We start from the raw sequence: 534,946 nt of genomic DNA, 5'->3' as shown, positions 1-534,946 counted from the left end.
GCACACACATAAACACAGATCTACATGCATGCACACATGCACACAGAATATGTGCATTTTAATTGCATTTTAAAATTGATGCAATTTTACTTTCTTAATCTTTTTGATGGACAGGGTATCATCGTGTTGCCTAGACTGACCTCAGGCTCTTGGATTCATGTCATCTTTCTACCTTAGCCTTCTAAGGATCTGGAATTCCAGGCATGAAACTGTGCCCAGCTTCAAGGAGAGTTAGAATTGAACTCTAGGCCTTGTGTATGCCAGGCAAGGATTATCACTGAGCTCTTGCCAATTTTTTTGGTCAAAGGTTGATTGGCTATGCATAGGGGAGAGTCAATTTTACTTAGTAAAGAAAATGTGGAAAAAAGAAAAGTAAATAAAATCCTCCTGGTTCTCATAATTTCACTTCTCACATTTAACTGTTAGGAAAAGTTTAGAATTTGTATCTTTTAAAATACAGAAACACACATACATTATCTTTTACAAAAATGAGCCCATAATATAAAGGCAAAAATCTCACTTTAATTTTCGCTAATGTGATTTTTAATAAGGCTGAGTGGGTTTAGATGTTTAATGATAATTTGTAACTTCTTTTGGGAATTGCTCATTCGTACTTCATATCCATTATGCATTTGGATACTCACCATTCCAATTGGTTTGGGAAAACGCTGGCTAAAAGAGCTATTAGTGTTTTCTTGCACCCCACCCCCAATTTCTCACACCCTTTTAGTGTTGCCTGTGGTACATTCCTGACCCCAGCTTAAGCAGTGAGACTTTGTGTAGCTGCAGATATTGACCAATAACACAGGGGTGGGAAGGGGCTGAAGAGGGGGTGGGGAAGAGAGTCCTGCCTTCCCTGCCCTGAAGAGCAGGCTTGTTGCTTTTCCTTCACAGACGGGAGGGAAGGGGAAGAACATCAGACCCTCATCTGAGGTATCAGACACACATGCCTCCCTGCCAGCTGTATCCTTCCCCAGAGGCAGGGTCTCAGGTTCTCGTGGTCTCCAGAAGTGCTGGAGTTTATGAAGCGTGGAAGGTTATCTGAAGGAGTTCCATCTGTCCAGCAGTGGGAAACATCCTCGGCACTGGAGAGAGACTTTTCAGTGATGTAGTTGATGGCTTTGAGGCCACTCGCACTCCTGAAGCAACTCCTCCCTTGTGCTTCTGTAATTAAGCCCAATAAACTCATTGGTTCACCAGGCTCTGCCTTGCTAGAGTCCTTACTGGGGGTCTGTTGTTTGTGTCCTAGCTGGGGGAGCAGATATTTGTTCTCATAACCCCAGGAGAAGTTAACGCAGGCTGGGAGAGATGGCTCAGCCGTTATGAGTACTTATTTTTCAATCATGAGGATCAGAGTTCAAGTCCTAGTACCCAGGCCAGGTGTCTCCACCTCCAAGGGATCCAACCCCTCGTCTGACCTTTGTAGGCACTGGTGCACACACACACACACAACACAAGTACTCTTTCACACACACAACAAATTTTTTTTCATTTATTTATTTTTTCTGAGACAGGGTTTCTCTGTATAACAGTCCTAGCTGTCCTGGAACTAGCTCTTGTAGACCAGGCTGGCCTCAAACTCACAGAGACTCACCTGCCTTTGCCTCCCAAGTGCTGGGATTAAAGGCGTGAGCCACCACTGCCAGGCTAAAAATCTATTCTTTAAAGAGTTAATGCAACACCATAGTATCTGGCAAAGTTGCATTTATATGATCTGAGCCTCAATTGTTTTTTTTTTCCCCAATACTAGTTGAGATCTCTCTGCTTTCCTGGAGAAGGCAGGTTCCTTGAGCTATGAAGCAGGGCCCAGAGCAGAATGCTAACTGCCAGTCCCTGAACACAGCCAGGTGAAAAACTCTGTCCCCCACCTTTTTCAGGTCACTGGCCTCAAGTTCAAGCCCCACTTGGCAAAGATGGTTCAAATGATGCTGTCATTTGCTCAAGGCCAGTCCCAGATAAGCCAGTGGCTGCTCTGTTCCAGGCTCCAGCTTTGGTCTTGGTTAAGGCACCCAGAATGCTGCCTGATGCACTGGGAGTGCTGTCCAGGCCTTGCTATGGGCCAGCTCTTACAAAGACACACCCTCTGTGATAAGAAAAGGGACCAGAAGGGAGAGAACCGGTAGAGTTCTGTGGGATCTTTAGGCACTGTGTAGAATGCTTAATGGCCATTGTCATATAATCTAAGCAGTTCTGACAACTCAAAAGAGACTCTCAAGATCAGGCCCATTGCTTTTCCCTCATAGAGGGAAGGGAAGGAAAAAGTATTCATCTACATAGTGATGAAACATCTACTTAATCCAGACAGAGAATAAATGATTCTATTCCTATGTAGCTTGGTGAGCCAGTGAGTTTAAGTGGGTTTACTTATGAGAACATGGGTAACTACACCATTGAAAGTAACCGCCAACTGTCTACAATCCCTGGGAAGAGGCCAGGCCTGTGATAACCCTCCCAGGAATAGAAAGTTAATGTGCTCAGTTTTGCACAAGTCTCCTTTGGCAATCATAGCTGCTGACATTCAAGCTGAGCCCTGTGCCCAGGACAGCAGACCACCACAGAGGGAGGGCAGGCAAACAAAGCTTGGGTATTGGACCAGAACAGCCACAAATGCTCAGCTTTGGTATGCTAAGTACCTGTAACTGAGAGAGACTGGAAGCGTTCCCCTTCTTTATCCTTTCTTCATTTGTCCCCAGGAAATCAGAAAACTAAGTCATAAAACCTAGAAAGGCCACTCTTACCCCCTCACACGACAGTTGTCACTGCCCTATACCAGTGGGAGTGAGTGACACAGAGGGAGGTTAAGAATCTGAACAAGCAGGCTTTGCTGGAAATCTTATTCATTAAGACCTGGCACTTCTGCCCAATCCCATTTCTACATGCCAGTCCATTCCCCATTGAAACTAAGAGGAAAAACAGATAGATCCCCCCAGGTCTTTGGGTCTCCTTTTATGATGACTCCAAAGTCACAGGAAACTTGCAGTAAATTCACTATGCTTTGCTTTCCTGTTCTGCTATGCAGGTGGTACCTCTTGTGTCCCCTCAATCAGTGACTAAACGTTCATTAAACACCAAGTGCCTCCATTCACCATCTTAACAACTTAAACTTACTATTTTCCACTTTGGGGACAATGGAGAGTCCAACTGCTCAGCTGACTTTTTAGAGGATAGCCTGGGCTTGAATCTGCACGCTGTCTCAGCCTCCCAGATGGGCACCTACCTGTTAGCCTAAGGCCTTCAAGCTTTAAAATCTCAGCTTCTGGAGAAGTGCATAGGGTGGATCTGGAGGGATGTCCTCAGAGTATCAGCTGCACTTCCCGAGGACCGAGGTTTGATTAATAGCGCCCACATGGTGGCGCACGGCTGTCTGTAGCTCCAGTCCCAGGGGATCCAATGTCCTCGTTTGTCCTCAGCAGGCATCAGGCATGCAGACATACATGCAGGCAAAGCTCCTATACACACAGATAAAATGAATTTTTAAAAGCTTAAAAAAATGCACAGAATAACTCATTCACACTAGAGTTCAAAGTAAATGATAGAAGTTAAAATTCTTCAAGATAGGGGTTCTAGTCTGACTTTTTTCTAATTCATACACAGCCTAAGATGACCTAGGATGTCCTGTGTTGGCCCTGGATGTCTGAGATGGCCCAGGCCATAGGAAGAAGGTTAGTTGAACTATTTCTTTTGGAAATTTCTCCTAAAGTTTGAGTTTTTCTTTTTAAATCTCACTGGAAAATCCCCAGGAGGCTACTTCCCTATGCCCCTTCCTGGTTGACTGTAGGCCAGACTAGAGATTAACGCCGGGACAGGGAGCCCTGGGACAGGGAACCCTGGGGTTTAGATGTCTGCTATTCCATCTCCATCACATACATGACTCTTTTTTTTAAAATATTTATTTATTATGTATACAATATTCTGTCTGTGTATGCCTACAGGCCAGAAGAGGGCACTAGACCTTATTACAGATGGTTGTGAGCCACCATGTGGTTGCTGGGAATTGAACTCAGGACCTTTGGAAGAGCAGGCAATGCTCTTAACCACTGAGCCATCTCTCCGGCCACGTACATGACTCTTGACATGAGACAGAAACTCCAGAAACTCTGGGTTTTTCTCTTAACAACAGGCTTGGAATTAGAGAGGGACTGAGCCAGAGTCCAACTCCAAAAACAGCTCTATAAATTTAGAAATATGATTTAGTATATTCTACTTATGGAACCTATTTAGTTTTCTTGATAGTCCCTATTGGGCAGTTATTTTTCCATCTGTCAGTATTCAAACATCCAGGGTCCCTTGAATTTTTCAAAGATGAATGTTTTCCTGTGGAGATAAGAACAGAACCCTGCCCCGATTCTATATGTTTTTCTTACCACCCGTATGAATATCATCATTGTGGATGAGTTGTCATTTCTCCTTTCCAAGAGGTTTCTCCTCTTCAAATCAAACCTTTATTCATTTTGATGGTATCCACAATTTTTCTTCTCCTGTGGAAACAAGAGGAAAACCCCTTCCCCAGCGTAGCACATCTCCTGGCTTCCATTGAGAGGTCAGCACATCTTTGAAATAAACTGGCTGATTTAGTTCAGCAGACTTTTCCATGATCCAATGTCTTTCTGCCGCTGTCGTTCCTTTCTCATTAGCGTTAAGAAAATTCAAGGTTAATAAAGCATTATGCAATCTATTTCTGGGGGTATTTTCCGTCCCTTTCTGTTTGTTCAGCATATCCTTTATAGTACGATTTGATCTTTCTATCACTGCCTGACCTGTAGGATTATTTGGTATACCTGTAATGTGTTTTATATTATAATAATCAAAAAAGCGTTTCATTTTCTTAGATATATATGCTGGACCATTGTCTGCCTTTATTTGTGCAGGTATACCCATGATGGTCATAACTTCCAATAAATGTCTAATTACTGAATCAGCCTTAAGGGTTGCGGGCTCTCTTGGACTGAGGAGGGTTCTCTGAAGCAGCGGCTTGGTGACCTTTCCTGGATCTCCCCATCACCCTTGGGAACGAGAGGGTCAGCAGTCAGAACAGCAGAAATGCGGCAGCCCCGTTCTGCAGTGCGAGTGTACTTGGTATTCGGCACCTGACTTGATCACAGAGATCCCTCACACTTTAGAAGCCTTGGAAACTGAGCTGAAGCAACTCTTTGCTCCTCTTACATCTTGTAGATCAGGTATTTGGGATGGCAATGAAAGTCTGACACAGAACTCTCAAGTATCTTTGAGAACACCCAAAGGATCCAGCTGAGTTTCTTTCCTCTTAACTCAAAGTCCATTTACTAAATGCTCTGTAGTTGGCTCCATGCCAGGTATGGGTGATTGTGCTGAGAAATCATGATGGGACTGGGATGTGAAATAGGAAACATGTATCTCTGCATGGTATTTAGAGATAAAGACTTCATATACAGATGGATAAAAACTAAGAAAGGGCTTCCCAGCAGGGCCGCAGATCCTCCCAGGCTCTGACTTGGGTCCTCCAGTGTCCTCTCAAATTCTGCTGATTCTTGGGGTCCCCAAATCTTCTGTGGAGGGTTCAGGCTCTCTGGGCAACTCTCTGAAGAACCCTCTTCTCTGCTGACTCCAGGGGCAGAGCTGTGGAGGTCTAGGTTGCTAGGGTTGGGGAGTAGCTTCGAGGCCAAGCTTTGGTTGGTATATTCTCCATAGCTCTCTTGTGTACCTGCTGGGAGTGGTAGCCCCTAGGAGGGCCACCCTTGCCTGTAGAGCACTGTTTTTAGCCCAGGGGAGAATCTGACCTACCGTCTTCGGGTCTCAGTGAGAAGCAGCCTTGGCAACTGGAACCCTAAGGGAGGAAGGCTATGCCTGGAAGTTCCCCATGGACTCAACCTGTTGGTGTCCTCAGTGACATGGGTTAGTTAAGTCACCAACTGCTGCATGGTTTCCAGTGAGAAAGAAGATCAGACGTGTGGAGCTGCGTGTAGATCTGGAGAACTGGTTCACTAATTCTCTGGCTAGCTTGGGAATCCTTGTTCCCTACTGCCTGCCAGACACTGCAAAAATTGTGTGTGTGTGTGCATACCTGTATATGTGTGTGTGCATACCCGCGTGAGTGTGTGTGTGTGTGCATACCCGCGTGAGTGTGTGTGTGTGTGTGTGTGTGTGCATACCTGCATGAGTGTGTGTGTGTGTGCATACCTGCATGAGTGTGTGTGTGTGTGCATACTCGCGTGAGTGTGTGTGTGTGCGTACCCGCGTGAGTGTGTGTGTGTGTGTGTGCATACCCGCATGAGTGTGTGTGTGTGCATACCCGCATGAGTGTGTGTGTGTGTGCATACCTGTGTATGTGTGTGTGCATACCCGCGTGAGTATGTGTGTGTGTGTGTGTGCATACCTGCGTGTGTGTGTGTGTGTGCATACCTGCGTGTGTGTGTGTGTGTGTGTGCATACCTGTGTATGTGTGTGTGCATACCCGCGTGAGTATGTGTGTGTGTGTGTGTGCATACCCGCGTGAGTGTGTGTGTGTGTGTGCGTGTGCATGGGGTCATGTATGTGGGGGTGGAAACTGGAAGTCAACCTCTGACGTCACTCCTCAAGTGCCATCCACGTTGTTTTATGAGACAGGGCCACTTTATAGACTTGGAGGTTGCTGGTTTGATTGGCCTTGTTGGCCGGCCGGCCGGCAAACTGAAGGATCCACCAGCTTCTGCCTGCCCAGTGCTGGGAGGATAAGCATGCATGCACTACCACGCCTAGCTTTGATGTGGGTTCTGGATATTGCATTCAAATCCTCATGCTGCACTGTCTCCCCAGTCCCTACAAGCGTCTTGAAAAGTACCCTTTCCACTGATAAGACAATAAAAGCCTAGACAAGCTCCATCACTTGCCCAAGGTCACACAACTGGAATTTCAGTGCAGTCTCTCAGGCTCTGAAGACAGTGAGAGTAAGTGCTTGCGTGTGTTAGGGGTAGGACAGATAGGCTTGTCCAGCTGAAGGACTGTCTTCCTGCCTCATTCCTGGACCAAGTCTAGCCTCTCTATAGGAAAAGCAAGGAGACCCAGAGGCAGAGGCTATGGAAGGCAGAGAGGACACCTGCTTCAGAGTCAAAGAGGCCTGAACTGGATTCCAGCTGTGTGACCTTAGACGGCCTAGGGAGCATCTCGAGGTCATCTCTTGTAACTGGAGCTAGTCTCTGCAGACTTCTGAGGCTCTCCAGAGTCAGTCTTTCCCAGCCAGGCTGCTTCTCCTCATTGCTACTTCTTGGCTTGTGAAGCGAGGACCAACCTGTCCTGCTCCTCAGCTTGTCCAAGAGGATAGAGCTCGCAGGGACTCTGGGCATCACTTGTCACTATGGATCTGCAGGCCTTTCCCGTTTATTATTATGTCATGAGCCTCATAACAGCCCTGTGTTGTGTTAGAAGAGAGGGCTCAATGGGCTCCCTACCCTACAGACGAGTAAATTGTAGTTCTGACTACTAGTAGGCATGCCATCCAGCTGTGAGTCCTGGCCTTTTGCTCAGCTGAATAAGCACAGTTGCTAATCTAATCCTGTTGCCCTCCTTTCTCCAACCTCCTTGGAGCCCTTCTGCAGCAGCTGTTTGCATCTGGGAATGCAGCTTGGCTCCATGGGCATCTCAGGTTACTGCCAGAAGCTCCTAGGGTAGTTTTTCTGCAGGAATGGAAACTTCTCTGTGCTTCATTCCTGCTGACAAGAATGGCACTGATAGCCCTGGAAACATCTGGGCATCAGAAAATGCAGCCCAGGATAGGGTGGAGCTGCGCGGTAGAGCACTTGCCTAGAGAGCAGTCTGCAGTGGTGGGCGGGGGCACAGAGAGGACAAAGGACAAGCAGTGGGGGAGAAAGACCTGTAGACTTGGAGAAAAATCTATGGGGGAGAGAAACACTCGTACAGAGAAAGTGGGAGAGAAGGGAGAGGGGAGAGGGAGGGAGGGAGAGGAAGAGGATGAGGAAGAAGAAGAGGTGAGAGAGAGGAGAGATACAGAGACAAGGAGAAAGGGGGGGAGTATACACCCAGACAGACAAACAGGCACAAAGAGAAAAGGAGAGTGTGTGTCTTGGGGGCTCTTTATCTAAGACTTATTCTTGCCTCCCTCCCCTCCAGGCAGAAGCCAGGTCTCCCATTCACCCGCCTCAGAAGCTGGCGGAAGCTGGCGCAGGGCCCTGGAGTGGTGAGCTGCTCAGGGGCAAACTAAACCCTGGCGCTCTCCTTCAGAGAAGATGGAGGTTTTGCTTTGTTCCTGTCAAGGAAGAGCAGACTCTGGCAGGTGACGAGAATGCTGAAGAGGCCCTGGAGAGAACTGGCCAAGTGGAAAGAGCGCTAAGCTTGGAGCCACGTAGGACTGCAGATTTCCAAAGGTGTGACCTTGAGTTAATCAGGTTGCCTCTTGGAACCTGCTTTGTGGGGTTGTTGGGAGGGGTGAGAAGGCAATAGCTGAGACTGCGCACACTTAGGAAGATGCTTTTACAGTGTGCTGGTACAAAAACAAAAACTTAAAAGGCACATGTAATAGGCCCCGGTAGAGCAGCTGGGCATTGGTAGTACGTGTATCTACGCACAGGGGGATCTGGAGACAGGCTGGCTGGTCTGTCTAAAACTGTGAGCTCTAGTTTAGTAAGAGACCCTGTGTGAAAAAATAAGGTGGAAAGGGGTGGAGGAAGTGTGAGAGCCAAAGTTAATTTGAAGTTTTAGATGCTATACCTAAGAGATCCATGAAGCAAAAATGCCTCTGACCCGCAAGCCCTTGCTCAAGAACAGAGAGTTCCTGAAATGCTGGAGGCCATTGTTTACGGGCGATAGCAAGTCAACATTTTTTTTCACTCTTCTAGACAAGTTTTTTTGGCCCATCTGCATCGGATATGGTTGATCACATGTGGGCAGGAGGTTCACAGGCAGGAAATGTCAGGATGTATGCTTGCCCCTGATTGGACCTGGTGGGAAGTACTTAAGCTGCTGCAAACTGTAACGTGAGGCCTTTTCCTGGGAAACTAAGTATGGACCTGGCCAGAGCCCATCCACCTGGCCAGTATTTAATTAAAACTTGCTTCAAATTTGGCTTTAAATTGTGGTGTGGTTTTATTTTCAGCCTGTGGGATTAACATTTTCTGGAGGCCCCCAGCGAGATTCAGACCACCTGCCCAAATTCTAAAGCTGGACCTTCACTCTGGAACTCGGACTGAGCGTCCACTACTTCACTAGGCTGCTTCCAGGGCTCTGAGGCTGACTGCCTTCAGTTTGCGGACTATCAGAGTGAACCGACATGCCGAGAAATGCAAGCATCTACGGAGGCCTCCTGGTGAGGCCTAGTCTGGTTCTGTTTTGTGCGATCCGATCTAGACATGGAGGGGTTTCTCAACAGGACCCCAATATTCTCCTGTCCAGGGCTTACCCACCCACTTTGTTCTGTTTTGTTTGTTTCCTGTGGAAAGTTTTGTTTGTCTTGTTGGGAAGTTTTGTCTGCCTGTGTTTTCTGGCATGTCGTAAGTTTTGTTGCAAGCGTGGCGCTAGACAGAAATGGGTCAGATATTTTTGCTGTCTTGGTGTACCAGTCGCCAGTCACCACATGGTCTCATTTATGGCCAGGGCTTAGAATTAATCTCTGAGTTCTCTGGTTACTGAATTCTGGTTAGTAGGAGTTCAAATGTCTGTTGGGTATGGATAACATTAAAGTTGTTTTATGCTGTTCTCCTCTATTGGAAAGCTGGCTCTGGTGTTGGATTATGGCTTTCCCTTCACTAGCCCCAGGCTGATTTAAAAGTTTCCTCTGTGTCCTACGTCAGTCTGAGCCACCTGACACAGAGACAAGGAGAAGAAAGCAAAGCAGGACAGCCAAAAAAATTAGACTTGGTTTATGTGAGCCTTCTGTATCTCAAGATTTATAAGTTTATTTTAATGAATATGGTTAGAAATCTGTAAAATCTGTGAAAAAGTTAACTTAAAGCTAGTAATACTGGGAGTTGACAATTAAAAATCTATGTATAAGTAATCTTAAAGGAAGCATGCACCATGATTTCATTTGGGGATATAAGCAGAAAGTGGTGGTTGTCATGTTTAGGCAGCTGCATGGCTGGGAGCTATCTTTGCCAGGATTGGCGAGAACAGATGTCACATGACTTCACTGTCATCTTGATTAAAGGTGACCACATGGCCTACAAAGGAGGCAACAACTGGTCTCAAGAGATATTTTGGATTTGAATGGATTTCTGTATGATAGTTCCTGTCCTGTTTTGAAAACAAGGATTATGAAAAATAGGATTTGAAAACAATGCTTTTTAAATATGGTGCTAAAGCTTACCTCCATGTGCCACAAGCCACAACATTATACAGTAATTGCTCAACCATCTTCTCACGAGCGACTTATCAGAGTCAAGGTCCCTTTGTAAAGGTTAAACCAAAATTCAAGGAAATTTTGATGTTATTGCTTGGGAATGGAGTGGCTGTTTTTGCTCCAGATTTTCACTGTAGCTGACTCCCCTTCTGTTACATATTTGGGAATTAATTCCCACAGTTCAGAACTGTTTCCTATGCCTTTGGGGCTTACTGATCACATTCCCCTAGCTACGCGTGAGAAGTTTCCCACTGCGAGGCCTTCATTCCTCCCTCCTAGTCAGGTCCTAGCATTTGGCCAGTGTTTAGGATCCAGGCTAAAGCATTCCATTTAAGACATTCACAGATATTCAAGGACACAGAATTACTACTTGCCCAAAGCTGTTGATTCATAGCTGCTCAGATAGAAGAATAAGCATGCCCTGGTTTTACCTCACCTCCTTACGCTCACCTCCACCTCGGTTTACTGATGATTTTAGTTCAGGAAACTTACTGCTTGTGTTTTACTCTCAAGGACAGCAGAAGTGACAATTAACTGCAAGCCAGAGAAAAGACTTCCCGCTGGTGCCACAGACCCACAATGCCCACGATCAGAATGGCAAATAACAGCATATCCCAGAACTGATAATTTAGAGACCCAGGTCTCCTCTTTGCTTCTACCACTTTAGAGCAATAAGTATAAACTTCAGTTTCGTAGAAATTGCAGCATCTGGGTGAATGTAATAATCAGATCAGGAACCATTAACTTCCTCTTGACTGTTTACATAGGTTGCCTGGTTACCCAGTATCCTCTTTGGATGCTGGAATAAAAAAAGTGGTGCACTGATTTAAAAAACAATTTGTGCCCTATTTATAACTTTACTGAAAATAAAATTTTAACTCTTTACTAACCACCTAAAAAAATGTAGCGTCACACATTAGCCTTCCCTGCTAGAATTCCCTGATGATTTAATTCCTTTCTTAGCTAACTTTTTCCATTAAGGAGTTTACCAGACATGCACTAGCTATTCCCACCTTTAAACTGACAGTCACAGGTCTCTCTCTCTCTCTCTCTCTCTCTCTCTCTCTCTCTCTCTCTCTCTCTCTCTCTCTCTCTCTCTCTCCCCCTCCCTCTCCCCCCTCTCTGTGTGAAAACTCTTATCTGATTTTAATGGTGGAAGAGAATTCCAGCCCTGGAACCTGCTAGGGCTGGGAAATTGCTGGTTATAAGGGTACATATTACTGGGAACATTTGTAACAGGGGAGGAAGGATTAAGAGAAAAGAGAAAAATAAAGAGACATGGATAGATGGATCCTGTTGTGAGTAGATTTCTTAACCCTCAGATTTTAGGTTCTTTCACTTATTGCAGTGTCTCTAATTGAACCCTGAGAGGGGACTCTAAAGAGCTGGACTCTTAAGGACCCCATTATTCATGCTTTCATATGCAAGAATGTACCTTGTGCTGGCAGTCAAATTTGTAACACAAGAGTCACCTAGATGATATTGGTTTTAAATACAGGAAGATGTCATGAGGAACAGCTGAGGCTTGAAAATGTGAATGTGTGGCAGGGCTAGAGTTCCTAGAGAGCCCAATTGAAGGGTGGACCCTGGCAGTTCTGAAAATGTCGACGCCATGTGACAGTCACCAGGAGCACCAGCCACAGTGGAATGGAGCAGGCTGGGATCTAGAAGGCAGACTATGTATACACTGCCAAGGAGGAGGCCAAAAAGGTGATCCAAGGCCCCCTGGGAAGCCTAAAGGATTGTGAGTAAACCCAGATATTGGGATTTGAATTGTTTATACTGTTGGAGCTTGGTTTTTGCCTTATGCAGATTGTGGCTATGCCCTGTATCTTCCCTACTGAAGTTAAAAAAAAAACAACAAAACAAAACAACAAGCATACTTTGTTTTTGATATTTCAGGAGCACACAGTTGAGAAGTTTTAAACCTTTCTAAGAGGAAATTTTGGAGTTTTACTGAAAATTTAAATTATAAAGCTGAATATTTTTTTAAGGAACAGCTTTAAAATGTTTAAATTTGTAAGACTATGAAACATTTTGAAATGTATGAAATGTTACGGTGAAAGTAAAATGCCTCAGGTCCCCAAGTGGTGGCAGTGGGCAGTGGGCATGAGTCTACAGCAGGCCACAAAAGCAGCCAGTCCCAGGCAGGGAGCCATGCGGCGGGTGAGAGACAGAGATCTATTAGGCAAGCCATGCAGAGAAAGTGGGTATTTATTTAGTGGGTTATGGAGGGGGAAGGGAAAGGGGAGAAGGGGGAAAAGCAGAGAGAGAGAGAGAGAGAGAGAGAGAGAGAGAGAGAGAGAGAGAGAGAGAGAAATAGAAACTGGGGGAAGGGGAGAAGGGAGAGAGGCAGAAGCTGCCTTTTTGGGAGAGAGATAAAAAGGAAGGAGCTCAGGCTGGAAGCAGAAGGAAGATCTGCTTGCTTCTGCAAACCGGAAGAAGGAGTGGGCAGGGCTTGTCTCTTAAAGAGGCAGAACAGACTATTACATAAGATATGTTATTAAAATATCTTTGTTAATATACTATTTTGATAAATGGATAAATAAAAAGGTTAAAAATTAGGGCCACAGCTATGAGCACCAAATACTAAACATCAGAAACTGGGATGTTCCTGTCTTATGAAGCAGCAAGATCATGACTGTAAGCAGTCTGACAGTTTGGAGCAGCTTCTCAGCTCATGAGTTTTGACTCTTTGGGGGCTGAAAGACCCTTTTACAGAGGTAGCCTAGAACCGTCTGCCTGTCTGGTGTTTGCATTGAGATTCATAACAGTGGCAAAGTTACAGTTGTAAAATAGCAACAGGAATGATTTGGTGGTGGTGGGGTCATCATAACATGGGGTCATATTGAAGGGTCAAAGTACTGGGAAGGTTGAGAAACACTGGCCCAGAAAATGTCTCTCCTTATCTGAGGTCTATTCATGCTTAAAAATACATGTCTAGCTGTTATTTAATCTTTGGCACAGTGGCTGTGTCTTAATCTATTGTTGTTTTAATCAGCAATTACAACTCTGCAGTTACTAGCCTGCTTCTCTGTCAGCAGTTTGGTGGCTCTTCCTGCAGCCTGGCAGAAATTCTCTTCCCATAGGCACTGGCTCTGCTGCTCCTGCTGCTGCTGTTAAAAGTAGATTTAACTAGATCTGTATCGTCCCATTTATAAACAAAACTCAAGACTCAAAGGCTGGGGTGAAAACCTGCTGTATCTGCTACCAGGGACCTGGTCCAAACTGGACAAGCAGGACACTGGAGAGTTGATTGCCCCACTTTGCCTAGACAAAGTAAGGTCAGTCCCCCCAGGTTCCTCCTCCATAAGAAAGCCTCTCATCTGTCCTGGCAGCCAAAGATTAATGCTGTCCTGGTACCTCTGCCCCCAATGTCATGGAGACCGCAGGAGCCTGGGATGACCGTCTAGGTAATGAACTCGTCTCTGCTGTTTTAACTGATACACAGGCCATTTGGGTTATACTTCCTGATATAATTTATCCTTCTCAGATCTCTGATGGCATTGATAGCTAGGCCAACTGCAGGTTTTTTTGTTTTGTTTTGTTTTGTTTTTTAACAGCAGGCAACTAGGTTCTTCTCCAAGGCTCTAGCCAGCTTGTTAGTTCATTTCATATGTAGAAATTAGGCCTTGCTTTTTCTAGAGCTACTAGGTATCCTGTTGAGAAAAGGTAAACATATTTATCTTGCTAAAAAGCTTCATATTAAAAAATAAAGGAACATGATTTGAAATGACTTTTGTCTCTGGTAAATGATTAGATGGAAAGAAAAAAGTGTTACAGTCTTTGCAAGTTTTGAGAATGTATTAAGATATATAAAGATAGAGAATGTGAAAGCTTAAATATGTTCAGAAGGTCTCAGAAAATTATTTAAGATGTATAATTTTTTGCCAGTTGTAAAGGTATAAGTCAGTGATTGAAGGTATGCAGAATGTTTCAGATTTCTCTCCCCTTCTATGCCGTTTTTACACTAAGATTTCAAAAGTTCAGAGATTTAATATTCATCAATGGAGTTCTGATAAGCAGGTAGAGCACTGGTTACTGTTAATAATCACAAGCTTAAGATTTTAAATTTCCTTTGGTTATCTTCTAAGTAGACACTTAAATGTACTTCTCATCATGCTAAAAAGATCCCTGTTCAATGTATATTTGGCTTCCTGGGCAGAGGAAAAATGTTCAAGCCTTTTAACCCAAATCTATAGTTTTTGCTAGGACTAAAAAAGGTGTGAGTCTTCTCCAGCTGTTTTACAGACACCTGTCCCCTGCTTTTTCCACAATGTGTAATGGGGGTCTAACTATGTAGCCTAGGCTGTTCTCAAAACCACATTCCTCTTACTTCAGTCTCCCAAGTACTTGTTCCCCTAATGCCTAGCTTCACTGAGACATCACTGTGTGTGTGTGTGTGTGTGTGTGTGTGTGTGTGTGTGTGTTATTCATATACAGGCACACTATTCTACTCATGCCCACAATAGAGGCTAAAGGGTATCTTAATACCCTGTTAATACCACTGGTCAAGAATAAGATCACTATCATAATTTAAAACCAAATTTGGAGCAAGCTTTATTTAAATACTGGCCATGTGGATGGGCTTTGGCTAGGATCATACCCAGTTTCTCAGGAAATGGCCTGGAGTCACAGGTTGCAGCAGCTTAAGTATTTCCCATCAGGTCCAATCAGGGGTAAGCATACATCCTGATGTATTTTCTGCCTACACCCAATTAGGGGCAAACACACATTCTGATGTATTTCTTGCCTGTAAACTTCCCATCCACATGTGATCAAGTATATCCTGTGCAGGTGAGTCAAACAAACTTGTTTAGGAGAATAAAAACACATGACCCCCATCTCAAAACAAAAACAACCACCAAAAAAACAGACAAACAAACAAAAAGAACAACAAAAAAATTCAAGGAAATGACTCAGTTGACAAAGTGCTTCCCTACAGTATCCAGAAACTATATAAAAGGCTAGGCATGGTAATGAAATTAAAATTCCAGCAGCAGTGGAGACAGCTGGATCCCTGGAAGCTTGCTGGTCACCTAACTTGGCCTAGCTGGTGAAGTTCCAGGTCAGTGAGGCACCCTGCACTTGAACCAATTGTGGCATAAACTTATAGAAATTCTGAAATAGAATCTGAGGGACAGAGGAGTGTCACAAGATGCCAGCTGGTGCTGAATCACCACCAGCACTTGAAAGTTTGCGGAACAAACTCCTTAATGTCTTCTTCGTTGAATTTGAATTCATTAGGAGACACTCATCTAAACCTGGAGAATGGCCAGCAGTTGTCAAATCTGGTCAACTGACTCATAGTTAACACGTGTGTCCTTAAATGTTGGCATCAGCCTGTGCACTTTTCATATAATGATTTCAGTGATATGTGCCTGGAGAAGATGCTTGAGTTAGACTTGGATTCTGACTTCAATCATGTCATTTCCGAATAGACCGTGTGTTAGTTACTTCTCTGCTGCCGTGATAAAATTTCACTGCCAAAAACAACTTGAAGAGGCCTTCATTTTGTCTTAAACTTCTGGAAGGCTGGTGTCTATAATGGCAGGGGAGCCTTGACACCTTGACAGCTGGAACAGGAAGCTGAGTGATCCATCACATTGGCAGTGGGAGGGAGAGAGAGAAGAGAGAGAGAAAGAGAGAGAGCATGCACAGGAAATGAAGCCAGACTACAAACCCTGAAAGCCCACCCCTCTGTGACACACATCCCCCAGCAAAGCTCTACCTTTTAAAGATTCTGCAGTCTCCCCCACCACAGTGCCATCAACAGCTGGGGACTGTGTGATCAAACATATGAGACTTTGGAAGAAACTTCTTATTTAAATCACAGAAACCACCACAGAAGATAAATGGCTTTGGGTTTTGGATATTTGAATTTAGGACCGCTCACCCAGAACTCTTTGGTAAACAGTTACATCATACTAGACTTAGCAGGAGTGTTTCCAGGTTGGGTAACATCTTGACTGATGGGAATCTTTTCAATCTTACAAGAGGGTGAATGACAGAACTTATGAAATCTAGGAAAACACTGTGGTCCTGAGGCAATGGAATTGGGTTAGAAAGAATGATGATACCTATCTGGTAACATCACTACTTTAGACTTCACATTGTACTTCATCAGTGATACCCTGTGTCAGAAGAGGTGCACTTCCTCCTCTGCCACCTTCTTAGGGAGACAAGACATCCCAGAGATTGGCTAGATTATGTAACCTGATCAATACAGGGAAAGGGTTTGCAAGGGACCACTAAACATTGCACTCCAAAAGTACAGAGACAATGCCATTCATTTCTAGTGGTTGCTAGGAGATGGTCCCTTAAGATCCAGTGATTGGGTTTTGCTGGTTGAGTAGTTGGCCCATCAAGATAATCAAAGATGAGAGCCTCACTGAGTACATATAACCAGCTGAACTGGTGATCAATGGCTTGGCTATTAGATATGGTGACCAAGCAAACACATCTGGGTTCACCTGTTATACTGTATCAGAAGACAAAACTCCTAATGACCTGGAGAGATTATCTCAGGATGACATTATCAATCTGCCATGGAAGATGGTTGTTTCAGTCAGCTTAATACTGGCTGACTAAAAATCCAGATGTGAGATATGAGAGGGTGTATATCATCTGTGTGGTTCTTGGTCATACGTTGACTCCAACTCTTTGATCATTTGGATCTTCTGTGATTCATCATTAATTATTAGTTTCTATTGTTTGCTTAAATACTTCACAAGGCCCTGTGACAAGTATGTTATACCAAGGATCTTTTCATATCTGTTTTTTAATAAGCTACATGTAGATAAGGATGTAAGTATGATAATTTTCCACTGTCTTAGGTGGAAGATCATTCTTAGATCTCATATTTAAAGCTCCATCTCATTTGCTGGGTGGTGGTGGCGCACACCTTTAATCCCAGCACTCGGGAGGCAGCGGCAGGTGGATCTCTATGAGTTTGAGGCCAGCCTGCTCTACAAGAGCTAGTTCCAGGACAGGCTCCAAAGCTACAGAGAAACCCTGCCTCGAAACCCCCCCCCCCCATAATACTCCATCTCATTCAAACTTGCTGGTTTAGAAATTGTCACCAGATGACTGAAATACTTAATAGCAATGACTTTGCTGGGTCAGGTGGACCTCATATCTCCGCCAGTCCTGGTCACACATGATATGCTGTATTGACTCTCTATTGAAAAATGCAATAAGGAAGCTTGATCTTATAGAAGTTTGTGTTTCACATGATGTCCTTAACAAGATTAATTATAGAATCAGTACCCTGGCTGCTGTTTACATTCTGCTACATCTGGATGGTGACTTGAGCATCTATGAGACTTACCTGGTTTCTGATATGTGTTCATATTTCCAGGCATGCACCGATCTTCTGAAGACATGTATTACATATTCAGGGATTACAGAAGGATTTTAACTTAGATTCTGAGAATTAAATTCCAGTCCTCATGTCTCTACAGCAAGCACTTTGCCAACTTAACTACTTCACTTAGTCTTGATATGCTTTTAAAAATGATTTATTTTATGTGTATGGGTGTTTTTCCTGTATACATGTATACCACATACCTGTCTGGTACCTATAGAGGCTAGAAGAGGGCATTGCATCCCTTGGGAATGGAGTCACAGATGGTTATGAGCCACCATGTGGAAACTGGGGATCTGAAAATTGAACTGGGTCCTCTAGAAGAGCAGCTAGTGATCTTAGCCATTGAGATACCTCTCCAGCCCTCTCTTGCAATACTTTTACGACTAGTGGGAGTCTGTGAGATGGCTCAGTGTGTAAAAGTGCTGGCCACCAAATCTGATGACCCAAATTCTTCACTAGGGCCTGCCTGGTAGAAGAACTGACTTTCTGAGGTTCAAACTGGTATATACTGGTTTGGTTGTATCTAAGGTTGGCTGCCTTGTCTAAGGGATGAGGTGGGTTGCAGGGACAAGGATGGCTGCTGTTGTAATTCGTGACTGTTTTCTTGGGTGTAGAAATAGTTGAATTACAGAGGGGCTTTTGCTGTTCACTGTCAATAGAACAACAAAGACTAAGTTGCTAGTTGACTTGGGTCAGGAAAAAGCAAGGGAAAGAATGTTAGGGACTGAGAGAGCCTGGCCCTGGCCTGGAGTGCCTGTGATAGAGCCCCAGGCTATCATCCTAAGTATGCATTATTTAGGCTGCTTCTGTAGTAGTTTTTGCTTCTCAGAAATCATTCATGCAAACATCTGAGCTTAAACTGTGACTCTATTAGTCAGTCTTTCACACTGAAAATGTCCAACCAGTATATAGTATTCATTATCTGGACCTAGGGAGCAAACGTGGGGAATAAATCAGATTTAGGGTTCCTTTTAAGAAATTTGATTCAATCTATGGTGTCTGCTTTTACAACTTTTCAAGAACCTTGCTCTCTCACACTTCTTGGGAGGGCATCTATGCCTCTATGTCCTTTCTTGTCATTCTTATCGATAGCTCCCATGGCACACCCATTTCTTCTGAGCTGCAGCTGGATTCCTTGACAGCTCATAATTTGCCTGTTCTGACACCATCTGACTAGGGTCAGCATGGACAATTCTGTGGAAAGGTACTTGTTATCATTGGCTGGACCAAGACATATAAACTGTGGTGGTATCAGGATATACAAAAACAGCATATGTGTGCATGTATGTATTCATGTATGTGCACACATATACACCAATTCATGTGTATTTGGATGTCAGAGTTCAACATCAGGTGTCTTTCTCAGTCATTCTCCTCCTTAGGTTTTTGAGGCAGGGTCTCTTACTGAGTCTTGAGGCCATCGACTTGGCTGGACCAGTTGGACAGTAAACTCCAGGGATCTGCTCATCTCTAAATTTCATAAGGTGAGGGGAATAACATCATCTTTTCTTTTTGCCAATTTTATGGCTAATAATATATTTGACTTTTCAGAACTCAATCATGAGGAACTCTGAACTTAGGAAATGACTCCATGAAAGATAATCATTTTTTCACACTGAAAATATTTGTCTGATACCACTGTTTCCTAGTCTAGGGAACAAAAGGAGAATCAAGCTGTAGATTCAGGATTGCATTTATAAAGCTTGATTTAGTTTGCAGAAAGAGTCTGTGCAGCCTTTTAGGAACTGTGCTCTCATCCCCATCTGGGGGCGTCTCCACCATCTGCGGCATTACTTCCTGCTTCATTTGTTTTCAGGTTATAAGGACTGTGGGAGCTCAGGAGATTTTGAACATTATCACTGTAGAGGGAATTGCTCAGCTCTGAGGCACAATAAGAACTGAAACTGAAAGGCAGATGTAAAACAGGCGTGAAGAATCATTCCAAGGGGGAAATAAGCCCACACAGATCGCCTTCCTCAGTCTGGAGTCCAGGGGAAAGCTAAGCCGTGACAGGTACATGGAGTTCTCCGCAGCTCCAGAGTCAGCCAGCTACTCCTGGAAGGAGGCACGAGCTGCTGAGGGAATAAGGCTAAGGGGCCCTGCCACGTGCATACTGAAGGGAGGCACTCCGTGATGAGTTCCAGATGCATCCAGCTGTGTCACGGAAGACGGCATGCCATGCAGAGGAATGGGCAGTGGGTGGTCTGTGCCCAGCCAGCCACCACCGCTGTGCAGCTGTGTCAACCCGGGTCTTCCAAGAATCAGACACTGAAGCAGGATGAGATGACGCTGAAGCAGGATGAGATGACGCTGAAGCAGGATGAGATGACACTGAAGCAGGATGAGAGACGAGTGCAGGGTCATTAGGCAAACACCTGGAAGCAAAAGTGAAGGTGGAAGCGGTGGGGGGGGGGGATCTCAGACCTCCTGGTGGGTCTGCCCTACAGAAGAGATGGGAGGAAGGAAGGTGAGATGGCAATTTCTCATGCTGCCCTGAGAAGGGCAGGCAAGACCACGAGCAGAAGGGAAGTTCCTGAGCAGAGGGGTTCCCTGACTTCTGGTCTGCTTTGGTACCCTCACTAGGAACAACCTGTGGGAGAATGAGGGTTGTCATCTTTCCCTGAGCCTCACTGTCCACCGCTGTGAAATGAAGGTTGTCAAAAGGATTAAATACGATAGCGTATGTGGCGTCAGGTGTGGCAGATCACACCTGTCATCCCAGCACTTGGGAATCTGAGGCAGGAGGATAGCTTGGAGACCCTGTCTCAAAAACCAAACAACAGCACCTACAAAGTGTTTGGTGCGCAGAGAAATACCCAGCAAAGACGATGAAGGTAAACTCTCCTTACTCCTTGTCAGGCCCCACCCTGAGCCAAGCTCTCCACAGGATGACATGTTCTCTCTCCCCTCAGCTCCCTTAAAAGCCTTACTTCCTCTCAGCCCCTAACCGTATACACAAGGAGGCAGGTGTGAGGACGCCGAAGACCAGGGCTAGAGGACTTGCGTTTTTGCAGCCAGCTCTTGCATTTCTCTAAGAGGCCATAAGACCTCATCCGTGGTGTGTTGGTGGAGGGGGAGGGCTAGCCCTCTCACTTGGAGGGAAACCACAGCACAGTTGGAGAGCTGACTCATGCCCCTTGGGAGCATTCTTAGGGAAGATTCTCATTCAAGCTCTGCTCCTGATACTTGAATTGAGGGTCACATCACTCCTACCATACCCACGGCTTCCATCTAACTTCCTGCCATCCTCCATGGGCCTCATGTACCTGCCATGCCTCTTCCTCTGGCCCCTCCCTACAGTGTCCTCCCTCCAATTCCCCCTCCCAGTGAAAGCCGTTTCCCTGTCCACCTTAGATGCTCCTTCCCTGGGACCCTTTTCTGGCACACTGCTCTCACTGCTGGCTCCAGTCCCTTAGACTTACCATCTCGTGTGTCTCTGGGCCTTCCTCTAGTATCTGGAAAGCAGAGGCTAGATACTGGTAATTGTGCTACCATCGCTAATCACCATATAGTGATGAAAATTAGGCAAGATAGTGATAAAAAAAAAAAGCACCTTTAAAGGACTATATAAACAAGTGACATGGTCTATGATATCCCTGCACCCCAACAGATACTGGTGGATCAATATTTAATTCTGGATAGTAGAAGCTCTCAGTACAAGGGGGAAATCTTAGACCCAATGTGTTCTGAGCCAATCCTGTCCTATCTGGGCCTCAGCTTTTTCCTTTGTACATAAGGGATGGCCTCCAAGGGCCCTCCTGCCTGTGCTGGCCTGAGTCAGAGGTTCTGAGTCCTAGACTCTGTAAACAGTGGTTGATCTTCAAGATCCTCCATGCTCCAAAGTTGCTGACTTCCCACGCTGGACAGCTCCCATTCTGTCCTGGAGCCATGCAGGCTCCTTATTCTCAGCACCTGGACAGCACCCTAGACAGAAGAAACAGAGGACTGACTGCTGGCTGGTAGACTCCAACCCCCAAGCTCCAAGACAGTATGTGAAAGAGAGAGGCAAGTATCTTCCCTGATGGAGAGGTAGGCCTCAGCAGCAGGGAGGACCTCCAGACTTCAGGGGGGCATCTGGTTAGGATCTGGGCCTTAGCAGAACTCAGAGACTGCAGCTTTTGGGGCCACGGTCCCAAAACCATTTGGATGAGACCTAATCCAGATGCAGGACATAGTAGGCATCTCACTTGATGCTTTATTTGTTGTCCATTTTTGTCCTTCGTATTGATACAGGGTCCTGTGTAGTCAAGAATGACCTTGCATTCCTGATCATCCTGCCTCCACCTCCCAAGTTCTGGGATTCTGGCTGTGTGACAGCGTGCCTGGTTTCACTTGATTCTACTGGGGGGTGTTTTCTTTTTCTTTTTTCCTCCTCTACTGTGAATGTTCAGAATCTTATTATCAGTTAAGAGTTCTATCCCACGCAGCCATTTTGGCACATCCTAGGCTATGGGATATTTTTACATCTTTCACTGTTTCTTTGATGTTGGAACCAGTAATTGATTCTTAGACATCTCCACCATGAGTCATACTTGTTCATTGACATACCTCTTTTTATTACCTGGTACCACTTATAGCTGTAAAAGATAACATAAAATGCACGAAGACATTAACATTTTTCTTCTTTAAACAGATTCTGAGTTGCACACTTTTTGCTGAGTTGTTGACCCATTGATGCATCTGTCAGTGTTTCCTGTGAGCTAGACCCTATGCTTGGATTACCATACCAACCCCCATCACAACCCCATCACTAAACCCATAACTACCCCTACTGAGAGAGGAATTGTAATTCCCTTTTCTCAAAAATGAGAAAAGTATGACTCAGAGGTTGATTGTCTTTCCCAAGGCCTCCTAGAAAATGACTAAACTGGGATTTCTATTTGGTGCCTTAATCTCCTTTTTATTTGGTATTTTCTAGTGTCATTTCTGTTACTGTGATAAAATACTCTGACAAAAAAACAACTTAGAGAAGAAAGGAGTTTATTTGTCTCATGACTCTAAGCCTCAGTCTATCAATTCTGGGAATCTGTGAGAGGATCTCAGGCAGCTAGTCATATCACACTCACAGTTAAGAGCAGAGCAAAATCAATCCATCCTTGCTGTCTTCTTGTACCTCATACACAGTTCAGGCCCTGGCCTAGGGAATGGTGCTATCCACAGTGGCCTGACTCTTCCTACAATCAGTACTCAAGATAATTCATCACAGACAAACTTGTAGGCCAAAATTGGTCTAGATGCCCACTCATTTAGACTTGTCTTTGTTAGGGTTTTTATCGCAGTGAAGAGACACCATGACCTTGAGAACTATTATAAAGAAAACATTTAATTGGGGTGGTTCACTTGCAGTTTCAGAGGTTCAGTCCACTATCATCATGACCAGGAACGTGACAGCATGCAGGCAGACATGGTGCTAGAGCAGCTTAGAGTCCTACATCTTTCAGGCAACAGGAAGTTGACTGTCACACGGAGTGAAGCTTGAGAAGACCTCAAAGCCCACCCCCACAATGACACGCTTCCTCCATCAAGGCCACACCTCCTAATAGTGCCACCCCCTTTGGGGGCCATTTTCTTTCAAACCACCACTACTCTCTTCCCAGGTGACTGTAGGTTATGCCACATTTAACCAAGCTGATAGTTTAATCAGTAAAATTAGTATTGGGAATTAGACCCAGAGACTCATATATACTACTCAGTCATTCTTCTAAACCAGCGGTTCTCAACCTGTAGGTCGCAACACCAGGGCTGCCTAAGACCACTGGAAAACACATATATTTACATTATGATACATAACTATAGCAAAAACACTGTTATGAAGAATCAACAAAATTAGTTTTATGGTTGGGAGTCACCATAACATAAGGAAGTGTATGAAAGGGTTGCAGTGTTAGGAAGATTGAGAGCTACTGCTCTAAACTGACAACTTCCTCCTCTTCCTCTGATGGAGGAAGGTCATTGGTTAAATAAAAAGAAACTGCTTGGCTCTCATTGGTTAAGAGATAGGTGGGAGGAGTAAACAGAACAAAACGCTGGGAGGAAGAGGAAGTGAGGTCAGACTCCACAGCTCTCCTGAGAGCAGACGCCTCAGAGAGAGACACCATGCCTCGCTCCCGGGCAGACACACGCTATGAAGCTCCGACCCAGGATGGACTTAGGCTAGAATATTCCCGGCAAGACCGGTGCTACACAGATGATAAGAAATGGGCTACTCCAGGTGCGAGAGTTAGCCTAGAAGAGGCTAGGTAGAAATGAGCCAAGCAGTGTTTAAATGAATACAGTTTGTGTGTTGTTATTTCGGGGCAAAAGCTAGCTGAGCAGGCGGCTGGGGTGTTGGGGACGCAGCCCTGCCGCCGCCCTTATTACTACATTCCTCTTCTTCCTTTCTCGTGCTCCTGGGTCTGCCTCCTGCATGGCTGGAATTCCTGGGTGACATTAAATTTCTTGTCGAATCAGATTAGATTACTGTTACCTCCGTAGCTGCCCACCGTTTTGATGCCATTTCCATTGCCAGCTTTTGCTTCTGTGTCTGTTCTGTTGTTGTTTGAGACAGCTTCTCCCCATGTATCTCTGGCTGACCGGAAACTCACTATGTAAACTAAATAGGCTTGAAGTTGCAGTGATTCTCCTGCCTCTGCCTGCTGACTGCTATGAGTCCAGGCATGGGCTGCCATGCCAGCTTTATTCTCACTGTTTGGAAACACAGAACCCTGCTGTGTCATGGTTTGGTAGGTGAGATTCATCTGTCCAGGTAGAATAAACATGTTCGGCTTTTTTCATTTGTTAGTTCAACATAAAACAATGAGAGCTGGCTAAACAGGGTTATTTGCTTGATTCTATTCCAGGGACATAAAGATCATGATTATCTTTTATATGCGGATCTTTGAGGACTCAATACCTCACCACTCCTACACTGAAGAAGGAGTTTGTTTAATCACAAATAACTAGGACCCAGGGGCCTGGGAGTGCAGCTCAGCTGGCAACATGCTTGCCTGGCATGCACAAAAACATGGATTCGATCCCCAGAAGCACATGAACAAAGTGTGGGGGCATATGCCTGAGTTTCCAGCACTTGGAAGATGAAGGTAGGAGGATCAGACTTCAAGATCATACTCAGCTAGACAGTAAGTTCCAGGCAACCTAAGCTACAAAAGTACCCTGTATCAAAAACCAAAACCAAAATCAATCACCAAAAGCCTAGGAACCAGGCCCAGAGAGGTAGCTCACAGGTTCAGAGTGCTGACTGTCATCGGAGAGGACCAGGGGTTGGTTCCCAGCACCCACATGGTGGCTTACACCTGCTTGCTATTCTAGTTCTAGGAGATAGGATGCCTTTTTATGGTCTCCTGCATACTTGTAGTACACACATACTCATAAAAAATTTTAACAATAGTAATGATAATTATTAAAGTAGGGACTCGGTAGGGAGGTAACTGGTTTTGTAGGAGACGGGCCTGCGGAAGAGAGAGAGAAAAGATCTAGCCTAGTGACTGTCGCATTGTACCATGCAGTGACCATGGAGTGAGTTAAATGGAAGTGATGTGAACTCTGATCTGAGAACCATAATAGATCACTCATGCCAATGGCGACTACAAACACTGGTGGCCTGCAACAACAAACTTGCTGTGGAGGAGAATCTCTCTGATAACCTTAGTTGGGTGCTATCAGCTGAAAAGACCAGTGCAGTAAGGGAGTAAGTGAGGAAGAGAAAAGAAGTTTTGTTTAGAGCCAGATGACCCAGGTTTGGATCCCACTCCACCCTTCAACAAGCTTTAAGGGAGCTGCAAGGAGTCCTACCTCAGTTAAGGAAACAGTTGACCTAACTCCTGACTTCTTTCTATCGCTAATGTTAGAAAAAAGCAATAGCGCGTTCAAAACTTAACCATCAGGTCCTTTCCTAGAAATATCTCCAAAGGAATTGAAAACAAAGGCTTAAACAGACATCTGCAGAACCGTGTTCATAGTAGTGCACAGGAGCTGAAAGATGGAAATAATTTCCGTGTTCAGTCCTGGCTGAATGGATATAGAAGGTGCTGTCTTTATGTAATGGAATAAAAGAATGAAATTCCAGTACATGTTTGTGACATGGATAATCCTTGCATGGATAATGGTGCAGCCGTTATGTAAAGAAAATAAGCCGAATGCAGATGGACACATGTTGTATGATTCCACTTACAGGAGGCATCCAGAATAATCAAACTCGGAGAAAGAAAGGATAAAAGTGTTTAGCAGAGGCTGGAGGAAGACAAAGGACAATTTTAGTTAGATGCTGGAAAAGTTTGAAAGTTTACCCTGGGGTGTACCAATGCAAATATTCCATGAAACTTGATGTTCAGAAAATGCTCCAGTAGTAAATGTTGCTCCCACAATAAGAAATAGGGTTGAAACCCACAGTAAAAAAAAAAAAAGCTAATATTTGAGAGTGGTGCACATCTGCAATCCTAGCAAGTGGGACTGGAGACAGGAGGACTCAGGGTCAGGATTAGCCTTGGCTAGGTGACTAGTTTGAGACTAGTCTGGGATGATGGGACTCTGTCTAAAAATAAGAACAGGATTAAGAGTTCTGAAAGAGAGAAGTATAAAGTAGAGGAGTGAGTTGTGTAACCTGGGGCATGGCAGTAAAACAGCAGGCAGTAGATGCAGGGTTTACCTTCTTTATTAGAGCAGCTGTGAATTTGGGAATCTCACAAAGGACTTTAACAGTTTGTTTTCTAGCCTGGAGAGAGAGAGAGAGAGAGAGAGAGAGAGAGAGAGAGAGAGAGAGAGAGAGAGAGAACCTCTTCTAAGAATTGAAAGTAGTTGGTGGATGTGACTTGTTTTCCTATCAGCTTTTAGGATAATTGGACTCTGGAAAAAAAACCCCACAATCCAATGTGCCTGGTTCATTAATTTTTAATGCTTCTCATTACGTTCTATTCTGAGGCATTGAATTCTATTCCATAATAAAACTGGTCCATGCCAATGAAAGGCTAAGTCATTGTTATTGTCAGGAAGAGGCAGCTAATGAGCTCTGAGCACCCAGTGTTCTTCCTCTCCTGCTCACCAGGCGCCCGAGGGCAGGGAGTATCCTGCCCCAGGATCCTGGTGTGTCCCTTTTGGTAAAGGAATCAACTAGGCTTCCTGTTTATCAATTTCTTAAGAGTCTGCTCTGGGGCCCCAGATTCCCAGAATCCAGCTAAACACAAGTTAGCTCTGCAGATGGATTTGCAATCTTGAAGATGAGGACCAAACTGGGTGATCTAAGGGACTCCAACAAGGTGCTGCTCTTTTATAGGCCCTGTGGTATTTTTTTTTGTGAGTTTTCATGTGTTTATCTATAGTATAAACCCTCAAACTATGCTCTGCCGGTGTTCTGTCTGCTTCACTTTTCCTCAGACTGTCCCTGCCACTGCTAGCAACAAGATTGGTTGGGTCCATGAGGCAGCCGTTTTCAATTCCAGCCTTTGCTCCCTGCTGCAGCTTGTGGCGCAGCAGCTCAGAAACGGTGGATCATGCCTCTAGGTAAATCTCCCACGGCTCAAAAAAGGGGCTTTTCCATACATGTGACCACCGCCATTTGACCGAGGTCAGGTGACCTTACCACCATCTTAACTGAGGTCAGGTGACTTCACCACCATCTTAACTGAGAGCCAGGTCAGGTGACCAAGTCTTGCCATCTTTACTGAGGTATTCCCTGACTGGTTCCCTGGTGTTGATTCTGTTACATGTGTATTTTGCACAGTGGCATGCCTTTGGTAGAGCCCACCAAGGGCATCCACTTGCCCAATTCTTGTTCACTCTGTGTGTGTGTGCAAACATGTAACTTAACTGCACCTATGTTTACTGTTAAATGTAATAATTGTCTGTTCATTGTATCTCATTCCAGACTACAAAACAATAATTTCATGTTTTTTTAAAATTTATTTATTTTTGTATTTTCAAGACAGGGTTTCTCCATAGCTTTTTGGTTTTGTCCTGGAACTAGCTCTTGTAGACCAGGCTGGCCTCGAATTCACAGAGATCCGCCTGCCTCTGCCTCCCAAGTGCTGGGATTAAAGGTGTGCGCCACCACCGCCCAGCTAATAATCTCATGTTTTAAACTGATATGTACTTTTAAGTCTCTTACAAAAATAATTTATATTTAATCCAACCCTGCTTTAAAATATATTAAATATATTTTATTTAATAATTTAATTAATTAAGCTGTTCTCTATTATTGTCAGTTCTTCATTAACCTTCTAATGTAAGCAGTTTTTTCTTCTTTCTGTCTTTTTATGAGTGTAAATCTTTACTGTAATGTTCAGAGCCAGAACGGTCAAGCTCAGACCCAGCACTCCAGGCAGAGTCTACACTGTAGTTACACCTGATAAACAGCTCTCAGCCACTCAGAGATCTGGGGAATATGGCAGTTAAATATTTAATTATTTAAAACCTTTTCATAACAAAAAAAGACAGGTTGGCTCCTAGCAGCAGCACTCCACTTCCTCCAAAGAAGACAGAAGACAAATAGGCACACAACAACGTCCATCTGCAATTTGCTTCAACTGCCAAGTGCTGACCACTGGGCAAAAATGCCTTTCATCTAAACTAAAGATCTCCAGACAGTGGACAGAATCACTGGAATCAACAGCCTAACTGGTCATGTCAAGGTAGGCTTGTCTTCCTACAGATTTCTTAGCCCACAGGATATTCTGGAGCCTGTCAGGCCCTGCACTAAAAAGCAAAAGGCAAATATGACCCTCAGCGACCATAGAGGACCCTGAGGAGTACCTCTAGGTGCCAACCAAGTAAGTTCCCTGTCATTTTTAAATCAATAACTCAAGTAAAATTTTATCCTTCTCAAAGATCTCTGATGCAGTTTGACAGCTGAGAGGTTTTGTGAGTTAAAAGGACAATCTCACAAAAAAATTTTAGTAAAATAAAAATACAAGTAATTTAGGTGTGTACCTGCAAGTTATAAAGGTGTGCGGATAAGTGCATGCTATCAAATTTCTCTCGCACACTGCCTTCCACAGTCTTAAAAATACTATTCATTGTGTAAAAACATCTGTCACAGTCATTCTAACATAAGTATGCTACTGTTTAAAACTTATGTTTTCACAAACCCAAAAAATTCTTGTGAGTTCCAGGGAGCTGAATTAAAGGATATACCTTAAACAGATGTAAGAGATACCAGAAATTTCCATACCACAAACACCAGACAGAAACAAATGAACCAGCTACCCCAGGATGTGACCAGCACCCAGCTTTCTCAGGTTCCCTCCCAAGACAATGCCCACAAATAAGCAGGAGGCAGTTTTGAGAATCTGCTACCCCAATTCCTTTAACCTGTTGTGCCTAACCGCCTGCCTTTTTATTTTTAAAAAAGAGATGGGAATGTAATGGTCTGTCCTGTCCCTTTAAGAGACAAGCCCTACCCACTCCCTCCCCTGTCCACCAAGGCAAGCTGATCTTCAGCTTCCAGTCTGAGTTCTTCCTTTTTCAGTCTCTCTCCCAAAGAGGTAGTCCTCTCCTCCAACTCTGGTTCTCTCTCTCTCTCTCTCTCTCTCTCTCTCTCTCTCTCTCTCTCTCTTCTCCCTTCTCCCCTTCTCCCCTTTCCCCTCCATAACCCACTAAATAAATATCCAACTTCACTCTGCATAGCATGCCTATCTGTCTTGGTCTCTCTTACCTGCCACACGGCTCCCTGCCTGGAACTTGCTGCCCCTCGTGGTCTGTGGGCCACTTTGTGGCTCTTTGCCTGGGCCAGATGCCTTCGTGGCCCACATGGTCTTGTGTCTGCTGCCCACTTCAGCCACTCAGGGACCTGCAGCATATTACTTTTACCATTACAGAGTGTATTTCCTTGATCTCTCTCTCTCTCTCTCTCTCTCTCTCTCTCTCTTTCTCATGCTTTTTCCTTGTTATTTCAACCTGCTGAGATCCAGTCCCATTATTCCTCTGATGTTTCCAGGTTCCCCAATTAGCACTGTGAAGTGATCTCTGCAACTAAATCCATCAGATGCTATGATGGCTAATATGGGTTGTCAATTTGACAGGTTCCTGAGCCACTTAGGAGATAAATCTCTGTGAGGGAAGTTTCTGGATGAATTAACTGAGGTGGGAAGAGCTACCCTAAATTTAGGAGACACAGTTCCCTGGGCTGGACTCTGGACTGAATGAAAAGGAGGAAGCAAGGTGACCATCCACCTCATCTCTTGTTTACTGACTGCAGATGCACTGTGATCAGCTGCCTCCAGCACCTGCTGCCATGTTTCCCTGCCCTGATGAACTATAACCTCAGACTGTGAGCTTAACTAGACCATTTTGCCCTAAAGTTGTTGTTGTCAAGCATGCTGTCACAGCAACAAAAAAAGTCGTGCATACAGACACTTCTTTTGATGACTCTGTGACTTTTCCCATGGCTTCTGTGGTGATCCACTCTCTGGATCTCCCAGTACTGCCTCTTCTCTTCCTCTCTCCCTCTGCGCTGCCCTTACGTATTTGATTTCTTTGGAGTTCAGGCACTCTTTGTTCTGGGGTCCCTGTCTTAGATAGCCTGTCCATCTCCCTTGGAGTCAAAGTCATCCATGTACCACCAAGAACAACTCTCTAGATCTTGTCAGACCAGACCCCTCATTTTGGCTCCACCCTCAATCCTGCCTGGCCGACTGCCCTGGTCATCACACAGGTGCCTCAAACATATCTAATAGGATTCAGTGTCTCCCTTTCTCAAATCACCTTATCTTCCCCATTTCACTAACTAAGCTTAGATCTTGGGTGTCACCCTCCCAGACTATAAACTCTGCCAGGACAGAAATTCATTTGTTTTTGTTCTGCCTGTTCCAAGTCTCCATAATGCTGACTAACTATAGTGGATCATCTAACAGGGTATAGGATGTGTATAGGATGTGTGTGTGTGTGTGTGTGTGTGTGTGTGTAGGTATAGGTATATTGTAATAAGAATCTATTTGACAAGTTCCTACTCTTTCCCTACATGCTGAAATCATTTCGAAGATGTGTCAATCTTCCCCTGAGACATTCCCTCACGTGCATCCCTGCCTCTAGAAGCTTGCTGCTACTCTAGTCCGACCCATGTTCTGCCTGGACAAGGGCATGACCTCCCTCTTGCTGGTCTCTCTGCTTCTCATCTTCTGTTCCCTAGAACACTAGCCAGAAATTCTGGGATTTTTTTTGTTTGTTTGTTTGGTTGGTTTTTTAAGACAGGGTTTCTCTGTAGCTTTGGTGCCTGTCCTGGAACTAGTTCTTGTAGACCAGGCTGGCCTCGAACTCACAGAAATCCACCTGTCTTTGCCTCCCGAGTGCTGAGATTAAAGGTGTGCACCACCACTGCTCGGCCAGAAATTCTGTTTTAAAACCTCCAAATGGTCTGTACCTTAATTAATGAAGACCCTTCACAGAGCCCCTGGGGATATAAGGATATATTTCCTGTCATCGAGGGATACAGAGGTTTTTGGTTATTGTTTTGTTTGTTTTTGTTATTGTTGTTTTCATTGCTGGGGATTGGCCATGAGCATGCTAGACAAACATGCTACTAATGAGATACTTCCTTAGCCCAGAGCCTAGGGTTTTTTTCTTACTGTTATTGTTATTATTATTATTGTGGGGTTTCCCTCCCAAGATAGTATTTTGTAATTCAGCCTGGATTGGCCCAGAACTTGACAAACAAAGAGATCTGATTGGTTTCCAAAGTGCTGGGCTTCTAGATGCGTGCCAGCACACCCGGCTTCATCTGTAATAAATGCTTCTGACCACTATAGCCAACCAAAGGCCAGACTCCTTGGTCCACCCAAGTCCAGAATTTCTTCCCAGAGGATGGTGTTGGGGACCTCTGTACCATAGAGACTGCTTGGAGATGATGTTAATTCCCTAACATCATCTGTTAGTTAGAACTATTCTGTCAGTTCCTTGCAAAGATTCTGGCTGCTTTGTGCCCCTCCCCCAGCCTCCTGTTCCTCTCTGCGTGTTCCTCCCACTTACTGTGGAGCTCACCAGGGAGCAAGGGCTGGGTGTATCTCCCAGCTGTTCTACAGAGCTGGAAGAGGAAAGAGTAGAAGGGAGATAAAGCCGCCAGGGAACATCAGGCCTCTTCTTCCTCGGTATCCCACTTTCTTATCCTTCTGAGTTCCCAGCATGCTCTACCTGTGGTCACCACTCACTGTCACCTAATGACTCCATAAGTGGGTATCCTAGGCTTCCAGCAAGGATCAGAGCACTTCTTCAGGGTAAGTGTGAGGTGCGGGAGGGAGAGACACACAGCTGCCTCCTTTCAAGGAGGGAAAAGACCCTTGGCTTCAGCTGCTTCAATGGGCTTGAAAATATTGGTACCTTAGAGCCCAGAGTGATGAAGATAGGGGCTCAGAAGTCTCCTGAGGTGAACACGAAAGAAATTCTGGCAGAAGATTTTTTTCTGGAAGATTTTTGAACTCAGGTTGCATGGTTCTTGAGAAATATTCAGAGCCCAGCTTCAGTGGCATCCTAAGGAAGTCACTGAACTGAAACTGAGGGATCCTTTTGGGAAATAGACTAAATTTGGACCATAAGGGCTCCTATAGGACTCACAGAATTCAGGCAAAAGGACTTTCTGAGATGTTTTTACTAATTGTGGGAATGTCCAGAGAGTTTGTTAAACTCAGAACCAACTGAATATTCATGGGAACAACACTGAACTCAAGTTACACAGGCTTCAAACAGAAACCAATGAGCTCAGTTTAGTAATGGGGTGTCACTGAACTCTTATTGCATACCTAAAACTTTGATTGTTCATTCAAAGTCCACATGGCTTCCCTTGGCTACAGCCAGAGATATAGGACCTGCCAATGGACAAGGACACAGACTGTAATCACTCACAAGGTCACTCATACTTTCTCTTCACCCTCCATATGCACTCAAGTATATATCCATCCATCCATCCATACACACACACACACACACACACACACACACACACACACGAGAGAGAGGGGGGGAAGAGTGAGGGAAGGGAGATGGGGAAAGGGGAGGGAGGGAGGGAGAGAGGGGGGGAGGGAGGGAGAGAGAGAGCTTTTCCCAGCCCTTCCCCTAGATACTGTATATTTAGCACAAGAGTACAATCCCTCAGACATTTCTGCTCTTGTTTCTACCTCTACCTAGATGACCCCATCCAGTCTCATGACTTCATTACTGTGTTCTCTGAAAACTCTTTACATCTTAAGCTTAGATCTCTCCTGTTCCAGAAAACTCATGTCTGTCTGCTTGACACATCCACATGGCTGGCTATCAAGCATTTTAATCCCCACAGTTCCCAAAACCAGACTTCTGATCTTCCCTCTCAGACTCTCTCTCTACAGTCTTCCCTAACTTAATAAAGGAAATTACATTTTCCCAGGTCCCCAAATTTAATAGCTTAAATTATCTTCTTTTTCTTTTCTTTTATCGGCAGATCCTGTTCATTCTTCCTCTAAAATATATTTGATACCCAACCTCTGATGACTGAGCCTTAAATTATATTTACATTTACTTATGTCTGTGTGTGTACATATGTACATGTGTGTGCATATGTGTGTCTGTATAGGTTAGGTGGCAGCACTTGGCAATCAGTTCTCTCCTTTTCCTTATGGAGTCATCAGATTTGGTGACACTCACTTTTACCTCCTGAGCCATCTTGTCAGCCATGGACCTGATTCTTAACCTTTGTGGATCACAGAGAGCTGTGTCTTTTTAGAGGTCCTAAGCAGAGGAGGGCCTAGGACTAGGAAAAGATACAAAGAAGAAGGAAGGGAGGAAGGGAGGGAGGAGCAAAGAAAGGAAGGAAGGAATGCAAACTTTGTAAATCACTCTAGTCCTTTTAGATGGAAAAAAAATCAGTGCTGAGTAAAGGGTCCAAGAATAAGAAAATAAAAATGTAGATTACAGAAATAGGAATGTAGAAATAGAGAAATATAAAGTTGTAAGCCTGAGAGAACAAGAACAGACTGTCAGCAGCTTTCTCAGTAACTTAAGGATTAACTATTAACAGTGGGTTACTTCGCTTTACAACCCATAGCTCTACTCACAAGGCCAAATCATCTCTTTGCAAACTGAGAGCTAGTCTAGGAATATGAGCTGATTCAACTTTTAGGAGATAGATCTATGACCTCTGGGTTACGCATTGTCCCTGCTGTGTGAAACTGGCAGCATCAAAGGGGAGAGCACAGGGCTCAGTAAACACCACCTGGAAGTACCAAAGAAGGCAACAGATTAAGTACAAACACTAGTTTAACTGAGACACTCTGTTAATGGAGATTGTAAAGTAAGGAAATCTGTATCTAAGTTTTACCTTGAGAATGTAAAATTTCCTTTGTTCAGACCTAATGCTTGGTGCCCCTACTCTAAAAACGTGGGTTCAAAAGCCAGCCTTCGCCACAGCCTAATGAAACCCATCTCTGGTTGTGGTCTCAGCTGGCTGATAAGCTTTTTGTGCCCCATGGAAATTTATTTTATTTTATTTTTTATTTTTTCCTGGATTCTGGTTTCTGGAATAAAGTTTGCTTCTGGTTTTTTAGACTTTGGTGGTCTGTTCCCATCTTTGCACCCCGCCTCCCAGACCCAACACTTTAGTATGAGGAAGGACAGGATGCTTAATCAGCCTGTGGGGACTGACACGACAGCTTAAAGGCCATAGGTAAAGTCTGCTCTAAGAGCAGATGCTGCTTTGAGTCTTTAAAGCAGAGAGCTGGACCAAACAAGGCAGCACTGAGGTGTGTGAGGCAATCGAGCCTTGGTGTAGGCGAGATACTTTCATCCTTCGGCCAGAGGGGCACCTAGGCTGTTTCCAGGTTCTGGCTATTACAAACAATGCTGCTATGAACATAGTTGAGCACATGTCCTTGTGGTACGACTGAACATCTTTTGGGTATATGCCCAAGAGTTGGTATTGCTGGGTCTTGAAGTAGATTAATTCCCAATTTTCTGAGGAACTGCCATACTGATTTCTGAAGTGGCTGTACATGTTTGCACTCTCAGCAGCAACGCAGGAGTGTTTGTTCCCCTTACTCCGCATCCTCTCTGGCATAAGCTATCATCAGGTGTTTTTGATCTTAGCCTTTTTGACAGGTGTAAGATGGTATCTCAGAATCATTTTGATTTGCATTTCCCTGACAGCTAAAATGTTGAGCAGTTCCTTAGGCGGCTATTTGCAATTCTTCTGTTTCTGTCCTACTGTTTGAAGGTTGAACCAGTTTTGCCATTTGACACTCCTGGGGCAATGCCTTTAAGATGACTTTGGCTGTGATGGACACTGTGGTTGTTTGAATGAGAATGGCTCCCATAGGTTCATATATTTAAACACTTGAGCCCTAGGTGGTGGGACTGTTTGGGAATGATTAGAAAGTGTGACTTTGTTGGAGGAGGTGCCTCATTGGAGGCAAACTTTGAGATTTTCAAAAGCTCCTGTGATTCCCAGTCTGCTCTCTCTGCCTTATGGCTGTGGATCAAAAGGAGAGCTCTCAGCTGTTCCTTTACTCTGCCGTCATGAACTCTCACCTTCTGAAATTTTAAGCCAAATTAAACACTATCTTAGAGTTACTATTCCTGTGATGAAACACCATAACCAAAAGCTACTTGGGGAAGAAAGGGTTTATATGGCTTATGCTTTCGTATCACTGGAATGGACTCAAGACAAGAACACAAACAGGTCAGGAGCCTGCAGGCAGACTCTGACAAAGAGGCCATGGAGAGGTGCTGTTTACTGGCTTGTTCTCATGGCTTGCGCAGCCTGCTTCTTATAGAAGACCACCAGCCCAGGGATGGTACCACCCACAATGGGCTGAGCCCTTCCCATCAATCGCTAATTAAGAAAATGACCTACAACTGGATCTCATGGAGGCCTTTGTTTTCCTCAATCAAGTTTCCCTCCCTTCAGATGACTCTAGCTTGTGTCAAACTGACATAAACAAGTCAACACAAACATTTTCTTTTATAAGTTGCCTTGGTCATAGTGTTTTATCACAGCAGTGGAAAAGTAACTAAGACAGAAGGCAAAGGGATATTATCCACAGGCACACAGGAGAGTACCCATCATTGCTGTGCTGGCAAGGGTGGCATAACACACTTCAGGTGAAACTAATGTTTTATTGATCAAAACCACCTTTCAGCATCTTTCCAAGTCTGAATTCTGTGAGCTCTGTTCATCTCGTCTCATTCTGCTCCAGCATACCCTCTGTAGATAAAATCACACCCCAACCTCAACGACCCTGTCAAGGAGGCATGGGGAGCGGGTAGTCATATGCCACTGGATTGGTCTGTCTTTCTCACTGCCCATCACTTTACCAACCCATGTGTTGGCTCAGGTTGAGGAAACTGGCCCATGGAGGGTAGGTCAGGCAGAATAATGCCTCCCTCAATGAGCCCACTTATTAATCCCTTTTGCCTTACCTGGCAGAAGGACTACGTAGATGTAAGTTAGGTGAGTGAGGTGGGAAAAGGATTTTGGAATCTCCAGGCGGGCCCAGAGGGATCTCCAAGGTCCACTGAAGAAGGCAAGGGAGTCAGAGAAAAAGGGTTGAAGTGTTGTGCTTTGTGACGAGAGAGGTGGCCACGAGTAAAGGGTGAGGGTGACCCTGGGCAACTGGAAGAGGTCAGGAAATACATTCTCCCCAGAGGGTCCAAAAGGAAGACTGTATAGCAGTATAGCAGACCCCTTGGTTTCAGCTACCTGAGACTCATTTCCTGGACATTGGAAAAAGAAAAAAAAAGTCTCCTAAGGAGGAAGAGGAAGTGAGCATGGCAGCTAAGAGCATGGACCATGTGCTGGTTGGGATGGAGTAGCAGTTAAAGGCTCTTCCTGCTGGATCTGACGGTCTGAGTTTGATCGTAGGGAGCCACCTGGTGAATGAGAGAACCAAGTCACACAATCTGCTCTCTGATCTTCATATGCACTGTGAAGTGCATGATCTCCTACTGTTCATGAAATAAACGAATAAATAAATGTAACTTTTAAAATGAACATGGGCCTTGGGGATAGGCAGGCTTAATCCAAACCCCAGCTTCATTTCCCTATGTCTGAAAAGGGTTGAGGGTTTAGCTCTGTGGTGGAAGTCCATGCTTCGAGCCCTAGCACTTAAATGAGGAAAAACATGCAAACCCAGCAGGATAGGGCCCAAATACAGCACCTGAAAGCTAGGATGGGCTCAATAGATTGCCTCAGAAGTTCTTGTTTATTGCTACCGCCGCGTCTACTATTACTCTTACCACCACTACCACTCTGATTCTGAAGGTTCTCTGGCTGCTGAGGCTATCACCACTATGTCACAGCATCATTGGCTAAGAATATAGCTTGGGAAGGATTGACAGAAACATCAGCAGTAATGAGGGAAGGTAGAATTAGAAAGGGTCAAAAGTAGAAGTTCCAGCACCTACCCACTGTTCTGGTGGGACTTATCTCTCAACCGGAAGACCCCAGGGCTGAGAAATTGATATCTGCACCTACCTGCTGGACATCCCTGCTAGATTGCCCTTGTCTTATGCTGTTGCCTTCTGTCTGACAGGCTAATGCAAATCCCTAGCCAAGGCCTCCTTCTGTGCTTCTTCTGGCTGGCTCTGTGCTATTGAGCCAGGCCTGGACGCCAGGCTTGGCAACACTAAGGGGATGCAAAGACATGGCAGAGCCCAGGATTCAAGGTGCTGGTCCTGTGCTCCGGGAGAAAAACCAGAACCTAAGGTCTAATTATAGCCATTTCCTCGTGGAATTTTCCATTTGAGAAAGCAAACCACAGAGCAGAAGAACGCGTGGGCAAGGTACCAACGCCTCCTTTCTGTGATTCTTTCCCAAGGCACCACTATTGTTTAGGAGGCTTCCTTTTCTTCAAATGCATAAAAAGGGACCAGATTGCTCTTCCCTAAAACCCTGAGTTTTAATGAGTAACACACTAAGACAATATGTTGTGGGTATTTTTAGCATGCAATACCACTTAATACAGTGGTTATGAATTATCCTCTGAACCAGGCCTGGTGGCACTGGCTTGTCATCTCAGCTTCTAGGGGCCTGAAGTAAGAAGATCACAACTTCATGCTCAGATTGGGCAACTTAGTCAGATACTGTCTCAAAATTAAAAGAAATAATAACAATAAAAAGAGAGGGATTTGGGATATGGCGATATAGCTCAACAGTAGAATTCTGTGGTTGTTGGAAAGAAAATGTCACCCAAAGGGAGTGGCACTATTAGGAGGTGTGGCCTTATTGGAGGATGTGTGCCACTGTAGAGGTGGGTTTTGAGGTCTCCTATGCTCAGGCTGTGCCCAATGTGACAGTTCACTTCCGGATGCCTGCAGATTAAGATGTAGAACTCTCAGTTCCTTCTCCAGCACCATGTCTGTCTGCATTACTCCATCTTTCCCCGCCATGATGATAATGGGCTAAACCTTTGAAACTGTAAGCCACCCAAATTAAGTGATTTCCTTTATAAAAGTTTCTGTGGCATGGTGTGTCTTCATAGTAATTAAGACAAATACTTCCTAGCATCCACAAGGTTATTTTTATCATCTGTGCGGATATGTGTCCACACCCACGCACATGTGTGGGCGTCCAGGTATACATACACATCATGGCACACATGCGGAGTTCAGGCAATAATTGCTGGAGTCAGTTCTGTCCTTTAGCAGGTGGGTCCCAGCATGGGACTCTTCAGGCTCCATGGTAGGGGCCTTTACCTGTTGAGCCACCTCACTGTACCTCTGAGGCCATGGGTTCACTCCCCAGCACTGGGTGAAAAATCCCCAACAGAATCCTCATCTGGATTCAGATAGAATCTAGCATTACATTGGAGCTGATTTTTTCGCTTGCTTGTTTTCAGGTGGGGCCTTCCTGTGTAGCTTACGTTGACCTCTAACCATGCTGTCTCAGCCCTCTGGGTACTGGTATTACAGGTGTCTGTCACCACATTGGGCACACGACCCTGTTAGATAAAAAGGAAAAGGAGACCTGGAAAGATGCCTCAGTGGTTAACAGCACTTACTGCTTTTGCAGAGGACCCGGGTTCAGTCCCCAGCATAGATACAAGGTGGCTCAGAACCACCTGTAACTTCAGTTTTAGGAGATCAGGCGTCCTCTTCTCGCCTTTATGGGCACCTATATGCCTTGTGGTGCACATAAAATTATGCTAGCACACACATACACATATAAGTAAATAAGCACATCACCAAATCTTTAAAAATAAGGAAAAAGAAAAGTCATTGCTAGAAAGTTAATTTCGAACTTTATGAATCTTTGAACAGAAACATTGAATTTGGTCAGGCGGTGGTGGCACAGGCCTTTAATCCCAGCATTCAGGAGGCAGAGGCAGGCAAATCTCTTGTGAGTTCAAGTGCAAGTTTCAGAATAGTCTCCATAACTACTGGGAAACTCTGTCTTGAAAAACCAAAAACATTGAATTTGTTGATTGGTTAATTCAGTTACGACTAAATAGATCTGAGACATCATGACTGTTCAGGGTTATTTCAAATGTAGCGACTAAATGGAAAATTTCCCAGAGTATGGGGTGGGGGTGCTAGGTGAAATTCGTTGGTAGATGCGTGCTTAAGATGCAAAATGTTCTGGATTAGGTCATATTGTTTAAACAAACAAAAAAAAAGATTTCCCAGAAAGAAACAACACGTGAAGAAGAATGAGTCAGATGACATTTGACGAGGTCTTTGAATGCCCTCCCCGGAGAGAATTGATGGATGCAGGGCAATCAGCATTCTCCTTCACCACAGGTGATACCCAAGTCACTGTATGCTTTGCAAGAGTAATTTGCCTGGATATGTCAGAGTATTTTTTTTCAGCTCGTAACCTCGCTTCTGAGAATCTATCCTAAAGAAATAATCTAAATTTAGAAAGCACTATTGACATATGTTTATTGATTGCCTAATTATGCATAAATGTGAAGCTTCCTAAATGACCACCCAAAGGTCTAGCCATAGGTAGCTGGTTAAATAAACAACAGCAAATCTGTTCAGTAGAGTAGTGCACAGCCGCACCCAGGGGATATGTGGGAGCTCAAGAGAAGTTTTCTGAATAGTAAGTAAGCAATTAGTTACAAAATGGCATAATTTTAGCTATCTGAAAACTTTAGGTTAAAAAAATTAGAAAATACTAATATTTAATCGTTATATTAAAAACTAAAGTTAAGATATATTAGTGAGTGTATTAACATGATGTAGTAATTGTGGGTAATGGTTTTTTGTACATGCTTGGGTTAGGAATGTTTTACTACATTTTTGTTTATTTTTGTGTATGTATATGTGTGTGGCATTCGTGATCCATCATGTACCGGTCGCGGTCAGGAGACAGTTTGCATGCGTTGATCCTCTTCCACCATGCAGGTCCCAGGGATGGAACTTAGGCCATTGTCTTGGCTGCGAGCCTCTTGTTGAGCTACCTCATTGACCTTATTCTGAGCTTTCAATTCTGTAGTTTAGTATAAGCTGCGTGGTTAGTAGACTACTAACCCTAGAGATCCCCCAGTCTGATCCCTAGACCCTGGTACTGTGGACTAAGGATAAAATCATGGATTGATTATGCATCTTGTTTGCACTTTCTTTGGATGAGGGAGGTGTGCATCACTGAGTTTTAGGAGACAGATCTGAATTTGTAGTTCAGCTCTTAGTTGTCTGCTATTTACAAAATCCCTAATCTCCAAATCTGCATGCATGGAAACCCAGAAATGGGGTCATTTTGCCTCCAGTATGGATCATTTTTCTTCCTTAAATTCATTTTTTATGAAACCGTAAAACTGTGACATTATAAACAAAAAAGAAAAAAATGCCCACAATTTCTTTGCCTTGAAGTAATAATTTTTTGGTACATTGCCTTCCATTTTCTGTTTGTTTGCTTTGTTTTGAAACAGGTCTTATGTAGCCCAGGCTGGCCTTGATCTTGCTGTGTTGCAGAGGATGGTCTTGTAGAATGGAAACTAATCCTCTTTTGCCTCTGCCTCCCAAGGGCTAAGGTTGCTTGTTTGTTATCACCATACCTGAGCCCTTTTCTCCCTTCCTTTTTCTTCCCTTCCCTACCCTTCCCTCCCCTCCCCTTCTCTTCCTTTCCCTTCCCTCCACTCTTCTCCCCTTTCTTTCTGTCTGTCTCTTTCTTTCTTTCTTTCTTTCTTTCTTTCTTTCTTTCTTTCTTTCTTTCTTTCTTTCCTTCCTTCCTTCCTTCCTTCCTTCCTTCCTTCCTCCCTCCCTCCCTCTCTTCCTTTCTTTTCTTTTCTTTTTCTGAGATAGTCTTGCTATATAGTCTAGGCTAGTCTCAAACTCTAGATCATAGCCTCCCACATTCTGGGACACTACCACACATTTTTAAAAAATGTATTTTTGTATACATTAAAAATGTATATTTTTGTTGATTGGGATACTTTAATTGTAAGCATCCACCAAAATCCACCTTAAAGTAGCATAACTTAAATAATGGGTAGTTTAATAACTAGGAAATACACTAGCTTTTGGAGTGGCAGATTCAAATGATATATTCAAAACATTGCTAAGGCCATATCTTCTCTGCATGCCTTGATTCTCCTTTCCTCTATATGGTTTCATTATGGCCAACAGTTTGGTGAGACTTCTATGATTCTTAGCATTCTCAATACCACAGGAAGGCAAAGCAACTCATGTCAAACATTATGTATACATTGCCCTTGCCCATCTATGGGTCACGTGCTCACCCTGAGGTATACAGGTATTGAGTTGAAGATAAAGGTAGCTTTATTATCTAGGCCCATGTCACATGCATACTCCTGCAGGCTGGGATTGGGGGAGGGGACAGTATGACTGATGACAGACAACCAGAGAAGTCACAGTGCCATTAAAGTGGGTGTTGATCATTCAAAACTGGGAACCAACATTCATTCATATTTTATTTCTTTAGTCAGAAATGATCATTTTGGACATAAAATCATATGCATGCATGAAAATATCATAACTAAACCATTATTTTAATGTCATGTAATCCAGAAAAAGATGTAAAAATAACATATTTATCTTGTACAGTATATTTTGAAATGTGTTGTTGAATAGCTAAGTTAACACACGCATTACCTCATATATCCAGTTTATATCATGAATAATTTGTGGTTCTCGCCACTCTTTATAATTACCATTTTAATGACTTCAGGATTGCATTACTGTAATATAATCCCAGTATTTAGGAAATAGAAGCAGGAAGATCAGAAATTCAAGGTCACCCTCTACCATGGACTGAGTTCAAGGCCAACCTGAGCTATAGGAGACCCCTTCTAACAAACCAATACACTAGATTAAAAGAAAAAAGAAAACAAACCAAACAAACAATTGAAATGTCTATTGTTTGTGGTGGGACCGAATTCCTACAACAATTGTTCATTCCCATAAACTTTTGTAAGAAAAGTAGGAATTTCCCTTTGCCCCTTTATGTGTAGTTTTCTCTACAGTTCAGATTATTTCTGGAAGATAGATGTCCAGAAGAGAGTTCACTGGGCTAAAGGGGAGAACGATGACTCATCCTGGCAAATCATTTTTAGAAGGGCTCTGCTAGTGCACTGGGAGCAGGGTGGCTGCCAAGGGAAAAGGGGAATTGTATTGTCAGGACTTGCAAGATGAGGTCAACTGAGGGCTACTACAAACTGGCATGTCCTTTAGCTGCCACTACAGCACAAATAAGAAATATAAAGAACTGATAGGCACACCTTTTCATCCCAGCAGCGAGGAAGCAGAGTTCTTACAACTTTAAGGTCAGCCTGGGCTATGTGGAAAATTCTAGGTTAGCCAGGATTGTTTGAGTGAGACCCTATCTCAAGACCTGTCCCCAACCCACACACAAAGGAAACCCAAACAAGAAACATACACACACAGATAAAATGCAAATGTTTCTGGTCAGGAAAATATATGCTAGAACAGTGAGATAACATTTTTTACCCTTCAGGTTCATAAAAATAACATTCTACCCAGACTTGGTGGGGCAAGTCTGTAGTCCCAGCACTCAGAAGACTACGGAGAAGAATCAATCATTCAAGATCAGCCACTGCTATACAATGAGACCTTATCTAAAATAAAAACAAAACAACATCAATACCCTTCACCTAACACACAGTACTTGTTAATGCTGAGGTGACAGATTCTCTTAAGTTCAGCTAGTAGGAATAGCATTTGCTGCAACCTTTTAGAAATGTAATATGGTCATATGATTTAAAAATTAAAGTATACATTTATCTTTATCACAGTTGATCTGTAAAGCATTTATCTAATTATTCTTTATCAATAAAAATCAGTAGTCAGATATGGGGTCAACACCTGGATGATCAGAGAAGTGGCTGAGAAGCCATCTCTCATCTCCCATCTCTTCTGTTCCCCCAACCAAAAGGGCTGAGATCCTCTCTCAGGGCCCCCTTCTACTTCCTGTCTCCTATCTGTCTTCGGTTCTTTAAAATCTCTGTGGTTAATTGTTAAGTGGAGACTGTGCATTGGTTTCCCAGCCATCCAGACCCAAATAATCACACAGAAATGCTATTAATTACAACACTGCTTGGCCAACGGCTTAGACATATTCCTACCTAGCTCTTATATCTTAAATTAATAAATTAAATTAACCCATTTCTATTAATCTATGTATCATCATGAGACTGTGGCTTATTGGTAAGGCTCTACATCTGTCTCCTTTGGCAGCTACATGGCATCTCTTGACTCTGCCTTCTTTCTCCCAGCAGTCAGTTTAGTTTTCCTGCTATAGGTCAAAGCAGCTTATTTATTAACCAATAGTAATAAAACATATTCACAGCATACAGAGGGGATTCCCACATCAGTTAATTTTGATCAGATTGTGGTTAGCTGTGCCTTGACTCAAAGCAAACTTTATTGTCAGAATATAATCAAAATATCACACAACAAATCTGACAATCTCATTTTTGTGAATCTATCCTATGTAAAGAAAACTATATCAAAGCCAGACAAGGTGGTGAATTCCTTTAATGCCAGAAGGGGCAGAGGTAGGCAGATCTCTGAGTTTAAGGCCAGCCTGATCTACAAAGAAAATTCCAGGACTGACAGGGCTTTTTAGAAAAACCCTGTCTCAAAAAACAGGGATAGTTTAACAGCTCCCCCTAGAAGACTACTTTAATCGCCAGCATGATAAGCCCCCCCATATTAATTTTAAAATTATTCAGCTAATGGTAGCCAGATATCAACCAATGGCCCTGATAAAAATGGATAATTTAAAACAAGACCGAGACCCATGATTGGGCTCTTGTAGGAACAAGAAAAAAAAAGGGGGTTGGTAATGAAAGAGCAGAACAAACTCCATTTTAAGAAAGAACTCCATTTTAGATAGGACCTAACTAGGGTGGGTAAATGCAGCCCAGCAAAGTCATAAACGTTCCCAAGAAACTGTGCCTGCCCTGATCAAAGTGACCTACCAGGGTGTCCAGAAAACATCTGCTTGGTTCAAATGCCCTTGTAGGTATCTGATTAACTGCTGTTTTAAAACTCTTGTCTGCTGAGAGTTTGAAATTCCTTTATACCCCAACCAACAACTCAAAAGTTGTATACTTTTACCCAATCCCAAAAATGCCCAGGCTTGTGCCACCCTGAATCCTTGGGGTCATTCTCCCCAACTTGCTGTGTCGCTGTGTTAGATCATGGTCCAAGTTAGCTAACTTGTAATCAATAAACCCCAGTGTGCTTGCATCTGATGCTGGCTCTGTGGTGGTCTTTGGGAATCCCATGACATGGGCATAACACTTAGCTTTTGGTTTTCTATTCTCCAGTGTTTCTTCCTGACAATAAAGTTTTATGGCTAGAGACAAAAGTTTGACTGACTTGGCCTATAGGCTATAGCTGGCCAACCCTTAAATCAGAATATCATCATTTATCACATCTTAGTAACTTTGTAGATATGGGCAATAGGCATCAGTGACTGTAAGCTTTATATAAAAAGAAGAAAACCAGGCATATGAGCCTCCTAAGGTCTTGCCAAACCCTTCTTATTCTCCCACCAAATGACCAAACATGCATCTAATCCAATCTATGCAGATTTTCAGGGAATACGTGGGGAGAAGACACATGTTGGACTGCACCAAGCAATCAGCAATCAATCAAAATCTAAACCACAGATATACAGACAAATCAAAGGGTTCTTTGGCAAATGAGATAAAATAAATGGAAATATGAATTGAAAGAAATTTGGGAACATATCATCTTGTAGAATGGAAAGGACTAAAGCCCAGAGTAAAGGGATATATATATATATATATATATATATATATATATATATATGATTAATATAAAGATCAAGCTCTGGGAAGGTCCATGTATGGGAATTCTGGGAAGGACTGCAAGATTCCAATTATTTTATTTTATTTGGGAGGGATGGGACATAGAGTCTTATTCTGTAGCCCCATCTAGTCTGGAATACCTAATGTAGACCAGGCTGGCCTTGAACTCACAGAGATTTACCTGCCTTTGTCTCCTGAGTGCTGCAATTAAAGACTATGCTACAAGATTCTAATTATTTTTCTTTGTTTATTTGTTTTCTGAGACAGGGTTTCTCAGTGTTACAGCTCTAGCTGTCCTAGAACTCATTTGTAGGTCAAACTGGCCTTGAACTCACAGATATCCACCTGCCTCTGCCTCCTGAATGCTGGGATCAAAGATATGAACCATCATTCACTGATTAAGATTATAATTCTTAACAAGAGTATTCACCCTAAATTAAAAGGCATGTATTTGAATGTGTGTGTGTTAAAATATTTGTATTTTTAAAGTTTTTTATTGTTAATGTTTGTTTTGTTTTTGAGATAAGGTCTTGCTATGTAGCCTAAGCTAGGCTTGAGCTCAAGGCAATCCTCTGGCTTCAAGCTCCTGAATCCTGGGATTACAAGAGTGTATGTGAGTCTGCCCGATTTATTATTTTTCTGTATTAAAAAAAAAGAGTTTTAAGCCAGGTCAGATGGCATAGGCCTGTAATCCCTTCTACTTAGGTGACTGAGGCAAGAGGAACAAAATCCAAGGCATGCTTGGTCTACAGTGGGAGGTGGAGGCCAGCCTGGACAACTCTTTGAGGTCGTATCTCAAAACAAAAGGTAAAAAGAGGATTGGAGGGCCTTATCTCACTGGTAGAAGATTTGTCTGACAAGATCAAAGCTCTGAGTTTGATTCCCAACATTGAGGAAAACACAGAGAACATGTGTGCAGTCAGAGCCGGGGGTTCTAAAACCAAATGGTTGGGTGCCAGATGAAGTTGGAAGTCATAAAATAATTCCACACCAGTTCAGAATTATGAACAATAAAGGGTTATTTATTTAAGGGAAACTTACAGATTACTGTCCTAGATAATAATCCTCAGAGCAAACAGGAACAGTCTAGCAGCCGGAGAACAGAGCACACACTTTACAGCTGTATTTACAGTATAAGAGACCACACCCAAGTGGGCCAGTATCTTAAATGCTAATGGCTAAAGGAGCAGAATGTGCTCCCACAGCAGGCGTGAAGCCATCACAGAGGAACACAGATCTTAAAGATACAGTGTGAGACATAAAGTCTGTAATGAGCTTGTGTGGTTTACTCCCTCTGTCCATTTCTGAAGCTTGATATAGTCATGGAATGCTTAGTTACATGAACCACCAGAGTTATTTTATGGCTTTAGTTTGCAAACCAAGGAGTCTCTTCCCATTTCTGGAGGTCACTGGATGACTGGCTCTGCTCAAAGTTTGGTCACATCTTTCACTGTCTGTCTGCAGTTAATGCATCACTGCATTACACAAGCAAACCTATTTATCGTTGTTCCCTCAGTGACTTTGAACACTTTATTCCTAAGTGTGTGTGCATGTGTGTGTGTTCACAGATGCTTGTTGAGGTTTGTCTCTTTTGGACTTTAATGTAGGATTCAGCAGAGTTCACCGAGTACGGGAATAACAAGGAGTGTTTTGCATTTTGCTAGAAACAGACAAAAATCTTATTTGGTGGATTTGTCGGGTGCAGGGGAAGAATGAATGGGGCAGCTGTGAGTTTCAGATGTCGTTCTTTCCTTCCGCACAAACTTCTTGAGTTCCAAATGAGCCGGACCATTCTACCTTATGTAGCCCAAATTGACTAAGAACTAACTCATTACACACGTAACTCAGACTGACCTTGAAGGTATGATCCTCCCGGCTCTGCCTCCTGAGTGTTAAGACTACAGGTCTGTCCCAGTTGGCTCAGCAGCTTAGTAGGGCCAAGTCAGAATATAAAAAATGTAGTGACTAAAAGGAGGTGCTCTCAGTCCTTTAGGAAAAAGAATCCCTATGGAGAAGGACAGGGCAGGACAGATACATCTTGATAAGAAATTTTGTGTTTGTTCGTTTAAATTTGGTGTTTGTTGTTTAAATTTTGTTTTGTTTGGTTTTAAGGGGGCAATGGGGAGACTATAGCTCTGGGCAGCCAAGACGTGGCGTCTAAGGTCCAAGAACTGACTGAACACAGGTGAAAGGTAGGGGAAGTTGACAGTGTCTATTATTTTACCAGTTTTCTTAGAACTTGTTATTCATGTATTTTCACTAGTTCTCCCTGGTAAGAAAGTAGGACTTGGTTTGTAGTCTAGGCTTCCAAGAGTGACAGAGCCGTGCTTAAATCCCAACCTTGCTATTATTTATTAGTCGGTGACTTTCATAGATTTACTTCCGAGTCCCAGGCTCACTTTCCATATACAGAATATGTATATATGTATGTATTTTTGTATTTATATACATACACCATGTGCCTTCTTAGGGAACAGTTTATATTAAAATCATAAGACTCATATTTCATTCACCATTCCATAATTACATTTCTCAATTTCCCACTTTCCACTTATTTTGCATTGTTTTTCTGGTTTATTTTAGTAAGTTCTGAATTGTAGCTCAAGAGCAGATTCAGCTTACAGCCTGCAGGGGAAGTAAAAGATACTAATGCCTATGAATGGCTCCACACAGAGCCCAGCACATTGTTGGATAATCTCAGTGGTTTAAAGTGTTAGAGACATTCAAGTCAAAGAGAAGAGAAACCTCAGCTGATCTTTCATATGAATTTTGCGGGCAGACTCTGTGGGAGGTTCAGACCTAGCAAGGTGTGTCAGCTTTAATCACTGTGTTGAAACACCCCAACCGAAAACAGCTGGAGGGAGGAAGGACTGATGCTGGTTCGCAGCTCAGAAGTCTTAGCTCCATAGTTAATGCTCCCTGTTGTGCTGGACCACAGTGAGGCAGAGATCTTAGCAGGAGGATCCTGTGGAACTGAGTTCTGAGAAGCAAAAAGAGGAAGAGACCCAGGACAAGGTAAATCTTTCAGGCAGACCTCAGTGACCCATTTTCTTCAAGGAGATCTCACCTCTTGAATTTGAGAGATTCAGTCATTGTTTAAATCAGAGGCCTCAGGATCCAAACATTGACTCCTCCAGCAGGGGAACCAAGCCTTCTGTAGTGAGTCTTCTAAGGGGACATTATATAACAAAACTCTAAGACTCATCTTTCATTTTCCATCCCATAATCATACCGCTCCCTTTCCTGCTTTGCATCATTTCTCTTACAACTTACTTTAGGAACTTTTACATTACACCCCAGCTACCCCCTCTATGTCAGAGATACAGGTTGGAGGGTCCTTCCCTTCCCTTTGTTGTTTTTGCTTTCTCAAAATCTTCGGTTGCCAAAGGCAATCCTGAAATGAAAGGTGTTTCCTTTTCCAGGCAACAGGTATTTAAAAATAATGCTGTACTGAGTGTTGGCTGTGGGCCAGGCAATGAGGTATGAATCTTACATGGATTCTTTAATCTTTACAATAGCTCTGTAAGTAGGGATTAGCTCAGGTTTATGGAGTGGCATATGTTCATTTTGATTTTTAAATGAAATGCTTGAAAATGTTTCAAGAAGTTTTACAGCTCAGATGTACAAGAGGCCACAGGTTCAATTCCCAGCACCAAGAAAAATGAGGAGGAAGAGGAGGGAGGGGGAGAGGCAGAGGAAATGGGGGAAGGGTCTTGGAATATCAGTAAAATGTATCAGCTGTCATTGCTGCTATTATTTTTCATAAAAGAAATGAGAAGTAGAGGCGAAGATTGTTTGGGCTTCTCATTTAAAGTCACGGGGCTAGAATGTTGATGAAGGATCTGGGATGAACTTTCTTTAACCTATGTTAGTTAGAGTTTCACTATGTTCCACAACATTGTGATTGACGTGGCATTCACTAGTTGATTAACATACTAATCAATTAGAGTTTCATCTTTAGGGTTTAGGCCTTTTCTAAAGATAGAAATGGTGAGATGTAAAACTTGGAAGTGAGTTCTGGTTATGTTGATGCTCTTGAGGTGATGGGTACCCAACTTTTACTCAACAGTTCGTCTTTGTCTGGATCTCTGGTGCTAAATCTCCTTCAGTTTTACCTAAGCAAGTACCATTTGAGCTTCTGTCCCTTGCTACCAAGAGTCCTGGATCTGGATAACGTGGACAACGGAGGACAACAACTAAGCTGAACTCTGCTGATTCTAATCACATTTTGGTTTATGCTGTTCCTTGTGCCTTGAATGTTCCCTATTCTCACATGTCCAGACTGACCGCTCCATTTCAAAACTCTACTTCTCATTAAAGGTCTCTGATCCTACCTGCTAGAATTCAGCTACCCCTCTTAAGCCTTCTAGTTCTTTAAAGGGAGGGAAAGGAGCGGCTTTCTTTGTATGCCCAGAGTTTTCCTGGCGTGTGCCAGGATTATTTGTGTATAGAGGCTCTAGAACAAGGACTTGCCTTGTCTATCTGCTCAGTCATGGAGAACTCTATAAATCATTCTCCCCATGTTCCCGTGTCCTCACATCTGCACTTTCGCATTGTCCTTCCTTAGCATCAATTTCCCATCCCCTGCTGTGGAGTGAGACGTTAATCACCCGTGTCTTCCCCCAGCTTTTGTGCATGCTTGTGAGGCTGTGTGTGTGTGTTTTCTTTTTTCTCTTCCTTCCTTCTGGTGCTGGGGACTGATATGTATAAGGAAAACATTCTACTTCTTAGCTAAATCTCCAACTCCTTTGTTTTTATTTCTTGATAAAGTGTTGCTCACACTCAGCTAAAGCTCATATTCCTCTTGTCTTGAGGCCTAAGTGATGGGATTACAGGGCTGTACTCTCATGCCTGACTTACTAGCTGTGTTTTGATGAAGAAATAGTCATGAACTGTTGTGAAAAAATTAATCAAAATTGATTATTAGGGACCAGACAGATGGTTCAGCAGTTAAGAACACTTGCTGCTCTTCCAGAGGACCTGAGTTTAGCCACATCAGATGGCTTGAAACTATAACTCTAGCTAACCCCAGAGGCCTCTGGCCTCCATAGACACCTGTATTCATATCCATGTATGTAGGATCCTTGAACAGTCCTGGAACCCTGACTAGGGGTGATGAGAAATGAAGAAAGGATGAAAACACATATGGAAAAACTGGGGTTGCGTGATCTGTGCTCCCAAATGGAGAAGTCACAGAAAAGCTGGGGTTGGGTGATCTGGGCTCCCAATGGAGAAGCCACAGAAAAGCTGGGGTTTGGTGATCTGGGCTCTCAAATGGAGAAGCCACAGAAAAGCTGGGGTTGGGTGATCTGGGCTCCCAAGTGGAGAAGCCACAGAAAAGCTGGGGTTTGGTGATCTGGGCTCTCAAATGGAGAAGCCACAGAAAAGCTGGGGTTGGGTGATCTGGGCTCCCAATGGAGAAGCCACAGAAAAGCTGGGGTTGGGTGATCTGGGCTCCCAAGTGGAGAAGCCACAGAAAAGCTGGGGTTTGGTGATCTGGGCTCTCAAATGAAGAAGCCACAGAAAAGCTGGGGTTGGGTGATCTGGGCTCCCAAGTGAAGAAGCCACAGAAAAGCTGGGGTTTGGTGATCTGGGCTCTCAAATGGAGAAGCCACAGAAAAGCTGGGGTTGGGTGATCTGGGCTCTCAAATGGAGAAGCCACAGAAAAGCTGAGGTTGGGTGATCTGGGCTCTCAAATGGAGAAGCCACAGCACTGAAAGCTAACAATGTTTATTGAATACAGTCGAACAGGGAGGTAGGGCTATTAACACACAGCTGAAAAGGTGATGTGGTTATTAGCACACAGCTGAAAAGGGGGTGGGGTTATTAGCACGCAGCTGGAGTTATTGCAAACAGTGAATAGGGAGACAGGTTTAGCTAATCTTGATAGGAGCAGTCTCTGCAGGGAAGTAATCTTCAGGCAGTGGGAAAGTTTCAGGGACATTTTCTGTACATACTGTCAACATTCACACTCAGACCCAAGGAAGGCTTTGCTAGCCATGCCTCTGAGCCTCACCTGGGGAAGACTTAGCCACTCCTATGGGGCTGAGGCCTTGGGGTCCATGACATGTGTCAACAATACACATTCCTCTTAGGACTTCACTTGCTCCCTACACACGTGTGTGTGTGTGTGTGTGTGTGTAAATATATACATATATGTATATGTATATACACACATGCAGTCACATATATACACTTAATTAAAAGTAATAAACATTATTATTGTCAAGTATGATGGTCCTGTATGCAGTCTTAGCACTCAGGAGGCCAGGGTAGGAAGATTGGGAGTTTGAGGCTAGTAGGGGCTATAGTAGGAGTTTAGACCAACTAGAATAGCCTAAGAAGACCCTATCTTAAAAACACTTATGCCCTTAAGCCAAACACCCACCGGCAATTCCAGTACTTTGGAAGTAGGGGCAAGAAGATGAGACGTTCAAGGCCAGCTTCAGTTTCATAGCAAATTCAAGACTAGCCTAGTCTTTATGAAACCCCGCCTTCCTCCAAAACCCAAAAGAAATGGCAAAATCAGTTTTTTAACTAAAAGGTAAAAATGATTATTGTATTCCAGGCTTAGGCAATGTCCTGTAAAGGAAGTTTCCACTCTTGTTTAGAGGATTGTCCTGACACGAGTGGTATTTTTTTTTATATTTATTTATTATGTATACAATATTGTATCTGTGTGTATGCCTGCAGGCCAGAAGAGGGCACCAGACCCCATTACAGATGGTTGTGAGCCACCATGTGGTTGCTGGGAATTGAATTCAGGACCTTTGGAAGAGCAGGCAATGCTCTTAACCTCTGAGCCATCTCTCCAGCCCCCATGAGTGGTATTTTGCTGAGGATACAGAGTTCAACTAGGAACTCTGTATGATTTACATGCAACAAGAAGGAATTTTACTTCTAAAAGAAGTACTTGCCAATCTTGGGTCCTATTTTTGTATCTCTGCTTCCTTTTAAACCTCTTTGGCAAATCAGTTACCTTCAGTGAAAAAAAGAGGTAATGAGTGTATTCTCATATGTAGACATATTTGACAAAAATTCTAGGAAACTTTTTGGCTTGGAGATTTTTTTTGAGAACACATTATTATGAGAATGTGTAGCTTTTATATTTAGCCACGAGCTTGCTTCTGTATCTCTACTACCTAGACGAAGTTCTCTGTGTTCAGCAAATCTCCTTTCTTTATTCTGTGAATATTGTTCATTCTTCACTGTTTTTTAGTTTGTGTTACGTTGCTTTGTCATGCTGGATATTTTCCATGCAGGTTTTGTCTCCTAAAAATACATATCAAGTTGATATGCCCCTGATGTCGATATGTAGCTGAGGATGGCTTTGAATGCTTGACCCTCATGCCTCCACATTGCAAGTGCTGGGACCATGGACACATTCCACTACACACTCCATTTTCTTGAAATTAATTTTAATTGCCCTGTAGGGTTATTCAGTTCCAAGTTTTCCTTATCCCTAGAGAACATAGTGATGGCACATTCAAGAGGTCCTACTAAATTAGCCATTAAAAGTCTATAAATATCAAGGTACAATAAACATCCCGCCCTTCCTGACATCCTTCCCTTGAGGGGCAATAGTGTAGTATCAACAAATTTCAGAAGTTGAGCACCTAACAATTCAGCTTTTTTTCTTTTTTGTCTTTTTAAAGACATTATCTTGCTACAGAATTATGTAGAATAGGCTAGCCTCAAAGCACAGCAGATCCTCCTGCCTCTGCTTCTTCCTCTGCCTCTTTTTTAGTAACAACTAATGACACACATAGAGCGATGAACTCCACTCTAGGGGTGAGGACACAATTCTTGACTGTTTAGCTCTGTTTTCATGCACATGCTTTGAACCCCTACAGTTCTAGCATATTACAGATAGGAAATGTTTGATAGTTGCAATAAATGATTGATATACTTTCAGAGGTTTTTCTTTTTCAAGTGGAAATATCATGACAAATCAAGTGTTATTAGCTATCTTGGATTGAAGTATAACTCAGTTTCAGAGTGTTTGTTTCATGTGCATGAGGCCCTGGGATCAATTCCACGTTCTGTAAAAATAATAAATCAATACAATAAGACGGATCTTTTAGGTTTCCTCTCCCTGCTGAGCAGGGGCAAGAACTCTTGAGTAAGATCACAGATACTGCACAAAACAAAACGAAGCAGCTGGATGTGGGCGCACATCTGTAATCCTAGAACCTGGGTATCTGAGACAGGAGGATTTCAAGTTCAAAGGTAATCTGGGATACATTGTGAAATTCTGTCTGAAAGAACTAAGAACCAAAGAAACCTGTAAATAAGTATAAATAAACTATAGGGTAACAAATGTAGGTACCGCTACCATTTTTTCAGAAACAGCTCTTGGGTTCTGGCTATGATGTTACCTGAATTAGGAGACTGGTCAAAGGAACCAAGCGTGTGAAGTGGAATGTATTCTCCTTCTGGGGTTTAAACACAAGCTGTAAGGACAAAATGTTTCTAGTTGTGATACTGATTTGTTTCCTCCATTTATCCTTTCTTCAAAGCTAATAGGTGTATGTAATGACTCCACACCAAAGATTCTTTTCTGATGGTTTAGGAGATATGTATTTTATTAGAACAAAGCAGAATTCACAACCCACAACAGAGAAATTTGCTGAAGTCAGTCCGGAGCTCATTTTCAGATCACCCTTCATGAAATACCTTCTGTCAGACTTTTAGCTTCGTTTGCCTTTCCTTTCACGGGTTTCCTCCCCTACACTGTTTTTATTTGTACTACCATCATGCGGTATTATGATCTATTCTCTTCTTCCCATTTCCTCCATTGGGCCAGAAGCTCTTTGAGGGTCAAACAAAAAGCTTGTTTGACAGTCTGTTTTGAGCCTTCGACAGTGTCTGGCTGAAAGTCATTCAGTGAAATGTGGTAAGTGAATGAATGAAGACGTCTCTAGTCTCCTATGTTATTTGACTTTAATGACTTTTTTTTTATAGAGTCTTATTGTCCCTCTGGCTAGCCTGGAGCTCTCTACGTAGACCAGGCTAGCCTTGAACTCACAGAGATATGTCTGCCTCTGCCTCTCAAGTGCTAGGACTAACAGTGTACATAACTACACCTGACTTTTTGACTCATACTTTTTTTTTTCTTGAGACAGGGTTTCTCTGTGTAACAGTTCTAGCTGTCCTGGAACTAGTTCATGTAGACCAGGCTGGCCTCAAACTCACAGAGATCTGCCTGCTCTTGCCTCCCTAGTGCTGGGATTAAAGGCGTGCACCACCACTGCCTGGCTCGATTCTTAGACTCTTTTCTTTTTTTAAGGTTCTTCAGTTAAGTCTTTTTTTAAAAATTGTTTTTATTGCTTATACTCTTGAGTAAGCAGAAAACCCATTTATTCACGGGCTGTGGAAGCTGGGGGCAGATAGGTTGCAATTCCAGGACTCCTCTCTAAGGGTTCTTGTTTCTCTGCTTTTACTTCCAATTTAGCTGTAATTTTCATTTAAGACCTAAACATATCTTATAGGCAGATGCAAGATAAAAATTGCATATTCTTCTGATTTTCCTGTTCCTGTCTGTGGTGTGGGAGTGCAGAATGTGCCATGGGATGGCAATGATCACGTGTGAGAGGGGGAAGACTTGCCTCCTGGTGTGGCTAGTGTGTGCTGCTCACAGAGCTATCAGGACGAGGTCCTAGCATGCTGAGTCTTGGCTTTGAAAGCCCTTTTCCACTTCTCCCGAGTACAGTGTTTTCTTCTAAGGGAAAGCTATATAAAATGAAGTGGTATAGCTGGAAGAACGATGCCAATCAAGCTTTAGCAAATGTTTAGGAAAAGCAATGTAGCCAAAGTAATAGGGAAAAGTAGTTAGAGTTTCCTTGATAACATTAAATAATAATTGTATGTGAGGCAGAGAAATGGCTCAGCTTCTTTTAGAGGACCCAAGTTCAATTGCCAGCACCTACATAGTGGCTCACACAGCAGAATATGATGCCAGTTCCCAGGCAACCCAGTACCCTCTTCTGGCCTCTTTGGACACTGCATGCAGGTGGCACACAAGTATATAAGGGTCAAACACTTCTACACAAAAATAAAAATAATAAATAAAAATTAAAAAATAATTTTGTGCAGTTGAACTCAATTGTATTTAGTTCTTTGCATATGCCCCTTAGGGAGGAGGCTAAACAGAGGGAAAAGGAGAATTCTTTTTTTTAAAAAGATTTATTATTTGTTTTATTTATATCTATGTGTGCCTGTCTGTGGTGGTGGTGGGGTATGCACATGTGAGTGCAGGTATCTGCTAAAGCCAGAGGTGTGAGATCTCTCTGGAAGTTGTGAGCTACCTGACATGGGTGCTGGGAGCTGAACTCAAGTCCTCTGCAAGGCAGTGTACTCTTAACAGCTGAGCTTTTTCTCTATCCCTAGAGGAAATGAATCTAATTGACTGTGTGTGTGTGTATGTTTAGGCCCAAGACCAACTTTGTCAGCATTAGGTATTTTCCTCAGTTGCTCTCTGCCTTTTCTTACTACTGTGCCCTGGCTAGCCTGAAACTCTAAGTAGACCACTCTAGCTGAAATTCACAGAGATCCACTTTCCTCTCTCTCCCCAGTACTGAGCCCATCCACCTTTTTTTCCCAAGACTGAGTCTTTTGCCAATCCTATACCTCACTGATCCTGTATGTTGGTTGGCCATGGCAAACACTTTACTACCAAATGAGCATTTTCCCTAGTCCTTAACTGGCTAGTTACTTGACTTGTGATACAGCTTCTTTCTTTTTTCCAAAACAGATCTTCCTATGTAGTTCAGCCCTTTCTACGTTGCTTAGAATTTGAAGTCCTCGGCCTCAGCCTCCCCTGTGTTGGGATTTCAGATGTACGTCACTACAGCCTGACAAGCAGAGTCTTTTTCTTTCTTTTTTTTTTTTAAATTTACTTTTACATTATGTTCATTGGTGTTTTGCCAGTTGTGTCAGGTTGCCTGGAACCAGAATCACAGACAGCAGTGAGCTGCCACGTGGGTGCTGGGAATTGAACCCAGATCCCCTGGAAGAGCAATCAGTGCTCCCAACCACTGAGCCATCTCTCCAGTCCCCAGAGTCCTTTTCTTGAGAGAGCAAAAGCACTGCAGTTTTATAAGCTCAGGGGAAATGAATGTTGTGAAGGTTTGTGGGTGCCCTAGATGACTGTGTCATCAGGAAGTTAAAAGAAGGACAATGACTTGGGGCACGTGTAATAGCTCAGTGGCCGAGCCAGTACTTAGAGCTTGTGAGACTTGGGGTCAATCTCTAGCCTTAGGTGAAGAAGAAGACGACAGGCTTGTTAGACTTGAGTCAGTTTTACACATTGAAATCATAAACAGCACTTGCAACAATGCCATCACTCCATGCTTATCTGCTCCTATAGCTAGTTCTCTAGAGTATATTTTATACACAGGAACTTATATGCACCATTAGAAGTTCCACTTAGTGATTATCTCATATGTAGCTGAAACTTTGCATCTATTTTATTCCTTAGAAGAACCCTGCAATAATAACTAATATTCTAAATGGACAGGTTAGGAACTGAGGTTCAGGGAAGTCAAACAAGTCAAATTCACACACTTAAATTGAGAGTCCAGAATTGTTGCTTTTGTCTTTGGGCTAAATTGATATGACACACACATCTCCAATTGAACCAAAAGGATATTTTTCTTTTTCTTCTTTCTTTCTTTCTTTCCTTCCTTCCTCCCTCCCTCCCTTTCTCCCTCCCTCTCTCCCTCCCTCCCTCCTTCTTCTTCCTTTTTATCACTAGGTAGTCTTGGCTGGCCTGAACTCTGTATGTGGACTAAAGGGATCTCAAATTCACATAGATCTGTTTCTCAAGTGCTGGGATTAAAGGCATTTGATATCACCACACCAGCTGCTTCTCTCTCTCTCTCTGTCTCACGCACACAGACACTTATATGGCTTGTATACGTTGTTATCGTGTCTCCTGTGCCTCTGAGTCAGATACCTGCTCCACCCCCATCTATATCTTCTGTTAGTTCCATATAATTGGTGCTCAGCAAAAACAAATTTTAAAAGAGATTTTATTTTTTTAAAATTACCTATATGTATGAGTGTGGGCACATGAGTGTTCCCGCAGAGTTCAGAAGAGGGTGTTGATGTTTGTGGACATCCTGACTTGGGGCTGAGAAGTGAGTTCAAGTTCTCTGTAAGAGCAATAAGCCCTCTTAACCGTGGAGCTCTCTTTCCAGCTCCTCAGAAAAACATTTTGATGAAGGTAGTTACAAAGGTGAGGTCGGGAGTTCTAAGAATAGAGCATTCAACAATTTGATTTAGCACCTACATCTGTGCTAGGCACTGGGGATAGATGATCGAGCCAGTCAGCGTCCACTAAGTTCATCATTGTATAGGTCTGGGTCATGACCTTTAGCTAAAGGTCAATTCTCCCGTAGTCCTCAGAAACAACTGGGCAGAGAAGTAGGTCAAGTTAAACACTTTCTGGGGCGTGAACTTCACCAGCAATAAGGTGAAGCGCCATCTGTCAAGGGAGATAAAGAGCGTAGAGCGCCCTACGCTCAGCCGAGATAAAGGGGTGTGACAACTCGGGCCGGCCCCAGTTTTTCCTCGAGGTCCTGGGCGGCCCCGATTCCCCGGCAGCTCTCGGATTCGGGACAGTCGGAGTCTCCGGTGAACTGTTCCGTTCGGGCTCGCTAGATCCATCAGCTCCCCTTGTGAAAAATCCCCAATTGTCAGTTCCCTACGGAACAGAAGTGACTTCGCGAGGACTCAAAGGGAACACACGGGACGGAGAACCCACACGGGGTCTCCCGAACCCCAAAGGTCTCACAGCTTTCAAACCCTTACTCCCTAAACAGGCGTCCCTGCCCCTCCCCTCTTCTCAGGTTGCCTTCCTCCTCCCGCGCCCGGCCCGGAGGAGGCAGGACTAGCGCCCCGGATCTCGCGAGAGTTCCCACAAGTCCCGCGAGACTCGCTCGCCGCTGCTGCTGCCGCTGCCGCCGCCTCTTACGTCTTTCCCTTTGACAAGTCGCCGCCGCTGCAGCAAAAATATAAAGGACGCGGCTAGCGCAGCCGCTGGCCAGCCAGGTGCCGGGCGCTGGAGCCGCACCCCACCGCCGCCAGCCCCCGGCCCGCGTACGGTAACAACAATGCTTTCTTTTTCACGGTCTGGACCTCCCGTGTGTGTGCTCGGCTGGTCCAGCCGGGCCACTCGGGGCCGTTCCCGGGCCGCCCGCCGAGTGGGACTGCCGGCTCCCTGTGGACGGCGGGCGGAGGCCTGAGGAAGCCCCGGCCCCTCGGAAGCCTCTTAGTAGCCGAGCTACCCGCAGGAGGGCCGAGGGACCCGCCCCTGAATAGGCTCCCTGCCCGCGTCCCTTGGCTCCTCAGGGGTTGCGTCTGTGACCTTCTCCCCTTTATCCGCTAACGAGCGCTGCTCCCTTAGCCGGGACTGGGGAGCGGCTCTCCGCGCTCTTCATCTTGGGGAGTCGCGACTCCGGTGCTCCCTGTCGCCGGCAGACTTCGGAGGGGTGGAGGTTGAGACGATGTGTCTTTCTTGTTGTCTGTGCCTTTGGGTGGAGGCTGCTCATCCTTTCGGTAAACCTTTCTTCAAATCTCTCACCCGGTAAAATAACAGTTTCTAAAGACTTGGCCACCTGGAGCGGAGACGGGAAGACTATTGTGTAGTCTCCGGAGTGAGAGGTGGATGGTGGTGATGACAGGAGCTATCCCAGGGAGCAGTGATGGGTGGCGGGTTCCCGGGAGACACGAGGACAGAAGCTTGGTTCTTACCTCTCCCAGTAGGTTATGTAAAGACGCGCTGTGTGTGTGTGTGTATGTATGTATGTATGTATATATATGTATATATGTGTGTGTATGTATGTTAACTGTGGAGCATAAGGATAGAATCTGCGTTTGCATTAGTTTCAAAATGTCTGTAATACTTTGAAGGTGTATATAGGTAACCAAATAACAAAAGTGATAAATTTCAACGAATTAGCAACCCATCTCCAGAGAGATAACATTAGTATTTTGGTATATTTCTAATAGGCTCTTTACGTTTTGGTTAATAGTACTTGGTTTGTCCTTGAATGGTACATCCTCATTTTATGTGTGTTCCCCAAATGATTTGTTTTGTCATTCCTTTGGCCCACTTGATTAAACCGGTCACTTGTTCATTATCACCGTCTGTACCCTGCCATCACCATCTTTTATTATGCCTTCTTCCAAAACGATTTTTGCTCAAATGGCTTTAAAAATCAAATGTTAACATTTTTCTTTTTGTATTTAATACCTGAATATTTTTATAGTTTTGTTTGTGATGAGTCCTCTAAATTGGGCCAGTATTTATGTAAAGCAAAAGCAATATTAATTACGATGAGAAGAAAACTAAGCTTCAAAGTTTTTAAAAATTGATGGTGATGTCCCTTTGATTATAGGTTTTCATACCTGTGTGCTTATACAAGCAAAAGTGCATGTCCTGTGTGCCTGTATTGTGCATAAATGCACATAAATGTTATACATATTTGTCCTCTATACCTGTACACACATTTGTATATCTTAGAAATAAACTAAAATATTTTGTCATATTATTTGAGAAAGAAGCAGCATTAGGTAGGGCAAAGAAATGTCAATTGTAATATTTTCCCCAAATCACATGACAGAGTTTTGTGACAGAAAGTTATCTAGGGAGGTTGGAAACTTGGCACTTTTCAAAAACAGGATAGATTGTCAGTTGTCATTGGATGGATGGCCTGTTAAGGCCTCCTGTAATTAGTAGCTTTTATAAATTTTGCTTCCTGTATGGTTCTTATCACTTCTTAAATTTTCAGTCTTGCCATTTACATGTGACACTAAACCATTGATTTCCTGATCATATATTTTCTCCATGCAGACATGCTTGTGGCATGTGGAGGAGCAATGAAAGTGCATCACTTAATTTGCTCATTAACATAAACATGTATGAAAATACCATTTTATTTAAATGGATTTCAGAGAATCTGTTGTTGATTGGAGTGTACTGGTTATTAGAAGTTGCAGGTAACAGATAGTGAAGAGCCTTAGTATATTAAGAAAAATGACTGGGTGCAGTGGACAGCTGATTTTTAAGTTTGGTTTTTTAGAATAAAAGTGACAATGGTGATGTATTTTGGGATAAGGTGAAGCTTGTGTTAAGTAAAAGCATAACTGAAGCAAAAGTTGAATTATAGGTAGAGGTAGAATGGTCAAGATTTCCAGGCCAGTCTTGGCTACATTGGAGATACGATTTCAAAAAACAATGAAGAAACTCTTAAAATTTTGTAGGTAGACAACCATAAAAGGAACAAACAGTCGAACAGAACTTTTTTAGTTGTATATAAAACTTTGCCTTAATGTACTTATAAAACAGTTTGTTTTGGATACCTCCTAGATATTATCAAGATCTTGAATAGAAATTATTGACTAAGTCATTTAAAAAGGAGATTATAAATTTAGCAAAGTCACCTAAGCTAGTTTTTGTTTTTTTTTTTTTGTTTGTTTTTTTAAACTGAAAGGAGCATGAAATAGGTACTTAAAAGATGCCCTTTTGGTTATTATCTTATTTTTTTTTCTGCTGGCCCTGTAAATGAATGGGAATATTAAATTTTAGAGAAGCTCTATCAGCAAGTAAGTATGATGGTTGAAACAGACGATGGTTCTAGGTTTTATTTTTAATTTTTTCTTTTTGAGACAGGATCTTATGCAGCTTAGGCTGCTTCTAACTCTGGCTGAGACTGCTCATGAGCTCATCATGATCCTCCTGCTTCCACTTCCCAGGTGCTGAGGATATGGAGAATATTGGTGTGTAGTACTATGCCTGGCTTGATTTGTTTGCTTGGTTGGTTTTTTGAGTTTTTTTTGTTTTTGTTTGTTTTGGTTAATGGTACTGTGTGATGTGTAGACCAGGCTGGCCTTGAACTTGTAGAGATCTGGCTGCCTCTGGATCCAAGTGCTAAGAGGCCTCACTGCTGGCTAATTGCTAAGTTTCTCATGACTTTTTGAGTATTAGTCATTGATTTTGTAGAAATCCTCTCATTTTGGCTTATTTGATAGTTTTCTCATGATTAGATTGAAATTACTCATGTTTTGACTGTAGCAATGATACTATATCAATGCATTTTATGGGGCTCATAGTGTTGATGTGTCTAGTTACTAATGATATTTTAACCTTGATTACTTTGTTCTGATGACTTCTGCTAGATTATTCTAGGTGAGGTTACTTTTTGTCCCTTCGTATTCTTGTTGATGTATTAATATATTTTCTTGTAGGAGATACTTCAGAACTATAGATAGATGGTTGCTTTCAAACTTTCTCCTCTTGTTTGTAGCATACATTGTGGAAGTATTTGTATTTTCCTCATTCTTACATTTATGAATTGGACTTCATCTATAAAGGATTCTCCCTTTCTCACCCATTTATTTGTTTTAGTATGGTGGTGTGGGTATTTGATTGATTCTACTGACTGTTATCCAATATAAAAGTATTATGTTGCTCACATTGTTCCAGCTTTGGCCTCTGGGAGCTTTTCTAGTTCCACCTTTTCCTGTCTCAGGAAAGTCCTGTAGGAGAGAGGAACAAATAAAAACTATGTATGTTATGTATATGAAGGTGTCATAATAATCCCCATTATTTTGTATGCTAAACTGAAAAGTTAATAATAATATAATTTTTTTCCATTCTGCTTCCACAGGCTAGTAATATTCAGCCTGTTTTCTTATCCTAGTCCTGGGATTAACCACTTCTCCTGGGAGTTCTGGTACCTTTTATTGGAGAATAGTACTTAACGTTGAGCTTTGGATACTTACTCCTAGGCCTTTGAATAAATTGGGAAGTATATTTAAAAAGCTGGCCCTCCTTATGTAAGGATAGCACGTCCATAGATTCAATGGACATGAGTGAAAATATTTGCAAAAAAATTACATTTATCTGTTTGTGTGTTTGTATGTGTGTACTTGTGTTTGTATGTTTTTGTATTGTGTTTGTGTGTGTAGTAATTAAAGGGCAACTCGTGAGAGTTAGTTCTCTTCTTTCACTATGTGGATCTAGGGGACAAAACTCAGGTTGCAAGCCTTGGTGACAAGCCTTGTTAGCTACTGAGCCATCTCACCTACCCTAAGTAAAGTAACTGTATTATATTAAGTATTAGATGTAATTTCTTATGTTATGGGTAGATTGTGGGCAAATATGATGCAGGTTTTCTCAAACCTTTTTTACCTTTTGTCAAGTTTTTATGTGATCATGAATATATAGTTATATAAAGTAAATATACAAATGAAAGTTTTACTGATAATCGTAAACTTATTTTAAAACAGCTATTTTTGCATGAATATGGATTTACTAAAGATGAAAACAAATTTGAATATTGAGAAATAGGTGTGCTTGTTTACTTTTATATAAGAAATTAAATCTTGACTGAATATTTGATACTACAGGACATAGAGGTTCTTCCAATATTTTTTAGAATTGATCAATATTTTGCTTTTATAGTCAACAGCATTGATATTTCTGCTTCTCATAAATTTATAGTACAAAATTGCCAGAAGTATGTTTAGAGCCATTTCAGAAATGTGGCAAAGTGTCCTAATTTGAAATCAAAATTTAATGATTTTTATGTGAAAGTCAAGCCAGCAACTTTAAAAATCCAATGTCCTAACATAGAACAATCCAGATATATATTAGCTTGATGCTTATTTGCTGAGGAATGATGATAAAAATATTGGAAGTCTTATTTTCTGTAATTCAACTATTGTATTTTTATATGAGTGGAACATTTTGTTTGCATAGTAAAAATACTGCAATCCATAATTTATAGTCGCCTCAATCTGAGCCATGGTGTTTCTGGCATTTCTCCTTGGCATGCATAGTGCCATGGCATGCACATGTTCAGAACCATGGCTTCAGTATAGAACAGCATGCAGCAGGGTCAGTGCTGCTAGAGACTCACTGGGCTCATTCTTGTGTCCAGAAACCTATACTGTAGCTAGACTTTTGACCATCCCTGGAATTTAGTTACATTATGGAATTACTGCTCACAGTTTAAGAAGTTGACTATAAGGGACCGGAGAACAATAGATTTTATTTGCCAGGGAGGGGGTGATGACTCTGGAACCTATTTCCTGAAGATACTGAAGGGCAACTATATTTATTTCTTTGTACATTAAAGACCATGCATTAGGATCGAAACCTAGTGCCATTGTCCTTGGCTTCTCATCAGCCTTCATTGTCCGCCATGTTCAGAGAGTCCGGTCTCATCCCATGCTTATTCAGTCCCAGTCCAGCTGGCCTTGGTGAGCTCCCAATAGATCAGTTTTACTGTCACAGTGGGTGGGTGCACCCCTCGTGGTCCTGACTTCCTTGCTCATGTTCTCCCTCCTTCTGCTCCTCATTTGGACCTTAGGAGCTCAGTCCGGTGCTCCAATTTGGGTCTCTGTCTCTATCTCGATCCATCACCAGATGAAGGTTCTAAGGTGAACTGGCTTTGTGTGAGCCTAGCCTGTTTGGATGCTCACCTTCCTGGACCTGGATAGAAGTGGGAGGACTTTGGACTTCCCGCAGGGCAGGGAATGTGGACTGTTCTTCAGTCTCGAGAGGGAGGGGGAATGGAGTGGGGGGAGGGGGAGAGGAATGGGGAGAGGGGGAGGGGAGTGGGGGGAGAGGGCGATGTGTGGGAGGAGGGGGAGGAAAATGGGAAACGGGGAGGAGGCGGAAATTTTTTCAACAACTAAAAAAAAACTAAACAAAAAATTTAATAAAAAAAAGACCATGCATTTATATCGATACTTTTTCTTCCAAAACTACAAGGTTGTTCTGACCTTTCCTCATTCCTTATTTGTATCTTCTTTCTGTGACAGAATCCTGGATCTCAGTATACTAACATACCTTTGTTAACTTTTGGAGCAGCCATCAGGTAGTTTGCTAACTTATGAAAAGCATTCACTAAATTGATTCTTGTGTGCAGTATCATCTTCAGCCTTGGCTATTTAGGTTAGCTGTTTTATTCCCTGCTTTCTTTAGTGTGGCTCTGTTACTTTTATGCAGTGCAGTTCAGTTCCTTTGTGACTTCTTTATTTTCTATTTTGATTTCTCTCAGTCCTGGTTGATGTTAACTAAGTATTATTATGAATGATGATGATTTCAGAAAAGAACTCTCAAGTATTTCACTTTGGGCTCAAACTTGGTATTCTCTTGCCTCAGCCTTCTGAGTGCTGGGGCAACAGGCATGAATTCATCATACATGGGTGTTTTTGTTAGTTTTGGTTTGTGAAACAGTACAGTTACTAAATGCCACTGCTGTTAAACTTAGTACTGCTTAAAGCAATTACTCAGAAGTATCACTCTGTCCTCCTTTCTACTGTTTTAATCCTATGTCACTGTCGTCGTTTCTCTTTTTCCATGTTCATTAAGGTATCCAGAGTTTAAATTTACTTTTTATCTATTCCTCTGTTATTTTACTCAAGTTAACAGATTATGTGCATTTTAAAGAATTAAATGTGTGCGTTGCATCCCACAGTACACATATGGAGGTCACACCACAGCCTGGAATTGGTTCTTTGCTTACATGATGTAGGTCTCGGAGATCAAACTTAGGTAACAGACTTAGTGGCAAGCACTTTTACCTGGTGAGACATCTCACTGGCCCCTACATTTTCTTTTACTCATTTTTTCTCATGTAATTTTTAGTTGACTTATAAACAACATACCATAAGACTTACCCTTTAATTTAATTAATACATTATTTTTGAGACAGAATCTTAATATGTTGCCCAGGTTTCAGATTCCTGGCCTCAAGTGGTTCAGCTGCCTCTATCTCCTGAATAGCTGGGAACAGGCATATACTACATACATCCTTTTAAAGTGAGCAAGCCAGGTTTGTGTAGGTGTTTGCTTGCTTGGTTCCTTCTTCATACACGTCTCCTTGTGCCTCAAATTAGAGGTCCTCATGGATCTTTTAAATACTGGGTTACAGGACTTTGCTGTCATGTAGTTAAAAAAAGCATATTCATAAGGTTGTGCCAGTTATCACCACTCTCTAATTCTAGGACATTTTATTATCCCCAAAAGAAACCTTGTGATCATTAGCAGTCACTTCCCAGGTCTGTATTTTCTTCTACTTTCTGTGTGGATGTGCTTATTCTGTTCTGGGTATTTTGTGTAGGTGAAATTGTATAATATGTGGTCTTTTGTTCTTGGTTTCTTTAAATTAGTGTAATTCATTAAAAGTTCATTTATGCTGTAGCATGTATGAATACTTTAGTTTTTTCCCCCCTTGGCTAAATGATATTTATATAACATATGTTATTCATCTATGTTTCAGTTGATGGCCATTTTTTTTCCTACTTTCACTGAGCTATATGTCTAGCTCTTCTATTCCTTTCTACGTGGAGAGTTTATCATAATCTTTTGCGTTTTTCACTTATCAGTAATGTATCCCAGAAATGTTGCATACTGGTTCATTCTTTTGAAGATATATTATTTTCATACTCCAGATTCTTTTTTTAAAAATTCTTTTTAAAATGATAGGGTCATAATATATAGGCCATGCTGCCCTTGAATTTACTGTGTAGACTATACTGGCCTTTAACTTTCTGAGTAGACTATGCTGGCTTTGAACCACAGATCTCTGCCCACCCCTGCCTCTAGAGTATCTTGTTTTTTTTTTTAAACTAAAACAGATGTATAGATACAGCTACATCTATGTATATTTGGTTGTTTTCTGTATTTTGCAGTTATAAACATGTTTCTATAAATGAACTTGTAGATATCTATTTTTGTGTTAGTAGAGGTAAATGATATATCTTTCTAGTAGAGTTCTATAAGTAGGATTGATGGGTCAGAAGTTTAATGCCTATGTAGTCTTGCTAAGTATTTTCATTTTTCTTTATATATGTACCATCAGAAATTTATGAAAGCAGTTTTTTTCCTATAGACTTACCAATAGGATATATTGTCTTTTTAATTTTTTCAAAGATAAGTGATTAAAAATGCTTTGTAATCATTGTGGAAAGACTTGTGGTTTAGTGGATTGTTATAGATTGAAAAATATATTATCCCCCAGTCTTGTACTGATACATATAAATTATTATATGTAGGTGAAATTGATTAGAATATAATTTCTAGCCTAGTCATGATTTCTTATTTGAGCCTTTTCTCATTTAATGGAAGTATAGGATTGATTCATAATGCCTGTATGCTAAAATTCTTGAAGTGGTTCCCAAAAGATATCTGAATTTGGAAGAAAGAGCTTTTCTTCTTCGGGATTTGTTAAAATAATAGTTACCTGTTCACTTTTCATGATAGTTAATGATATTTTGAACAACACATGCAGTACATATTGACGTCTTTGGTATCAAGACCTATTTTTTACCAGCAATGGTGGTATTTGTAATTTGTTACAGTTCCTATAAGCAAGAAGACCAATATTTTTTTAAAGATTTATTTTTGTTACTTTAAAATATGTGTATGTGAGTGTGTGGGTATGTGCATATGAGTACAGATGCCTAAGATAGCTAGAGACACCGCATTCCCCTAGGGATGGAATGAGAGGTAGACTTGAGCCTCTTGTTGTGGGTTCTGGAAACTGAACTGCAGTCCTCTGTAAGAGTAGTGTGAACCACTTCAAGCCCCCCCCCCCACCCCAAGAAGACCAATATTAAAATGAAACTGAGAGTTTAAAATTCTGCGTTAGGATGGTCCTATCAAATTTTACTGATGCCATGGAACTAGGACAACTAAAGTCATCTCCATTACAGGGTAGCAAGTAAGGCTGGGGATTTAGGTTCTTTGCCAGAAAGGATACTGCTCCAGGTGCTAGGAACACATTAATTAAAAATCAGGGTTGAGAATGTAGCTCAATGCTTGCCTAGCATACGTTAGGTACTGGGTGTGATCCCCAGCACTGACAAATAAGTCAGTGCATTCTTGCACCTAAGAAACCTATATTTTAGTGGTTTATGATTGATTGATGGTTCCCAGGTAAACAGGTGCTAGGTGCTTGACTGTGAATAGAACCAGTATTTGTCTGGTGGGGTCTTAAACTGTCTTTGATGCTGATACAGACCTCAGATAACACTTGATTTTGGTGATTAGTGGTCTTCATCAACCTTTTGTGTCTCTTCTTTCATATTTACTTCCTTATTTGCTGTGCTGTGGATTGAATGCAGGTCTTGTGCATGTTAGGTAGATACAATACCATGGAATTCCATCCCCAGTTCTTATTTTCCTCCCTCTTCATTTCAGGCTTATTGTATAAATTTGAGGTATACTGTATGATTTTTAGTGAAATGATGATTTTAGGTAAATATTTTAAACACCCATTTTACATATGTATGTATGTATGTATGTATGTATGTATGGTGTGTGTTGTGGGTATACCAGAGGGCAACTTTAGGAGTTGCTTCTTCCCATTTGCTTTGTTTTGAGGCATGGTCTCTCTTGTCTCTATAGTTGCACTGTGTACTGTATACTTCAGGCTAGCTGGCCTGGCGATTGGTCTCCACCTCATGGTGAGAGTTCAGGATCATCATGGTGGTGAACATGGCAGCAGGTGAACATGAACAAGCAGGCATGATGCTGGAGCAGTAGCTGAGAGCTTACAGAGAGAGTGCTGAGAATGGCATGAACTTTTAAAATCTCAAAGCTCACATCCAGTGACATACCTTCTTTAACAAGGCCACACCTCCTAATCCTTCTCAAACAGCTCTACCATCTAGAGCCCAAGCATTCAAGTATATGAGCCTATGGGGGCCATTCTCATTCAAACACCACATCTTGACCACTGTGATAATACCATAGTGCACATGAGAATCTAGATATCTCTGTGAGGTGCTGATTTTACTTCTGTGGAGTGTATATCCGTAAGAGACCTTAAGTTTTTGTTTTTTTTTGAGTAATTTCCGTAATGAATATTCTAAGATACATTATTTTAGCCAGTGGGTGTCTATATCCTCCTTAACACATACCATTTTATCTTTTCTTTTGAGACAGTGTCGTATGTAGCCCAAGTTGGACTCACTTTGCAGCTGAGAATGACAATGTTCTAAATTCTTTCTTCTTCTTCTTCTCCTCCTCCTCTTTTTTTCCCCTTCATTGTTTTTTCGAGACAAAGTTTCTTAGTAGCTATGAATCCAGTCCTGGAACTCATTCTGTAGACCAGGCTGACAGACTGACCTTGAACTCACAGAGGTCCTTTGCCTCAGCCTCCTGAGTGCTAGGATTAAGGTGTGTGCCACCGTTGCCTGACCATTCTAAATTCTTGATTTAAAGTTTTGATTGAAGGCTGGAAGTGAGCCTGAGTGATAATCGTAGTTCTATTTTCTTACAGTTTTTAATTCTTTTGGAAAGAATGAGTAAGGGAGAGTGGAGATGTGTATAATTTAATAATAATATGGTAGAAAGTAGACATCTGCATATGTAAACTATAATGCTGATTATTGAACACTTATGTAGGCAATAATCTGAGCAATTTCATTTACTATTTTTAGATTGACAAGACTGCTTAATTTTGAAGTGTAAATTTATTGTAGAATGATTAAAAAAATCTAACTAGTTAACATGTATTTGTCACTTTTTGCAGCTGTAACTTAACTAACTTGTACTTTTAAAACATTTTTCTGTGTTATTTAATACTCCTTTAAATCTGTAAACTGTTTTGCATATGAGGAAATTGGAACACAGAGAACACAGGTAGTTAGTTAATGATGCTGACTGAGAACTCATCAGTGAAATCAGTGTTGACACAGATATTCTGGGAAGCAGATCACAGGAATAGCTGCCTCCGTGTGATGGTTTTGGAGGTCTGAAGTCTCATCCGAGTAGTATCCTGTGGGTTGGACCATATTTTCATGGGCGTTGAGCAATTCAGAATTGATAATAGTAATACAATTTTTAGGGTCTACATATTTGGTTTGATTTTGAAAAATATGAGTCTAGTTGTTTTGCCAAGAAAAGGAATAGGTATTAGGATAGAACAGTAATTAGTGAAAGGATCAGGTTTTGCGCAGAAAAATCAACATCAGTGGATTCTGAAATGTCAAGGTTTTCTTGGTAGACTTTGAAATTCAACACTAACAGGCAAGGTTTAAAAAAAAACTGTCTAAGAGCAGAGACAAGCTGAAATTGTTTTGGTTACATTAAAATTATTCTGAGATAGTGAGAAGGTATGCAAAATACAGGAATAAAGTAAGATAGGAATTTAACAGAAGCACTTAGCTTTAAAGTAGTTGGTTACCAACAAGATGTGACTTTGTTTTCCAAAATTTTAATTGCTGAGTATTTTGCATTCTTAAACTATTATTTAAGATGTCTTTCTGTTCTTTCAAAGCTATTTTATTTTCTTATGCTTTCTTTTACTACATTCTAATCACTATCTCCCTCTTGTCTGCCATCTTTTGGGTTGGCTCCTTATTTCAGATTGAGCAGGCAGGACTTGGCTTTTGTACACAAGATAAAACTAGTTGCTTATGAGCTCAGTGCACTCGAGTCTTATGCCATAAACCTGATGATGATAAATTCCAGAAGTACTAATGGCCCATGGAACTAGAGAGTAACAGTGACTGCAATATTGTTTGCAAATCTACAATGTCTTTTCTGTGAATGTTGTTTTATTAAGTAATTAAAAAAATAATTTGAACCTTTCTTCACAGAAAGCTTTTGGCCAGCATGCTGTTAAAGAAGTTGTAAATAATAGGAATTATATAGGCAGGTTTATCAGGTGGATTGATGGTGAGCGTCTTGTCAAGAGATTTTTTTTTTTTTGTAAAGCTCTAGATAAAACCAAGGACTTTGGACTTGTTAGGCAAGTGTTCTACCTCCACCTCCTTCCTCAGATGATTTTTTAAAATAGTACTTTAACTATAGTATGATCAGATGGCCACTTTTGTCTGACTATGAGTTTATCTCTTTTGAAAATATGTAGAGATTATATTCATTCAGTACTAGGCAGCTAATTTAATTCCCAGGTAGCATTCTATCTTTTAAAAAGTTGTGTAGTGGTGGTACATGCCTCAAATTCCAGCACTCTGGAGGCAGAGGCAGGTTGATCTCTGTGAGTTTGAGACCAGCCTGGTCTATAGAATGAGTTCCAGAACAGCCAAGTCTTGAAAAACTAAACAAACTTTTAAAAAATATATTATTTCGGGGCTAGATAGATGGCTCAGCAGTTAAAAAGCATTTGCTGCTTTCCCAGAGAACCTAGTTTGGTTCCCAGCACCCCTGAGGTGATTTACAACCACCTGTAACTCCAGTTCTAGGGGCATCTCTCCTCTGCTCTCTACAGGCCATAGACGTAATACATATCGGATGTTTACATACTGAAGCCACTCACAAGTGTACATAGAAGGAAAATAAACAAATCTTCAAAAACAGAATATTTTAAGCATATGTTTCACTAGTTCAGAATTAAATATAATAAAGGGTTATTTATTTAGGGGAGACTCGTAGATCACTGTCCTATCACGCTCCTCTGCACAAACGGGGAACAGAAACTGAGTTTAGCAGTTGGAAACAAGAGCTGGAAGCAAGAGAGAGCTTTATAACTGCATTTATAGTATAAGAGACCATGCCTAAGTGGGATGGTATCTTAAAGGCTATTGGCTGAAGGAGCGGGAGAGACTCCCCCAGCACTTCCCCCTTTTGTTTAAATAAGAGAGTTTTAAACCCAATACAAAACTATATACACTAGGAACAGATATCAAGTATAAGATTAGAATTATAACCAGCATAAACAATATTAAGTAAGGAACATATGCTAAATGTTTTAATAAACATTCTATCCTATGGAATCTAAGTCTTGATTGGAAATGGCTTGGCAAGATCATAAAAGGACAGTAACTGTGACTATCTAATCTTCAACCCCATTGAAGGCCTGAGAAGGGAGATAATGTTACTTGAGTAGGCAGGAAGTGCAATCAAGCTGCTTCCAAAATGTACGTAGATGACAGAGACAACTGGCTGCCTGAGCAATCACTCAAAGTCTCATTTGCAATGTTGAAGCAACCAACTTTGGCTATGGTCTGTAGTAATTGACAGATCATTTTCAGAGGCAGGAAAATTTTCAAAATGGTCTTAACCTGTCTTGGCAAGATTTGACAGTTTTTTTTCTTGTATCCTGCTTGTTCAGTCCGGACATCATGCACTTTGTCAGTGGTGAGGCATGGGCAGTTTCTTGCCCAAAGGCCTGTTGTACCAAGAAGTCAAACTCCAAGTGGAGTGTCTTTCATGCGCAACACTCTCTCAGCAATAGATCGGTGCTGCCAGGAGTAATCGTGTCTCACATCAACAGAATGATAAGTTATTTAAATGCCAAGTTCTGCAGATCTTTGAAGTGGTCGAAGGTTACCAGGTTACCTATCTATGCAGAGTACAATTTTTATGTATCTAAAGAACCTAATTAGTTTGACTGAAAGTATAACAAGCATGAATGACTATTGACCTTTAATATTTAATACCTATATAACTTAAAGATTAATACCTCTTATCAGAATATTAAACAATCTTTAAACAACTGTGCAGTAAAGGAGGACAATGACATCAAAATGTAAACAATGTATAAATATCTTAATCAGAGGTAGAAATATATAATGCAATATGATAAATATGTCCTTAAATTGTATCAGTATACAAAATGTCTTAAACAGAGGTAGAAACATGTATTCATACAGTATGACAAAATAACTTTACATAGATTTACAAATATTGTAAAGAGAAATAACAAATTCAATTTGAACTTGTATCAATATACAAGAAACTATACTTGTAAATTGTCCATAAATAATAGCTCACAAGTATTCACTCTATTGCTCACTAATTATTATTATTATTATTAGCATGAATAAGTTCACACTAATTTACCTATTATTCCATTCGATCTTCCCTTCCTTTTTTTTTTTTGAGATCTCTAGGCTTACATAATTTCTACCCCAACTCCCAACCCTATGCGAGTAATAATCAACCCCTAAATGTTGTCTCTAACCATGAGGGCAAACTTTGTTGGGAGAGGGGACGTTGCTTTCTAGAATTGCTTTTTGCTGTCATGGGGGCAATGTTTTTTCTATGGGATCCTGTAAAAGTAAAATGATGGTTAAGTTTAAAGATTGCTGTTTTGTATAATTACAAATGGTCTCTGAGTAGTTGATAGGGTCTTTTTGCTTGTTTGTTTTGAAGTTCTTATTTGGAGTTTTAGCTAGAACATTGTAAAGGAAGTGCACCATTTCCACAGCTGGTACCCAAAAACTGGCCTCATAGTAGCGCTATCAGCATCATGACATGTTAACCAGGTGGAGTTGTTGTTGTGGGGCCCCCTCTTCTTTCTGGAATCATCAAAGATTACTGCAGAAAAATCTACTGTTCATTGTAGAAAACTCAAGCATTATTCATATAGACATATATTCAACGAAAGATACGATATAAACAATATGGGCATGGAGAAAAGTAAATTATTTCCTTAAAATCTGTCTTCTTTTTGTCCTATACCAGATGATTCCTGACAGGAGACAGAAATTCTGAATTTTTCTTTTAACAACATGCTTGGGTTTAGAGAAGAATAGCCATTGTCCAACTCCAAAGCCAGCTCTTATTTTTATGTAGAGATGTATACGTGTCCAAATAATCAAATTTTACCATGCATATAACACAGCATCATAAGGCAGATTTCTCTTTGCTTGTTGATTCTTTCTGGATAGCCATCTTTTTATCCTTAGGCATTTAGATGTTCAAGGTCTCTCCACTCTTTGAAGATAAATATTTTCTTGCAAGACAAGAACAGAACCCTACCACAACCCTTATGAGGTTTTTTTTTTTTTTACCACCTGTATGGTTGTCACCTCTGTGGATGAGCTGCCATTTCTCTTTCTCAAGAGATCTTTCTTTTTCAAATAGAATCTTTATTAATTTTGATGGTATCCATAACTTTCCTTCTCTTATAGAAACAAGAGCAAAACCCCTTCCCCAATGTAGCACATCTCCTGGCTTCCATTGTGAGGTCTTCGTCGAAATAATCTGGTTGATTAATTCAAAGACTTTTCTATTATCCAATGTCTGTCTGCTGCTGTTGTCCCTTTCTTATTAGCATTAAAAAAATTCAAGGTTAATAACGCATTATGTAATCTATTTCTGGGAGTATTTTCCATCCTTTTCTGTTTGTTTAACATAATCCTTTATAGTTCGGTTTGATCTTCCTATAATTGCCTCACCTGTAGGATTGTTTGGTATACCTGTAATATGCTTTATATTATAATAAGCAAAAAACGGTTTCATTTTCTTAGACACATATGCTGGACCATTGTCTGTCTTTATTCATGCAGATATACCCATGATGGCCATAACTTCTAATAAATGCATGATTACTGAATCAGCCTTTTCTGAGCTCAAGGCAGTTGCCCATTGAAAACCTGAAAAAGTGTCAGTGGTGTGGTGTACATATTTTAATTTTCCAAATTCTGTAAAGTGGGACATATTCAGCTGCCAGATCTCATTCCTTTGAGTACCCTTTGGGTTACTTACTGCAGGTAATGGTGTTTTGCTATAGAACGAACAAGCAGGACATTTCTTTATAATCTCCTTAGCTTGTTGCCATGTAATAGAAAACTCTTTTCTTTATACCTTTGCTATTGACATGATGTTTCTTAAGAAATTTTGAGGCCTTCAGCACGCCTCCAATCAATAATCGATTAATTTCTGCATTACCTTGTGCTAGAGGACCTGGCAGACCCATATGGGATCGAATGTATGTTATGTATATTCCTGATTATATCTTGAACCTGTATGAATAATGAAGTCAATTCTGTATCATCTGGTATAAATTCAGCAGTTTCAATATACAAGACAACTTTTTCTGCATATTGCGAATCAGTAACTATATTAAGAGGTTCTTTAAAATCCCTTAGTACCATGAGAATAGTATAGAATTCTGCCTTTTGGACAGACTTGTAAGAGCTTTTTTCTACCTTACTCATTTCTTCTGATTTGTAACCTGCCTTTCCTGATTTGTTTGCATCTGTATAAAATGTACAGGTTTCAGTTATTGGAGCATCATGTACAATTCAGGGAATAATCCAAGTAGTTCTCTTTATAAGGTTAATTCTATCATTTTTGGGATAATTGCTATTAATTTCTCCCCCAAAATTAGCACAAGCTCTTTGCCAAGATTCATTGTCTTCCCATAATTTTTAAAATTTCATCATCAGTAAAAGGAAGTATAATCTGCTGGGTCTATAACTGCTAGTTGATGACGTCTCAATTTGCCTTTTATAATTAATTCAGAGACTTTTTCCACATAAGTTTTTAATTTTTTACTTGGTTTATGTGGTAAAAAGATCCATTCTAAGGTAATATCTTCCCTCTGCATTAAAATTCCTGTAGGGGAAATTCTGGAAGGCAATATGACAAGAATACAATTAAGATTTGGATTCACTCTATATGTGCCTCCTGTAATTTCTCTTCAATGACCATCATTTATTTTTTCTTCTTCAGCTGTTAATTTTCTGGGACTATTTAAGTCTTTTTCACTATCTAAGGTCAGGTGTTATCTCAACAGCCAGTCACAGTCTGTAAGAGTCTGCAATTGGTCTCTCCTTATTTGTGCCATTTGTGTTCTAGTTTTCTGTAAACCTGCTTTGTAACTTGGGTAATTGACAGAATCTCTTCTTTGTATTTTTTCAGGAGCAATTTATAATCCCCATTTAGGCAAAACCTTTTTTTACTTCAAACATTCTTTCTAAAGTACCTGCATTTGAGTCAGATAACAAATTGGTGTCCGTGTAATGGTAAATTATAGTCTTAAGAAATTGCTTGTGTATTATTTCCAATGGCTGATTTACAAAGTATTTTCCCATGTTGGTACTATTGAGTATTCCCCATGGGAGGACTGTCCACTGGTATCTCTTAGTAGGCTGAGAATTAGTAGGCTGAGAATTATTATAAGTAGGCACTGTGAACGCAATTTTTTTTTCGATTCTTCTAAAGGTATAGTGGAGAAACAATCCTTTAAATCAATAACTATAAGAGGTCATCCTTTTGGTAATGGAGAAGGCAGAGGAATTCCAGACTGTAGAGGTCTCATATGTTGGATAACCTTGTTGACAGCTCTTAGATCTGTCATCATTCTCCATTTTCTAGATTTCTTTTTAACAACAAATACAGGAGAATTCCAAGGGCAGATTGATTCTTCAATATGGTGAGCATCTAATTGCTTCTGTACCAGCGGTTCTAAAGCCTGCAGTTGTCTTCTGATAAAGGCCATTGTTTAACCCATATGGGTTTCTCAGTTAACCATTTTATTTATTTATTTATTTTTGGTTTTTCGAGACAGGGTTGTTTGTACTACCAAAGGTTTGCTAGTTGCTTTGTGTTCTTGTGCAGCCTGAATGACTGGTGACCTTTGTTTGTAATATTTTATAATATCTCTCCCAGAAACATGAGTTTTGGGGACTGCAGGAATGTTAACCTGGGTATTTCATTGCTGCAATAGGCCATGGCCCCATAAATTCACTGCAATATAAGCTACATATGGCCTCAGCCTACCTTTCTGTCATTCTGGCCTTATGCATTCAAACCACCTCTTGCTTTGTTTTACTTGAGATAGGGTTCTAATTCCTAGGAATTGGGTATCTGCCTCTTGAAGAGACCAATCTGGATGCCAAGAGTCACATCCACATTTGTGTCTAGAAATCCCTCAATTTTAATGTCATTTATACACACTCTTAGCTTTGGTCTTTGATCATTTATAGAAGTCTGCCAAAATATATGTTTCCTATTTCCTACTGGAGTTTTTGGCTCATCTTCCAGGTCTGTTCCATCATCCAGAACAGTATGCTTTTTACTGTAGGCACTGGGTTGTTTAATTTTCCTGGTGAGACCTGTTGTCCACAGTGACTGGGAATGACTGGGCCTTGCTTGACATCAGGGCCTGCAAAAGGCCTCCCCCCCACAAGGAGTTTTCCAGTCATATTAGGTTGCCTTGTCTGTTTCTTATCAACTTACATTTATTAGTCCAGTGTTGGCCTTTGCCACACCTCCTACATACCAGAAGGCTGAGTCCTCCTATTCTTGCCATTCCTAGAGGAGAAATTATTCCTAGGAATTCCTTGTCTACAGTCCCTTCATAGCTGTTCTATTCTTCCACAATTAAAACGTTTTGACATTTTGGTGTCTCCTTATACCATTAAAATTGCTTCTCCTACCCAAGCTTTAGTACTATAGTCAAATGTTTCAACATTCATTGTATGCAAGATCCATTCATCTTTGGGTGCTAATCTAACCTTAGAGGCCCAAGGATCTTCTTACATTCTGAGTTGGCATTTTCAAAAGCTAAGGATTCAATTAGTACATATCTGCCTTCAGGTTCTGTCACTTTATTTGTTCAGCCTTAGTTAATCTTTGTAAGAAGTCAGTAAAGGGTTCTCTGGCCCTATTTAACCCTAATATATGACTCAGTCCTCCTTCCTAGTTCCAAGCATTTAAAGCTGCTGTGCCATATAGGGACAAGGTGAGTTCGTCGTTTCAGCCTGTTCCTGAGTATCAAAAATTTGATTTTCGGATGTCTCAAATCCTTTTGCTTTCCCCTGTTGCTCTATAATTTTTGCCCTTTCTCTCCAATAACACTTCAAAAGCACCTGAGGTCCATTTTCTAGGCCCACTGAGATGAATTGAAGCCAATTGTGTGGAGTAGCCTTAGTGCTCATAGCCCACATTTTTACTGGTTCCCTGACAACAGGTCAATGTAGCCCATAAGAAACTATTGCTCGTTTTATTTCTTTTAGATCGCTCATATGTATTGGTTTCCATGCATATTCTTTGATTACCTTAGGGTACTTTGTGCCAGATGTTCTTTCTGAAGAAATTACCGGATATGCAGTTGTAACTCTGTGTAGGTCATCCCAGGGTCTGGCACGTACTGATGATGCTAAATCCTGTCCTTGTACCTTCTGTCCCTGCTTATCAATTTCAATAAATTCCTCAATTTTTCAAATCTTTTTACTATTGACTTTTTTAAAGTCTGAATTTCCTGTAATATCTCATCCTTGGACATATTATAACTTTTTAACAGATTTCAATAGTTAGATTCAACAGTACAAATTCTTTCAGATAATTTTGTCAAATTGATGCTATTTCTCTCCTTAGTATTGAACCACTTTTAAAATGAGATAATATTGAAAACAAAGCTGATTCCTAGAATCAAATAAAGGGAAAGAAAATAGCGTTAAGTCTTGCACAATACCTTCCATAATATAAGCAAAATAATTATTGAACTCTTCGATTTTATCAGTCGATTTTTGTAGTTTTTCAGATCTTACCTGTTGTAAGTACAATGAATTGGAGTAGGTATAATAATTGTTATTGGCCAGCAGGTGTCACAGTTGCAGATACATGGCAGAGAGACACTAGCAGCAGCGAACAGCATGTGTTGTTTAATTAGGTACTGACAAATACGCTTTTTAAAAGATATTAAGAACAGTTATTAAGGTGATCAAATGATTCTAAGAGTTGGGGCCCAGGAGGATAAAAAGAAAACCCAAAGTTTTCTGTCAGTGCAAGTTGTAGACTGTGTACACTGCAGGAATCATAGGCAGCAGTGTGTGAGCTGGTGTGTAATACACAGAGAGGCAGTAGGTTGCAAACTGCAGAGCGCTGATCGGCAGCCTGCTGCATCTGAGGGCCAATTAAAGCCGTGGGCAGGAGAGTCAGTGCCCAATGTGCCATGCAGCTGGTGAACTGAGCCTAAAAAGTGTGGATTGGTCCTCATGTTCAGGCGTCAAATGATGATGGAAGTTACAAAATAATCCCATACTAGTTCAGAATTAAATAGAATAAAGTTTTATTTATTTAGGGAAGACTCACAGACCACTGTCCTAGATCACAGTCCTCTGCACGAACGGGGAACAGGAACAGAGTTAGCAGCTGGAAGCAAGCTTTGGGGGGGGGGGAGAGAGAGAAAGGCTTTACAGCTATAGTATAAGAGACCACGCCCAAGTGGGCTGGTATCTTAAAGGCTATTGGCTAGAGGAGCGGAAGGAGCTCCCACAGCATATGTTGATATAAAAGTTTAGAAAATAGAATAAAGAACTTTTAATGTACCAATTTTGAGCTTCAGGAATTATCAACTCAGGCCAAATGTGATGGCTAGCATTTGGGAGACAGCATCAGTAAGATCCAGAGTTCAGTGTCATCCTCAGCTGTATATGCATATTCGAGGCTAGCTTGAGGTACATGAGAGCCTGTTTTTTGTTTTTGTTTTGTTGTTGTTGTTTGTTTGTTTTTTAAAGGCTAGCGAGATGGCTTGTTGGGTGAAGTCACTTGCCACAAAACCTGAGTACCCAAGTTCAGCATTGGGAATCAACATGATAGGAGAGAACAGACTCTTGAAAGCTGCCCTCTTGACTTTCACATGCCCAATATGCACCTCTCCACCAAAATAATAAATAAAATCTATAACAAATTATCAGTTCAAAAATATCTTGTTTCAGCTATATTTCTATCCACTGATTTCCTTGATTCTAGTCCCTGGATTGTTTAAATTTGCTTTTGTCTTTAATAAATGATAAGGTTATATGTATTACAAAGGATTGTTTTAAAATAAACACATGATTTATTTCATTAAAATAAAATAACAGTAAAAGATACTATATTTTAGATTATGAGAGTGACTGCCTACTTCACTAAGAGGGCCACTTGGTTACTGAATTTCACATGTTTATGAAAGAATACAAAAGGATCTTAAAATAGCGTTTGTTACTTCACTTTATTGGCTATATGGATAACAAGTAGGGAACATGCAAAGCAACACCCAGTATTAAATGGTTTCATGTAAAAGATATATGGGAATTACAAGATGAGAAAAGATTTTTTTCAAGGGAGAGGCAGATAGGACCTGAATCGTTAGACCTGAAGGGAGTACAGGAGTTTTTAGGTCAGAAGGGTCAGATATTTCAAGAGGCAAGAGGATGAACGATCGATCGTGCAGAAGTGACACAGTGAACACATCTCAATTGAGTGATAATAGGGATTGGAAGGAATGACTGTCTAACTAGGGCAGAGATAGCAGAAGTATATGGGCTGTCAGAAGTACACTTGGTAGGCTGTGGAAGGTAGTTTTTGTGATCCTCAAGTAAATTGAAGGGCTTTCTAGGAGCTTGATCAGTTGCAGTCATGGCAGGAAAAAAATAAGTTGTAGATGTTTCGGTAGGCTTAAGGAAAGCAACAGGACTGTGATGTTCCTAAGACAGCACTCTTGAGAAGCTATCAGGACCTATAAACTGGAAGAAGCATGAAGACCTTGGGGCCTGATGAGAGCTGGAGAAATGGAAGCCAGTGTATTGGTTAAGACTTGTGGCCTTTGTGGGAAAAATTCTGTGAGGTTGAAGGAGAAATAAAGACCCTAATTTCTTTTTCATCTCATCTTCCCACCTTACCAGTGTTCTTCTTTGGTCTAATGTAACAAGAATTAAGAAAAGGTGGGGGATTGTTATAATGAAGATGCTTGAAGGACTTTTTAAAATGAATTTTCAATCTTCATAGGAACAAAAACACAGCATCTGATTCACTGTTCCAACTTATAACAAAAAGGATGAAGGCGGTCTATTACCTGATTTATTTTTAAAAGCCTCATTATGGCTAGTTTTATTATTTCATTGTAGATTTATTATGAAACTAATATTAATTCATCATCCACAGAGTTCCTGAGGGAAGTTGGTACTAGTGTCTGAAAGAACAGAATAGGATAGAATACGAGTCTTTAAAATCATGTTTGGTGAAATAAGCAGGGCTAGAGTAATAAAAACAAGCATATAAATAATAGCAAAACAGGCAGAATAGGATAAATCTCTTGTCTGTCTAAACAAGTATAACATGAGAGAGGAAGAACTGATTTAGTCTATATCGGTGAACATGGGGTAATTACAGTGTGGAAGGCTTTGGAAGATAGAACTTTCTGAACAAGCCTTTGCAGTAGTATGAATTTTGACAGGAAAAGATTCGGTAAGTGAGGACCCTTAATCATACAGAGTAGTGTGAAAAAAGGCACAGAAATGGAGAATTTGGTTTGTTAAAGATTAGGGCAAAGGGCTGGAGAAATGGCTTAGTAGTTAAGAGTGCTTGTTAGTCTTGCAGAGGACCTGTGTTTGTTTCCCAGCATCTACATGGTGACTTGGAGTCCCCTTAACTCCAGTTCCAGGTGATCTGACATTCTCTTCTGGCCTCCATGCACCAGGCAGACACATGGTGCCATGCAGACAAAAACACCCATACATACAAAAATTAAATAAATAAAATAATAAATTAGGGGGACAGTTAATTGAATTGGAGTTGTGGGAATTAGCCTGCTTCTGAATGGACTTCATAATGGCTTGGTAGGAAAGAGCTTTCACCTTGTCTTTAATAGCTAGGCAATGATATAGTTGATTGTTAGAAATGAGCTTTAGATTAACCTGGCAGAAGTAGATAGACTGTATTAGGACTTGTGCTTTCCAGAGCAGGTTATGAAAGGTGACACATGGCTGTGCCAGTGGGAATGTGTAAGAGATTGCCATTCCATATGCCATATAAAAAGGAAAGAAGTTAAAGAAGACTCCGGTTTTGGCCCCGGGTTAGCCTCAGGGTGATGTGCCCAAGGATCTGGTTTTTTTGTTTGTTTGGTTTTGGTTTTGGTTTTTTGAGACAAGGTTTCTCTGTAGCTTTGGGAGCCTGTGCTGGCCTTGAACTCACAGAGATGCTTCTGCCTCTGAGTGCTGGGATTAAAGGTGCACGCCACCACCGCCTGGCTAGGATGTTTTTATAACAATGTAGGAAGGGAATGTAGGAAAGTGTGTGTGTGTGTGTGTGTAATGGAGAAGCTGGAAGAGGTGATGGGGCTAATTTTGGATATGGTGAAATGGAGATAAGAAACAGTGACTTGGCATGTTATTAGGCGTTTTGAAATGTAAGACGCCTCTGTTCTGCAGAGATGCTGGCCGGGGAGGGAACTTGTGGGACTAACTAGCAACCTCAAACGGACAAAAGGCAAAGGCCTGTAAGTCACTGAGTTCTTTTCCTTTATTTTTTTTTTGGGGGGGGTTACTTTTTAAGCAAACAACATACAGCAAAAATTACCATCTTAATTATTTGGTAATATTTGACAAGTGATTTAACTATCTCTCTCTGCCCATTTTATTCCTCAAAATTTTTACTGTATTCTTTGCTGTTAACTTTCATTTATATATTTATCTGTCTATCTATCTGTCTGTCTATCTATCTATCTATCTATCTATCTATCTATCTATCTATCTATCTATCTATCATGTATACAATATTCTGTCTGTGTGTATGCCTGCAGGCCAGAAGAGGGCACCAGACCCCATTATAGATGGCTGTGAGCCACCATGTGGTTGCTGGGAATTGAACTCAGAACCTTTGGAAGAGCAGGCAATGCTCTTAACCTCTGAGCCATCTCTCCAGCCTCTGCTATTAACTTTCTTTACCTGTTCCTTAGACAGTGGTCAGCAGTGGTCTACTTTTTATCACATTGGTTTTACATTGTTTAGAATTTCACTAGATATTACATAATAGGCATAAAATTATATATAATATATATAACAAACAATACACAGCACACACACATATATAAGTAAATGGAAAGTTAATTGTGTTGTCTTGTTTCTTTTTTGAGACAGATTTTGTCATGTAGTCCAGGTTGGACTGAACTTACTTCACTCAGCATAATGCTGTTACCATGTTGTTTTTATCAACGCTTTTCTTTTTCTTTCTTTCTTTTTTTTTTTTTGAGATAGAATTTCCGTGGTTGTCCTGGAACTTACTCTGTAGATCAGCTGGGCTTCAAATTTACATTCATCTGCCTCTACCTCCTGAGTGCTGGGATTAAAGGCGTGTGTCACCACCATCTGGCCTTTATAAATTCATTTTAAAAAAGTTGCTGAGTAGTATGCTGCTGTATGCATACATCACAACTTACATCTTTTTTAAAAAAGGTTTTATTTATTTTTAAAGATTTATTTTTATAATTCAGCTGGGCAGTGGTGGCGCACGCTTTAATACCAGCACTCAGGAGGCGGAGGCAGGTGGATCTCTGTGGGTTCGAGGCCAGCCTGGTCTATAAGAGCTAGTTCCAGGACAGGCTCCAAAACCACAGAGAAACTCTCTTGAAAAACAAACAAACAAACAAACAAAAAAGTTTATTTTTATAATTTGTAATTATGTGTGTTGGTTTGTGCTCATGAGTGCTAGTGCTTTCAGGGGCTAAATCAGATTTCCTGAAGTTGAGTTACAGGAAGTTGTTCGTCACCTGATGTGGGTGCTGGGAATTGAACTCAGGCCCTCTGGAAGAGCAGTGCACGTTCTTACCCACTATTCACCTATTGCTGGCATTCGTCAGTCATGCCCACAGACGTCTATTGATGGGTATTTGAGTTCCCAGGGTTTGGCTGTTATGAATGATGCTGCTGTGAAGTTATGTGTAAATATGTAGTGAATACCTAAGGAGTAGAATTTTGTGTATTGTGAAAAGTACAGTATATGTTCCAAATGGACTACATACTATAATGGCAAATAGTTTTTCATTTAACATTTCTCTTAGCAATGTGTGAGTCTTCTGCTTGCTCTATGTCTGCACAGGTATTTGGTATTGACTGTGTTTTTAAAATTTTAGCTAGGTTAGTGGGCTTATTGTGGTCTAATTTGTATATCATTAAGGACTAGTGATGTTTGGTATCTTTTTATATGGTCATTTGACTGTTTATATATCTTGGTGACATGTTTATTTAAATATTTTGCCCAATTAAAAATTTGAGATTTCTTATTAGTGAGCTGTATTTGTTTTGTTGTTTGAATTTTGAGGTAGGAGTCTTACTTATGCTACCCAATTCAATCTCCAACTCTTGGGTTCAGTGATCAATCCTCTTTCCTCAGTGTCATGAGTATTTGTAACTAAAGCTGTGTGCCACTATGTCTCTCTTTTAGGACTCTTTTAAAAATATGTTCTTGTTAAAAGTCTTTCATTGGATACATGATTTATAAATAGTTTTTTTTCAGTTTTTGTTTGACTTTTAATTTTCTTTAAAAATTTTAAGATTTATTTATGCTGTGGTGTGTATATATTTCCATGATGTGTGTGTGTGTGTGTGTGTGCGCGCATATGAATGTGGGTGTGCACATGCCACTGTGTGAATGTAGGAGTCAGAGGACAGCTCTAAAAGGTTGATTCTCTCCTTTCCTCGTGGTTTTGGGAATTGGAACTCAGGTTGATAGGCTTGCACAGCTTGCCTAGGCTGTTTTGCTGACCTGACTTTTAATTTTATATATATGAATGTTTTTCCTTTATATATGTCTGTGCAGCACAATTACTTGCCTGGTGCCTGTAGGGGCCAGAAGAGGGTGTTAGATCCTATGGAACTGGAGTTACAGACAGTTATAAGCCTCTATGTGAGTGTGGAGAATGAACCTGGGACTTTTGCAAGAGTAGCCAGTGCTCTTAACTGATGAGCCATCTCTGCAACCTCTATATAATTTTAATAATTCATTTGAAAGTTTTAAATTTGGATTTTCCCATGTTATTTTTTTCTTATTTTAATCAGGTTTGCCAAATTTACCTTTTTGTTTTTTTACTTGTTATGTGGTCCAAAGTAGCATCACATTTGGCATCTTCTTGACTGAAGTTCTAAGTGCTGAGATTTTAAGTGTACAGCACCATATCTAGCCTTTATTTTTCTTTTACAGATTTTTAGGTTTTAGCTCTTGCATGTTGGGTTATTAAACAAATTTGAGTTGACTTTTGTATATGGTATGAAGTTAAGGTAAAGTTCATTTTACCTTTTGTGTAATCAGTTGTTCCAGCACCTTTTGTTTAAAAAAAAAAATGGCTGGACCAACCCCTCGTGGTCCTGACTTCCTTGCTCATATTCTCTCTCCTTCCGCTCTTCAACTGGACCTTGGGAGCTCAGTCCAATGCTCCGATGTGGGTCTCTATCTCTGTCTCCATCCGTTGCTGGACGAAGGTTCTATGGTGATATTTAAGACAGTCATCAGTCTGACTATGGGACAAGGCCAGTTCAGGCATCCTTTCCTCCACTGCCCAGGGTCCTAGCTGGGGTCATCCCCGTGGACTCCTGGGAACCCCTCCAGAGCCAAGCCTCTTGCCAACTCCAAAATGGCTCCCTCAATTTATCTCCTTCCCTGCTCCCATATCCGTCCTTCCTCCATCTCAACCATCCCACTCGCACAAGCTCTCCCCAACCTTCTCCTTCTCCCCCCACCCCATGCTCCCAACTTTGGTCCACCCACTGAGACAGTGTACCTAAGCTAATGGGAGCTCACCAACTCCAGCTGGACTGGGACTGAACGAGCATGGGATCAAACTGGACCTTCTGAATGTGGCTGACAATTGGGGCAGACTGAGGGCCAATGATAATGGCACTGGGATTTGTCTTTGCTGCATGTACTGGATTTTTGGAATCCTATTCTATTTGGATGCATACCACCCTAAGCCTGCAAGTTGGGAAGACCTTGGACTTCACACGGGGCAAGGGTACCTTTCCCTCTCTTAGGACTGGAAGAGGGTGAGGAGAAGTGTGTGGGAGGGAGTGGGAGGGAAGTGGGAAGTGGGGAGGAAGTGGAAATTTTGATTGGTATTATTTATAAAGTAATTAAAAAAATTAAAAAATGGCTGGGTGGTGGTGGCTCACACCTTTAATCCCAGCACTCCAGAGGCAGAGGTAGGTGGATCTCTGTTGATTTCAAGGCCAGCTTAATCTCTAAAAGGGTGTTCCAGGACAGCTAGGACTGTTATACAGAGAAACCCTGTATCGGGGAAAAAAAAAAAAGAAACTGCCTTGGTATTTCAATTAAAAAACCATTGGACATATATGGGTTTCCTTGTGTATTGTCAGTTAAGGTATGTTCATTTATCTTGATACCAGTATCATATGCCTTGATTATATTAGCTTTATAATTTCTAATTCAATAAATTTGATCTCCAGCTTTGGTGTAGTATCGGAGGATACACACACACACACACACACACACACACACACACACACACACACGCCTCTGTGTGTGCATGTGTGCACATGCGAACTTGTTGGAGGTCAGAGGACACCTTGGATGTCTTCCTTTGTACCTTGTTTTTGGACTGACTGAATCTGAAGCTCACTGATTAGGCTAGATTGTCAGTGTACAGAGTACACCATGGTGCTGGACTCTGAGCAAGCACTTTACTGACTGATCATCTCTCCAACACCTCTCCCAACTTTGTTTTTTATCAGAACTGTTTTCCCCCTCATTTCCATTCTTTTCTCTCTTTTCTTCTTCTTTCCCATTCCCTATTCTCCTTCCCATATTGTTCTCCTTTTCTTTTTTGGAGATGAAATCTTGCTATGTTACCCAGGCTCTTGGCCTTACACTCCTGAGCTCAGGGGATCCTCTTGTGTTAGCCTCCTAAGCCTTTGCATGTCTGTCCCCCAAAAATTCTGAACAGTACTGTGAAAAGCCATTTGCCTTTTCTCTGCTTACCTGATTTGAAACCCTCCCCTACCTTTCTCTTTAGTTTTTTGTGATAGGGTCTCACTATGTAGCCTGAGCTGGCCTAGATCTTGATAATGTAGACCACGCTAGTCTCAGACTCATAGAGATCTGCCTGCCAAGTACTGGAATTAAAGGTATGCATGTCATGCCCAGCCCTAGAATATTTGAACAATCTTGAGGTGGTGACTAGGGAGAATGTATTTTAAAATGACAGTAGTAGACCTTTTAGAATGAGATGCATTGGCATTCGATTCAGTGAAACATTTTGAGGTTTTTAATTTAAAAATTTAGAATGATGTAGAACCTGTGAAACTACCTCTTCTACCACTATGATGATTAGAAGCAGTGTGATTTAGTGCTTGGAAGGCCAGATGTCAGGCTGTTGTCTTACTTAGCCTGTTAGTTGTTGGCACTGTGACCACAGCAAACTCTTTAGCCTGTCTGTGCCCCTATTTCCTTTGCTGGCAAATGGGGGTAGCCTGGGCACCTGTTTCATATAGTTGTCTTGAGACAGTAATGATTCCTGCCATGTAGAAAGTGCTCAATAAATGTTAATAGCTGTTAACTGCTTTGTTTACCTGGAATGTTTGTGCAAACTTCAGATTTTGGCAAATTCACTTGCAGGAACCATTTTAAGGACTCACTTGCAGGAATCCTCTGCTTGTCCTTTAGCCTCCCTCTCCCCTCCTTTAACCTATTTTGGTTTCAGGATAATATTGAAGTACTATTTGTTTTCTTTTTAAACACCTAATCTTTTGGTTTCTCCAATTCTACTTTTTGTTGGTGGATTTGATAATTTATGTAATTATATTTGGATTTGTGCTTTGGATAAGAAAGAGGAAAAAAAACAAATGGACTTCTTTTAGTAGGATAAATCATTCTATAGTAAAACAAAGCAAAACAAAACAAAACAGCAGTTTGCCAGGATTTAGCTGGTTCATCAGGATTGTAAATTAGTGGTTCTAGAGTGAAATCCCATTCATTTGATTCTTTTTTGTCTATAGCTGTCTGTAGTTCTTTTTGTGCTGAATAAGCACATTGACTTCTTGCTTTGTTGACTAGTTCTTACTGACGTTGTAGCAAAACAATTTGCAGCAAATGCAGCGAGTCTTTTTGCTTTTTGTGCATTTCCTTTTAATTAGTGGTAACTACAAACATTAAGTGTTGATTTTGCACAGTTAAGCATCGATAATTTTATCAAAAGACAAAATTTAGAGCAAACTAAGTTATAGATTTAATTTACTTTTATATATGATTCCTGAATCAGGCAGCACCTCATTCTGTACTAGAATGGGTGTTTTAGTGAGCTGAGTAGAGGAGGTTAGCTTTATGGACAGAAAAGGACTGAAGCAAGCAGAAATAAAGAACAAAGTAGACTGGTTCTTTAAATCTGCCTGTGTGTGTAGGATAAAGCAAAGGGTTTCTGTCATGTGCCCAAGACTGGCTCTTTGGAGATTTGGCTGTTTGTCTCCCCTGCTTTCTCAGTAGATGAGATAATGACTTAGTTTTAGCTTGTTGATGGAAAACGTTAGCATAGGTCCTCCAATATGGTTTGGTCTGTAAAACTTTATGCAGGTGCTCGGTCCAAATCTGTCTCCTTTTCTACAGTTTGGTTTAACAATTTATATGGTTTAATGAGTCAAAGTGTCCATACCAATCAGCAAGTTGCCTGGGGCTGGAGTGGGATGAACTGCACCCAGCATGTGCCAGAATTGAAGCTGAAGACCTCTGGAAAAGGGCTCTCCTCCTAGACTTGGAGAAGGGAATAGCTTTGATAAATGTCGACTCAATAGCCGTCTCCCTTTCACTCCCTCGAGGTGTGGAAGTAGACGTGAAAGCTTTAATCCTTTAATTGCTTGTTTGGTTTTCTGATGACCATTTCCTTCACAATGGAACTCACCAAGAGTTACCCTAGTCATCTGAGTATAAGTTTACATATGTTAGGAAGGGGCTTGCTTATGAATATCAAAAAAATGCACCCCTATCACGTATGACATTTCTAGGGTCTTAGAAGCTATCAGGAACCAGGGGCAAAATAGGCTAACTGGTGTATACTTCTCACTGTGTTGTAAATGCACATTAAGCTGATAACTACACAAATAGTATATAATTGCAAGCTGTGAAAGGTGTTACCAAGTTAAGATTGTGACTACTGTGTATTTTAAAAGATAGACTTTATCTCATGTGGGTACTGTCACAAATTGTTTCCCTCAGGAAGTGATAGTTACCTTATGGTTATGTTGTCTTACTTAGTAGAGAGTAGTAAATCCCTGGTGTTGGGGCCATTTAAACTGAGATATTGCACTAGATATTGACTTTGTGAAGGCAGGTTCTTAAGTAGAGGGAACAGCAAGTGCAAATTAAATACAAAGGGACTCTTTCCAGGAATCAAAAATCGTAAGTGTAGCCATGAAGAGAGAGCCAGGGATGAGATCAGGTCTTGGCTGCTTTCTCCACAGAATTTTGTTTTCTATAGTAAATTGTTGAAAAATTTCTAATTATTTTATTTTTTCCTGAAATAAACTTAGAATTCGTTAAGAAACACAGAATTAAGAGAGGGAGAAAGATGCCAAAGAAAGGTTAGCATACAGCCAAAACATGGGTGCAAGCTTCTTGAGAGTCCAGCTTCTTAGTTTTTAAAAATTGTTATTCTCTGTCACATAGATTTTATCAGTCAATTAATTCAGATATCCTTTATTCTTTTCTGTTTAATTTAATGTCTTATTTTTAAACTGTGCCATATTTATCAAAGCTAAAATATAACATTGACATATACCATGACCTTAACCTTAGACTTTGTCTTAGTTAGGATTTCTGTTGCTATAAGAAACACCATGACTCTTAAAAGGGAAACATTTAAAAATTGTTTTTATTAAGAATTTTTAAAAATACATTCTTTTCTCATTTTACATAACTATCATATGGAAAGCATTTAATTGAGGTGGCAGCTTACAGTCTCAGAGGTTTAGTCTGCTATCATCATGGCAGGGAGCATGGCGGCTGGGAATATGGCAGCATGCAGGCATACATGGTGCTGGAGAAGGTGCTGACAATTCTTACATCTTGACTCACAGGCAGCAGGAAGTGAACTGAGACACTGGGTGTGGTTTGAACATGTCTGAGACCACAAAGCCCATCCCCCAGTAACACACATCTTCCAACAAAGCCACACCTAGTCCAACAAGTCCACACCTCCTAATAGCTCCACTCCCTTTGGAGGCCATTTTCTTTCAAACCATCACAGGCTTCATTTACATTCTCTAAGTTTTGAAATCAAAATGGGAAGTTCAGAAATACTTTAAGAGTCATCTGTGCGTTTAAGAAAATCTATGTATCTCTCATCTATCTATGAGGGAATCTGAAAAAGCAATTGTCAAGGTACACTTTCTGACTATTGATATGGGGGTCTAGTTTTTGACTGTCTTCTTTTCTTCTTCTGTAGAACTAATGGCTGAAGAATAAATCAACATGGCGACTATGGTTCCACCTGTGAAACTGAAATGGCTCGAACATCTGAACAGCTCCTGGATCACAGAGGATAGTGAATCTATTGCTACAAGAGAGGGAGTTACTGTTTTGTATTCTAAACTGGTCAGCAATAAGGAAGTAGTACCTTTGCCTCAACAGGTTTTATGTCTCAAAGGACCACAGTTGCCCGACTTTGAACGTGAGTCTCTTTCAAGTGATGAGCAGGACCATTATTTGGATGCCCTTCTTAGCAGCCAGCTAGCACTAGCAAAGATGGTATGTTCAGATTCCCCATTTGCCGGGGCGCTACGGAAGCGACTGCTTGTACTCCAGCGTGTCTTTTATGCACTTTCTAATAAGTACCACGACAAAGGCAAAGTGAAGCAGCAGCAGCATTCTCCAGAGAGCAGCTCTGGTTCAGCGGATGTTCATTCTGTCAGCGAACGTCCCCGGTCAAGCACTGATGCACTTATAGAAATGGGTGTCCGAACAGGTCTAAGTTTATTATTTGCACTTCTGAGACAAAGTTGGATGATGCCTGTGTCGGGACCTGGTCTCAGTCTCTGCAACGACGTTATTCACACTGCAATTGAAGTTGTGAGCTCTTTGCCTCCATTGTCTTTAGCAAATGAAAGCAAGATTCCTCCTATGGGCTTGGACTGCTTATCACAAGTCACAGCATTTCTTAAAGGAGTAACTATTCCCAATTCTGGGGCAGACACTTTAGGTCGTAGATTAGCTTCTGAGTTGCTGCTTGGCTTGGCAGCTCAGAGAGGCTCTTTGAGATATCTTCTTGAATGGATAGAAATGGCTTTGGGAGCTTCAGCAGTTGTACATACCATGGAGAAAAACAAACTACTATCAAGCCAGGAAGGAATGATCAGCTTCGACTGCTTCATGGCTATATTAATGCAGATGAGGCGTTCATTGGTATGTACTCCAAGCGTCAACTTTGACAGATTGCTGGCTAGTCAGCCTGCTTTTAATGAGTTTGTGGCTCTTGTAAATGATTTGGGAGTTCTTTTGGTATGTTAAGTTGGTTAAACTTTTTTTTATGCTCTGTGGGAAGATTTTTTTTTTTTTTTTTTTTTGGTTTTCGAGACAGGGTTTCTCTGTAGCTTTTTGGTTCCTGTCCTGCAACTAGCTCTTCTAGCCCAGGCTGGCCTCAAACTCACAGAGATCCGCCTGCCTCTGCCTCCCGAGTGCTGGGATTAAAGGCGTGTGCCACCACTGCCCGGCTGGGAAGAAATTTGCACATATTGATCTATAGGGATAGGACAGTTAGTACAATGAAGGCCCCTGGGTCAGAAGCCAAGTTTATAGTTTAAGTGTTAGAATCAGCACTTTCTGCTCTTACAGAGTTCACATCTTTCTAGGATGATCAAGAAAGAAATACATAAATTTAGGGGGCTGGGAAAATGACTCAGCAGTTAAGAGCTTGTTGCTCTTTCAGGTTCAGGCCCCAGCACCTACATAGTGTAACCTCAGTTCCATGAGATCCAACATCCTCTCCTGTTCTCTGTGGGCATTGCATGCACAAGTTGCACAGACATACTTACAGGCAAAGTATCTGTATGCATAAAATAAAAATAAATAAGTCATAAAATATTTGTAATTTCAGGTGAGCCATTTTAAGAGGAAAACAAAAAAATGATAAGTTGAGTGTTAAAAGGTTTGCTATTTTAGTTAATGTGGTCAGGGAAGGGACTCTTGAGTTGTTACATCTGAACAGAGACCTGAATGAAGAGAAGTAATGAGTAAGTTAAGTAAGTCTAAAGAGTTTTCCTTCCTTCCTTCCTTCCTTCCTTCCTTCCTTCCTTCCTTCCTTCCTTCCTTCCTTCCTTCCTTCCTTCCTTCCTTATTACTTTTTACATGTATGTCTTTGTGAGGGTGTCAAGTTCCCTAGAACTAGAGCTCCAGACAGTTATGACCCACCATGTGGGTGCTGAGAATTGAATCCAGGTTCTCTGGAAGAGTAGTCAGTGATCTTAACTGCTAAGCCATCTCTCTAGCCGCCCCCCCCCCCCCTTTTCTTGCTATACATGCAATATGTCTGTGAAGGTGTCAAATCCCCTGGAATAGGAATTTTAGACAGTTGTAAGCTGCCATGTGGGTGCTGGGACTTGAACCTGGGTCCTCTGGAAGAGCAGCTAGCACTCCCACCCATTGAGCCATCTCTCCAGCCCCTGAGTTTCTTGTCTGTAGAAGTAAATTCCTTCACCACCATAACCTATAATATCATATTAAAGAATAAACCTATATATGATAAAATTTAAGAATGTGCAAGACTGAAATGTAGTAACTTTTTGAAATCCAAGAATAAAAATTTAAATTTGAAAGTGTTAAGACTCAAATACTTATAAACTGACTTAGGTCTAACTATTCTTAGGTTAAATTGATCAGGTTTTTGTTGTTTGTTTTTGCTTTGCTTTGCTTGTGTGTGTGTGTGTGTGTGTGTGTATGTGTGTGTTTGAAATGGTCTCACTGTGTTTCTATGGCTGTCCTGGAATTCCTGGTATAAACCAGGCTGGCTTTGAATTCACAGTGATAAACAGAGGTTTTTTTTTTTTTTGTTTTTTTTGTAAGTGGAAAAGAGGGGAAGGAGGAAGGAAGAATGTGAGAGAGAGTTAGTTAGTTAGTTCATGTTTCTTTTATTGCCCAAAATAACCTAACGAATGTATTTAAAATTCACTAAAAATGCTATTTGTTATATTTACATATTCCAAGCCTTTCCTTCCACCAAGTGAAATGCAAAGCTTTTGATTATTAAAAATATTTTATTAAGACAGTTATGTTCAAGTCAGAAGCATTTAACTTTTTATCTGCTGTTTGTTTTGCATTTGTGAACTGAACTGTAAATATTTGTCACTTTATCAAGTTTCTTTTTAAAAAAGTTTTCACTTAAAAAAGTAATGTTATAGATAAGTACTTAAAGACTTTAGATGACAGGATCTATGAAAATTTGAACCTCATAATGCTAAATAAGATTAAAACATGTAGTGCTTTGTTGGGGTACAGAATATTGACATAGGTCTATAATCTTAAATTGTTGTTTAAACCTAGAACTTTATGTTATAATCTAAATACAAAAGTCTTCAGATAACAGCTGAGGGGAACACTTAAGCTCTTTGTGTTTTCTTAGTCACTATTACAATCTCTTACTTGGAGATCTCTTTTTCTCATTTTATTTTTTCTTCTTTCATACTTTAAGGTTTTCTCATTTCAAATCTGAAATGTTGTTCCTCTGCATATGTTAACATTCCTTTGAAAAGTCATTCAATTCCTCTTATAAGCTATGCATTTGTATAACTTTTCCTACCAAAGAGGGGAAAAAGATATTATTAGACACCATGACTATGATTATATACTTGCCATGGTGTATTTCCTTCTAGAACAAAATTAGTAAGAGGCCTTTTCACCTTTCCCTTAGAAGGAAAGGAGTACACCAGGACTTTAGACTATTAGTATAACAGAAATGCATGTCAGGTAGAACAGGTTCAGGAAAAATGCTGACACAGAATTACCCTTCACAATTGGAGGGAGGGAGAGAGAGAGAAAGGGGGGTGGGGAGAATATGCTTTGAGATGATACATGGGTTTCTAACTTCTATAAGTTTCTGGTAGGTAAGGAGTGTTCTACACCACGTGGCTTAGTCTGTAAGCCAAGGAGTCAGGTACTGTGATGTACCATAAATTTATCTTGCATATATAGGTGTGTATGTATGTGTAGGGGGCTTAGTCTTGCTTAAAGCTGCAAATGGGAGGTGTAGAACTGTCAGGGACCTGGAAATAGGTTCCGGGAGAGCGTGGCTTGATGTATGGCAGGGTGCGGGGAGAGTTTCATTGCTTCATCATCCCATCCCTGCCCCCTGTGCTTGGATTACTGCAGGATCTAATATGTGCTAGACATAAGTTTATATATTCACAAATTGATTTGATATTTAAATTGACTCTATAAGCTTAAGAAATTCTTCTAGTAAATATGTGTGTGTATTTTGTTCTTTATTTAATAATATTTTTTACTCCATGCCTTTCAGCATCTTTGATTCACTTCTCCTCACTACATGAAGTAAGGAGGAAGTGAACTAATTGTAGTGCCTGTTTTTTTACCAGGTGCTTTGCATATTCTTTTTCAGTTGCCATGTTAATCTGTGAGGTAAGATATTATTTACCTTGATCTTGAAGGTGTAAGGCAATTATGTTTTATGCATTTATTGAGCATCATAATATAACATGAACTCTTGGGCCATTTACTGTGTTAATTTGTTCTTACACCATTGAGTCTTTCTTTGAAATCCATATTTTTTTTCGGACTACATTTTATAGTTTTTAACCTGCTTCTGTTAAATTGATTGACTTGTCCCACAAATGATTCCCTTATAACAGCTATAAAATGTAACTGGTTAACTTTATTGCTGGCTTTCTAGTTTCTGTCTATTTGTCCTGTCATTTCTGGACAAATAGCAGGTGTACCTAGTCAGAAATCACCTCTCCTTCTTCCCAAGGCCTCATATATCCTTAGTGAGTCAAGGATACCACTGGAAAGTAGACTGCTATCTTCAAGATTCTGCATTTGTCCTGAAGAACCTGTCTTTTATTTAGTATGGCTTTCTTACTATTTAATGAGGCAGTTAGGGATTGGTGCTTAATTGATCGATCATTGACTCAAGGTTTTGTAACCCTTTTAGTTGATTTCATAGCCTAATGTTTAGATTTAATCACAGTACACTTAAACTTATAAACAGTTTTTCGAATAGATTTTTTGTAGTGTATTGATTTTTTTTTTTTTAGCATATATGTTGCTTTCTTTCCATATGGTACCCTACAATGTTTAATTACAGGGTTCGTCTGCTGATCGGAGTCAGTGGAGAGAACCAACTAGAACATCTGAAGGCTTATGTTCACTCTATGAGGCAGCATTATGTCTTTTTGAAGAGGTATGTAATCTTCATAGCTTTGCATTAAAAAAGACGTTGTAAAATGTTATGACGTATGATCTCTAGAAAGGTTCTAAAATGAAATGATGCCAGTGGTTGCCTCTGGAGAGTGGAACTCAGTGTTTAGTCAAAAGAGATACTTTTTAGTGTATCACCTTTTATTTATTTTGTTTTGAATCATGTACTGGTAACTTTTGTTGAAAAATAATTATTGAGTAAAACAAATTCAGAAATATATATAACCAGTTCTGTGCCTTAATGAGTTATTATAAAATAAATACCCTTCTAACTGGTTTTAAAAAACACAAACTAGAATTTTAAACTGCTGAGACTACTTAAGGACTGAAGGCATTTACTGTCAACCTGCAACGTGAGTGTAATCTCCAGGCGCCACATGCAGAAGAAACAGACTCCCTCCAGCTATCCTCTGACCTCCACATGAGTGTCGCAGTGCATGTGGACACACACACCCCCCGAAATGCAGAAGTCCTTTTACATTCTGGTCATTTCTTTTTTTCTCCTCCACAACAGAAGCACTATGTTGACTTTTAAACTAAGTTCCTTGCAGTTTTTTGTAGTTGTGTTGCTACATATGTGTGCTTGGACTCTAGTTCAGTTTTTTCTACTTAAAAAATGTCTTTAAAAATCTTTTAATCTATGTGTTTATATCCCCTTTTTTGGGGAACTTGCTCTGTAGACCAGTCTGGCCTCGAACTCACAGAGACCTGCCTGCCTCTGTCTCATGAGTGCTGGGATTAAAGGTGTGCACCACCACTGCCCAACTTGCTGTGACTTAGATTTTATGTACATTTCTGTATCATGTTGTTCTAGGCTGTCACTGTTTTCAGGACAGTCCTCCATTTATACAGTACTGGTGACCAAATACCATGGCATCAAATACTATGGCACCATTTTAGAAAGCAAGTTGATATAATGTGTTCCAAGAATCATAAGATTGTCTTTTTTTATGTGTATAATCCCATTTCTGAGATTTCCTTTTAAGAAAGTTAACAAAATACAGTAATATACTCTTTTTTTAAGACAAGGTCTCATCATATAAACCAGGCTGACCTTAAACTCACAGAGATCTGCCTGATATTACCTCCTTTATAAAGGTACTAGGATTAAAGATATTCACCACCATGCCTGACCCAAAAACAGATTCTTAAAAATGGTCTACATAATAAAAATAAAGAATTTAAATGGCAGTTAGAGGAGAGTGGTTAATGTTATTTTACTAATAAATGGACTATTGTGCAGAGCAGGCAGAAGGTTTTGCTTGAATGTCTTGTATCATTTGTCATTTCTGTATGTACAGTAATGACCATGCATATGAAAATAGTTAACACTGTGTCAAGGTGAGTTATCAGGGGTGTTTTCTTCCTACTTTGTTCTTATGAATTTTGATTTTTCTGTAAAGTGTATGTGATAGCATTTTTATTTTAAAAGGCTTGATTTTGTATTTTTCTCTTATGATTTATTCTGTGCTGGTAAATATGCTAGCTATCTATTTAAAGCTGTTTATGATGATAGATGTGACTAGCTTAGAGTATTAGAAGTTAAGACAATAATTTCAGAGAACATGTAAAATTAGACTAATAATGTATTGGTTATTTTGTGTATTTAAATTTTTAATAGGTTTGTAGAATGGCTTCTGACTACTCAAGAACATGTGCAAGCCCAGACAGCATTCAGACTGGTGATGCTCCCATTGTCTCTGAAACCTGTGAAGTGTATGTTTGGGGTAGCAATAGCAGCCATCAGTTGGTAGAAGGCACACAGGAGAAAATACTACAACCCAAACTGGCTCCCAGTTTCTCTGATGCTCAGACCGTAAGTTTTCTCTCTGTATTTCTTGTGAACTGGTAGATAATGGTGTGTGTGTGTGTGTGTGTGTGTGTGTGTGTGTGTGTGTGTGTACTTCTGTGCCTTAAGTAATGTTGAGTCTGTTTTTCAGTGAGTAAAAATTCTTGATTGAAGCGGGGCATGGTGATGCATGCCTTTAATCCCAGCACTTGGGAGGCAGAGGCAGGTGGGTCTCTGAGGCCAAACTAGTCTGCAAAGTAAGTTCCAGGACAGCTAAGTCTGTTGTTTACACAGAGAAACCTTGTCTTGAAAAACCAAAAGAAAAAAGCTCTTGATTGATCATCTATTTATATTTATATATTATATCATATTAATTCTTCATTTTAACAGAAAAATACATATTTTCATCTTTAATATCCTTAGCACCATTTCTATACCAAAAATAATAAATTTGGACCTAGATTTTTAAAAAGCCTAATGAAGCAGGGTTTGGTGGTAAACACCTTTAATGCTAGTAGTACTCAGGAAGCAGAGCCTGGTATATATAATTAGTTCCAGACCTGTTTCAAAATCCAAATCCTAAAAATAAATAGAATAAAATAAGAATAAATACATAACTAAATAAATAAAAGCCTAATGAATGGCATCAAGTTTTATTTTTATGTCAACACTGGTAATAATAAGAACTGGACTTTTCTCTTTTTCAGATTGTCATTTCATTGTCTTATGATCACTTTCCCCTCTGTATTTGTAGTTCAATGTAAGACTTTATATTTTCATTAAATTGTATTTTTATTATGCATATAGAATATATGACTATACACATGTTTTATTTATTTATCTATGTTTTTTCAAGACAGGGTTTCTCTGTAGCTTTGGAACCTATCCTGGAACTAGCTCTTGTAGACCAGGCTGGCCTTGAACTCACAGAGATCCACTTGCCTCTGCCTCCTAAGTGCTGGGATTAAAGATGTGCACCACAACCACCCAGCTTGTGAGTATAATTTTTATGTGAATGATTCTTGCTTTAATAGACTGTTAAGGAATTAATGGGATTTTTTTTCCTTCTCCAATTGTAAGACGAAGGTATAATTTTTACTTTGTTGTTTTATTTTTTTAAAAAAAATTATTTATTTAGTTTTATGTATATGGGTGTTTTGCCTACATACTTGTGTGTGTACCATGTGAGTACAGTGCCCTTGGAACCAGAAAAATGATGTCAGATTCCCTGGAACTGAAGTTAAAGAGTTGTGATCTACCATGTGTGTGCTGAAAATGAAACCCAGGTTCTCTGAAAGAACAGCTAGTTCTATTAAACACTTAGTCATCTCTCCAACCCCATTGTTTTATTTTTGTCATGCTCCGGTAGATAACCTTAAAAGATCGTGAATTTATCCTCAGTGTGAAATGAATATGTGAATACGGTGTTTTCTGCTTACTGCTCTCTATGGAAGATCATGCCATATTCTGCGTTGAACAATTTCCTTTTTTGACAAACTTGAAGTATTGTACTTTGACTCTCTCAAAACATTTTCTAACCTAAAATTCTGTTGTTCTTTTGTAGATTGAAGCTGGACAGTATTGCACATTTGTCATTTCTACGGATGGCTCTGTGAGAGCTTGTGGTAAAGGCAGCTATGGGAGACTGGGCCTTGGAGATTCCAATAATCAGTCTACTTTAAAAAAGTTAACTTTTGAGCCTCACCGGTCCATTAAAAAAGTTTCATCATCTAAAGGCTCCGATGGTCACACTTTAGCTTTTACTACAGAAGGTGAAGTCTTCAGCTGGGGTGATGGTGACTATGGGAAACTGGGACATGGGAACAGTTCAACCCAGAAATACCCCAAGCTTATCCAGGGCCCACTACAGGGAAAGGTATGTGCTTTTTTGTGGGTTTACAAATAATCAGATGCGGTGGTATAGTAATTGGCAGTATTGGTTGTCTTTTGATGTATTCTTTTCCGAGTTACTTTTTGTTATCTTTTTGTGTATCAGTTTTATAGGTTATAGAATGCTTTACATGTGTCGTTCAATTTTAGTTCTTTTTTTTTTTCTACTTTAGTTCTTTACATGTGTATGTGGGGGGCACAGGTCGACCTTGGGTGTTGTTTCTAGGACAGCATTTCACTTTTTAAGATTTTTTTGGGGGGGGGGAGATTAGAGAGAAGGCTCAGTGGCTAAGCATGCCTTCTGCTCTTCAGAAGACCCATGTTCTGTCCCTAACACCCAATCAGGTGGCTCACAACTACCCCGTTACACCAATTCCAAGGGAGATCAGTGTCTTTGGCCTCCATAGGTGCTTGCATGTATATGCACATGCCCTCCTCCATAATATAAAAAATAACAAAAATACATCTTTTAAAAAAGATTTATTTTGCTAGGTAGTAGTGGTGGCGCACGCCTTTAATTCCAGCAATAGGGTGGCAGAGGCAGGTGGACCTCTGTGAGTTTGAGGCCAGCCTGTCTACAGAGTGAATTCCAAGGCAGCCAGGATTACACAGTGAAACTCTGTCTCAAAAAACAAGCAAAAAAGATTTATTTTATGCATGTGGGTGTTTTGCCTGCGTGTATGTGTGTGTACTATGTGTATGTGCGTGCATACCTGTTGCCTGAGGAGGCCTGAAGAGGATGCCAGATTACTTGGAACTGTGCACGTGCTAGAAACCAAACCCAGGTTCTCTGCAAGAGCAGCAAACTCTTTACAGCTCAGCCTTGTTTTTTGAGATAGGGTCTCACCAGTTAAGCCAAGTTGACTGGCCAAGCCCAGGGACCTCTTGTCTCCTCAGTTCCAGCCTGAGATTACAAACACATGCCAGCACTTCTGGCTTTTTGCAGAGTTCTGGTGACTAAACTTGGATTCTTATGTCTGCATGACAAACGCTTTATGTACTGAGGCACCTCTCTAGCCCTTGATTGATGAGGCATTTAGATTAGTTAAGTGATTGTCAAGAGTCTCATTTAAATAATTGGTTCCAGAACTTTTTATTTTTGTTTGACTTTTCTTTACAGAGGTAAGATTTACGTTGTTTCTATTTTAAGATTTTAAATTTTATAAAAGAATACATATAATAATTTTTCCTGTCATGAGAGATATTCTCAAATGGCTATAAAATAAATACCACACAGCTATGACTTGTACTGTTTCAACTCACTCATCAACCCAAAAAAAAATGGGTCTTGTAATGTCCCACTTTGTAAACTTGATAGGCAGCTTTATAAACAACAAATATTTGATAAGGTACAGAGTGTGCTGGTGTGGTGGCACATATTTGTAATTCCAGATAAAGATAGTTAGGATTGTCAGTTTGAGGGCAGTGAGCATAATGAGACCCTACCTCAGTGACTGAAAAAGTATTGAATATGATACGAAACTCTTAAGGTGCTTCTGCTAAATGTTCTAAACAGTTGTGATTTTTCTGGTTCTTTTAATATTTTCTTTCTTAATTCCATTGCTAAATATTCTTTTAAATATTCCCCTTATATAGCAGTATAATTTAAGTGTCATAATGAAAAATGATAATATTTTAAGTTAATTTAAGTTTCTTTGTGAATTCTCATTTTTGGAGGCTAAAAAGACAGGGAGTTATTGGTGCTTTTTTTAATTAGCTGATAATATTGATCGGTGTTGGAAGGTATAAGTCATCCCCAGGGTATATTGTTATATGTCTTTACTGCCTTGATTCTACTAATCCAGTGGTTCTTAACCTGTAAGTCACAACCCAGTTGTTGGGGGTTGAATGACTGTTTCACAGGTTTCACTTAAACACAGAATTGGAAAACACAGATATTTACATTGTGATTCATAACTGTAGCAAAATTACAGTCATAAAGTAACAATGACAATTTTATCTACCATATCATGAGGAACTGTATTAAAGGATAAGAGCATTAGGAAGGTTGAGAACCACTGTACTAATAAAAGATAATTTCTTGATGACAAAAAGGACAGTGAGAAATTTAATGTGAGCTTATATTCTAATTATATTGTTAATAACAAGTATTTTTAGAGTTGCTGATTATGTAATGAGTTTTCCTTGCTCAGTGAAGACCAGAAGTTTTATGCTAATCTTAGATTTAAAAGTTGCCATTGTTTCTTTTTGCATTCTCTCCAACTCCTTTGGTAAAGACTTTCCTTCTAGTAATCAGATTGATCTCTTTGCTAGAAATCACAATGTCTCCTTTTTGGATTGAGAAAACTTGTTCCCTTGTTTGGGTCAAAGCTGGGGTTCAGGGCTCAGCAAACAGAACATGGATTTAAGTAATTAGTAATTAAGTCAATAGCCTTGGTCCTCGTGATGGTTACTGCGTGAGTTGTGAGTAACAATGCCTGTGATGTCCCTGTGTGTATGTGTTTTAGCATTCGTATGCTTATCAGATTTCCTTATGTGCCATCCAGGTAGTTGTTTGTGTGTCAGCTGGATACAGACATAGTGCTGCTGTCACAGAGGATGGTGAATTGTATACATGGGGTGAAGGAGACTTTGGAAGATTAGGTAAGAGTTTTTAAAATTTGGAATTATTCACCTAGAACAGAAATAATCAGTTGCTAAGAACCAGTGAGCATAAAGTTCATAGGCCATTTATTATATGAGCTTTAAACTCAAAATTGGTTGTATTTCTATAGATAATTTTACCTAGATTCTGGTGCTGTTATCTAAGATGTAATAAAATCTGTAAGTATTGTAACCAGGCACTGTAGTTTCAGAAATAAGAAACATAACGTCGTGATCCTAAAGTTTCTAATGTATTTATCAGTGAAAGCAAGTTAACATGGATGTGTTTTTAGACAGATAAGGTGAGTACAAAGGCAGAAACTTAGAATGCTCTAATGACTCGTTAATATGCCAGGGAGGGAGCAACCTAGGAGAGCAGGTAGAGATGATTTTCTTTTTGTATTTACTTGCATTTAAAAATAACAGATAGCATATTACTCTTGTGAAATTGGAGAAAAGGAGTTAACATTATTTCTGTGCTTTATCTAAGGTCATGGAGACAGTAACAGCCGTAACATTCCAACACTAGTAAAAGATATTAGCAATGTAGGAGAGGTTTCTTGTGGAAGTTCACATACGATTGCTTTGTCCAAAGATGGAAGAACTGTGTGGTCTTTTGGAGGAGGAGACAATGGTATGTACAAAAAAAATTTTTTTTCTTTGGTAGCTTTGGGATTTTTTTCTTAAAAATTGAAAAAAAAATCTTTTTCAAGTATGTATGCTTAGTATAAAAAAATTAAAATATAGATGGACAGACATAAATTGTTTTTTTTTCTCTCTAAGACAGGGTTTGTCTGTATAGTGAAGCCTGTACTCTGTATACTAGGCCGGCCTCAAACTCAATGAAATTCACCTGCCTCTCTGCCTCCCAAGTGCTGGGATTAAAGGCGTGTGCCACCACCGCTCTGCCAAATTTTGTTTCTTTCAAATAAAATGTTATTTTAGTCTTTGTTAAACATATTAGGAGACAGACTGCTAAATATATGTACATTTATACATATCTGTTTTGAAAGCCAACATAGGTCTATATGGTTCATATATGTTATTTTTATAACTTGTAATAATATTTTATGGGTATCAATAAACATGTCATTTTACTAATTTTTTAAAAGGCCTAAAATATTATTACATTTATCTGTAGGACATTTTATAAAATAAGTTATATAGTAAGTTTCTTGTAGCATGATTAATAAAAACCCAAAGACAGAAATTGGGGTTCAACCTGAAGGTCAAAAAAACAAAATAGCTCTTATCTCTACCTCTGTCTGAAATGGCGATTTTGCCTCTAGAAATCTCAGACTGAGACTGTGAGTGAGAGCTGTTTCTTCCGTCTTATATTCCTCCCTAGGTCTGGGATTAAAGGCGTGCCCCCCTACTGCCCTGTTTCTATGGCAAACTAGTGTGGCTACTGGGATTAAAGGTGTTTGTCACCACTGCCTGGTCTGTAAGGCTAATCAGTATGGCTGTTTTACTCTGAATTTCAGGCAAGCTTTATTTATTAAAATACAAATGGAAATACCACTACAGTTTCTCGTTGTTGAGTTGCAAGATGTCCCCCAGTTTTTTTTCCAGTGTTAAAATCAGTGCTTTCTTTCCCTGCTCCATCATATGGGAAAACAAGATAGGTTATCAGGAAGACAGACAAAACAAAAGGCACTTCTGCACTGAGTGAGCAGATGTATGTCCACTTTAATTAGTTACTCTGTCTGCTGTGTGAATTCTTACTTGTACACATAGATCAATAGCAATAGGTATGAAAAGTAAGATAATTTTAGCCAGGTGTGGTGGCTCTCTCCTGCTGCTGTTCCAAGATTTCCAAGGCTAAGGCAAGAGGGTTGAAAGTTAGAGGCTAACAAGACTTTGTCTCAGAAAACAAAAACTAAACCAAACAAAAAAATGATAGCTTAGAAAATAATTTAAGAGGTAAAGTGATATAATTTAATTTATATTTTAATCAATTTCTAGTATGGTTACATTTATATGTTAACCAAATTCCCTCTTTAATTGTTTTCCAAGTTTTCTATTTTTGAACTATTGAATCGTCTTTAATTTTTTAAAAATTATGTAAACTGCCAGCACTTTTTTTCTATTTTGAAAAGAAATATCCCTTTCTGGCCTGAAATTCACTGTGTAGACCAGACTGGCCTCAAAATCTTTTTTTACTTTTAAGTATTTATTTTTTTGAGACACGGTCTCTCTATATACACTAGACTGGTCTCGGACTCACAGAGGTCAGCCTGCCTCTGCCTCAAAAGTGCTGGGATTAAAGGTGTGCGCAGTTGCTTCTAGTTTAGCCTCAAACTCTTAATCGTTTTACTCCCCCCTCCCCCATAACTGGGATTATAGTACCTGGCTTTCTTTGTTTTCTCAAAGACAGGGTCTAGCTGTATGACATTAGACTTGCCTCTGCTTTTTGAGCAGTAGAATTATACCCCTGTGTTACAATGCCTGTTTAGCCTGTCAACACATTTAAAGTTAGAAATACAGGCACTGGTGAGATGTCTCAGTGGTTTAGAGTACTTGCTGCTCTTTCAGAAGAGTTTGGTTCCTAGCACCCACATCGAGCAACTTAGAACTACCTGTCACTGTCACTCCAAGAGATCCCGCATTCCCTCTGGCCTCTTTGGGAACCCACATGCACGTGCACATGCACATATTCAAACCTACACACATAAATAAAAATAAAATAAGGGCTGGAAAGATGGCTCAGTGGTTAAGAGCTAGCTAGAACTGCTCTTCTAAGGGGACCCGAGTTTGATTCCCAACACCCACATCAGGTGACTTACAACTACTTGTAGCTCCAGTTCCAGGGGATCCAATACCTCTGATCTCTCTCTTTCTCTTTCTCTTTCTCTTTCTCTTTCTCTTTCTCTTTCTCTTTCTCTTTCTCTTTTGCCTCTGCCTACACCACACTCACACACAACTAAAAATAAAATTAATCTTTAATTTTTTTAAGTTCTAAAAATGTTTAAGTTCTAAAAAGACATATGACTAAAAGGCGGACAAATAAGAACTTTCTTTCTCTTTAAAGTAGTTTTTATTGATTGAGAATAAGACACAGAAGACTGTTAGTTGTTGATGGTTAACTTTCTTGAAACAGATATGTTCTTTTGTTAATGCCCTCTGCTATCAGGAATGGGTCTCTTCATCTGTCTGGTTATTGCTATAAAAATTAAAGTACTTTATTAAAACTTCAGTGCTTAAAAAATGAACAGGCTTTAAAAATTTGCTTAACTTGAATATGGTTTTCTTTTTTATGTTTGTAGGCAAACTTGGCCATGGTGATACCAACAGAGTATATAAACCCAAAGTTATTGAAGCTTTACAAGGAATGTTTATTCGCAAAGTTTGTGCTGGGAGCCAGTCTTCACTTGCTTTGACATCAACAGGACAGGTAGGACTAAGGAATGAACATAAGAGTATTTCAATGGACTAGGTAGCTAAAAAGTGAACTTGAAGTTTGGAATTAAAAGAAAAACATTTTAAGGCAACATATTGAGATAAAAATACTGTTTTGTTTCAAGTGTAGTTGATGAAAAGGAGCCAGATTTTCTTACCTGATTGTGTGACCTGAATACATTTTCTTTCTTCCCCCTGTTCTTTGAAGTAAGTTGATTTAATAAATTCATTTAGTTCTTAGAACCCTTTAACCCTTTTCCCCAAATCATGGAGGCACCTCAACGTCTCCTTCCTATTAAAGAATAGTGAAGAAACAGAAAACAAAAATTTGAGGGGACCAGTCATATTAACTAAAAAGATAAGATGATCAAAAAAGAGGGTAAAGAGAAAACCTCCAGATGGGAAGTGTGGTGGTACCAAAGAGAACCAGGCCCAATGAGGAAAGTGACAATGTTTTCTTCCTGGTGTTCATCAGCCACTTTGGCCTAACATGTAGGAGCCATTGTATGCCAGGACAAAGTAGATGACCAACAAAAGCTGACATTCACATTTAGTTTAGTTACTCTTTGAGACACGTGTGTTTCATATGCTGAAAAATCTAATATAAACTATATTATTTTGTTATAGAGTCAGTTACATACTTAAAAGTACACATACTTTCATGTGTTCCTCACAGTCGGTTTTGTAGTAAGAATTTATGGATTGAAATCAGCAAGTGCTCACTTGTTTGATTTATATCCACAGGCAAATCTCAGGCCTCCCTTCAGTGACATATGGTTCTTTTTTTTAATGAGAGAGGAAATAATTTCTGCTTTGTGTACCAGATGGTTGTATAAGATTTGAATTTAAAGTTCCTGTGTATAATTGTTGGTGGCAAATAATAAACACTAAATCTATTACACTATATTCCAAAGGAATTTGCAAATTACTTGCTATATAGAATAGTTTTATCATGAACATATTAGGTTATGTGAAGTCTAGTGTGTATGTTTACGAAAAATAAAGTGGGAGGAAATACTTTGATGAGCCATTCTGTTTCTCTTACACCTGTGGAGCTTCTTACGCCATCTGTCTCTCAGTTCCCTCAGGCCTACTCAGTCTAATTTTCTACTAAATGTAACTCTTCTGTCTTAATGCATAATGAATTTTTTATAGCATAACATAATCCCTAAAATGCAAGACAAGTACTCTTTTTGTGTGTTATAGTTTTAGGGCTCAAACCCAGGACATTTTGCATGCTAAGCAAGTATTGTACCAACTGAGCTACAAGTATTCTTAATCTAGTGCTCAGCTAAAAGAATATTCAAAAGAAAGCTAAGAGGGCCTTACTGAATACTAGTACAGTATTGGACTTGGAGTCATTTAGAGTCTCAGTAATGTTTCCCTCCCTGTGTTTAGTTCCTAATCTTTGTTTGAATAGGCTATTGATATACTGGAGTTCTTTTATACCTGTACTTGTCTTGAGTAGGTTTTCTGGTAATTGGTATAAATATATGGTCTTCTGTTTAGATGAAGACATCTAACCTGTTCTTACCCATCTTTCCTAAAATAATTTGAAGACAAAACAAAAATAATAACCATAACAGAAAAAGCCATTATGGCATAAAGGGTGAATATAATTATATCAAAGGCAATTGAAAGAAAAAGTTGTTCAGTTTGGATTGTAAAATTGGAAGTCATTTCTCCTTTTCTTCATGTGTCTTTTCCTGGATAGCATAAGTCAACCACAATTCATTTTGTTATTATTTTTAATTAGTAGCAAATAAAGGTGTTCAGGGGAGCTATGTGACTGCTGATTCACATATTCTTTGTGAGTGATAGGTAAAATCAGTTTTGTGGTTTATAGTATTAATTTTATCATTTCTTGGTCTAGTCTACCATGTAAGAAACATGTAAGTAGAGGGTTTTTTTTTTAATGTTTATTTTTGGTTTTTTGAGACAGGGTTTCTGTAATAGTCCTGGCTGTCCTAGAGCTTATGCTGTAGATGAGACTGACCTCTAAATCTGAGATCCACCTGCCTCTGCCTCCTGTGTGCCTGCGCCACAGTACCACCCAGCAGTAAGTAGAAATTTTAAAGTAGTATTTCCATAACTGCTTAGATTGAACAGTATTAGCCAAGTGCAAGTCAGTTAGTGGTAACTTTAGCAGAGAATCTCCTATCTTTCTTTGATTTTATTTGTGGCCAGTTTAAAGCTTCTCATCTGTTTATATACTGGGTATTTAAAGACAGCACAATAAATGGCAGTGATTTTTTTTCTTCCTTATTTTAGATAGGGTTTTCTTCCTTTTTTCCTTTTTCTTTTCTCTCCTCTCCCCACCCCGTTTCTTTTTTCTTTTTTTTTTTCTCTTTTCGTTTTTATTTTTGGTTTTCCACGACAGGATCTGGAACTCACTCTGTAGAGCAGGCTGGCCTTGAACTCAGAGACCCACGTCCCTCTGCTTTCTGAGTGCTGGGATTAAAGGCCTGTGCCACCACAGCCTAGCTATTTTTTTCTAATGAAACAAACAAGGTGCAGATACTTGCTAAGAAATAATTACTGTTAATTTTCTTAGGTGTTCTAATGGCTTAATATTTCTACTTTTTTATGTCTGTATTTTTGAGAGGATTATTTGGAGAGTGGGAATGGGGATGATCAGCTGAGGAAACTAAGGGCTGGTATATTTGCTTCTCAGCTGTCTTGTTGATCAGCCTCCTAAGGGCTACCATGACCATTTAAAAATGATCAAAACACTAAATATTATTTTAACATCTTATTGTTTTAATAGCAGGAAGTTACCACACTTGTTGATAATTTTAGCTAATAATCTACTTGTTTTTTGGAATTGATGTGTTCTGTATGTCTGTCTTTTCAGGTCTATGCTTGGGGTTGTGGGGCTTGTCTAGGTTGTGGTTCTTCAGAAGCTACTGCTTTGCGACCCAAGCTCATTGAAGAATTGGCTGCCACAAGAATAGTTGATATTTCTATTGGAGATAGTCATTGTTTGTCTCTTTCTCATGGTAAAGTCCTGTTTATTCGTTTGTTTTAGTATTTTAGGTAGCATCTTTATAGCTTAACTTTTTAGCACAAACTTTAAATTCTCCTGTCTTACCTCCTTAGTGCAGGTATTACAGGTGGTCTAAGTCATTTGTTTTTAAAGAAGTGTTATTAATTATTCTATTTCTTAAATTTGTTAACATTTGAATTTAACTTTTATACCTATGTCTTATTTTTAGATAATGAAGTTTATGCCTGGGGCAATAACTCCATGGGGCAGTGTGGCCAGGGAAATTCCACAGGTCCCATTACTAAACCAAAAAAAGTGAGTGGCTTAGATGGCATAGCTATTCAGCAGATCTCAGCTGGAACATCACATAGTTTGGCATGGACTGCTCTCCCTAGGGACAGGTAAGTGCTATATTTAAGCATTCTTGTGAGTTTTTAAAAAAATATTTTCCTATATTTATTTTAAGACTGAATGTCCATTGAGTGAACATTACACAATATACTTCAGAATTTGAATAGTTAAATTTAATAGTAGTAATAATGATGATAGTATATTAAAATTAATTTCTAAATAGTACAGACTTTGATAGTAGGTATATTATTTGATAATAGGTATATTTCATGTTTAACAGAATAACACATGCAGATCTCTACAGTAAGAATAAGTTACAGACCATTCAACTACTGTTTATTTATGATAACACACCATGTGGGGGGCTGGATGGCACTGGGAAGAAACATTGGGTTTATCATAAGATGCCTTTCTTTTGTGAAATTTTACATGTAAAAAGTAAACAGACCATTTGTAGCTCTTCACTGGCAAAGTTTTGTGTAAACTCATGTTAATTTAAAGTTATTTGTATCATCAGATAGGAGCCATCAACATATTGCATTATCAAACAAGTATTATTATTTATGTAGGTAATTGTTTTGATACCTTTGCCTGTAATAATAAATTATATAAACACCTTAAAAGACTGAAGGATTTGCTTTGGTTTACATGCACCAGTCCATGCTCTTTTGGATTCATTGCCTTGGCCTGAAGTAAGTCAGAACATTATGGTATAGCAGAATATCGACCTTCTTTCATCAATATTGGATTCACTAGCATGGACCAAGCCTTCAACACATGAATCTTTGGGCAGAATACTTCATATGTAACCCTACAAGAGTATAACAGTAGTATTAATAAATTTAGAAATAAGTTTAATGTGATTTTTAAGATTAACTACTATATACACACACACTAAAAGTATATATAATTTCTAGCATTGACTCTGTTATCATAAAAATGACATTTAAATCCCTTTTCATGTGCATATTGAGGTTACATATATTTTAACAGCAAGAAGCTATATTTAAGATCATTTAATTTTCTTCTCATTTTGAATTCTCTGTCTTTAGAGAATGTTTAAGTGTCAAACTGAGGAGATGGCTGAGTCAGTAAAATGTTTGCCTTGCAAGTATGAGGAATTGAGTTCAGATCCCCAGCCTCCATGTAAAAGCCAGGTGCTACATACAGACCATATCTTTAATTTTGGTGCTTAGGTTGTGGTGGTATGTGTAGATGGATCTCTGGAGTTCACTGTCTTGCTTGTTCAGCTAAATTATGAGCTCCAACTTCAGTGAAAGACCTTGTTTCCAAAAATTAGGTGGAGAGGGACTGAGGATGACACTGGGCATCAACCTCTGTCTGCCCTCCACTCATATATATGAATACAGGTATATCACACACACAGTTCAGTTTCCCCTATCTAGAGCAGATTAAGATCAGAACTAGGCCTTATTGGTTTAAAACATTTGTTGTACTTCATTGCTCTTTGTCTGGTTTTATTTATTTTTTTATTTTTTGGTTGGTTTTATTTGTAAAACAAAATAAATTACTTCAAATAACAAAAGCAAAAAGCAAAATAAAGCCCCTCTCCCCCCCCAAAAGAAGACAAAAAACCAAAAAACCCAGTGGCTATACTTTTAAATCAAGGAAGCTGTTCTCCCCATCCCACGTGTCTTGTTTTTTGTTTTTGATCATGTATAGAAGTTTGATTATAAGGCTGTTGGACCATTTTGTGATGCTTTCTTCTAGACAAGTTGTTGCATGGCACCGGCCTTATTGCGTAGATCTTGAGGAGAGTACCTTCTCACATCTTCGATCCTTTCTTGAGAGATACTGTGATAAAATAAACAGTGAGATTCCTCCACTGCCTTTCCCTTCATCAAGGTATGTTGTAAATATGTGTATTAATTACTCTTTTTAAATTTTGACTTAATTCTTTCTTGTTGAGATTTTATCAGTCTTTATAAGCTAGAGAAGAGCTAAACTTTTATTAATAACTTCTTAGTTTTATAACTGTTTTAAAAATTATCATTGGTCATTACTTCACAAAAAATGTTACTCAAGTTGGATATTGCATTTACTTTTGTGCTTCAGAAATTCACAACAGCTTGTTTTGTTTTGCTTGTTTTGTTTCAGAGAACACCATAATTTTCTTAAGCTGTGCTTGAAGTTGCTTTCAAATCACCTAGCTCTGGCCCTTGCTGGAGGGGTAGCTACCAGTATTCTTGGGAGACAAGCAGGTCCACTTCGAAATTTACTCTTCAGACTGATGGACTCAACTGTCCCAGATGAAATCCAAGAGGTAAGAGAAGAGAGTCATGACCTGAAGCTTTAGCTAAATGGGATATTCAGCTATAATAGCTATCTTCAATCATGTGTTTCCCTGTGTAGCCCTGGCTGTCCTGGACCTCACTTTGTAGACCAGGCTAGCCTTGAACTCACAGAGAATTGCCTCCCTCGGCCTCCTTCTGGGATTAAAGGCCTGTGCAGCCATGCCCAGAAGATGTTCTTAAACCCTCTCAACTAAAGAAAGACATTTTCATTTTTCACATGATACTTTTAGACTTGTAGAATCCCAACAGTTAGTACATTCACTTTTCATATTTTGCTATTAAAAAGAGAAGATCTGAGCCCGGCGGTGGTGGTGCACACTTTTAATACCAGCACTCAGGAGGCAGAGGCAGGTGAATCTCTAGGAGTTCGAGGCCAGCCTGGTCCACAAGAGCTAGTTCCAGGACAGGCACCAAAGCTACAGAGAAATGCTGTCTCGAAAAACCAAAAAAAAAAAAAAAAAAAGAGAAGATCTGGAAGATCTGGGCTAATCAACGCACTTTTCCTTTCTTTTTTGTTTTGTTTTTGATTATTAGGTGGTAATTGAAACACTGTCAGTGGGAGCAACCATGCTGTTACCTCCATTACGAGAACGGATGGAATTACTTCATTCTCTTTTACCCCAAGGACCTGATAGATGGGAAAGCTTATCCAAAGGACAGGTAAGCCTTTGCATGTAGACAAACCAGTCACATCAGAAGAAATTGGACTGAAAGGAAAAAAATAAAGCAAATCAACTGCTATATGTGTCAAAGTGTAGTGCTTGATAGTTCTGGTGCATTCTGATTATTTGATGTTGTATGTTGTTGTCTAGTGATTATGCATATGATGATTTACTAAAACTTGGGGTCAGTTCTTAGAGTTATAATTCATTTTTTTAGTGTTGATTATGGTGAGATACTCTTGGTTTATTGTAAGTGCTAAGTTGAAATTAATCTTGTGTTATTGCTGTTAGTCCCATGCTTAGAGTTGCTTATCTGAAAAGGAAAAGGTTATCACTAGCAAAAAGCATTTGAAGCATGAGTATGCTTATTTTTAATTTTTATTATTTTAAGTGCATGGAAATACTTTGCTAAAGTCAGTTGTAGAGCTATAGATTTGAGGGGAATCATGGTACATATTGGTGTATAATGTCCACAGATGTTTTCCAGTAAATATTTTGCATTAGTTTAGATTATAAATGATTTTTTTCCTAAACATTAGAATAAGCAGTTGTCATCAGTAATTTTGTTGAATAGCATGAGTATAATTTATCTCGGTATTTCTTATTTCTGTGCTTAAATTATTATACACATTATCCTATTTTAACTTGGAATTTTAGGTATTTATCATAAAATATGAGATTAGAAACCTGTTAGTTACATTTTCTGAAGTGATATTAGTTGAATAGTTTTTTTCTATAATTATGTACTTCTTGAAGGTTGTTTATCAAGCTAGTAAATGGTCTAGTTAGCATTGTTAGTATAGTTTTTTCCTTATATCCCTTTTTACTCTCTTTTAATACATGCTATGCTAATTACATGTTTCTTTTTCATTGTTGTTTAGAGAATGCAACTGGATATAATCCTGACAAGTTTGCAAGATCATACCCATGTTGCCTCCCTTCTTGGCTATAGCTCACCTTCTGATGCTGCTGACCTTTCGACTGTGTGCATGGGTTATGGAAACCTGTCAGATCAGCCTTATGGTCCTCAGACCTGCCATCCAGACACTCATTTGGCTGAAATTTTAATGAAGACCCTCTTAAGAAATTTAGGGTTTTACACGGTACCTTGGTTTTTCACTGTATTAAGAAAACAATAAAGATGTAATGATCTTTTTAGGTAAAAGTTTTAACATTTAAACAATGTAAATAAAATTTTAGATTCACTTCTCCAAAGAGAGAAACCTGTTATATCTGAAATATTGTGATGGCAATGTAACGTGTAACTTAAAATTACAAGAAGATTTACGTTAGAATTTTATCAAGGGTTTTTCATGTAATAAAGAATAAACAAATAAAAATCATTTTCTAAAGCATATTTGAAATATGAGCTACACTATATGTCATTTTAGGATCAAGCATTTGGAGAGCTGGAAAAGAACAGTGATAAATATCTTCTCGGAACATCACCGTCAGAAAACAGTCAGCCTGCTCATCTCCATGAACTGCTGTGTTCACTACAGAAACAACTGCTGGCTTTTTGCCACATTAATAACATTACTGAGGTGTGTAGTTCTCTCCTTTTCGTGGTATTCTATTAGGAACCTACAGCTCAGATACCTGGGGATGTCGTAAATATTTTTGTACATTGGATCTTTTAGAGTGGTAATTTAGGATTTTTTCTTCTTAGAACTCAAGCAGTGTGGCATTGCTTCATAAACACCTTCAGCTTTTGCTGCCTCATGCTACAGATATTTATTCACGTTCTGCAGATTTACTTAAAGAGAGTCCTTGGAATGGCAGTGTTGGAGAGAAATTAAGAGGTGAGTTTGGTGTTGAAATTCACATTTAACCAGTGGGTATGAGGCAAGAGTCATTGAACTTTCTCAAAACCTCAAGAATGCTTGACACCTCTGAGTGAAAGAGAAGTGATCCGGTTTCCTTTGTATTGGTTTTGTTTCCATTCATCGTGTAGGGGTGCTGTAACGCTGATCTTAAAGGATTCTAACTCTCGGCAGCAGATCTAGTTTAAAGACATTAGATTATATAAAGTCAGTTAATTTATGATGTAAAGTATGCTTTTTATCTCCTCCATATTTTGTCAGTATTCCTCATATCCCTCCCTCCCTCCCTCCCTCCCTTCTTTTTGAGACAGTGTCTAACACTTTAGAATATGTTCTTAAATTCAAAGTGATCCTTCTGTATCAGCCTTCCAAAGGCTGGACTCACTACCATACTCTGTCCAATTTCCTTTTTTTCTTTTTGGTTTTTTGAGACAGGGTTTCTCTGTGTACTCCTGATTGTTCTGGAACTTACTCTGTAGATCAGGCTGGCCTTGAACTCAGAGATCTGCTTGTCTCTGTCTCCACGCACCACCAACGCCCAACTGCAATTTCCTTCTTGAAATGCTTTCTTCCATGAGCTCTCCTCTGTGTAGCACAGTCCTATTTCACCTCTGTCTCTGACCAGTTTTTTTCTGGGACTTCATAAAGTATTTGCCCCTCTCTTCCTTGGCTATGCCCTTCCATGTTGGAATCCTTTAAATTTTGCTTTTAATCCTCTCCTCTTTCTGAATAGCCTCATCTGGAACAAGTGTCTTTAATCCCTGTGCCTGCACCTATTGAGGACTTTGCCGAGCACCAGAGCCTTTATCTAGTTGACTATTGAATATTTTCTTGGTTGTTGATCTCTGAAGTATCCTAAGAAAAGAAAGAAATTAGCTGAGAACCCAAGACTGTTATTCATTAGTCATGGTGGTTTGCCTGTTTTGTATGCAGTATAAATTTATTGTTCACGCAGACTGGACTTACTTGTGACTGTTCCTCTTGGCCCTGAGTACAGGGAAATATTAGAGTAATTTGACTGAAAAGTAATGCCCATAGTGAAAAAACAGATATTTTATGATGATCTTAATTTTAAAAATTATTTTAGATTAGAAAAATAAAAAAAAAAACTTTGCTTGCTAGAATGTTGGCATCACAGGAAAGTGGGAGCTTTTGCCTGCTTTGGTCATAACTATGTCTCTACCTTGCATAATACCTAGTCTGTTGTAGGTACTCTGAATGTTTGAATAAATTTAAAAGTGAGGATAAATTAATGGTTGTGGAATTATAATGTATTTTAAGAAATCAGTTTCTGTGTTATGAGTTTGTTAGCATGCATGGTAAGTTTGCATTTCTACATAGAGTCTGTTGGTGGTATTTTCTGATAGTAAATACTACCGTGACCTATCAATACCTATCAGGTAGGTATTGAACAATGAGTTACTCAGTTAGTCTACTCTTCTTCCAAACTAAAGAAATATTTAGGTTTTTATTTTTTTTTAATTTGAGGTCATTAATTTACACTGCATTTCTTGCCCTTCATAGATGTGATCTATGTGTCAGCTGCAGGCAGTATGCTCTGCCAGATTGTTAACTCCCTGCTGTTACTCCCCGTGTCAGTGGCTCGTCCTTTACTGAGTCACCTCCTCGATCTCTTGCCACCTCTCGATTGCCTTAATAGACTTCTGCCAGCAGCTGCTCTTTTAGAAGACCAAGAATTACAGTGGCCTCTTCATGGTAAGTACAGGCAGTAAAAAGTTAATAACTGCTCTTGAGGAAGATTCTTTTTCTTGCTTATCTCAAATAAAATCATGCCTAATTATGTGGGCATTTCATGTAAACAAAAAGATGTGATTGTTTTCTAAGACTGGACAGTGCAGTAGCTAAGAAAGTTGTTTATGGGCACCATAAAAAGTATCTTTATGGTCAGTGATTCTAAAGCTTTTTGTTCTACAAAGTTTGACAGGATTGAAATTAAGATGTGTCTTACAATAGATAGCAAAATGTGTCCTAATTTAATCCAGCATTACTTTTTTCCTTTGAGGTATTTGAAATGGTACATTTATGATCAATGAATCACTATATTCGATTTAAGCATTTTATATCATAAATATAAAAGATTTTATCGTTACTTATCTATTTGATAGTAGCATATTTCTTATTTTGGTTGGTTATTTAGGTAACTGGTTGAATTTTAAAATGGAAATTGAGAAAATATCTTTTTAGTGCATTTGATTTTAGACAAGGTATTTTTATTCATTCTTGAATTGTACAACACTGGTAATTCTAGACATTTGGCAGTAGTTTGTGTTTGCAAGAGTGTCAGTGTTACCTATTTTAATCTATCTTAAGGTTGTCAAAGAAACCTTACTACTAGAACCTACAGACATTTCAAGTTAGTGAATTGTTGTCTCCTTTCCCCTTAAATTGGAAAGAGTCATGGACTGAGGCATGTTAAGCTCTGGATTTTAGTCTCTACTAGCAACTTCTTGTGCAACCTTGAGAAAACCACTTGTCAGTGCTTAGAGTCTTAGTTTTGCTTTTTTGTTTTTTTTCTGGAAAGCTTTGGTTTTTGACAGGATAACATTGAAACCCTTGTTGCTATAGCAGTGGTCAATTCCGTTGACTACTGAATTGAAATGATCAGAGTACCAAATTCATGATCATATCGGAATAGTGATTCAGCTTAATGTGGCAGTTTCAGGTTATTCTTGCTTTCCTAAAGTTTCTTAGAACTTTCTGTTTCAGGTGGGTTGAGTGTCCTTCTGTTTGGATAACATAACTGATTATTTTTTTGAAAGTTTCCCCTTTTCATGCTGTTCTTGCCTCATTTGCAAAACTTATAGTATGAATTTTGATTTTTCACTTTCCCCCCTGTTTTCTGAAGTAATTTTTTTGTTTTGTTTTGATTTTTTGAGACGGGGTTTCTCTGTGTTCCTGTCCTAGCTGTCCTGTAGACCAGGTTGGCCTTGAACTCACAGAAATCTACCTGCTTCTGCCTCCTGAGTGCTGGGATTAAAGACATTTGCCCCTACTGCCCGGCCCTGAAGTAATTTTTGAAGGGTAAAAATTTTCTTTTTTTAAAGTGCTAGAGGAATTTATCTATAAAATTATGTGCCTTTGTGGTTCATAGTTTTATTTTTTTTATTGTATATGTGCATGGATTGTGGAAATTTGGGTTTTTTTTTCTAATCCATTTTAGAATTTTTTTCCCCAGAAAATGTTATTTTGTTGACTTTCAATTTTTTTTGGTGTAAAATTGATTGTGTTCATTTATGGGTTGAAAAATTTTTTTATATCTACATTGCTACACATCCTTTTTTTCTATTTTTAAAATTTATGGAGTCTGTCTTTCCATATTAATTTTATCAGAGGATTGTCAATCTTTTCAGATACCTACCTTTTGGTATTTTTCCCCCTCTTGGATTTCTGTTATCTTTGTGGTTAGTGTGTGTGTGTGTGTGTGTGTGTGTGTGTGTGTGTGTGTGTGAGAGAGAGAGAGAGAGAGAGAGAGAGAGAGAGAGAGAGAGAGAGAGAGCGCACATATGAAGAACTTTTAGAAACAAGCATACACTAAGAAAGCCTGGGTCTGGGTCTTCGTATAAGACAATTCTGAGTTTAAGCCAGATGAGTTATTAAACAATAGTGTCACTTTAATTGATGAATTCTTGTTTCGTTTTGGAGAAAAAGACCCAAAGACTGCCTAAGATGCTAAAATTTGATCTAGATGGTATAATAGAATCCATTGAGATAAGTTTGCATGTGCTGATTTAGTATTTTTCTTAAAATTAATAACTTTATAAATGAAAAATTATTTAATGGATTAACATCTGTAAGTAAAATTTAGTCTAATATACCAGGTAATTTGTATTTAGAAAATGCCACATGTTTTTCTTAAAAATTTATTTTCTTCAATATCTTATTATAGTATAATAGGTTAAAGTCCAAAAGAAAACTTTTAAATTTTAAAAGTAACAGATAAAGACACAATTGTACTGATTTTCTCTTCAGGAGGACCAGAAATAATTGACCCTGCTGGTGTGCCATTACCTCAGCCAGCTCAGTCATGGGTGTGGCTTGTGGATCTGGAAAGAACAATTGCTCTCCTCATTGGGCGATGTCTTGGTGGCATGCTTCAGGGCTCCCCTACATCTCCAGAGGAACAGGATACCGCATATTGGATGAAAACACCTCTTTTCAGTGACGGTGTGGAAATGGACACCCCTCAGTTAGGTAATCACCTTCTCTGAAACATGTACTTCTTTGCCTCCTTTGAGATCTCTTACCTGAGTTTTGAAAACAGAACTCAGGCATTTTCCACATTAGTAATAAAGAGGAGCTTAACTGGGCGGTGGTGGCGCACGCCTTTAATCCCAGCACTCGGGAGGCAGAGGCAGGCGGATCTCTGTGAGTTCGAGACCAGCCTAGTCTACAAGAGCTAGTTCCAGGACAGGCTCCAAAACCACAGAGAAACCCTGTCTCGAAAAACCACAAAAAAAAAAAAAAAAGAGGAGCTTAACTTGTAATGGACAGTTCTCAGAAAAAGTTAAATTCTGTAGCATGGTATAGGGCAGTGGTTCTTAACCTGTGAATTGTGACCCTATTGGGGGTTGAATGATCTTATTACAGGGTCTCCTAAGACCACCAGAAAACATAGATATTTACATTATGATTCATAACAGTAGCAAATTTATGGCTATGAAAAAGCAACAAAAGTAATTTTATGATTGGGGGTTACTACACCATGAGGAACCACTGATATAGAGAAATGTGGGTCTAGAGCAGAGGTCACTGGCATAGGGAAATGTAGGTCTAGGGCAGAGATCACTGGTGCAGGGAAATGTGGGTCTAGAACAGTGGTTCTCAGTCTCTCTAATGCTTCGGCCTTTAATTACAGTTCCTCATGTTATGTAATGTAAAAATCAACATGTGACCCTTAGGGGTTGCTACCCACAGGTTGAGAACCACTGATGAAGAGCCAACTATGGTGGCTCACCCTTGTAATTCCAGCCCCTGAGAGGCTGGGTCAGGGTAATGCTGCATGGTCTAATCCAAGCTACATGGTAAATTCCACATCTGGTTGAGCTACAATCGGAGCTCCATATATCAAAAAAAGCCAAAGATACATTTTTCCCATTCTGTTGTACTCTTCACCCATTTTGATCAAGTTATGGAAACTTGATTCTGTTCTGAAGCTTGGGGTTACAAAACTACTTCCCTAAATGGAATGCATGGGTAGATTACCTATCAGAATAGAGCAGTGTCTCGTTTTCAGACACTATCTTAGTAAGGATTACTATGGGTGTGATGAAACACCATGACCAAAAGCAAGTTGGAGAGGAAAGGGTTTATTTGTCTTATTCTTCTACATCACTGTTAACCATCAAAGAACAGGAACTCAAAATGGTCAGGAACTTGGAGGCAGGGGAAAGATTGTTTATTAGCTCTCTTTGTCGGCTTTATTACAGAAACCAGGACCACTAGCCCAAGGGTCAATTGACCCACAATAGACTTGGCCCTCCCATATCAATCACTAATTACAAAAATACCCTACATGTTTGCCTGTAGCCCAGTCTTATGATGACATTTTTCTCAGTTGAGGTTTCCTCTTCTCAAATGACTGTAGCTTGTATCAAGTTGATATAAAACTAGCCAGCACAGTCAATTAGCCTTAGTTGTAAATGGCATGTTTTATTCCTTCCTTTGTAGTGTCTTTGGAAAATAACTTTCTTTCATTATCTCTCATTTCTCTAGTTTGTTTGCTCTTAGATAAAACACAAGGATTTATTCAGTGTTCCAATATATGGCCAGCTTTATCTAGAACTGGTATTTCAATCTCTCTGGGTCCCTCATTTTGATTCTATAAAATATTGAATAGGATTAGCTAGCCCATATTAAACCTTTTTTTTTCTTCACATTTCCAGTAAGAAAGAGAGACTCAGATAGATATAAGGTAAAGTTGTAACCAGAGGTTTCTCTCATGCCCGCCAGTTCCTAAATAACCATCCTGAGGCTTAATTATTAGTTACAAACTGTAATTAACAGCTCAGACATATTATTTATTAACTAGCTGCTACAACTGAGATTAACCCATTTTTGTTATTCTCTATTTTACCATGAGGCGCATGGTTTATTGCCTCATATTTTGTTTCCTCAGTGGCTGCTGGCATCTCTTTGTTTTTGTCTTCTTTCTTCCTATATTCAGTTTGACTTTTCTGCCTACCTATATTCTGCCTGCCATAGGTCAAAGTAGCTTCTTTATTAACCAAAATGGTAGTAAAACATTTACATCATAAAGAGGGCATCCCACCTCATCTCCCCTTTTCTGTTTAATTAAAAGGAAGGTTTTTAACTTTAACGTAGTAAAATTACATATAACAAAACAGTTATCAAGCAAGAATTATAGTTAACAATATTTTGTCTATTTGTATTTGACAAAATTAATGAAAATACTCTGTCATCTATTTTATCTTTGTGAGTCTAAAATTTTATACCTAATTTATCTTTTATCATAACTAAGGAAAACTATAATTATAACTATCTAGTCTTCACCTTCATCATAGACCCCAGAAGGATATAATATTACTTATGTAAACAGGAAGTACATTGCAAGCAACTTTCAAAACTCTAGAAATGACAGAGACATCTGACTGCCTGGACAGTCACCCAAAGTTCTTCTGTAATATTTGGACATCTATCTTTAGACTACAAGCCTAGAGTATCTGACAGATTTTTTTTAATGAAGTAGGAAATTTGAAGGATTGTCCCCCTATTTTTGTGAAATTCATCAGTCGCTTTCTTCTGTGTCCTGCAGAATGTCTGACAGACTCTTAGATGAAGCAGGAACCCTGAAGGACTGTCTCACCTTGTTTTGGCAAGTTCAGCAGTCATTTTTCTATGGGTCCTGCATGTCCAGTTTATACATCAAGCAGTCCATGCAAGAGCATCTTCTTACCCAATTGCCTAGCTATGGCCTTACTGGAAGCAAACTCATAAGGAGCTTACTCAATGCCCATCGACTTCTTAAAGTAATTGGTGTTGCTAGGAGTAGATTTCTCTAACTGTCCAGAATTATTCAAGGTTTTCCTTTTTTTTTTTTTTTTTGAGATAGGGCTTCTCTCTGTAACCATCCTGGCTGTCCTGGAACTCACTCTGTTTTTAAAACATTTTAAATGCCATATTCTGTAGGTCTTTGAAGTGTTTGAAGATTACCTATCTGAAATATATCTCCATATTGCCTTGGAAATCAACTAACATGACTATAAGTTTGACAATTATAAATGACTATTAATTTGTATTTCTTAACTATATATTACATTTTAAAATGAGCTGTTTAAACATAACACCTTAAACAAGAGTAGAAATTAAATATAGTATTGTAAAATTGACCTTAAGTTTGTATCAGTAAACCAAAATACATACCAATGTAAAGTATTTTGAGATTGATAGTCATATTTTGGATTAAAATTCATTTCTATTTCATATCCCCTTTTTTCTTTAGAAAAGGATTGACTATGACCATTAACCATTTATAGCCAACCCCCTATAAATGAAAACAAACATTTATAAACAGTATTTTGGAAATTTGGGTGTAGTTTTTTTTTTAATACTACTACTTGCTGATTGGGGATCCTCAGAAAATTTAGAGTTTTAGTTAAATCTTGGCTATAGAGCCTGTGAGGCTGTTTCCACTCAGCTAGTTGTTTTGAAGCTGTTTGGGATGCTGGATCACCTGGGCCATTACTCTCATCAGAGACCTCTCAGGAGGTCTTACTTGATCAAACCATGTTAGCCTGGAAGGAATCCATAGCTTCTTATCTTCTGTGGAAAAAAAAGCAAAACCTCTTTTCCAAAACAAAACATAACCTTAGACCCAAATTTTGAAGTCATAATCTAGACTCTCTATATACTATTATGATGTATACTATTGTGTTTTCTTTGAATTTTTTGACTGTTAGTCAGCTAACTGCAGAGAGACATTTGATTGTGGGAGCTGCTAAGCTAAACCAACATAAAGACTTCAAAATGGGTCTAGAATCCACCCCCCCCCCCTTTTTTTTTGTTTTTGTTTTTGAGGCAGGGTTTTTCTGTGGCTTTGGAGCCTGTCCTGGAACTAGCTCTTATAGACCAGGCTGGTCTTGAACTCACAGAGATCCGCCTGCCTCTGCCTCCTGAGTGCTGGGATTAAAGGCGTGTGCCACCATTGCCCAGCTCCCCTTTTTTTTCTTAAAGCTTTTTTAGGCTTTATATGGATGCATGTGCACCGAACTGGCTTCATTTGTAACTGAAGGCTTTCTCTCCTGCCCATTCCTGAATAACCAATCTGAAGCTTGATAATAATTACAAATTGTTTGGCCTATTAGCTAAGGCTTATTATTAACTACCTCCTATAACCTAACCCGTTTCTATTATTTTATATTTTATTATGGGGCCCATGGTTTGTTACCTCACATTTTATTTCCCCAGTAACTGCTAGCATCTCTCTGTTTGCACCTTCTCTCTCCCTTTATCTCTGGATTTTCTGCCTAGCTATATTCTTCCCTGCCATGGGCCAAAGCTGCTTCTTTATTAACCAATGGTAATAAAACAGTCGCAACATACAGAGTGGCATCCCACATCATAAAGTCATAGAGAGAGGAAGAGAGGCAATAGGATGGAGGGAGCCCACAAGGTAGAGAAGGGGATGGGCTAGACAGGGAGAAAGGGAGGGTGCAAAGAAAAGAAACCAAGGCTGGGAAAGAAAAAAAAGATTTGCTTTGGGCATGGAAGTGTGGTGAGTAGGAGTAAAGAAAGTAGTTTCTTTTTCAAATACATGTACCCATCATTTTACTTCTGAACTAGGAAGTGATTTTGACTATAGATCCTGAAAGCTAGACTGATAAAGATGAAGTAAAGGAAGTTAAATTGTAGGGTTCTTAGGGAATATTTAGCAGAATAAGGTTCCAGTGATCTTAGCACTAATGCCTGATGCAGTCTTCAGTAATCTCCTGAGTAAAGAAAGTGTCTGTTGATCCATACATCCCTTTTAATGGGACTTAAGTATGAAGAAACTTCAGTTTTAATATTATTTTTTAGATTTTAAGAATTAAAATTATGGAATTTATATCAAGAAAAGGTATTTGCTTATGTAAAATTCTGTAAATATGCAATATGTTATGGATTAAATTGACTTTTGGTTCTTGTTAAAACCCTGACTGTAATAATTTTTTTTTTTTTTTGGTTTTTTTCGAGACAGGGTTTCTCTGTGGCTTTGGAGCCTTTCCTGGAACTAGCTCTGTAGACCAGGCTGGTCTCGAACTCACAGAGATCTGCCTGCCTCTGCCTCCCGAGTGCTGGGATTAAAGGAGTGCGCCACCACCGCCCGGCTGTAATATTTAACATTGATTAAAAAAAAGAGTGAAGTGAGCCAGCTGTGGGTGTGGACATTCTTGAAATTACTGTACTTGTGAGACAAAGGTAAAAAGGATCTTAATTCCAGAGCCAGCCCAGACAGTATAGCAACACCTTTGCTTCCAAAATAATAACAGTGATTCTTAATGCTAAAGCTCCTACTGAAGAATTGGGAATTACCTACTTGAATGAGATTATTGATTGGAAAATTGTTCATGGTATCTCTGATTCTTTTAAATCACTCTTAGCTGATTGCTTTCCTTTAAGTCTCTTAAAAAAGAAAATGTTCTATCCTCTTTCCCTGTGGTCACACTTTTCTCAAAGAGGATGCTGTGTATTTTTGGATGCTATTGTCTTCAAGGTTGCATTTCATGTGTAGGATATTTTGCATTCCTGGCCTCTCTTTGCTGAATGTCTACTTTTTTCTAAAGGGAGATAGAGAGGTGAGACCGACTCCGTCTGAAATAATTAGAGGGCTGCACTTTAGTAGAACCTACTTTGAATTAGCTCCGAGTGCACAATTTCATGTCGGTTGAGTAAATAAATAAGATTTTATTCGCAGTTACAAAGTTTATGAAGTTTACATTTGGGAACTTAGCCAGATGGTGGGAGCAGCAACTTGTACCAACTAGCACCTGGGAGGCAGAGGCAGGCGAATCTCTTGGGTTTGAGGCCAGCCTGGTCTACAGAGTGAGTTCCAAGACAGCCACCTCTACACTAAGAATCCCTGTCTCGAAACTCCCCCCTCCCAGATAAAAAGGAACTTAAGAACTGATGGCTCAGGGTGTAGAGTGTTTGCTGCCAGGACTGACAACCTGAGTTGATCACCAGGACCTACATGGTGGAAGGAGAGAAGTGACTCTTGGAAGTTGTTCTTCTACCTTTACATACACTGTGGCATAGAGAGGGAGGGAGGGAGGGAGAGAGGGAGGGAGAGAGGGAGGGAGAGAGGGAGGGAGAAAGAGAAGTGAATAAATGGAATTATTAAAATTAAACTTTTTTTTTAATAGATAAATGTATGAGCTGCCTTTTAGAAGTAGCCCTTTCAGGAAATGAAGAACAGAAGCCTTTTGATTACAAATTGCGGCCTGAAATTGCTGTCTATGTAGACTTGGCATTGGGTTGTTCTAAAGAGCCTGCCAGAAGCCTTTGGATCAGCATGCAGGATTATGCTGTTAGTAAAGGTAAGATATAGAGAAGGAAGTGAGTAATGTATAGCTAATTCTCAGTGCTAACTAGTTCATGAGTAAGTAAACTTTAAAGTGTTGGTTTTTCTCTTTGTTGGAAAATAAACCACATTCTTTGTTGTATCCATATATATCCCATTTAAAGAAACTTGATGGTATTAGTGTTGGGCTCTGTTCATAAATCACTTTGTAAAAGTATTCTATGAAACATTAAATCAGAGCATATCTATTTAGATGCCTAGGCCATAGGCTTACTGGATATAACAATTTTTGCCTATTCAGAGTACTAATAATACCCATTTGATATATAATATAGTATTAAGGGTAATAGTGAAGTAGTATGCAAATACATGGTGAAATTTCCTTTCCTAATATGCTTTAAATTAGTCTAATCAGTAGAGTTAATTTTATGTGTAAATTTCAAAAAATATCCTTCATTTATTCTTATCTCCCATGTTTAATAATGACCCATTTTAAAGCGGTGCATGCCTGTAATTCCTGCATTCTGGACGTGAAACAGGAGGATTAGTTTAAGGTCAGCCACAACTATGTAGTGAATTTGAGACTAATCTTGGTTACATGAAACCCTATTTGAAGATAAGAATCCCAGTAGAACACAATTACCCATGTTGTTGAGTCGCATGTGTAGTCTCTGTTCTTTCCATGTTGTTTTTTTCTTATGCTATCTTTAATTTTCTCCTGTATCTCGTAATTCTGAGGTTTAAAAAATGGTAAAAGAAAACAGATACTAACATTTTGTTGGCTTTTATCTTTTATAAATAAAATGAAATGAGGTAAATATTATGTACATCTCTCTCTTTTTTTAAAGACAGAGTCTTAAACTCAAGACTGGCATTAAACTCTCAGTCCTCTTGCCTCAGCCCTCTGAGCACTGAAATTACAGGCATGTACTACCATTCCTAGCTCAGTTATTTAGATCTTCAATCACCAGTAGAAAGATAGCTTGATGACTGATGATCTGGCTCAATGGGTGTGATTTACTGGGTGCTTACACCAAGTCTGATATCCTGAGTTCAATTCCTGGGACCCACATGAGAACTTCAGGTTGCCCTGTGACCTTCACACATATCACAGCACTCATACTCTGGGAGACACACACACACACACACACACACACACACACACACACACACACACAGAGAGAGAGAGAGAGAGAGAGCGAGAGAGCGAGAGAGCAAGAGAGAGACATTTAAAAAGAAAGAAATTGTTCTTTGGTAGAGAGAGAGAGAGACAGAGACAGAGAGACAGAGACAGAGAGAGGGAGAGAGAGAAAAGAAAGAAAAAAGAGAGAAAGAAAGAAAGAAAGAAAAAGAAAATGGTATATTGAAATTTTTTTGCCTCAGCCAGGCATGGTGGTAACACCTCTACTTCCAGCTACTTGGGAGAGTAAGGCAGTGTGACTGTTTGAGCCCATGACTTCAAGACCAGCCTGGGTAACATAATGAGACCTCTGTCTTAAAAACAAACAAATGAGGGCCAGTGAGATGGTTCTGCAGGTACAAGGGCACTTGCCACCCAACCTGACAACTTGATTTCAATACCTAAGATCCACATGATGGAAGGAAAGACCCAACTTCTACAAGTTGTTCTCTGGCTTACACACATGTATGCCATAGCATGTGCCCCCTACCCACACAGATAAATAAATGAATAAATAAATAAATATAAAAATATTTTTAAAAAGCAAACAAAAAAGGAGCTACAGATCATTCTTGTTTATTTTTTTGATTACTTATTCTGTTATGTTGATTTCTATCAGAGTTGAAAGGCAAAGTAATGAAGAAAAAGTTTACTTATCTAAGATGCATTTTGACATTTGAATATTTTGTGTCATATAGTGCGGTATACATTTCTTTTTGAAAAAATGATTATGTGTGAGTGCATGTAGTAAGGAGGCCTCTTGTCACTTCCTGGTCACTCCGCTAGCTTAGACCCAAAATAATCACACAGAAACTGTATTAATTAAATCACTGTTTGGCCCATTAACTCTAGCTTCTTATTGGTTAACTTTTATATTAATTTAACCCATTTCTATTAATCTGTATATCACCACGTGGCTATGGCTTACTGAGTAAAGTTCCCAGCATCTGTCTCTGGCAGCTCCATGGCTTCTTTCTGACTCTGCCCTTCTTTCTCCCAGCATACAGCCTAGCTTTCCCTGCCTAGTTCTGTTCTTCCCTGCCACAGGCTAAAAGCAGTTCTTTATTCATTAACCGGTAAACATACAGACAGAAGGACCTCCCACACCAAGTATAGGTGTGGTATGTCATGGCATGTGCGTGAAGGTGAGAGGGTAGCTTTCAGGAGTTGGTTCTTCCGTTCCTCTGTGGGTTCTGAAGGTTGAACTCAGGTCATTAAGCTTGTGCAGCAAGTAATTTTCCTACTGAACCACCGTGCTATCCCATAATTAAATTTTTATATCATATTATCATTTGGAATGAGAACTTTTAATACACAGATATACACTTAAGGTAAATACAAACCTAGCCATTTGCTATGTGCTTGATACTTTAGTGTGGACTTCATGCTTAATAATAGAAGCATTCTGTGGTGCTTGATGTAAAATGAATATAGCTTTAATGATGGTTCTTCATGAATTCATTACTTTTAAAAGGTAAAAGCAGGATAATCCATGTTATAATTGAAATAGCACAGAGTGCTACTGTATTTTACTCTGTAAATTGAGAGTTCCCCCCTTAAACTATAAGTCATAACAGTCTTTAGATAATAAGCCTGTCTATGGAACAGGTAGCTCCTCAAGAACCTGTTCTTGATAAGTTTTGTATGCACATATGCTGTGTAGATTGCTATTATAAGAATATGTAGATTTTAAGGTCTTATGTAAACTTAGGCATAGTAGCATTGTTGGTTCTTTTACCTATAAAGTAGTCAAGTCTGTATTTATATTTTTAACCTAGGCTTTGAAATAAAGTAGAAAACGAAGTTGTAGCCTTTTACCTTTTGGGGAAGGAGCTTTAAGAATAGTTAAGAACAAATAAAACTAAATTGGGTCTTAACATTTTTAAAGGATACTTTCTGTTTGATTTTGCAGTGGAGCAGTAAGTCATTATTTGGTAATCTGTCACATGGACAGTAAAGTAGTCACTCTGAGAGTAAAAAGGACAGTAACCTCCATCTTCAACTTGATCTGCTGAATATTCTTTAAGAGTATATGCTGTATCTAGTATAATATACTCTATGCTCTGCCAACGTAGAATTCAAGAGTGGGAGAAAAAAAATCTGGCAAAGATTTCTTTACTTAATGCTGTGATTTAAGTTTTCAATCATGTATATTCATTTCTCTCCAGATGTTTTAAATTACCCAGATGTACTCTCACAGGATCTACTTTTATGGTTTAAAATATGATATTCATAGTTTTATATGTGTATATGCATGAGTGAATCAGTTTTTGGGCTTCTTATTGGAAAGTGTTCAAGTCCAGACCTTTGATTCCAGCTAGTTTCCTACAAAACTTCTGTGGTCTTTCATTCTCCAACTAATAAATTAAAATTCAACTTAGCTTCAAATCTTGGCAACACTTTGAGAATTCGTGTTGACTCTGACAGCTTCTCACTACTTGCATTGCTCCTACCCTGGTGTCCGCAACACCATTGCTTACTGCAGCAATGACTTCTGCTTCTATTGTCTGTATAGTCAGTTCTCCACCCAAGAGGTAGAGCTTTTAAAATATGGGTCAGATTATGTTATTTCTCTGTTCAAAGCCCTCTAATGCTGCTTTCAATTTTCCTGTAATTCAGATCCAGAGGATTGTACTGGTTTGCAAGACCAATGTCAAATAATTCCCCATCAGTTCTCTAGTGGCTTTCCCTACCACTCATGTACATTTGTTCTTGAACCGTCAAGCTATGTTCTTAACACTGGTTACCTTAATGTTATACTGTGTCCATGAGGTTTCTTCCCCTGCTTCACTTAGAGCTCAAATCAGAAAGCTGTTCAGAGAACCCTGTGTGAATAGTAATGACACAGCACAGCACCCCTGGTCTTGCCTTGCTTTGTTTCTCTCTTTAGCCCTCCCTATCATATTCACTTACTGTATCATCTGTCTCCACACCCTACACCAAAATTCAAATTTCATGAGATCAGAGTTGTGGTTTTATTCAAAACTGTGTCCACAGCACCTGAAACAGTATGTTCATTTGTCAAGTAGTTGGTCAGAAAGTTGGTAAAATTCAAGTATTGGGGAACTAATGCTGTTAATATTATGTTGGTACTGTTTTATGGGTCCTTTTAAATGTTTGTATTATTTTTGTTTTCAGATTGGGACAGTGCAACTTTAAGTAATGAGTCACTCTTGGACACTGTGTCTAGATTTGTTCTTGCAGCACTTCTCAAACACACAAACTTACTTAGTCAAGCATGTGGAGAAAGCCGGCAAGTAACTTAAAAACTATCCTCAGACAAATATTTGCTCTCATGATGTTAGAAATTAGGTAACTTTTCTATTTTGGTTCTTTATTTAGATACCAACCTGGTAAAAGCTTATCAGAAGTGTACCGTTGTGTATACAAAGTTCGAAGTCGTTTACTTGCTTGCAAGAACCTTGAACTTATTCAAACCAGGTCATCATCACGAGACAGATGGGTAAAGTTGGAAATAAATTAATTTCTATGTTTTTCTGCAAGCTTGTCAGAGATAGCCCCACATTGGTTTTTATGAAAGAAAAACAATTGATTAGTACAGATGTTCAAAACATGATAGCATATTTTCTAGTGGAAAATGATGGAAGAATGAAAGAATTGGGGTTTGTTTACCTCATTTTTATGAAATGTGATGAGGCTGCTAAATAATAGCCTTGTCTTCATAGATATTAATGACCAACTGGCTTGTCCATATCATAGGCAGTTTTCCTTTTTATTGATTAAGCTACATTGGAATTACCTTGTTTTACTTAGAATGCTTGAAATTACCAGGGACATTAGCAGATGTCTCAGATTGATTAAAAATAAATCCAGGAATCATACAAGAACTTGAAAGTGCTTGGTGGTTGTGGCACTTGGGAGGCAGAGGCAGGGGGTTCCCTGTGAGTTCAAGGCTATCCTGATTGATAGAACGAGTTCCAGGACAGCCAGGGCTACACAGAGAAATCCTGTCTTGAAAAAAACAAAAAATAAAACAAGGAAAGAACGGGAACGTTTTAAAAATACTCAGTGTAGAAAAAGGCAAAAAAAGGGACAAAATTAGATAAAAAATATCAGTTTTTCTGTAATTAGAACTGTGCACTCAGAAAGTGAAGATTGAGGCCATTGACTGAGGATGATCCAGAAATAATTCTGACAACAAATCTATGATTTTGAAAGGGTTTAATGATTCTGGTAACGCAACCCTGTAATTATAAGAACAAGCCTGAGATCATCCTCTTCACAGTGCTTACTTTAAAGCTGGGGCATATCAGATCCTTTGTTCTTTGTGATTTAGTTCTTAAGCATAAACAATAGACAAGACATCAACATGCACTGGCTTAGTATATATGGATATAAATATTAGAGAGTGACCTTAAAAGTCTATAAGAAGCATTAGTCATTTTTTGAGGCTCTAACTTGAAACTCATGTATTATGAAAGTAAATATGGGATATATGGGCATCACTGTTAAGTATTCCTATATTGTGAAATTTCTAAGTTATTAACTGGTTATGAATCACAAATAACCTTTATTATGATTCTAGTTGAAAGTTTTCATGTGTATTTTGTATTGAAATTTATGAGATGAATTATTTAGTTATGATATCTTTGACTCTCCAAGTATCTGTTATCAGGACTCTTTCTTCTGTCTAGATAACTGTTGGGTAGCATGACCACCATGAGAAACTAAGTTAACATCGTTCTTACTAGATATTGAACTTTGGGGGTTCTGTGGGGGCTTGGGCGAAATTAAAGTTTAAGAAAAATGCTATCTTAAATTTAGAATTATTGGTAAGCTAGGGTTATAGTTATATGATAGAGTGATTGTCAAGCATGTGTAATGCTTTGGGTTTGATCCCTAGCACTGTCTTCCGTCCCTCCCCCACATGATTTTTACAGAGTAATAGCATAGAGAACTTGAAGGGAGCAGTAGAATCAAGTAATCACATTTTGCTAATAATGGCACATGCCTTTAAAAATCCCAGCACTTTGGGAGGCAGAGACAAGTGGTTCTCTGAGTAAAAGACTAGCCTGGCATTTATAGTGAGTTCCAGGACAGTCAGGGTAAATAGAGAGACCTGTCTCAAACAAACAAACAACCCAGCCAATCAATCTTAAAATCCCCAAAACCAACTAACAAAAATCACCTTTTGTGCTTTTGTCATGTTGTAAGTTATATTGCTGCTCTGTAGTTTGTATCCAAACAGCAGAATAAATGTAAATCAATTTAAAGCATGGCATTTCAATGAAAATACCAGGCAAGAAAAAACATATACTATCCGTATATATAGTTATGTGCATATAGTATTTGGAATCTTTGAAGTTTATCAGTGTATCATTTGTAAAGATTATGTGTTATTGATATCAGCAGTATTTTCTAAGATATAAGTTAAGATTTTCTGGGCAGTGGTGATACATGCTTTTTAATCCCAGCACTTGAGAGGCAGAGACAGGTGGATCGCTTTTAGTTTGAGACCAGCCTTGTCTATAGAGAGAGTTCCAGGACAGCCAAGACTACACAGAGAAACCCTGTCTTGGGCAGGGGAGGGAAGAGAAGGAGGGTTGAGCTTATATGAAAACTTTTTAAAGATTTGGAAAAATATATTCATTGTAGTTTCCTATTATTTCTTTAAGCTCTCAGACAACCAAGATTCTGCAGATATTGATCCTCAAGAGCATTCCTTTACCCGAACCATTGATGAAGAAGCTGAAATGGAAGAGCAGGCTGAGAGAGACAGGGAGGATGGGCATCCAGAGCCAGAAGATGAGGAGGAAGAACGGGAACATGAAGTGATGACAGCTGGCAGTAAGTCCATCTTTCTTGCTAGCCAGCATCACAGGGTAGTGCCGCTCTAAAGCTTTTGTTCTGGGTTGAAGGTGTCTCAAAGGAGGCAAGCATCTCAGTTTTTGTTCAAGCTCAATTCCATGCATGAAATGACATCTAAAGAGACTTTAAATAAAGTTATTCAAAATAGTCCTCTTGGAGGTACCATGCTGTTCATCCAGCTGGCAGACCTCTCTATGTGGTGAGGAAATGAGCCCCTTACTATTCCAATTAGGTCCAAATTGTATTCTATGTGTAAAGCTTTTAAAATTACAAATTTCAATTATACTTTATTTCAGTAGGTACAAGGCATAAGAGCAGTGGTGGAACTATGACATGGGAAGAACTTGGAGTGGGTGAATGAAAGCTTTTATACTTTATATTCCAAACCTCCAGATAAGTTTTAAAATTGTTATTTATATGTTATATAGTCATTTATATAAAAGAATTATTACATTCTTAAGCAACTTGGCTATTTTACATTAACATGCATATTTGTAGCCTACAGCCTCATAGCCAGCTTTATTTTTGTTTTTGACATTATTTGTATATATATTCAGCTTACAACAAGGTGCCACTAGAAATTGACTCTATGCTCTTACATGTTAGGCAAGTACTGTACCATTGATCTGTATCCCCTACTTTCATTGTTGGTTTATTTTTATTCTGTGTACTTCTAAAAATTATTTTTATATCTCTCAAAAGAAAACTAAAACAATTTAAACAAAAAAGAAAAGATAAGGTGGAAGAAGGGAGCTCACAGATAGGGAGTGACTAGTAGAATTTTACTAGCTAAACTGAGAGAACTTCCATGGTTAAATTTAAAAATTAATTCAGAAATTCCTGGAAAAGAAGTTAGAGAGGACAACATACTAATAAAGTCAAGCTTTCTATTACAATAAAAGAAAGCATAATAGTCATTTGTGGAGTGGTAATGTATAAACTAGCTATAACCTATGAACACCTACGATGCGCTAGGCACTGGGCCAGGGATTTGAAATAGAGTAATTTATAAATTTTCATAATAGAGAAATTATACAAACTTAGGAAGGTAGGGAGAGGCTTTTTATTATACATAAGCTGAAATTTGCCTATTTTCCTCATAACCTGCTCTTTTATTTCATAAAGAAGTAATGAACATTTCAGAAATAAGCAAATTTCTTTCTTTCTTTCTTTCTTTCTTTCTTTCTTTCTTTCTTTCTTTCTTTCTTTCTTTCTTTCTTTCTTTCTTTCTTTCTTTCTTTCTTAATTTAACCTAGAGTAGCTATTCTCAACCTGTGGGTCACAATCCCTTTAGGGGTGGATGGGTAGAATAACCCTTTCACAGGGCCTACGTATCAGATATTTATATTATAATTCATGACTGTAACAAAATGGCAGTTATGAAGTAGCAACAAAAATAATTTTATGGTTGGGGGTCACCACAACATGAGGAACCACTTGAAGGGTTGCAGCATTCAGAAGGTGGAGAACCATTGGCCTAGAGCTTTATATTGGTCTTCAAAACCAGTCGGAGTACTTGTTACATTGCTGAACTCTGTTCCTAGAGCTTTATATTGGTCTTCAAAACCAGTCAGAGTACTTGTTACATTGATGGACTCTATTCCTAGAGCTTTTGACTCGAAAATTTGCATGGGCCTAATACCTGCATTTTGCTCTTGTAGACCAGGCTGGCCTTGAACTCACAGAGATCTGCCTGCCTCTGCCTCCCGAGTGCTGGGATTAATAATACTTGCATTTTTAATAGTTGCACAAATACTATAACTGCTACTCTGGGCCCACACTTTGAAAATTGTACCAACTCACTAGTAAGATTTGAAATCTTGAGGGGGGACTCACTTTGCCATTTTTTGGTTCTTTTTTTTTTTTTTTTTTGGATTTTCGAGACAGGGTTTCTCCGTAGCTTTTTGGTTCCTGTCCTGGAACCAGGCTGACCTCGAAATTTTTTGGTTCTTAATGTAACCTTTTTGACTGGATCTAAGAATCACATTAATATAAGAGCTGATTAACAAATGCATATAATTTTCATTAGTTTCGTGTGTACATGGGAATCCTCATAAGAAAGTGAATTCCAAAAGGAATGATTAAAGATAGATGCTTTTATGTTTTGTTGATAAATAACAATTACTTTAAGAAATGGAAAAACAAGTGAATATCTAGAGTAGGGGAAACTTTCCAAGGATGTTATAAAGAAATATGGGAGGCAGGGGGAGGTGTGGAAGCTAAGGTTAGAGAGTAGTCTGGTTGCCAGTCTTTGGTGATTGATGCTATTTTCTGCTCTTGATCTATGAAGATATCTCCTTCCAAAAGAGTCTACTAGACTTGCTTCATGGAGGAAAAGACAGGCCAAGTATCTCTTTCCAAAGTCCCAGGTCTTGTGTGATTACACCTAAACAGTCAGTATACCAGTTTGATGTGTGTTAAGATGTCACAACCCTAACTCTTTCAGGTGGAACCAGCCAAATTTAAATTCTAAAGTATAAGCATATTTCCTATTGCAATTATTATAAGTATGACATTTTGATATAACTTTGTTACTATACTGCATTTATTGTCTAAAAACTAATTTTTTCCTGTTTCAGTAAGTTTTCATTCAAAATTTTTGACTATTTTCATTATTATTATTATTATTTTTGCTCTTCTCTCCCCATGTGTTTTAAGACCTTGTTTTTGTGTTGCATGTTACAGAAATCTTTCAGTGTTTCCTCTCAGCCCGAGAAGTAGCTCGTAGCCGAGACCGAGATAGAATGAGCAGTGGGACAGGATCTGGGGCCCGAGCTGATGACCCACCTCCACAGTCTCAGCAAGAGCGAAGGGTCAGCACAGACCTTCCTGAGGGGCAGGATGTGTACACTGCCGCCTGCAACTCCGTGATTCATCGCTGTGCACTTCTGATATTGGGAGTAAGTCCTGTGATTGATGAGCTTCAGAAGCGAAGGGAAGAAGGTCAGTTGCAGCAGCCTTCTGTGAGTGCCTCTGAAGGCAGTGGACTTATGACCAGGTGGGCCTACTGGAAACTGAAAATGCTATTCTTTTCCCTTAGGTATTTCTTGCAATAAGTTTCTGTTCTGAAATATCAAAAACAGAGGAAGAAATACAAGTTGACTATGGTGAATTTATAATAATATAAACAGTAGTGCTAGTTCAGCCTACAATCTGAATTTCTGGTTCCATAAGGTGTAAGTTTTCTGTACATATAAGCCACCACAGTTAACAAATATCCAAAAATTACTTTCATTTCTCTGTAATTTAATTAAGTGGTATAAAAATTCTTGATGTAATTCTAAAAGTTTTATGTTTTACATAAGCCAGTCTTTCTGTGGACAGATGTAATGACACTTCACTGTACATTATCTCTTGCTGTTAATTCCATTCAGTTTTATTTTCACTAACAGTCCTCAATCAAAACCTTTTTTTTTGTGCATGCGAGACAGGAGTGAAAGTCTCACTGCTGAGAGCCGACTAGTTCACGCAAGTCCAAGTTACAGACTGATCAAATCCAGGAGTGAATCTGATTTGTCTCAGCCTGAATCAGATGAAGAGGGTTATGCACTGGTAGGTATATCTAAAGAAGGAGGTTTGCTTTCAAGTGATAGATAGATATATAAGGTTTTGGTTAAAGTAATTTATATCTGTTTTAGGCATATACATACTCGAAAGTTTTGTAATAGAAATAATATAGCTATATTACATAAATATTTACTACCTATCTGCTTATTATTTTGATCTTCAGCTCTGTCTTCTTCCTAAGGTGCTGACTCATAGACTTGGCTCTTGCATAGTTCACTCGATGAGTTAGTCTGCCCCAGTCTTAGCCTATGCAATAGTGGATTCATCTTCTTCCTAATCTTCTTCTCCTGTACTCTATCTTAGTAGGTGGTAGCCCATTAATTTTATATTTGATGTTCAGCAGTGCCTCTGGATTGTTAGTGAATGAAATATAATTTTTTTTCAAATAAACCAAGTTAACTAATTCAATGATAAATCTTTGTTTGAGCCTTCTTTTGTACAATAAATTTTATAGCGAATTACTGTTGAAATTAGGGTGGCGGGCTGCGTCCCCAGCACCCCGGCCGCCCGCACAGCTAGCTTTACCCGAAATAATTACACGGAAACTGTATTCTTTTAAACACCGCTTGGCCCATTATATCTAGCCTTTTCTCGGCTAACTCTCGCACCTGGACTAGCCCATTTCTTATAATCTGTGTAGCCCATGAGCTGGCTTACCAGGAATGATCTTAACCCGCGTCTGCCTGGAGTGGGGGAATCATGGCGACTCACTGACTCAGCTTCTTTCTCCCAGCATTCTGTTCTGTTTACTCCTCCCACCTATGTTTTTACCTATGAGGGCCAAGCAGTTTCTTTATTGCTTAACCAATGAAATCAACAGATTGATATATGACACTCCCACAAATTACCTACTCTGTCTTAGAAAACAAATTATACCACACCCTATTTGATTGACATTCATTGAATTATTTGAATCCAGACTATAATTCTCATCAACATTTTTTATTATACTCTTTTTTTTGTGGGGGAGGGGATGGTTTTTGAGGCAGGGTTTCTTCTGTAACTTTAGAGCCTGTCCTGGAACTCACTCTGTAGACCAAGCTGGCCTTGAACTCTCAGAGATCTACCTGTCTCTGCCTCCCAAGTGCTGGTATTAAAGGCGTGCATCACCATGATCCAGCTGTATTATTTTCTTATAAGCAATTACCTAGCTACTTCAGAACTAAGAGGATTTAGCATATAAGAAGAAAATACTTGCTGGCATTGGTGGCAGCACAAATCTCTGAATTCAAAACCATCCTGGTCTACAGAGTGAGTTCCAGGGTGGCCAGGGCAACACAGAGAAACCCTGTTTCTAAGGGGGGAAAAAACAAGACTAGGCAGTAAGACAAAACCCTGAGTAAGATTTATGCACCACTAGGAATATTCTGAGTGGTGGGGGGCCAACAAACAGGAAGAAGTCTTGTACAGTTCAAAGTGTCTAAAAGAGTAAGACAACTCATACATAGATATTTCTAGGTTTGAGACAAGATTAATTTCTTCTTTGAGCAAAGGAGCATGGAAACATTTCATAGCATAGCAATGACTTTATGAGCCTGGTTGGATGAGTTTGGTTTATCCAGTATGGAATGGCCTGAGACTGAATCACTTTCTGTTAATGTATATGTATAGACATATAAGACAAAATGTTTACCTACACATAGGTGCATTTGTGTGTGTTTGTATGTTCAATACATGAAGACTTTCTATAGTATTTACCAAATGATTCATTTCTTAGTTTCTTTTAGTCTTGACACTGATTCTTTTGTTTATGTGAAACACTATCAAAGTACAGTTGAAATAGTCATAATGTTAAATCCATGAATTTAAGCAATGTACAGTTTATGTATGATTGGTTGTGCATATGGATACTTGAGTATACAGTTTATACCCTCCTCCACCCGATATACATAAAGTAGACTTCTGTTTTTCCTGAAAGCATTTACTTTTCCATTAAGCTGTCTACAGTTCCATCAGTTTGAGATTTCTCTATTTTAACAGATTAAAATAAAAAAAAAACTTAAAGATATTTTAGAATGCCAGTAGATGCTTAGAGCTGGGTAACTTTTGTTAGTATACTTGTCAGATGGTATCTAAATTCCCACTCAGAGCTAGGGCAGAGTTTGAAAAGAAAGGGAAATAGAGAGGAAAGAGTAGTAATTTTCAGAAACAGGACAGTATTGCAGTGGTTTGAAGCATTTTACATATTAGGTAACTAGGAGATGAAAGTAAGGACGAGAAAAAAGTAGCAGCAAAGAACACTGCTCTTAATTAATACACATGCTTTTTGCTTGAGTTAATGTCTGTGAAGTTATGTGCATATGCACTTCTGTAATTATTTTCAGTGCATGTGTTGCTTCTCTGACTTGATTGGTGGAAAAAAAGGGCATTGCTGTAACTATATTTTTTCATCTTAATGTTTTATTTAATGTTAAAAACTTTTCTCAGCTAAACTTTTTCTTTCTTTTTTTTCGGTAATAGAGTGGCCGGCGAAATGTTGATTTGGATTTACCATCATCTCATCGGAAGAGAGGTAAATCTTAAGAAAATACTAAATACAAGCTTAAATTAAGTAGTTGTTTTTCTGTCTGATACATTTAGATCTTATTGTTACTGGGATATCATTGTCAAAAGCAATTCAGAAGAATTTTTTAGAACATTAGAAGGAAGATAATTTTCTTAGAATGCACACACATTTAAAATCTGGGAATCGCCGGGCGGTGGTGGCGCACGCCTTTAATCCCAGCACTCGGGAGGCAGAGGCAGGCGGATCTCTGTGAGTTCGAGGCCAGCCTGGTCTAGAAGAGCTAGTTCCAGGACAGGAACCAAAAGCTACAGAGAAACCCTGTCTCAAAAAAAAAAAAATCTGGGAATACATGCAAATTAATAATTAGTTCTGTATGATTTTTTATGTGTTATGTTAAAAAGAAGCATTTTAAAAAAATTTTATAGAATTCTAGAAAGATTGCCTGGTTTTTGGGGGAGGTTATATGCACACATGCATACACATCTTCAAGTAAAAAGTTTCTAGGTTGCTTTCCCCTTTTGTTCTTTTATTATATGGCATGTAATAAACATTATATGACACACAATAATCATTTATTATGTGGCATGTAATAAACATTTTATTATGTGGCATGTAATGAGGAACAACTTTATAGTATTTCCAGGAGTCTTTTCTGAGTAGCTCTATCTTAAGGAATGTCTGTTAACACATTTGAAAGTGGGCATCGGTTAACACATATGCAAATGGAGGAAAAGAGCAGTGGCTAAATCCAAGGGCAACTGAAAACAATCTTAAATATTAGTATTCTATTATTAACTTTACTTTCATTTAAAACCTTGTATATGATAGTTTTATAAAAATATAAAATGTTAAGAATTTTTACTAGTGACTGTTTTCTGAAAGCTTATGAAAAATTTTTGTTTTTGTGATATTCAGTGTTCTCTTCTTCAAAATGAAACCCTTTCTTGATATATATAAAAAAAACAAACCAAAACCAAACAAAACCCCCGCAGACAAAGAAAAGAAGATAAGGAATGTGGGAAAGAAATACCATAGGTCATATGATTTTAAAAAGTTATATTAAAAAATGTTTATATATAAAAAATTTTCTAGAATCTTATATAAATTTTTATATATAAAAAATATGTATACATTCACACTCAGCAGAAGAAACATCATTACTCTTATTGACTAAAATTTAAAACAATAATAGGACTATTAAGGCCCAGAGCCGATATTTTCTGTATTGAAAAATTTTGAAATTATAATGTATCAAAGGTTCTAGGTTTCTTTTTAAAAATTACAAGTTATTTGTGATATAAGAGAAATATATTAACATATTGTGCAATATACATTCTATTTTAAAACACTTTGGAAATTGATGGTTGCTTTAACACTTAAGTTTTTGGAATATAACTACTTCTCTGACTTGTTTAGCTCAGGTGATGTTGTTCAATGTTACATGTTAAATCAGAGCATGGTAGTACGTGCCAATATTCCCAACACTCTGAAGTGGTGGCAAGAATGCTAAAGCACTAAGTGCTCACTGCTGCAGGAGCGGACAGCTGCAGACTTACTGAGGCACAGAGGGAGCTAACCTATAGTGTGAGAGCTTGCTAACAGTTCTGTCACAGCTGGACTTGTAAGCAATAGTCCGGTGACTGTAGTTCTTTTCTTACACATTTTTTTAATCCTCTTGGAGATTCACTTTTTATATTTAATCCTCCTAATCATACCAGGATGAAATAAAGCAGTATCTTTTAAACAAAGCAAAGTACCATGTTTACCTTTGAATTCAGAGTAACCCATATTTTAATTGTGAATCAACGTCTTTAAATTATAACCTAGAATTGTTGCCTTTTGATATTTTTTCAAAATTATTCTAAAACTAAATGTAGATTTCCTATAGCTTTAACTCTGAATAGATATAAATTAATACGTTAATCATAATTTCATTTTTGGACAAACGGTCTTCCTTAAAAGTCTCAAGTAGTACTAGCACCTCCCTATTAACTTGTTGGAATTTAACTTTATTATTTTTTTTAATAAGAAAAGCACATAGAGGCACTCATGGAAATTTTTTTATAACTACTCATTTGGGAACTTATAATAGGGAGGCAAAGTGGTTATTTGAAATTTTATTACATCACTTAATGTGGTACCAAATTATTGTGTTAATTTTTCTGTTTTAATGTTCTCAGGAAATAAATTTGGTTTTGATTTTATTCCTAGGAAAAAGTGACTTGAAATAGCAATTACTATCTTAGGAATGTAGCCCCAAAATAGTTGCTTTTCAGTTTTAGACTCCTAGTTTTAATATACAATAAAAATGCATACTTTGTAGATTTTTATTTTATTTACTATAATAGATACCTTTCTTCAAAAAAACTGAAAGTATATTTACGAGGGTCTAGAGAAATCGTTTAATGGCTTAGAGCACATAGTGCTGTTGCAGGGAACTAGGTCTGGTTATCACCCGTATCAGGAGCTCACACAAGTGTGACTCCAGTTCCAGGAAATCACATGCCCTCCTGCTATCGAGATCACTGATGTTGGGAGTGCAGCTGTGTAGACAGACTCTCTCTCAAAAAAAATCAAAAAGAAAAAACAAAACACTGTTATTCACAGCCTTCCCCCCTACATAGACATATAGTTTGAAATGAAATAAATTTTTTAATTAAAAGATACACTTGATACATGTTTCTAAATTTTTATAAATCTTATATATTTAGTGATTATCCTTAGACCACACTGGAGGAAGTGTATATTTTGTTTTACTTTTAAATGGTGGTATAGTAAGCCACTGTATTTCTTACTCACTTGTCAACATGAACCAGATGTCATAAACTTTAATATGCATATCTTTTCCTGGTCAGTTTAACTTGTCAAGTATGAGTTGTCAGTTGTTTGGACTATAAACTGTTTGTTGTGAAACTGTGACTTGTCCTGTGGTGAACAAACACATGTCTAGCCAAAGAGGGTTCTTTTATTTGCATTTCATTTTAAGTATTTGAGGAGGAAAAACAAATTTTAGCTTGAATCATTTTCCCATTTATTGATCTCGGTGCTGACTTACTGAAAGTCAGGTAAGAGGAAAAGGAGAGAAATACTAGATTTAATTATATCTTGCTTATTAAAATTAAATGTGTGTATAGATAATAGTTAGTGGTCAGTGTATGCTCAATGTCTCAAAAAATAGTTCCTTGAAAGGGTTTATCACCTGTTTTTCACTTAGTATTTGGCATTAGGGATTATTAAGATTCATGGTCATGAAATATAATTGTTCTTTTTTTTATTTTTGGTTTTTTGAGGCAAGGTCTCTCTGTAGCTTTGGACACTGTCCCGGAACTAGCTCTGTAGACCAGTCTGGCCTCGAACTCACAGAGATCTGCCTTTATCTGCCTCCCAAGTGCTGGGATTAAAGGTGTGCACCACCACCACCAGGCTGATTATTCTTTTAAACCCTTAATTCTGGCTAAAGTTTCACTGTGATCTGAAAGCAAATGTGGAAGGTGCAAAGCAATGGGCATATAACCTTTAGCCAGACCACCTTGTTCATCTTTTCAGAGATGCCTATGTTAAATTCTAGGCCAGGAGAGTTGCAGACAGCAAGGGCATCATAGCAAGACTCAGCTGGGAAACAACAACCAAAAAAAGCTAAATTTTAAACTTAGAAATAACATTAAAGATTTTGTTAGAAAGGTAGGGCTGGAGAGATTGCTCAGAGGTTAAGAATGTTAACTACTCTTCCAGAGGTCCTGAGTTTAATTCCCAGCAACCACATGGTGGCTCACAGCCATCAACAATGACAACTGATGGCCTCTTTTGGTGTGCTGACAAACATGAAGACAGAACACAGTATACATAATAAATAAATAAATCTAAAATTTTTTTTTTGTTAAAAAGAAACAGAGAAAAAAAAGAGAAAAAAAAGAAACAGAGGAAGCAAGTTATTTCCTCGGGGACAAAGTAAAATTTATATTCAGAAACTTATAAACTGCTCATTATCACCAGACCTTATTTTAAGCATTTCACAAGTATGAACTCATTTATTCATAAGTTTATCAAATTCTCTACAAAACTTACCAAAATTGTTGACAATTTTTGTATTTTGGCAAATACTTAAAAGATTTTCCATAATTGTGCAGATTGAGCCAAGTATTCACAGAAAGATAATACATTTTGCTGAGTCTTGATACTGATTTCCTGTATAAGCTGAAGCTGTTATGGTGAAAATGGTAGGATCTCAAAACAATTTAAGAAACAATATCAGAAGCCTTATTAGGTAAACCGTGTTGGTTAAAGTATAGTTTAATTCCTGTCTCTCAGGCCTTTTAATATGTTGTTAGCATTTTACTGCTAAAGTAATGCTGGAAACATTATTAATGTATGTTTCATGGTGTAGCATATGTGGGCGAAATGCTATTTTATCTGTGCATTTCAAGTTACGTAAAGAATGTAAATGTTATCTCCTATATCAAATTTTTCCTTTTGTCTTCTGGTTCTCATGTGGTAGCGTATTTACTCCTTTTTGGCCAGTTGAGCCCCAGAAAAAAGAAGAGCTTCAAGCAAGTACATGATGGCATGTTTAAATTTTTTCCCCCTTTAGCTTGCCTACATATTTTATGGTTTATAAAGTATGTATTGCAGCTCTGCCATGTTCATTTTGAAAATTCCATTTAAGAGCCAGAGTTGTAAGGACAAGTAAACAGCCTCAATGTCTCACTGAACTGTTTCTTTAGTTGTCGCCTGAGTTAGTAAGCTTTGGGCTTCATCTCAATTACGGTGTAGAAGCCTTTGATATGTTCTTCAGATTAAAGTAAAATTCTGTCTCTCATTTCTATATGTTTAAATTTGGGGGCTCTGAACTATTTTTTTAATGTCAGATTATTTTAGTGGTAATTATTTTATTTATCCTATATTGTTTTGTTGTTGTGTTGTTTGTTCTTTGAGACAGAGTCTCACTATGTTGCTGTCCTGGAACACATTGTGTAGAGCGGTCTGGCTTTGAACTCTTCCTGTCTCTTCTTCCTGAATGCTGGGGTTAAAGGTGTGCACCAAGCCCCAGCAGTGCTTCAGTGTGGGATCGTTCCTATTGTTATGTTTTATTCATAAGGTGTTTCTTTGGATCAAGTACTCAACACCTAACTGGACAAGTCTGACCTTTCACCATTTTTGTAAATTGAAATACAGCCATACTTATTTGTTTATGGACTGTTTTCTGATTCTAGTAGCAGAACTGAACAATTGTGGCAGAGATCTTATGAATCTCTGGACTGTTTACAGTGTGACACATAACTCCTGCTTTCTGAAAGGATTTAGCTTGGGGGTGGCTAGTAGTTCCATGGCATGTCTCTCTGTAAATAAAGGCACTTCGTTATTAGCAGATTAGTGATCGAGCCTTTATATAATTGACCAGATAGTTGAAATTTCCATGGATCTGTGAATTTTAAGTCATTAAATAATAGGAATTTGTAAATCTACTTCACATAGAATGAAGAAATCACTGTTGATAATTTGGCAGATTCATCCATCTTAGCTTCTGATTCCTCAGTTGAGGAAACTGAACCTAGATAGTCAGTCCTTCAGGTCTCTTTCATTTCTGTGGTTCTGACACCAGACAGTAGACATTAGGAACTTGTTCTGAAAAGTGCCTTATATATGCTAAAAGACAAAGACTCCTTATTTTGAAATTTTGCTATTAAGTAAAACAAACCCAGTACAAGGAACTAAAACTTGACGTTTGTTGGTTAAGGCCATATACAGGCCCTCAATTTGGACTGCCTAAGAAAATGAGAAGTGGGTGTCTTTGTTTAAGTTTCTGCTTTATTTTTAAAAATATTTTTAATTTAATACATTATATACCCGTGAATTTTACTTTTTTCTATATCATATGTAAGCATATATACAATTTGGTCATTTTTTATATCATTATTTTCATCTCCATAAAACTGAAAATAAAGATTTTTCCCCTCTTTATTAGAGATGGAACCCAAGATTTTACTTTCATGCTAGGCTTTCTACTGTGGAAGTTCATTTCCAGTTCCTGGAGCTTTTATTATAAAGAATTTCTAGGTGTTGGAAATGGCTCAGTGAGCAGAGTGCTTGTGAAGACCTGAGATCAGATCCCTGGAACCCACATAAAGCTGGAGCATCTGTGTTCTTATAATCCCAGCACTTTATGGCAAGAAGGAAGAGAAGATGGGACTGACTACCTTGAAGCTTGTGGGCCATCTAATCTGGCATGCGTAGCAGCAAACAAAATATCCTATCTCAAAACATCTGAGGTTGTCCTCTGACCTCCATTTATGGGCACTCCTCCACGTATATCACATATCGCGCCTTCCCACTGCCATTAGTGTAGCATGATTAATATAAACCCAGAGACAGATATTGGGGCTCAACCTGAAGGTCAGAAAAGCAAAAAGCAAAACAGCCAGCCAGTAGCTGTTTGAAATTGCCAGTCTGAAATGGCAGTCCTGCCTCCAGGAATCTCAAAATGAGACTATGTCTGAGAGCTATATACTCCCATTTAATATTCCTCTTTAGGGCTAGGATTAAAGGTGTACACCACTACCACCCTGTTTCTATGGCAAACTAGTGTGGCTACTGGAATTAAAGGTGTGTGTCTCCGCTGCCTGGTCTGTAAAGCTGACCAGGGGGTTGTTTTACTCTCTGATCTTCAGGCAAGCTTTATATATTAAAATATAAATGAAATATTACTACACATTTGTATGTAAGTAGTAATCTTTCCAAACTCTTCTGACTAACAAGTACAGTTTTTTCTATATATTTTGTTGTTTACCTTAAAATGAATTCCTAATACACAAAGTTGGTGTGCTTATGTGATAGGATAATGTGTTACATCCAAACAACTGAATCGTAGCTACATATAGTAATTTGAATTAATGTTGGCAATATTCTATTACATAAAAAGAATATATCTAAAATGATTGCATAAACAATACTTCTTTTAGAAAGTGAAAAATGGCTAACATTGGGGCCACCTGGTTAAATCAGTAGTGTGCTTACTGTGTACATATAAGGACTGGAGTTTGAGTTCTCAGAACCCACCTGAGGGCCAGCTGGGTTTGGCAGCTCACTAGTTACCTCAGTGCAAGGGAGGCAGAGAGAGAGGAATCTTAGAGGAAGTTGAATAGTTAACTATCCAAGACAATGAGCGGTAGGTTCAGTGTGAGATGCTGCCACAATATGTAAAATGGAAAATAATCCAGGAAAACACCCTAAGTCAACTTTGGGCTTTTATATTCATGAGCATATATACACATGCAAAATAATAACTGCAGTTAAACACTATCCATTTTTTAGAGTACATGTTAAGACAAAATCCAGTAGCAGTAAAAAGAAGTCTAAGCTTCAGACTAATAAAAATTTAGATACAAGGAGATAGGAAAGATGGGTTGGAAAAACAAATCGATACCAGTTTTTGTCAGTTTTATGTTTATATTAAAATGTTATATAATATATAAACACAAAAGCAGGCCATGCATAGAACATTGAGAAGAATGTTTATTGTGAACCAAAAATTGTAATTCATTCCCCGAGAATGTTTAAAGACAAAGTATACGAGTTGGACATGAATATATTTTATTTAAAGCTAAACTTAGTATGATTTAGAAAGTTTTTCTTGTACTCTTACATGTTAGAGTTTGATGTTTAAAGGTTTTACTTAAAAATGCTTATCAGCAAGCTAATAATACTTAGCAATGCATTACCATGGATAATTTCATATAGTTACTATTTTATAGTAGATACTGTGTGTTCTTGTTTGTGAAACTTTGCTTTATATAGGAGCTTTATAACCTCAGATAACGATGCACATGACAGAGAGTTCCTTATGTTAGTAAAACCCAAAAGCGATGTTTATGTCTCTTTTTTATGTTTACTTGCCCTTGAACATTCGCTTTTGCTGATGTGTCACTGCAGGTATGGAGCGTAATGTTAAGTTGGAAGAAATCCTTTTTTCAGTGGATTTTACCAATAGAGTCTTATTGGCTCCTTTGTTGTTGCTCATGAGTAGTGCCATGGTATAATACTACAGAGCCTTTTCAGTTAAGCATTTTGAGAGCAGCTTCTGCCTTTATTTTCTTCTAGTAGCGTGTTACTAAAGCACTTACATAGACACTGATACATCAAGGCTTTCTCTTTATTTTCTTACATTGCTGTAATTTTTGTTTATTTTTTATTTTATTTTTTTCAAAGCATTTTGCCCAATTTCATTTAATGCATGTATGTGTTCACACATGAGTACCCATTTCTTACCACTTGGTATGATAGTAGTTAGCATTCAGCCCTCATCTTGTTTGGAAATGTGTTCTCTTCTCTACTTGATTGCTGTTGATATATGATTTTTTCCCCCATTTTCATGTAGGTTCTATGCATAATCAGTTGGAATCTCTGAGTGACTCTTGGACTCGCCTAAAACATACCAGAGATTGGTTCCAAAACACCTCTTACTCCTTTGAGTCTGATTTTGACCTTACCAAGTCTTTGGGAGTTCACACATTGATTGAAAATGTTGTGAGTTTTGTGAGTGGAGATGTGGGGAGTGCCCCAGGTTTTAAGGAACCTGAAGAAAGTATGTCTACAAGTCCTCAGGCCTCCATCATTGCAATGGAGCAGCAACAACTAAGGGCAGAAGTAAGTCTTTGATATTTTCTCCTCATAAGAGACTCTGGAAGCCAAACGTGAGCCATTGCATGTACTCTCTCTGTGTGCTGTGACGTATGTAAATGTGTGGAATCTAGAGGTCAAATTGGATGTCCCTCTCTATATTACGTGTGCCACAGGGCCTCTAGAGCAACTTGCTGGAGTCAGTTCTCTGCTTTTACCACATGGGCTCTCAGTCTTGGCAACAAGCACCTTTATCTGCTGTGCCATCTTGCTGCTCCAACTTTGTTATTTTTTTGAGACAAGGTCCCTTCTGAATCTGGAGCTTACTCTTTTGGCTAGAGTCTGTGCCTCCCTCTACGCCCCACACTGGGTTACAGATATACAGCATCAGGCCTAGTTTTTCTGTGGGTGCTGGGGTCTAAACTCAGGTCTCTGTGCTCATGCAGTGAGCACTTTATTCACAAAACTGTCTCCGTAGCCCCACGTGAGCTTTTGATAGTCTTTTCTGTTTTCTTTTTTGAGCTTTCATTTGAGTTTATTCTTTTTTTTTTTCGAGACAGGGTTCCTCTTTATTCTTAAATTCTTTTATTAATGAGACTAAGAACCTCAAGTGGAGATCCAGTTTTTCCTGTATCATTCAACAACCATGAAGAGATACCAAAATGTCAGTAACAATAGAGACTCATTGCTATAAAAGCTATTAAGAATAAATTTCCAGGCAGTATTGGTGTACAACTTTGATCCCAGCACTCAGGAGGCAGAAGCAGGTGTAACTCTGAGTTCAAGGCCAGCCTGGTCTACCCTAGTGAGTTCCAGGGCAGCTAGGGGTACACAGAAATCCTGTCTCGAAAAATCAAAATAAATAAATGACAATTGAGTGCTCAACCCTACAGAAGATAGTTATATCATCCTCTCCAAGGCTCAGGGATTATTTCATTTGAGGGGTTAGAAAGAATTTAAGAACTAGAAGACAGGGAGAATGTAACACTATTAATAAAAACCCAGAGACAGATATTGGGGCTCAACCTGAAGGTCAGAAAAGTAAAACAGCCAGCCACTGGGTGTTTGAAATTGCCAGTCTGAAATGGTTGTCCTGCCTCCAGGAATGTCAAAATGAGACTATGTCTAAGAGCTGTCTCCTCCCATTTAATATTCCTCTTTAGGGCTAGGATTAAAGGTGTGCACCACTACTGCCCTGTTTCTATGGCAAACTAGTGTGGCTACTGGGATTAAATGTGTGTTTCACCGCTGCCTGGTCTGTAAAACTGACCAGTGGGACTGTTTTACCCTCTGATCTTCAGGCAAGCTTTATTTATTTAAATGTAAATGATAAATCACTATAGCAGAAGGGTTGCAAAATGCTATTTGTGAGTAATGAATAGCCATTGTCATTATGAATCTCAACAACTACAGTGATTATACTGGTTCTACACAAGAATTGGCCCATTAACAAGCATGCATGGATGGAGCAGGGCCTCGGGACACTAACCCTCGCTACTGAACTATCTCCCCCTGGCTGATTCATGGGAAGGAGCTGATTGTCCTAAATCTTGACTTGCAGGCAACAGGACATGGTCTGTCTCACTGGGCATGCCTTGTGCATATATGAGACCGGAAAGCCCATCTCCACAGTGATGACACACTTACTCCAACAAGGCCACACTTCCTAATAGTACCATCCCTATGAGATTATGGGGGCCAATTACATTCAAACTACCACAGACCCACTGATGAATAAACATTCATACATGAGAGTACCCAGGATGTTTGCATAGTCACAGAGTAACCCTTAAATATTTATTAATGATTATATTAATATGTCCACAGATCCTTTGATATTCCTCCCTCTAACAGAAATTAAATCCTTTCCCCTTGTTAGTGAGCTGGACTTAGTGACTTGCTTCTAACGGGATATGGGAAGGGGAAAAAGAATAACGTAAGAAATCTGGCAGATAGAATTTTAAGCAAACATGATTAATAATATTAGTATTAAGTCATGTGACCATCATGTATCCTTAATATAATATGAGATTACTGAACTCTATAGCTCTCTTCTACAAATCCCTAGCTATAGTCTAATGATGAGCAGTGTTGGGAGAGGTGTAGGGAAGGCAAATCCAAATTTAGGAACATACCCTAAAGTATATAAAGTGTCACTTCTCTTTCTACAGACTTTAGCATTGTAAATAAAATAATGAGTGTGCCTAGAGAAAACACATTGTCTTTTATTGGGCAGGAGGCTACTTCTCTTTCATTATATTGACAACGTGAATAGAATAGTGAGAATGCTTTGAATAATTGTATTTTCTGTATTTAGAATAGAGGCCACTTTGATTTCAACAATATTGAACATTGTGACTATATTAGTGAGTAGATTTAGAAGAAATGCATTATATGTTCTTAGGAATGGGCCCACATTCCTTTCTACTGTATTTAGCAGTGTGAATAGGATAGTGATTATGCATAGAAGAAGCACATTGCCTTTTCTAGGGAAAGAGGCTACTCTGTGTCAGCTGTTTTTACAATGTGAAAAGACTAATGAGTATGCTTAGAATAAACACTTCACCTTTTCTAGGTAAAGAGGTAACTTCTCTTTCAAATGTGTCTAGAATATTGAGTTTGCTCAGAAGAAAGGCATTGTCATTTCTAGGAAAAAAGGCTAGTTCTCTTTCAACTGTATTTTACAGTGTAAATGGAATAGTGAATAGGCTTAGATGAAAAAGAAAAAAAAATGACTACTCCCAAGTATCATGATCATGAAAAATAAAGACTGTATATTATTACAAATATTATTACAGATTAATGCCATCTTAGCTCAGGACTTCTTTAACAATTGCCATTCATGATCCTTTTTTTTGTTTTTTGTTTTGTTTTGTTTTTCGAGACGGGATGTCACTGTAGTTTTAGAACCTGTTCTGGAGCTAGCTCTTGTAGACCAGGCTGGCCTTGAACTCACAGAGATCTGCCTGTCTCTGCCTCCCAAGTGCTGGGATTAAAGGCATGTGCCACCACTGCCTGGCTGGAAATTTCCTTTAAAACAATTTTTGGTAGCAATTATCAAAGAGGAAAGAAAGTTTGTGCACTAATGAGATGGATTTGTGTGACTGTATTCATATGTAGAGATGAGAACAAGAAGTCAGGGTTCATCATCTATTCCTGTCTTAGTTAGGGTTTTATTGCTGTGAAGAGACACCATGACCACAGTAACTCTTATTAAGGAAAACCTATTTATTTATTTATACATACATACATACATACAGTATCCTGCCTGTAGGCCAGAAGAGGGCACCGGATCTCATTATAGGTGGTTGTGAGCCACCATGTGGTTGCTGGGAATTGAACTCAGGACCTCTGGAAGAGCAGTCAGTGCTTAACCACTGAGCCATCTCTCCAGCCCCTTAAGGGGGGCTTTTAATTGGGACTGGCTTACAGTTCAGAGGTTTAGTCCATTATCATCATGGCAGGAAGCATGGCAGCATGTAGACTGACATGGTGCTGGAGGAGCTGCTGCAAGTTCTACATCCGAATAGAAGGGCAACAGGAAGGAAGACTGTAGCATACGTCTTCCTACAAGGCCACATCTCCTAATAGCGCCACTCCATATGGGCCTATAGGGGCCATTTTTATTCAAACCACCACAATTGCTCTCTCCTTTATTTCTCTGACACAGAGTCGCTCACTGAATGTTTGTTTTGACTAGGCTAGCTGGCCAGTGAACTCTTAGGATTCACCTGTTTCTGACCCCCAGTGTTGGGGTTACAGACCCACATAGCTGTGCCTGCTTTTTGTATGTGTGATGGGGGATTAAAACTCAGCTCATCATGTTTGCAGAGTGAACAGTCTTACCCACTGGACCATTTTCCTGGTCCCGAGATTGATTTTTTTAAAAAAAAATTCCAAATTTTGCTCATCTTTACTGTAGTAATCATTACTGTAGGAATCTAATCTAGGATTGAGATCTAGCCTTTTGTTATTCTTTTCTCTCCCTCTTTAATCCTGTTCTGTTTATTCTAGACATAGAGTCTCTTCATATACCTCTGGCTGGCCTGTCTATTTGGGAGCTAGAGAGATGGCTTAGTGATTAAGAGTACATGCTGCAGAGACCCGTGTTTTGTTTACCCAGTACTCACCTCAGATGGTTCTAAAACTGCCTGTAACTCTGGCTCAAGGGGATCTGATGCCCTTTTATGGACTGTATCGGTATCTGCACGTGCAAGGTGCAAATACACTCAGGCATACACACACATAAAGTAAAAAAGTCTTAGAACTCAATTAAACGAAGAGTTCATCTTGACTGACTAGTTGATTAGTTGATATTGCTGGATGCAAAGCATCTTCAGCCTTTTTCAGGGTTGATTACTGTTAGGATCACTGCTTCACATAAAAAAAACTGTATAATTTCTGTAAATCTAAAACTATTTTAAAGTAGAAACTTATTTTTTTATTTTTCAAAGAAGAGTCGACTGAGCAATGGGTAGTCCAATAGTGTTTAAAGAAAGTAGAGTCAGAAACTCAAGTGAGCCTTGGACAAACCATGGAAAGGTACTTCTGATTCTGGACTCAGAGTATTCATTCTATACAATCTTACTACTTGTACTTATGAAACTATATAGTTTTGACCTGTTAGAGCTTCTGCACTTCATAGTAGCTCTTTGAGTAGGATAGATACTGAATTGTTAGTCTCATTTTGCATTTGAAGAAACTGGGACTCATGAAGTTCAGTGACTTTCCTAAGAAGACACACCATGCAGGACAGCCTGGCCTTGATACTTTGTCACCAAATTTTACATTTGCTACTTTAGGAACCGAGGTATATTATTTAGCATCAGAGCACTTTAAATCCTGAGTTCAGTCCTCAGTACCAACCTATCAAATCTCCTCTTCCCATTGTATGTGTGGCTTCTGTTCTATTAAAATATTCTTAAAGAGACTTTAGATATGTCTTGATTTAATAAACAGTAATAACAAAATATTTATCTTAACAGATTCCTAGAATGTCAGACTTTCTTTGTCCTAGAATAGCATATTACCTATGGTATACAGAATTCCTTATGTTTGAGTTTAGTGACAGACTCTCAAATGTTTTTCTTTCAAGCTTCGTTTGGAGGCACTTCACCAGATCCTCACTCTATTATCTGGCATGGAGGAGAAGGGTAGCATCTTGCTGTCAGGAAGCAGGTCAAGTTCAGGCTTTCAATCATCCACTCTGCTCACATCTGTGAGACTGCAGTTTCTAGCAGGGTGTTTTGGTTTAGGCACTGTTGGACACACAGGAACCAAAGGAGAGAGTGGCCGATTGCATCACTATCAAGTAAGTACATGAGTGACACCTCGTTCTGTATTCAGTTCTTTGTTTTTTTTTTTTACAGAGCCAACTGGATGATGTGGAATTTGGTGATGTGTATGACCACAGTTAAAATTCTTAAAGCTTTTGAGTTACTTAAGATGATGTGGAATTTGGTGATGTGTATGACCACGGTTAAAATTCTAAAAGCTTTTGAGTTACTTAAGATCTGTCATTGTTAGAGCCGGGCAGTGCTTTAGTCCCAGCACTCAGGAGGCAGAGGCAGGTGAATCTTTGTGAGTTCGAGGCCAGCCTGGTCTAGTTCCAGGACAGGCTGCAAAGATACAGAGAAACCCTGTCTTGAAAAACCAAAATAAATAAATAGATTGATCGATCTGTCATTGTTTGGCTAAGTTTGTAAATTGTACAGTTGAGATTAGGTTATTAATCATACAATTGTGCTTTTGGAGAATTGGTTGGCTCAGCTTTATTAATCCATAATCAGATAAGGTAGAGCTAGATAGGAGTTGGAATTTGGGAAGATGGTTTTTAATACTTACATCTTAGACTTGGTTATTCTTCCTGGTTTTTCTGTTCTGGTTTTAAATTTGTAAATTTGTGCTTTGTTTGTTTTGTTGAATTTTTGCAACAGGATCCTCTATATAGCCCTGGCTATCCTGGAACTCACTGTAGACCAAGCTGGCTTCAATCTCATATAGCTCTGCATGCCTGTGTCTCCCAAGTGCTGGGATTAAAGGCATGTGCCAACTTACCCAGCATTTATAAACTGTTATATATATGTCAAAGCTGCCTTGGAAGGAGGAATACACACAGAATCAAGAACTACCAATCATTTTAAACTAGTTTTGTTATAAACTTTTCATATACTTTACTGAATAATACCATAGGGCCCTAGCATAGACTAAGGCTAAAATGCTGTTACTTTTTTTTTTTTTGAAAAAAGGTATTATTGCTGATTTTAAAAGTAACTCTGTGTGATTTAGGATGGGATCAGAGCAGCTAAAAGAAATATTCAGATTGAAATTCAGGTGGCTGTCCATAAGATTTATCAACAGTTGTCTGCTACTCTAGAGAGAGCCCTTCAAGCAAATAAGCATCACATTGGTGAGTAACTTCCTGTAAATAAAGATTAACGATATACACTTTGGCTTTATGTAGAGAATCGGCTCCATTTTATGTTTAACACTAGCAGATCAACTGACAAATAAGAGCAAAATACTTAAAAATTGATTAGTACTTTATATTATTATTTATAGTTTGGAGAAGCTTATTTTAATTTCAAAAAAGTTTACTTAATCTCAAAGAGATTCTCAACTGTCTTTCTATTTTTGTTTCTTTTTTTTTAGAAGCCCAGCAACGTCTTCTTCTGGTTACAGTTTTTGCCCTCAGTGTTCATTATCAGCCAGTGGATGTTTCTTTGGCAATCTCCACTGGTCTGTTGAATGTATTGTCACAGTTATGTGGCACAGACACCATGTTAGGACAACCCCTGCAGCTGTTGCCAAAGACTGGTGTTTCCCAGCTTAGCACAGCTTTGAAAGTGGCCAGTACAAGGTTGCTCCAGATTCTAGCTATCACTACGGGGTAAGTACTACAAAGGTCTTGGAAGAACTAGATGGGGCTTTTTTTTGTATAGTATTTATCCCTTTTTGTATTCCTGTTACAATATTTCCTTTTATTTCACACAGAACCTATGCTGATAAATTGAGCCCAAAAGTAGTTCAATCCTTGTTGGATCTACTCTGTAGTCAATTGAAGAATTTGTTATCCCAAACTGGTGTACTATTTATGGCCTCCTTTGGAGAAGAAGAAGGTGAAGAAGAAGAAAAAAAAGTTGACTCCAGTGGAGAAAATGAAAAGAAAGATTTCAGAGGTAGTATAAGCTTTTTTTCCTTTCTTGTTATATTAGATACTTGTTGAGGCTCTGTAGTGTGCATATCATAAGAACATCAGCTTCTCTCTGTTACAGTATAAAGGATTTTTACTGTCTGCACAGTGGAGGATTTCTGACTGAGCCTCCAAGGCTCTGTTCAGTCTGCTGCTGCTTAACGGTACTACTTAGCTTGGCTGCAGGGACTTGGATCTTAGGTGACCAATTTCTTCAGGCTATCTAGGGAGAGGCTAAGATGTTTTCTGGGTTATTTAATGCTAACAAATCTCCTCTAACTACAGTCATGACATAAATGTTCCCTGAGAGTAGATGGACTTTGATAAGTGGCAACTGGGTTATACTCAGAACCAAACTAACCAAATTCTTTCTTAAACTTGGCCAGTATAATTTTTTGTTGCTGATACAACATTTGTTTTATTGTAAACTTTTTTTTTTTTTTAGTTTCTTTTTCAGTTGTAGTAAAGTATCTCGGCAAAAACAACTTAGCAGAGAAAGGTTTTATTTGGTTAAAAGTTCTAGATTAAGCCCATCGTACAAGCCCTAGCAACAGGAACTTTAGGATCAGTGCAGTGGCTTTCACTGTTTTCACAGAATATGAAACTAAAGCAATGACTTCCAGTAGAGTTTATGCCCAGAGCAGTAGAATACTGCCCATGTTTTTAATGTAACTTCATGAATAAAGGTCTAAAATAAAATTGGTCATTATTCCAAAAAGATTGTGAGGTACCATGTCTCATTCTCACAAAAAACTCCAGGAGCCCTTTAAAAGTTTCCTTGGGTCAAGTGGACAGATAGAAGAGAGCAGTCTACTTCACCATTCTTTGCTCAGTTCTGTCATCTCTAATATAAGGGTAATTAGAAGCCAACTTGTGAAAATTGTTTTGAGGACTAAGTAACTTTATACGTTTAAGCACAGAGCATTATATGGCACATAATGAAAGTAAGTTTAGTGATGGTTAATATTTAATATTTTAATAGATAATATTTGAAATTAAATAGTATTTAGATCATATAAACATTGTTGACTTAAGTGGGGGAATAGAGAGAAAATACTGAACAGATAGATGTAAAGTGATTGATACAGAGTCGTGATAGAATCAAACCTGTAAGCGGATAATGTGCAGTGCAAGAAGCTCAGAAGAAATATTTAAATCTCTTATGTGAGAATGTAGGAGGATATATGGTTTCAATTAAGGACTAGCTTTTTAGTTTCCCAGCTCAATCCAGTGCCACGCTTTTTTTTCTTGGTCATGTACAGAGTTATCTTATACAGAGAGCTTAGGCAGACTCACCAGTGGAGCCAAGCGGTGGTGGTGCACTCCTTTAAACCCAACACTCAGGAGGCAGAGGCAGGTGGATCTCTGTGAGTTCAAGGCCAGCCTGTTCTACAGAGCAAGTTCCAGGTCAGCCAGAGATACACAGAGAAACCCTGTCTCAAAAAAAAAAAGTGTCCTTGCCTCTTTCTGCTTTTTGAGATACACTGGAGGATAAAGAACTGTTAAGGTACCAGGTTCTCACCAGTCTGTACTGAATACTGCACATCCAGACAACAGGGAAGAACTACAGAGGTACTTCTTAGCATATACAGCCTCAAGATAATTGAACCCTTAGCTGCATGTGCTGGTATATGCCTAGAATTCTAGCACCAGAGAGGTTAGGGCAGAGAAGAACATGAATTCCAGCCCAGTTTGAACTACATAGCGGTGCCCCATCTAAGAAAACAACAAAAATTGGTTGCATTCAATATCCTGTAAGGAAAGATACAGTTTTTCTATGACTGAGTCTTGCTGTGTATAACAACAGTTGAAGCCATGTCAGTTCCTCTCTAGTTGTTGTAGAGAGAGGGTCCAGTTTTGAAAATGACTGGGAAGGAGAATAACTCTAGTCACCAATGGCCAATCATTCAGAATCAGGCTGCTTAGGTATGAAGAACATCTACTATTTCTAAAATATATAATTAGAAAGAAGGTGTATCCTTCATTTTAAATATAGGAGTGTACCATCAGGGTATGTCAACCAACTTGAGGTCTTCAGGCCCAAACTGGCCTTGAATCTATGATCCTCCTGCCTCACCCTTTTTCTCCTGAATGCTGGGATTACAGGTATGCACCACTACATTTGACTCTAATTTAATATTGTATCCTAGAAATACTTGCTGAGGTAGGAGATAGAGTACACATGATATACTAGGGATAAAAGAAGACTTCCTAGAAGAAGTAATCTTGGAATGACTTGAAGAGATATACAGGAGAAACCTTGGAGTGAGAGATCTGAGTTCACAGAACAGGCTGATACTTCTGTGTTCTTTGAATTAATGTTATAAAAAATGGTTTGTATTTAAGTAAAGAAGAGACAAGGTACTGTTAGGAGGAGATGTGAAGAAGTAATTCTTAGTTCATCTGTTGATCCCAGCAGTTTAGTTCTATCATAGTCTTATTCACCCTTCTCAGCAAAACAGAAGTCTTCCTGTGACGGTTGTTTGCTGACTATTATCAGTGTAGCATGTCCCTTTGCAGAGGTCGCCTTTCTTTCACAAAAGACTTCTCTTTGTATTTTTTAATGGAGCATTCCAGAATCTCTCTGAAAGTAGCACTACAGACAGTTAAACTTCTGGAAACACCTGAATGAACATCTCCTAGGTGATTCCAAAACCAGTCAAGTTGATAACAAAGGTTAACTGTCGCATACACATTTTAACACGCTTACTCTTGTGCTACACACATATAAAAGAGGTTTCATCAGGATTCATTTCAATTTTTACCTTTCCCTATCCTCTAGTTTTCAAAAATTGGCATGGCAACTTATTGAAAACCTAGACTGTGCTTAATGCAATTGAAGTATAAGCTGATAAGATAAATTTTACCTTTATCTTATCCTGGGATTGCTGCCTTTCAGTTAAAATGTAAACTTATCTCTCCACTTTTCAGCTGCCCTTAGGAAACAACATGCAGCTGAACTCCATCTAGGGGATTTTTTAGTGTTTCTTCGAAGAGTTGTGTCTTCCAAAGCAATTCAATCAAAAATGGCTTCCCCCAAATGGACAGAGGTATTGCTAAACATAGCGTCTCAGAAGTGCTCTTCAGGTATGTCTGTTGCCTCTGTTTAGAGTGCTTTTATGTGTTGCATGTGTTTTATTAAGGTGATGCTAGAATTTTGACAACACTGGGCACCTGATCTTAATTTCAAGACTTTTCTTCCTTCACTTTTGATTATTTATTTGATTGATAGAAAATGCCAATTTCAGAGATAGTAATTGGTAAAGAATTAATAATGCCAAGTGTTGCTGGAGAAATTATGATTTAGTCTAGAGAATTTGGCCCTATTTGTTAATATTAAAAATGTACTAGGGGCTGGAGAGACGGCTCAGCGGTTAAGAGCATTGCCTGCTCTTCCAAAGGTCCTGAGTTCAATTCCCAGCAACCACATGGTGGCTCACAACCATCTGAAATGAGGTCTGGTGCCCTCTTCTGGCCTTCAGGCATACATGCAGACAGAATATTGTATACATAATAAATTAATAAATAAATATTTTTTTAAAAAAATGTACTAAAAAGTAGAGATGTATATAGTATATAATTTGCTACAAGTTTGACCTCACATTTTAGATTGTCAAATCAGATCTGAATTTATCTGTCCCCTCTATGATGATATAAGTTCAGCTGCCTTGATTGTGACTTCCATTTTTGTGGTATCTTGACAGTTCTATGTAAGTTTAACTCCTAGATCAAGCCTAGAAGTCTAGTAATCTTATTCAGGTTCCTGATAGCCTTTTGCTACTCTAGTCTTTCCCCATATTTTTGATAAAATATATAAAACAAAAATTAAAATTTGATCATTTAAGTATACAGTTCAATGCATTAAGCCTATTTACTGTATTGTATCATTTTCATCCATTTCCAGAACTTTTTTATTATCCCTCCCTAATGTGTTTGAAACATGTAGAATCATAATATAGTATTCCATGTTATTATTATATGTGTTTACAGTTTTTAATATACTTAAGTAATGTTTATTAACTAATATAACTTAGAGCTTCCTTTAATGACGTGAAATTTATGTTTTAAAGTATAAAGTAAAAGATACTCAATTATTTCACCTGATCCTATTAGGCATGTGTATACGAAGAGTACCTATTTATACACCAAAATTTTGTCTATGCCTTTTCCAACGTTATAAAAGCACAAACTACTAACTGTGCATTGAAGGGTAACTGTAGTCAACATATAATATGTACACGTATGAAAGCTTAAACAAAAAACTCAGAAGCATTCCAAGCTCTGGAGCAGGAAATAGACTAGAGTAAGGGAATGAGAGCATATGCTTAGGCTTTAGATGCTCACAGACCTCTTAACAATTCTGTTCCTACTGCATATGGAGTCTTGGTTAAATTATTAAACTCTCTGAACCTCTGTTTCCTCATTAAACTGAGTTGTAATTCAGACTTGAATTTAGGATTAATATATATTACTACTGCCTGGGAGCTGGGGGGAACAGCCTCTAGACAGCACAGGACTTGAAAAGAATCCACAGCATTGGCATATACTAAGACTTTTCTATCTGTGGCAGTTAGGGGGGAAGACATGTACTCTCTTGATGCTTTCCTTCTTTATATTCTTCTCTTCTTCTTTCCATGTTCCTTCTACTGTATACTTTTTTTTCCTATAGCTTATATACCCCAACAAAGTTTTTCAGGCAATATGAAAATTACAATGTAGTTACATTCTGTTTTTTCAAGTGAATGATTGCAATGTATACAAAACAAACAGTAAAAACAGTATGTTTTCCATCTCCCTTACTTGATTAATTTTACATATTATCAGTGAAAAACAAATTGTCCTAAGAACCCACATACATTTGTTCACACCCAAGCAACTTGTTATAGATTAACCATGTGGGCAAGTAAGGGTATTCTTGTCAAGTCTTTTACTGGCAGGCTGCATTTTGCAGTAACAAAGAAAGGTCTAATTATTTTATTACTTACCTTGAAAGGTAATTTTGCAAGGAATCTTAAATGAATCCCAAACCTATACTTTTATATATGAAAAAGAATCAGTCAACTCTACTTTAAATCTTTGAAGTACATACTCATTTATTAATAGTATTTTATATCAGGAGATTGAGGGAAGAAATGGGTATAAGGAATTAATCACCACCTTTGATTATCACCCAACCCTAGCAAGGAAAGTACGTCAGCTAGTAACAATTGGGCTGCTTTGTATTTTTAACCTCAGCTGTGTCCTTGTGAACTTTAGATTGTTTTCTAGGGTTTTTCGTCTCAAAGCTATTATCAAAACATCTGATCTAACTTGAAGTTGTTTTAAAACTTTGTTTCAGCTAATGATACACAACGAAGCCAGTGTCTGCATCTTTCAGCATTAAGATTAAAAGAATTTGAGCCAGCCTGGCTTAATCATTAATTTGAGCTATGATCTGTGCAACTCCTTAGATCAAACTCACAGGCCCTGGCTGTGTAATATTTCCTTGTATTTATTTTTATTCATCAAAATTCTGTATAAGCTGACATTATTATTATCAATAAAATAGTACAGCTTAGTGAGGAATCACCTTCAATGACAATCCACAGGTGAAAATGCACAGTAGAACGGGATGTTTCCATGAGATAAACACAATGCATTATAGGCCGTGGGGGTCTCCCCATATCCATTCACACCATGCCAGATATTAGGGAAAGATAGTAGCAGCAAACATGTAAAGGCACAGCAGAAGCAAAAACCATTCTGGGATCTGTGGTCTCTGGCCTTGCCTATCTGAGATTGACCTATCAGGGGGTTTCTCTTGGTGGGCTGACACCTTGAACTTCAATAGCCACCTGATGCTCATCTGGCATGGCTACTGGCAGTATACTAAGTACATATTCTACCTCTGACACATGTGGTTGCAGTGCTTGTCCAATGAAGACGTAAACTGGAACATGTACATGATGTATGTATATATACTAACAGGCATAGATTGGGTCCAGAATTAATATGACAGTAGGTTTAAATGTAGGTCTGTTTCATTTATGAACTGCTTTGTATCCTTAAGTAAAAATTTTTACATGAAGTTTATTTTAACTGTGCCTGTCAGTCATATTGATAACAACAAGACTGGTTTGCTCACCACACCCCCACCACATCCCCCAGGCATTCCTCTGGTTGGCAACTTAAGAACAAGGCTCCTTGCACTTCATGTCCTTGAAGCTGTGCTACCAGCTTGTGAATCAGGTGTAGAAGATGACCAAATGGCCCAGGTTTGTATTTTTTTTTTAATTGGTAGAAAATGGTTTTCACATCTGTAGTGTGATTCACCCAAAACTAAGAGTTACTACAATCTCTTTAGTTGTAAATATGTCTTATCTTCAGTAGTATAGTCTCTACTTCTAAGATTGCTTTTTTTTAAAGCCTTTGTTCTTATGGAAGAGGAGAAAATAAATTGTGGGATGTAAGAAATAGAGGAGTAGAAAATACATGTAACATCAAAAGGAAAGGATAGTCTAGAATTTCTTAGTAGGTTGGGTCTCTGGAGAGAGAAATGTGTGAGACAGTAAAACCAAAACAGATGTCTGCATCTAGAAAGGAGAAACAAGTAAAAACAAGCCATTTTGTAGTGAGCTGATGATCTTTTAAAACTAGAAGTATTCTAGATAGAACCATCAGAAGTAGCTGTTGGATGTTAGTATAATCAATCTTCATGTGCCATTGAATATTACAGTTTATAAATTTTATCTTCCTTTCCCTTCAATATATTAGGTTGTTGAACGTTTATTTTCCCTTCTGTCGGATTGTATGTGGGAGACTCCCATTGCTCAGGCCAAACATACTATTCAAATAAAGGAAAAAGAACAAGAAATCAAACTACAGGTAATCTATTCTTCCCCCTGAAAATGTTTTTAAGTCTCATAAGTAGGTACCCTAGTGCCCATCTGTGTCTCTGGATATAAAAGTCCTACCTTGAGGGTTCTTGTTATAGAATTTGCTCCACATCCTCTTTGTGTGTTGACTACTTCTCATCTCATTCTTCCAGTCATGCCTTTTCTTATCCTTACTCTCAAGTCATATTTTTTTCCACGATCGTTTCTTGATCATCTTTTCTGTCTTCACTGCTAAGATTCTCAAAGGAGTAAACCACACATGTCAGCTACTTCTCATTTTCTCTTCAGAGTGCTTATCACCCACCAAGATGCCAAACTCTATGAAGTATTAACATCATACTTATAGTTGCTTTCCACTATCTATAGGGAACTAAGACCATCCAAACTTACCCAGATCCGTTAATGCTTAAGTTTCATATATAAAGTAGTATGGCATTTATATATGACTTAACATAATTCTCCTGTAAGCTTTAAATCATTTCTAGGTTCTCTAGTACATAATGCAGTATAAGCTTGTAAAGAGCTGTGATCTCATATCTGTGTGATGAAAAGAGTCTAAATGTGTTCAGTACAGATGCAGTTGGTTCTTAAAAAATGTATTTTTGATCTGTGGTTGGTTGAATCTGTGATGTAGAATCTGGAATATAGAGGGCCTACTGTTCGCTATTTTACCATATCTTATTGGTTCTTCTGTGTACCCATCCTTGTAGCATGAGGTTCTACTGATTTACTTTCTAAATAGGATTCTACTTCATAGTCATAATCCTTAGCTTAGTTTTCCTGATTCCACACTTTTCCCGATTTTCCTTCTACCTTAGAAAATGGCCTTTCATTCTTCTAGGTTTTTCTTTCTGTATTTAAATGTTGGGTGTTATATAACCTAATCTTAAGTTTCCCCCCACCCATCACATCTTTTCTTGTTTCCATATTCATAGACGCATAATTTGACTCTATATGCCATTGATGCCTAAATTTTGAATTCTGTCTTCTATTAATTCACCAATGATAACCAAATAGACATTTCATACTTAGTATATTAAAAATAGCTCTATCACATTCTGTTCCTTCCTCAGCTTCTAGTTATTACTGAAGAGAAAAAAACCTTGGAATTCAAGCAGTAGGGATAAATCCTGGTGCCACTGCCAGTGGTCCCTCAGTCTGCCCCAGCCATGCAACTGTCAGCCACATTCAAAGGGATTAGTTTGGTTCTATGCTTGTTCCTTCCCAGTCCTTCTGGTGTTGGTGAACTCCCATTACCTTGGGTAGACTGTTTCAGTGGGTGTACGTGTACCCACTATAGTCTTAACCTCTTTTCTCATATTCTCATTCCTCCCACTCTTCAACTGGAATTTGGCAGCTCAGTCCACTGTTCCTCTTTGCATGGATACCTGTTCAGTCTAGATATAGTAGTTTGACCCTTCCCCAAAGCAATTTGCCTTACCCTCTCTGAAGAGTGGATGGGGGAGGGGGAGGGGTTTGTGGAAGGAATGGGAGGAGGGAAGGGAGTGGGAACTTGGATTAGTATGTATAATGAAACAAGATAGTTTGTTTTCTTTTTAAAAAATTAAAAAGGAAAAAAAACCCTTGGAGTTATTCTCAATTCCAGTCTCACTGTGTAACTGACTTTATTAGTCTCCGTGTACCATAAATGAACAATACACTCTTTATAGGCACTGTATTCCTACTGCCTTGCGCAGTATCTGAAAACTGATAGATATATGTTATCTGTGGAATAAAACCAAGGAATGTACTAGAGATCTGTGTGCTCCCAAATACTGACCCAGTTCCTTTCTGGTAGAAGCAAGGAGAGCTGGAGGAAGAGGATGAAAATCTCCCCATACAAGAAGTCTCTTTTGATCCAGAGAAAGCTCAGTGTTGCATTGTAGAAAATGGACAGATTTTAACTCATGGTAGCGGAGGAAAAGGATACGGATTGGCGTCAACAGGGGTAACTTCTGGGTGCTATCAGTGGAAGGTGAGAATTCTTAGTAGTTGTTTTATTGTTGTTTTGTATTTTTAGTTTTAAAAAATTATGTAAGTGGGGGAAAGCTCTGGAGACCTCAACCCTAGACAAAGAACTATAGGCACCTAAGGAATACTGAGATCAAGAGAAGTAGTCTTCCCAGGGAGGAGTACACCAATTGGTTGTCCAACAATTATTTTTCAAATACTCCCTCAGCATCATAATAAAATTATAAGCTAAAGTCATTTACTTTAAATATTATAGGTACCAAAGGTTATTCTTTATATTTACATGGTGAAGAATAAGTTTGCCTTTTTATAAACTGATGAAATTATTTCATTTTTATGCTATTTCTTCTTACTTTGAAAAGAAAGTTATTGTGTTCCCATAAATGTGTAAATATTACTTAAAATATACTTCCAATTCTCACACAGTTTTTTTCAGTACTAATGAACATTATGGTCATTTTTTTCTTTTTCTTTTTTTAGTTTTATATTGTGAAGGAAAATAGAGGTAATGAGGGCACATGTGTTGGAGTTTCTCGCTGGCCAGTACATGATTTTAATCACCGCACTACCTCAGACATGTGGCTCTATAGGGCTTACAGTGGTAACCTCTATCACAATGGAGAACAGACTCTGACACTGTCCAGCTTTACTCAAGGAGATTTCATTACCTGTGTGTTAGACATGGAAGCCAGGACCATTTCATTTGGGAAAAATGGAGAGGTATTGAAATCTGTTTACAAATACAACTCTTAAGTCCCTTCATCCATCCTTCCTTCCTTCCTTCCCTCCCTCTCTCCCTCCCTCCCTCCCTCCCTCCCTCCCTCCTTTGTTCCTTTCTTTTCCCAAATTTAAATCCCACTCTTGTTATAGATGCTGGTTATTTAGTGTATAGGGTTTTACTTTCTTCTTATTTGTTTTTTTGTTTGGTTTTGTTTTGTTTTTGATGCTTTCTGATTTTTTAAATTCTTTATTGATGTCAAACTAACAACAAGGTGGTAAAAATCAAGTAAGATTTTTTTTTAAACAAGCTAATAGTTTAGCATTACATTCTGTGTGGCATTGCCTTGGGTGGAAGGGCAGTTGATATATGGCTGTAATAACTTTTATTCTATCTCATAACCTTTGAATTTTAATGTGACTACATAGAATCAATTTTAAAAGCAATTTCAAGTTTGTTTGTTTGTTTGTTTGTTTGTTTATTTATTTTGCTTCTCTGTCACACTCTAGGAACCCAAATTAGCTTTTGAAGATGTGGATGCAGCAGAGTTGTACCCATGTGTAATGTTCTATAGCAGCAACCCCGGTGAGAAGGTAACAGAATCCCAACCTGTATTACACATAAGGGATACCAGTTATTTTAAACTAGTGTTATGTTAGTATGATACAGTGGTCATAAAATAGAAAGGTATCGCTACCATTACAAGTACCTGGCCCATAGAAGTCTTTCTTCTAGAAGGGTAGATAATTTTGGGAATTATCTTTACTCCATATTAAGGCACTCTAGTTGTATAGCATGCCAACTTTAAAACAGTGGCACTGTGAGAGTTACAGGAACTGTATTAGGACTAATATGGTTCATTGGTAGTTATGGATATGAGGAGAAATACTCAAATGTAATAAGATAACATTAGCTGAATAATGCAAGTTAAGTTCTGGTGGGGAAACTACCTTTTATGTGGGAGCGTTCTCAGACTTTGTAAGATGTTACAGCTTAGAATGTGGTGAGAACAGTATTAAGGACAATTGGTCTCACTGAAACAGTTTTTGTTTTCTTTATGTAAAACAAAAGCAGAGCCGGGCGGTGGTGGCGCACACCTTTAATCCCAGCACTTGGGAGGCAGAGGCAGGCGGATCTCTGGGTGTTCGAGGCCAGCCTCGAACTAGTTCCGGGACAGGCCCAAAGCTACAGAGAAACCCTGTCTCGAAAAACCAAAAAAAAAAAAAGAACAAAAGCAGAAACTAGCTTCTCTTTGTGGGTAGTGGTGATGTTTTTCCATTTCCCACCCTTTTACTTGAGGGTGTGGTGTAACTTAGGTCTCTGGTCAAGATTTTCTAGTGGAACTGTATACTAGAAAATTTTAAAGTTAAATTTCTTATAATGAAAATATTAGACATAGTAGATATTAATCATGAAAATTGCCATATGTGTATATATGTATGTTTATATACATGCATAAATACATATATATGTTTATATATGTGCGTGTGTATATATGTATATAAACTTTTAAGGAATTTAAGATTAGCCATTCACAAGACAGATAGCTTCTTGAACAAGTAGCCAATTAACTGCAGGTAAAGTAGAGGCTGCTGTGTGCCTGATATCATCCTTTGCTCTGGTTGTGTTTTTGTTATATTCTTTGAGGAAAGGAAATAGTTAACATTAAGTTAACTATTCACAGTGAACCTAGTAAGTGCTTTGACTATATCACTTTATTTTTAAAATAAGTTTAGGGTATGGGTACTATTATTGATGTCCCTTTTTTTCAGGTGAAGAAGCTAAGACTTAGATTGCTTGCTAAGATTGTAGGCCAATTACGATTTAAATTCAAGTCTCACTCCTCTTTTAACATCTTTAGGGAGTAAGGGAGAGGATACAGGGTCTTTTATATAGCCTAGACTTGTGAACTCACAGAGATTCTGAAGTTTATCAGAAAAGTCCTCCAGACAGAATAAATATATTTTTGGTTAGAATCCTAAAGCTGGATGGATTTTCCAAGGTTTACAGAAGTTGGAAAGCACCAAGCCTACAAGAATATTAGTAGGGCTCGCGTAATACAACCAGGACAAAGCAGGACTTTGAACTCAAGGTCTTCCAGGTGCTGAAACTACAGACATGTGCCACCATACCAGCTTTCTCTCTTCAATTCTGTGTCTACTTGCAATGTTCATACTGGGACTATCCTAGTTATGTAGTTTTATAATTTTATATTTGTGCCCTGGAAACAATGTAAGATATTGTATTATCCTGGAGTTTTAAGGATGATAGTTACTATTTCTTTCAGATATTTTTTTGGACTAAATCGAGTCAGTCACATATACCTTCCTCATGTCCATCCTTTGAGTGGTTGTAACTGCTTTGGAACTTGTGGACTACACGAGGTTCAAATGGCAGGGCATTGTAAAGGGCTGATACTGCTAATTAATTCAGCGGATCTCTAACTTTTCCTACCCTTTGTTGGAGGTGGAGTCACTTGATATATTACTCATACTAATATTAGTTCAACATACAATTCCATTTGCTAGAACCTGTGTTGACAAACAGTTAAGAAAACCTATTAACATCACACACATTCCACCTTCTTTTCTTTTATGTAGGTGAAAATTTGTGATATGCAAATGCGTGGCACACCACGGGATTTACTTCCAGGAGACCCTATTTGTAGTCCAGTAGCAGCAGTGCTAGCTGAGGCCACTATTCAGCTTATCCGTATCCTTCACCGAACAGACCGTTGGACTTACTGCATTAACAAAAAGATGATGGAAAGGCTACATAAAATTAAGATTTGTATTAAAGAGTCAGGTCAGAAGCTAAAGAAAAGCCGCTCGGTTCAGAGCCGAGAGGAAAATGAAATGAGAGAGGAGAAAGAGAACAAAGAAGAAGAAAAAGGTAAACATAACAGGCATGGCCTTGCTGACCTCTCAGAACCACAGCTGAGGACTCTTTGCATAGAGGTATGGCCTGTGCTAGCAGTAATAGGAGGAGTTGATGCTGGCCTGAGAGTTGGAGGGCGATGTGTTCACAAGCAAACTGGACGCCATGCCACGCTGCTGGGAGTGGTCAAAGAAGGCAGCACATCTGCCAAAGTCCAGTGGGATGAAGCCGAAATTACCATCAGGTATGATGTGTTGAGTTTTGTTTATAGCAGATAGATGTTTGATGGTGAAATGGGCAGTTGCCCATGGACAGTGAATAATAGCGTGTTGCAGACCCTCTGCTAGTTAACTTTTAAAAATGATTTTCTTTGTTGCTAGATACTATTTTTATTTACTAAAATAAAAATGATCTGTAAAATAAATTTTTAAATTTTGTTGGTGAAGAACTGATAATTTTACTAGACTTAACTTGTTTTTTATTTGGGTTCCTACTTCTTGTAGCTGGGAGGTATCTTTGCCAGAGATCACACTTGGTCTTGTGCATGCTAGACAAGTGATCTCTCACTGAGTTCTGCCCTGCCTGTTTTCTGCTTTTTGATCATTTCCATTATATACTTGGACAGTAAAATTCCAGCTGGATAACTTATTGACCAGATTTTATGTTCAAGAGGCCCTGTGGTAGGAACATCTATGTGAGAACTACCTTTTTTTTTTAATTAAAACTTTATTTTTATGCATGTGGGTATTTTGTCTGCATGTGTGTCTGTACACCACCTGTGTGTCTAATGCCTGCAGAGGCCAGAAAAAGACATTGCATCCCTGGAACTGGAGTTACAGATAGTTGTGAGCCACTATGTGTGTACTGGGAACTGAACCTGATTCCCTGTAAAAGGAACTCATGCTCTTAACCACTGAGCCATCATTCCAGTCCTATAATGAACTCTCCCGTCATTTTTGTGACTGAATGTTGTAACTTAAACTGGCCTATAACTCACTATGTACCCCAAATAGACCTCAAACTCATGATCCCCTTATGTTAGCCTCCCAAGTGCTGGGAGTACAGATGTATGCCATTACCCCTAGCCCTACCTTTTTAAAATACGTATTTTTATTCTCTCAATGTATATCATTTTTATAGTTATGAGAGTTACATTTATCTGACACAGCAAGATGCTTAAGGGCATTTGAGTATATTTGTATGTATGTAGTTTAAAATATAAACTTCATATATTTGATGTTAAACATTTCTATTCATAAAGGATTTCACCTGAGTATATAGTTTTATCATTTGGAAATAAGGATTTATTATTAATATTATGTAATTATTGATTACATTAGCTAATGTGATTCTTTTGTTTATTAATATGACAGAACATTATCTTAAAGAGTGATTTATAGTATTTAATGAAAGTAGTACTATTTTGGAACTAAATAAACATGATAGACTCAGTTGAAAAAAACACATATATGTAAAGTTTATATGTAGTGTCTGACTATAATGGACTTTGTTGTATATCCTTCTTCTCACAGAAACCTAAGAAACGCAGTGACAGTTTTACAAAATCACATAAGTGTTTTCCTTTGCCTTTATTCTTTGCTTTGTTTCAGAGAAGAGTCAATATCTTATTAATATATGTGTAGCATAGTAAAATATGTAAGTTAATACATGAGAAAAGAAAAATGTGGCAAAGGGAAAATGAGATTAGGAAGATAAGACAGTCAAGAAGTAGGCGATTACAGCAAAATTTCAGATACTTGCTAAGCTCTTTCTTGTATTTTCTGTAAGCAATGTGACTCTTAAACTTCAGGAATTTTATGCCATATATCCTGAATATATGATTATATTCTTGCTTAAACTACAATATGTGTATCAGTTGAAGATTACAAAGTAAAATTTTTAATGAGAAAGTCTCCTATGGAAGAGGTTACAAAGATCTATCTACTACATACTCAACACAAACTAGATTTATTATGTAAATTTTCCAACTAGCTTACATCAAAGTACATCTCCCTTATCTCCTATTCTACAAGTAAAGTTACATAGCCTTATTCTTTTGCTTTGTGTATCAGTGGTTGCTTTGGTACTATTATGGCAAGGTTGAGTGATAACAACAGAGTCCATATGCTCCCAGAGCTCTAAGGTAGTTAGACCTGGGAAGTTTGCTATTCTGCTTTATATTATATATTGATAAATATTCTCATTTGAAAGCACATGTACATTTCATTGTTGTTGCATTTAGCATTACATCTCAATTTCCTCATAATATCATTTTTTCATTCTGTAATGATGTCAGTTTGTGTAAACTATTCTCTGTATTATGTACATGATGCGTCTTGTTTTGTCTACTTTATTTTCTGTATCTTCCTCCTGTCTTTCCCTCACTTGCTTTTTCCTGTGTCATTCTGATCTTTATTAAAGCTTCCCAACTTTTTGGTCGCCTAGTGATACTCCATTGTATAACCTGGAACCCTGTGAACCACTGCTGTTTGATGTGGCGCGATTCCGAGGCCTGACAGCTTCTGTGCTGCTGGACCTAACATACCTGACAGGCATTCATGAAGATGTGGGGAAACAGAGTATCAAGCGACATGAAAAGAAACACCGTCATGAGTCTGAAGAAAAGGGGGACACTGAGCAGAAACCTGAGAGTGAATCTATTTTAGATGTGCGAACAGGGTTAATATCTGATGATGTCAAAAGTCAGGGTACCACGAGCTCCAAATCAGAAAATGAAATAGCTTCATTTTCTCTAGAACCAACACTGCCAGGTGTGGAATCCCAACATCAAGTAACAGAAGGAAAAAGAAAAAATCATGAACATATATCCAAAACCCACGACATAGCTCAGTCAGAAATCAGAGCAGTCCAGCTTTCCTATCTCTACCTCGGTGCTATGAAGTCACTTAGTGCTCTTCTTGGCTGTAGTAAATATGCTGAGCTCTTGCTGATTCCAAAAGTTCTAGCTGAAAATGGTCACAACTCAGACTGTGCAAGCTCTCCAGTTGTTCACGAGGATGTGGAGATGCGTGCTGCTCTACAGTTCCTGATGCGGCACATGGTGAAGCGAGCAGTCATGCGGTCACCCATAAAGCGAGCGTTGGGGTTAGCTGATCTGGAACGGGCTCAAGCTATGATTTACAAACTAGTGGTCCATGGGCTTGTGGAAGACCAATTTGGGGGCAAAATTAAACAAGGTATGTTACCTGATGAAGAAATACTCATAACTTAAAAGTAACATAATCCTACAAATGATTTGTGAATGTGTGTGTGTGTGTATACATATATATGCCAAAGGAATTTGACATTGTTTTTCCTTTGTAAGATAAATGGTCATTGTTTTACTACTTTTACATTAGTAATTATTGTATACCTGTAATTTTCTATTTTTAATCTATATAAACACTCAAATTTGATAATTGTTATTAAATTTTGGAAAGCTGAAATTACCAGGTCTGGTGGTGCCCCCTTTAATCCCAGCACTCAGAACACAGAGGCAGATAGATCTCTGTGGGGTCAATGTCAGGCTGCTTGCTTTACATAGTGAATTCCAGGACTGCCAAGGCTATATATTGAGATCCTGTCTCCAGAAAAAGAAAAACAGACAAAAACAGCTGACATTTAATTCATTCTTCAAAAAGTGTTCAATTATTTATTGATCGATTTGAAATATATTCTTAAAACTTCTCAGAGATGTTTTTAAGATGTGCTATTTCATAAACAGTATATTGTGTGAAAAGACCCTGGCTTTAATTATCTTTATCTTCACTTTGAGAAATAGTACAAAGTTTTAAATAAAAATGAGAATCATTGAGAAAATACTTATTGAATGCTTCCTTCAAGAAGCTTGTACTATACCGAGAGAGGTGACACAGTACTGGAACCCCAGGATTTGGAAAGCAGAGGCAAAACCAGAAGTTCAAGGACGTTCTTGGCAACAAATCAGTTTTGAGGCCTGACTGAGCTACATAAGACCTTAACTAAAGGGACAGGTAGAAGAGAAAGAAAAAAAAATGTAAAAGAAAAAAAAGGGAAGAGAAAAAAGAATGTTGGGTCTTTATTCTTTCTGCTTCTACTCCCTTTCCTTTGCCATCATTCTTATTCCATCTTAGTTTGAGACAGAAGTACATGGTACATATAAGTAGGCATGTTTTAAAGTTGTTTATGAAGGCATGTGGCCAGGTAGTAAACCTAAGAATTAGCTATGTTTTTAAAATAAATTTTTACAGCTAGACAGTGATGGCACCTTTAATCCCAGCACTTAGGAGGCATAGGGAGCTGGATCTCTGTGAGTTCGAGGCCAGCCTGGTGGTATACAGAGCTAGTTCCAGGACAGGCTCCAAAGCTACACAGAGAAACCCTGTCTTGGAAAAAAAAAAATTTAACCTTTTTTTTAAAGTGTATAGGTGTTTTGCCTACATGTGTGTCTGTGCATCACTTGTGTGCCTAGTACCTGCTGAGACCAAAAGACTATACTGGATCCCTGGAACTAGAGTTACAGATGGTTGTGAGCTGCCATGCGAGTACTGGGAATTGAACTCAGGTTGTCTGGAAGAGTAGCCAGTGCCCGTAACCACTGAGTCATCTCTCCATCCCTAGAATTAGTTGTTTTTGTTGTAACTGCTCCTTTACTTGTTGTTCCCTTACTGGAGAAAGAAAACAATAAATATACATTTTTGACACAAACACACCCTTCAAGTCATAGCGTGAAATTTCCATCAAGGTTGTTATTCTTCTTATTTATATGCCTTTGCTAACACTAGAGGTAAGTATCAAAATCAAAATGCTAGACAAATAGTTTTAGTGTTTGGATATATTGACATATCCTCAAATTTTGGACATCTCCCTACCCCTTTTGACATAGGGCCTGGTTTCAAGTAGGTTAGGCTAGCTTTAACTTACAGTCCTCTTGCCTCAACTCCCTGAGTGCTTGGATTAAAGGAGTGTGTCACTATATCCCCCAATTTTAATGTGTTTGAAAGAGAATTCTTTAAAATCCAAACTAATTGCAAGGGCCTGTAGAACCTAAAATAGTGAATATAGTGTGTGTGTGTGTGTGTTTAAGAACTTTTTTTGAAATTCCTTCAGAAAATATGTATAGGAACTTTGATGTTTCAAAGCCAGGTTTCACTTTGTAATCTTAGCTGCTTGATATATAGCCCAACGTGCCCTTATACTCAAGATAATCTTCTTGCTTCAGCCTCCCAAGTGCTAGGATTATAGGTGTCCATAACCAAACCTGCCTATAGAAACATTTAAGTTAGAGTTTTCCGTTTTTTTGACTATTGCTTTTGAGAAAGACAAATCCTTACTGTTTTCTTAACCTTTGGTTTACAGAGATTGATCAACAAGCTGAAGAAAGTGACCAAACCCAGCAAGCACAAACCCCAGTTACCACCAGCCCTTCAGCATCCAGCACAACTTCCTTTATGAGCAGCTCCCTCGAGGACACCACAACTGCCACCACTCCTGTCACTGACACAGAAACAGTGCCCGCGTCTGAGTCTCCAGGAGTGATGCCACTTAGTCTTCTCAGGTAGAGAAGTTGGCCTTTATGTCTGTCACACTTAGGCTTCTCAAAGCACATTGTTCCTCTTAACATAGTGTGCCAAGTTAAATCCAGGTATTCCAGAGCTGGAAAGAACCTGGGATCATATAGTGAAAATATATCCTCATGAAAGTAGAAACACCCCTCTGAAGTTAGAACTTGTCCTGAACTCTCAAAACCAGTTAGTGGTAATTCAGGGTCTACTCCTATGTCTATATAGGGGGTGTAAGTGTGCACCACCATACTTGGCTTGGCTAAGCTTTTAAAGACTTCTTTTCTTCAGAAAGCAAAGTAATTGTTTCTTCCTGTTTTGGGGGGGTATGTTGGGGACAGGGGGTTGGTACTGCTACTGAGAATCAAACTCAGGACCCTTACATGTTACTCAAATAATCTATTGCTGAGCTATATCTCCAGCCAATACTTGAATTGTGAGTTGTAGAGTACAGAGAAAAAGAAATCATCTACATGAAATAATTCTTTCTCTTCGGGTCTTTCCCTTTTGAACATAATTCTTTTTTTCTTTTCCTTTTTCTTTTTTTTTTTTAAACATTTATTTTACCATTTATGCGGCATGAGAGCCCACATACCACAGTACACATGTGGAGGTCAGAAGACAGCTTGCCGAGTTGGTTCTCTCCACCTTTGTATAGATTGCAGGGACTGAACTTAGCTCATCATGCCATTGTGGTAAGCTCATTCACCCTCTGAGTCATCTCAGTAGCTCTATACTCCATTTTTACTCTTTTCAAATGAAAAGAACATGTTTTAAGGTGCTTCTTCATCCATCTCTATGTAATAAGGGTGAATTCTATATAATGCTTACTTACTTAAATTCCTTTTTGCTTAGTTTGCAGCTCCTATACATACTGGTGAGACTTTAGAGACCTCCATGGAGAGATTGGCTTAAGTGAAGTAAGGAAAGCAAACTAGCCTTTCCCTCTGCTATTCCTCTTGGATAGATTGTCTTTATTCTCACTGAACTAGACAGGGAATACTCTGCCATTAGTGATTCTCAAGTTTTGGTGTGCACAGTTTTCCCACCTAGGAGCTATTTGAAAGTTCTGGGATTACATGCCCTAGGAAACCGGATTTAGTAGGTATGTAGAGCCCATAGTTTGCATTTGTTACATTTTCCGAGTGTGTGTGTGTGTGTATGTGAGTGTGTGTATGTATACACACTATTTTGAAAATTGAAAATATTTGTGCAGAGGAGCACTGATGCACACTTGTTTATTAGCTCTTTCATTTGAGTCACAGTTCTAGGAGCTGCTGATAGGTTTTTAATTCTTCTGGCAATTTCAGAATTTAAAAGTGTTCACAGAGAATCTGTGACCACTTGTCTCCTTTGAGGCTCTGACTAGAATAGCATAGGATCAAAGGGTAGAATCATGCCCTTTGTTGCCATAGGTGCCCACCAGATGACTTCCTCTATTTCTTTAGTAGTAGAAATTGAACTCAAAGGTACACTCCTAGAATTTTCCTTTCTTCTTAATCTTTGTTTCTCTATTACTGGCTTGGAATTGATTGGAACTACAGTTACCTCCACAAGACTCAGTGAGCTACTGCTCCCTCTGTATACCATGGTTGATTGGATAAACAGGGCTCTTCTGAAGCTAGATAGTGCTTTGATTACGGAGACTAAAGCTTGGTGGTAGAGCACTTGCCTAGCGTATGCAAGTGGTTCTACATTCAATCTGCAGCACCACAGAAAAGAAAATGCTCCTACTTTGGGGGACAGATCTGGACTTGACTCTTTGGTTAGTGTCCACCTTCTCAGTGTGAGAGGGAGTGCCTATCCTTCCCGTGCCTGTCATTCATACACTGTTTATCCCACCTTAGTGTCAGACATGTTAGCTCCCTCTGGCATATCATGCATACCCACTATTTTGCAATTGCGCTGGGTAACTGGACACTTATTCTTTCTGTAAGTTAATACTTGAGATCAATATGTTGATTTTTTAGCTAGTAGATTTATATTTGAGGTAAACATCAGTTCTCCTGTTTTTGTTTTTGTTATGGGGTCTTATGTATCCAGGGCTACTCTTGAACTTCGTAAAAGGCCAAGGATGACCTTGAAGTCCTATCTCTACCTCCCAGTTGCTGGGATTATAATATGTGCCACCACACCAAGTTTTATACAGGACTGGAGATTGAACCCAGGGTTTTGTGCATGCTAGGCAAATACTCTACCATCTGAGCCACATCTCTAGTCTAGCTAAGTTCCCCGTCCTTAAAATTCTTCTTTAGTTTCTTGACTACTATATTCATACCAAAATACCCTTGTCACCTTGATATTATAGAAGAAAAACTTCATAAAGGCAAGGATTGTTCATTTCTTTTATAATTGCTATATCACTCCCCAGTATGTTGCTGCTCTTTTTCTAGGAATATAATATTACTTTTATAGTTAAGAGTACCCTATGACATAATTACTTTTAATACTGAAGAATCTTTCTTTCATCACCCTGTATTAAATTATAGCTAACTTGTGCTGTCTTCCAGGTTCTAATTTCTTCTGTAAGAAGATTTATGACATGCCTGTTTCTTACCAGTCCCAGTTAAGATTTTTATTTATTTTTTTTTGCTAATCATTGTTATTTTCTTAAAGGCAAATGTTCTCTAGTTATCCAACCACCACTGTACTTCCTACACGTCGTGCACAGACTCCTCCAATATCATCACTACCAACCTCTCCTTCTGATGAAGTAGGAAGGAGGCAAAGTTTAACTTCTCCTGATTCCCAGTCTACAAGGCCAGCTAACCGCACAGGTAAATCTGCTGTCATGTACTACAGTACCCAAACCTCTTTGCGACTTTTTATATAATCATTGTGGGTTTTTTTTTTTAATTGATTATAAAAAGTGATTTAGTGAAAGATTTCACTTTCAAACTGAGTTTCAAACTATATTTTGAATTGTAGATTGAATTATGGCCATTTGGAGAGAAGTAACATCCATATCAACCACATATACCCTTCTTTCCTTATAAGCCAATGTTCAGTGCTATAGATGTCTTTCTAATCATAACTTCATTCATAACCCACGCAATTATAATGTATCACAAGGAAGCATCAGAGAAATCCAAATTGAGGGGCTTTATACAAAATAACTAGACCATTATTTTTCATGTATTACAGTTGTTTACCAGCAACTAAGGAAGCTGAGGTGGAAGGATCTCAAATTCAAAATCAGTCGGAACAACTTAATGAGGCTTAGTCTCAGAATAAAAAGTAAAAATAGAGTGGGAGAGTACTTGCCTGGAATGTTCTAAGGCCCTAAGTTTGATCTCCAGTACTAGCAGAGGAAAGCTAAAGGATCTTGACAACCAGATGAAATGCACAGATGACCCTAGATCCATTGCTATAAAGAACATTATCATTATATTAGAGAGTGGGAGCTGGATCAGATGATGACATCTTCATATCCAAACTCAGTCCATACTTGTAGGAGTTACCTATTAACATTCAGAGAACATAGAACTTCTGGTGTGCCGTTAATTCTACATTTAGTTCAGGAGAAAAAGATTTCTTTGTGCACTGCTTGCAAATTTTGTATATTTTAATTTTTATTACTAGCATATTTACTTATCTGTACAATAGCCCTATATTGCTATGAAAAATTTAGCTGTATTTGTGTTTTTAAACAGAAAGTAAACAATCAATTAAAAAAAAACCCTCTATTGGACTTGCCTCAAAATTATGATCCTTCTGCTTCAGTCCCTTGAATGCTAGAATTGCTGGCATGTAATTGGATACCCAGTTTTATTTATCTTATTTTATTAAATATGTGTTGAATTTGAGTAATTCTAGGAAATTGAAGTCCCATGGTTACTATGTATATATACACTGGGTGTATGGTGTGTAGTAGTCAAGCGCATTTTTCTCTTTCTTTTGCTTCAGCCTTGTCAGACCCAAGCAGCAGACTTTCAACCTCTCCTCCTCCCCCAGCAATTGCAGTCCCCTTACTGGAAATGGGCTTCTCTCTTCGACAGATTGCCAAAGCCATGGAAGCTACAGGTGGGATATGTTTTATAGTTCAACATCTGTAGATATGACCAGTCTTAAATGTTATTGAAGGAAGCATTTTTTAAAAGATCATCTTAAGATTTTTTAAAAAGATATTTATTTGTGTGTGTGTGTGTGTGTGTGTGTGTGTGTGTGTGTGTGTGTGAGAGAGAGAGAGAGAGAGAGAGAGAGAGAGAGAGAGGAGAAAGCAGTTACCTACCAAGGCCGGAAAAGGGCATTGGATCCCCTGGACCTGGAGTTATAGTTGGTTGCGAGATGCCTGACATGGGTCTTGGGAATGAAACTTGCATCCTCTGGAAGAGCAGCAAGCACTCTTACATGCTGAATCATTTTTCTAGCCCCTCTTCTTATCTTTCTAAGATTCTAAATAGCAGATCTTTTATAAAATCATTAGAACAAGCACTCTTAAACTAATAACATAAGTCATTGTTTACTTTATCCATGTTCAGTATCCCACACTGCTTCTCCCTGTACAGGTGCTCGAGGAGAGGCTGATGCCCAGAATATCACTGTTCTTGCTATGTGGATGATTGAGCACCCTGGGCATGAGGATGAAGAGGAGCCCCAGCCAAGCAGCACAGCAGACCCCAGACATGGAACAGCAGTTCTGGGAAGTGGTGGGAAGTCCAATGATCCCTGTTATTTGCAGTCACCAGGAGACATCCCATCAGCTGATGCTGCTGAGATGGAGGAAGGCTTTAGTGAAAGGTAAAATCCTGGTTTACCTAAGTCTTCTGTGTCATAAGTAGTTTCTCTAAAGCTTCATTTCCTTCCCTTCGTAATTGCTTCTACTGCTATATAAATTTAGTAAGAATATGAAAAGATTGGCATTTTAGTTGTAATCTAATGATTTTTTTTTAATATTAGACATTGATTTAATTGGCTAAAAAGTACTTCAGTGCTAGAGTGCTTTCATAGAATGCACAGGGTCCTGAGTTTAGTTCTTAACACTGTCAAGAACCCAAAATACCAGCTGATTTAATTAATGAATTTTATATAAGTAGACTTGTCTGTCTCGTTTTAATTAAATTCGTATTTCCATTTATTCTAAAGTTTTCTTCTGTGCTGGGGACCAAATCCAAAGTTATATATATGGTAGGCAATTATTCTAACACTGACATGTATAGATATACTCCCAAATCCTGTAGCTTTTACTATCTAGTATTAGTGTTCATATTTTTTAGCCGTGAAAGAAAGTCTATGTACCCTATGAGATAGAATAAATAACCTAAAATTTCTTTTATAATCACTTTCATTTTACATTTCTTATGACTATATTTTCTTTTTTATTTTAAAACTTTATTTTATGTTCATAAATATTTTGCCTGCATATGTGTTTGTGTACCACATTCATACCTGTTGCCTACAGAAGCTAGAGTGAGTAGCAGATCCCCTAGAACTGGAATTACAGACAGCTATGAGCTGTGAATGTGGATGCTGAGAATCAAACCTGTGTCCTTTGGAAGAGCAGCCACTGCTCTTAATCATTGAGCCCTCTCCCCAGCACTGCCTTTTTAATTTTTAATTTTTTTTATTATTTAACCATAAAGTTCTGTTGTTGCCAAGACTTTTATATAACTTGCAAATTTTTCTAATAAGCTCTATGAATATCTTCTTAATTTAATTTGAAGTATGTTTCCCCTAGGCACATTTTCTCATTCATTTTAGATGTTAAGTATTTAATAATTTGTTATTTAGTTTGAAGTTATTTTCTCTTTTGCTGTGGGGTTTGAGATGATACTTCAGGCTTCACACTACAGGCAAAGCCACATTATCCATTTCTGATCCTGTTTGATTTTAGACATGAATTAAGCATCATTTTACTGTTGGCAGAATCCAAATTCAGATAAAATTAATGCCCAAGAAGCAGTGTATGACAAACCTAAAGCTAAAGAGTTTCATAAGGAATGAAAGATGTTTCAAAGTTTTGTCATAGGCTGAGGGGATAGGATAGCTCAGTGGTAAATGCTTAGTATGCAGGAGACACTGGGTTTAATCCCCAATAACTCTCCTCCACTAAAAATGCTATATGCTAATCATGTCCATTTCCTCATTTGATAATGTCAGTATTAAAAAACTAACAAGATGGTTTTATAACCAAAGACATTGAAAATGACAAAGCAAGCAAAAATATTATGTTGGTATTCTATTTTATGATACTCTATTATGGTGGTATGTCTTCATTTTAATTAAAATGTTTAATCCATAAAAACCTGTTTAAGGGATGTTAACTCAATTTGTAAAGTACTTGCAATCTGAGTTTGTTTCCCAGAACCCTTTAAAAAAAATGTCCCAGACACAACCAGGTATTGTAGTACATACCTTTAATCCCAACAGAATGATGTGGATTTCTGAGTTCAAGGCCATCCTTGTCTGAATATTAATTTTCAGACTAGGCAGAGTATAAAGCAATTCCCTGTCTCAAACACACACACATACACCCTCACCACACAACAAAACACCCACACCACACCCACACCATATCGCACACATAAACACACACACACACACACCATATCTCTCTCTCTCTCTCTCTCTCTCTCACTCACACACACACACACACACACACACACACACACACACCACATCATCATCATTTAGATAGACAGAGATGAGTGGATCCACAGGACTCACTAGCCAGTCAGCCATCTAGCTTCCTTAGATAGTTCCAAGGCAGTTAGAGACCCTGTCTTAAGGGGGAAAAAATAAAGACAGTACCTAAAGAAACAGCACCACACACATTCTCACAGACACACATGTGCACCTACACACACACACAAACTATTTTATTCTCAGTGATATTTGGGGGAAAAGGTAATACTACAAGGAAGCTTGTATTTTTGCTTTCTTTTCATGAGAGCGTTAAAAACAATGCATTCTCTTCAAACTTACTTTTGTAGCCCTGATAATCTGGATCATACAGAGAACGCAGCTTCTGGAAGTGGACCACCAGCTAGAAGCCGCTCAACAGTAACAAGAAGGCACAAGTTTGACTTGGCAGCTCGTACATTGCTTGCAAGAGCAGGTAATTATTTTTTACATTGCTCTCTTGGTAAAAGATCTCATTTAAAAATCGTTATGGAAACAACAGTAAAGGAGATACAAGCTAAAGACTAAGTGAACTCATTATTGCTACTTCTCAGTGGAGCAGCTGTTTGCATATAATTTTGTACACTATATTATTTCACTAACAGTCATAGCATGTATTCATAGGGTTATCTTTAAGTTGCCTCAAATATAGAAGGCTATTGTGGCCCTTGTAGATTTTGAAAGATTTTGTAGCTCTTCTCTCTGCCTTTAGTCAGTTACAATTTGAGAAGTGATGGTGCATTTTTAATGTTTAACGTTAGTAGTCAGAAGCTTCTGGGAGGGGCACTGTACCACACAAAAGATTTTAGAGCCTCATCACTAGGCCCTAGATAAGCAAAAATAAATTCTCTCAATACACTTGTATATTCTAGGATTTGGCGGGGGGGGGGGGGGGGGTCATGAGAATTTATTTTCTTTTTATTTTCTGGTTTTTATGATACTGGTGATTGAGCCGAGAGCTTCACACATTCTAGGTAAACACTCTGCCACTGAGATATATCTCTTCCATTATTTTATCATCATCATTATCATCATCACAGTGCTAGGGATCACGCCCAGGGACTTATACATGCTGTGTAAGTACTATACCACTAAGCTATATCCCTAGCCACAGGGAATATATTTTTTAAACTAGAAACTACATTATTCATTGTTAAAAAAGAATTTTATTATCAAAATATTAAAACATAAGTGATGATTTGATAATTTATGGGAACCATGAAAAAGGAATTTGAGACTTGTCTAGAAAATATAAGCTATGAATTTACCATAAAATAAAGAGAAGCTGAATTTTAAAAAATAGACCTGGAAGAGTAATAATGGTTGACATTTTTAACATAAATAAATAATATTTATAGCACAAATAACAATATAATAGTTTAAACTTTTTTTGTATGTATTACCTTATTTAACCTTACCAGTAAGTAGCCTGAGAGATGGTATATTTTCTAGATGAGGAAGCATGTGATAGTTGTAATTTGAGGTATATGCTCTAGAATCCAAAGAAGTAGCTGAGGTAGGTTCTCTCCTACATGGGTGGCAATTAAGAACTGGCGAAATAGTCAATATTATTTTATTTCATGCAAATAAAATGCCTTTTTTGTTTTGTTCTGAGCGGGGTTATACCGCTCTGTGCAGGCTCACAGGAATCAAAGTCGGAGAGAAGGAATATCTTTGCAGCAAGACCCAGGGGCGTTGTATGACTTTAATTTAGATGAGGAATTGGAAATTGATCTTGATGATGAAGCAATGGAAGCTATGTTTGGACAAGACCTGACCAGTGACAATGATATTCTGGGAATGTGGATCCCAGAGGTACTGGATTGGCCTACCTGGGTGTGTGTGACTGCAGCGGGGGCTGCTCTGACTTATTTTCCTGCCCTCCTGTTCATACAGCTTACTAACAGCGGCCTTGTCTAGAGTTGAAAAAGCCTTACATCTCATCCTGAAGTTTAGGGATTTAATGCTTGAGCATTGCTTTGATACCTACAGACTGATAAGAAAGTCTCTCATTGCTTTCTCTTTGTGATTTTATTGCTTCTCTCCCCAGACTAGATGACTAGAGCCGTATTGTGGTAATGTTTCATTGTGATGTTGAAGAGTAGTTTCAAAACTTGACATTAGGCCCTACTACATACTGCTGGATTATCTAACATGGTTTCTTTACTCACATTCCTGAGTGCATGCTCTTCTTCATAGATTCTATTTAATCAGTGGAAGACCTTATTTGGGGAAGCAGTGCCTACCTACATCTTATAATACCCTTCATCCAGGGACAAGGTTCATGTGGGTTTATGTGTATACATTATTTAGCAATACATTTTTATAATAGGGAGGCTAAAAAACTCATCGATGTGATCTTTTATCTGCTTGATTAGATTAATAACATAAATGAATCACAGTAGAATATCTTACTGATTCAGAAAGTGGGTCTTATTTTGTGGCCAGGTGAAAGTGTTTTCATTAGAGTTTTTTTTAATGGCTTGAGGCAGATTTAAATTATTGAATTCTTATTTTCAGTATGGTAATCTTTTTAAAAAATATTTATTTATTTATTATTTATACAGTTAGCCAGAAGAGAGTACCAGACCTCATTACAGATGGTTATGGGCCACCATGTGGTTGCTGGGAATTGAACTCAAGACCTTTGGAAGAGCAGGCAATGCTCTTAACCGCTGAGCCATCTCTCCATCCCCCAGTAGGGTAATCTTAATGTTATAGTTTAAGCAAATAAAAAAGAGGAAAGAATACCTACAGATTAGTTGGTCTGAATTCTTATTTGAAAAAAATTATGTAGCGTTAATGAACATCCTTGAACTATAGGATATTAAAAAATAGCTAGTTTAATATCACAAATAATCTACCACTAATGCTAAATTGACCATAATTTGGTATAAAATCATTTTGTGCAGCATGTTTGTGAGTCTGAAGACAGGGAAGAAGTAGTGGTGTGTGAACTGTGTGAATGCAACGTCGTCAGCTTCAATCAGCACATGAAGAGAAACCACCCTGGTTGCGGGCGCAGTGCAAACCGCCAGGGCTATCGCAGCAATGGCTCCTATGTGGATGGCTGGTTTGGTGGTGAATGTGGGAGTGGAAATCCATACTACCTGCTGTGTGGCAGCTGCAGGGAGAAGTACTTAGCTCTGAAGACCAAAACCAAGACTACAAATTCTGAAAGGTACCTTGAAATTGTGTTTTAGATCCCAGCCTTCTTGAATGAGAACATCTTATTCTGTTAAGACATGGGAACTGTTTTTGTTTTTTGTTTGTTTGTTTTTCCCCTTCATTTTAAAGAATTAGTTTTGACTGAATTGGGGGCAGAACTTATGGAGGTCAAGGAATTCCATTCCCAGCAGATCTGGAAGCTGTTTTTAGTCTCCTGATACCGCAGGCTTAGTGGTGTAGCAGCAGGCCCTTCATGGCAGTTTGACTGTGTCAGCCATTAGCATCTTGGCAGGTTGTGATCAGGATCTTCATCATAATCCTCTGAAGTGTAGGGTCAAGACTTCAAGTTGACCTTTTTCAACATATTTCTGGCATCTTAACTAAGATATTTTTCTTGATGTAAAAATGTACTGCTCTGTTTAAATAAGCTTCTATGAAAAAAAGGACACGTGTACTTTGTATACTTAACCTCTAGTTCTGTAACTTTTAAATTTTTGACACTTCCTAGGACAGAGTTTGATTTAAAAGAGTTATTGGAGGTGACCAGAAATGTCCCTAGTTTTTGTTCTTTTTTTGGATTTTGTGTGTGTGTGTGTGTGTGTGTGTGTGTGTGTGAAGCAGCCATTGATCTGTAAGCATGTATGTATGTACAACAGTTTTTACTGCATTTGTCCCATAACACAAAACACTTTTTACTTCTTGCTGCTTTATTAATGAACTCTTACAATATTCTAATGACTTAATTTGCAGTTGGGTACTAACTTTTATATAAAAACACAATGTTCTTCATGTTTGGTACAGGTACAAGGGACAAGCTCCAGATCTAATTGGCAAGCAGGACAGTGTGTATGAAGGTAGTTGTTTTGAGAGCTTCCTTATTTTACATGTATTTTTATGGATACTCCTTGTTTAACATCTGCTACTAAACCTTACCCTCATGTGTGTTTGTGTTTATGTGCATATTAACTAGAGCTTTCCCTCAGTGCATCAGAAGTTGCTTGATAACAGCATTCTGTCCTTTAAAGTCAGGAGAAAGAACCCAGGATCAAATGTTAGCCTTACTATAGAGTGCTAATTTCTTTGGGGTTTGGTTTTTTTTTTTCCAGAATGAGAAAAAATGTAACATTTTAAAGTTTTTCCATCCTAATTGTGGAAAAACATTGAGATGAATGTGAATTGTTTTTTTTTTCTTTTTGGCGCACTCATTTGCTTGAATGTTTATTAGCTGAAGTCACTATGATCAGTCCCAACATATGTTCTTCCTTTCTATGGATTTGATTCTACTTCCTTTTCCTGTAGTTTCACATGCTTCAGGAATGCAGTTTACACAGGTCTCCAAAAGATGGTGCTGTAGTTCATTTTGTGGGCCTTGACTTTTGACTTGAACATTTTAGATGATTTTAGATGTATCTTAAAATAACCACTCTTAGCAGAACAATGCCATGTTTATGTTTACATGCCATATGTTTATTTAAATTCCAGAAGATTGGGACATGTTAGATATTGATGAAGATGAAAAATTAACAGGTGAAGAAGAATTTGAATTGCTTGCTGGACCACTTGGTTTAAATGACCGGCGCATTGTGCCAGAACCAGTTCAGTTCCCTGACAGTGATCCACTAGGAGCATCAGTAGCAATGGTCACAGCTACCAACAGTATGGAAGAGACTCTGATGCAAATTGGTGAGCTGAAAGGCTGATTGTCATTAATCTTGTTGTCTGTTTTAATACTTTTCTTAGGTAGATAATAAAACTAATGATTTAACCCCTCTTCACACCAACAAGTCTCTTTAGCCATCTGATGGGGGAGGGACATGGAATATAGGCCAGAGATTTGATATGAGGTTTTTCCTCTGTTGTTTTCCACCAATAGGATCTTCCAGTGCACCTGATTGAAGTATTGATTAGACTAGACTGGCCAAATTCACATGTGCATGCACTCTCTCCCCCTCAACACACATCCTAGAATTTAAAAATTAGCTCTATTAATGACATAACTCTATGTGTATTCAAAGTGTATTTTATTTATATCCTTTCTTAGGCTGGAGAAATGGACCAGTGGTTAAGAGCATGTGGTGCTCTTGTAAGGTGACCCTGAGTTCTGTTTCCAGCTCCTACATGACTGCTCACAAATGTCTATAGCTCCACTTTCAGGGGATTTGTTGCCTTCTTCTGGCTTCCTTGAGCACTGTATACACATGGTGCACATACATACATGAAGGCAAAATACTTGTACACATAAAATAAAAACAAAGTATTTTTTTAAAATACCTTTCTCTTATCTGTTAATATCAGAAGTGACACATAAAAAGAATAAAAAACAAACATATTTAGTAGAAATTTTTTTCCTATTAACTCAGAAATCTTTAAGTTTAGTATCTTAAAGAAGTTCTGCTAGTTCTGTCTAGGTGAGCAAAATATAACGGAACAAAATCCTGCTTTCAGGTTGCCATGGCTCTGTGGAAAAGAGTTCCTCAGGAAGAGTAACATTAGGAGAGCAGGCGGCAGCCCTGGCAAACCCTCATGACCGAGTGGTGGCTTTAAGGAGAGTGACTGCTGCAGCTCAGGTCCTTCTGGCCAGAACCATGGTCATGCGAGCGCTGTCTCTTCTCTCAGTCAGGTAAGTGCTGTGTCGAGTGATGCAGTTACTTCTGAGGGATTTCACACAGGAGTCTGGGAGGGGAGATGAGAGAGCTTTCTAAACTTGAAATATGATATTGAATGAACATAGGTTAGACTTAGTCATTATTGGTATTTATTCAGTTCCTGTTTGGCTCTTTTTAGCTTGAAAAAAATACCAATTTAGTAACAGAGTCAGTTGTATATCTTTTTTGTTGTTCCAGAAATTGAAAATTAAGCTGTTCCAGTTGATACTAGGTAAAAATTAAATTAAATCGTGAATGAGGGGCTAGAGAGATGGCTCAGAGGTTAAGAGCACTGGCTGCTCTTCCAGAGGTCCTGAGTTCAATTCCCAGCAACCACATGGTGGCTCACAGCCATCTGTACTGAGATCTGGCGCCCTCCTCTGGCGTGTGGGCATACATCGAGGCAGAATGTTGTATACATAATAAATAAATCTTTAAAAAAAAACAAAGAGTGAATGAGTATTTCTGCAGAACTCATATCATATAAAGATTAAAAATAGACAAGACTAACGTATAGCTTTAGACCTTAGACAGCAGTTACTTCTGAAGGCAGCGTGGCTTTGAGGAGTGCCCAACAAGTTTCTGAGGTGCTGCCAAAGTTTTGTTTCTTGACCTAGAGGGTGGCTACCTGGGATTTCCAGACTGAAAGTTCTCACTCTGTTGACATTTTAAATGTCATATTCTAGTTTATTGATAACTCTTAGTGCATACAATATTCATTATAAAGAAAAAGTTTAAATGATCATTTCAGTTTTACATCATGTTTTGATATAAGGACATGTGGGACTGATGATGAAATAACTAAATAACTTTTATTTGGTTTCTGTCTTTGATGATGAGGATGGTGTATATGTGGGGTGCAAAGGGGGAGAGGAGTGGGGAGAGAGGGAGGAGAGTGGGAAACGGGAAGGAGGCAGAAATTTTTTTCAACAATTAAAAAAACAAACAAACAAAAGAAACCGTTCTTCAGCCAGGCGGTGGTGGCACATGCCTTTAATCCCAGCACTCGGGAGGCAGAGTCAGGCGGATCTCTGTGAATTTGAGGCTAGCCTGGTCTACAAGAGCTAGTTCCAGGACAGGAATCAAAAGCTACGGAGAAACCCTGTCTTGAAAAACTAAAAAAAAAAAAAAAAAAAGGGAAAGAAACTTGTGTGTGTCTGATATGCTTTTTTTTTTCCCCCTGGCAGTGGTTCCAGTTGTAGCCTGGCTGCTGGTCTTGAGTCTCTGGGGTTAACAGATATCCGTACACTGGTTCGGTTAATGTGCTTAGCGGCAGCGGGAAGAGCCGGCCTTTCCACCAGCCCTTCTGCTATGGCAAGCACCTCAGAGCGTTCACGAGGTGGGCACAGCAAGGCCAGCAAGCCCATCTCTTGCCTGGCCTACCTCAGCACAGCAGTGGGTTGCCTGGCATCAAATACGCCAAGTGCTGCAAAGCTGCTAGTGCAACTGTGTACACAGGTAAGGCGACTTTTGGCATTCTTGCCCTGTTTTTCCCAGGGAGTCTTACAGAACATTTTGAAATTAAATCTTTTTGTTCCAAAAAATATGTAAAAGTTAAATTGTTTGTCCCAATTGCCACTTCAGAACTTGATTTCTGCTGCAACTGGTGTCAATCTCACAACAGTCGATGATCCCATTCAGCGGAAGTTTTTACCCAGCTTTCTCCGTGGAATTGCTGAAGAAAATAAGCTTGTAACCTCCCCAAACTTTGTTGTAACTCAAGCCCTTGTGGCATTACTGGCAGACAAAGGAGCCAAACTGAGACCAAACTATGATAAGTCAGAAGTAGAAAAGAAAGGTAGGTTTCATACTGTTTGAGTACAGTCATCTAATTGTCTTACTCATGTTTTAAGAGGTATGGTTTTGCATTGTTGTATGTGATAAAGGACATTTAAGTTTAGAACATAAAAGAATTACAGAGATAGCTTTGGTATTTGAGACAAGGTCTAACTATGTAGTCCCAGGTTGGCCTCCCACCTGCACTCCTCTTACCAGAGCCTCCTGAGTGCCGGGATTTACAGGCTTACACAGACATGGAAATGAGTATTTAGAAAAATGGACCAATTAGTAGTGTTATAGGTAATGGCTTGAATCGATGTAAATGATAGGATTCTTTAATACAGTTTAAGTAAAAATAGTATTTAAGATAATATTTTTGAAAGGACTTCTTAAATTACTATTTAACCTTTGCTTCAGTCAAGAACATTTAGCTGAGATTGGTGGACTTTGGATCCATTGATTTAGTTTCTTAACTAGCTGTCAAAATCCATTTTTAAAGTGATTCATGTTTTTGGTACTGAGTATTATAACCCAGGGCCTTGTGCGTCCTGATCATGTGTTGTCACTGAGCTGTAACCCTGGTTATGTCCTTGCTAATGTGCTCTGTAAGCAGCAGACACTAGGTTGTTATTCTTAAGGGCCCTTTGCTTTTGCATAGGCTAGAAAATGATTTCTGCTGTATTCCCAGTCTAAATCTTTAGAACAAGGACTATTGATGTATAATAAAATACTCATTTGAAGTGAATCAGACTTATTATAGAATTTGGTGTGAGATAAATACTTTATATCTTATATGCATACCTTAGTATACTAATTGCTTAAAAAGAACTAATTTATAAAAGAAATGGGTTAACCCATTTTTGTTTGTTCATCACCACCAACTCTCACCTGGGCATCATTTCATTGTTTTGTTTAAGCAGGTTTTATTGCCCAATTGTATGCCCATCCTTCCTATGATCCTTCTGCTGTAGGCCCTCTGGAGCTGGCTAATGCCCTGGCAGCCTGCTGCCTCTCCTCTAGGCTATCCTCACAGCATAGGCAATGGGCTGCTCAACAGCTTGTGCGCACTCTTGCTGCACATGACCGTGACAACCAAACTGCTCCACAAACACTCGCCGATATGGGAGGAGATCTCAGAAAATGCTCTTTTATCAAGTTGGAGGCTCATCAAAACAGAGTATGTATTTTTAATATAAGGTGTATTAATTACCTGTCTGACTGCTCAGAGTGTAGGTCTCCATGTCTCTTTTTTGTGTCTCTTTTTCTCACACATATATACATGATTATTAAGATTTACCTAAGTAGTTGCCAATTCTAGTTTCTTTGTGTGTAGGTTGACAGAAAGAAATCACTTCCTAAAAAAGAAAGGCTTATCTATGCAACAAGGGACATTCCTAATCTATTGTAGCTGACTAATATAGTGGGCCTCTGAATTTTTGTGTTATTTTGTTTTTCCTGGAACTAGCTCTTACAGACCAGGCTGGCCTCGAACTTAGAGATCCACCTGCCTCTGCCTCCTGAGTGTCAGGGTTAAAGACGTGCAACACTACCATCCAGGAGGCCTCTGAATTTTTAAGAAACAAGTACTGAAATGTATTAATTGATTTAAAATTATTACATATTCTGTATTACTTTTAGAATATATATTTTAAAAATTTTAAAGATTTTTTTTTGATTGTGGTATGTAAAAGAGTAGAAGGGATATGTGCATGTGAGTACAGGTACCCATGGAGGCCAGAGTCCCCCTGGAGCTGGAGTTACAGGTGGTTGTGAACTGGCCAGTGTGAGTACTGGGAATTAAACTTGGGTCCTCTGCAAAAGCAGTACAGGCCTGTAGCCACTATCTCCAGTCTCATGAGAAGTACACACCAGCATCATGCCATCTGGAAGGGATATGAGAAACGTGTGTGGCAGCTTGCTCTGCCTCTTGGAGTCCTTCCTTCTTAGCATGTGAGAATGTTTATCTTTATTGAATTAAACAGGATTTTAATAGGGACCCTTTAAGGTGACCCATTGGGTTAAAGTGTTTAACACCTAAACCTAATGACCCAAGGGAAACTCATAGTGTTGGAGAGAACTGACTCCCCAACATGCGACTGCCTCATGTTCACTGGGCATATGTGTTCTTCCCCATTCACACATATAGATCTGATAATAAATAAGATAAAAGTTTGCTAAAAGATTTTAATAGGTCTCAAATAATTTGAAGGAATTTGGGCTTAGTACTTTAAAGCTGGACAGAGGTGGCGCACGACTTTAATCCCAGCACTCGGAAGGCAGAGGCAGGTGAAGCTGAGTTCGAGGCCAGCCTCGTCCACAAGAGCTAGTTCCAGGACAGGCACCAAAGCTAAAGAGAAACCCTGTCTTGGAAAACTGAAACAAACAAAAAAAGTAGGTATTTTACAAGGCATTTAAAAAATGAAACAGTGTATATTGGATTGCATCATGGATAATTTTACAGTTTTATGGTAGATAACTTTTGTATAGAATTTTAAATGATGAAGTCCTTTAAATCAAAACTTGACTTATCTTTTTTAACTTTTCTAGGTAATGACATGTGTTTGGTGTAATAAAAAAGGCCTACTGGCTACAAGTGGCAACGATGGCACTATTCGGGTGTGGAATGTGACCAAGAAGCAGTACTCACTGCAACAGACCTGTGTGTTCAATAGACTGTAAGTGCTTGTTCCACTGGCATAAAGCTGAGGCCGCCTTTAGCACGCCTCGGCTTGGTGGTGCTACCGTAGTCCGTTCTCATTAAACTGTAAAGGGTTTTCTTTAAGAATAGTATTTCTAAATCTCCAGAGTATATGTTTAATTTTCCATAGTAGTAATTCCGAAAGTAAAACGTTAATAGTTTAAACTCTATTTAGGCTTATTAGAAATTATCATAGGGCCTACTAGTAAATGCTTAGTTATAGATATATAACAGTATACTAATTTTCTGGGAAGTACACTTGAACACATTGGCACAGGGAACCACTTCCTAAATATAACCCCAGCAGCACAGACAGAGAGAAACAATTAATAAGTGGGACCTTCTAAAACTGAAAAGCTTCTGTAAAGCAAAGGACGCGGCCAACAAGACAAAACAACAGCCTACAGAATGGGAAAAGATCTTCACTATCCCCACATCAGACAGAGGTCTGATCTCCAAAATACACAAAGAACTCAAGAAATTGATCATCAAAAGAACAAATAGTCCAATAAAAAACTGGAGTACAGACCTAAACAGAAAACTCTCAACAGATAAATCTAAAATGGCTGAAAGACACTTAAGGAAATGTTCAACATCCTTAGTCATCAGAGAAATGCAAATCAAAATAACTCTGAGATTCCATTTTATAGCTGTAAGAATGGCCAAGATCAAAAACACTGATGACAACTTATGCTGGAGAGGTTGTGGGGAAAAGGGAACACTCCTCCATTGCTGGTGGGAGTGCAAGCTGGTACAGCCCCTTTGGATGTCAGTGTGGTGATTTCTCAGAAAATTAGGAAACAACCTTCCTCATGACCCAGTAATACCACTTTTGGATATATATCCAAAGGATGCTCAATCGTGCCACAAGGACATGTGCTCAAATATGTTCATAGCAGCTTTGTTTGTCATAGCCAGAACCTGGAAACAACCTAAATGCCCCTTGACCGAAGAATGGATAAGGAAAATGTGGTACATTTACACAATGGAGTACTACACAGAAAAAAAAAGTAACAACATCTTGAATTTTGCAGGAAAACGGGTGGAGCTAGAAAACATTATTTTGAGTGAGGTAACCCAGACCCAGAAAGACAATTATTACATGTACTCACTCAGGTGGTTTTTAAACATAAAGCAAAGAAAGCCAGCCTACAAACCACAATTCCAGAGAACTTAGACAACAATGAGGACACTAAGAGAGACTTACATAGATGTAATCTACATGAGAAGTAGAAAGTATAAAAAGACAAGATCTCTTGAGTAAATTGGGAGCATGGGGACCTTGGGGGAGGATTGAAGGAGGAAGGGGAGAGGCAGGGTGGGGAGCAGAGAAAAATGTAGAGCTCAATAAATATCAAAAAAAAAAAAAAGAAAAGAAAAGAAAAAGAGCTGTCATGTAAGGTCTCCTCAGCTCATCTTGAAAAAAAAGAAAAAAATTTACATTACAAGCTGTGTCTTATCATATAGACTGGATATTGTGAAATGTTCTTTTTCAATTCATAGAGGTAGGTAATACAAGACTAAAATATACATAAAGTACCAGCTTGTTTCTGTGACCCTTGCCAATGCCTTATGTGCTGTACCACTGCTTGTACTAAGTGGACATGTTCTGCATTCCCACTTCAACTTTTTCTGGGTTCCTACGGCTCCACAATGGAGCTCAAACTGTATGAAAATTATTACATAGCCTTTTGTTATTTAGTTCTTGCCTTCTTACTAATCTTGGGGTTTCCCTATATTTTCTAACTGAAGTCTTTCATAAACAGAAGTGTGACAGCCCTTTCAGCTTCTGTTCTTTTAACCAATCCAATCTCCTGTAAAGACAGGAGAGTTCAGATTATGTTATTAGTTGTCTTTTCCGGCATCCTGTTCTCAAAATCTGAGACATCATGGGTAATGAACAGATATTTATGTGCTACTGTGTTATAAACATCTGTAGCCTTATTTTCCACAGTCTGTACAAATTGTCTAATTCAAAGACAGTGGCATCCATGCCGTCAATCAAGTGGTGAACAGTGTGTTTCTCAAAACATGCTTCCTTACTCCCGTGTCCTTAATGTTATTTCCTTTCAATCCACTCCTTTCTTTCTTTTAAGCTTTAGCTGTGAGGACAAATGAACAACACATCTTTTTAATTGGAGCTATACCTGGCCTCTCCAAAGTTTTAACTACTTTGATTATATTGGCATTTTTGTCCCATTCAACATGTGCTAGTCATTCTACAGAGACTTTTAGTGTTTTGCTTTCAGTTGCTTCTAAATAAATAAGAGGCTTTCTTAGACTTTGTCCTGTCTCAAATGTTCATTTAGTTTCTGATCGTATTAGAACAGCTGGAAAACTCTCCAGGCCTGTTTTAGTAGACTTTTTTTGGGTAACATCTATAGTGTGTGTGTGTGTGTGTGTGTGTGTGTACACATTATAGTACATCTACACTGTACTGTGAGACATAATCTCACATTTTATTGAGTCTCTAAATCATTTTGAGACATTTGTGTTCATGTATATTTTCTATTTGCTTATATCCTTTTATTCCTTCCTTATTAAAAAGAGATTTTATTTTAAAAAAAACAGTATACTAATTTTCATCAGTCTTCAGTGATTATTTGGAAATTAGAGTAATTGTTTTGTATCAACATGTTACATTCTTATAGTACTGTAACCAACTGTAGCTATTTCATTTTGTTTTTTAATTGACTTAGTAAACTTTACTATAAAACACTTTCAAATAAAAAAAAAATCACATATCGATGCCAGGCAATGGTGGTGCATGCCTTTAATTCCAGCACTTGGGAGGATCAAACTCTGTGAGTTTGAGCCCAACCTGGTATACAAGAGCGAGTTCCAGGACAGCCTCCAAAATTACAGAGAAACCCTATCTCGAAAAACAAGAAAAGAAAACAAACAGCCAGGCGGTGGTGGCGCACGCCTTTAATCTCAGTACTTGGGAGGCAGAGGCAGGCGGATCTCTGTGAGTTCGAGACCAGCCTGGTCTACAAGAGCTAGTTCCAGGACAGGCTCCAAAACCACAGAGAAACCCTGTCTCGAAAAAAACAAAAAAACAAAAAAGAAAAGAAAACAAACAAAAAAAACCACACATTGAAATTAACCAACCCCAACGTCTATGTATCTCATTGAACTTCTGTGTAGTCAGGACAGCTGGCACTATTAAATATATTTTTATGTGTATATCTACCACAAAAAAAATGGAAACTCTACAACAGAGTTAGAACTAAAACATAATTGGCTTTATATACTTCTTTAAAACTCATGTTCATTACATGTATTCCTTCCTCATCTCCTAATATTTAGCCTTTTTGTTCTCTTTCCTGTAGATTATACTATACACACATGTACATTTGTTTGCATATATTGGCTAAATTCCACATATGAAGGAAATCATGTGGGGTTTTTTTTCTTTCTGAGATTACATACTCTCACTTAATATTATACATTCACTTTCCTACAAATTTTGTGATAAGGTTTTATTTAGAACTGAATGTGATTCCATTTTTATAGACATTAAATTTTCATTATCCATTCAACTGTTGATAGACAACTAGGTTGATACCAATTACGTTACAGTAAAAACAAACAAACAAAAGCCACAGCAATAAATATGTGAGTACAAATATCCCGATGGTAGAATATGGAATTCTCAGTGTATGAATCCAGGAGTGAAGTAGTTGGGATATACATACAGTATTCTGTTTTCATTTTTTTTGAGAGCTCTCCAAACTAATTTTCACAATGGTTGTATGAATTGTCATCACAACCAACAGTGAATTTAGTGAAGTTTCTTTCTCTCCCTGGGTATTCTTTTCCTGAGACCTTATGAATACATTAGGCATACAGAAATAAGTGTATTCCGAATAGTACCTGTCTACAACCCATAACAATTCTGAATATCTTTGCTGACAAATTCTGTCTTAATTGTGAGTAGTTGAAGTATCATTCTTTCATAATTGATATCTTCTCTGTGATGACAAATACTGCTGATAAAGAATATCCTGTGATAACTGGCCTGGGTGCACCCTTTGCTTTAAGGTTTAAAATCCAGCTCACTGAATTTAGAAATGCGGGTGGGAATTATGTAAGCGGAGACTGCACTTTTGTTTCCTGACTGCCCAGACCCAAATAACATCACATAGAAACTGTATTAATTACAACACTGTTTGGCTTATTAGCTCAGACTTATTATTAACTAGCTCTTACAACTTAAATTAACCATAATTCTTCTCTATGTTTAGCCACATGGCTTGGTACCTTTTCTCAGTGCAGCATTATCATCTTTCTTCCTGTGTTTCTGGGTAGTGACTGACCCTCCCTCTTCCCAGAATTCTCCTTGTCTGGTTACCCCAATTATGCTTCCTGCCTGACTGCTGGCCACTGAACATTTTACTAAACCAATATAAGTGACAAATCTTTATGGTGTACAAAACATCCCACAGTAAATTACACACTCATCTATTGCATTTTAGGGAGGGGGATGCTGAGGAAAGCCTTGGATCACCCAGCGACCCAAGCTTCTCACCTGTTTCCTGGAGTATCAGTGGCAAATACCTTGCTGGGGCTTTGGAGAAGATGGTGAACATCTGGCAAGTTAATGGTAAGAGTGCTTTCTGAGGACGCTGCCCTGGATACCACTCAGCCTTCCTCTCACTTAGTCGTGTAGGCCAAGCAGTGGCTTGGCTTGGCTTTCCCTGGAAGTCCATGAACTGTTCAACAGCTATGAAAATCCTGCACAAGATGCACCTTCTGAAAGTTTCAGATACCTACTATGGTAAACCAAAGCTGCTTTTAATGCAGCAGTAAATAGGCCTTGAGGAGAGGTGATAGTTGCTAGGGCTTAAGCTATGTAATTTTGAGTCGCTTGAAGTAGCTCTCTCATTTATGTTTCTTTCCATGATAATTTTTTTGTTTTGTTTTGTTTTTTGATACAGGGTTTCTCTGTATAAAAGCTTTGGTTGTCCTGAAACCCCCTTTGTTGACCAGGTTGGCTTCAAACTCTTCCTGGCTCTGCCTCTCAAATGCTGGAATTAAAGGCGTATTCACTATGCTTGGCAGAGATAAAATTTTTGACTAGGCATTTTTATATTTATTTGTTTATGTGGGTGTTCACATATTCCATGGTATGGAAATCCACCTGCCTCTGCCTCTTGATTGGTGGGATTAAAGATGTGTGCCACCACACACCTTTAATATCAATACCAATACTTGGGAGTCAGAGGCAGGTGGATCTTTGTGAGTTCAAGGCCCCCCTAGTCTACACATGCCATACATACAGATATATAGATAGGGAAATAGAACTCTCTGTGAGTTCAAGGCCTGTTCTACAGAGAGAGTTCCAGGATAGCCAAAACTACACAGAAAAACCCTGGCCTGAAAAATAAAGCAAAACAAAAGAAAGATGTGTGCCACCACATCTTGTACTTGTTCTTTTTTTTTAAGAGTTAAATGAGTGTGAGTTAACATTTCTCCCCCTGTAGGAGGAAAAGGATTAGTAGATATTCAACCTCACTGGGTATCTGCCCTGGCTTGGCCAGAAGAAGGTCCAGCTACAGCCTGGTCAGGAGAGTCTCCAGAGTTACTGCTGGTTGGTCGGATGGATGGGTCTCTAGGACTGATTGAAGTTGTTGATGTGTCCACTATGCACCGCCGAGAACTGGAGCACTGCTATCGAAAGGATGGTAAGATGTTACACTAGTCAAGAAAGTAGACAAATAGATGAAAAGGGTTTTGGTTGAGTTTAAATGCTGAGTGAATCTGTTTCTCTCCCACTCCTTACTGTATCTATCTCTCTGATAAAGGGAAACTTCACTTTTTTATACCATATTAGTCATTCATTCTTTGTGTGAATGACTTAAAATTTTTAACAGACTCCAAATGTAACTTACAAGTTAGAGATATCAAAGAGGGGAGAAAAATTATTGGTAAAAACAAATAATTAACAACTGAGTAAAATTAAGGAAATAGGGGAAAGTGGAGGAGGAAGGTTCCTTGACTCAGCAGATGAAACAAATTCTGCCTGTGTTTTTCCTTACTGAGTACTTTGAGTAAGTGCATGTATTATTAGCAGTTGTTATTAGTTATTTGACTGGAATCAAGTAATTCAGAGGTCACAGTGCCAATTTGATGGTATTCTGTTTGACAGGAGAAATAAGCATTCTATTTGTTTATTATGTTTAGGTTTTGTTTTTTTTTTTAAATACACTTTTAAAATTTTGATAACTTCATAGGGTTCAAAAGCTAGAAAGTAAAAAAAAAAGTAAAAAAAAAAGCTAGAAAGTTTTGAAAGGCTTAGTAGGAAAATCTTCCCCTTGTGCTCAGCCCCTCCCTGTCCTACCCTCTAGGTACTATTTTCTACTTTCCAGCTCACAGTGTGCAGAAAAGCACTGAGATTAGAGGCTCGGATAGACAGTCTTAAGAGCTGGAGAACACTGATTAGGGCATCAGAAGGAAGCGAGCAGATTTTCTATGGCTTATGCGGTGTTAGTCCTGTTTTGTTTTCTCTCTCTCTCTCTCTCTCTCTCTCTCTCTCTCTCTTTCTATCCTTTTTCTTTCTCTCTTTCTCTTTCTCTCTTTCTCTTTCTTTTTCTTTCTTTCACTCTTGTGATATGGAGTGGCGGGGCTGCATCCCTGGCACCCGGCCACCCGCATGGCTAGCTTATGCCCCGAAATAATTACACGGAAACTGTATTCTTTTAAACACTGCCTGGCCCATTAGTTCCAGCCTCTTATTGGCTAGCTCTTACATATTGATCTAACCCATTTCTAATAATCTGTGTAGCCCATGAGGTGGCTTATCAGGGAAGATTTTAACCTGTGTTTGTGTTGGGTGGGAGAATCCTGGCGACTGCCTGACTCGGCTTCTTTCTCCCAGCATTCTGTTCTGTTTACTCCACCTATCTAAATTCTACCCTATCAGAGGGCCAAGCAGTTTCTTTATTAATTAACCAATGAAAGCAACAAATAGATACAAGACCCACCTCCATCACACTCTTCTCTCTCTCTTTCTCTCTCTCTCTTTCTTTCTCTCTCTCTTTCTCTTTGTCTCTCTCTTTCTCCCTCTCTTTCTTTCTTTTTCTCTCCTTTTTCTTTCTCTTTCTTTCTCTCTTTTTCTTTCTCTTTGTTTCTCTCTTTCTTTCTTTCTCTCTCTCTGTGTCTCTGTCTCTGTCTCTCTCTCTCTCTCTCTCTCTCTCTTTCGAGTGGGGGTTTGAGACAGGGTCTCACTGTAGCTTTGGAGCCTGTCCTGGAATTAGCCCTTGTAGACCACCAGACTGGCTTCGAACTTACAGAGATCTGCCTGCCTCTGCCTCCCAAGTGCTGGAATTAAAAGGTTTGTGCCACTAGCACCCGGCCTTAGTTCTGTTTTATAGTAGGTTTTTTCCCAAAAGAAGGACCTGGTACAGTGCCTCAATACAAACCAAATTGTTACTGTCTTTTTTTTTTTTAACAAAACCTCCTTAAAAAGAATGAAACGTTAATAGTGAGGTCAATCATAAATGATGTTCTTCAAAGTGGGTTGTGTGGGCTCTAGACTGCAGGTTCTAATTTATGAGCTATGTGGAAGTTTTCTTGATGTTATGGTAGTAGCACAGATCTCTTTCAAAGTGTATAATTATTTGTCTAGATAATGACAAATCCATCTTTTTCTTGTATTTTTAATCACGGTAGTATCTGTCACTTGCATTGCTTGGTTCAGTGAAGACAGACCATTTGCAGTAGGATATTTTGATGGAAAATTGTTGATGGGAACAAAAGAACCAGCTGAGAAAGGAGGCATTGTTCTCATTGATGCACATAAGGTAAAGGCCATCTTCTCAATGGTTGCTTTTCTGGATTTTTTATTGTAGTTTTGTTTGGTAGTAGTATCTTCAACAGTATTTTTCATTGGTCACTTATGATTTAGTATTCTGTTATTACACAAAGTCTTTGTGTCATGTGTTCACATGGAAGAATCTGTGGATTTTTTTAAATCAATCTACAAAAGAAATGAAACCAAAAGAGTGAAATAGGAATACCAGAAATATCCTCTGCCAGAGTATCTCCATTAATACCGGAACTTCCACTAAAGCAAAGGTGGTTCCTCAGAGGTAGTCCTGATGTTTAAAGGGCCACCCAGGCAGGTGACATAAAAACAAGAAACCAGGAGTTGGAAAGTGTGGAAGGAGGGTAATTTAAAAAAATCACAGAGGACTAGAGAAATGGCTTAGAGTTTTAGAGGACTGGCTATGCTTCCTGAGGACCCAGGTTCAATTACCAGCGAATTACCAATATTTAACGTGGCAGCTTCCAGCCAACTGTATAACTCCAGTTCATGGATTCCTATGTCCTCTTTGGCCTCTACAGGCACCAGGCATGCATATGGTGCACAGACATGCATGCAACCAAAATAATCATATGCATAAATGAAAATCACACAAAAAAAGAAAAACAGAAAAGCACAATGATCAAGGTTTATAAACATAAAACATGCCCTAGACTCTTATAAGCATTTTCACTAATTTGGAGTAAGCAATATTTTTTCTGTTTTTTTTTTCTTTTCCATCTTTTCCACATAGTAGTGATTAGCAGTTGATAAAATGATTCAGTATGTGCACATGCAAAGGAAAAATACTGTGAGTATTCTAATTTTTCCCCTACCATTTTAAGGAGACTCTTGTTAGTATGAAATGGGACCCAACTGGTCATATTCTTATGACATGTGCCAAAGAAGAAAATGTGAAACTCTGGGGACCTGTTTCAGGATGCTGGCGCTGTCTGCATTCTCTCTGCCATCCATCCACTGTAAATGGCATTGCCTGGTGCTGCCTCCCAGGGAAAGGATCCAAATTGCAGTTACTGATGGCCACGTATGTTATAAATTTGTGTTTGTGTTGATTTTTGTGATAGTGTAGACTATTGCTTTTAATAGTATTACTTCCCAGTAATGTTGATTTAGTGTCTGTTACTATTTTTATAATGTGTAACACCGTAAAATTATCTAAGAGAGGGGGCGGGAGCGATGGCTCAGTAGTTAAGAGCACTGGATGCTCTTTGAAAGGACCCAGGTTCAATCCCCAGTACTCACATGGCAGTTTACAACTGTCCATAACTCCAGTTCCAGGGGATCTGACACCCTCACACAGACATACATGCAGGCAAAACAACAATGCACATGAAATGGTTTTTTAAAATTACCTAAAAGAAATAAAGAGCAGATTTTCATTTGATATGTTCTCCTTTTGTGATTTTTTTTTAAGTGGCTGTCAGAATGGCTTAGTGTGTGTTTGGCGTATTCCACAAGATACCACACAGACCAGTATGACTAGCTCAGAAGGATGGTGGGACCAGGAATCGAATTGCCAGGTAATGTGTGACTTTATCTGAAACTATAGTGCAATAACTCCTCCTCAGTAAGGCATTACCTGTTATACCTGAAAGGCATGATCCATCAAATGTAAGTAATTATAATTTGTATGCTCGCTTAAGTTCATGTCATTTTTCTAAGTGAAGGACATTGTCATTACTGATTACTGTGAGGTGTGTAATGCACTGGAGTGGTGATCATGTTGGTGATGGATAAAATGGATGTTGTAGATATACTAGTCGTGAGTTAAGTCAGGTACAGTGGACTTACACTATGGGAGTTCTCATCCAGAGTGTCTCCTGCCAGTGTCAGAACTTCGCCTCAACAGAACCAGTGTTTTGAAAGAAGAGTTACAAGCTTAGATACTTACAAAGGCATCTAGACAAGTCACATAAACACATGAATCTGGGAGTGGGGAAGTATGGAGAAAAAAAAAACAGACAAAACCCAGGAAGGACACATGCTTCATCTCAAGCTAGACTTCCTAGGCTTTTCTACTCTCAACCTCTTTTCACCTAAGAAATTCGTTTACACAACCCTGGTCTGGGTAGATAAGCAGATGAGCACAGCAAACATTCACTGATAATAAATCACGATGAGAGTTTTTTAGATCAGTTCTTTGCTATATATCCGATTTTACCATTTATTAAAGAACAAAGCAAATTTACATAGTTATGGGATACATGTGCTTGTTTATTTTCACATTAAAGAATTAAGTCTTTGCTGAATGTTTATTAGTGAATAACGTAGACCATCTTCACTGTCCTTCAGAGTTGACCAATTTTTGATTTTATAATTGTCAGTACTGAGAACACTGTTTTGCATCAATACATAGTACAAAATGGCAGGTGTGTATTTTGAATCATTTCAAAATTGTTAGAATTTCTGTTCTAATTCAAAGTCAAAAAATTTTTTAATGAAACTCTTTAGTGTCTTAAACAGCAAATTTTAAAATAAAATACTCAAATGCAATACAGCCTAACGATATACTAGTTTGATACTTACAAAGGAATGGTAATCAGAAAATACCAAAAAAAAATCCTTTATTTTCTGTAATTAAACCATTACATTTCTATAAGAACAGAAAACTTTCTATGTAAAAATCACGACAATTCATAGCATGCAATATCAGATTTTAACCAAGATGTTTCAGGAAGCCTTGAGTGGTGTTTGTTGCACAGTGTGACGACATGCACAGTGCAGGGACACGTGTGTTCAGAACCAAGGCTGCAGCAGGGTCGTACAATGCAAAAGCAATTGCTACCAGAGCCACCTGGGATCTGTATGTGCTTTATTTCACATTAATTTTTTGATCATGACATATTCAGAAACCTTTTACTGTTGCCACATGTTCAGAGCCTTGGCTTTCGGTTACTAGGTGGGCTCTGACCTGTTAAGAGTTGATGTAAAGTGCTCAGCTGCTGCACAGCTGGTTGTCACTCTGTAGAATTAAGTTTCTATTGTTAACAGAGTATCTGCTTTTTAAAATAGAAGCCAAACCACCTACTATTTTAAGTAAAAATGCCAAATAATAATACTAATATTGCCATTTTACAATTCTTTAAAATACTAAGTGCCCGATTAAACTGAATCTCTGAGTTTGCAGCTCCCTTCTGTTTGTGATACAACCACCCTTTGAAGAAGTTCCTTTTGGGTAAATGGGTGCATCCAGCACTAGTCTCTGTCTTAACTAGAATAGAGAGGAAGCAAAGTGCAGGAAGAAGGGAAGGAGTAACCAGCTAAATGATAGGAGGGAAGTGCCTCAGAAGACACAGTGTTACAGACAGATCCATCAGCTGACAACAGGGAACCCTGTTTATAGAATGATCATATGCAGATCACCAGTGTTAGGTGAGAAAATAAAAATTACATCAAATCAAACTATTGGTCACAAGCAAAAGTCAGAATTTTTCTGTCTTACAGATCCTGGAACTTTGAACTGTAATAATTTCTGCTTGTTTAAACAACAGAAAATTAGCCAGGAGGTGGTAGCTCATACCTTTAATCCCAGCAGAGGCAGGTGGATCTCAGAGTTTAAGGCCAACCTGGTCTACAGAGTGTGTTTCAAGACAGCCAGGGCTACACAGAGAAACACTATCTCAAAAACAAAATAAAACAACAACAACAACAAAAAATCCAGAAAATTAGTTTTAAAAAGTATAGAAACAGAACCCGGTTGCTGCTTTATTGTTGTTCATCAAGTTAAATAACTTTATGGTAGAAAGTGTCTCTACCTCAACCCCCTGTTTCATACTACTGAAATGTAAAATTTCTAAGAGTGAGCCATGAATCTTGAACCTGTAAATTATTTTTAAACTAATACATATTCAAAATAATAATTTATAGGATGGCTGTAAGAAATGGGCAGGAGCCAAGTGTGTTTATCAGCTGCGGGGACACATCACTCCTGTTCGGACTGTGGCCTTCAGTTCTGATGGGTTGGCCTTGGTGTCTGGTGGACTTGGAGGACTTATGAACATTTGGTCTTTAAGGGTAAGAACACAGTTTTGTTTTGTTTTTTAACATTAAGAAACTTTTTACATTAGTTTGTATCATAATAATAAAAATTAATATTAAGAATATTTTATGTAACAGTGTCTTGGGTAATGGAAAAGCTCCTATGGAGATGATTCTGTCTATAAAATAATCATCTATAAAACCAGTCTCTTATCCTTTGGTTTTTCTTACTGATAAGTATCTTTAAAGTGAAAAGTAGGTATAAAGTAAAACGTAGTTTATAAAGTCAATGTTGTTGAATTCAGCTCAATTATAATTATTTTTAATGTATATTTTGTGAATGCAAAGTAACAGATGTTGTGTCAACAGTGCCTAAAGTCAGGAAACGAGTACTGATAAATATATCTCATTTTAGGATGGCTCTGTCTTGCAAACTGTTGTGATAGGCTCTGGAGCTATTCAGACCACAGTATGGATTCCAGAAGTTGGGGTAGCTGCTTGCTCAAATAGATCAAAGGTAACATTACAGTCACAACAAACCATTGAGTATGAATCTAGAGACATTTTAGAAATTACAGCCCAAGCCCCTCACTTTACAGAGGAACAACTGCTGTCTGAAAGATTATTACTTGCCCAAGATAATGTGCCTATTTAATGGTAGAAGGGAGTTAGAACCTGGGGATGCTCATTTCTCATCCTAGCCTCTTTCTTCTGTACCTGGGCTTTGCTGAAAGTACTTGATTTGATTTTTTTTTTTAGTTTATCCCATTGGAAGACACAAGTCGATTCCCACATTCCTCACATGAATTCTCATAGCACTAAACTAACTCAAAAGAATATTCCATGGGGGAAAAAAAATCTCAAAAACATTTAAGTATCCAAAATATATCATGGCTTTAAAATTTAAGATTCTGGTAAAAGTGCTAACCAACCTGCTGTGAGACTTCTGATCACCCTATAGCTGTCTTCATATGCTCAGAGATCAAAGTCAGTGTGCAATGTGTTTATATATGTGTAAGTGGTGTTAAAAGAAGCCAGAGCTGGGGCTAGAGAGATGGATCAGTAGTTCAGAGCACTGACTGTTCTTCCAGAGGTCCTTAGTTCAATTCCCACCAACCACATGGTGGCTCATAACCATCTGTGATGAGATCTGGTGCCCTCTTCTTGGGTGCAGACATACATGCAGACAGAACATTGTATACATAATAAATAAATCTTTTAAAAAAGAAGAAGCCAGAGCTGCTATACAGAGAAACTCTATCTTGAAAAAACAAAAAAGAAGCTATAATCCTATGTGAGTGCTTTCACTAAAAATAAAAATAAAAACTAACCAATGCTAGGATATTTTTAAGATGAGCACTATAGTGTGTAGCACCCTAAGCAGTACAAACGGCCATTGAGCTTACTGCATAGAATAGGGGGTATCTGAGGCTTTTACGTTGTGTTCCTGAGGAAACAACTATTTATTTCTGCTAATGTCCCTATAGTCATGTCAGACTTGTGAAATGTACTGAATACCTAGTCTTACAAGGCCTGTGAACTAGCAGATAATTGATACTGTTTTTAAAGAGAGTTTGTTAAGGTGGATCACATTTTTTTTCTTTGGTTTTATTTGCTTGTTTTACTTAAATTAGGATGTTTTAAAGTTCTCTAGACATTTTTTTTTTGTATATGAGAAGGAAAATTAATCCATTTACTGGAGAGAATTTCTCAGGTTGAATGGTGATGGCATGGTTTTTTAATCTTTAATTAAACAAATTAATCATATGGCATTATTTACTTTTCCACCAGGATGTTTTGGTTGTGAATTGTACAGCAGAATGGGCTTCTGCCAATCACGTTTTAGCAACCTGTAGGACAGCCCTGAAACAACAGGGTGTTCTGGGATTAAATATGGCTCCCTGCATGAGAGCATTTTTGGAGCGACTGCCCATGATGCTTCAAGAGCAATATGCCTATGAAAAGGTAACTTATAGCCATAACTCCCATAATACTTGGTATTTTGGAATTTGTATTCCACCCCACTCTCCTATCCCACAGGGACATGATATTTGAGGGAAGTAAGTGCAGCTGTTGGGACAGAAATGAAGTCATTTGTACCTAAGCAGTTGTTTGGTCATCTTAAGCCCGTTCTTTCTTTATTTTCACCTGAGTAAAATGAAACTATAACCCCCAAATAGGTGTGGTGTTGACACATTCTTTTTCAGATGATTTATTCACTCCATACCCAATTAATTTCAATGAAGAATTTACCTGAATTTAATTTTCATGGTCTCTGTGATAGATTTGTTCTGCTGTGATTAAAGACTGCCATAAAAGAGAATTTGTCTTTGATGACTACCAAGGTTTTCTTGGTAAAGGAAGAAATGTGTGAGGAGTCAGTTCTTCGTGGGTTAGTTGTTATCTACCTTGTTTATTATAATTGGAAAAAAATACAGTCACACACACACACAGAGCAGTCCAATATGAGCCCATATTGGATTCTGAAACAAAAAGAGATATGAGTGGCAAAACCAAATAAAGCTCTGATTTGGCTAATATTGTATCAGTATGAGTTTCTAAGTTTTGACGAATGTAGTATGGTTATATAAGTTATTTTATATATGTTAGAGAAAAATGGAGTGAAGAATATATAGAATCCCCTTTACTAGCCCTAAAACCTTTTATAACATATGTTTATCCAGAATATCTGATACAGGTTCCTTAACATGTCATTCTTTTGTTTTTGTTTTTCTTAGCCTCATGTGGTTTGTGGTGACCAGCTTGTTCACAGCCCCTACATGCAATGCCTGGCTTCCCTTGCTGTGGGGCTTCATCTGGATCAGCTGTTGTGTAGCCCTCCAGTGCCACCGCACCATCAGAACTGCCTCCCTGACCCTGTGTCCTGGAATCCAAATGAGTGGGCCTGGTTAGAATGCTTCTCGACCACCATCAAGGCTGCAGAAGCCCTGACCAATGGAGCACAGTTTCCAGAGTCATTTACTGTCCCAGATCTAGAGCCTGTTCCTGAGGATGAACTAGTACTCCTCATGGTGAGTGAGTCCTGAGCTGCTGTCACTTGAAGTAACAATTGCACCATGACTGCTTGGGGTATGCCTTGGTTTCTTTGCTGACCTGACTAGCTAGTGACATGCCCTTATGTGAATCGGAATATACTTTTCTATTGAAGGGCTATTCAGGTTTCTGGTGACAGCCCTTCCGAGTCTGCTGACTCCATACATAGTTCCATACTTTTCTCTTCATGTGTAGGTGCTTATCAAGTGTCTTAATCATGCATATTTTTGTTTCCTTCTGGTCACTTTGTGAGATTTATCCACATGGAGATTCTGATTTACTGTGCACTTTAAACATACTAGTAATTGGCGTCACCGACTTACCCACTAAACTAGACAAAGAATCTAGGGAGGCAGTAGGCTTTGTACATGGCTTTGCACCTCTAGGTGCTCCGTAAACATGAATGATTAGCTTTTTTAAAAAAAATAGGTCTTTTTTATTTAGTTTATTTTATGTGTATTGTTGTTTTACCATGGGTATCAGGTTCCCTGGAACTGGAGTTATAGACAGTCGTGAGTGGCCATGTGGGTGCTGGGAATTGAACCCAAGTCCTCTGGAAGAGCAACCAATGCTCTTAACTGCTGAGCCATCTCTGTGGCCCCAAATGGTTAGTCTTGAACCAAGGCTACAGTGAGAGTAAAAGCATGTATAATAAAAGTAAATACTAGAATGCAAAAAGCAAGTTTGAAATTACTATGATGTTGGACTTGCTGGATGGGGTGGCATATGTCTGAAGTTCCAACTTCTTAGGAGGAAGAAGCAAGAGAATTTTGAGATCAAGAGTTTGAAGGCAGCTGACCTGAGCAGCATAGCAAGACACTATCTTTTTAAAAGTGAAATCAGAACAACTATTCTTGACTTGTCCTAATATCACTATGATTTTTAGAAAGGGAGCCTTTTCACTAGTCAGGAGCAGATTAGGTCCTGGGAAGGCATCATTGGTTGTGATGTGTGCTCTGTCTTGCAGGATAACAGCAAGTGGATCAATGGCATGGATGAACAAATTATGTCTTGGGCAACTTCCAGGCCTGAGGTCAGTAGAGATAAGATTACCATGTGGTGGGTTTCAGTCAGTCTTTTGATTGTAAATGCATGTGTTTCTGTGTCCTTCTGTTTCCTGTAGTGGTTGTCACATGCTTGTGCTCAGTATGTATTTGTTTGAACAACTGGATGATCCTAACTTTAGGTGCCTGTGGGTTTTCTAGGACTGGCACTTGGGAGGTAAATGTGATGTCTACTTATGGGGTGCTGGCAGGCATGGACAGCTGGCTGAAGCTGGAAGAAATGTAATGGTACCAGCCACAGCTCCTTCATTCTCACAGGCCCAACAGGTAACTAGCAGAGTGAAGAATCGAGAAGAAATGTGGGAATTCCAATTGCTGTTAGTAACTTATTTTGGGTTTAAGCTTGTCAGTTTCAGTCTATTGTAGTGAACCAGTAAAGAACCTCATTTATATGTGACCTCCAAATGGAAGCTTACTGAAGTTTTATTGTATTCAAGATGTTTTCTTAAGAAGTTTCTAAATTTTTCTTGCTTCCAAGTATAGTGAATTAATACCTCAATATATTAGGCCAATACAGTGCATATTTATGGAAGCCAAGCTAATCATAATCACTGTTCTCTTTGGGAACCATGAACTACCTAGGACCTTTAGCCAGCCTTTGTTGATGTTCCTCTCTCCGTCCAATAGCCATGGTACTGTATTCCCAAACTCATTTCACTTCAGTTCTCTTCTACCGAAGCTGTCCCAGAGTTCACTGCTCTTCCCTGTTTTAGCCCCCTCCAGTTTCTGCCTCTTTCTACACCAGGCTTTAATAGTTTCCTATCACCTTTCCTTTCTTCCCTTATCTGTGTTGTTTAGCTGTGCACAGTTGACTGAAATTTCATGAATTATCTCAGTCAGATGAGTCCTCATATGTTATCAGAACTATAGTAATCAAAGGTTATAGGGAAGCCACAGGGAGGCGTATTTCCTGCTTTGGTGCAAAGGAGATAAGAACTGGTAGAACTATCCTCAAGATCATCTAAAATGTCTGAAGTTAGAGATTAACAATAAGGGTAATGGGGAGGGAATGTTTTATTTATTCTTAGATAATTTCATGCATGCACACTTTGTATCTTGATCATGTCTGACCTAAACAAGAATAATGTTTTTTATTCTGTGTTTTATACTAGGTTATATGTGGTCAGAACTGTACCTTTGTCATCCAGGCCAATGGCACAGTGTTGGCTTGTGGGGAAGGAAGTTACGGCAGATTAGGGCAAGGAAATTCAGATGATCTTCATGTACTGACTGTTATTTCAGCCCTGCAAGGTAAGGCTACCCTGAATTTAAAATGGTTAGAGACTGTGTGCATCTACTGGAACTCTTCTCAACTTGGTGAACCCATGGGGGTTTCCTTATGTACAGCCTTAATTTCCACATTTTTAAAGCTGTTTCACAAGTAGGAGTGCTAGAATCCAGCAGCATATACCTATTTGAGATCCAAGGGAAAACAAATGTTTTATATTGTAAACAAATTCTTTAAAATTGTTAAACTTTGATAAGGTAGTCATGTATATGTTTCATTAACATAAAAAACAGCCCACATAAAAATCTCCAGCTGTGCCTGAGAGTTTAAAGGGCATTTCTGGCAGAGTTCTGTGTGACTTGATAAAGTATGTCTCAAGAGAAACAGCTGCAGTGTCTCATAGATCGCAAAGCTTACAATAAGGAATATCCGACCTTTGAATATGTGACATGATGTCATCTGCAAATGTGTTAGGCTGCATCCCTAGCTATCTTTTTGTTTTGTTTTGTTTTGTTTTGAAGACAGGGTTTATCTGTGTAACAGCTCGAGCTGTCCTGAAACTTCCTCTGTAGATCAGGCTGGCCTCAAACTTACATAGGCCCGCCTGCCTCTGCCTCCCAAGTGCTGGGATTGAAGGCGTTTGTCACCATCGCCTGGCCATCCATAGCTATTTTAGGATGTTCTTGGCCCACAGGCTATAAGGTGAGCATGTCTTTTCCATGGAGAACTCAGAGGACTCTAAGTCAATGCTTCTACTTAAAATGTACCATTGAGTTGACAGGAAATTTCTGCAGATCTGGTGGTAGAGTGCTGCAGTGGGAACACGGGCTGGGTTCCTACCTGTTCGTTCTGGTCCCTGGCTCAGGAACTTTGCATAACCACTACACCACTTTGCAACTCAATCTCTGCAACTGCAGAAAATGGGGATGTTGGTGTCTGCCCCCCAGATGTGCGTGAAAGGAGAAATGAGACAGTCCTTACAAAGCATCTATAGGAGTGGCTACAATATCAGCACCCTTAGTGGCTGTGACAGCTGTCTTTATCCTTCCTCTTGTCATCATTTTGTATGACTGCTCCCAGTTTTGCCAGGTTATGTCTATAAATTTGATTTAAAGATTTAAAAAGTTTGTTATTCCACATAACATTTGGGTGCTTTTCAAATCTTAGGGCATTCTATAGCAGCTGCAGGAGAGATGTTTTACCATTTGACACCTTTTGTGTTTCTGCTATCTTATAGGCTTTGTGGTGACTCAGCTGGTGACTTCCTGTGGCTCTGATGGACACTCAATGGCCCTGACAGAAAGTGGTGAAGTCTTTAGCTGGGGAGATGGGGACTATGGCAAACTTGGCCATGGGAACAGTGACAGGCAACGACGGCCAAGACAGATCGAGGCCTTACAAGGAGAAGAAGTGGTGCAGGTCAGACATGGCATGGATACATTTGCCTTTGAATATGGAGTTAGAAAATAGCATTCTGAAGTTTAGCTAGCAGAAATAGTATAAAAACAGATTCTATGAGCAGAATAAGAGATCCACAGTTTTTGGTTATGTAGGCTCCTTATTGAGCTTTTTAGGAATTCAGCTAACTTGGTGCAGGATATGATGCTGCAAGGCTCTTAGAAAAAACACCACAGGATTAGGTCCTACCTCATAGTTCTATAGTTCTTGGTAGGTAGAGGGAAAACTTTTATTTAACCCCATCCTTTTTGTTGCAAAGGAATGTGCATGTCTGTTAGATCAGCTAGTGATCTAAGATAATATTGTAAAATTACATAGCATCCTGGGGTTAGCTGTAGATTTTTCCATTCATTATCTCTCTTAGTCTAAGTCAGGTACACAGCCAAGTGTATTGACAGTTATTCCAGGGACTACTTGGTTTTCGTGAACCTGCTGAGGCAGATGAGGACGGCTCTGTGGGCAGATAGACTACCTGATCTTCACTTGTAGGCCAATTATATTGCTACAGTCTTAACTGAAAATGACTGGCTTCTTTCCTAGTCTCTCTTCTTATAAACCTCTTTCTCCTTGATTCTGTTCTAGATGTCTTGTGGCTTTAAGCATTCAGCAGTGGTAACATCAGATGGCAAACTCTTCACCTTTGGGAATGGTGACTACGGCCGTCTGGGACTTGGAAATACCTCTAACAAAAAACTTCCAGAGAGAGTGACTGCCCTGGAGGGATATCAGATTGGACAGGCATGGCATAAGTCAATACGATGCTGTAGTTGATAGTAATTTTCTTACCTCTTCTGTTTGCACTAGATATTTTCTCCTCTCCGAAAGACCAGAATTATTAGTTGCATTTAACCTCCATACATTTTGTGTGACATATTTTACAGTGTTTATGTTTTTTTTTCCCAATGTGAAAAATTCACAATTTTTGGCTCCTAATTTTTGGGTGGGACACTGTCCATACAGTACTGCCACAACTTGCTAAAAAGCTGGGTGTGGTGGCACACACCTGTAATCCTAGCATTTGAAAGACTGAAAAAGAAGGATCAAGAGTTCAAGCATAGCGTAGGTCATATATTATGACCTCATCTCAAACAAACAACCAAATAGCAGCAGCAACAACAAAAAACTGCCTCTCTACAGTACAACTTTCTTGTTGCTCCTGTGTGGCAACATTGAGATGGATGGTTGAGTTTTTCCCTCTGTGTATAAACACATTGAAAATGTCTTTCAATAATGGGTAAGATGTCTTGACTTTTCCTGTCATGCTGAGACAGCCTGTGGAGTGAAGAATATTTCTGAGTCACATATACCTTTTTATTTGTTTTGTTTTTGTTTTGTTTTTCAAGACAAGGTTTCTCTGTGTAGCCCTGACTGTTCTGGACCTCACTCTGTAGACCATGCTGGCCTCAGATTCATGGAGATCCATCTGCCTCTGCCTCCCAAGTGCTGGAATTAAAGGCATGCACCACCATTGTCCAGTTACAAGTATTTTCCCCCCTGCCTTTTGTACTTTTATGTTCTTAGTTAGCTACAGATGCTTGAAGGATTTTACTCTGAAGAAATGCATGCTTGGGGCTGGAGAGATGGCTCAGAGGTTAAGAGCATTGCCTGCTCTTCCAAAGGTCCTGAGTTCAATTCCCAGCAACCACATGGTGGCTCACAACCATCTGTAATGAGGTCTGGTGCCCTCTTCTGGCCTTCAGGCATACACACAGACAAAATATTGTATACATAATAAATAAATATTAAAAAAAAAAGAAAAGAAAAGCATTCTTTAAGTATCTTAGAAATTCTAGTTAATTTCTTGGGTTAACATTTAGAGTAACTACCAAAACCAGTAAGAATCTTGGAAACAAAACATGAGATTATTCCGTCAAGAAGAGAAAAATGTTCTGGAAACAGAGTTTGTGTTCAGTTCAGTTCACTTACTACTCTGCTGTTTCTCCAGGTGGCCTGTGGGCTGAACCACACCTTGGCAGTGTCAACAGATGGCTCCATGGTGTGGGCATTTGGAGATGGGGACTATGGAAAACTGGGCTTAGGAAATTCCACTGCAAAATCTTCCCCTCAGGTCAGTTACTGCCTTGAACCTCAGTTTAAATACAATAAAAATTCAATAAAAATTACTTGTATCAGCACCTCTTTTAAATTGAAAGTTTTTTAGCTGGAATATTTTTGTAATGAGTGTTTCAGGACTTGTGTTGCTTATTCTCAAATGTCCAACATTCTAGATCTTGACTTTTAAATAAGTCATTGGGTGATGTTTTGTTTATAATCTAACACAGTTTGCCTGAAGATCAGAGTGCAGAGTTAAGCCACTAGAGTCCAGAGAGTGGTGGCACACACCTTTAATCTCAGGAGACAGAGACAGAGTGATCTCTGTTAGTTCAAGGCCACCCTGGGCTACACCAGATTGAATCTAAGAGAAACAGAGCTCACACAAAGGTGATCCCAGCACTTGGGATCCCATGTATTTAATTCCAGTACAAGGGAGGTAGAGACAGGAGGGATATAACTGGGTGGAGAGAGGAATATAAGGTGGGAGGAAACAGGAACTCAGTTGTAGTCTGAGGTTTGGTGGAGACAGATGCAGTCTGAGGACAGGCTCACCTTTTGGTCTGAGGATTTGGTAGAGGTAAATGGTCTCTCTACTGGCTGACTGCATTGCTTCTCTGATCTATCAGCTTTCACCCCCTAATATCTGACTCCAGGTTTTTATTATTAACAGTTAGAAAATTGTACTACAATCCATTACTACGAAAGAATGGACGTAAACATTCTGTAAGGATAAACCTCTGTCTCTGCAGACAGGCTGAGTGTTGTGTGACTATGTCCCATGTAAAGAAGAAACCAGTCCGCCAGAGTCCTTAGGAAGAAATCTATTGGCAGCTTTCTACAACTCTGCCTGTAGCTACTGTTTCAGCTTATTACCATTGAGTTGTGCATCTGTCAAATAAATATATATGTATGCACACACACATACGTATTTATATGTGTATATACATATAAAATAAACTAAGAACAGTTATTCTTATTTTATTTTCTTGGTTTTGTAGACCTTATGTACAGCTTTGTTATATGGACTTTCCTTACATATTTAATAAAATTTAAGTTAATTTAATAAAATATGACATGATTTACAACTTTGTTTTCAAGTTCATTTTGCTATCTTATATCTTCTGGAACATGTTAATAGTTGCTTTGAGGAATATTCAAATAGGGGTGCAGAGAAGCAGAAAACTTCCTTTCTGGGGAACACAGACAGCAGTGTTTATTACCTGGAAAAACTAAAAAAAAAAAGCAAACTATTCTGACAGGTGTAAGATGGTATCTCAAAGTTATTTTGATTTGCATTTCCCTGATCGCTAAGGAAGTTGAACATGACCTTAAGTGTCTCTTGGCCATTTGAACTTTTTATGTTGAGAATTCTCTGTTCAGTTTAGTGCCCCATTTTTTAATTGGGTTAATTAGAATTTTAAAGTCTAGTTTCTTGAGTTTTTTATATATTTTGGAGATCAGACCTTTGTCTGATGCAGGATCTGTGAAGATCTTCTCCCATTCAGTAAGATGCCTTTTTGTCTTAATGACAGTGTCCTTTGCTTTACAGAAGCTTCTCTGTTTTAGGAGGTCCCATTTATTCAATGTTGCCCTTATTGTCTGTGCTGCTGTGGTTATATGTAGGAAAAAGAAAAGCAAACTGGCAGGAAGCTGCTTGTGGTCTGACAGGATCTTGCAGTGTTTGTTAAAAGTGGTTTTCTTTGGAATGCTTCCACTTCACATGAGGTCCTGAGAGTGTTGGCCATACTTCTCAGCCTCCGCACACTCAGGTACCACCTGGAGCAATGACAGAAAATAATCTTTAAGAATATGACTTGGGTAAAATATTAATGACAGTTGGCCTTTTTATTAGAGACATTACTTGATGTTATAAATGCCCATAGGAAAATCCATGATTTGTTTGTTTGTTTCCTTTGCTTTATTTTGTTCTTCGAACATATGCCTTATACTTTTATTTCACAGAAAGTTGATGTCCTTTGTGGAATTGGAATTAAAAAGGTTGCTTGTGGAACTCAGTTTTCTGTGGCTTTGACCAAGGATGGTCATGTATATACTTTTGGTCAAGGTAAGATACCTTCTAGCCTATAATATATATGCCTTCTATACATGTAAATTATAGAAACACTTGTCTTCTAGGTTTATAGAGTCCTGGGTAGTATTTACCATGTGGCCACGTTCTCTTCCTACTTTCTTTTTTTTTAAATATTTATTTATTATGTATACAATATTATGTTTTGCCTGTATGCCTGCAGGCCAGAAGAGGGCACCAGACCTCATTACAGATGGTTGTGAGCCACCATGTGGTTGCTGGGAATTGAACTCAGGACCTTTGGAAGAGCAGACAATGCTCTTAACCACTGAGCCATCTCTCCAGCCCCCTCTTCCTACTTTCTACTCCTACTTGATGCATTTTGTTCAAGGATAAACTCCCATCCATTAAAGCTCATGGGGAGAGCCTTCCCTCTGGCTAGCAGAGCCCTGCCGAGAGCTCTTCCTCTCCCTTCTGCTACTGTCAGGCTGGAGAGACTGAAAGTTGTGCAGATGGTGTGGGAGAGGGAGAAGTAAGCAGGGACGGGTTTCTAGTCTTGGAGTGTACTGAGTCTTCTGTGTAAGGAGGAGCTAGCTGAGGGAAGAAGCTTAGCTTTTGTCCTTGTGTTAGCTTGCTTTTTCAGCAGTATGGCACAGTACCTGACATAATGAAAGATTGTTTTGTTTCATGGTTTCAGAAGTTTCAATCTGTAGTTTGTGGTTCCATTGCTCCTGGTTTCATGAAGAAACAGATTCTCTTGGGAGAAGAGAATGGTGGAGCAAAGCTACTCACCTCAAGGAAGATATGGGGGGCAGGGAGAGACCACTGGGGACAAGATGCATCCTTCAAACACATTCCTCCAGGCTGGCAAGATAGGGCCATGTGTCTATCTCAGAACTCACATGCTGAAAAAAAGAGATAATTGTCCTCTGACCTTTATATACATAGTATGGCATGTATGTGTTTATACACAAGAGGAGGAAGAAGAGGAGAAGACAGCAGCAAATAAGGGGCTGAAAAGATTTCTCAACGGTTAATAGCACTTGCTGCTTTTATAAAAAGCCTGGTTTTGGTTTGAAGCATGCACATCATGTGGTTCACAACCATCTCTAACTCTAAATCCAGGGGATTCAAGACCTGTGGTCTCCATGGTCACTAGGCATGCATGCAGGCAATCACACATACATATAAAATGAAAATATTTTTAATTGAGTAAGTAACTGTTAAAAAAGAAGAACGATATGCCTCCAATTATCACTTCTTCCAACCAGGTCCCGCCTCTTTGTAATCATTCAGCTGTAGAAGAATCATTGATGAAGTTAGCATCCTCTCAATAACACTATAGTGTGAGATCACAGCTTCAACACACATGAACCTTTGGGACCATTTTATGTCCAAATCATAACCGCTATTCTCTTCTAGATATGTGTGTGGATATACCCAATAGGCTATTGGGAATTTATATCTGGGACTCCAGGGAGATTGAGTATACAGATCTAGGTTAGGACATTGATTACATAGTGGTAGTAGGTAGACCTTTTATCATGTAGAGTGACGACTAGAGTAGAATTCTGGGAAATGTTGAGGAAGTTGGTTTTGAATAGCATATTGGCGAATGTAATGAACAGTCTCTGGGGAACTACGGAACTCGGGCCCTATTATCAGAGTTATGTGTCATTCCAATGAGCCAGGACCTGAGAGGCCACTGTGGAAAGTAGGCAGCCGTGTAAGTGGAACTCAGATGGCAGATGCCATGCCTAATGGGCCTATGGGATAGTGAGCAGCAGGGGTTAAGAGAGCAGTGGGGTAGAAATTTGAGGCTAAAACGAGTTTCATGCCTCCCACCCCCCGCGCCCACCTGAGACAAAATTTCTCTGTAACAGCCCTGGCTGTCCTGGGCTGGCTTCGAACTCACAGAGATCCACCTATCTCTACCTTCCAAGTGGTGGAATTAAAGGCATGTGTCACCACTGCCTGGCTCAATTTTCTTTATAAATGAAAGACTAACATTTCATATAGGAATACCTCAGACTTTTAATTAAAGTGGTATATTTTGCTGAAATAGCATGTTTTGCCCCATTGAGATATATACATCATTGACATTCTAACATAAAAAGTTAATGGCCTGTTAGAAAACACAGACTTCAGAGTCCCATCCTAAACTTCCTCTTCTATCTTTCAGACCGCTTGATAGGCTTACCTGAGGGGCGTGCCCGTAATCACAATCGACCCCAGCAAATCCCTGTCCTGGCTGGAGTGGTCATTGAAGATGTGGCAGTTGGAGCTGAACACACTCTTGCTTTGGCATCAACTGGAGATGTTTATGCCTGGGGGAGCAATTCAGAAGGGCAGGTAAACGGCATGTGTACTGCTCTTTCCTGCCTTAGAAATCCAGCACTGCTTGTCTGCAAGAACACCTTTATATTGTATAGTCATTGTGTCCAGAGAATGCTTGCTTGTGCAGGAAGTCTTGTCATCCCCAGCAGTCACAGGAGTAAACACAGGAAATGAAGTAAAGTCTGCAGCTTTATGTACTTGTCCCTCTGTGTGTCTGTGTATGGAAGAGAAAGACTTTGGTAAGGGATGTCTGAAATAGATGCTTCTCCTATGGCTTTCAGCTCACCTGCAGAGCCATCCCCGCCTCCTCCCATAAATCTCAGATCTGATTGCCCATAAAATCAGAGACCATGGTATTCAAAGTCTGTTATTCACAGTAGCCTCAGTGAGCACTTAGGTTTTCATAACTACATTAGCAGACCAGGAAGTTGTTTATCATTGTGGTTGCTGTGGTCTTGACAAGAGGAGAATTGATGGTGAAGAGACTTTTGGGAATTCCCTGGCTAGGTACTGACAAGTCTTCCTGACTGATGTTGGACACTTAGCTGCTGCTCTAAGAACAGAGGCCTGGATTCCATGTATATTTTCTATCTGTACTGTAACACACAAGCCAGTGTGTGTAAGTGCAAGCTCTGTAGATCCTTGTGTTCTCACTTTCCAGAAGTGGAGGCTAGGAGTGACCAGTTGTTCAGACTAATCTGTAAGCTTGGACTGGCTCTGTTGCCTCCTGCTTTTAAGAGACAGTCTAAGGCTATTAGAATTTCTGTGATGGAGAAACAAATCAGAATTTATTTCATTGTTGATGCTAGTATATGATACAGATGTTAACAGATTGTATCTGCTTGTCTCTTCAGTCTCTATGCATTTGTTTTTTATTCTTAGCTTGGCCTAGGCCACACCAACCATGTTCGAGAACCAACCCTGGTCACAGTTCTGCAAGGGAAAAACATCCGTCAGATTTCAGCTGGCCGTTGCCACAGTGCCGCATGGACAGCACCACCTGTCCCGCCACGAGCACCAGGTGAGAAGCCGACCACTTGCCCTCGTCCAGCTGCTCCTTCAGCTGTGCCCGATGCACTGTCTGCTTGTAATTCTGATGGCATCCAGGTCTATCTGAAATACTCCAAGTATTCTCTGTGCTACAAGCACATAACTATTTCATCTCAGGCATTTCTCTTGTCTTCCTCAGTGTCTAGCAAAGACTCCCGCACTCTCTCCTCTTTTTCCAGTCCCAAAAGAAATCAGCATGTGTTTTAGGCAAGCAAAAATTAATTAGGTTAGAGCATCCAAAGGTACATTTTTATATAGATGAAAAGGTAACAAATAAAATCAGCCATGATGACCCAGCTTTGATCCCAACACTTAGGAGGCAGAGGCAGGAGCATCTGTGTCAATTCCAGGCCTGCCTGACCTACATAGTGAGCTACAGGACAGCGAGGGGTGGTAGGGAAACCCTGTTGCCAAACAAAAGGCAAACCAACAACAACAAAAAGGGGACAGTTGCTTTGTAAAGCTTTCTCTTACAGAGGTGACGCTCTGAGCCATCACACTCCTCACTTTGGTCGCCATTTGATACGCCATGTCTGTTCAGTGACTTGGGACAGATCCAACTGCAGCCGTTTCCATTCTAGTATAGAGCATGAATAGTGGCTGCTGCTTGCTTTTAAAATTTTTTTAAATACTACAAAATCATTATAGTCATTAAAAAAAAGAAGACTTGAAAATAGAAGGCAGGGCTTGTGGGGGGATGGCTGAGTCAGTAAAGTGCTTACCACACAAGCATAAGGACCAGTGCTGGTGAGGACTGACCGGCCAGCGCTGGGTAGGGCTCACTGGCCAGCTAGCCTGGCCTGTTCAGCTAGCTCCAGACCAGTATCTCCAAAAACAAGGTAGATGGTCATCCTGTGGAATGATCTCTGATTTACTCATGCATACACACACTAGTATATACACATAATTGTCTCCTTTAGTAAGGACCCTCTGATAGGGTATCTCTTCCATTTCCTTCAAATGTAGCCATTTGCTTTAATTGTAGCATTCTTCTGTAGTTCCCATATTACACAAATTATACCAACTGCTTATCAAAGCCCTAAAACACTTCTTGCTAGCTTCTGGTGTTTGAGGTAGCCATGTGTGACGGGTGCTTAGCCTTCCCTTCCATTTTTCCCACCTCCCTACTTCCCCAGCAAGTCTTTGGGGAAAACTCCTTAGAGAAATTTTTTCTTAAGAACTAATACTCACTTAGATTCCCAACACGCAGAAGATGAATACTGGCCCTCATTTGCACCATGCATTAATATGGGACTGACAGTTATTGAATAGGAAAGGAAGAATCCCCAACCCCACCCCAGCTGTTTTTGTCCCTTTATTCAAACAGAAACAGTTAAAGGAAAAAAAAAAAAAACTAGGTGTCCTATAGGTTTTTTTTGTTGTTGTTGTTTGGGGCTTTTTTATTTTAATTTTGTATATATTTGTTTTGAATTTTTGAGATGGTCTCACGTAACCCAGGCTGACCTTGAACTTTCCATATAGCTGAGAATGACCTTGAACTCATGTTGGAATTATAGGCCTACATTACCTTGCTTGGCTTAGGATATTTGAAGTTTTAAGAATCAATACTGTCTTAGTTTTCTGTTGCTGTGAAGAGACAGAATGACCATGGCATGTCTTATAAGAAAACATTTAACTGGGGACTTGCTTACAGTTTCAGACATTCTCATGGTGGCATGCAGGCAGACATGGTGTTGGAGAAGTAGTTGAGAGTTCTATATCGGGATCTACATGCAACAAGAAGAGAGAGACTCTGGGCTTGGCATGTGTTTTTTGAGACCTTAACGCCCACTCCCAGTGACACACTTTCTCCAACAAGGCTACATCTACTAATCATTTCAAATAATGTCACTCCCTGGTGACCAAGTATTGAAATCTATGAGCCTTTGGGCGTCATTCTAATTCAAACTACCACAAGTACTATAGAATCCAAAAAATTAAAATGAGGTAATGGGTAGAGGAATAGATAACTATGTAGAACAGTAAATATAATAAAATATTAAGTACAGAATGTAGGTAGTGAGATTGTATGTCCATTGGGTGATTATCTTATGTTTGAAAGTTTTTAAAATACTCAAAATGGAAGCAGTGCATTTTCCTTCACACGTACCTCTGTGCTTTGGGCAGGTGTGTCAGTGCCTCTCCAGCTGGGCCTTCCTGACACAGTGCCGCCGCAGTACGGGGCACTGAGAGAGGTGAGCATCCACACCGTGCGGGCCAGGCTCCGGCTGCTCTACCACTTCTCGGACCTCATGTACTCATCATGGAGGCTGCTGAATCTCAGCCCCAACAACCAGGTAAAGTGCCAAATTGGGAAGTGGTGTCCTGATATGTTTGCAAGGCCCAGGGCCTTTCTGCCTTGGAAAAAAATCTCTCATAGCTAACGTGTTATGCTCTTTAACTCAAGAAGAACAGGAAAGTCAACAGACGGAATTCTATTTTATTGCTGATACAGAGAGAAGTGGCTGAACAGAAAGTATTCTGATTTGTCCAAAATGCAGGACGCATGGGTGAATGAGCATGTTACAGTTCCTGCCAGGTCTAGTAAATGACATGAAGTGACTGCTGTGTGGCCAGATGGTAGGGTATCTTCCTGGTCTCCATGAGACCCTGGGAAAGAAAGGGGTCGAGAGGAAAAAAAAATCTAAGTATCTAGTGCTGCTAGGACCATAGTACACAGTGTTAAAGAATCGTATCAGCTGAGAAGTTTGGGAGACTTCTCTCTCCTCATAAAGGAGCAGTCTCAATCCAGTAAAGGAGAGTTAGGGAAAGTAAGGTAAATTTGGCTGATTTGTCTGTCTTTAAGTGGACTCAAAAATTAAGAAATAACTAGGTTGTTTAATAAATAAGCATGTCTGCCAAAATAAAGTCAGAAACTTTGGATCACCAGTCATGAGAGAGGAAAAGATTTGGCATTTCTTTTACAAGCAGGCAGCAGCCAGGCAGGAGGATGCTCTGTTGCACTAGTGTGTCCTCGAGCTGTTCTAGTTAAGTGAGATGTGTCTGGTAAGAAGCCGTGTAACAAAAGTAGCTGAGAAATATCTAAATCGTACATTGTTGAGAACGTATGTGTACACACAATGCCAGGTGTCAGTGGGGTTATCTCTGTGTGGATGAGTAATGGATGATTTTTATACCATGTTTGGATTTTCCTTTTTCTGTATTTTCTAAGGCTTTAAAAATGGTAGTCATATTTTAATCAGTATTTTTTAAAGTTACTAATTACAACTGAGACTCTGATCTATGCTTTGAAAGGACATTTCAGAAATAAATTATATCTAAAAGTACTATTCTTTTAAGTCTCCTATTATGCCATCTCTGATCTCCTTATGTTGTCTACAGAACAGCACATCTCATTACAATGCTGGAACATGGGGCATTGTACAGGGACAACTGCGGCCTCTGTTAGCTCCAAGAGTCTACACACTTCCCATGGTACGCTCCATAGGGAAAACCATGGTTCAAGGCAAAAATTATGGGCCTCAGATTACTGTGAAGAGAATATCAACCAGGTAGGTCATGTGTGTTCTACTAACTCGCTAGAATTGTTTAGAATATTGCTGCTAGCTCACCTCTGTGTGCCTTAGCTTCTTCACTTATAGAGGCTAGTGACAGTGCTCACTCTAGTCCCCGTGTCTGTTCACTGATGGAAAGATGAAGGGTTGTGTTAGATTACTCTTTTGCTGGTTTTTCTTTTTAGAGGACGGAAGTGTAAGCCGATCTTTGTTCAGATAGCGAGACAAGTGGTAAAGCTAAATGCATCGGATCTCCGTCTACCCTCCCGAGCGTGGAAGGTTAAACTGGTTGGAGAAGGGGCTGATGATGCTGGAGGAGTGTTTGATGACACCATCACAGAGATGTGCCAGGTACATGCAGGTGGTGTCCCTATTGAGCCCTGGTAGTGGTGTTTTGATGATGGCCAGTGCTTGTCAGTATAGCATGGGTGCATCTGTGAGCCTTTCGGGTATGTTGCTAGTGCTGTGTAGTGAACTGCAGTGAGTTTGGGAAGTGTTTTGTGGAGATACCTTACACATCAAGATCACTGACTCCCCATCCATAAGAAACAGCAGTGACACATGAATATATTCATGTTGGAGACAGATTCAGGCCACTGTGTGCTCTGATTTATTTTGATGCTTCTAGAACAAAGTGAACCCACCAGGCTCCAGAAGAATAGAAAATGAGTGTTAAAGAGTTTAAACTGGGACTGGGGAGAGATTGATTACAATGATTACAAGCACTGAGTGCTCCTCCACAGGACCCAGGTTAGGTTCTCAGCACCAGAGGGTTCAGCTCCCTCATCTGGTTCATGCGGATACTGCTTGTATGCAATGCACAGACAAAACACCCATACAAGTAAATACAGTTTTTGAAGTTAAAACAATAATTTTTAAAAATTAATTTGGACCAGTTCTAATTTTATAAGCCAGTACTGACAGACTCTTTGAGATTAGTTTTGTTCCTTTTGCCTGATAAGCTGTGGCTTGAGTGACACTTGGCTGTCAGTTTGAAATTTCACCACAGCTGCTCAGAGCTGCACAGCTGCTCACGGGTGCCTCTTCCACACTGGTTCCTCATTCTTCAGATGATTTCTCACATAAGGACTTCATAATTTCTCTTTAAGTTGGAACCCCAAAAATAGCTAGGCTGTAGAGATTGCTGAAGCATAACATTATAAATTCCTCAGTGCAGCATGAATATTCTCCGCCCCACTGGTCCTCCTGGACCAGGTTTTCTTCATCCACATGTTCCCAATATCACTTATGAAATAACCACTCTGAGGCTTAATATTAATTACATACTCTTTGGCCTGTTAGCTCAGGCTTCTTAATAACTAACTCTTATATGTTAAATTAACCCATTTTTATTTTATATTTTACCACAGGGCTCATGGCTTGTTACTTTTTGCTACTTGGGTAGCTACGTGGCATCTCCCTGACTCCGCCTTCTTTCTTCCTGCACTCAGTTTAGTTTTTCCACCTAGTTATATTCTGCCCTGTCATAGGCCAAAGCAGCTTCTTTATTAAGCAATGGTCATAAAACATATTTAGAACATACCGAGGGGAATTCCACTCCACCTCAAAATATCTCCTTTCTAGTATTATTTTTAATGTAGTTGGTTTATGCATTGATTGTCATTTTATCTTGATGCATTTGATTGTCATTTCTCAACAAAACCCTTTTCCTACAGGAACTTGAAACTGGTATAGTTGACCTTCTCATACCCTCTCCTAATGCTACTGCAGAAGTCGGTTACAATAGAGACAGGTAAGGACAGGCATGTTTCTCAGTACTAAGGAACAGATTGATGGGAATACAGAGGGAAGAGGAAACTCAGTGTCGCTTATGAACCCTGGCTGCCATATGCAGCCTTTACCATGCATGATTCATTTGGATGCTCTGCTAATGGCCACGTCATAGAGCTGGTTGTTCACAACCCACCAGTGTCCTTGTATTTGTCACTTTACAGTGTTTCAGCTTGCTCTCAAGACTTAGAAGTTGTGAGTGAAATGACTGCAGAATGAGGGGCATTCTGGGGCAGGAGGCTGCTAGGCCGCTTACTGGCTCTTTGACATTCCTTCTAAGTATAGTTGGGTTTGGTGGGGCATGCCCATAACCCCAGCACCTGGGAAGGGAGGTAAGAGGATCATATCTTTGATGTTAGTTAGCCTGGGCTTTGTATCAAGACTTTATCTTAAAAAATAGAAATAGGAACTTCGGAGATGACTTATTGAGTAAGAGCACTTGAAAACAAGAGGACCTGAGTTCAAATCCCCATCTCATTAAACCTTGGTATGGCTTGTGCCTGGAACTCCAGTACTGGGAGCTAGAGACAGGCCAATTTTGAGAGCTCACTGCCTGGTCAACCTAGGCAGAAGCAGGTGAGCTTCACATTTAATGAGAGATCCAGTCTCAAAAAATAAGGTAGGGCTGGAGAGATGGCTCAGTGGTTAAGAGCATTGCCTGCTCTTCCAAAGGTCCTGAGTTCAATTCCCAGCAACCACATGGTGGCTCACAACCATCTGTAATGAGGTCTGGTGCCCTCTTCTGGCCTGCAGACATACACACAGACAGAATATTGTATACATAATAAATAAATAAATAAATATAAATTATAAAAAAAAAAAATAAGGTAGAAGGCAGGCATGGTGACACACCCCTTTAATCCTAGCACTCGGGCCAGAGTCTGGCTGATATCTATGAGTCTGAAGCCAGGCTTGTTTACATAGTGAGTTTCAGGTCAGCCAGACTCTGTCTCAAAAATTAAGGTGAAGAGCTCTAGAGGAAGATACTCAACATCCTCCTCTGACCTTCACATCCTCATAAAGCTACCACGTGCACTAGCACACTCTCTCTGTCTCACACACACACACACACGTTCTCATTGTCGCACGCATGTACATGCTCTCAATCTCTTTCTTACACATACACATATAAACACACACAGAGTGGGGGGGGCGGGAGAGGAGAGAGACTGTATCTTGGTGAACATCAGATGTGGTTAGAATAACTAAAGAGCTGAAGTTGAGCCTAGTATGACAGCACATGCTTACAATTCCAGCACATGAGACCAAAAGAGAGGCAGTGGGGATGTTTAGACCTCAATGAAATAGCTACATATAGTTAATGACTGTGGGATTCATCATCAGGTCCTGATCCTATGCTCCAGCTGAGGGGAACTCATTTCTAATGGGAGGAATCTTTTGCTGAAAGATTTGCTTTCCTTCTGCAGGTTCCTTTTTAACCCCTCTGCCTGCCTTGATGAACACTTAATGCAGTTTAAATTCTTGGGGATTTTAATGGGGGTTGCCATTCGTACAAAAAAGCCTCTGGACCTTCACCTGGCCCCTCTGGTATGGAAGCAGCTGTGCTGTGTCCCACTCACCCTGGAGGACCTGGAGGAGGTGGATCTGCTCTATGTGCAGACCCTTAACAGCATCCTTCACATTGAAGACAGCGGCATTACTGAGGAGAGTTTCCATGAGGTACCCCCGGCACATGTGGCCTCCTGTGTGTAGAGTCAGATGCTGTTGACCTGACCCTGACATGTCTGGGTCAAGCTGCCCTTAGTGGCTCAGCCTTAGTAGTTTAGGTAGCTACTAATGTGTAGAGCTGGTGTTCGTCCCTAGCTTCTGTTCCTTCTACCTCAACACTTCTCTACTCATCAGAGTGGACAACCAGGGTGCCAACTGGAAAGGGGCCCATGTTCTTAGGTGGCTGGAACACAGTAAAAAGGCACCTCTTTTTACCGGTAGCAGATGGGTCAGCATGGTCTTGAGCAGTCATACCTGCCAGTCAGCCTTGTCTCTGTTACAGTTTTGTGTGAGATAGGCCTTTTGTTGTCCTCTCTACCATGCAATAAAATTTCTTTTTTTTTTTCTTTTCTTAGATGATTCCTCTTGACTCTTTTGTTGGCCAGAGTGCTGATGGCAAAATGGTTCCCATAATCCCTGGTGGAAATAGTATCCCACTCACATTTTCCAATAGGAAGGAGTATGTGGAAAGAGCCATTGAGTACCGACTGCATGAGATGGACCGTCAGGTGAGATAAACATCATGGTGCCAGAGGTAGCCTGGGTGCTAATTCATCCAGACAAGAGCTCCCTGATTACTGCCAGATACCATTTATGTATAGATTCACTTCTGTCTATATTTAAACCTTATCCAGAGACTTCTTGGGCCATGTCTCACTGCCCATGTCCTTAAATCAGCTCCAAACTGATGATTGGTAGTGTGAGATGAAGCTCTCACCTAGATCAAGGCCCCTCCTTACCACTCCTCACACGTCTGATCCGTCCCTCTTACTACTTCCCCATTCGGTACCCCTCTCCAGCTAGGTCAGTCAGCCCTAAATATGAGGCTTACAGCCTCACAAGAGCCTCTTTTCTTCTGATACAGAACTTCATCCTCAACTAGGAGTGCACCTCCTTCACAGACCTACTTCTCACTGGGAGAGACTTCTTTCCTTACTTTGAAACATGTACTGGTCCTGCCTAATGCTGAACCCCATTGCATGCAGTTTTATCCTTGGGTACTTGGGAAATAAGGGCTATTGTCAGTACTTCACAGAAGCACAGAATCTGAGAAAATAAGAATGTGCCCACCACAGATCCAGGACCCCAGTCTTCACTGCATGCTGGTTCAGCTGACTGCTGTGCTGCACCCTCTCGACCTTGTTTCTCTCAGTGGACTGGCTGCTTTCACTTCTGCCCCATCTTGTACCATTGAATATTCCTCCTGTGAAGACCCCAGTCTCCTCCTTGCCCTTCAAGCAGCCAGCCCCACACCTCGGTGTCATACCATTTCCAGACAGTTTTTGTTGTCTCTTCACTGGCCTTGGTGGGTTGATGTTGACACTACACAGCACGGATAATACCCCTTAGTACTTTGGGGATACTATTGGTAGTCCATCAGCGTAGGCACAGTACCCCCATGTACCCTCCCCCCCGGGCCTTTCCCAGGGTACAGCTTCTGTTCTGAGGTGTAGTTTTCCTTTTCTTTATCGGAGATGGTTTTAAGTTAGCCTAGAGAGAGGTATTTAAGGTAAGGTTGCCCTCCGGTACCATAGGGGCTTCTGAGCTGAGAACTGGAGCTTCCTCCTTCACTCTCCAGCTGCCCTGTGCTGTGAGATCATGAGCGGTGGTGCCACCACCAGATCATCTTGTCATTGCTCATGGTGAACAATATTTACCTCCTTTTTCATGTGAGAAAATTTAGAATGATAGTAAGCGGTGGGTCCCAGGCTTAGAATGCAAAGTCCTGACAAAATTCTTTGCCTGTATTGACATTCTATGGTATATTCTTCGTACTTTTCAAAAAGTGTTTTGCAGTTTTTAGGAGAATAACCATCTATACCATACCTGTCCTCAAGAGCCGCTTGTGGGGGCTGGAGAGATGGCTCAGTGGTTAAGGGCATTGCCTGCTCTTCCAAAGGTCCTGAGTTCAATTCCCAGCAACCACTATGGTGGCTCACAACCATCTGTAAAGAGGTCTGGTGCCCTCTCATACACACAGACATGTAGTAATAAGAGTGGCGGGGCTGCGTCCCCAACACCCCAGCCGCCTGCTCGGCTAGCTTTTGCCCCGAAATAATTACACAGACACTGTATTCTTTTAATCACTGCTTGGCCAATTAGCTCTAGCCCTTACTGGCTAATTCTGATATCCCGATCAACCCATTTCTAATAAACTGTAGCATCGGTCTTACCAGGAAGATTCTAGCCTAAGTCCATCCTGGGTCGGAGCTTCATGCGTGCATCTTCCCTGGAGCGGGGAGCATGGCGTCTCTCTCTGAGGCGTCTGCTCCCGAGAGGAGAGCTGTCGAGTCTGACCTCACTTCCTCTTCCTCTCAGCATTTTGTTCTGTTTACTACTCCCACCTATCTTCTAACCAATGAAATGGGCCAAGGCAGTTCCTTTATTATCCAATGACCTTCCTCCATCATTGGCGTGGGTTCGAATCCCACTCCTGACACCAGAGAGAGGAGAGGGAAGTGGCCGCTTTTTTAAAGGGAGAGAGACCACGCCCCAATGGGCTGGTATCTCAGCAGTGATAGGCTGGAGGAGTGGGAGGACCTCCCGTAACACAGACAAAATATTGTACACATAATAAATAAATATTTTTTAAAAAAAGAGCCGCTTGTGTAGATGAAGAGATGGACCACCCACACAGCACACAGCTGCATGTGACTACAGTGGGTGGCTACTGAAGAGGCCACTACAATTCTGTGGGGAGGGAAGGCAGACTGTGTGAAGTTTGAATTAACTAGAAGAGTATAAAAGTTCCAGAGCAGGGCATAACTCAGACATGGGTAGCCCTGGCCGTAGACCTCAGGTCCGGATGCATGTCTGTCTGCATGCACAAGTGTGTGTTAAAATGAACACTCTTTCCTGGGGACAGGTGGCTGCCGTTCGAGAAGGAATGTCGTGGATTGTCCCTGTGCCATTGCTGTCCCTCCTCACGGCCAAGCAGCTGGAGCAGATGGTGTGTGGGATGCCTGAGATCTGTGTGGAGGTCCTGAAGAAGGTTGTGCGCTACCGTGAGGTGGATGAGCAGCACCAGCTGGTACAGTGGCTCTGGCGCACCCTGGAGGAGTTTTCCAATGAGGAGCGGGTACTCTTCATGCGCTTTGTGTCTGGGCGCTCCCGACTGCCAGCCAACACCGCCGACATTTCTCAGAGATTTCAAATCATGAAGGTCGATAGGGTAAGTGTGCAGTTTTCCTTTCTTGGTTAAAATTTGCCCCTTTTCCCCCTTCTGTTGCTTGTCTGCTTGGGAAACCAAGTCTGAACCCCCCAGAAGGCCTACTCGTTCAGGCTTTAGCTCTCAGCACATCCAAATCTAAAAATATCAGGTATAAAACTTGAACTTGAGCTAGCCTTGGTGAGAAAAAGGCCTACGTGAATGTGGAAAGCATGTTGTCACCAGCACCCTCCCCTGTCCTCAGCTGAGTGGGCCAGGGATCCTCATGCTTCTGCCTCTTAGGCCCTTTGTCTTTTCTATGTATAACTTGTGTACCAGGGTCCAGTCTTTTGAACCTGGAGATATGGGCAGCAATGCTAACTCACTGTGCCACCTAAGAGGCCCTAGCTGGAGATCCCTGCCAGGTTGCATTTTGAAGGTGGTTTAGGAATAAACAAGCTCAGAATCTGAAGCAGACATTGGGGACGAGAGCCGTGTCTCTAAGTATGCTCCCAGCTATGCCTCTTTCCTTGTAGACCTTTTAAGGACCCTGGGCGGACTCCAGGGCCAATGCTGCTAGCCTTCTCCACAGTCAAGCCTCTGCCCCCACCCCTGTGTTCTGCCTCTCTCCAGCACATCATGCTCTTTTTGCTTTGGAGCCCTTCCATAGTGAATTTTCCTTCATGCCCTTCCATCGATACCTGGCAAGCACTGCCTTTTAAGGACAGTGCCACTGTTACCTCTTCTAGGAAGTCCTCTGGGATCCTTTCCTGTACTTTCTGCCCGACCTCCTCTTGGCCTCCTCACCCTGGGACAGCAGTAGGGTATCTGTCCTCATCTTTCCTCACCATACCCTAACCCTTCCCTGTCTGTGGCAGTTGTCTGCAGGCGCCTGGTGTTGGATGAGGAAATGGTAAGGGAGACGCGATGCTTCCCCAGCACCTTGCTCAGTTTCAGTGTTTGTCCTGTTCTGTTGCTGCCTGCTCCGGAGGTTGAACCATGCAGTGGTTCTCAGCCTTCCTAATGCTGCTCTCCTTCGTGCAGTTTCTCATATTGTGCTGACCTCCAACTATAAAATTATTTTGTTGCTACTTCATATCTATAATTTTGCTATTGTTATGAATCATAATGTAATAAATATTTGATATGTGACCCTGAGGGACCCACAGGTTGAGGATCACTGCTGTAGCCAGTGCTCTGCCTCCTGCAGCCACCAGCTGGCTCTGCTCCCGGCCAGGGCCGAGGCTCACTGGGACTGCTGTGCTGCAGAAGGCTATGAAAAGAGCCTTTCCATACATTTTCTGCATGACTAGCCAGAACCTATAAGCTGTCAATCTGTTTTGTTGTTGCACAGTGAGGTAGGAAGGAGGTAATCACCCCCTTCTATTTGGTTCTGGAAATGATCCTTGCCTTGAATGTATCCCAGGCTGCCTAGCTACCCCAGGAGTTAATCTACCACTAATTCCCTGCCTCAGTAAACTGACCACTGGGGGTGTTTCCTTAGTGGCTTTTAGATCACTTCTCCCATGTCCATGTTTAGGTAATCAAAGCCATCTGGTGGCCTTTCCCTTCGTCACTGTGCTCAGCTTTTCTGCCCATATCCCTGTCATCAGTGGCTCTCACACGAAGGCTGCTGAGCTTCTGTATCCTGCACTGAAGAGCAGCCAACCTGGGCAAGCTCTGAGCAAGAACATTGATTTCAAACAAAGCCAAGCAAGGAAGAGAAGAATAATTGGAGGAGGGGATAAGTAGCCAGAGGGGTGTGCTGCCCTGGCACCCACAGCCCAGCACTGCCAGGAGAGAAACATTTACTGTTAAAAACTGCTTAACAGAGCTGGAGAGGTGGCTCAGAGGTTAAGAGCACTGACTACTCTTCCAGAGGTCCTGCATTCAGTTCCCTATAGCCATTGGTGACTCACAACATGTAATGAGATCTGGTGCCCTCTTCTGGTATGCTTGCATGCATGTGGACAGAGCACTATATACATAATAATAAATCTTAAAAATAAACAAATACTATGTAACTAGCTGTGTTGCACACTATAATCCCAGTTCTAAAGGAGGAGCTTAAATTGGGGCCAGCCTGAGCTACATAGCAGACCTAGTATAGAAAATATTAAACAATATTAGATCATTACTGTCCTTGCAAATAGTGTGGAAAATGGTTGTTAGCTGGGAGGGCCGAGAAGATACATGACACGCTTTCTAGCAGACGCCATTTCCAGTTGTTCCCTTTAAATTCCTCTCCAAAAGATAGGCGTGGTGACTTGCCCTTTAATCCCCACAGTTGGGAGGCAGAGACAGGCAGATCTTTGTGAGTTCAAGGCCAGCCTGGTCTACCCATTGAATTCCAGGCCATCAGGGTTATATAGTGAGACCCTGTGTGGGTGTTCTAAGGCGGCCCTTTTAAAATTAAAAACAAAACAACAAAAACCCAGCTTTCCAAGCCAGGCCTTTAACCCCAGCACTCAGGAGGCAGAGGCAGGCAGGCTGATCTCTGAGTTTGAAGCCCGCCTGCTCTATAGAACAAGTTCCAGAATAACCAAGGCTACATAGAGAAACCCTGTCTCAAAACAAAACAACAGAAACAGCTTTCCAAGTACATTCATGGTAATGACCATTTTTAGTGTGGGCGTCGCTGTGGGCTAGGTGCAGTCTCTGGGTTTGACTGCTTTTCCTCACTGGCTGTGACCAGCAGTGGGCTGCTTTAGACCACAGTGCAGTGTTGCAGCAGAGAAGGGATGAGGTGCTGTGGACAGCACCCTGGCTCCTTCCACTTCACCGTTTGTTGGGGGATCCCCACTATGACCTCAAGTCTGTGCCCCTTGGTAGGCAGGAGGGAACTCTCACCATACTCTCCTGTCTGACAGGTTCTGTGCTGTGTTCTCCCAAGAAGTCTTAGTCAGGGCTGTCACTTGATATCACAGAGCCATTGGAGGAAGTAACTTGCCTGAAAGTCTTAGGACAATGGATCCCATGTACCTTTGCCAGGACCTAACTAATCTCTGCTTCCATGCAAATAGCCAGATGGTCACAGTCTAGGACTCTATCTTGAAATAAGGGAGAAGCCCTTTCCTGTCTTGGTGGTAGCTCCACGCTCTCTGGTATTGCAGTGCACTGGGTAATGGCTCTCTGGGTCTGTCTCTCCACAGCCTTATGACAGTCTGCCTACCTCACAGACCTGCTTCTTCCAGCTGCGACTGCCCCCCTATTCCAGCCAGCTGGTCATGGCTGAGCGCCTGCGCTATGCCATCAACAACTGCCGTTCAATTGACATGGACAACTACATGCTCTCGAGAAACGTGGACAACGCCGAGGGCTCTGACACTGACTACTGACCGCTGAGGGTGCTGTTGCCCCTCCTCAGTAATGCTCACTTCCGAGTTGATGTTGATAGACTTTTATGGTAACTGCATAGATGTTTTAGGAACATAAACTGACATAAACAGTGGCCACATTTAGTTACTTCAAATGAAACAAAGAAATTAGATGTTTTTATTTTTCTGTGATTGTACAAAAACAAAAGCAGAAACTGCTCAGTCAGGTTCCCTCTGTATTTTGGTCACTTTGGATAAGTTTGCATGGAGCCATTTGATGCGTTTTCAGTTGGGAATGATACATTTTTGTAAGCCCGCCCAGTGAACATGAAATTGTACATTGTGTATAATTGTTCATTAGAAAGGACAGTTTTACATGAATATTCATATATTTATTTTGTTTTAGTTTGATTCGCCTGTGCAGGGTTCCTTCTGCCGAGAAATAAAGCAGATTCAGGAGTCAGAGTGGGGACTGATGCTTTTTGGCCTCAGAAGCTGGGGTAGGTTTCATCTGAAAAGCGCTCTACCGCACTACCGAGGATCACAGTGGTAGGAGAAGCCGGGGCTTGAATGCCTCCTTCCCTTTGTTCTGCTGGCATCCTGGGTCTCTCGTTTTGTTCCCTCACCCAAGAGCAGAGCTTTTTTGGCACCACCATTCCTCCTGCAAAGCCTCAGCACATCCGGGGTGAGACAGCATCTCTGTGCCAATGCCATGTGGTAAAGAACTCGGAGACAGAACGAGCAAGCAATAGCACCAAAGGACAGGGACAGCTGCGCCCCCGGGGGACTCAGCAGGCATAAACAAGTAGCGTGGATGAGTGGGTAACTGTGACTTCATACAAGGAGCGTGTGTGGACGGCGGCGAATTGTGGGGGAGGACTGAGAAAAAACCCATTGGTGCTTGAACCCAACTCCAGGAGACTGTACTAGAGTGTCATCTGAGTGTGCGATGGCTGAATCTCGGTGGCTGTGAGGCTTGAACCCACCCCAGGAGGTCATTGTGCTAGAGTGTCATCTGAGCATGCGCTGGCTGAATCTCGGTGGCTGTGAGGCTTCTCTACTAAACCAGAAAGAGTTGGAGGTCTATGGGCAGCTTGTCTCTCTTACTCCCACCACGTCTGTGTCAAAAGCTGCTTCCCATGGACTAAAGGGAAAGGTCATTGCTGACAGCCTGCTCAAATAAGGTACCAGGCAGAGGAATGGGAAAGCAGCCATTTATCAGTAGAAAGGCAAGTGTCTGTAGAAAACATGAAAGAAAATGAGGTCCTGCCAGCCGTAAGTAGTGCATGAATCTGTGGGGAAATCCTTGGTAAAGCTGAGAATCCTGGCATCATTTTACTGAAGTTTTCATATGGGATTGGGCCTTAGAGAAAGATTAAAGTTTCTGGGGGACACCAGGGACTTGTGGATAAAGCAAGCCCTTAATTCTGAGCTTGAGGTAGGAAGGCACTACCTGGGCCTTTGGGCCAGGAAAGTGTCACTAAGAGAGTAGGGCTCTGCTAATCAGATTAAAGTCCCTTTGACTCCTGGGTTCAACCTAGTGACAAGCAGTGCTCTCCCTCTTGCTGAGCTGAGGGTATGCACTGCAGGCTTCAGTTCATTTTAATGAAAAAAAAAAAGCCTTAATCCTGGGGGCTTTGGCCTTTAACAGCAGATTTACCCTGCCTGGAGAGGGTGGGAGATGGTGCCCAAACCTAACTCTCAGACCCAGCCCTTGGAAGAGTCTACATATATGCAGATGCTGTCTCTTGGCTGGAAACCTACTTGCTTTGTTATTTTTTTTCCCCCTCTGGATTCTTGAAGGCTAGGGTTCCTGTCTGTGGAGCAGCAGTTAGGTCTAGGGACAGGGATTTGGTTTACCTTGGTTACATTCACCCCCTGTAGAGATTTGTATAGTTTAATTGCTGGTCTCATTAACAAATACTTGCGTATTTAAGCCCTTAATCAATCTCAAGAAAGCATAGATCTTTAAGTCTAGCTTTTCCCAGATGTCCATGCAACGTGGGTTTGTTCCACTCCTCCTAGATTGTGACCTTTGCTAGATGAAGCAGTGTCTGGTTAGCCCAATATCTATCAAAAGGCCTGTGTTGGTCTCTGGGTCAGGTGGTCTCCCTTTACGTCCTCAGGAAAAGCACTGGGTCACAGCGCTGCTGTGGTAGAAGCCAGGAGGCTTAACTAGTGAGTAACTGGCATGTGCCCCCATAAAACAAGTCGCTGACTTTTCAGGGACTCTGTGACCCACCACCACCTAAGCATTCCTGGCCCTAGTCTCTACTGACCCCAGGCTCTTGGGGCAGTTTCCAGTCAAGAAGGTGGTCTGCCTTATGCAGGCTCTAATCCTTGTGCACTCACCTCAGCTTCCTAGTATGTGATCTTGGCCAAAAGGAGATTAAAAAGACAGGCATTCCAGGAGCTGGTTAAATATATATATATATATATATATATATATATATGGTCTGATAAAACCTGTGAAGGCACAGATCGCTCCCAAGGCTATTTCCAGCGGTTCTGGTAGCCACATCTGCCCTGGCTCACCCACCTTCCCTGAAGGTGCCATGTGCTTCCTGAGATCTGCCTGCTAATGGGAAGATCATCATCATAGTTGGAACACTCACCTGGGTGACACACTGGCTTTCCTGCTGTGGGATAATGCTCTTGTACACTGTTAAGATCTGTCACTCGGATTAGTTTAAGAAAATGCTGGTTGGCCAGTAGCTAGGCAGGAATGACCAGACTAAGAGAATTCTGGGAAGAGGAAAGGCAGAGATGCAGTCACCAGCCAGACGCAGAGGAAGCAAGATGAGCATGACTTACTAAGAAAAGATGCCAAGCCACATGGCTAAACATAGCTAAGAATTACGGGTTAATTTAAGTTGTAAAAGTTAGTTAATAAGAAGCCTGAGCTAATAGGCCACAGAGCATGTAATTAATGTTAAGTCTCAGAGTGGTTATTTCATAAGTGGCTTCAGGAACAGGCGGGCAAAGAAAGCCTGGTCCGGGGGACCAACAGAATGGAGTACACTTCTAACAACACTTTCCCGCAGATTAAAAGGCCGAGGCTAGTGTGTGTGTGTCGTCCTGATTCTGGGCTAGGTGCTGCCACTGCTCAGAACCTGGCAGCAGCAGGAAAGCCCCTCAGCAGTCCACAGGGACTTGGAGGCTTTGCCTGCCACATCAGTTCACTTCGCAGACTCCTGGTTCCTGCTGGCATGAGGTGGCCTCCAGGGCCTCATTTAACCCTCCCCATTATCCTGTCCTTCATCTCCCTCCATCGGGTTCTCCCTACTCCAGCCATGCTGATCTCATTGCTGCTGCTAACACCTCAGTCATGTTCCTAGTCTGGCACCCTGTAGTTTCTTGGCCTGTAAACTTTCCATATGGCTTGCTGGGCTCCCCTGGCTCTTTTCATGGCTCACAACATCTCCTCGGGATATAATTGTCAACCCCTTCTGAGTGAACCTAATCCGAGTCATCCCATCCTGCCTCACAAGCCACTTTCTGGACCAGTTTTCCTCTACTAGAATAGAGACTGGGGAACAGAACAGAACTTCTCTTTTTCATGTTGTTTCTCGTTTGAGAACAAATTAAGAAACCTGTGCGTCACAATCGGGAAACTTTCACAGAAAACTGAAAAACCTGGCTGCAGATAAATGACTGATCTTGATACAGCTGGCGGTGGAACCTGAGCTTGCCCACCTCCCGACTGCCTCCATTTACCCTGCTTTGTCTGGTCCCTATCTAGGCCCTGACCATAGGGACAGGATAACTAAAGTGAGATTGTCCTGAAGTTCAGGCGCACGGCCAGAAATTTAGGAAATGAAAGTCTCGTTCTTTAGTTTTTCTGTTTTGTTTTGTTTTTGTTTTTCCCATCAGCTAATAATGGTTCCATATCCAAGCACTTAACTAGGGCTACTACTACTTTTATCTTTAAATGTTGGCTTTTTAAAAAGTGATGCATTTTTCCCTTGTGAGAACCGTAGGAGAACTAATTGGTAACTATCAGTCATGCAGTGATAGGGGCGAGTTTTCTAGAATGGCTTGTGCATCAAGCTTCGGTGTGGGCGTACGCGGCTAGGGAGGCACCAGGCTCGGGTTCTTTCTCCCGCCCTTCAGAGGCTGCTCGCCAACCTAGTGCGCAGCTCAGCCGCGGGGTCGGGGGGACCTATAAAAAGAAGCACCGAGTGCTTTACAAACATCCGCACATTTAATCGCGCGCGCGTCCTCCACAGGAACTCGTCGGGTGAGGTAGGCACCGTCCCCCAGGTGCGACCGGGAAAAGCGAGGCGGCGCACCCGTGAGCGCGCGGCGGCTGGTCGGGGATCATGGCCGCGCTGTGCTCAGCGCTCAGGGTCAGGCTCGGGCAGGCGGCGCGCAGGCGAAGCAGGCCAGCGGCGCTCACGTTGCGGCAGAAGTCCACGTGCAGAGTCTGCAGCGCGCGCCCGTGCGCGGCCACGGCCGCCAGAGTGCGGTTGGTAACGCGCGCGCAGTTCTCGAGGCGCAGCGCGCGCAGGCGCGGGCAGCTGAGCAACAGGCGAGTCAGACAGTCGTCGGTGACGTGGCCGCAGCCCGAAAGCGTGAGGGACGCCAGGTTGGGGCACCTGCGGGGAAAGCGCGGTGACACGGGGCCGAGGTGCAGCAGGACCCGGGAGTCCCACCCTGGAGACGTAGGACTGCGGCCAGGGTCCCCTGTGTCTGCTGGAGCCGGTATCTTGAGTCTCTGGGGCTGGAAGCCGTGCACGGTGGGGACTCTGGGGGCGGAGGAGTCTCCTGGAGTAATGGCTAACGACTAAAAAGCCACAGCTCGGTTGCCTGGCACCTCAGGCAGCTGGAGCCAGGCCCTGAAGTTGAGACACTCCCGAGGACTTATTTGCAGTGTGGCCACAATCACTGAACCAAAGTTTGCTTCTGGGTGGTAGGTGTGGGGGAGGCAGTGTGTACCCTGCGCTTGTGAGGACTGAGGTCTGAGTGAGCAGAGCCCCACTGCAGGCAGACAATACCCACTTTCCTGGAGACCAGGAGGGTCATCCTGCTTCCTCCCTGGCAGAGCCTCCCTCCAGTGGGCCTGGACCGGAGGACTAGGTTCCTTCCCACACCATCCTCCCATAGCACCTGTCAGCTCACCCCCCTTGTGCCTGGGAAGATAAAAGTAACTTCAAACACCCTGGGCGTGGCACCCGCAAAGTCCATGCGCCTTCAGCACTGATCACCCCTGCATGCTACTCCAGTTTTGTAGATGAAGAGAGTGGCTCAGGTGACTTGACAGGTAGATACTTTGGGCCAGATACTGTTGTTAAGGTGCATTTAATACCTCGGCAAATTGCCTGGTTGAGAATAACTAAGGCAGGAGAACCCAGAACAGATGACTTTCAGCCCGTCTGACTTTACCCTTCTCCGGTGGACTAGGTATTGCTTTGCCACTTCACCCTCTTACCTGTGACATAAGAGAATTCTCTCATTTTGCAGAAAAAAAGGTTTGAGGTGAGGTTAAAGTTTGTGCACTTGGTCTGGGGTCAGTTGCACGGTATCAGAAGGGGAAACCCAGCTCCCTTTGCACCTTCTCTGACACCGGGGACCAGTGCTCGGCAGATCCTGTGAAGTCAAATTTTGCTGGTTTGGAGGATTAAACTGGTTACCTTCCAGCGAGAGTGAACCAAGTTGGGGTTGTGATACTACTCCCCTTTTCGGTCATTGCCTTGCAGTCTGGTTTTTTGTGAAACCTATCAAATTGGCCTGGCCTGGTCTAGTCAGAGCCAAGCCCAAACCCAACTTGAGGAAAAGAACACAGGAGAGGCAGGCCACTGCAATTATTTCCTGTACCTGTGCTGAGACCAGCCAGCCAACAGTGGCTATTAACCTTGTGTGGCAGCAGCTGGCAGCCATTGGAACTGGTTTGCTAGCAGAGAGTGCTTTCCCTTCAACTGCTGGCAAAGCCATGTTGGCCAGAGCTTCCTACACAGGAAAGTGTGACCAACCCATTTGGTGGCCTGCCTGTGCAAGGGAAGAGGTCAGGGGTGTCAAAAGATCAATTAGGGAATGTTTGCAAGGCATGAGTTGCTTCATCTCAAATTCAAATTTAACCAGGTGGTATATATTTGCTAAAAATCTGGTGGCCCCATAGTGAGTACTATGTCTTGGAGCATCCCTTTTGCCTCTCTGACAACTGAAACACTTTCCCTGGGTACTGTGCAAGACCGAGTGTGTTCCTCAGAGACACTCACCGCTACTCTGCAACAGGCTTTAGCCCAGCTCACCTGAGCACTTGGCTCTCCTTCCTCATCAGCAATTCTCAGGCCGTGGGGGGCTGCTTGGGCCAAATGAGAGGCCTGGCTCCACAGATGCCTCTAGAGTCTTTTCCCAGGACTTGACCTTAAAATTCCAGGCTCAGCTGGACCCAACCAACCCTTCACGGCTGCCAGTGAGACAGCTGCTCCAAGGACAGGCCAGCTGAACCTCAGCTCCTCTGCCTTAGCAGCAGCTTCAGGAGCTGAGACTGAGAGGGAGCTGATTTTACCCAGCTCTTGGGCACTGGTTGTCTGCCTTAGACTGAGTCAGAGCCACACTGCTCTTGGAATGTGTGCTTCCCTGTCCCCCTGAAGCCAAGGCCAGCAAGGCCACACTGCAAGGGGGCGAGGTGGCCTACCTGTCGCACACCTGCAGGAGGAACTCGTTAACCAGGCTGTCATGCTGGCTGCAGATGCTCCTCTGGAAGGCGCTCTTGAGCCAGTCCTCGATGCTGCACACCTGCACGCGGCTGGAATGCCAACAGATGGACAGGCTGCGCAGTGCAGGGCCCAGCCGGAAGTTGTCCTTCTTGAGCTCTGCCAGGGAATGGAAGTGCAGCAGGGGCCAGAGGGTGGGGTCCTCAAACACATCTCGGAGCTGGGAGCAGGTCCTGGAGAGGTTCTTCCTGCTGTCCTTGTCCAGGAAGGAGAAGAGGCACAGCAGGCACTCCCGATTGAGCTGGGTTATGTGCATGCTGAGCGGCTGCTTCACGTGAGTGTGCCCGCCCGGCAAGGGTCTGACCTGCCTCCTGCTTCCTCTGAGATCAGGACTGGTGGACATATATGGTTGAGGAATGGTGTTTATTTTTGGCCAACAACTGGTGCTGAGGCTCGGGGTGGGGAGGGCGGGTGTCAGGATCCAGACTTACGCACAGCCATCTGTGGTCCGGCTTATGTTCAGAGGGCCTCAAAGTCCTGGCAGAAGAGCAGCCCACTGAAGTTTAAGTTTCCTTAAAAGGTTTTTTCCCCCCTCTGAGCTGACAGTCCTGTTGAGCACAGGGCTCTTGGCTTTTCAAGGTGTTTTCATTGGAGGTGATTGGTCACAACAGCCCTTCCAGACTTTCAGTCTTTCTCTGGCAAGATGGTTAACTGTCAGACCTCAGAGTGTGTCTGTGTGGCTCCTGTTTGTTCTTGCTCTGAAGAGGCCAGTTGAATCCCCTGAGCTAAGGGAGACGACACATTCTGAGCTGTGAGTGGAAGCCCAGGGTCATGTTTCTTTTCTGTTACTTAAGCTCAGGAGATCGATGGCTTCCAGGCGAGGCAGAGCTATCTTCAGATCCCAGTGCCCTTTCTGCGAAAAGGCTTTTCTTGGCCCAAAGGCATCTATTTTTACCCTAAACTGTTTCCTAGAAGATTGAGCTGGAATGTTCTCTATGTAGGCCTGCAAATGTGTGCCTACATCTGCATGGTTTCATTATCTGTCCTAGAAGGTGTTTCCCAAAATGTGAGGATGGACAGAGGCAGCTTTGTCAGTTTCTATTTTTGAATACTTAGTTGTAAATGACTTGCAGTAAACTGCAAGTTTGGTGGGTTTAGACGCAAGCACGCCCAGCGGCCCTGCCTCGGAGGAGAGCGTAGCGTGGCTGCACAGGCGCTGCTGTGCTCAGAGCTGTAACTAGCCAAGTTGCTCTTTATACAACACCACGAGAAACAAGACAGCAGCGGCTTTCCCTAAAAAGACTGTGCAGAACCCCGTATGGCCACCCACCTTTCCTCCTGCCCATGTAGGCTACAGGACGACCCCTGCTGCCTGCTTCTGCCACTGCTTAGCTCCACTGGAAACAACCCAGGAGTAACACAGGAAAGAGGAGGTTCCTTTAATGCCACTTTCCACCCAACAGCCCAGATGCTGCGGCGGGACCAGGACAAATGAATCATGAGCACAGCGATCTCCTCCAGGCATCATAAGAACTACTAGTTTTAATGTACATGATCTTGGCAAGCCCCCATTCACCTGTGGATACTGCCCAGCGGTGAGTCAGACACATGTGGGCTCTGGCTCTGGAGACGGTTCTTACCTGAGCCTTCCCAGAGCTTGATCAAGAGGGGACTTCAAGCAGTAGGAGGGACAGGAGAGAGCTCAAGGGACCAGGAGGTAACAACGGGTGACCGGTTATGTATATTAAACCAAAGCAAGGGAAGTTTGGCTTTAAGGGATAACGTTGAGTAGGTTCCACAGGTTCGACACACAACACTCAACCAGGGCCAGCACATGTGACTGGTTTAATTGATCATCTGTCGTCACTACACACTGAGTAGAATACAGTGGATAAGCATAGGTTTCTCCACCATGGAGAGAGACTTGTGTTGCCACAAACTGTTTCTATCCCCACCTGTGTGGGAGGACTTGGAGTTTCCTGTTCCCAGGGGCTGAAGGGACAGGGTATGTGTGAGGTCCTGCCTCAGCATAAACTCTGAGCAAAAAGCTGCATGCAGGCTGGAATGCATGGTACAGGGAAAGCCGTAAACAGCACAGAAAGATGAGCTTGTCTAACAGGTGTGATAAGGCTACACAGATTTAAAATACAGGCACATTTACATCATGGATGCTCAGATGCACAATGCAAATGGGTGCAGTTCATGGCGCCACTCAGACATTGTTACTTAAGTAAAATCAAGCAATAAAAAAAAACTACAAAAATTCCCAGAGATGATGCATTCCCCTTGTATGTCAACAAAACAGTCCAATCTGCCACTGCGTTCCACCTGGGATGACAGCAGCTGCTCCGTCTGAGTCTTGGCCCATTGAGAGGCCAAGACACAAATGCCATTGTTCAGAGTCTAGAGTCTCCCTTCTAGGCAGAAGGGTCTGGATCTGCACGAGCTTGTTCAAGGTCAGATGAGACTCACAGTCAGGCTTAGCTGTATCACCTGCATCTGTGGGTCAAACCAGCAGGACAGAGATAACCGCACGTGCCTCTACCTCATGTAACTCAGCACAGCTCCACGGCTTCTCACGGAAACACAATGCCACTTTTTTGTCAGTGTTGTGCAAGAGAACCCATGCCCTGTAGAAAAGGCACTGGCCTGCATCCAGCACCGGGACCATGACTACTGTGACAGAAATGTGGCCATTGTCCTGATGGGTTCACGTTAGGTCTGTACTGAAGTGCTGATCCAGTATGTCATTTCTGCTCGGAGGGAATGCAGGATTTATCCGGCTGATAGTAAAGCAGAACTGGGCTGTGTGCTCCATCAGCTTCACAGTAGCCAAGGAAAGCTACCAAACTCTTCTCTAAATAGAAAAATAAGATTGCTAAAGAGTCTTCATGAAGTACATTTTGTCCCTTTCAGAGATGACCATGGAACAAGCTGTGTTGGAGCTCTGTACTCTTGACTTGCAGGCTGCATTACCTCCATCCCCAAATCCAATCACTGGCTTCCAGCACTTGCCATTAGCTGCCTTCTTTAAATGGGCCAAATTTCAATTTGGGTTAAATCCAAATAGTACTTCTACATATTTTTGCGAACAGTAATTTTTTTTAAGCTACTGAATTCAAGAATAGAAGCTATTTCTTGTTCAGAGACAAAAATACTTTCACCTGGCTCTGCTCTCAGGCTAATGCTGACTCCACTTGTGTCTGGAAGGCGCCACAGCAGCACCTGACGGCAGGTGACTGTCCACTCTGGACGGCAACCTCACCTCTGCTGGGCAAACAGAACTGCTTCATGGAATGTACCTCTACCACGAAGCCGAGTCAGCGTTCTTAGCCAATCTGCTCAAAGAAAATACTAACAGAACAGAAACAAGAAATCAAGTGATTCTGGGACTTCATCATGGATGCAACAGAACGGACAGGTTTATTGAATGCTGAGAAACAGCAGCCCAGAGACACAGGCAGTAGCTACCGCCTACAGTCAGAAGGAATTCCTGAGCAGTCACTGTGAGACCGTGGCCACAGGTCCTGCGCACACGATCCTGACTGCTATGAAAGGCAGCAAGTGGGGCGGCTCCCAGAATGTGAGGACAGAGCACATGTGCCTTGGTGAGAACTGAAAACGTTAATATAAAAAGTCAAACAGAACTAAGTCCTGGGAACTACATAGAAAACTTGAGTTATTACAACTAAAGCAGCCAATCAAGATGCCTGCTGAGGTTTTCTGGTAGAACAACAACAAAAATTAGTTGGTGCCCATATTGAGTAAGTCACTACCACTGACCAAACTAAACCCCAAACTGGAAATTGAAAAAGTGCATAACGAAATTAACTCTTGGATCAAGTATTTATGGAAAATTGGAAATGTCTGTCCGGTACAATTGAACTGTGGTCAGAGGAAGTATTAAAGTTTGTCTGATCCAGCTCTGGCCTGACGCTCCACATAGAACAGAATGTAGGCCTTCGCCTTCCCAACGGTCTCCTCGTCAGTCAAGGTCACAGTACTGTCATTGAAATGGAACCAGCGGCCTTCATGAGTTGCATATGCTGTGTAATGTCCAGAACCAACCCTGTAAAGAAAAGGCAACAGATAAAGGAAACTACACAGTGAGACCCAGTCTCAATAATGATAAGAGATTACAGAAATCACTAATGGATCTTTACAACCATGCAGTATTAGAGGTTAATAAGGGCAGTAATCAAGGAATGAATCCTGGAGACCTCTGGTTTGACATGGTCAGGTGAGTTCTTGTGTTTACCTCCATCTAAGCCCACAGACAAGGAATACACTGACACTGAGAACCAAAGAGTACATCAAAACTGACCAAAAATGAGTTTCTAGACTGCACAGCAGATGGCACCGCGGCAGTGCGGAAACGAGAGCTGCGGACAGCCTCGTAAGTGTGCATGGAAGGCTCTGGAAAACATGCAAACCGGGGAAGTCAGTGTGCCTTGACGTCTCCGCTATGACAGGGTCACAAAGGGCTCTGCCGGGTGAGAGGAGCACCTGAGGACTGACAGCTGCCACAGAGACCCCTGGCAGAGTCTGGCTTCCCCACATACGGGGAAAGACACAGCTCTAGAGATGAGAACAAAATGGGAAGCATGAGACACACCCGGGGATCCCTGCACAAGGTCAGAGAGAACACAAAACTCACAAGGCTAACAGTGTCAGGAAGACACTGCAACCATAAAACAAGGACAGGACAAGAGTACAACTGCCAAATACAAAAACCGGTGGTAGAGAGGATCACAGAGGGATTCCAGGAACAGAAATAGGAAGATTGAATGTAAAAATACTTCCATTAGTAAAGACACTACAAGTGTCCCTGTTACCTACTAATTCAGAATCCACCTGATTTTCTTATGTCTAAGAGAGGCCTACCAACTTAGACACAACATTATAGAATGCGGTGGGACTCAGGCTCCCCCAGACTCCCCGCTGACAGATCAGTGGGAGAGTGTCCACACATAGAGGGAAAGGGTTTGTGATATGGGTGATGGCTTGCCCAAATACACTGATCCAAGTTTGAAAGCAAAGTAACTATTCTTTATCAGATTAGAAATCAGAAGGGTACACCAAGCTTCCAGCACAGAGAAAAGAAAAAAAAAAACTTATGCCGGGCGGTGGTGGCGCATGTCTTTAATCCCAACACTTGGGAAGCAGAGGCAGGCGGATCTCTGTGAGTTTGAGACCAGCCTAGTCTACAAGAGCTAGTTCCAGGGCAGGCTCCAAAGCTACAGAGAAACCCTGTCTTGAAAAAACAAAAAAAGAAAAGAAAAAACCTTATTCTACAAAACTAAAAATGAATCTTTAAATTAGATGACATGATTACTTAAAGTTGAACTAGAATAAGGAGCCAGTTTTCTCCCAATTCTGCCTTCAAGCCTCACGGCTTCTTCTCAGGAGTGCTCCACAGTGGACACTTCCTCCAGTTAGTGATTCCGCACCCACTTTTAGGGAGTGCAGGGACACTCAGTGAGGCCATCCTGCGTGGCTTCTATAGACTCCCAACTCCACGGAGCTGACAACTTACCCAGAGCCATGGTGCACCACCACAGCAGCGAGGTCATACAGGCAACTCTCCGGGCCACTATTCTCCGGCTACAGAACAAAGCAGAGGACACCAGGAGCTGAGTTAGCAGCAGTTGTCAAGGACAGCCCAGTGCCTGCTGTGAAGAATTCTCTCCAGGCTGCCTTACCTCTAGTAGGTAGCACTTCATGTCCAGGCCTCTCAGTGGGAATTCTACGTATGTATCAACTTTGTTTCTTAAATACGCTGTCCAGTGGAACCTTTTCAAGTGCAAGCACAGCACCTGGTGACAGATGAGGACAGAGACTGAGGACCCTGAGCTTGCCTTTCAGACTGCCCAGCTGTCGGCTCAGTATATCAGATGCCCAGTTTTCCTTCTAACCCCGATACTGCTCTCTTCCAGTGCACCTTATAAATGACCAGGTTTCAGCTCTGACTGCAAACCTCACAGACCAGCCCAGAACTGCTGACAGCTGATAATCTAACTCTCCTCCCAGGTATCTTCTCCATAAATGCACCCTAAGTAAAATACAGCACTGACCTTGGGAAGTTTCTGAATCCAAAACTTTTTTGTGGACTTTTGTTTCTTTTTGCACTTGTGGCACATATACAACTCTGTCTCGTCAAGTTCCTCTAGGTCGGTGAAGCTTCGGAGACAATCTACAATCAGTGTTTTTGACAGCGTATTAAAATGAGGTGACTTTAAGAGCAGCAGTGCAACGTGTGGAAAGACTAACTTGAAGCAAAAGGACCCGAGTTTCCAGCTCATGGTTTTCAGCTATATAACTAAAAATCAGCCATCCCTGGGAACAAACTCAAGACCAGAAACTTTTGCTGGGAAGAAAGACCATGTTCAAAATACCTAGCTTTACACTTTGCAGAGTTCATCTGTAAATCCTAATAAAGATGGAGTCCTAGTGAAATCAACACTTCAACTATTTCCTCTCAGTGTGTCCCAAGCACATAGAATCAGATTTAAATCAAACGTTCCGATCTTAAAGCTACTCTACATCCCTATCATTCAGAGCCCCTAGATAAGGCATTAAAAGGTTTTAATTGTTTAATCTAGGGTTGGTAAACTATGGTCCTAAGCTAGATCATTCCAGCCACCTGGCTCTGTTTGCATGTGGTCTGTCTGCTTTTATGCTGCAAAAGCAGATGCAAGGCCTCTGTGCTCACTGGGCCTATGCAGGGAACTTTCTGGACTCCTGCTGTAGTTAGTAACTTAGAAATCTGCAGAAGATACATGTTACTTAGTGGAAAAATACAATGTCTGAATACCCAATTCTCAGGGCAAGAAATTGACTCTGTCTTGTAGGGAGAAGCCAGAGTCTGTGCGCACAGCATCTGGTAGAGCCATGGGGTAGACACCTGTGAAGCTGTGGGCCACCACCAGGCCAGATATTTCCTCTATCTGTCTGTGACCCCTGGCTGCGGTGTTAATTTCTTTGCTTGTCTCTGTATTATAGACTGTATTCTTGTTGTTGTTGTTTTTTGTTTTTTGGTTTTTTTTTTTTTGGTTTTTCAAGACAGGGTTTCTCTGTAGCTTTGGAGCCTGTCCTGGAAACTAGCTCTTGTAGACCAGGCTGGTCTTGATCTCACAGAGATTCGCCTGCCTATGCCTCCTGAGTGCTGGAATTAAAGGTGTGTGCCACCACCACCCAGCTTAGACGGTATTCTTAAAATACTGGATTAGTTTGGTAAAATGGGTAGCAAGCAGAAATCTAGATGGGCAAGGGAAGGCAATGATGTCACTATTCTCAAAAGTTAAAGGTCAGAATCATCCTTGGTCTCTAATGCCGTGTGGCCTGTATTTGATGGGCCACTGAGTAGTGAGGCCCATGCATCCGTGACTATGCTTTTGTTCCAAGATCCCAATACCTTCTAGACATATCTAGGCTCCCTCTCAACTTCCTCCTTTAAACCTTCCTCAGCTTGATCCCCTCCTATTATCCCAGTGATCCTCAGGGAAGACATACTGTTTCAGCTTTACCCTTGCTAGAGCAAGCCTCCCAGAATTTGTAAATAAATACAGGGTGCTGTACCATCATGGGCCTCTTAAGCACTATGCTCTGTAGCCACAGAGATCCGTGGCTGCACTATGACTCCCTCTAGACGGATCTCTATGGTGCTCTTGAGTTTTGAAGCTAACCATGGATGTTTTTATCAACCAGTGTGTGCTGCAGCATGTAAAAAGCTGGCTGTGGCAGGGTTCAGGGACATGGGAGAAAGGATGTGGAATGAGGAAAGAAAATAATTTCCCGTATTCAGAATCACTGTCTAACACTCAAGACTAGATGAGGCCTCGTGATAAAAGCCACACATGAAAAACTTCAGGGTGAAATCCCACCCTAGTAAAAATAAACAAGACAAGGACCCCATGTTTGCCACATCTATTCAACATGACCCTTAAAGTTTCAGCCAGAGCAAAGAAGCAAGAAAAACAGAAAACAATCTAAAGTGGAGAGGAAAATTAAACCCTGCAAATACGATGACTTTATATGTAGAAAATCCTACAAGACTAATAGAGAAGTTAAAGTACAGAGGCAGAAGACATTGCCAGGCTGTTCCCTCCTTCCAAAACCGCAGTCAATGCAGTTCCAGCAGATTCCTGCAGGGGTTTGTGAGTAAAGCGCTGATGCTCACAGCAGCAGAGAAGAGGGGACCCCACCTGACTGCCTAGGGAGACCAGGAGCAGTGCCAGTGTTCACACCTGACAGAGAGCAAAGGCAGAGAAGAGGGGACCCCACCTGACAGCCTAGGGAGACCAGGAGCAGTGCCAGTGTTCACACCTGACAGACAGCAAAGGCAGAGAAGAGGGGACCCCACCTGACAGCCTAGGGAGACCAGGAACAGTGCCAGTGTTCACACCTGACAGAGAGCAAAGGCAGGAGGGACAGAGTTTGGGACGAGCAGTACTGCTACATGTAGACAGCCATTTAATACCCAAATCTTTAAGATAAAACGGGGTGATAGGCTAAAGAGTGTTTGTGTTCTTCTAGGGGGTTTTGTTGTTGTTTGGTCAGTTTTCCCCAAATTCTAGACTTAACGTTTGTCTTTGAAAAAAAAAATGTCCGTATCTGCCTGTGCATACATGCACTAGTGTATACAGAGGCAGGAGTACCACCTAAGATGTTCTCAGGAATGTCATCCACTTCTTTTGAAAAAGGTTGACTCTTTGGCCTGGAGCTCACTAAATAAACTGACTGGCACCAAGTTCTAAAGACCCCCTCTGTCTCCCTCCCCAGTACTGAGATTGCAGGCATGCCTGGCATTTTTATATGGCTTCTGGGTGCTGCCTGTGAAGCAAACCTTTTAGAGCCTTGTACTTTGTCAGCTAAACCGCTGTGCCAGCTCAGAACATACTTTTCTATACTAAGGAAGGCCACACACACAGACACTTTAAGAGACTGCATACCTAGAGACATCTCTGTCCAAAGAAGTGAGTGCTGTCCCTGCGTGGGCCTGAAACGCACTGGTGTGTTCTGTGAGAGCCTGTATGTGAATCAACTGCATGGCCAGTGAGCCATTGACCGGCAGCACCTGCATCTTGGTAGCGCTTCCTTGCTGGAGGCTCACTTCCAGTTAAGGATGGGGAAGGTGCTGACAGGGCTCTATTGCATTTTTTTAAATATTTATTTATTTATTATGTATACAATATTCTGTCTGTGTATATGCCTGTAGGCCAGAAGAGGGCACCAGACCTCATTCCAGATGGTTGTGAGCCACCATGTGGTTGCCGGGAATTGAACTCAGGACCTTTGGAAGAGCAGGCAGTGCTCTTAACCACTAAGCCATCTCTCCAGCCCCCTCTATTGCATTTCTAGAGGGAAAGCAACACCACTTTTTGAAACTCAGGATTCTCACATTTGAAGGCCTATGTTTCACAACTGGCAGTTTTCCATATGAAACTGTCAGACAGCATCTCCATGGAGAGAAGGAAATAACACTGGTTTGTTTTACTCATTAGATCACCTTTTATGTACTCTGCAAAGTTAATTTATCAAACTAGCAGTTGAAAAGTATACAGGGTACACATTTTATTGCCTTTAAAAATTATGTAATTATAAATATGTTTCAAGGGGGGAAATCACAGTTTTATCTCTTCTTGGATCACACTTCCTGTTAGAAATAATTTTAATACTCATGAACCATACCTAATGGTGCAGGCTTTAACCTGGCTGCTTAAGAGACTAAGTATGACAAGAGGGTAAGAAGTTCAAGGCCTACTTGGGTTCGGCATTGTGAGGGAGTGGGTAACTTAATATTCCAATATAAAACATAGTTCAGTGGTGTGCTTGCCTACCTATGTGCAAGTGTCTGGATTCAACCTCTAGTCCCACACATGAAAAATGAAGGCACGCACACTTCTTTACCATACAAAAATCTCATCTCATCGTTCTACATATACACGCATATACATACTCTCATCAACAATTTTTATAATACTCTGTGACTGTTCCTTTGGTGCAACTATTGATGTTAGGCTCTGTATTCACCACATCAAAACAAATCGTTCGGCCCTAACCTCCTGGAGGTCACTGGGGTTAAATCTATGCCAAGTTTTGTTAACAATTTCGGGCAACAGCAGTGATTTAACAGAAGAGCTCTGGCCGAGCATCCACCAAGACAAACTGGGCAGATGTTCTCAAGAGTCACCTCCCACCTGCTGTCTGAAATTGAAACTTGCAACTTGTTGTGATGTGCCCTGTGTGAATCACAGCCCTGGATGTGAAGGAACTGCTCTCGCAAGTTGTAGAGCCAGGTGACTCCTAGGGCTGTGCCTCAGGATGCTGCTGCTTCTGGAAACTGCCTGTTGTCTAACTTGGTTCTGCATACAATTTTGTACTAACAAGTGCAGTTTTAGCACTTTTAGGACATTCTTACCCAATTTCTATCTTGCCTCCATTTGATTTATTTAGCTTCTTGTAAGGAATGTCTGCCTACAGAAAACTTCTGAACAAAATTAGGGTTTAATTTTGTGCTATTACCATGCTGGGTATTCACACACATAGCATGGTTGAGGCTTTTATTTCTTTTCTAGGTCATTTGTTCCTTTTATGTAACTCAGGCTACCTCAAACTCAAAATTCTCTTGCTCTAGCTACAGGTCATGGGATTATCAGGATTCTCGGCCATGCCCAGTGGTCTTGCATATTTTTGCTTGTTGAATACTTATGATATAGGGAGTCTTTTATTGTGTTCAAAATTGATTTTTTTCCCTCTTTTTTTTTATTTTGTGCGTATAGGTGTTTGTCTTCATGTACGTGTATCATGAATTTGCAGTACCCCAAGAAGCCAGAAGAGGGTACTGGATGGCCCATAGTTGTGAGCTACCATGTGGGTTCTGGGGATTGAACCCAGGTCCTCTGGAAAAGCAGCCAGAGATCTTAACCACTGGGCCATCTTTCCAGACTCTTCCTCCATATCCTATGTGACCACCTCACTAAGCTTTTCGGTCTCTGTGTTTAGGATTCAGTTATCGGGCTGGAGATGCAGCTCATGGTAGAGATCTTGCCTAGCATGCGCAAGACCCTAGGTTCAATTCTGAGTACCGAAGGATGAGCTCAGTGGTCGAGTGCATATGTAACGTGCAAAACATCTGGTTCTGTATGTGGGACTGAGAGTGAGCGAGTGAGCGAGCGAAAATGCTCAGAATGTCTTAGGTCTATAATCACTTCATCTGCAAATGGTGACAGTCCACTCTTTCCTCTTCTGTGGTTTGTTCAGGTCTGCTGGGTGGCTTCATCCCCGAGAAGAGGCTGAAACTTTTAGCAGGTTTCCCAGGTTGTTATGGCTTAAATGTGAAACACTCCACCATGAGACAATGATTTGAACATGTTTGGGCAGGCTGTGCAACCTGGCAGGAAGAGGTGGGCTACTAGGGAATTGGCCTTGCAGGACCTACATGAGCTCTGTCCACAAGTATTAGGTTACATATTAAGTTTTGCCACAGAAAGAAGCTGCCACTGCTTTTGTGCCCTGCCCACCAGAATGGACTGTAACTTCCTACACCATGAGTCAAAATAAAGCCCTTCTCCTCTGTGCTGCTACCACAGCTGTGAGCAAAGTTAAGACAGAAAAAAGTGTTACCAAGAAATGTTGTCTTTGTTGTGATAAATCTGATCTCTTGATTTGTGGGCCTTTAGAACTGGTTTGTAGAAAGAATATACGAGCATAAGGTAGAGAAGCGCTAGAATTATTCTGGCAGATCAGAACACCAACAGAAATGCAGACGGTACAGTTCAAGGGCTCTGCTGGAAATGGGCACACAGGCTACAAACTGCAACATCTGCTTTTGTCCTGAGTGAAGCTGAATTATGTTGTGGACTAGCTTATTTGGTGGAGCACATTTCAAAACAGTGTAGTATACAGGCTGTATGTAGCACAGAGCTATGGCTCACTGCTTTGGCCAGATCTACAGTGATGGAGAGAAAATATAAGAACATGTGCAATTTGGTGACGGGGTATGTGAGCAGATTTGAAACTCTGAAGTAGATTGAACAAAGAGACTGTGCTGTTAGGAAGATTAGTGCCATTAAGGATAAATCTTATGATCTAGAGCCAGTGAGATGGCTCAGTGGGTAAAGGTGCCTGCTGCCAAGGCTAACATCTGAGTATGAATGCTAGGGACCCCATGGCAGGAGGAGAGAACAAATTCCTCCAAGTTGTCCTCTGACCTCCACACATACATAAATGTAATACACATTTGTGTCAGGACAATAGGATTGGTAACTCGAGGGCAGGACTTCACTGACAGAAGACTCCCGGGCATAAAATACAAATTCATTTGAAAGGAGAGGACTTGAATAGAGTCCTCTAGTAATCTCTGTGTAATAAAATTCAACATGGCTCTAGTCATCTAGAAAGTGCATTTAACTGATGAAAGTGGTTTAAAGGGGGCAGGTGATCATTTTGAGTTTACAATTTTATTCAGTGAGAAGACTTTAGTTTCATTCTTCTGTTATCTTCTGTATATGGATACAATTTTGCCATTATCAAAAAGGCTGTCTTTTATATTCTAAATTTTTTGCATCTTTGTCAAAAAGTAGTTAGCTGTATCAACATGGACTAATTTCTTAAGTTCTTCCACTTGTCTTTCTATGTCAGTCATATACCTTTTTATTACTATTCAGCCTTTGGTACTGTGACCATTTCTAACGTGTTGAGAATTTATCAAATGCTTTCTCTACATTTTTGTGATGACTGCAGGGATACTGTCCTTCATTTTGTTACTATTGTGTATCACATTTATTGGTTTGAGTATGCTGATCCGTCCTTGCATCCCTAGGATGACTCCCACTTGGTTATGGCGTGGCTTTTTTTTTTCAAGACAGGGTTTCTCCTTAGCTTTTGGTTCCTGTCCTGGAACTAGCTCTTGTAGACCAGGCTGGCCTTGAACTCACAGAGATCCACTTGCCTCTGCCTCCCGAGGGCTGGGATTAAAGGCATTTTTTATATTACAGAAACTTTGGTATTCCGGCTCCTTTATACTGCCTCAGGTTAGATACCGAGTGACGGCTTACAGAAAGAGCTGGGCGCAATTCTTTGGTCTCTATTTGCTGTAGCTAACACACACACTAACTGGACAGGTTAGTGGTCACTGGGGTAAATGCACTTCTTTCCCCCCTAGCTCCTCACTCTTAACTAACACATCACTGTTGGCGTGTGCTCATTTTCAAGTGTGAGCAGGAACATGGAATCATGTATCTGTGTCTAGCTTATTCACTTAACATGACATCTTGTGGTTCCACCCATTTCCCTGTAAAGGACAGGATCTACCAGGCCAGTGCAGTGGTGTCTATAGAGATGGAGACAATCAAGTAGGTGTGGGCCTTCATTTACTGTCTCAAGCCCATTACTGATCTGTTTATAGGTTTTCTGTGTTCAGGAATTTACCCATGTCTTGTATAGCTCTTCAAAATCTGAAATAATGGCACATAATTTCTTTGTATTTTTATGGTATCCATCCTCTCTGGTTTTATTTGGGTCTTCACTTCCTTGGTTCATCTCTTTATAGGTTTGTCAGCTTTTTTTATCCTTTCAAAAAGCCATCTGATCTTTTACACATTCTTAGTGGTTTCAGTTTTATTTCTGATTTGACCTTTATTCTTTCCGTTTTATGCATGCATTTTTTGCATAGACTCAGTATTACTTCTCATGTGTTGTCATTGGTTTTGATGTTTTCTCTATCTTCAAGGTCATTTAAGAGTAAGTTGTTTCCCTTGTATAGTCTCCTTTCTTTTTTTCTTTTTTTTTTTTTTTGGTTTTTCGAGACAGGGTTTCTCTGTGGCTTTGGAGCCTGTCCTGGAACTCGCTCTGTAGACCAGGCTGGTCTCGAACTCACAGAGATCCGCCTGCCTCTGCCTCCTGAGTGCTGGGATTAAAGGCGTGCGCCACCACCGCCCGGCTTATAGTCTCCTTTAACTTACAGTTTCACTCTGTTGTGACTTCTTTGTTTTGTCTGAGACAGGGTCTCACCCACATAGCCCAGGCAGGCCTCAGTGAATGTGGAAATGTGAAAGTTTCCTGACTTTCCTTGCTGGGATTACAGGCATGGACCACCACACTGAGACTTGTATTTCTGGCCTAGTACCTGATCTTTCCTAGAGAATGCTGCATGAACATGAATGCGTACTCTGCAGCTGCAGCAAATATCCTGTAAATGCTCCTCTGCTTCAGAGTATGGCTCCACTCAGAGTTCCCGTCAGTCTGAGGTTCCAGGGATCATTATCCTGGAGTATATTCTCCCTTTAGAAATAATATTTGCCTTAAATATTTGGTGGTTTCATCTGAGGTATATGTAACTGTTAAATCTTCTGAGTTGATCTATTCCTTAAGATATAAGGACGTATGTCTTTTTTCAGCTCTTTCTTTAGATCTACATGCATCTTTACCAGTGAAGTGTATTACTTGTAGGCAACGAAGTTAGAACTTGAAAACTGCTACATTGCAAAGTCAGCAAAAGTTCATATTGGTCATAAAGGAGGTTACAAAGCTGTCCCCATTTCAACCATGTTTTGTAGTTGTACTTTGTAGGGTTTTTGGTTCTGTTTCTTTCATAGCATACACATGAATTCACCTTCCTGGGTATTTAAGCACTAAGAACCATTTAGCAAAAGAGTAAGTTACATTGGCAGTGGCAGTTTAGACCTCTAAGTGAAGCACCATGGCTTCAGGAAAATTGGGACATTCTAACTAGAGAAATTTACTGAGGGGGATAGATTGGAGAATGAGCAAGTGTTTGAATGGATTCTTAAAAACAGTGGTGTGATATGTTTGTGAGTTAGATTTTTAGATCTACTTTGTATGTTGTCTCTGGATTAACTTGACCCATTTCCATTTAAAATTACTACTGATAGGTAAATTTCCTTCAGTCATTGGTGGTTTTCTGCTTGTTTTGTGTCTTTTTGTTTCATCTTTCTCTTTTTAATTTGGTAGTTGTCTGTCATGCAAATGTGAGTTCATGATGTGTTTTTCATGATTCAGCTAACACTGTTGTTGGAATACAATTCTGACTCCATTTTGGTCTATTAGCTTTTGCTGTGAGAACTACTGTAAAGCTGAAGTGTTCCCCTCGTGACTTTCTCCTGCTGTCTTCACAAGTATTTTGTACTTCTAACATGTTCACTAGAACACACCTTTGGTATGGTCTTTTTTTCTGCTGAACTTGGCTGTTCTAAGCTTCTGGTACGTGTGGGAGTCTAGTGTCTCTTTGGAGACTTGAAAAGTTCTGAGTGCCTTTCACCTTTCCTTTGCTCGCTGGAAGCCCTCTTTATGGAGCTTTAACACTGTTCACTGCCGAGGGCCCTTTAAGTCTCACACACTTTCTTGTACAGTGTTCACCCACCGTGTATGCAGGTCGAGCATGGGTGCCAGAGTGTGTGGCTTTGTCTGCAGTTCTGGAACTCCAGGACATGGCTGACTACTGTTCTGATCTGAGGGACAACTGTGGGTTACACAGTTTTCTAGCTGAGGTCCTAAAACTAAGGTCAGAGCTTCTCTGGTTACTACATGGTAAATCCAAGTGATACCAGGCTGTGTTCTGGGTCTCAGGCTGGAACTTCTGTTTTCCTGGGAGACAGCAATAATAACACTGGGGTTTGGGCACCAGCAGGTGTAAGTGGGACTCAGAAGAGCTGCTGCCTACTCTCTGAGGTGGGATGGTGGCCTAGCAGTGGCTGCTGAGCAGCCTGGATTCTAGGGTGGCAGTGAGTTGCTCCTGTGGTCTGCTGCAGAGGGGCTGCTGGCACTTTCCTGCCCCTCTCCCTTGCAGTGGAGGGCCCTGCAAGGACTGCTGAAATGCTAGTTTGCTTTGTCCTCGTCTGCTGCCTTTCTGACTCTTGATGACGATTTCTAGAGTTCTCCTGCCCCCTCACACATCATTCCTCAAAATACACTTTTTCTAATGACTGTGGGGACATGTGGCCTTGAATCTCAGCCCTTGTAAGAACAGCCAGGGCTGCACAGTTTCCTTATGTACCCAACTGCATACAAGGCGCTTCTATATAGCCATCTGGATCTTGTCGCCATAATTTTCAACTAGGTCTTTTTGTTTGATTACTTGATACTCATTAAGAAAAAAACTAGTTCAAAAATCTCCCACAGTAGATGGCCTTGCCCATTAAAACCCAGCTTTGGGACTTACCTAGATATTGTATCCGTTTGTTTTTGAAACTATTGTTTTAACTGACTAAACTCCAGTTAGTATTCTTCCCTTTGTAGATATGTGTGGGATAAGCTAAATTCTGTTTCATTTGACTATAAAATGTAAACATTAAAAAGATAAAAAGAGGTGGCCAGGTGTGGTGGTGCACACCTTTAATCCAGCACTTGGAAAGCAGGTCAATCCCTGTGAGTTTGAGGCCAGCCTAGTGTACCGAGCAAGTTCCAGAACAGATGAGGCTACACAGAGAAACCTTGACTTACGGGGGGGGGGGAGGGGGGTGCGCGCGCAACAACAAAGAAAGATAAAAATAAGAGAAACCTAAGTATTTTACCCTTCGCTGACATACCATGTGTTCTTACTATCGGATCTGTACTCTAAGTACAACACGGTGTGAACTGCGTACAGATAAAAGGCTGCAGCAACTGTGAGCTCTAACAGGAAAGCAACATTAAAATGCCCTTACCTCGTAATGAGCAAACCGGCCCACTTTCCTGGTTCTTAGAGCGCTTGCTTCTGAATTGACTTGGAATATCTAAGGAGAGATCTTAAAAGAAGAGAACTCAAGCTGTTAAAGACATTTGACTTCACTACAGATTTACTTAAAAAAAAAAATCAAAACACCCACCAAACCACGGCACCACATACTCTGGCCAGTATCTCTTACCTAGGAATGGATCAAACTTCCTTGACTCTGTCCCACAGATGAGGCAGTTGACCTCATTCTGGAGAATTCCTCCAAATATTGCTGTGACAACAGTTGAGGCTCCATTTCTAAAGAAGCACCACATGGAAAACAGCTCATAAAATCATTTGAATTTTTAAAGCATTAACACTGGGCAAAGAAATCTCATGTATATGGGATAAAATGATGACTTCACCATCAGAATACACCCATAAGTGCTGCCTTATGTTTTAATCTTTCACTTTACAAAGGCTTTGCTGAGGATACAGAATGCTTCAAACTACTTGATGGCACATCCTCAACCTTAGGAGTAAAGGCATTAGTACAGCTTGAGGGACACCATCAGCAAGAAAAGGTGCTGTGTATCAGTGCCCCCTTGTAAACAGCACAGCAACTTCATACAAGAGTGTAAGTAAAAACACATCACCTTACCAACAAGGAGAAACTAAGCAACCTAATGCTGTGATGGCTACACCTCACACACCAGAAGTGTGTGAGGACAGAGCAACAGGAGGATCATCTGACTCCACGACTTGCTGGGCGTGAAATCCTCATGCCAAACTGCACATCTAGCGTTCACCATTATTTTATCAGCAAAACATCAGGCAGCACCTACCCATGCTGGTATTTTTTCCCAGTTTCAGACCCACCATGGGCTCAGGTGGAAGAAAGGGCACCTGGAGTAGCAAGTGTCCTGTATGTGGGCTCCATTCTGAGCACCAGTTAGTGAAGTGAATGCTCAGAGCTGCATGTTTAATGCTGTTCCTGCTTTGCAGACCAGGATACTGAGACAGGGTCAGGACCCAGCTTAGGCCAAGCAGTTATTCTCCACACTAAGCCCTTTATTTAACCAAGACGCCATCAATGGATATTGAGGTGGCTCAGTGTCTGTTCTCATTAATAGTACTATAACGGCCAAGGGTCAATCTTCACACCTTTAATTCCAGCACTCATGAGACAGGGGCAGGTAGATCTCCAAGTGTTCAAAACCAACCTGATCTACATAGCAAGTACAATGACTGTACAGAGACCGTGTGTAGTAATAATAATATTACAAATACTTGTTTCTGAGCCCAGAAAGTACCACTTTGCCCATAGCAACCAGTTTCTCTTACACTGAACAGAACTTTCTGCACCACACCAAGTAAACCTACTGCCATGATGTAGACAAAAACCTACCCAAGCAACTTCTCTGCTACATGCAAAAGAAATGGATTTTAAAAGCCTGAAGGCACATTAGGAACTACAGGACATTAAACCGCTTCAGGATTTCCATTTATACTTGTGTCATAACCAAAGAACACACAAATTCTATGGAAAATGAAGGGCTGCAACTGACCCTGGCACATCAATGCACATATGCAAGGTTGCCTTTACGTGAAATGGACACTGCTTCATTTAAAAGCAGCACATTAAAACTCACTGCCCATAACCATTTCCTGGGAGAAATCCAGTTTCAGCCTTCTGACCGGCATGTGTTAAAATTAATAATTCCCAGGATGCTTTCTGCTCTGTTGTATTAGCACTAACGACTGTCAGGGCATTTCTATCTCACCATCACCCACTCCCAGCTTCAAGAAGCGCTTTTAGCAAGTATCCCTAGGTCTTGAAACATCTCCTCCCATGGACTGAAGGAAAGAAAGGGAAAGCTTTAGTAGTTGATGATATATTTTTCTTCTAACTTGCAATTACTATTCTTTAAATAGACTAATACTAAAATTTTTTCTGAACTATACAATGCAATTCCACTAGAAGACCCAAGACCCAGAGTTTCTAAGCTACTGAGGATACATAACACTCTCATTTCATACAAATTATCTTTGATAGAGCCTATTTCATTATATATATATATATATATATACACACACACACACATATACATGTGTATATATATGCTGTAATATACAATTTTTTATTTAACATTATTTTTAACTTGGTGCTAGAAGAACAAACAGCTAACTGGATCTTAGAGCTTCCCTTTCTATAGTGTGCTGACTGGAACTTCAGGGCTACATAGTAGACAGCCCTTTCTTTTAAAAAAAAAATGCAAATGCCTAGAATCCAGACTGAAATACTACTTTCCTTCTCAGCAAAATAACTGTTCTGATACCTGAGTATGTTTCAGGCTGTTAATATAAAGGAAACAAGACAAAAGGTTTTGTTAATAGTAAGGGACAAGAAAAAGTTCTGCAAATTTACAAATTTCTCAGTTTCACTAAAGAAAAAAATGCTTTTAGCTAACATTACTGTGTGTGCATGGGAAAGAATCTAACTACTAACTCAGCCTGGAATTGGACTCATAATGATTATCCTTTCTCATAATCCAATGTTCTAGGATTACAGATCTGGGTCCCTGATCTCAAGAGTATTACACGTGTACATTATTCAGTTTATCCGCTTGAAAACCTTTTAAATACTAATTAAATCTCACCAAAAATAATGAGAACCACAGCAAGATGTAAGTATAAATGCTTATTTAAACGAAAATGTAAAAGCACATAGCACGCACGCGCGCGTGCACACACACACACACACTAGCAGGCATCTCTGAGGGTTCTGAGAGCAAAAGTAAACTAAGTCTTACATGCAGCATTTGTTATTTGCAGACAAAGCAGAATTCTCCTGTAGAATTGCTGATCGGGAAACACCATTGAAGCCACCCTGAAGTTCCAAGTGTAGGTGATCCAAAAGGTAGCGCATGAATTCGTGGGCATCTTGCTGCTGATAACCCCTTGAAGTAAACAAAAAGAATGTGTGGGAGGCCCCCCCATCAAACATGAATGACTGCAGCCCCATGCTCGCAAGCATGCCTCCGATCCCCACCTCTGCCTCACCACTTCCACACGTGACACAGATGTCTCTGAATTTCAAACAGAGCTAAATGGAGCTGTAGTGATTTCCACTGACCTCTCCACTTCAGCATAAATTAAGGAACTAATTAGGGGAGGGATGGTATGAGACTCACCTCAAGTCCTACAAGAGACAACACACAAATTTTCACCTCTTAAATGGACCCACCCTCCACGGGTTCTCTCCAGGAAGGACCTAAATCTTTAACTTAATCTAACCTGAAAGCCATGACTAAGTTTCACTAAAAGAAGAAATTTAGAATACTTATATATGTTTTAAAACTCTTCAATCCAAGAATTAAAATTATCTGGGCCTGGTAGGGAGAAAGCTCCGCCAGTCTCTGCAAGCATGAGGACCTGAGTGCAGTCCCCAGAACCATGTGAGAAACAGCATCTCACAACATGGGGGGGGGGGGGGGGGCGCGGATAAGAACCCCCTAGGGCTCCCTGGCCAGGTCAACCAGTCTAGCTCAAGCAGGCTGTCTCATCTCAAATAGAAAAAGGAAGGAAGGAGGAAGTTAATTTTTAAAAAGTTTAAATTTTTAAACTAATTTTAAAAATTAATTAGTTTAAAAAAGAAATAACCAAGCTGGAAGATGGCGACACATGCCTTTAATCCCAGTATGCAGAAGGCAGAGGCAAGGTGTATTCTCGGTAAGTGTGAGGCCAGCCTGGACTACAGAGAGAGTTCCAGGACAGAAACCCTGTCTCAAAAAACAAAGAACAACAACAAAAAGATCAGATATCAACCCTGTACACACAAAATGAGTTCAAGATATGTAATATTCTGTAACTTCCATCTTTTGGGCTAGAAGAGTATGTTCTTTTAAAATACATTGACTCACTGAACACAAGTGAGAGGAGACTTCATGGAATTCTTACACTAATCCACTAATCCAGGTCAATGACTAGTGAACAACAACAAAAACAAACAAAACAATGATATATAAAATGTGTTCTAAAACTATGACAGAAAAGTATCCTATACACCTTTCACAGTTAGGGCCCTCCTTAAATGGTAAATCTGTGCTGGGAACTGGTCAGAGAGTCACTGAGACCAGTTCTCTTTCAGTCATTGTTTCCTTAAGCTACACTGTTGCCCTTTCCTAGAAATCATAAACTAAGGGCGGTCTTCCTGAGTAATGAAACTTCAAAATCAGAAGTCACTTTATTCACTGTAGCTTGCCTTAAACATAAAATATAAAATTAGCAACTATCAACATATGTTCAAATACTTCTGAAGTTAGTATAATTCAAACTGTCAGTTAGCTAGGAGGTAGAAGTGTTCGCTTTGATCCCAGCACTCAGAAGGCATAAGCAGGAGGGTCTCTGTAAATCCAAGGTTAGCGTGGTCTACAGTCCCAAGAAAACCAGGGCTATACAGAAACCCTGTTTCAAAAAACAAAAATCAAACCATCAAGTGTATATCCAAAGCTGGTAGTTCATCTACATAAAAAGGACGGGCTTTAAACCAGTTCAACACAACATCCACTTGTTTTTATGACTGAAAGGTAAGATCAGTATTATCTGCAAGTCTACAAAAATTTCACTCTTCCCAAAATAATTTAAATTACTTTTTTTCCTAAAATATACATTCCAAGTCAATACCTTACAATAATTTCTGTTTTCACCAGGTGAACACATATTCCTTTACAAAACATCTGCCTGGTGTATGTTAAGAATTCCCAATTATACTATGATTCTCTAATACCCTAAACATTCTCCTCAACTTATATGAGCTTACAATCAACTGTTCTGGAAAGGTAAATTGAGACTTTTTGTTTAAAATTTTGAAATTTAGCAAAATCAAAATCATTGCTTTTTTTTTCTGATCCTGAATTTTAAAATGCATTTACACTCCATCCCTTAAGAAATACATGGATACTGTCTCGAAAAACCAAAAAATAAAAAATAAAAAATAAAAAATAAAAAAAAGAAATACATGGATAAACCCAGCACTGGGAGGTAGAGGCAGGGAGACCTCAAGCTCAAGGACAGTGAATTCCAGGACAGTCATGGTCACATAGTGATACCCTGTCTTAAATAAATGAAAAAAAAAGGAAGTAAAAATTAAAAAAAAAGAAATATGGCTGGGTGGTAATGGTGTATACATTTAATCCAAGCACTCGGGAGGCAAAGGCAGATCTCTGAGTTTGAGGCCAGCCTGGTCTACAGAGCAAATTCCAGGACACCCAGGGTTACACAGAGAGACCCTGTCCCAGAAAAGTAAAAGTAAATAAAAAGATTTATTTTATTCCGTGTATATGAATGGTCACATGCATGTCTGGGCACCAAGTGAAATGTCAGGTGCCCACTGAAGTCGGAAATAGTTGATGAATCCCCTGGAACTGAATTTACCAGCTGTGTAAGCCACCATGTAGGTGCTGGGAATAAAAGCCAGATCCTCTGCAAGAACAAGTGTTCTTAACCAATGACCATTCTCAAGTACTCAATAATTAATTTTATTTTAAAGACTTTCAGATAAGTCAATGAGTCTGTTAAGTAGTATTATTTAGCATCTTATTTTCTCGGTTGTTTCCCAGTTACACAATCCAGGCTTCAAAATCCTCTTTAGCTAATTAGATTTCTCTTGCTTTGTAACTGGGTAAATGACATGCACATTGTATGTTTCAGAGGTGTCACCAGTAATTGCTTGTGAACTAAGGAAGAAACAGGTTATAAAGACCCACATTTAGTCTCTGTGGCAGACCAGGATTAAAGAAAGTAACAGAGGTTTCCATAGTAATGAGGTTCTTTACAATTGTTAGACCTAAGAGTATCCTCTTCCTTGATGCATTCTGAAAGATTAACAGAAAATCTGTCAAAATGATGTGAGAAGGGGCTGGAGAGATGGCTCAGAGGTTAAGAGCATTGCCTGCTCTTCCAAAGGTCCTGAGTTCAATTCCCAGCAACCACATGGTGGCTCACAACCATCTGTAATGACGTCTGGTGCCCTCTTCTGGCCTTCAGGCACACACACAGAAAGAATATTGCATACATAATAAATAAATAAATATTTTAAAAAAAAACAACCATCTGTAATGGGGTCTGGTGCCCTCTTCTGGCCTTCAGGCATACACACAGACAGAATATTGTATACATAAAAATAAATAAATAAAAACAAAAATGATGTGAGAAATCACACTGCAAATACTGGAAACTCCTAAAGGACCTCTAAGTGTCCGGAGACACACTGATGGGAGCACAGCACCAGGCACAAAGGAGCAACAACTTGTGACACATGAAGACACACATCTTAAAGACAAATCACTGTTCTGATAAAGAATGGGGTGCTAGTCAGGTATGAGCGTAAGCATTCTAAATAATGTGTTACTATATATTGGCACTGCCTAAACAAAGAATAATCAGTCAGAGGATAAGAGCAGCCAGGTGTGGTGTGGTGGGCACTTGCAATCCTGAGGCAGGTGGATCACTAAATCCAGACCTGCTGAGAAGTTTTTTGTTTTGTTTTTTTTTTTTTTTTTTTGGTTTTTCGAGACAGGGTTTCTCTGCGGCTTTGGAGCATGTCCTGGAACTAGCTCTGTAGACCAGGCTGGTCTCGAACTCACAGAGATCCGCCTGCCTCTGCCTCCCAAGTGCTGGGATTAAAGGCGTGCACCACCATCGCCCAGCAACCTGCTGAGAAAATTGAGTATGACCTCATCTCACAGGAAACTGAGGCAGGAGGTTCAGGGCAACCTAATGAGACCCTGTCTCAAACTAAAAGACTGAGGATAGAGCACTTGCTTATGTGCAGGGCCCTAGGTTCAATCCCCAATACCACACGTGCACACTGGAGTAAGACAGCTGTGTGTGGTGGTGCACACCTCTAATCCCAGCACTCAGGATGCGGAGGGAGGAGAAGGATTTCTCTGAGCTCAAGGCTAGCATGGTCTACAAGTCTGTTCCAGGACAACCAGGGCTACATGGAGAAACCTTGTCCAGAAAAAAAAAAAAGGAAAGAGTTAAGGCATGCCTCCGCAAAGTCGATTAGTCTAGGATAAACATCCTCTAAAATACCTAAAACATATTAAGAGTTTTCTTTTTCTCTGGGTATGGGGGTGGGACAAAGTCTTACTGTGTGTAGGCCACCTCAAACCTGCAATCCTGACTCAGTCCTGAGAGCAACGATGCAGATGTGTGTCATCACTCCTGTCCCATTAACAGCTCTTGACTGAGTGACTTATGCTGTTTGCATACCTGATAGAATTTTAAGTTCTATTCATATTTAAAGTATGTCAACATTCATAAAAGAATTATAAGTTATTCTTTTGGCCAAAACACTTGCAAAACTGAAGTTTATTAAGCTATCTTTTGCCCAGTGTTGGCATTGTCTTATAAAACATGAAAACAATAGAAATGAATGTTTACAAGAAATGCAGACATATATATGTAACAGCACACTTCCTACCAGAACTAATGCTGCTTAAAAAAGAACAACACAGTATTTTAAAGTCTTCTTTCACAAATTTATCTCAAAAGATTAAAAATTGTAAATGATCTTTTATACTGTCCAGAAACCTAAAAATCACTAACATATAAGGTAAAATCATTCTTCTGTGGTAATATTTGTTTGTGCTCTAACAAATAAAGCTCGCCTGAAGATCAGAGTGCAGAGTTAAGCCACACCAGTTAGCCATAGAGGCCAGGCAGTGGTGGCACACACCTTTAATCACAGCACTGGGGAGGCAGAGGCAAATGACTCTCTGTGAGCTCAAGGCTACACTGGGCTACACAAAATTGATCCACTGTAAAAGAGAAACAGAGCCAAGTGGTGGTGATTCACACCTTTAATCCTAGTATTTGGAACTCACATGCCTTTAATCCCAACACTAAGGAGGTGGACGCAAGATAGGATATGGTTGGGCAAAGAGAGGAATATAAGGCGGGAGGATATAGGAGCTCAAGGCATTCAGTCTGAGAACTTGTGGAGACAGGATACCCCATTCAGTCCAAAAGTTTCATAAAAGTAAGAATTCTAGTGGTTAGCTGCTCTGCGCCTCTATCTTTCAGCTTTCACCCCTTCATATTTGACTCCGGGTTTTTATTATTAAGACCAATTAGAATTCACACTACATTTTCCCATTCCTTATGTAAGTTATAACAAGAACTAAATTTTTTCAAAAAAAAAGTTATGTTTTAGGAAGTTGAGGCAATCAGGTTGTTCGTGGAAGCAGAAATGGCAAGTAAATATGAAATGCAAGTGAATACCACACGGCCTGATTTAATTTCTAAAAAGACTTCCATGGAGTAAATAAGCTAGATCCTAAAGAAAAGTTTGGACCAAAGGGCAAACAGACAGCAAGAGCACAAGGTAAACCCATGCTAATGGACGCAGGAGTGACAGAGGCTAAGTGAAGGCCATCTGAATCACAGGGTCCAAACTCTGACCCAGCAAGTCTGTTCAAATCAGCAAAGCTACAGGAAAGGCATTATTTATATAATCACTTATTTTTAAAGTTAAGTACACCTAAGCATGTACAGAGATTATCACTGAAAGCACACTTGGCGATGAGGTAACTGCCTACTTCCAGAAAACAGGATAGTGAGGTATTGGAGTGAAAGAGAACACTCAGTGCCTATTGTAATCTTAATCTTTTAAATTTAGAACCATACATATTTTGCCTACTAAAACCTGAATGTATCTGTCTTTTAAGAAAAAAACCAAACAAGGCTGGGCATACTAGGAAGTCGTACATATAGTAAGCAGATATGCACACTGGACTATGGGAAAATTTCCCTGCTAGGTAACTGGCTTTTGGTTCCAGTGGGGAAAAGTAGCCTTGATGTATACACAAAAGTTCCTGGCTGCATTCATGACTTTTGCCCACGCTCACTTTGTAGATGAAAGATGCTCCTACTTCTCTCCAATGTTATTCCAGAAGCCAGTTTCCCCAGGCTTTACAAACAGAACAATAGTGTGGGTTATAAATAAACACAGTGGCAGCATATTGGAAGACTAGCTGTGCTTCCACATGCCCATGGTTTAAGAATCACACCTAGCCTTAAAGAAAGCCCTACCCGCAGAGCTCAGCAGACCGCCATCAGCGTCCTCCCAGAACTCGCAGGACAGCCCCACCTCCAGGCTTTTAACTCAGTAAGGTGATGATCTCAAGATCTGTACATCTCTATCTTTCAACAAAGGGAAGTTCTCTGAGTACACAAAAATGGGGAACGATCTCAATTATTGCAGAACCAGAAGAAAGCCCAGCTGTAACTGGGAAAACATCAGAATTCTTATGTATCAGAAATCACCCCAGAGATTGAGTAAATTTCTCAACCTGGATATCTCTTCTGAAGTTTTCATTTATCAGTAGAAATACTAAAATCAGTAAATTCAACAGTTAAATTAAACCATGCTCACAGTTGGGGTATAGAACCCAGAGAGGGCAGTGATGAGGTGATGTTTGGAGAAAAGCTGATTGCACTGTATCAGAAAAGGGGTGTCAAACAGTCAAGATGAAAAGATGAAGGAAACCGCACCACACTTCACTCAAGTCACATCTGCTAAGAACCAGCTCCTACACACTTCTAATTTGGTCAGACTATCAGGTAGATATAGAAGACCGAGCAAGCTGCTTCTCTACTTTGACTTCTCTAAACTTAGGGGAAACATGTCCTGACTTGGCTAAAATGCTTTGTTGCTTGATTTTTAATAAGGATAAAGTAATTAGGGTTTTCCACATAGTAGACATTCAATAAATGGGAACCACAATGATGTGTAAAGTTCAAGCCTGATGAGTGACATCTGAGCTGTCATTGCTGCTTTTCCTGCCTAGAGTCGAGAGGAGACTTAAGACCAGGGTCAACAGCAGTTAAATCAGACACTCAGAGGCTCAGCTCATTTGGTAAGCAGTGAATTACAAGGGTTTGAGTTTTATACCTTTTACACATTTCTTTATATTAAAAGGTACAAGATATATTGTTAAATTTCACTACAATGAGTGGTTTTTAAACAAAGGTTATATGCAAAGTACCAAATCATGACTTCTAAGAGCTATAAATTGCTTCAAAGAAATAGCCAAGCGTGGCAAACACTGGCATACCATACATCAGTAATGATCCAGATTCTCCCAGGGATGACTAACCAAGAGAGGCAGGACAGCTACCAGAGAGAATGAACAGGTGGCTAAATAGGATTGGCCCTGCTGTCTCCCAAAGTGTGACTCACAGTCAACCTGGACAGCACGGTACCTGAGTGGTATCAGAGATTGAACCTGTAGCCTCACACATATCAGGCTAGTGTTCTACCAACTGAGCCCCAACCTTCACTTCATTCTTTAAGCTGGGATGATAAGATAGCATGTGATGACAATTATTTCTCTGTGAGACTTGAAACAATCAGGGCTGGAGATATGAATGGCTCAGAGCACTGGCTGGTCTTCTAGAGGACCCAGGTTCAATTCCCAGCACCCATATGACAGCTTACTCCAGTTCCAGGGGATTCAACACCTCAGAGAGACATACATGCAGGCAAAACAATGAACATAGAAATAAAATTTTTAAAAAAAGAAAGACTTGAAAGAATCGAGGGACGTTTGTGGTCTGCTACATTTTCCTAGCACACATGGACTACTTATGGGACTTTAAATGAGTGTTTACTCTATACCATACGCTCGTCTAATAAAAGCGCTGCTAGAAGCACCTGTAGTAGCACCAGTTTTATAAGAAGCTGAGGAACAGCAGAAAGGACACAGATGTCTTACGCACCCTTCAATACCTACCTGAAGTTAGGCATGATCTTCCAGACAACATAAAACAAGGACTCAGGACTAAATGCAGTCTGGCTGCCTTGCCATAAAGCACACAGTGTCTTCCTAAACTCTTCTACTAGAGACCTGGAAAAGTGGGGGAGATGATAGCTTTAGCATCCATGAAAGGTCATTATTTCAACACATATGGCTCAACTATATAAATACAGTAAAACATGAGAGCTTTTCAAGGACTTAGTCTTCTAAACTCAGCCTAATACCTATGTAAGGGCATTTTTAAAACCCCATATGAATAGTAGTATTGTTGACTAATTTTAACTATATTTATCTCTGAGTATATAAATGTACTATCATTTTGTTCACTCAATTTAAAGGAAGCATACAAAACAGTAAAGCAGTGGTTAACTTGCAAGCAAATTACTTAAACACGTTCACGTAAAAACGTAAACAAGCAACAGAATGTCCCCATCTCCTGCATGTTTCCTTCTTCCTTGAAGGGGCCTTCCAGATTGGACTCATTCATCTCTGCCTCAGACAGTACACGTGGTCATAAGACTTGAGGCTTTAACTCTACACACTGACCCTTAAACCCAAATCTAGAAGAGACTTTGACGATTTTTGGTGTATGTGTCAGGATCTCACTATGTACTCCTGGCTATCTTGGATTTGCTACGTAGTCAAGGCTGCCCTCAGACTCAAACACCTCTGCTTCTGATGGGATTAAAGGTGTGCCCACCATGCCCGGCCTTTATGACTTTTTATTCAGGTTTTCCCATTTCTGACAGGAACTTCTTACTGGGCATCTTCTGGTCACTTCACAGTGACTATGTGCAAAGCTGCTCCAGGTCCTACTACTCCGTGTTCTCCTAGCTCTCCCCCCATAGCCATTCTTCACTTTTTTTAATTAATCAGATGAACTCCAAGAATAAAAACCTGGGAGTGTGCCACTTCTGGGGGAGTTTCCTCAGGAAAAAGAGTAGTCCTTAGCAACCCCTCCTTTTCCCCATAGCTAGGATACATTCGTAATAGGAGTTCCCCACTATCTGGGACTATGTGGACAAAAGCCACTCCCCTGAATAAGAAGGAGCCTAATGACTTCGCAAAATAGTTCTTGACAGATAATCTCCTAAATTTACATGAGAAATAAAAACCATAGATACATAAGTTACAGCTAATTCTGATTCTTCTGTGCAAGTAGTTAAACTGATAAACTCTGAATACAGCTACTAGATCTGGCAGTATAGTCAACCACTCCTGGGTACTTGACTGAAGGTTTCTCTGACAGCAAACCATATACACTGGCCTACCTCCCAAGAGACACTGGAACAGCCGGAAGGTGCCCTCTTAGCCCTCCTTGCAGCTGGAGCAAAGTACATGGCCTGGGTTCTGCACATTTGAAGCAGGAGTTAGGTGACACAAAAAAGAAGAGACAGCACCAAATCCTCTTTGGAGGTGGCAGAAGTAACAAGCACCACCCCAAATCCAGGGGCAGGAGCAAGAGCTGCAATGTTCTTAGAGGGCAGTTCTGTGCATGACTGTGGCTGTGGTGCTAGCTTTGACCTGATTTTCAAAACATCCAGTAATGCAGACTCACCAACAGGTCTTCAGTAAATTCTCTTTTTGACTTAATCAGCCAGACAAATTTTAAATAACACCAATACACCGGGCACTGTTAGTGCTTCTCTTAACTTCTGCATACATGTATTCCCCTTTATTCCCCTGCTGTTTCCTTTGACACAACGCAAGTCCCCTAAGTGCAGGCACTTTCCTATTCATCCTATATGTTGTCACCAAAGGAAGCTCCCTTTACACACTATATGACCCCTTCTCTATGATGGGGCTCTATCTGCATTACACAATATTCTAACATTATCTCTCTCTCCTTTTCCTTCCCTCTCTCTTTGAGGCAGGGCAGTGCCTCATAAATGGCCTTTCAAAATTAGTAGGAAAGAGGTGTGTGTGGGAGTGAAACAGGCTGGCAGGAAAAACACTACACACATGGGTAAGGTATATCTTATTCAGTAATGGTATGGAAAAGATACACTATTCTACTAGTGTAACATAGCAGATCTTCTGAACCCCAGATGGGCAAAGCTGCAGTGAATCTACGTATAAAATGGTCCTTGATAACCACTTCTGTTTTTAACCCCTCCAGATTAACTCAAATTGGCTATTAATTTTATCATCCCAAACAGGCTTAACTAACATATCAGTAACGGATCCAAAGATTAAGATGGACTTGCAATACTTATTGATGTCTGCAAAGGCTCGAGTGCAGCACTAGCTATGTTTCCCGTTATAAGCAGAAATGTAAGGAAACAAGATTATGAGCTAGATTAACATAATATTAGAAGAGCTTTATAAAATCTACTCATTAGCTCAAATAATCTAAAAATCACCCGAGAAATTCATGTTTGCGGCTCAAAGCCAGAAAGGACATTTCTGATAACTCACACGTTGTTGTCCCCTTGGCTCCGGGTGTGGTATGTTCGCCTTCCTGCTGTTTTCCCATTCCGTAATTCCACAGCAGGCAGCTCTTTGAAATAACAGCAGAACTGCTCAATGTTACTATTTTAAAGGGAAGTGAAGAAAATTATTTTAAAAAAAATTTAAAGGATGGTTAAAAAAAGGTTCTACAAAATCTACACAAGAATTTTCAAAATCTAATCTTTCACGTGCCTCATTATACAGCACTGGGGCAGTTCTAGTTCACCGAGTTTCACTGCTGCCCCTCCCTCTAAGAAATAGCAGATGTGCAACTCCATGGGAATGAACAAATGACTCAAAAGTAAACTTCCCTTTAAAAATCCCTTGTCCCTTCCTCCTTCCCCTCTCCTCCCTCTTCATTCCTTCTTCTTCACTCTTTTCAGGCATGCACCAGCACACCCAGTATGTTTGCTGGGGAACTGCCATGGCCTGGTGTCTGCTTGGGGTGCTCCCTATCAACTGAGCTACACCCCCCATCTTCCACTTCTCTCTTTCAGGGTGCTTGTTTCCAGGTATTCAATAAAATAATTCTGAAAGACTCTAAATGCATTTCTAAGCCCCTCAACCCTAAGACATTTTTCTAAAACCTTACACTCACTCTCTCTTGGAAACCGGACAGTAGCCCCCCCCACACACACACAAACATGCTGGACTGCTCGTCCTCCTGTGTCCTTGTGAATAATCTTCAAACATAACTCCATTCTGGGAATTGAGGCAAAGACAACCCACAGATGTTGACTCAGTTCCTGATGTATTGATTTAGTCACTGGACCAAGGTCAGGATGGACCACAGATGCTCTCCCTTATCACCTGACCACGCAGCTATTCTCCTATTCTCCTGCCATGGAATAGACCAATCACTACTAGTAACCCTATGAATACGCCAATCCAGTAAGTTGGAAAACAACCTACAGGTTCCCCCCTTGTGTCTGTGGCTTTTTGCTTTAAAAGATGGGCTGTAACAGCTATCAGGGGTCCTTCATATCCCGAACCTGAAGGGCCCTGTCATGACAGAATAAAAATCCTCTTGCTTTTGCATCAATTGAGGCTGTGTGAGTAGTGTCTAGAGCAACTCCTCCCTGATGTTTGGACATCTAGTCCAACAATTCCACCAGAGAAAACAAACCATGGAAACAATCTCATTATTTAGATGTGCTGTATAATCATAAGGAAACATTAGCAGTAACTAATTTCTCTGAGGAAAACAGGTGAGAGGGAAGACAAACCTCTAAGATTCAGTGTGGCTCTGCTCTGACTGGGAAGATAACTGACTTCCCCTTGTCGCCTCATTAAAGTCTAAAAGTGTAAAATTTTAAAGCAGTTTCTTCCACTGAGATCAGCCCTATTGGCCACTTTCTGTGATGTACTCATGAAGACTTAACTAGTGGCTGAAAGAAGCTCTGAACCAGGTTCCCTGCAGCCTAGGGTCTACAGATTACAAGCCTATTTATTGGCCAGATACATCCCTCAGCCAGGGAAGTTTTATATTTTCAACTAAGTTTTTTTTTTTTTTTTGTTTTAAACTTGTCTTTTCCTTCTCTAACCGGAGTTTGACTATGTTATCCAGGCTTGAGCTGGCAATCTCCCTTGCCTTAGCTTCCTGAGTGGCTGAGATGGTATGTATCTGCCATTAACATCTGCCTTGAGTTTTACATGTTTAAAACCTATTTTTAAAAAAAAGCTAGGAAATAGTTGAGGGGAATAAAATAGGAGAGAAACATGTACACATGGCCTAAAATAGTTTCTATCTCATCTTTCAAACAGACGTGTCCTGATCCCTCCTGTAGTCTTTCAAAAATCAAACAGAAATAAGAGCTAACCATGATTTTCTAACAAAAAAAAATGCTTGAAGGCATTTAGACAGATAACATTATTTACTCTTCCCTCCTACTGTGTGAAGTAGGAACCATTTTCTCAATTTTACTGATGAGGGGAAAAAAAGCACAGGAAGTAGTGTTTGAGGCAGAAGACAGTCTCTGAACACTTGGTCTGTAGTGTCAAATATGTAAACTTCTGACTGTAGCATTCATTACCTGAGTGACTGAAGGATAGCATTCATGAAACATGTGTTGCCCAAATTCCGGAGGCCTGTGGCACAGATGGCAGTTGCACTTCCCTGTAACATGGAAGAAGAAGCCATAAGCACTGCCGAGGATGGTTCACTGTTTCAAACACCAACACTAAGCCAAGGTCTCTGCTTGAAACTCTAGTGCCATGCCTATCTGAAAGCACTCCTTTCCCTCTTCTGCCCAGTGAGTACCTCCAGACAGCCTCTCTAGGTAATGTGAGGTCATGGGTGTTTTAGTATCTGTTTCTCAGAAAATACGCATCAACAAGTACCACAGATGCAAGAAAACGGGGAAATACATTTTAAGTTGATACATTTATTTACAAGATCCTACTAAAAATATAAATTGAAAATCACAAACATGCAAACCCCAACTTTTAACTGAAAAGCATACTCAAGTGACAGATGTGTTCCTAGCAATGAGTATGAACCATAAAACACAACCTGAAATTCTTAAAGACAGAGGCTTGGTTCTCTGCAGTTCTACAGATGCCTCCAAGATATATGAATACCAGGAGGTAAATCCTCCAGTCCAACCCAAACATCTCTGCCTGTAATTCAGATGGCTAAGACAGCACCTTTGCCATTTAAAACTTTAGACATTGGTCCATTGACAGCAAAGGGTTAAATGCAAGGCAAAAATACTGCTGGGTCATTAAATATATAGTGACTCTGTTAATCTGAGTGGTTTCTAAAATGAGGATGAATACTTCCATGGTGAAATTACATTAATGAAGCCCTGAGGCAAACAAACAAAAACCCTACCAAAAAAAAAAGTTCAGACCAATAGAATCTAGGGAACTGTACTCAAAAGAGTTTTATGTCAACGTAACACAAGCTAGAGTCATCAAAGACTGTAGATAAGCCTATAGGGCATTTTCTTAATTGGTGATTGATGCGGAAGGCCAAGGGCATGTGTCCTGGTTTCTATAAGAAAGCAGCTGAGCAAGCCAGTAAACAGCACCCTCCATGGCCTCTGCATCAGCTCCTGTCTCCAGGGTCCTGCCCTGACTTCCTTCCATGATGAACTGTGATGTGGAAGTGTAAGCAGAACAAACCCTTTCCTCCTGTAGTTGCTTTGGTCATGGTGTTTCATCAGGACAATAGGAACCCTAAAACAGGAACATTACCAGAAGGAAGCAGGCTTTCAGCATCACAGAAGGTGCCTGAATAAGGACTAAGAGTGAACTGCTTGGACAGGATGTGCAGGGTGTGATGAGCCACGCCTTTAATCCCAGCACTCAGAGGCAAAGGCAAGCTGGTATTTTAGTTCAAGGCCAGCCTGGTCTAGAAAGTTCCAGGCTGGCCAGGACTAGGTAGTGAAACCCTATCTCAAACAAACAAAAAAAAAAAACTTGAACTGCTTGCAGAGTGGTAAACACCTTTAATCCCAACACTGGGGAAGCAGAGACAGGCAAATCTCTAAGTGAGGCCAGCCTTGCCTACATAGAGTTCTAGGATAGCCAGGGCTACATAGACCACCTCCAAAGGAGGGGAGGGGTGTTTTATAAGTGGCAACCATTTTTGCAAAACACTTCAAGACACATTAATAAAAATCTATAACAGGTCAAAGCACAGTTGTTAGAGCTCTAACAGTGATTAGACCTTAATTCTTGCATAGGAACAATTTTTCAATACTTACATTTACTTTTAATAACTTGCTGTTTAGTGATGAGTTTTCCAATAATTTTCTTTTTCTATGCCTGTCAGCTGTAAAAGCTGAGCTATTAAGATATAAACAAACAGTTAAAAAGACACTAATGAATACATGATATGCAGCAAGCTAAAGGATAAACCCGAATTGCCCTCAACATCTAAGGTAGAGTCCAGCCTAGCTGCTTTGTGAGGCCATCAAGTGACCGACCAGTCAGGCCCACTAGTATCTGAAGTGATCTGAGACTTTTCACTCCCTGGAAATCTCCACTGCTCCTCCACAGCACGGGGAGAGCCGATGCTACTCCCAACAATGGTTAGGAGTTATGGTCTGTAAGATATGCGTTCCTTCCTGACAAGAGACTATGAAGCTTCAAAATTCAGAAGATCTGTTGCTCGTGACAAAAGGAAAACCCTGATCTTACACAATGGATAGGAAACTTAACAGCTTTTCTCAAACAATATGCTGTTTCTTTCTTTCTTTTTTCTTTCTTTCTTGATCTGGAAAAGATGTTGAACTTCAGTTTGCCTCAGTGGACTGCCTTCTGTCCGCTGTGAGGCATGAAGCAGCACAAGGACACAGGCATGGATAACCTAACTCATCTGATTTAGTTATATGGCAAAGGACATTTCAAAATAAATCCTTATACTACACTAGGAAAATCTTTAAAATTCAGAGTTACTCCCATCCTCACAGTATCGCCTTAAAGTTACCAAGAGAACTATCTGAAGGAATAAAAATTACCACTCAACAGTCCAGGCTTTAAGTCTGCCAATTCTTTTCTAAAATTTGAATTATCAAAGATACACTTGTTTTTCTTTCCATAACTTCATGTCTTTGGAACATAGGTCTGGTATCAGTTGCTTCAAGCACTTGTGAGCCCTTGGTGACAAGATATTAAACTATTCTTTTACCTGTTCTGGAAATGACACAAAACATGCTACTTAGTAAACATGACTAATATCTTTCAGGCTTAAACTACCTGAATAAAGCATTTGGCTTTTGAAAATACATTTTAAAATATATTTTATACTGTTATTCTCAAATAGTAGAATCCTCTAGACTAGTGGTTCTTAACCTGTGGGTCACAATCCCTTTCAGGGTTCAACAACCCTTTCAGAGGGGTCATATATCAGATATTTACATTAAGATTCATAACAGTAGTAAAATTAGTTATGAAGTAGCAATTAAAATAATTTTATGGTGGGGTCCCCACAACATGAGGAAGTGTATTAAAGGGGCACAGCATGAGGCAGGTGAGAACCACTGCGCTAGAACTAAACTCTCCAACAGAATGATCACTCCTCGCTATACATAGCTATTTAAACTTAATTAAAATTGAAAGTCATTTCTCAGTGACTTAGAGGCTTCTCGGGGCTTCTGTTTCTTGTCACACATGGCCCATGCTGCTCACCTCCAATGAAAAGAATTAAACGCACTTTGAAAAAGTAAGTAGTCAAAAGTTGACACAACTACCTAGACCCAAAATATTAACTATTTTAATTCTTCCCTTTCATCTTTATAATCTATTCTGCAGTGAAATATATGTAACTTTAGTTAAAAAAGACACTATATAGTGTTGAAACAGAAGATATTTTTTTCCTTTATTATTCTGAAATATTCTACTAGTTTACACTCAGCTGATATGTTTTCACAATACTTTTAGTACACCAACTGCCAAAATAAATCAGATGGACATGACAATGTGGGTGACTGTGAGGAGCCACCCAGGTTTCATTTGAGTCGGCTGTCATATCCTGCAGCTTCAAAGGCATTGCTATGCGGATTTCTATTTATCATTTCAGTTCTGGGTCCTGGGAGTTTTATCTGAATAAGCAATTTGGCTACAGCAAGACAAGTTTTCAAATAAATTCTTATATTTCCTTAGGTCACAAAGCTCTTTGTAATTTCAAGTTCTATGTACTTTTCTACCAAGAAGAAGAAGAAATTGAGGTGCTATGTTGTGGTTTATTTGTGTAGTGCACACTCAAGACACTCGAACCTAACTTCTCTTTAAATACTGAAATCTGTTTTTCAAAGCAGATCTTCAGTATATTAACCATAAACTTTTTAATGCCGAATATTTCTACAATTATCTTAATGTCCTTTCATGCATCTTCCTTGCAACCACCAAATTCTTTCTTGTGAGTGAACTGAATAGCTTGTAGCTTTGTGGGTAGTAATTTAAAGACAGGCTCTTGGACCTTGGATATGGTTTACGGAAAGTACTGAATGAAATATGGGCAGAGTTTCAGAAATATAAACCCAAGGCTTTGTTTATCAACATTTCAACTGCATTCATATATCAAGCTGGTAACCGAGTGGTCCCTCCCCTTTCCAGGACCCACTACTCACTTTTCCAAGTTCTGTAAGTGTTCTCTCACTTTCTGCACCAGGCCCAGCTTGGTGTCATTGACCACAAAATCGTCACAGCGATAACTGCAAAGAAAATACTAATCAATGTGTGTAAGAAGCTTGAGGGAAGCGCAGGAGCAAGCACTGAGATGCCTGACTGCTACCAGCAGTCACAGGCTCTGCAGACCACTGTGCCGAGCTAACTTAACAAGGATTTGGATTCCACATGGAATGTTTTTAAGAGCCTTCACTTAAAGCCACGTAGGCAATGAACACTAGCATATTTTTTACGTTTTTATTTAAAAAGCTCTACAGTGCTTCTTTTGAAATAAGCTGTTTCGTGGGCTACATTTTTTGTTAGTGGAGCTAAAAAGAAAGGGAAACAAGAAGTGTCCATTTTCCCCTGGTAGCATTAAACCTCACAGCTTACAATGATACCTCTCAACCCAAATTAATGAGGAATTTGGGGGAGGAAAAACCAAAGTGAAAAGTAGAGAAAAGGTAATCAACCTGTAGGGATATCTGCAGATAAAAACTTAAAAAATCATATTAAACACTTAACTACTAGAAAAAGAATTCTGATGAATTGGAAAGATCTTCCAGTCCTAACCTGAATCTTTCAGTACAGTGATAAGGACTCAAGAAAAATTGTTTACGGTATTTTTAAAAATGGATAGTTTATGTGGCCTCAAGTCAGAAAGTAAATAATACAAGGAATTACATAGAATAAACTTAGACTTGAGCATTAGCATTTAGTTTTTTCCTGGAGGTCAGTTTTAACAAAAACTACTTGTAGACTAAGACTATAGGGTTTTTTTTAATTTTTTGCTTTGTTTTTAATATGCAGCTTTGTATAAAACCACTTATTAAGCACCAAAAAATAATGAAAATAGCATTCTAAACAAACAAAATTTTGAAAGCTTAACAATTAATAAAAAAGTAGGTCATCTAACAGAATCCCAAAATATGTCTCATATATATGAAATTAATTGGCAAGAAAGGGAAGTGATGGGAAAATAATTTAAGAAAACAATTACACACAAGCATATGGCATGGCAGCTATTCAAAGCAGTGAAAACTTAAGTGCATGTGTGTAAAGATTACTGAGCACACACCCTCACAAACTGACCACCCACACTTGTCAATCAGGATTTCTCTAAGACAGCCTACAAGTTCTCAGGGTCAATTCCTAACTTTCCCACACTCAGAGCAAACTTTCACACCCTGGGACTATCATTCTTTCTAGACTCAAGATGACTACAAAAAGAAAAGGTTTAATTACTCCTCTTCTCAGAATATGTATTAAGGTGACCTTATCTTTGAAAATCTGTGCTTCAAGCACTTGGTACCTCAGTGAACATTAAGCTTCCCTGAAGAATGAATTACATTTTTATTTCATGTTTCCATAAATGAATGCTTATCTTTTAGATAAAACAACACAAAAGTGTTCAAAACAAAAATCACTCCAATTGCCAACATTCACTAGGAGATTCGGTCTAAGAGCATCTTCAGATCACAAGATGCTACCACATGTAATTGAGAAGTAAGCCTCTAACTGCTTCCTGAAGGTTATTGCTTTGTTCAAAGAAACAAATGGTTTCAAATTAAATAACTGGTTTGCTTTTTAAAGTATGGTTTTTGTTATGACAAGGATTCAGCCTAGGATATAAAATGACATTGGTTAAAGTAATATTTTTACATATTGAAATATACAGTTTTATAATCTTGCCTTGTTCTTAGCCAGCCTGGTTCAAGTTGGTCAAGTTGCTTCCTCTCTCTGAATGAGGCACTCTGCTAAATTGTAGACGGAGCTGTGCTAACGTGGCTAAACACCAACAGAACTGGACTCACTTTCACAAAGTTTCATTAGTGTGTTTAACTTAACAACTGATGCAGTGTCAGACCTTTCCCTATTAGCCACAGCTTCAGTCTGTTGAACTGTATTTTGATTTCATCCTTAGAATGGAGGAAATGACAGTGTACATGCCAAGTGCTTGCATCATTTCTAGCCTTACACAGAACATCACCATCATGCCAACAGAGTCTGACATTCCAAGGAAACAATGGAGAAATGTAATATGTTTACAGCAGCATGTTGTGCAGATAGCACCAGTTACAGGAATACCTAAGTAAATTATGATTGATAAGCAAACTGAAATATCAAATATAATCTTTTCCAAGATTAAGAATGGAGGGGCTGTGGAAATTTGCTGTTCAAGTGTGAGACCCTGAGTTCATGGACAGCATCTGCATAAAAATAGCATGGTAGTCCAGGCGGTGGTGGCGAACGCCTTTAAACCCAGCACTCAGAAGGCAAAGGTAGGCGGATCTCTGTGAGTTCGAGGCCAGCCTAGTCTACAAGAGCTAGTTCCAGGACAGGCTCCAAAGCCACGGAGAAACCCTGTCTCAAAAACCAAAAACAAACAAAAAAAATTGCATGGTAGCATGAGACTATGATCCCAGTACTGTGGACTGAGAGGGGTGGGCAGAGATAAGAGAATATTGAGGGCTCCCCTAGGCCAGGTACAGCAAGCTCTAAGTTCAAAAAACTAAGATGAAGAGCAACAAAGGAGGACTCCTAATACTGATGCACACAGAGGCAAGCTCAATCATAGATATGTGTGCATTTATGCATACACTAAACACACAAAAAGAATGGGGAGAAATTTGTTTTTTCAAAACAGGGATTCTCTGTGTAGCCTTGGCTGTCCTAGTAACAGCTTTGTAGACCAAGCTGGCCTTGAACTCAAGAGCTCTACCTGCCTCTACCTCCCAAGTGCTGGATTAAAGGTGTATGTCACTATGCTAAGCCTACTTAAAAATTTTTTCAGAATGGGGGGAATTTTAATATTCAGATAAAGATATACTATTGAGACATAAATCAAGTAGAGATTAGAAGAAAAATAAATATATTAAAGGTGGCTTATCACAAAGTAAAGAACAGTAATTACAATGAAAAAAAACATAAAATGTATAAAAAACTTCTTGAGCCAGGCAGTGGTGGCGCACGCCTTTAATCCCAGCATTTGGAAGGTAGAGATAGGTGGATCTCTGTGAGTTCAAGTCAGCCTGGTCTACAGAGCAAATTCTAGGACAGCCAGGGATGTTACACAGAGAAACCCTGCCTAAAAAAAAAAAGGAGGGGGGGCTGGAGAGATGGCTCAGTGGTTAAGAGCATTGCCTGCTCTTCCAAAGGTCATGAGTTCAATCCCCAGCAACCACATGATGGCTCACAACCATCTGTAATGAGGTCTGGTGCCCTCTTCTGGCCTGCAGACATACATACAGATAGACTATTGTATACATAATAAATAAATAAATATTTTAAAAAAACTTTTTGAAATAATAAATTACACAAATAGGAATTTTTCAGAAAATGGATTTTAACATAAAAAGTTGCCCTTAGGTAAAAAATAAATAACTGAAGAAATTAGCCTCAACCAATGACTTCAGAAATTAAGATGATTTTCAGAGGCGTGGAGCACCAATTAGTTATCCAATACCAAGAGATAAGCCCTGAGATCATATACATACTTAGCAATCCATATTTATGTATTTAGGAATACACATACATATGCACATATGTATGTATGTAACAATTAAAGAAAAAGAGGCCATGAATTTGAGAGAAAACAAAGAGACTGCACGGGACAAGTTGGAGGGAGAAAAGGGAAATGCAGAACATGATAGATAAGAGTATAATTTCAAAAAATAAAGTTATTATTAAAAACCAGAAAGAGGGACTAGAGAGATGGCTCAGAGGTTAAGAGTACTGGCAATTCTTACAGAGGTCCTGAGTTCAATTCCCAGCAACCACTTGGTGCCTCCGAGGTACCTATAATGAGATCTGGTGCCTTTTTCTGACATGCATGTATGCAGGCAGGCAGAACACTGTATACAGAATACATAAATCTTTATTTTAAAAAAAAAAAAACAGTAAGAGGTACTGAGGCTGGGCATTAGTGGTGTATATCTTTAATTCCAGCCCTTGATCAGAACGAGACCAGCATGATCTACATACTGAGTTCCAGGTCAGCCCAGTCAGGGTTACATAGCCATGGATGGATGGATGGATGGATGGATGGATGGATGGATGGATGGATGGATGATGGATGGATACATGGATGGATGGATGATGGATGGATGGATGGATGGATGGATGGATGGATGCAGGGTAAGAGGTACTACTCAGTTGATACTTGGGTGTGCTGTGTCTCATATTATGCACAATTTTACATAAAAATACCTTCATTTATCAGCAACCTTAACAAAAAAATGATCTCAGGTGAGAGCTCTTAGCCTAGCAGTGCAGTGCCTCTCTGTGGTCCCAGCATTTCAAAGAGAGACAAATCAAAATCATGCTATCAACATTTTAAGATTTGTTTTCACGATTGTCACTTTCAGATAGATAAGAAAACTTTCTATCAAGACAATGTTCTATCAGAAATCTGGATTTCTTAATACTGTTTCCCTTTTTAAAACATGATATAATTACCGCAAATATCTGTGATCTCGAATCACCTGTATATCATGGTGGCAGTGATTAAAAGTGTTTAGGATAAATACACAAATGTGACTCATCACAGTTTACAGAATTATCAAAATAAATAGAAGATATTGAGTTAATGACCACATATTTTCTGCCAACATTGGCTGTTTGAGTTGTGGAAGAGTTTACCAAGGCTTATCCTGATGTCAGTCAGACAAGGAATGTTGACACCCACCCACATCAAGAGGCTAAAGCAGGAGAAACATGATTTGGAGGCCCGCCTAAGCTACACATCAAGACACAATACTAATAATAAAGCATAGGCTTTAACTGTATCAGCATTGTGTAAACTTGCAGAACTTGAGAAAAATGTGAAGGGTGACTATGTTCATGCAGATACACTGAGGTGAGTTTTAGTTTGCAGTATGCCATTTGAGATAATACAAGTTATTACGAGAGTTCATGAATTACTTGAACAGATGTATCTAAGTTAAAAAATTTCAAATCTAAATAAAATCAACTGCTCTCATGAGTCAGTTTTCCCATCAATATAAATGCAATTAAGAGAAAAAACTTGGCACCCCCTTATTTTAATAATATATGAAATAGTATGACTCTACAAGTTAATTTTTTTATTTGACTTTCACTTACTCATTTACTGTGTTTCTGTATGAATGTATGTGACACCCATATAGTTGAACAACAGGCAAACAGACTCTCTCTTCCCACCATGTAAGTCGTTGGGATCAAACTCAGGTGCCAGCCTTGGTAGTAAGGACCCTTACCCATTGAGCCATCCTGCTGACTCTGACTCTACTTCCCCTTTAATTGAAAATAGATTTTCAGGCCGGGCGGTGGTGGCGCACGCCTTTAATTCCAGCACTTGGGAGGCAGAGGCAGTGGATCTCTGTGAGTTCGAGTCCAGCCTGGTCTACAAGAGCTAGCTCCAGGGCAGGCTCCAAAACTACAGAAAAACCCTGTCTCAGAGGGGAAAAGAAAATAAATAAAATAGATTTTCTTCTCACATATTATGAATGTTTCCCCCCCCTCTATAGCTTCCAGTTCTTTTCCACCGCCCCTCCCATTAGATCCGCTTCCTTTCTCCCTTTCAGTAGAAAACAGATTTCTGAAGAATAATAAAATATAATAAAGCAAAACCTATGACATTGGAATCAACAGAACAAACAAAAGGAAAAGAGCTCAAAGGAGAGCACAGAACTCAGAGGCCACATTTGCACAGTCTGGAATCACAGAAAACACTAAACTGGAAGCCATTTAATTCATATGCGAAAGACGTGTAGGGGAAAAAAGGATGGAGATATATATACACACACACATATATTAAGAAGTATTTTTTAAAAAAACAAAAATGAAAAACTCCAACACAACACTGTGAGAAAAGGACCCTCCAAAGACGCTGTTGAGTGCATTTTCTATTGGCATCCACTGCTGGGCATGCAGTCTGCCATTAAGAGTAGTCTGCCCATTGGAGGAAACTAAATTTTCATTTACAAGCCTCCTCACCCCAGTATAGCCATAACTATCCTATTTATTTTGCTTAGGAAGAGTGTAGTTGGCTTTTGTTTTGGTTTGGTTTGTTTTTACTCTTTGGGTGCCTATCACCCAGCTCCCAAATTTACATACGGAGACTTATTCTTACTTATGAATACCTGGCTTTAGCTTGGGTTGTTTCTAATCAGCTTTTCTAACTAAGTATCCTGTTTCTCTTTAAGTTTTACCTCTGATTTTTTGCCTTTTTTTATTTAAGGTTTTATTTATTATTTATTAATATACAGTACTCTGCCTCCATGTATGCTTGCAGACCAGAAGAGGGCACCAGATTTCGGTTGCTGAGAATTGAACTCAGAACCTTTAGAAGAGCAGGCTGTGCTCTTAACCTCTGAGCCATCTCTCCAGCACCAGCTTTTTTTATTCTATGTATCTTTCTTTCCTTCTTACTGTGTGGCTAGCCCCTTGCATTCTCCTCTCCTTCTCCTTTTCTCACTCCTCCTTCTCTTGCCTAGATTTCTCCTCCTATTTCTTCTTTCTGCATTCCATATGCCTGTGAATTTCATGATTTAACAGATGACTAGTACTTCACTGTGTAGGTATACAACATTTTTTTTATCAATTCTGTTGAGGGACAGTGATTCCAATTTCTGGCTATTATGAATGAAGCTGCAGTAAACACGGCCAAACAAGTGTCCCTGTGTTAGGATAAAACAACCTTCAAGTATATTTGCCCAAGAGTGGTATAGCTGGATCTTGAGATAGATTCCCATACTGATTTCCAAAGTAACTGTGCAAGTTTGCACTCCTACCAGCAAAGGAAGAGTTTTCCCAATCCTCAATATCTTCACTGGCATGAGCTGTCACTTTTGATAGTGATTTTAGCTATTCTGATAGGTGTAAAATATATAATCTCACAGTAGTTTTGGTTCGCATTTCCCTGATGACTAAGAATGTTGAACATTTTTAAGTGTTTCTCAGCTGTTTTGAGTTTCCTCTTTTGAGAATTCTATTTAGATCTGTACCCTATTTTTAAATCATATTATATTTTCTTGATATCTAGTATTTTGAGTTCTTAATATATTTTTGATTTTAGCCTTATCAGATGTGTAGCTGTTAAAAGTCTTTTCCCATTCTGTAGTTTGCTGCTTTGTCTGAATGACGGTATCCTGTTCCATGGAGAAAATTGATCAGTTTCATGAGGTCCCATTTGTTAATTGTTGGTCTTAGTGCCTGTGCTAATAGGGTTCTATTCAGAAAGTCTTCCAATGAGCTCAAGGCTATTTCCCACTTTCTCCTCTTTCAGGCTCAGAGTATCTGGTTTTATGTTGAGGTCTTTGATCGACTTGGGCTTGAGTTTTGTGCAGGGTGACAAGTATGATTCTATTTAAATTCTTCTACATGCAGCCATCCAGTTTGACCAGCATCATTTGTTAAAGATGCTTTGTTTCCCAGTTTTTATTTCGGGCTTCTTTATTAAAAAAAAAAAAAATCAGGTGCCCACAGGTATTTATGACTGGGTTTTCAATTAGAGTCCATTGATCAATATGTCTGTTTTTGTACCAATACCGTGCTGTTTTTATTAATATAGTTCAGTAGAACAACTTAAAATCGGGGATGGTGAGACCTCCAGCAGTTCTTATATTATTCAAAATTGTTTTAGTTATCTTGGGTTTTTTGTGTTTCCATATGAAGTTGAAGAGTGTCCTTTCAAAATGTATGAAGAACTATGTTGGAATTTGATGGGGATTGTACTGAATATGTATATTGTGTTTTGTAGGATGACCATTTTAACTATATTAACTTTACTGATCAACAAGAATGGGAGAGCTTTCCATCTTCTGATATCTTCTCCAATTTCTTTCTTCAGTGTCTTAAGGTTTTTGTCATACAAGACTTTTACTTGCTTGGTTAGAGTTACCCCAAGATATCACATGCAATGTATAAACATACATGCAGGCAAAACACACACACACACACACACACACACACACACACAGAGAGAGAGAGAAATTTTTTTTAAGTATTTACAACTGCCCTGCATCTCAACACTCTTAATGTCACTAGTAAGAAAACTTATTAGGATATAATTTTTATGTATTTGATTTTTACGACACTACACTGAAGGCAAAGGGAGCATCAATAAATGTTGGTTTTCCGTCTCCTTTTTTTGGGGGGGGAGGGGTGCTTTTCAGTGTAGCCCTGGCTGTCCTGGAACTTACTCTGTACACCATGCTGGCCTTGAACTCAGAGATTTCCCCCTGCCTCTGCCTCTGCCTCCCAAGTGCTGGGATTAAAGGCATGCACCACCACCGCCACCACCTGGCAATGTTGGTTTTCTTCCTTTATTCCTCTCCAGCCTCCTACTTCTTGATTTAAATAATCTTGATTTATTATCTTCCCTGGCCCAAGAACAAAATTGCACGTGTGCATACTCCAGCACATGAAGATGCAAGTGCTACACAGAGCTTAGCTGAAATGCACCAGAAAGCCCCTCTCCTGGGTTCTCCGTGACTTGTGATAGGAGAAACTAGGACAGCACAAGGAAATCAAAATTCAGAAAATCTTAACATTTCCAGAAGCCACAGACTGTCTGTATCCCTAAACCAATTGTTAAGCTATCATATATATACTCACGTGATCTTTTCCTTAGCGGTTTTCAGTGACTCTTCAAGTAAATGTGAGCTCTACTTGTTAACAGACTATCTTTTTTGTTTGTTTGTTTGGTTGGTTGGTTTTTTGTTTTTCGAGACAAGGTTTTTTCTCTGTGGTTTTGGAGCCTGTCCTGGAACTAGCTCTTATAGACCAGGTTGGTCTCGAACTCACATTGATCCGCGCAACACACTATCTTTTAGTAAGGAGAAAGGCTCATCATTTAGTAGAAAAGGGAAAACAACAACAAAAGCAAAACAAGAAAAATTAGGTAAATTGAATATTAAAATGAAAAATAATATTTACAAATCATATTTGGAGAGCTGGAAGGACAGCTCTTCCTGAGGAAGCAAATTCAGTTCCCAGCACCCATGGGAGATGGGCTCACAAACCACTTCTAACTCCAGCTCTAGGGGAATCCAATGCCGTCCCTCTTCTGATCTCCACAGGCATCTGCACACACGTGACATACACTCAGACACATACATATATGTATGAATTAAACCTGATTTTTTTAAAATTAGAGAATATATTTAGTAACAGCAGTTTTATTAAAATGAGGGTTGGTTTTCAATACTTATAAAATACATTTTTTTTGCTTTTAAGATAAAATAATCTGAAGCTTCTTTGAAAATGAATGTTGGCTGACAAGTGGAATTAACTCACTTACTAAATATTTAACTATTAAAATATACTACTGAGTTTATTTTTAAGGCACAGTTATTTGCCATTATTTTGTTTTGTTTTCTGTTTTTTGAGACAGGGTTACTCTGTAGACCAGGCTGGTCTCGAACTCACAGAGTCCACCTGTGTCTGCCTCCTGAGTGCTGGGATTAAAGGTGTGCACCACCACTGCCCAGCTCTATTTGCAATTATTTTAATTAACAAAGATTACTTTGAAATTGGTTTCTTTCTGGACCTTCTATCAGATTTCTTCCTTAAAATTTTTTAACTAAATTAAAATTAATTTAGTTAGTTTAAATTCAGATATGCTGAGACTAAATTATCCAGTACTAACCTAGCCACACGGGGCTACTTAAATTCTTCTTAGTAAAATAAATTAAAACAAAGTACTGAATTTCTCAATTATACTCATGACATATAACTTCCCAATTGCTACTATACTGAATAACACACATGCCATACCCAAAACCAGAGACAATGTCCACCTCTGTCTTAACTTTAATGTTCTCCACACAGCATTTGCTTGTTTCACCACTGCTGTTGATGGTATTTTGGAAGTTACTAATGCCATAAGGTTTCACATCAAATTCTTGATTAACTAAGTAAATATACCTAATGAAGCGATTCTTTATTCATCTGAAACAAGAAGGAACCATTATGCAAAGGAAGCAACTTTGTTAACCAATGGTGAAGGAGCAAACACTTCATAAAAAGCATGTTAAATACCACAAAGGAAAGTAGCTAGGATTCAGAAAGCACCTCTTTTTCATTCAAATGCATAACATTTTGATATTTACAAGTAGAACCAAACACTTTATTATAAATGACAGATACTGAAGAAAATGCAAGCTGACATTCTACTACATATTTCAAACTTGAAGTTAAAATTCAAAAGAAAGTCTTTAGAAATCAAGAGTATATTTAAATTCTTTTATTAAATTCTACTGTCTTAGCCTCAAATTTCCAATTATGAAAATGAAGAGAGTACACTCAGATAAAATACCCGTCCTCTGCTAAAATCAGATAAGCACTGGCTTATTAAAGAAGTCTTTCATGATTTGAGGTCGCTTCTATTACAAAGTTTCTTTTTAAACTTCAAAACACAATTTTGAAGTAAATCTCTCCCTGCTTTCCATTCCTTAAAACACCGACAGCTTCTGTCTATGCTACGATCTCCATTACTCAGAAGGACGGCCTGAGCCCAGGAGTCCAGGCCAGCTTAGACAACACAGTGAAGAGACCCTGCCACCCCTCCCCATCCTTCAGGGAAAAGGAGGGAATCTGAGGCAGGAGAGGAGAAGCAATCCCAATACTCAGGAACAAAGCACGGGTTTGGGGCCAGCCTTGACCACAAAGCTAGACCCTACCTTCAAGGGGAGGGGAGGAGAGGGATGAGGGGGAGAAACCAGCCAACCTGGGCAGTGACGGCACATGCCTTTAATCCCCATCACTCAGGAGACAGAGGCAGGTGGATCTCTTTGAGTTCAAGGTTCACTGAGTGAGTTCCAGGATAGCCAGGGCTACACAGAGAAACTGTCTCAAAATACCAAAAAGGGGGGGAAAGATCAAATCTTTATTTAAAGAGTTTATGTGACAATAATTTTTTTATTTTTTAATAATAACATAAAAATAAAATTAATCTGAAATACAAGCAGTTTTAGACATGAATGGGTTCATATTTCATATTAGTTTGAAGGGATGCTTTTGGTAAAAAGACATTCTAGTAATTTTAATATTTTTTTCGTAATCCATTCTCATTCGGCTACTGCTCACAAGGATTAAAGCTGACTAAGTCAGATATCAACGAATTATTTGGTATTTTTTTTTTCTTTCTTTCTTTTTTTTAAAAAAAAGACAGGGTTTCTCTGTGGCTTTGGAGCCTGTCCTGGAACTAGCTCTGTAGACCAGGCTGGTCTCGAACTCACAGAGATCCGCCTGCCTCTGCCTCCCGAGTGCTGGGATTAAAGGCGTGCGCCACCATCGCCCGGCTATTTGGTATTTTTAATCTATTGCCATCATATGTCTATTTACATAAAACTAATTTCAATTTGTGTTTCTTTTCAACTGCAGTAACGTATACCACATATAATTCCATTTGTATCAGAAAGGGAACAGGATGATCAATAAACTGAAGATTGGTCTTTATATAAAAATTTTGGGAAGATTTTCACTACTGAAATCATCCTTTATCTGTTTCATGTCAGCTGGATTTTCTGAGGGAGTGGGCTTATGCCAAACCACAACTTTTACCGTATATGCCTTCCCTTTGTAGGCTCTCTTCTATCAGAATTAGTGTATACGCTTTCTCTCCTCTGCTTATGTTAGGATTACCGTATATGCCTTCTCTCTGGAGGCTCTGCTAACATCAGAATTAAAAGGGGGCCCCTGCCTATCCGCAGAAGGGAAAGTGTTTGCCTTCTGTCATGCGCCTTCAGCCCTTTATGATGACCAAAGGACACAATATTGCAGATTTGATACATCCTTTCCCCTTTTAAAAGACAGCTAACCGGGGCTGGAAGTTAAGAGCATTGCCTGCTCTTCCAAAGGTCCTGAGTTCAATTCCCAGCAACCACATGGTGGTTCACAACCATCTGTAATGGGGTCTGGTGCCCTCTTCTGGCCTTCAGGCATACACATAGACAGAATATTGTACACTAAATAAATAAATAAATAAATATTAACCAAAAAAAAAAAAGACTGCTAACCAAATCTTCTCCACCCCAGTACTAGAGACTGAACTAGGCTTTCCACACTTGGCAAGTGTTTCAGTACTGAGCTCCTGCCCCAGTCCTTCGTCATTCAAACATACACTGCTTAGTCTGCATAAGACAAAGAGGAAAACAGAAAGATCGAAGAGGTGGCGTCTGTAGTCTCCAAGGAGATTTATAAACGACTGACATGGAACAGGAAATGACTAGTGTCCTGGAACCTAGAGTTCAGTAGAGATTATCCCCTGTAAATGGAGTTAGGAAAAAGGAATTTTCAGTGATAACTTTATATGCAAGGAAGGGGCAGAGCAAGACTCTTGGAAAAAGAAAACAAAGACAAAGACTGTAAGCAGGGGTTGGGAAAATGGTGCAGTTGGCAAAGAACATATTCCAAGGACCTGTGTTATCTCCAATACCCATGTAAAAGCTGGGATATCTGTAACCCCAGCCCTGGGGAAGCAGACAGGAGACCCCTTGAACCTCTGGGCAGACAGTGTTGTCTAACGTAAATCCCAGAGATCCTGTCTCCAAACACCAAGGTTATGGCACGTAGGCAATGACATCTGAACAACTATGGAATGACATGTAAGTGCACACACATGAATACACACAGGCAATAACAACTGTTAGCCTCAGAATACCTTATAACACCAACCATAAAGGAGTGGGGAGGGCTTCACAAAATTGGGTGTAGTGGCTCACACCTGTAATCCCAGCATTTGAGAGGATAAATCCTGGGCTCCTATTGACCAAGATCAAGGACAGCCTGCATATTTTAGCAAAACTTTGTCTCAAATTAATAAAAAATAAAAATAAAAAGAGACTGGGACACAAATCAGTAGTGTTTGCTGAGCATGTGCGATCCTGAGCTAGGTTCAATCTGGGTAAGCTACTAGGGGAAGTGGAAGAAGAGCTGAAGTCAAAATGCTTAACAATCCAATATTCAAGTATTTTTACCTTTGAACATTATCATTCATTCTAGCCATTGGAAACCTAATGTACAAGGAACTTCCTAAACAACATTGAGAAATGACACAATACCCCTACTCGGAGAAATCTGTTTCTCTCTAACAGTTAAAGTATGGGGGGAAAAAACTAATTCAAACCAAAGCTTCATGAACTCACATCAATCACCAATTCCTTTGGGGGATTTACATGTCAGTGTAATTTGCAGTGTGGTTCCCTGGCATTTTGTTCTCAAGCCTACAAATGCAGCTAATGTGACCCCTCCAGCTGCAGCTTCCTTCCTGCATTTCTGAAGCTCTGGGTATCTACACACTTACAGCTCTGTTCAACCGCACACAAAAGACTGGCGATTGGCCAAAAAGCTTCTGCCACTCCCGGGTGCATTCTCCACCAAGGTTCAAGATTTTCTAATTCAATTTGGCCATGAAATGATGCCTACTACCTTTGCATGCTACAGTAATGTAAAAGAAATTAAACTCCAATGTCAAGCTAACAAAAATGCAAAGCCAATAAAATATATAATAGATGTTCTTATAGAGGCCTATGAAAATAATTTCAACCCATTAAGCTGATCCTTGAAATTTCCTCAAAGATTTGCCATTTCCTCAGAATTTTACCAATAGCAAGAAAATCACCAGCAAGCTTTTTACAGCATACAGATCCAACTGTATTGACAAAGCTCCCTTTTGAGCATCCCATGCACACTGCTAACTGGAATCAAGAGTGAATGCTGTCAGCACCTTCACCACACTGGTTGATATGACCTATGACTGTGATGGGGAGATAAGACATTCAAGAATGACCTGAATTTCTGCTGTCACTAAAGCAGTGGTTATAAACACAGAATACATGATTCTATAAGCCAAGAAGCTGTGCCATTCTGATATATAAAAAGGGGCAGGGATTAATGGAGGGCTAGGATATGACTTGGGGTAGAGTCTTCTATAAGGCCTGGCCAGGTTCAAGCACCAGCAGCAACCTGGCTAATGCTTAGTTGTGGTAGGAAGGAATATTCCACACTGTCCTGGGTCTCAGAAAACACTATTACTGAATCTGCACCCATCTCTAAGCTTCTTCTCCCCACCGCTCTATCATTCAAGTACCAAAGAGTACTTGTTAAACCTTGAACAGACATGTTCAATAGTCAAATTTTAACTATGCTAAACCTGTAAAACATTAAAAGGCATGGAAAAGCACTAGTCTAATTTTCTTCCTTTTGCTGGACGTCTTCCTACAGTTAGTTACAGACAGCATGCCCTTCAACAGAAAGTGTGGGTCTCGGAGAAACCCCTGGAAACAAGTGTGGTGACAGAAACTCAGCACTCAGGAGGCTGAGGGAAGAGCCAGCCTGGGTCACACAGCAAAATCCTGTCTCAAACCCCTCACCAAAAGCAAGTCAACAAACGAGGATATTTGGACTTTAAATATCCATTTCTGATCAATACTGCATTCATGTAACATTCAAGGAATATTTAGTAAATACAAATAAGACTGGAAGGGTCTTCTAAATGCCCCCTCACAAAGTCAGCAACTCTAAGAATTGAAAGTAAAACAACTAAAAAACTGTTCATCATAATTTATGATCAGGTAAAAAAAAACTGCTTCACATACAAGTTAAAACTGCAAATTCCAGCTCCTCTCCATATACTGCACGGGAAGGAAATTGCTGAACATTACTTGCAGCCTGAATAACTCATTCCTAAGTAGCCACAAAAAACTGACATGACTTTACTACCATTTACATGAAATGCACATTATATTACAAGGATACAGCAAGGCTCCCAAACTATACTTTTTGGACACAGGATCTAGCTTTGTAGCTCAGAATCTTGCTCAGCCTGAAGAATGCTAGGAATACTGGCATACACCACCTGGCATGGGTATCTCCAACCTCCTCTGAAAGTGTAAGATACTTTACAGGGGAAAACAGCCTGAAATGCTGAGTTGGTAACACTAAATTATTGACATTTATCTCTCAGGGAGTAGAAGAGAACCACAATGAGATAAGGAAGACTATCAAAACAATCTTTCAAACAAAGAAACTTGACTTAGAAGAACACATTTGTTAAGACAATACCATCTCCAGAAAATATCAACTTACCAGTATGTGCTGTAGCTACTGCAATCCATACACACTGTATGCTGAGCTTTCTCTTGCTTTTCTGACCTCTTATGGTTGGGCAAGGTTATCTGTGCATCTTCATAATGTTTTTTTGCATGGCCGTTCACATACCTTACAAAGTCAAATGAAATTTTTATTTTAATTTAAATATTGCTTTTAAAAGTAGTAAAAGATGATGAAATTGTTAACCAAATTAAAATGAGAACTCTTGAAGAAATGAATCGTGGTGAATTATTTATTTAACTACTATTTGCATTACACTATTAACTTCTATGTTGATGCTTTCTCTATAGCTTTTTCTTCTTCTTAGGATTTTTTTTTTTAAAAAAAATCCTAACACCCAGCTTGAGTTATTATAAAAAAAAATAAGTAAATAAACTCTGTAGACAAAACTAATCAACCTCCTTTCACAGGGCCATATGCTGGAGTTGCGCCTACAATGTGAAAGTCAGTAAGGCAGTTTCTGCTCTCCTGGATATGGGACCTTTCCTCTGAAGGCCTCATCAGTGATACTCATAGAAACGCATTTGTTTAGAACAATCCAAACAAAACAAAAATCAACTTACGTTCAGAAAAACAAATTTCTCCATGTGAACAAACAGCCAACAGTTGGTTGTAATCCTACCAGTTTTATGGCTCTCTAGGAGTTTTGTTTGTTTGTGTTTGTTTCTTGATAACAGGGTTTCTCTGTGTACCCCTGGCTGCCCTAAAACTCATTCTGTAGATGAGGGTGGTCTCAAACTCACAGAAATCCATATTCCTCTGCCTCCCGAGTGCTGGGATTAAAGGTGTGCACCATCATCACTCAGTCAACTCAAGCTTAATAAACCATGTTTTATTGTGTTTATTGATGGGGGAGGTTCCATGCCATGGTGCACAAGCAGAAACCAGAATATGATCCCTGAGAGAAGGTTCCCTTCTTACCAAGTGGATCTACCCAGGGGGGATCAGGCTTGGTGGCAAGTGCCTTTACCAACTAAGCCATCTCGCCAGCCCTCATAAATCATTGTATTACAGCAGAACTGTAACAAAGTAAACATCCATATGCATGCTGCACCCAAATGCATCTACAGTTTTCCTAGACTGTGGAATACTGTCCCTGACCTCTACTAGAAAACCCTTAGGACACAAAACATCCCAGTTCTTTGAAAACAACCAGTCTGCAGAAGACAGGAATTACTTAAAACCTCAAGTGGTGAAACAAATGTTGGATCACTGGCACCAAAATAAAAAGACTAAGCAAGCTGGCAGTTTTTTCTGTAAGGTGCCACAGTTGCTCAGGGAGCTGCACTTACCTTGGGGTCGGAGAGTGGTAGTATGTAGTAGGCTCAAATACAGCCTTCTCTACATTCCAGGAAAGCTTATACCCTTAACCTCAATTCAGAATTCAATCATACTTTTTTTATACCTTTTCCCCCTAGACTTTAAAACCATAGATCCTCTGTCTCCAGAAGTAGATTTAGTTTTAAAGTAAAATAACAATTAAGGGTACATGATTAGAAACTAGCCTTTCAAAGTCAGGCCTTTCACACACTAGCCACAGAAGTCAGTAAGTAACCTTTCTGCACTTTGTTTTCTCACCTGTGCATGGAGGTTACAGTATATGTATCATATGGAGTATTGGGCAATTATATTAAATAATCCTGACTCAAAGTGAGTGTGTGTGGTTACTTCACTAGCAGTTCCCTTATACATTTAACTACTGTTTACTCAGAATAATAAACCAATAACTTAGAGACTGGGCCCATGAAGCACTACTGATAGCAGTGTGTTGCACGCTAGGAGCACTTGCTGTTTAACTGAAAAGGTAAACTCTGCCTGTGTGAGCTCAGTAACCTCCTTCATACGCTATCTTTCTAGCGCACACCATGAAGAACAGCAATGAAGAATGCCTTCACAACAACAACAATGAATGGCATAAGCACTGCAGGGTTTTGGAAACTGATCCTCTCTACACAGTACACACAGAGATGATCTTCGGTTATAATACTGTGGTTTCCAAATGTCCTCTATATTTAAACTGTTCCTGTGTGACTGAAAATAAAGGAGACTGACATCTGTGCATGAAGATATCACAGTGAAGCCCGATTTACTAACTAGAAATTTTGATAAAAGAAGTAAAATTAAATGTCCCTATAAAGGTCAGTGATAAAAGTATAATTATTGAGGGATGACATTAAAATTAGCAATGTTTTGGCAATTTCTGAAACACACTAGTCAGAAGTTAACAGTATAAAGCTAGATTACATAAAAATAAGTACTTCCAAGGTGGGTGATGGTGGAGCACACCTTTAATCCCAGCACTCGGAAGGCAGAGGCAGGTGGATCTCTGTGAGTTCGAGGCTACAGAGCAAGTTCCAGGACAGCCAGGGCTACACACAGAGAAACCCCGTATCCAAAACTAAAAAAAAAAAAATAAAATAAAAAAAAATCTAAACTTGAAATTGCCTTTGATTACAAATAATCCACCATGCAGAGTCTAGAAAATTTCAACTTACTTTTCCAAAGTCCAGAGAACTGTTTGTTGCTTTCTATTTGTCAAGAACATTAATCTTTCCCTTTTTTCCCCCTCAAAATATCCTGCTCTTTCCACTGGCATACGACCGTCCACATTTAGACAGGGCACACTCTGCTCCATCTAGAGGAGTCGTATCACTGTATTATCGTCCTCACCTCTCAGGCTAGGAGAGGAACACACCTCTTCAGTGCAGAATCTAAGTGCTTCTACTTATCTTTTAAAAAAATTATCTGTACAAAGCATTTTCAGACTTCCCAGATCCTGGAGATTTTGAAACCACAGCAGTCACAATTAAGATACACAGCATTTTTCCAAAGGTACTCATAAGTGTTCATGGGAAGGATACAATTCCAGCACTCAATGAGAAAAATCAAGATATTTGAACAACAAAAATGTTTTCTTCATGCAATGAGGATTTAAAGTAACAATAGGGAAATATCCCAAATAAATACAACTTAAATCCCTATGATTTAGCTGATTGCAACTACTGAAAGATATTCAAAGTAGACCTTCCCCCTCCCCACGCACACCTTTTTCTTTCTTTCTTGGGAGGGGTGGTTAGTTGGATTTTGTTTGCTTTATTTTTTGAAAGATTTCTTTTTGTATGTTTGTTTGGTTTTGGTTTTGTTTTTTCAAGACAGGGTCCTGGAACTAGCTCTGTAGACCAGGCTGGTCTCAAACTCACAGAGATCGACCTGCCTCTGCCTCCCAAATGCTGGGATTAAAGGTGTGCGCCACCACTGTCAGGCTCAAAAATCTCACCCTTTACTTTAGACTGTCTTAGAACTCACATTCACAGCAGTCCTCCTCCCATGTTGTTAGAATTCAGGCATGAGCCTCTCAGACCAGATGATTTCTAAAGCTAATGGCAGGAGAAATGTCCTTGTGTTACAGTTAGAAATAGTTATTGAAATATCTAAGTAATGGCATTTTGTTTGCTTTTTTGAGACAGGGTTTCTCTGTAGCTTTGGAGCCTGTCCTGAAACTAGCCCTTGTAGCCCAGGCTGGCCTCAAACTCACAGAGATCCACCTGAGTAATGGCATTTTGAAGCCAACAATTGGAAAGACATACTTAGGACTGAAATGGGAGCTACTGAATCTACATGAAAGCAAAATGTTATTTCAGTTTGGTTTGATTTTTAAACAGGGTCTTATGGAACTAAGGATAGCCTATAATCCAGACTGATCATGACCAAGGATAATCTTAAAACTTTTGATCCTCCTGCCTCTACCTCATGAGAGCTGGAGCACAGAAATAACTACCACACTAAGTGTTGTGCAGTGCTGAGAACAGAACCCAGGGTTTCATTCATACCAACAAAGTGCTCTACTAACTGAGTCACATCCCATCTCAGAGGCAAACTATTTAAGTGAAATATTTGGTATATCTCAGGCAGGAGTAAGTAATACACAGGCCACTTCCAAATGTAATTCCATCATCTGTAAATATTTCATTCTTCTTAGGATTTTCTTCCCCAGAAAAATCTATCTGGAATTTGATTCAAGTAAATAAAAAAAGTAGACAGGGCAGATAACAAGTGGAACAAGACTGGCTTCATGCTGATTACACTGACCTAATGAAAACACGGGAATCAAGTAACTACTTTGAAGTGGGCTTAAATCTTACCCCACTAACAAGATTTTAAAAAAATCATTTGCTAAACTTTTGTTTCAAGATTTAAGTGTCCTTATTTGATTTTCTCAAGCAAACATTACTAGTAGGTTGTCTAAATCACCAAATATTAATTCTGCATAAAAGCATAAAATCCTCCTAGATTTTCCCTTTCTGTATCAGACAACAAAGTGTTCAACCTGAGAGCACCACAAAATAGCATGCTATGATTGACAAAAGTATTAAATACACTTTAATATAAAGCTTTCAGGCAAATTTTTTAAGGCAAGTAGGGTAATAAATAATAAATATGTTACGTACCTTCCACAGTGGACACTTGAACAAGTCAAGCAGACCCAAGGGCTTTTGTTGGACCTGCACACTAATAAAAAGAAAAACACAACACAGCATTTGGATTGTGTTATTTCCCATTGTTCCCCAATTCCTAGTGGTATCCTTAGATTATAAATGACACCGTTGCGCAGGTGTTTTGAGGTCAGGAATCACACCTGAGGAGTGAGCTTACACAGACGACTGTCTACCTAAAATTGTATCAGAAAGAATTTAAATGAACACCCATGATGTTGTACATTTTAACTGATTCAACTAAAATGGCCTAGCCACAAATTAAACATACGTACACATGTTCCCTTTATTACTTATTCTCTTTTGCAGTATCACAAAAGGTTAATAGGCTGGTTTCCCATTAAAAGCATCTGGTACTTTTTTCTTTTTTTTAAGTCTCTTTTAATCACATATCTTTGCCATTTAGGACATATGCAGCTATAAATAGTTAAGAGGAATAACCTTACGTCACAGTTAAGACTAACCCTAGTTCTCTAAAAGTATTTTGCAGAAAGCATGACAAATGAAATGTTCTTGATGATGGTGTATGTAAGACGATTATTTTCATTGAAGTGTGACAGCTATGAAGTTAGAATTTTAAATTTAAAGTTTAAGTTTAAAAGTGTTACAGTTTTGAAGTGTTGATTATACTTTTTTGGTGGGCTGTTATGATTCAGCAATAGGACATTTGCCTAACATGCTGAGTCCTGTGTTTGATTCCCAGCAACTCATTTCAAAAACATGTTTTTCATTTCCTCATTCAATTACCCAAAAGTCCAACATGTAATAATAAAAATTTAACTCTCAATCACTTTAAGAATGGAACAGGTCATAACATGAAAGCTTACTTCATGTTAAGATCTTACCAGTTGGACAGTGGTGATGCACGCCTTTAATTCCGATACTCAAAGCCCGAGGCAGGCAGATCTCTGTGAGTTTGAGGACAGCCTGGTTTACAGATCAAGTTCCAGGACAGTCAGGGCTACACAGAGAAACCCTGTCTCATTAAAAAAAAAATTCATAAAGGTGAGCCCTAGATACTTAGGTTCTAGTTTTGGCTCTCCCATCATGACCAGAGACGAGGAGAAAACCATGAATGTCTTCACTGTGAGATGGAGAGCAGAGAGTAACTAACATGCCCTCCAAAACCTAACATTTGTAAAGTGGGCTAGAACTAGGGGGAAATGCACTCACATCACCTCCTTCATAAATAAAACCTTCCAATTTTACTTTCTACGTCATCTTCTTAAAAGGCTTAAACAAGGACTGGAGAGATGGCTCAGTAGATAAGAGTACCCACTGCTCCTGCAGAGGACTCAGTTCCCAGCACCCACATGGCATCTCATAGTGATCTGTAACTAGTTTTAGGGGATCCAACACTCTCTTCTGGCTTCCAAGAGCACCAGGCATGCACATGGGTGCACAACAAACATATTACATAAACATAAATAAACCTTCTCTGATGATTTTCTTATTTATTAAAATAATACAAATATTTTATACAGCATGAAAACACAAAATTTCATAAAGCAATAGTAGTATTTGTTTCATGGGTCTGCCAACCTCTTTTTAAAAGAGAAATTATTGTTAATCTAAGGGAAACAAGAGGTTTAACCAAAGAATAAGTGCTACTATAGTATCATTTTCGAAGCCCAATGATTTTCAGATGTTTTTTCTACCTTCCATCATCTGAGGCAAGCATTCTACCTCACTGCCTATAAGTAACAGCACCTCACTACAGCAGGAGGGCTGTGGAGGGGGTGAGAAGTACTTAAAATCACTATTCAAACTACCACAAACACTGATGCAACTGGGAAACACAGAGCTTTACCCCCATACACAATCTTAAACCTGAAACATTCTAAAAATTTTAGTAACCCTAACAATACCCTTCTTCAAAATAAAGTTCATTTATAGTGATCTAATGTTTCTATAGCACCCATTGTTATTATGGTGCCAAAAACTATTATAACTTTCATGACTATCACCTCATTTAACCCTTTACAATCCCAGAAGGTAGGAACTATACTCAAAAAAGAGGCATGAGGAAGTTACACATTTTGTTAATTTGTGGAGCTAGCAGAAACTCGGGTTCATACGGTACTGAGAAGTAGGTCTAAAACATGCTATTTTTCCATGTCTTGCTTCTTAGTTATTCACTCATGCTGGCCCCAAATTCTCAATCCTCTTGACTCATCTTCCAAAGTATCTGACTTACAGGCTTAAGTCACCACAGTAGGAAAGCCATGTTTTTGGGTTGCTGACCCTTATTTTGTGTTTGTAGACAGTATCTCATTGTGCTGTCCAAATTAGTCTAGAACCCTCCCTGGGCTTATTCTCCTGCTCAGCCTCCAGAGTAGCTGGAACTGTGCCAAAGTATCACATCATTTGGCTTCACTTCTGTTTTTAAAAGACACCTTAACTATATGGGGCTTAACTTCTGGGGCTGGGGAGATGGCTCAGTGGTTAAGAGAGCACTGGCTGTTTGTTCTTCCAGAGGTCCCAAGTTCTATCCCCAGCACCCACATGGTTGCTCATAACTCTCTGTAACTTCCCATTTCCTGCTGAAAAACACCAATGCACATAAAATAAAAATAATTTTAAAGGCTACATGCTTCTGTGTCTGCACCTGCAAAGAAATCATTTTAAAGTCTGGACAGACAGACAGTAATGTTAGAAACAGTTATATAATATAGGCAGTGGCACACGCCTTTCATCCCAGCACTGGGGAAGCAGAGGCAGATGGATCTCTGTGCTTGAGACCAGTCTAGTCTACAGAGGAAGCTCAAGAACAGCTAAGGCTATACAAAAAACCCTGTCTCAAAAAACCCCATCCTCCCCACCCCCCCAAAAAAAAACACAGTGTGGGGAATGGAGACATAGGAACCTGCTCTCACTCTCAACTATACTGTCTGCAGTGTTTCAAAATTACATTTCTCTCATAACAAATTTAATGTTCTAAATTTAAAAATATTGACACTCTAAATTTACACTAGCAGACATAATTTTTAAACATTAGTAGTAAATAAAAACCTGAATATTTTAACTATGGATTTGTAAAAATATAATCAAAGTATTTAATATTGAAGCATGTGCACGCATTCCATATAAAATCCAAAGTAAAAGTACTGTCCTCTTAAAATTTAAGGATAAGGAGCATCATTCATTGATGTGGGAGGGTCTTCTGTTTTGTGTTGATTTCACTGGTTAATAAAGAAACTGCCTTGGCCCTTTGATAGGACAGAAAATTAGGTAGGCGGAGTAAACAGAACAGAATGCTGGGAGGAAGTGAGGCAATAGCCATGCCTCTCCTCTCTGGAGAGACGCAATGAAGCTCTGACCCAAGATGGACGTAGGCCAGAATCTTCCCTGTAAGCCACTACCTCATCATGCTACACACATTAATAGAAATGGGTTAATCAAGATGTAAAAATTAGCCAATAAGAAGCTAGAACTACCAGGCCAGGCAGTGTTTAAAAGAATACAATTTGTGTGTTGTTATTTCGGGTGTAAAGCTAGCTGGGTGGAGGGATGCAGCCTGCAGCGCCTCACTACAATTCATCATAAAGGGTCGATAAATATAAGTAGAATTATGATGCAGACTAACTCACTTTCCTGGAAATTAAAAGCCAGGCATGTAATGCTCTATAGCTATTACGTTTCCAGAGAACAAAATATGAAGTTCTTAGAGCACCAGGAGGCAGCCAGGGCCGGAATAGTGAGCCAGGGAGGACTGGAGAGGACTGAGTGGAGACCGATCCAGGGAGAAGAACAAGCACACAGATATGCCAGGCAAAAATTCAAGGGAAGACTGCAGAACCAAGCACTCAGGGCCAAGGCGAGAAAGACAGGAAGCACAGCTCAGTCTTCTCCTTGAAAACCTTCCCCATGCTTCTCCTTTTACCTTTGTCCTTTTCTTCTTCCAGGCTGGCAATCAGTCTCTCTTGAATTATTAGATAAGTAAATTACCCATTAGTAAAGTCGCTTAAGCATTTGTTATAACAGTTTTCCCTTTCTGATTAATTATTCTGTGGTTGTTCCCATTAAGAGTTCTCACCTTTCATTCCCTGATTCTGGGACTGCCCTGGGCACCTAAAAATGACCAAGTGATTCCATGCAAATCCAGTCTTAAGAAATTCATCACTTCCCCTTGCTAATGTTTGGAATGCTAGCTCAAGAGGAGACTGGCCACCATGTGAGAAGTCTTACTACTGAAAGAGACATACTGTAAGCCTACACTGAAGGAGTCAGAGGAAATGACATTATGGGAGCACAGAGGAGCAATCATTTTCCCAGAAACACGTCAGTTAAGATGTTCTGACTTCAGATACTCTGCCTGATGAAAACCTAGACAAGTGTCTTCTGACTCATGACTGTAAGCAAAGCACACAGCTTTTTAGAATTACAAGGATACAGTGATGGATGACCACCCAGCAAGCAGTATCTTCCATTTGCCAATCAGGTCAACAGCATTCCTGGCACTATTAGTTAAGTGAGAAGGGGAGCTTTAAGGAATTCCACCAACAGGAATTGAAGCTGTCCAACAAAGGCATGAGAAGGAAGTGAAGGTTAAGGCATTGCAGTCTATCTTGAACTAACTTGCTTTCCATTGGGGATCTTTCTGTACTGAACCGTATTATACTCAAAAGCTCAATGTCACAGTGTTCCCAGCCCTGAGTGTGATTAATTCTTAGTAAATATAAACATTACTGATGTAGGATTCCCCTCTGTATGCCATGTTTTATTGCCATTGGTTAATAAAGAAGCTGCTTTCAGCCAATGGCTTAACAGAATATAGCCAGGCTGGAATGAATATATACATATATATATATATATATATATATATATATATATATATATATAGAGAGAGAGAGAGAGAGAGAGAGAGAGAGAGAGAGAGAGAGAGAAGATGGAGTCAGAAGCCATGTAGCCACCACAGGAGACAGACCGCCTCTGCCAGAGACTGCTGAAACTTTGCTGATAGGCTACAACCTCATGATGATGCACATTTTTTTTTGTTTTTGTTTTTCGAGACAGGTTGGCCTCGAACTCACAGAGATCACCTGCCTCTGCCTCCTGAGTGCTGGGATTAAAGGCGTGCACCACCACCGCCAGGCTGGTGATGCACAGATTAATGGGCATGGGTTCGTTTAAGATAAAGTGCTAGATAGCAATCCACTTAAGCTATTGGCCCAACAGTATTGCAATTAATATAGTTTCTGTGTGTGATTATTTCTGGTCTGGACAGCCGGGAAATGAACAAACAGCCTCTACCAACATATCACTCCTAATGTCTCCCTATATTACATTAAAAAAAAAAAACCCAAGTGCTGTGTAACAATCCTTCTGTACACTGTCAATATGTACTACTCTCATTGGTTAATAAAGAAGCTGACTGGCCAACAGCTGAACAGGATATGGTTAGGAGAGCCAAAATGAGAATGCTGGGAGAAGGGCAAAGTCTGAGGAGTCGCAGGGAGAAGCAGGGAGAAGCAAGGTGGACATGCCATACTGAGAAAAGATGCCACGTCACATGGCAGAGGGTAGATAAGAAATTTTCTCTTAGAATTATTAGCAGAAAACATAGTGATCAGAACTTCTGCTTGCGCTGATTGAATTGGGCCTTGATCAATGACCCCCAACCCTAACAAAAGAACCCTTCCTTTCTGGAACAGACCAATTACCTTTACAGGAATTTAACTATTTCTTTGTAGACTCCAAGCAAACAGACTAGAGTCTTGTATCTAATGATCCAAGCATTGATTTTAGAGCTGACAAAAAAATAATTTTTAATCCTGCTGCTTTAACACAACAACAGTTGGTTTCAGAGCCTGCTTGTTTACCACCAGATGGGACATGGCTATGGGACAAGCCAGGCGGTGATGGCACATGCCTTTAATCCGAGCACTCAGGAGGCAGCAGGTAGATAGAGCTCTGTGAGTTCATGATCTACAAAATGAATTTTAGGACAGTCAGAGCTACACAGAAAAACCCTGTCCTGCCTAAAACAAACAAACCAAAAAAAACACCCTAAAAACATATTTTCAGATATATTTCAGAAGAATCTCTAATATATAGACAGCACTGGCCAGCAAAAGTCTCTCAGAAATCCCTATGCCTGACTTAAATAGTCAAAGCTACATTAAACGAAATAAAATAACCTGACTTTAGTAAGTTTATTTCAAAATTGTTAAAATTATCTTAGTATTAGAATAATTAAAATCAGCCATGTCTATTTTAATATTTAGGAAATAAAATATATCTAGAAGCACATCATGAAAGACAACATAAAAAGGTTCAAACACCTTAGTAAGATGGTAATCAGCTCAAACATTTAAGTAAGTACTTGGCTGAAGAGATGGCTCAGCTAGTGAGAGCACTTGCTGTTCTTGCAGAGGACTAGGTTTGGTTCCCAGCATCCGCATGGTGGTTCATAACCATCCTATTCTCCAGTTCCAGGAAATCCAATATCCTCTTCTGACCTCGATGGGCACCAGACATGTATGTGGTGTACATACATGCAGGCAAAACATTCATACATATAAATAAATACAAAAGAAAAATGTAAGAACATTTAAAAGACTGGAGAAAAACAAACACCAAAACTACTAAAATATAGCAAACTCAGAGGCATTTGGGACTGATACTAGATCTTGGTTAACCAAGATAATTCAGTGAAATATACCTTGGTAGCTATTCATTTTAAGTGTATGTGCAACATGTGGGTCTCTATGATTTTTTAAAGATTTTTTTAAGGATTTATTTATTATGTATATACTGTTTTGCCTGTATATGTCCCTGCAGGCCAGAAGACGGCACCAGATCTCATTAAGGGTGTTTGTGAGCCACCATATGGGTGCTGGGAATTGAACTCAGGACCTCTGGAAGAGCAGTCAGTGCTCTTAACCTCTGAGCCATCTCTCCAGCCCAATTTTTAAAGATATGTGTGAGCCTGTGTGTGCACACATGCACATGTACTCCACATGTGTGAGGGCGCCCACAGTAGCCAGAAGAGGTTCACACAGTCTAGAGCTGAAGTTACAGGTGCTTGTGTACTCCCTAACATTATTGCTGGAAAACAAATTCCAGTTCTCTGGAAGAGCAGCAAGCACTCTTCACCACTGAGCCACACCACCAGCCCCTCCATCTCATTTTTTATATAGGGTCTCCATTGAACCTGCAGCAATTTGGTTAAGGTGAGCCACGGCCAATGAGCACCATGGACTTGTTCTGCCTCAGGCCCACACCAGACCCCAATACTGGGACTACAGATCAGCACTGCCACAACAGACTTTTATGTGGGTGCTGAGGTGCTGAACTCAAGAGCCTCATGGTTGTGTGACATGCACTTTAACTCCTGGCCCATTTCTCCAGCCTTAAGTCTCCTCTTAAGGCACTGTCAGAACACATATCAGTATAGCAACAAAATGAAAATGTCGACATTCAGATAGAAAATATAATAAAGTATGTTTTTCCTTCCTGTCCAAGACAGGGTCTTCCAGTGGGCCTCTTAACTCAATACTGCTGTATCAGCCTCCGTACGTGCTCAAACTGGAAGCATGTGCAACCACACCTAGCTTCTTCATATGATCTGCCCTATACTTCAACATCTGTTAGGGGCTACAAGTTAGTCCATTTCAAAATGTTTTAAATTTCTAACTTTTATTTTAGCAAAGGAGTGAATACACGTGATTTTAATTCACAAAGATTTAAGATATGGTTAACTTGTCTAGATCAGTTCTTCCTCAGCCACCTTATCACCTAAGTCTCCTTCCAGCCTTTATTACATGTCAGGGCATACACAAAAAAACTGTAAGACTGTATGGTTCATACACATAAACAGAAGCCTTCTCAGAGGTAGAGGTAATCTGCTGTGGGAGCTCAGTTGCTCCTAAGCTGAGATCATTTACCTCAGCATATACATAACCCACTCGAGTCAGCTGTGGTGGGGAGCTAAACTACCCATCTTTCATATGGGTAACTAGCAAAGCAGCAGGCTTCTCTCCTGTTTCACTGCATGAGTCAGAATGAGATTAGAAGTCATCCATCACCTCAGAGGGCTGGGTGAAATCTTTCTTTCTAGCCTACGCAGAACTGTCTTGTCCTAAAGAAGCACCAGGTAACAGTCAACACAGAGGAACCGAATGTAAATTAAAAGGAAGAAATCTCAGAAAGAGCTGGCTCTCAGCAGTCTGGGGGTAACAGCACTTGCAAGAACATGCCTTAGCAACAGTCCACTGCTCAATATGAACCTTGACCCAAACCATATGGGAAATTACTGCCTAACTAAGAAAGTTCCCAAGAAAAGTTCCAACTGATATCAAGGTATTCCAGTCAGAAAAAATAACTTTATTTAATGAAGTATTTCACTTCAACAGCCTTGATTGACTATTTTAGCCAAACCACAGGAGATGAAAATAACAAGGCAGGCAAATATCCATATATTATTATAAAGTCACTTACACATTACTGATCACACAATCAAAATTTTAAATGTTTATTCATCCTCAAAGGGGCCAAATATTAATAATAATAACACGTTTACAAAGCTGTTAGTTGTACCATCATTGTTAACTGCAAAATAGTCTAAAACAACCTACAGTCTCATACATGGAAGACCAGCTAAATTTCACCACAACACACCCACAAAGGGAATACACTAGAAAACGATAAATCAGCAGACAGATGGACGGACGGACGGACGGACGGACGGATGGATGGTTGAATGGGAGAGAAATTGAGAGAAAAAGAATGTAGGGAATGAGGCCCAGGAAATGACTCCGTGCGTAAAGTGCATTCTCTGAAAGCCTGAGAATCTGAGTTTAGCACTAGAACCCACATTTTAAAAAGCTGAGCATGCCAGGTAGTGGTGGCACACTTTTAATCTGAGCACTCATGAGGTAGAGGCAGGCAGATCTCTGAGTTCAAGACCAGCATGTTCTACAGAGTGAGTTCCAGGATGGTCAGGGGTGTTACACAGAGAAACTCTGTCTCAAATAAAGGAGAAAAGGAGGAGAGGGTGGGGAAGGAGAGGAGAAGCAGCAGCCGAATGGCATGGTGAATTTTGCTTGTAATCTCAGCACTGGGGAGGTGGAGGAAGAAACAGGAAGGTCCGTGGAGCTCACTGGCCAGTCAGTCCAGTCCAATCACTGAGCTCCAAGTTCAGAGAAAGATCGTGTCTCAAAGAACAAGGTGGTAGGCTGCCAAAATTGGTGAGCAAGTAAAAGCACTTGCATGGCAAACCTGATGAACTGAATTCAATCCCTAGAATGCACAATGGGAGGAGAAAATTGACCCCCCCACACAAAAAATTATTCTAAGACCTATACAAACAATAATAACTATATTAATTAATTAATTAAAATATAAGGTGGGAAGTGTTAAAAGAAAACACTTGACATTGACCTCTGGCCTCCACACAGACATGCACATCACATAAAGCAAACCAAAAAGGGAAGAAAAAATTCCTACAAACATGGAGTGATATACAAGATATAACATTAAATTATAAAAAGCAAGGCACTGAAGCCATATCTAGTTTGCTAGCTCTTGTGGAGAAATAAGGTAAGAATTCCTATGTACCTGCGTACTTGATAAAAAGCAACAAAAAGGACAAATTAGAAATTAAACTGGTGCCCAGAAGTGTTGACTGAGGTTTCTATCCTGCCTGGTCCCGTAGCCATTTGTTGACTAAGGTTTCTGTCCCACCAGGTCCCACATCCATTTAGTCCCAAATAAACACACAGAGACCTACATTAATTATAAACTGACTGGCCTATTAGCTCAGGCTTCTTATTAACTCTTATATTAGCCCATAATTCTTTTCTATGTCCACCACGTAGCTTGGTACACCTTTATTGGTGAGTCAGACAACTGCAGACTGAGTCTTTCCTCTTCCCAGAATTCTCCTGTTCTCATTGTCCCGCCTCTACTTCCTGCCTGGTCACCCCACCTATACTTCCTGCCTGGCTACAGTATTTTATTAAACAAGTACAGAAAACAAATCTTTACAGGGTAAAACCATTGTCCCACAGCAAAGAAGGTAAGGGGGAGTGGGTGGAAGGGATTGTGCAGTGACAATTCTTACTTAGAACAGCTTTTTAGGAAGAAGTTTTATTCTTCCAAACAATGTTAATGGTTTATTTACTCAAAATCTGACCTAAAAGCAGCAAGGATCGGGTGGAAAATCAAATACACACAAGTGAGCAAAGCTGCATTTCAAATAAGTATATGGAAGGGGAAAGGTGACCAGCTCTAACTTTGAACACACTGCTTTATATATTGTTCATGTATAGACACAACCAACTGTGCAACCACTGAACTCTAATTACCAGAGTACCTTTTGTAATGGTACCGGTAGAATTAAGCAAGTGAGTACACATGCTACCAATGATGGGAGCCAGCATATCCAGCAACCATGGAAGGGGCAGGGGTCAACCCACGGTTTTGAAAAAAAATCATGGCTGTCAATGGGAACCCATGCTCAGATAAATAGAAACATACACACCAACAGTGGTAGACGCACCTATTCATTCATACCTATTATTTAGATCTTTCTGCTGGGGTATCTTAGTTTACAACATTTTCCCAACCAAAACAAATGAGGGCTACTTGGAGAAATGACAGATTCCAAGGCTGGGGTAGGCTGGGTACAAGATGTGCATGGAACATCTTGTAATGTCAGAAAGAAAAGACCCCAAAGGCCCAAAGTACACATTAAAAATAAAAAGAAGAGCCAGGAAGTGGTTGCACACACCTTTAATCCCAGCCTCAGGAGGCAGAGGCAGGCAGATCTCTGAGTTTGAGGCCAGCCTGATATACAGAGTTCCAGGAGAGCAAGGGCTACGCAGAGGGACACTGCCTCAAAAGTCCAAAAAACAAACAACTAAAGAATAACCAACTAAAGTAGCAGATCAGCCTCTTGCCTTCTCCCCTAATTAAAACCCTACTCACCTGAAAATAAATACAACCTTCAAGATAATGAGAACTCATGAGGCCACAAAGGTGACAAAAGAGTCTCTAAGTCAAGAAGAAATCTCAATAGAGTCTAGTAATCCCAAGGAGGCTACTAAAGCTTCACACCAAGAGAGTGAAGATGTGAACAGGGGCTCAGCACACTAGGATTGCTTGGATAGAGAGAGTAAGGTTGGAGCTAAGGAGTCTGTGAGCAGTCAAGGACAACTGAGTCAGGAGAGACATCCTGTACACAAAGGCAAAACACTAGACAGACCCCAGGAAAGACGGAAATCAATGGTCCTCTCTATACAGAATGCTGAGTCTGCTTCCAGGAAAGAAGGTGACTTGCTTCCTGTCCCTTAGGGAAGCTTGTGTAGATGGTCCATCCATTGACAGAGTCGTACAACGCTACTCTTACATAAAAAGACAAGGGTAAAACAGATCTTTAAAGAAAATCTCGGGGCTGGAGAGATGGCTCAGAGGTTAAGAGCATTATGTACACAGTGTTCTGCCTGCATGTGTGCCAGAACGCCAGAAGAAGGCATCAGATCTCATTCTAGATGATTGTGAGTCACCATGTGGATGCTGGGAATTGAACTCAGGACCTCCGGAAGAGCAATCAATGCTCTTACCTTCTGAACCATCTCTCCAGCCCAAGAAAAGACTCTTGAAAATTAAAAAGTATTATCAAAATTCAACAGAAACAGTAGAAGAAAAAAAATTAAGGAAACATCCAGAACCCCCCCTCCCCAAAAAAAAACCCTAAGAAAATTAGAAGCTCTATCTAATTTACCTAGTGTTCAGTTAATAGGGTTCCAGAAAGACAAAAAACTAACAGGACTAAGTTTCAGTAAAGAAATGAATCACATTTAAAACACACACATTGTCTCTCTGTCTGTCTGTCTGTCTGTCTGTCTGTCTGTCTCTCTCTCTCTCTCTCTCTCTCTCTCACACACACACACACACTCACACACACATACACAATGCAACACTTTTAACTTAAGGGTATGAAATTTGAAGCCTCCTGAGTGCCAGCAAGATGGTTCAAAGGGTGAAAGCACTTGTGCAAGCCTGGGAACCCACATTCCACCCCTGGAATCTACATAAATGTGAATGAGGAAAACCAATTTCACAAAGGTGTCCTCTAACCTCCACACACAGGCACCTCCCACATATCATACATGCACACACAGTAATAACAAAAACTTTTAAAGTCTCTTTAGTATTTAACAGAAATGAAAGAGAAGTATCCAGAGAAGTAACATTCTGAACTTTCAGAGCACTTAGGCAAAAAATAAAAGGATGTATTTGAACGATGTAACTAAAAAGGTATCAGATTTCCAACAGCAACAAAGTAAACTTAAAAATAAAGAAAGGAACAATGCCTTTCAACTAGAGAATTCTTCTCTAATAATCCACATGTAGCAAAGTATTCACTTTAAAGATAGGACGAAAATGCCAGACTTGCAAATTGTCAAAAACTAACCACCCATGGGAAGGGACCTAAGTAACATACTGAAGGGAAAAAAAAGGGAATAAACCAAGAAAGAATCTGCATCTGGCAACAGGAGACTTAACATAAAGAGAACAAAGGGAACCACAGCAAAGCTACCCAGTGACCCTAGAATCCAATTATCCCAGATGGGAGCACAGGACAGAAGGTTCTGGATAGGTCTCAGGAAAAGGGCGATTAGCTAGCCTGCTACAGAGGCAGAGACACAGTATCATCCACCACCCTTGGCCGAGTTATAAGAACATTTGGAAGAAAACATGTCTACAGTTAAAAATTTTTAAAACAGACAATGACTAAAGAAAAATAAAGTGTTGAAAAAGAAAGAAAAATTAGTCACTACATTAACCAAAACTTGTTATCTAATTACGTTAAGAAGTGAAGATAGGTAAGAGCATAGTAAACAATAAAGTTCTCATTTACTACAGAAAGGGGCCAAGAATAAGGCCTCACATCGATAAATAGCTGTGAGTTCTGACAAGTACTCGGGTAACAGAACACGTGCACTGAGCAGAGCTGGAAGATGGCTGCAAACAGCAGGCCTGAGAACAGAGAAAGAAACTGCTTTTCTAATTCAAAATCCTTTGATTTTATTAATCAACAACTGTGTATGTGTGCATTATTTTCTGAAAACAATTATTTTAAAAGGGTATAAGAGTCGTATCAATTCATGAACTTGCCCAAATCATATTTTAATTTTAAAACTGTCCAAAATGGGGTAGAATGCCTGCCCAGTGTGTACAAGAGCCTGGATCAGATCCCAAGCACTGTACCAAGGGTATGGGGGGAAGGCTTAAATCTATTACAAAGCATAAAATCTCAAATATCAGTTCATCATTTAGAACCAAGCCACTTACTCACTTCCTATTACTTTTGCACTAATTTATCCTTTTCTACTATAGCAAATATAATTTCAAAGCTGGCCAAAATTTGTCATCTATATGCTAACAAACCCAGATACCTACAGAGCTAGGAAAGAGAGGGCATCTGGTCCTGCTGACTTCCACATCGAGGTAAACTGATCCAGAAGGCCTACTGCCCAAATGGCTCAAGTATTTTACTCTATTTTTTTTTTTTGCAGATAGGCTAATATTTTATTTCTCCAGTGACAGTTTTTACAGCTGAGTATAAGTTAAAGGCCTGCTTGCACACCAAAGCCAGGTCCTTTGGGTGGTTTGGTCAAAGAGGTAAGGCCTCCAGCTGGCTCACAACAGAAACGCCCACTCCTTGGCCCAGGTTTTTAAAGGGACTTCTAAAATCAGTTTTCAACACCATATAGAACGAAACAATTTGTATGAAACCACATTCTCAAAATTGTAACATATTAAACAAATTGTTATCATTCCTTCTATCACAATTCAGAGCTATTCAGACCTATTCTGGGGGGTAAAATCTGTAAGACTGTATCTACTCTGCCAGTCTTCAGCTTAAATCCTGCATGTGTCTCCACCTAAGTGGGAACCAGTAATGGAGAGTGGGGATTGGAAACCATTAAAGCCACAGCAGATTACTAAATCAAGAGTCCAAATTGGACACGTTCCTATCTGGGAAGCCAGACTCAAATAGCTACATAAAAATTACTAAGAGTTTAAAATTGTTTCAAAAATAGCTTCCCCTAAGAAGCTGATTATATATAGAGAATGAAAACAAAAGCCATGAATCACTTAAGAAAATCTGGCATAAATATCTATTTCTATGTATTTAATATAGCAAGATCTGATACAAAAATTCTATGCCTCTGCCAACAATCTAAGCAAGAAAATAGTTAAATAGTAATGATACTTTAAGAGAAATGAATCAAGTCAGTGTAAGCACTGTACAATTATTATTTCAAAACAGCATAAAATACACAGATTGTAAGAAAAAAACATATATTTAGGAAGCACTCCTTCCTATAAGTATGCAAAATAATTATGGTATTTACAGACCCATTTTAAAAATATTTTATGTGTGTAGGTGTTTTTGCCTGCATGTATGTCAGTGTACCACATGCATTTAAGTATCCTCAGAGGCCAGAAGGTACTGAATCCCTTGGAACTAAAAGATGGTTGTGAGCCACATGTGGGTTTTAGGAATGGAACCCAGGCCTCTGGAAGAACGGCAAGTGCTCTTAGCCTCTGACCCAGCCCCTGAAATTTACAAACCTTTTAGTATGAATCTTTCTTCAGAGAACAACCTGCATTTTACATTTCTTTGTAGTTTCTTTTGGTTTTGTAACAAAGATTATTGTGAAAGGACAAAGTGGGAAAAATTTCCCATACTTACATTTACTGCTAGGCTGGGAAATTTTATTCTTTTAAAAGTAATGAGACCATTTATAAAGAAATAGAAAATTACAAATTGGGCATATATTTATTTGGATGATCCCAAATAAGACTCACAACATTCCAATTTATATAAAGATTTGTATTTTTTATTATGTACATGTGTCTATGCCCTTAGGAAGTCAGATGTCCTCAGAGTCCAGAAGAGGGCATTAGATCCCTGGGGCTGGAGTTGCAGGCTGTTTTGAGTCCTGCAATGTGGGCTGAAAACAGGTTGGTCCTCTGAGCCACCTCTCCAGTCCCCCAATATTCTATTAAACAATCACATGCAAACTCTTCAAGTATTAACTAATTTTTGAAATAGCTATTATTACTTAACAAAAACCAAAAGTTGGATTTTGTTTGTTTTTTTAAGACAAGAGTTTCTCTGTGTAGCTTTAGAGTTTCTCTTTGTAGCCTGTCCTGGAACTCACTCTGTTAAGTCTTGGCCTCCAAGTCACAGAAATCCACCTGCCTCTGCCTCCCAAGTTCTGGGATTAACCACAGTCCAGCCAGAAGTTGGATTTATTTTTTTTTTCCAGTTTTTGAAGACAGGGTTTCTCTGTGTAGCTTTGGAGACTGTCCTGGAACTCACTGTAGACCAGGCTGGCCTTGAATTCAGAGATCTGCCTGCCTCTGCCTCCCAACAGGTGGGATTAGTGTGCCGCCACTGCCCCACTTGGATTTTTTTCTTAATATAATGATTGATATAATTTCAAATCTGACCATCTTCCAAAATATATACTTATTAAATACTTTTAAGACTTAAAAAAAACTACTTTTAAATGAGAGTCTAAAACAACCAAACAAAATTCCTGAAAAATCAATAAATGAAAACAATGAATGTAAGCCCTTAGGACTAACTTCTCACAACAAATGTCGAACGTGGATAGCTACTTTACACACATCAGGTGAGGCTTGATCTGTTAGTTGTATTATAATTTCCTTTTTTAAAAAAATTGCTGATGATTAGCCAGGCGTGGTGGAGCACACCTTTAATCCCAGCACTAGGGAGGCAGAGGCAGGTGGATCTCTGTGAGTTCTAGACCAACCTGGTCTACAGAGCAAATGCCAGGACAGGCTCCAAACCTACACCTTGCCTCGAAATACCAAAAAACAAAAACAAAAAAACAAAAGACCGCTGATGTATGTTAGCAGCCTATTCTGCTAACATACCCACATGAAGACTTAATTTGAATTACATCAAATTTTAACTAAATTGAAATTTTATGACGTTCAATGAAATTTAAAATTCTTTTATCAATAATATGGTTGATCTATGGTCTCCATGTAATATAGGGTTTTTTTTTAAAGTCTCTGTTCATTTCATGTATTTTAGGTATTTTGCCTGTGCATCATGTACATGCCTGGTGCCTGGGAGGTCAAAAGAGGGGGGTCACATTCCCTGGAAAGAGTTACAGAGAGTTGTAAGATGCCAGGTGGGTGCTGGAATAAAACCCAGGTCCTCTGGAAGAGCAGCCAGTGCTCTTAACCACAGAGCCATCTCTCCTGCTCCCTATATAGACTTAGTATATTGAAACATCTTTGTAACATGTCTATGACCACTGGGAAACATTTCATCAGGGAAATTTGTTTCCTTGAAAATTTACTTTGCTCTTCAATACCTATCAAAGTATTAACATTCCAGCCGGGTATGATGGGTCATACCTGTAATTCTAGCTACTTGGGAGACTGAGGCAGGAGTACTGTCACAGATCAGGGCCAGATTGAAATACTATCTCAAAAATCAATAAATAAGTCAAAAAGGAAACTTCAAGTATCAGCAAGAATGCTAAACAGTATACGATCTTACAATTAGTTCTAGTAAACCTACAAGAATATAGCAGTCTCTTCTTGAGGAGAAGACAGTAAAAGAACATTCTCAAAAGTAAGTCTTGAGGGCAGGTCAAAGATAAACAGGGAAGCAGATTTTGAGAAGAAAGGCTATCTTCAACCCAGCTGGAACAAAGAAAAAAAAACAAGATACAGTATCTACTCAAGAATGGAAAACCCATTATTGATAGCTACTCCATCCTAAAGCAGATAAAATCCAGTTGGCTATATTATCTTTTTAAATGATACAAACTGCTTTATCTTAAAAAACAAACACCCAATTCCCTTTGCAAAGAACCTTGTAAAATTAAATTAGCTACAATTTATTGTGCAGAATCCAGCTGAGGCAGCCACTTAAGTGCAAATTCAATTTTGGAATGTCCACGTTCAGTTTCAACAGCAGTTTTCAAAATCTGAAACTGCCTCCGGAGCTCACCTGGTTTTTATGCATCTGTGTGTGTATGCGCACACACAGAGAGAGAGAGAGAGACAGAGACAGGCTTCTCAGTGTATCTCAAAGGGGAAAATCTGTCTTAAAACCTGTAATTTAGACTGTAATTAACTTTTATAGGAAATACACCTGGAAAATCTTCGACTATAACTAAAAGTAATCAACATATTGCCTAAAATCAGATTTCTGATAACCTCTGAACTACCAGAAGCAAAAGCAAAATTCCACAGCTTCAGAAATCTCTCCCTGTTCTACAGGGCACAACACCCCACCACCCAAAATCTCCGGTATGAGAAATAAAAAGAAACCAGCAGGAGGAAGGGAACTAAACTGAAACACATTTTTAAACACCCAGAAGCTTACTGCATTTTTTTCCCGCCCCTATATTGAGGGAGCTGTTATGTCTGTGTGATGCATTTCAGCCCACAAAAGAGAGCTGAACAGAGTGAAGCTGATTTTCAAAGCCATTTTCTTCCTGTTTATACAGCCAATTTTTTATGACCATTTGCTAGTACTTTAATCAATAAATTGGATCATGGAAGTGAAATATCAAATTTTAAAATGAGTGACTTTTAAGATGAAGAATTTAAGCAAGGCAGTTGTGGTGCGTGCCTTTAAGCCCAGCACTCCAGAGGCAGAGGCAGGTGGATCTCTGTGAGTTCAAGGCCAGCCTGGTCGACAGAGCGAATTCCAGGACAAGCACCAAAGCTACACAGAGAAACCCTGTCTCGAAAAACAAAAAAAGTGGAATTTAAAACATACTCATATCAAAACTCCTAGGAACTCATTTCAAGCATGTCTCCAGCCAGAGCCCTTTAAGTCCCTTAAGTTACTAAGCATTAAGTTTCTAAATGACAAAGTGAAGACCTCACTCTCACAAGACAAGTTAAAAGTCTGCACGGCGGTTGAGTTTAAGTTTTGCGCTACCTTTAATACCCCCGAGCACCTGAAGCAACTCCTAACCTTTGTCTTCGTTTCACAATCTACACATCAGGGAAAACTACAAGGATGGGTAGTTAATTAAATTAGTCAGGACTAAATACCAGCAAGCTGCTTTGAAGTTACTTTATGTTGTTCTCAGTTCTCCTCCTACTCAGAAAAGCTAATAGGTGAGAAAACACCTGGAATTACTATAGATAATAACATCTACAGACTCATAGTAGTTAAAAACATGGTTTATATTTATAAGTTTCTAAGTAAGAAGTTCATTCAACGATTGCCACAGATTTCAAGATAAGACTGCAATGAACAGTGTTCTGGCCGATTCCTTTTGAGGCCCAATGGTATCTATTCTTACCCACATTCCCAAAACAGACTGTTATATAAAAATCTCAGAGCATCTTGAGAGGTCTTGGCACAAGACAAATCCAGGTAAGATGAACAAGCTGTTACTGTAGTTGATACTATTCTCAGCATTCTCAACTGTCAATCAAGGTAAGATTCATCACACAAGCACACCCTCCCAGTACCAGCCCCCACTGAGAATCTATCAAAGTACTTCCTCCTCAGCCATCTGTCCAGGAAAGTGCTATGAAAACACCTAGAGCATTTGCGCTCCTGTCTGAAAAGGATGTGAATAAAGCAAACACTGACAGACTGTACAACACATATTCTCCACTGCAAAGCTGTCAACCAAATCCCTTCTCAAGCCCGGGCTGAACGAACACATTTACAGAGGTTTGAAAGTACAGCTTAACTAAAGACTGTTTTTTTCAACAGAGATGTATGTTGAAGAAGTGCTCAAAAAGGAAAGAAAAAATGTTAAGGGAAAATCCAAATATAAACGATTACCTGAGAGAAGAGGACTCAAATTTTAAAATAAGAATTTAAATTATTCACTTAGCCACTAACTATTCATTTTTTGCTAACTGTTCTACAATTACTATAAAGTTGTTAGCATCTCTAAATCTAGTTTGAAAGAGCACAAACAAATCTTTCATATTCCAGCATAGAAATAAACTGCATAAATTCCAATGAGGAAGCCTGCAATATGGTTCAGCAGGTAAAAGGCACATGCCACCAAGCCTTATGACCTTAGAGATCACTAAAGAGAGAAACAACTCTTGAAAGTTATTTTCTAATCTCCAGTGCTTCAAACACACACAAACACACACACACACACACACACACACACACACGCACACTAAATTTCAATGAGGAAAAATTAGAATGTTGTAAAATCTTACTATTAATGATATCAATGTAAAGAATGGTTATAATTATTTTGAGGGTAAATGAATTCCAGAAAAACAAAAAGTTCTAATTCCTCGCCTAGCCCATCCTTTACCTCTGCTTAGGCCATGCAGAATGTTCTTAATATATTCAGTATATTGCTTAGAAAATAACATTTGATCACAACAGAACCTTTCAGCTTCAGCCTTGTCAAACACATGGAGCACGTAGTGGGTTCCAGGGCTTTCACATCCACTACCAATCCTTTAGATGTTGTGGGAACAGGCTAGGCCTGCTTAAGGTTCTGGGGCTGGAGTAGGGAAGAACACAATCAACATGATAACTAAAACAATTAGACTTAGGCCTTACAAACAGTACTGAAGATAGTTCGAATTCGCTGGACGTGGTGGTGCACACTTTTAATCCCAGAACTTGGGAGGCAGAGGCAGGTGGATCTCTGTGAGTTCAAGGCCAGCCTGGTCTACAGAGTCAGTTCCAGGACAGACAAAGATATACAGAGAACCTCTCGGAAAACCAAAACAAAACAAAAACTAACATTTCCATCTGCCGATGTATATGCCCAGACTACAAATTCTTATGTTAACAAGGTCTTAAATGGCCAATTGGTTACAATCTAGCTCAGTTTACTGGCTAACATATTAGGAAGGGAAGGCTACAAAAAGCATTCTGGGAAGTAAATGTACTTCATCTACATTTATTCTCAACATGAAGTTAGAGATCATTTCATATCTATATGAAAAACTTCATCAAGCAAGCATTTTCTGAGTATATCACTGAAGACATCTAGTAAACACACCACAAGATGCTACTTAAAAGTAATGCATTCAACCTCATGAACTAAATAACATCCTATTTAGAAAATTCAGTTCAAGGGACAAACTAGTCATATTTAAAAGTAGGCTGAGAGAAAAGAGGATACAAAATAACCCATTACTCCAAGGTGGCTTCTTACCTTTATCACAAACTGATCAAGCCATTACAAATTTTAATAAACATGAACAAAGAACCAGTCAGCACCTCATCCTACTAAAAGGACCTTTAAAAAACTAAAATAAAGGTTTATTTTCAATAACCTTTGCAAACAAAACTGCAGACCAAGCCAATCGCTCCTTTTCCTCTACTAGAGTGATACAAAGTGATACTGCGCTGGAAATTTAGAGCTGCCGCATAACTTTTAGAAAAACAGCTCCAAAGCAAACAGTACTTTGAAAACCTAAAGTTCAGGTACTTGGCTTTCCTTAGTTTTAAAACAGTTGTGTTTAGGGTATTTTTTAAAGCACTTTGTGTTTTTGTTTTGGGTTTTTTTTGTTTGTTGGTTTTGGGTTTTTTGTTTTGTTTTGTTTTGTTTGTTTTGTTTTTTGAGACAGGGTTTCTCTGTGTAGTCCTGGTTTTCCTGGAACTAGCTCTGTAGACTAGGCTGGACTCAGAACTAGCCGGCCTCTGCCTCCCTGCTAGGATTAAAGGTATGCACTGCCACCACCACCTAGCAAGTACTTCATGTTTCAGCCCTGTCTTTTGTCACTGGTTAAACTTTCTACTTAAAAAAAAAAGGAATGCCCAAGCCTCTAGCTTCTGAAAATAACATCTGGTATGGACACATAACACAAGGCTTGAGAGACTGGCCCAGTTTTGATTTAAACTTTAGTAATTTAAAACCAGAATGCCCTTAGCCACAATTAGGCATAAATCAGGTTTTACCTTATTAGGAGATTTGCTATTTTCAACATTTATCTTCAACCACTAAATGGATTTATCTTCTAACACCAGAGAATTTCCTGACTTTCCAACTAGGTTAAACTAACCTCTTTTGAGTGCAAGGGACCACCAGACCCCACGTACTTGAAATTTCAGTCTCTACAAATAGATCCCTATTGCCAGCTTCATGAATTTATCTAATTTTGTAACGCCAAGTTTGATAAGAACAGGTGTCCCTAACCATTTTCTTACGAGATCTCAAAGTAGGCTCTTGAACCTTAAGATCTCAGGGGTCCCTTTTCAAGGGATCCAGAAGGTCAAAGGTATTTTCGTGGATATTAAGATAGACAGACAGATAGGTAGATAGGTAGATGGATGGACGACAGAAAAAAAGGAAGAGATGTTGCTATATTACTTCGAATGTTTCCTTTCGATCTCTCAAGATCACAAAGTGAAGTGTTCTCTATAATACATGAGGTGTGATAGCTCAAGAGACTCCATACAGAAGCAGATGTGAGAGTTCAGCTATCTTCCAGTAAGATAAAGTTGCAAAAACATAAATGCTTAAGAAACTACTCTTCCCATTCAATTTTTGTTCTGAGAAAGTTTTGCATAAACTTTCATTTGTTAAGTATTAGGTCTGTAATTAAATCAGTAAATATTTACAGTTCTAAGTCGATTTCTAATATGGTGATATTAATAGATAAAAAACCACAAAATAATCGGGGTTCTGAAAAATGTTGAGACTATAAAGGGATCTTGCAAACAAAAGTTGTTTGAAGTATTGGAGCATACAGTTACATACCACAGGTTAGTTCTTTAGTATCACTACTCCTTAACCCCTAATCTTGCTGCGATCTTATCTCCTTGTAACACAATTCATCATAAAGCTAATCTGTATGGTTCCATTTAGTGGCTTTAGACGTTTAATTTTCAGAGTCCTATTTATAAAAATGCTCGAGTCTGTGATGTCATAAATTACATAGCATCAGTTCCTCAAGCTTCTCTGTCTCTGTGTGTCTCTCTCCGTGTGTCTTTCTGTCACACACACACACACACACACACACACACACACACAAAATCTTGCTCATCCTAACAAAGACTTGAGAAGTAATGGCAAAGCACTGCCTTTTTCCAGATGACATAATGAAACTGACACTCAAGGAAACAGAAGTGCTGGTCCAAGGAGATACTGCCCACTAGAGTCCAGGCTGTTGATCTTTTGCAATCAGCTTGGCTGTATCACTGGGGTATAACTACAAGCTCCCAATGAAAATAAGGCACGGGCATTACTTTTATTGTCCAGGTGCCAAAACAGGAATTTTCTCCCTCCTCAGTAAGAATTTAATCAGACTCGACACCAGTCAGAGCTACCTTTCTAATCGCCTACTGAAAGCAAATAAATTCTGGAGTGTTGACGAAAAAAACTCAGGACACATAACACTCCAAGAAAATGAGTTAGTTAAGGGAATCACAGATTTGCCAATCATTTAATTACTGAAACTACAGGCAAGCAAGAACAAGATCAAGCTTACTCCTTTAACACTTGGCTATACCAATGAAGGGGTGCCAAAAGGTTAAAATGGAAGGCCCACATGAAATGGGGTTGGACAGAAGAAAACACCCACAGAGTTGTGAAACTAGCTTTATTGGTCCTACAAATGCAAGTGATTAGACCCACCCTTCCAAAGCAGGGTCAGAGGCAACCATTTGCCACATGCTGTAGCTGTAAAGATGCCACCCTCTGCCCGGGACAGAGATCACCCTTCCATTACTAATTCTTTCCTGTTGTCAGCACGAACCTCCCAGTTGTGCTTCATTTCAGTGCGCTGAATTCCTCGGGAGAGGCCTGCTTTGCCGCAACTCTTTTCCCCAGTCAAATGGACTCCCTGACTGACAGAGGCAAGACTGACTCACGACAGGATATCTGCCACTTGCATAATTCTTGTCTTTTTTTAGACGCATGTGCACAATGAAGCCATTTCTAAGTTTGATGTGATCTTACATAGGAGGAAAAAGAGAGAATCAATCAGGTTGTTCTGACACAGCCACTTCTGAATCCCTGTAGCTGACCACAGATGAACAAGAGGAAGTGCCCCATTCCTTGTGAGGTGTATGCATTTCTTAGTGGTTGTGTGCATGTGTGCGTGTGTGTGAAATCTCTCGAGTAAAACTCAGCTATAACTAATTAGCTAACACACCACCAGTCCACATGTGATACACTTTTGTTATGTTCCAAGCTCAAGACTCACTGTTAAAAATGCATTTACGGATAAGAATCCATTTACACAAGTTCCTGCGTTCCCACAAAGAACTGCAATACTGGCCCACATGGTAGCACATGCTATAACCCCAGCACTCTAAGGGCTGAGACAGAAAAATTACGAATTCTAGGTCGCCCCAGGCCATAATAGAGACCCAGCCTTGCAAACCAAAGGAACTGCTACTACTGCCCGGTGAAACCAATCAACTGGTTAATTTTTAAAGTCTTCATGCAGGAAAAAGACACCTGACTTGTACAAAGGTAAGCAAGTCACCAAGTCTTGGAGCTCCGGAAAACTACAGTTACTTCTATTCCTAATCCTAAAAGACAGCTTTCTTTGTGCCACCCCGCATGTTTTGCTTCAAAAACAATCACATATCGAAGAAGTAACCTGTCAAAAGTAAAAAAGCAGTCTAACTCCCGAGCTCCAGGCCAACCCAGAAGAAACCACTCACTCAGCTGAACCACCGTCTTCGGGCACTGAAAACAAACTTGATTCCTGATGTTCACTATCCACATTTTAAACTACAGCTCACGCTGCCAGGGACGATCTTAAAGCTCATAAACAAAGACCAGCGACGGCACCAGGGCCCTACCAGGAAGTAATCAAAGCGGGGTGGCCGGTCCGACCTTAAGTCCCGGCAGACAATGAGAGGGCACCGGGGCTTCCGAGGAGCCAGAAGGAGTTAACACTTAAGCAACCCAAAATCGTAGCATGAACCTGAGTGTTTTACAGCACACACAACCGTGTGCTCGTTCCCAACACACTCCTGACCAACACGAAAGTCCGTCCCGGAACAATCTTCGAAAGGCAAAAAACTCGAGCTGCCCCTTCCCCAGCAGCTAGTGGCTGCCTTCTCCCCCGAGCTTTCGGAGCCCTCAGCCTGTTCTCAAACTTCACCCTCCCAAGCTGAGGCAAGATTCAGAGATCAGCCGCCCCCAGCGCGGTCGACTCAGGGAGTGCGGGGGGGGGGGGGGGTAGACAGGAGCCTGTGGGAACGGGGGGAGGGCGGGGGAGACGCAGCCCGAAGGGGCCCGCGCGCCCGGCGGTCCAGACAAAGCTGCGCCCACAGAGCGGCGCTTTTCCTGTCCGGCCCACGGGGGACCGCGAACCCGGACCCGCCACACGCGGGACCAGCCCTTATGTTCGCGGAGGCTCGGGGTGCGGGCCGCCGCGTCATCCCTACCGCTGCGCGCTCGCCTCGGGCCCCCGCGGGCCTTTCCTCTGCCGGCCCGGCCGTCGGGCCGCGCGAAACAAAGGAGCCGCCGCCGCGCCCGCCGCGCCGCGCCGCGTCCCCTCAACCCCGCGCGCCCGGCCCGCTCCCCGCAGCCTCCCCCGAGGCCGCGAGCCACCCGTCCGCGGCCCTTCGACGGCAAGGCCCGGACCAGAGCCGGGACCTCGGGTGCGCGGCCGGCCAGCCCCGGGGCCGCACTCACCGCTGCAGCACCAGGACGACGGGGAGCCGTTGGGGAACTTGGCTGAGTCCGGGGCGATGCAGACGCTGGAGCTGAGGTGCGGACACTCCATGGCCACGAGGACGGCGGCGGGGACGGCCGAAGCTGTGGGGCGGAGGGACTTCGGAGGCTCCGTCTGGGGTCGCTCCTAGCCCGGCGCTGGGCAGACGGTGGCTGCTTCGTCCCGAGCCTTTGCGTCAAAGAAAGCAAGGGCTTCCGGGCGCCGGGTTTTGCCACCCGCCGTATCCCGGCGCCCCGCTCCGGAGAATGAAATTCCGGACTCCTGGTTCTGCCGCCGCCCGGCTACAGCAAGCTTCCGCCTTCTCCGAGCGGTCCCGCCCACAGACTGGTCACGCCCCCAAGGCCGGGCCCGCCCCGCCTCCGTATTAGCCGGTGGGCGGGGCCTTGGCTCTCACCGTTCGCCGGAGGAGTGTCCCACCGGGCTGTAAAGTGACTTTCCCAACTGCACCGAGCTACTGGCGGCAGCTTCCTGGGACCCCAGCGAGTGTGGGTTCTCCGCCTGGGAAGACCAGTCGGGACCGCTGCGTCTACTGCAGTGAATCTGGGAGGCTTAGAAAGAGAAGATGTAGCCATACTGCAAAGTGCAGAAAATGAACAACCCTCCAACCGACAAGCATTGAAGCCCCATTTTACACAGGAAGAAACAGACGAGGATGCTTGTGGAGTGGCCCTCGGTGGCCCAGCCGACTGCAGGGAGCCCAGAACAGTTGTGACTATTCGTGTAACAGGTTGCGGTTCAGAACCATTCTGGGTTCCTAACTGTAGTCTGAGCACGTCACCTGGCTGCTGCCTGGCTGGGCCAGCAGGACTGCCGGTGTACCTGGGTGTAGCACTGCTATTATGACTCACTGTTATCTCGTGTCCATTGTGAGACTTCTCATACCTGTCCCTCTCGAAGTTGAGAGAAGTAACAATCTGGTTTGCTGTACAAGGTCCGGGTTACCAGGTGATTTAAAAAAAAAAAAAAGGCAGTGTAATATTCGTTAGACTCCCACCACTGTCTCCCAGACAGTCACTTTGCATACCATATCTTGTTTAAGCTTCAAAACACCCTCCCACGCTGCTGCTACGGCCCCCCGTTTTTACTGCCAGTGAAATGGAGAGTAAGACCTACTCTGGGAGGATTAGACCCCAGCTCCAGATCTCTCTTTAGAAAGATAGAGAGGACAAGCTTCTTTAGGGAGAAAGCCTGTGACTTTCACTGCCTGGGTTTTGAGGATGTCTGGGGCTCTCAGAAACTTTGCCTCTAAAGTTGGGGGGTTGGTTTTTTGTTTTGTTTTACCTGGTGAAGGAGCCTCGTGACAGAAGGCAAGCAAGGGAGAGGGAAGACCGATGTAGCAATTCTTCAAGCAGGAAAAACAAAGGTCAGGAAATGATTAACCGCCTGGGCCAGACAGTGGTTATTTAGCTCAGGGCATCTCGCCGAAGAACATGCCTCTAGGACCCCCAAAGCCACTTGGTACTCGCTACTCCACACTGCAGCCTTCTGCCTGATGGTGTCCATTCCTCTAGGGCATTCTGCCCATTGAGGTATTTCAAATTCCTCAGTCAATGCTCCTTTGCCATTTTCCCAAGCTGAATAAATATTACTGTTAAAAGCAAGGCTCGGGCGGGCTTTGACAATGAGGAGTTATGGAAAGTGAGGTGCCTACTGTATGTTCAGAGGTTAGCTCCGCTGGCTACTTGATGGTGAACCTGAGCTAATCCTCTCACGTCTTTTTCCTCTCCTATCCTCTGGAAAAACAGTACTTAACTGTTGGGAACTCCTACCCCGTAGTAATCAGCAGAAAAGGTTTCCTTTTCTTTTTTTAAACTTCAGGTGGAGGCTGCTTCCTTGGGAAGAGAGAGGAGAATAAACAAAATCTGACCCCTATTCAATCTCCTCCACCTGTTTATCTGAAAAGTCTGGCTCTAGCAATGCTCTCTGTGTCCTTCTGGGCTCTCGCCCTCATACAGCATCCACAGCCCCTCATTTAGTATGGAGCATGCGCCTTTCCCAAGCTGCCTTTCATACCAGCATGTCATGCCATGTTCTTTTCAACCTGGGAGAAATTGTTTGCTAATCCCCAGACCTCAGTTTTAACATCACTTCCTACCTCCTACCAGAGGCCTTTCCTGACCCTGCCCCAGCCGCAGGTTACCTCCCAGGGTGTCATGCCCTTGACTGCCCCTACAGTGCCTTTTAAAAACACAACTCCTTGTATGTAATTATTTGTTTAATGTCTGTCTTCCCCTTGGAGGTCCATAAGAGTAGCAAACAAGTCTGTCTGGTTTCCTGCTTTATTTCTAACAAAATATGTAGAGCCTCGAGCGTATCCAATACATAAGTTTCTGTGGGTGAATGGAAGGGATGGGCCTGCAAGATCCGTGGGCCCAATCAATTACGAATCTCAGAAAATGATAACTAAATTAGCATTCAGTTCTGTTTATAATTTTCAAAGGAATGTGAAAAGTAGCTTATAAGGTGTAAACTGCTTAAGAAACAATGTTAGAATTTTTATTAGTGTTTCTCTCAATCAGAATTTTTTTTTAAAAAAAATCACTCTTGGAGCTGAAGTCCTAATTTAGTCACCCCTAGTAACAGTTGTCCCTCAGAGGACAGATTCTAACAGGTAATTCAAATAAACTGGGGAGAGGAGCTTTCACCAATATCCTAAAACCAGATTTTCCTGTGCAAGTTATCACAGAAAACTGAAATAAAACCACAGTGAGTAAATGTGTTAAATTAGGGGAGACCACAGGGCACACTGAGAAATCTGCCTTTTCAAGCCACTGGGGTCGGCAGCTGCTTTTAATACAACGTTTGCTTCTTCTTGGCTGGCATCCCTTTGGCACTCGCGAAGAACACCAAAGGTTTACATGCCAACACCCCCGAAGGTGATGTGCCAGTCTCCAGCCCCCCTCACAACCCCCTACCCCGGCTCTGCTATGCTTGGCAGCTGCCAGGATATACTACCCAGCTGCCTGAAAAGGTGCACGCGAAGCGGGGTTTCAGTTTAAAACCCACCAGAAGGACAGGCCTGTTTTTAAAGTGTGCATGTTGTACTGCGGAACCCTGCACAATTTCAATAGGCTGTCTTTATAAAGACTGGGTATATGAATTGGGAAGAGAGGAAATGGAGGGGGGTCTAGCTTCATGGGAACTATGGTCAGGGAGCGGTCTGAGACCGCCCTAAAACCATTAGATTTGTGACATCTTGAATGTATGGCCCTCACTTACCAAGTATCAAGATTGATTGGGTCCTGGGGAAAACTAGGTTTAACTATCCTTGCTCCGACAAGGCTCCCTGGAAATACACAACACACTGGTTTAATTATTTACTCTAGTAATCTTTGTAGAAGCAAAGCCTCCTTGGAAAAGTAAAGTCTGACCACTGGAGACTAGGAAGTAGTGTCGAGCTGGGAGAGGGCAGCATGCGAGAACTCTTCCAGCACAGAGCCGTTATTGGACGTCCTTGCTTGTCTATCTGTAACCCCCTTCTGAAAGCACAGACCTTGCCAGTCCTTGTGTGTTGCCCGATTCTTAATTCTTGGAATACAGCCGACCCTCGGGACACAGCAGGCCTTCCCTACCTGTTCAATGACTGACTACAGGAAGAGTAATGAGAACAGCCTGTATCAGGTAGAGTCTGCTGTGTTCAGACCACTTCCCCAAATAGAGTGGGCTGGCTGGCTCTGGTTAGCCTACCCTCACTTCACCAGTAGGGAATACTGGCGGGGTCACTGTCTCCACTTCTTTCCATTCATCCTTTCTGCTCAGAATTCTTCCCTGGCTTCCACATCTTCAGGAGCCAAGTCCTAACTCTTGCTGACAGCATCACCTGTCCTCTCTCTGGTCCTTAAGATCTTTTTATTTTTTTTCAATTATTGTTCCAGCAGTTCCAAAAATAGCCCCTCATTATACAAAATGTGTTTCCTCACTCCTGTGTCCTCCCCCACCTCATCCTCTTCCACCTGCCACCTCCCCCTCCTTCCCTGTGGGGCCCAGAGCCTTCTCAGGACAGCCTTCCATCACTTACCCAAGCCACCTTCCAGCTCTTCTCCCACTCCCACCGCCGCCATTCTGTCCCTGCAGCTTGTCACATGGCACTGTTATTTTCTGTTCACAGTTCAGTCTCCTGAGGGAGCAAGTGTGTTTATTTTCGTCTGTGGAGTCTCCGCACCGAGTTAGCAATAGCAGATATTAAAGCTGACTGTATCTGCTGATGGGATGCTGATAGAGTTATCCCCTTAGAGAGTGATCACATCAACAATTATGCGGAATGTGTAGCTAGTCAGAGAAAGGGCCTGGACCCACTCAGAACAGAAACCTACGTTTATTGAATCCCCACGCAAGAGCCAGAGACTACGCGGAGAGTTCTCATTTCGTCTTGAATGTCTGAAGTACACATTACTATCTCCACTGTTGTCAAGAAAAAGACAACTTAAAGGTTAGATAATTGCACAAATTTACACCATAAATGTGCAATTATCGAAGAAGACCGCTGCCTCACCCCTCTCGCAGATGATGGCTTAAATGATTTTTGCAGTACTGTTTGAGGAACCTGACGTTGCCTGTGAGGAGAAGCCACCAAGGGAGGTTTGTGAGTAGCTGGAGGATCATTCATCCTCAGAGCCCAGCGTCGTCGCCGTCTTCCGTCCACCTCACAGTTTCTACAGCCGTTTGTTTAGACAGAATCTCACTAGGTGAGCCAGGCTGACCTTGAACTCTGGCTTCTCTGGCCTCAGAGTCGCCCCAACCCCAAGCTGAGTTAATCTCTTTTTCTTTATCTCTGAGAGCTCCTTTTATGAAGCAGATGAGACTTTTTTTCTTCCCAAAGACCCACTTTGCAGATAAAAGTGCTGACTGAGAAAGCAGAACAGTGAGACTCCAGCACCCAACAGTCTTTTCATTTGTAAAATTAGCGTCTTGAGCTCAGGGCTCGCCCAAGGCCCCTCCCCCCACTGCGACGGCACACAGCCACCAGGGCACTCACTTTTCCGGCAGGCTCACCCTTGTCCACTCAGTAAGTGCTAAGTTTTCACTCCAGACCTGCCCCCTCCCTGTTCACATCTACTTCAGTTTTCTCCCATGCTCAAGTAGATCAGCTTTTAATCTATGGAATTTAAGCAGAAATCACAGCCAGCAGCTGTACCTGGCACTGTGGACAGCAGCTCACGACACAAATACTTCATTGTCCAGTGAAGCCTACCAGGTGGGGGTGGGACACGAGGATACCTCAGGTTAGGCCCTGAAAGGGCTCTGGGTTAAGGAGCCCTGGGAAGGCAGGGCTGTGTGGGCTACCACCATCACTCTGCCAATGCAAAGACGAAGGCGCACTGTGGTGCCGCTCACCTCCCCTCCCCCAGCCCAAGCACTAATTGCCTGACTGTGTATGAGAGCCCCTGAGTTTCAAAGTGCCATCTAGGCTGGGAACTTTGAGCTTCTGACTGTGAACTGGCACCTGTGCGGTGGGTAGTGTAGGTGTGGAAGTCTGTTTCCTGCAGCCCTTGTCAGGAGGATTGTGTGGGAGGGTGGGGGACAGTGGCCTGAAATCACTGGTTTCGCTATAGCTGGCACAGAAGATTAAATTTTTATTTTTGTTCCTTATTGGAGATCTTATTATTTTTGCTTTATTTTGTATGGGTATTTTTCCCGAATGTATTTATACACCACGTGTATGCAGTGCTTTTGCAAGCCAGGAGTTAGATGCTTAGGACTGGAGTTGCTTGTGAGTGCTAGGTATCGAACCTGGGTCACCCAGAAGAGTAGCCAGCGCTCTTAACCACTGAGCCATCTCTCTAGCAGTTTTTGCAACAGTCTCAAACTTACTACATAGCCGAGAATGACCTTGAATTTATGACCCTCCCGCCTCCACCTCCAGACCTCCAGAATACCAAGCCCAATTTTATAGGGTTTTTTCCCTCGTCTTTTAAAGGGTTCTGGACCAGATCATTAAACAAACATCTCTGTTGCCCTAAGCTCTGTGATATAAAAGTGAGGATTGCACAGTGCTATCTGCAAACAGGAGGGTAGTTATGAGGCTAGCAAACAGGCGATTGCAACAGCCTGTGATAAGTGCTGGGAGGGGAAGTACAGGATGTTGCTAAGCCACAAACAAGGGACAACTAACTCAGTCTGATGTGTGGGGGAGGGGGACGTGTCAAATAAGGCTTCCTGGAGGAAACAGCACGTGACCATAGATACTCAGGTAAAATGTGCAAGGTTGGAAGAAGGAAGAGGGTGTAGTGCCCGGGGTAGAGAGGGAAGAGTGTCTGTCTGCAAAGCTTCGAGAGACTTCTCTGCAAAGGTAGAGAGAAGCTGGAGTCCACCAGTTTTGCTGGAGAGTCAGGTACCCCAGGATGGAAGGCTGAACCAGGAGGCTGGCAACAGAGGCAGAGGAGCCAGAGAACAGTCTAGGCCCCTGGGGACTCTGGCATTATTCTAGGTGGCACTTTCTCTTGGTTCTGGGAGCTGCAGAAGGGAACAAAAAGATACAGGAAGATGAAAGAAAAGAGCAATAATTAAATATCTATAAGATGTTTGAGTGCATTAGCCATCTGGGAAATGCAAATTAAACCTCAGGACGTAGTAGCCAGAAGAAGCAAAGCTGAAGGTGCAATTAAGAGCCACTCTGCCACACCCTGCCTTGACCCCGAGGGCTCAGAGCCCACCAAGAGGGAAGAAAATCCTAGGTAGAGGGAACCCTCCCTATTTCTGCCTCCCTAGCCTAAGTCAGATTCAGAAGTTCATCAGAACAGTCAGCTAACCTGAAAATGAACGTCTCAATTATCCAGAGCACAGATGTCATGATTCTAGACCATTCAGTGACATCCACAACGGACCAGAAACATGCTGTGGGGTCCAGCAGGCTGTGGTCCCACCTGCTGTGGGATTCCATGGCCTCCTTCTCTTGATCTTCCATCTATGAGATGGGAATAATGACAACCGCTTCTAAAATGAGGACATCCTTCCTCTGCTTCCTTTACCCAAATATGTAATGTTTGGACAGAGAAAACGGAATCACGGTTCCAATCAGAACTGCTTTTCTGAAAGTGTGAGCATCCGTGATTTAATCCTTTGAGTAGCCGCACCACTAATACTGCTCTACAGTCACTGGCCTGCTTGTAAATATTTTCTGGCAGCAGGGGAGAACCTCCCAAAGAACAATGGTGGAAAAGCAGGAAGGGCCTTAGAGCCCTTTGGCCATTCTCAGTTCCCTGTTGAGTAACTGGAGTTTCCAGGCTAGAGAAGGAGCTCAGAAACAGCAAGGCTTCATGGGAGATAGCTAAGCACCCATTGGGCAGGGCCCTTAGAGATCTAACACTTAGGCCCAGCATTGTGGTGTTCTCTGGGCAGCTCTTGGTGTCATATCAACCCTTGCTTGCTGGGTTCTGCACAGACCCACACTATAGAAGAGTTTAGTGCACTTGCCTTGACCTTTTTCTGTGTGCAGAATGAACATACTACTTCTACTGGGAAGCAAGATAGCTGCTTAGGTAAAAAAAAAATCAATTCAATAAAAATTATGCTAGGCATTTAAAAAAAAAAAGGAGGAAAAAAGACTTAAGACCTCTCTCAGCACTTGGAATGAATAGCACTGAGTATACAGTTGGCGCCTAATGTGCACTTATTTCTAATAGAGGGGAAAGCACAGAACACATCCCCTAGGCTCAAAGCAATGAGCCTGCTGAAGGCAGTGGTAGCCCAGGAAACACAGCCTGGCACTAGGAGGCACTCAGGGGATTACATTACTCTGGCAAATGTACTGTCACGTTGAAAAGCTTACTATAAAGCTGGTCCCAGAAGACCAGAAGTAGGGCCAAGAAGAAATATAACAGCTGTTGGCTCAGCAGAGGAAGCCTTGGTGGGAAAAGAAGAGAGGAGAGGAAGGAAAATGACTTTTCACTAGATACCTGTTGGTTCCTTCTTGGAGAGATGACTCAGCAGGTAAAGCTTGCCGCTGCTGCTGCTGCGGTCTGAGCTTAATCCCTAGGACCCACACGGTAGGAGTAGGAGAGCCCCAACTCCTGCAGGTTATCCTCTGACCTCCACACACACCGAATAATTTACTAATTAAAGCCTCATGTCATTCCTCACCCAGCAACATTTCCCTGCAATGGGGTGGGGGAGCTAATTTTTAGAAATTTTGAATCCTATATTGAAAAATACCTTGAGCTCTTTAGGAGCTGAGGCCTCTAACAGCATAAATTGGGCTGGGAAAATCACAAACAGGGATGTGTTTCCCGGCAGTGCAGTATTCCCGTGCTCTAACAACAAGCCCTAGCTGAATGCCCAATATTTACAACCCAGTTTATGAAGTTATTAATGGTAGAAATGTTTGTGTTTGACAACCTGATATTATTAACTTGGCTGTGGCCATTGGTCTCCTTTTCTTATAACTGAAACAGAAAACTGTGAATTGAAGACGACTGTTTCACAAGTCCATCAAGCTTTTAGTGCAATTAGGGAAAATTTTGTCTGCATTTTCTTAAAAAGAGAGAGAGAGTGAGAAAGAGAGAGAGCTGGGCACGGTGATGTACAGCTGCAATCCCAGAATTTGTGAGGTAGAGGTAGGAGGATTGCAAGGCCAGATTGGGCTATGGAACACCCTACCCATCTTCATGCCCCACCCCCCACAAAAGAATGTTATAGAAGTGAGCCTGCCTTTCTGAGGACTGAGGACATCTTGACTCTTTGATTGGACTGAAAACCCAGAATAATGCTTTTCCTTTCCATTGCTACTGCCTATCACCCAATGCTGCCACAGGCCCCTCGTGTTTCCTATAGTCCTCCATCAGGTCACACCCCTCCGGCCTCACGCTCAGTCCGTGCCCACTTAGGCATTCCCAACACCTGTACCGAGGCTCTTCCTCATGTGGCCTCTGAGGCTGTCCACAGAAGGAAAGAGACACATCCTGGCTTCTCGTCTCCAGGTCTCACCGCCAGCTCATGGCTTGTGCACTATCAAAAGGTCCCAACAGCTTCTGCTCTTCCAAGAAGCAAGCCTAGGCCCCTCCCTGGTATAGAGCCTTCCCTGCACCTGATCCCCACCAATGGGGCCAGCCTCTCTTCCCTCCACACCTCAGGGGCCTGATGGCTGAGCAGACCTGAAGGTCGTTCTTCTGCCTCCTCCACCGGTTCTAGAGAAGTTCTCCCATATACACAGGTCTAGGCGCAAAGCCCATCTTCTGGAAAATTTCCTGCCACCCATCTCACTCGCGTTTCTCCTTCCCTCCCTCTTCCCTTTCTCTCTTCTTCCCATCTCCCCCGCCTCGACTCCTCCTTCAACTCTTTTTTCCTCCATCTCCTTTCTCTTCCATGCATCACTTTCCCGTGATCCTCTGCTTCTGTAGTCATGAGGCTTGTAGTTAGACATCATTCCATGGCAGGTCACAGTAGTCCCGTAAGACTGCAATGGCATTAGAAGGTCCTCATTGCCTGGTGACCCTGTAGCTTCTCCAAGGGTGAACTGCAGCATCTCAGTGTGTTTGTGGTGCTGCTGATGTAAACACACCAGGACTCTGACACATGTAACGATGTTCAGTAAATGCCTGATACTAAATGACTGTTGTCAGTTTATGTATTTATTTTATTAGGCTTCTTACTGGTGTTTTGGAGTATACTTCTTCTTATAAAATTGTTTACTGTAGAATGCGTTGCACCGGCAGCAACCTCTCACACATCTGGAGGTTACCACACCTCAGGATTGCATCATCATCTCCTGTGTTTGATGTAATCTTGTGTTTTGTTCATAATGGTCCTAGGAGCAACAGGCTCCATACCATATAACCAGGTGTGGAGCAGGCTATACAATCTAGGTTTGTGCAATTTCTCTCTTTGATGTACGTATAACAATGAAATCATCAAATAACTCGTTTCTTAGATCATGCCCCCACAGCACAGGACTGTCTGAGGTAGCCCTTGTTCCCATCTCTTTTGGCATTCTGCATGCTCACGCCACCTCCTTGTTAGACACTGCACCCGGGAGTGCACCAGCTTCTCAGCCTTCACTCGTGCCTACGCATATTGTCCTAGAGTCTCCTTGAGGGACTTGCCTGTAGGCATGTCTGTGGGGATTGTCTTCATTATTAATTAGTTGATGTAGGAGGACCCAGCCCACGGTGCATGGTACCACTCACTGGGTGGGAGGTCCTGGGAGTCAAGCAGGAGCCTAGGAACCAGCCAGGAAGCAGTGTTTCTCTACGGTTTCAGACTCAAGTTCTTGCTTGGGTGCCTGCCCTAGATTCCATCACTAATAGACTGTTACCTGGAAATAGAAGCCAGATAAATCCATTCCTTCCCTAAGTTGCTTTATTTGTTTATTTGGTTTTTTTTTTTTTTCAAGACAGGGTTTCTCTGTGTAGCCCTGGCTGTCATGGAACTCACTCTGTAGACCAGGCTGGCCTCGAACTCAGAGTTCTGCTTGCCTCTGCCTCCTGAGTGCTGGGATTAAAGGCATGCACCATCACCACCTGGCTCCCTAAGTGTTTTCTCACAGCAACAAAATGCAACTAGAACGGTTATTATAATGCTGGCCCTGCAGTTTACCACTGAAGTAGGTTCTTAGCAAATGTTTGTCATTCAAGTATAGCAGCTTGATGGACAGAGCTGGGTCTATGTGTCCCCTTCCCTCATGGTAACAATGTAACCTTGGATAAGTGACTTACTATCTCAGAGCCTCTGAGATCCCAAACCTATAAAATGGAGGGTTACAACCATCTCTCCCCCATGAGGTGTTAATGAATGTATGTGATCACGTGGAAACATGTAACATTCTGACACTCATACAGTTAGGCTCCTGACAAATGTGAGTCACCAGCTTCATCACACATGTTTTAGAGCTTTATCTTTTGCCCTAGCCTCTTTAGAATGGGTCATTTGGAGAAAAGATTGCCAGTGTATTCACACTGGAAGATAAAGTTGTGGGCAAGGCATAGGTTAGTGCTAGCCCAGCATGCACAAGGCCCTGGGTTTGCTCCCCACATACACACACACACACACAGACACACATATACACACACACACAGAGATAGAGATAGATAGATAGATAGATAGATAGATAGATAGATAGATAGATAGATAACCACGATATAACAAAGACTAAAGGATTCTGAAGAGGTGGGTGCCACCATGTTGGGGGCTTCAGACCTGGAAGTGGTGGAGCCTTTCTTCCTAACTAACTAGGAAGATAACGCCTGAGGAGCCATTCTCTCTTACCTCCATGAAGGCAGGCTACAGATTCGTGCTTGCTAGAGCCCTCCCCCGTCATGGCTCACCGCCATGCTGTGAAGGAGCCTCAGCTTGCTGAGAGCCTGAAACTTGAAGCACAAATAAATGATTTTTTTTTTTCCTCACAGGAACTTGGCTAATGTTGTCTCTGGCTCTGGAGGTGAGGAGGACAAAGGCACAGGGAGCAGGGTTGTAAAGAGCAAGGAGCAACTCCTCTTGTGGGGTACTCCATGCCAAAAACCCAATGCCCTCACCTTGGCTTCCAAGAACAGCGTTTTGGGAAGTGGGGAGAGGCAATGAGGAGGGGAAAACCCAGGGGAATCATAACACTGACTTCTATTGGTAGCGGTGCACTCGGGGCATATAACCTTGTGGGCACTTTGGTCTTTTCAGTCTCTTGAGACTGTGGGCTTTTCTAGGAGCTTGGTTCCTTTGAGCAAATGTATCCCCTTGCTTCTACACGCCATCTTTGCCAGGCTATCCTACATCTAGGTCTTGGTGAGGGGCCGGTGTTGTGGGACTGACTCAGAGGCCAGAGTGGTCACCCTGGGAAAAGTTCAATGGACTGTAATGGCGTTCTCCAGGACTAGGATCTTGTCCCTTGAGGGGCTTTTGGAGACTGCGCAGTTCAATCCACCCTCTTACCAATAAGGAAACTGAGACCTAAAGTGCTGGAGCCGGGAGGCCAGCCCAGGGCGATTCATTCTACACCAGCATTTCGATCCCGTTCTCTGTCACGTCTCACGAAAGCCAACTTTCAGTAATATAAAGCAGGTGGCGCTATGCAAATAAAGCCAGATTTGACTAGAAAGTGTGAGTCCTGCTTGCCCAACTTCAGATTGGAGTCCTACCCTCTCTGGCCTGGCCTGTACCTTCTTGCTGGGGGGAGGGTCGGCAGAAGGAAGACTTGTGCAAACAGTGTCCAGATTTACACCCTGATAGAATCTTTGGGTGGAGTTGGGGCAGGTCCAAGGTGACTTGATCAGCCTGCTCTTTTGGGCTCTGGCCAGGTGTGTAGACAGACATCTCTTCCTCCTTCCCCAGAGCTCACTGGCCTCCTCCAGACCAAAGGAGGCTGGTGCGCACTGAAACGCCCCTGGGAGGCAGCACCTGGCACCTGGCCAGGAAAGGCCACCGCCTGAGTGGAAACTGGAAGGTAAGGCAGAGACTCAAGTGCAGAGGAAGTCAACGCGCCTCGCACAGGTGCTGCTGAGCTCGTGGCAAGGGAAGGTGGGAGGAATGGCGAAATTCCCAAGAGGAAATCCATTCACTTAGTCATGAGATCTCGAACTGAGCACTCAACTGTACCAGGGAACAGCCCCAAGGAAATCACCCAAGGAAGGGTGTGGGCTTCGTGCAGGTGACCTAGGAAGAGGAAAGCTCAAGTCGGGTGGATTCTTAGCTAAGTGGAAAGTAAGGTTCAAGGACAGCAGGCAGAATGAGGTCTTGAAAACTTGGTCAGCGATCGCAGAAGAAGGGTCTCTGAACAGATGAGGCGTTTTTTGTTCGCTTGTTTGTTTGCTTTTTTTTTTTTTTTATCTCACAGAAAGGGGTTAAGGAAAGATGAAATTTGAGAGCTACCCAGGCACTCTAATGGCCAAACTATCTGCACACAACACCTGCCACAATTCACTTGCCTGGCAAACACTACCTGGCTGCTCTTGTTTCCCCAGACTCCTCAGCCTCCTGGGCTCCCTGCTCTTCCTCCCCTCCCCCACCCCAAGTCTCTTACCCCCTGTTTATCTGCCAGGTCAGGGCGCCCTCCTTCCTATGCACTGACAAAGTTGAAACACTATTAAGGGGGGGAAAGGTATAACACGGCGTCTAATGTATCTTTGCACCCCGTGCTAAATGTGTGATAAGCACTTAAGAAATGTTGGATGGAAGAATAAATATCACCATTATGCAGCAGAGAAGCATATCTTTAAAGAGAAATGTCATGATCTCAACTTTGTAAAAAGACACTAAGATGTTTTAAAGTCTGCCAAGAAGCGCTAACGGTCCTTGGTTGCTGGGATTGGGAAAAAGTTCCCTTTCTTTTCTCTATCCACCCCACCCCTAAATTTTGTAGATTGTAGAATGATTTTTTTAAAAAAAAAAGAGCAATATTTTGTTTGTTTTATTTATTTATGTGTATGTGCATAATGGAGGGCGGAGCACACTTGCCCGGGCACGTGTGAAAGCCTGGGGTCAAACTCAGGTGTCGTCCTCTATCACCTTCCCCGTCCTTAGTCTATTTACTCGTCTGTGCACATGCCTACCAGATGGGGATGCAGGTGCCCTTAGAAGCCAGAAAAGGGCGTTAGGTCCCCATGAACTAGAGTTATAGGTGGCTGAAAACTGCCTGATATGGCTGCCGGGAACCAAACTTGGGTCCTCTGAAAGAGCAGCAAGTTGAGCCATCTCTCCAGGCTCCTCTACCTTGTTATTTACAGACAGGGTCTGCCACTAACCCTCGAGCTCACCATTTTGGTTCGATTGACTGGCCCTTGAGTTCCTGGAATCTGCTTGTCCCAAACACTGAGATTACAAATGCACATAGCCACAGCCGGCTTTTACAGGGGTGAGAATCGGAACGAAGGTCCTCATGCTTGTCCATCCAGCACTCCACCTGCCGAGCCACCTCCCTAGCGCTGCAGCATTTTACGTGATGAAAATATGTACGATTCAGCACCACTCCATTCTACTTCCAATAAGAAAACTGTAAGAATTAAGACTTATAATCTAATTTTAAAGTCTTGTTACATATGCGGTATAAATCATGAAGACTTAGAAAAGATAGCTTGACTTTCATAATGCAAAGAAATAAAGTAAATTTACCCTCGCATTATGCAGCTGGATTTGACAATCTCCATAATCATTAGATAACTGGGCACGAATGACAGTTTTCATTAAACTCTTCGGTTGGTAGTAAGTCATTCCTCGCAGGCTGTGGGAGATTGGTGCCAGAAACCCTCCAATACAAAAATCCATACAGGCCAAAATCCCTTATGGAATATGCCATAGAATTTGCATATGACCTACACGATTCTATTGGACATTCTGATTATTTATGATGGCTAAAACAATATAAATGCTCTGTCCAAGGCTGTTGTACAGTGGCATACCGACAGAAGAAAAACCTATACATGTGCAGTCCAGACAGGATGCTTTTCACACTGCCAAAGCTTGCTACCCTGCCCACGAGGTTAATGCTGAACCTGACCAAACTGTGAACTTGCTCAACTGCCCCAGTCTTTTTTTCTTTTTCTTTGAGAGAAGGTTTCTCTGTGTAGACTTGGCTGTCCTGAAACTCGCTCTGTACACTAGGCTGGCCTCAAACTCAGAGACCTGCCTACCTCTGCCACCCGAGTGTTGGGATTAAAAGCATGCGCCACTGCTGCCCAGCTCCCCTGTGTAATTGATTAATTAAAAATGCTGAGGATCCCTGGATTTCCAGCAGCTGCAGCGGCAGAAACACTGCCGAGCAACAGCAGGCAGCAGGCCATGAGACCAGGCAAGGAGCTGTGTGGTGGGTGAGAGACCTCAATGGGGCAGCCAGTCCCATGAGGAGAGATGGATGGGCATGCCACGAGACCACACTGCAGGTCTTTGAAGGTGGCTGGTCCTGGGCAGGGAGACATGCAGCTGGCCAGAGACAGACGGATAGGCACGCCATGCAGAGTGAGGTTGGATATTTATTTAGTGGGTTATGGAGGGGGATGGGAGAAGGGGAGAAGAGTAGAGAGGCAGAGAGAGAGAGAGACAGACAGACAGACAGAAGGGGTAAGGGAAGAAGTGGGGAGAGGGAGACAGAACAGGAAGAGATTCAGGCTGCAAGCAGGAAGGAAGATCTGCCTGCCTCAATGGAATGGGAGATAATGGGCATGGCTTGTCTCTTAAAGGAACAGAACAGATCATTACACCCTGCCTTTTTTTTTATCAGACTGCCTATATCACTAAACTATATAAAAAAGAATAAGTTCTTGATTTAATTAAAAATATCTATATCTATATCTATCTATCTATCTATCTATCTATCTGTGTATATATATATTTGGGGGGATTGCTGGTGGAGGTTAGGAAGCAACATCAGATCCCCTCTAGTTAGAGTTATAGGTGGTCATGAGTTGCCCAGCATGGCTGTTGGGAACTAAACTGATCTTCTGGATCTAAACCGCTCTAAACCACTGAGTCATTTCTCCAGCCCCCTCACTTTTTTTTAGACAGTGCCTCACTATGTAGCTCTGGCTGTCCTGGAACTCACCATGTAGGACCAGACAGGCCTTTAACTCACAGAGATAAGCATGCTTCTGCCTCCTGAGGGCTGGGATTCTAAAGGAGTGAGTCAACATGTCCAACTCAGTTTAAAAAATTCAGCATGCAAATTTCCTTACTACACTTCACACACACTTTTGGTTAGTCCTCCCCACTCCCTCATTTGCCTGTCTTCGCACTTGTACCTTGTGACCCCAGATTCACCTTCCTACTTTTCTGTCATCTTACCCATCACCCTCCCCAGCCCTCTTCCTTCAAGTGGCCCCCTTTTAGGTTTCTGACCTTTACACACAGTCAGTTCCCATAACTATATACATATAAAAATTAAAAGGTGAGAAGGCTGGCCTGTAGCTTAGTGAAGAATGCTTGCTAAACACACATGAAGCCCTAGGTTCAATCCCCAATTCTCAAAACAAGCCCCCAAGCCAAAACAAAAAATCCTACGTTTGTGGCTAGAGAGATGGCTCAGCAGTTAAAAGCATATACTGCCCTTGCTTAGGACCCCAGTTTCATTCCGAGCTTCCATGACAGGTGGCTCATAACCTCCTAAAACTCCAGTTCCAAAGATATCCAATTTCTCACATATACATACATAATTAAAAATAATATAAAAATCTTAAGTAAAGCCGGGCGGTGGTGGCGCATGCCTTTAATCCCAGCACTCGGGAGGCAGAGGCAGGTGGATCTCTGGGAGTTTGAGGCCAGCCTGGTCTACAAGAGCTAGTTCCGGGTCAGGCACCAAAGCTACAGAGAAACCCTGTCTTGAAAAACCAAAAAAAAAAAAAAAAAATCTTAAGTAAAAAGTTATGTGCATGTGTGTAGGTCTGATCATATGTATGTATGCTTACCATATGTGTACAAGTTCCTTCCATGTCTAGAAGAAGATAAGGAATAGCCTGGAACTAGAGTTATAGGAAGTTTTGAGCCTCTCCATATGGGTGCTAGGAACCAAACTCAGGTCATCTGCAAGACCAGTGAGTGCTCTTAACCACTGAGCCATCTCGCTAGGCCCCTAAATAAGATCTTTTTTGTGTGTGTGATCCATCCCCCCCTTTTTTAAGAATTAGAGGGTAAAAGCTGTATATGAGAGAGAACATATAGTTTAAGACCAATTAAAAAACTTTCAGTTGCCAGGCGGTGTTGGCACATGCCTTTAATCCCAGCACTCAGGAGGCAGAGGCAGGCAGATCTCTGGGAGTTGGAGGCCAGCCTGGCCTACAAGAGCTAGTTCCAGAACAGGCACCAAAGCTACAGAGAAACCCTGTCTCGAAAAACCAAAAAAACAACAACAACAACAACAAAAAAAAAACCCCTCAGTTTATTGACCATTTGCTACCTCTGTGCTGAACAGTAGGATTCAGTAATCCATATTCTCCCATCAACAATAAACTCACTCCTTTCTTGCACATGTTCACGCATTTGGACTCATATATACAGTTGGGTAGCTTCCACAGTAAGGACAGAACATGGTCCTCTTTTTTGTTTGGTTGGAGCCGGGCGGTGGTGGCACATGCCTTTAATCCCAGCACTCAGGAGGCAGAGGCAGGCGGATCTCTGTGAGTTCGAGGCCAGCCTGGTCTACAAGAGCTAGTTCCAGGACAGGAACCAAAAAGCTATAGAGAAACCCTGTCTCGAAAATAAAAAAAAGAAAACAACAACAACAAAAAACTTTTTTGTTTGGTTGGTTTTTTGTAAGCTCACAGAGATCTACCTGCTTCTGCCTCTGCCTCTTGAGTACTAAGACTTAAAGGCAAGCACCAATTCCTAGCCACCCCCTTTCCTTGTTACTCCCCTCCCCCTGCAATTCCCTTCCTCTGTCACCCCCCACACTTGTGCACCCCTGCTAACATTCTTTACTCTTAAGAATCTTCTCCCGAGCCAGGTGTGGTGGTGCATGCCTTTAATCAAGAGGCAGAGACTGGCAAGTTTCTGTGAGTTCAAGGTGAGCATGATCTACACAGTGAGTTCCCGGACAGCCAGGGCTACATAGTGAGATTCTGTATCAAAAAAACCAACCAAACAAAAATCCCCTCTGTTCCCACCCTAGCACCACAGATGTGTGCTCTGGCACTCAAACTGTATATACTAGATATAATTAAAACAAACAAATCCACAGGTCCCAAAAGGATAGGTCGAATCTGTGAATGTGATTCTCATGGGTAAGGAGGGTTCATGATATTTGAAACAGGCAAACTCAGCTGTGTCCAGAGGCAGGAGAGGGAGGCAGGGAGGATATGGTCATCTTGGCCTTGGAGAGGCTCTAAGGATGCCTAGTTGTGAGACAACAGAGCCTATGCATCGTGTAGGAGGCCCTTCTGTATTTGTGTTGCTTTCATTGGTTGAATAAAGAAACTGCCTTGGCCTTTTGATAGGGCAGTACCTAGATAGGCAGGAAGACAGAACTGAATTCTGGGAGGAAGGAGGAAGACAGGGAGAGCCGCCATGGAGTTGCCAGAGTCAGACATACTCAATCTTTCCCAGTAAGCCGTGACCTTGTGGTGACATACAGATTATTAGAAATGGGTTAAATCAAGATGTGAGAGTTAGCCAATAAGAGGCTAGAACTAATGGGTCAGGCAGTAATTTAATTAATACAATTTCTGTGTGGTTATTTCTGGGTTAAGCTAGCCAGGCTGTGGGACGTGCTTCACAGAGGAGCCTTTTTTGGCCTCAACAGCGGTGTTTATACTCAATACTCTCATTCTCTTCCCCTGTCTGGTAAACCTTCTACATAGGAGAAGATGTCACCAATCGAGATGTATTTGGGAGCCTGGGAGATGTCGCAGCAGGTAAGAGCTTGCTATATAAGCTTATGAACTCTCATTGGAAAGTTGTTCAGAGGTGCATAGCATTTAGCTATGCCCTCTCCCTTAGCCCTTTATAACAGGCTGGTAGCCAAAGACAGTACAATCTTTTTACCTACAGTCTATCCAAGAGAGGACATTGGGTGGAATGTGTGTACCAATGATGGGTAAGGTTAAAAGATTTAAAAGAACAACCTAAGACAGACACAATCATCCGTCCTGTAGCAGAAGCACAGGCTTCATTAAAACAAATAAAAAGATAGGATCTGTGGGAGCCCATCGAAGTTGCTGCACTCCATCTTGACTTAGGGTTAGAGAGTTCAAGCTTGGTTTGCTCCTTTAAGTTCCAACAACAGACCTAAGGTGAAGCATCTTGCCTAGATAACAGGATGTTTGGCCAAAGGTGAGCTACTGGATGTTTTGCTCCTCAATGTTTTGAACTCTTGTTTGCTCCTTGTATCAGGATAAAAAAAGGTCTTTTTGACCCTCCCTTTGGTATAAAGGGGCTATGAAAAATAAACTGGAGGCTGCAGTAGTCACCGACAGTCCCCCCAAATCTATCCTGTTTATTTCTTTTGTATTTCTGTTATTTCTACCTGCAATTTCTCAATCCACATGCCTCCCTCCAAGCAAGAATGAGCAAGCCAGGAGGGATCCAGCAGCAGACATCCTTGCCCGGACACAGGCTACGACAGTCCAGGTGAACCTTCTACATAGGAGAAGATGTCACCGATCAAGATGTATCTGGGAGATGTCGCAGCAGGTAAGAGCTTGCAATACAAGTTGGATGACCTGAGCTTCTGGAATACACATGATGGAAGGAGAGAACCGACTTAAGCTGTCATCTGATAGCTACAGGTTCAGTGCTGTGGCACGTGACCTTCCTGCCCCTGACGATGATGATGCCTAAAATAAAAATTCAAGATCTTTTTGGGGCAGCTGGGTTGCTGCAAACCCCAAAATCCAGAAGGCTAAGGCAAGATGTTCATGAACTTAAGGCCAGCCTGAGCTATATAGTGAGACCCTGTCTCAAAAGACAAGAAAGAGAAAAAGAGAAAGGAAAAAGATCCATTCCTTCAACAGAACCATGGCCTTTGAGAGGACTAAAGCCGTTCACCAACCAAATACACAGTGTACACATCCTGTGTACAGAGCATAGAGGTCTGATACACACACACACAATTCCTGTCTCTCCTCTGCCAGCTGCAGACAGTCGACCAGAAAGCAGATAAGAACATGACCTACAAAGACTCGGTTACAGGCACTGGGTCACACATGTAAGTAAGGAGTCAGGGAGGAAGTAAGGAGGAGGAAGGCAGTGAGCTAGGGAGAGATGTTCAAACTCGTTCCCTGGGCTATGGGAAGCCTCTGTCCCTGCACTGCCTGGAGCATCATAGCTGACAATTCCAGGCTTCCTGCCTCCAGTGTCTGTGACAGCAGTAGCTATTCTGGTTTCCATCTCCCTGTTTATAAAAATAAAGTGCTTGAGAAACGTCTCCCAAGTGTCCTCCATGTACTGGATGCTTCGTCATGGTGTTTTCCCGGTGCAGAGGCTCTACTGGCCCAGTTCTTTCTGTCTACCTCTCAGAGCTCCTCAGGGCACTCGGCGTCCCCTGGGCTCGCCCCCTAGAGGGCGTCTGTGGCGCTGCAGGGGCCGGGCTCTTCGGGGAGAATTGATGCTGCAGACCAAGTCAACTTTAATTACCACTTTCCCTTAGTGAAAATCAAGGATCAAGAACACGTTCTTACAGTCCTTCCCACGCTCGCAGGGCATGGCTTCTGAAACACTTCACGAACGGTGCAGTTGTAGCTTGAAGAGCCACTGGGTTATTTTAAAATTGGATTCTATTTTATACTCCCTACCACTCAGTTTCTTTTAGGTCCTAGGAGACCCATTTGTTGATCCAGTAATCATCTTGAAGAGCTGACAAGTGGAGGTTATAAAGTATAACATATGTCTGTAGTTATTTTATTTTTTTTAGTTTTTCGAGGCAGGGTTTCTCTTTGTAGCTTTGGATACCGTCCTGAAACTCGCTCTGTAGACCAGGCTGACCTCGAACTCACAGAGGTCCGCCTGCCTTTGCCTCCCGAATGCTGGGATTAAAGGCGTGTGCCACCACCGCCCGGTCTCTAGTTATTTTATTAAAACAATTTTTTTGTGTTGTTAGATAATATCTGCAACGCGATAGAGCACTGCAAAGTCACTAAGGGTTTTGGCTGTACAGTGTCCATAGTGCCAATCACAATCCCAAAAGTTGGAAAGAGCCCAGATGTCATCACTGACAGTGGCTATACCAATCAGTGAACTGGCTCAGTGAGGAAAGGACCTTGCTGCCAAGTCTGAGCAACCAAGCTCCATCCTGACCCCTGGGGCTATCCTCTCGTGACCTCTACAAGCACACAGTGACTCCAGTACCCACCTCCTTCCTCAAACAGATTTTCTCCACACAATGGAGCATTGCATAGCCCTAGAAAAGAACGAAGAACGAATACAGTCTAAAATATAAATGGGCCTTGAGGACATGCCAAGTGAAGGCTGTAGGCTATATTGTTATTTTTCTATGAAATATGGAGAAGAGGCAAGTTCATAGAGATGTAAAGCAAGGTTAGTGGTAGCCAGGGGCTAGGAGTAGCGTGGGACAGGAAATGGTTCTTCATGAATATGGGGGTCTCCTTTGGAGTTAGACAGAAGTTATGGTCACACACAGCTGAGAATGTACCAAAAAGTCACTGCGCTAGGTCCTTGGAAATAGTTACAGCAGGATACATTTTATACCATGTGTATTTTTACCACAACAAAAGAAAGACATAAAGGGTTCTCCTTTCTCCAGAGGCCCTCCCTGAAGGCAAAAATAAATGTTGTGTTTGTTCCCTGCCTTTCCGAGATTACGGTACCTATGAGTGTGTGCATCCGTGTGTTTAGGTTTAGGCGTTCTTGGCAGTCTTTCTGCTCCTCAGCTCCTCCTCAATAATCCACAATTCTCTTTCCTTTCCTCCCTATAGTTTACTCAGAACAGTTGTCAGTTTCTTTAAAAGGAATCAGGAAGAAGTTTTATTATGGAGCTAAAGTACACACTTAAGTCAGGGGAGTGGTGTCTACACACGCACATTTACACACACAATATATATATACATATATATATGTATATATATATATAATTTGGTGCTACAGATTGAACCTGTGAGGGCCAAGTATTCTACTGAACTACACCCCCAGACTTGTTGTGACATATCCAAAAACCGTTCGGAAGAATCACACACAGAGAGGGAGAGGGAGATCAAATGAATGCACGGTTATTTATTTAAAAACTCCAAACAATGAGAAAAAAGTCCCTTAGCTGCTTACTAGGTGGCTACTTAAGTCTGCTCTCTTTAGTTCTTTCCCTTGGGTGAGTTTCTTCTGTACAAAAACTATCAGTTCCTGGCCTTGGAGGTTCATACCTGCTTACCTGGACCTTAAGAACTAAACTAGGGAAGCCATTGGGTGACACCACACAATAGGAACATAGGAAACTTTTTGTTTTGTTTTGTTTTTCAAGACAGGGTTTCCAAGTATAGTCCTGGCTGTCCTGGAACTCACCCTGTAGACCAGGCTTGTCTTGAACTCACAGACATCAGTTGAGTGCTGGGTTCAAGGGTTTGGAGGAAAATTCTTGATATTTGACACCTCGAATTTTTTTTTTTGATGCTGGCATGTGGACGGACAGCCTAGGTGAGAAAGTAGTCGGTGTGCCAGGTAAGAGCCAGGGTACATGAGGCCTCACTGCATTGATTGCTCCTACTGCGGGTATGGATTGTAACGCAGGGATCTCTGATACTCTCTTCTCAGTTCACACTTTTTGCTTCAGATTTATTTCATTTTATGTGTACAAGTGTTTTGCCTGCATGTATGCATGTGCACCATGTGTGTGCAGTGCTCATGGAGGCCAGAGAGGGTGTTAATCCTTTCTGGATTAACACGAGTTACAGACAGTTGTGAGCCACCATGTGGGTGTTGGGAATTGAATCAGGGTCCTCTGAAAGAGTAGTCAGTGCTCTTAACTGCTGAGCCATCTCTCCAGACTCCAGCCTGGACCTCTTTGGCCACATGTTCCCATCTGCTGAGAGAGTACACAATAGAGAGGCCATGTAAGTGTGCAGTATGTGGGTGGTGGGGTGGCTGGTGGTGGCGGTGGGTGGAGCCCATTGGGAAATAGTTCTACTTCCCGACAACCCACAGGACTATGTGCTGGTGAGGATAATTTTAGTGATCTATCTGACTTCTGGAAAGTTCTTCATCCAGCTTTGTAGCTAGAGATCAGGACAGTGATTTTTTTTTTATTTTACTTTTTATTTTGTTAGTTATTTTGGCTTGTCCTGAAGGGTTTTTAATTCCAGTAAAAAGGCTTAACTTTGAACATAAAACACACTTTAGATTTGCGCTTGCGAATCTCTCAAGGGAAGATCTCCCTTGCTGGATCCTCCGAGGAGCCTCTGTGCTTGTCACATCCTGCGCTTGTGGGGTGTTTTGCAACAGCATAAACATCACGGCAGAACAGGAAGTAGGCTTTTAATCTTTGGTCTGAAATCAAGTGTTTCAGAAAACGAGAAGGCTCCAGCTGGAGGAAGGCTTAATGTGACACAAGTCACAACAGGAAGCTAGGTGACTCGGCTTCGCCGCTCCTGTCACGAAGCTTGGGCAGGCTCATCCATTCGCCCATCCGGTAAGCACCTGTTCTGCGCGTGGCCTCAGTCACCACCCACAACAGCCAGTAGTCGGGCTGTTTGCATTTCTTGCTAAGATGGCAGCTCTGAAAGTGTCATGGGGGGGAGCTGCAGGGTCTCTGAGGCCCTTCCAAGGAGTCTCTGGGGTTAAGACTGTTCTCATAATAGCCCTCCCTCTCACCCGGTTGGTGTGCTGTGGAGTTTTCAGGAGGCTGCATGACACATGCGCACTTACCCGAAGGGGCCATTAAGATATTCCTCCTCTTCAATTACAGACCTGGGGGAAGCTGCCTCTTCCCCGTGTACCCCAGCCAGACCACATATGGAAACCCTGGTGCGCAGATTCCAGCTGCCTTCTAGAGAGCTAGATCATTGAGGTTATTTTAAGATATTTATTTTATTTTTAGTTATGTGTGTGCGTGCGTGTGTGTGCATGCATGTGATTGCATGTGCCGGAGGAGACCAGAGGCATCACAATCCCCTGGAGCTGGAGTTACTGGCAGTTTTAAATTGCTGGGAACAGAATCCAGGTCCTCTGTAAAAGCAGTATGTACTCTTAACTGCTGAGCTGTCTCTCTCTCTAACCCAGACAATAGAGATTTATGAAATATATGACAGTATTCCTTTCCCTAAACTTAGTGCAGAATTTCTTTTCATAAAATATGTTGTGAATGTGTTTTATATCAGCTATTTTTTCCAGTTCTCTTTGTGTGTATGCGTGTTCATTCACGTGTGTGCAAGTGTGCATCTACAGCTGTTATTCCTCAGGCACCATTGCTTTAAAAAAATGTAAAGTACATTTATTTATTAGACTGAAAGGAACATACAGTGCCCTTGAGCTGAGCCAAAAGGCCCGGGAGAATCAATGCATGCATTTGTTTCTTTATTTTGATTTACTGTATGTGTCTCTGTGTATGTGTCTTCACAGGCCGTCGCATGTGTATGGAGGTGAGAGGACAAACTGAGGAGTTGGTGTTCTCTCCCCACCGTGTGTGTCTTGGGAAACAAACTAAGTCATCAGTTTCAGGGGCAAGCACCCCTACCCGTGAGCCATCTTGCAGGCTCTCTAGTTATGTTTGTGTGTGTGTATGATGTGTGTAGGAAGTGCAGGCATGCAAGTGTGTCATAATACACATGTGGAAGTCCAAGAACAACTTTCGAAAATCAGCTCTCTCTTTCCGTGATGGATTCCAGAGATTGAACTCAAGTCATCAGACTTGTGTGGCAAGCACTTTTACCTGCTAAGCCGCCTCACCGCCCCCCACTCCCCACCGCAGTCTTTTTACGACAGGGTCTCCCCCTGGCCTGGAACTTGCAGCATAGCCTAGGCTGCCTGGCCATCAAGCTCCAGGAGTCTGCTAGCTTCTCCCTCCTTAGCACTAGGATTACAGACTTACTTCACTTTATTCTGCCATACTTGACTTTTTAAAATGTGAGTTGTGAAGATCGAACGCTTCACTGACTGAGCCATCTCAGAAGCCCTCCATTTTTAATTCCTAAGATGTTGTCGATATGTTAAAGTTTTCAAAGCTCATCAGTTTGAGTTGCGCTCACCTACACCTAACAAACCAGAGTCACTTCTGCCAAAGTTACATCATCAAGACAAAAGAGTGTATCCTCAGATAGGGCAGAGGGCTGTTTCTTCCCAAAGAGCAGTGTCAGTGTCCACACGAAGTCCCCTGGCTTTAACCTGCACAGGGAAAGTGACTTTCAAAGGACCAGTGTCCTTTCAGTTCCCTTTTCTGTCCCAGGGCCATTTCCTGTCTGGAAGCCAGCCTCCTCGGCTCTCTTAAGGAAATGTTTGGTTGGTTGTGTTTGTTAGAATACAGTGCTGCCCGAATGGAGACTCACAAATAAAAGTCAGAACAGATCTGCGACTGTGTGATTGCATTTTTTAACAAATAGAGCAAAAGATCTTTGGACCTCTTTTTTTTTTTCAGGTGTGGTCTTAGTGTGCAGCTCAGGCTGTCCTTGAACTTGTGATTTTTTTTTTTTATCTCAGCCTCACACTTTTATCTCAGCACGCGCTTTTAGTTCCAGCACTCAGAAGGCGGAGGCAGACAGATCTCTGTGAGTTCAAGGACAGCCTGGTCTTCGTAGCAAGTTCCAGGACAGCCAGGACTGCATAGTCCAAACTTCTATCTCAAAAACACTAAGCAGCCAAACAAAAACAATGAAATTAGTAAAGTCATTGATAAAGTTCACTGATGTGAAAGACGCCATTGACATACAACTCTCTAACCCAGAACAACTAAATTAGGCAATGGATATTTCAACACTAAAAGGAATTAAATTTGATTGCTCAGCCCCAGTGTGCTCTGAAGCAGCCGTCTAGATAGAGGCCATCAACCACACCTCAGCTGAACTCTAGTGGAACCAACGGTCCTCTGTGTCTGAAGGGAAGAGGGCACAGTGCCAGTGCCACCTCGTATGCTGGGTGTTTCCCTTTCTGCACCTTAGTCTGTGTGCCCCTGCCGACTCTGCTGCCTGTGTAAAGAGCTGGCTTTGGAGGGAGAGTGTGCACCTCTGAGAGAGAGATGAAGAGCCCTAGCAGGTTTTCACAGGATAATGACGTGTAACTGTCAGAAGCAGGAGACAGACAATGATCTGAAATGGACTGTCCGATGTGGGACACATAAGTCACAGTTGTGTCCTGAAAAATACCCGAGAGCGGCCTAACCCAGAGAGGTGCATATTGATAACCTCCAGGTGCAGAAAGGGAAGGAGCAAGAAAAATCAACCGCTGTGATTAGTTGTTAAAATCTGTGCCACAGATGTTATACCAACTTCACAGAAGGGGAAATTGAGGCCCAGAAGGCAGTATAATACTATGACCTTTGGAGGAAATCTGATTTATTTATTTTTGAGATAGGAGTCTCATATACCCTAGGCTAGCCTTGCTACCTAGCCACAGATGACCTTTGAACTTCCGGGTCTCCTGGTTCCACTTCCTGGGTGCTAGGATTACTGGTGTGTACACTACATACTGTATGTATTCAGTTCCAGGAAGTGAACCGGGTCTTCCTGTGTGTTAGGCAAGCACTCTGCCAAATGAGCTGCAGCCTCAGGTACAGATCTGAGCCCTGCCACTGGCAGCAGCCTCTAGTGTTGGCATAATTTGGGGTAACTGTTTATCCTCCTGACCCTCTGACGCCTCACCTGTGAGTTGGACATCACAACGCCCACTTCGCAGTCTGTGAAGATTAACTACAAATAAAACCACATCCAGAACAAGCTTCTGGCACACAGGAGCAGGCGCAGGCTGGATGTGACTTCCTCTCCCTGGCTCTAACCCAGGCTACAGGTCATCCAGCTCAGCCTCGTTCTCTCATCCCAGGACTCCTTGGGTCACTCTGTCTAGGAATCAGCAGCCTGAAATCCTCCTGCTTTTGGGGAGACCACAGACCCCCTAACCCTTACCACATAAAAAGGTGACCTTCGTGGTCCTGTCCAGTCCTAACCCCTTGCATAAGCTTCACCCTCCCCAGGATGTGTCTCCGAGAAGCCCTGACTCAGCGTCGCCTCCTGCTGGCCGCGTTTCCCCAGGCAGGCCGGCCATCACACTTTAGTACCAATGTGCTGTGTGCTGCTGTCCTGGTCTGGGGCTCCTGTTTAGAATCCCAGGAGGCCAGGCTGGGTGGGCCTCATTCAGGGGACTTTTTCTTGATTCCCCATGAAGGATGTCCCAGTTTTCCTTGTACCCTTCAGCAATTTCTCTTGTCTCTCCTCCACTAGTTCAGCCTTGTTACTTCAGGGCAATTCCTCAGGGGATTCCCTGCTTTGCGTAGATCAGCTGTGTTGGGTAGGAGAGGAGGAGAGAACCTTCTGGACTCCACACCCTCCTACCCAGCTTTCAGAAGGAAGGATGGACTGATATGTGGAGCTTTTTGGGTTTCTTCTCTTCAGTTTCTCCATTGGTCCCACCTCAGAGGCAAGAGGAATGTTGGAACCATTGGTTTCAGCAGATGGGGAACATTTTAAGGGCAGAAACTCTTTGTTTTTTTCTTTCTTTTGTAAACGGAACAATTGACTGGTGTTTAACACACATACACATAAACACACACACACACACAGAGACAAGACTGTGGCTGTGAGAAACCAACATGGGCCCACAGAACAAGAGCTACAAGAGTTAGCTGGGCCGTGGTGTGCACGTCTTTAATCCCAGCACTTGGGAGGTAGAGGCAGGTGGATCTCTGTGAGTTTGAGGCCAGTAACCTGGTCTACAGAGTGAATTCCAGGATGGGTAGGGTTAGACAGAGAAACCTTGTCTCAAAACGAAACAGCAAATAACTTATAGGGATTAAGAAGGGAAACCCCAGTCTCCCAGAAGGGGCCCTGCACTGTGAGCTCCTCCTCTTAGACCTGGGAGAACTCACTGGGCTACCACTGAGGAGCCTTGGCCCTTACGTGAAGAGCTGCTCAGTCCTCTGCTTGTTTGATAGGACTTGGTGCTGTTCAATTAGACTTGATTTATTTAACAACTGAGGTCAGGTGCTGGGTAAAGCTGTTGATGGCCAACTCCCCAGAAAACAGGTTCCTTAGTAACATAACTCTAAAAATAGAACCTAATTAACCAGTATTTAGATTGGGGCAAGAAACTGGGCCTGTACAATTGCATGGGCCTGCAATCCCAGTTACTCAGGAGGACTTCAAGTTCAAGGCCATCTTGGCCTATGAAGTAACTTCAATACCAGCTCGGATAACTTATTGAGATCCTGTTTCACAATCAAAACTCAAAGGGCTCTATAGGAAATGGGGAGATGACCTGTTGATTTCAATGCTCAGTGTCCATGTACAAAAGCTGGGGCTGAGTCGCACTTCTGTAATTCTAGCACCGCGTAGGTAGAGACAGGAAGATCCGTGGACTTGCCGGCCAGCTAGTACAGCTGGATTTGTGAGTCCCATGGTCAGTGAGCGACCCTGTCTCAAAAACGTAAGTCAGAGAGCAATTGAGGAAGACACCCAATGCTGGCTTTCGGTCATAGGCATAACACATCTGTGCACCAGCACCAATTCATATACGTCCACAGAGTTTCAAAGGGGTTGGGAAGAGAGGGCCAGCACGACAGCTCAGGGGATCAAGGCCCTTGTTGCCAAGCCCTGAATTCAATTCCGGAGACTCACAAAGCAGAAGGAGAGCATCGATCCCCACACTGTCTCTGAATTCCACAAGTACACTATATGAGAGGAGTGTGCCCAAATACATACGTACATATAAGACAAACAAGTGAATGTTTTAAAATGGTTTTAAGGGGCCGTGGACATAGTTCACTAGTAGATTGCCTGTCTCCTAGCATGTGCAAACCCTACCTTCCATTCTTGGTAGTGGTGGGAAGAAAAGATTAAAAGATTAAAAAAATAAACTGGGGCAGCAGCTGAAACGAGAGAGAGCTGTGGGAATCTGGTTAGTACTGAGTGTTCCAGCTCCCCGCCGCTCATGCTGAGACCTCCAAGCATCAGAGGAGAGGGAGAAGTCACACCAGACAGGCCAGGACACAGGCAGCTGCTTCCAGGGAAGCTGGGCGACCTAAATGTGTGTGTGTGCATGTGCCCACCTGTGAGTCGGTGTGTGTGCCTGTGCATCTGTGTGTATGTGTGCCTGTGCTCCTGTGTGCGTGCTGGTGTGTACCTATGTGTGCGTGTTGTGTGTGTTTGTGCGTAGGTGTGTGTGCATTGTGCGCCTGTGCAATCTGCATGTATGTGTGTGTGTGCCTGTGTTTCTGTGTGAGTGCTGGTATGTACCTGTGTGTGTGTGTTTGCACGCAGCCATGGAACTGGAACAGGAAATCAAGGGTGGGGGGGCAAATCAAGGAGAGAAAATAAACAGTAGTTAAAGTTGCCCTCTTAAACACTCTCTTTACTGGAAAATTTTTAATTTTGACATCCTGGTTGGTTTTTTAATATACTGAAGAAAACAATCATCTATTTTCAGTGAGCAGTTTTCATCCAAAGATGGTAAGGAAGAGAAAAAGATATCAAGGTGAGCTGGAAAAAATAAAATAAGTCACGCTGGAAAATTACAGGAGAGACATGTCAGCCAGACCTTCCAGAGAGACAAAATAAGATGAGGAGGGAAAGCCCAGAAGAACTGAGGAATGTTTACATTCCTACAACCACAAATGTGATTGATGTGAGCTCAGAGCCTGGGGGAAGTTTAGCAAAACAGAGCTGAGTTCCAAGTGGAGGATGCGCTAAGTAATAGCCCCCTCCTGGTTGCCCTGGCAATCAAACATCTGCTTAGCGGTAATGAAATCATATCAGGATGAGACTCACAGAAGGTTCCTAGGCCTATGGCCCAGACACTGGCCTCGTGAGTGGAGGAAACAGATTAGATAGCCGGGAATGCCTGCAGCCAAGCCCATCACTCTGATACCACTGCTTGGCAGGAAAGCCGGGGACCTCAGGCCTGGAAGTCCCAGCTTAGGTTCTTGAAGCCTGGAGGGGGTAGGCATCAGGGGCTTGTACTCAGGAGGGGGTTAGAGAGAGCAGAGGTGGAGGCCATTCCTGAGCTGGGTAATTGATTCCTGAGTACATCATGGAGACGTCAGGGGAAGGCACAATGAACAGGTGACCCAGGTCCACAAGGGAGAGCAGACACAGATACTCATCAGTTCCACTGAGGCCGAGCAGAGGAAATAAAACCCTGCAAGAATTATTTTCTTTTCTTTTTTTTAAGATTTATTTATTTATGAGTGAGTACATCCCATATCTAGCCATAAATAAGGGACACGGAGCCTACAATTGGTGGTCCTAAAGAAGCTAAGTAAGAAGGTGAACCAAAGGAAAAACATATAGTTATCCTCTTGGCTACGGGAAGTAGACAAAGTTGCCGGGGAGAAAATTGAGATCTTGGGGGTGGGGTGGGATGGGGGTAAGGGGAGATGGGGAGAGAAAAGGGAGAAGAGGAGGAAGGGGGAACTTGGGGAAAAGGAGGATTGGGATAAAGGAAGGTTGGATAGGGGAGCACGGAAGCACAATTCTTAGTTAAGGGAGCCACCTAAGGGTTGGCAAGAGACTTGAACCTAGAGTGGCTCCCAGGTGCCCAAGCCGAGGTCCCCAGTTAATTCCTTGGGCAGCTGGGGATAGGGAACCTAAAATGACCCTATCCTATAGCAATACTGACGAATATCTTGTATATCATCATAGAACCTTCATCTGGTGATGGATGGAGATAGAGACAGAGACCCACACTGGAGCACTGGACTGAGCTCCCAAGGTCCCAATGAGGAGCAGAAGGAGGGAGAACATGAACAAAGAAGTCGGGACCACGAGGGGTGCACCCACCCACTGAGACAGTGGAGCTGATCTATTGGGAGCTCACCAAGGCCAGCTGGACTGTGACTGAAAAAGCATGGGATAAAACTGGACTCTCTGAACATGGCGAACAATGAGAGCTGATGAGACGCCAAGGACAATGGCAAGGGGTTTTGATCCTACGTAATGTGCTAGCTTTGTGGGAGCCTAGCCAGTTTGGATGTTCACCTTCCTAGATATGGACGGAGCGGGGAGGACCTAGGACTTACCACAGGGCAGGGAACCCTGACTGCTCTTTGGACTGGAGAGGGAGGGGAAAAGGAGTGGGGGGAGGGGGAGAAGGGTGGGAGGAGGGGGAGGGAAATGGGAGGCTGAGAGAAGGTGGAAACTTGTTTTTTTTCTCATTTTCTCAATAAAAAAAAGATTTAAAAAAAGATTTATTTATTTATTATATATACAGTGTTCTATCTGCATGTATGCCACTGGACCAGAAGAATGCACCAGATCTCATTACAGATGGTTGTGAGCCACCATGTGGTTGTTGAGAATTGAACTCAGGACCTCTGGAAGAGCAGGCAGTGCTCTTAACCTCTGAGCCATCTCTCCAGCCCAAGAATTCTTTTCTCCTACACCATTCTTTTTTTGTGTTTTGTTTTTGTAAAACATAGGACATATGTGTGTACAAAGAAGCTTAGCAGATATGCACCTGAGCAAAAGAAAAAAACTAACGACACTCCTTCTCATAGCTGTGAATCGCCATCAGCAGCACATCACTGTTTATGGTACATCTTCTCAGACTTGTTTGTGTGTGTGCGTGTGTGTGCATATGTGTGTCCTTGTGCGTGCATCTGCATTAGAGACTGGAGGGCAACCTGGAGTGCTGTTCCTCAGGTTCTGCCTTCTCTCTTTTACTTTTTGGCCTGGAATTAACCAAGTAGGCTAGGCTGAATGGCTGTGTAGTGTGAGCCGCAAGGATCTGCCTCCACAGCTCTGGCATTATAAGTGAATTGCCCACCAAACACCACACCTAGGTTTTTTGTTTTTCCTACACGGGATCTGGAGATCAAACCTGGGTCCTCATGCATTGCAGACACGCAGACATGTAAGGTGGTGAAGACAAAGGAGAGTTTGAGCTGGGATGCAAGTCTACTGAGGGTCGGAAGAGCCAGGGGTGGAAGAGCACTTCCTGTGGTCTATACGGTCAGAACAGGTTGCTTGGTGATTGCACCATTGATATACATTACATAACAGGACCTTGGTTGTCACTTGGATGCTAATGAGGACTCTTTGGAGCCCGCAGAAGCGAAGGAATCTGGCAGAGTCTTGCCCTACCCATTTGTGTGCCAGGTACTCGGGCCTGGGGCAGAATGGCGGGGAAGGGGAGGCAAGAAATCAGCTTTAGAACTGGGCAGTCTCAGCCGGGCGGTGGTGGCGCACGCCTTTAATCCCAGCGCTCGGGAGGCAGAGGCAGGCGGATCTCTGTGAGTTCGAGACTAGCCTGGTCTACAGAGCTAGTTCCAGGACAGGCTCCAAAGCCACAGAGAAACCCTGTCTTGAAAAAAACCAAAAAAAAAAAAAAAAAAAAAAAAAAGAACTGGGCAGTCTCAAGTCTGAAGACAAACGTTCCCTCTTCTCTCACGGCAGTTAGAGGGTCTGGGCTCAGGTCCTATTTTATCTCAAAGCACCAAAGTCAGTCATTTCTCTTTCCTGAAGCCTCATAGTCCCTCAGTTACAAATCTAGCCCACAGCGGCAGAGGGTGAAGCCATTCTAGAACTCGGGAGAGATGGTAGTTAAAGGACACTGTGAATATTCAAAATGCCACCGAATCCTATATCTCAAAATGCCTGACCTTACATTACGTGAATTTCATCACATTTGGAAAACCAAACCACCCCAAGAGTTGTCTTGTGGATTAATCCAGTCTAGTGGGTTTGTCTGAATCATCACTCTGATGTGGGCCAACGTGAAATTAGTCTCATTCCCCCTGTGGCATTAACTCTTCGTGGTCTGGCTTGTGCTCAGCGAACAACATGATTCCTTTTAAGGTTTTTGAGGCTTGCAGTTCTGTTGATTGTGAAGATCCCACATGTTGTGCAGTTGGTAATGTCATTGTCCTAACTCTTCTTGGTCTGGGCTCCTTCTCAGCAGACAGTAAGCCTGTGCTGGGCTGCTTGGGTGTAGGAGCACAGGGTGTGGGATTTTGGGGAGGTAAATGATGCTGATGGCAGAGAAGGGTGCATTACTTGTTCACAGTAACTTCCCTGGGGCTTCTACTGCCTGGGTTATCACCGCCTGGCTCCTGGCCAGGGCCTCATCCCTCTAATGCTGGAGAGAGGGCTGAGTCCTTGTGGGTGTTGTACAGGTTTCCTCAGGCAGAGATCGTCCTGGACCTGCTTTGAGGGACCCAGATATGTTGGTGTTGAGAGTTATGTACATGTGTGGGAACCAGGCAGCCCCAAGTTTCTCACCCCACACCCTACCACCCAGCTAATATTTAAGCTTTCTTTTTGGATCCTTCCTCATGTCTTCCCTGTTCCTAGTCTCCAAAGGGTAAAGCCGTTCTGAGTTCTAATTCAAAGTGTGCTTTTTGCACTTGCTAGTGGTTAGGAGCCACACTGAAATCTCTCCTCCTGGCTAGCTTTTCATTGACTCTTGCTGCTCCTAGCACCTTTATTCAGTGGACAGAGACTTGTGGTTTAAGGCTCCCTCGTCCCTTGTCCATTGTCTCTTGTGGTTGTAACAGGATTGATGTTCTAGAACAGTCCTTTAGAAAAAAGAATGGAGCCGGGCGGTGGTGGCGCACGCCTTTAATCCCAGCACTCGGGAGGCAGAGGCAGGCGGATCTCTGTGAGTTCGAGGCCAGCCTGGTCTAGAAGAACTAGTTCCAGGACAGGAACCAAAAGCCACGGAGAAACCCTGTCTCGAAAAATCCAAAAAAAAAAAAAAAGAAAAGAAAAAAGAATGGTGAGGGACTGGAGAGATGGCTGTTAAGAGCAGTTGCTGCTCTTCTAGAGGTCCTGAGTTCAGTTCCCAGCACCCACATCAGGCAGCTCACAACCGCTTGTAACTCCAGCTCCAAGGGAATCGATATCTCCTCTTCTGAACTCGATATGGCACCCTCATACATAAGGTACACATACACCCCGCAAACATACAGACACATGAAAAAAATCTTTCTAGAAAATGGAGGGCACAGGGGGATTCTCCCCCACTAATCTAGCCCTTGTCACCCATCAGGCCCTAAGATGCCAGCACTTTGGGCAGTCTGATTCTTCTGGAGGGATCTGTCATAGGAGATGGATCGAAGAGGTAGTCCTTGGCAGACAGCAGCAGGAAAGGTACAAAGGCTGGTCTCAAGTACTCTGGCCTTCTCCCAGCAACAGCTAAGAGATAGAAGACATTGAAGTCATGGTGTGGGTGGGGTGTCCACCATGTCTGCAAGGACACCCCTCCTCACTTTTGGTGGAAAGACCTCCTCTCTGGGCCTCCAAGGAGTTCCCCATTCCCACTCTGGTCTGTCTAGTGTTACGACAGGGCCTGTGAGATGTCAGGAGTTGTCGGGCAGAATATTCACTTAGCTCTGTGTCCTCTCTTCCCTGTGGCCACCTATGTGGGTCACTGGATGTTGCGTCCACATGTGAATTGGTGCTCTCATTGACAAAGCACCATCTTAAAAAGACGCTTTTCTGGTTGGGTTTAGTTAGTTGCTTAGCACCTGAGCTGTGAGCTCTCTGAAGGATGCTTTATTTTGAAAAAAAAAAAAAGTTAACAGTTGGCACAATGCTGGGTGCAAAGCAGACACCTGACAGACATGAAAGGCAGGGGACTCCTTCACATAGGCTGAGCCTGAACAGGAAGGTGGTAGCTGGCTCTTGAAAACATTCCCTGTCTGACTTGAGGTAAGGCCCCTTGGTCTCACCCTGTCTTTTCTTCAAGACTTGTGTGAGTCTGTGATGCTGTGGTCTGCTCTTAGTCATACTGGCTGCTGATTCAGGGGACTCGGCACCTCTCGCCTGCTCACTTGGTACTTGACGGTGATTCCTTTCTTCCCTTCTTGATTCCCATTACCAGACTCCCTAACTGGACCTGCCATGGCTTCCCCATCACAGACCACCATTTGATGACCCACAGGTTGTATTAGTAAGTCATGGGATAGGCCTAATATTTGGTCCAAAACTCAACCACTGGATGCCTGTGAACTAATATGCTGTGATGGAGAAAGAAATGAACATGGGCAGACGTGGTTCAAATCCCGGCTCAGCTTCTACGTAGCTATATGCTCATGTCTATGTCACTGAGCTTTGAACCTCAACTTTTCACCTGCGAAGGCAACAGTTGTGAATTATGGAGGAGAATAAATAATGGGACGCATGCAGTCTCTGTGTATGTGCCCCACACGTAGGAGACATACGTGCTCTCATTGCTAGTTTCTTTCTTCTGCACAGACCTCATCTAAGAAGTAGCACCCATATATCTTTAAAGCGCATGCATGCTAGTCAAACTGTAACCAGGCAAAGTCAACAAGCTGCTAGAAAGCTCATCTTTCCAAGAAGAAGCAGGGTCCTAGGGTACAGGGACAGCCTCCACTGTCACATTTCCCTGGAATAGAGAATTATCATTCCCGGTCCAAAGTACAAAGGCTACCAGAGTTCACAGACCATGCTTGAGTTTGAAAACCAGTCTCAGAGGTCCTAGTGAGTGACCTTCAAGGCTTTGAGATGACTCACAGCCCCAGAGGGACAGCAACACCTAAGAGAGGCACCTCTGCAAAGAACCAGGAAGAGATGGCCAGGCAACCCTGGGGCTCTGTTAGGGTGGAGTCTACAATGGTGTCCTGAAGCTCTCCGCAGACTCAGTGGAACCAAGGGAAGCCAGTCCCTGTGCAGGCTCCTTCTTCAGGGAGGTGAAGGGACTGGAATTTAGAGAGGCAACCTGAACAGAACGAGCAGAGAAAGCACCTTCTAGGAAATGAGGATCCAAGACCAACAGCATTAGCACCAAATCCAGGTTCACTAGGAATGTGGATGAATGGGCCTCATCTAAGGCCTTATGAATGAGAAACTGGGCCTGGGGCCTGGTGCTGGTGGGTCCAATGAGGTCCCTGGTGATTCCTGTTCACCCTTCATGTTGAGACTCCTGGCATGACAGATGCTTTTGCTTATTTAACTGGGTCTTCCTTCCTGATTTGAATGGGAGATGGGGTGGTACAGGCATGGCTACAGCTTTCTTTCTTTCCTCATCCTCTTCCTCCTCCTCCTTCTTCTTCCTCCTCCTCCCTCTTCTCCTCCCTTCTTCTTTCTCAAAATAGGGTTTCTCTGTTTAACAGCCCTGGCTGTCCTGGAACTAGCTCTGTAGTCCAGGCTGACCTCGTACTCACAGAAATTACCTGTCTTTGCCTCCCAAGTGCTAGGATTAAAGGCATGCTCCACCAAGCCCAACTGGCTATAGTTTTCTTAGACAGAAAGATCTGGATTCTGGTTCTGACTGTGTCCCTCAGTGACTGTGGGGCTAAGGACAAGCCGGCAATCTCTCAAGCATGAGAAATCTCCCTTGCAGGGTTGTGGTTAGGTGTCCAGCAAGGAAAGCCTTTTACTGGGTGACTGACACCTACAGGTCATCATCGTTACTTCTGTGCCTGTGAAGGAGCTGAGAAAGAACCAAGAGTCTGTTGGGGACAGTCCTCCCCTACAAGTGGGGATCACTTTGCTTCATGGGCATTCCACAGGCTGCTCTGAACACTCCTCCATGCCATGGGTATATCCCCACTAGGCTAGGAAGATGAAAAGATAACATTTCTGTTCCAGATAGGAAGAGAAACACATCCCTCTGCCATTGGGAGGCACAGTGTGAGACCCCCAGTGAGACACCAGCTCCACGTTTCCCACCCCTCCCCCTTCCTCTTGTCCTTTCACTCCAAGTCTCTTAAGCTCACAGTCGAGTCAGCCAAATATTTGCCGAGTGTCTCCTGAATGGATCGGCTCTATTTGCTTTATAATGCCCTACTGTTGTGTAGTACAAACTGCCTGCTGAGCAGGCCTCAAGCACCCCCACTTTCAGCTAGCGGAAGAGGTCACGGCAGGTTTGGCCATAGTCCCCATGTGACTGACACGTCCAAATTTTTGGAAATCAGGCATGGGGTGGTTATATCAGAGTAAGTTGGTGGGATAGTTAGTAGGTAGGCTTCCTGGATTTACAGGCACAGGTTCTTGTTACATGGTTTAGGCTGGCCTCAAACTTGAGATCTTCCTACCTCAGCCTCCCCGGGACTGGGGTTAAAGGTGTATGTCACTGTGTCCGGTTACAGGTGCTCACTTCTCTACCTTCTAAAATCATAGTTTGCCCTTTTAGATTGGCTAGCTGACCCTTGACCTCTGCCATACAAATAGAGCAAATTAGAATTGCTCCTCGCCCGCCACCCTATAGGATGAAGTCCCACAGCCTTGTCAGGCATTCACAGTCTTTTGACACTGGGCCCCACCGATGTGTCTGGTTTTACTTCCCCGAGCCTGCTGCAGCTTCCTCTGTCACTGACCTGCTCATTCACAATTCACAGCAAATACCCCAAGGCTCCTTCTCTGTAGTCTGCCTGGTGGATTGTGACTCCTCAGTCTGGAACCTGCTCAGCTGTGTACAGTGTGAAGAAAACGGGCCTGCCAGCACCCGGTGGCTTCCTGAAGACTTTTCTCACTCTGGAATGAATTTCCTGTCCTCCTTCTCCTACCCCAGATTCCTATTCTCCTTTAGGACTTGGCTTCACTTTCTTCTTTGAGTTTTCTGTTTTAAAATAATCTCAGATTTAAAGTTGCAAAATAGCACAAAGAACCCCAAGATACCTCTCACCTAGATTCCCTAAGAATTGTTATTATTGCTACTATATTATTCTATTTTTGAGATACGCTTTTACCACATAGCTCTGACTCGCCTATAAATTGCCATGTAGCCGTGCCTGGCCTCCATCTCCTCACCTCCCTGCCCCTGCCTCCCAAGTATTTCTATTACAAACACCACTATACCTGGCCAACGCTGATGGTTCTCCATGTTTGACTTAACATTGTGTCCGTCTATCTACATCTCTAGAAATATAAATTCATTTTTTCCTGAGCTGTTTATGTGATTTCCAGACTTTCCTCTCTATTAACTCAGGGTATTTTTTTCTAAAACCAAGGACGTTTCTTTTCTTTTCTTTATGTGTATGCGTGTACACGCATGCATGTGTAGATGTACTTGTGTGTACATATGTGTGGAAACCAAAAATCAACTCCAAGAGTGGTTTCTCAGGAGATATTCACTTAATTTTTTTTCAGATTTATGTACTTTTTATATGTGTATATGTTTGCTTGCTTGTATTGTATGCGTACCACATGCGTGTGCCTGGTGCTTGTGCTATATGTGTTCCACATGTGTGTGTCTGGTGCTTGAGGAGGTCAGAAGACAGGGTTGGATGCCCTGGAACTGGAATTACAGATGGTGTGAGCTGCCACGCGGGTGCAGGGAACTGAACTCAGGTCCTCCATGTGAGAGCAGCAGGAGCTCTTAACTACCCCGCCAAGTCTCCTTGATTCTCTGAGACAGGCTTTCTCATTGAGACTCGGGGCTCACAAGTTTGGCTCCTCTGCCTGAATTATCAGGTCCTGGGGTCTGCTTGTTTCTGCCTCCTCAGCAGAGGCTCCAGAACTTGAACTGGGTTAGCTGTGCTCATAGCCTTTTCCCCCTCCAAGAACATGTTCATATATAATTACAGATAACTGTCTAAACTAGAAAATTAACTTTGATGTCACCTAGATACAGATCTTACTAGACTTCATAAACTGTCCTAATAAAGTCCTTGCTAGCAAAAGAAAGCCGTAGGCCGTGCGTCACAGTTAGCAGCCATGTGTGTTTTATGTCCTTTAATGTGGAACAGTGCCTTGGCCTTTATTTTCTTGTTTTTCCTGACAACCAACATTTCTAAAATGGTCTGAACTAGTTGTTTTATAGGAAGCCTCATCTGGGGTTTGTTTGATGTTTCCTTACAAGTTCATGTTGTAGCAATTTGGCAGGAGTGTCCCGGGATGAGGCTATGTTCGTCTGGTACATCATAGTCCTGGGAGGCATTTGATGCCCATATGTTTCATCTCTGGTGATGGTAATGCTGGATGCTGGGCTGATTTGTTGACATATCTGAGTCTGTGTTCCTCCTTCTCCCCGCTCCCCAGGCCCACAGAAACTCATCTCAATTCATTCTGGCATCTTCGTGTGGGAGGGATTTGAGGAGGTGAGGAACCAACACTGACTGGACCCTTCCTGTGCCAGGTTCTGTGGTTTCTCATTTAAGTTTTATGGCAGCCCTATAATTTAGTGGTTGCTAGGCTCATTTTACAGGTATGTTCAGTGAAGGTGAGTAATTTGCCTTAAGGGCCCTTGACTGGCCGGTAACAGCCAGAGTGAAACCCAAGCCTGACTGCTAATTCTCCTGACACTAACGTCCTGGAGCCACACCACCTAAACAGCACTTATTGCTTTGAATGGTTGTTTAAAAAAAAAAATCAACGTTCCCCTCACCCCATGCACACAAAAAATCCTGGTGGTGGTGGGGGCAGGAGTAGGACAAGTCTTTAATCCCAGTACTGGGGAGGCAGATACTGGCATATCTCGGTGAGTTTGAGGCCAGCCTGGCCTACAGAGCTAGTTCCAAGACAGCCAAGGCTATTCAAAAAACCCTGTCTCGAAAAACCAAAAACAAATAAGCAAACAAACCAAGAAAAAAAAAACTACCATCAAGGCAGACCATCAAGAACCTTAGTACCCTCTTATATGAACAAGGAAGTTTCCCATTCAGCCATCCCGTCTGCAAATGCGTACATAGCAGCTTGCGGTGATCAGACGATGTGACTGAAACTGTGAACACAGAGCTGGTGTTGGTGTGGCTGTAGACATCAGAAGATCTTACTAAACAAAGGGGTTAAGCAAGGAGGAGGTGACTGACAGCTGAGTCTACCCAAGGCTGGGTAACTTAAATGATTAAAGATGGCACGACTGAGGTTTGAGTTCTTAGAGACTCAAGAAAAAAAGAAAACAGAGACATTTGTTTCTGCCATTTTCCCTTTCTCCCCCTCCTCCTTCTCTGAGGTTTGAGATTCTCTTAGCTTTCTGTTTGGGGCTGAAAATGTTGGCTTTAGTTTGTTGTTATTGTTTTTGTTATTTGATTTGTGTTTGTTTGAGATTGAGATGGGGTCTCACTATGTAGCCTTTGCAGGCCTGAAATCCACTGTGTAGACCAGACTGGCTTCAAACTCAGGGATCTGCCTGCATCGGCCTCCCAAGTGCTGGGATTAAATTGTGTGCCACTATCACACATTTTATTTTATTTATTTATTTATTTTGATGCTTATCACCATTTATTCCAAAAGGAAGCTTCTCTGAGAAGGGCTGAGAGATGCAATAACTTATAGGTATAGCCACAAGTCATCAGGACTGGGCTTAATGCTGCCACACACATTTTTTTGTTTGTTTGTTTTTTTCGAGACAGGGTTTCTCTGTGGCTTTGGAGCCTGTCCTGGAACTAGCTCTTGTAGACCAGGCTGGTCTCGAACTCACAGAGATCCACCTGCCTCTGCCTCCCAAGTGCTGGGATTAAAGGCGTGCGCCACCACCGCCCGGCTGAACTTTTGTTTTTTTATGTGTTTGGGTGTGTTGTCTTCATGTTTGTCTGTGCACCATATCATGCAGGGCCCATGAAAGCCAGAGGGTGTTGGATTCCCTGGAATTGGAGTTGCAGATGGTTGTGAGCCACCACACAGGTGCTGGGAATGGAACCATGGTCTCCTGGAATAGGAACTGCTCCTGATTCTTGAGTTGTCCCTCCATCCCCACCTCCAGCCCCACCATTGTCCCTTTCTATGAACAAAGAGAAGGTTGTTAAATTCTCCCTGCTAACCTCCCCTTCCACCTCACTGACAATAGCATACTGTGTGGTAAGAAGAAGGGACCTTCACACTGAGCCCAGGAAATCTAGAGCCATACCCTAGTCACCCAGACAACCTTGGACTTAATCTTTCCCGAAGCGTTCAGTTATTGGGAGGGCAAGAGTGTGCATAGAATCACTACTTTCCTTTAAGAGAGAGGAGAAATGGCTGCAGAGCAGTCAGCTGACAATTTTGGTCAAATTTCCTGTCTGCTAATTTACCAGATACTTAGACTCTGAAATCTTTGTTTGTTTTGTTTTTCAAGACAGGGCTTCTCAAGACAGGCTTTGGAGCCTGTCCTAGAACTAACTCTATACACCAGGTTGGCCCTAAACTCATAGAGATCCGCCTGCCTCTGCCTCCTGAGTTCTGGGATTAAAGACGTGGGCCACCACCACTCAGCTATTAGACACTAAATTCTTAGAAATTTTTGGTTTATGTAAACATAAGCTTTTCCTTTGTTCTTCCTTGTAGTTACCATGTCAAGTTCTGCCTCATTTTTCTGTGAAGCCATAGAATCTCTATCCTTCTGTCTTTTGTCTCCTTCTGACATAAGGTCTCCTTTTCATGTGTTTACAGAATCTTTCTCAGGAGATGTTTAAAAATATCTAATAACTGGTTCCAACGTGTGTACTGGCCAAATGGGTTTGTAGAGGCTGCTGGGTCGGGCGCTTACCACGTCTTTGCTGGATCAGGAAATGCCCTGGAGGGTTGCAAGAGAAGGCCAGGGAGGCTGGGAGAGGACCAGGCCTGCCTGTGTATCAACCGAAAGGGTTCATTTTTCTTGTTTGTTTTAAGGAGAGGAGACACGTGTGTGGTAGCAAAGAATGAAAGGATTTCTTAACTACTTTTTGCTTCTGGTGGCTGACTTGTGGAAGAAAAAAGCATGGTAATGTTCAAGAAGTCCTTCACAGATGTGTGCACATGCCTATGTATGCATGTATAAACGTGTGTGTGCACACACATGTGGGTGTGCACACTCATGTGCCTCACTGAAGGATGAATATGTGACTTTGTGTTGGCAGGCAAGTGTTCTACCCCTGAGCTCAACTCTCTTGATTTGAAAGAAGGTCTTACTGAATTGCCCAGTTGGCCTTGAACTTAGTTTGTAGCCCAGGCAGGCCCTGACTTTGAGATCTTTCTTCTTCTATAGCGGGGTTACAGTCTTGGGCACCAGCCTGCTTCCTTGTCGACCTTGATCTTTTGCAGAAATGCAAAGATGCCTGAGCTATTCAATTTGTAGTTATTATTTCCAAGCTCGAAGGCCCTGTTTGCTTTCTGAGGCACTTGTGGTTGCTCAGTTTCTCCTGTCTTCAGTTTTGATAGCAGGGGTCAGAAGGTCTTCCTGTGTGGGGCAGTTCTATTTCAGGGTGGGACCGTGGTTTTCTTCTGTGCACATGGGTCATCCCTGGTGTCCCTAGCCTTGGTCTTGTTCTCAAAGCTGCCACTACTGCATGAACTCATTCAGCTTAGTGCTGGCTTCACTTTTTCTTTTTAGCAACAAATACCAAAAAGTGCTTAGTTACACTCTCTTTAGCCAAAGGACTCATCCCAGGAGATCACAGACGGATGGGGGATTTCTGGGAGTCACTTTCAGGATCTGTAGATGGGTGTAAGAGCCTGGATGTGCTCCCAAGTGGAATTCTGTGCGTGTCTCCAGTTCCCAAGAAGTTAGATACTCTCTCGTGGCTTATGGCTTATGTAATTACACTTCCTTGCCCTGAAGAGTCTCTGTGTAATGGGAGAAAATCAGTATTGTAGGCCTGAACTTTGGTGTCGTCTGGGTAGTAAGTGATCTTTTCACTCCAAGCTCCCTTTGCAGCTGCTGTCTTTCTAGAGAACCTGACCCCAAAGTCAGGAAATATTGATTTAGCGTCCAACATAGTATTATTCCTTCCGCAGGCTGGACTCCAGCCCTGCTCTCTATGCAGACCACGGGCAGTGTCAGTATGACCACAGCACAATTTCCTCAGTTTTGCCCCATAGTAGATCATTTGAACTACCTTAGGCTTTAACTGCTATGTTAAGCACAGTTATATGCATCTCTGTATATATCTTTGCTTTACATGCACACACCACACACACACACACACACACACACACACACACACACACACACACAGAGGTTGTGTTTATTTTAGACAGGGTCTCAGGGTGTAAGGTATCCCAACCTAGGTAGACTGCTGAGGATGACCTTGAACTTCTGATCTTCCTGCCTCTACCTCCTGAGTGTGGGATTACAGGCATGTGCCGTATGTGCCACTACGTGCAGTTTAATCAGAGCTTCATGCATGCCAGGAAAGCACTCTGCCCACTGAGCTCCAGCCCCAGTTTTATAAAATACTTACAGACAAATTCTATTTTTTTTTTTATGCATTTCCTTCTCTAAAGGGAATCCAAAGGTCACAAGGCCTGATCAGTTTTGTAATTTGACGAGGTGATGAAGAAGGCGTTTTTGTTTTGGATTTAGAAACATCTCGCTTGCTTTTATTTTGTTCAGACTGCTATAACCTCAACAGCCTGGAGGGCATTAAGCAAGGAGAGCTGGCTCCTGGCAGCTGCCCTTCTGTCCAGGGCTACTCTTTGAGGAGCTGGTCATGGACACTCTCCTGGCCTCTGTGGAAATGGTTTCCCCAGCTGAAGAGTGAGGGGAGGGATCAGTTCTGACAGCATCAGGCAAACCTAAGATCTGTAGGAGATTGATTGGGTACCAGTGTTTGAACAGTTCACTATCAAAGTGCTGGGCAGATGTTATGGAAAGTGTTGGTTCTGCACAGGAAGGAGGGACATAGACTGCCACCTGCTGGTGTGAAGTGTTAGCGTCCCGGTGATTGGGGATCATTCTTCTGGCCCAAGGCGAAGCCTCTGTATCAGAGAGAAAGCGTCCCCTCTTCCAGGCTGGCCCCAGAAAGGGAACTCTTAAGATCATGTTTTCCTTTTGCCGATCAAACTGTGGAGGATGGGAGACAGCGTCTCTCTAAAGGCTGTTTTGTAGAAGGAAGTGTGTTAGGTGTTAGGTTTTGGAGACTGTGGAGATATTGGCAAGATGTATCTCCGCGAAAGCAGGGGACCTTCATCGGTTGTTCACTGGATCCTTCAGAGAGGCTGGCAGTCCCCAGTGCTTAGTCCACGGACACTCACAGAACATCGCGCCTGTGCCAGCCACACACTTTGGCAAATATTATTGAGCGAGCTAGGCGGGATTCCTGCCTTTCTTACTGTCTAGCGGGGAATTTGGCAGAAAGATGAATTCCTTTTTAAACTGTTGTGCTTTCGTTTCTCTAGTTAGTTGAAGACAAAGTGGCATCTAAGAGGAAATTAAAAACGATGTGGAACATAACACCTCGCCTCCCAAGCACTACAGCCGGGTTTATTTTAATACCTTCTGGTCCTGGGACTCTGGAATGGGCATTTTTACAGAGCTACAATCAGAGTACATATGTTATCCTGGAGCTTGGGATAGTTCTCTCATTATAAACATCTCTCAGCGTTGCTAATCTCCCTAATTACCCCGATCGCTCTGGGAGAGACGAATGTGAGGCTGTCATCAGAATCTATGCAGCAATTCTCTTAAGCCTAGAACTGCGGGGGTTTTCATTTACTATAATAGCTATTGCTGATGTTAATGTTTTAGTGCTGACTTTATATTGCCCTATTTCTCGGGGATCATAATACAGTCCTGCCTGTGCGCTGTCATATTGCTTCCCAACAGAAGCATCGAGAATTTACACACCGACATTACCCCAGTGAATTTGTCTGTTGCAGGGTGGGGGTATGTAAGACTGTTGCTTTGAAGCATTGCTGAGAGTTAATATCTGAACTTGGGCTCCCAATTTTTCTTCAATCTAGCTTTCTTTGGCTAGCACTAGGCTGGTTTTTTTAATTATTCATGCACTATTTACAATTTGCTCAGGAATAAAATGTCTGCTTATGCTGTGGCTAAAGAAGTCAATGGGTTCCTGTCAGATGTCTTTTCGTCACATATAAAAGAGCATCTGAAAACTATGTTCCCGACACCCTGAGGGTCAGAAGGTCATTTATTACTCATTCAATTGACACCTCCTTCTGGAATCCTCTCAAGGAAGTGCTCTCATTCCAGGCTCTAGAGTACAAGTCCAGTCTGCTACCCAGAACCACTAAGTGAGAAAACTGACTCCAAAATCACCCTTGGCCTGATCAACCCACCAGTGAACAGGACTTGGCTTCTCAGTGTGTGCGAGCAGGAGTTGGACACCAGCCCAGGTAATAAACATGCAAATGAAGATCATGTGATCAAATAGTTTATTCCTTTCCAGGCAGCTCTGCAGAAGGAGGAGTGTGTCCTTGAGTGGCTCAGCTGGAAGGGCCCTCCCAGGAGAAAAGCAGCTGGAGCTCTACAGCTGCTTAGATAAGGGTTAGCCCTACAGCCTCCATCAGTCTTAGTGCGAACAATCAGGGTTAGCTCCTGACTGCCTTCTCTCCCTATCCCTCCTACCCTGAGCCCACCTGCAGGCTCCCCCAAGCCTGGATGATACAGAACAAGCTCAGAATTGGGGGTCAATTTTCTTTGCCTGTGTCCTCCCCCCAACAAAACTTCTGAATCTTTTCGCTTGGAGAGCTCAAAGTACTGCAGCAATAGTGTCTTTTTAGTTGCTATGATATTTTGCCAGTACATAAGTCTCTGCATGCACACACACACACACACATACACACACAAAGGGGGGGGGGAGACAGAAAGGAAGAGAGAGAGAGAGAGAGAGAGAGAGAGAGAGAGAGAGAGAGAGAGAGAGATGAGAATGTGTGTGTGGCAGCATCAGGATCTCATATTTCCCTGGCTAGCCTCAAACTTGCTACAGGCCAAGGATGACCTTGAACTTTCTATCTTCCTGTCTCCACTGCCCAAGGGCTAGAATTACAGCCGTCGGTCACCACTTCTAGAAGCTGTGGCACTCGGAATTGAACCCAGGGCTTTGTGCGTGCTAGGCAAGCTACACTCCCAGCCTGGAAGTCTTTCTCCTGAAATGGACTGGAAGTGTTGAAACTGAGCCTGCGGGAGGGTGGAGGAGCTCACCGTCAGCGATGGCCTTTTGGTTTAATACCTCACTGTTACTCTCTGGAATCAGTGGATGAAGAGGGATAGTCATTCAGTTAACACAGACTATATAGTAGGCACTATCTCATTTAAAGTTTTCCAGACCACACGACATGACAGAATAAGTTCTCAGTGGTCTCTCCCAGTTACGATGCCATTATGCCATTGGCTCTGGAGGACAAGGAAGTTTTGCAGACTAGTCAAGACAAGTGTCAAAACACTGATAACACATGGTAGGAACTGGAACTCCACTTAGAGCTGGGTAAGGTGGCAGGAGCCCATGGTCCTTGTTTAGCATACTGGGGCAGGTTTGAGCCAAAGAATCTAAAGACAGCCTGGGAAGCACAGTAAGACCTTCATCAAAACCAAACAAAAAGACCAAGAAAAGGAAAATAAAGTCCATATAGACATATGGTGAGAAAGCTAAGGAAAATTCCTTAAAGAAGAAGAAACAGAAGGTCCCTACGTATCAGGACCACAAAAAGCATAAATCAAGGTGAGAGAAACAGGGTGTTTATGAGTAGGGTGTACAAGGAGTATGGCCCAGGGCAGGCTGCCCTGTTTCCAGGAAGGAGAAGGAGGTGCTGCAGGGTTGGGGCCAGGTGTTTGTGTGTGGGACTAATAGAAGATTATTATTGGCTTTCTGTGGTTTGATTTCTTTTTCTTTAAAAAAAGCCATAGAGGTGGGGCTTGAGAGATGGCTCAGTGGGTTAAGAGAGCTAGCTGCTCTTGCAGAGGATCAGTGTTTCAGTTCCCAATGTCCATAACTGCCCGTAACTCCAGCACCAGGGAACAGTATCAGGGAATCTGACACTGCCTTCTGGTCTCCCAGGATATCAAAACTTATGTCCTATGCTGGCCTCCATCGGCACACACTCAAGTGCACATCTACACACATGATACTAAATAAATAATAAAACCTCAGATATTATTTATAATTTAATAGTTTATCAGATAAAAAGAATCATCTTAAGACATAAATAATCGCATAAGGGATTGAAATGTAGCTCAGTTGGTAGAGCGCTCGCTTAGCGTGCACAAAGCCCTGGGTTAGAGCCTTAGCACAGCATTGACTGGGTGTGGTGGTATGTTACATGCTTATAAGACCAGTACCCTAGTCTTGGAGGAGGATCAACAGTTCACGGTCATCCACGGCTACCTAGTTAAATTTGAGGCCAATCTGGGGTACCTGAGACCCTGGTTTTAAAATAAGATGAAATCGGCATACTAATAACCTTCTCTGGCTACCTCTCTGCAGGAGTATGGGAAGTGACTGAGCTGGCACAGGGAATGCTCTTACAAACTGAACTGTCAGGCAAATGTCTCAGAGGGGTTATTAGATACAGCAGTAAGTTCTAATTCACTGCCGTCCAGAACTGCAGCCACTCGGCTTATTCTTGGCTGTGTCTGATTGACAAGGCAGCATTTACTACCCATTGAGACTCCGAAAATTAGAACCTGGCACAGAGAAGGCCCTCCCTGTTAGTACCACAACCCTAACTAACTTCCTAATGGCTCTCTACCCTCAGATAAACTCGTGTGTTTCAGTTACACACACACACACACACACACACACACACACACACACACACACACACACACGCATTTGATTGTAGTCTGCCTACTCTTTGGAAATCCCAGTTCTTTTCTTTTTACTTTTTTCTTTGAGACCTATGTAGCCCAGGCTGGCTTTGGACTTGTAATCCTCTTGCTTTAGTCTGTTGAGTGCCATGATTATAGAGATTTGTTATAGTACTTGACTCTTGCTCTTAGAAAAAGGGCTTTGGTGAGAAGTTCACTTGTAAAAGAATATATACGGCATGAAATAGACATCTAGGCTCCCCGTTGCTGGGGTTACAGGCACACAAGCCTTTTAATCTTGGTGCTGTGGGTTCAAACTCAGGCCCTCATGTTCTCGGGCTTTCAGAGCAAGCGGTCGTACCCACCGAGCCATCTCACCAGCTCCCCTTGCTCTTTAAACGGAGCTTCACCACGTGCAGTATTGCTAGGCACGGCATGGCTTCAGTTTTCCACTCCCTGTGCTTTCACTAAGAGGACCGAGTTGTAGGTGTTCTCCCACAGCTTGCTTGCCTGTCTCATTCTCCTGCTGCTGGGTACAGCTGTAGCTCACGCGTTGCACAGTGTTCTGGCATGGTAACATGCTGTGACTTTTGCTCCTCCAGAGAAGGGAGGTTTCAGTTATTTATGGTTTCGGGCTGTTATAAACAACGGTTGTTCATGTCTCTGGTTGCATGTAAGAGTTAGTATTGATCTAGATGTGATGCTGCTCAGTCATATGACATGCCTGTCTTTAATTTTATCAGCTAAGGCCAAGCTGTTGCTAGTGGCTTAGCACTTAACACTGTCCAACAGCACACAAGAACTTTCCTTGTTCTGAGTTGCTGCCCTTGCCTGGGCAGTCTTCTGCGAACTGGGTGGTTGTGGGTCTGCTTCTCCTTTTGGCTTCTGTTTGCATTGTCCTTGTTACTAAGGAAGTTGAGCATCTTCTGATGCTTGTGTTTCTTTTATATCTTTTCATGTTTGAAATCCCTGTTTTGACCTTTCCCTAATCTTAAAAATGATTTATTTTTATTACATGTGTATGAGTCTTGCCTGCATACATGTATGTGCACCATGTATGTGCCTGGTGCTGGAGGAGGTAAGAAGAGAGTCTTAGATTCTCTGGAACTGGAGTTATAGAGTGTCATCAGTTGCCATGTGGGTACTGGGAGCTGAAACCGGGTCCTCTGGAAGAGCAGTAAGCAATCTGAACTGCTGAGCTATCTCGAGAGGCCCTCATTTTATTATTGGCTTTTTTAGTGACAGTATCCCAGCTTGCCCTTTATCTCAAGATCTTCTGTGTCAGCCTGCTCAATGCTGGCACTATAGGTGTGTACTACCAAGCCTGGCTTTCCTTTTTGAGCGTGTGTGCGTGTGCAAGCTTGTGTTCTTGATTTTAGCAAAATTGACCTCAACCTTTTCACCTTTTCTTCTTCTTCTTCTTCTTCCTCTTCTTCTTCTTCTTCTTCCTCCTCCTCCTCCTCCTCCTCCTCCTCCTCCTCCTCCTCCTCCTCCTCTTCTTCTTCTTCTCTCTCTCTCTCTCTCTCTCTCTCTCTCTCTCTTTCTCTCTCTCTCTTTTGGTTTTTCAAGATAGGGTTTCTCTGTCTAACAGTTCTGGCAGTCCTGGAACTTGCTTTGTAGACCAGGCTGACCTTGAATCACAGAGATCCACCTGCCTCTGCCTCCCGAGTGCTGGGACTAAAGGTGTGCACCACCACCTCCCAGCTAGAGTTTTTCTTTTAAACCTGAGGTTCTAGAGATAACTCGGAATTTTCTTCCCGAAGCTTCACAATCTCGAATGTCTTTCTTAGGACTGTCCTGTCCTATCGGTTCCTGAAGTCTTTCCTGGGTATTAGAAATCCTAGATTATTTTCATTCCTCTGGACCTGTGTGTGCCTCCATGAATTCTTGGGGAGGGGGGGTATCCTGGGCTCTGCAACGCCAGCAGGCCCCTAGGGGGCGCCTTTACACCGCACGTTGAGCTCTCTGGCGGGGCATCCAGGCTCTACTGTGCCTAGCTCTTGATGTCCAGTTCTTCCCAGGACATCTTAGTACGAGATGACTGGAGCATGCATGGAGTTAATGACCTCACACGGTAAGCAAATGCCGTATTTCTGAAGGTTAGGGTGTTATTAGGTCTTGCCCTGTGCTGTGTGCTGTGGGAAACCGAGCGAGTCTGTGTAGGGTAGTCCAGGGGTCAGTGAGACATCTCTGTGAAGAGCCAGACATTCAGGCTTTCCAGACCACTCACACCCCTGTTGTAGACTGCGCTTTGGTTGCATAACTTGGGGAGAAAAAGCCAAGTCAGATCTCATCACTGGTGGATACCTATAATTCAAGCAGTTGGGCGGTAGAGAAGTGCCTTCACCTTCCCAGGCCTCCATGTAATCCATCCTTGTCACAGTAAAAGACAAGGCAGAGCTGCCTCGCACAGTCTTTTAAAGGCCCCGCCACTGCTGCATGTTTTCTTGGTTAGAACCCAAACAGTCCCACTTAACAGTTAGAGCTGAAGAGGTCGTTTTCTGGTTTCTCCATTAAGAGGAAACAGCGGAGTAAAATGGCCTCATCTCTCCTGTAGTAAAGCAAACGTTACTCCTTGGAAGAAAAGTCTGCACTTGTAGCATGTGGCCCAGGGGCTGTTGCTGCTGTTTAGTGTTCCTCATTTGTGTGATGTCCTAGACTGACGGTCTGCAGTGCTGAGCACCCCATCCCTGGGAGGCTTGTTAGTCCCTGAGCAGATAGCTGGGAGCCCCCCTCACTCATCTTTGGGCGTACCTGTAGTTCCCTGAGGCAGCTCTAGCAATTTCCACAGCACATTCTGACACCTGAATAGCTCAAGCCAGAGCCGTGGGGACAGTAAGGCGAGGGGCACAGTAGAATGAAGATGCATCCGGTTCCACAGACGGGAAACCAGAGACCCAGAAGGAGAAAGACCCTTTCCAAGGCCACACAGTGAGTACAAGAAAGGATTTGAACTCAGGGCTCCAGAGTCCTGTGCTCTGTGCAGTCTCCAGCCACAAGCCCCGACACCTGTTTTCTCTGCATTCTCGTCAAATTCCTCTTTTGGCCACTCTTGTGAGACTGCCTCAGGCTTGGACAGTCACTGTGGTTACAGGCTGGTGTTCAGTGACATCAGCTGTGTCTTGCCTCTTCCGCTACATGGCTTCCTGTATCTCTCTGACTACACTGTATTCTCCAGGAAGAGATCAGAGCATTGGGGAGAATATTCTCCGAAAAACAACGTGGCATTTCCCCCAGCAAGTTAAATGTGGAGTGACCGCATGACCAAACAAAATCAACCTTTCAGATGAACATGTACATCCACGTAAAGGCTTGCTCACCGTCCTCGTGAGAGGGAAAAGGTGGGAATGGTCCAAATATCCACCAGCTCATGAATGAACACGCAGGAAGCATACATCGGAACAATTACCTGGCAGTGGAGAAGAATGAAGTCCTGGTGCTTGAAATGTGGACGAATCTCAAAAACATCCTATCAGCCGCCAGAAGCGCATCACAAAGACCACACATCACATGACCCTGCTGATCTGAAATGTCCAGAGTAGGCAGGTTCACACGCAGGAGTAGATTAGTGGTTTCCAGAGGCTCGGGGGACGGGAGGTAATGGACGGAGGGTTTCTTCCTTGGTTGATGAAAATGTTCTGGGATTAGATCGTGGTAATCATTGCATAACTGCAAATATACTAAAATACATTAAATTGTACACTTTGAAAAGTGAGTTTTAAGGTGTGTAAATTATATCTTCTAGAAAGGTGGTCTCTGGTTAAAACCCAAGGTGGGGGATGAAGCTGGAGGAACGCTGTGATGACGAGAGGGTTGCAAGGTGAAGGCAGCCAGCCTGGTTCCTGGGCCCGAGAGAGCGTGTCTCGGCAGGTCTCCTACTCAAGAAGCGGAATGGTGGAAAGGTGCCTGCCTTATAAAGTAGCTACTCAGGCACAAACTAGAGTCTCAGAGCTTCAACTAGCCAGGAACATGACCCAGTCAGTCAAACTTACTACTGGTAAGCTCAGTTTCCTCATCCATAAAATGATACAATAGAGTCACTCTTACAGATGGTGGCATGAAGACTGGGAAGCATATAGTCATAGACCTTTGACATCTGCGTCTCATTTCTTCCCTAATCTCAGGGGCCACCCCTTCAATATTAGGGTGTTTATGTTTCCCCATATGGGCTGGGAACCTTTCCTGATTGAGTGTTCCTAAAACAACAGCATGTATGGGATTATTTCTTTCCTGGTTCTCTGCACATTTGATGTATAGACAAGCACAGTGTGTCTCACTGAACCTGGAGCTCACCAATTGGCTAGGCTGAATAGCCAGTAAGTTCCCAGGATTCTCCTAGCTCTGCCTCCCAGTGCTGGGGTTACAGGTGCGCCTCTGTAGTGAGCTTGGTCACTCACCTGGAAGTGACCTCTTTCTTGCTTGTCCTTTTATATGGATTCTGGGGATCTGAACTCAGGCCCTCATATTTATGTAGCAAGCTCTTTTACAGACTGAGCCATCTCCCCAGTTCCCAGCCAAGGCTTATTAAACTAGACTGTGCATCAAATCACGCCAGGTGAAATGCAGTTCTGATCCATAGGACTAAGATGGAGTCAGAGAGCCTGCGTTTCTATAGAGAGGAGAGGCTGCTGTTTCTGATCCTGGAGATCCCCGAACAGCAAGCATAGCTAAGCTGATGGAAATGCAGCTGTCTTTTGATAATTCTAGTGTAGTGTTAAAATAAATATGTGTTTCATAACTGAAATATCTTGTGAGGACAGGGTCTGAAATAATACCAATGAATGTTATTTTGAATTTTTATCACACACGCGCGCGCACACACGCACACACATGGAGTGTGTGTATGCATACCACAGCATACATGTGAAGGGGACAATCTTTGGAAGTCTGTTCTCTCCACCCACCATGCAGGTCTCAGGGACTGAACTCAGATCATCAGCTTGGTGACAAGTACCTCAATCCACTGAGCCATTTTCTCTGCCCAAATGTCATTTTACAGCCCTTTTATATTTACAGAATTATCTATGGCCTTTTGTGAGGGCTGTGTGTAAGAGATCTGATTTTGAGCCATTCAAATGAAATTCAATTAGAGGTATGGTTATTGTTTCTAACAGTCCTCTGATTTCCTTCGACTAAGTCTAGGGAGCAGGCAGCTTAGCCAAAGATCGTCTTTGCTTGTCACTAGGGAGCCCTGTCTGCGTTAATTTCCTTATGGTGCCCCTTCACCTCTTCATTCTGGTCCTCAGTAGGTGAAGAAAGAGCTTTTAGGAGGGGAGAACTCCAGGAATGGGTACCCTCAGATGTATGAGACACAAAGCCATCGATATTTCTACCCTGACTCTCATTCCCCCCCCTCCCCTCGCTCAGAATTGACAAATGTCAGTCCTGCCTACCTCTACGCAAGTGTGTTTGGGATCCAAACAGCCATTTGCTATCTTCTTGCTCTTGTTATTTATAAGAAAACAGAAAGGGTGAAGGTCACTGGCCTTTAGTGCCTGGCTACCCTTCCTTCCACAAAGCCTATTGTGTCCTATGGGACTGAGGCCCTTGACAGCTCCAGGCCTCTGGTGGAGAGAGGAGAAATCCTCTTCAGGGTCTGTTAGGCATGAGTCTAATGTGGTTTTCTACATTGGAGGTCTCAGTCTAAGGAGGTTTACAAATACCGGGGTGCGGCATGGTTGGGAGTTTTCCAGAGCTTCCAGGCTTTCCAACGGGTAGCCTGGATTACAGGCTGCTGGGCTGAGGACTTAGAGTCCACCTTCCACCCTGTTCCCACGTCGGGTCCTTCTGTCCACTCTGCCCCATTGATGGAGATTATCCTCACTCTGAGCTAAACACTATGAAGTCTAGCTCTTCAGGACGAAACTAAATATGTGAGACATGGGTTGGAAAATGGGTTTGCCCCTTGGTTCCGTCACTTCCTATTAGAAAGACATGAGATCTGAATCTGTGGTCTTCCACAAAACCAAACTCCGAATGGACCGAGGACCTCCAATGTGAAGTCGGAAACTGCTCCATGAAATAGGCAGCACCTACAGGCTACGGGTACAGGAGAGAACTTTCTGGAGAGGACTCTTGCCCAGGAGTTAAGGCCAACAATTGACAAGTGGGACCTCATAAAACTAAAAAGCTTTGGCTCAGCTAAATGAATAGTCAAACAGAGGTAGGCAGTGGTGACACTCACTTTTAATCCCAGCACTCGGAAGGCAGAGGCAGGTGGATCTCTTGAGTTCAAGGCCAGCCTGGTCTATAGAGCGAGTTCCAGGACAGTCAGGGCGATGCATAGAAACCTTGTCTCAAAAACCAAGACAAGACAAAAACCAAAACCAGCCAAACAAACAAACAAGAACTCCAGAAACAAGGACAATCAAACAAAACAAGCACCAAATAATTCATTTAAAAACGGGCTACAAAGCCGGGCGGAGGTGGCGCATGCCTTTAATCCCAGCATTCAGGAGGCAGAGGCAGGCTGATCTCTGTGAGTTCGAGGCCAGCCTGGTCTACAGAGCGAGTTTCAGGACAGGAACCAAAAGCTACAGAGAAACCCTGTCTCAAAACAAAAACAAAAACAACGGCTACAAATCTGAAGACAGAGTTCTCAAAATAAGAAACAGGAGGCTAAGAAATCTCTCAAGAAATAGTCCTTGTCCTTAACAATCAGATAAATGCAAATTAAAAATTTTTTTTTTCGAGACAGGGTTTCTCTGTGGTTTTAGAGCCTGTCCTGGAACTAGCTCTTGTAGACCAGGCTGGTCTCAAACTCACAGAGATCTGCCTTCCGAGTGCTGGGATTAAAGGCATGCACCCACCACTGCCCGGCAGATAAATGCAAATTAAAACAACTAAAATTTCATCTTATCCCAGCCAGAATGGCTAAGATCAACAAAACAACCAGATACCAATGCTAGAGAGAATTTTGGGGGAAAGGGAACCCTCATTTGATGTTGTTGGGATTGCAAATTGGTCCAATCACTCTGAAATTCAGTGTGGAGAATTCTCAAAAAAGCTAAAAGTAAGTCTGCCCAAAGGAGTTGAAGCTCTCCTCCACAGAGAAGCTCAGCTATGATCGCTGTTGCTCTATGCACAGTGGTCAGGAAATGGAAACAACCCGATAGTTGATGAATGGATAATGAAAATGTGTACGTATGCAAGAGATGCTATTCAGTTGTAAAGGAAAAGCAAACCATAAAATCCGCAGGTAAATGGGCAGACGAGAAAGTATTGCACTGAGTGGGGTGGTCCAGACCCAGAAAGACAAACCCTGAAGGAATGTTCTCTCTCATCTGCGGTTCCACGCTCCAGATCTCAGATCTGAGTCCACAACCCGAGCGCTGCAGAAACCAGGAAATTGTAGAGAGGGTGGAACACTTGGGGCAGGGGCAGATGGGTACAAGTAATCTAGATGGGGTGATGTGTAAAACCTGGACAGTGCTTTTTATAGGGAGGGAGAGGGGAGTTGCCGCAGAAGGTGAGGAAGGGAAAAGACCAAAAGGACACTAGGGCTATCTGAAAAAAATCCTAAGGAATACCTACAATTACATAGAATACATATAAGCTTATGTGTATACATATATAGTTTAAGGAAAGGATATCACTTGGACTGACAATGCTCTCTGCAAGAACCATAGATTATCTAGCAAAACCCACCAATACCAGGCGTGAGAAAACTCCTTTTGAGTTGTTCTTGGAAATCCAAGAGACTCCACCCGCAATAGGAGAGGCTACTGCTGTTGCCCTAGGCTGCCTTCCAGACACAGAAGGTGAGTTCCTATTGTTGAAGATGTCATGTATTTCAGACAGAAGACCCAGAGGACCGGCCCATGCAGAATGTGACTTGAAAATTTCCTCCTGACAACGAACTTCTAAAGTACGGGAAAGTGCTATGGAAGCTTCCAGCTTAGGGAAGCATCCCACAGTCCTACCTTCCTGAATGCCTATGAACCATGACAACCAGCATGGTGTGATAATGCTAAGGGTATAATAGTGGCATTAGTATCTTTGTAATATTAATATTACAAAGTAATTAAAATCTTAGTGCTAGCCAACAGTTCTCACTGGACTCAAGGCCCACTCAATAAGAGGGAAAGCATGCTTGGTACTGGAAACTCTCTGGGGCTGGTACTAGCTAACTCCCTGGGGCTGCTGAGGAGAAACGCTACCACCACTTTACTGGGCCACTCTCATTCCTAACTGCATTCTAAATATTTATCCTTATACCCACATGCCCACAGGTAAGTGTAGCTCTCACCCCATCATCAAAGAAACCTCTTTTGCCAGGCGGTGGTGGCACACACCTTTAATCCCAGAGGGAGGCAGAGGCAGGTGGAACTCTGTGAGTTCGAGGCCAGCCTGGTCTACAGAGCTAGTTCCAGGACAGCTATGTCTGTTACACAGAGAAACCCTGTCTGGGAAAAAAAAGATAATTTTTGTCACAGAGATCTTTACAGAAAACCACACCTGATCAAAAAGCAGAGAACAAAGAGAACAAGTGATTGTAGCATCCTCAGCCCCAGTTGGTACATCTACAACACAGCCCCTGCATGTAAGGCTCAGGGAACACCCTGGAAAAGTGCAGTAGAAAGACGTTAAGAGCCATAGGGCCAGGACATCTGCTATGATACTGTGTCTTAGAAATGACAGAGAAGCTACCCCCATGCTACCTCATAGGGTTGCCTATAGAAGACCCGAACAAGGAGGACACCAGCAGACATGCTAACGCAGAAGGGAACTAGCTCATGGGTTCTCACCCCCAGAGAAAGAACTACAGGCAATGGATGCTGAGAATGGGAGAATTAGTCTCTCCCAGGATGAGTTCCCTAATTGGTTATCCAATACCAAATGGCCGGCCCCCAAATAATGGCCACACAAGTAACATTAAATGGACTGAACAGGTTGTATTTCTGTATTTAAACATGTGTGTGTGTGTGTGTGTGTGTGTGAAGAGACCATGCTTTTGAGAGAGAGAATGATGCATGGGGTTCGTGGGATTGGAGGAGTGAAAGAGATGCAGGGGGGAAGTGATGCAATTTCTAATTAAAAATATCTAAAAAAAATGCAGTTAGCTGAGTGATGCTGGACACATAACTAAGTGGCTTGTTGAAGAGGACACATTTATGTGACACTGAACACGAGTGTCTTCTTCAGTTTCTCAGTCCAGGCATCTCTTTTGCCTCAGAAGGCCCCTAGTCTGAGGGGGTATAAGAGAGTAATGCAAGCAGGGTGATGGTGGCGCACGCCTTTAATCCCAGCACTCGGGAGGCAGAGGCAGGCAGATCTCTGTGAGTTCGAGACCAGCCTGGTCTACAGAGCTATTTCCAGGACAGGCTCCAAAGCCACAGAGAAACCCTGTCTTGAAAAACCAAGAGAGAGAGAGAGAGAGAGAGAGAGAGAGAGAGAGAGAGAGAGAGAGAGAGAGAAAGAGAGAGAGTAATGTAGATCTGGGGCTTAGCACCATGCCTAGGGTACATCAAGGTTTCAACAAATGTTGATTAACCACTGAGCTTGAATCCATCTCTTAACTCTGCCCACCCCACTGAATGGCACCGCAGCCAACCGCATTAGATTCTACCCATTTCCATGCATTTCTCAAGATAGTGAAGTATTTAACAAGTCATCAGTGTGATTCCAACCATCCACTCCACTCCCAAACCCACTCAGACCTGGCCAGTCCCTGACAGATGAAAGCAGTAGCAGCATTCAGCTCAATTCTTCATGCCCCACTCACAGGATATCCAGTTGTATCTGAATTTTAGGCAAGCATGGAACATAAAATTATTTTATATAAATATATCTCGTGTTATGTTCAAATTTAAAACTGAAGTATTTTAAAATGAAAATTCAAATTTAAGAAAAACACATTTTATTCGGTAACCTCGTTCTGTAATCCAGTAGCTCAAGAGTTCGAGACCAGCCTGGTCTACAGAGTGAGTTTCAGGACAGGCTCCAAAGCACTGAGTCCAAAAACGATTCCTTCCTGTGTGCTTGCTCGGTCGATACCTTGCATTTTCAATATTTAGCACATATCCAAAGTTTAATGTTTGCAAATAGTTTGCAGTACATTATTTTGTTTAAGTTTTGTATCAAGACTTAGAAGTAGGTCAGTTTCACACCCTCCTGCTGTTCCACATCCATCTCTTTAAAACTATATTTTTACACGTATTTATTTGAGTGTGTAGGAAGAGGACAATTTGTGGGAGTTGGTCTCCTTCCACCACCTGGGTTCCAAGGATGAAGCTCGGCTTCAACTTTGTGCAAAGTAACTTTCCTTGCTGACCCACATCACCAGCTCCCCATCCACCTTATTTTCCTTGTAAACATTAGGCCCTAATTTGTTGTTAAAAAAAATTCTTGCCAGGCATGGTGGTGCTTGCCTTTAATATCAGTATTTGGGATGCAGAGGCAGGTGGATCTCTAAGTTCAGGGCCAGCCTGGTCTACAGAACGAGTTCCAGGGCAGCCAGGACTACCCTTTGTTGAAAAAGACAAAAACAAAACACAAAAGCCCTATTTTATTTTATGTTTATGGGTGTTTTTCTGGCATATGTATGTACATTACTGGCAAACCTGGTGCCTGAGGAGGCCGGAAGAGGATGGCCGAGGGTGACGGATTCCCTGGAACCCGAGTTACAGAGGGCTGTGAGCCTCCATGTGGTTACAGGAACTTGAACCCAGTCCTCTGGAGCAGCAACAAGGGCTCTTAACTATTGAGTACTCTTTCCAACTCTGCCTTGGGAATGAGTTGTGTTTGGTCTGAGCCTGTTGTGTGGTTCGGTCCTTTTACTGGGCACCAGTTTAGGTCTCTGGAGTTTTTCTAACAGTTGGATTGTTGAACTGTTTTCCTTGATGATTATTGAAATAGTTACACTCTTTCGCTGTTGGACTGTGTGGAGGTTTGAAAGAAAACGGCCCCCAAAGAGAGTGACGCTCTTAGAAGGTATGGCTTTGTTGGAGTAGGTGCAGCCTTCTTGGAGGAAGAGTCACTGTGGGGGTGGGCTTTGAGGTCTCCTTTGCTTCAGCTGCATCCAGTGTCAGGCCACTTCCTCTTGCTTGTGTAAGATGCAGAACTCTTAGCTACCTCTCCAGCACCGTGTCTGCCTGCACACATCCATCTCCCACCATGAAAATGTACTGTAACCGTGAGCCACCCCATCAAATGTTTTCCTTTGTAAGAGTTGCTGTGGTCATGGTGTCTTGTTGCAGCAATAGAAACCCCAAGACTGTGTCTCAGTACAGTATCTGGAGGAGAGAGAGTTACTCCAAGCAGAGAGTTGAAGGAGATTGGATCTTCATAGCACTGAACCGAACAGCCACTGCTGATCTTTCTTCCTGCTTCCATGTTGTGGTAAGACTCATTATTTGTTAGACTGATTACAGTTGGGTTTTCTGTTCCTAGTACCTGGAAACTGCAGCTGGAGTCTGTTCTTTCATTTTCTGGCTGCCCAGACCCGAATAATCAAACAAAACTATATTAATTATAACATTGTTTGGCCTATTAGCTCAGGCTTCTTATTAACTAACGCTCACATCTTAAATTAACCCTTTTCTGAGTAACTTCCACTGGAGCAGGTACAAGGGAGCCACCGAGGGAGCAGAGCCAACCCAGAGACCTCTGAGGGAATGGGTGCAAGTCAGGGATCTCTGAGGGAGTGGGCCCAAGCCAGGAACTTCTGCGGGAGCAGGCACAAACCAGGGAAATCTATGGGAACAAGCCTGAGCCAGTGACCTCTGCTGGAGCAGGCCTGAACCAGCAACTTCTGCTGGAGCAGGCCCAAGGCAGCAGTCTCCACAGGAGCAGGCTTGAGCCGTGACTTCCACAAGAGCAGGCCCTAGGCAATGACCTCTATAGGACCAGGTACAAAGGAGCCACCCCTGAGGGAGCAGGCTCCATCAGAGACCTCTGTGGGACAGGATGTGACTCAGCAACCTCCGAGGGAGCAGGCCTGAGCCAGTGACCTCTGCCAGAGCAGGTCCAAGACAACAATCTCAGTAGGAGCAGCCCCAAGCAAGCAATCTCCATGGAAGCAGGCCAGAATGAACCCAGGATTGCAGAGCAACCCCTGGAGTTCTGAGTAACCTCTGGGAACACTAAGTGACCTCCTGGATGACTGGAACCCTGGCAACCGTCTGAGCCTTGGACCCACTGGCACCTGGAAGATTGATAGCCAGAGATACAGCCCCAACTATACCAATCAGAGGAAAAGATGGGTAGACAAGGTAAGAACATACTCAACACCACAAAGAGCAACATGACACCATCAAAAACTAGTGGCCCTACAACAGCAAGACTTGAACATCCAAACATAGATGAAGCAGAAGAAAATGACCTAAAAATAACTTTAGGAGAATGTTTGAGGCCCTTAAAGAGGAAATGAAAAATGAAATGGAGGAAAAGATAAACAAAAAATTGGAAGAAATCAACAAATCCCTTAAAGAAAACCAAGAAAAAGCAAACAGATGAAAGAAACTATCCAAGATTTGAAAACCAAAATAGAGATAATAAAGAAAACACAAACTGAGAGAATTTTAGAAATGGAATAATCAAATTGAGAGCTGAAATCAACAAAATAGAAACAAAGAAAACAATACAAAGAATCAATGAGACAAAGAGTTCTTTGAGAAAATCAAAAAAATAGACAAACCTTTATCCAAACTAACCAAAAAGCAGAGAGAGAATATTCAAATTAACAAAATAAGAAATGAAAAGGGAGACATAACAACAGACATGGAGGAAATACAGAGAATCATCAGGTAATATTTCGAAAACCTGTACTCTACAAAATTGGAAAACTTAAAAGCAATGAACAATATTCTGGATAAATATCATTTATCAAAATTAAATCAAGGCCAGATAAGCAAATTAAGCAGACCTATAACTGCTAAAGAAATAGAAACAGTCATATAATGTCTCCCAACCTCCCCCCCCCCAAAAAAAAGCCCAGGCCCAGATGGTTTCAGTGTAGAATTCTATAAGACTTTCAAAGAAGAACTAATACGAATATTCTTCAAATTGTTCCATACAACAGAAACAGAAAGAACATTGCCAAAAGTCTTTTGATGAGGCTACAATTACCCTGATACTCAAACCATACAAAGACATTAATAGGAAAGAGACCAATCTCACTCATGAACATTCATACAAAAATACTCAATAAAATACTGGCAAACTGAATCCAAGAACACATCAGAAAAATCATCCACCATGATCAAGTCAGCTTCATCCCAGAGATGCAAGGATGGTTCAACATATAAAAATCTGTTAATGTAATCAACCATATAAACAAACTGAAAAAAATTCACATGATCATCTTATTATTTGCTGATAAAGCCTTCGACAAAATACAATATCCCTTCATGATAAAGGTCTAGGAGATAGCAAGGATAAAAGGAACATACCTAAACATAATAAAGGCAGTATACAGCAAGCCAACAGCCAACATCAAACTAAATGGAGAGAAACTCAAAGTGATTCCACTGAAATTAGGAACAAGATAAGGTTGTCCACTCTCTCAATATCTATTCAATATAGTTCTTGAGGTCCTAGCTAGAGCAATAAGACACCAAAGGGAGATCAAGGGAATACAATTAGGAAAAGGAGAAGTCAAACTCTCACTGTTTGCTGATGATATAATAGTTTACATAAGCGACCCCGAAAATTCTACCAAGGATTATTCAACTCATAAACACCTTCAGTAATATAGGAGGATACAAGATTAACTTGAAAAATCAGTAGCCTTCCTTTATACAGATGATAAATGGGCTGAGAAAGAAATCAGAGAAACATAACCCTTCACAATAGCCACAAATAACATAAAATATCTGGGAGTAACTCTAACCAAACAAGTGGAAGGCCTGTTTGACAAGATCTTTAAATTTTTGCACTTTTTTTTTTTTTTTGGTTTTTCGAGACAGGGTTTCTCTGTGGTTTTGGAGCCTGTCCTGGAACTAGCTCTTGTAGACCAGGCTGGTCTCGAACTCACAGAGATCCGCCTACCTCTGCCTCCCAAGTGCTGGGATTAAAGGCGTGCGCCACCACCGCCCGGCGACAAGATCTTTAAATTTTTGAAGAAAGAAATTGAAGAAGATACCAGAAAATGGAAAAATTTCCCATGCTCTTGGGTAGGAATAATTAGCATAGTAAAAATGGCTAGCTTACTAAAAGCAGTCTACAGATTCAATGCAATGCCCATCAAAATCCCAACAAAATTCTTCACAGACCTAGAAAGAACAATACTTAACTTCATATAGAAAAGCAAAAAACCCAGGATAGCCAAAACAATCCTAAACAATAAAGGAACTTCTGGAGGCACCACAATCCCTGACTTCAAACTCTACTACAGAGCTACAGTACTGAAAACAGCCTGGTATTTGAGTAAAGTCAGAAAGGAAGTCCAATGGAACCGAATCAAAGACACACACCTATGGACATCTGACTTTGACAAAGAAGTAAAAAAATATAAAATGGAAAAAGAAAAGCATATTCAACAAATGGTTCTGGCATAGCTGGATGTCAACATGTAGAAGAATGAAAATAGATCCATATCTATCACTGTGCACAAAACTCAAATCCAAATGGATCAAAACCTCAACATAAAACCAACCACAGTGAACCTCATAGAAGAGAAAGTGGGAAGTACTTGAATGCATTGGCACAGGAGACCACTTCCTAAATATAACCCCAGTAGCACAGACACTGAGAGAAACTCGTGTGGGACAATGGTCTGTATTCTGTCAATTATATTTTAAATAAACACTGATTGGCCAGTAGCCAGGCAGGAAGTATAGGTGGGACAACCAGACAGGAAGTAGAGGAGGGTCAATGAGAACAGGAGAATTCTAGGAAGAAGAAAGCTTTGTCTGTAGTCCTGGCCCTGCTACAGAAGAAGCGAGATGTGATTGCCTCACTGAAAAAGGTACTGAGACATGTGGATAACACAGATAAGAATAATGGGTTAATATAAGTTATAAGAGTTAATAAGAAGCCTGAGCTAATGGGCCAATTAGTTTATAGTTAATGTGTGATTTCTTTGGGACCTAATGACTGCAGGAACTGGGCAGGACAGAAAACACAGTCAACAAGAAATAATTAATAAATGGGACCTCCTGAAACTGAAAAGCTTCTATAAAGCAAAGGACACGGTCAACAAGACAAAATGGCAGCCTAAAGAATGGGACAAGATCTTCACCAACTCCACATTGGACAGAGGGCTGATCTCCAAAATATGCAAAGAACTCACACACTTGGTCATCAAAAGAACAAATAATCCAATAAAAGAATGGGGTACAGACCTAAACAGAGAACTCTCAACAGAGGAATTTAAAATGGTTGAAAGACGCTTAAGGAAATGCTCAACATTCTTAGCCATCAGAGAAATGCAAATCAAAACAACTTTGAGATTCTATCTTATACATATAAGAATTGACAAGATCAAAGACACTTATGACAGCTTATGCTGGAGAGAATTTGGGAAAGAGGGAATACTTCTCCATTGCTGGTGGGAATGCAAACTGGTACAGCCCTTTTGGATATAAGTATGGAGATTTCTCAGAAAATTAGGAAACAACCTTCCTCAAGACCCAGCGATAACACTTTTGGGTATATACCCAAAGGATGCTCAATTGTACCACAAGGATATGTGCTCAACTATGTTCATAGAAGCATTGCTTGTCATAGCCAGAAACTGGAAACAATCAAAATGCCCCTTGACTGAAGAATGGATGAGGAAAATATGGTACATTTATACAATGGAGTACTACACAGCAGAAAAAATAATGACATCTTAAAATTTTCAGATAAATGGATAGATCTAGAAAACATGTTGAGTGAGGTAACCCAGACCCAGAAAGACATATGTACTCACTCATAAGTGGCTTTTAGACATAAAGCAAAGAAAAACCAGCCTAAATTTCACAATCCCAAAGAATCTAGACAATAAAGAGGACCCTAAGAGAGACATACATAGATCTAATCTACTTGGGAAGTACAAAAATATAAGATCTCCTGAGTAAATTGGGAGCATGGGAACCATGGGAGAGGGTAAAAGGGGAGGTAAGAGGAAGGGAGAAAAATAATAGCTCAATAAAAACAATAAAAAAATTTTTAAAAATTAAAAAACTAAAAAAGTTGACTCATTTTTATTAATCTGTGTATCGCCACTAGGCTGTGACTTATCTGATATAAGGTTCTTTTCTGATGTCTTTCTACTTCAGCAGCTACATGGCATTTCTATGACTCTGCCTATTCTTTCTTCCAGCTTGGCTATATTCTGCCCTGCAATAGGCTGAAGCAGCTTCTTTATTAACCAATGGTAATAAAACACATTCGTAGTATATGGAGGGGAATCCCAGATCAGGAAGTATTATGGCTGACATGGATGGCCCTTCTCTCCCCTCCCACCTTAGGAGGTCAGAATGAGCTGGCTTGAGTTGGAGCAATGGCTAAGTGGGTAAGGCATGGGCAAGGTCCTGAGTTTAAGCTCAAGCACTGCCTAAAACAAAATCCAATCCACCAAAAGCACATCACAGGAAGGAGGAGGATTTTGGAGTGTGAGTTGCAGTCAGTTGTGGGGTTTGTGAGTGCCCAGGTAAGAAGAAAGAGTGGCTTCCATTGACTTCCTGGGCCTTTGAGAGCCCCAGAAGAGGGGTTCAATAGGATTGTCATATTCCAATTTTTTGAAATCCTTTTATGATAGAGACTATTCCAAGGAACTGCATGTTTCTAAGGTTTCTACGTCTAACACTCATGCATGAAATGATAGGCTGTACAGCAACATCCTATAGTAGAAATCCCCACAGGGATGTATAATATAGTAATGCAGATTATGTATTTTTATTTCTATTAAATTATGTACCCTGCCAAATTACAAAGTCTATAGAATAATATACTGTGTCAACCCAAGTTCCTATTTCTTTGCATGTTGGAGTGCTTGCTTCCAGCATTCAGGAACACCAAGTATTGATCTGTGTTTTCATTTTCAATACCTTTCCACCAGACAGCTCCCTTACACAACTTCTGCCACGCACCTGCATCACCGGGCATAGCGTATAATAGTTTCCCTTCTGATTTTGTGCTTTTGGGAACAATAGCCACGTTTCAGAATAAAAGTGGATTTTGGTGGGGGAAGGGGCTTCAAGGCTTACCTTGAATTTTATTTGGATAGTTCTAAAAGCTACTTGTTCTTCTTTCCCTTTTTAATTTTTACATTTAATTAAAAATATTTAGGACTGGTGTCTTAGTCAGGGTTACTATTGCTGTGATAAAACACCATGACCAAAAGTAACTCAGAGGGAAAAGGGTTTGTTTGGCTTATAGTTCCACATCACTGTTCATCATTGAGGAAATTCAGAACAGGAACTCAAACAGGGAAGGAACAGGAGGCAGGAGCTGATGCAGAGGCCATGGGAGGGTGTTGCTTACTGGCTTGCTCAGTGCGCTTATAGAACCTAGGTCCATCAGCTTAGGGGTAGCACTATTCACAATGGAATGGGCCCTCCTCATCAATCAGTAGTTAAGAAAGTGCCCTACAGGCTTGCCCACAGCCCAGTCTTACGGATGCACTCTCTCAATTGAGGGTCCCTATAGCTGTCAGGTTGACGTAAAACTGGCAACTGCCAGCAAAGCTGGCAAGAGAGCTCTGTGGGGAGGATGCTCGCTGCCTAACCTGGCAAGCTGAGTATGATCTCCAGAACCCCCGCGGTGGAAGGAGCAAGGTGATTCCTGCAAGTTGGTCTTTACATCCACATATGCGTAGTAGCAATATTCTATACCTCCCACTAAATAAGTGTAATAAAGCATTTCTAATTAAAAATGTACAGAGACGCTACAGAGGGAATATAACTGATGCTCAGATAACTTCTTCATGTGCTCCGCTAGTGCTGCCTGTTCCTATGTATGTACGTATGTAGATATACAGACAGAGTTTTTCCTATTCAATCACTTGAGTGGACTTTTCGGCCCTTAATACTTCGGCATGTGAATTGCTAGGCCAGGGATATTCTTCCACATGACCACAATTTGGTGATCCAACCCAGCAAGTGTGATAGTAATGTAATAATACAGTGAAAATCAAACCACCACGGGCTCCAGCAACATTCTTTAAATACTTTGCTTTGTTGTTTTGTTTTGTAATCTCAGGTCTGATTCAAAACAACACGCTTCCTTTACTTTTCATGTTTGTCTCTGCAGTTTCCCAGCCTTAATCCAGGCTTTATATACACCCAGCCTGTGCCCTGTCACTAAGCTGCTCCCAGCCCCTGCTTTTCACGACTCTATAGCTGATTTGGGGCTTTCCTTGTCTTTACCAACGCTCACCAGTTAGAAGTTTGCGAAACCACAGTTTTATCGCCTGTTTCTTAATTTGGATCTGACTGCTATCATACCTAGCTTATGAATTTTTAGTAGAAATCCTGCAGGAATTAAGAGTCCTCCATGCATCACGGCACAGATATGGGATACCATTTGTGTCCTTACTGAGGACTGTAACTTTGATTAGCTCTTCACAGCTGTGTGTTCCAGGCTGTGCCATGTTAACAGGCATATACCCTCTTGCCTGGCTTATGCAGTACCGGGTGTTGAACCCAGGGCCTCACGCTTGCTAGGAAACCCTCTACCAACTGAGCCCCTGCCTGAGCCAGTGGATGTTGTCTGAAGACACAGAGTTAAGGCTTGTGGAATGAACCAGGGCTAGAGGGGTGAGGGAAGAGGTACGGGTTGAGCACTGCAGTGAGAGGACCTGGCAGCAGCCATTTCAACACTGGAAATACCATAGAATTATGTGAGGACTTAAAAAAAAAATGTCCCCAACTCTAGGACCTCTTCCCCCAGGCCAACTAAGAATGGGTGGAGGAGAACGGTTGTTGAGGTGGGGTTTAGTAGTTTTTAAAGCTTCCAGGTGAGTTTAATCAGCTAACAAGCCTAACTTCTGCTCTCCCTTCCTTCTCTCCCTTTGCTATCATGACCTCCCCCAAAGTAACCAGAGATCCCATTAGCTCCTGCGTCTGGGAACAAGGGACGGAGAAAGTGCTTCAAGACAGATGTCAGATTCCTCCCGAGCTGTCCACATTGTGAAGTGACATCATGTGAAAGCTAAAATGGTCAAATTATACATCATGTCAGTCCTCCCTCCCTCCCCACCCTCTTCACAAGCACAAAGGATCGTAGTTTTTAAAAACTCTCCTTAATCATAGTGATGAGCTGAAATGTTGTTGAAGCTGCCTGCTCAAAACGTCAACAATATACTTAAATGTATAATAAGCACATTATGCGTTTAACCTGGGGTTAGACAGAGACTTGTCATCCTGGGACATGCTGTGCTGTCAGCGAGAGGTTTCCAGGAGCCCACGTGGACACTCTCTGGCAGCCAGGTCCACACTGGACTCTTCTCGAGGCCTCATTTGAATAATCTGGGCACGGCAATGACCATGAATTGTGTCTAGGTTATGTACTGGCTAGCTCGTTTTTGGAGTGGCATATATATGTATGTATATAGGTATAAGTCTCTTTAATGTGCATATTATCTCTCTATCTCTATCTCTATCTATGACTTTGTGAGCCACTCACCTTAGTTTGCTGAATGGCTGGGATTACTGTCATGTGCCACCAACTCACCAGGTCTGCCATGTTTTACTATCACAGAATTAAAAACCTGGAAGGGAACTCAAGACTCCCTCACCATTTTATAAATTAAATTTACTTATTGTCATGCATTTGTCTTAGTACTTGTGTGGAGGTCAGGTTTGGCTTGTGGGGAGTCGGTTCTTCCTTCTACAATGTGGAACTCCCATGGTGCTTGGCGGCAAGTGCTTCAGCCAACTGAACTGTATCGCTGCCTCAAGGCGCACCCATTTCAAATTCTTTATTTAGCCTTTCTTACACTTGTTGAGGTTATGAAATAAATTGGTGGCTGGGGTGAAATATTCCTTAAAAGAGGGCTGCTATAAACTTCTTTTTCCTGATGCAGAAGTACACCTAATTCTTGTACTTGGATTTTTTTGAACCCTTCTGGGACCCTTCACCCAGAGATAAAGTGAGGTGGGCAGGCTCCATGGCATCCCCAGGGAGGTGTGAAAGAATGGACAGGCAGTCTAAGTCTAGACCAGATGAAGCCTGGTGGGGTGCTGGCTGCTGAGCACTGGGCCTCAGAACCAGGAACACTCTGAAGCCAGGACTGCATGTGAAGGTATGGGTCAGGGCAAAGTCCCTCCAACAAATGCCACCCTGAGGTAGCAGCCGTGGCAGGGAACTTCCAGGAGGACTGTGCCCTGGTCCCCACTAGCTCTGAGAACATCTCACTCCTGAAGGACGCTATCCCAGCACTGAAGAATGGCATCAATAAAATACCTGTCCCAGTGTCTGTCCACAGGTGAAGCACCCTACGAAAGGCAGCTGATGTTGTGTGTCGTTTGTTTGCCAGGGCATTCAGTATAATGCAAATGACTGGATGAGAGATTCTTTGAATTCTGTGGCAGTCAATTCAGTTTTTGTTTGCTTTTGAGACAGTCTCACTTGGTTGGTTTTGACTTGACTCCCAGTCCTTCTGACCCCACCCCTCGAGTGCTGGGATGAAATGCACGCACCACCAGCTCAGCTTATGTAGTGCAGGGGATTGGACAGGGCTTTGTGCTATGTAAGCATGTCAAGCAAGCAGCTCTGTTTTAGTGTGCATAGGAGAGAAGAATCCCCACCTCTTTACTGTTCACTATCGGCATGTGAATATAGAGATCACAGCTGACCACTAACACCTGCAGTAGATGCTGGCCCAGTGTCACCCTCGTAGGGTGCTCACATTTTGGTGCATAACAGAAAAAAAAAAGATATCATGGAGGAGGTCACTTCAGTTTCCAGATTGTTCTCTCTCTATTTACAGGTTCTGTATCCTTGGATTCAAACAACTAGGGCATGAAAATAAATAAAAGAAATTGCCTGCTCTAAGTATGTATAGGCTACAGACTTCTCCCCATTGCCAATACATAATAGTTTCATTATAGACATCGCACGGGACTTAGAGATAACAGTTATAGGCAGCTGAATGGGGTTATATACACCAAGTTGTTTTATATGAAGGACTTGAATTTGTGAGGATCCTGGTGTTGATCTGGCACTCATTCGTGAGAGAGAGAGAGAGAGAGAGAACCAGACCATCTATTATGACTCCCTCCCCCCCCCATATTTAGGTTTTACTGTTTTTAAACTTGGTCCCAGTTGAAGTGAGAGGCAAGGCCTATCTGGAACAGTCATAATCCTTAAGAAAAGATGCTTCCAGAGCTCTGGAGATAGCTCAGGGGTTAAACCACTTGAGCCAAGAGTGGAGTTTGGATACCCAAAAGCCATGGACGTGCCTAGTGTGTGGAGCAACCTATCTGTAAGTCCAGCCTCGGGAGGTGAAGACAGGAGACCCCCAGAGCGAGCTGCTTGGAGAGAGTGGCCATATCAGTGAGTTCTGAGTCTGAGAGAGAGACACTGCCTCAGCGAGTGGGGTGTAAGAGGAACTGAGGATGATTCCAGGCTCGGGCCTCTGTGTGCATACACACATGCCTATGTGCACTCCTACATACATGTACCCACACATGGGAGCATGCACACATGCACCATACACACACACACATACTGGAACATATTCACGTGTACCCCCCATCAAAAAAGAAAGAGAAAAAAAAAGATGGTGCCAATTTTAAAAATATGCTCCTAGGAGGATAAGAGGGCTTATTCCCACCCCTAATTTTTTTCTTTAATTTTTTTTTGAGGTGGGATTTCTCTGTGTAGCCCTGGCTGTCCTGAAACTTGTTCTGTAGACCAGGCTGGCCTCAACTTACTGAGGCCTCTGCCTCCCAAGTGCTGGAATTAAAGGCGTGTGGCACCACTGCCTGACTTAAAATGTTTTTTTCTGTGTGGGTGTTTTACCTGTACCTATGTCTGTGCATCGCATGCATGCAGTGCCCAAAGCGGTCAGAAGAGACTGGCTTTACAGCGGTGAGCCTCCATGTGGGTGCTGGGGATTGTGTCTGAGGCCTCTGGGAGAACAGCAGTGCTCTCAACCACTGAACCATCTTTCCAACCCCTAATGCCTATATTATAGACTTAAAGACTACAAACAGAAGTTCCCCAGCAGAACTGGTCTGGCACATCTGCTATCTCCAACTGAGCACCCTGATTCCAGTGGCCACAGAGGAGAGGCTGACACCACACTGTAGTGAGGAGCTGCAGGCAACGTTCCTGCCGCCCATCTCCCGGCCGCCTGGCTAACTTATGCCCCGAAATAACAACACACAAATTGTATTCATTTAAACACTGCTTGGCCCATTAGTTCCAACCTCTTAATAGCTAATTCTCACATCTTGATTAACCCATCTCTAATAATCTGTGTAGCACCATGAGGTGGTGGCTTACCGGGAAAGATTCAGCATGTCTGACCTGGTGGCTGGCTCCATCGTGTCTGACCTCACTTCCCCTCTTCCCAGCATTCTATTCTGTCTACTCCACCCACATATGTTCTGACCTATCAGGCCAAGCAGTTTTTTTATTAATTAACCAATGAAAGCAACAGATAGACATATGACCTTCCCACATCACCACACAACACAGCCACTCTTCCTGGGAGGCCTCTGGGGAGCCAGTGGGCTCTGTTGGGGCTATTAGGAAACACATGCTCTGTCACAGGGCCCACGATAGTGGAATATGACAGGGAGAGGGTGTCATCTTGTGTCTTTGGCCTTTTGCTCAGGGTAGGTGCTTTCAAGTTTGGTCTCAGAAGTAGATTTCTAGTGTAGATCAATATTAGGTCATATCCCCCAGAAGGCAGAACTTTTACCTATCACCCCAAACCAAGGATCTTCAAGGCTTCAGATGCAGCACAGCTGATCGGCTGATGCCTGAAGGGCTGGAGCCTGGACCCCCATGCATGTCATTTCTTGATCTCAGACATACGAGCTCTGCAGAGCCAAGCCAGAGCCCCATGGCCAAGACTTGCTAACTGGTCCAGAGCTTACTGAGGAGCCTCGTTGACTGGTATTCCAGCAACCACAGTTTGAATTATGACTACTTGGCCACCAGCCCGGTGGCTTCTGTAAGTCAGGTGTTGCAGGTAGAAAGGAGGGAGGCCGCAGGGCTATTTTCATCCTGTCATTCAGCTTAAAAACACCAGCTTCTCTTGTGCCTTATTCAGGCTCAGAGTCTTGGCCTAAAAAAAGCTCTGACTCTGAGTCAGTTGAGCTCCCAAGTTTCTCAGAATGCTTTGGCTTCTGTCTGTGGCTATTCTGAACGACATCTTTAGACAGAGGGAGGAGGATGCCACTTTGGGGTGCTGGAGGAACTTTCGGGAATCTTCATCCTGCTTTTTTTTGGGGCTGGGATGGAAAGCACTGGTGTTTGGCACGTCAACTTGCTGGTTTTGACCCCTCTTGTCTTCTAATAGTGCGCATAGGGTGGGCTTATCCATTCAAGGGCACATGTGTCTCTAGCTTCCCAGGGCAGAGGTGTGGGATTTATAATCATTCAGAGGTGAGTTCAGAGACCAAGATCCACTTGGTACAATCACAAGGCAGGTCTATGGAGAGTGATGTGGGATGCCCCTCTGTATGCTATAAATGTGTTCTATTACTGTTACTTAATAAAAAAGCTACTTTGGCCTACAGCAGGGCAGAATATAGCTAGTTGGTAAATCCAAGCAGAGAGACAGGGAGAAAGAAGATGGAGTTGGGGAGACGCCAGCATCTGTAGGAGGAATAAGACGCCGGAGCATTGCTGGTAAGCCACAGGGCAAGTGGTGATACACAGATTATTAAAAATGGTTTAATTTATATGCAGAGCTAGTCAGTAAGAAGCCTGAGCCATTGGCCAAGCAATTGTAATTAAAATTAAGCCTCCGAATGATTATTTCATAAACGGCTGCAGGGACTGGTGGATGGAAGAGAAACCGGTCCATTGGGCCTGGATGGGACACAGAAAAGACCTCCAGCTACAGACAGAGGGGGGACATATTCATTTCAATTTCATTTTTGTCACCAGGCTGACCTGAGGACACACTGCAGAGCTGGATGCTTGTGGTGTCTTGTGCTGCCTATGGTTACTGCAGACCCCTAACCCAGACAGCAATGCTCAGCCCTGTCTGCACCATCTTTCCAGGCTCCGGAGAGGGCTTGGTTGCTCCAGCACAGCCTTCTTTCTAAATGACTGCTTAAAAACAAATAAACCAGGATTTCACTATGTAGCCTTGGCTGACCTAGAATTTGATATGTAGAGCAGATTAGCCTCAAACTCACAGAGATTAGCCTGCCTTCGCCTCCTACATATTGGGATGGATTAAAGGCATATGCCATCACACCTAGCTAAATGATTGGTTATTGTTTGTGGTGAACCCCCAGTGGTTGGAGTATGTTTGTTGATTTGTCCCAGTGCCCTGTTGGCCTGAGCTCCGTCTTAAGGAGAATGACAGATGACGAAAAACTTCCCTAGAGACAGGATAGATGTGTGGGTTCTTGGGTTCAGAGTCCACCTTTGATGTCTGACCTTGATCTTTAGCTCCTAATCATTTTGAGATTCAGTTTGCTTTTCCTTGACAGTCTTATGGACCACCCAGCCACAGAAGAATGTTTATTGAGAGCTTCAGACCAATACAAGCAATAAAGACAAGCCTTTGATTGACACGTCAGTACCCATACCACTCAGCATCTCCCCACCACAGACAGGCTTGGCTAAGTTTCCATCAGACAGTGTGGGGGCAGTTATCCTGAGACGTATGCACAGTGTTTATGTGCTCTGAGGCCAGACTCAGAGCTATGTGTCCGAGGCCTCTTCCTGCAGAATGAAGGGTCCTGGGCAACACCTCGTCTCGCGGTGCTGTTACGGAGGTGAAAGGAGTACACGTTACACTGAAGCCTTTTGAATGGAGATTGACATCGCACAGGCATCAATAAATGATATCATAAAGGCTTTATCTTTGTAAAGAATTTTCAGCGTACCCTCTGGTATGCACTTGATTTCTGCAACATGCTGGGTGGGGTGGGGGGGCGGGCAGAGAATTGTCTCGCTTTACCAGCAACAGATGCAGAGGGATTCCCGGCTCATCTGCGCACAGAGCCTGGGTCTTCTGACTGTTTTATTCTTTCTGCTGCAGAAATGAGGGTACTTCTCTGTACTTCTGTGTTTGTGTGTGTTGTGTGTGCACGTGTGCTCTGTTCTTTGTGAGTGTGTGTGGATGTGGGAGTGGAGGCCAGTGTGTGTGTGTGTGTGTGTGTGTGTGTGTGTGTGTGTTTGCATATGTATGTGTGTGTGTGTATGTGTATATGAGTGAATGTGGGAGTGGAGGCCAGTGTGTGTGTGTGTGTGTGTGTGTGTGTGGTACATGTGCATGTGTGCACGTGTGTGGATGTGGGAGTGGAGACCAGTGTGTGTGTGTGTGTGTGTGTGTGTGTATGTGTGTGTATGTGTACCTGAGTGAATGTGGGAGTGGAGGACATTGTGTGTGCTGTGTGTGCATGTGTGTGGATGTGGGAGTGGAGACCAGTGTGTGTGTGTGTGTGTGTGTGTGTATGTGTGTGTATGTGTACCTGAGTGAATGTGGGAGTGGAGGACATTGTGTGTGCTGTGTGTGCACGTGTGTGGATGTGGGAGTGGAGACCAGTGTGTGTGTGTGTGTGTGTGTGTGTGTGTGTGTGTATGTGTACCTGAGTGAATGTGGGAGTGGAGGACATTGTGTGTGCTGTGTATGCATGTGTGTGGATGTGGGAGCGGAGGCCAGAGGTTGATGTTGAGCATCTTAGTGTCTTCCTTGACCACTCTTCACTTTACTGATGCAAGGTCCCTTGCTGAACCTGGCGTTTGCCAGTCCTAGCTGGTCTAGCTAACCAACAGGCCTGGGGGTCTCCTGTCTCTGCCACCGAGTGCTGAGATTTCAAGAGGCCATCACACTTGCTCCTGCTTTCACAAGGGTTCTGGGGCTCTGAGCTTGTACAGAAAATGCTTTATCCACTGAGCCATATCCCTAGCTCAGATTTGAAAGCTGTGTCCATCACAGTTAAGTCACAGATTGGTGTTGCAAAGTTTTATCAAACAAAGACTTAACTGTGGTTCTATGACATTTTTGTTGTTGACTTTCTTTCAGTTCGCATACTTTGCACCCAGGGCCTTGCACATGCAAGGCCAATGCTTTACCACGGAGCCTCACCCCGGCTCTTTGCTCTCTCCCAACCAGCTAGCTGTGTTAGTGACTTCACACGTTAGAGCTTAGCTTCTCTGATTCAACGTCTGTTTCAATTTAAAAATAATCAAAAGTCTGGCTAAAATCAGGTTCTACTTTTCCAATTGCAGCACAGTTCCAGACTCAGAGCCAAACACAGGCAGGGCACTGCCTCTCTGTGGAAGCAGGCACATATGACTCGTTCCGTCTGTCCGCTGCAGCCCTCCTGGTGCTCCCCTGCCCATCCAGTGGGTGTATTAGGCTCTGACTCTCCAGGCCACCCTTGTGAGAGAACTTTGCGCTCACCCAGCTAGGAATATACTTCTTGTCAGGGCAGCCTTGGCTAACACCCAGCTAGGAATATGCCTCTTGTCCCATTCCATTTATTGTTAAATAGCTTTGCCTTTTAATTCTCATAACCTCCACTGTGTTTCTGCCTTAATGAGGTCATAATTTTTTAAAAAATATTTATTTATTTATTATATATACAATATTCTGTCTGTGTGTATGCCTGCAGGCCAGAAGAGGGCACCAGACCTCATTACAGAAGCCACCATGTGGTTGCTGGGAATTGAACTCAGGACCTTTGGAAGAGCAGGCAATGCTCTTAACCACTGAGTCATCTCTCCAGCCCGGGTCCTAATTTTTTTAAAGCTTAAAACAACAGTTCAAAGTTGACTTTTCTTTCTTTCTTTCCTTTTTTTTTTGGTTTTTCAAGACAGGGGTTGAGTTTCTCTGTGTAGCTTTGGAGCCTGTCCTGGAACTTGCTCTGTAGACTAAGATGGTCTCAGACTCACAGAGATCCGCCCGCATCTGCCTCCAGAGTGCTGGGACTAAAGGCGTGTGCCACCACCATCTGTCAGATGGATTGTTTGTACCTTCTGTTTATTGAAAGAATTGTAAATACTTTGCTCTTATTTTAAAACTGGATAGAATATTTTGTGGATGGTGAAGCCCTTAAGCAACAGAGTTCATTTTTGACCAATCTTTTTTGAGTTTTATACTAGAAAGAAAGAGGAACTTGCAGAGTGCTCCTCAGATCCTCTATGAGAGAGAGTGAAGATCTTCCTTTGAGGGGCTAGACAGATGGCTCAGAGGCTGACTACTCTTCCAGAGGATTTGAGTGCAATTCCCAGCAGTCACATGGTGGCTCACAACCATCCCTACTTCCAGTCCTGGGGATCTGGCGCCCTCTTCTTGTCTCTGCAGTCAGTCACTGCATGCACCTAGTGTGCAGATACACATGCAGGAAAACACCTATACACACAAATTACTAAAATGATAATGATGAAGCTGATGATGTTGTTGATGATGATAATAATAATAATTTGGGGTGAAGTTTTTTTTTTAAGTTTTTTGAGACAGGGTTTCTCTGTGGCTTTGGGAGCCTGTCCTAGAACTAGCTCTGTAGACCAGGCTGGTCTCGAACTCACAGAGATCTGCCTGCCTCTGCCTCCCAAGCGCTGGGATTAAAGGCATGCACCATCATTGCCTGGCTTGGGGTGAAGTTTTTAAGATGAAACAGAAGGCTTTACCAGAGGTCTCCACCACCCTCTCAAGGGGCTCTAGTTCCTTCTCTTAGTACCTTGGACTAGCTCCTTGATCCTCAATGTCCCTTAAGTTGTTCTGTGAAGGCGCCACCCCTAGACCTGGGCAATGGGAGTACTTGTCAGGCTTTTTGCTTCCCAGGGCCTGATCTACTCTTCCCATAGCCTCTCTGTGCCCCCCTGGTTGAGGTGCTCCTTGGCCAAATGGTTGTACGCCCCTACTAGACTTAGGGTTCTAGAAACACCTCAATTTCCTACCAAGATAGCCCCAGATTCACTAGCAGGCTAGTTGGCCGCTTGGGCCATCTCTTTAGTCAAGGCCACACTGCTTTGATGCTGTGTTTGATGTAGGTCCTGGGGTGCCCAAGGCAGCTGTTTATATGTGGGTGTATATATGAGGTTAGTCTTTCATGATGTGAGACAGAGCTGGGAGAGAGGACCACCCACAGTTGAGGACTCTCCCTGGTTGCCACATTCAGACTTAGAACTTAGGGGAGTCTGAAACCCCTCAGTTTAGACCTGGCATTGTATCCTGAAGGTATATTTGCCAAGGCGAGAGCACAGGAGACATTTTATTTTTCATCCCGTTAGGATGACATAACTTTCAAATATTGAAGTATGTGCTGTGTTGGATTCCTGTCCTGTCCACGCTATGGTTGTCTGACTGGGGCAGGCATTATGTTCTGGCCTGGTCTCTGTCCCTCAGTCTAGTCCTGATAGATGTCTCTATGGTTCCCTGTCCCTCCAAACCCCTGTAGTTTGCTACCACTCGGTGTCCTATCACTTCATCCTGGTTCCCAAGATGGGAAAGAGATTACGATAGGGAACCAGACCCAGTGGGTGAGGCTGAAGCTCAAGCTAGGCCACTGCTTTTGTTTGCCTTGGGATGTGGTCGGCTACGAAAGAGAAGTGCTGGTCTCTTCTACACAGCTGCAGGGACCTGGACGAGGCAACACCACAGGTTCTGGGGAAGGCAGTCTGATGGCTACAGGGAGGGGATGGCAGTTGAAGTTTTATTGAGATAAAAATAGCATAATAGGAGATAAAAATGACCATAACAGGAGAGGGAAGCACCCGTTCAGGGGCAAGGGTATGCTTGGAGCCTGCCAGACTCGAGCTAGAGTAAGACAGGAGGGCTAGAGAGTTCTGATCTGCAAAGGATGGGGGGGGGGCACCCCAGTACATGTGACTTTCCAGGTGGGCAGGCCATGGGTAAAAGGAGTGTCCACACGGGTGCTGGGGTTGCTGCTGCAGGATTCCTTTTGCTCTAGAGTGGGAGCAGAGATGAGGGGCCAGCAGAGGACAAACTGGAGTGGGCAGAGCCTGCTGACATGCCAGCTCCTCCCATCCTGCCTTCCCTCTCCCTCACCAGCGCTCTCAAGGATCAGCAGGCCAGACCTCACAGAGGTCTGCCCCGCCACTGGGCACAGTGGCCTCTCTGTGCTGTCCTCCAGTAGTGCTGAATAGGTTTTGGGTTCTGGTGGAAGAGACAGACAGGATGGTCAGAGATGCATAGAGGATGTGTTTTAGGGAGACACAGAGCTGGCCCTGAGGATAGAGAGCGACTGAGTGAAGGCTGTCAGATGCGGGGGAGAGGGAATGACTCAGGGGACACCTTTCTGAGGTGATGATGTTTGAACAGAGGGGTCTCTTGAGGGAAAAGAGCCACAGGGACTGGGCAAAAAGCCCATGGGATAGACCAGAATGCAATGAGTGAGGATCTGGCAGATGGGGGGTTATGCGTCACTGGTGTCAGGGGAAGGCTGTCAAAGGCTTGAAGCACATCTCAAAGCAGTTACTGGGAGAGCTGTGAAGAGAATGGCCCAAGGGAGGTTGGTTTAGAGGCCCCAGGATGTGCTTGGAGGCTGCAGCAGAAACCCAGGCCAGAGGCACCAGCTGTGTGGACTCAGTCAGAATATAGAGACTGTTAATGTGCACTTCTCTGTGTATCTGTGTGCATGCATGTATATGTGTAGGTATGTGTGCACTTGCATGTGTGTGCATGCGTGTATATAGGCGTATGTGTGTGTACATATCTTAATTGTCCTATACCTCAATTTTAGGCAAGTATTCTACCACTGCGACCATTTTGATTAATTTCAGATTCTCTTCAATGATAAATGTAGGTCACTGTCCCAGTCAGCATTAACTGTCAACTTGACACGGTCTAAACTCACCTAAAACAAGAGTCTCAATGCACTCACAGGTTTTTTGTTTGTTTGTTTTTTAGTCAGGCTGGTCTTTGGGCATGTCTCTGAGGACTGTCTTGATTATTAATTAACGTAAGAAGGCCCAGGCAACTGTGGGCAGCATCATGCCAGGCAGGTACGGTGTCCCATACCACACACAGTGCCTGCAGTTGTCTGGAAGTGCTGTTAGGTGCTGCACCATTTAAAGTCACAGGAACTGTTAGGCTTGCCATGGATTTCTCATTTAATGCTGTAATCATGAAGCACATCCATCAATAGACCATAGATTTGCCTTTTACATTATTTTGGGCTCTGTATTTCAGTAAGATCAGTTTTCTCAGTAGTCTTCTGTAGTATGAGGCCGCTTGTTCATTTCCTGGCTAGCCAGACTCCCGAAATAACCACAAAGAAACTGTATTAATTAAATCACTGTTTGGCCAATTACTTAAATGTATTGCTAGCGAACTCTTACATCTAGAATTAACCCATCTCCATTATTTTATATTTTATCATGAGGCTTGTGGCCTGCCGGCAAGGTTTCTGTATGTCTGTCTCTGACAGTGGCTTCGTGGCTTCTTTCTGACTCTGCCTTCTTTCTCCCAGCATTAAGTTTAGTTTTCCCCACCTAGCTCTACTCTGCCCTATCAGGCCAACCCAGTTTCTTTATTCATTAACTAATAAAAGCAACACATAGATGGAAGGACTTCCCACACCATTTTCCCTTTTCTGTTTAGATAAGAAAGGAAGGTTTTAACATAGTAAAATTACATATAGTAAAACAGTTATCAAGCAAGAATGACAGTTACAATATTTACATCTACTTTATCTTTCATCATAACTAAGAAAAACTATAACTATAAATATGTGTCCTTCAACTCCATCAAAGATTCCAGAAGGATATAATATTACTTAAGTAAACAGGAAATTCTTTGTAAGAAATTCCCAAAACTCTAGAATTGACAGAGACATCTCGCTGCCTGAACAGTCACCCAAAGTTCATCTGTATCATTGGAGCATCAATCTTCAGCCTACAGGTCCATAGTATTCATCAGACTTTTCTATGAAGCAGGAAATTTCAGATAGTTTTGCCTATATTGGGAGTTTGTCAGACACTTTCTTCTGTATCCTGCAGAATGTCTGGCAGACCCTTTCATGAAGCAGGATCCCTGAAGGACCATCTCACTTTTAGGCAAGTTCAGCAGTCATTTCTCTATGGGTCCTGCATGTCTAGTTCATACAGTATAGCATCAAGCAGTCCAGGCAAGAGCAATTTCTTGCACAAATGGCTAACAAACTCCATAAGTAGGCTCTTCAATGCCCATCATTCTCTTGAAGTAGCTTGGTGTTGCCAGGAGTAGATGTGTCTCACTGTCATAAAAAGTCCGAAGTTCTTAAAACATTTTAAATGTCATATTCTGAAGGTCTCTGAAAGATTTGAAGAATACCTAGCTGAAATATATCTATATATATCTAGAAAACCTAACATGATTATAAGCTTGACTATGATTATCTATTTACCTATATTTCTTAATTATACATTACATTTTTAAATGAGCTGCACAAACACAGTACCTTAATCAGGAGCAGAAATATATATATATATATATATATATATATATATATATATATATATACATATATATTTATATATATATATCAAAACTGACCTTAAATTTGTATTAATAAACAAAGATTCATACCAACACAAGTCTCTATAGCATATCCCCCTTTAAATGTAAACAAACATTTATAAAGAATATTTGGGAATACGGGTGTAGTTCTCTCCAAACTGATTTCTGCTGTTTATTGGGCAAAGAAATTTTTTGAGGGGTGTTCAAGGTGACCTTTCATGGGATCTTGGTCCATCAAATCACATTAGTCTAGAAGGGTTCCACAGGCTGTCATTCTCTGTGAAAACAAAAGAAGAACCTCTTTCCCTAAGCAACATATCCCTTAGACTCAAATTTTAAAGACAAGATACCTTTAAAGTATATTTGTTAATAACTTAGCTTCTTCACAGTCAAAAAATTCAAAAAAAGCACAATAATCTACACAATCCAGATTCTTTGTATATTTTCCATCTTTATGTGGCTTATTGTCTTTTTTCCTCTATTACTTTTTAATATTTATTTTTATTATCTTTACTCCTTTAGTCTATGACTATCTGTACTCAGTCTCTTTAAAGATTTTGTTTTTTTAAAACACTTTACTTCTTTTCTAAGTCTCTGTACTCTTTTTCTTCTCTCTCCCAAGCCTATGTACATTTATCCAACACTGTGACCCATTTAGAAGTCTTTTTTTAATTTGTATTTTCTTTATTACATATCTATAATCCTTTTCTGACCAGAAGTGCTTCTTAAAATGCTAAGCCCTTCTTATGAACTTAAGCAGCAGCATTGCTAGGGGAAATACAGCACTGCCTGCTTGCCCTGCCCATTCCAACATGGTGGAGAAGGTTTGTTCACTGTCTCTGAGCTGTACACACCACCCAGTTCCAAGTATGCAGCGGGTCTAGGGTGAGCCTTTAATTTGTAACACACTGCTTACAAACCCCATTTAAATGCTCAGCCTCCTGAAAGAGCCAGAGTTTGCTCTGGCAGCACAGCCCAGAAAGCTGCCATTTCAAAGCCATGTAGCTTTTTTTTTTCTGCTACTGCCAAATCAGGAAAACCTCTCTTAAAGGAACCACAACTTGCTGCCAGCAAGCAAAGCCCATTGGGGAAAAAATGAGGCTAAACTTTATTTTTTTAGTGTCTAGAATTCCTTTCCAAGCCCCCTCAGGTTTTATGTGGATTTAGCTAGCACACGTTGGAGCACCAATTTGTTGTATGAGGCTGCTTGTTCACTTCCCAGCCGCCCAGACTCCGAAATACCCCCACAAAAACCGTATTAATTAAATCACTGCTTGGCCAATTACTTAAACATATTGCCAGCTAGCTCTTACATCTGGAATTAACCCATCTCCATTATTTTATATTTTACCACAAGGCTCATGGCCTACTGGCAAGGTGTCAGCATGTCTGTCTCTGGTGTCAGCCCCATAGCTTCTCTCTGACTCTGCCTTCTTTCTCCCAGCATTCAGTTTAGTTTTCCCCACCTAGCTCTGTTCTACCCTATGAGGCCAAATCAGTTATTTTATTCATTAACCAATAAAAGCAACACATAGACAGAAGGACCTCCCACACCAGTCCTCCATATTTTATTTTATGCACTTAAGGGCATTATTCTGACAATAGAGCCCACTGGTTCTGATTCCCCCCCACTCATAGTTACCAGCAGTGATATGGAATTCATGTATGGAGTGAACAGTGATCAGACTCTAGTTGCATTTTGCTAGTAAAGCTGGTAGGATTAAGTGATGGCGAGCGTGGCGTAGGGGAGAGCAGGGCTGGGGTCCCTGAGTCTCTGACCTGAGCACATGGATAGAAATCCCATTTGAGGCTGACTGTCAGGTATAAAATGAGGAATGGTTATCTCTCTGGAAAGAAAACCTTGCCATAAATTACCTGACAATGTAGTAGGGACCTGAATTCCATAACTTGACCTGTGTCATATAGCAAGTGGGAGCCACTGAGGACAGGTCTCATGAATAGGGGTCCAGCAGATGGCAAGATGTATGAATCCAGGCTCTGGGAAGGGACTGAGGCTGGAGAGAGCTACATTTTGGAAACCATGGGACTGGGTGTGTAAATATAGCTGTGCCCATGTCTAGCTAAGGAAACTGGTGTGGAGCGGTGAAGGGCAACACCTGGGCACTGGCTGGTAGTGCTTTTACTCTCTTAACCAGGCCGGAAGTCACCAGAATGGCAGGCCAGGCCCCTCACCTAGGGACCATTGCCAAGAGGAGGTATTTGGGAGTCGGGTCCTGTGTCATGACTGGTCCAGAAAGAAGCTGTTGTTCAAGGTTCCTCCCAGACTGTCAAGAGGTATGACTTTCTCCTCGGTCAGACCTTTGCATGCCTCTAGGGCCTTGGCCATTTCCCTTCAGTGGGGAGCTGACCTGCTCAGCCGCAGCACACTCTGGGCAGGGATGATTCTAGCAAGGTGGTAATTTACCTGCATAGCCAGAGATGTTCTCATATACGATGCTCACATTGACATGAAACCTCAAACACTGTTTACCAGAAACAAGAGTGTGCCTGGTAATTTTGTCTCAGACGTTGACGGCTGGGACAGTTGTAACCAACCTGGCTGGCTGGGCCTCAGTTTCCTTATCTGTTAACCAAACAGGCTCAATGAGGTGTGAACATCACGGCAGCACCAAAATGAACTTAGTTTGCTTCATCTTGTGAAGATGCCTGAAAACTCCTAGGGAGGATATCAGGCAGGGAGCGGAGGGGCCATGGAATGACTCAGCAGCGAAAGGTGTCTGCCACCAAGCTTGATGGTGTGAGTTCAATCCCCAGACCCCCATTGTAGAAGGAGAGGACCATTTCCATCAAGCTGTTCTCTGACCTCCACACACATGCTGTGCTGTGCACTCCCTCACTATGACAATAAATAAATGGATAAATGTAATGGGAAAAACGTGTTTTTTTTTGTTTTTTGTTTTTTTTAAGACAGGGTTTCTCTGTGAAATAGCTCTAGCTGTCCTGGAACTAGCTCTTGTAGACCAGGCTGGCCTTGAACTCACAGAGCTCCACCTGCCTCTGCCTCCTAAGTGCTGGGACAGAAGGTGTGCACCACCACTTCCTGGCAAAAAAAAAATTTTTTTAAAGGAGGGGAGAGTTCCAGATGGGGGCACCAGGATTTCTGCTGTGAGCTTGCTGCTATGCAGCAAATCTTGTCTATATTTTTGGACTGCTCCTCAAACAAAAGGAGCAGCTTCCAAAAGTCACAGCAGTGATGAATTTAATGATTATACATTGGAACACAATACAAAAGCCCAGAGACTCCTTCACTTGAATCACTGTAGACGTATTTCTCAATTTTTTTTTAATCACACATATCACGAGCATTTGGATGGAGATTATCATGTTGGGGAAGGAATGAGGGCTTTAGAAGGAAGAGACCTGATTCTTCCACTCTCTATGCTTGTGACCATCTCCTGCCACACCAGGTACCTGCCCCGAGTCACATGGAATTTTCCGTTGTGCTCTTAGTAGTCTTCTCTACTCTCAAGGCAACCTAGCAAAACAAATATAAGCCAAAAATAAGTTTATTTAAAAATGAAGATTTGTAGGCATTCATGAGACCTTGGGGCTTTAAGTAAACAGCCCCAGTCAAGGTGGTGGTGCTCTGTGTTCACAGTGAGAGCTGTGGAGATAGTCATATGCTCAGCTGAGTAATTGTATCCCTGCAATTTCTGCTAAGGCTGTATTTAACATCAACAAAGCTCCAGAAGTGTATTTACTGTAAAGTTATTTGAATATCTAAAGTTTAGAAACAGCATAAATGTCCCAAAGAAGGAAATGGTTAGGGAGCAACTATGCAGAGTATTATGTGGCCATGAAAATTATGGTTCTGGCGACTAAGGAGCCATAGAGAAGCACTTGGGACATACACATAAGTACATGTCAAAAATAGAGTATCAGGGGCTGGAGAGGTGGCTCGGTGAGCAAGAGCACTGGCTGCTCTTCCCAAGGACCAGAGTTCCATTCCCAGCACCTGCATGGAGGCTCATAACTGGCTGTAGTTCCAGGTCTAGGGGTCCTCTTTTAACCTCTGTGGGCACCACACATACAAGACGCACAGACGTACATGTGGACAAAACACCCATACACATTTTTTTTAAAAAAAGCAAATGAGGGAACAGTGTAAGCATGGAAGCAGAGTGGCAGTGTTACGTGACGAGGGTGAGAATTGAATATTGAATACATTCCTGGAGTTAGAGGTGATTCTGTGTCACCATGGGTGCCGGGAGCTGACATTGGCCAGGACAGCTGGAGAAGCCCTAGGGCCACACGAGGCCTCACCAGCCCTCACCAGCGGATGGGACCTGGTGGCTAAACTCCCCAGCTGCCTTTTCTCTGGAAGGAAAACTGAGGCAAGGCACTGCATGGCCTCTTAGAGCCTCCCCATTGGGGTAAAGCTGCAGGTCGCCATCTATGGTGCTAACCCGACTGACAACCCTCTCAGGCTAGCTTGTCTTGAAGCAGATGCTGATGGGAAGTTCGGAGTAGAAGGTATTTATTTATTCGGAACTACAGCTTCCCGGAGGAAGAATGAGAAAGCTTGGGTAGAAGGGGAGGCAGAACGGAAGTGAAGATCTGAGGAAGCTTCAGATGTATGGTTAGGGATCCTCGATGCAGGTCTAGGAAGCCTCAGCCAGCCCTGGGATGGGGGGCTGAGGACTGAGTAGCCCCAAGAGTGAGTCATTACACCTCCTCATGCTCTGTCCCTGGCCCACCCTTGGAGGTGGCCCAAGACAAGGCTACTCTTTCTCTCTCTTTTTTTTCACTGGGCATTGAAGGAGACTGTCTATGCATCCCAACCTGCATCTGGGCAGCATGGCATGCTAGGAAGGAAAGCCCAGCTAGCATGTCTTGTATCAGCTTCCTTCATCATCTGCCATGATTTCCTGACACTCATGTATGACACTTGCAGTTAAAGCTCTATCTTAGTGTCCATTTAGGGTACACAAACTAAGATAACACATATTTCCTCAATTTACTTATCCATTCACCTATCAGTGGACACCCAGACTTCTGCCAAGTTTTTGTATTACAAGTATTCTTATTCTGGAGTGTAATTTTTCTTTCTTTCTTCCTTTCTTTCTTTCTTTCTTTTCCTTTCCCTTTCTTTCTTTCTTTCTTTCTTTCTTTCTTTCTTTCTTTCTTTCTTTTTTTCTTTTTGGTTTTTTGAGACAGGGTTTCTCTGTAGCTTTGGACCCTATCCTGGAACTTGCTCTGTAGACCAGGTTGGCCTTGAACTCACAGAGATCTGCCTGTTTCTGCCTCCTGAGTGCTGTGATTAAAGATGTGCACCACCACTGCCCTGCATCTGGAGTGTAATTTCTTATAAAAATTTCATAATTGTACACGGGTGACTGCTTTTTCTTTCTTCTTTTTTTCATATACTAGTCTCTCTCTATCTCTTTCACCCTTCTTCTCCCCTCTTCTCTCTCTCTCTCTCTCTCTCTCTCTCTCTCTCTCTCTCTGTGTTTGTGTGTGTGGTATGTGTGGGCAGGTACATTTGCTTATAGGCCAGAGGAGGCGATCAGCTACCCTTATCTAACCACTCTCCACCTTATCCCTGGAGAAAGCGTCTCTCACTGAAGGTGAAGCTAGGCTGACAGCTGTAAAGCACCAACAATCCTCTTGTTTCCACCCTGAAAATTCTGGGACTTCCAGGTGGGTGAGACCACACCTGGATTTTTACATGGGTGCTGGGGATTTGAACTCAGGTCCTCATGCTTGTACAGTAAGGACTTTACCCACGGAGCCAAGTATCCCTAGCCTTATATCTGGGGTTTTAAAAGCTAATACTTAAAGCAGAGTTCTTTGGTTACAGGGCACAAATGTCTCTAGTTTTACCAGCTGTTGTCCAATCAGTCTCCAAAGTCTGATGTCATTTGACATGCATGAGCACTCAGAAGTTTCATAGCCTGAAAGAATCACTGTTTTTTCCTGATGGTTTTTGCCATAGGAGATCTGCATTGTTTGCTGTTCAAAGGAATTCCTTAGTGTTAGGATGCATAAAACCACCAAAAAGAAAGAAAGAAAACAACTAACAGGTTGTGTCATCAGGTGACTCCTTAGAGTCTATCTGTGCCCTAGGTTGGCTCTTTAGAGTCTATCTATCTGTGCCCTAGGTTGGCTCTTTAGAGTCTATCTATCTGTGCCCTAGGTTGACCCTTTAGAGTATATCTGTACCCTAATATATTCTCCTATAAGGCCAAAGGAACTTCACACATTTGATTAAGCTAAGCATGGTGCGATGGGAGGTTATCCTCGATTATACTGGGAGGACTGATGGGAACACAAAAGTCTTTATAAGAACAAGGAAGGTGATGTGGATGTGGCAGAAACAGAAGAAAGGAGAGAATATGGAATATGGGAATGGAAGGGAAACAGACTGTCCCCTAGGGTCTCAGAAGGGTGTGACCTTGTAGACACCCTGATTTTAGAGTAATGGATCCATGTTGTTGTTCTAAGCCACCAAGTCAGTGTTGATTTGTAACAGCAGCAATAGGAAACCCCACGCACAAGCCGATGAAACAATCTCTGCTGTAGTCTTCAGACCAGGGACAGTATGGCTTAATAGCTCTAGACTGACAGTCAGTCCTATACTAGCACTGTATGCGTGTGTGTGTGTGTGTGTGTGTGTACGCATGCATGTGTGCGCATGCACGCATTCACGTGAGCACACACACACACACCAAAAGAAGGCATTAGTTTTGAAGCTGAAGTTACAGATGGTTGTGAGCCGCCTAACACGGGTGCTGGAAACTGAACTTGGGTCCTCTGTGAGAGCAGGAGGCTTCTTCACCACACAGACATCTCTCCAGCCCCTCAGGAAATATTTTGATAAGCTCACTGGGGTGGGTGGCCGCTGGATAGTGAAACCTAAGAGACAGCTCATCTACAGTGCAGTGAAATTAGTGGGCATTTGTGCCAGGGGAACAGCAGAGAAGAAAAATAGGGGAGGATAAAGAGAAGCTAGGCAACTTGACAAAAATCCAAGTTAGAAGAAAAGGCAGACTGGCTTCCTAAGAATTGGGAAGTCTAAAAACCAACTGGAAGGGTGGGTGGGGTCAGTTCTCTGCATGGCGAGTCCCCCTTCCCTAATTCAGGCCTTCTCAGTTTCCTGTCCAAACTAATGCAAACCCCAGCTTTTTACTCCCCAGTGTCCTCTGTAATCCGCCCATGGGGACCTTTTCCTAGTCCCTTCTATTATACAGTAGCACAAAGCACGGCGAAGTTAAAAATACACAGGTGCTGGAGGCAGCCCTTTCGGAGGACCAGAGTTAGGTTCCCAGAATCCACATGGCAGCTCACAACCACCTTAACTCCAGTCCCAGGGGATCTGACACCCGAACTGCAGGCACCTGTGTCCATGTGCACAAAACCACATACAAGCACACATATAATAAAAATAATAAAATACATCTCAAAAATGTAAGTAATATGGAAACAGAGTGAAAGGCAAAGTCCACCTCCCTCCTTTTCCATTATTACTTCACTCCCTGGAAGGAGCTTCTGTCAACACCATGTAATCCCCTTTCTCACACACCCACATACCCACACACATACCACATACACACACACCACACATACCAACCCCAGCACACATATACACACACCACACACATATACCACATACACACACACCACACATACCAACCCCAGCACACATATACACATACCACACACATATACCACATACATACACACCACACATACCAACCCCAGCACACATATACACACACCACACACATATACAACATACACACACACCACACATACCAACCCCAGCACACATATACACACACCACACACATATACCACATACACACACCACACATACCAACCCCAGCACACATATACACACACCACACACATATACCACATACACACACACCACACATACCAACCCCAGCACACATATACACATACCACACACATATACCACATACATACACACCACACATACCAACCCCAGCACACATATACACACACCACACACATATACCACATACATACACACCACACATACCAACCCCAGCACACATATACACATACCACACACATATACCACATACACACACACCACACATACCAACCCCAGCACACATATACACATACCACACACATATACCACATACACACACACCACACATACCAACCCCAGCACACATATACACACACCACACACATATACCACATACATACACACCACACATACCAACCCCAGCACACATATACACACACCACACACATATACCACATACACACACACCACACATACCAACCCCAGCACACATATACACACACCACACACATATACCACATACACACACACCACACATACCAACCCCAGCACACATATACACACACCACACACATATACCACATACACACACACCACACATACCAACCCCAGCACACATATACACATACCACACACATATACCACATACATACACACCACACATACCAACCCCAGCACACATATACACATACCACACACATATACCACATACACACACACCACACATACCAACCCCAGCACACATATACACACACCACACACATACCAACCCCAGCACACATATACACACACCACACACATATACCACATACATACACACCACACATACCAACCCCAGCACACATATACACACACCACACATACCAACCCCAGCACACATATACACACACCACACACATATACCACATTCATATACACCACACATACCAACCCCAGCACACATATACACATACCACACACATATACCACATACATACACACCACACATACCAACCCCAGCACACATATACACATACCACACACATATACCACATACATACACACCACACATACCAACCCCAGCACACATATACACATACCACACACATATACCACATACATACACACCACACATACCAACCCCAGCACACATATACACATACCACACACATATACCACATACACACACACCACACATACCAACCCCAGCACACATATACACACACCACACACATACACACAGACCCACAGACCACACATGCCACACATACACACCCTCTCACATACACCGCACACACACTCTCACACACCATACACACCACACACACACACACAAGTGTTCTGTAATCATCTCTCATTTTGACACAAAGAGTTCTTTGAGAACAATGTCTGGGCCTTTTTCTCCCTAGGCCTGAGGCAGCAGACACACCATAAATATTTACGGAGTGAATGAATGCAGGTGCTCTGTGTGAATGTCATGTTGGGAACTGATGTTGGCTGTTCCCTTATCTCTTGATGGAGACTGGCAGGTTCCAGAATCTCTTGGGTCACCTGCCAGTCATGCATTAAGATGGTATCTTCGGTAGACTGTTTCCTTGTTGGCGAACTTCACTCAACAGTAGCCACAACAAAGGAAACACCATGTGACCATGTGACAAGTTCATTCACAGCTAGTTTACGCCAGCATACTCTTTTTTAAATTGATTTTAGTGAGCTCGACATGTTTCTCTGCTCCCCTCTCTGCCTCTCTCCTCCCCTTCCACCCTCTCCCATGGTTCCCATGCTCCCAATTTACTCAGGAAATCTTGTCTTTTTCTACTGCCCATATAGATTAGATCCAAGTATGTCTCTCTTAGGGGCCTCTTTGTTGTCTAGGTTCTCTGGGATTGTGATTTGTAAGCTGATTTTCTTTGCTTTATGTTTTAAAACCACCTATGAGTGAGTACATGTGATAATTGTCTTTCTGGGTCTGGGTTACCTCACTCAATATGGTGTTTTCTAGCTCCATCCACTTGCCTGCAAATTTTAAGATGTCATTATTTTTTTCTGCTGTGTAGTACTCCATTGTGTAAATGTACCACATTTTCCTTATCCATTCTTTAGTCGAGGGGCATTAAGGTTGTTTCCAGGTTCTACATCAGCATACTCTTGAGAGTACATCCTTATCTCTCTTCCTCCAGTTCTGGAGATGAAAGTCTTCAGAGCCTCATGCATGCAAGGTGAACACCCACCAACTCAGCTACCTCTCCAGCCCCTCCCACTCACATGGTCTGTGGAAGATGAGGTGACATGAAGCACAGAGAAGCTCTGAGTGACAGATATAGTCATCTGTGACAACTGTTGGTCTCTCCCCTGTCCCCCTCAGTCTCATGAGAATGGTCCCATAGAAAGCAGACTCAAGAATCCTCAGATGCTTTGGGGGACAATGACCATGCCAGGCCATATTTGTTACTGCTCAAAAACGTTCTTTCAGTCTTGCTGAGATCTGCTCTTGTTTTTGTGATATGAATGCAACAGGTTGGTTTTCCAAGGTCACCAGTTGAGCTGGGGCCTGCAGCTGGGCTTAAGATGGAGACACACTGGGGAGGCATCCTCAGGCAGAAGAGGTCTTCCACGGACAATCCATTAAACCTGGCCATTCAAACCAGTGTTCCAGAGCAGAGCTGTTCTACTTTCTGTGTTCAGAAATCCCCTGGGGAGCTTCCTAGATTGCAGTTTCTTGGTCCCCTTTGTGCTTCCTAATTTGTCAACTTTTGCTGGTCCAGCTTTGGAGAAGGTGTCTGGTTAGGAAATATTAGAACATCGAGGCAAAAGATTTAGGACTTTCTTATTTATTTTTGCAGGGGGTGAGGGTTGAGACAAGGTCTCTCTATTATACAGCTTTGGCTGTCCTGGAACTCACTATGTAGACCAGGGTGGCTTCAAACTTACAGAGATCCACCTGCCTCTGCCTCCTGAGTGCTGGGTTAAAGGTGTGTGCCTCCACCCCTTGGTTTAATATTACCACTGATTGCTGCTAACAGGAGCGATGAACAGGGGAAGGGCACGTGGGCCAAACCATTAGGGAATGAAGGAGTATGGGGCACTGTGCTACCAAGAGCCAAGGAGTTAACCATCAGTGAACTTTAAATATAGCTGCTTCCACGTCTCCCCTCATTTCATCTGGGGAAAGACACAGAACATAGTTTTAGAGGAGTCGGGTCCTGTTTTATTAGATATCAGCTTACATTTCACTTCTGGTTAGTTGTTCCAAACACAGTGGTTGTCAACATGACATTTGCCTGAAAAAAAGTGCCCATGTCTGGAGGGTTTGTGTGTGGGTCCATGAGTAGGTGGACTGCTTGGCTGCTTGAAGGGTTTGCAGTCAAGGCCAGCCTGTTCAGCGTCTAGTCTACAGAGAGACATTTAGAAGTTAAAGGACTTCTCTTTCTACTCAAGATGGAGTGATAAGGATTTCATTTATCTTCCCACATGAAGCAATTAGAAAAACTGGATTAGGTTTTTGAAAACAATAACAACAGAGGAGACGGGAAACATACAAGGCAAGCCTCCCATTGCTGGTCTCATTGCCTGGGGGATGTATTCAGTCTGTGATGTCTGGTGGCAGAATCCCAGCAGAAGCCAAGGCCCTCTGAATGAACAGAGAGACCAAGAGGCTCCTGTTTGTAGGGTAGAGTGATGGAGAGGAGAGAGCTGTCCAGAGAGAAGACTCTGCAGAGCCTCTTCCAGGTGTTGTCTGCGTGTTTCTCAGTCGTGCAGGTGAGTGACCACCCTGAGACCAGAGCCACATAGAAAGGTTTGAGGAAGTACTGTTCAATGGTCACAGCCTAGAGTAATGTCTGTTGCCAATCGCCAGAGCAGAAAACTGCAGGATAGATCACTATCAAGAAGCATTTTGTCTGGTGGGAATTAACCCTAAGTTAAAAGCAGCTCTGGCCTAAAAAATATTTAAAAGATATGAAATGATCAAATGCTTCCCAGGTAACTGAAGTGCATCCTTTAATAGAGCAAAGAGTACTTCTATGAATAAGAAACTTTTCAACATCCAACAAGGTAAAAATGGACAGTGTTTGGCATTCAGACAAAAAGAATCAAATGTTCAAAAAGAAGGAAAATACAGTCGACAATGAGCAGAAAAGCCACTCAGCACTGAGAAATAATAGCCATGACAGCATGGTATCAAGAAGTCAAAGGACACTAAACACGAGAAGTGGACATGAGAGGTCTGCATGGAGACCCAAAGGGACCGTTAGAGGGGACAGCTCCAGAGTCTGACATAAGAAACATACCTGGTAGGACTTATGACAGATTGCCCATTGCAGAAGGAATGAACAATGGCGTTAGAAGTGATCAGAAGGGACAGAGACTGGAAGCAATGAGAAGGGCATGGTGAGGCATGGGGTAACTTCCAGTGGCCAGATGCACATGCGATTAGAGACTGGGGTTCCAGGCCACTGGCACAAGAATAGTACCAGAAGAAACAATGGTCCAAATTCTCTAAAACTGCCAAAAAATGTAAGCCAAGAGAATTAAGAATCAAAGAAACTTTCAGACATAGAAACATGAAGTGAACAGCCCAAGGCATGGCACAGTCAAACTGTGTGAAGCAGAAGAGAGAAGAGCAAGAACAGTCGAGAAAAAGGCACAATATACTCCAAGAAACAATGACAGGGAAGCCAGGGATTTCCTCCATTTCTTTCTTTTCTCTTTCTAATTGTCTTCCTTTTTTCTTTTCTTCCCTTTCCCTCTTTCCTTTCCTCCCTTCCTCTTTCCCTCTTTTCTTCTCTCCCTCCTTTCCTCTCTCCTTCCATCCCTCCCTTACTTCCAACAGGGTCTTATGTAGCCCAGGTCAACTTCAAAGTCAATATATATGTGATTGAGGCTAGTCTTGAACTCCTGATTCTTTATCCCTACTTCGCAAGTGCTGGGTTTACAGGTGTGCACCACTTTCATCTAGCTGATGGAAGACTTCTTATTGGAAACTGTCGCAGTTTGCCTTCCTTCTATTGCTGTGATAAAACACCACAACCTAAAGCATCTTGAAGAATGTCTTAGGGTTTCAATTGCTGTGAAGAGACACCATGACCACAGCAACTCTTATAAAGGAAAACATTTAATTGGGGCTGGCTTACAGTTTTGGAGGTTTAGTTCATTATCGTCATGGTGGGATACCTAGTGGCATTCAGGCAGGCATGGTGCTGGAGAGGATCTGTGAGTTTTAGATCCTTATTAGCATGTAACAGGAAGTGTTATAAGAGGAGGCTTGTTTGTTCCTGACTGCTCAGCCCTGAAATAATCACACAGAAACTATATTAATTAAATCACTGCTTGGCCTATTAGCTTTAGCTTCTTATTGGCTAAGTCTTACATATTAATTTAATCTATTTCTAGCAATCCATTTCTAATTTACCCATTGGCTAATGGGGTAAAGTTCTGGTGTCTGTCTCCAGTGGGGCTACATGTCTTCTCTCTGACTCTGCTCTTCTTTCTCCCAGCATTCAGTTTAGTTTTCCCCACCTACCTAAGTTCTTCCCTATCAACAGGCCAAGGTAGTTTCTTTATTCACCAATGGTATCCACAGCATACAGATGGGAATCCCATATCAAGGAAGTGAACTGTTAACCATCCTGAGCATAGCTTGAGCAAAAGAGACCTCAAAGACCACCCCCACAGTGATATACTTCCTCCAGCAAGGCCAAAGCTCCTAATAATGCCACTCCCTTTGTGGGCATCTTCTTTCAAACCACTACAGAGAGGAAAGAGTTTATCTCATCTTCTATCTTGCAAGAGATGTCATCATGAAGAAAAGTCAGGGCAGGAACTCGAGGCAGGAACCTGGAGGCAGGAACCGAAGAAGAAGCCACGGAGGAACACAGCTTTCTAGCTTGCTCCTCAGACTCACAATCATTACATTCCCAGGACCACCTGTCCAGGGTGACACCCACAGTGACGGACCCTACCACATCAATCATTCATCAAGAAAGTGCCTACAGGCCAATCTGATGAAGGCATTTTCTCAGTTGAGGTTCCTCTTTCTAGATAATTCTAGCTTGTGTCAGGCTTATAAAAATCCAGCTAGGACAGAGGCAAAACACATTAAAAGATGAAATAGCTTTACTTTGTTGGTGGGAGTGGTGAGAGGATCAAATGCTTGGACTTGTACAGACCAAATAAGTCAAGTGCTTACCAGAGTCCCTGTCAGTGAGGCCAAGAACCTGTAACTAGACAGGTCATGGGTCCTAGGGGAAATCCTACTACTCTTATTATTCTGCTAAATGGACATAGTATTAAAATGACTTCCTTTTTTATGGTTTTTTGAGATAGAGTTTCTCTGTTGCTTCGGAGCCTGTCCTGGAATTCTCTCTGTAGTTCAGGCTGGTCTTAAACTCACAGAGATCCACCTGCTTCTGCCTCCCAAGTGCTAGGATTAAAGGTATGTACCACCACCACCTGGTTTTTAAGATGACTCTTAGTGACATATTGCTATGTTCATAGACCAATGCATTGTTCAACCCTTGTCCAAGAAGCTTCTTGCATTAGATAGCAATTAACACAGTGAGTACAACTGGTCAATGTGCAAAGACTAAAAGACTGTGGATGCTCAGCCCTGAATGTGATGTCTGTATCACATGCTTCTCGTCAGGGCTTGGGAGATCTATTCAGAAGAGGGAGTGGAAAGATTTGAAGAGCGAGAAGTGGTGGATGACTGCCAGGAAACTGTGTCTTCCAGGCACATTGGGACATATGACATAAGAGCTCACAGAGATTGTCACAGCACGCACAAGACTTACACTCAAGCCAGTAAAAATCTCAGCATGAAGGAGGGGAGGTGGATATGAAGTTGCACCCCTGCCCGAGGAGCTATTGGCATTTGATCGCAGCTGGAAGGGGGAAAGTTGTTTTTCTTAAAGGGAGTGACATCTGGTATACCAATCAGAGGGTATGCCTGGAGTAGTAACTGACGAACACAAATTAGACTTGAGTCTTAAAAAAACCCCATATATATTTTATATATTATTGTATAATATATAAATATATTATTACATTTAAAGTATAAGTATATATTTATATATAAAATATAAATGCATATTATATATATTTAAAACATGTCTATTAAAAACACAAATATATATAAAACACACACACACATATATATACTGAGAGAGAGAACATTAGGTAGGATAGTAGGGAGGAGGAGAGGATATGGGAGGAGTTGGGGGAGGGGATGAAAATAATCAAAGTATACTGTATGATATTTCCAAAGGATGAACAAATGTGGATTTTAAACAGTATGAGAATTATGGGGCTGAGGAGATGGCTTGGTTGGTAAAATGCCTGTTGCACAGTCATGAAGACCTATGTTTGGGTTCATGGCAACCACATGGTAAACAGATGTGGCTGTGCACATCTGTAATGCTAGTGTCGAAGGGGGAAGGGAAACTGAGCTATGTGGGTCCCTTGAGCTTGCTAGCCAGCCTGTTAGCCAGTTGGTAAGCTTGGTTCAGTGAAGAAATCCTGTCTCAAAAGATGAGAGTGACAGAGGGAGTTATCTGATGTCAACCTTTGGCCTCCATATTCACATGCACACATGGGCACACACACCATACATGCATATGCAGACACAGAGAAATCATAGCTATATAGAGATGTTTTTTCTTAACTAAGTATCTTTAAGAAATAATTGACAAAAGGAAAAATAGTAACAATACCACTATTTGAAAATAAATGTCTGATAATAATACCAAGGCCAGAAGAAAAGAAGTAGATCTATAATATTGCAAGATGCTTATGTATGAAGTATCACTTGAAGATAAATAATGATAAGTTAAAGCCTATATAGCTGGGCCTGGAGATATAGATTAACTGTTAAGAGCATTATTTGCTCTTCTTGAGACATGGATTCAATTTCCAGCACTGACATCACAGCTCAAAATGGTTTATAACTCTAGTTACAGGGGTCCCAAAGCCCTCTTCTAATCTCCATGGGCACTACACATGGGGTACAGACATGCTTGCAGACAAAACACTCATACCCCATACACACAAAATAACAAATGTTTTTCTTAAAGATGAATATTATAGCTAGGTATGTTGCTGCACTTGGGAGGAAGATCATAAATTCAAGGCCTACTTGAAATACATAGTAAAATTCTATTTTTTAAAAATGCATATCATAAACCCCAGAGCAACCCACTAAAATTGTACAACAAAGAATTATACTTCAAAAGTAAAGAAAGAATAATCCCAGCACTTGGGAGGCAGAGGCAGGCGGATCTTTGTGAGTTTGAGACCAGCTTGGTCTACAGAGCTAGTTCCAGGACAGGCTCCAAAGCCACAGAGGAACCCTGTCTCGAAAAACCAAAAAAAAAAAAAAGTAAAGAAAGCAAAGAAATAAAAACAGAATCATGAAAAAGAGCCAACTAACCAAAAAATGGGTAACACCAGAGAAACAAGTAAAAATAGAAAGGAAAAGAACAAAATGAATGCCAAGATGGTAGATTTAAGCCAGGCAGTGGTGGCACACACTTTTAATTTCAGCTATCTGGAGGCAGAAGCAGGCAGAGCTCTGAGTTTGAGGCCAGCCTGATCTACAGAACAAGTTCCAGGACAGCCAGGGCTACACAGAGAAACCCTATTTGGAAAAAGAGAAAAAATTACAAAAAATAAAACAAAATAAAAATAGATGGTAGATTTAAAGTGAACTGTATTGATAATCACAATAAATGTTAATGGACCAAATATCTAAATTAAATCAGATATTGCCATATTGGATTAAAAAACAAGACTCAGTTATATATAAAATCCACTACAAACAGGTTAAAGTGAAAAGATAGAAAATATATACAAATGTATTTTATATATGTTTTAGTCAAAAGAAAAATGAAATGGTCTATTATAGCAAACCAAATTTTAGGACAAAGAATATTTCTAGGATCAAGAGGGTAATTTCATGACAAAGGAAGGATTCAGTCATAAAGATAATATAATAACCCTAGTCATTTGTATTCCTCATAACAGGCCTTGAAAGTATATGAAGTCAAAGCTTCAAGGAAAACATTTTCTTACAAAATGAAAAAAAATCTATGCCTATCATTTGTAATTTAAAAATTGACCTCTCAAGAATAGAACAAAAAGACCATCAGTCTAGATGGTTGAGTGGAAAAGCAGTGCAGGACAAGGGTGAGAGGTGGTGAGTTCTGTGCTGGAAGACCAGATAATAGACCCAAACACAACCGCAGTGATGAACTCAGGGACTCTGGGGCGAAGGAAAGCGGAGTGTTTGGTAAACACAAAGCTCCCCTGTTACCAATCGTAAGTCAAAGGGTTCTCAGGTCCACAGTCTCCACCATCCCTTTTATTTTTATGTACACAATCCACACATGTTTACCACAGGGCACTCTTGGTCTTTAGTGGCACAGAACTCAGAAGCAGAGTCCTTCGAGATTTTGTAGAGTCCAGCTGGGAGCAGCTTGCAATGGAGACTGGCCTTTGGGTCCAGTCATTGATGTTCTCTGAGTGACTCTGGGCATAGATGTCCGGCCAGCCATGGCCCACCCTGAAGCAGAAGAGTAGTGGAGACCTCATCCTTAATTTGCCTTCAGGGAGAAGTTCCATGAAGGCATTCTTCATCTAATGATTCTGTCTTGGGGGCTATCCTGGCAACAGTAGACATTTCATTTCACAACCCCCTCCTGTCCTTTCCTCCCTCTCCCCACTACTGCTCTGCATATTGAACCTAGGGCCTCACACATCTCACACATGCATGGCTCCACCAAATCAGGATTCTACTGTGAGAATTTTCACCCTGGGGGTGGGAAAGGACCAAGCAAGATATACCATACAAAGTCCCGATGACAAACCAAAGTTTGACGCCATCAAAGTTCATCTTGGGGAGCCAGGGAGATTTTTTAGGGTTATTTATAGAGTATGGAAGATTCTAAAGCAACAGCGTTGAAAGGTTGGCTCCCAACAGAGACAGCAGCTTCCTCGTGGCTGACAGATGGAGCCCCTTCCCCTAGTCCTTTCTGGCCTCTCTACAGTAGTCCCTTCCTGAGATCATGTTGGAAGAGTGGCTGACACTCAGGTAGGGTCCTGTGACGCCCCACCTGCTCCCTCTACTACAGAAAGTAAACTGTCAACCAGTCCAGTGGTGGGATGATTTTTTGCAGGCAGACATAGCTGAACCCACAGAGATGGAGGTGGTTTGGCTTAGACAATAGTCCTGCCTTGCACCTCTAAACACTCATCTCCAGGAATTTGGGCAGAGAGAGAGATGCACATAAACCAATCTGTGTGGAAGGGAAAGGGGACAAGCTAGACAAGAGGCCCTTCTGTAATCAGGGGGCAAAAATGGGTTAGGTGAGAATTCCCCCTGCCACCCCACCCCGGCCCCAGCAGTTCTCTCCTGTCCCCAACCCAAGAGCATGGCAGGGTCTTGAAGCGCTGTTAGCCTCTTGGTTGACAGATATGTGGGCCCTCTCTAGAAACGCTGGCAATGTGGGGCTCACAAGACAATGTGGGGTCCTTAGAGAACACAAGTGTTGGAGGCTAGACACACTAAGCTCTAAGTTCCCACTCTAATGCCTAGAAGTTATATGGCCCATAGTAAGTCCATAAAATCCTCCCATATTGGATATTGCCTTCCCCATTTGCAAACCCAGAATAACAGCACCACCATGAGGGTGGCTGGGAGGACCAAACCAAACAACAGATGTTCTTAGGCTACAACCTTGGGGATCCCCCCCCCCCAATCTAAATTTATTTTTTCTGTTGTGTTTTACACACTGTTGGTGGCACAGAGGTCTTTGTCCTCACAGAGAAGCACTAAGAGAACCAGGAATGTTAATCTTGCAGGGGTGTCTCCTCAATGCAGGAGATAAAAATCAAATGCGCGCCTTCTACGACAAAGCTGGGAGTGGTTTTGTTAAGGACAGAGGTGACTTTTGCTGTCTGCCGAGGCAGACCTTACCCACCTTTTGCTATAGAGGCAAACCCCACCCAAATTTCCCAGAATGGTCATTCTAGACTCTTCTCTCCCCAGACCATTACCTATCCTTAGGGGCAATGTCACCATACTTTATGACTTTATGGCCTGTAGACCTCTGTGCCGTGGTCAGAGACCACACTAGATTCTAGGCCTTCCAGCTGTAGACCCCACCCTCACGGTCACAGGCTCTTTGTTTCTATGCAGTCACACCTTCAGCTTTACTGTGCACCTGGAGCTGGACTGATCAGTGCCTGAAAACTTTTCCCCAGATTGTACTGTTTTAAATATGCTGACAATTGTGGGGGTGGTGGCGGTGCACATATTTAATCCCAGCATTTGGGAGGCAGAGGCAGAAGCAGGTGGATCTCAGTGAGTTTGAGGCCACCCTGGTCTACAGAGTAAGTTCTAGGACAGCCAGGTCTGGTACACAGAGAAACTCTGTTTCAAAGAGCAGAACAAAACAAAACAAAAAACCAAACAAGCAAAAAATGCTGACCATGAACTGACTGACATCAGACTCCCCAAAGTCTGGTCTAGGTTGACGAAGTCAGTCTGTGCTGGGTTTTCATTTTTGTCCCTTGTCACGGTTCGCTTCCCTGTCTGACATGCCCTGCAGGAACCCTTCAACACTTTGTGCTGCCTTATTGATTCCTGGTTAGATTTAAAAAAAAGTAACAACGCCAAAAAGCAAACGGTTAGTTGCAAATTCAGTTACTCCGATGTGTTTGCTGGTTCCAGTGTCAGTGCTGTTTGAGACAGTGTCTTCTCAGGGAGCCCTTCTCTGGCCTGTGGCTGTTATCAACATAGTGGACACCTGACCCTGTGTATTCCAGGAATTCATTTGGGCTAGTCTGGTCTGGAACAGGTTGGCATCTTCTGGGATATTCATATCCCTTACTAAACCTCTGGTCATTAATGTGGGTCTACAGAATCCTCTACCCAATCCTGCCCCTTTGTAGAGCCCCAGGCCCTCCTAGACCCTCCTAGACCCTGCTACTGCTTAGATAAATATCCCCTATTGGTCCCTAGTATAGATTTGGTTTCCTGGAGGTTCTAGGAATCTTGAAGAAGAGGAGCTCAGAGGAATGTCTCTCAAAGGGGATGGTGGGACCCTGGTCTCTCTGTGCTCCTGGCTCAAGGTGTGACCACGCACTTTGACATGGTCTCTGCAAACTGTCACTTTTATCAATGGTGCTGCATAATCTGACTTGGGCCTTTGGAAACGTGAGGTAAAATAAAGCCTGGGATAAGTGAAAGACCCAGATAAATTCAGACCAATCTAGCTGGAAGGGAAGAGCCAAAAATCTAGGTTAGCTGGTTCAGTGACTCTGTTTCAGGAACTAGCTGAAGATGAAGTTAGATTATAATCTTGAGAATAATCTTGAGAAACAGAGAGTTATCCCCTTGGGATTATAATTGGTATTTTTGGAATTTTTCAATGATCACTGATATTTTTGGAATTTTCCAATGATGCCCTCCCTACCCCGTTTGGATTACTGGGTTGTGGTTTCTTTCCTTAAATACCCCTTCTCCCAGCTACTCGAGGTCGAACTCTCTACCCCTGTGTGGGAAATGAGTTTCAGCCTCAGTGCACTGGTTCCTGTCCTGTCAATAACCCTTTTATGATTGCAGCAAGGACGGTCTCTCATGAGTTCCTGGGGGGTTGTGTTATCCCGAGACTTGAGTGAGAGTCTCCCCACTCTGGAGGTCTTTCATAAGGATCTTTTTATCGGGATGCAAAGTCAATTGATGTGGGACGTCCTTCTCTATATGTGTTGCTTTTATTGGTTAATGAATAAAGCTGCTTTGGCCTATGGCAGGGCAGAATATAGCCAGGATGGAAGGGATATAGAGAGAGTAGGCAGAGTCATAGAGACACCATGTAGCTGCTGAAGGAAAAAGATGCAGGAAAACCTTACCAGTAGGCAACCTCCTCATGGCAGTACATAAAATAATAGAACGGGTTAATTTAAGATGTAATAGCTAGCCAATAAGAAGCCTGAGCTAATGGGTAAAACAATGTTGTAATTAATATAGTTTCTGTGTGAATATTTGGTTCTGGGTGGCTGAGAAGCAAATAAGCAGTCTCCACTTATAGTAAATTGATACAGCTGCTGTCTTTAAAACATTTGAAATTTTCTGGGCACAATGGCCGGTGCCTTTAATGCCAGCACTCAGAAGGCAGAGGCAGGTAGGTCTATGAGTTTGATCTGGTCTATAGAGTGAGTTCCAGGACAGCTAGGGCTACATAGAAGGACCCTGCTTCAAAAAACTGCCCTGAGTTCAATTCCCAGCAACCACATGGTGGCTCTGGTATCCTCTTCTGGCCTGAAGGCATACACACAGACAGAATATTGTATACATAATAAATAAATAAATATTTAAAAAAACTCAAAACAACAAACAAAACAACAGTAACAACAAAATATTTGGAATTCACCTTTAAAATGCTAATAAAAAGTCCAGATGTGGCAGTGAACACCTCTAATCTGCAGTACTTGGGAAGCCTAGGCAAGACATCTTAAATTGGAAGCCATTTTAGGCCCATAGTAAAATCCCGTCTGGATTTTTAAAGTTTGATAAATCCACAGCATTGAATATGCAAAGGGTACAAAAAGAAATCAAAAAATTCTTTCTTCTACTTTGTCTCATAGCCACCAGAAGCCACCATCTTTACTAGAGTTTTCTTTTAATTTCTTTTTTTAAAATTCATTTTACATACCAACTACATTTTCTCCCTACCTTTCTCCTCTAACCCCCCCCCCCCCCACTCCTCAGAGAAGGAAAAGCCTCCCATGGGGAGTCAACAAAGCCTGGCATATCAAGCTGAGGACAGGCCAAGCCCCTCCCCCCGTATCAAGGCTGAGCATGGTATCCCACCATAGGGAATGGGCTCCAAAAAGTTACTAGTTCATGCACCAGGGATAAATCCTGGTCCCACTGCTAGGGCCCCCACAAAAAGACTAAGCCACACAACTGTCCCCCACATTCAGAGGGCCTAGTTCCATCCCATGCAGGGTCCCCAGCGGTCAGTCCAGAGTCTGTGAGCTTTCACGAGTTTGGGCCAGCTGTCTGTGGGTGTCCCCGTCATGATCTTGACCCACCTTGCTCATATAACCCTCCTCCCTCTCTTCCACTGGACTCCAGGAGCTCAGCCCAGTGCTCGGCTGTGGATCTCTGCATCTGCTCCCATCTGTTACTAGATGAAGGTTCATGTTTATCTTTCTGAGTCTGGGTTACCTCACTCAGGACAACTTTTCCTAGTTCCATCCATTTTCCTGCAAATTTCATGATGTCATTGGTTTTTTTGTTTATTTTGTTTGTTTGTTTGTTTTTTCCACTGAGTGATACTTCACTGTGTAAATGTACTACATTTTCTTTATCCATTCTTCAGTTGAGGGACATCTAGGTTGTTTTCAGGTTTTAGCTATTACAAACAATGCTGCTATAAACATAGTTGAACATTCAAAAATAGTTAATGCTTTTAAAAACAACTACTATTGAAGCTTACTATGGGCTTGCGTGTGTATGTATAACCTGTATATATATTTTATGTGTTATATAAAAATCCTTTGAACTGCCCCAAGAAACAGAACCTAAGGCATCGCTTATTGTACTGCCCCATTACAGAGGAGCCCACCCTCCTGCACAGCTGGAGCCAGGGAAAATGGAAGTGTTGGGTTTCCAGAGCTATGAAAGAACACCACTGTGGTGGTCTGAACAAGAAATGTTCCTCACGGGCCCGTGTATTTGCACGCTTGGTCCCTGGTTGCTGGTGCTGTACAGGGAAGATTGTGAAGTATTCAGGAGGTGCAGCCTTGCTGGAGTAAATATTATACAGTTGGTCTGTTCTTGGTTTTGTGGAGGTTTAACATCACACAGACCAACGACATTTGAGAAAGAATGTCTGAGCTGAACATGTACAGACTTCTTAACGAGAATCCCCAAACTATGCAGCGTGGCGGCTCCTTATATTGTACAAGGTATTCAAGCAGTCTAGAGATGCTTTACATACATGGGAGGATTTATGCAAATACGACCCCATCTTATATCAGGGACCTGAGATTGGTGTGCTTGTGGGGGTTGGACCCTGGAACCAATCCCCTATAGATACTGAAAAGTAAATATGATTATTCTTTGATAGAGAAGGAGAGTGAGGCTCAGAGTTGCTGAGTGACTTAAACATGAAGTTTGCATCCTTACTCTTGTGTCTCTAACCACACCACCCTGAATGTACTGGGTCTTGTTGATCACAGCCTGGTCCACATCATCCACACCATCTTCCTTGTCCACATCCACACCACCCTGAATGTGCCAGGCCTTGTTGATCAGAGCTCACTAGGGACCAGCTCATAACAGCCACTGTTCACTTTTTTCAGGAAGCTGATTTTCTTCCTCAGAGGAAGGGACTAGCCACATGGACATAGGGCCTCAGCATCATTTGTCCAGGGAGAATCTCCAACCCCTGAGCTACTAGAATCTTCTTGCCAGTTTGTCTATTTGTGAAACTGTGAGTTTTTTTCAGCTGATTGTGAAGTGGAAATGGAGGTATTTCTGTTTTAGGGAAGTGTTTTGCCCTTAAACAGATGTAAACTAGATTAGATTTTGGTGTCTGTCTCGGTTACTTTTTTATTGCTGTGAATGGACACCAGGACCAAGCACCATAAAGAAGAAAGTGTTTAGTGGGGCTCACAGTTTCAGTGGGTGAGTCCATGACCGTCATGGCAGAGAGGTTGGCAGCAGGCAGGCAGGCGTGGTGCTGGGTGGTAGCTGAGAACTTACATCCTGTTAGAGAGTGGGAGGCAGAGCTCACTGGGAACTTCCTGAGCGTTTGACACCTTAAAGTCCACCCCCCAGTGACCACCTCCTCTAACAAGGTCACACCACCTAATCTTTCTTAAGCAGTTCACTGTTTACTATTCAAATAGATGCATCTAGGGGCTGTTCTCATCCAGACCACCGCAGTAGTATCCAAGGAAGAATTTTGAGCTGAAGAAGGCACCCAGGTTTTCTGAATTCCCTTCTTTGATTCCATGGATATGTTTACTGGTCCCCTAGGCTGCAGGTAGCTAAGTTCTGTCTTTGGTTTCCTACATGGGCTAGCGGGGCAGGCCAAGACTAAACACAAAGACAGCATCTCCTCAGGCCAGGAAAGCTATGGCATTCCTCAGTGCCCTCATCTATACAAGGCCTTGCTCTGACTAGGCTTCTCCCCTGAAGTGAGAGTCGGTAAGAAAGGGGAGCCGATCCAGTTTAGGTTTTGGGTACTTGGGACCATGGAACTCTGGAACAATCAGTCCCAAGTACCCTTCCAGGGCATTTGACAAACTTTCCCCAAACCCATCCTCCAAAAGGTAAACAGTATATATGATACACAAACTTGTATGCCTAAGAGGTGCCCAAGGGGGCAGTCCTTTGCCGGTAGGGCACATGGCTAAAGCTTGGATAGGGCTATCTGTACACGTGGATGTATGCCCTCAAGAGAAAAGATGAGAACCAGGGATACCTACAGAGGCAGCCCAAGCAGTGATCCAGGAGCCCTCATTTAAATTCTCAGGGGAGGAAGCTGGAAAGACATCTCAGTTGGTAGAGCGCTTGACTTGCAAGTATCAGGACCATGTTCAACCCCCAACACCCGTGTAATAAAGGCAGACATGGTGTCTTACACTTGCGATCCCAACATTGGGGAGGCAGAGACAGAACCATGAGAGACCTCGCCTCAAAAAACATGGTATTTGACACCTGAGAAACAATGTCCGAGGTTTACCTCTTACCTCATCACACACACCTGTACACACATGCGTACCTCTCTCCCCAAACACACCTGCCCCCAAATAAAATAACAGCTCATAGTCACCCCTGCAAATGTCAGGGGTGAGTCTGCCGAGGGAAAGACTGATGAGAATAGCCAGGGAAAGAGAAGAATCAGGAAAACCACACAATCCATGACTTCCTGTATGGGGAGAGAAGTGTCCCCCAAACGGTCATACTGATAAACTTGGACATAAAGCTTAGTTTACTTTTCATAAAAGTCAGCAATGTATTGGTTAGCCCAATAACCAAAACCCTTGTTTTTAAAATGGTACCTACATTACTCTGAGGTTAGAACGTGAATCTATCCAGTGGAGACAAGTGCTGAACACATGCTAACAGGATTTTCTTTCCCCTGTTTTCTCCAGCGCTCCCCTCACTCTCAAAGCTTGTCTTTTTCCATTTGTCCTATACTCTCTGATGTGAGGTGGTTAATAAGAAACATAACAACAGCCAGACACTACGATGTTTTTAAATGTCAAGTCAAGACAGGTCAGTAATTGTTCTCGTATGATTTGAGAGTAAGCTTGATAGTCCAGGATCAAAACCAGTTGTTCCTACTTTTTGGTACTGCCAAAATTCTCTTCCAGGGTGTGTACCAGGTCTGCGTGTGGACAAGCTCACAATCTGAATGACGTCATGGTCACAGCCCACATCAGACCCAGGTTTGTGAGAATGTGATTTAACCAAACCTTGTCTGAGAAGTAAAGAAGGGTTGCAAACCGCCCCAGTGAGCCAGGCAATCTGTCCCTGTCAAAACACTTTCCCTGTGGGGTCTTTCCAGGCCAGCCAGGACTAAGGCGTGTGGCTGGTGTTGGAAATGACAGTCATCAAGTTTTGCCCTTGGATAGCACTTTACAGAGGGCTGCCCCAGACGTGATTTCACACCATCCTCCCCTGGAGAAAGCACCTAAAGCGGGAACTCTCCACATGTCCTCAGTTCCCATTCTGAGAGCATTGCGAGAGAATGACCCTGGCTCTGTGGCTTGGGCAGAGCACTGGGTTACCAGGGAGCAGTTTATCCATGGCTGCTTGAATTCAGTGACGCCACCCTGTGCAAGACCTCTAACCAGGTGGAAGCCACAGGTGCCTTTAAGGAAATCAAGTCTGGCCAGCCTCACCCCCTCCATCCCTAAACCCCTGGGTGAGGCCCTTCCCACCATGATCTTGCTGATGGGGAGACTGTGGCGCTTGTACTCCATGAATAAGAGCTTTTCCTCTTCTCTGCATGCCATAGAAAAGTGGTCACTCATGCAAGTGGGCAGCAGGAGACTTGTCATTTGAGCCACAAATGTCTGAAAAGACCTCTGGTCTGCAGATCTGCGTAAATGGAACAGCCCAGGGTGCATGGGTACCACCACTTGAGAACCAGGTACCCTCACCACAGGGAAGGGGAAAAAGTGCTGTGTATCACTTATTGCCTCCTTCAGCAGCCTTGGGGCTCTGGCTAGGGACAAACTAGAGCAATTCTCCAAAAGACTTACCAGTGTGTTGGGACCTGGGGACTGGGAGATGCTTCTAAGAGAGTACCACTCTTTCCTCCTCTGTAGCTTGTCCAGGAAGCCCCCCCCTTCCTGATAGAGGAGGAAAACCACTGGAAGCTTCCTTCCCAGGCCTTATGATTTTTAATTTTTCAAGAGAGACAGGATGCGGAAGTCTGTAGAACCTGAGGTCCCCTGGTGGGCAGAGTACACCCCAGTAGAGAATGAGTGTCAGGTGACACCTGAGGGCAGGCTAGGGGTTTGTTTCAGGGAGATGGAACTGCAGGTAGAGGAGGCAGAGGCAGGAGCCAAGCAGAGCAGGAGCAGGAGCAATGGGACTCAGGTTCTAGATGAAAAATAAGCCAGCCGGCCCAGGACTTTGGCTAGATGTAAGAAGAACGTGTGGAGTCGGCCCCTCCTGGTTGCTGGCTCCATAGACTGATCAAAGTCAAAAGAGACAGATAGGTCACCCCAATGGCCCATATTACAAAACAAACAAATAAACAAAAAACAACAAAACACCCCTATAGGATTAAAAGGAATTCTCCACACACTGACATACGTACATGCACATGCGTCTCTATATGACTGTACGTGCCGGGGTCAGAAGTCAAACCTGGGAGTCATTCCTTAGGTACCATCTATCTTGTTTTTGAGACAAATTCTCTGACTTGGCCTGGAACCCACCATTTAGGTTAGCCTGGCCCGTTTTTGCTTCTCCAGGCGTAACTCCAGGTGTGTAACCCATGCCTGGATTCTATACATTGGTTCTGGGGATCAAACTCAGGTCTTCATGATTGCAAGGCAAGCACTTTACTGTCTGGACTTTCTTACCTACACCCTAGCCACAACCCCGCCTGTTTTCTTTAGCAGGTTATTTATCACTAGATCTGAAAAGGTTGTTTGCTATCCCCAAATGCCAACTTGAAGCCTGTGGGAATCTTGCTCATCTCTCATGAGCAGGAAAGTTATGGAAGCAGCAAAGTAAGAAAGGATATGGAAACATGGTAGAGAAATGTGGATCCAAGCAACAGTGGGCATCATGGCACAGCTGTGACGTTATAGCAACTTAAGACCCACTAACCTGTGCACAGTCTTCTGGTAGAACAAGGGTGGTTTTTGCTGGTTACATTATATGGCCTGGGGTAGATAATTTTATGAGTCAACTTGGCATGGCCAAGAGATGACTAGATAACTGGTTATACATGCATGCATGCATACACACATATATACATATACATATGCATAAACACAGACGCACATATATTCTACTTCCAAGAGAAATGGCATATGAATTGGCAGGTAGCCTATGTGAGGAGACCCACCCTCATTACCCTAGTTGAGCACCACCTACTCAGTCCTGGGCCTACAGAGACGAGAGAAGCAGAGGAAAGGAGAACTCACTCTCTTCTTGAACAGGGCCAACATCTGCCCACAGACATCAATCCTCTTGACGCTCTGGACTGGAGGCTTAGTCTAGAGCTACAACCAGTTCTCCTGCGCTTCTGGATTGCCAGTGGACAATGGTGAGAATTCTCAGTTTCCAGAGAGCCAGTCCCTCATGCTGGGCATCTTCCAACCACTTGTCTATATTCTGTTGGTTTATGAACGCTGCATGGCCTACAGACTCAAGCTTTGGGAGGAAGAGGGAATGATATATTTCAAAACAGAAATGTCCGTGCCCTCTGATCCCAACCACCCTATTTCACAGAGGAGGGCTCGATGAACTGAAAAAGAAAGCAGCTTAGAGACATCCAAAGTCCTCTCACATCACGGCTGTGAGGGGATGGGAAGAGCTCAGCACTCTCACAGTGGAGGAGGAGGCCTAAGAGAAATGACAGCAGCTGTGGATTGTTCCTTTACACTGTGTGAACGTATGTCGCTGAGATTGGTTTGAGAGAGAAGCTGATTGGCCAGTACCTGGACAGGATGAGGTTAGGTGGCAGAGCCTAACTGAGAACTCTGGGAGTGAGAGGGGTTGAGAGCTGATGTAGAGAGAAGCAGGATAGGCATGCCATGATGAGAGAAGGCACCAAGCCATGTGGCAAAGCATAGATAAGAAACATGGGTTAATTTATTATTTTGTTATTTAAAAGTTTTTTTTTTTTCATTTTACATACCAACCACAGTTACCCTTCTCTCCCCTCCTCTTATTTCCCCCTCCCATCCCTCCCCCTATCCACTCCTCATAAAGGTTAAGGCCTCCCATGGGGAGTCAAAAAACAATTGAGATAGAACCAAGCCCTTTCTCCCTGTATTGAGGCTGAGCAAGGAATCCCTCCATAGGGAATGGGCTCCAAAAAGTCAGTTCATGCACCGGGGTAAATCTTGATCCCATTGTCAGTGTCCCTACAGACTGCCTAAACCACAGACCTGTAACCCACATTCAGAGGGCCTAGTTTGTATGCTCCTCAGCTGTTAGTTCAGAATCACTGAGCTCCCACTAGCTCGGACCAGCTGTCTCTGTTGGTTTCCCCACCATGGTCTTGACCCCTTTGCTCACATAATCCCTTTTCCTTTTCTTCAACTGGACTTCGGGAGCTTGACCCAATACTTAGCTGTGGATCTCTGCATCTCTTTACATCCTTACTGGATGAAGGTTCTATGATGACAATTAGGGTAGTCATCAATCTGATTACAGGGGAAGGCCAGTTCAGGCACCCTCTTCACTATTCCTTGGAGTCTTAGCTGGGATCATGCTTGTGGATTCCTCGGAATTTCTCTAGCACCAGGTTTCTCCCTAACCCTATAATGGCTCCCTCTATCAAGATATCTCTTTCCTTGCTCTCTCTCTCTCTGTCTCTCTCCCAACTCAACCAACCCTCACGTTCTCCTTCCCCTTCCCTTTACCCCTGCTCTGCCTGAGTGCTCCCAATTTACTCAGCAGATCTCACTTATTTACCCTTCCCAGGGACATCCATGCCTGTCTCTCTTAAGGTCATCCTTGTTACCTAGCTTCTCAGGGGTTGTGGATTGTAACATGGTTATACTTTTCTTTATGTCTAATATCCACTTATGAATGAGTACATACCATGTTTGTCTTTCTGGGTCTGGGATAACTCACTCAAGATGGGTTTTTCTAGTTCCATTCATTTGCCTGCAAATTACAAGCTGTCTTTGCTTTCACTGCTGAGTAGTACTCCATTGTGTAAATATACCACATTTTCTTTATCCATTCTTTAGTTGAGGGGCATCTAGGTTGTTTCCAGGTTCTGGCTATTATGAGTAATGCTGCTACAAACATAGTTAAGCAATGTCTTTGTGGTGTTATTGAGCATCCTTTGGGTATATGCCCAAGAGTGGTATGGTTGGGTCTTGAGGTAAATTGATTCCCAATTTTTTGAGAAACCACCATGTTGATTTTCAAAGTGGTTATACAAGTTTGCACTTCCACCAGCAATGGAGAAGTGTTCCCCTTACTCAGCATCTCATCCAGCATAAGTTGTCATCAGTGTTTTTGATCTTAGCCATTCTGACAGGTGTAATATGGTATCTCAGAGTCATTTTGACTTGCATTTCCCTAATGACTAAGAATGTTGAACAATTCTTTTTTTAATATTTATTTATTTATTATGTATATAATATTCTGTCTGTGTATAAGTCTGCAGGCCAGAAGAGGGCACCAGACCTCATTACAGATGGTTCTGAGCCACCATGTAGTTGCCGGGAATTGAATTCAGGACCTTTGGAAGAGCAGGCAGTGCTCTTAACCACTGAGCCATCTCTCCAGCCCAGGATGTTGAATAATTCTTTAAGTGTATTTCAGCCATTTGAAATTCTTCTGTTGGGAATTCTGTTTAGACCTGTATCCCATTTTTAAATCGGATTATTTGGTATTTTGATGCCTAGTTTCTTGAGTTCTTTATATATTTTGGAGATTAGCCCTTGGTCAGATGTGGGGTTGGTGAAGATCTTTTCCCATTCTATAGGCTGCCATTTTGTCTTTTTCCCGACAGAAGCTTCTCAGTTTCAGGAGGTCCCATTTATTAATCGTTGTTCACAGTGTCTGTGCTACTAGTGTTATATTTAGGAAGTAGTCTCCTGTGCCAGTGCATTCAAGGCTACTCCTCACTTTCTCTTTTATCAAGTTCAGTATAATTGGATTTATGTTGAGGACTTTGATCCACTTGGACTTGAGTTTTGTGCATGGTGGTAGATACGGATCTTTTTGCATTCCTCTACATCTAGTTATGTCAGCACCATTTGTTGGAGATACTTTCTTTTTTCCATTGTGTAATTTTGACTTCTCTTCACAGACCTCAAAAGAACAATACTCACTCAACTTCATATGGAAAAAGAAAAAACCCAGGATAGCCGAAACAATCCTGTACAATAAAGGAACCTTTAGAGACATCACCATCCCTGACTTCAAACTCTACTATAGAGCTATAGTAATAAAAAACAGCTTGGTATTGGCATAAAAACAGACATGTGTATCAATGGAATTGAATCGAAGACCCTGACATTAATCCACACACCTATGAACACCTAATTTTTGACAAGATGGATTAATTTAAATGTAAGAGTTAGCTGGAAATAAGCCTGAGCTATTGGCTGAGAATTTATAATTAATATAATTCTCAGTGTGTTTATTTGGGAGCTTCTGATGGGACAGAAAATTCTGCCTACAAGCAGCACATGGAAATGCTGGTGACGGGAAGTATGTAGCCAAAGTGCCTGTTTAAGACACCGTGCTTAGAGCAGCACATATGTGCCTGTGACTGCACTGTAGAATCACATAGATGTATATGCTGCTTAAGAAAACATGGGAAAAAATGACTTAATGGGGTGTTTTATTTAAAAATATTTTTAGATTTTTATTTTTTTATGTCTTTGTATGTCTGTGTATATATATGCAGTGTGCATGTGGGTGCCCCCAGAGGCTGGCAGAGGGTGTTGAGTCCCTTGGAGGTGGAACTACAGGTGGTTATGAGCTACCATTATGGGTGGTAGGAAGTGAACTTGGGTTTTCTGGAAGAACTGCTGTAAGCAGAGGCTGCTCGTTCAATTCCCGACCGCTCAGGACTGAATAACCACACAGAAACTATATTAATTACGCTACAGCTTGGCCAATGATTCAGGCATATTCCTAACTAGCTCTTACATCTTCAATTACCTCATTTCTATTAATCTATGTATCAGCACTAGGCTGTTGCTTACTGGTAAGGATCCAGTGTCTGTCTCCTTCAGCTGCTACTTGGTGTCACTTTGACTCTGCCCACTCGCTCTATACATCTCTGGCTTTATTCTGCCCTGCTGTAGGCTGAAGCAGTTTTATTCATCAATCAATAAAGCAACACATATACAGACCGACATCCCACATCAAACTGCAAGCACTCTCAATCATTGAGGTACCTCCCCAGCCCCGGGGTGTCATTTTTTTATTAACATGTTGCTCTTGTAATAAAAATCTAGAAACATACTGGCCCTCTGACTGCCCTATGGCCCTTGTGACAATATCCTTCCAACATAACCAACCACGTGTACACCAGTTTCAACCTCCTTAGAACCACACCTCTACAAGGGCAAGGACTGTGGTTTATTTTCCTTTGTCTTGACTCAGCACTTGCATTTGCTTGGGTTGTAGGATATGTTTGGCAATTACCTTTTAGGTGAGCCAACCGCTGCTGAGGATTGCATTGCATTTAAAAATAAAGCTCAATAGATTACTGTCTCCACTCTCTTATCTCCTGGCAAAGAACACTCATAAGAACGGATATCTAAGGATCTTTTAGAGGAAGGCAAAACCACATTTGAAAAGCTGCCACTTTGCATCCAAGTGAAACACAGATGCATACTGCAAGAGCCGCTGGGAGCTGACAGAGGCCCTTGGGCTGGCTTGCTAGTCTGCCTGTCTGTCTGTCTTTCTGTCTATCTCTCTGTCCCCAGAGGCAGTAATGTATTAAAAAAACTAAAGTCATTTTACCGTTTGTCATGCAGACCAACTGGATCTTTGCCAGAAGGAAGGCTGCCACCACTCTGACAGCCAAAGCTGCAGTCTCTCAGCTGGGGCCTGTGCTTCATGAGCTTAAATGTCAGGGATCTGAGGAGACAAGAAATGTGATAATGCAACTCGTGCCTCCCAAGAAACAAGAGGCCAAATTCTGATCTGAGCAGCAAATCCTTACTATTACACGAACCCCTGCTCCCACCTTACAGCTGAAAACTCAAAGTTCAGAGAGCTCACGTGGCTCTCAAGGTCAACTAGCTAGTGAGAACCGGTTTCTGCCAAAGCAGCCCCTGGTCCTGAGGGTTTACTGTCAAGAGGCCTGAAGAGCTGTTTGTCCAGGATGATGAAGTCTTGGGTCCTTCCTTCTCCTTTCTTCTTTCTTCTTCAGCATAAAACATCACCCTTCAAACATTATTTTTCCCTAGCTTGCACCCTTTCTCTTGTTTTCAGACTAGATCACCAAGCCTGTGACTATACTCGGTGTCTTTATTTCTCTCATCCCCTTTTACCAGCAAACATCTCTGAGACGCCAGAGGACAAAGTAAGTCTAGGTTGTGTTTGCTCCAACAGGGTCTCAGTCTGTGAGGAGCAGCTCTGGGATAGCTACAGCCGGTATGTGTTTCCTTCAGTTCCAAGCCCCGCCAGTGTGAGAGTAGGAACAGAGACTTTAATGCACTGACTGAGTCAGGCTTTCTCTGCCCAGCATGACTTGGAAAACTTTGTCAAAGTAGGTGATTCACCAAAGCAAAAACATAACAGCCGAAACAAACAAACAAACACAAACCCCCAAACAAAACACAAAACCACACTCCTCACCTTAAAATAAATTAGAGAGAGTTTACTCTAGAGCCAAATTTGAATGACCATGGCCCAGGAACACAGATTTAGGTTGTCCTAAATTCCATGTTCCAGAGGGGAAGCAGTTCCATGAAGTTTTTATAGCCACAGAACAAAGAAAGTCATAAATCAAGGCAATTTAAGAATACACTGGTGGGGACATCAGGAAGGCAGTTATAGCAAGGTCGGGGAGGCAGCCATGAAGTCCTGACGACATCTTTGGCTTTGGGGTTGGTGGAAGCGAGTGGTCTGCTAAGTTAATAAATTCCAAAAGGTGTCTGTTTATTAGACACAGAGATGAGCAAGGAATGGCTGCTCGGGGGGGGGGGGGGGGGGGGGGGGGAGCTACATCTAGACCGACATAAGATGACTAGATTCTGGACCCGCAGCGTCCCAACCTCCGTATCACTCAGTTCCGGTCAGAAGACACAGCTTCCTCCTTGTTGACTCAGGGTAAAAGCCTCTGACCCAGGGAGTTCCTTTCAGCCCCATCGTCTGCTGCACGAGGGCACCACTTTCTTCCTCCTGAGAGGATGTACTATTTAAGGCACCGCCATGGAACCAGACTGCTGGGTCTTGGTCTTGGACTTCCAGGCTCACGAACTGTAAGAACATGGGTTTCTGTTCTGTTACAGTACCCAGGCTGCGGGGTTCAGTCACCGTAGCAGGAATGGATTGTGGTAGGACTGAAATAGCCTTTGTGCCCGAACAATTTCTTTAGAATTATACTAATTTTCCCCTTGGAAGTGAAGCTTTTTCACAGACCATAATTTTTAAACTCAATATTCTTCCATGCCAGCTATACCCTCCCCCATCCTGTCTCAGTCACTCTCTTATTGCTGTGCAGAGACACCATGACCAAGGCCACTCATTAAAAAAAAATCATTGAATTGGGAGCTGGCTTAGAGTTTCAGAGATTTAGTCCATTGTCACCATGGCGGGAGCATGGATGCAGGAGCTGTAGCAGTAGCTGAGGGTTGAGAGCATCCCAACCAGCAGGCAGAGTTGGGGAGCCAGAGCCTGGTGTGGGCTTTGTGGCCTTTTCAAGCCCACCCCAGCGACATACTTCCTCCAACAAGATCACAACTACAAGGCCACACCTTCTAGGCCTTCAAATCCTCTCAAACAGTTCCACTCCCTGCGACTAAATATTCAAATATATGAGTCTGTGGCGGCCATTCTTCTTCAAACCATCACACCTCCTTTTTTCCCATGGTAACAATGACATCCAATTAACGCCCAGAGACACTGCCATCTGCTGCCCTGTTAAGGTCCCTTCTCTTCTTGTTTTTCAAGTTTGTTTTTTTTGTTGTTGTTACTTTTTGTTTTACCCATTGCTCTTTAAATTGCCTTCCTAAAACACAGATTCCACATCCACTCAGAATCCATTTAGGAAATAATTGCTGCTTCAGCTACAAAAATCCCACAGCTTCCTTGCCTGGGGCTGACATGTTAAACATTAAAATGGTATTAGATGCTCCCTGGTGGATACTCAGTTTCTAAGTCACACTTCATCATTCCTTCTAATTGATAGAATTTTTCACCCCATCTTATTTTTCGCACACACAAAAAGGGCATTTTATCGAGACAAATAGAATTTAAAATTCTGCATGGTGGGGGGAGGATCGTTTTGTGATAGATTTTCGTGATACATTCCTTAAGAATTACATGTATTTATTTATTTGCATGTAAGTGTGTGGGCATGAACAGGCCACAACACATGTGTATGACAGTCACAGAAAAACTTGGATGTGGAGGTTGATTCTCTCCCTCCACTTGTGGGTCTTGGGGCTTGAACTCTGGTCTTTATGCTTGGATGCAAATGCTTTTATACACTGAGCACATCTTGCCTGCCTGGTACTCTTTTCAACAATTTGTGGGAAGTTGTGGAAACGGAGAGTGCCTTTTCTGAATTTTTTATATTGTATATAATTTGAAACATTGACTATTTTAATATATGTGTTATATATGACCGTAGAATTTCTTGTTGTTGTTCATTTGTTTTTAACAGTTCATTTCTCCCAGAGGCAGAGTGTTTTCCTGCCCTTGAACATGTATTACCTTCAACTTGCTTGACCCATAGGAATATAAGGCTGAATTGAGCTCCCATAAATTAAGGGCTCGGACTTAGTTTAGCAGCCTCTGACTTTGTTCAGCCGGAATGCTGTCTGCAGACTGTCACCGAAGGAGGCCGAGAGGTCACCTGGACAGGACAAGTTGCTGTAGCAGACGCTCAGCATGAACTGCCAACTCGGCTGAGCTCCGGAGGAAAGCAGCCCAGGGTACAGCAAGGTGGGCTCAACAAGATAGTCACTCAGCCACCGTCTTAGGAGACAGGACAGATCATAGTGTTGTAAGCCACCAAATGTGACAAGGGGCTTGCTCTGGAGAATAGATAAGTGAAACAAGGTGGTATGAGTTTTGTGTGTGTGTGTGTGTGTGTGTGTGTGTGTGTGAAAGAGAGTGTATGTGTATGTGTGTGAGTGTATGTGTGTGTCTGTGTTTGTGTGTAAATCCACATATGACCATTTAAAATAAAACAATGGTTTCTTGTAATTAAAGTTGGTTCCACCTCCTACATTTTTTTAAAAAAATAAATAGAGCATGTATAGGAATTTGTAAACAAAATGCCCACACCAAAAATGTCTGCTGCCTCTTTTGGTACCTAATTAGTGTATAAAACGATGAGTCTTAAGTCACTTTTATTATGGAACATTTCCAGGGCATGGCATAGAATAAATATACATCAGACAGCAGCATACCCTGCCTAGCCAATAGAGGATTGTGGAGACCCCTCACCCAGCCGCCTCACATGCTCTTCTGCCTTCCCAGGGTGACCCCTGTCACTAGACATTGTTCCTCATTCCCATGCACATTTGGGTCTCATACGCAGCTCTGCAGTTTTACAATGATATGAGACAAATCATCGCTGATATCTACAATTTACTTTATTTAATATCAGATTTTTGAGGTTTACTTGTAGTGAGAGTGGCAGAACAAAGAACTCAGCTCTGAAGAGGAGCGTGCTGACTTGGGGATGAAGCCCTGTTGGTAGAGCGTTTGCCTAGCATGAGTGGAGCCCTGGTTCCCTCCCCACCACTGCGTGCCATGGTGGCACATGTCTTAATCCTAGCACTCAGGAAGTAGGGGCAGGAGGATCCGAAGTCTAGGCCATCCTTGGCTATATAGTGAGTCCAAGGCTAGCCTTGGCTATATGGTGAGTCCAAGGTTAGCCTTGGCTATGTCAGGATGATTGAAAGGACAGCAGGGCCACTCTATGTCATTCTGTATTCACTCAGGGTGGGCCAAACTCTGCTGGCCTGCTGGCGTCTCAACCGTTTCTTGATGTCTGCTTGTGACTTGGTTCTGCTAGCATCATCATGGATTAAAAATCAGAAGTCAGAGTCTTCTTGTTATCTAAGACTTTACAGTGCAAATCTAGCATCAGCCTCAGCAGTCATCTGAAGTGATACACCCTTCACGTTATACAAAACAAAAGATAAAGGGAATTTTCGGTTGAAACAGGATTCACTCTATAGCCCAAACTGGCCTCGAGCTTGAGATCTGCCTGCCCCATCCTCCGGAGTGCTGGTGTCTGTCACCAAGCCCAACTTCAGAGAAGTTAATTTTAATAATACATTTCTCTTAAGCCAGGATGTCTATAACAGGATGCTCACATACTGTATGTTTAACATAGAACTAGGATAAAATTATTGTGAGCCAGTCTACATTTTTTTCATGTGAAGTATTCAAAATTAGATGCAGATTTTACAGTTATAGCACAGGTTAATTTGGATTAAGCTCTATTTCAAGAGCTCAGCAGCCACTCGCAGCTAGTCGCTCAATTTTAGCACAGATCGGCCTTTAAAACCACACACAAAACAGTCATTGGCAAACCCATCACCAAATTAACGAGCAAACACTGTGAGGTGTTCTATTCTCCCACGAGGCTAGCGGGGTATGTGTATGGAGTATGTAGACAGGGGTCTCCTAGTAGAAGTAGTAGCCACTGTGTTTGTTGGTGACCCTGGTGAAGGCTCCAGTGGTTTATGTCTCTGAATGTGGGGGTGGGCTACATACATTTCAAGAACCCTTAGGGCACTAACAGTACTGACTGCTCCATCATCCATGGCCAACCTTCCTCGGGATGAAGGACACTGATTGGTACCCTGCTAAGGAATGAACTGCTGTTTGCCTTCCCAACATAGAGCTCCAGAGAGCCCTTCATTGGGAGCTGACTCCTATGTGGTCCAAGGAGACTGAGTGTGAACCTTTGTTCTTTGAGGAGGACCATGATTCCGCCCAAGGCCAGACTGGCACCATTGAAGTCCACAGTGGGAAGAACCACAAGCCAACTCCCTGCATGGTCCAGGCAGCTCTTTATTTAGATGAATCCACACAGAGATGCTACAGTTTGGTCTGGACATGATTATATGGTTTTCATGCCATGTAGTCTTACGAGAAGTCAGGAGCACTGACAGTAAGTCCTGGACCACACCAAGTGTACTGTTCCTTGACTCAGTTTCTCTTTTTCTCGCTCCAGCAGTACAACTAGTACTGACCTTGTATGATGACTCTATCCTGGCCCCCCATCCCTTCTTAGGGAACACTCTCAGGAGAACGTAAATCAAAGGGTTGAGTGAACTCCAGTTTGCTGTCTTGTCTTCCCTGAAGATTCTTGAGGTGTCGCTGGAGCACTGAGGAAAAGTTTTGTTCCTCAAGTCCTTGTTCAGAAAGAGGGGACTCAGTGTACCCTTCAAAAGGAAGACTCACTGGGCTCTTGGCATCTTCTAAGGTCCTTTCTGAGGTGGGGACCATCAGTGGGTACACAGGCAGGCTCTCTTCCTAAGAAAACTTTCTATAAACACTCAACTGTGGCTAATCAGGTTTTTTTTTTTCCTCCTCCATTGGTAAAAGTCATCAGATACATAGGCAAAGTTCTTTCAGAGCTACGTGTCCTTAGACGCATCACCTCCCAAACCAGGCAGGCTCCTCTGTACTTCCATTGAGTCCCAGGGCTGGATGCCAGACTGGGCTGTAGTAATAGGAGCGGTGGGGCTGCGTTCCTAGCACCCCGGCCGCCTGGCTAGCTTATGCCCCGAAATAATTACACGGACACTGTATTCTTTTAATCACTGCTTGGCCCTTTAGCTCTAGCCCTTACTGGCTAATTCTGTTATCCCGATCAACCCATCTCTAATAATCTGTGAGCACCGGTCTTACCGGGAAGATTCTAGCCTACTTCCATCCTGGGTTGGAGCTTCATCGCGTGTATCTGCCCGGGAGCGGGGCATGGTGTCTCTTCTGAGGCGTCTGCTCCCGAGAGGAGAGCTGTGGAGTCTGAGCTCACTTCCTCTTCCTCCCAGCATTCTATTCTGTTTACTCCTCCCACCTATCTTCTAACCAATGAGGGCCAAGCAGTTTCTTTTTATTTAACCAATGACCTTCCTCCATCACTGGGCGATACAAGTGAGATTCTGTCTTTCAACACAACAAACAAACAAACAAACAGTGCAAAAAAAAAAGAACACCTTTTTTCTGAGAGTTCAATTTCCTAGAACATTTTTTGTCTGATCCTTTTAGAGTTGTGAGTTTCATTTTTATGTATTTATCTTCATTTTAATTAATTTTAATTTATTAACTTAAAAAGTTACATACATTCAGTTCAAACTCAAATACTTTTAAAAGCTCCTCAACAAAACTCCCAAATTACTATCCCTTCTGGTCAAACACCAAATGGTTATGATACCATTTCAAAGTTATTCTGCAGATAATATATATATATTTTTTTCAGATATTTTTAAATAAAAAGGAACATTGTTTCATTTTTAAAGCTACTTAAGCACAAAGCAAGGTAAAATGGCAAAAACCTGTGGATTGAAATGGAAAATTGCCTGTGGTATAATTGTTTTAAATGCTGTGTTCATGTGTTGGGTTTAAAAATATTTTGATGTGTTCCGATGCTTGGAAAACAAGAAGCTGTGAATCACAGCCTTGGATAAACTGTCCAATATGATTATATAGTTTGTGCTCGGTGGCGAGGTCACCTTAATCAGTTTACACAGTAATATACAGCAAGCAGAAAGCTACCCAATAAACTAGAGAGAGCAGTCAGGGAGGAAAGGGGTGGAGGGGTCAGGTGACCTCAAAAGTCGCCACTTGACGACAGGAGCTGCGAAGGAAGCCATCAGGAGCAGGGAGTCCTTCCCAAGTGGAGTTGGTCCAAAGAGGACTTGCGCGACACGATTGTCCCATCTGCAGGAGTGCCGCTACGCGCACTTGAGAAGTGCCTGGTGAGACAGAGGGACTGGATTTTAAATTTCATTTCGTGTCAACTAATTCTAATTTCTACATAGCTGGGTGTGGGATAGTGGTTCCCATACTGGGTAGTGTAGTTGTGGGCTTGCCACGTTCGCTGAGGAGGGAGGCATCATGAACACAGGCGGCGGCGGAGAGTGAGAAAGGGCTAAAAGACCCAACGGAAAGTGGGGAAAGGAAAGGTGTGCGCGTGTGCGGTGGTGGGACAGAGCTGAAGGGTCAGACAGCCAAGAGCACTTGTTTGTCTTGGGCGATCTTGTATCACGGGCAGGGAGCGTCCTTCACCGCTAGTACTCCGCTGGGTTTTTCTGAAGAGTTCCTATCAGGGCATGGATCCATCTGGGTCTAAAAGTCTAAGGCCTCAACTACCAAGCCGGTTACTGGAGCGACTTGCACTGATCCAAAGCACTCCTGCAAGGAAACCCCACAGTTTCACACACCACTAGATGTCACCATTAACCAAAATGAGTGTTTGTTTATTTGCGTTGGTCGTTTGTCTATATAGTAGACTTGGGGTATGTTTTTTTTTGTTTTGTCTCGCTGAAAGCAAGGTGGTTTGTAATCTGGGAACCCATCAGTGGAGATGGTCTAATTTGGTTTTATGTTATTTCCAGGTAAAACTATGCAGGTTCAGACACATGTTCATGATTAACTATCTACCATGTGCCCGGCGCTGGCCCGGCACACAGTGCAGGAGTTACACGTTGCAGGCCGCTGGTCACGGACCTCTGTGTGGCTGGCGCTCCCCTTAGTGCAGCAGCTGAACAGTTCTGCAAGACTCTGGGCGGTGGGGACCAAAGCTTGAGGTTTCTCCTCTCCTTCCCTCCTGCTATCCCTCTCTATTTTTCTCTTCCTCTCTCTCCCCCTCCCTCTCTGCCTCATTTGTCCTGTTTGTCCCTGTTCTGGCCTATATGTGTCCCTGCCTTGGGATTATTAGCAGGAGCCAACATGCCCAGTTTGTGAGGTGCTGGACCCAGGGCCTCAAACATGCAGGCAAGTTCTCTCCCACCCTTGCTCTGTTCTATGTTTTAGGGAAGTTTGTTCATCTAGAACCTTCTTTGTGACTAGAAACACAGGTGCCCTGCACTCTTTTTGAGAGGTCTACAGATCGCAGTGTGGTTTTCCCTTCCAATTTTGTAAGAAACACTAAATTTTAGTTCTTTTCAGAAAATACCTCTCATTGAGCATAAATCTAAAAATAAAGCTATGTACTAAGCCTGCTAGAAAAATTAACTCATTGACACTTGATGACACACAAAACCAAAACAAAGCTTTCACCTCAAAGGGAATAAGAGATAGTTTATTCTGTAGCTGAATTTGAGTGACCGAGGCCAGGAAACATGGAGCAAGGTTAGCCCAGGTTCCATGTTCTCAACTTGGAAGTAGTTTCCTGAAGTTTCACGGTAGCAGAACAAAGAAAGTCGTAAATAAGTCAATTTAAAAATACGTGGGTGGAAACTTTGGAGAGAGGGTTACAGCAAGATGGGGGAAGCTCCCCTACAGCCCTTAGACACTATCTCGTGGCATTCTTTACTTTTGAGTTAGTAGAAGCTAGGGGGTTGCTAAATTAATAGACTCCAAAAGGGTTTTGTTGTTGTTGTTGTTGTTTCTATTAGCGATAGGATGTTAGCTCTGGCAAGAATGGCTCTTCGGGCTGAGATAAGGCAATTAGCTTCTGGACCCACAACATTCCAACCTGGCCACAGCACTGCAGTCCTAATCAGTCTGTCAGTCTTCACCCACACAGCTTCTTTCCAGGAATTCTTGTTGACATCTTTGCCCTTGAGAGATTCAAAGTGTTGCTGGGTCAGACCTAAGATCCAAAACAGTATTCTTAAATTATGCATGTCTCAGCCTTTGAAACGGGGTAGCTGGCAGTAACTGCATGAACTTGGGGACCAGGATCCTAGAGTCAGACTTGGCTACGCTTTCCTGGGGGGATAAACTAGTTAGGTCTCACCCTGAAGCTCAGTGACTTCAAGTAACAAGCACTTGTCATTTGTCTTGCTTCTGTGGGTCACTGGACAGCTCTGGTCTAGGCTGGAGAGGCATATCCCCGTTCAGCTGGCTGGCCTCACTCTGTACCTGGACACTGCCGAATGGTTGTGAAGACTTGGTTGAGAAGGTGTTCCTGAGCAAGGGACATCTCATCGTCTAGTAGGCTTCACATAGTGGCCTCACCATGGTGTCTCAGGGCACAGAAGAGCAACAAGAAGGGGGCAAGAGTTAATATACAAAATACATGAATTTCTTCTTATGGCCTGGTGAGATAACTTAGTGGATAAGGAACTTGCCACCAAGCCTGAGGACCTGACACTCAGGACCCACATAGTGGAAGGAGATAAACAACTCTGGAAAGTTGACTTCTGGCCGTCATATGCATGCTTGGCACATGCATGTCTCCACCCCACGATACACAAATGGGAAGAAAATGAAGGGTAAGAATTTCAAAAGACATGCCTGTTGGCTTCACAGTTTTCACTTATAAATAGGTCCATTGGATGGGCTGTGTATAAAGACATACCAAGAGAGATACTCAAGACTAGAGGCCCTGGGATGTCTGCACACTAAGAGAGACATACTCAAGACTAGAGGCCTAGGGAAGTCTGCACACTAAGAGAGACATACTCAAGACTAGACGCCCAGGGATGTCTGCACACTAAGAGACATACTCAAGACTAGAGGCTCAGGGGTGTCCACACACTAAGAGAGACATACTCAAGACTAGAGACCCAGAGATGTCTGGCTACCTGCTAACATCTAATAATTGCACCTGTGTGTCAGCCTCGTCAGACACATTACTGAAAATACTGCTCACTGCTGCCCAGGCTAAATAGCTGTTGCCATGGCAGCTGAAGACCCTCATCAGGTAAGAGTGATTCGGGAGGTATGGTATGTGTTCTCATCCCAATTTGCCTGTTGCTGAGTGTGAAGGGGAGCACCAGTTTTATGGGCCCACAGTCTCCCTGAAGCCAGTGTTAGCCCAGGGATGGATTTATTCCTACTTACAACTTCTTTCTCTTGTGATTGGCAGCCCCCGTCCTTTTCTGTGAAGGTCTAACATGTATGGAACATGTAAACATGTAAAGAGAAAGAGGGTCACATGCACAGCTGGGGTCTACCACCCAGGTCTTGTGAACTCAGGCCTATTATAGGGGTGGCAACTGCTCCTACTTAGTGTAGTACCAGAGGCCCTGGGCAGAGTTATAAAACGAGAAAAAGAGGCAGCGGGTATACGAATTTAAGAGGGAATGACAAACTGTTCTTATTTTACAGATGCTCTGATAATCTCTTCGAATGTGACATCCATCATCAGCTTTGATAAGTTAATGGACACTACAGCTCGCCACAGATCACAGAAGAAACAGGTAAATGCTGGAATATTCATGTTCAACAAGGATGTCAGGAACAGATCTGCTCACACAAAGCTGTAGCATTCTGTTACCCATCACCAAAGATGCTTCTCTCTACAGCAAATGGGCACAGTCGAATAAAACCATGGCCAGATGCATTGCAAAGACCAATGAATGGGAGGGGTTGGAGGGAGGGAAAGGAAGAGGGCAAGCAATGTAATTATATTTTAACTAAAAATGGGGAGAAATCAGTCATAGTCTTCTTTACCAGCAATCTAAAAGACGTATAACAGAAAATGAAACAACTTTCACATGAGCAACAGAACCACTAAGTACCTAAAATAAACTTAATTAAAAATCTCAGGACAGGACTGGGAAGATGGCTCAGCAGGTAAAGGCGTTTGCTGTCAAGCCTGAAGTGCGTTCAATCCCTGAGTTCAAGACGCGGTGGAAGGAGAGCACCGACTTCTGCAAGTTGTCCTCTGAGCTCCACGGGGTGCTGAGGCATGCGCATTCCCTTAGCCTACCACACGCGTCAATAATTGAATAAATAAATGCACTAAAAATTTTAAATACAAGATAATTTTTTGGACAAAACTGTAATATTAATAAAGGACGTAAAACTGAATAACCAAAGAGATATGCCATGTTTGTGGGCAAAGCTGTTTAATAAAAAGTTATCAGTTCTCAAATTATTTTGAAAATTCAAAGTAATTTCAAGATATTCACAATACAACTATTTGAGGGAATAAAAGTTAAAACTTAGAAAATCAAACCAAACCAACCAAACAACAACAAAACAAGACCCACAATTCATTAGTCTTTTTTTTCTCTCTCTTGAGACAGCATTTTACTATGTATCTCTGGTTGTCTTGGAACTCACTCTGTAGACCAGGCTAGCCTCAAACTCACAGAGATACGTCTGCTTCTGCCTCCCAAGTGCTGGGAATAAAGGCCCATGTCAACATACCCAGCTTTATTAGTCCATTATGATGGACTAAGAAAATAGCAAAGAGGAAACATTCACCTCAGGCTATCCCAATGCTATTGTGCTGGCTAGTTTTATGTCAACTTGACACAAACTAAAGACATCAAAAGGCAGAAACCCCAATTGAGAAAATGCCTCTGTATTATTGGGCTGTAGGCAAGCCTGTAGAGCATTTTCTTAATTAGTAACTGGTGTGGGAAAGTCTAGCCAACTGTGGGTGGTGCTACCCTGGGCTGGTGGTCCTGGTTTCTAAGAAAGTGGGCTGAGCAAGTCAAGGTGAGCAAGCCCGTAAGCAGCCCCTCTCCATTGCCTCTGCATCAGCTTCTGCCTCCAGGAGTTCCTGAGTTCTTGCTCTGACTTCCTTCAATGATGAGGAGAGATGTAGAAGCTTAAGTCAAACAAAGCCTTCTTTCACTAATTGATTTCAGTCATAGTGTGTCATTGTAGCAATAGTGACCCTGACTAGCAGAGCTACATACTAGAACTCCAGGACAGAGGCATTTAAGAAGGTGTTCAAAAATGTATGTATGTGTGTATGTGTGTGCTCTCAAGTGTACTGGTGCACGTGACATGTAGCAAACAAATCAATAAAGGATAGGCTGTTTCATAGATAGTGTAGGGAAACTGGCTCACTACATGGAAAAATTATATTTGATCCCTAACAATACTATAAATAAACATTAATTTCAGACAAATTAAAGAATCCAATGTAAAAGGTAACTCTACAAAACATATGTGTGCATATAAACATACACAGAACATGTCTATATCAGAATATATAACTATATATACACACACATATGATACACATGTCAGGCTATATTCTGGGAAATGTTTCTAACCCAAGGTTATTCTTTTTTTTTTTTTAAAGATTTTATTTTAGGTCTCATTACAGTAACCCTGTTGGCCTGGATTTTGCTATGTATATCAGCCTAGCTACTAACAGAGATTCACCTGCCCTTGCCTACTAAGTGAGGCTTATTTTTATTTTATGTGTACAAGTGTTTTGCTGTGTGGATATATGTGTTTCATATGCATACAGTGCCCTCGCAGGCCAGATGAAGACATTGGAACTTGTGGTAGTTTGAATGTAATTGGCCCATAAACTCATAGGGAATGGCACTATTAGGAGGTGTGGTGTTGTTGCAGTAGGCATGGCCTTTGTGGAGGAAGGGTATCACTGTGGGGGCAGGCTTTGAGGTCTCTTTTGCTCAAACTTCCCTCAGTGTGACACTGAGACCCCTTCCTGTTTCCTTCTGATCACCATGTAGCCAGCACCGTATCTGCTGCCTGCCACTATGTTTTCTGCCGTGATGATAATGGACTGAACCTTTGAAGTCTAAGTTGTCACCTAAATTAAATATTTTCCTTTATAAGAGCTGCCCTGGTCATGGTGTCTCTTCACAGCACTAGGAACTGTAAGACAGATCCCTGTAGCTGGAGCTATAGGCAGTTATGAGCAGTCACGTGGTTGCCATGAACCAACCTGGGTACTTTTCAAGAGCAGTAAATGCTCTTAACTGCTGCTGCTGAACCATGTCTCCAGTCCCCAGTGTTAGTTCTTGTGGCAATGTAATACATGTAAGATGATATATTTGCTTCAAGGTTATCAGGCAAGTTTTTGTGTTGATATGGACAATAAAGAGAACAAGATGTAGAAAAAGGAAGAATGACTGATAAGTAGGACGGATTATTGTGGTTTTTTTTTCTTTTCTAAAAGATTACAGCTAAATAACTTTGTTTCATTGTTGGAGTTCAGCTACAAAGTTCTGTTTCCTGCCTCCTTCTGAGACACTGCCCATCAGGGTGCTGCTCACTACTCCCCTCCAGTGGCCAACTTTGGAATTAGCTTTCATTTCCCTGCACCTGCTGTAAAGGAGGACCGTCTCTTCCACAGCTCTTCTCTGCCCTCTTCCTCTACCATTTGCCTTTTAGGGGCAGCTGGGCACATAGGACTGTTATGAGCCTGGGACAATGGTGCACACCTGTGATCTAACTCAGGAACCAGGACGACGATGCTCTCAAGGCTAGTCTGGGCAGCATAGCAAGACTGTTTCACAAACAAACAGCAACAAGAAAAGAACAACACGCTATTATGTTGGGATTGCCATACTTCACTATGTCTAACTGGTTATTTCTTCTGCATTGGAGCTGCGTTCACTTGGTTTAGTTTGGTTTTCAGAGGTGCAATGGGTCCAGGCAGTCTTGTTCCCAAAGCATGCCTGATACCCCTCTAGCAACTCTCTGGTTGCAGGGGTCAGTTAACTTTATGACTAGGGTTTATGGTGGTCTTTGTTTCTTAATATTGTAGACAAATCTTTATGCATTTTCCCTGGGATTAAATGTCACAGCCCCTATCATAAAGAGAGTGTGACTGAAGTCATCCCAGCCCCCAGAGGAAATAGAACTTGCAGACAGAGTCCAAGTTTGTAGGACTCAAAGTTTCTGGTTCTTTTTAACATTTTTTTTAAAAAAAGAATTCTAACTATAGCTGCCATCATTTCTACTGTTCAGTATCCTGGACAGTAAACAATGTACAATATCTGAACCAAGTTTTGCATTTCACTGTTAAAAACAGTGTAGACATTAGTAATTCAGTTATTTGTTGTTTGTCTTTGAGGCTGGAGCTCCTGGAGCCCAGATTGGTCTCGAACTCTCTGTATAGCCAACATTTGCTTTGAACTTCTGATTTTCCTGCCTCTACCTCCCGAGTATGAGGAGTACAGACTTGTGCCATGATTCTCAGCCAGTAATTCAGCTTTAGTTATATAATTACTGCCACAGAATCCTCAAATCTTCAAGCAGTTACTCTATGATGTATCTAACCATCTCAGTGGTCTTGATAAGTCATCTCTCCTTGGGAGGTTCTTAATTCACTGGTCAGGCCATCTCACGTGAAGGAACTGTGATGTCCTACCAAATGGGTTGGCCAGCTAATCAGCTAAACCTTTAGCCTTTCTCAAGGGCTGGGAGGAAATTGGATGCTAGGCAAGGCTGGCTACTGGTTAGTGAGCAATTTGAAAGGTCCAGGGAGAAGCTCACTGTACGGACCTTTGCCTATCTGTGTCTCAAAGCCAACCATATAAACCGCTGCCCCAGACTCCCAGCCCTGAGCACTGTGAGGCCTTAGAGCCTACGTAAGGTGGCCCAGCTCCACATGTCAACTCCAGCTGGAGGGGAAGTAGAACAATCCCATGCATGTTCCTCTTACTTCCACCTCGTACAGATGGATGCACACTGACATGCAGGCAGCTGGGGGTTGCTTGCCAGTTTTCTTTGGAAGCATCCGAAGTGAGGGGCTACATCACAAACTCCTGAAGTTGTAGACAGCAAGTGTGGAAGAGGAAAACTGTAAAGTGCAGTGATCTCCAGCCTTTCTTAGAGTATATGACAGCTCTGTGTTCAGAACTATCTCCCAAGTCCAAAGGTCCCCCTCCCACATTCCCTGTGGTGCAGTAGTTGAGTCTACTGGTTTGGAAGGCATCTTACTTCAGTAGAAAGACTGGGTTTGTGATGACATCAGCTACATTTTTGGAGGGGCCAATGTGTAGAACTATGGGGAAAGCTGGAAAATTATTGCCTGTTCATCCCCGAGGGCCCATAAAGTTGGTGAGGTTGTCCATACCAAGTTCGGAATTATGAAACAAAAGGGCTGGCTTCTTCCTCCTTCAGACATGCAAGGCCCTTCTAAGAGAACTACAATTAGGCAGTGTTAAATGTACCCCTGTACTACACTTAAATATGCCTCGTTTATTAAGTTACTCCCTCTCTGACCCTGTGGGGTATAGTGACTATGGGCCTTGTCATCATTTTGAATTTTTGAAATCGAGTTTATCTGTGAAGTCCAGGCTAGATGCCAACCTGGGCTCTTCCCACCTCAGCCTCCCGAGTGCTGGGATTCCAGGCATCCTGTCCCCACCCCTTCAACCAGACCCCAGATGGAGATTGCTTACCCAAGGTCATGCGGGACGGTGAGCTCCATTGAGATGCGCTCTTCTCCCCTGGGCATCTCTGTCTGTGCCACTGGGAAGTTGTCAGGCTTGATGCTAGGACTGTTTGCTCTAAGCTCACTTACACACTTGCTGGAGGGCAAGTTGTCACTGTGAAGAGAAGACATGCTTTGGGCGGAGTCCAAAAACAGGTTCAGAGACTCCTGAGGTCAGAGGAGAGTGGGTCCAGCCAGCAGGTGTGCAGGCAGGGGGGCTGCAAGAAACCCAAATTCCGACCTATAAGTTATATTTCCCAAGTAAGCTATCTTCATGCCAGCTGACCATGGTTTTTTTTAGATACTTAGAAAGAGGTAAAGAATACTACATCAAGCTTTTTTTCTTTGAGAATGACAAATTATTCTGTATGTAGAATTGTGAACTTTATAGCTTTTTAAATTAATTATGCATAGCATTTTATAAAGACCCCGATTACAGCCGTCATTCAACAGGAATGGTAGCTGAAGGATTCTGTGGACAAGTAACTGGATCAGCAACTCCATGGTAACCAGAGGCAGGAATGGGTGAGAATTTCCACATTAAAACCCAGTTTCATTTTTCTTAGATTGGAAACATAAAGTTGAGATTCTACCAGCTTTCTTTTATTTCAAGTTCACTCTTTGGAGTAGTGTGTGTGTGTGTGTGTGTGTGAGAGAGAGAGAGAGAGAGAGAGAGAGAGAGAGAGAGAGAGAGAGAGAGACAGACAGACAGAGACAGAGAGAGACAGAGAGAGAGACAGAGACAGAGAGACAGAGAGAAACACACACACATACACAGAGAGACAGAGAGACAGAGAGAAAGGAAGAGAGAGAAAGAGAGAGAGTTTGTTTTCTTCAAAGCACTTTCACATATGGTCTTACACCTGTATGGAATTAGACATTCCTATTCCAGCTAAGAGATCAGAAAACAGAGTCACAGCAAGGCAGGAGGCTCATGAGGGTTCCAGTGCTGGTTCCTGGCAAAGCCAGGAGTTTGGCACTGTTTCCCCCAGGTCACACTGTCCTCTTATTGATCCTGCCTGAAACTGAGCAGAGTAGCTGTGGTTCACGCAGAGGTTACGAAGCCATGCCACTGCTGCACGATATGAATGAAGCTATAAAACTCACTGTATTTGTGCATCCAGATCAGTGAGTCTGCACGAATTTTGACACAGAAGTTGCTTCAGTTCCTGCCTAGTTAAAGGAGACTTCGCCTTTTCCTTCTTCCCTCCCTGATCCCACTGCCCTCTCCCTCTTCAAGTTCCTTCTAACACATTTCCTCAGATGCTGTGCTGATCAGGGGGGCACCCCATCTCCATCTCTGCCATCTGGGGCTTAGAGAGGAGGACACATTATGTCCCCTGTTGAGAATGGATTGTTGGAATTGGCACACCTTGCCTCTGATCAGCGAATACAGAGCTACAACATCTAGAAAATTAGAGAATCCACACCTCAGAGGAATCTAAAAATAAAACAACCCCATCTGAAGCCTTGGTAGGGTATCCACGGAAGAAGCCTGTCCTGGTCTTGAAGACAGAATTATCTGGGTTGAGAATATAGTTTTTGCCCTTTCAGAAGCTTTGTGAATCTGTGCCAAGAAAGGCTGGAGCATCTCCAAGCTTCGGATTCCTAAAGCCTAACGCGACCCCACAGGAGGTTTGCAGAATGGAATGTCACACTGTCACATGACCAGCAGACAATCAGCAAACCATTTTCCTCCGTGTGTTCCTTTCTTTGGCTCCGTACAAAGGTGAATCCTCCCAGCTAAGTGACACTATTTATGGAGCTTATCCCTACCTTAAGAAATGAAATTCTTGGGGCTGGAGAGAAAGTTCAACGGTTAAAAATCATGTACTGCTTGGAAAGAGGACTGGGTTCTGTTCCCAGCACCCACATGGCGCAGCTCCAGCTCCAGGACCATCCAAGACCCTCCTCTGACTTCCTTGTCATGTATACACATCCTTCTCCTCCCCTGGCGCCTATGTATAATTTTAATAGAAGAAATGGAGTTCTCAGTAGCTGGCCATTCCCTGTGATGGCTTATGGAACAGGCAAGTGCCTAATGGCAGCTGTGTTGGGAAGAGAAGCCTGGCAATAGCTGTTATTTTGGAGGGTTTATGAAGTCATGGAATCTGATTTCACACTGATGATGTCTCCTGTCAGCACCCTAGGACAGAATGAGGCCTTCTGGGTTAGACACCTACCTTCCACGGCACCACTCCAATTACAAACCTATCTCAGTCACGTGATCATTTGCTTTCTGCTTGTGTGCCCTCCAGGAACAAGGCCTAGCCAGGCAGCATTTCAGTCACATAGAAAATGAATGAATGAATGAATGAATGGATAAAATGTTTTCACTGAATGAATGAATTAAAGGACAGAAGTGTTTTCTCTGGCTTGTTCTTCCTTCTAGCCATATATATAGGTTCTGTTAGGCAACCAGGGGGCAGGGCTTACTTCTTTTACAGACAGGACCATGGCATGAAGTGGGTGACACAGACTTCTGGACAGCCAGTGGGTGCTTTCTCTTTCTCCCTTGCCTGTCACTCTCCAGCCTGGCCCTTGGGTCTGTTCCCTGGGTCCGTTTGAAGGCCAGTTACCACATTCTGTTCACAGAAACCCTACTCTGAATCAGTGAGGGATAGGCTTCCATTGGCAGACAACAGCCCATCTAAAGATGCCAAAGCTGGTCCTTACTTGCATAGCTACACAAGTTCCAGCAAACAGGGAAAAGATACCCAGGGTTGGGGATGTAAACTGGTCGAGAGCGTATTGCTCAGCTCCACTTGCTTTTGAAGTTTGGTCATTCCACCCATTTCAATCCGCTTTCCCCACCTCTGATCCTTTGAAAATATTCCCCCACTCCCATCAAATTGACTCTTAAGTCCTTATGGAAATTCTCTTCGCCTCTTTCTTTTGAGACAAAGTCTCAGTATATAGCCTTGGCTGGCCTGAAGCTTATTTTGTAGACCAGTTTTGTTTTGAACTCTTAGAGATCTACTTACCTCTGCTTCATGTGTGCTGGCATTAAGGGCATGTGCCATTACACCTGGCCTTTTCTTTTTAAAGATATTATTATTATTTTGTAGGGCTAAGAGAAAAGCTTGCTTGGCACACAAGCAACTTAAAGGAGCCAAGTCCTCTCCTTCCACTGTGGGACTCTAAGGATCAACTCAGGTTAGATTTTCCAAGCAACTTTACCCTCTGAGTCATCTCCTCCTCATTACCCCTCCCATATTATCCTGCCCCCCTTTTTTCCCTTAACACAGAGTTTCACCACATAGCTCAGAGATCCTCCTGCCTCAGCCTCCCTCACGCCAAGACTTCAGGGACAACCCACCACAGCAAGCTTCAGCTTATAATCTTGTTCTCTTCTGTTAACCATTCTTTACCAATTAGCCAGATTTCTGGTAGAGACATGCAATAAACACCCCAAACTTTCTCTCTGTGACACCTGTCAATGATCGGGTCATCTCGGTTTTTTACATTCACCCTTTTCTCTCGCCTCTCCATCTTTGGGGTCATTTCAAAGTGAATGTTTCAGGAGGAGCTCAACTGAAAAACACCTGGCATGTCCGTTCCTGGGGCAGGTGTGTGGGCTTGTTCCAGTTTGCCTGGGAATAGTCATGGTTTCACTGGGCCCTGGAATGTGCATTTCTGAACCTGCAGGGGTCTCCCTCATTCTTCAGCTCCCTGGGCCATTTCAGCTTCTAATGACACTGCTTAGGCCACTCCAGAGCTCACTCAAGGCTGTTTATCGTGGAGAAAAGTCACCCTTAAGCTTATTGTGGTCTGGAAATGCTTGTGACACAATTGTCATTGTAACAACTTCCTTGAAGAGATTTCAAGCCCTTTATTGCCCACACAATAGCTGAGCTGTTAGGGACAGAACAGTAACACCTCTTGAAATGCAGGTAGTGCCTGCTTCCTGGTGGCTCTCAGCTGCTCAGCTGCTCCAAGTTCTGGGTGAACAAGTGGCTTCATTGGTTACCAAGGCCAGCTTGAGTCTGTGTGGGCTGAGTAGCAACAGAGACTGGAGAGGGATGGACCAGGTTACAAACTTGGGGGTTATATACTGAGCCATGTGTATAGGCAGTAGAGGGTCAGAGTTACTAGGGGAAAGGTAACCAGGCCCCATACCTGGAGTGGTGCAAAGACACTGGAAGACCTAGGAAGCAGGAATAAGAAACCGAAGATATAGGAAGGGTGGGGGACAACAGGGCAGCAGCTCAGCAAAGACCTAGCTAGACATGGGCTAAACATGAAGGCGATCAGAGCCGTGTGCTGTCATGTAGCACAAGTGTGCATATTGCAAAGCAGGCAGATAGACGAGAAAAGCGCACAGAAGTAGCAACAGGTGGTTACTACTGCACTCGAAACAGCTTGGCCGCTGATCTAGACTGAGACACGAACGCCTAGACCGGTCTCTGAGGCTTTTAGACACTCAGCAATGATGCAAGTCCTTTTCTTTCACAACTACTCCAGGGAGGGCGCCTTCTCCCCCAGCTTCCTACTGAGGATGGACAGATAAATTGTGGATTTGCACAAGGAGCAAGCCTCTTCCCCGGGAGGAATTCTAATCGCTGAGTAAAGCTGCTCATTCGTGTGAATCCCATTATACCATTTTCCTGTTCACAGGAAAGAATGTGGTTTCATTGAAAAGAGTTTGTTCTGGATGTGCTGTGCAATTCACAGCTACTTAGCTAACCCCTGTCCAGACCAGGCAGAAGCATTCGGTCCCTGAAGGAGGACTTGGCTCAAAGGGCATCCTATGGAGACTTTCAAGTAAGGTCAGTGACAGACCACGGCCACATTCAGTGAAGTGACTAATGCTTCCCTGGCTTCCCACAGCTCCCTGGGAGACCTGGCTCCCCAGGTGGCCCAGAGGAAGGGCCAAGCCGGCCGGCCACTGTGGACCACTTAAGTCAGGATTGCAATTCACCTTGGACCGGGGACTCCAGCCCTCCGGTAGGCTGGGCGTTTTGCTCCCGCCCTCCTGTTGATGACATCATGTTTGGAGTTGAGTTGCGGCTTAAAAAGCAGCTTGGGGGCAGCCGGCAGCCTACACTGCGAGCGCGGCGTGGTTCCAGGTTGCACGCACGCGGTGCTGGTGCGCCCCAGTCAGCTCCTAGCGCCTGGCAGCCCCAGAGCGAGTGGCAGATTTGAGCCGCCGGGCAAAGATGCCCCACTGCAACCTGCGCGCGGCGGCCGTCCTCCTTCTCGTGATCCTAAAGGAACAGCCTTCCAGCTCTGCCCCACTCAACGGTAAAGTTTCTTTTTTCTTTTCTTTTCTTTTTTTTAAAGAGTCGCGCACACTCAGACTCTCAACCATGCCTGAGCAGAAGGATCTCCTGCCAGGCTCTTGCAAGATAAAATAAAATCACTACCGAGGGAGCAGGGAAGGAGCTGTGTAGGTAGCACATTTTCAGGGAAGAAATGCCCACTTCTCAGTATGCACGACCTACTGAGGTTGGAGACACGTTGCCTTTTTGATGGTGTTTTGTGCACCGTTGGCATTACTCGTTTGCCTTTTTTCTGAGCGCCACTAGCTTTGGAGATGGTGCTTGGAAACTTGCTAGGCAGAATCCCGGAACCACCTGCAGAGCGCTGAGAAATGACAGGCTTCTTGAGTAGTGCGACCCGCAAGAAGCAAGAAGCTGGAGTCCGGCTGATCTTCAGAACCTTCAGGGGCAGTTAACCAGCAGGCTTCACCTCTATGTTAAAGGGATAAGGTAGCAGCCCATCCTTAATCATTGTCTTTCCCCTAGAGGACTCCATTTCCCGGAACCTACACGTGTGTGCACGTGCACCCCCTATTTCTGATTGTAAAAAGGTGCTGAACTCCAGAGGGCAAGGGTGCTGAGGGTGCCGCGTGGGGTGTCCGGCTGAGGTGGGAAGAGGAACCTGAGCTGTGGGCTCGTGTCCAAAGCCTGGTTAATTAACTCCTTTGGAACAAGACAGGGAGAGCAAGCTTTAGCCTGCCTCTCTCTCAGCTGCTTTTCTCAGGGAGAGGTCAGTGGCTAGGTCCTGTTGGTGACAATCTCCACATCGTGGAGATACTTGTGGGTGTCCAGTTCCTGGGTTGCAACATTTATACAAAGGACCCTAATGGCTGAACCCCACCCCATCCGCCGGTAGGAAGCAGGGAGAGAGCATCGGTCCTGCTCAGTGGTGTCAGAGCTCTCCACTCGGTCCTCCACCTCCTGGGAGGTCACTGTACCTGTGGGGAAGGCTGGACCTGTGGGCAACAAACTACCCCTTCGCTGAATCTTCATCTACTGGCTGGCAAGGTCTGCCTACTCACTTCCATTCAGTCAGGAAGAGGCAGGAGGTGGGAGAAATCTCCAAAAATAAGGATCAGTTTTGAAAATGGCGAGCTTTGACTAACTGCTAACTCTCCAGAAACCCATGGAGACTGACGTTCACCAGAAATCTTAGTACTGAGCACCTCCCACAAAGGAGAGGGGAGCTGTCTATTGATCTTGGGGCGCCCTCTCTGACAGTTACTCCCCATTCTCCCTCTTGTTGCCCCCCTTCCCTCCTCATTCTCCAAACTGCCTTAGGGGCAGCTTGCAGTAAAACCCCATTTCCATGGGACACTGAGCAGTCTTACCTGCCTCTAGGTTCTAAGCTTTTGTTCTGCTATTCATCGGGTCTGCTTCTTAGCTGCCTCCGCGGAGAAGTTACAGAGGTGGTCAGAAGGACAGTTACCACCAGGTTGGGACTGGAGAGTTAGCTGAGTAAGAGGGTCAAAGTGTGCTCTGCCTGGTCCTTGGGGGACTGAAATTCCTCACAGTTGGCAGAAATCACTGCCCAAGAAAAGCTCTTGGTCCAGGGGTGGGTGGAGCATAAGGTGAAGCTGAAGGTCTTCTAGGGACAGCTTAGAGCTCTTTGTTCCTATGGCTGAGGGCCATTTCAGTGACCTGAAGGTAGAGCATAGGACAGGCTCACACTGCCTGGATGCAGTGCCATTAGCCCTTGGAAGCTGCTGGCACCCAAGGCAGAAAGCAGGTAGGGCAGGACCCTGAACACCTACCTGGTCTGGACTTTGCTGAATACCCATTCCTCGGGGCATCTCCCTGCCCAGTGCCAGCTGGGTTTGCAGGTTCCAACAGGCACTGCAGAACTACCCAAACCCAGCCATTTTTGGAAAGGTAATGGAGGAGTTTGACACCCCCCACCCCTAGGAAGTTACTGAAATTCACAGGAACTTGGCACATGGGCAGAGACTCTTAGTAGACACATGGTTCGAGACAGGTCACTTTACATCACCTGCAAAAATGAAACTCTTCTCTTTCATTGTTGGATATCAATAAAGAGTGCTTGATTCTACAAAGCCCAAAGGGGACAATATAAATGTGTTTTCTAAAGGTACGGAGAAACTCAAAGAATTACTTAAAAGAATCCAAAACGGTTGTCCTAGAAGGCAAATAAATGACAAGTGACTTTTAGTGGGCTGACATTTGCTAAAAAGCCTTGTAGAGCCATCTGACTCTAAACTACAGATGCCTCATTTGATCAAATTAACTCTGAAAATTAAAAATAAAATTAACACGGAGGCAAAGACATCAGACAAGGCAATAATAGCAGGAATGAGGCAAAAGGAGATAAAAATCAACATTGAAAAGAAAGAAAGAAAAAGCAAGGTTCTCTTCCAGCTTTTAGAAACCACCATTGGCTTGAGTAGGAAATTGTTGCTCATGGGGAGTGGTCAGGTCCTTGACACTACATTTTATTAAGAGACAAAGGTGAGGCCAGTTCTTAGTCTTCCAGCTGCTTCTCCCAACCACAGACACTCAGATATACCAGGAGAGAGCACCCAGCAGTTGCACTATCCCTAGCTGGATGTGTCCCCCAGTGTATAGGGAGATGCATCTCAGCTTGGGGTACCAGTCTTCTTCCACAAGGAAGGTGGAAGTGGGCAGGCTGGGTGACAAGGGCAGAGTCTTGCAACAACTGTTTAAAGATGTCACTGGATGGGGGGAATGAAGGACCCATGTGAGGGGTGAGAGGGCTGGGAGGTGGTGGGTGGCTTGGCTTATGTTCCCGGCAGAATTTCTCCTCCACATTCCTGCCACTGCCGGCAGTACAGCTCAGATTAGGATGGCAGCTCCCCTGGGGGGAAACCATCTTCCATTCGCAGGTAGTTTTCTGCTCTCTGGATACCGATGTGAGAAGTTCTCCATGATATGTTGTTGAGTGGAAAAAACCAAGATGCTAAACAGTGTGTCTAGTAGGGGAGGTGGGAGAATACATGGGTGTCTGGCCCACCATCACCCCATAGACAAGGTGTCTATGGAAGAGGGAAGGGACAGTGGGAGAGAATTCTTTCACTGAATGAATACTTCGATTGCTTCTGGGTTTCAATTCACATGGAATGGAATTCCCTGCCCGGTTAATAATGTTTGACATTTCTAAGATGTCTGGGGTGGCATCTATTCCAGATGCCCCCTGCTGAGTCCACAAACACCCCTACAAACTCCCTATCCTAAGCTCTGTGTGAAGCACAGCTCTGAGGAGTCATGGTTCTGGCTTCACGTCAGAAGTTTTTATTTGGGGACAGGACACTGGCTTCCTTCTCAGTCTTGCCCACTTGGAAACCAAATGTGCAGGGTCTTCCTGGCTCTGTCATCTCCACTGCATTGCACTTACTTCTTTCCCTCTGTTCTTTACAGGATCCAAGTGGACCTATGTTGGTAAGTAGAGATTTTAAATATATTTATTAGGCAATAACCATATTTAATTAGAAACTTGGTAGAGGTTGTTGGGGGCATGGGGGTGCTTGGGGGAAGCTGTGCATCGCTAGAGAGTGGCTCCTCATGAGAGTTACGTTGTGTCTTCTCCCCAAGCAGAAAGCTTGCTCCAGGGGGCACTTGAACTGTGAGACTCAGCATTGAGATTTCCAAATTCCAGTAAGAATTTCTCCCAGACCTCCCGTTGCAGGGGCTGTGGCAGGAGAGAACCCTTCCTCCTCTCTAGACGTCTTTCCTACAACAAACAAAGAAGAAAAGGCTCCTTTCGCAAAGCTTGGCCCAGGCCCTAGAACTTAAGCTGTCAGTGGATCTGAAATTAACTTCTTGTGGCCATGTTGTCAGCAAGCCACGGATGCAGAGATGATGGGCAGTCCTGAGTGAAGAGGAGGCTTGACTAACGTTAAATACGGTCCAGGGTTTCTGTGGGCCTGGGTCAAGAACGCGTTAGTCAGCCTGGCTAGCCTGCAAGACAGTAGCTGGGGCTACATTGTTGCAGTGAACGGGCAATGTCGCCACTGGCTGGAGTGAGAACTGGAAGGCAGGGCGCTTGGTTGGTCCTCTGGCGAGTGCAGGAATGTTCGTGATATTTTGATAGGGACAGGGTCATGGACACTGCACATGATACAGCGTGGAAGTGACCTTACTGGCCCTGGGAGGTGAAGAAAGCAGAGGTGTTCTGCTCACGTTAAAGCCAGGAAATGCAACAGCTACAGGTAGTGACAGTCAGGGATATTGATTATGAAAGAAGAAGCATACTGCAGAGAAGTCTGACCTTCATGTGCAAAGATTAGTCTGGACACTCCTGGGAGCCCAGAAGTCACTGAATCAAAAGGCACGTTCTCCCAGGCCCAGCCTGCAGGCGCTCTGCCCCCCCCCCCCAGCACTGCATAGCTCCACTGTTACTAACGTCCTTTTATGTGCTTATTATGTGCGAGGAACGTTACCAGGTAGCTGGGTAATTAGAAGGGTATGCTGAGCTCTCTAGCTTGGAATTACTAAAGTTCATAATTCAGAGCAGAACATAATAGGTAGTAACAGCACATTGCTAATGAATGGTCCAGAGCTGATTGTCAGAGGAGAGAGCCAGAGCTGGGGAGTTCCAGAGACTTCCTGAAGGAACCAGGCAGCCTTCTATCTAGGCCTTAAAAGAATGGGAGGATTGGGGAAGGTGGCAGATGTACCGTCGGCCCAGGTGCTAAGGGCACCCCGTGGACAGAGGGCAGGCTGAGCAAGCTGAGATTTGAAGGAAGTGCATGGAGACGGGGTTCTAGAAGAGTCATGGCTTTGCAGGTCAGAAAGAGTCCAGCAGGAGAGGTCAGGATATTCCAGCTTGTTCTGCGTGCAGTGGGGCAGGACAGGGAGCTGATCTGGGTGTTAGGAGAAGGCACTGGGCAGACGGAAGGGATACGGGAAAGTGCTGGGTCTTTGTGGAAACTCTGCTCTGTTCCCTGTCTTTACAAAAGGGCAGGGTGAGAATCCACCAAAGAAAGAGTATACAGAGTTTGGCTGCAGGGGCCCATCAGACAGACTCTGTGTGTGTGTGTGTGTGTGTGTGTGTGTGTGTGTGTGTGTGTGTGTGTGTGTGCAGCACAATAGAAGATAGGTGCTTGGATTCTGTGTTTCTCAGTAAGCCATTTGGGCCCTCTGGGCTTCACCTGCTCCATCTGCAACCCTGAGGGTGGAGTTATCTAGACCAGTGCTCCTTGGACTACATCTTGGTATCAACTACATCAGAATCTTCTGGGGTTCCCTCTGAAAATGCAAGTTTCTGGGTTTCAGCCTTATGTAAGGAGGGACCTGAGAAACCTGCATTAAAAAAAAACATTCCCCCAAAAGATATCTCTCTCTCTCTCTCTCTCTCTCTTTCTCTCGTGTGATCTAACTCTCAAGACCTCTAGAATCTAGATGAGCACTGCCCACTGAGAAACTCTAGGCCTGAGAGAGTCTCATGAATACCACTAAAGGACCCTGTGCAGACGTTTCTCAAAGAGCCTTCTAGGCCAAGAGTTAGCGCTGACTTGCCCCACCAATTCTGCTAGCATTTCAAACACAGTGGAAACAAAAGTTGAGTCTCTGCAAGGCTCCCTGCATCTCTGCCGCTGTCCCCCTGCACCTCTGCCGCAGTCCCCCTGCACCTCTGCCGCTGTCCCCCTGCACCTCTGCCGCAGTCCCCCTGCACCTCTGCCGCTGTCCCCCTGCACCTCTGCCGCAGTCCCCCCCGCACCTCTGCCGCAGTCCCCCCGCACCTCTGCCGCAGTCCCCCCCCCCCCGCACCTCTGCCGCAGTCCCCCCGCACCTCTGCCGCAGTCCCCCCGCACCTCTGCCGCAGTCCCCCTGCACCTCTGCCGCTGTCCCCCTGCACCTCTGCCCCTGTCCCCCTGCACCTCTGCCCCTGTCCCCCTGCACCTCTGCCGCTGTCCCCCTGCACCTCTGCCGCTGTCCCCCTGCACCTCTGCCGCAGTCCCCTGCATCTCTGCCGCAGTCCCCTGCATCTCTGCCGCTGTCCCCCTGCACCTCTGCCGCAGTCCCCCTGCACCTCTGCCGCTGTCCCCCTGCACCTCTGCCGCTGTCCCCCTGCACCTCTGCCGCAGTCCCCCTGCACCTCTGCCGCTGTCCCCCTGCACCTCTGCCGCAGTCCCCCTGCACCTCTGCCGCTGTCCCCCTGCACCTCTGCCGCTGTCCCTCTGCATCTCTGCCGCAGTCCCCCTGCACCTCTGCCGCAGTCCCCCTGCACCTCTGCCGCAGTCCCCCTGCATCTCTGCCGCAGTCCCCTGCACCTCTGCCGCAGTCCCCCTGCATCTCTGCCGCAGTCCCCTGCATCTCTGCCGCAGTCCCCTGCATCTCTGCCGCAGTCCCCCTGCATCTCTGCCGCAGTCCCCCTGCACCTCTGCCGCTGTCCCCCTGCACCTCTGCCGCTGTCCCCCTGCACCTCTGCCGCTGTCCCCCTGCACCTCTGCCGCAGTCCCCCTGCACCTCTGCCGCTGTCCCCCCCGCACCTCTGCCGCAGTCCCCCTGCACCTCTGCCGCTGTCCCCCTGCATCTCTGCCGCAGTCCCCCTGCACCTCTGCCGCTGTCCCCCTGCACCTCTGCCGCAGTCCCCCCCGCACCTCTGCCGCAGTCCCCCTGCACCTCTGCCGCTGTCCCCCTGCGCCTCTGCCGCAGTCCCCCTGCACCTCTGCCGCAGTCCCCCTGCACCTCTGCCGCTGTCCCCCTGCACCTCTGCCGCAGTCCCCCCCCCGCACCTCTGCCGCAGTCCCCCTGCATCTCTGCCGCAGTCCCCCTGCACCTCTGCCGCAGTCCCCCCCCCCGCACCTCTGCCGCAGTCCCCCTGCATCTCTGCCGCAGTCCCCCCCCTGCATCTCTGCCGCTGTCCCCCTGCATCTCTGCCGCTGTCCCCCAATTTCAGGCCGAGTGAGGCGGGAGTAGTCACATCACTTGCAGAGGCCAACAGCCTTGTTCCAGAAGGGCTTCTTTGTGTAGCCGTTTGGCCTGGCCCAGGACTGCTCTTCCTGATCGCTATCCCTGGACAGCCCTCTGCCTGCTGCACTGTGCAGTCAGAGTGGCTCTGTGATGAGGACAAAAGCAAAATCTGATGACACATGGCCAAGAGCCCTGATAAAGCTAGCCTTGGCTTTTGTTTTGGTTGCTTTGGAGACAGGGTCTCTTGTTAGCCCAGGATGGCTTCCAAACTCACTATGTAGCTGAGGATGAGTTTGAATTCTGATCCTCTTGCCTCTGTCCCTGGAGAGGTGAGATTGCAGGCCTGTGCCACTATGTCCAATTTATATGGCATTGGGGATTAAATGTGGGCCTTTGTGCATGTACTTTACTAACAGGGCAACAAACCCAGCCCAAACATGATTTCCAGTAGTGGTGCACAGTCATCCCTCAGAGGGGATGAACGCAAAGGGCAGAAGGAGGATAGGTCAGGAGGCAACAGGTCCAGGCCGGCAGCTGGCAGTTGGCACCTGTGCCCAGAAACACATGGGTAGAGAGTAGGCCCAGCACTGGTGCCGGAGGGAAGTGGTTTCCCATCAGTAAGGGCTGAACTGAACAGGGCAAGCCCACCCAGCGCTGTGCGCTGACTTCCCAGGGTCTAGAACCGAGCACATAGCTACACTGAATCACCTCGCTCCAGGCTTCGGGTTGACTACTGCACATGGTGGAACTTGTAGAAGTATGTGGAAAAAGAATTCGCCTCCTATCCCTGGCACTCAGCCTCATGGCTGACCTCACAGTGGATCTCCAGACACAGGACCATCTTCCAGCCAAGATGGACTAAGTCCTGCCCTGACCTGGGCTGGCATTAGAATTTTGAGGCTCAGTTATAAGAGAGGAAAGGTGCTAGAGCCTGCCCCTACCCACCAGCCCTGTAGAGCTGAGCACCTGACCTGCTCAACTGCTGAGTGACTGACTTGCAAGTTAGCCTGCCATGTGAGCAGAGGACAAACCCCAGTCCAGGAAAGTATCTCTGCAGCTGAAAGTCAGAAGAAGGGGTGTTCTGAGGTGGTGAGGTGACTGGGAAGTGATATCAGGGGTAGCTGGGTGTATTCAGTTCCTTGACATGGGTACTGTGTTTGGTTTATGAAAATTCACCAATCTGTTGGCTTATGATGCATGCACTTGCTTGTATGTACCTTAGGTTCAATGCAAAGAGTGAACATTTCCAGCTAGCTGGTAGAGTCGTTTCCCCCAGATAGTCAGGTTTTGATAGTCTTATGTCAAGAAAACAACAAAAATCCCATTGTGGGCTGGCGAGATGGCTCAGCAGGCGAAGGTGTCTACAGCTAAGCCTGACCATCTCTGAGTTTGCTCAGGTGGGATCCACATGGTGGAATGAGAGAACCAACTCCTGCAAGTGGTCTTCTGATTTCTATATATGCACCATGGCACATGTACGGGTATGCACACACATACGCACACGCACATACGCACACACACATCCAGTGTGTTTTGAAACAATGGAGCAACCAAAAGGAATGTCAGTGCTGGAAATGAGCCAAGAGCACAGAATGGTCACGGTGTCGACATCTGGTGGTACCAGACCTTGGTGTGTTGTCTACAGATTTAGGCTATTTTGGAAAGAGATTCGGGAAAAAAAGATGACCCTTAAAGACACCATGATGTTGGGGTACGTGGACACCAAGGCCTCCCCTGGAGAATTCCACTTCTGTCCAAGTCATCACCCCACAGAGCCTCTGTGTTGCTTGTCTCTCTATCTTGACGTGTGGGATTTGGGATCAATGGGGCTTGACTGTGTTGGGGGCCATGGTGGGCTGCAGTAGAATACAGTCTTCCTGCTCAGCTCAGTGATCGCTTGGACAGTTGACTTGGGGAAGATTTGGTGTGTCCCAGGCACTGACGTGCGTTTCCAATACCGCTTTCTTTCTCCATGCCTCCATTCCTCCTGCACACAACAGAATCTCCATACTAAAGGGTTTTCTCTTTAGGCATGTCTCATCTAGTCAAGTGCTTACCATGCAAACATGAAGACCTGAGTTCTATCCCTAGCTGGGAGTGGCGACATTTGTAATCCAAGTGCTGGGAAGACAGAGGCAGGCAGATCCCTGGGGCTTACTGGCCAGCTAGCCTAGTCCAGTTGCTTAACCCAGGTCCCATTGAGAGACTCAAAAAAAAAAAAAAACTTAACAGAGTCTAAAGAGGAACCATTGGGACTGACCCTAGCTTTTACATCCATGTGCACACATGTGTGCATGCTCATTTTGCACACACATGAACATGAACCCACATAGAGAATTCCCTTTGGCAATCAGGCTGGGATCCTCCATAGCAGCAGACACCGTGTTCACATCCTTCACGTCTTTCAGGCCCTGCCTCCACCTGCCCTCTGCCTGCCTCTGCTGGCGTACAAAGCTCCTGCCAACGCATGTGCCCTGGGGCCCTGCACGCTCTCTCTAAGCCCTTCTTAGCCTTTAAGACCCAGAAATGGAACACAGGAAAGCAGTCTTGAAAGCAAACTTTTCTTTTTACCCTAAAGCAGGCCTACCCTCAAAATGCAGTAATAAGAGCAGGCCTGAAGATACCAAAGGAAGGGCCAAAAATGGCAGCTGGGGGCACACTCAATTACAAGGCAGATTTAATTAAGGGGGTACATGCCTTTCTCCCGTGTCCCGCAGCTGCCAACCTAAGCGTGAAGAAGAGACCCAAAGTATTCTTTGGAGAGCTGGAAAAGGCCAGGCATGTTTTTCTATTGGAGAACCTAACCTTGTCCCTGTATTGGGGGATTTTCTTGAGACCAGCAATCTGACCTGCTCTCGTTTATTAAATATGGGCTCCAGTCCCAGTTACTGCTAATTAAAGCCGTGGCATGCAGGGTCTGTTGGGATGTGGTGTGGTCTGCCCACTCGCAATGAGCCTCATCTTTCCCGGGTTGCAGAATTGGGGCTTGAGTGTATCCCGGAGGCTTTTGGTTCGCTTCTCCCCAAATTTCTGCACCTTAATGACGACCGCTGGCCTTAGAGAGGACAGAGATGGCAGTATTCATCCCTCCAGTTGGGTGTGATGACTGGGTGGGCTGTTTGGCAGAAAACTAGGGTGTAGAAGTCTGGAGATTCCCAAAGCTGGCAGACCTTGGATGTATCCACTGGGTCACTTTCTGGCTGACTGGAGCAGGAAAGTAATTTGGGTGCTCTGTGCCTCAGTTCCTTTGCTATAGCACCGGGAGTGATAGGAGCTAACTCAGCTTGTCGCAAAACATGGTCCTTGAGCCAATATCATCAGCATTAATGTGACCATTAGATAGGCAGGTTCTTGGCCCTGCCCCAGGCCTACCCCACTAAGTCAGGAACTCTGCTGGGTAGGTTCAGCCATCATTTTAGCAAACCCTTTGTATGAGTCTGGTGTGTACTCAGATTTGAGAAGGACCCTGGGCTTCGCAGGGCTGTGGTAAAGATCAAATAAGATAATGGAAAGAAGCTGGCTTAAAGCTGAAAGCCTTGACCTTGTCTATTCTAATACCTGATAACACCAGAGCGCCTAGTGTTCTCTCTCTCTCTCTCTCTCTCTCTCTCTCTCTCTCTCTCTCTCCCTCCCTCCCTCCCTCCCCCTCCCTCTTCCTCCCTCTACCCCCCTCTCTGAACTGTGTTTTTTTTATAGTCAGTAGATACCTTGTATTCTAATTAAACAAAGGATATTTTTTCGAGAAGAGTTAGACAAAAACATATAAGAACCTCTCCTCCCAGAATGTTCTTTCTGGCTTTGTCCTTCAGACCAGGGTGAAGGTAGATCTAATCCTGTGCTTTCTTGGCACCTAGACACCACGTATCTGGTTGCACATCAAAGGTCACTTCAGCCAAGCACCAATTTTCCAGAAAGCAAGTCCATCTTGGGTGCCTGAGCCCAAGAATAAAAATGAACTTGACCTAGGGCTGATGGGGCTCTGAGCTGCATATGCCTAGATCCATGCACAATCTTCACAGCTAGAGAAGAGCCTTGCATGGTTTCCTATGAACTTGACTAAAAGGGAGCCTTAACTTGGCAAAGGACTGAATCAAAACTGTTGTGTGTCTGTGTCTGTCTGTCTGTCTGTGCATGTGTGCATGTGTGCATGTGCGTGTGTGTGTCTCAGTTCCAGGCAGGCGCTAACAGGTCTGGTTCCTATGAATGTGTCATTGTGACAACGACTAAGAAAAACACTTTTTTACAGAAAAGACCTCACTGTGTAGCTCTGGCTGGCCCTGAACTGACTGCATCAACCACACTGGTTTCACAGCTTCCAGCAGCTGTCTTCTTTCCTCTGGGCCTGAGTGAGGCATGGCGTCATGTTATCAGGGTAGAGATGGTGTGCTGAGGCAGGCGGCTCCCCTCCTGGCTGCCAGGGAGTATTACATATGTCCTTCTCAGACCCTCACTAGCCTTTCTCCAACCAGTCTTCCCGCCGAGAGCTCGTTAAGCCATGAACACCCCGAGGGATCCCTCTATTCATGGCGGTATTGTTCTGGTGAGATGCTCACCTCTCCACAGTACCACCCACTGGGGGGGGCTAGACCTTCAATACATGAGTCTTCGGGGGACACGTCAAATCCAAACCTCAGGAGCAAGGAAGAAAATGGGGCACAGAATGCTTTAGGGAAACCCACAGTCTGCGAGGGAAACCAGGAGGGAAAATGCTTTGCTCCGTTAATATGATCATTTTCTAACCTTCCCCTGCCAGGCAGCCCCACAGTGAAGGAGCCCAGGCATCCCAGGCAGACTTTCCCAGGGCAGCACCATGGGATGAGGGTTTAGCAAGTCCACTTGCCATGGCCACAGACCCTATTTTATTGGTTCCCCACATTTTAGCATTTCTTAAACTAAGATAAATTCTTTTTTTTAAAGATTTATTTATTTAACGTACGTTGGGGTTTTGCCTGCATGTATGTCTGTATGAGGGTGTCGGATACCCTGGAACTGGAGTTATAGATGGTTGTGAACTGCCATGTGGGTGCAGGAAATTGAAGCCAGGCTCTTTGGAAGAGCAGTCAGTGTTCTAAACCACTTAAGCCATCTCTACAGTCTCCCAAGATAGATCTTTTTGAGACAAGAGTCTCACTGTTATCTGAAGCTCGTGATTCTCCTGCCTCAACTTGCTGAGTTCTGGGATTAGAGGCATGGACAACCCATTGATCTTTTGGGCATGGATCTTGTCATCAGTGACTTCTAGAACCATGAAAATATGGTGGTTGTTTCACAAATATTCACGGAGAAACAGAGTTCTAGATGCTAGGAATATGGAGGAAGAGGCAGAAATGATAAATTCCAGTGAGTAGTAAAAACAAGGAAGGTCAAAGAATGGGAAAGACCATGGCTTATACACACTCTGCTCACAGTGTCCAGGAAGGGGCCCGTTCGATTTTGAATATAGCTGTACTGAGCGTCCATCAGTTAGAGCTCACACGCTCAGGTAGTGCTGGATACGGAAAGTACTTTTAGCAATGTGATTGATGTGTCTTTTAGGTTTACAGAAGTATCTCTTTACAGAGCAAGCTTTCTGAGTCCCTGCCTGTCATTTGACTTATGCCAACCAGGAAGGAACAAATCTTGGCTGCCACGTCCTTGTGTCTATAAAGGTTGACTCAGAACTGGTATAAGTCTAAGTCAGATGGTTCTGTTTAGCCTGCCTTACCTTTTACAATGCTTTATGCAATCATTTATGTGTGGTTCAGTCAGCTGCGGGACCTCTGGGTGGAACAGGGAAGACCCGTGCAGTTCTCAGAGGGACACGTGCATATTCCACACCAGAAAGGCCTGTCCCTCTGTTCACGCCGCATGGTCCAGCAGAGGTTCCTCGGTCATGATGAGAGCGGGCTTTGCTTGTTGTACCTAAGGGTGACCTTAGCTAATGAGGCCTGGTGCTCTTTCTGAGTCGCCCCTCTTTGGAAACTGCATGAGAAACGCAGAACAAAAAGAGGTGACATTCAAGGCTGTGTGACAAAGCTGTTCTGTAGCAGGTCTGAGGCAGTTTTGTGAGCCACTGTTTCCCTCCTTGGCTTTGGTTACCAGGAAGATCAGAGACAGATTGCAGATTCGGCTTGAATAAATGTCTATATTTATTTATTTATTTTTGGGGCGCAGGGACTAATGTATCCCAGGCTGGCCTCAGACTCACTCGATAACTGAAAATAACCTTGAATTTCTGACCTTTCTGCTTCCACCGCCCAAGCACTGGGGTTGCAGGCATGTGCCACCACACCTGGTTTTATGCAGTGTTGGGGGTTGAACCTAGGACTCCGTGCTGGGCAAGCACAGAGCAACTGAGCTATGTCCCTAGTCAATTAATGTTTGACTTTTTAAAAATTAGTACATTAACGAGCCGGCCACGATCAAAGACTACATATAGGCTTCAATACACCGGAGAGAATCGGTTTACTTCACAGCACAAATGTTTACTGAGTGACTAGTATGCCAAACACTGGGGTGTGGGGAGGAAACAGACAGGCATTGGGGCTGAGCGCTGTTATGGGATTGACAATCTGGAGAGCCAGCAAGGTACAGGTTCTTAAGACACAGAGCAGAAAGCTCCCACCTAGAGTCTTAAGGAAAGGGTTAGAGCAGCGGTTCTCAACCTTCCTAAAGGTGCAACCCTTTAATACAGTTCCTCACACTGTGGTGACCCCCAGCTATAGAATTATTTTGTTGCTACTTCATCATTGTAATTTTGCAACTGTTGTAATCGCAAGGTAACTATCTGATAGGAGGATATCTGATATGTGACCCCTGAGAAAGGGTCGTTTGACCCTCTAAGGGGTCACAACCCACAGGTTAAGAACACTGGATTAGCGCAAGTTCATTGAGGCAGCATGAGCTGAGTCCTAAAGATCATGGAATTGGGGACAAAGGGACAGCCTATACAATGGTCAGCTAGGAGGCTGTATAGTTTGTAAACGACACAGGACTTCAATGATGAGAGAAGGAGCCTGAAGTGAGGCTAGAGTCTGAGGAGCCCTCAGCCAGCTAGGAAGGCTTCAGGAAGCTGCTACTAGAATGTTCTAGGCAGAAGAATCGTGGGAGGGGGTAAACTTTGAGAAGGACCATCTTGGCTGTGGGATGAAGAGTGGTTTGGGTGGAAAATACTGGGCAGGGAGCAGAGGAATGTGAGGAAAGGAGGGCGGGTTCTGGACCAAGGGAACAGCAATGCGGACCTGCCGAAATGTTTTCTCCAGATCCATGGACAGCTAACAGTGCAGCCTGCCTGGGGGTGAGCCCCATTTTCAGCTCTGCCTCCCTGAGTATTCACGTAGGCTCTGGTGGTCACTATTACCTGGATGGATGGGGAAGAGGGAGTGCAGATGCAGCCATCCAGACTGCACCCCCATTTACAAACAAGAAAACAGTTGGCGAGTGGGCTAAGTGGAGCAGAGAGGCTTTGCCCCGCCAGACTCGAGTCTCCTGACTCTCACCGGCATCACTTCTCCAGGGATTGTGCTCTTACATGACACATCACGCTACAGGGGAAATGCAGGGCTTGAGAAAAAAGAAGTAGACCATGTAGACTTGTCAGGAACACGTCCCGCTAAATTAATTCACTTTTCTTCCCCTCAGTGAAATGAAAAGCTTTGGTGGTTGAGGAAAACACAATAGACGAATACATGTTGATGTAAACAAACATTTGGCACAGCTCGCTGTGACAATGCTCGCAGGAAACGTGGATCAAATTGGTGTGACTGCTCAGAGGAGAAACTAGTGCCTCCGAGTCACCACCACCACTCTCAAAATCCGAGGCGGAAATGCAGCTTCCTCTAGAAGCAATCCTTCTGATCTACAAAGCAAATCCAGGACAGCCAGGATTGTTACACAGAGAAACTCTGTGTTGAAAAACCAAAAAAAGAACCAAACCCAAACAACCCTTTTCTGAGGCCTTCCGACTGCAGTGGTCAGTAGGAGTGCAGGGGCTGGGATGAGAGCAGAGTGCAGGATGCGCTTGCATGTAGGAGCAGACCCATGACGAACTGGCCTGCTGGCCTCTATAGGTATGGAGGAGCAGGTCCTGCAGGCGTGAGAAGAGCTGGGTGCAGAGATGGGAGATGAGAGCCTCAGCATGCCCACCCATGTTCACACATGATCTCTTCTCTTGGCTTTACCCCTCTCCTGTCACCTTCATCTCCTACAGTCTCCATAGCCTCCCAGTTTGTTATTGAGTTGCATATCTGGGACTTCACTTATCATTGCCAGGCTCCATCTTAAAGTCATTCCTCTGCTGGCAATTCCCTGGGAGTCTCCACTTTTGATAGACCTGTTGGTGGAATGGGTCCAGCAGCCAGGAAGAGTCAGGGAAGGTCCCATTTCTAAATGGATATCTAGTAGAAGACTTGAGAGGCACAGGGTTTGAGCACAGTCCTTACCCCTAACTGCCTCAGGGAGCATAAGTCCTTGCTTCATGAACTCAGTGACCATTGATGGAGACCTTTCCCCCAAGGACAACTTTTGATCTGGATCTTGCTGTGCAGTGTCCTAGGGCCTTTGAGTGGTCATGGGTCAGTAAGGGGCCATGTGTGTCCAGGAGGAGAGTTACTCAGAGGGTGTGTGACCATGTGCTGAAGGAGATATCCTCCCTCTCCATGCGGGCTGCCCAGCATCCAGGATCTTGTGACTGGCTCAGGGGAGGTCCTCAGAAAACATTCATCTGTGGATACAGCTCTATGATTCAGAAGATGCCATGAGAACATGGCATTTGATCTAGGATGGGAGGGTTTCGAAGGAGACTCTAGTATGGAACGCAATACAATGCTGCTATGCACTAGACATAAAACAAGACACACAGGGAGCCCCAGATGTGTTTGGGGTGAAATAAAAGGGAGAGCTGGCTGTGAAAGGTTGGAGCCTGCTCCTAACTCTTGAAGGGGAAGAACTGAGATTCTCCTGAAAGACCCGAGCTGCATTCATATAGTGCACCTTCTTTAGACTGTTCCGAAATGACACACTGTGGGGCAACTCTTACTCCTGAATTCTGTCACTGGCGCTCTGAGAATTGAAGACAGGCGCCCACGAACTCACAGCTGTGAGTCGCAGCTTTGGTAGATGGTTTCAAAGCCTTTCATTCCCCACGGCACTTCACACCTTTGGGAAAGACTGTTGAAAGGAGCCTATGAATGAACACTGTCAAGTGTGAGAAGTGTCGAAACACCAATTCTTTTCCAATAAAGGGAAAATGGAGGGTGTAGTTACACATAAACACACACATACACATGCACCCACGCAAATACATACTCCATAGTTCTAGAAGTCAGCTATCAGAAAGGACTTCTTCATTATGAAAACAACTAAGCATTGAATCCGCATTCAGAGGTCATTTGAACCTTACAACTTCGTTCACACTCTGGGGAACAGCAGAAAGTTGTCTTTTTGTTTGTTTGTTTGAGGCAGGGTCTCAAGTAGTAGTCCAGGTGGCCTTTAACATACTAGGTGGTCAAGGATGACCCCTGTCTTGACTTCCCAAGTCTGAGATGACAAGTATAAGTCACTACACCTGGTTTCCTGTGGTGCTGGGGACTGAACACAGAACTTACTGTGAGCCAAGCAAGCATGCTATCAACCTAGCTGCACCCCAGGCCACGCTGATGTCTTACATAATCCTATATACTATATATGCCTATATACCCCAGGCCACACTGATGTCTTACATAATCCTATATACTATATATGCCTATATACCCCAGGCCACGCTGATGTCTTACATAATCCTATATACTATATATGCCTATATACCCCAGGCCACGCTGATGTCTTATATATACCCTATATACTATATATACCTATATACCCCAGGCCATGCTGATGTCTTATATACAGGCTATATATTATATATACCTATATACCCCAGGCCACACTGATGTGTTACATATATCCTATATACTATATATACCAATATACCCCAGGCCATGCTGCTGTCTTATATACAATCCCCACTTTTTCTCATTTCTGGGCTCCCCAGGGACTGCTTAAGGGGATGCTTTATGATTTCACAACCACCTCCATTGCTGTTTGTCCCATCCGCTCTCACCTGTCCCCCAGGCTTTATCTCCCAACCACCTCCGATGACCGCCCAGATTGTGTTGAGAGGTTGCTATAGGGGAGTACAAGGCTTGCCACAGTTCCCGGCTCAGTCTTTCTGGTCACTGGCTATATGGGTAGCCATATGTCTTAGGGTTTCTATTGCTGTGATGAAACACCATTACCAAAAAGCAAGTTGAGGGGGAAAGGGTTTATTCAGCTTACACTTCCACATCACGGCTGATCACTGAAGGAAGCCAGGACAGGAAGGGCCGGAACCTGGAGGCCAGAGCTGATGCAGAGGCCATGGAGGAGTGCTGCTTACCAGCTTGCGCCTCATGACTTACTGTCTTCTTTTCTAGAACCCAGGACCACCAGCCTGGGGTGGCTCTATCTACAATGGGCTGGGACCTCGCCCATCAATGATTAATTAAGAAAATGCCTTGCAGCTGAATCCTATGGAGGCATTTTCTTAATTGAGGCTCCCTCCTCTCAGATGACCTTAGCTTGTGTCAAGCTGACATAAAACACCATGTTATTCTATCTTTCTGAGCTCAGTTACCTTATCCACAAAATGAGAGCACGGTACTAGGTTATAGGGTAGCTACACAAATAGAGATAACTCAGAACTCTGGGCCTGCCCTCCACTGTTCTTTTGAATTCAGTTGCACAAGAGTGTGGTCTTGGTTTTTTGCCTGTGTGTTCCCTGGGGCAGCTTTTGTGCCACGACAGCAGAACTGGATTGTGACAGAGACGGTAAAACCTGTGAGGCTGGAAAATCTTCTGATCTAGCTTTTTGTAGGAAAAGTTAGTCAATGTCTTCTCGGGAAGTTGCCCAGGGCATAGTCAATGCTCGGTGAATCATGACTTTGAGGAAAGAACTTTAAACCCACTAGGTTTTGGAGTTAAAAAAAGTTATTTGTGATTGTAGAGCAATGGTTCTCAACCTTCCTAATGCTGTGACCCTTTAATACAGTTCCTCATGTTGTAGTGACCCCTCTCCAACTATAAAATTGTTTTCGTGGCTACTTCATAACTGTAATTTTGCTACTGCTGTGAATCGTAATATAAATATAAAATATGCAGGATATCTGATGTGCAACCCCTATGAAAGGGTCATTTGAACCCCCAGTTGAGAACTACTGGTCTAGAATGACACAAGGCAGTCTCTGTCTTCAAAGGGAATTTAGGGGTTGAAGATGTAGCTCAGTTAATACATTTCTTGCCTAACATGCACAAAGCCCTGGGGTTCATCCCCAGCACTGCTAATCCCAGTGCTTGGGAGATAAAAGAAGGAATTCAAGGTCCTCTTGGGTTGAATATCAAGTTTGAGGCTAGCCTGGACTACAGGAGACTGTCTCAAAAGATAGAAAGTAAACTGGGGACATAGTTCCGAGGTCAGATGAGTGTCTAGCATGTATAAGGTCCTGAGTTTAATTCTTACTACCAGGAAAAATAGAGAAAAATAATTGAAAATTTGGTGCTGGCAAGGTGGCTCCGTGGGGAAAGGCACTGGCAAACTGCTAGCCTGAGTTCAATTCTCAGGAAACACCTGGTGGAAGTAGAAAACTAATTTCTGCCAATTGTCTTCTGATAATCTTACTCAAACCTTGGCATTCACATACATGATCTCAGTCTCTCTAAATCTCAGCATGCATATACATGATCTCAGACTCTCTAAATCTCTCTCGCTCTCTCAGAGAAAAGGTGTGGAGGGAAATCCAGAACACGTGTTGTCCATGTTCCCTGAGGGTAAATAACCACCATGTCCTGCTTTTTCAGATGGCAGGGGACTGTGCCATCCTGTTATAGGCATCAGCCTTGCCTCCCGTGACTACATCCTCTCATCTCTGAGGCCAGGCCCCCACTCTATGTTTCTGCCCATAGTGACTGACAGTGAGAGCATCTGTTCCATTCAAGAACGCGTTCTCTGTGGATGTTATCTGGTCCCTCATTCCCTGGGTCCTGGTGAACAAGGACAATCCTCTAGTCCAGAGCTTCTGACCTTATGCATGACTGAGCTTTGTGGTGGGATATTTCTGTCATGGACTAGTCCTGTGCCTTGCAGGATATTTCCCAGCATGCCTGGCCTCTGTCCAGTAGATGCTGACGGCATGCCCCTACTTGTGGTCGCTAACAATGTCTCTACACATTGCCAAATGTTCCCCAAGGGGCAGATTGCTTCAGCTGCAAATCCCTAGGCTTAATCTCCAGTAACACAGCAGGTGAGGCAACAAGACCTGGGCCCAGCACGAAATAAGTTCATATTTAGAAAAGCAGGGTTCTGTGCAAGGGCACATATCCAGCCGTCCCGCTGCTTCATTCAGTAGAATGCTGGGGGCTCAGCTCCACTCTGCAGCCGCTGCTGCACATGGCCTGGGAACCTGGGTAGCTACTGACCCTTGTGTTGCTAAGAGGCCTCTCCCCCTCCCCCTTTCCTTCCTCTCCCCTTCTCCTGGGCAGGGGATTGGACCCAAGGCCTTGTGTATGCTAGGCAAGCACTCTAAATGAGCTTCAGCCGACCAAGAGAAGGGTTTCTCTCTCTCTCTCTCTCTCTCTCTCTCTCTCTCTCTCTCTCTCTCTCTCTCTCTCTCTCTCTGTTGTGGTATATGTGCACTCAGAGGTCAACATTGGGTGTTTTCCTCTATAACTTTCTACCTTTTTTTTTTTTTTGAGAAAGCCTCTTACTGAATCTGGAGCTCACAGATTTGCTAGACCGGCTGGCCAAGGAGTTCCAGGGAGCTTGCCTGTCTGTTCCACCTTGGCGCTGGGCTATGACTATGCATCCCTGAGCCTGACATTTACATTGGCCTTAGGGATCTGAACTCAGGTCCTCATGCTTGCGTGACAAACACCAAGTTCTTTACTGACTGAGCATCTCCCTAGCCCAGACGAGTTTTCAAAACGCTGCCTTCCACAATGCCAGGAAGGCTGCCCTAGGATGTGAACAACCCCCAATCCCACCCCATGCCAGTTTGTCAGCTTCTTCATTTTTCATATCCAGCTCCACTTCAGAGGGAGTTTTTGGATCCTTGCTTGTCCACTGGTTCATTTATCCCCCTCCCCCCCGTTGTTACCCATTTGCTCTGTGGGCTGATCATTTGGTGGTATATAGGTGGGATCAGGGCCACAGACTTACCCAAAGTGGATTGATGGTTAAGGGGAAGCAGGCATTGGAAACAGATATTGCAGCAAGAAACTAAAGGTACTTGCCACCAAGCCTGACAACCTAAGTTTGATCCCTGAGAATCATATGACCTAAGAAGGGAATAGATCATCCCAGAGGCATGTCTAACAAGAAAAGCCAAGGAAAAAGTCATCAAACAGTTCACATTGAGAGACAGGCAGCCTTGGGCTAGAGAGATGGCTGGGCTATGAAAGGCGAGGTGCACAGCCACAACATCACAGAGATTCAGAAGAGCGAGAGATTTAAGGTGACAGTGTAGACAAAGCCATGTCCTGGAAACAGTAACGAGAAGTTTGAGAGACAGCTGGGGCTGCGGGGCTGCTTGGAACAATGCACGTCTGTAATCTCAGCACTTGAGCGGCAGAGGCCGGAGGATGAGGAATTCAAAGCCAGGCTGGGCCACACAGTAAGATCACCTCTTATAACATGAAAAGGGAAGGAAAAGAAAAAGGAGGGAGGGAAAAGAAAAGTGGCACAGGCAAGACAGAGCACAGCAGGGGTGAAGTCTGCTGTAGAGAAAAAGAGGGCAGAAGAATGAGCATTTGGATCCAGTGCTCTGTGGACATGGACTTGAGAAGAGTGAGCAGCCAAGGTCTGAATTGGAGGGGAAGATGCAGAAGTGAGCAGGCAGGCAGCTCTTGTAAGATATTCGGAACAGAGAGAAGCCAGACCAGGAAGGGGGTGGTTCTTACCCAGTGGACAGACACAAAAGATCCACAGCTGGTCACCAGTCCAGAGTGACATTCAGTTTAGACATCCCACTTTTCCTTGACCCCCTGTGCAAATGCCAGTCAAGTCCTGGCCCCATCCCCCAGCCTCTCCTGTGTAAGAGATGAGCCCTGAGAAGGTGGATGTGAAGGAGTGAGGGACAGCAGTGTGCCTGACGGCAGGTGAGCCGCTGCACCGCTGCAGAGAAGCACCTGACAGACAGCAGCTGCACCCTTGCAGAGAAGCACCTGACAGCAGGTGAGCAGCTGCACCACTGCAGGGAAGCACCTGACAGACAGCAGGCGAGCAGCTGCACCCCTGCAGAGAAGCACCTGACAGCAGGTGAGCAGCTGCACCACTGCAGGGAAGCACCTGACAGACAGCAGGCGAGCAGCTGCACCCCTGCAGAGAAGCACCTGACAGCAGGTGAGCAGCTGCACCACTGCAGGGAAGCACCTGACAGACAGCAGGTGAGCAGCTGCACCACCACAGAGAAGCACCTGACAGCAGGCGAGCAGCTGCACCACTGCAGGGAAGCACCTGACAGCAGGCGAGCAGCTGCACCACTGCAGGGAAGCACCTGACAGCAGGTGAGCAGCTGCACCACTGCAGAGAAGCACCTGACAGCAGGTGAGCAGCTGCACCACTGCAGAGAAGCACCTGACAGCAGGCGAGCAGCTGCACCACTGCAGGGAAGCACCTGACAGACAGCAGGCGAGCAGCTGCACCACTGCAGAGAAGCACCTGACAGCAGGTGAGCAGCTGCACCACCACAGAGAAGCACCTGACAGCAGGCGAGCAGCTGCACCACTGCAGCTAAGCACCTGACAGCAGGCAAGCAGCTGCACCACTGCAGGGAATCACCTGACAGCAGGCGAGCAGCTGCACCACCACAGAGAAGCACCTGACAGCAGGCGAGCAGCTATACTGCTACAGGGAAGCACCTGACAGCAGGTGAGCAGCTGCACCCCTGCAGAGAAGCACCTGACAGCAGGTGAGCAGCTGCACCCCTGCAGAGAAGCACCTGACAGCAGGCGAGCAGCTATACTGCTACAGGGAAGAACCTGACAGCAGGTGAGCAGCTGCACCCCTGCAGAGAAGCACCTGACAGCAGGTGAGCAGCTGCACCACCACAGAGAAGCACCTGACAGCAGGTGAGCAGCTGCACCACTGCAGAGAAGCACCTGACAGCAGGCGAGCAGCTATACTGCTACAGGGAAGAACCTGACAGCAGGTGAGCAGCTGCACCACCACAGAGAAGCACCTGACAGCAGGTGAGCAGCTGCACCACCGCAGAGAAGCACCTGACAGCAGGTGAGCAGCTGCACCACCACAGAGAAGCACCTGACAGCAGGTGAGCAGCTGCACCACTGCAGGGAAGCACCTGACAGACAGCAGGTGAGCAGCTGCACCACCACAGAGAAGCACCTGACAGCAGGCGAGCAGCTGCACCACCACAGAGAAGCACCTGACAGCAGGTGAGCAGCTGCACCGCGGCGGAGAAACACCTGTGACATTTGCAAATCTGTCTGCCAGGGAAGCTGCTTGCCAGGGAGGCCGTCCCTACCCACAGTGTTTACTCTCCCACGGTGTCCTTTCTGTGCCAGGAGCATTGTTATATCCGCTTGTACCTCCTGATATTTAAAGTCTTCTCTTTCTACCCAGGAGCGTGTTATGAATTACAGCCTTCTTGACCCCCAGCCTTTTCCTACTTCTTCCCAGGTTCATTCATAGCTTGTTTGCTGAAACCTGAAAGGGAGAAACCAAGATCTTTTACAGCTGCCAACAACTGCTTTACAAGAAAGAGCAAAAGCAATTTAACTAGAATCAAATGCTTAAATTAGAATAAGATCAACCCTGTGAACGGATGAGAACTTGTAGTATATACGCAGAATGGCATAGCACTCAGCTGTGAAAAGGAATGGAGAGTGACTTCATGCTAGAAGGACAACCTTGAGAATGATGCTAAAGGAAAAAAGCCACTCTGAGATCACATACCATGTGACTGCATTTATAGAAAATAGAGCAGGCAACTCCATAGAGAAAGCGGATTAGTGGTTGACAGGGTCTGGAAGGAGGAGAATGGGTAGTAACCATTGACTGGTTTTGGGTGTCTTTTGGGGGTGATGAAAATATTCTAGAACTAAATAGAGTTGATAGTTTCCCACACACTGTATTTTATTCCTTGTCTATTATGTCACACGAAAGAAGGATAGTTACAAAATGGGACTGAGGGGGTGGTGAGATGGGTCAGCAGATAAAGGGGCTTGCCACCAAGGCTGACCGCCCAAGTTCAATTCCTGGGACTGGTGTGACGGTAGGCAAGAATCTGATTCTTGTGAGTTATATTCAGATCCCCCCACAAATAAGTACGTGCAATTTTTTTTGTTAAATCCTTCTCATTTTAATAGTTTGGATAGCAATGTGCTGTACGTTTTTCCCCACTCCCCTTCCACCTTTATAAATGTAAATTTTTAAAAAAGATTTATAAAGGGGACTAGGGTTGCAGATCAGACTGGTAGAGTGCTTGCCTAGCATGCATGAAGTGCTAGGTTTGGATCCAGCACCACATAAAAGTTAATGTGGTTGTACATGTCTATAATCCAGGACTCAGGAGGGAGAGGCAGGATCGCCAGATGTTCAAAGTTAAGGAATTCTATGATAGGACAGTAAGCACTATGGACTCTGAATCCAGAAGTACAAGGTCATTCTAAACTACATGAGAATTGAGGCTAGCCTGAGACATAGCCTTGGCTAAAAAATTTTCTTGGTTGTTGTTATAAAAAAAACTGTAACCCTGCCATGATGGGAGAGAAAAAACACAGCTGTGGCTCAAACCACACGGCCTTTGATCAAATGAGGGTCTCCACCAGCTCCTCTCAACTTTAGCTGAGCATCAGGCTCACTGAGGTAGCTCGAGACCAGTGAAGCAAAACCTCACAGCCAGGGCCAGGCAAGATTAGAAGCTCACAGAAATTCCTACGTGCGGCAAAGGTTGGTAAATGCTGCTTAGGCCAGTGGTTCAAAAATGTGGAGCCCAGCAACAGCAGGACTTCAGGGGGATGTATTAGACACGCAGAGTTTACAGCTCCAGCTCTAAACTATGGCATCAGAAACACGGAGTTTCAGAAAGCCTCAGTGGTCTGTGTTGTAACAAGTGTGGCAACCACTCTTCTGAGCCTGGACCCTGTGAAACAGAGGGCACATTCTTCAACCTCTGGGTGAAAGTCTGGGAGCCTCTGTTATGTGTTTGCCTTCATGATAGCTGTTGTGAAAATACAGAGGCCTACTCAAGCCCTCAGGCATCCTGTGGGTGAGGTTCTTGGAATAAGATGGGCCCTTTATGGCTGGGTTATAGTCCATTGGCTGTCTGTGCGCCGGTTTTGCTTAGTCACCCTTCTGTTGAGAGATATGGGCTATTTCCACTATTTGGCTTTATGAATAACGTTGCTGTCTAGCCAGGCCGGTGGCCACAGTCTGCTGTGGACTCAGCAGTTTCACACCTCGTGCAGCTCCCTCGTCCATGAGTCAAAGAAGACCAGCAAGAACGTCGTGCGTGCAGCTGGCACAGGCAGCTGCTCGGTTTCATTCTCAGGGTGGGCTAGTGCCACGTTAACACCTGCTGTGCCAGTTTGTCGTCTCTGTAGTTTTTTTTTTCATTCAAGAACTATTGGTTGCAAACTTCAGGATATCCAGGCTCTTTAGCAGGAATCACACACACACACGCACGCGCACACACACACACACACACACACACACACCAAGCTTCCACCTAACACACTGTGTCTTAGTCCTTGGCAGGCACACACACACACACACACACACACACACACACACACACACACACACACAAAGCACGCTTTCATCCAGCGCACTGTGTCTCAGTCCTTGGCAGGCACTGGGATCACTTGGAGAGGTGATCTTCAGTAACGTGCCCTGGGTCCACCCACATAATCTGGTTCAGTAGGTCTAGGAAGGGGCCTAAGAATCTTCATTGTTCTATTGCTTTTCTTGTTTCCTTGATTTTTAGCCAAAGGTGACCTTGAACTTCAGATCCTCTTGTCTCTGCCTCACGAGAGGTAGAATTTCCCATGTGCACCTCTACACTTCATTTGGTGCTGGGGATGGAATCGGGGGGCTTCTTTCATGCTAGGCCAGTGCTTTGTCTTTAAGATATATCCTCTAACCGAGCTACATTCCCAGCTAGAGTATATATCTTGAAGGAGCTCTAGGGAGATGGGGGTGATGCTGTTTCTCTGGGAGACTTTAAGTACCACTGGACCACTGGGGTAGAAAGACCAAGCCCTCTTTTGCTAAGTGTAATTGCTGCAGGGGTGAAGAGCACAAAGGCCCCCGCACAGCACAGAGCAGGGAAGTATTTTGATCTGCCTTAGAGTGCGAGAAGGCAGATATTCTGGGGAGTTGCCAAGAAGTTCAGCCCATCGGGATAAAAAGGCAAGGTGAGAGCAGCAGGCAGCAGTCCAGGGGGGAACTGTGGCTTCTCTGTGACAAGCAGAGAAGACAGCAGGTCCTGAGAGCCTGCCAAGAGGGTGGCTGAGATGGAGGAGCAAAAGCAAATAGATAATTTACCTTTGGCATCTTGGAAACCCCACCCTCCTCGCTATAAAAGGCTTTCTTCCAGAAAGGACCCGACAAAAACCTTGACGCCAGACTGTGAATAATTATGGAGCCCTTTTGTCCCTTATTCCAGCAATACTGGAGAAGACTGGAGAGGATTATAGGCAGGGTGGGGTGGGAGGGGTAGGAGGGTATGGAAGGGCAGGAGAAAGAGAAGGTTTGCATTGGCTAGCAGAGTTGATTGACTAACCCAGCCTCATCCTCCCTACCTGCACCATCGGTCCCTCCCACCACGGCAGATACAGAAATGGTGGCAGAGTGACCTGGGGTGGATTACAAGGCCTAAGCTGATTCTGTCTCTTAAATGAACTCAAATTAAAACAGATACAATAAAGATAAAATCTGGATACAAAGGATGACTTAGGCACCATTAGAGAACTCTGTCCACTTTGATTAGTCTGTAAGGTAAAACCCAGGGGACAGAGTGGCCTTTGGAGTGGCCCCTTCAAGTTTCCTAAGAGCTGCCATGGCCCTCTGGTCTTTTCCCTGTTCTAGCTGAAGCCTGATTCATCTATAACATGAACAAAGGGAAAGTTTCCATGCCGGTGTGATTCCTTGACCTCTATTAGTAAATAACACAACCAGGAGACCTCAGCCATCAATGATTAACCTGTGGTCCTGGCATCTTCCTTTCTTCTGGATGGTTCTTGCCTTTCTGCTGTGTCTGACTACTTAATAGACAGGGGCAGGCCAGGGGTAGGCCAAGTCCAGCCAAGTGTGCTTAGGTTCATTGTGAGAAACCATATATATTTCTTAAAAATAACTTCTTAGTGAACTGCAGGAATAAAGTGTACTTTAAATATATTTTTAAATGTAGCTCTATATTCAAAGAATATCCTAGAAATCCGTGGTTCTGAGTTGGTTTTAGAGAAAACAGACTGTTCTTCGCTCCTGAATGGGATTCTGGGGCTTAGCTGCATTTTCTGTGGTTCCAGCCACGGGATCAGGACTGATGGATGACCTCTCCAGAGAGAGGTAGTGACCAGCCCCCTGAGAGGAAGATCTCTTTAACACATAGAGGTTCATAAATGAGTAGGTGATGAATGATCCCTGCTTAGCCTCAATGCAGAGTAGTTTATTTCTTGGCAAGAAGCCCAATGGACCCCAGTTCTCTCTGAATGCATGCCTCCTGTGCACCTGACAGACCCCAGCTATGGGCTTTGGCATAGGCCCCCCAGGCTCTTTATCTGGAAGGCTGCTCCTCCAGCTTTGTTCGTGGGTCATTCCATCTCGTTCTTTAAGCTTTGAAATGGATGGCTCCTCCTCCGGAAAGTCTGCCTGCACCACTACCCAGCAGCGGTTTCCCCTTTCCTCCATCAGGGCCCTGGTTCGGTCCCTCCGAAGCACCAACTGCAGACGGTGTTATTTGGCTGGCGTTGGGGTTGTTTATTTGTGATGGTCTTGATCCGTGAAATGTAACTGTACAAGGACAGAAAGTAGATCTGCTTTGTCATCCGTCGTATTCAGTACTGGGTCTAATGCCTGGCACACTGAAGGCACCTTTTGAAGAAACGAATAACTTCAAAATTAAATAGCAGTCCAAGAAGGAAATTATTAGAGATTTTTTCCTTTATTCAATATATAGCTACTCAGGTGTGTGTGTGTGTGTGTGTGCACGTGCGCATGGGTGTGGAGGCCAGAGGTCAACCTTGGGTGCTGTTCCTTAGGAGTTGACCACTTTATTTTTGATGCATGATTTCTCAGTAGGACCCAGGGCTTCCCAGTTTTCAGCTAGGCTAGTTGGCCAGTGTGGCCCAGAGAGCCTCCCGTCAGCCTCTCCAGCTATGATTACAAGGGTGCTGAGGATCAAACTCATGCACTCATGCCTGCATGACAAAGTACTTTACCATATTGAAGGACCCTTAAAAGAAATCCCACACTAGCTCAGAATTGAGAATAATAGAGGGTTATTTATTTAGGGGTAGACTCACAAATCACAATCCTCTGCTGGAAGGGAGAATAGCAACTGAATCCCGCAGCCGGGAAAGAGAGCTGATGCGTGCTTTACATTGGCATAAATAGTATAAGAGGCCACACCCAAGTGGGCGGGTAACTTTAGGCTACTGGCAGTAGGAATTCCTACAGCACCCGTGTGAACTCTCACCCCAGCCCTTAAACACTGTTTTATTGTGACTGTATCCTATATAGTTAAGTGTGCATTCATGGGTGCTTTACAATTGCTGGTCATTTCCATGCGCACGTATGTGCTAGGAGTAGCCGTGCTTTTGCTTCCCCTAGACCCCTGAATACAACAAACTGGGAAGCCTTTGAGAGACTAACCAAAACCTACAAATGTTCACTGTATGGAAAATATCGCTGGTGGTTAGCAACAAGTCTCACCAATATCTAGAATGTCAACGTTGCATCATAGTCAAACAGTTCTGATGTGTTTTTGTAGCCAGTCCGAAGAGACAAGGCCTTAAGCATCCACACAGACACCCAAGGCACTGACCTCAGAGAGTGTGACCAAAAGTCAGGGCAGTCGGCAAGACTGAGCAACCAGTTTTTAGGAAAAAGCCCCAAAAGCCAAGCTCAAAATCAGAGACAAGACCATGAATATATCTTTACTTTTTATTATTGTTGTCAATCCAACTCCAAAAGATCCTGTCAAATCACAAATAAAATAATATATATTTTCTTTAAAACTGTGGGGCTGGAGAGATGGATCAGTGATTGAGAGCCCTTGTCAGAGACCTGAGTTTGATCCCAGCACCCATGACAACTAGCTCACAACTGCCTGGAGCTCCAGTTTCAGTGGATCTAGTTTCTTCCTCTGGCTTCCATGGGCACTGCGCTCAGATGCACCCACCAGCACCCACACGTATACACACATAATTAAAAGTAGCATAAAATCATTATTAATCTTGAGCACACAGGGTTGTCAGGGAGACATTGTAAACAAGCCTTAAGGGTAACTATGTGCGTCATGCTTTTACTATTATGTTAAGTGCTATAATGTGGATGTATCAGGATCATAAACCTAAGAAATTACTTGACCCATATATTTTTTTTTACCCAGACACCATGTCTGCAAACAGGCTATAAAATTATCCTTCAATAACTTGCATAAATTCTTTGCCCAGAGCAGTAATGCATCTCATGCTGTGTGTGCAGATATCTTCTGAGCACCGGGGCTACAAACTCTTAAGATCGCGTTATGAGGTCATCGGGGAAATTTGAGAAGTCACTGGATAGTTAATGCTAGTAATGAATTATAAACAGGTGTTACAGATGAAATGAGCATATGGTTTAAAGAACCCTCATCTTTAGTGATACATAAATATCAGCATGTCTTGGTCAAAGTTTCTATTGCTCTGATAAATACCATGACCAAAAAGCACTTGGGGAGGAAAGGGTTATTCTCAGCTTACAAGTCTCAGATCACACTCCATCACTGAGGGAAGTCAGAGCCAGAATTTAAGACAGAAACCTAAAGGCAGGAACTGAAGATGCCATGAAAAGTCACTTAGTGGCTTGCTTCCCAGGTCTGACTCTGCCTGCTTTTTTATACAAATTAGGAAGATCATGGGTGGCACTGCCCACAGTGAGCCAGGCCTTCCCACGTGTCAATCATTAATCAAAAAAAATGCCCTCCAGGCTTACCCATAGTCCAATCTGGTGGGGGCATTTCCTCTTGAAGTTCCCTCTTCCCAAATGACTGTAGCTTGTGTCAAGTTGCCAAAAAACTAGCCCGCACTGGCTTCCATAGTTGGGGGAGAAAATGAAGGAGCCCGGGGGTAGCTCAAACTACCGAGGTCGTGAAAAAACAGTACAAAGTGGTCTTCACGTCGCAGTCTTTCTCTATCTTTAGATAGACCCAGGCTGGCCTTGAACTCCAGGTTTTTCACCTCCTGGAGTGCTGAGATAACAGACACGCGATCATTCCTGGAGCTCTGCAGTGCTGAGGATTGAGGCAAACCATCTCCTGTCCTGCTTCAGCTCCATACGATGTGTCTTACTTTTGTTAATGCTTAGAAATTGCCTATAATCAAAATTCAAAATAAGATGCATAATGAGTTGAAAATGGTTGTGCATGCCTCTGATCCCAGCACTTGAGAGTCAGAGACTGGAGGCCTGCCCCAAGTTTAAGGCAAGCCTGGTATTTATATATTGAGTTTTAGGCCAGTCAAGGTTGCATGGTAAGACCCTGTCTCAAAAACAAAAAAACAAAACAAAACAAAAAACAAACAAACAAAAAAAACCCAAATGAAACTAAAGGACAAGAAAGCAAAGATACAGTGTATATTAAACACAAAAGAACCAGAGATGAGTACGGGGTTAGAAATCACGTCCTTGTTTTTAGGATGGCTGGCTTGCTCATGAGGCCAGCCATTCAGATGGCTGTCTTCCCAAAGCTGATCCTCCTCTTCAAGACGTCCATCATTTTTGCAGCCTGCAGACTCTCAGGAGCTCTGATTGGGGTTTTCATTGTCTGGGTGTCATTTTCAGACAGGCTGCTGTGTTCTGGTCTGCAGCATTCAGCAACCCCCCACCGAGTGCCTTCTTCAACCCAGGATGAATTCTGGTCTTCCAGGCTGAACCCTCTCCCGCTTCTGATGTCTGGCCAGGTCTGCTTTTCTAGTTTCTGAACATGCTGTGCCCACAGACTTCATAGATGTCCTATGCTGAAAATCTGTGCCTTTCCGAAGCTCATCTATTTCTCAAAGCCCAGTTCAAATCTTGCCAAAGCCAGTGTCTGCTTCATTATGGCTGAACTTCTCAGGCAGCTGGAGGTTCCTACAAGGGCGATGACTCAACTCTTTCTGCACCTGAGTTGCCTGAGGCTATCCCCAGACTCCTGCTCTTCCCAAAGACCTCTGCAGATCTCTGAAGGCCATTCCCTGTGAACATACACTGGCAGCTACAAACCATGGATAAAGATGGGCTCTTAAACTCATTTTAAAAATTCAGTCAAAAAGGGATAAGACTAGAACGGTGGTTACAAGAAGGTTTGTTCTGTTCTTCAGTGGGGAGGCCTGAATATACTTCCATGCAGATGGCGGAAGAGATCAGGGAAGGAAGGTTTGGTAGAGGAGAAAGAAAAGTGAGGTGCTGGACAAGCAGGGACAGTCTGGGCTATTTTAAAAATGTGGAAAATGGCTACTTTCTGCTTTGTCTTCCTGGGAGGGGGATGAGGAGAGAACGTTTGGCACGACCAGGCCACAGAAGCAAGGCTGCCTTTAGAGCACACTAGAGCAATCTGGTCACAGCAGGATAATGGGATTAATCTGACCAAAGCAAGAGAGGAAGCCTGGCAGTGCCACGGGGCAGGTAGAGGCCGGGCAGCCTGTGGAGGGCTCTCGCAGGCTGGCGTGGTGAGGGTCTAGCCTGAGATAGAGGAGGTGGTACCAGAAAGTTGTGACTCGACCAGCTGAGGGCAGAAAACCAGCAGGGTTTACCTGGCTGAGATTTTGAGTGTGGCAGGAATGGGGCCCAGGTGTTGTCTGATATGGCTCGGTACCATCAAACCGTGACCTGGGCCCAACGCGTTGACTGTTGCAACGTGTGGACCTCACTGAATGCTAAATTTTACAAACAAAACAAAACGAAAATGATTAACAACTTGTCAGCTGGTAGCTGTTCTCAAGAAGGCTGCACCATGGCTTGTATGCATACGTCTTTTCTCTACGTACCCTCTCCTGAGGTCCACACTTCGATCTCTCTTTAAACTGTTTCTCTGTCAGTTTGAACTTTGCTTCATACTGACTCAGACTGAAATTACTTTCATCTACACAGTCAGACATCGTAGTTTCACCTGAGCAAATGTCTTTGCAAGGGGTCAGGCTGTAGTATAAGGCTGTGTCTCTACGGCCACTGCCATCTTCCCTCGGGGCCCATCTGAGATGGGTTCCAAGCTGAGGCTTTCCTATGTCCTCCCCTTCAGGGAAGGCAAGTCTAGACCTTAGATGCTGGAGAGGCAGGATCTAGCAGCTCAATAGTGAGGAAGTTTCAAAAACTGAAATCTTAGGTCACCATCAACCTGTAAAATTGAGGGGTGAAAATCTCAAGAGGGGAAAATTGAGCCTGGATCGAGAGATGGGGGAAGCTGAGAGGACATAAGAAGGGAAAGAGGACCCTCACTATGGAGACTGACTGAAGCCTCTCTTCTGCTGAGAGCCAAGAATTTTAACATAACTAAAATTCTCTGTGAGTACGGCCCACATAGAGACAGCATTCTCTTTTCCATGGAGATACTGCAGATAAGAATGTTCAAACAGCAGAGGGGAGGGCTGGAAGGAAGTGGTAGTGAGCTTTCCAGGCAGGCATGTGCCATAGAGTCTATCACCAGTACTGCAAATAATATTAATATCAATAATGATAATAAAAGAATGCTAAAAACAACAGCAAAGGACTTGGGAGATGGCTCGGTGGGCAAAGTCACTTACTGCCCGGAGTGATGGCCGGAGTGTGATCCTGGAGACCCGCGTGGTGGGAGGAGAGAACTGAATCCCACAAGGTGTTCTCTGCATGAACTTGGAGGCATGCACATGTTCATACACCCATGTGCCCAGCTGCACATACATGCACGATAAAAAAATTTAAAAGACAATAAATTATGCATAAGCCTAAACATACATGACCTTTGGATTTAAAAAATTACCATGTGCCATATGATACACACACACACACACACACACACACACACAGAACAATACTGTAGAGTCAGCTCTCTGTGTCCATCTTTACATGGGTTCCAGGAATCGAACTCAGGTCATCAGGCTTGGGCACCAAGCTCTTTCCCTGCAGCTCATGACCTTTGGATTTAACCTGACCTCTTCCCCAGCTGGAGTTTTCTGAGATCTCAGAACAGGAGCATGAACCCTGCTTATAGTGAAAACATGCCTGGATTTCTTTGTAACTGAGATCTAGTAAAGGCTCCATAGTCCCTTGTGACCTATGGGTTTAATCCTATCAGCCTGTAATACCCAGTTCTTTTAGAAGCCACCCAGGGACCACATTTACTAAAAGAAAGAAGAACATCTCTTAGAAGCCCTTTGAAGTGTAACTTCTGAAGTCACCGATGCTGTATCTGGAGCTAATGCTAAGACACTTAAATAAGAGGTCCTCTAGAATTCTGCCTGTGTCTCTACTGCCTTTTCCTGACTGCCCTTCTGTCCCCTAACACCAACACATCTGTTAGCATCCTTTCTCTTTCTTCCTTTCTCCACTTCTTTCTTCCTCCCTTTCTTTTTCTCCCTTCCTTTTCTTCCTTCTTTTTTTTTTTAAGAGAGAAAGAGGGTTTCTCTAACTGTGTGTTTCCAGTGTAGCCCTGGCTATACTGGAACTCACTCTGTAGACCAGGCTGGTCTCAAAGTCAGAGATCTGCCTGCCTCTGCCTCCTGAGTGCTGGGATTACAAGTGTGTATCACCACCGCCCAATTTAGTATCATTTCTTAATAAACTCCTACTTTGCCTCTTTCAAACAGAAAGACGCTATGATCTAGTTGTAAAACTGAATGCTGGTCGAATGTGGTAATATGAAATTCTAACTTAGCTTTGCAGGGATGACAGTGATATTGAGTTTTTGCTTTGAGGGCTCATGGTTTAGGCAAGCCTACTGAGACACGTGCACATGAAATCAACCTGGTTTGTTTCAGAGTGATCCGGGCAGATGGCGAAGATGAAACGGGCCCGGCTGTAACTCATAAGCTGTCGCAGCTGGGTGATGTGGAGTGCACCTTGATTATCTCCCTCTTCTGTGGGATGCAGCTGAAATTTCCCCTACACAAATAATCTGGTTCTCAGATAATGCGGGTCCTGTACCCTGGGCCTGACAATTCCCAGTCAGAAGTCACAAGAGACATTTTGAACTGTGCTGTGATAACCAATTTTATATTTTAAAACAAAGATCTATTCACTTCTTTTTGCCACAAGTAGGGAAATTCATGAACTAGAAAGAAATAATATCTTGATTTTACTTGGGAAAACACACTTTGGGGTGTACATGGTCTCCTTCATAATCATGGGATGGAGCTAGGGATGGGGGTTCAACCAATGGAAGAGGTGTCAAGGAAACCCAAAGCAAAGGCAAGTGTTTACAGGAGCTGCTTTGTAAGAGTTGCTTCCAGCACAGGCTCTCTGGTAGAGTACACTTGGTAAGGGTCTGAAAGCTGGAGCAGGGTAGGTAGCTCAGCTGGTAGAATGATTGATACATAGCATCACCTAAACTAGGTATGGTGGTACATGCTTGTAATCCCAGCACTGGGGAGATGTGGGCAGAGGATCAGAGGTACAAGGTCTCAGGAGAGAGAGGGGGGGGGGTGTATTGTGATAGCTGAGACTCAATTGAGAAATTGTAGCCTTCAGTGACCCTCCCAGGCCTACTGTGGCTGGGATCACCTGGACTAGACAGAAGCTGGAGGACAATGGCAAAGAGTCTGCCACTGTCATGTTTGATATTGGTTGTCTGGATGCCTAGTCATGTGTCTCCCTCTCTGGATTCCCAAGTCAGGACATCATGAGTATATATGACACTGTCCCCAGATGTGCAAGGGGAAAGCGTCCTGATGTGGTGGTGTAGGGGGTCTATGAACTCTGTGAAGCCCTGTTTACCAGGCCACATCCTGCACTATAGTATGGAAAGCAGGTTTCCTTTCCAACAAGTGGTCCCAGCCGTCCAGAACCAATCCTCGCAGAGGAGGACTTGAAAAGATATTCTGGACTTGAACAAGTGATCTCATTTTCAAACTTTTTTTTAAAAGGCAGGGTCTCGTGTAACCGAGCTGGCCTCAGATTCACTATGTAACCAAGGCTGGCCTTGAGTTCTTGATCCTCTCGCCTCCACGCACACATACTAGGATTACAGAGGACCAGTAGGATGGCTCAGTGGGTAAACGTGTTAACTGTGAAAGCCTGGGATTCCAAATTCAATTGCTGGGACCCATGTGAAAAAAACAAGATATGGTGACATACAACTATAATCCCAGCATTCCTATCCTGAGATGGGGGCAGAGGCAGGAGAATCTAATCTCCCCAGAAGCTCACAGGCCAGCTAACTTAGAGTATGCATGCACCTGTACACGCACACACACACACACACACACACACACACACACACACACACACACACAGAGAGAGAGAGAGAGAGAGAGAGAGAGAGAGAGAGAGAGAGAGAGAGACAGACAGACAGACAAGAAAGAAAAAAAGAAAGAAAGAAGGAAAGAGAGAAATAAAGAAAGGAAGGAAGGGAGGGAGGGAGGGAGAAGGAGAGAGAGGGAGGGATAGAGGGAGGGAGTAGGAAGCAGTACTGGGTTTTGGATAGGCTCCACCATAACTGGCTCCCACTCTTTTTTAAAGGGAAAAAAACATGCGGGGGACTTCAAACGGGTAATCAAGTACCCTTAAAGAAATACACAGGAAACAGGTGGGGGAATTAGCAAGCGTGTGAGGACCTGCCATGTGCCAGGCGTGGTAGGAAATAGGATGAAGAAGACACTCCTCGCCTCCGAGGAGAATGTAGGAGAGAGGGGGAGGAAACAGATGCACAGAATCTCCCGGAGAGAAGACAGCAAAGCTTCATGATCCAAGCCAGGTAACTCTGGCATTAAGCCAAAGTTTAAATTTGGACAAATTGCTTCATCTCAGTATTTCATCTACAGAACACTTTCATCTTCTCCTTGTGGCTATGTCAAGGTTATAGATTCTAGAAGGGCCAAACTGCTAAAATAAATCCTGCTGCTGAGGGTAAAAGAAGCAGGGGGATGGGAAAGGCTTTTTAGACCCTGATGCCACGAGGGCTTGTGACGGGTGCCAGTGACTAGCTTGCCTGTGGACAGAGGCCAGGACTGGGGAGGTGGTGTCTACACCCCAGACTGCTCAGGGACACCAGCATCCTGTACCTTCGCTCTTGAAGCTGGTTCCCACTGGGCATTTTATCACAGGCACTAGAGCTGCCTTGACATGAACGAGCCTCTGTGAGTCGTTCCAACTTGCCTGGTGCAGAGGGTGAAGCTGCTTAGTCCTGTAATCTTCATAAATGTTGGATCTCAGGAGCCAGGAGGGACCTTCCAGAATACGGTATCCAACCCTGCCATTTCTACTAAGGTGGGAAACATGCCCTGGCTGTGGCCACTCACCAAGGCAGGGGGACAGGAGGTGGTGCAGGCGTGTTGCCCGGGCATTCCGTGTTCCTGCCTCGCTTTCTGCTGAAGCCTAGGCCACACTGACTCTATGTTTAACATGCTTATTTCTCTCGCCCCCAAATGCCCAGTGCAGCTCTAACTTCTAATAATGACTATGCAGGACACAGTTGACACAATTTCCTCCTTATAGCTTCCCAAGGTCTCAGTTATTAGAGGAAAAATGTCTGCCAGTAGTCTGAAAATCCTTTTAATCACCACGGAAGATAATCTTTTAAACGCAGATCTACATTCTTTCAAGATTTTTCCCCGTGGGAGTAACATAGTTTTCACTGGTTCTCAGGCTCCCTAATGCTGTGACCCTTTAATATAGTTCTTCATGTTGTGGTGACCCCCAACCACAAAATTATTTTCATTGCTACTTCATAACCGCAATTTTGCTACTGTTACGAATTGTAACGTAAAACATCTGTGTTTTTTGATGGTCTTAGGTGACGCTTGTGAAAGTGTTGTTCGACCCCTGGGGTCGCCAACCCCCAGGCTGAGAACCACTGGTTTATCTGAACATGGGATGGTTGTTTTCATTCACAGAGGAGTGGCTGCTAGCCAGTGTTTAGTAAGGAGTGCGAGCCCTGGATGGTTTCCACTCTAAGCCTGTTTCTCTTCACTGAGGACCTGTCAATTTTATCACAATAATTAGACTGTAGTCTTACCAGGCTTTCTTTCCGTCAAAACCCCGCTGTGCCCTGCTGTGCTTGTCTTCATGATGCCAGGCCTATAATTACTCAATATCTTCCAAGCATTGTTTCTGGGTTGCATCCTGCACTCTAGATGTGGGTATCAGGAGTCTGTGTCCACAGGGTTTCCTATCAGGAACATCACACTGTGAACCTACCAGCATCAGAGACCTACTTGAGCTATGATAGTCAGATACCCACGGTGCATCCTGACACAGTTTGGCAGATTCATCAAATTTTCCCCACGAGAATACCTGTTTGCATGTCCCTAGAGTATCCATCTTGGTGGCATCAAGACCTAGAGTCAATAGGTGGCATACATAGGTGCTCAACAAGCGGATGGTGAATTGCAGGATGTCTCCAGTCTTCGTGTAGGGAGGATATGTACTGTGTCAACATGGCAATGAAGTAGAGATTGGGTGGGGGCCCTAGTTTCTGGCCTGGGCTAATCCAGTCTCTCGACCTCTACAGGACTTTAACAGCAGATGGCTCTGAGATGTTCTCTGGGCCTGATTCTATAAGCTGGTATCTCCAGGTCTTGAACAGCTTACCTCTAAAACTAGGGCCGACTCTTCTCCCTCAAAGCGTTACAATGAGCAAAGGGGTCAAGCATTTCTTCCGACTCTCCCTAGTCTCAGATTACGTCCACATCTGAAGCCAAGGGACCAGTACGTATACTTGCCTCATGCAGAATGGTATGGTTGCCTATGGAAAGACGAGGGAATAGAAAGGAGTGAAAATTCCTGGTGGAAAACTAAGCTTCAGATTGGATCTCTCCTTCTAGGTGCTACTGGGGAAAAGAACTGGTCCAAGAAGTACCCATCGTGTGGGGGCTTCCTACAGTCCCCAATAGACCTGCATAGCGACATCCTCCAGTATGACGCCAGCCTCACACCCCTACAGTTCCAAGGTTACAATGTATCTGCTGAAAAGCTGTTGAACCTGACCAATGATGGCCATTCTGGTAAGGGGGAGATCTCAGAGACCCCAAAAGGCAGATCTGAAGTCCTGTTGACTCCCTGGTCTGACTCTTGTGTCTGGCCAGGAAGGGCCCCCTGGAGGCACTCAGGAGAAGGAGCTAGGAGGAGGCCGTGGGGCATTCCCGGCCCACTGTCTTGTATATGGGGGTGTGTGCTACAAGTCCTGGCTCCAGTGATGCTTCTTGGCAGCACATTTCCGAATCCCATCTCTTGAGGAAGCGGGAGGGAAGAGATAGGTCTGATCCCATTGGTCCATTGACTAAGCTGCTAGGGTGAAACCAGCAATTCGGTGGGTGGACACTCAGGGTTTACAGTCAGACAGACTGGGGTTAAATCATGACTTTGACACACACACACACATGAGCCCAGGTTTAGAGTGAGTCTTTCCAACCAAGGAAATTTTCAGAAGAGTGCCCAGCAGCTTAGGATGTAGTTGATTCCAGATGTTAATTTAGTTAACAACCAAGATTAGCCATCACAGATACTAATGAGTCATCAAACTGGATAAGAGCTTTAACTTCCTTGTCATTTGGAAGAGAGATCCATTGATCTGTTTGGTGAACATGAGATATGGGGCACATCAGTCTGTTGTACAGTAAATGCTTCTGAAATAGCAATTGTCATTGGAATATAATTTTCCAACTTGGGAAGTTTTTCACTGATGGTTCTATTATCACAGGCAGGAGCCTGATACACGGATAAGTAAAGAAACAACCATCATCGGCGTAGGTTGATACTTTCCAGGGGGATCCATGAAGGTGCTGGGGCTATTGGAGTTGCACTAGGGGAAGGAGGCCAGGTCTCAGACCCACAGGCATTATTGCTCTGGTCTACCCACTTGTACCCGTGCAGGGGTTACCTGCCTGCCTGCTTTCTAGCAGGGCTGGTCTGCCCAGGGTTCAGCTGGCCAGGGCTCTGAAGGCTGCTCCTCCATTCTTCACAGTGAGACTGAATCTGAACTCGAACATGTATATCCAGGGCCTCCAGCCTCACCAATACAGGGCGGAGCAGCTGCACCTGCACTGGGGGAACCGTAACGACCCCCGTGGCTCTGAACACACCGTGAGTGGGAAGCATTTCGCCGCTGAGGTGAGTGAACCGCCAGTCTGGTAGAGAGAACCTGGCGCTGGCTCCCCTCTCTGCGGTCACTGGGATAGAGCAACCTTCACAGTCTTTGTGGGCAGCACAGCAAAGTCTCACTGCCCTGCATTCAGTCCCTTCCTTTGCTGGAGCATCCTGAGTTTGCCTGTTTCTTTTACTGTGGGATGCTGTGGAGAAGGCCAGCCTTGCAGATGGCTTGGTGGATGCGCGTGGCCCTTTTAGAAAACATACTCTGCTGTGTGCACATGAAGACCTCACAACTTGCCTGGCTGTTAATCATACCAGGCTCATTGCTCCCCCATGCTTCTCAGTCTTAATATATCATGCTGCTCACAAATGTCTTTCCCAAATCCTCCTTCCTCTTCTTCGTCATGAATTGTACTTGGAATATGAGGACACTTATTCCGGACCGCTCTTATAGTTTGCCACAGATTAAGGGGTGGCTGGCACTAAGATGCGCAGGGCATGACTATGAGCGGAGATTCTCTGAAAATGGTTTGGGATATGGGAACAGCACTGTGTCATGTCGCCTTGAGATTCTAATCCAAAGTACCAAAGGGAAAGAGAAGGGAGGCAGCATGTTCTTGCTGTCTCACAGGCATGGGATGGGCTGGGATGGTGAGGGGTCTTGCATTCTTCCACTCCAAGCTCTGAGTTGGGGATGTGGCTCTGACTGTGTATAGGGAAATAGGAAGAGATAAATGGTCAGCCAGCAGACCCCATGCTAAATAATGGTACAACCATTCTCTCCTCTGTTCACAACTGCTGAACTGCTTAACGTCTCAACCTAATTATAGGTCTCTTACAAGTGTGGAGGGGATGTGATTCTGGCCCAATAGAATGGTAGGACTGGAGGTGCACAGATTTCAGAGCAAACCCTTCCTTCCCCGGAGCTCAGGAACTGCAATTTCTTGCAAGCTAATTGCAATGTTGAGGCTTCTGCTTCTCCCTGGGAGAATAAAGTGGCAGCTAGGATGTAGGTTTGGAGAGTTTACACATTTAAAAATATTTCCAGGGTGCTAGAGAGATGGCTCAGCAATTAAGACATCGTACTACTCTTACGAAGGACCTGAGTTTCATTTCCAGAACCCATTTTGGGAGCTCACAACTGCTTATAACTCTACCTTCAGTGGTTCCGATGCCTTCTGGCCTCCTCAGATACAGTATTCACATGTGCCCGTGCGCGCGCGCGCGCGCGCACACACACACACACACACACAGAAATCTTTTTAACATTTGAAACAAAATTTTGCTATGTAGTCCTTTGGCTATGTAGCCCTCACTGGCCTGGACCTTACTATGTAGACCAGGGTGGCCTTGAACTCACCAAAAACCTCCTGTTTCTGCCTTTGAAATGCTGGGATTGAAGGCATGCCCCACCATGTCTAGCTAAAATAAAAATAAAATCTTAAAAAATATTACTAATTATTGTATCCTCTGCTCTTAAGCTAATCGTCAGACAAAGCCTGGTAAAAAATAGGTCATAATTGCAAATACGAGAGAAAAAGCATCAGGACGAGCCTAGCCAGAGGATTCTCCGGAGAGAATCTCTTTGAAGTAGTGGTTCTATTGGGTGGGGACTACAGAAGATTCTTTCTGAAGCCCTCACCAGGGAACGCCTATAGAACTAGATTAGCTTTTAACCTACTTTTTAAATTAGTCTGAAAATGGTCAGATCTGAAGCAGACTGTGGGCAAAGGTCAAGCAATAACTATCTTGGGTAATTTAGACAAACAGATATCAACTCTGCTTCCCCATCCTAAGATGGTGTGGGCCGTTGTTCATGGGGAAAGATGGCGAAGCAAGGGCTCCTAAGGAAGCCTTAGCAGAAGATGACTTACAAGAAATAACAGGACAGTCAGATGTGGTGGTGCAGCCTGTAACCTAGCACTCAAGAGGCTGAATTAGGAACTTTCAAGCCCAAGGCTGGCGTAAGCTATACAAGTAAGACTCTCCCCACCACCCCCAAATGACCCTGGTCTATTCCCTCACACTTCACAACCATCTGTAACTCCAACCAGTGCTCTCTTCTGACTTCCTCCGGAGCCAGGCATGCGCATGGTACACAGATATATACGCAGGCAAAACATCCATACACATAAAAAAATAAAATGGAATGAAAAACAGCAAAAGGGTTATGTAATGACATTAAAAATAGACCTTATGCCAAATTCCTTTTAAAAAGGGAGATAACAAATGAATAGGAAAAAAGGAATCGAGATAAAGATTTCCACACGCAATAGTCAAGGGCACAGAATAGAAGGCGTGCATTTTGCATTTAGAGCTATCCACTAGAAAGTTTTCAGATGGCTGGTGATACTATCTTTAGGATTAAAAGTCAGATTAAGCAGGATTTATAATAACAAGGGTCATAATATGTGCCTTGTACACTTTCTAAATTTAGGATTTCTCAAAAACTTCTTTACCTCAGTAATTAACTTCTGGCCTGATTAAAAACTCCACCGCTAAGAATTTTATTTTGAGAAGATAAAAGTCTACATGTGTGGGAAGTCATTTTGTTTCACAGGCTCTGAAAATCTGATTGGGAAAGCAGCTGGTAAAGCCATGCTGCGATTCTGTCTGCCCGGGGGGTAAACACCAGGGGTTTGTGCATTATCAATCACGATGAAGTTGTAGCCGGCAGCTGGTTTCCTGCCCCCACCCCTACTGCTTCCAGAGAAAGTACAGGAGTGTCAAACTACAGGAGACTGCTTGGCTCCAGAGAGAGAGAGAGAGAGAGAGAGAGGAAGAGTTCCAAAGTACCAACATCTTCTCATGGTTAATATAAAAACTCATTCATTCATTCATTCATCAATCCATTCATATCTATTATAACTCTGCTACTTTCAGGTGCCTTATCAGACTCTAGGAAGCCAGTAGACAGGATGTGCCGTGGTTTACAGGTTGGAGAGGACTGGGGAATGGGGAAAACTGGGGACAGATGCTAAGGGTGAGGGATCGTGTCTTTTGGAGGAGAGGAGAGATAGGTGCCAATCTTTCTGGTTGGATTCAAGTCTTCCTCAGAAACAAAGGTTCCTGTGAGTCACTTGCCCCCTCCTGGTTCCCTTCTCTCCTATTGCAGCTGCACATCGTCCATTACAACTCAGACCTGTACCCTGACTTCAGCGCCGCTAGCAACAAGTCAGAAGGCCTCGCTGTCCTTGCGGTTCTCATCGAGGTATGCGGTTCAAAGGGTTTTCATGTGAAGTCTGGACCAGGCATGTGTGCTGTGCACAGCAGTCGGTGGTGAGCTGCATTGCCTCTAGAGCAGGGCTGTTCCTCAGAAGGCTCCTTCTCTCTTTTCTCAGAGGAAGCCTTTTCTGTATCTAGATAGCTAAGACAGGCATGGCTTTTGTGACATTGAAAATATGAGCCCCGTTTCCAGTCCGGTTGCACAGTCTGAGGTCGCATGGCTGGGGAGGACCTGTGGGGTACAGAGATCCTTATGCGGCACCCTTAGATGTACCCATCACTGATTCAACACCTAGCATCCAAACTCCGTTCTGGAATGAATGATTTGATATCGGGACACAAGAATTGCGCCTGTATGGTGGTGTATGCCTGTAATCCTAGCAGGACGGAGGCTGAGACATAGCAAGATTTTATCTCAAAAACTGGGGGGCAGGGGTGGGGAGTGATCAACTGGCCTGGCTTTCCCCCAGTGAGGCAACGTGTTCCCATTTCCCAAAGTGTTTGCTTGCTTGCTTACTTACTTTTGCGAACTCAAAGCTCCCTTAAGTTCCAGGTTAAATAGACTGATGTAGTCTTTGGGCTTATATCAGACAACCAGGAACACACCCTATATACTGCGATACTGAAACCTGGTGTCTTCAGTTGAAAACTAGGTATCATTTGATGCCAAGGTCAATACTAACTCTCAACCATTTGGTGATGGGTCAGAATTTTCTTCCTAAGACAGATCCTCAGGGAAGGCCTCCAGCCAGCCCTCTGATGGCCACTGTCGATGTGGGCTGAGCCTATCTTACTCTGCCCCAGCTCAACCTTTCCTGGTCTCTGTTGCAGATAGGTGCCATCAATCCATCATATGACAAGATCTTCAGTCATCTTCAACACGTTAAGTACAAAGGTGAGGGGTTCTTGGCTACTTCTCATTCACGGTTACACAGTTACACAGAATAGCAATGGCGTAAGGGATGGGAGTGTTGTGACACTGGCCAGGTGGCCCAGGAAAGAGCATACTCTCTATGCCTGAATGTGAGTATTTAAGCTCTGTTACTATGCTTATGCCTCTCCTATCAGGAGGTAGACTGGTACCCTCACTCTCAATATGTCTCTCCAGGCCAACAAGTGCGCATCCCAGGCTTCAACATTGAAGAACTTCTGCCTGAGAGCCCTGATGAGTACTACCGTTATGTAGGGTCCCTGACTACACCTCCTTGCTACCCTACTGTGCTCTGGACAGTTTTCCGAAATCCTGTGCAGATTTCCCAGGATCAGGTAACAAGCCAGAGACTGTGCAGCATCTTGTTCCCTGCCACAAGCTGTTCTAATCAATGACTTGATTTCCTCTGAGTTCATTAGCAGCTCTTCAGAACCTCTCCAGTGACCTGCCGCTGAACTGCTGCAGAAATTACAGACTAAGCTCTAAAAAGAGTTAAACATCAAGCTGGGAAAATGGTCATACCTCCTGCAGTTCTTTAAAGAGAGCTGCAAAGCTGAGTTTGCAAGCATAGTCCTCAGTGGCTGGGTGGCATTTGCTGTCCAGGTGGGAGAGTCTGGCTCTTTGGTGGGGTAAAGTTCATAGCCGGATAACACATGGGCCCTGGGATTGCGGGGGCGAGGGAGTCACAGGTCTTAGAGCTCATGATCCAGAAGTGAAAGTTACGGAGCCGAAGCCATGTCATTAGCAACCACTCAGGCTGGAGTCAAGGTCAGAAGTTCTCAGGATCACCTGATTCCTGAGATGAGTCACTGCGCATCCTGCTACCCCACAGCCTGAAGGCACGAAGACGAAAAGTGTAGAGAAGGCCAATGGTATAATGATAACCCCCACCCTGTCGCTCTAGCCAGCCCTCACTGTCAAACTCCTGCTCTGTACTACAAGCTTCTGAACGGAGAAACCTCGGCAAATGGCATCTGGTGGGTGGACAGGAGAGGGGATGAGCTGAATCAGAGGTGAACTGTGTGGGGAAGCAGTCACAGCCTAACCCAGAAGCTGCCATGGAAACGGGTTGGATCATCTTCGTGGGGGTGTGCAAATGCCAGGGAGCCAGCAGTCAGATCACCAGGGGGCCTCCTCCCTCTGTCTTTTATTCTGATTTGATTATTAAAAAAGAAAGAAAAAAAGAAAAAACAAGCCCAGCCCCCTTTAAGGGTTCAGATCATGAAAGGAATGTGGTCTTGGTGAGAGGTTAAGGAGTCCTTCTCATGAGCTTTCCCTTCCTCGGGGGCAGATTCTGTGGTCATCGGGATCCTTGACAGCAGGAAGGACCCAGTCCAGTTGAGCAGAAGCTAGCTAGTGAGACCCTCAGGATGGAGCAATCTTCTCTGACTTTCCCACTGCTTTCAAATACTTCCTGCCAAGCTCTTCATGAGCTGATTCCTGAGGCTTCTCCCCAGGCGGCCAGGCCAGCGAGCATCCTCTGCTCACGAGACCCGTTTCCGTTTTTCCCCTCAGCTGCTGGCTTTGGAGACAGCTCTGTATTTCACACACATGGACGACCCTTCCCCCAGAGAAATGGTCAACAACTTCCGGCAGGTCCAGAAGTTTGATGAGAGGCTGGTGTATATCTCCTTCCGACAAGGTGAGGAAGATGCTGCGGGAGGGGGAGGTAGCAGTGTGCCCTCAGGAGACTGGCTCAGAGTCCCCTGACTTCTGAGAAATCAGAACACGTCTAGGAACGTTGGTGTGGGGGCGACTGTGGTCTCCCTTCTGTGTTCTCCGCTTCCTCAAGTCCTTGCAGAGGAGCACAGGACTTTGAGGCACATGGACGGAAGCCCTTACATCACCCACCAGTGGTGGTGAGATGTCCTCCGGGACTTCTCTGCTCTGAAGAATGATTCCTTATCCTAAGACACATGGAATCTTTTGCACGAGGAGAGAATTCAACTTCCTGCCTTAGACTCCCTCGGCATAAAGGGCTACATACGCCCTGCCCTAGGCTGAAGGAAGTGATTACATACCACAAGCATCCATGCTTCTTTGTGAGGTCAAGGGTATAACCCATGTTCGTGGCCACATCTGCTCAAAGTCTAACGTAGCAGGGCCCATTAGCAAGAAAGCACCCTGTTTCAGTTTTTTTTTTTTTTTTGGTCTAATCTTGGAACTTATATAAGCACCAGCAAACACATTCCAAGCTGGATAAAGCTGAAGAGTTTGGTGTATTCCAGCTGCAAAGAACTCGTTAGTCCTTCTACGTCTATACCTGTGATGACTAGGAGAAAGTTCCGCTTGCTTGGTGCCTCCATTGGTACACTTAGTGGTGATGGGGATGAGAGCTCTTGCCAGCCACACCCATCTTCACACCTCCGAGGGAATTTTCTCACCACACCTTCCTGGGCTTTGCCAAGTCTGAAGATCTCGGACGGTCAGAAGCAGTGTAGATCTGCAGAAGTGCTCCTGTTGTTTCTGTATGTCACACATAGCTCAGTAGCGTCGGGGGTTCATACGTTAAAACATATATACCTGAGCCCGCCTGTTAAAGGAGCCATGTCCCTCATCTTATCTCAGGCTTTTTGTTGTTGCTGTTCCTTTACTATATGAGGTTATGCTTGTCACCTGCCCTATTGAGTCACCAGCAAATGAAGACTGTGTTTCTAAGCCAGAAGGCATTAGAGATCTGCCCTTCTGAATTGACCCCCCCGACGTGGCCAGCATTGTGTCTGTAGACTGTCTCTGTGGGTTATGCTCAGGCCCCGGGGGTTTGTGCCTTGTGTTCTCTCCAGGTATCGCTCAGTTAAGGTCATTGCCCTTCTCTTCAGTTTCTGAGTCTGAAATACAATCTGGGAACAGGGTGGTCCCCCCATGACCTGAGAATGGGTAAGACAGGGACAACCCACCTGTTTTCTGGTGAATGATTTGAGTTCCTGGGATGTTTTCATTCTCTCCCCATTATGAGCACAGCATCCTCCTTCCCTAGTCTTCTAGGTGGACTATGTAGTATGTAGAGATGAACCTTTGTTCTCAGTTCTCATTGTTTTCAAGTCAAGGTCTCCTATATTTCAGGCTACCTCGCAACCCACTATGTAGGTCTAGGATGGCCTTGACTTTATGGTTCTCCCGCCTCAGCCTCTCAAGGGGTCAAAGTTATAGACATGGGGCATCATACTCTGTGTAGAACTATTTCGATTCTTAAATTTAAAGGCCTAGAGACGAGGACCATAGTCCACACACATCAGGCAAAATATTGCTTATGGTTCATGGGCTGTGAGAGCCGCTCTCTGAGCTAGTCTGTATACGTACCTGGAAAGAGGGTAATAAATACTTTCCCTGGAGTCAGGAGACCTGGGTTCAAGGCATTGCTGCTTCGTGTTCTCCTGGCTCTATGATGTGGACAAAGCACACCCTTCTTGGGCCTTGGCTTCTTTGTCCACAGGGTGGCAGGCTGGAGACCTGCTCTGACATCCTTTCTGTGCCGACATGCTGTGATTCAGAATGGATACTAATCACTGTCGATGCTCACTTTGCATTGCAGGGTCAGTGTGTGGGGGCAGTTACAAAGGATCAGAAGAAACCGTGCAGGAATTTGATTATGACAACTAAAAGTAATCCCCACTTATACCGATGGACTGTGGCACTGGGGCTAATTAGCCGTCGTCTTAGATGGGCTCAGGCCTAAGTAGCTGCTTGTAGACCGGACCATACAGGCAGCTTTGTAGCTGAGCGCTTTGGTAGATCCTGCAAGTCTGGCTGGAGTAGATTGAGCAGGCTCTAGACAGAAGCTTGAAGCCTAATCCCTGGCTCAGGACATCAGGATCAAAGCCTAAAGGTAGCTTTGCCACAGACCCTCCCGCATGGCTTGGTCAGATGCTGCTTCCATGAGGCGAGGCTCAGCTTTCTCCTTGGATAATCTGCAGCAGTTCAAGGGGAAATTGTTCACTTAGACACTGATTATAGAAACTTCGCCAAAGCACTCCCTTTCCTCATACTCCAAAACACAGGCAGCAAACAAGGCAAGATGAAGCAGCAGCCCCTAGGAGGCTCAGCTCTTACCCCCCTCTGCCCACAGGTACCTGAATCCACAAGGGCCACTCACAGCCCCTCTGGAGCAGGTCTGGCTAACATGAAGTTTCAGATTTGGAGCGTGAGTCTGTCTGACCACACGACTCCTGAGTGTTTTGGGTTCAGTTCTTTGCAGACTCTTCCATGGAAGAGTTTTATGCAGTTTTCTTTGGAAGTTAGTGAGAGCTAAGGAATCCAAGTAGAGACAATCTCTAGGAGAGAAAATGCAAGGGCGAGCGCACTGTGTGTTGTGCACGCGAGTGTGTACATGTGTGTGTGTTCTGAGATTTAATTAAATTGAAACAAATAGGATTGAACCATTTAATTGCTATTTTCCTAGAACATGCTTACAAAAGACCACAGAAAGTGCCTCTTCCTGTAAGGGATTTGTATTTTAGCTACAAAGTAGCCCTAGAGTGGGGTTTCTCTACCCTGACCCTAATGGCAAACCGGGCAGGATAATTCTCATCGTGGGAGCTTCCCTGTGCCCTGTAGCATTAACAGATGTCTCTTATCCTTACCTATTAGATGCTGGTAGCATGTTCCCACTTGTGACATTGAAAAAATACCTCTAGACATTGCCCAGTTCTCTAGGGGAGATGAAGCAAAATAGCCCCATTGAGAACTACTATCCCAGGGCATGGTCAATGACTTTGTAGGCTTAGGAACGGTTTTCTCCCCTTTAGTACAGGATTCTAAAGTTGAATATCACATGCGCTGATCTTTATTTTTTAAATTAAAATTTTATTTTTATTTTATATGTATATAGGTATTTTGTCTGCATGTATGTCTGTATACCATGTGCATGCATGCCTGGTGCCCTGGGAGATCAGAATAGGGTGTTGGACTCCATGGGACTGTAGTTATAGACAGTTGTGCGTCACTACTTTCAATACCGTGGGTGTTGGGAATCGAACCCAACTCCTCTGGAAAATCAACCAGTGTTCTCAGCCATGGAACCATCTCTAGTCTTTACTATATTATGCCATGAAAACCTGAGTCTTGTGCTGCTGATCCCAAACAAATTCAAGAGGAACCTGGTTCCCATAGCCCTTTAGAACCTCAGTTAATATCCTTCTTACATAACTGAGCAAGGCTATGAGAAGTGGCAAGAGAGAGACTTGGTCATGTCAACCACCAGGTGAGAAAGCCCTTGTTTCCTTCCATGTGTATGAGGCTTTCTCACCTGGTGCTGTTTTGATGACCTAACATCCCTACTCCAGATGGAAGGCTGCAGGTCCTGTAGGGGCTCTAGAAAGTGGAAAGAAGGCTTGGGCCTGCCCTCAAGGTGGGGTGTTAGAGAGAAGACTCACCTGAAGCCAGCTCAGGTTTCCTGAGAGCCAGGTACCCTGAGCAAGAATGCTAGAAAGAGCGTGGGCCAGCACCCAGAAGTGAGTCAATTTCTTCCCAGTCAAAGGCACCAACTCTAGTCCAAATGGTGGTGGATAGTAAGGCCAGGGCCTAGCAAACCTGATTACCTAATATTGGCTAGCTCTCCTCAAGTATGTTAGGGGCAGGGAAACTGGAGAGGCACAAGGAGGCCAAAACGTTTCCATAATCATGTCTTTAGTGGGCTGCTCCGAGGAACTGCATGCGCTCACCATGGATCTAGAGCCAGCTGAGGGGCATTCAGATGCGTGAGTGTGCTGCACTATTGAGCTTGCTGGACGCAGACAGGGAGGGCTCTAACCAATGGCCATTGCAGAGTGATATAACTTGAGCCTGCTTATCCCGGAGAGATCCGCATAGCTTTAGAAAAACTTGCAAAAGAGAGAAATTTTACCCAGCTAAGATGGCTAATTAATTTTTTTGGGACTAGAACTTTATGTTCCGTGGTTATTGACCTTGTGTTTCTTCAAGTTTCTATTTATAAATAAAGCTATTAGACGGAAGAGTATCATCAGTTCTTCCAAGGCATCCAATGAGAAACCAGAGAAGTTCCTACCTTCAGATTCCTAGACCTGGATCAGGGGTCTGAACTGTCAGCAGCAAACATCACTGTGTTAAGAAGTGAAGTTCCAGTCCCCTCAGCACACCGCGTTTCCCCAGCACGGCCCTAGCTGTGCACTGTGGGGACAGGAAAACAAACCAACAAACAAGCAAACACTCCCCTGAGCATTGCATCTTCCTGACGACAAGCCCCTGACACAGAGCAGGCTGAGTTCAGGAGCAACAGCTGGGGAAGGGGCCAGGCATAAGGCTGGACCCATTCCTGATGAGGCCCCTGGCTGATCCTCCCATGTGAGCTCTCTGTGGCCGCCATCCTTGTCCTCAGCCTCAGTCCCCCAAAGTGCGGGGCCTCCTAAAACAGGGAAGGCACATGCACTAATCACTAGTCTTTTTGTCAGGAATGACTCTCTCTCATTCTCAAAGTTCTTTCAAGACCCAACTTTAATCACACCCTCTCAGAAGCCCTCCCTACTACCTGGAGGGAGCTTACCCACCTCTTTTATCTGACTTATTCATCTCTATTGTAGTATGTGACATATAACTGAGTAATTATTTATTATAATACAGTAAAACGTGAGAGAGAGTTATACACGGCACACTTACATCCTTATGGAAAGGATGCCAGTGTCTCATGTCTCATTCATTCTTTATTCCTGGCACCATGCCCGGTGTATGTTACAAGCTTGCTGAAAGAATATAACGGACCGTTTCCTTTTCCCCTTCCTCCCCACCATCTTCTCTTTAGAATGGTTTACACATATGCCTGGCCAGTTGTCAAATTTCAAGTCTTACTTTGCTCTATTCTAAGTTTGCAAACAATGTGAAAATAAAACCCTTTGTAAGGGAAATTCAAGGCTAGAGCTTGCAGCCGAGTTTTAAAGGCCCAGAGCAAGCTGCCAACGGATGCTACACTTCTCATTGCTCCGAGCTCACGGGGATATGAGCTCCCCATCCTATTAGCCTTTGCCCCCTCGGCCCTGGCAGCCTGGACCACTGAATGCAAAGCACGAGAGTTGGCATGGCACCTGGCTCAGAGCAGTGTGGCAGGCATGCTTGCCATTGGGGTGACAAAGCCCTCAGTGTCTATCACAGTTTTATAAGCCAGCTTCTTTATAGAAGTCATTCCCTCATTGCATTTGTATAAGGTTGATGAAAAGCAGTGCCTGGTTAAAAAATACCTTCCAAAGACAGCAGCAATGTGTGCTTGGTCACCGAGGGCGTTTTCCTAAGCAAGTACAATCTGAAGCGAACGCTGGTACTGGAGCCCCTTGACCCTATGGCTTATGACATCACGCAGCAAGGGTAGTCTGTTACCGTTCTAAGCCAATGTCATGGTTCTTAATCATTTAAACTCCAGGGAAACCTAAACTCTCCTGGAGACCATGCAAGACTGGCTCATGCATATATCGTTCCTACATAACATGTTGTTCTTTGAGAACAGTTCATGCTTTGACAGGAGTTTGAAACAAGAGATTGTATCCCACAATGAAACAGAATTGAAAGTAGAATGAGAAAATACTAGGCTGTTGTTCCAGGTACTCCAAGATGTGTGAATGAGGGCTTGCTCTTCCGGCTGGACTTGTCTGGGTTTGTGCTTGAGGCTTCAGAACACCTCAAGAGCAGTTAACCAGCATCCTCGGTGCACCCAGATGCAGGAGAAGATGCAGCTCCTGAGCCGGCTAGTCCAGGTAGCAAGGCCTTTGTGTTAAGCAGTTCCTGCCCTTCTACAGGTGTCCTGCCTTCCTGGACAATGCTGCTGGCTGTACCTGTGCACAATTTCCTTTTGTGTGTCATATCGCCCTATCTCTGTTCACCCTGGCTGGTCCCCAAGTGCTCTCTGGAGGCACTGAGCAGGCAGCGCTCCCCGATCTTCTCAGCTTGAGTTTATCCATCTCAGGAGTCTTTTCTGCTAGGTTCTCACCAGCTGGATGTCATGGGCCACCACTGAGAACAGGCCTGTCTCCATTTTCCCCGTTTGTCTCATCATTCTTTAGGAACTCTATGTCATTGTCCCTGTTTGGAAACAACCAGTTTCTTCGTTGAAGCTGAAGCCCTTTCCATCCTGAACCATCTTGGATACCTGTACTCTGGTTGCCCAGAGACTAGTCTCACCTGGTTGAGCCTCTGCTGAGAAATACTTCACCTTCTTTTTCTGGCTCTAGTTCCCAAATTATTGATATTTCTCCTAGCTCCCTAGTTATTTGGCTAGCAGATGCCTTGGCCCTATCTTCAGTGGGCCTCAAACCCACCGAGCGAGGTCTTTTTGCTGCAGACCATGTTTGGTATTGCTGAAATTGGTAGGATGATGGCATTCTAACCACATCTTCCTGCCTTGCGTCTCATGGGGAGGTAGAACCGTTTACAGTGACCCCCTTGTTAGGGCTTTTCTTCCTTGGAACCTTAGCTGTTTTCTTTTCTTTCTTTTTTTTTTTTTTGCAACATCAAAGTCTTAGTTGGAAATTCACTTATTCCAGTCTCTGCACCTTTCTTTGTCTTATTATTGTTTGGGTTCACATCATTGCAATTTAGTCCCTGACAGGAGTCCACCCAGGAGTAAAAAACCTGGGTGGGAGCCGGGTTCAATTATGCTGTTGTTGAAATGTTGCAGAACAAGCAAGGAAAGCCAGACTCTTCCTCCAGAGCAGCCACCAAGCTGAGCCACTCTGGAGAAAAGCGTCACTCTAGGGCCTAGCTCCCTATGGGCTTTGCTTAGCAACCCAAGACCACAGCACACAGATAACCCCTTCAGCCATGTGGTGGGCATGCTCAGCTGTTTTGGCCCATGTGGCTCTCACATGTTGACGGTGACTGTGAAAGACATGGCCCAGCTTGGATGACCTAGCTAAGTGGCTTCCTGGAGACAGTCTTATGTGGCTGGATCAGCACTACGGAGTTTTGGAGCTTGAGGAACAAAAGTGTGTTTCATCACAGGGCTAGAGAAGAAACAGTCAGCTTGTTTAAGATAGAAATGAACAAGGTCTCTGGGTTCCATAAAAAAAAAAAAGCCAGCAAACTCAAGAACTAAGTTGTGCTCTGCTGGGACTCCAGGCTGGGGGAGTGCACAGTATATGGCGTAGAGCGTGAAATTACCCACGTGGGAACCTGTCCTGTGTACATCTAGAGCCAGACACTGTTCCCTGTGTTCAGTTTACCAGGGAGGCCTGGCCAGGCAATCGACCAGGGCAGTTACTGAAGAACTAGGAACGACTGGTGGTGGCCAGTCAGAACAGGAACAGTCCACCTGTTCTGGGGGACACTCTCCCCGTGTTTACTCAGCTTAATCTCATGACAGCCGGGGCCACTCAGGTTCAGGCCTGTCTCCGAGGCTTGGCAGGCTTGATGTGAAATTGCAGGGTAGTGGAGAACTGGTTTAGGTGGTATGGGCCCTGGGGAACCAGCCGGACTCTGGCCACAGGACAGGAGAAGGCAGGTGAGCCAAACCTGACCCTGCAGCCTCAGGTCTTGTGCCTCAGCACGATGGAAGCTCCAGGGTGAATTGTTACCCTCTGCTAGCACCTCACACTCGGCCAGGGGTCGCCCGGAGTCTTGGTGCCTGTGGTGGGCTTTACAGGTGCAGGCTATCTCTGTGTGTCAGACTGGGTTACCACAGCCTGTCACACCCAGGCTTCTAGTGTGAGTTAGAAAAACACCATAAATAGACAGCAAAGCAGGCAGGGAGGCATGCATGCACACATGCACGCGCGCGCGCACACACACACACACACACGCACACACACACACACACACACACACACACTGTGAAGTTTCAGGAAACCACTGGAGAAGAGGGTGTATATAAACAGACTTCTTTAGATGGAGGACTGGTTGAGAGGAGGATGCAGAGTAGTGAGAACCTGTAGGAGGCAGACTAGGGGCTGCTCAGGGAGGATGTATAATTAGGGTCCTCTATTTATTTAGAAAGACACAGTCACGGGTGACTATGCCCCTGGAGATCCCTAGTAGGCTGTGGGATTTTATCTTTGGTGGCTGCGCCCCACTCAGAACTCTAAACTCATCCCACTGATTCCTGATAGTGACTCCTTGGGAAAGTCATAATACTCCAGTCTCATGAAGCAGAGAAGATAATACTGGGATAGTAGAGGGGTTTGTCCAGTAGGACCGAGCAGAAATGGCAAAGAAAGAACCCAGCCATGGTGCTAGAGTAGGGGGGAGTAGGGGGAGGTGGGTGGCAGTTTCCTTACTGAGGAAGGCAGCTATCAGAGAAACAGGAAGCAGCCTGCCGAGGTAGACTGATTCTTACTCATCCCCTTTGCTTCTTTGGCCACTATGACAAAAAACTGAAGTCTTGCCCTAGCAAAGAAAGGGACTGTGGTAAAAGAACAAGGGATGGAGGAGGAAACAGTATGGATTCCTAGGTGGGAATTTCCCCTACCCCATCAACCTAAGACAAGGCTGACCATCCACAAACCTGGATAAACCCCAGAAAATCCACCGAAAATAAAAGTTTTATGCTATGCACTGGTCAGACCCTTCACGGTCTGACTCTAGATTAACCTCCAATCTTTTCTCCCCCCTTTTAAGTAGGACTCCTTACCGACACAGGACTGAGTCTGGGTATGTGGCTTCTGGAGTGTGCATGTTACAGCTGGGTGACCCCATGATTTTCAGTGTGATCCGGGCCTGTGACACTTTCAGCCCATCTTCTCTGCTTCTCTGCTGTCGCTTTGGCTGCTGGTGTCACTCAAGCTGCTCTCTAACTGAAAAATGAACTGCCAATCAAATGTTTCTCTAATGAAAACCCTGAATCACTCTGTGATGTGTTTGCAAAAAAAAAAAATCCCATTTACGATATTCTGTTGGTTAAGGTTGGAGGGCCTTGCCTAAAGACATCCCTGAGAATAAGGTTAGGTCACAGGACCTTGACCACGGGCTTGGTTGTTTGGGACTACAGTGAATTGGGGGTAACACTGATAGAGTCATCCCAAGAAACCTCACATCCAGCAAGCAAAAGTAGACTGAGATCTTACTCTGTAGCCCAGGGTTTCTCAAAGTGTGGTTCATAGACCACAAGCATCAGCATCAGCTGGAGATGTTTGAAAACCAAATGCAGATTCCAGGGTCCCTGGTCCAATAGTCGGAACCAGTTCTCTGAGGGCTGATCTTTTGGAAAGTCGACATTGTGAATGATGACCCGTGTGCGAGGTTGGGGACCCCGCTGGAAAACCACTGTGATGTGCTGGGGTCCCTCTAAGTGTTCCCGCCAGTCAGTCCCACATAGCCAGAGACCAGGATCTGGGAACAGAGGTGGGGAAGTCACAGTGCTCTGAGGACAGCTACAGCGAGGACATACATTCACACTCAGGTGCTATGGGATCAGAGGAGGAGAAGGGTGGAATGTGACCCGTGCTCCCTGCCTCCTCTCCAGGTATCATCCTTTCAATGGCCCTGGCTGGCATTCTGGGCATCTCCATTGTTCTGGCGGTGTCCATCTGGCTCTTCAGAAGGAAGAAGAGGTGAGTTGGTTTGGATTAAGAATTCCCGTTCTAGATGTGTGGTTTATGTACACTCGTGACGATTGGCCTCTCTGGAGGCAGCTTTGCGGAGCCCCTGTGTGTAACCCACACTCTCCTAGGAGCACTGCTCTGGAAACACCAGTGTCTAGCTCCTTGCGTGAAACACTGGTCATTTAAGGGTTGCTGTGTTCCAGTGTGGAGGTGACTCTGCCTGCCTTGCGCTATGGCTAGTCAGCTATGAGGCCCCAGACGGGTCTTTGGACTGAGATCTTTCCACCTGGTTTTTCTTCTATGAATCCAATAAGAAAAGCCTGACCTTTCATTGACATTAGCTATAAATACCTTTGTCCATAGTTTTATTGCTATGCTTGGGTTTTCCTAAAATTTTTATTTTTCTTGGTATGGAAAATAAGGTTTCTAATTATGGCACCAGAAGTTGAAGTGGGGCTGACAATGAGACCTGCTTCAGAATGCAGGTCTAGTACAAAAACAAAAAGCAAGTAGGTTCTGTTTTAGTTACTGCTTGGTATGATACCGTTCTCTCCCAAGACCAACAGAGCTGGGTGAGGTCCCCAGAGAGGACTCTGGACTTCCAGACCTCCTTTATTCCATGCCTGAGCCAGACTGCTCTCTGGCTCCCTCCCTCTCTCCTTTTTGACTAACAAAGAATTGTGTTCTTATTGTTCCTGTAGCAAAAAAGGTGACAACAAGGGAGTCATTTATAAACCAGCCATGAAGAAGGAGACTGAGGCCCACGCCTGAGGTCCCTGGCCCTCTCAGACATCCAAGGAAGGACCTTGCTTTGGACACTACATGCTTTGGCTCTCTGGACACTTGAAATACCTCAAGGTGTTCTCTCGAGCTCAACCGTAACCCCTTCCCCAGATACTTGTGAGGCTTCTGGCTGGGTTTCACCTGTTCTGCTTAAGCCACCCCAGGGTGACCTGTGAGTGGGATATACTGAACTAGGGGGCAGGAGCTTTCAGTGGATTTTTCTAGCTGCACGAGATGGCTAAAGATTTAGAATTCTGGGTCACAAACCTAACCTGCTGATGGGCTATTATGGTTTGGAAAACACTTCCATTCTAGGTTCATCTTGATACATTTCCAGTGCCCTGGACATTCTAGTTATTCTTTAACCTTCCAGACTAGAGCGTGTACCCTTTGCTCAGGTGATACTTTGGAAACTCAGCTTCCTCCCTCAGGGAGGAGCTGTCTTCCTTGGATTTCCTTCTTCCCTGACAGACCCTCCAGCCTGACCAAATGCCTATGGGGAAGAATTGAGACAAGAATCATCAGATTATCAGAAAGAAAGAAAAACCATAATATACTAAGGCATTGCCACAGCCCTGTCTTTTGGGTTAGAGACATTGGCCAAATCTTACAGAAATGCAGGCTCAACTTCTATTTCTTAATGGAGATAAAGGGAGACAGAGAAAGGGAAGCAGATGGAATGGAAAGGCGTACATTGTCCAGGAGTCTTGCTTTGGAGTCAGAACTGGAGTCAAGATACAACATAAGAGAAATTGAGTCTGAGCTACTGTCTGCTTAGCCTCAGGAGGACGGTTTGCTTTGTACTCCGCTCCATTGCTGGAAAGTGAGTTGCTCTCTGTCTCCTGGAGTAGATGCGATTCATGGAATAATCTACTCTGCTTTGAACCCGTGGGAAACAGACAGAAGCAAGACAGCTGTGCAACTTTGTCTCTTTGCCCTGGTGTCACTTCTACCTGGTCTGATATCCCTGCTATCGACTCGGTGTCAGGGCTATCTACTCCCCTGGCTGGGGGGAGTCTAAATGATGTTTGGTCAAAATGTGTTCTCATACTCTCAAAGCAGAAAGCTACCTGCACAGAGCCAAACCAGGTTCCGGTATTTAGGTACTAAGACCAACAGAATGCTCCCAAGATTCTCCCTGTTCTTCCCCCTCAGTCACACAGTGTCTGAGAATACTTAATTCCTTACTCATGTTCTTCCCGCAAAGGTGAGAACCTGTGGATCACAGTCGGCTCTGTGGCTCAACCGTAGCCTCAGCCTCCAGCCCCTAATTGCTAGTTGCCTGACGTTCACAGGAAGTTCTCCCATTTCGTCTCATTTTGACAGCATGGAATGTCCTCTTGAAGTACAAGGGTTTTTGTTTATTTTGTTTTGTTTTTACATCTTTCTCCTTCTACACCTTCCTCTGACTTGATAAAAAATCTTTTTCTACCATTACAACTTTTCATGGTGGCAAGCCCTGCGTCTTTGTAACGTAATTCCCTGGGCAAGGTTACAGGTGACCCAGCGGGGGCTTGGCTGTGTGTGCAGTGTATGCGCATGCACACAAGATCTCCGGCAGCCTTGGAGTCTGGGTACCCACCCCCCCCAGCCTTGCAACCGACGACGTGCCTGATGGTATCACCACAGTAAGGACAACTCTCAAAGAGAGATACACCATTTAGTGGGCCTGAATTGTCAGCCGGAAACTAGCATAAAGCACGCCAGGACAGCAAGACTGTCGCAAAGAACTATACCCCGACACCTTGTGTGAGAACGCAGCGAGCTCGTCGTGCCTGGCGTGAAGACTGGCCGTGAAAGGAAATGTGCAAGGAGGGGGCAACAGTGGCATTTCTCCTCCCCTCTTCCCATTCAGCCTGGCCCAGACACTCAGTCCTCGTTTAGTCCTCATGGATGAGATGAAACGGAGCCAGGGAGGCAGAAAGAGTGCTCCGAGAACCAGCGCCGTCCACCTTTAGCTCCTGAAGATGCAGCTTTCTTCATATTCCCCGTCCTTCTGTGGACACGGGGCCACCACTGAGGGACCGGTGCTGTGGTGTGTGCGCAGCTTGCCTCACACTTCTTATCTCGGTCGTGTGAGGTGTAAGGTGGGTGCCTAGGAGAGCCTGGGTGGGCGCAGGGCTGGGCACACGACAGGTGAAGAAGACCAACACAAGGCATGGGGGTGGGGCATGCACTGGGGATGTGGTGGGGGGGCACTGGTTCCTGCAGTCTTTCCTCTGCCTCTAACTTGAGGAGAATTCGAGTCTCACTGTTCTTTTTTAGTATCCATGGCTTTAATAGACATTCTAGAATTTGCTGCACTGACTGTCTTAATCATATTTCTATTCCTCTTCCTCTCGATTCTCTTTGAAGGCCTCCTGATTGGCCCTGACAAAATACCAGGGGTGATATAGTATCTCTGGGTCCCTGTGCCTCTCATGCCATAGGCCACTGTGATGATGGCTTCTTTAGCACTTATATATTTATTGTACCAATGATTGTAATGAATACATACTCTGAAAATATAAGAAATTATAATAAAAATGTTTGTCACATTAGACTGATTTTTTTCCCCCAAAGGTAAGAGTGGATGGAGCATTTCTATTGGTGATGAGTAACTAATGAGAACAAATGGTCTTCTCCTTTGCGTCCAAAGGAAAATACACAAATGGACTTAATCGCCCAGGATGGAGGGGCATAAAGATACATGGTGTGTGTAGCTTTGAGTCATGTAGCTGCTAATAGTAAGGCTGGGAAATCCAGAGTGATTAGGGGAGGGCTTAGGAGGAAAACAGGGTATAAGCTGGTCCATGAAGAGCAAGTCACAGGATGCTTGCTTTCCCGGCCATTGAGAAGCCAAGACAGGAGCATCAGGAGGCCAAGGCCAGGGATGGCAGAGATGGCTAAGTAGTTTTTCTTTTTAATATTTATTTATTTATTATGTATACAATATTCTGTCTGTGTGTATGCCTGCAGGCCAGAAGAGGGCACCAGACCCCATTACAGATGGTTGTGAGCCACCATATGGTTGCTGGGAATTGAACTCAGGACCTTTGGAAGAGCAGGCAATGCTCTTATCCTCTGAGCCATCTCTCCAGCCCCAGATGGCTAAGTAGTTAAGCGCACTTGATGAGAACTGAGGTTTGGTTCCTACTACCCGTGTCCAGCGGCTCACAGTCACCTGTGACTCCAGCTCCAGGGGATTTGACACCCTCTGAGGGTTTTGGGGTACCTATACTCATATTAGATTTGAACAAATGGATGGAAAAAGAGGAGGTATCCCAAACCAAAGGGCTATGACTATAGGGCATAGGTCTGTGCCTCTTCTTCTTCTGAGAATACTTCAGGCAGTCGGTGGTTGACCTCTTCGGCTGCCATTTCTTTAGTCTGGATCCTTTTGCAAAACATGCTATCACCTCCAAATAACCTTTTGCCTAAATCCAGACTTCACATTCTCCTTTGCTAAAGAGGAGGTGCCGTGCAGGTGGCAGTAGGTCCCATCATTGTTTGTGTGAGCTATTTAGAGAAGCCTCTAATTTTCACTCTAACGGTGAACTATCCAGGAATTACATGCTCTGGGAGGTGGCACAGCCGCTGACCCAGCTTTGGATTAGAAACACTACAAACCGTGGGTATTGATGATTGCTTTATTGAGAGCCAAAGCATTCTCCAGCTCTACGATTTGACAGCCTTTCAGGTGTCATAGGCATTTACAGGGATGCAGACAGGTGGGGAACAAGACACAGAGCTCCCTGAAATGCCCATGCTTTGGGCTTGCTCTAGGCAGGAAGCTAGGAAGACACTTCCTGAATCGGGTAATGAGTATCTCCTCTGTCTGTCATCTGGGTTAAGCCGGGAAAGCATGGAGGCAGGAGTTACTGGGGCATAAAGCATTCAATTCTTCCCTCAGCCTGGTCATTCCCTCCTCTAAATATAGCTAAAACTACCTAAGGTGGACCTTGAAGAAAAAGTCGCAGGATACTTGTGTTTCCAGCCCTTGGGGGCTGATGTAAGGAGGATCAAGAGTTCAACACCAGCCTTGACTACATAAAGAGGCCCCATCTTGGAAAAAAAAGTAGATTTGAACAGATGGATGAGAAGGAGGCATCCCAAACAGAAGGATTATGAAAGTACCATCCAATAGAGATAAAATATAATACCACACATGGTACATTTTAGACTTTGTAGATGCCACACAAAAGGGTAAAGAAACCAGTGATATTTTAATAATCTTATATATCCAAAGGACCTGAGATAGTGTCATTCCAGTGTGTAATCAGCACTTTAATGGGATAGTTTGTTTATACTATCATCTATCCTAAAAATCTGTTGTGTATTTTACTTGTGCACCATATTTTACTGCTCAGGGAAGGGCAGGTCTAGAGGACCAACTTGGGCTTAGAAGAATGGAGATGGGAGAGATTACAGAGGACACCCGAGAGGGAAGGAGACCAGAGGAAGAGAAAATCAAGGCAAGGCGAACAGGTTGGCACCAGACCTCCTCCCCCTACTTATTCCTTTAGTAGCAGCAGCTTTGCAGCCCTCCTGACCCCTGGGCACTGCCTAGAGATGCTGAGGAGTGACTTGGCCCTAGGGTGTCCCAGTACATTTGCCTAACTCCCATTGTAGCTGGTGCCTGATTATCCTCAGTAGAACCTAGTCTCTCCTTCCTTCCATTTCCTTAAGGTTGTTAGGCCCTTCACCTACAAGGAATGTCTAGGCTTTGGGTGCCAGCCAGGCTGAAGAGTCAGGCACATCGGCTCTGTTGCTTGCACTATGGATGTGAAGAGAGTAGTGCTCCTTCTGGGAATCACAGATCCCACAGGGCCCACTCTCAGGAGGAAGAGAGACCTCTGAGGCATCTGCAAAGAACAGTGGCACGATCCTTAGTCACCATCTGCAGGGTAGATCTGGGCCTGGTCACATTGAGCTGCCATCCACTCTGAAGGTCACCCAGCCAGGGGCTCACAGTGTCTCTTATGACTCAGGCGTGGCTGTTGCAAGCTTGCAGGGAGGTGTGAGGCTGGATGCAATGGGGGAGAACCCTGACACACTTACGGGCCTTCGTTATATAATGAATTGGCACAGATAAGGGCCAGAGTCCTTTGCTGCACTGAACGATTCGCCATAAAAGTACTCGTCACCAGGTGACTGTATCATTGTGACCGTAGGTCAGCCAGCAATTTGGTAGTGTCTTGAACAGCCCCGACTGTTTCAATGTTCTTTTATTCCATGATGCAATCACCCAGGGAAAGGTGTAGCGCTGCCTCCATCTCTTTTTTTAATGACATCTTTCATATTTTATTTTATTTTTTTTATTGAGAAAAGGAGAAAAAAAAAACAAGTTTCCACCTCCTCCCAGCCTCCCATTTCCCTCCCCCTCCTCCCATCCTTCTCCCCCTCTTCCCCCTCCCCCCACTCCTCTCCCCCTCCCTCTCCAGTCCAAAGAGCAGTCAGGGTTTCCTGCCCTGTGGTAAGTCCTAGGTCCTCCCCCCTCCGTCCATATCTAGGAAGGTGAACATCCAAACTGGCTAGGCTCCCACAAAGCCAGCACATTACGTAGGATCAAAACCCCGTGCCATTGTCCTTGGCTTCTCATCAGCCCTCACTGTTCGCCATGTTCAGAGAGTCCAGTTAATCCCATGCTTTTTCAGTCACAGTCCAGCTGGCCTTGGTGAGCTCCCAGTAGATCAGCTCCACTGTCTCAGTGGGTGGGTGCACCCCTCGTGGTCCCGACTTCTTTGCTCATGTTCTCCCTCCTTCTGCTTCTCATTGGGACCTTGGGAGCTCAGTCCAGTGCTCCAGTGTGGGTCTCTGTCTCTATCTCCATCCATCACCAGATGAAGGTTCTATGATGATATGCAAGATATTCGTCAGTATTGCTCTAGGATAGGGTCATTTCAGGTTCCCTATCCTCAGCTGCCCAAGGAACTAACTGGGGACCTCGGCTTGGGCGCTGCCTCCATCTCTTAAGTAGGAAACAAGTATCCAGCTGGTTAAAGAGCATCATTGTCTTCAGAACGGGGGTCCCCTCCACAGGCCACAGGAAACCATCTTATTTCATTTCTCTTTATCTATCTATCTATCTATCTATCTATCTATCTATCTATCTATCTATCTATCTATCTATCTCCATCTCTGTGGTGTGCACACACCGAGATCAGAGAACAACCTGCAGGAGTCTTTTTTCTCCCTCCATTATATGGGTCCTGTGAGTTCAGCTTAGGCCTCAGGCTTCCCGGAAGCTACTTTTCCTCACAGAGTCATCCTGTTGGTCTGGAAGCACTTTCTTGTAATACAACTCACCATCCTTATCTCAATCAAGCAATGATCCCAGAGCCTGAAGGCACTAAATGATTTCCAGGAAGCAACAACCTCCTGCCTCCAGCCTTCTCGGTGGCATTAAACTCTGACTTCCATCCGGTATGGTTTGATTCGGCATCACCAACTACAGCTGTGTGGAGAAGTTGGCTCAGTTCCCAGGGTATTTATTATCTTTACCGCTTATTTCAGTAGAACCAAATTCCCAAGGCCACTTTTATTGGGCTTTCTCTTTTTCTAAGGCAAGTCTAGACAAAAAGACTAAATATACACAGTATGAGTGTATGCTTCTCAGTCCATATTTAGATACCATTTCAGATGAGAGAATTTGAAAGAATACAAACATAGTGATAGGAAACAGATCAACGGCTGCCTGAGAAGGTGGAGCGGTGTGCGTGCGTGTGAGCGTGCGTGTGTGTGCGTGTGTGTGCGTGTGTGTGAGTGTGTGTGTGTGCGTGTGTGCGTGCGTGTGTGTGTGCGTGTGTGTGTGTGCGTGTGTGTGAGTGTGTGTGTGTGCGTGTGTGCGTGCGTGTGTGCGTGTGTGTGTGTGCGTGTGTGTGTGCGTGTGTGCGTGCGTGTGTGCGTGCATGTGTGCGTGTGTGTGTGCGTGTGTGTGTGCGTGTGTGTGCGCGTGTGCGTGCGTGTGTGCGTGCGTGTGTGCGTGTGCGTGCGTGTGTGCGTGTGTGTGAGTGTGTAAGGACTACAGGAATATAATGTAAAGTATATGAGAAGTGGCTGAACTGGTGAGCATGTTCCTTATCTTGGTTTCTCCATATATGTCAGGAATGTTCAAATTTTACACTTTAAATGCAAGCCTTATTATAACAATTATATACCTTAGTAAACAAGGGGGGAAATGGAAACCATACTTTAGGCAAACCATACATTAGCTCCTCCTGGCCACCAAGTAGGAGAGGTTTGGACAGGGCCGGCCTCACCTTGCCCTCCCACTATGGGAAGCAGCATGATCTTCAGGATTCTCCTGGAGAAGCAAAGACTTGTTCCGTGACATATATAACAACCAGTTAGCATATCTGATTAAACCAGGGTTCACAGCTTAGTGTCTCTCCTTATGACTCACACAGACCCATTTGAATCCTTCCCATGGAGGGCCATGTAGGCATCAATGAACACAGCTCAGGAGCTTAACGCTCTCATTTAACTACAGGTGAAACGAAGATAACATCCTTCCTATCAATGAAAGTCATTTGCAACTGGCTTTCTCATATACCATCTCATTTGAAGTCAGAGACTTGATGAGCAACTAGTGTCTGTTTAGTGCAGAGCAAATGATGGGGCCTCTAGCATGATTCAGACAGGATTTCTCTATCAACAAGCTCATAGTCTCATTTAGCGAGACAAAAGCCATAAACGATAGCATCACCTGAACATAATGCTATGATGTCCATCAACAGAAGAATGGCTAAACTCATAATGGCATATGAACGAAACTGAATTCTATTCATCAATTAAAAAGTGGTAAATACTGATATTTGCAAAGACAAATGAATCACAGAAAACTGTTGGGCAAAAGAAGCCAGAGACAGAAGTATACTTCATGTTGTTCTGGTTATATAAAGTTCAAAAATAAGCAAGGTATCTTTGAAAATTAAAAAATATATATGTCTTTGTGTGTATCCGGGGAAGGTCATGTATGGCATGTGGAGTCAGTTCTCTCCTTTTACATGGTTCTGCGGTTTGAACACAGGCCACCATGTTGTGTGGCAAGCACCTTTATCCACTGAGCCATCCTGATGGCCCAAAACAAGCAGAATTTATATCTGATAATAGAAACGAGAGTCAATGATTGTGTCAGCGTGGGGTGACCTGAAAGGAACAAGAGCAACCCTTGAGGGAGAGGAGATGCTGTGTCTTAGCAGCAGAGGGTGGACACGCGCGTGTGTGGGCCAATGTGCACATACATTCAACCACAAATTATTTTATTGTGTGCACATTACCCCCTGATGTAAGAATAAAAGCAAGTAAGGGATCATGGTGGAGAGAGCCACTTATCTTCCTAAGTCTACTAAAGTCAAATAAGGCGTCACAGGAAACGACACTTGAGGACTGGAAATCAGGCGCTTCCAAGTTGGAGCTAAAGCAAATAAAAACGCAGAGGTGTGAAAGTTCGGGAACAACCCGATAAAGGAAGCCCCAGGGGTGTAGTTGAGAGTATCCAAGAAGAGAGGCTAGGCCCTTGATTCATTCGGAACTGGTTTTTATGCAGGGCGAGATCTCCTAATTTCATTGTGAGTATTGTTTTCTCAGCTTTATTCAGAGAGGCTGGCTTTTTCTCCAATGTATTTTTCAAAGCATCTTTGTCAGAATTTAGCTGACTATAGCTCTGTGACTTCTCTCTGGAATACTCTTCTGTTCTATTTGTCTATATGTCTGTTCTTGTTTACTCTGTCATGTTGTTCCTGTTACTATGGATATGTGGTGTAATTGGAAATCAGGCACTGTGAAACTCCCAACATTGCTCTCTGTCTAGGATTCCTTTAGCAACTTGCAGTTTTGTTTCCATATGAAGTTTAGGTGTTTTTTTTTTAATTTGGTGAAGAATGTAATTGGCATTGTAATGATGACTTCATTGATTTCTGTGTTTTTGTTTTTTTATGGCTAAGGATGTTGAACATTTCCTTTAGTGTCTTTCAGTCATTTTAGATTCCTCTGTTGAGAGTTCTCTGTTCAGGTCTGTATCCCATTTTTTATTGGATTATCTGTTCTTTTGATGACCAATTTCCTGAGTTCTTTGTATATTTTGAATGTCAGGCCTCTGTCATATGTGGGGTTTGTGAATATCTTTTCCCATTCTGTAGGCTGTCATTTTGTCTTGTTGACTGTGTCCTTTGCTTTACAGAAACTTCTCAGTTTCAGGAGGTCCCATTTATTAATTGTTTCTCTCAGTGTCTGTACTGGGATTATATTTAGGAAGTGGTCTCCTGTGCCATTGCGTTCAAGTGTACTTCTTACTTTCTCTTCTATGAGGTTCAGTGTGGCTGACTTTATGTTGAGGTCTTTAATCCATTTGGACTTGAGTTTTGTGCATGGCGATAGACATGGATCTGTTTTCCTTCTTCTACTTGTTGATATCCAGTTATGCCAGCACCATTTGTTGAGTATGCTTTTTTCCATTTGATACTTTCTGCTTCTTTGTCAAAAATCAGGTGTTCACAAGTGTGTGGATTGATATTCGGGTCTTCAGTTCCATTGATCCACCCGTCTGCTTTTATGTCTTTTCTTTCTCTTCCTTTATTGTTCTTTGACTTCAACTACTGAAACATGTAAGAGTAGAGCAAGTGGATACTTGTGTCTTCCTCATTCCTGATTTCAGAAAAAAAAAATGTTTATCAGAGCCTTGTCTTATGTGAATCAAGGGGGTTTCTCCAACTTTTCTCCCCTTCGATTCTTCCTGTCTCCTCTACCAAGGAGAAAGCTAAGAGAAAGTCAGGATAAGCCTCGCTGAAAAGCTGATGCTTAATTTTAAGATTATAGAATATGATCCCCATCTTATTGCTGCAACAATAGAACTCTGGTAAGGCAACAGTGTGCTACAGCAGAATGAGGTGCGAGACACAGATAGTCTCTAAAATAAGCTCTTAAGGGAGGCCAAGAGGATGACAGAACAAGAGAACCCCAAGTTTCCGGTACAAATGACCAGCAAACATCAAATGTGGTCTGATCCTATGCAGTGTAACATGAAGCTCACCCTAATGGCTTGTTTTGCTTACCAAGTGATCTCTAGCTCTCAACAGATAAGAGGCAAGGAAAGGACTTACTGCTCAGTGGTTAGTGCACTTGTGTAAGAGTGAGGACAGGAGTTCAGATTTCCAGAACCCGTTTTATGTGCCAGGTGGATGTGGCGGCCTGTTTGTAATTCCAGCCTCAGTGGGTAGACAGGACTCCCAGAGCAAGCTGGGTATCGAGAGGAATCATGTTAGCAAGTGTTCAGTTTAATTGAGAGATCCTGCCTCAAACAATAAGGTGGGAGAACAACTGAACCAAAGGTGAGTCTTGACATCATCCTCAGTATTCATGCACATGAGTCTCCACACTCATACAATCATGCACCAAACACACATGGAAATAGAAAAAGAGTCAAGAAAAAAAAAGTCAAGTCTGAAAAGATACAGATTCTTATATTTTTTTCAAAATTATGTTATTTTTATTCAATATGTGTGAGTGTTTGCTTTCATATATAAGCACCACATGAATACTGTGCCCTCAGAAGAAAGAAGAGAGTATTAGAAGCCCTGGAATTGAAGTCACAGAAAGTTGTGAACCACAATATGGATGCTGGGAACTGATTCTGTGTCCTTTGTAAGATCAACAAGTGCTATTACCCACTGAGCTGCCTCTCCTACCCCCCAAATTCGCTATTTCCTGAGTAAGTTTTATTAGTGTTTCTTAAAGGACTTGGTCCATTTAATCTAAGGTTTAAAAACATCATTTTTAACTATGCACATGTATATATGCCTATATGTGGGGATATGCATGTGAGCAAAGATACCCCTGGAAGTCAGGGGTGCAAGAACCCTTTGAAGTTGGCGTTCCAAATGATCCAAAGCTGCCAGACACTGTTGCTAGAAACTAAAACTCAGTTCCTTTGGAAGAGCAGTATACTGTTCTTAACTGCAGAGCCATTTCTCCAGCCCCTCATCTGAGAATTTAAATTTATTGACTTTAAGCTGATCACTGTATTTCCTTTTTATCTATTATTGTAAGATCTCTAGTGATGTTTCATTTGTGACATTGGTGACTTTTCTTTTGTCCGTATCAATCTAACTGGTTTTGCTGTTACTGATTTTATCCCAGAGAACCGGATCTACGTTTCTTTTTCTCTGCTGTTTCGGTGCTGTTCTTTGGTTTATTTATTTTATTTTATTTTTTTTGTGAGCAACTTACGGAAGATGGTTTTATTTCAGTTTGTGTTTCCAGAGGATAGAGTCTTCACGGTAGGGAAGGCAGGGCAGGGCCTAAGGTAAGGTGGTAGCAGCAGGAAGTTGGTTAAGCAAGTTTCTGTCCACATAAGGGAAGCAGGGCCCTATTTTTGTTCTTATTTATGTTGTTTACTTTCTTCTTCCTTTAACTTTAGCTTTTCCTTCTTTTCCTATTTTCTGATTTTGAGCATCCCTATTTATCTAACAAGTTTTTGAAGCTAAATATATCCCTCTCTGCTCACTCCCTGGGGACTTGGAGTAACTGTTTTCCTCTCTCCTACATCAGCTTTTTCTTTGCTTGCTGAAAGCTGAATCATTCCCATCATAATACATCCCCAACACAGTTACAGCCCTCATGATGACACAAAGACAGCGTCCACGGCTCCCACATTCTCCGCAGGCTAGCCCACCCTGTTACCATACTGTACCCAGAGGCTGGCGAGTCCTCCCATTCTCTAGAACCCTCTCCCTTGACGCAGTCAGCCTTATCTCCACAGCGAAGCGGCTTTCATAGAGGGCAGCAGCGCGTCTCACCCCCTGCCCGCTACCATCTTCTCCTGCTCTTCTTCCTCATCAGTCAGCAACATTTGGCAGCCTTTGCTCTTGCTCCCAGCATAGCACTGATTCTTCCTCCCTCCCCCCTCTCCCTCCTTCCTTCCTCCTCCCCTTTCCAGTCCCCACTTGGGTTCCTGCTCCAGAGTTCTCAGCTAGCACCTGTTATTTTGTACCTATAGAAACTGCCCAGTGCCTTTCATTCTCCTCAAATCTGAAATTGCATCTATTCAAGCTTTTTGTATTACTCGTAATTTGCAGTATTTGTTCTAATTTCCTTTAACACAATTGCTACATATTTTTGAGTCAGGATCTCACTACAGCTCTGGCTGGCCTTGAATGATAGTGCTCTTCCTAACTCACCCTTCCAGGCATGGGGATTACAGGTATGAGCTACATGACTGACTAAAACTTAGATGTTTTAATCTATGTGGTTAACTAGAAGTTCTCCAATAACAAACATCTCTATACTATCCTGTTTCTTCCATTCTTTAAACCTGTCTAAATACTGCTGTGTGAACAGCAAATCCGAAGACAGCACTATAAACTCCATTTCTGACTTTACACAAGTACATAAAAATATAGTTTTACAAGATTTACCATGGTTTACATTTAAATAACAAGGATCACATACAAGTCACTGAGCCTCAAAATCTTGGGACTCACAAGTCAGTGTGTGTGGAAATGGAATACGAGTGTTCAGCTCAAACACGGACTGTAAGTCAGCTGAGTGGTTCTTCAGTTCGAATTTTTGATTAGATGAAAAGAAGATATTTATATTTTTCTACTAGAGGTTTCTCACAGGTCGAGGTTGGTCACTGGAAAATCTCCACTCTAACTTAAAGTCAAACAAATGACAACCAACAAGACTCACAGCTTTCTTGAGAAAGGGCCAATGAAACTGTAGCTGACTCTGGGCTGACACCTGAGGAATGTGTACCTTTTCACCTGTATTACAAGCTGTGAACTCAGAGCCATTGGCCCTGAGGCCGGGTCACCCAGTAACATGATCGGTGTGAACCTGGAACAGCCTCATTTCAAACAGAGCCAGCTGCCACCATATGGAGTCTTGATTGGTCCTCAAGTTCCCTGAACCTCCTGTCCGAATAAAGGTCATAGCGAGCTCACAGCTGCCCTATCTCTCCAAGGGGAGGCAAATGAAAAGGTGAAACTACCCAAAGCTACCAAGGAGAATCTAAATCATGCTCTTTCTCACCTGCCTCTGGTCTTCAGCTACTGCTGGGTGATGTTTTGTAAGATTAGTCTTTGACAATTTCTTAGAAGATTTTTCAAAGTAAGACTCCAAGATCTTTGATAATTTTTCTCTACTTGGTTTAAGAAGCCACAAGGAACATCTCAGCACCAAAGTGTTTATGAACACACAGATATGAAATAAGGTTTGTGAATTTTAGATAAGCAAATGGCCCTCACTTTAAAGAGTCTCATAACCGATTGATAATAGGCGACAGAATGTACAGCCGAGGTTCAAATGAGGCAGTAACTATAGTAACAGATCCTGAAGGATGCTCTATTCTAAATAAAGGAGATGCAGAGAATGAAGTGTGTACAATCTTTTTACTGTCCATTGAAAACTACAGACGGGGGGGGGGGCGGGCAGGTCTGCTGCTTCAGAATGAAGGTGATAAAGATTAACATAAAAACCCAACGTATGAGCCGGGCGGTGGTGGTGCACGCCTTTAATCCCAGCACTCGGGAGGCAGAGGCAGGCGGATCTCTGTGAGTTCGAGGCCAGCCTGGTCTACAAGAGCTAGTTCCAGGACAGGAACCAAAAAACTATGGAGAAACCCTGTCTCGAAAAATCCAAAAAATAAATAAATTAATTAAAAACTCAACGTATGATGCACACAAACGGTACGCGTTTCCTCTAAACACTAAAGAAGACTGAAGTAAAGCCAATTATTAACCTAAAAGATAAACATTGTAATAATAAATAGTATCCTTCAGCTTGGTGGGTGATGCATGCCTATACTCCCCAGCAAGGCTTCACGGTCTCTCTGCCGCCCACATCTCCTGCTAACACCTGCTTGGCTACGGGGCTGAAGCTAAGGGAACAAGAACAGGTGTAGGAGAACTTCTGTCACACTACCGTGCTTACAGGCAGCAGTAGCCACTTTCTGTGCAGTCTGCAGATAGCATCCTCACTTCCCTTAGCACGTTCCACCGAGATGCTCTGAAGAGGTCACGGCCACTGCACTGCGACGCAGGCAGGCCAGAGGAATGGACCGTGACGATACACACGTCCAGTTGTGAGCACCGGTTCAAATGAGCTGACGAGAAATGTGGCTTGTGTTAGAGAACAAAAGCGTCTACTCCTATTATTCACGTGGCTGCTAAGACTGTCACTGGAGCACTAAAGCAGCACTCACAATCCCAAGGTCAATCTTATGTGCACTTTCCTTTCTACAGAGAAAACCTGAGGGACAGCATACAACACCAAGCCCCACTCCTCTTCAGTTATTAGTAAGAACATCATTTCCTCGTGCATGCTTAGACTCCACCTCCCTCGAGGCTGCCTTGGAGAGGACACAGCAGGCTGTCTGCCACAGCTGTGTCTGAGCTACCACCACACGCACAGTGTAAGAACACCCACAGGCAACCACAGGCAACTGGCCAATGATTTCCTCACAAAGACCACAGTTTCACTGAGTAAAATGTCCTCTCATGTGTGATGGTTTTGCTGTTGTTAAATATGCTAAGTTCCTGTCTGCGTGAGGCTATGGATGCAGGTGCAGCTGAAGGCCAGATTCCTCAGATCTGCAGGAACTGAAGTTACAAGCAGCTGTTTGAAGTGGGCACTGGGCACTCTTGGGTCCTCTGCAAGAATAGTCTGTGCTCTTAAGCACTGAGCCGTCTTCCCATTTCTCATATGGTGGTGTTGGTCCTTGCTTAGATCTCAAGTTTGAACTAGCAGTAAAGTTCTCAGGTTCTCCATTCCTCAGATGAACAAACACTGTATCAGAATATCTACATACAGGGCTTGTAAGACAGCAGTAATATCAACTACGTGTTTTTCTTACTTAGTTTAACAAAAGAAAATACCATTGTTGGGTAGGAATACATTCCAGCTCTTTCTGCATCTCCTTGTCCTTGGTTCTGCACAGCAATGTTCACTGTTTGGTTTCTGTATCCTTGTCCTTTCTAGTCCATGGAAAACCTTATATAAAGCTGCAAACCCACCAGCTCCAGCAGAAGCGCTGGTGTGGCAGTGCTGAAGTAACCTGTAAGGGGATAACCACACAGGTTTCTCAGTGATTTGTAGTCTTCCTAGGAGCTTTACTGCTCTCGCATCTCTGCACTGAGACACTCACATGTTTAACCAATTAAGGTTTAGTTCAGGGGTAAGAAGCACACAGGTTCTTGGTGCCAGCACAGTGCTGTCAGGCTCATCTTCCATGGCACTGCCAAGTCCTCTCACTGCTGCTCCTGTTTCTTTCAGAAGATGCACGGATGAGCTGGGGTCAACACTTTCAAGAAGACGTAGTTTCTAAGTCCCCAAAAAAGTTGGATTGGGAACAGCTCCCAATTCAGTAGCATTTCATCGTAAGAAGAAAGTGAGCTGACTTATTTAGAAGACCAACAAAGCCCCTGGGTATTCTTAGAAAGGCCGAGTTTCAGGCTTCGGCAGCTCCCCCCAGCAACAAAAAATGCCCAGATGCCTATGAGCACCATGATTATGTATGCTGATACAAGATTTACTCCATAATGAGGACTGAGGAAGGTCTGCAAAGGAAAAATAAATCAGCCTGGGTAAAAACACAGCCTTTAAAAACCTGTGGAATAAACAGATACTGGAAAACACAGAACCTTTCAAAAGCTGGACAGCATCTCATAAATATGGGATGACTGTCACATGTTAAAGCCTCAGGAAGGCACAACAGACACTGGTCTGTGAACCTGCACTTTGCTTGACTCAAATCGCAACCGCAGAAGACAGCTGATATCCAGAAACTAATGGGATAATGAACAAAAAGAAAATGGAGCACCTGACCCTGCTTTCTAGCCATTTCTGTGTTAATTGAATTGGCCCTAAGAACTTGCAACAAACTCAGGTACATCTTGATTACTTTAATATGAACCATTAGTATTCAAAGGGACATGAGGAAATAGAGTTAGCTTTTTGGCTGTACAATTGCTATGGATTCCAGAAGTTTAATCATTATAAAACATGAACAGGAACACAGCTCAGTGGTACCATGTAAGCCTATTGTGCACGAAGACCCTGGGTTCTATCCACAGCACCAAAGTATGACTGACAGAGTGTTCAAAGGTGCAGTGAGTGAAGTTACTGAAGACAAGTCTCCACCATAATGAAACTTATATACTACTAAGTAACGCCGATAATAAAGGAAAATGAAATAATTAGTTGCAAATGATGACCGCTGGTAAGCCAGAATAGTTACAGTTGCGAAGAATGCTTGGATGAGCACGAGGTGATCTGCTTAAGGGGTGATGGAAGCCCTGAGAAAATGGCACTGCACCTGACACAGATAGCAGGAGGAATGAGATCATGCTGTGTTGGCTGGCCGTGGAGGCGCGAAGATGAGGACAGAGAGCTGGACACAGGTGAAGCTAGAGCCGCTATGGATCCAGGTTAGGAACGAAGGAGCAGGTGAGGTCAGACTACTGAGAAACCTGTGGGCCAGCTGTGTGAATGGTGGTCTCTGTGCAAGGCAAGGGCTTGGGAAAGGTTTGGGTTGAGATAATAATGACTGATTTTGATTTTTCAAACTGCATAAAATGGATTAAAGGAGGTTCTGGTGACTCGAGGAGATGAGTTAGGAGGAGATTGCACTGGGTGAGGAGAGCATAGGATGGTAACTTAGGGAGTTAGTGGTGGAGGTGGCGAGTGGACAGGAAGAGTCACAGGGCTTGCTGATGGACTGAAGGTGAGGCGGATGCCAAGACTGACTCCTTTATTTCTTCCTTGAGGCAAATGAATGTTGAAATAGGAGCGGCGGGGCTGCGTCCCCGGCACCCGGCCGCCCCCACGGCTAGCTTTACCCGAAATAATTACACGGAAACTGTATTCTTTTAAACACCGCTTGGCCCATTTCTATCTAGCCTCTTTTAGGTTAGCTCTCGCACCTGGATTAGCCCATTTCTAATAATCTGCTGTAGCCTATGAGCTGGCTTACCAGGAATGATCTTAACCTGCATCTGCTGGAGTGGGAGAACCATGGCGACTCCCTGACTCAGCTTCTTTCTCCCAGCATTCCATTCTGTTTACTCCACCTACCTAAGGGTTGGCCTATCAAATGGGTCTAGGCAGTTTCTTTATTAATAAGAAATCACTCCCACATCAAATGAAGGCTTAAAAGAGACTGGGAGTCGGAGGCAGGGACAAGCTTGTAATGAATGGTTCAAACCAGACCCCAAGATGTCATGGTTTAAGAGTAAGGCCATGGGATTTCAAAAGGCAAAAGTCAAATAATTATTTGGATTTCTGAACATGATACTCATAGAGAGACAGAGGCTATAAAAATACAAGCATAGCCTACACATGGTAATTAATGCTATTCCATCATTGTGGTTACTCAAGGAGCTAGAGCAGAGGTAATGCCAAAACTGAGTCCTGAGAGACTCCAACATTTATTTTTATATTGAACATAGTTTTTTATTTATTCTTTGAGAATTTCATACCATGAACCCCAACCCTACTTATTCCCCAGTTCCTCCATATCTACCCTTCATCTTGTAGCATCCAAAGAAAATTTAAAAAGGAATAAAGATAAAATAAAATACATTCGTTCAAACAAACAAAAATGCAAAACAAGACAAGAATGAAAAGCAAAACAAAAACAAATGAAAAAACCACTTTGCTCCTCCATCTTTCCCGCCTCTCCATCACCTCTGCGTTGGTCTCAGTGGTAGTGGGAGCTGCGGTGTGTCACACAGTAGACCCTTTGTCCGTCCAGCTCTGCTTCCAAATGTTCATTGTGTAAGTAGTTGTTGATCTGGTTCAAGGCCTCTGGCATCTGATACACCACCAATACTGGACCCTCAGCAAAACTCCTATCGGATAGCCTGCTGTTGCCCTGAGTCATGGAGATCCTGCCACTATGGTTCTATATGGTCAGACTCTCCACACACTCCAGCAGGTCATAGATGGGGTACACGTTGGATTAGGCCAACTTGAAGCCTTGGAGGTGGGTCAGGGTGGTAGCTGATTTGGTCAGTCCAGGCTGCTGCCCCCCCCCCCGCCTCAGGTGCCAGGTGGAGACAGCTTCATTCATAACTGTGGATGAGGGGTGGGACCAGCTTTCCCCAGTGCGGAGGCCAGCTCTTCTGTTCTGGGGTCATTGGGACCAGCTCTCCTGTGAGGGGCGGGGCCAGCGAGGGGCTCAGCATGGCCCTTGGACTTCAACACGCAGGTCCCACATGGGCCCCTGTGTTAGCACAGACAACAGACATCAACACAGACCCAGCAGCAGGACCACGGACCCAGACGTGGCCCTCAGCTACAGCTTGGGCCTTGATATCACCATGGCTCTGGGTAGCAGATTTTAAGACTTAGAACGACTTGGCCAATTAATGGAAAGATTTACGATTTTAGAACCACATGTCACCATAAAGCTAAAGGAAGCTTAGGAACTAATGCAGTGCCAGGCAGTGGTGGCGCACGCCTTTTATCCCAGAGCTCAGGAGGCAGAGGCAAGTGGATCTCTCTGAGTTCGAGGCCAGCCTGGTCTATATAGCAAGTTCCAGGACAACTAAGGCTGCACAGAGAAACCCTGTCTCAGAGAAAGTGACTATAGTTTAGTACAGATTATGGATATAATGCTTGATATTTTAAAGTATAAACTTGTTTGTATATTTGTTAAGAACATATTTCTAACCCCCCCTGCCAATTGTTAAGTCCTTCTTTCTTTTTTCTTTCTATTTGTTCCTCTTTCCTTCTCTTTCTGCAAAGCTCAGTCTAAGACCCTTAAGGTACTGACAAGCCACATTCCATGCCGTTCTGAAATCCTGAGTCACACACGCACAATCCCCCAACCCTGCCTTCCTGCCCTGTCTGTCATTTCCTCTGTCACGTCCACAGTGCTAAGGCAAAGGGGACAGGCAGGTGTGCCTGCAGAAGAGAAGGCAGCAAGCTCTGTTTAGAGTGGGATTAGTGATGTAAGTGCATTAAAAGTGATAGCAACCAGGTGGGCCACTGTCACAGCAAGGCACCCAGTATGGAAAGGCAGGGAACAAAATTGAACTGTGTGGTGATGATCCAGAATTAGAGATATCGACGTGGACTCCTGGTTGTCCATAGGGGGAGAAATAGTACACACCTTTCTATGTACCTATGTATAATAAAGAGTTCTGTCAACATGAATGGACTCCCACTGTTCAAGTCTAGGCTTAGATAAGCATAAAATAACAACAGTCGTGGATGCTAAGAGCCAACAAAGGAGCCCTGAAAAACCAGGTCAGTGTGCTGCAGCAGAAAACAAAAGAAGAAAATAAGACGTCTTTTTAAAGGCTGCTGAGCTGGTGGGGTGGCTCCCTTGCTGCTCTTTCCGGAGGACTGGAGTTGGTTCCCAGTGCCCATAAAGGGCAGCTTACAACTAGCTGTACCTCCGGCTCCAGATCTGATGCCTCTGCCTCCGCTCCAGGGGATTCCAGTGACGCTCTCTGGCTTCTCTGCATCCCCACATACATGTGCATACAATGATGTTGCAGGAATTTGATTGCTGTGACACTCCGAGCCTGTTAAATGAAGTTTACCTTGAATCAGGAGGCGGCACTAGCAACCAGCTGACTGGAATTCATCATAGAGAAGTGAGCAGTTTTGATAGAGAAGACACATAGGAAAGAAAGGGCAAGGTTTGGCGCTTCCTTTTGGTTTCAGGAGCAGTGAAGAGACATGTCTCTTGCTGGGTCTATAGCCAAAAAGCAATGTCAACTGGCTTGCTTCTTGGCTTCTCTGATCTATGTTCTCTCTCTCTCTCTCTCTCTCTCTCTCTCTCTCTCTCTCTCTCTCTCTCTCTCTCCTTTCTTTCTTTTTTTGGGTGGGTAGAAGTGGGGGGGGTGAAATCCTGTTAGCTCAGAGAGGTTGAGTAGCAGGTAGCTGACTTTCTCTCTTTGCAGGTATCTCTGAAAGAGAGAGTCCTACTGCTCCAAATATATAAATAAATAAATAAAGCTCATGCCACACAAAGTCCCTCCCTACTCCTTCCTATGCGTCTGTCTATCGTCTTACAGACACCCTCTGACTCTCTATGATTACTTTCTGTAAACGAGTTGCTAACTCTGCTTCCTGGCCCAAGGTTGATTTCATTTAATTATCCCACATGCAAACTCAGGGTTCACAGTGTGATCTAAGAGCCCACAACACACTGACTCACACAGATACACATAAGTTAAAATAAAATAATCTTAAAGGCTGCCAAGATAAACAAAGAACAATATCATTATATTTGAAAAAGTGAGAGTTTGGAAGGGTGGTTTGAGCAGAAGCCAGACTGGACTAGAAGTCTGAGGGATAAAGTAGAAGAAACAGGACCAGTGAGATGGCTCAGTGGATAAAGGTTCTTGTTGTCAAGCTGGATAATATCAATTTGACTCTCTGGAACCACATGGTGGAAGAACAGACCAAGTTGTCTTCTGACTTCCACAACATGCGCACACACCTGCACGTGCATGCACACACACACACACACACATACATACACACACATACATACACACATACATACATACAAATAACAATTTCTTTAAAAAGTGGAGAGAGAATTTATGGAGACTATACTTTGAGATGTGTGGCGTTGTGATGAAAGCAGAGAACGTTGTAGGAGCGGGATATCAACAAGTTTTGTGTAAGATGTGTCTGACTGGAGAGAGAGACAGACTGGACCTAGATGATGGTGGCATCCCAAAGGAGGGAAGTACTCAGGGCAGGGAGGATGGATTAAAGTTACAGCCTAAACAGAGTGGCCTTAACCTAGGAGTCAGATTTTGCCTCTATTGAACCAGAGCTAAGGTTAGAACCTAGGTTCCCATCTAGCCCCAGCTTTTTCCTAACAAAAGAGCAAATCTGACTGTGGCAATTATGTAGTGTTATTTTGTTTGTGTTTTAACAAATAAAGCTTACCTGAAGATCAGAGTGCAGAACTAAGCCTCTAGAGGCCAGGCCGTGGTGGCACACACCTTTAATCCTGGGACTCAGGAGACAGAGGCAGAGGGATCTGTTTGTTCAAGGCCACCCTGGGCTACATAATATTGAATCTGTCTAAAAGAGAAACAGAGTTCACACAAAGGTGATCCCAGCACTTGGGATCCCATGCCTTTTATCCCAGAACTAGGGAGGTGGAGACAGGAGTGATATGGCTGGGCGGAGAGAGGACCATAAAATGGGAGGACACAGGAACTCAGTGCAGTCTGACGACAGGCTAGCCCCTTTGGTTTGTACATCAGTAGGGGTGAAAGGTCTCTCTAGTGACCGGCCACTCTGCTTCTCTGAGCTCTCTGCTTTCACCCCCTAGTATCTGACTCTGGATTTTTATTAAAAACAATTAGAATTCGTGCTATACAATTTATTTACCAGATGATTTTAAACTAAGTTTTTGAGATACCCTAAGTACTCCCTCTCATGTCTGCTCAACCTGTACATGGCATAGAACTTGACCTATCAGCTCTGGCCAGGGAAGTGGGTTCGTTTTGCAGACAGCACCTCATACAGGAAGAATGCTGCATTCTAGAGGCATCTGTGGGTGTGGCAGGTGTTGAGAAGTTTATGAATTCTTTTCTAGAATGATCCTATAGTCAATCCCATAAAATTTTCATTTCTATTTCAAAATGATGAAGTCTTCTGCATTTTCTTCAGTCTATTTTCTTTAGAGCCAGTTTTCTCTTTTAAGCAAACACAAAAAATGCAACTTCACTATTAAAAATGAGAACATACAAATGAGGAAACTAATTTTTAAAACTTGAAATTTAGATTTTTTACTCATCACAACATAAAAATAAATAATAAAACCCAATATAAAATGAAAACTGGGACTGGGCATGCAACTCGTGGAAGACCTGCCTGTGTGCATGTGGGAGCCCCAGAGCGACACACGCAAAGCCTTCAAAAACAATGTAAAAGCTGGATGTGGCCACTGAAACAGGAGGATTGCCATAAATAAGACTGGTGAGAGCTAAAGAGTGAATCCTAAGCCAATTTGGGCTATAGAATGAGACTATCTAAAAAAACAAACAAAGACAAACATTCATATACATATACCTGACTAAAGATTCTTTTAAAGAAAATATAAATAATTCCTTAAAATTTAAAGACAGTTGGAGGTAGATAAAATATTTGAACAATTGACAACAGACATATGAAGATGTGTTTATTACCAAGGGAATAAAAGTTCAAAGTTTACTGTGTGTCTACTATATTCCTGGAAAGATGAGAAAGTTATAACAAGTGTTGACAAGGACAAAGAGGAGTTGAAGCTCATGAATAAATGGTTAGTGTTTAAGTCACCATAACCATGCTGAAAACTGAGTGATCCCACCAGCTGACTTAGTGATTCCTCTAGTCCAGCCAGAGTGCTTCTGGGCATGTATCCAAGAGAAACGTGCACACGTCTTTGCTGAAGGACATATGTGTAAACACTTAAGAGTCATACTCTTCACAACAGTTAAACACTAGAGCACTAAAGCTATGACTCGGTGGGTGAAGTGCTTTGGGTGCAGCAGATGTGCCGCAAGCCTTTAATCCAGGCACTGGGGAGACGGAAGTACATGGATCTCCGAGAGTTTGAGGCCAGCCAAGGCTACGCAGTGGAAGCATGTCTTTAAAAAAATGACAGGTAGATCCCATGTCTCTCCTCAGTGTGCTTGGCTCCCAGGACACTCAGCTCTCCGGGTGCCCTAATTTCCTACTTTCAGTTACTCTTTGTGCTTTATTGCTGACTCCTTTTAGTCTAATCTCAAGGATGGAGTGTCATGGACCTCCATGAACATCTTCTCTGTTTACCCACAACTTTTGAGCTATCTTTTCTCAACCAAACTCCTCCCCAAAGCTACCCCTTTCCATCCAACTTTTACCTGACCTCTACCCTGGATGTTTAACAGAGGCAGGAGGCTCAGAAGTTCAAGGTCATCCTTAGCTACATTTTAAGTTTGAAGCTAGCCTGGGCTATATGAGATACTATCTTTAAAATTCGAATTTTTCTCTTCTCCTCTCCTCCTTTTCCTTCCCTGCTCCTCTCCTCCCTCTTTGTATGTGTGTGTGTGTGTGTGTGTGTGTGTACAGATTGTCCCTTTAACCTGAATATTCATCCCTCCCCATTCTACCACACCCAAATCTTGCTTTAAGATACAGCCTAGGGCCAACAAGATGGTTCAATAGGTAAAGGTACTTGCTGCCAAACATATGATGTAAGTTAAATACCCAGATAGACACTGTTGAAGGAAAGAACCGATTTTCATTAGTTGTCCTCGAATATGCACACATATTCGAGGGTGCATGTGTGCGCACACACGGACACACAGATGCAAAAAAAGCTTTAAAAGATGCAGCACAGCGTTACTCCTTCAGTAAGCATTCCCAATACATGCTCTCCTCTCCTCTGTGGCTTTATTACATTTGTGGCTGAGACTCCTATTCTGTACACCAGGGGGCATTGAATGCATGGTATTCCTACTACCTCGGTCTCTGAAGTGCTGGAGTTACAGGAATGAACCACTATGTCTGGCTTCCAATTCTGGTTACACTCAATATACATTTACCGAGCATGGTGACAGTCACATACGAATATTCTTGTTGTGTACCTTTGAAGTCAGATAACCCTGGATTAGAATCCGACCTGTGTGGATTTAGTCAAGCTGTCTAACTCTCTGAGCTTACACTGCCTTTACTTCTAAAATGTCTAATATCTTACAGACTTATGGCAAGGAGGAACAGCACTGGAAGAGCAGAGCTTTTCAGCAAAACAGTGAACACTACACTCTACAGCAGTGGTTCTCCGCCTTCCTAACGCTGCAACCCTTTCATACAGTTCTGGTGACCCCAACTGTAAAATTATTTCATTGCTACTTCATAGCTGTAATTTTGCTACTGCTACGAATTATAATGTAAATATCTGCTATGTGAACCCTGTGAAAGGGTTGTTTGACTGACAAAGGGGTTGTGACCCACAGATTGAGAGCCGCTGGTCTACAGACTCACAGATCATACCGTAGATCTTAGTTATACTGACAGGCGGAAAGTAAAGTGGAAAACGTGTGATTACCACATTTACCCAAGATTCCTGGGTGCTTGGCTATGGATTAAAACCCATTCCTCTCTCTCTCTTACAGATTATTCTTCCTCTGACTTTGTCTTATTATTAGATTTTCTTCTTTCACTCTTTCAGAATCCAACAAGTATTTTCTCGGTGACCAATACAGGCCAGGCGTTATAAGCACTGAGGCTATTGCAGTGTTTGGAGCAGTTTCATAGAAGCTACCCACCTTCAGTTTTCTCTTTTATTGCTGTCATAGCCAAGAAATCACTCAAATGTTACTGAAAGACTGAACATCCCTACATTCTGGATGGCCTGGATATCACCATATAACTGATACTCAGAAACTGCTTCTGCTAAATCACCGACTTCTTACTCAGGTCACTGAAAGCAGATCGATAGCCTGGCATCACTGCCTTCATTTTGTGCCTGTTTCTTTTTCTGCTGGGTATCTGTTTACCTCTGTAGTAGGCATGACAATCATTCAAGGAGAGTCTGCAGGCCCCAAAAGGCACCCGAGTGTCCCCAGTCACCATCCTAAACAAGCATCTTGGATTCCAGGGATAGAAGAGCTGGCTGGAAAGAACACTTCCCAGATTGGGGAGATTCTAATGCTGTCCTGAACCAGGGGCAATCACCTCACGAGAATCTGCTAGCCCTTTCAAGCCATAAGACATCTTCAGACCACCTTGCAGGACCAGAACTGAGACACTAAGCAATCAGGACCACTCACTGATGGCTTAATTGCACCTCCCTTTGCCCCCACACCTTAATTCTTCTTCTCTTCAAACCTAAAGCTCTTATCAGTGCGATCAAGTTGGATTTTGGTGTCACTGGACCCCATGACGGATCTTCTCCCCATTGCACCGTATTGATCTCTTCCTCAAACTTTTCAGCACTGTTCATCTCCTGACTTGGTGAGCAGACAGCTGGCCAGTCCTAGTCTTGGGACTCTGAGAAATAGGACTTTTATTTCAAAATTCCAATACTGGTCATGGGCTAAGTTTTACTATGGCAAACATTGTAGAGCATTTGTTGCTTCTACAAATGGTAAGAAACTGGGCCTGAGTATCTAAACCATCCTACCACATGCAAATTCACACCACATTCATGCCATTTGGACACTTATTAACAAAAGTGTAGTAGGAGACCACTGGTTTGTTTACTGGCCACCCAGACCTGAAATAACCACACACAAACTATTAATTAAAAGACTGCTTGGCTTATTAGCTCATGCTTCTTATTGGCTCACTCTTATATCTTAAACTAACCCATTTCCATTATTTTATATTTTACCATGAGGCTCGTGGTTTACCAGTACTAGTGCATAGGTGTCTTTCTCCTCTGGTGGCTACATGGCTTCTCTCTGACTCCGCTTACTTTCTCCTCTTCTATCTGCTTGGAATTCCTGCCTTGACCTATTCTGCGCTGCCATAGGCCCAAAGCAGCTTTAATTATTAACCAATGATATTCACAGCATACAGAAGAGAATCCCTCATTACAAAAGGACTGAGTTCCAAGAAATGAAGACCTTCTAACAACATCTGTAAAGTCCCCCATTTTCATTGCTAATCCTTTCTCAGTTCATGGTCCTATACATAAAATCCTAGACGTCCTTCAGAGACTGCAACACTACTTTTTTTTTATTCTAACATGGGGCTACAGAGATGGCTCCAAGGGTAAGAGCTCTTGTTATATTTTATGATACTGTTCTTAATTTTACTTAATTCTTTGTTTCTTCATTAGTTTTTTGAGACAGGATTTCTTTGTGTAACAACTCTAGCTGTCCTGGAACTAGTTCTATATACCAGGCTGGTCTTAAACTCACAGAGCTCTGCTGCCCCTGCCTCTATTGTGCTGAGATTAAAGGTGTGTGCTGCCGTCACCATCTCGACCACCACAACCTGGCTAATTTTATTTAACTCTTATAGGCTCTAATCTGGACGTTCTCCTCCTTCTCTTTCTTTTTTTTTTTAAAGTTAGATAAGGCCTCACCATGCAGCCCTGTATCTCTTGGAACTTTCTATGTAGATCTGGCTGGCCTCAAACTCACAGAGATCCTCCTTAGTGCTGGGATTACAGGTATGCGCCACGATGCCTGGCTTTTGGTCATTACCTCTGGCCTTACTGAAAGATTCAGAAATGGAGGCCTGAGAGATGTCCTCTTCCTGAATTTAGAACAGCTTTCTCTTCAGTCCCTTCCTCTGGTAGCATAGTTATTATTTATCTTTATGTAAAGCTCTATAACTATAAGCAGTGAGTTCTATTTTTCAATCAATATTTATCAGATTTGATCCAGTAATGGAGAACTCCATAAGGCTCTGTGGATGGGATATGGCCATAACCAAGACAGCTATAGTCATTGGTTACAGCACACAAATAAACAATAGTCTCATCGTCAGTTAATCACACCTGAGGACACAAGCAAAGGACTGCACTGTCCACAAGTGTCCTTACACTTCTCTTCCTCGCTGTAATATTTATATAAGATTTGGTGCAGCTGGGTATTTGATTTTATAGATATCATGGGTAGAAGATAAGGAAAAATCTTTAATAATTATTTAGAGACTGCACATTTAAATAATCAAAAGAATTTGTCCCCAAATACCATATCAATGATATGACTTGAACTTGGAACCTCACTTTCATACTTCCTTCTCAACTAAGGATTTCAAAGAAATGGCAATGAGCCTAACTTACTGCTGGCCTGCTCCACAACCACAGATAACAAAGACTGATTTGCACATGCACTTCATAAACTATGCCTGTCTGTACCATAAAAACTCGTGTACATACGTGTATTATTGATACACAATGACATAGATAGACAGAGATACTAATTAACTACCTCAGATTCCTTACTTATTCTAATTACCATTTTAGATACAAATCTACCCTCCCAAGGGACTCATTTAAACACAGCCTGGTTTACAGAAGGGAATTAGCACCATCTAGAGGACAAAAGCCAGCAGTACATGAGGATGGAAAGAAAACAGCTCCAGTAACAATGTAAACTGTAAGGAAATTCACTAAATAGAAGGTGTCATATTAGTTTCTACTGGACTCTGACAGACATTAGTCATTAAAACTGCATTTTTTACAAAAATGGAATTATTAACATTTAAAATTTATGCCAGGAATGTTCCAGTTAGGAATATTCACAAAGGCAATCTGCTATGTTGGAGGGAATGTTAATAAGCACGATCTATTAACACATTTTCCCTTAGCTCACAGCCAGAGTTAAAGAGTCTGCACTGTATGCTGTAGGCCTCAGAGAGTCAAAGGCTTTCCAAACAGGGGAGACTACTTTGCTGGCTTCACAGAGGATGGATTCACTTGAAAAGCTGACAGCATCAATGCCCACAGGGGAGGCTAAGATTTGAACTAACAAAGAAACTAAAAATGGTGGAGGGCTGTCTCTGGGTTCAGGGATGGACATGATGTCTCTAAACTATGGCAGCTTTTCAAAATTGGTCATTTCTCGTTATAACCTTTTTTATTCTATTAAAAAGCTACTAAAACCCTATTTAGTTTCTGGTCATATTCCCCTAATGAGCTTTGGCCAGGATATAAACATTGATTTAATTGTGAAAATGGGTATGTGAGTTCACATATTTCAACCATATAGCTACTGTTGGTCTAGACAACTACAAACCCATTTCTCCTCATAAAATATATTCTAACTATATATCAAACTTGTGATAATTGTGTCATAACTTGTAGCCGGTAAGTGAAAACCAATAAAGAGTTTGTCCTTTTTTTTATGACATCTTTGCATAGAAAGATGAACTCATCTGAATTAAGGAAGAACTGAGGAGAATCACCATGAATGCCCACTGTGCCTGGCCCCAAGGAGTTAGACAGGGTGATTCCAAAGCCCAAGCCAGAAACTAAAGAGGAAGAAAAACACCATTAAGCCCTTTTCCTGTTATGCATTCAGCTCAAATCTAATTTGCAAGGACTGGGGAATACTATTTCACTGCAGGAAACAGGGTGTACCTGCTGCTGCTGAAGCCTCAGAAAGCTGGAAGGCTAAGTGAGAAAGGAGAGGAGGAAAGGAAGCACGGGTTGTAATAGTCAATGACCAAAGGAGAGGCGCAGAAGAAAGGAGAGGAAGAAGAGGGTAATGTGCTGAAGGCCCTGGCTTTGGTTTACTGTAGCCAGACTGTGAGGGAGAAACTGTGATTGCAAGGTGGGATCTCTGGGCCAGACTGAGCTAATTCTACATGAAGACCTAGATCTTCTCTCTGTGTGTGTGCTCATACCTGCATTAATTTATGTGTGCCATGTGCAGGCTGTGCAGGTGTTGGCTCCCCTAGAACTAGAGCTACAGGTGGTCGTGAGTCATCATCTGGGTGCTGGGAACTGAATTCAGGTCTGCAAGAGCAGTAGGTGCTCTTAGCTGCTGAGCCATCTCTCCAGCACTTCCATTCTTTTTCTTCCTTACCACAGGCCAGCAGTCGCACTGAAGGTGCTGTCTCCTCAGCACTTACGCTTTTCAAACCCTCACTGGCTCTTTTAAAAGAAAAACACATTTTTTTATTTTTAAAGAAAAACCTGTTTATCAAGCAGATCTCAGTACCCTTCAGAGCTAGATGCTTAGTGAGGCTTCTGATCAGGTTACACGCCATGTTGCAATCCAGAATCCATTTAAGTGAAACCCAGCGCTCTTTTTTGTTGCTGCTTGTTTTGCTGCCTTGTTTCATTTTGTTTGAGAAAGGCTCTCTCTACATAGCCTGGCTGTCCTGGAACTCACTATATAAACCAGACTGGCCTCGAACCCACAGAAGTCCCTCTGCTTGGCCTCCTGAGTGCTGGGATCACAGGTGTGTGCCTCCACATCTAGCCTTCGCACATTTTCTTTGCCTTTTTTTCTATTTTTAAGATTTTTTTTTTAAAAAAACTTCCTCTGTGTTTTGCTGAGTGTGTGTCTGTGTGAGGATGTAGGATCCTCTTGAACTGGAGTTACAGACAGCTATGAGCTGCCGTGTGGGTCCTAGGAATTGAACCTGGTCCACTGGAAGAGCAGCCAGTGCTCTTAACTGCTGAGCCATCTCCCCAGCACAATTTTAGCACATTTTTAATAACTAAAGTCAAGTGAAATTTCCATCAATTCCATCTAGCTGATGTTTCCATAAAATAAAAAAATTAAAATATCAGTAACAAGCCAGTAGGGATTGAGTTTAATAGTAATAAAAGCAATGCTCTAATTTCTGGGCTCAATGAATATTTTTTTTATCCTGAGGGATATATCACTCTGAATTTTCTTTTCCCCGAAGTCTCAGATCATTATCTTCAAGTTATTGGCATTCTGCTGTATTTTCCACTATGGCTGTACTTATTCTTATCGCCCCTTCTGTCTTGCACACTGAAGAACCGAAGCCATTCTCACCCTTCGAGCAGTAATTTTTCCCTTTGGTTCAGGAACTAAAGCCTTGCCTCACACATACCAAGCACATGTTCTACACTGGGCTCTTTGTTTTCTTTGTTTGGTTGGTTGTTTTGAGATGGTCTATGTAACTAGGCTGGCTTCAAAATTCCTATGTAGCTAAGATGATAGGCGTACCACCATGCCTAGCTTAAGAGGGGATTAAATCTGGGGCTACACCTTGAGATCCCTTAACACACCATTTCAGAAAAGTTAAAAAAAAAAAAACAGAAAGACACCTCTAAAAAAGAAACCCAAACAGGCATGAGAGTATAGGTTAGTGATAGAACTCTTGCCTAGCTCGTGGCAGGACCCTGGGTGGGAAGTGGAGGGCACACGTGGGATAGGACACAGACACGAACAAAAACACCAGAACTGTAGTAGTGATTATCTTAGCTTTTTACTTTTCTGTAAATACAAGATTTTTCTAAAACCACAAAATGTTTATTGTAACAATAGTATGAAAAAAATTGAATTAGGCTGGAAAACTTGCAAGCTATTTTTCAAAAGCATTTTTTTAAAAAATCCATAACTCCCATATATTTCAGGCACCATACAGCAGTTTTAGACAACACAGGAGTTTGGTGAAGATGTTTTTAAGGCAATGAAGTTAGGCTTTAGGCAAACAACTTGAAAGTTTTAAAAGCTTGTGTGGAAAGGGTAGAGAGAATGCCCAGTGGTTGAGAGCGCCGGCTGCTCTTCCAGAGAACCCAGGTTCTATTCCCAGCACCCACATGTGACTCACAACTGTGTGTAGCTTCAGGTCCAGGGTTTTGTTGTCTTCTTCCGGCCTTCTTGGACAGCAGGCCTTCACACAGTGCACAGACATACATGCAGGCAAAACATTTATACACATAAGATAAAAATAGGTGTTAAAAAATTGTCAGAAATGGCTAGCATTGCAGCCATAGGCCAACTTCTCACTGTACAAGGCTTTGTCCTGTTTGACAGTTACAGTCCCTCATTCATTCATTAACAATGTAGAAACTGCTCCTGAGTCCTGACTCATGAAACAAACTTATTTGACTGCGAAAATTTATAAAAAATGGGTATAAGTGCTCCACATTTTAATCATGGTAGCAAATTCAGGCAGAAAAACTTTGCTTGAGTTGGTGCCTTAAACTAAAAAGGCTCAAACCTATTTGTGGCAGCATAGATATTTAAGCAGAATCTGAATAAACCAAGATCTCTAGTATTGAATGAGGTATAACATGAGAGTTCAATTTAAATCTATTCACTTATATCCTAGCCTGCGAACGGGAGCTCGCGCCTCAGGCTTTGCTCTTAAATGTATTTTCCCTTTTGTAGACTTGAAACTATAGAAAATGTTTCTCAGCCTTGTTGTGCAGTAGAGAGAACGCCCATTAGAGCTGACAACACTGAGCAACACTTTCCAAGGGACACAGGGACAAGCAGGCACTTGAACAAAGGGTGGAGATTTTCCAAGATACTTTTTTTTTCTGAGACAGGGTCTCATAATGTAGCCCGAGCTGGTTTGGAACTCACTGTATAGACCAAGCTGGTCTTAGACTCACAAAGGTCCTCCTGACTCAGCCTTTGGAGTTTTACGAAACCCACTATTGCATAGTCCCTTGGAAGAAAGAGATTAGGCAAGTATTCATGGCAATGAGGCATATACTGCCAAACATGATGGAGTTTTGTCTCCGAGAACACACAGTGTCGTGGCATACACTTGTAATCACAGAACTGGAAAGGCTAAGATGGGAAGATTGCCACAAGTTCAAGGCTAGCCTGGTTACACAGTGAGTTTGGAGATAGTCTAGAATATATGGTGAGACCATGTCTCAACAAATAAATGAGCAAACAAACAGACAATAAAAATACCCTATTTTCTCTAGAGGCATTTCCATGAGAAAACAGGCAGTGAAATTGGTCATATTTACCTCAAAAAAAAAAAAAAAAAGGAGCTGTCAAAGCTGTCATGGTCTGTAGGAGCGAGAGAAAAGTTACCAGTAATGGTAAAGCAAAGATGGCTGAACCTTTGCGACCTCTGGCTGAAGAAGGGTAGCAGGTGGAGGGACTGGGCTGCTGGGAAGGGAACCCGAGATCAGTTTAGGAATTAGCTCCCCTCAGAATCTTCACTCCAGATCTGGCTTACCTTTGGGGGAGCCTAGGCAGTTTGGATGCTCACCTTTGGAGACCTGGATAGAGGTGGGCGGTCCTTGGGCTTCCCACAGGTCAGGGAACCCTGATTGCTCTTCTAGCAGATGAAGGAGGGTGACTTGATCGGGGGAGGGGGAGGAAAATGGGAGGCGGATGAGGGGGGGGGGAGGCAGAAATCCTTAATAAATAAATAAATAAATTCAAAAAAAAAAAGAATCTTCACTCCAGACCCACTGCCTTAGTATCAGAGAAGGAGCAGCTGACAGCCCTCTCAGATGTACTTTACTGTGACAGGCTATAGCAATAGGGAAGACCACAGAGGCCCCAGTGCTCAGATAACTCACAAGATAAGGAAGGTCTCACCCCAGAGGAATGCCTGCATCAGTACTAGAGGCAGGAAGAGAGGTGGCCGGATGAGGATGACCCCCGGAAACGAGGTTCCCTTATGCCTGCCTAGCCTAGGTGGAGTGACCCTTCCTTCACAGCTGTCTCAGGGCACTCAGCTGTAGGCAGGAAGTGGCTAGGACCTATGAGCTCCTTAGGGCTGGGAAGTGGAGATTCCCTGCAGAAAGATTCAGGAAGGAGGAGTGATTTGTGAAGCTAGGCCCCCAGGCTGAGCAGGACCTGAGGTAGCAGGGATCAATTCTCACTGAGTGGGTGGCTTTTCTTTGTGTGGTTGGAGGCTTGGCTGAGTGTCTGTCCGTGTTAGAGCTTCCTGGTCACTTCTCCTAGTGAGTTTCACACTCTGACTATACTTCCCAAGCACAGGCCCCCTGCTCCTTGAACTAGGAAGGACAATGTAGCCAAATCGTTCCTGGGATCTCCTTGATGTCGGTGATGCTTCTGATACCATGGCATGTCCTGCCTTAACCTAATCATGATCCCTTCTAGTGTTTGCTCCTTTCCTGTGTGGTAAGTGTTCGTCTAATTTGTTCCTTGGAACACGAGATTACACTCAGGGCAAATAATTTACTCCTTGAGCTGTATCCCCAGCACCGTGGGTCTCTTTTATTCTGAGGCTTCTATACTTATTCTGCATACATGGCCCCTGTTGTGCTTTCTACAGGCAGACTCTGCTTTTCTCTTCGTCGTTTTCTTCTCCAAGAAGACTCTGGTGATTCTGCGTTACCTTGGGTTCTCCTCCTGTCTTACCCTTCCTCCTGCAGCTCCTGTGCTCGGCAGGGCGCCAGCCTTGCTCTCTTGTTAGTCCTTTAATTTCTTATTTCTTTTTTTCTTGGCTCCCAGCTTCCTGACTCAGGAGGGCGCAGAGGAGTTTGATGGAGCTCTTTCTTTACACTGGATGCAAATGGAAGAGACAATGGAATCCAGGGACCATAAAGGACAGGAAGGTTGAGCCCACACCTATTAGTACAGGGAAACAGAAGTTTAGGAAGATAGGAGACCCAGTTCCCAGGCAGAGGTGTATAAATCCTGCCCTCTCCTCAGCATGGCACGTTTTACTGGTGAGATTGCCATACCTGCCATTCTCCTGGAAAACCGGAAGTACACCAGGGCTCCCATCAGAACCGCCCCAGCCCCAATTCCAAGAATGATGCCAGCAAAGGTTCCAGCTGAGGGGCAAGAACATCCTTGTCCTGGACCAACTGTCAGGGAAAGAAAACAGAAGCAGGCGTGAAAGGCAAAACGTGCTGCAGCGGGGGGGTGGGGTGGGGGTGGGGGTGTCCTGGAGACAGACTCTCAGGACCTGCAGTCTCTCTTTGTTCCCTCAGGGAGTGCATTTCTGCCTGTGTCACAGAGAAATAATTCCCATCTAGAGTGGAGAAAAGGCCTGCATTTGTATGTTAAATCAGAGATGGACCTGGTAACCTGACTTCAAGACCCACACAGAATGGTAGTACTAATTTTAGCTAATAGTAGTGAAACGGTTTCTGTGTGCGCGGTATTTTGCCAAAGGGTTACTTTATTGATTCAGTAAATCCTTAAAACAACACCGTAAGATCCTCCCTTCATCTCTAGAAGAAGAAATAAAAGAACATTCCACCCTTGAATCCCCTGTGGAAGGAGGAGAAGAAAGAATAAAACGAATATAAGAGAGAGACTGGATTACAGTAGAGAAATCAATTCATCAAAAGGTGGTGCTTTAAAAATAACATTGACATTTATCTCGATTAACTTGGTAAAATATAGATTATAATTGCTAACATTTGAAGCGAGATTTGAGGCTACTATTTTTCAGAATAATAAGAATTCCAAAAGTATTAAATATATTTTATTGTATATTGTGTGTGTGTTTGTGTGTGTGCTACTTCAAGGCAATGAAATATGTGTCTTCAATGACATCAACTTATATGTTCAAAATTCTAAAAATTTTAGAAAGGTTGTTAGAACTAATGGGCAAAATCAGCAAAATTAAGGGCAACAAAATGGATGTGCCCAAATTAATTTTATTTCTACATGCTAATATTACAATAAAAAATGAGATTTTCTTGCTACTTGCCCAGAGACAGAAGGACCATGACGTTGTAAGAGATGGGATAGACCTAGAGAAAGTTTTGGAGACGGACTGTAGTGAAGATGGTTACACACAATATGAATGTGTCATATTCCATTGAAATGTGCACTTCAGAATGGCTAAAATCATAACATATCAACTTTACCATACACAGAAAATTATTAACACAAAAGGAATGCTATGCAAGGTCACATTGTAAACTCCAGTCTCACAATAGGAAGTTCAACCCAATGGGTCCTTTATAACTGTGTATTGGATCACAAATTATGTCTCTACTGAAAAATACATAGTAGTTTTTCTGTTGTCATTTCTTATTCAGTATGGGTGACTAGTATCACCCGGCATGGGAATTAGGTATTGAGTGTTTTAAGTATATGAGAGAATGTATTTAGCTATGTGCAAAACACTGCACCATTTTTAACAGGGTCTCAGAACAGCCATAGCTTTTGGTATCCAGTGGGCACCTTGAAATCAGTACTCCTTGGCTCTGAGAGTTGACTATCTAGTTGGTTCAGGACCTAAACTCTTCCTATTGCAGTTCTGTTCCTTATGTTAATATCCTGCTGGGTTTTGTTGCGTTTTGTGGAGATAGGGTCTGGCTTCATAATCGTGTTCTTTCTGTCCCATGTTTTATCCTAGGATTACAGGCATTTGTCACCATGCTGGCTGCCTCTGTGTCTTAATAAGTCTCACATTCTGGTATAGGATAAGAGGTGAGGTCACTCACTGATAAAAGCTAGGTGAACTGGAAAACTCTGGTTGGAACTGCCCCACTGGCGATCTCACACTGATACTCCCCTGCATCTTCCCTCCTGACAGCATCTAGGTGGAGCATGATGTTATTTAGAGACAGTGACATCTTCTCGCTGACATTCAGCCTCTGTTTATTGAAGATCCAATGGGTGGAGAGTCTGTCAAGTGGCAAGTAGGTGAGGATGCTAGTGACCTATTCTCTTGATGTAGTGCTGTCTTCTTGAAGGGAACTCTCAGTCCGAGGCTCCATGAACAGAGGAAGGATCAAATAAGATTGTTCCTCTTCCGAGCTCTCAGCCAGCCCACTGCTGGTCCACAGACATCTAATAGAATCTATGGGGTAGAAAGGTTGGGGGAGGCTATAGACTGGTATCTTGTACTTTTCACAAGTACAGCGTAGCTGTGTGACTGTGATGTGGCCAGTCTATTTTCTGTGTCTCAGTTTCTATATAATAGCATACATGGTAAATGATCTTTGCCGTATCTGTAAGCCAGCCATAAATATAAACAGTGAGCTGAACTTGGGATAAAAGAGCCATATCACTGGGCAGTCTCTGTGAGTTCAAGGCCAGCCTGGTCTATGGAGGGAGTTCCAGGACAGGCTCCAAAGCTACAAAGAAACCCTTTCTCAGAAAAACCACGAGAGAGAGAGAGAGAGAGAGAGAGAGAGAGAGAGAGAGAGAGAGAGTCATATCAGGAGTCTACTACAAGGGAGTCTAGTACAAGGGAGAATTCACTATGTTAGACCCCCAAGGACACATAATCAGGAGTACCTGTTTCCTATACGCCCATCAGAATGGGTGACTGATAGTTGAGACACCTGTACAGCTATGCTCTCCATCCTGAGTCTCGGAATGAGATGCTCATGTCACTTAGTCTAAAAGTTTCTTTCATGACTGGCTGGTTCCATAAGTTATGAATTTTAGACATCCAATAAAGCCTGATTTTCTGTCAGGTCATGAGGGAGTAAGATTTCAGCCCTGGAGTAAAGCTCCCTAGGGTCAGCTGGAACTGACTCTGGGACTGAGCTCTTCAGCCCAGGCTTCAGTGTGCTGACTTCTATGTGAGGATCCTATGGTTTCCTCAGCCAATCCCTCTCTGATTCCCACAGGGTCTTTCTGTTCGTGGTGAGAGTCACGAGAGTCTGGGCTTAGTCTGATATCTCAGTTCCATTATCCCAGCACTCAGCCTCCTCTCTGCAGGATGGAGTCAGATGAAGGATCCTCATTTAAGGCAGTGTCTGCACTGTGTGTGTCCTGCACTGAACTGCCGAGTCCCAGTCTGGAGACACAAAGTAGAATAGGCAGATACATCATAGGCCTCACAGTCCAATGTGTATCAAATAGAATTCACAGAACCCAGTGCCCAGAAGTCACAAGGAATCACTTACTGTATACAGGAAGATAGGCATTTGTTTGCTCACTTTGCTTATATGTATCAGGGGTTTTTATGCTGTAGCATCCTGTATCCTTCTGGGTGACATTAAAAAGCAGCAGGGATCCATCAGTATGACCTGTTGGATTGGTACCCCCATTTACATGAGTCGGTAGCTATTTTATATGTACAATTTTATCATCTGCTTTGCAATCAAATCCTTTGTAGAAGGAAAAGGCTTGACAATTCTGTGATTTAGTGTGAATATGTAGAAGAATGCTGTCCCCTTCAACAATACTGTCTGGCACTTCAGTAGTTAGCTTGGCCATGACTGGAGTGTTCCAGAAGGTTAAAGGTGAGACTAGAAGCAGAGGGAAAAAATAATCCATTGGTATTGGAGACATTTATCCCAGGTAGGTGTGCTCCTCCCTCAGCCTA

The 534,946-nt window shown here is 42.6% G+C and overlaps 4 protein-coding genes across 24 annotated transcripts; 2 read left to right on the top strand and 2 right to left on the bottom strand.

Moving 5' to 3' along the window:
• Positions 1-57,833: 57,833 nt before the first annotated feature.
• Herc1 (HECT and RLD domain containing E3 ubiquitin protein ligase family member 1) lies at positions 57,834-225,965 on the top strand. Of its 10 annotated transcripts, none has more exons than XM_075965424.1 (78): positions 57,834-57,987; positions 88,807-89,762; positions 93,673-93,768; positions 95,407-95,601; positions 97,139-97,450; positions 99,972-100,068; positions 100,559-100,702; positions 103,335-103,462; positions 106,322-106,466; positions 106,683-106,854; positions 108,536-108,670; positions 108,923-109,088; positions 109,654-109,779; positions 110,663-110,884; positions 111,173-111,325; positions 111,451-111,583; positions 113,129-113,320; positions 115,595-115,816; positions 121,984-122,157; positions 126,460-126,574; positions 126,664-126,784; positions 128,958-129,129; positions 131,836-132,148; positions 132,582-132,702; positions 135,178-135,229; positions 143,595-143,863; positions 148,932-149,147; positions 150,125-150,245; positions 150,488-150,725; positions 150,830-151,014; positions 153,960-154,115; positions 157,176-157,282; positions 157,782-157,892; positions 159,705-159,878; positions 160,355-160,594; positions 161,102-161,185; positions 163,193-163,713; positions 165,915-166,666; positions 168,807-169,005; positions 171,626-171,786; positions 172,916-173,032; positions 173,518-173,749; positions 175,942-176,066; positions 177,246-177,466; positions 178,543-178,815; positions 179,604-179,652; positions 180,281-180,481; positions 181,244-181,418; positions 182,631-182,901; positions 183,028-183,241; positions 184,143-184,399; positions 185,770-185,897; positions 190,399-190,526; positions 191,407-191,607; positions 193,595-193,725; positions 194,573-194,772; positions 195,163-195,268; positions 197,616-197,762; positions 198,142-198,243; positions 199,518-199,691; positions 200,465-200,758; positions 201,748-201,813; positions 201,986-202,111; positions 202,957-203,095; positions 204,310-204,491; positions 205,113-205,268; positions 206,476-206,598; positions 208,548-208,650; positions 210,797-210,966; positions 211,834-211,972; positions 214,129-214,298; positions 215,344-215,513; positions 215,702-215,867; positions 217,193-217,269; positions 218,735-218,987; positions 219,392-219,544; positions 221,902-222,207; positions 225,336-225,965. In XM_075965424.1, exons 2-78 carry the CDS (start codon positions 88,833-88,835, stop codon positions 225,519-225,521), a joined length of 14,601 nt encoding a protein of 4,866 aa, XP_075821539.1. In that variant the 5' UTR covers positions 57,834-57,987; positions 88,807-88,832; the 3' UTR covers positions 225,522-225,965. The 10 variants fall into 10 exon arrangements, with proteins under 10 accessions (XP_075821539.1, XP_075821535.1, XP_075821533.1 ...); XM_075965420.1 differs by having other exon boundaries at positions 57,849-57,982; positions 165,891-166,666; XM_075965418.1 differs by having other exon boundaries at positions 57,849-57,982; positions 159,702-159,878; positions 165,891-166,666.
• A 3,628-nt stretch (positions 225,966-229,593) lies between these two features.
• On the bottom strand, positions 229,594-232,591 carry Fbxl22 (F-box and leucine rich repeat protein 22). The gene is made up of 2 exons (XM_075965436.1): positions 232,141-232,591; positions 229,594-230,098 (listed from the first exon to the last, which is right to left on the bottom strand). Exons 1-2 carry the CDS (start codon positions 232,560-232,562, stop codon positions 229,705-229,707), a joined length of 816 nt encoding a protein of 271 aa, XP_075821551.1. The 5' UTR covers positions 232,563-232,591; the 3' UTR covers positions 229,594-229,704.
• Positions 232,592-235,558: 2,967 nt separating this feature from the next.
• On the bottom strand, positions 235,559-312,736 carry Usp3 (ubiquitin specific peptidase 3). Of its 7 annotated transcripts, XM_075965430.1 has the most exons (16): positions 294,078-294,121; positions 291,830-291,864; positions 287,749-287,809; positions 283,277-283,408; positions 268,168-268,251; positions 265,801-265,882; positions 264,124-264,206; positions 262,058-262,171; positions 259,616-259,729; positions 251,627-251,773; positions 249,025-249,131; positions 248,824-248,904; positions 238,234-238,352; positions 237,862-237,975; positions 237,696-237,763; positions 235,559-236,228 (listed from the first exon to the last, which is right to left on the bottom strand). In XM_075965430.1, exons 1-16 carry the CDS (start codon positions 294,104-294,106, stop codon positions 236,063-236,065), a joined length of 1,536 nt encoding a protein of 511 aa, XP_075821545.1. In that variant the 5' UTR covers positions 294,107-294,121; the 3' UTR covers positions 235,559-236,062. The 7 variants fall into 7 exon arrangements, with proteins under 7 accessions (XP_075821545.1, XP_075821543.1, XP_075821547.1 ...); XM_075965428.1 differs by lacking the exons at positions 291,830-291,864; positions 294,078-294,121 and adding an exon at positions 312,414-312,736; XM_075965432.1 differs by lacking the exons at positions 291,830-291,864; positions 294,078-294,121 and adding an exon at positions 312,164-312,226.
• Positions 312,737-443,336: 130,600 nt separating this feature from the next.
• Ca12 (carbonic anhydrase 12) lies at positions 443,337-500,877 on the top strand. 6 transcript variants are annotated; one of them, XM_075965408.1, is made up of 11 exons: positions 443,337-443,551; positions 446,962-446,982; positions 480,661-480,840; positions 481,800-481,945; positions 485,040-485,135; positions 485,981-486,044; positions 486,258-486,415; positions 487,596-487,722; positions 496,635-496,664; positions 497,476-497,563; positions 498,256-500,877. In XM_075965408.1, exons 1-11 carry the CDS (start codon positions 443,467-443,469, stop codon positions 498,323-498,325), a joined length of 1,065 nt encoding a protein of 354 aa, XP_075821523.1. In that variant the 5' UTR covers positions 443,337-443,466; the 3' UTR covers positions 498,326-500,877. The 6 variants fall into 6 exon arrangements, with proteins under 6 accessions (XP_075821523.1, XP_075821520.1, XP_075821519.1 ...); XM_075965405.1 differs by having other exon boundaries at positions 500,193-500,421; XM_075965404.1 differs by having other exon boundaries at positions 496,632-496,664; positions 500,193-500,421.
• Positions 500,878-534,946: the final 34,069 nt, after the last annotated feature.

The sequence above is a fragment of the Microtus pennsylvanicus genome, chromosome 3, assembly GCF_037038515.1.
Source record: "Microtus pennsylvanicus isolate mMicPen1 chromosome 3, mMicPen1.hap1, whole genome shotgun sequence".
NCBI lineage: Eukaryota > Metazoa > Chordata > Mammalia > Rodentia > Cricetidae > Microtus > Microtus pennsylvanicus.
Note: the sequence above shows the minus strand (reverse complement) of the source record. Positions and strands in the feature narration are given on the sequence as shown.

Coding starts and splice junctions, on each gene's coding strand:
- Herc1 (XM_075965418.1), top strand. CDS start 88,833: ATGGCGACTATGGTTCCACCTGTGAAACTGAAATGGCTCGAACATCTG. Junction 103,463..106,321: donor CTTTGACATCAACAGGACAG/GTAGGACTAAGG, acceptor CTGTCTTTTCAG/GTCTATGCTTGGGGTTGTGG. Junction 178,816..179,603: donor CTACAAATTCTGAAAGGTAC/CTTGAAATTGTG, acceptor TGGTACAGGTAC/AAGGGACAAGCTCCAGATCT.
- Fbxl22 (XM_075965436.1), bottom strand. CDS start 232,562: ATGTCCACCAGTCCTGATCTCAGAGGAAGCAGGAGGCAGGTCAGACCC. Junction 230,099..232,140: donor CTCCTGCAGGTGTGCGACAG/GTAGGCCACCTC, acceptor CTTTCCCCGCAG/GTGCCCCAACCTGGCGTCCC.
- Usp3 (XM_075965428.1), bottom strand. CDS start 312,504: ATGGAGTGTCCGCACCTCAGCTCCAGCGTCTGCATCGCCCCGGACTCA. Junction 249,132..251,626: donor GCAAATAACAAATGCTGCAT/GTAAGACTTAGT, acceptor GTGCTTCTTTAG/AAATGGAGCCTCAACTGTTG. Junction 237,764..237,861: donor TGAAGTGCTACCTACTAGAG/GTAAGGCAGCCT, acceptor TTTGTTCTGTAG/CCGGAGAATAGTGGCCCGGA.
- Ca12 (XM_075965404.1), top strand. CDS start 443,467: ATGCCCCACTGCAACCTGCGCGCGGCGGCCGTCCTCCTTCTCGTGATC. Junction 481,946..485,039: donor GGAAGCATTTCGCCGCTGAG/GTGAGTGAACCG, acceptor CTCCTATTGCAG/CTGCACATCGTCCATTACAA. Junction 487,723..496,631: donor GTATATCTCCTTCCGACAAG/GTGAGGAAGATG, acceptor CCCCCTTTTAAG/TAGGACTCCTTACCGACACA.